At 53.1% G+C, this 566,548-nt stretch overlaps 6 protein-coding genes, 1 long non-coding RNA gene and 1 pseudogene across 20 annotated transcripts in view; 6 read left to right on the top strand and 2 right to left on the bottom strand.

The window, feature by feature from the left end:
* The window catches only part of CEP43 (centrosomal protein 43), a 30,622-nt gene extending 7,687 nt beyond the window's left edge, over positions 1 to 22,935 (bottom strand). The window contains exons 1-8 of one of the 3 annotated variants that reach the window (XM_047733590.1): positions 22,744 to 22,933; positions 22,213 to 22,266; positions 18,435 to 18,489; positions 17,281 to 17,369; positions 16,700 to 16,837; positions 11,928 to 12,008; positions 9,505 to 9,564; positions 1,823 to 2,049 (exon numbers count right to left, since the gene is read on the bottom strand). In XM_047733590.1, the coding sequence (XP_047589546.1) occupies positions 1,823 to 2,049; positions 9,505 to 9,564; positions 11,928 to 12,008; positions 16,700 to 16,837; positions 17,281 to 17,369; positions 18,435 to 18,489; positions 22,213 to 22,266; positions 22,744 to 22,845 (806 nt within the window). In that variant the 5' untranslated portion in view covers positions 22,846 to 22,933. Of the gene's footprint in view, positions 1 to 1,822; positions 2,050 to 9,504; positions 9,565 to 11,927; positions 12,009 to 16,699; positions 16,838 to 17,280; positions 17,370 to 18,434; positions 18,490 to 22,212; positions 22,267 to 22,743 lie in introns of all 3 variants that reach the window. The other 2 variants (XM_047733591.1, XM_047733592.1) reach the window with 2 other exon arrangements.
* Positions 22,936 to 50,727: 27,792 nt separating this feature from the next.
* RNASET2 (ribonuclease T2) lies at positions 50,728 to 76,509 on the top strand. 2 transcript variants are annotated; one of them, XM_047733707.1, is made up of 10 exons: positions 50,728 to 50,881; positions 50,983 to 51,144; positions 53,480 to 53,540; positions 55,155 to 55,210; positions 56,533 to 56,590; positions 66,263 to 66,330; positions 69,530 to 69,643; positions 72,584 to 72,629; positions 74,735 to 74,809; positions 76,042 to 76,509. In XM_047733707.1, exons 2-10 carry the CDS (start codon positions 51,056 to 51,058, stop codon positions 76,216 to 76,218), a joined length of 744 nt encoding a protein of 247 aa, XP_047589663.1. In that variant the 5' UTR covers positions 50,728 to 50,881; positions 50,983 to 51,055; the 3' UTR covers positions 76,219 to 76,509. The 2 variants fall into 2 exon arrangements, with proteins under 2 accessions (XP_047589663.1, XP_047589662.1); XM_047733706.1 differs by having other exon boundaries at positions 53,477 to 53,540.
* Positions 76,510 to 89,973: 13,464 nt separating this feature from the next.
* On the top strand, positions 89,974 to 90,961 carry LOC125101698 (uncharacterized; annotated as a pseudogene).
* Positions 90,962 to 114,826: 23,865 nt separating this feature from the next.
* RPS6KA2 (ribosomal protein S6 kinase A2) lies at positions 114,827 to 422,935 on the top strand. 4 transcript variants are annotated; one of them, XM_047733334.1, is made up of 23 exons: positions 114,827 to 114,920; positions 118,403 to 118,462; positions 163,784 to 163,833; positions 339,621 to 339,737; positions 346,399 to 346,480; positions 358,713 to 358,793; positions 360,654 to 360,733; positions 363,275 to 363,381; positions 366,383 to 366,420; positions 368,759 to 368,901; positions 374,252 to 374,322; positions 377,485 to 377,573; positions 385,500 to 385,564; positions 394,036 to 394,138; positions 396,519 to 396,649; positions 397,673 to 397,798; positions 406,581 to 406,670; positions 408,443 to 408,601; positions 409,965 to 410,126; positions 412,501 to 412,577; positions 414,326 to 414,443; positions 417,897 to 418,034; positions 419,579 to 422,935. In XM_047733334.1, exons 1-23 carry the CDS (start codon positions 114,884 to 114,886, stop codon positions 419,702 to 419,704), a joined length of 2,250 nt encoding a protein of 749 aa, XP_047589290.1. In that variant the 5' UTR covers positions 114,827 to 114,883; the 3' UTR covers positions 419,705 to 422,935. The 4 variants fall into 4 exon arrangements, with proteins under 4 accessions (XP_047589290.1, XP_047589294.1, XP_047589293.1 ...); XM_047733338.1 differs by lacking the exons at positions 114,827 to 114,920; positions 118,403 to 118,462; positions 163,784 to 163,833 and adding an exon at positions 168,644 to 169,066; XM_047733337.1 differs by lacking the exons at positions 114,827 to 114,920; positions 118,403 to 118,462; positions 163,784 to 163,833 and adding an exon at positions 216,454 to 216,674.
* Positions 422,936 to 437,181: 14,246 nt separating this feature from the next.
* On the top strand, positions 437,182 to 454,630 carry MPC1 (mitochondrial pyruvate carrier 1). 2 transcript variants are annotated; one of them, XM_047733340.1, is made up of 5 exons: positions 437,182 to 437,360; positions 445,709 to 445,712; positions 452,979 to 453,075; positions 453,719 to 453,851; positions 454,202 to 454,630. In XM_047733340.1, exons 1-5 carry the CDS (start codon positions 437,290 to 437,292, stop codon positions 454,224 to 454,226), a joined length of 330 nt encoding a protein of 109 aa, XP_047589296.1. In that variant the 5' UTR covers positions 437,182 to 437,289; the 3' UTR covers positions 454,227 to 454,630. The 2 variants fall into 2 exon arrangements, with proteins under 2 accessions (XP_047589296.1, XP_047589295.1); XM_047733339.1 differs by lacking the exon at positions 445,709 to 445,712 and adding an exon at positions 450,930 to 450,933 and having other exon boundaries at positions 437,183 to 437,360.
* Positions 454,631 to 476,655: 22,025 nt separating this feature from the next.
* LOC125102096 (uncharacterized) lies at positions 476,656 to 509,153 on the bottom strand. Its single transcript, XR_007128030.1, has 3 exons — positions 509,143 to 509,153; positions 506,760 to 506,771; positions 476,656 to 476,786 (listed from the first exon to the last, which is right to left on the bottom strand). It is a non-coding gene; the product is annotated as an uncharacterized LOC125102096 (long non-coding RNA).
* On the top strand, positions 477,308 to 494,436 carry SFT2D1 (SFT2 domain containing 1). 5 transcript variants are annotated; one of them, XM_047732808.1, is made up of 8 exons: positions 477,308 to 477,463; positions 485,218 to 485,304; positions 485,866 to 485,948; positions 487,428 to 487,509; positions 489,554 to 489,589; positions 491,216 to 491,274; positions 492,845 to 492,874; positions 494,266 to 494,436. In XM_047732808.1, the coding sequence occupies exons 1-8, from the start codon at positions 477,401 to 477,403 to the stop codon at positions 494,303 to 494,305; spliced, it is 480 nt and encodes a 159-aa protein (XP_047588764.1). In that variant the 5' UTR covers positions 477,308 to 477,400; the 3' UTR covers positions 494,306 to 494,436. The 5 variants fall into 5 exon arrangements, 4 of the variants coding, with proteins under 4 accessions (XP_047588764.1, XP_047588762.1, XP_047588765.1 ...); XM_047732807.1 differs by lacking the exon at positions 477,308 to 477,463 and adding an exon at positions 484,368 to 484,749; XR_007128028.1 differs by lacking the exon at positions 494,266 to 494,436 and having other exon boundaries at positions 489,554 to 490,799; positions 492,845 to 492,880.
* Positions 500,356 to 504,294, top strand: PRR18 (proline rich 18). 3 transcript variants are annotated; one of them, XM_047732805.1, is made up of 2 exons: positions 500,356 to 501,027; positions 501,127 to 504,294. In XM_047732805.1, exon 2 carries the CDS (start codon positions 501,134 to 501,136, stop codon positions 501,881 to 501,883), a length of 750 nt encoding a protein of 249 aa, XP_047588761.1. In that variant the 5' UTR covers positions 500,356 to 501,027; positions 501,127 to 501,133; the 3' UTR covers positions 501,884 to 504,294. The 3 variants fall into 3 exon arrangements, with proteins under 3 accessions (XP_047588761.1, XP_047588760.1, XP_047588759.1); XM_047732804.1 differs by having other exon boundaries at positions 500,502 to 502,619; positions 503,501 to 504,294; XM_047732803.1 differs by having other exon boundaries at positions 500,502 to 502,619; positions 503,250 to 504,294.
* Positions 509,154 to 566,548: the final 57,395 nt, after the last annotated feature.

The following is a 566,548-nucleotide window of genomic DNA, read 5'->3' as shown; positions in this document are numbered from 1 at the left end:
ATCACGAGTCCACGGCCAAGCTACCGGTGAGGCGCGGCTCGCTCTCCAACTGCACTGCCGTTCGTGGTCTCCGTGTCCGTGGTTTGTACTGGGAGCCCCTTCCAGGGCCCGGCAATGCAGGCAAGGGTCAGCACGGGAGGTGACCGGCTCAGCTGTGTCATGTGTCAGCCCCAGCAGCCGACCTCCCCAGCCGCCCTGTGCTCCGCCCTCCTGCACATCCCTGCCGCCGCTTCCTGCCTCCTGCCCTGCACCCCCACTCAGGCGGGAACCTTCCCAGGCTGCTGCTGCACACCTTGCTCCCACCCGCCCATAAGTGCGCCCACATGCTCCCTCCTTGCAGCAGACAGCCTCAGCAAGGGGGCACCCTGCACCCCTACACACAGCACCGGGGGCCAAAGTCTCCCCACCCCCGCACATCACCCCCTCTCCTCTAAGGCCAGACTGTTCTCAGCGGACGCACGCACTGCGGTTTCCTCCGCGCTGCTCCTCCACAGCCCTGAACAGCACAGCCCACCAGGAAGGCACTCACCACCTACAATGCCCCCCAGCCTTTCCCGAAGCCTCTCTAATACTCTGCTACCTTGTCCCCTTCTCCCCACCCCAACCCACGATCCCATCATCCTTGCCTCCAGGCTGCTATGTGACATGGCTGACTTTCAGAACTTAGCTTAAGGTCTCACTCTGGCCTCCCCCTTCCAGAACTCCTCTCCTCTCCGTCCCTTTCCTTCCTCCTCCTCCTCCTCCCCTCGCTCACCTCCAGGGGCCGCTCACCTCCCAGGTGACCACTCTGGGTTTTCGGGCAGTAGGATCAAACACGGGGACTTATCCCCTCATCCCTGGACCCCTCCCCCCGCCCCACAGCCGGCTTCACCTCTGCGTCAGCAACCTTCCTACCCCGACCCATAGACGTGCGTTCTAGACCGTCCCCTGGCCCACCGCGCAGCCCCTCCTCGCTCTCCACCCTTCACCTACAGCGCTGTTTCCCACCGTCTGGTCACTCGGCTGAAAACCCTGAGCTGCCCTTGATGTCACTTTATTCTCCAACACTTAGCAACAAATCCTTCTGGATTGAACCTCAGAAGACATCCCCAAACCACCTGTTTCTCACCACTTTTGCCATCAACACTCACCCGGAGAAGGCTGACAACTGCTGGAGACCCAGCAGCCCAGTGAGCTGGTCACTGTGCGGCTCAGAAGCTGGGGCTCCCAGCGTCCCCGCAGGGCACAGCCACGCTCCTGCCAGAGTCAACGCCGTCCCCACCAGAGCCCATTCCCACAACCGCCCCAGCCGTGCTCTGACCTGTCGCCCCCCTCTGCCTGCTGCTCGCCCTCCAAGAGCTCCGCTGTCGTCCTGGCTGCCTCTCTCACGAACTTGGGCTCTTGGCTCCACCAGCCCCTAGAAGGGAGGCACTCCCAGACCTGATCCCTGACCTCGCCCCCGGCCCCCCACCCCCGGGCCTGTCACTCCAGCCGCACCCACCCCACAGCATGCGGGGGCTCTCGTTCTCGTTGCCTCTGTCCACAGAGTGCAAGCTTCTGGAGGCAGGGCTCTGCCCGTGCTCTGCCCGTGCCGGGCCGCGCCTGAACGCACCTGGCACGCGACGGGCCCGCTCAGTCTACACTTCCCTCCAGAAATCCTGATTATCTAGTTTTTTCCCCAGCTGGAATTGTTTCACAACATAAAAGTCTCTAAGGACAGAAAATGAGACTTACTTATTCCATAATTACAGAAGCTTTAGCAGCTCATTTTTAAAATATAAAATATTAAGAAACTGTATTTTTAAGCCTCTACTTTGCTAATCCAAAACCACAGTTTACTCACCAACCGTAAGTTTTTTCCGGTTTAGGAATGGGATCGTCGAAGAAAGAATCCCCTTCCATATCATCTTCGTCTGCACAAAGACCGGCTTTGTCTTTGACATCTAGACTTTTGTTACTTAAGAAAGATCCAATTTTGGTTTCGTGGGCCAGCAAGTGGAGGCTGCTTCTGCTCTTTGGTTCTGATGAGGAGACGCTCGTGTCACTCTGACTGGTATCACTGCTGGCCTTCTAGAGAAAGAGAATGGGAAAGACCGGAGGTCTTCTTGGTGAAATAAACATGAGTACGCTATTTTAAATAGCAAATGTCACGCAAACATACGCAGATCTGTGTCTACACGTGCAAGTGTGGGGGGCGAGTAACTCCAGGACCTAACAGTCTACCTCCAGTTCACGCACAGCCAGCGTCTGAAGGAGAGAATGTTGACAGTGCTGTTTATGCCATCCTGTCTCCCACCCTAACTGGAAATACCTTTACCTACAGCATTTATAAACAAACATCCCCACTTAAAATTAACCTCTGCATTTCCTCTTAGGTGCACATCACTCCTTCGAAAATTATCTTAAAAATTAGTAAATTTCCCACTTGCAGAAAGGAGAAGGCATTACTAGGAACGAAGGAAGATCAGTTCCCATAAATGAACCAAGTATTAAAACAAAGTGTCCGTCGGTAAAAACAGCAATTTTCCACCCAACGCAAACACGACAGGCATCAAGGTGAAAGATGTGGCCTTGCTCACCACCGTCCGAGGGCACACAGGCTGCTGAAAGCACTGGTCTGAGTCAGACTCTCAGCTAACTTCCTCTCGTCCGGGCACCCAGGCAACACAGAGGGCTCCGGGCCCCTTGACTCTGTCCCGCTGATCTGATGACAGATCTGTGTTCTGGACACAGAACAGGCCGGTGCATCTCTTGCTGCACGACAGTGAGTTACCCTCTGCTCGGTCAAACTGTCTACGTCAGTGACAGACATGACCGCAAACACCACCAACCAGGCTGGTCACAACAGAGGGCGCAGACGCTTCTGGAGAGCCCTCCCGTCTGCCCGCAGGTCATGTCCTTCTCCCCCTCAACAGTGGCTGAGGGTGCGGGGGGCAGGCTCTGGCTTCGCCGCGGACACGGAAGAGGGGACATGCAGACATTTCAGTCCCGTGCCAAGGTCCCCAGAAAGTGAAAGGGTCTGGAGCTTGGCTCTTAACACCAATGTCACACTATTCAGCTGACTCATATGAAATTGCAGTTTCTGTGGGGGTTCAAACGGATGATTTCCCCAGCCTCGGCCTCGCACCCAGGAGAGGGCCGTGTGTGTCCGACACCTGGGCTGTGTGAGAGACTCTCTCAAGAAGCGCGTGGGGCAGGCCAGCCTTGCCTACCACTAAGCACACAATCCTAAGGAACTAAAGGTTCACAGGTACGAGTGACCCCAAGATTTCAAGCAGAGTCATCTTTTCCAAACCTGACCAGCGCTGAGAGCTGAGAAAGAAGGCATGTGCAGCTGGGGAGAAGATTCTGGAGAAGACACTCCCCGAGGATGGCCCTTCACTATGTGCAGACGTGGAATGGGGCATGTGTACGGAGACGCGGGTTTCTCCTTCCACACCGGGCAGCGGTCCGCTGAGCGGACGGCAGGCAAGACTATGCTACAGGGCCTCGGGGGCCCTGGACACCGCTGCGTGTTCCGGAAGTTATCAGTCTAGAGCAACCGGTTTTCCTAAGGGACACGTCTGGAAAAATAAACACCAAGTTACCATCCCTTAGACGACATCGGGTATTTTCAGAGGGCGGAAACATTTTACAACTTCCTAACGACTTTCTTGAAATTCTCCGGTATGAGCAAACACAGAGAAGCCCCGACCATCCACGCACTCCTTATCCAGGCCCACAGCAACCTGTACTTACACATGTTGAACACTGGATTTACATCTTTTCAAAGACCTATGCATTTGGAAATATAAACCAAGTCTTGTGATATTTAAACCCATTTCCAATTACAGAGATCTACTCTCTCCTCAAAACACTCCTGAGAAGACGGAGGACAGACTGGTGTGAAGTAAAGTGTCATGTCCATGAAAAGCAACTTTACAAAAACCGTGATTATCCCAATAAAGTCGGCCTTCCCCGTGAAGTCACACACTACCAGCATGACTTAAGTCCCCACGATGAACCATCTAAACTTGTAACTAACATTTACCCAGGACTAGTTTGGACTGATTTCAGCAACAGCCCTGCCAGAGGAACGAAGGCTAATTTGAGGAAGACGAGTTTCATGGACAATCACACTCCCATGTTCAGCAAAATATGTATTTTGAAAAACAAAAATCAGTTTGTTTTAAAACTCTAGTTCTAGGTACCTACGGAGTAAAATTTAAAAACACCTGATCTGTTTTGGAACTCTTCTCAAAATCCATTTCTAAACCACACAGAACTGTGTGCTTCTAACTATGGCTATCTGTTCACCGAATGGACTGCTACTCAGCTGGGTTACTGAGAATTCCCTAAACTGAATTCCAAATCAGTTTTAGGTTAGGAAAAACTCACACAAGAGAAAGACTTATCAAAACATCTATAAATTAACATGCAAGTAGTGTAGAACTTCAAGAGCAATTTCCAGGCAAGAAATCCAAATCTTTTGGGCAATAAGAAGTCAAGTCACAACATAAGCCCTGGAATCTGTTTTAAAAACCTTCAAAGCATTAAGGCATTGTCTGGGGTTTGTTTTTTTTTTTTTTTTTAATTTATTTTCAGCATAACAGAATTCATTGTTTTCGCACCACACCCATGCTCCATGCAGTCCGTGCCCTCTCCAATACCCACCACCTGGTTCCCCCAACCTCCCACCACCCCACCTCTTCAAACCCTTCAGATTGTTCTTCAGAGTCCATAGTCTCTCATGGTTCACCTCCCCTTCCAATTTCCCCCAACTCCCTTCTCTCTAACTCCCCATGTCCTCCATGCTATTTGTTATGCTCCACAAATAAGTGAAACCATATGATAATTGACTCTCTCTGCTTGACTTATTTCACTCAGCATCATCTCTTCCAGTCCCGTCCATGTTGATACAAAAGTTGGGTTTTCATCCTTTCTGATGGAGGCCTGATACTCCATTGTGTATATGGACCACATCTTCCTTATCCATTCGTCCGTTGAAGGGCATCTTGGTTCTTTCCACAGTTTGGCGACCGTGGCCATTACTGCTATAAACATTGGGGTACAGATGGCCCTTCTGTTCACTACATCTGTATCTTTGGGGTCAATACCCAGCAGTGCAATGGCAGGGTCACAGGGAAGCTCTATTTTGTCTCACCTCTTTGCTTCCAACAGCGCTTAATTCTAGCTACGCAGATTCTCCCTGACTCTCAGCACCAGCTTTTCCACAGCTCGGCCAGAGGGAGGCAAGTAGCTAACTGTGTGTCTAAGACAAGAACTTGCCTTGGAATTCACCGCCTGGACAGCCTCACAGGCCTCAGCGATTAGGGTTACAGAGTCCCCCCGGGAAGACGAAGCCCTAACGCCCAGACTTCAGAGCGCCCCTCACTTACACACAGTGTCACGACTGATGCGACTAGTTACACTGGGTCAGGCTGCAGGGGGCAGGCCGCTCCCCCACTGTGCCCGGTGCCCAGCAGGCGAGGATGCCCGGGGAGAACACAGGTGAACAGGACGGCGGGGATGGGTGAAGGGTCTACCAGGCAAGGGACGCCTGGGACCGTGGGCGAGAGACTGTCCCCCCAGCCCGCAGGAGGGACAGCCGCGCAGATGCCTGACCTCCAGCCTGCAGCTTCCAGAAGCATGGTTTAGGTTACCAAATTCGTGTACCTTTTCACAGCCCTACGTACAGGTGTTTATAATGAAGAACTAGAACCTATGATAAAGTCGGTCTTTTCAGAAAACCAAGAGACCGACTGAGTGGCACAAAAGCAGACATTAAATCCCTCAGACCAATCTCAAGGCTAGAACTTCATGGTGAATCAGTGCAAAGTTGCAAGAAAGCTCGAGCATATACATAACGGTCTACAAGTCCACTTACACATCTGGATTTCAGTCACTTCTAGTTAGCAGCAAATGAACCCCACAGAGAAACAAGTGTCACACTGAAAATAACTATGTGGCTCTCTGCTCGGCGGGGAGCCTGCTTCCCTCTCTCTCTGCCTGCCTCTCTGCCTACTTGTGATCTCTGTCTGCCAAATACATAAATAATCTTTTAAAAAAAGAAAAAAGAACTACGAATTTCCCAAGAGCCAAAATGTGAATTATCACCAGAGTGTCTTAAGAACCTAAAAAATGAATTTTATTTTTCTAAGCTTGTAACAGAGAAACATCAAAGCTAAAAAATACCCCAGTTGTGCAAACGTATTTAAAAAATGCATGGTGGGCGCCTGGGTGGCTCAGTGGGTTAAGCCGCTGCCTTCGGCTCAGGTCATGATCTCAGGGTCCTGGGATCGAGTCCCGCATCGGGCTCTCTGCTCAGCAGGGAGCCTGCTTCCCTCTCTCTCTCTCTCTGCCTGCCTCTCCATCTACTTGTGATCTCTCTGTCAAATAAATAAATAAAATCTTTTAAAAAAATAAATAAATAAAAAATGCATGGTAATGATTCCCTTCCTCAACCACACCTCAAGGCCCTAGCTCCCCTCTCCCACCCCACCAGAAGGGTTTTCTTGACCCATGATTTAAACAATTTTACTACAGTTCTAAGACACATTTTTAAAAATCTATTCACCTAGAACATACACTGTGGAATTCTAGAACCATAAAACAAACATTTAAACTCCTCTAAAAACTGTTTTTCTAGAAAACCTCTGTCCCTCTGCTCTACAAACGATCCGTCACTGCTGCAGACGCCCCTTACCTCTGGCTGACACCAGACTGCGCAGCTGCTCGGCTCCATCCCCGATCCTAGCGGCAGCCTGAAGAGCCAGCACGAGGGCTGTGGGCTCAGGGCCTGGAGCCCGGAATGCGCTCACCCGAGAGCATACCGGTCCATCCCGCCTGGGGCTGGGGCAGAATAACGGAATGACTGGGCTTGGTTTACCGAGAAAGCGCTGGGGAGAAAGACCCACAAATGTGCACCCCCTGCCCGCAACACACTTACTGCGAGGTCTGCATCACGGCCCTCATCAGCATCAGCGGGACTTAGGCCAGAATTTTAAAAACCAGGAACAACAAATAAAAAAAGTCCTTTTTTTAGGAACTTGAAGCAAAAACTACCTCAACAGGTACTAGTTTGAAACACCTGAGACCCAATCACGAAAAGGATGATCTTTCCTCTTATGTTCCATAATACAAAGAGCACCTGAGTCTAAGTATTAAAACAAGAAACATCTAGGGGCGCCTGGGTGGCTCAGTGGGCTAAAGTCTCTGCCTTCAGCTCAGGTCATGATCCCCAGGGTCCTGGGATCGAGCCCCGCATAGGGCTCTCTGCTTAGCAAGGAGCCTGCTTCCTCCTCTTTCTCTGCCTGCCTCTCTGCCTGTGATCTCTGTCAAATAAATAAATAAAATCTTAAAAAAAAAAACAAGCAACATCTAACTCTTAAATAGCCGGCCGACGTTAGTGGCCCTACCAGATGCCTGCTGTCCTGTGCGACGGGCACTGTCCTCCCTCAGACGACCGGCCCCACGTCCGGCAGAAGAAAAAGTCTCTGTGAGGAAGCAGAGCAGTCTGGAGGCCAGCTCGGCGGGAGTGTCCCATACGGTCGGGAAGTTTCAAGAAACACCCACAGGGAATGCTTCCCCGCCGCTGTGGCCTCCGACGCCCACGATGGCGGGTGCCGTGTCCCCATGGTAACAAGCAGCAGCCCTGGAACCGGGCTTCGCTCCCAACCTAGGTTCCCTCCAGCCCTGTACGTTGCTGTGTGTGCTACAGGATGATGACAGCAAGTGCCAACCACCTACTCACACGCACACGCACGCACACACATGCACACACACGAATGCTCTTTACAGTTCATTTCTAAACACGAGCAGCACCTCTCTGAGAGCCCAGGGTTGCCTTCCGGAACGCGACACGTAAGGAGGCCCCTGGACGGCGCACCGGGCGCCCGGCAGGCAGGGTCACCCGCGAGAGCCCGCACAGCCGGCCACGCCACCGCGCCCCCGAGCACAGCCCCGCGGCCACAGGCAGCCCGGCGTGGGGAACCCCCAACGCGGAGAATGCTGTGGCCCCAGGGACCGCACGGCAACTGGGCCGAGCAGCGTGGCCGAAGGCACTGGCTCCGGGCTCACCAGCGGCCGGACGCGCGGCCACAGTGCACACTGGGAAAGGCACCTCCGGACGAGAGCAAGGAAGGAGAAGGGGAAGGCTTCAAGGTGACTCGGGCTCTTGGGTCAAAAATACAAGAAACGAACCGAGAGAGGCCAGACCGCGAGCCCACGAGCCAGGGCAGGGCCCGTCCGGATCCCTCAGCCCCCGAGGTCAGCGCCCCTGAGGCCCGCCCCTGCAGAGGGAGGGAGAAGTCTGGGCCACATGGCCGCGGGGTGCAAAGTGACAATTCATCTTTGAACGTGTTTTGGTTCAGAAGATCCAGAGCCTCCCAAAAGTTGGAACCAATAAACGATAAAAATGAAAGGCCATGAGGTACGCTTTTAACTTTCCTAAAAAGTCCGAGAAACTGATTCAAAGTATCTTTACAAATATGCCATAGCGTATTCTCAGTCCTCTTTCTGGAGGAGGGTCTTGGCGCCCCATCAGACCGTCACCAGTGCAGTGGGGCCCGCAGGGGACCCGCCTCGCCGCAGCCCCGCACCCAGCAGCTCCCGCCGGGACACGGGCCGCACGTGCTTGCTAAGTAACCTCCCGAGTCTCCGCGGGCAGGAACATGTAACACCTGAACAAACAGAGTAACGGGGACTCACCAGTGAGACCACTAGAACTAAAGCCAGCTACCGCAGCAAATACAATTTCTTTAAAAATTGTATTTTTAATACAAAATTTAATACAAAATAATCATTTAATTTTGAAGGTCTTCCATAGGCTACACATCAAGCAAGGGTCAGAAGAACCGAAGACTCTCCCGGCACCAAACGTTAAGTGTCTTATTCCAAACATGTGCGAGCAGAGTGATGCGCGCTTTTAAGACCCGCAGTATTTAAATTTTCAAAGCAGCGCACCGACTGGCTTGTGGATTTCTGGCACGTTCGGGGAGGAAGACGAGGCAGCCGAGGGCCAGAGCTGGCCCAGGCCTGCACGTCCCCGCGGGTCCCCGGGGAGCCGGGGCTGCGAGGGAGGCTCCTCGACGGGCGGGCTCGGACACGCAGCCAAAGGCTCAACACTCTCAAAAATGTCTTGAAAGAAACTAAGTTTGGCCTTTAATTTATCAATTGAAACCTACCCAAAAAATAGTTTCTCTATTTACCTCAGATGAAAATCATAACACGAAGAATACGTATATACAACCGTCTGCTCAAAAGGAAAATACATATTCTGCTGAGAAAACACAGAATTCTCCAACTGACAGCACATCTGGAAAACCCCACAGTATGATTTTCACCTGGGTAAAAATCGAAAAGGCCAATTACTTTGTTTTAGGGCCCATGGCTTGATCACAGGCTGACCGCAGCCGGGAGACAGTGACACTGGCACAGAGCACCGCACCCTGGGCCAGGAGGGGGCTGGGGCCCGCAGGAGGCCAGCAGAGCTGGCGGTCTGCCTCGGCACGGCTGCTTCTTCCCTCTGCCCCCTCAGCGTGTTACCTTGGCACCAGACTTCTGCCCGCTTGTCTTCTTCTTACCTTGTCCTTTATACCTTGGTATCTGAGCATGAGAATAAAATGACATTTTACTAAAAAATATAAATCTTTACAAAGAAACTAATCCATAACCAAACTAATAAAATTTCCTATTAGAAAAGCTCTCAAGGGGGTGCCTGGGTGGCTCAGTGGGTTAAGCATCTGCCTTCAGCTCAGGTCATGTTCCCAGGGTCCTGGGATCGAGCCCCAAATCTGGTGGGGAAGGGAGTCCCTTCTCGTGGAGAGTCTGCTTCTCCCTCTCCCTGACGCTCCCCCGCTTGTTCTCTCTCTCAAATAAATAAAATCTTTAAAAACAAACAAACAAAAAAGCTCTGAAGAATGGAAAACCTAATCAATATGTTCCTTTCCGAAACCCACATTTTTTTTTCTCGTTCCTTAACTCTCTTCTCCTCCCGTGGTTCACCTGGCACGTTAACTACTGTGCCTCGCAGAGACTGGGTCCCACGGCCCCCCCCACGGCCGCCATGGGCAGAACCACGCTCCAGTCGGTGCTCTGTGGCAAAGCCAGGCCTGGCCTCTGGAGCAGCCTCCCCTAAGAGCTGCCCCGGCCTCACCTCGCCTCACTTGGGAGCACACAAAGCGGGTTTCTGTGGGTCAGACTGGACCCTTGGTTTGGCCACAACATCCCACAGCCCCAAGTGCTCTCCGTGGCGCCCAGCCTGACAAGGTGTCCTGAGAGCCCACCATGATTCAAAGACCACCAAGAGAGGGCAGACAGCTGGCAAGAAAAAGGTGGGCAGAGTGCTGAAACCCCAATCCGCAACCTCAGAACTACACGGAACTGCAGCTCCCCTGCCGCCAGGCGGCCTCCTCTTGCCACAAGTCGGCCACTGCCCCCCACGGGCCTCCCCGCCACTCACGGCAACCAGCAGGGGTGGAGCGCGCGGGGGCACAGCTGGAGGACAACTCACTGCTCTCCAAGTCCACCTCTACAACGACCAGCACTTCTCTTGTGTTTCAGGCAACAGATCCTAACTGACTTAAAAGATTCTCATCATAGTCTTAGATCTTGAAAATAAAATTTGCGTAGAGAAAATACATCAGACTTTACTGTGTCATCCTGAAGACACACCCCGTGCAGAAGGTCCCTGCTGCTGCTGCTCTGCTTCCCAGAATAACGATCTGCTACAAAGAGAACTTCCCAACAGCCCAGTGCTACAGGGACTGATCCTCTGGAAAGTGCGTTAACGTTCACCCCATCACAGCCAGACATGCACACAGGAAGCAAAGCTTTTTTACCGAGGCTCCTGTATCTGACAACTCACTTAAAGGGACTTTTTAAATTTACTCACAACCTTGATCTCTCTGTAACCATGGTGACAGCCTCCCAGGAGCATGGAGGGAAACCCCCCCCACAGAGAAGGCTAACTAGATCTCGGAGCGAAGGGACAGCTACAAACAGCATGACGGTCTCTTCCCTCGGCTGGAAATAAAGCATAAAATCCTTTGATTCCCAAATTGAAAACATGAAAAGGAGCCACACCATCAAAGACCCAGTAACAAAACCACGGGGCTGCTCACTGGTGTGTGAGTCCAGGCACCTGAGAGGAACCCCCAAGAAGTCACCTCATTGCGGAGGTCCCACTGTGGCCACGAATCACGACACCAGCAGGCTCACACAGTGGGCTCCAGGGCCACACCCTCATCCTGCAAAACGGGAGTCAAGGCAATGATCACAACACGCCTGGCCCCAACCAATGCTCGAGTAGGACTGCTCGGCTGTACCAACACATAGGGCGCTGCAGCCAGGCCCGAGACAACACGTCCCCTAACAGGCACGTTCGATCCGCTCCCGGGACCCTGGACTTTCAATTCCAGTGTTCCACTCACCACTTTTCTCCAGTTCACCAAATTCCTGCCATCAGAAGGCCTTCATTTTAACAACCCATAAGCCACACACACACACATACCCAGAGAACACACGTTTTATTATAAATCCTCCAAATAGCTCATTAATATAAAAAACCATTACGATTTACAATTCTAAACTGGTCATCCGTCTTTAACGTTCAACATAGTAATATTCTGGAACAACCATCAGGCACCCAGTATCCCAGAGCTAGGATTTATAAATGAAAAGTAAATCCCTCTGCCAACTAAGGAAGAAAATTTCCCAAGTACCAAATGAGTCCCAAAACCCCACAACTCCGTGATTCAACAGTGCGTTCCTTCCTAGGACACAAAATTCAGAACACTCCCAACAGAACGCGTGTGTTAAATACATGCTTCATTAAAGGGAGAAACGCGACATCAAGAAAGTACACCGCACCTGCGTTACAAACACAACCGGCAACAAGGAGGACAGGAGGGAAAGCCGAGCCCCGTGGAGTCTGAGCGCAGAAGCCCTCGTGCCCGCGGCCCACTCACCTTACTGGGATTGCTGTGAGCGCTGGTTTTGCCTTCTGGTGACTTTGGTGGAGAATGAACATCGGACAGCTCTAGTGCACCCTAAAATATTTCAGTTTCAGATTAAAACATATTTTGAAAAACATAAATGTACTATTAAACCTCAATAGTATATACTATTAATATACTATTAAGAATTTTGGCATTTAAAACCACCATACAATATTGGTGTTTTGAACTTTCTAAATAATATAAATATTCTTACTAGATTTTCACCAATTAGATTCAAGCAAAAACAAAACAAAACACACTTGGATTCTAATTACCTACACACCTGACCCAGTCACCCCGAACAGGAGGCTCCGTGCTGGGCTGAGCGTGCCCGGAGAAGCCCTCGTTAGGGGCCCCGCCGTGGGGGGCAGCCGGCCCCGGAACTCCCATGCACCTACTCTCACCCCCTCTGGCCCCGCTGCCTCCTCCACTGTGCCCAGAGTCCCAAGCAGCGGCTGTCCGTGGACATGGCACACTCTGCAAAGGCCCCTACTGCCTTCCTCCTCTGCGCCGGCTGCTGTCCTCTCACCTCCCAGAGCACGGACCGCACCGCAAGGCCCTGCGCCCCACGCACAGCATCACAAAACCACCGCCTTCAGGGCACCCGCTGGTCCCTTCCCCGCACTATGCTGAACGCAAAGAAGAAAGGTTTCAACGTTTCTTGGATGGAAATGACCTCCTGAGATTCAGCCACAACCCCGTTAGCAGCTCTGTGACCGCGTGCATATCAAATGTTGGCTATTTTATATGAAAATCCCACCAACGACTCCAGCACTTTGAACAGGACCCGTGCGGCTCTCCACACCCACGGCTCCCCTCCAGCCGCTGACTTCTGGCACGGCGTCCTCTTCTCCTGGGCTGAAAACCCCGTTTCACCGTCGCAAACTTTTCTTCCTCCCGTGTCATCCTCTGAGACCCAACCCTCTGCCATCTTATTAATTTATCGAGTCTTTTCACTTCTTCTTTTAAAGGGGAATCTTTATCTGCCCATTTGTGTGTGTTTACTGCCACCAGTCCTATCTAGATTAGCTTTCCAGAAGATTTCACTTCTTCTAGGCTTTGACCTTCTCCCGATCTTACCTTCTAACCTTCACAAATTCATCTTCCAAATGAGTACTTCCTCTGCACAAGTCTGCAAAAGCTTCCCACCGAGTCTGAACACAGGATCTGTTCAGAATCCCTGTGGGGGCGCCCGGGTGGCTCCGTGGCTTGAGCGCCAGACGCTGGATTTCGGCTCAGGTCATGATCTCAGGATCATGGGATCCGGCCCCTCGTCAGGCTCCCCCTCAGCAGGGCGTCTGCTGGGATTCTTTCTCCCTCTGCCCCTCCCACCGTGTATGCTTCCTCTAAAATAAACAAATCTTTTAAAAAAAGAAAAAAGAAGAATCCCTGTTGGGTTGGGTTGGACCCTGCAAAGGATACAATGGTGAGACCAAGCCCTTGTCCCCAGCCAGGGGATGACATGGGGAGGAACGGGCCACCGCAGGCGGCTTCCACACCTGCGCAGAGCCAGGCCCTCAGTTTTGAGAGCCGCTGGCAGAGAGGGAGAAAGAGGGAACCACCCCAGAAGGCAGAGTGGAAGAGAGACCGTGAGTGAGGACACTCCACAGCTGGGTGTGAGGACGGTGCCCCATTTCCGGTGGAGAGCAGACGAGGGGAAGGCAAGAAAGCAAAAGCCACTTTTAAGTAGAACCAAGTCTGGCTGAAGCACAAGGTTCCACATTTCACAAAAAGGCATAAAACCGGAAAGGTGGTGAGGCGCCACATCACACTGGATCTCAACACCAAGGCCGAGGACTCTGGGAGCCAGCTGGCTGCCACTGCACAGTGACGGCAGTCTGTAGAGAGCGGAGCAGGAGACGAAGGGCTGGACTCGAAGATGAAGTCGGCGAGCGTGAAGGGCGCAGACTGACCGCGGACAGCGCCCGCAGAGGTGCTGGGGAGCAGGACCCGAGCAACGGCAGGCACTCGCGGGGAGCGAGGGGGCTCCACCGGGGCCGCAGAGCCAACAACCCAGTGCCGGGACCCACTGTGCTGGGGGACACCCAACGCCCTCCAAGACCCACTCAAAGTCACGGCAAAGGACGTGGGGCACAGCAACCTGAGTCTTACGGTGGTCTGCAAACGCCTTTGCATGAAAGCATCACTGAGTTCAACGGGCTGAACCCAAAGCTAGTTTTCTTCTCCAGCATCAGAAGAGGAGGTTAATACAACCTAAGGAGAGGCTTCCCCCTCCAAGTTGGAAACGCTAGTGAAGACGGGAAAGCCAAGATGGACACTGTGAGCTCCCTATTTTCAAAACGAATCTGACCATCGATTCGTGTGTACAGAGACACACGACCAGTTAAAACGACACACCCCCATATTAAGGGGGAACGTAGCAAGGAGTGGGTATTTCGTTTTCAAACTTTCAAGAAGTAAAACCATGACGTCTTGAAGTTACAAAAGTCTTCTCGTGTGTCCGTCTGGCAGACACCCAGCTTGGCAACAGGCCGGCTGACGGGGCCGGCTTCGGATCCACCAGCCAGAAAGACACACGAAGAACACATTTCCTGACTTTTCGTTTTCAAACCAAGCCAACTAGACAAGCTCTCTGACGGGGCCTGTGTAGCAGCAGACGGGGAGCTCCGCGCCGACCAAGCCTGCCTTCTTCCACGGCGCGCTGCTGCCGCGGGCGACACAGACTCCTCCCTGACAGGACCGGGCCAAGGGCGCGAGCAGAGGGGCAGCTCTGCGGACCGAAACCAGGGGCACAGCAGCACAACCGACACAAGCAGAGAAACCGGGAGCAAGAGCGGGAACCGGGAGGACGCAGACGTTTCACCTCCTGCGACTGGGGCTTCGCTAGAGTGAGCCTGTTTCCTCACCAGGATGCGCACGTGCCAGGGAGTGTCCAGCGGGTCGGTGGGGGGAAGAGCTGGGGAAGGACGAAGCTGGACGTGGGAGTCACCGAACAGTAACGAGGCCAAAACGACCACCAAAGACGACAAAGGCAAAGCCCGCGGGTCCTACACACGAAGCGCTGCCGCCGAACCTTCCCGACCCTGACCCCCCGCGGGCCTCACCGCCACCCGCGAGGCCGTTCCTTCCATCATCCCCACGTCACGAGTGAGCAACCTAAAGCACGTGGAGGTCAAGTGACTTCAGAGAGTCACACACAGGACACGGCAGAGCTAGGATGTGACCCCAAGCATCCTAGCTCAGCCCACGCTCCTGCTCCTGAGCTAAGGGAGGGCACACCAGGGCACAGGGGCCACCGGCACCGCAGAGCTGAACCCAAAGCCACTGCAGTGCCCTCACCCCTGCCATGCACCCTTTCCACTGCAGTGCCCCCCACCCCAGAGCCCCATCCCTGCTGCACCCCCTGCCCCTCACTCCAGCACCCGGCCCAGCACCCAGCCACAGCCCCTGCTCCTGGCCGCAGCTCTCCATAGCCTCCTTAGAACACCTCCCCAGTCCTCTCCTCTACTCTCACACCAAGACTGAGTTTAACAAAATTTCCACTTGAAAAACCACTGCTCCCCTTTAACTAAAACTGATTTGACTCCTAAAATGTGTGGTACGAACCATTCACTGTACACTCCCTCCACCGTCATAAGCCATCACTTCCATGTGCATTTCCTTATGGGAACACCGTTTATCTTTAATAACTCTCAATTCTTCTGGCCCGTCAAACTATTTTATCTTTCCATTCCAAGCACCTATTTCTTATGCCCTCTATGCAATGGGTGCTCAGTCAGGCTCCCCTGATGTTAAAACAGATTCTAACAGAAAACATGCTCTGAGACCCCACACAGAGCCCAGGCAGTGCGCAGCCCCCACATTCTTACTTACAAAAGTCACTAAAAGCACGTGTTTAACCGGGTGCCAGAGAAACAGGATCTCTACCCAAAACTAACATTTGTAACCAGAAATCAGACTTCATCTTATTAGCAAGTTTCTAAAAAGGGAGGAGCAAGAAAGGCAGTAGCTAATCAAGAAAACAGAAGTTTGGAAATGTTTAGAAACTAAGCACAATCAACAGCTTCAACAGCTCTAAGTCTTTTAAAAAGCCCTTAAGTTCAAAAATTGATTAACTAGCCTCTGATTCAGCTCTGTTACGTTTAAAACGGTAACAAGACAATAACCAACGAGTGTCCGGGCACCTGACGCGCCCTACCTGGTGCGGCCTCACACTGCCCACAAGGCGGCCGCTCTCCCCATCCTACCCGGGGGAGCCGCGAGGGGCCCGCATGGCCAAAGCCAGCCTCGTCCCCCTCTACCCCTGACCCCAGTGCTCCCGAGTGTCCAACTGCAAACAAGCATGGCACCGGGCTCAGCCGACACGACTCCAACTGTCATCAGCACGTGCGCTCGCATGACCCAAGTGTGCTTTGTTGTGTTTTGAAGGAACAGCTTCTTTGCATTTAAACTCCGATTCACGGGGCGCCTGGGTGGCTCAGTGGGTTAAGCCGCTGCCTTCGGCTCAGGTCATGATCTTAGGGTCCTGGGATCGAGTCCCATATTGGGCTCTCTGCTCAGCAGGAAGCCTGCTTCCTCCTCTCTCTCTGCCTGCCTCTCTGCCTACTTGTGATCTCTCTCTGTCAAATAAATAAATAAATAAAATCTTTTAAAAAATAAAAATAAAAAATAAATTAAAAAAAAAAACTCCGATTCACTACGCATGCAGAACTCTGCATGGCGACCCTGAGTAGCCAATAATTAAAACTGACAAAGATGACAGAGGCTGGAATTATACTTACCTCCCCATTGGGTGGCCCTCTCTCCTTCTGCTGACAACGTCTGATCACCTCCAGTAACAATGGTCCGCCCACAGTACCTTCTGCCTCGATAATACCTAGATCTCGGGCCAAGTTCTCTCGGCCTTCAAGACTTTGAAACTAGGGAAGAAGACACATCAAGCGAGATATGAGTGCACAGAAGTATGCAAATGGTTTTCAGAGACTGAAGGAAAATATTTTGGGAATTAAAGAAATCTCTAAACTCAGAGAGATCATTTTCCTAATGAATAAAACGCCCATTTAAAAAATTATAGATTTCTTTTAAACTAGTCTCTGCATCCGAAGTCTTCATGAACGGATGCGGTCTGACATCAGAACAATTATTTCTACAAAACCTTCCTCTCAAAATTCTACGAAGCGGCGTGGGTAGCAGCCATCTACAGCTCTGATGGCTTTTAAGACAAACGAAACATCGACTATAAGAAATAATCTATATGCAAGACCCTCTAACACATCAAATTTTGTTAAGTTTCAGGTTATAATGAACGCACTTGTATCAAGGACGGTTTCAAAGATAGATGCAAAAGAATCATGACTCTTACTGTGCTGGTTTCGGGTTGAAAAACGGCCAAGGTGAAGTCAAGATGGAAAAACTGGAGAAACTCTGCAACGAGACTAGCCACCAGCCGGCCTGTGGAACGGGAGAGGCGGTGAGCACACCTGCGCGCCCGAAGCCCCTCCACTAACGCCACCAGCTAAGGGTAACTCAGCAACTGAAGAGGAGAGGTTTCTAAGCTTAAATGATAAATTTATCTTCAAAGAACCCCAGCAATGAAAATCTCAGTCTCGTGTTTTCATTAGCACCGTGTGAAGCTAACTAGTGCTAAAAGGACATTCCATAGGTGCGTGAGAGTACTCTGCTTCTTACACTAAAACTGGTTTTGGGGCGCTCGGGTGGCTCAGTTGGTTAAGCAACTGCCTTCTGCTCAGGTCATGATCCCGGGGTCCCGGGATCAAGTCCCATGTTGGGCTCCCAGCTCCATGGGGAGTCTGCTTCTCCCTCTGACCTCCCCCTCATGCGCGCTCTCTCTCTCTCTCTCTCTCAAATAACTAAATAAAATCTTTAAAAAAAACAAACAGGGCACCTGGGGGGCTCAGTGGGTTAAACCTCTGCCTTCGGCTCGGGTCATGATCTCAGGGTCCTGGGATCGAGCCCTGTGTCGGGATCTCTGCTCAGCAGGAAGGCTGCTTCCCTCTCTCTCTCTGCCTGCCTCTCTGCCTACTTGTGATCTCTCTCTGTCAAATAAATAAATAAAACCTTAAAAAAAATTAAAAAATTAAAAAAACAAACAAACTGGTTTTAACCAACAATTTCCTATGACCAAGGCTATTCAAAAGAACTTAACAGTTACATAATGAAAGACAATTTTAAAATGAGAACCTGTAAGAATCACAGATATTCAAAAAATATCTGAAACTTGTCAGGGCGCCTGGGTGGCTCAACTGGTTAAGTGTCTGCCTTCGGCTCCACATCATGATCTCGGGGTCCTGGGATCGACCTCCCTGCGTCGGGTCCCCCTCGGAGGGGAGCCTGCCCCTCTCTCTCCTCTGCCCTTCCCAACCCCCTTCATGTGCTCTCTCTCTAATAAGTAAATAAAATTGTAAAAAAAAAAATCTGAAACTCCTTATCTCTCCTAAATAGAACTTGGAAATTCGCAGACAGACAAAATCAGAAAGAGTAAACTGAACATCTTACCGTCTTTCGTACTTAAAAACTTTCTCAGGCTCTCATTGACTAGAGGAGTTTTGTTCTGTTAAAAAATGAAATGGTATGTCATGCATTTATCCTAAAAACTACAAAACGTGATTTAAAACTTAATTTTTGGCAGAGATATAGTAAAATATGGTCACTCATAAAATGGTTAAGCCCACTCTACAACTATTGATTACTACAGGAATTCTTTGATGCTATTTATTATCTCAAAGCTAATAAAATGAAACCACACATGAAAATGTGCATTTACTTTTAATTTTTAAATATTCCACAAATTGTTTATTAAACGACTTTAGAAGCTAGACCTTCAGCTACTCATACGTGAAATGGCGTTACATTTACCTACAAAACAAGTGTTTATCATTCTAAATACACGGTGACATGCTGTCATCATAGATTATCTTCCATTTATAGCTTACTGTGAGCAGGACTCAAATTACACACTTGCTATTCGCAGCTCGTCAGCATCACGTGACGTGACTTTGGGTCCTGCACAGACCAACTTACCTCTGCCATTCTGCGTTTACTTGAATAAAAACAGGAAAAATACTTCCAGCTCACTCGAGCTTCTTTAAGTGTACCGAATGAATTATGGGTATAACGACTCACATTCTGCTGCTGGGATTGTAAATGGTGCGATCACTTTGGAAAGGAGTCTAGTAATGTTCTAAAAGAGTTAGTACCCCTACCATAGGACCCATCTGTAGGCATTTTCTCACAAGAAAAGCACAGGTCTAAACAAAGACATGTATGTGAGGGTTCACTGAAGCCCATTTAGAACACCAGAAAACTGGAAACAAGCCAAACGCTCATCAACAGATGAATGACTAAACAAACCGTCACACATCCATAAAACACACACTACATGGGGAAAGACAGAATGAGCTATTAACACAAAGGACAATATGGGCAAATTTAAATGCATTATGCTGAATGCAGCCAGATCAAAAAAGAGAGTCTGTGCAGTAGGATCCTGCATGTGTGGCTCTTAAATACATGGTGGCCCTGGGGCGTGTGGTGGGGGAGGGTGTCACAAAGGGTTTCAGGAAGCTTTCAAGGGTCAAGGATACAGTGCACTATCCTGTTTCAAGGTTGCATAAACATTAAAAATGTAACAAACTGGGGCACCTGGGTGTCTCAGTGGGTTGGGCCTTTGCCTTCGGCTCCGGTCATGATCTCAGGTTCCTGGGATCGAGCCCTGCATGGGGCTCTCTGCTCAGCGGGGAGCCTGCTTCCCCCTCTCTCTCTCTGCCTGCCTCTCTGCCTACTTGTGATCTCTCTCTCTCTTTCTGTCAAATAAATAAAATATTTTAAAAAAATGTAACAAACTGCACATTTAAGTGTACTGGGTTTATTATAGGTCAGTTGCACCTCAATAAAGTTGTTTTTAAAAAAAAAAAAAAAAAAGACAAGGCAGGGAAAGATCACAAAGGTACCTTGGTAGGTTGGTCTACAGAATTTTAAGACACCGAGTCAACTGAAATATTTAAAGAAAAAACAGAGGAGGAACAAAAGCAGATGTGTATTATCAACAGCCAAACTCGGAGCACTGCAGAGAACGGACTTCAGGAAGATGGTAAGTGACACGAGCAAAGAGGAGACTGGAGAGGAGGAGGGGCGAAGCCACCCGCAACAGCAGCAGCTCAGCACTGGACAAGAAGGTGGCGGAGGGCCTCCGCACACAGGTCAGCCGCAGGGCTGCCACTGGGGCAGAGAGCAAGGTCCAGGCAACTCTCAGATTTCTTGCTCGGGCAAAACGCCGTCCCCAGAAGCAAGACCAGTCCGGCAGACAGGGTCACAGATGGGTCTGAAGCTGACAAGGTGGGTCAAGGACTCAGGGCTGAAGTCAGCGGTAGAATCCAGGTCATCCAGGGAGAACACACAGAATGAGAGCCCCTGCATAGTACACCAAGGATGTAAGCCTGGTGTAGAGGGAAAAGACGGCACTAAAGAGAGCAAGGAGTGCTCAAAAGAGAAAAGAGAAAGAAAAAAGTCCCAAAATCCAGGGAGATTTTCAGGAAAGAAGAGAGGAATTAAGAATGTCAAATGCCACAAAGAACAACCAAGTTAAGAACACAGGTTAGAAGGAAAATATACTCAATAAGGAGATTCTTCTTGACCCCGGCAAAGGGATGTCTCAGGTGTAGGAGATCTAAGGCGAATTTAAGTGGATTTAAGATGTTAACGTATTAAAGGGTGCCTGGAACATAAGAAATAAGACATATACATTCTTTCAAAATTCAACTGTGGGGGAAAATCCGAGTGGTATTAAAAGCAGAACGTGAGGTGCGCCTGGGTGGCTCAGTGGGTTAAAGCCTCTGCCTTCGGCTCAGGTCATGATCCCAGGGTCTTGGGATCGAGCCCCGCATGGGGTTCTCTGCTCAGCAGGGAGCCTGCTTCCTCCTCTCTCTCTGCCTGTCTCTCTGCCTACTTGTGATCTGTCAATAAATAAATAAAATATTAAAAAAAAAAAAAAAGCAGAACGTGAGTTAAGGAAAAGAGCTTTGTCCTTGAGAGAGATACAAACACGTCTCTATGCTCAAGAGAAGGACCAATAGCAAGGACAAGGCCAAAGACGAGCCAACGGCTGAGCTGCTGAGAGCACCTGGAAGGCAAAACCCAGAGAACGGGACTATTCTTGGACAAGACGAAGAACCCCGCAGCAAAGCCGGAAGGAGGTAGGATGCGGACGGACGCAGGGCGGCTCTCTCCGAGCCGAGTGATGGAGCCGCAGGGAAGACGCAAACAGTGGGGACCCCATGCTCCTACTTCCCTGCGAAGGAGACACCGGGCCAGCTGCTGAGAGCGCAGGAGGCAGGAGAGGTAGCGGTCAGCGCAGCTAAGTGAGAGCTCTGAGCGCAGACGGCTCCCCGCCCGCTCGGACCCTCACCGAGGCAGGCGCCGGCCAGTTAGTGGCCACAGCAACCCGGCGCTGGCTGACCGCCGCAGCACCAACGTGGCACACGCAGGAGGGGACTTAGTCTGCTCAGTGAAATGACACTCGTGGTTCTTCCCAGAGTGAGTGTGGCTGGCGGCGGAGGAGCTGCGGTTTCCCAGACGGAGCACGAGGCCCAGACGAGGCCCGAACAGAGGCGGCCGAGAGAAGGCGGACGCCGGACAAACAGGTAAGGGCCAAGCGCCGCAGCACTTCATGCTGTTAAGCAGGCGCCTACGTCTAAAGCGACGGGCGATCAGAGGGACGGGCTCGAGCAAGGTGAAGCCCCTGGTTACGGGGTAATTCTCGCCGACGTCAGCGGGATGGGAAGACCTGAGGGACAGGAAAAAACTGAACGCACGGACACGAAGAAGTGGTTGGACTTGTGACAGTGACAAAGGGCACATGACTTTAAGACAACTGGGGGTCAGCTAGTTGGAGAAGAGGTGCGCGCGGTATTCCCCCCACCGGTGGCATTCGCCGGCACACCACACAGGACAGCTCCCGCGATCCTGCCGCAGACGCACTGACCACGGAAGCCTTCCTCCACGGGGCCTGTGACCTTGCCCGTCAGACCCCTACAGACAGGCGTCTACACCAGCTAGGGTTCACTACTGGGACCCCGACCTCCCTTAGACGCCCCGAAATTCTGAGATACAGACGAAAGGAGGACAGTCTCCCCTCTGGCCCAGCAGTAGGGAAGTCAGTCCTTCGTAGCCCGAAACCACCCCCGGCCACAGCGGTACCCGCAGTATTTAGGAGAACGAGCAGGTACTGGAAATTACACACAAACGAGTGGGCATTTGAAGGTCGCGCATCTCCTACCTCTACTTTTTCTTGCTCTTCTAGTGCTAAAAACACAGCTGCTCGGAGTTCGGCCTTTTAAAAAACGGTGAAGGGACAAAAGTAGTTTGAAGGCCACGGCCACGACCCGGGCGTGCACCCAAGTTCCACAGGCGCCGTCCCACCGTCTGAGAGCCGAGGCCACGAGCCGGGCCGGGGCGGAGAGGTGGGAAGGCGCCGCGGGGTGTCCCCCGCCCGCCCGCAGAGAACCCCCAGCAGGGAGCCCCCGCCCTCCCCCGCCCGCCCCCGCCCGCTCCCAGCGCCCAGCCCCGCGTCCGCGACCCCACGCCGGTCACCGCCCGGCAGCTGCGGCGCGAGCCGGCCCCGGCCCCGCACCCCGGGAGCGCACCCCCGGCCTCCGCGCGGCCCGGTCCCCGAGACCCGGCCCCGCAGGGAGCCGCCCCCCGCCCGCGGCCCGACGCGGCCCCGCGCGACCCTTTGTGACGCCCGCCGTCCGCGCAGGCCCTGCGGCCCGCGGGCGCAGCCGGCATCCCCGCGGTCCGCCCGGCCCACCTTGATGCGGTTCAGAACGCCGCTGTTCTCCAGCGTCTGCACCAGCAGGTCCCGCAGCTCCGTGTCCTCCTCCGGCACCACCGCGGCCGCCGTCGCCGCCATCTTGCTTCTCCAAGACAACCGCCCAAGCCGCGCCAACGGCCAACGGCCGCCGCAGATTCCGCACGCGGCGCGGCGACGCGGCCGAGACCACGCCCCCCCACGCCGGCGCGCAGCCCGCCCTCACGTCGGGGGCGGGGCCGAGGGGAAGCGCAGAGAGGCGGGGCCGTGACGTCGTGGGGGCGGGGGCTCGGGCGGGGCCTGGCCCGTGGGGGCGTGGGCTGCGGCTGCGGCTGTGGCGGAGCCCGGTGTCCGCGGCTGGCCTCTGCGAGGTGGGAGTGTGAGCGGCGGCGGTGGGGTGGGCTGCGCAGCCCTGCGGGGCCTCGTTGTTAAAATCGTATCACATCGCACGCAAAATGAATTGTGTGCTGTGAACGTCAGACGCGTTCCCACGGGGCGAAAGGGACGCCCAGGCCGACTCAGCTAGCCCCGGCGGGCGGGACCGGGCGGCGGAGGATGTGTGTCCTAGGCACCTGCCGGCTGCCCCTGCGGACGCGCTGCAGCGGCCTGCTGTCCCCCCGTTTCCAACGCGCTCTCGGAGTGTGTGCACGTGCACGCGGGTGTGTGTGCGCGCGCGCTGCCCGCGCTACAGCCTGCACACACAGGCGTGCGTGCGTGCGTGCGCGGGAGTGCGCCCATCACGAGCGGGCACGTGCAGACGTGCGTGTGTGCACGCTCACCGATGGAGCCCGTGCGTGCGAGCGAGCGTGTGTGTGCGTGTGTGTGTGCGCGCGCGCGCGCGCACGGGCTCACCGGGAGAGAGCGCCCCGGAGCCTGCACCGCGCGGCCGAAGCGGGTACTGTGTCCATTATGGGAACAGCGGTCAGTTACCGATCTTGGGAGAAGAGGGGTCCACGGGACCATCATCCCCTGCAGGCCCCAGCAAGAAAACTCCCGCAAAAAGTGCGCCGCAGCTGCAGGTCAGCCAATCAGAAGTCATGCCCACCCCGAACTTCTGCTTTTCTGCAAAGGGCTGTGGTTCAAAACAACCCCTTCCAATTTCTTTCTCCGTAGATAACTTCGTCTCCTTTGTTTGGGGGACTTGCCCATGGTTTGGGCATAGCCTGCACGTCCTAAACTGCAGTTCTTATTCCCAAGTAAACCCGGTGTGCTGGGAAAAAACAAAACAAAACTGACTTCTACTGTCGAGGTTAACAATACATGGGTGTGTGTGAGTTTGTGCACGTGCACACGGAGAGGGCGTGCACGTTTGCACTGGAGAACGGGTGTCCAGCCTGCTGCTGTAGAGTGTCTTACACTCTGCCTGTTTCAGTAGTTCTGCAAGAACATGCTGGGAAAAGGAGGGAATCTCATTCTATGAGGAAGCTAAGTAAGAAAAAGTGGAGATTCTGGAACCCTCTCCTGGGCCCGCCCTGCGCCTGCAGTAGGTCCTAGGAATCTTACTCACAGCCCAGGTGCCTGTAATGCCAGTGGGGAGGCGGGGAGGTCTGCAGATTCTTGTCTAAGGGAAGAAAGTGGAGGTTTTCTGCCTTGGCCGGCTCTTCTCCCTTCTAGCAGCATCTGCTAAAATCGGTACATGTCTTTCCAGACAGTCTTATATAGAAATGTGCTCCACGCACACGTACTTCTCCCCGTCCATAATTTTCATCCCACGCTTGCTTTTTGATTTACTAATTTCACTCAACGAATCCTGACCTCCTTTTGATGTCTGTACACGAAGATTCTATCTCCTTCTTTAAGTCCTGCATGGTATTCTGTTGAAGGACATTCCAAAAACGAGTTTTTCGTAAGGACACGAGGGTTGGTTTGCATTTGTTCTGTTGGCTGTAGAGGTAGTGCACACTGATACTTAGAAATCCAGACGAAATGCATTTATGATGAGCACCCGGTGAAAGGCTGAGTCACTACATCATACACCTGAAACTAATACAACACTGAACGTTAACCACCTGGAAGTAAAACAAAAATTTTTAAAAAATTGATTGTCCTAATGGATTATTTATCATTATGTATTTATAAAATTTTTTGAGGAATCTATCAAAAAAATACAGAGAAAAGGGGAAAAAATTAAAAGAAAGTAACAGTGTCCCCATCTTTCCCCCTCACGTATCCCTCCCCTGGTCCTACACTCTAGACCCGCCCACCATTAAGTTTGTTTTCATTCTTCTGCTTCTTTTCATTATAACTCTGAACGCTGAACTCCCACATCTTCGTTCATCAACCATGAATGGTGCCTTCCAAAGAATGAAAATGTATCATCTAACTTTCATTTCTTAAAATTATGTTACTGTTAATTTTACTGGTGAGGATTTTGCGACTTGAAATTGTCCATCTACATCATCATTCATCCATTCCACGCATCGCCTGTTGGGTCCCTGCTATGGGAGGGGAGGAAATTAGCACATTGGTGTCTCTCCTCTCCCCGCACCATGCCCTTCCCACTGTCCCTAATGCTGTCAGTTTGATTCTTATTTTTATGCTGTCAAGAATGTACATTCTTTCCTTAATTAACATCTCTTAAATTTTCTTCCCTGATTGACTGAAAAACAATCCCAGCATTCCCAACATTAGGGGCATAGCAGGTCTGTGAGGCAAAGCCCATATGCCTTCAAAATGAACATTTCCTTCACCCAGGGCCCACCTCCACCTGCCAACACCAGAGATGATTTGCCTGCTGGCTTTTCTAGCTACAGGAGGCTGCTATGGCTGTGTTTGGAAAAGGCCTGAAGGCCCAGGGAAACACTCTCTCCTGAGAGCACCTCTGGCCGTGAGTGCGTGAGGCCCCCCCAGCTTGCTCCCCAGTGGGACAAGTTTCCACACTAGCCTCCGTGGTTCAGGTCTGAGCCCCAGTGCTGGGCAGCACAGCCTTTACCTGTTTCCTGCCTGCCCCGTCCTGTGGCCCCGCTCCCCGTCCCGTTTTCCAGGCTTCCCCCTGAAATACACTGTTCACATTCAAATCCTTGTCTCATGGTCTGCTTCTGGGCCCTCGAACCAAGATGGTTAGTCCAGACTCATTCCCCAGGGATGGGGCTCTGGAACTAGATTGTCTACCCGCCATGTGGCAGCAAGGGGCTGCGGCCACTGTATGGGGGCTGCCCGCAATCCTGGGGCACAGCAGCTGTGCTGGTAGGACAAAGTGGTGGGAGGGCACGTGGAAGGGGGACACTGTTTTGGGCCATCTCTCTAGCATCAGACAGAGATGGGTGCAACGGTCATTTGAAAGATTCTGGAATCAGGTTTGTTTTTTTTTTAATGATATCAGGGTGCTGAGGGAAGAAGATGACAGGTTCAAATCAGCCAACTCGCAGCCTAGGGCGTGGTGTAGAAACTCCTCGTGCCAGCCAGAAACTCCCAGGACACGGCATGTGCAGCTAGAAATCCCATACGATAGGAAACTCTGTGGAGATGAGCAAACGCTACAAATTAGGGCTTTTTTTTTTTTTAAGGGAGCGAGTTGTTAAGCATTCACCAGCGCACCTTTGGATTCATGAGGCTTCCCAATGCCCAGGATTTCTAGCTGGTTCGTTCTCAAAGCCTCTAGACCTCGCTAAGCTTCAACCCTGAGCTGTGAAGGGGTCACCTACCTCACAGAGTTTCGTAATATAAAATAAGACAGTTTGTTGGAAATCCCATCTATTTCCTGATGTCAAGAAAAGACTTAATGACAAGCTGGCTTCTGAGATTGGCCTTGAGGAAAACCATTAAATCAGAAATCAAGCTCATTCCAGACATGAAGGTGAACACCAGTGAGAGAAGGGGCCGGAAGTAGGGCCCAGGCCGGCAAGTGTGGGATCCGAGCTGTCAAAGTCAGGACACATGAGAGGAAATGGGAAGAAATGACCAAAGGTGGACGTTAGGCGGGGCAGAGACAAGAGCTGCTGGTGGGGGAAACTGAGGAAGGGAACTGAGCTCGCATCAGCAGCAGACGCGGGGGAGCAGGTTCCAGGCAGGTGATGGTGGGTTGTTTGGGGAAGGAAGAGTGTGAGTGTGCGATGAAGACCCGGTCTGGATGTCCGCACGGCAGGCTGAGACTCACTGGCCAGCACCGGGCGCTGAGCACAGGCTGTGGAAGGTGTACGAAGAGGAGCTCCGGTTCCTGCTGTCAAGGGCAGGCCTGGGCGTCAGAGGCAGGACACTGGAGGCGAGGCTTAGCCCAGGGAGGAGAAAGACGGGCCGAACTCAGCTCAGAGGGGAAGGCTAGTGGTCAGGAATTCCAAACAAACTTTGCCAAAATTTACTGTGTAAATTCCATTATTTCATCGGCAATCAAGGAGAAAAACTCCCTAATTCCCTTCTGTATGGAGGAGCTCAAAATCCTTTGAACATACTGCCACCTGTCATGTAATAAAAGAAGTAATAAACTTAAATTATTCTAAATTGTTTCTAAGAAAAGAATATAAATAGGGGCCCCTGGGTGGTTCCATCAGTTAAGCATCTGCCTTCGGCTCAGGTCATGATCTAGGGGTGCTGGGATCCAGCCCCGTCCAGTGTCAGGCTGCCTGCTGGGTGAGCCTTCCTCGGGGAGCCTGATTCTCCCTCCCCTGCTCCCCCTGCTTGCGCGGGCGCGCTTTCTCTCTCTCTCTCTCACACACACACACACACACACACACACAAATAAAAACAAATAATAAATAAATCTTTTAAAAGAGAATAGAAGTCTCTAGAAGTCAGTTGGAGACTGCAGGCACATGTCTCTGGTGAACCGGTTATACCCGGACAGTAGGCGGACACAGAGGGTCTTCATTAAAACGTTGTCATTTACTGTCTACAGTGAGCCGTGATTTAAGCCCTGTGCACGCAATCCGTGAACTCGGTCTGCACACGTGTATCACCATTACTATTACTGGGGCAGCTCGGCTGGGTCCCAGCAGGGGTACCTGAGATCAGATCCTGCTCAGAAAGCTCATGAATGCAATGATGCAGCCCAAGTTGGCAGACTGATGTTAGGGAGGGGGGAGAGGAGCTGTACCTAACGCCCCCCCCCATCAGTAGCGGGAAGCACAGAGCTGAGTGAATATGCTCCCTAGTGAGAAGGGAGGCCTGAGGGGCGGGAGCAGTGCCCTGCTGTGTTCCCCGCAGAGAGAAATCAGTAAGGGGGAGACAGAGAGAGTGAAGGGGAAGGGAGCGATAGGGGAGGGGGTAGGGCAGGGAGGAAGTGGTGGGGAGGAGGAGGGAGAGGGGAGAGATGGGGCAGGGGAGGAGGAGGAAGAGTGGTGGGGGAAGGGTGATTAGAGAGGGAGGGGTGGGAGGAAGTGGTGGGAGAGGGGAGGACAGAAGCGATGGGGGAGGGGGGAACTGCTTTGACCAGATGACCAGGAGAGGACAGGTTTTGTTCTGCCTTTTCTAGGTCTGCAGCTGGAGTTCCTCTTTCAGCTAAACCGCAATTCTCCATCTTGTTTCTTTGAGCAGCTTTAGAAGATAACTTTTTAAGTCACTACAGTATTATTTCAGTGACTTCTTTATCTAAAGAGTTCATGTAACTCCTCACCTACTCCCAGACAATAGTTGACAATGGGGGAATTTGCCCTAAAATGTGTGTGTTTCCTGTCACAAAGGCAGTAAAGTAGAAGCTCCGTCCAAAAACACTCATTTCCTTGAAGAACTTGAGGCTGAAGACGTCACTGTCTGTACATTCATAAATGTGAGATTTTTAATACCGTTGCTTAAAATCTACTTAGTCGTTGAAAGGAAACATACTGCGGAATTCAAAGACTTCCCAAAGAAGCTTTACATTAAGGGGAAAGACGAGGAAAACGTTTCACTGATTGTGTAGAGAGGTAAAGGAGGTAATAATGCATTTATCTCCGTATCTCACAAAGCTGATGGATTAAAGCTTAAAAAATATTTAAAATGAAACAATGAAAAACATCCCTTAAGTGTGACTAATTATGTGCCTCCCATCTAGCCTGTTGTTTTCACTAATCTAGTCTCCGTGTTTTATTGGCGAACACTAGGAGAGAGAAACAACCGTACAGCTGGTAATTATGCTTTATCCAAGCAACTCAATAAATTACTCTTTTATCACAGCTTCATTGAGGAATAATTCACATTTCATGCATTCACTCATTTGAAGTGTACCACTCGGGGCACCTGCAGGGCTCAGTCAGTTACGCATCTGACTCTTGGTGTTGACTCAGGTCATGATCTCAGGGTGGTGGGATGGAGCCCAGCACTAGGCTCTGCACGGAGCCTGCGGAGCCTGCTTGGGACTTTCTCTTCCCATCTCCCTCTGCTCCACCGTCCCTGCATGCACTCTCTCTATAAATAAATAAATAAATAAATACAAATATAGTGTAAAATTCAATGATTTTTGTATATTTAAAGAGTTGTACAGCATCACCATCCTCTGATTTTAGAATTTTCTTGTGCTCCCTACAAGGAACCCACACCCACTAGCAGTCACAGAAGCCCTGGGCAGCCGCTAGTCTATGTTAGGTCTCTGTAATGCTGCCTATTCTGACCTGTCCCTATAACTCGGACTCTTTCAACAGGGGGTCTCCTGTGACCAGCGTCTGTCCCTGAGCATCACGTTGTCAAGGGTTGTCAGTGCCCGAGTGTGTGTCAGACTTGGCGTCTCACTAAGGAGAAGGTGTTACTGTCACTGCAGACTGTTTATGGACTGACGGACACTTGGGTCTCTTTCCAGCTCCTGCTCTCATGAATAACGCCACTCTCAGCACACAGTCAAGTTGTGTGCTGTATTTATTCAGCGTGGTTGTGATTGACACCAGCAAGTGAAGACAACTTGCCCTCCAAGGAAAGAAGGGAGGCAGGCTGCAGAAGGGAAGGGGTGCGGAAGGTGGTGGGAGACGACCGTGAGCCACAGATGCATACTCCTTCCCCAGATTCTGAGAGTGAATTCTGGAGCCTATCGTGGGGAAATTCCTTCGGACACGCCACCCGCCTGTTCCCGGCATAGAACGGCCTGGATCCTTCACATCCCGTACCGGAATGAGCGGAGCGCACGTGGAGGGGCTTCTGAGCCCGCACTCGGAAGGGCAGCGCCTCCTCTCCCCAGGCCAGCCATCCTGGGCTTGTGGGGCCCCAGAGTGTTTGAACAGAGCGGGGAATGAACGAGGTTCTCTGCGGTCTAGAGGTTTCCACAAATGTCTTAGAGATTGTGTAAAAGACGGTGACGCGCTGGGAGGGAGGACTCTGTTTCCGCCCATTGGGCGCGTTCATCACACCTTACTGAAATTACTCAGCTCGTGATTCCAACAAGGACTTACAGACGGCAGGCTGCGTGGCAGTTAAGAGCATGGACTTTCCAACCATCTTGCCCAGGTTCAAATCCACTTCCCCTTTGTGTGGACCGTAGCCCGTTCCCTGGTCTCTCTGTGCCGTGGTTTTCTGATTGTCTGCGGGGTAGAACTCTGTGCATGGATCGGTGCGGTTCTAGAAGACGGCGAGACGGCATCGGGTGTCTGAAACACAGAAGCACGGTCAGAGTGGTAACCGGCTCTCGTTCTGTGGCATGTGCAGCCTCATTTCCTTTCTTCTGTGGTCCTCTGGGCTGGTTTCTGGGTATTCTAAACTCTCCCTATGAGGTAACTCATGCCAGGAAAAGTTTGCTGGTTCACCCACAGCCATAGCAGCGATCTGGTTCCCAGAATGGTCCCCCCAATATTTATACAATGTCACTTATTTACGTAAAATCGAGTTAAATAAATTAGGAAAAAAGGTATTGAATGACGGCAATACGGTATGGAAAAGCTAGGAAAGGCACTTCTACGGTCGCAGACAGGAGTGAAGCCACCAGAGGGCAGTGCCCGCGCAGACAAGAACCGGGCCCTGCTCTGCGGGTTTTCCTGAACTGGTCCAGCAAACGAGGGTCTAACGAGGAAGCAGATGCCACTGGGATCAGCTCGCAGACCCTCCAGTTAACTGATGCGTTCAAATGAGATGTTCCTCAATACCGAGAACAATGCGAAGGTCTTCTTCTTTCCGCTACTTCTGAATATTTATTTATTTGGCCTTACGGTGTGTAGCCCTCTTTATGAATTTCTATTTTACAGAACTTTTTTAAACTTTTGAAAGTAATCTCCACACCCAGCATGAGGCTTGAACCCAAAACCCCGAGACCAAGAGTCCCCCGCTCCACCGACGAGCCAGCCAGTGCCCCTCCTCTCTATGAATTTGATTATCTTGTTGCTAAGTTCATGTGCACACATAGTCGATCAGTAGCAGAACCATATATGCCTGAGAACCTCATCAGCACATGGTGTGTTCAAACCCCAGAAGTACACATTCTCTGTGCTGTAGAAGCGGTCTGTATACTACTCATACTTGAAGACTTGGGACTTTTAAAAATTACTTGGAATTGTTATTTTTGAGTCACGATTTTCATCCATTAAAGATCTTTGACATGGAAGCTCAGAATTTGGCTAAAATAAATTAATTAAAACCATCATGAGGCTCCTGGGTGGCTCGGTTTGTTGGGCATCTGACACTTGATTTCAGCTCAGGTCATGATCTGAGGGTTGTGGGATCGAGCCCCGTGTGGAGCCCCACATCAGGCTCCGTGCTGGCAGGGATTCTGCGTTTTTCTCTCTCTCTGCCCCTCCCTCACCCTGTGTGATCCCTCTTTCTCTCTATCAAATAAACAAATAAATAAAATCTTAAAGAAAAAAACCCATTAGATGCCCAGACAGTTTTAATTCCCAAATGGATCTGAATTCATTCTCTACAATGTGAGTGAAATAGAAAATTGTTCTAAAGAAAAGATTCACGGTAGCCATACTCTCAGTTTCAAAGGGGAAGAAACACTTTATTGATATGATAAATATCTAATAGAAACAGAAAGAAGAACAGGGAAATCTGTGCATAGGTGAGGGCAGGAGTAAGCAGCAGTAAAGGAGAATGAGACAAGAGCTACATCAAACGGGTACTTACAGCATCCAACCCTCGCAGCTGGGGAAGCCCGTGGAGGCAGCCAGGCTGGAGTCCCAAGGGAGAGGCCTGGGAGGAATGTCCTCCCCTCAGGTGAGACTCCTAACTAACCATCCCATAAGGGCCATAGTTATTGGTCAGATGACAGGGTCTGAAGTTAAACATTTGTTCACCTATGTTCAGTTTGGAGGGAGCTGCATTCACAAATTATCGTGTTTTTACATATTCAAGAAGCCTGGGCTAGGTGTCCTTGCCTCCCCTCCTGGATTTCATCCCAGGTGTCCAGCACAGCCTGGAGCCCGAGGGGATGTAAGGCAAGATTTAGAGTCCTTGATGTCCAGACCAGAGGGTTCGTTCTGACCTGGAGGCCAGCTAATGTCACTAACCAGGCTCCTGAGGTCATTAATGCAGCCAGTGTCTCACACACAACATTTCTTAACCTGCCCCCCTACCTGCAGGTCCAGGTGGTGACTTGGGCAGGACAGATCATAGAAACCTCCACCCATACAAGAATTAGGCTGATTTAATTGGTGAATCTTAAAACTATTCATGAAGATTAAAATACACACAGCACACTAAGATCACGATATGTTCATTGAAAGAACCCCTTAGCCTCTTAAAATGTGTTTCATATATATTTGCATACATACATGTACCAAATTCCTCCTTTTGCCTTTGACTTGTGTTTTAAGTTTGTGTTTCCCGAAGGACTATCAAGACTGATGTCTCTTCTTCTGTTTTTTTTTTTTTTTTTTAAGATTTTATTTATTTATTTGTGAGAGAGAGAGAGGGAGAGAGAGCGAGCACAGGCAGACAGAATGGCAGGCAGAGGCAGAGGGAGAAGCAGGCTCCCTGACGAGCAAGGAGCCTGATGTGGGACTCGATCCCAGGATGCTGGGATCATGACCTGAGCTGAAGGCAGCTGCTTAACCAACTGAGCCACCCAGGCGTCCCTCTTCTTCTGTTTATTAGCTGTATGCACTTGATCCCCTGAGACTTTGTCTGCCCGTTTTCATAGTAGCTTGTCTTCTGTTGATTTCTACAAGTTCTTTATATAGTATGGATACCAATCCTTTTTCAGTAATGTGTGTTGCAGATTATGTCCTATCTCTTCAATTTCTTTGTGTTGTCAGAAATTTTAAAATTTTAATGTAGTTATATTTACCATCCTTTTTATGGTTACTACTTTGTGGTTTTTGTTTTTTTAGAAATCCTGCATAACCCAAGATTAGAAATACAGTGTTCTAGGTGTTCTTTAAAAGTTTTAAGGTTTTGCTTTTCCTATTTAAATCCTTACTCTCTGAAATTACTTTCTGTGTATGGAGGGCAGGAGGGATCAGATGTCATTTTTCCACACACATAACCAATGATCCCAGCACAATTCTTTGCCATTTACCTGCAATGTGGTCTCTAACATAAATCACAATTCCGAACATCCATGACTTTTCCCCTGGGGTCTGTATTCTATTCAGTGTTATGTTGGTTTATAGCTACACCAAAAAGTTATGATAACAGTATAATGTGTTCTGACGGACGACAGGGCCCTCTTCCACTTTATTCCTCTTTTTCAGGAATGCTGTGGCTGCTCTCGGCGCCCCTACACATCAAGACGTTACATGGTTTTATCAACGTCCTTGAAAACACTTAACGGATTTTGACTGGGTCTGAGCATTAACCTCAAAAATAAAACTGTGCAGACGCCTGGGTGGCTCAGTGGGTTGAGCCTCTGCCTCCAGCTCAGGTCATGGGGTCAGGGTCCTGGAATCGAGCCCCGCATCGGGCTCCCTGCTCTGCCAGGAACCTGCTTCCCCCTTCTCTGCCTGTCTGCCTGCTTGTGATCTCTGTCTGTCAAATAAAATAAATAAAATCTTTAAATAAATAAATAAAAGTGTCAATTATTTTATTAGCCAAAAAAATGGGCTTATTCCGGAAGAGCAGGGAATTAATCCAGGACGCACCAGCCAGGGCAAACCAAAAACAGGGCCAGAGAAGAGAGAAGCCCCTGGTCCCCACAGCACAGGGCCCCTTGGAGGGGCCTGTTGTAAACGAAGAGGGGATTGGATGAAACTGAGAGTTTGAAGGATCGTGGCTCTTCATTGGCTGCGCTGTTGCTAGGGAAGCTTCCTCCCCTGCCGAGATCCTAACTTAGTAACAAATGCGGTGAGCGCTGGCAAGGTGGTCTCTTCCCGCGGGGTCTCCAGTGCCAGGGACGCGCGGGGTGGGGTGCGGCCGGGAGCGCCCCTGCTGGCCTTGCTCTCGGCTCTAACTGAGACTTGCTTTTCCTGATTTTCACAAGCGGAGAGCGGAGAGCGGACCACAGGAGAGAGAGCCGAACCGTGAAATTAGGAGTGCGACCCTAAATAAACCTTCCCTGCCCCATGCTCGAGAAAGCTAGCGTTACCCAAAGATGACCAGCAGACGAGGATTAAGGTCAAACCCCATACAAAGGCCTCATAAGGAAAAAAGAAGATGAACAACAGCCCTGTGGGCAACAAATCATGCCCGAAAGTCAGCGTCCAGCAGTCGGACGACACCGTAATGTTTTTTGGTGTTTTTTTTTTAAGATTTTATTTATTTATTTGACAGAGAGCACAAGTAGGCAGAGAAGCAGGCAGAGAGAGGAGGAAGCAGGCTCCCTGCTGAGCAGAGAGCTGGATGCGGGGCTCGATCCCAGGACTCCGAGATCATGACCTGAGCCGAAGGCAGCGGCTTAACCCACTGAGCCTCCCAGGCGCCCCCGTAACGTTTTTAAATAAGACTTGTACCGCCACGAAAAATATCCTCCTCGGAAAGACCGAAGTAAGTTAGCAGACAGAAAAACGATGGAAGATAGGAAAAGTGACACTTCGGTTAAAGCAAAACTCAGAAAGAGGTGGGAAATGCAGGAAAGAATTAATTTAAAAAATTTTTTTTTCGGAAATGGAAGGCATGAACAGACGTTTCTGCAAAGAAGACATCCAGATGGCCAACAGACACATGAAGAAATGCTCCACATCACTTGGCATCAGGGAAATACGGATCAAAACCACGATGAGATCCCACCTCACACCGGCCAGAATGGCTAAAATTCACAAGTCAGGAGACGACAGATGCTGGCGAGGATGCAGAGAAAGGGGAACCCTCCTACACTGTTGGTGGGAATGCAAGCTGGTGCGGCCGCTCTGGAAAGCACTCTGGTTCCTCAAAATGTTGAAAATAGAACTGTCCTGCAACCCAGCAATCGCACTGCTGGGTATTTACCCCAAAGATACAGATGTAGTGATCCGAAGGGGCACATGCACCCGAATGTTTATAGCAGCAACGTCCACAATAGCCAAACTATGGAAGGAACCTAGATGTCCATTAGCAGATGAATGAATAAAGAAGTGGTTCATACATATGATGTAATACTATGCAGCCGTCAAAAAATGAAATCTTGCCATTTGCAAGGACATGGAAGGAGCCAGAGGGTGCTATATTAAGCAAACTAAGTCAATCAGAGGAAGACAATTATCCTATGATCTCCACATGTGGAATTTAGGAAACAAAACAGAGGGTCAGAGAGAAGAAAAAAATAAAATAAAATCAGAGAGGCAGAAAAAGCGTAAGAGACTCTTAAGCATAGGAAGCAAACTGAGGGTTAGTGGAGGGGAGAGGGGTGGGGGGTTGGGGTACTGGGTGATGGACATGAAGGAGGAGACGTGATGTAATGAGCACTGGGTGTTATAGAGGCCTGATGAATCACTGACCTCTACCTCTGGAACCAATAATACATGTTCATTGAATTGAAATAAAAATTTAAAAATTTGTTTCAGAAATGAAGAGAAATAACATAAAAGCCAATAAAGAGAACTGACAGTGCATTAAGAGAAGGTGAGAAAATGGGACTATCTGAAAAGAGCTGGGTGGTGGCCAGAAGGACGGTTGCCCAGAGAGTTCCATATCCTGTGTTTGTTTCCCTAGAAGGCAGAGGGAGCGGAGGTGGGGAGATCAAGATCGTCCCGGGCCATCTAGGGGAGCCCAGGCTTGTGACATGGTCCCTAAGGGTGGGGCAGTCCCCCGGGCTATCGTGATGAGACGCACGCACGTCGGAAGGGAGGCGTAAATGTGAGTCCTGGGAGGACAGGTGTGCAGAGCTTTACAGACAAACATGTCCCACTGGGAACGGGGTGGTGGACTATCCCTGAGCCAGCCTAAAGGATAAGAACCTGCTGCTCTGCTGATAGACTTGGCCATTAGGAAGAACGCAATTAGGTTCTTTTCTCCTTACATGTCCTTTTGGTGAGCCTAAGGAGCGGTGGTAGAAGGATATCACAGAGTCACCAACGATCACCTCTAGGGAAAACGAAAATTACACAGGAGAGTGATACATTGTATTTGACTAGTCTCAACAGGAAACCGTACTTCCATTTTCGCATGAGCTAAATAATTAACAGTGTTTGAACTCTTACTGCCTGGAAAGAAAGAGGAGAATTGGGGGACGTGGTTGAAATAGGCCATTAAATCCTTGTCCTCCCTCATCGGGCGACCATAGAGGATGCTCAAGGTGACGGGACAGTAGTAAGAGTGAGCACAGTCCAGAACGATGGAGGAAAACATGCAGTGACCACAGGGGCAGGCAGAGATGGCCTCTGGAGGAGCAGTGTGTGCCTCGGAACTGTTCCTAATTCACCTGAATGAACATTTCACAGAACTGAAAGCAGAATAAAATTAATTAGTATTTTAAATATTTTATATTTAAATATAATAAATAAAATAAATAAATATAATAAATAATAATATAAAATATATAATATAAATAATAATATAATAATATTAAATAAATAATAAATAAAATAAATTAGTATTTTAAATATTAGACACAAAGTCTGCCCCACTTCTTTCTCTCCATATAAAAGTTTTGTTTTTCTTTAAAAATATTTATTTATTATTATTTTTTTAAAGTAGGCTCCATGCCCAATGTGGAGGCCATGCAGGGTTTGAACTCATGACCTTGAGATCAAGACCTGAGCTGAGATCAAGAGTTGGACACTTAACCAGCTGAGCCACCCAGCTTTCATATTTTTTAATGAAAAAATATTTTCATTACGTAAAAATATTGTAACAAGTGAAATAATATTATAGTTGCAATTTTCAATTTGCTAACTTCTTGTGTTTAATATGTATTTTAAAGTCATTTTCCTGTGGCAAGGTCACTGACTTCCAAATGTCATGACAGAGGCTAAATTATTCTGATGGTCACTTCATCCAGCCAGGAAGATTTTAATGGGAGATTGGTTTTAACATTTTTCTGTATACTTTGTCCTACTTTGGTTCAGAATTCTGTCTTTTTTTTTTTTTAAGATTTATTTGTTTATTTGAGAGAGAGAGAATGTGTGTGTATGGTTGCGTGTGCACACGAATGGTGGGAAGGGGCAGAGAGAGAGAATCTTCCAGCAGACCCCCACTGAGTGGAGAACCAGCTCTGGGCTCCATCCCACGATGCATGAGATCATGACCTGAACTGAAACCAAGGGTCGGATGCCCAATGGACTGAACGACCCAGGCACCCCTTGCCTGATATTTGGCCAGTGACCAAGTCTTATCCCTTAATGTCCCTGACATCCTAGAATAGCTAAGGTGTGTGACTTTACTTGGATGGATGTGAAGAAACCAGAAAACACAGGTTTATATGTCTGGATTTTAATTTTTAAAAATTAGATTCCTGTTTATAAAAGTAGCATGTAGTCATTATAAAACAAGTGAAGGTAAAACAAATACAAGGAAAATGTTTTCAGGCTTTTGTCAATATATACACATATGTATAGATACATGTTTATATCAGCTACTTAAGACAAAACAAATGCTCTTTTTTAAAAAAACTTTTTGTTTAAATCCCAGTTATTAGCGTACAGTGTAATATTAGTGTCCGGTGTACAATACAGTGACTCATCACTTCCGTGCATCACCGGTGCTCGTCACAGGTACTCATCACCGGTGCTCCCCTTCATCCCCCAACCCCCGTTCCCTCACCCCCACCCCTCTGTAACCATCAGAGTGTTTTCTGTAGTTAAGAGTCTGTTTCTTGGTTTGTCTCTTTTTTTTTCTTTTACTCATTTTTTTGTTTCTGAAGTTCCACACATGAGTAACATCATGCAGCATCTGTCTTCTGACTGATTCATTTTGCTTAGCACACTACCCTCCGGCTCCATCCCGGTGGTTGCAAACGGCAAGATTTCATCCTTGTCTATGGCCGATCGATATTCCATTACTAGTGCACCTCCAGCTCCAGTGGCCTCAGGGCCCGGCCATGGGAACAGACTGAAACAGGCTTGAGTCCTCCCACCGGAGGTGTCAGGGACAGCCATCCCCAACGGGCCTTCCCCCGCAGTCTGTGGGCTTGATAAAGTCATTGTTGGTTCATACTGCACAGCACGGGGTCCTACCCGGCAAAGGGACAGAAACACTAGGACATGGTCCTGAGCCTGGAGAGAAGAAGACAGAACCAGGGTGCTTCTGAGTCGGCGTTGGCAGTATGTGTGGGAAGACGGCCCGGAGGCTGCTTGAGAGGGGCTTAGGCCAATACACAGACTGTGGCTTAGGAAAACAGCGGTGCCCATGTCTGAGACCATCTTTTTCTTCTAACTTGCATTTACCCGGTACTTTTCCATGCGTGACTTCATTTCCTCACATCCGCAGGTGGACAAGCGCCACAGGCAGGCAGCAGGCAAGGGGACTGCATCCCCGCCCTAAGCCACCTGCTCCGGAGCCCGGGCCTGGGGTGGGGCACTGGGTGTAGACCTTCGACCTCTGTCTCCACCGCACAGTACTCCTTGCTCTTGGGTTTGCAGACAATTCACGCAACGCACATGGACTTGTATTCAATTACAGTGAGTAACCGTTCAGCATTTCCGTCAACGGGCCCCTCAAGCTGGAGGAGCGTGAACAGGTTCAGGGCCGCCTCTGATTTGGGCAGTGGGTTCCTAAGCCTCGCCCCCGAGGCCAGCTGCCGGTTCTCCTGCAGGACTGCTTGAGTACAAGCCCTCCCCGCCCTCAGCGGCAAGGTACTAATGACTGGCATCAAGGCAGGAGCCACCTTCTGTCAGCTCGTGTCGGGTGAGAACTAGTGGTCAGCCTTCCAAACGTGCCGCTTCTGAAAAGACAGGAAATACTCAGTTTTCTTTGACCCTTAACGCAAGCGCCTCCCTTCTAGCTTCACGCTCTGTGTTATCTGCACTTCGGAGGAGTAGGTCACGGCTGCCGGCTCCGGGACTTGAGCGAATCGCTGAGCACAGCCGTTGGAGTGGTGTGTGGCTTGCTTTATCAAGGGGACATTCGTGACTGTGGACGGACACTGTTCATGGTCACACTGTCACCGTTGCCACTGTGATGACACTGAGCCTTCATTCCTACCAGAGACCTCTTAATAAAATTAGTGAATGATAAATAACAAAAGTCACTAAAATAACGTTGTGTGAGGTCGTCCTCCAGGAGCGCTCCAGCTGTGAAGCAGAGGGTCAGCCTTGACAATACAGACGTGATGCTGGGAGGGAGGACGTTAAGACTGATTTCTGTGTGCCCAGCTTCATTCGAAAGATTCTTCTTCCTAACACTGCACTTCCTGGAAAGGAGTCTTCTAAAGAGGAAGTCTTCTCCCGCTCTAGAAGGGGGAAAAAAAAAAAAAAAAGATGTTCCGTTCCCCAGAGCCCCTCTCTGTGGCATACTGTCTTGGGGTGTCAAACCCTCTAGCACAACTAAGGGGCAGTTCAAGAGGACCGCTCCTGAGGGAGTTTCCCAGAGAGCAAAGTCTCTTCCTCCTGAGGCTCCCTACCTGCTCCACAGAACCTGAAGAGATATGAAAGCTGGACATGATCCCTTGAAGTAGAAAGATAAACTTTGCTCGAATCCAGAGTAAGCCTGAGTTGACCAATGGGTTTGACTCTGAGGACGGGATTGGGGTTCTGGCCAACATTCTCCATGAATTTAGTAAGTTTTTTTTTTTAAGATATTATTTATTTATTTGACAGACAGAGATCACAAGCAGACAGGCAGGCAGGCAGAGAGAGAGAGGAGGAAGCAGGCTCCCTGCCAAGCAGAGAGCCTGACGTGGGGCTCGATCCCAGGATCCTGGGATCATGACCTGAGCTGAAGGCAGAGGCTTTAACCCACTGAGCCACCCAGGCACCCCTAGTAAGTTTTTCTTAAGTTTAAGGTTCTGAAAAAAATATATTTAAAACATATAATAGATAATGTATATAAAATATATTATATATCAGAAAATGTGGTTTTTTTTTTTAATTTCATTTATTTATTTGACAGACAGAGATCACAAGTAGGCAGAGAGGCAGGCAGAGAGAGAAGGGGAAGCAGGCTCCCGGCTGAGCAGAGAGCCCGATGAGGGGCTGGATCCCAGGACCCTGAGATGATGACCTGAGCTGAAAGCAGAGGCTTTAACGCACTGAACCACCCAGGTGCCCCAGAAAATATGTTTTTATAATGATTTGAATTCATGGTAACGTTTTCATGTAAACTTGCAAATGGGTTTGTAGGCTTTCAAAACTATTTTAGAAGTTGGGCAGCAAAACCTTTGAAGTCCCTACATCACAGTGAAATGCCAGGCCTGATTGGGCTTGTGTCTTAAATTAGGTCAGTTACAGGGGCGCCTCAGTGGCTAAAGCCTCTGCCTTCGGCTCAGGTCATGATCCCAGGGTCCTGGGATCGAGCCTCACATCGGGCTCTCTGCTCAGCGGGGAGCCTGCCTCCTCCTCCTCTCTCTCTCTGCCTGCCTCTCTGCCTACCTGTGATCTGTCAAATAAAAAAAAAAAATTAGGTCAGTTACAGGTGTCAGAGATGTTTGAAGTCAGAGGACTAGAGCTCTGGTTCTCAGCGGGGGCTGACTTTGCCCCTTGGGGACATTTGCAGTGTCTGGAGACATTTCGGGTTGTCCCAGCCAAGGGGGTGCTCCTGGGATCTGGTGGGGGAGGAGCCAGCAATGCTACCCACCTGTTATAGCCTCCGCCCCCGCACATCCAAGGAGCATCTGAACCAAAGTGTCAAGGGTGCTGAGAATGAACCCTGACCCCAAAAGTCAAGTTTATTCAATACTAAGCTATTGAAAGTACCATTTTAAAGTTCAATAGAAAGCAATTTTATGAAATAGAATTAAAATTTAAAGTACAACAACAAATTTCCAGACAAGTCAGTTCCCATACTATTGACCGTGATGAAGATTAGCGTATTAACTTTATTCATCCTCGCCCCTGGTGTGAGCGTGCTAGAGTTCTGTCACGTAAACCGGGGAGGGGCTGCAGAGCACTTCCCCGCACGGCAGCAGGAGGCTGCTCGCAGCGAAGCCGGAGGCCTGTGCTGCTGGCCCAGCCGCCCACCCAAATGCATTCTTATCTGAGAGAACAGCAGGCAGATGCACCGCTTATTGAGACTTCAGTATTCGGAAGACTTTTTTTCCAAAAATGAATGAAGTTTAGACTGTTCCTTCAAGAAACACAGCTGACCACGTTCGTCCTCAATGCTAACACGGGAGTTTTCAAGTGAAAAGTTCGGAAAGCTACGACGGGCTTGGCTGCTTGAAAGCTTCCTAATGTTTAAGGAGCTTTCTGCGGTCGTCCGTGTGACATGAATGAAGAGGATTCTCTGATAATGTGTCACGAGACACGTAGCCACCAGGGGAATCTGCATAGAACCCAGCGAGCCATGGCTTTCCGGATTCCCAGGACACGACGCTCCAGAGTCCTGCCTGCTGTCAGGCTTCCCACTGCTGCCATGACAGGCAGTCAGGGAGGGGAAAACAGCCTTAGTGTGACGAGTCCCCCTGGCCGAGACCAAGGTAGCGCATCAGACTGAGGTCCTTTCTGGAGGCACCAGGGGAGGATCTGTTCCCTTGTCTTTCCAGCCTCTCAGGCCCGCCTTCCCAGCTCATGGAATTCCTCTCCCATCTTCCAGGCTAGCAACAGTGGGTTGAGTCCTTTCCGGGCAGCGCGATGGACCCGAGGGTGATGGAGTCCGAGGTCCATGGACGTAGTTTCAGATCCCGCATTGCAGCTAATCTTTTCTGAATTTTATATTCCAGAGCTTTTGTCTAGTATCTAAAAGGCTATTAAAAATACTCCCACCCTTTCCAGCTACATATGCGAGTGGGCCTGGATATTCTTTGTAAACTTTAACTGAGCAATCCACTGTCGCAGAGTGAATGCAGAAACAGATACAAGAATCCAACTTTCCTTCATCAAACCAGACACTGAGGAGATGTGCAAACATGTAAAAACAATGCCAGGCTTCCCACGACATTGCTTTTCACCATTTCGAAAAACATTGTTATTTGTCTTAAAATGTTATTGATGTTTATGCATAAAGGGCTTATTATTTCTAAATTAATAAATGTTTAGAATGTTCTCAGTTTTAACTTCAAATAAGGTAAATATTATTAAATGTAACACGTAGAAACAGACGTCCTTCGGCATCCCCAGTAACTGTCAGGATGTCGGGGATCCCGAGACCACAAAGTCTGAGGAATGCTCTCTCAGAGGATCAGGTAATCCTGGGGCAGGCCTGTAGAATGACGCTGCAGGGAGAGGTTGGAAGGGCCTGTCATGATATTTTTTGCATTACTTCCAAGTCGTGGGTAACATTTCCTAAACATTTTCCAGAACATCCGTGCTATAGAGCCTAGAACAGTTTCGAGAGGACTCAGGACACTGAACGTCTCACAGCCCCAGGCTCCTCCTCTGAGCAATGGACTCGAACTCCTACTTTGTCTACCCATCGGAGTGTCAGAAACTGAATTATTATAGTAAAATGCTTTCGAATCCAGACGTTGCTACGTAAATGGAAGTGTTCTGTTTTGTTCTGCTTGTAAGCAAATATAGAGGAAGGATAGCTTTTGGCTGAGAGGGCGAAACAGGGCAGAATTTATTAATTAGCAAATGCCTGTTAATTGCCTCCCCGGGGCCACAGAGCAGCGTGCAAGGGTCAGCAGCCCCAGCTGGGTGCAAGGCGTTGGTAAGATCGTGTCAGAGAGTGAGTGGTAACATCCGCCTCCGAGGCTGTATTTTCAGTGGCTCTAGGCTATAGAGAAACTCAAGTTCGGATAAGGAACTGGAAGGATTAGACGAAGGGGCCAAGTTTCAAGCAAAAAGATGAAAGCTGGTTTGAGTTTTGAGGAGTGGTGGGATTTGTTTCCTTTTTTACTGGGACGTCACTGACATGTAACATTGTATTAGCTTCCCGGGTACAAGGTAGTGACGTGACGTTTGTGTCTATTGCGAGGGACCACGGGAGGAAGTCTAGCAAACCTCTACGACCACACACAGTTACACAGTTCTTGTTCTTGGGACGAGAACCTTTACCATCTGTTCTCTTAGCAGCTTCCCAGCATACAGGGAGTCACCGACTGTGGTCTCCACGCCGCACGTTTTGAAATGGGCAGGTTTGAAGCAGAGGGGAGTGGCTCCCAGCACTCCCAGATGTTACAACCAAGGTGAAGACCCAGAGGGAACAAGCATGGTTTTGGTTTCTGAGCGCACACACCTGGTGCACTTGGAGGCCCCAGGTGTGCTGCTGGCCTGGCAGGAGGCAGCCTCCCCTCCCCCTCGCCCCCTAACGCTTGGCTTCCCCCGCGGTGTTCAACGCTGTGTTTATGCACAGGTACAGACGGTTAATTAATGATGAGGCGAATGACGCCCCCGCGACACAGACTTTTTAAGACGATGATGAAAGCCAAATTATGATGAGCTCTTGTTTACTTTAAGCTACTTATGACAAATTATGAGTCACCACCTCAAGCCGGTCCAGGTACACTACTGCGTGGTTTAGCCAGCTGCCGGGCCAAATCAGCCCGAAGGAAAGGGCAAATTACTTTAATGAGTAGCTGTGCGTTGGAGGAGGCACTTAGACTATGCAGGGTTCCCTTTTTCATCTATGTCCACATAAATGCTTGAAAGAAATGAAAGGGAAACACAAAGATGTGTCAAAATTGGAAAATCTGCCCTTCCATCCTGGACTTGACTCACGAATGAACCCGTGAGGCATTTTCTTCCAAACAAACTGCAAATGAATGGACTCAATGGACACAACTTACTTCCTGGGCTTGGGTCTTGGCAAGGCCTGGGAAACCGTAGCTAGCCCAGGGCCAAAAAGCTCCGGGACCATGGTCTCTGGGCACGGATTTTCCGTACTCAGAAGAATCCAGGCTGCCTGTCAACAAAGAGGCAGGAGTAGCAAAATGCATTTGAACTGCTGTGGAATTTGAGGCAAATAAAAAACCAGGGACAGGCTCCTAACGATAAATGGGAACCGCATACAGAAGGCATGAAGCCATAGCACCGAACAAGTCAAAAGCAAAATATGCAGAAATGCAAGACCTCGTCGAGGATGGGTGGGGGATGTGCACGCCCTTCTGCCCCGAACCCAGAGGAGGCACCGTCTGCTTGTCTCCTGGGACGTTAGCATGGGTCATGGCTGCAGGGCTCAGTCATCTGTCCCCTGTATGTTTCCCTCTGCTGCTCCTCTAGTGGTTCAGCTTCTGTCGGCGATCCTCACCCAGGGGGTGTCATTGAGCATTCACAGATTTTTAATGTACTTGGTGCGTTTCAATCCACTGCAGTTTTCTTTCTTCTTTTTTTTTTTTTTAATGCTCAGAAAAATGTGACTTTGCCAATGGGAGCCCCGCAGATGCACTCCTGAGCGGCGTGGCATGGCCTGGCCGTGTTGGATGGAGTCCCACCGCCCCCCACCCCCACCCATGGAGCTCCAGGCTCGGGGCTTGGAACGTTTCTGAAGAGAGGTAACAAGGTTCCTGTCTGGCTGGCTCTGTGTCTCCTTTTTGCAGAAAACGCATCACGGGTTTGTAATGAGTTTCGCAATTCAAATTGAACATGACGGAACTTCTGAATTTGTAGTACGTTTCTTCATTTTCTTTTTTGGGTTGGCCCTGGCTTTCTCTCATTCCTAAAACGTCCCTAGTGGCTTTTGCATCTCACTCTCTCATTGTTCCATTTACTTATTTTCTTAGCTTCGAAGTAGCAATGCTGTGCACTTGCTGACAAAATGGACAGTGCCACGGCTTGGTCCCTTTCCAGTTCTTTCTGCCTTCGGATGTGTCCTACTGGGCAGTCCAGTCAAATTATGGGGGCTAGAGTGACTTCCAAGCATTCTGGACGGTGTAGGTGTACCCCGCCCCCCATTCCACACCAGCACACATTGCTTCCGGGTTTGCTTTCCGTTCTTCGGGGCTGCTTTTCTAAGAAGTAACTTGTGTTGCACAATTATGTCACATGTACGCTGTTCCAAAGTTAAATGTGCAAGACAGTCACTCTCAAAGAGCACCCGTCCTTCATTCCCTCCGCTGAGAACCATTCGTTCCAGTTTCTAAGGCCGTGGAACAAAGGACACAAAGCTTAGTGGCGTGCACAACCACGTATTACACTCACTAGCTTTGTGGGTCACCAGTTCAGACAAGCCCACGACAGGATGACTGGGCTGGGCTTCTGGATGGCGGCGGGGTTCAGCTGGGAGAGGCCATGGCCGGAGGCCCGGGTCCTCAGCAAGGGGCCGCTGCTGGCTCTCAGTTCCTGTCCAGACAGGCCCTTCCAGGCGTCCCTTTGCTTGGGCGAAGTCTGTGCTTCCCCGTGGCCCTGCTGGTGGCCTCCTCACAGTGAGTGCCCTAGGACAGAGGGACAAAGCCAGGGCGACCACCTGGCCTCAGAAGCCACTGGGAGTTCCTTCCGCCGCCCTCTGTCTGTCAGGGATCAGCGATCCCATCCAGGTTCATGGGGACAAAGGATGTCCATATCAGCAGTGCAAGGTTCTGGAAGAGTCTCTGGGAAGAACGCCAAGGCTGTTTTGGATACTAAGGGCCATCACATTTTAGTTAGATTTCTGTTTGTCCTTCCACTGTAAATGCTTAAAGACCAGAGGAGAGCAGGAAGAGTGACAGGGGAGCATTCCCCATGGCAGTGGAGCGGGAGGGGACTTGGAGAGCTGGAGGCGGGTGGTGTTGAGGAGGGACAGGGCCCCTAAGAATGAGGAAGAGGGGCCGAGCAGAGAGGGCAGGGCTGGGCCCTAAGGAGCCCTCTTTCCGCCCTCTGCTCTGGGGGAAGGAGGACACATGCTCCTGTCTGCAGGACTGGAGAGTTTTTAATTGACTTGTAAACGCCTCTTTGTAAGGGTTAGCTCTCATTGTGGGACTCGTGTGCAAAGAGAGCACAGGCTTCTGTGTACAGGCAGCCTCCTGGGTAACACAGATGGGCCCCTCTGCCCGGCACACGCGGACGCACTCTTTCTAGGGAGGACGTAACAGGAGGGTGGAATGAGCGCCGTGTGCCAGGTCCCCCACACCCAGGGGCTGCCGGGCACATCCCGAGCCTCTGGTGCCGCACGGTGGGTAAGCGAGACACTTTAAGCTGCTCCATGGCTGGCTTTGGAGCCTGTGCTCTTTCTACTATGTTGGGGCATTCTCTCAGCTCCTAAAACCTATAAGCCAACCCTAAAAATTTGAGAATATCCACTACGTGAGCAGTCAAGGCAGTATTCAACTATTTTTCATGATGCAGAGTGTTTCTCTGAAGCAGAGTGGCTCAGTCAGGCAGGACCACCTCAGAAGTCTGCAATAGCTCGCTTAGTCCTTTTAAGAAAAATAACTGTTGAAAATAGCCCAGGTCTGTTCTGGCATCTGTGTAGGAGTGTGTTCGAGTGTGCGGGTGGGGGTGAGAACACGTGTGCACACTGAGGTGAGTGAGCTCATCTTTTTTCTGTCCCCTTTTCAGAGTCTCTTATGAGAGCAATCAGAAATATCACAAATAATAGACTTTTTAGGTAAACATTTGGTCATAATTCCTTGGCCTCGAAGTCTAAAGTTTGTTACCAAAGAGTAAAGTAAATACAGTTGACCCTTGGGCTCCTGGGTGGCTCAGTGGGTTAAAGCCTCTGCCTTCAGCTCAGGTCATGATCTCAGGGTCCTGGGATCGAGCCCCACATTGGGTGGCTCTCTGCTCAGCGGGGAGCCTGCTTCCTCCTCTCTCTCTCTCTCTCTGCCTGCCTCTCTGCCTACTTGTAATCTCTATCAAATAAATAAATAAAATCTTAAAAAAAATACAGTTGACCCTCGAACAACATGGCTTGAACTGCTTGGGTCCATTTATATGCAGGTTTTTTTTTCAATGGACAGTACGGTACTATAAATGTATTTTCTCTTCCTTATGATTATCTTAATGGCATTTCCTTTTCTCTATTTTATTTTTAAGACTACGGTGTGTAATACATACAACATACACAATACATATTAACTGACTGTTTAATGTCATTGGTAAGGCATCTGGTCAACCCAGGCTATTGGTAGCTGAAGTTTCGGGGAGTCAAAAGTTATACATAGATTTCTGACTACATGGGTCTGTGCCCCTGACCCCTGAGCTGTCCAAGGGTCAGATGCATATTCTTTTATTTCACATTTCAGAATCTCATGCTGTTTGATGAGATTTAGTCATTTTCTGTTCCAGAAAGTTTCTTCTTTGTGGTCCAACTAGCAAGTGACATCTTCAAGAAACATTATCCTGAGAAGCCTCGTCTGGCCTCCCTGCCCCTCTCCCATCCCTCTTTTGTGGTAGTTACTGCCCCGAAGAAACAGGTCCACAGAAACCCCTGCCACAGAAACCCCTGCCACACCACAAGGAGAGGCCGCAAATATTGGTAGTATAAGAAGAGAAAAGTCAGGGGCGCCTGGGTGGCTCAGGTTGTGATGCTGGGGTCCTGGGCTCGATCCCCACATCGGGCTCCCTGCTCAGTGGGGAGTCTGCTTCTCCATCTCCTCCTGCCCTCCCAGCTCCTGTGTGCACTCCCTCTCTCTCTCTATCAAATAAATAAAATCTTAAAAAAAAAGAGAGAGAGAGAAGAAAGCTCAGGAGGAAAACATTTAGAAAGTATCCTAACTTTCTCAGCATAAAAGTAATTTAGAATACAAAGTTTTTAAAAGAAGATTCCCCTAAGCATGACGAAGCTGTACAGAGCTTGAGAGTACTAGACACAACAGAGACGGGGACCACGGACGTCTCTCACACCTTCAACACGCAAGGTCTACAAGCAGCGCCCACAAAGCCAGGCTTAGGGCTAAGGCAGAGTCTGCAGAGGTCCCACAGGAGCCCCTCACTGTCCTTCCCTCCCAGCAGAGGGTCCGGGGTTCTGCAGTAAGTACGACAGGATGCAGCCCTGATGTCCCACCTGCACCAGGCTCGGTGGGCTCCTGCGAAGCCACCACTGACGTCTCTTTTCATCCCCCCGACACTGTTAGAGAGGACTGCTCTCCTACTCTACAAACGAGGTCACCAAAGCTTAGAGGAGCCAGCTAGGGCGCTGAGTTTTCATAGGTAACGAGTGGGAGACCCTGAACTTACACAGGGCGACCTGCCGTCAGAGCACAGGCTCCTGCGCGTGGTGGGTCCTCTGCTCTGAAACCAGGCACCTGACCCGAAGCCCTATCCACCCTGAGTGCCCTGGCCTGGGTCACGCCTGTTTGTTTGGAAGACCCCCCGTAAATGTGAGCTTTGAAGCCCATGGGCCAGAGTCCCCCCTCTGTGGGCTGGGACCCTGCCAGCTCCCGGAGGCGCCTTCCTTGAACACACACAGAGACCGAAGAGCCTGTTTGGAAACTTCGCAGCCTAACTTAGGGCATACCGGATTGTTCCACAACTGAGGACTCGTGTCTCTTAGTCGCCTCCAACAAATCCCCTGCCAGCAGAAGCTGCTCGCCCACGGGGAGCTGTTCAGTCAAGCTGGAGCTTCTCCTGAGCTTCCTGTTACTCTGCCCCTCGCCCCCCCCAGGCTACCCCACTGCGGGAGCAGCGCAGGGCCCTCCCATCCGGCCCCCACGTGCTGTCTGCACTGCTCGAGCTTCGCTTTCCCACCTGGGGTGGGTGAAGTTCCTGTTCCTGCCTCCTCACCTATGACAGGCCATACTACTCTTCCCAGCTATTTGCTGTACTTCCTGTACGTCCTAGACCTCTGTCCTGTACCCGCAAGACCCCCACTTTTAGGAGGAGGATACTTTCTGCTCTACCGATGCCAGTCTTGCCCATGTCGCTTATTTGGAACAAAAAAATTTTCAGTGGAAGATCAGACATCAGATCCCCTAGGTCCAGAGTCACAGTGTGGGTCTGCCACAGCTTGGCCGTTAGAATGGCAGGCGGGGGCTATGGCTGGTCCCAGAGTGAAGAAGGCCAGGGGCTGCAGCAGCCCCTGACCACAGCCAGCAAGGAGCATGAGCAAAGGCCAACCTCGGTTGGGGTAGTTAGTGAGCCCCTGAGGTTTGGGGACTGCCATTGCAGCATAACCTGGCAAAAGTGACCTGGGCATGAGAAACCAGAGTAGTTAAATCGACAAGAAGCTGGTCAGTAAAAGTATCTCAGCTTGAGGCATCAGCCTTGACTTAAGAATGATCTGTTCCTAGAAATGGCCATTGCCATCTTGTCCCTGCCTCCTGTGCACCTGCTTCTGCACAAGCTGACTCCACTTCTTAAACCTCAAACTGGCCCCATTTCCAGTGTCTCCTGGGAGCTGCCAGTATCACCCCCGGTTCCTCCTGGTTCCTGCAAGCTGGAGCCGCCTCTGCTCGTCCCGGTGACAGAGCCTCTACTCAGTGTCATGGAAAAACCAAGATTCCCTAGAGAGGAAAACACCCAGTTCTTCCTGTCTGTGTCCCTTCCCTACAAGTGTCTCTACTGTTGCCACAGAACACTCACTTCTGGTCACCATACGTATGGGGGGTTTTCCTGGCGGCTGGTTCCTACAATTATGCTCAATTCTGCACTACCTGGAATTAGCATCAGACCCCACAGGTTAAGGGGTCAGTCCAGACGGGAAGACGGACAGTATGGAATAATCACACACTAACTTTATGTGAACACAGGTAACTATGCAGACATCACCCAGGAGAGCATATTACCTATGCACCTGACCCTTAGGCCATCCTGGATGACAAAGGACTCTGAGGAAGCCATGTGTTCTCTGGAAAGGCAACTATGATTGACATTAACCAGGATGGGGGTGTGGGGCGGGGACTGGGGGGAGCAGAGTTGCCTCGGTGGTGGCGACATGGCCGGGACCCTGAACAGACCAGCTCTGCTGGGGGAGCCAGGGCCTCGGGCACGGTGTGCACCCCGGTCCTTCACAAGGGACCAGGCACTGAAGGTCGTCAGGGCCACAGAAAACCCAAGGGGACAAGACACGCTTGCAGCTGGGTGGTTTGGGGCAATCTATGAGGGTGCAGTTTTTGAGGACCTAGAAGGAGGACGTGGGCGGTGGAGGGTGGAGGGAAGAGGTTTTAGCCCCTGCTCTGAGGATCTGCACCCGCCACTGCCCCCACGCCCCCTGTTCTTAGACCCAGGGACATTCCTTTGCTGCCACAGCTCTGCTTCTCCGTGAGTGTCCCGATGGCACTCGGAGGGTGAGGGGGCAGCTTCCGCGGTGACCCCCAGCCCTTCGCCCCGGGCTCCGTGAAGTGCTGCGCGCAGGAGGCACCGTGTGAGCGGAGCAGAACGGAGTACAGTGGGCTGGGGCCGGTGTGGGGACCGAGGGCCCGGGCTGCCTCCCTGACGGCCCGTGCTGGGAAGAGCAGGGAGTCCCGCGGGAACAGCCGCGTGCCAGCTGCGTTAAGCCGTCCGCGCGGGCCCAGAGGCCGCTCTCTCCGCCGGGGACCTCGCCGAGGCCCTGGGAGCCCGGCGCTGCGGCACCTGTCACCGCCTCTGCGCACAGTGTCCCGGAGGCGGCCCTGCCCCGCGGGGCCCCAGGCGCTTCAGCTCTGCGAGGAAGGGCCCGAGGACACACGGGACAGCACCGAAGGCAGGCCCGGGGCGGGAGCGAGGCCGAAAGAGAAGCCTCCGCCCGGAGACCGGAGCGAGAAGGGCGAAGGGCCGGGATTAGGGGCGTGCCCGTCTGAGGGGGCGTGTCTGCCGGGCTGGGGGCGTGTCCCGGCGGCCTGCCCGTCTGAGGGGGCGTGTCTGCCGGGCCGGGGGCGTGCCCGACTACGGGGGCGTGTCCCGGCGGCGGGGCGTCTGGGGGGGCGTGTCTGCCGGGCCGGGGGCGTGCCCGTCTACGGGGGCGTGTCCGGGGCCGACCTCCCAGGGCCGGAAACGTGCGGGTCGGGACCGCTGGGCGGTGTCAGCTGCGAGGTCTTGGTTGGGGTCGCGGCGCGGCACCAACAGGGAAGCCTGCGCGCCTGGGCGCCCGGGTGAGGCGGGGACCCCGGCCGGGGCCTCTCGGGACAGCGGACGCCTCCGGGGTGGGGTCGGCCGGGCAGAGCTCGGCGTCAGGGATTTCGTCCATTTTCAGGGAGACGCAGGGCCTGGCGCCGGACACTGGAGGCTTCGTGCCCCGGAGCGCGTCGTCGCCTGCTGGGCGCGCCATGAAGCCCGCGGCCGCCCACGGCCTGCTCCTGAGCTCCCTCTGCCTGGCGCTGTGCTGCCGGGGCGGCGCGCGCGGGTCTCCCACGAGGTGAGCCCGGAGCCCCGGAGTGCGTGCGGCGGGTCGGGGCTGGCGCAGGGCGGGGGCCGGGTCGGGGCCGGGGTCCAGGCCGGGGTCCGGGGTCCGGGTCGGGGCGGGGGTCCGGGTCGCGGCCGGCAGGGCGTCGTAGCGGTGCACGTCTGGGTTGGATACAGCGAGTCTCCCCGCGGGCTCTTCTTCCCCCGCGCTTGCCTTCGGTGTGGCCGCTCCTCCGGGCTGGACGGGAGCGCATGTGGAGTCTCCTGCTCCCTTGTAGACGGAACCGAATTCCGAGCACCGGATTGTAATTTTTTCTTCTATTTATTTTGGCTAGTGATTTCGTATTTAATAAAGGCTTTCGTTCTTGGGGCGCCTGGGTGGCTCAGTGGGTTAAGCCTGTGCCTTTGGCTCAGGTCATGATCTCAGGGTCCTGGGATGGAGCCCCGCAGCATGGAGCCTGCTTCCTCCTCTCTCTCTCTCTCTGCCTCTCTGCCTACTTGTGATCTCTGTCTGTTAGATAAATAAAATCTTCAAAAAAAAAAAAAGGCTTTCGTTCTTACATAGTAGGTGAGGGAAAAGCAATGACTTTAATTGGTTTTGCTGTTTTATCATCTACTTGAAAAGGTAACAGAAAGCCTATTCTCTAAAAAAAAAACCAGCTGCATTGATTAATGGATTCGTTTTGGCCATCAGGTTAAGAGCATATCACTGGAGAGGAGGTGTGGGGTCCTGGTTGAGTACCAGCCGCAGGTTCATCCAGTTGTGTGACCTTGGAGCTCCCTGGGTGACTTTGCTCAGCTGTCACCTGCCTCCTGAGCGTGGATTCGAGGCGAGGCAGAGTGTGCATAGAACCCCGCCTGGCCAGCAGCAGTCAGTAAATGTCGGTAAAGAGCTGGAGCTCTCATCTGTGGTCCCCGCCACCCCGCTCCCTTCATTGTCCATGCGCTGATGTAGTCGGACAGCCATGGTGGGCGAGGCCTGGTCTGGAGAAACAGCTGGTTCGACCCTCCAGGACTGCAGGGGTCCGCAGGGGCTTTCCTACGCGCCGGCTGGGTTGACAACTGGTGACTCTCCTCTCCTCCTCGGCTTCTGGCTTCTCTCTTCACTCTCTGGTCTGCGCTGCTTTGCTGCAGGTTCCCGTACACCCCCAGCACTCTCGCAGGACTGTGTGTGGCCCTTGTGTGCAGACGTTCTCAGTTCTGATAGATTCACGGTACACTGCGTGTTCCTCCCTGGAGGAATTCTTCCCTGGAGGAACGGTGTCTCCTTCCCTGGCCGTAGCTTTAATCCCATAGCCTCAGTTTCCACCTAAACGAGGGTTTTGTACCCTGAAAAAGCAGCTTCTGACACTTGTCCCAGCTCTAGTTCTCATGCTGCAGCTCATGCTGCGTCTATACTGAGTGCGGAGCACAGCCGCGCTCTTGTAACATCTGGATTGTGATTCTGTGCTGATTCAGCACGACCACCCTCTTTACAGAAGCCAGCGTGTGAGAACTTGGTCCCGCTTTACTTTTGAATCATTCCTTCTAGAATCTAATGGAAGTGTCTGCTTGGGTGATGTCCCTGTGTGGCCGCTGCTGGCGTTTCCATCTGTAGCTATCCATCCTGCTTCAACCTGTTTGCAGACACAGCTCCCCCGCCTCACCTGGAGGTCCTAGAGCCAGGGGAGGGGGGCATGCGGGGCGCGCAGGTCAGGCGGGGCATGGCCACGCTCCGGACTGCGTCCGAGGGAGCACTGTATGTGGGGGAGCACTGTAGAGCCAGCCACCTGCCCCTTCACACCAGTGGGCGTAGCACACTCAGCCCCTCATGCTAGTTCAAGTCCTGTTTTGCTGCTAAGTGAGCCACACAGAAATTCCAGTGTGAGGGCCGTAACGGGTTTTGCGGATGCGGCTAAAAGATGATGGTACTTCTGTGTCTACACTCGTGACCAACCCTAGGAGGAAGGCCGCTTCAGGTTTCCTTCCCCCTTTCCCTCCCGGCCTCTGCCTCTCTTCAGTGAGGCCTTCCCGGGCTTCCTGGCCTAAGATTTCAGTTCCTGTCCCCACTGCTGACGTGCCTGATGTGCCTGTCCTCTTGCTTGCTCACATTTCTTTATCACTTGTCACTGTGGGCACCAGGTGTGTTCTCTTAGCTACTGTGGTCACCGTCTCCCTCCCTGGCACGTGTGCATCACCAGGGGAGGGACTTGGTCCCTCACCCAGGACAGCGGCCCTGTCCCACGGTGGTGCCTGGCTCATGACAGTCACTCAGCGTTGGTTGAGCGCGTGATGGTGTAGATGGATAGATGAAGTTTTCTTTAACTTTAGAACAGTTCTTGAAACATAAATTCCTTGTCTTCCAACAGTGACAGTCATGAGTGGAAAAAACTGATTATGGTTCACCACTGGCCTGTGACAGTGTGCAAGGTGAGTTTTTCTGCCTCGACTGGCCCCGTTCATCTGGTGAAGTCCCATGTGGAGTGGGTTTCTGTATCCACGTTTCCTCACGGAAACGTGTCATTTGTAGTCCTCCTGACGTGCCTGTCAAAGCTGCTCTCTGTCTCTGGGTCCAGTTTCCTAAACTTCACGCCTCATTGTCGCTTTCTGCCTTTAGGGCTGTTGCTGTGCAGGCTAGAGTAGTGTGACCAGCTTTGGGTGTCACTGCAGACCTGGCTCCCCACCCCGCCAGCTGGGCCTCGCGGGAGCCCGAGTTCCTGTGGGCAGGGCCCTGTGGGGAGCTCCTGTCTTGGGTAACACCGGAAGATCTGCCTTTGGGGCAGGGAGTGGGGTCCTTTGGTGGCTGAGGCGTTTCTGAGACAAAATGTGGGTGTGTTCCTGTGCACAGACCTGCATCCATGCATGGAAATGCATTCTGACCTTGAGGCTTCAGAAATTAGATTTTTAAAAAGTCTTCTGCTCATGAAGTGTCATTGTCAGGGAATTAATTTCTCTACAGGATGCCCAGGATGAGGGGTCCCGGTACTCTGGCTCTGGTGTCATCCTGGGGAGTGGGGGTATCTCCGGGCTCATTCCCTGCGTGTGTAACACAGGCATTACAGGGAGCGGCTGGTGTCTCTTTCTCCACGATCCTGGGCCCCGGTTGTCCCCTTAAAGACTCATCTGAGACACTGGACGTGGGGCCGGTAGAAGACTCCCCCCAACTCCGGCCATGGGCCCTGACCTTGCACCTGTGGGAAATGGGCCCCCCGCTGGGACTGTGCTGTCCTGCGGGATGAACTTGGGGGTGTCGGGAGAGGGAGGCATACGCCCCCACTCTGACGCTGAACCTCGTTGCCGTGCTCTTCTGCCCTCTCGGCCTGCGGCAGGGACCTCTCTCGCTGCCTCGCGCCAGTGTCCTAAACCAGAGCCTCCCTAATTTCCAGACCAGCCTGGGGCAGAGCTGCCGCCCCACAGAACGTGATCCCGACAGGAAAGGCTTGAAAATCCGCCTGGAGCCTCACCTGTTCCTCACCGGACCCCCCACACCTGCTTTTCAGGGGCTCATTCCCCACCACAGGGCATCGGGCACGAGTCTGTCCTACCTGGTCCCACAGCCGTCCACACGTTTCTCGGTAGTCGGCTATTTTGGAAGAACTCCCCATTTAGCTAAACAGTTGGGAGGTCCCTGAGGGGCGCTGCTCAGCTTTTCTCTCTGTGAGGTTGTCTTTGTCGTGCTCTCCTCACTTTGGCATTTTCGCGCCCGAGCGCTCCTGTTTACTTTGTCCAACGTTCACGCTTGAGTGTGTCGCTGACACATCTGGCCCCGGTGGCTGAACCCGCTCGTCTCATGGGGACTGGGAACCCTCACGTTTATGGTCACACGGGAAGAAGATGAACGGGCGGGTGGGAGCGTCTCCGTCCCACGGACTTAATTTGAGAACACGTTAAAAAAAAAAAAGCAAAACTCAGTTTTTAATTATGTTATGTAATTAGGGATCGGGGCCTCCTTCCGCCCGCGCCCGTGTCGCTCCTCGGGCCGCGCTGGAAGCCGCAGTAAAGGAGCCACGGGTCAGTGATGTGCTCTGTGTCTTTTCGCTGCAGGAGGTGGAAAAGGACTGCAGAGACCCTCCGGATTACTGGACCATCCACGGATTATGGCAAGGCCCGGCGCTGTTCACGTCCCGCCAGCCGGCCCGAAAGCAGCTTGAGGCTGGTCTTAAGGGTTACACTAGTGGTTCTCGTTAGGAGTTTAGTCAGTGGACCGAATCCTTATTGAAAATATCTCCGCTGTTTGTACAGTAACCCTGATCTTGTGGTTTTTTAGTTCTTTTTCAGTAGAACAGGGACAACCTGGCTTACATACGCTTGTAGGGACTCTGGGTCCAGGCTGGGATCCCTGAGCCTCTCATTGCGTCTTTCCTTGGGGGCAATAGGTGGATGCTTAGAAATCAGTGAGCGTGTGTGCGCTGTGGACACGTGTTGCGTGTGCGTACGCGGTGCGCATGTGCGCTGTGCACACGTGTGTGTGCGTACACGGTGCGCATGTGCGCTGTGCACACGTGTTGTGTGTGCGTACGCGGTGCGCGTGTCACATTTACCGGATTTATCTCGGGTTTCGCATGCATTTTGTGCACTTTATTCTTTCCCTCTTCATGCGTGTATTTGTCGTGTTTAACTCTGCGCATGAGTCAGCCTGTCAGCGGGACGCCTCTTGTCCTGCTGCTCCCGCTGGAGGAGGGGCCGTTCTGGTCTTTGCCGGCACATGCTTGTTGCTCAAGATTGGGGGTCTGTGGGCAGAGATGAAGCGGGGGCCAGGGCAGTGATCCAACCCTGCGGTCTCCGGGAGCTAGGCTTCCTCGGGTCGTGCTGACGTCCCTGCTGCTTCCCTTGTAGCTGCGAGGACAGTGCACAGTGCAGTCCCGTCCCGGCGGGGAGCTGCCCTGGTTTCAGGGTGCAGGGCCTGCGGACACGGAGACACGCAGGTGGTCTAGGAAGTAGAGTTGGTGGCCTGGAGAGCTCGGCTGCATGTGCAGACCGGGACTGACCCATGCAGAACTAGACGAGGGGAAGCAGGGAGGGGATCCGTGCTTGGGAATTTAAGAAGCCGTATTTGCTGAGCCTGGGTCCCTGTGTGAGCGCGGTCTGCATGCTGGGCCCTGAGCCCAGTCCTCCCTTGGAGAGAGGGAGAAGCGCTGGTGTCTGTGGCCCGAGATTGGCCGAGGGAGAGTGCAGTCCCGTGCCTGACTCCCGAGCTGCCCCTACCGGCTGGTTTCATTTGCTTCCTGGGAAGAGCCGACTTGTTGGCCTGCCTTCCCGGAGGGCTCTCTGGTCACCCTACCCGGGCTCTTCCTTAAGTGACTCCCGTGGCCATAGAGTGTCTCGGCCTTTGGTCCCTGCAGACACTAATGGAAGTGTCTCCTGCCATTTGGAGCTCACCTCAACGAAGACTAACTTCTCTTGTTTTCCATTTGATTTCAAGGCCCGATAGAGCAGAAGAGTGTAACGGATCGTGGCCCTTCCACTTCGAAGAGATCAAGGTAACGCCCCTTTCCATCGCCCCTACCTGTGCCGCCCTCGGTTAGCCCCTCCCACATGTGTCCTCCACGGCGCACGCTCACGTGAGGATCTCGCTCGTGTTCACCGGGATTCAGCCCCGGCACTTCGCTCGCATTTCTGGATCCGTGAAACACTCCGCTTGTGCAGTGCGAACTGCCCTTTCTCCCCTGCCCGGGGCCCACGGCACCAGACGGGAACTGTGTGAAGCGACAGCAGACCCCGACGGGTCACCACCTGCCCACGTTAGTCCCGGGGGCCCCTGTGCCTCCCGGTCAGCATTTCTAGACCACTCTGGCTTGTAGGACAGGCAGCGGTACTGATGAAGTTCTAGAACCTAGGTGAGGTTGAGTGGGCTGAGGTCCAGAGCCGATGACCAAGAAAGAATTCTTGAGACGTCTTTGGTGCAAAACGGCGGTTTATGAAAGACCGGGGACAGGACCCGTGGGCAGCTGCCACCCCGGGTTGTGAGGGGTGGCAGGTTCTGCACCCTGCGGTTGGGGGAAGGGGAGGGGAAGGGAGGTTAGGAGTTTTCATATGCTAAAGAGGGCCTACGAGGTGCGGAGGTGCAGAGGTGCAGAGGTGCAGAGGTGCGGGGAGGCCACTGTTGTCTTTTAGCAAGCCATTAACATCAAGATAGGCGGGAGATTCCTGTCTTGCAGGATTGTGATCTCTGCAAGTTAACTATTTGTTTCTTATGGCGGTCAGGGGTGCCCAGGAATGTTACACACATTACCGAGGGGAGCGGGTGGAGAGGGGGTGCAGGGTGCCAGCTTCTGCTTTGTCCTCAGCCAGCCTTCTGCTCCCTCATCATTCCCCCCTGAACAATTTTGACCCTTAAATCTTTAAGGTAGTTGAAGGTGGAAGGTCTCATCTTCTGTAACTTCTTCCTGCTGAATAGGGGTGTAGAGCTGTCCCTACCGACTCGGTCAACATTGATCAGTTGAGGAATGTGTAGGGGAGGTAGGAGAGGCGGAGGCAGCTGAATCCAGCTCTGACAGTGAAGAAGTGTCTCTGTGCCTCGTCAGGATCATCTGTCGCTGAAGTCATTGCAGCAATGGAGTCTGGGCACCAAGGAGAGAAACACTGAACAAAGCAACATAATAGATTAAGAAGGCGGTAAGAATGAGAAGCCCGAAAAGGAGATTTTTAATTGTTGGCCATAGTCCTCCTCCAAACCAGGAACTTAACCTTCACTGAGAGAGAGAAGGATCTTGTAGAGCCTTAATCTGGGCATTCATACCTTTTATTAGTCCTGTGACATTTCGGTGATAGTCTGGGATGTGCACGCAACATTCTGCTTTGATAACTGCACATGTGCCACACTGTGCTGCTGCAGGACGTCTGAGGCCATCCTGTTTTCTGGACCGCCTTGCACATCTGCGAGACTTCGGTATTAAGTAGGGAGATGCTATTTAGTGAATCACTGAGTGCCTTTGTAGTATATTTACTAAGGGCTTCTACGTGCCACATGACATCCTCCAGTCCCACAGATGGAACAAAAATGGGTGCTAAGTGATCATATCATTTAAAAACAGATCGTGTCCATCTTTGCTTTAAATTGGGGAGATTAGCTGGAGTGGTGATGGTTTTAGTAATGCGCCCATGAATCCAGGCAAATCCTAAAGTACAGCGACCTATCCACCCTGGAGGAAGCCAGGGCCACAGGTTAGTCCACATATCCAGTGGGTTCCGTTTGGAGCTGACCATCTAATGCCAGGTCGCCTTACCCAATCAGTAGCAAACCAGTCAGTAGCCTGGAGTACTATTATTTGGGAACACATTTCTAATGATAGCCGTCCCAGATGTCGTGCGTTATTTGCCCAAGTATCATACATATGATTCTTTGTTCCCAGCAGAAAACTGCCTTTTGACTGAGCCGTCCAATCGTGGGTGTGAGCCACAAATATGTATCCCAGATTTGATATATGCCATCCTCAGTATAGTGATAAGGAGGATTTTGTAACTTAGGCCCATATTTGATTGGGGAGTTATGGCTTGACAGCAATCCCCTTTCCTTCCAAACAGCTCCATGGGCATGTAGTACCAGGAAGGCATATTTGGAGTCAGTGTTAATGTTTATTTTTAGGCTTTGGCAATTGCAAAGTGCTAGTGAGCACTATGGCATATCTAGCTTTTCTTATTCTTTTTATGAACACTATTGTCATCAGTAAACCAACTGTCATTCGTATTTTTAACAGGGGCATCTTAAATCTGGCCAACTAGAGTAAGCAAGATCAATAACCTCTGAACAGTTTTGCTCTATAGAGAAAGAAGCACAATGGTCAGGTTCAGGCATACAGGTAACTAGGTTTAAAGTTTGACAAGTTTTAGGTACTATTTCTGGCATATCTGTAAGTGTAGCCCAGTATTTAATAAGTCGGCCTCCATCATCCACTGGTGGCCTTTGGTTTCTAAGACAAATCTGGACCTGATGTGACGTCATTACAGTCAGGGGCTGTCCCATAGTGAGCTTTGAGGCTCTTATGAGGAGGGCTGTTCTCTGCTTAGCTAAAGCATCTGTTTGCAATTGCACCTCAACAGAGGTGGCCTCTAGGATACATACGACTAAGGGATGAAACCATTAAGAAGCCCTTTGAGTACTCCAGCCTTAACAATATCCTGATTACAGAGGATCACTGGCAAGTGGGAGAAAACTTGTCAAGAGGTAAGGGGAGTCCCCCATGAATCATCCAATCCACTCACAAAGAAAGTGGGGTCATCCATTATCTCCACAAGTCCATAGTTAATCCTATGGAGTGCAGTATATTGGCTTTTAGGCAATTTCATTATTCCAGCCACACACAAGGTGTTAGTTAAGTTATACAATTGTTGGGGAATCAATCCCATTTTTCCAGCTGTTTAATCATGTGCCATGGGGTTCTGCTAATATCCCCACAAAATAATAAGATCAATTAAAGAAGCTATTGTGCAACTTTTTTGAAGTTTACCTCAAGTTGTCTAGCTTAGGTAAACAAACATTTAAAGACAATCCGATCTAGAATTTAACATCCATAAAGGTGTGTTATTAAAACATAATTTTTCTCTCTAAAATAACCCTCATTTCCAGAGAGAGCCAAATCAGGTCTAATTCACTTGAGAAACAAGTCCAGTTTTAACAAACGTGGCCTAATTATTTACATAAGCTCAGCAAGAACAGTGAGTGTGATCTTACAGACCTTTTAGAATCTGCTTTGCTGGAGCTTCTTATGAGGAATCTCTAGGTTGAACTTTCAGTAGCCTCTCCGGGCCAGAAGCCAAGCCACGTACTTGCCGTCAGATACGCCAGCAATACCTGTCCATTTGGGCGAATTTCTCTTCCTGAGGTTCCCAAAGTATCCTGCCCGGAAGTGACATTGTTTACTCACCTGGTGAGGCTCCTGGGAACTCTGTAAGCACCGTATCAGGCCAACAGTCCCAAGGGGCTTTATGGCTCCAGGTTTCATAAAGTCAACCTTAGTTCCTTAAAGCTGTCTGGTCATATCTGAGTCTTTTCAAATAGGACATCCCAGTCAAAGCCTTGGTAAAATAACCAGTTTCCACTGGCATCCTGTTACAAGGAGAACAGATTCTTACTGAACTTATGCAAATGACTGATTGCCATGGAAGGAAGAATACTTACTGAGACCTTTTGGTTGCAGAGGGTTCAGATAGAGAGAAAAGTTGAATGCCTTGATTTGTTTACAAATCAATACTTTTACATCTCTGTAAGTTACAGATAACTTAAGAAAAAGTATCCCTAGTCTGGAAGAGCAAACATTAGAGAACCAGCAATGTTTTAAAATAAGTCAAAACTATAGTGTTTTAGTTCCTTTAGTCCCATGTTACTGAACCTGGTGAATGCAGCTTCCGTTAGTTCTGGAAATCCTTACCCATTTCAGTTTTAGGATTTTCAAGTGTATCAAATGTCTGTATTTGTCCTAAAGTCCTTTATATGAATCTCCTTGAAGATAAAACTCATTTTACAAGAGAATTAAAACAATTATAAATGACAAAAACTCAGAATGGATATGGTTAGAGCTGATGAGATGAGAGTTTACAATTTAGCTGGCAAAGAAATCAAGTTATTTCTGTGACACACGACATTTCCATAATTACAATATCAAGCGATGATCTCTCAAAACATTAAAACTTTAGGAGATACATAGAATCTCTAGAATAGTTATAGCATTTTCCCAAATGTGACCCAAGTTTTATCATGGGTTCATCAGTACTTCATGAGTAACAGCATACCAAGGAAAAGCCTGAGTTAAAGAGATTTACAACTTAAATCTTGTCAACATTTGCTAAAATCTTATAAAGTTTTAAAGCACATGCCTAAATATAATTAGGGATGGTAAACACCTGATAAAACAAAACAGAGAAACTGGGTTTTCTGGGCAGGCAAAGAGAAAACCATTTATATTTTCTAACAGCAGATCAATTAATCTAAGAAAACTTTGTCCTTTTGAACAGAGACAATTTCAGTCTTATACCAATGTACCTTTAAAACCCATTCATTTCAATCTTAGTCCGTCTTGACCGGACTTTCCTTTTCTGAAGATTTCCCTTCACAAACCTTCTACAACTTTCCTATGCATTCAGGTTTTGTCCCAAGCCATTTCCTTCCAAACAAGCATCTCATTTAGGACAAAATTACCTTCTCTTACCCTCAACACAATGTATTCCCATTCCTTAAATCTTTCTTCCATATCATCTACTTTCCTACAGAGTTGTTTCCCGTATTTCCATCAGTCTTAGTTACACTTAGCAGAATTTGATAGTCTTAGAAACCCTTAATCTCTAGTGAAGACTAAGTATTAACGAATTGTGAACTGTTACAACAGAATTCTTTAGATGGCAAATTTATGAGTCAGTTAAGCGCAAAACATGTTTACCAATAGATTTAAATATTCTTAGTTTCTTTGCAGTAAGAAGTCAAAAGCACAAACCTACATCCAGTAATTAATGGCTTAGCATTTTATCCCATTTGGTTAAGACCTAGATGTCCATAATTTAATTCCATTTGTCATCCAAGCAAAATTTTAAACTTTCAGGTTAGCAAAGACTTTGAAAGCTATCTCAGCAATTACCCATTAAAACTTTGAGACAATTAACCATCAGTTTAGTCATCTCTTTGCTAACAGATTTTAACAAATAACATGAGCTTATTTGACCTTCAGTAAACTTTGATAGAATAAAAGCTTCACATTTACTGCTGTAACTTCAAAGACATGTCTATCTTAATTAAACCAACAAACTTAACTTACTTTAAATACTGATTTACGTTCCACCTGGGCCTACTCCACTTTGAATGTTTACCTGAGACACGGGTGGGAGGATCTGGAGTGGGGGGTGTTAGGTCCAGGGGCTGCTCTTTGTGCTCCTTTACAGTGAAGAGAGAAGGAGCCGCGGTGCATGGTCTAGAGGCCGGTCATGCAGGCTGCACGCACGTTGGTGCAGAAGCAGGAGAAGGGGAGACAGAGGAAACAAGGTGCCGCCAGGAGGCAGAGAAAGGCTTCCCGGTGTTAGAGCTCATCAGCTCCAACAGAGGAGCAGACGCCATGCTTTCCCACCAGCAAGGCGGAGGGGTTAAGCAGTCCACGTCGGGCCAGAGAAGACAGGGAAACTTCCCCGAAACAAAGGGAGTTTCGGCAGCTGCTTGGGAATATTCCTTATGGTCTCTGTCTCGAGTTAGACTAGCCCCGGTTGGCTCCAGTTATAGCCATTAACATGGGAAGTGAGTGAGGGAGAAGCCCCCACGTCTATTAGGAGAAACAGAGAGAGAGAAAGTCAGAGTCCCCTTTGCTAGGGATGGCCCAGCAACCTGGGTTTACTAGAAGAAGGCTTATTATCATCCAGTATGTCAAGTTTACTAGCTGACTCATTTGGGCAAACATTCTGCAAAAGCCCTTTAGTCTGGGCTTCTGGTGTAGAGCAATGAAGGCCTACATATGAGCAATGAAGGTATCCTAGGTCCATTTGCCCTGTTTCCTGCAGAGGAGATCTAACGGATAGATCCCACTGAGGCCATGCAGTGTTACAGGAGCTCAGTCCTTTCCTAAGTTTTGCAATCCAAACTATTTCCAGTGGGTTAAAAGGCACCCCAAGGTAGAGTCCTTGACAACTGAAGAAGCCTACTGAGGCCATGCTCTCAGAAACATAAAGAAGGTTCATTACCAAATCCCCCCCGACTCCTGGGTGGCATCCCACGCAGGGTATGTCAGAGTTTCCCGTGTGTCAAAAGCGACCGGAGGCGTCCCTCAACAAAAATCGCTATTGGTCACCATCCTGCCTTCCCCAAGAAGGCATTCCTGCCATAAAAGGCCTTGGAGGGGTGTCGCGTCCCTCCTCTTCCCCATCACATCCTAGGCTGATGATGGGTGCCTGGTGAACGGACCAAAACACTGTGCCATGCCATGCCATCGTCTGTCCTGAAGACTGCATACTGTTTTGCCATTTTAACCCATGGAAATACTAGAAAACTTTGGCAAGGGGAAATTACCCAATTTCGTAGCTTTAAGTAGTCTGTAGAAGACACTGACAAGAAACAGTAAAGACTGAAATCCATCATGGTCTATGCGACATTCCAACACATGTGGGCCATACAGCCAACTTCCCTAGGAAACGGTCCCCGGTTGCATTTTAATTCAATCGGGTGCTGGTTCTGGCCGGCTCCCAGGGAGGTCCCACGGCCAGAAGTGGCTAGACCAGGGATGTGGAGGGGATCACATTAGATCAATCAGGAGGAAACCTCACACGGGAGTCTTAAGATTGGCAGCCGTCCTGGTGACTTAGGTGGCTGTCCCGTGCCCAAGAGAGACAACTTTATAGAAGAACAGGAATACAGAGAGGCCATCAAGTTTCTGGGTCTTTTTGCCATTCTGGCCAGGGTACTAACTTACAGCCAAAAGGCAGACGCTCTCCTCCCCGTAGAGCAGCCACGGGCTAGAGGATTACAGCCTGAGCAACTGACATGCAAGTGTTCCAATAAGACCATACTCCTTGAAAAGCCCCTGAAATGAGAGTAAAGGAAAAGGAGAGAAAGTACTCACCAATTTTGCACCGAAGCTCAGAGTCCAAACCTAGGTGAGGTTCTAGAACTTCATCAGTACCAGGCCTGGCCTTTCTGGCTCTGGGCAGGGGGGCTTCCAGGGAGGGCCTCTGAGCAGAAGGAATGGGCCTTTCCAGAACAGAGGCCTGTGTGACCGAGTAGCCCAGGGAGCGGCTTTGATGAGCACTGCTGGCCGACGCGCTCTTGAAACACCACGCTGTGTGTGTAACCAGTCACTGTCCGGTGACGAGAACCTGGATTCATGGGGCAGGGCCTGCCAGGGTACTGGGCCTCCCTGAAAACAGGAGGTAGCATCAGGATTTGCTAGAATGGGGGTCCTTGCCATGAATAGACGGCCCCCAGAGGGGGATGGCAGGACACTCCAGACCCTTCACGTGTTCTCGTCCACATTATACTCTCTTTCCTTCCTGTGAGGACCTTTGCTGGCATGAGCCCGGAGGCCTGAGTCTGAGGACCGTCTGTAAGAATTATTAGTGTACCCCAAAGCCTGGCAGCGTCTCGTTCCTCAGACACACACGTCCGCCTTCCCGGACTCACTGCAGCTGGCCTCATGTCATGGGGATGTTCCTGGTCAGAGTCTTGTGACCCGGCAGTGGAACTACGTATTCTTTGACATTGTACTGAGGGCCTCTGGCATTCCCGCTGGAGAGGGAAAGCGCCTCGGCTGCAGTGTTCACATGAGAGCTGCTGTGGGGGACTGGCCAGGGCGGAAGAGCCAAATGGGCAGAGGCTGTGGGAGCGGAAGGCCGGAGGGGCCACAGAAGTCGCGTGAACAGGGCTCCGTGCCTCCCTGGGACAGAAGCTCCAGTGGGGCTCTGGCTAGGGGTTTGGGGGTGTCCTCCTTCCTGAAGGGGGCTGGGCTTTGGCACATGTGCGGGTGACAGTCGGCTTTGGACATGTTGAGTTTGACGTGCCCTGGAAACGTCCAGGTGGGCTCCGTGGGTCTGTCCGGATTGCGGTCTGGGCCAGAGGTGAACTTCGGACCCGTGCACAGACGTACGATGCACAGAGGTGTGAGCGTGGACAGGTTGGAGAAGCAGGAACAGCCCGGGACAGAGACGGGGGGGCGGGGGGGGCACGTGTGGTTAAGCAGCCAGAGGAGGGGGGCCGGGGGCTGGGAGAGGGGGTTCCCGAGGGCGCGCTAATAGGGTTCATAAAAGCAAGGCTGAAGATGCCCTTCAGTGGCGCGGCCTGCCGGGCACGGGGGTGGGGGGAGGTGGCCACAAGCCGCTCCTTGTTCAGACACTGCTGGTTTACTCGTTCTGTCCCAGGAAGCCCAGTTTAGTGTTGGTCCCCAGGAAAGTGGCCTGCTCCCTGCTCCTGTGGGGCTGGTGGGAGCTGAAGCCCGAGTGTGGGCAGTGCAAGGCCAGGGACATGCAGACAAGGAGGCAGACCGCTTCCTGGGAAGTTGCCATGGGGGCGTGAGGACAAGACTTACTGGCAGGGGATGCGAGGGGCGTCCCGTTATCTGGTGACTGGCGTGTAGTGACGGGTGGTGGCAAATAGGGGAAAGCGAGGTCACCGGAGTCTATCTAGACAATGTTTTAAGTGAACGTTGTTTCTGGCCTAGTGAGTTTGGAGAAGTTAAGTTGTAAACCAGGGCAACTATCTGTACGGTTTAGGGGGCCCGTCTCCCCGCCCAGATGAGCTCCCCTCGGGGGAAAGGAGAGCCTGAATTTTGTGGTGCATGTTTTAATCTGTGGATGCTACTCCTTAGAGCAGAAACCTAAAGCCGGGGGCGCCTGGGTGACTCAGTGGGTTAAGCCGCTGCCTTCGGCTCGGGTCGTGATCTCAGGGTCCTGGGATCGAGTCCCACATCGGGCTCTCTGCTCAGCAAGAGGCCTGCTTCCCTCTCTCTCTCTCTCTCTCTGCCTTCCTCTCCGTCTACTTGTGATCTCTCTCTGTCAAATAAATAAATATCTTTAAAAAAAAAAAAAAAAGAAACCTAAAGCCGAAAAATTGAGTGGCATGTCCCATCTATGTCCCCCAGCACACCGCGTCCCCTGCGGTTGACACACTTGTCACAGGGTCGTACTTCATTGCTAGCAGACACTGCGGTTCCCGTAGGCTAGCTCTGTGTCACGGAGGGTTATGGGTTTTGATAGATAACGCGTCCCTCACTAGACCGTATGGAGGCATCTCACTGCCCTAAAATCCCTCCTCCTCTGCTTGTCCCCCTCCCCACCCTGGCCCCTGACTGAGCCTTCTCAGTCTCCGTACTTTAGTCTTGTCCAGAATGGCCACATCGGGACTCACACGGCCTTTTCAGGTTGGCCTCACTGATGTGCGCGGAAGGCTCTCCTGTGTCCCATCACGGCTTGATGGCCGCCTTCTCGTTAGAGCTACATCCCCTCGTCGGGCTGGACCGCCGTGTGCTTACCCGCTCCCCTCTGAGCGCGCCTGCTTTCCAGCGCAGCCTCGCGATGAGTCAAATTGCACCTTTCTCTGTGTTGTCGCTTCATGCAGAGTAGGGACAGAATCGTTTTCCTCCCCTGAGTGTTACTAATCGGCTGAGGTCACTTCTTTTAATGTAATGGTGAATCAGACTGGCCTGCTAGGTGGCGAGGCCTTAGGTCGTACGTGGATTTTTTTTCGTGCACAGGACCTCCTGCCTGAAATGAAGATGTACTGGCCCGATGTGATCCATCCGCTAAATCACAGCCATTTCTGGTGAGTGCAGGGGCGCCGCAGCCTGCGTGGGGGACGGGGGCTGGGGCGCGGGGACGGACCATGGGGCCGCTCTTCTGAGGCGCGGAGGGGTGAACCACTTTTTACCTGGGAGACCATTTTCGGGGCCTTTCTCCAGTAAATGAAAAATGTGGGCGAGGGGTGCCCGGGTGACTCAGTTAAGCGTCTGACTCTGAACCTCAGCTCGGGTCTCGACCTCAGGGTTGTGAGTTCAAGCCCTGCATTGACTCTGCGCGGGGCATGGAGCCTGTTTGGAAAAGATCCTGCGGGCACGTGGAAGTTACAGACTGGCTCTCAGTCCATGACTTCATTCATCACTTTGCTTTACGCTCTCCTCTCCTGAGGTTTCACTAAGACAAACACTCGGGTATCGATCGACGGGGCGCTCGCCGCAGCACAGACAGGACAGGATGTTCCTTAAAGACTTTGTGCTGCTGCCACGAGACCCACCAAGGAAGAAAAAGAGGTCGAGGTCTCGTGCTACGACTTAGCGAGGACAGGGTCGGGTCCCACCTGCGGCTCGGTCCACAGCCTGTTCCAGAAACATCCTGAAGTGTAGCAGGAGCTGAGCCAAGGAAGAAAACACTGTGTTTAACTCAAAATAGCTCTTTAGGTCAGTGCTTGGGAAGAAGGTTAAATTAACATTCCTTTCATTTACGTTATGGTAGCCGGAAATAATCACTGTCTCGGCCACACTCTGATGTGGCTGTTTACATTCAGGTCACAAGTACTTAGATTTTCCAAAATGGTTAATTTGGTTTGGAAATATATGTGTTAGAGCATTCAGGAAGAGAATTAAGTGCAGATGGAAGCTTTCTGAAACCACGGAGCGGCACTGGTGCCCGTCCCCCAGGCTCCCTGGTGCTTGGAACCCTCCCGGGTCTCTTGCACAGGAGAAGCACATGGAGTCCGGGAGAAGAGTGGCCTGGCCCTCCGACCCGTACTCTGCACAGACGCGTTCCCGAGAATGCTTTCCTGGAACTTGACGCCCAGCCGAGCTGGAGGGGGGATGGGAGAAACCGGTGGACCCCTCTAGACTACTTCACAGCACACGCAGAAATGCCGAGTCCGCGCTAGGCACGCAGGGTACGGGTTTCCACGCGTTCCGGCGTGTTCCGTGCCACAGCCGGTCAGCTTGTTGGTGCCAGGTGACTTACCAGTGAGTCGACAAATAACCGTAAAGGTGATGGTCCAAGCTGGTCCTTGAACACGTCATCCCAGTAGTGTGGGCAGAGCGTGTGTTCTCAGAAAGGCAAAATGGTAATTTTTCAGCTTGGATAGAAAGTAGCATATCTCAAAACTTGTGTTCTAAATGTGGAGGTGACTGTCCCGCTCCTGTTAGTAGCTGTGCTCCTAGGGCTTCCAGGTATAGGGCAACTGTCGTCCCTGGCCCCTGCGTGTGGCGTTGGGTCATGCTTCCCTGTTCCCCACATTCCCTTGGCTTTGTGAATTTCTGGAGGGTCCCGGAGGCCCTCCGGCCTTTCCACCTTGGCTTCGTCGTTGGGGCCCCGAGGCAGAGGAGGGCTCCTGTCCGAAAACCGTCCTTGTTCATCCCAGAGAGGACTCAAGTCTGCAGAGTACACGGTCTTGGTGTTACTTCATGCTTGAGAAGGTTCTCTAAGATTAAATCTATTCACAAAATTAGCCATATTAAAAAGTACCATGGACACAGCCCTCTGCAAAGTAGGGTTTCTGTTTGTTTTCTGATGCTTGTACGAAGAAGAAGGAGAGTTGAGTGAGACCCAGTTTGGCGAGCGGCCTCACCGAGGGCGGCGTCCTGGGCCTCGACGTCCCAGAGGAGCCTCCACCTCTCATCCCGGAGGGCGGCCCCTGGGTCTGCTCATGTGCCCTCTGGCAGGCGAGGGGACACCACGATGGGCATCTCTGTCTGATCACTGACCATTTTGTGTTAAATGCAAACTTTCCTGTTCCAAATGAGGTGGGATTCAGTGTTAGATGTATACTAACGATGCCCTAATGGATTCTGATCCTTAAGCTTGATCCAAACTGACATTTATCGAGTATTTCTTGTGTGGAGGGAGCCCCCGGGCTGGTGTGCACGTGCTGTACACAAAGCTCATTGCGCCGCGAGCTCCCCATGTGGCAGGTTCTGGAACGGTTCCAGCTCCACGGAAACTAGGGCGTCTGCACCGCGGGTTCCATCTTCATCTCGTCGGAAAGAAATCCTTTTCCTGCTCTGCAGAAATAATTCACTCTGGAGGCTGTGGTAGATGAAGAAAGGTTCCCACGCCACTTTCTTAGGCTGAAGCGACTTGTCACTTCGCACGGCCTGTGCACGAACCTTATGGATGTGCTGGTGTCTGCTCAGATCACAGGCAGCACAGGACCCCCTCACAAACACCTCTTCCACTCTCTTGCGCTCATGATGGCGAACATCCGATGGGACAGCGACCTACGATTCTGAGGGCGGCGCGCCCTACGTCTGCGGGTTATGGGGGTGGCTCTGCGGTGCGGCTGGACGGGGGGCCAGCGTGGGGTCCAGAGTGCCGTTTGGGGGCAGACTCTGGGACTTGCTGGCTGGGTGGCCTCGCTAGCCCCCCTGCCTCAGTTTCCCCATTTCTGAGCTAGCAGTATGTTTGCCTTGCAGAAGAACGTGAAACTTCTCGATAACCTGTGATGAAACGTGGGGAGTTGTTATCTACGATCTTCTTCTCGAATCTGTGTTGTTGCTCGTGCGTTGTCCTGCTAGAGTTTTGTCGGGGGCGGATGAGGACACAGTGGAGACGGGGAGTGGGCCTACGGCGTCTCTCAGGAGGTCGTGTGGCTGCCGTCCTTCTCTCACTGCTGAGGAAGGACAGGTCAGCGTCCCTGTGAAGCCAGAGCCCCCGCGGACGCCCGTGCTGGTGGCCGGGGGCCTGCGTCGTGGCACCTGCTCTTCCTCAGCTGGGGCTGTGCTGTGTCGCTGAACTGAGTCGTCCCTGCTGGCGGGGGAGGCTGCAGGGACACGGCGCGCTCTCTGGAGACCGGACTGTGTCCCCTGGGGCCGCGTCCCCACGAGCAGGGCCTCCCGCATCATGCCCTATACACACAGGGAGTCTTGTCCTCTTTCTTTGTAGCAGACACCACATGCGCGTGACTACCCCGTCCTGGTACAAGCTCTCGCTCGTGTATTTGTTTCATGACTTTTAACCAGAGATTTTTTGTTAAAATACTCTCGCAGGAAGCACGAGTGGGAGAAGCACGGCACCTGTGCCGCTCAGCTCGACGCCCTCAACTCGCAGAAGAAATACTTCGGGGGGAGCTTGGGTCTTTACGAGAAGCTGGAGCTTAACAGGTAGGGACCCCTGGGGTCCTGGTGCTCGCAGGCCGCGGAGCCCTCCTGAGGAATCCTAGCGCCTCCCACCCAGCCCTCCAGGTCAGTCTGGGCCGTGGTCACATACAGCAGCCTCGGAGACGTGGGTCCCCGTCTGGGCGCGGACGTCATCGGTCGGCGAGGTGGCCCGAGGAAGCAAGACTGACCAGGGCACACGTGTTTCAGCCGGGATTTTGGACGGGAGTGTGTTGCATTAACGTGGCAGGTTCTGTACAGACCGCCCATCTCTAAGTGTCTGCATCTCTGCTCTCGGGCTTCTGGAATGAGCAGGAGGAGGTGGTGGGCAGGGGTCCTCGGAGCCTAGAAACTACTCAGAGCTCGTAAACACCCCTCCAGATGGCCCTGCGGAGGGCCAGGCCTCCTACCCCCACCCAGGCCGTGACCGAGAGCGGGGGCGAGGCTGGCCGTCCGCCGTCTGAGTGTTCCTGGTGGCCAGTGTGGGAGGGATTCCTGCTCTCCTTCATCTGGGCCGTGACACGATAAACCTACGACCGCGTTTTAAAGACCAGGATGGGCAGTTAGTGTGCTTTCCTCAGAGTGAGCCCGGATCCCATCAGGAGCCTCTGCTGTTCACCCGCGTGAAAGCTGCTGCGTCACATCTGCTTAGAAAGTGCGGGAGCCCCCATCAGTTCTCTGCGTGTGTCCTCTACGTCCTGCACACAGAGGCTCTCCGTCCCGCACACAGAGGCGCAGCCAGTCCCCCGTTTCACTGGGATCCAGGGGGTGGGGTCCAGTGTTGGCACAGGAGGGGCGAGTGCCTGTGGGGAGAACAAGACGCCCATTGTGCACCGTGCACAGTTTCTGCGTCTTTGGGTCTGTCTGCCAAGCCGGAAGATGACGGAGGGGTCCCCTCGAGGGCCGGGGGGTACACTCCAGCTGTGCCGCCCAGCTCCTGCGGGCCAGGCTTCTCTGCAGGCTCTTCTCGCAGCAAGAGCAAGACCTTGGGGGGCGTTTCCTCACCCCCAAAGTGTAGGGGATACCAAGCGCAGACGTCCTTGGGGGAGTGAACCGGGAGAGTGTCCGCGCTGTGGACGGGCGGAGCGCAGTCCAGTCGGGAGCCGCTGCAGGGAGGAGGCTGCCCCCTGGCGTTCCTGATGACGAGCAGCGCGAGGTCCGGCTCGCTCCCCAGGCCCCGTTCTGCTCAGTCAGGCGGGAAGAGGGCAGTGAATGGGGACTGCTGGAAGGGTCTATCTGAAACATCTAAATCGTCCCTCCCTTCACCCAACGGCTATTTATTAAGTCCCCCAGCTTACCCTTGTTGAGTCTGTAGCTCTCCCGCGCGTGCTGGAGTCCCGGTGCCAGGGTTGCTGCAGCTGCGGTCCTTGGGGACGCCTGCTTCCTCCTCCTGCAGAGAGGACGCCCTGCGGGGAGGGGGGGTAGTGTCTGTTAGAGGACGTGGGGAGAGAGTTGTAGGGAAATTGTATTCTCTCCCCGGTCCCCCAAGGAAAATCTAAAATTGAGGTACTCAGAAAATTAGGAAGTCAAAACATAAAATCCCTTGTATTTTTCTCTATATTATAAACCATCACTGAGGATTATCTTTTTCTCAGAGGGAAGCCTGTCATATTAGATAAACTAACAGTGTTTTATTCACTTTATAATATGAAGGTTGCAAACCTGAAAAAAGGTGAGATACTGTGAATAGAAGATCTTTGATAACCTACAGACACAGGCCAGGGAATGGATGTCAAACTAAAGGCAACACCATAGAAAACATTATAGACTAACCTGGGCTGAATGCCAGGCTTCCCCAAATCTCTCTCTCTCTCTGCCTCACTTCCTTGGTGACCTGACTCGGGCTTTTCAGCAACACCGCCCAGTAGAAATACAATGCAGACCCCACACGTAACTTAAAATTTACTAGTACCTCATTAAAAAGAGCAAAATGAAAGCAGCGAGATTGATTTTATATTATTTATCCCAGCATAGCCAAAATATTGGAACTTGAAATAAATATTTTAAAATTTGCAAAGTTTTGCAATTCTGGAGCCTTTGAAATCTGGTGTTTACGCCGCACAGACAGTGTGAGAGCAGGCCGTGGGCAAGTTTTGTTTTTTTAGGCTGTAAGGACCCTTGCCCACCACCTCCTCCTGCCAGGGCCGGGAGCATACAGCTGAGATGCAGACACTGGGGGGTGCGCTGTCTTTACAAACACTGGTTTGTTAACACAATGTATACTGTTGCCAGAAATCACAGCAGGAGCAGGTGTACCCCGGGCAGTCTGGTTTTCCTTGGACAGACCCATCTGACGATGCCCATGTCCAGAGACGCAGCCCGGGGCTCATGGCCTGGATAATCTAGGGAGGCATGACGGGGGCTCAAGTGTTGTTTTGAGACCATTAATCTGAGAATTGTTTATACCCCACTCCATCATTTAACAGGTAAATTAGTCATATGGTATTTTGTGGGGATGGCTGGTCAAAACCATATGCTTTAGGAAATGATTCAAGTCTGTGGGTGTTGAATGTATTTGAGGATTTGACCAAGTGTGGTTTTCTAGGATAAGCCTGGAATCCAGAATCAGTTGCTAACTGTCTTTTGAAACATGCTTGGCAAAGAGGTGGTCATGTGTGTGCCTGAAACAGGCTTGGCAGAGAGGTGGTCACGTGTGTGCTGTAACCGCAGTGGGTGTGGGCCGTCTGGCCACTGTTGAGAGGGTCTGGGTGCTGGAGAGAGAAGGAGGGTCAGTAGCATGTGAGCCATGGGGAGCGGTGGTCGGCGAAGCCCAAGTACCATTTACTTGCTGTCCTTGTGCCCAGATGTATTGCCCAAAGCAATAGAAAATAAGTGCTTTCTTTTAAGAGTGTCTTCATTTTTATTAGGAAATAGGATGTTTAAGGAGAACAAGAAAGGAAAATGTACGGTATTACACAGCTAATTTTTTTTTAATTTAAATTTTAGCATACTCCAAAAATTGGGAATAAAGCCATCTATCAATTACTACCAGGTAAGTCTTGCTTTCAGCTCAGCTCCGTAGCCGGATGTGTGTCTGCTACCTGAGGGCACCTCGTGTCTCCACGGTCGACTGTCTGCAGCCCAGTCCACGCCAGGGTTTTAAAGGGCCTTGAACAAGCCCCCTCCTGTTAGACTCTTATGGTTCCAGAGTGATTTTATTTAAGTCTTGCTTCCCGGTGCACACTGAGTGCGATCCGAAAGCTACGTAAACCGGTGATTTTGAGCCTAGACTCACGGTCCCTCGGGGAGGCGCGTGCTCCCAGCTCTCACAGGGTTGGGGAGTAGGTGGTTCAAAAAGTGTAAGGTTTTATAGGTGAGATAAACACAACACCAGGCGAAGTGGGTGCAAGGCAAGATTTATTAAAGGCGCTCTCCGGCGAAGTTTCAGGGCTCAGGAGAAGGGGAGCCAGGAAAGTTGCACCGGGAGGAGGTGGGCACCCTTGGGCGAGGTTCCGCGACTCTGGAAAGCAGAGTGGGGGAAGTCGCGCTGGGAGGGAGTTGCCGGGGGTCTTTTATCTGTCTCCTGCATAGGTATTGGGTTACCTATGGAGACGTGACATGGGCATACATCCTTTTGGTGGGAGAGTCAAGGGTTAAGGAGGGAGGGGGTAGGCTGGAAGAAGGTGACCCCTCCACGGCGAGACCCTGCAGTGGTCATTTCCATTGCTCTTCCTGCACTCCGGGAGCCTCCGGAGCCTCCGGTCATTTCTATTGTTCCTCCTGCACTTCCGGAGCCCGCCGACCCAGCAAAAAGCACATTCCGTTTTTTTTTTTTTTTTTTTTTTTTTTTTTTTTAAGATTTTTATTTATTTGACAGACAGATCACAAGTAGGCAGAGAGAGAGAGGAGGAGGAGGCAGGCTCCCTGCTGAGCAGAGAGCCTGATGTGAGGCTCGATCCCAGGACCCTGGGACCATGACCCGAGCCGAAGGCAGAGGCTTTAACCACTGAGCCACCCAGGTGCCCCCCGTTTTATGATATTTTGTTCGATGAAGAAGCATAAGATTTGTTTTGGTTTTCATGATAAAACTAGAAATTTAAACAGCCCAGATCTTACTGTCTGGTAAGCATATACAAAAGATAATCGTTTTCTACCCAGAAGAGCCTGTTCTTGTAAACGGAGTCTTCCTGGCTCACGGCCAGGCTGATTCCTTTACCATTGCTCGTGGTCACCCTCCATGGGCAGGTGTCCCCCCAGAAAGACACTGGGTGACCCTCAGAGCCTGGGGTCTGTCCTCTGGTCCTTTACCCAGTAAGCTGACTGACTCCTGGGTTAGAAAACGTGATGCATTCTCTACTTAGGCTGATTTAATCTCCTGGGATTAAAAAAAGATTTGAAGTTACTGATTTTAGCGATCCTCGGTTCCAGTCCCCTGCTACACACTGCGCTGTCACCTGGGTCCCCTGAGCAGAAGTCAGTTGGCGTCCCGACTGCGCTCTCTGGCGTCGGTGCTCCGCTGTGTGGCCGGGTCCCACTTGAGCTGGATCTTGATCGGATCTGGATCTTCCATTTAATTTCCTCCCTGCACCGAGAGTGTGGCTGGGAGGGAACGGTGACCCTGGGGAGACCCTATCCGCTGCCCCAGGAAAGAGAGGGCTTGCAGGGCCCCCTTGTCCTCGGCGTTCAAGTTCAAGCAGGTAGGGGGACTGTGTTTACATTTTTGCCCAGAACGTGTCAGTCAGACCACTGATTTCAATGACCCAGGATAGCAAGTGTCCTAAGCTCCCCATGTGTGCTGCAGGTGCCCTGTTAGGTTGAGAAGCAGCAAGAGGTGAGCTCAGACGGGAGTCCTGGCCTCTGAAAGTGGGTCCGACTTACTGCACACAGCAGGCTCTGGGTGTGGACAGAAGCACGGGGCGGCCGGGAGAACGGAGACTGTAGAGCACGTGTAGGGGCCACTGTGGTCTGAGGGTGGAGCCCAGGTGGGCGACAGCCTCTCCCTGGGGTCTTGTCTGTGAGCCTGGAGTGCCCAGAGGATGGTGCCCTGTGGTTAGCCGTGCGGGTTGTGAGTGTGGAAGCCGAGTGTGCTGTCTGCCTGGGCGGAGCCCTTACACCGCCTCTGTGCAAGGAATTCTAATGCATTTGATTCCGTTTCAGATTTCAGATATTAAAGACGCCCTTGCCAGCATGTACGGAGTTGTACCAAAAGTCCAGTGTCTTCCGCCAAAACAGGTCAGATGTGCTCTGTTTCGTTGCTCGTTCTGTCTTTATCAGGAAGACAGGTTTTCGACATCCATGTGGTCACCGTAGAGTTGCCAGGGGCAGAGGTGTGTGTGGGAGTGTGAGCGCACAGGCAAATCCTGCGCGTGCTTTAAAATCGCAGTTGGTTAAACCCAGATTCAGAGGGGTACCTGCACCCCAATATTTACAGCAGCATTATCAACAATAGCCCCACTGCGGAAGCAGCCCAAGTGTCCATCAGTAGATGACTAGGTGAAGGAGATGCAGCCTCTGTTTCCAGTGGAATATTACGCAGCTGTCAAAAAGAATGAAATCTTGCCATTTGCAATGATGCGGATGGAGCTAGAGAGTAAAATGCTGATCAGTGTGTGAGGCAGAGAAGGACGGACCGTAGGACTTCATTCATACATGGAATTTAGGAAACAGAACAGATGAGCAAAGGAAAAAAAAAAGAAACAAACCAAGAAACAGACTCTTGACTCTAGAGAACACAGTGCTAGTGACAAGAGGGCTAGGGTGGGGGGTGGGGGAGCAGCAGATGGGGGTGAGGGAGGGCACCTGTGACGGACGGAAGTGATGAGTCACTGTCTCGTACACCTGACACTGACAGGACATTGTGCCAGCTGTACTGGAATTAAAAAAAAATTATGCACACGCACACATACACGCACACGATTGTCCTTCAGTGCCATGCTCGAACAGGGTCTGTTTCTTGAGACTTCTCTCCAACAAGAAGGGGCAGTGGGCAGGAGCCGGAGGCGGCTGTGGCTCAGGTCTGAGTTAGGGATTTCTTGGGCTTTGCGTTGTTCGTCTCAGTCGCCACGTATTTATCTCGTGTGCGGATGGGCTCTCATTTCTTTCGTCAGCTTTGATAAGACTTTAATTCTTTTTGAGCAGTGGGGTCCGCTGACCTACTTATTCTACAAAACTGCTTCTCCCGGTGATGCCATGATGCGTATGCCACAGGCACACAGGTGCACGTGTCTGAGGTTCGAGCGGTGTCCCTATCACCCAGGGCCACCAGGCTGGCACAGGGGACGTCTGGGTGGTGACTGGGCTGTGAGCCCCATGGCCCCCTGCGGGTCGCTGCTAGAGGTGGGGGGGGCTCATTGCTGGCCCCTGGAATCCCCGCTTGTCCCTTCAGGTTCTGAGGCCTGATGACCACAGAGCAGGGCCCCCCCGAGATCCTGATTCTCAGGCATCTCTCATTTTCTGGGTTTTAGGGGGAGGAGGTGCAGACGATCGGTCAGATCGAGCTCTGCTTCACTAAGGACCTGCGGCTGCGGAACTGCACGGAGCCGGGGGAGCTGGGGGAGTCCGGGAGGGCCTGGGGCCTGGGGCTGGAGGTCTGCGAGGACGGCCCGGCCTTCTACCCCCCGCCACCGCAGAGCACTCGCTGATGCCCCCTGGCCACCGGGACGTTATTTCGAAAAGCTGAAGAGAGTCACCAACCCGCTGCTTGTCAGAAAGCGGCCGCCAGGTGAACTGTTCTGTTTACAAGCGTCTCTACTGCACAAGCGTCTCTACTGTACGGCTGTTCTGTGCTCCGTTTCCCCGCACGCCCATGAGCTGACTTCATGGCATGTGTAAGTTTGGGCCCAGCATGGGTGCGCTGAGAGAAAGGAAGTCTCCCACGCCCCGGTAAGGGCTTTGTGTTTGGAATAAAGGATGTGAATTTTCTTTCTCCTTTATTAAGGTCTTTGGCATCTTAGACACAGCAGGGGCCCCGGAGATGGGCACACGGTGGGGACTCAGAACAGCTCCTGCCTGCCCTCTAAGCGGCAGCCTTCTTGGTGTGGGGTTGCGGGGCCATGCCAGCCCGTTGTCAGGCCAGGAGGAGGCCAGCAGTGGGTGGGCGTCCCACCTCCTAGCTCAGGACGTGCTTGCTCACCATGTCCCCTCAGTGGCCTGGTGTGGGCAGGAGAGGTGCCCGAGGGGCCGCAGGGGACAGGCCAGCCAGCATCCCACCCAGTCCGGTGTCACTGAACATCAGCCTGGAGCCGGTTTGGGGTCCCCTCTGGGAGCAGGTAGCCCAGCTGCCACAATGTGGGGCCGCCGGTGAATGGGACTCAGAAGCACGGTAACACAGTTTGGCCCCGGGGCAGCGCCCTGTCCCCCCAGAGATCACGCCTTCCTCTTTGTGCAATAGCCGCTGGGCAGGCTTCCCACCCGCCGCACCGTGCCTTCGTCTGTGGCGTGAGGACCCCTGATGGGACGCCGAAGCTCGGGAAACCCCCTTAACATGGCCTCTCCTTGCTCTCGGCCCTTCTAAAACGGAAGTTTCGAAACTTCTCCTTGCTTGGCCTTTGGCTCTGGGGGCTAAAGCTGGACCTGTCTGTCTGTCTTAATCAGGTTGATGCCATCCTAGTTCTTTTATTCATCGAACACTTGGAATTGAATTGACTCTGTGTACTTCAGAACACTGACTTACTTAATCCTAAGAACAGTTTTCAAAAGAACCGTGTTTTTAACAGAGAACCTGTTGAATTGAGTGGCTGTGAAAGGTCATGCTGTGAGGGATGCTGATGTTTCCTTTCTTGGTTTAGGGTTAGTGTCAGTGCATAAGGGGGTGACTGATTCCACAAGCAACAAGATTTTTTAAAAGATGCTGAGTTTCTCATCAGAGCAAGTCCTGATTTTATTTCCCTATTTCCCCGTGGGGTGAATCTGTGTGTTCCCCACAACAAAGGACCACACTCTGCCTTACAGCCACAGAAATTTATTCCTTTATGGTTCTGGGTGCCAGACCTCTGTGACCAAGGTGTGGGCGGGGCCACGCTCGCTCAGGCTGCTCAGGCTCGCAGGGAGAACACTGCTTTGTCTCTTCCGGCTCCTGGCAGTGCCCGGCAGGTGGAGGCTTCCTTTCAGCCCCGGCCTCTGCCCTCCTGTGACTTCTCCCCATGTGTGCCTGTGTCAGCTCTCCCTCCCCCTTCTCTTAGAACGACATCAGTCATATTGGACCAGAGCCACCCCAACAACCTCATTTTAATTTGATTACATCTGCAAAGACCCCGTTTCCAAATAAGGTCATGTTTACCAGTCATGGGGATTAGAACCCACGACATCGACCACAGACAAGACGGGTCTGGCTGCTGGTTGCCATATTCTGTACAGTAGGGCTTACGGTGATGCCGTTACCCCAGGGAGGAGCCCATTGGGAAATTATCCTCCTACAAGAACAGGGAACCTGGGAATTGTTGGAGAGGGGATCTCTGAAGGATCTCAACACACTTAAAACCCACACAGGGGAGATGGCTTCCTTGATTGGGGCTGAAGGGATTTTTTATGAAGATTGAGGTTATCCTTTGTAACATGTGCCTTTCTGCTAATGCACAAAGACTACCCAGAGAAAACACTTAGGTTCTCAGCAGGTACGACCAGGCTGTGACTGTGAATAGCTACAGCCAGCAGGGACTTGGCGGGAATGTGCTGTTGGGGGCTGAGGTTGGGCTGCCCCAGATAGGTCGATTTATTTTGAGTTCTAAAGACATCAAAACTGAGATTCGGGAGAAGCTCTTTGCCTCCCGCTCAATGGCCAATAATAATAATAATAATAATAATAATAATAAAATAAAATAAAAATTGATAGGGGCCCTGCTCCAGGAAGAGAGCTGCCTGTATGAACCAGGGGTGGGAGACAGGGAGGAGGAGCCCGGCCCCCTGTTGGATCAGAGTCTCCTGGGCCCAGTGGGTCTGTGTGGCCCCGCAAACATTGGTTTACCAAACCTGTACTCACTGTCCTCTTCCTGTGAATTCCTTTTCTTTCCTGGAAGCCCTAGACCCTTGCCCTCTTCACCCTAGTTCAGAATGACACGTAAACCTCATTTCTTCCTAGTTCAGAATGACACGTAAACCTCATTTTGCTGGGCTCTGGACCCATGTCTGTGTGGGTTTCCCATGTGTACACTGTTAAATTGGATTTTCTCCTGTTAATCCGTCTCCTGTCAACTTGATCTTAGATCAGCAAGAAGGACCTTTGAAAGGGACAGGAATTCTAGCTCCCGGACAGCTGACAGATGCATAAATGAGCTTCTCGGAGATAGAGGAGGGTACGAACAGCCAAACCCTGGCAACGGGACATTAGAGAAGACACGATAGCTGAGAAAGGCCGGGAAGGTTAGTTCTATGGAGGAAGTTTGCTAGGCTGTGTTCTCAGCAGACCATTCTGGATCCATTTCTCCTGGTACCCAGTGCAGTGGGTCCTTTGAATTATATAGATTCACATCTTTTATCTCTGGAATATCTTCAAGGGTTGTAATTTTGTTTTTAAAAAATTATTTATTTTTTGAGAGAGGGAGAGCTTGCTTGAGCGGGGGAGGGGGAGGAGCAGAGGGAGAGAGTCTTAAACAGACTCCGTGCCCAGTGTGGGCGCCCTTGTAAATTTTATTTTATTTTTTAAAAAATGTATTTATTTATTTTAGAGAGAGAAACAGAAAGCATGAGTTGGGGAGGGGCCCAGGGAGAAACTCTCAAGCAGACTCCCTGCTGAGCGGCGGCTCTGGGGCTTGATCTTACAACCCTGTGATGCGGACCTGGAGTTAGAGGATGCAAAGCTGACAGCCTCCTAGAGCCCCAACAAGGCTTATAGTTTCAAATGGTGGTTTTGTTACATTGTTACAATTTCCTTCTCCAGGACACCTTTTATCCATTGTAGACACTTAACCTTCCTTGTAAGTTACAGCCCATGTGGTGTGGTTTAGAGTGTTGGAGTCTGGAGCCTGCGGCCAAGAGACGTCTTTGGGGCAAAAAAAGGTGGTTTTATTAAAGCACGGGGACAGTACCCGTGGGCAGAAAGAGCTGCTGTTCGGGGATTGTGAGGAGGGACTTACAGACTTGGGGGTTGGGGAGGGAAAGACAAAGGGAAGTTCCAAAAGGACTTAGATCTGGTAGAGACTCATGGCAGTGTCCGGGGGCCTGGCTGTGGTCAAGCTGACGTGGTTTTTTCCCTCCAGCAAAGTATGAACGTGAGTGTAAGGCCAGAGGCTTCCATCCAGGTTAAACAATAACTTTGTTGTTTAACCCTTAAACTGTCCCTGCTCCCCTTCCCCTAGGGGACTTACTTAAAAACAATTCCCGGAAACCAGCCCCAGGTAACAAAGCCCAGATACAAGGGTGGGTCAGGCCAGGTGGAGACATCCGATCAGTGCGGGGGATGCATACTGTCTCCCTGGCTACCAAGGAGTATGGGCCCTGACCTTTGGGAGCCTTTTGGGTGCCAGTTCTAACCAAGGTGATAGGCTGGGTCAAATGTCTACTATAGGGTAAATTGTAATTCAGTTGGTCACCTAGCATCACTGTGCAGCTTTCTCTGTGTGTTACAATCTCATTGGCCACCTGTGTGTGGCCAGGCCCAACCCTAAAAACTAGTCTGTGAAACAGAGAAAGGTCGCCCTCTCTAGTAAGAGGTGTGGCCCCGAACATTGGGTTTGATTCTTGATGCTTGGCGTGAAATAAAGCTTTACTTGACCTTCGCTTTGTATCAGTCTCGCTCCTTTAATCACGGACCCATTATTGGGGGACCTAACAGTGAGGACAGTTGGGAGTTTCCTGGAGGAGGTTACGTTCCTCCGCCTCAAGTGTTTGTCAGTGGGCTGCGGGGTTATAAGCACAATCAATCTTATCTCTCTCTCTGCCTCTGTTCCCGCAGCGCAGCGCACTGACAGCTGCTTGAGACAGGCAGGGTCACCTTCCTCCAGGATCTCAAGGGTCTTATGTGGATACTTGCTTAAGGGCAAAAGGCAACCGCAGTGTGACAGCAGCTGGACCTTCAGGACCCTGCAAGTCTCCTTTCACAAATGGCGGTGCCCCCGGGGTATGCGTGCAATCACCCAAGCACGTGACCCACACGTGACCCACCGAGACCTTTGAAGGGTCTCCTGACTAAGGCTTTACCAGACAGTACTGGGTGACCCCTCAAGGTCCTAGAAATTCCAGATTCCTTAGAGGCTCTCCCTAAACCCCTCCCAACTTAAAGTAGAGAATCAGGACTGCTCCCCCCGCCCTACGCCCCCAGCAGCTCTTTGTGCCCATGGGTCCTGGCCCTATACTTTAATAAAACCACCCCTTTTGCACCAAAGATGTCTCAAAAATTCTTTGTTGACCATTCGCGAACCGCAACACTTCACATCAGTATCCACTGGAGTGAAAATACAGTCCTTCCCCAGTACCAGAATCAGTCTGTCGCAGAACACAAAGAACACATCGAATGAGGGAACATTTAATGTAGCACGACACACACAGTAATTGCCACATGACGTAAATGACAGAGTTGAGACCAGACATGGCAGTCATAGGCAGACACGTTACTTAACCCTTGAAAAAGAAACTTTAAAATGGCTCAGAAGCAAAACCCAAACTCCATGGTATAAAAGAGACGCACCTGAAGTGCAGGGGTTTGAAAGGGACAGAGACTGACCTGGCCAGTGGAGACAGGAGGGTAGCAGGTGTTGCGACTAATGAGGGACAGAATGCTGGCTGAGAACAAAGCAAAAGCTGACACCTTGCATCCCCCGCCCAACTCCTGGGTGGGACATCTGTGACGTTCTCTAGGAATCTCCCACCCATCTTAATGTTAATACCTTGCTAGAGGGCAATATGACCTTGGCGATGGCAAGGCCTCTGGTATCCTATCTTGTAGGTCCTCTTTAGCATATGAAAGTTCTCTTGAAACCTCCCTTTTCCTCTCCCCACCACCCCCATGGTGCAGAACCTGCCACCCCTCACAACCCGGGGCCGCTCTTCCTGCCCACGGGTCCTGTCCCCGGGCTTTCATAAACCGCCGTTTTGCACCAAAGACGTCTCAAGAATTCTTTCTTGGTCATCGGCCCAGGACCTTACCCCACCCAACCTCACCTATGTTCTAGAACTCCATCACCGACTGAGAGCATCTGTCTCCCAAAGCATTCCAGGAACTGCAGAGGGCCCTCGGCCATGTCTAGAATTAAACACTGTGCTCAGAACTGGTTTCCTGAGACAAAGATGCTCATGGTGGCTGTCCTCAGACAGCTCACGAAGTGGCCTTGTCAGGAGTCTGATCACAAGCAAGTAGCATCATTTTGTCTTCTCTGGGAGCTGAGGGGGCCGTGGGCTCGGCCTCTTAGGGAAGGGCCCTGGCTATCCTGTGGGCTTGGGGGTTCGTGTATCTTGGCCTCGCTTCCGCACAGACCATGTGGGTCCCTCCCTGTCTGTGGAGAGGCAGAAGGTAAAGTGACAAGCTGTACAAGCTCACCTCCGCCTTCGGGAGAACACATCTTCCCTGTCTGAAGGCATCCGTGTTTCTTTATCAGCGATTTTCTGTTGTCAGTAGTCTCTAAAGGAGGGTCTGTCCGTCTCTGAAGAATGTGGTACATCTGCTTATTTTAATCCCCAGACTGGTCACTGATTTTTAAAAATGAAATGTAAAGATTTTATTTATTTCCGAGGGTGGGGGGAGGGGCAGAGGGGGAGACTCCCAAGCAGGGTCCACTTGGAGCCTGACATGGGGCTCAGTCCCTCAACCCCAAGATCGTGACCTGAGCGGAAATCAGAAGTTCGTCGCTCAACCAACGGAGCCATCCAGGCGCCCCCAGACTGGCCCCTGATTTTTAAGCTGAGCTCAGGACAGTCCTGCTTCTGTGTTACCTGTAAGGCCACCGTGGGTCACTGTGCTGCAAAGATCAGGTTCAAGCCTCAGACTGAAGGACCCCATGGGCTTTCCTTGTTCTCTGGCCTGCAGATGGCAGAGACCTCCTGAGCCCAGTCCTGGAGTAAAGCCCCGCTTATGTGTCTGCATCGGCCCCCTGAGCCTCCCGTGTTCTCTGCAGAGCCCAGCACAGATGGTACAGCCAGTGTCAGCGGAGTTGGCCGAAATCGTCAGATGTGGGTCCGGGAGGCTGGGGGGGCTCGGGCGGTCTAACAGCCAACTCTTAATTTCGGCTCAGGTCATAATCTCAGGGTCGAGAGATGGAGCCTCGCGCCTGGCTCCTGCTCGGTGTGGAGTCTGCCTGAGAGGTTCTCCTTCTCCCTCTGCCTCCCCCTCCCCATGCTTGCAAGCGCACGCTCTCTCTCTAAAATAAATAAATAAAATCTTAAAAATAAAACGTGGAGCCAAAAATGTGGTGACCGGTGCACTACCCGCCCCCCGTCCCATCCTAAGTCACTCAGAGACTCTCCGCCACATGGTGCCGTACGTCTTCCTCTCTCTAAAGAGTTTCGAGTTTACAGGAGACTCGCAAGAATGCCAGAAGTGCAAAGTGCTGAGGCCTTGGAGGGTTGGCTGCCGCCGCGATGCCCGTCACCCACCCACGTTCAGCATGCGTTTCCTACAGCGAAGGACCTTCTCTCCCGCTTCCCAGCACCGCCGTCTGGATGAGGGAACTGGCCTGACCCTCCACGGCCACCCAGTCCACAGACTTGCTCTGCTTCCACTAACCGTCCCCACACTGCCTGCAGAGAAAACCATCCTCCCAGGACCCCTCCTTGCATTTGGTGGCCCTGCCCCCTCGTGGCCTTCCATCCAGGACGTTCCTCGGGACGTGTGTGACCTTTGTGTCCTTGGCACGTGGGCGGACTACCTGTGGGCTTCCTCTGAGGTTTCCTCAGGGTGTGTCCTTTGTCGAGGCGGCTGGAGAAGTGGGCCTGGGTCTCTGGCATCCCGCCTGATTTCCACGTGTCCCGGCAAGGTGCCCTCAGACGGCTTCCCCACTGTTCCACGTCCCCTCTCTTGCTGTGGTTGGGGACTGTTCTGCGTGCACACCGACGGTGCGATTGCGTGAATATACCGTTCTTCATGGTGCTTACAGTCTGTTCATTTAGTAATTTAAGTCAGGGGGGACCCGGGCTTCCTGTTTCATGCTGTGAGTCATAACCCGTTCCTTTCATCATTCGGTGCTCGGATGGCCCCCGGGTTGCCCATGGGAGCCCTTCCGACTGGCCTCTGTGGCTGCTCACGTGGCCCTGCTGTTGCCTGAGCATTTCCTTACTTTCTGGCATGGAAGAAAGCCTCTCTGTCCTCTATCCTCCCTGTCTACACGTCCTCCCGTACTGGGCCATCCGTACCGCAGATGCTGCTGCTTCACGCAGATGCTCCCACCGCCAAGATCGTAGCTCTGCTCACTTCCCACATCTGTGGCTTTCTCTTCTGTCGGCAAAGCCGGCTGTCGGTCCCTCTGTCTCCTGCCCTGCTGTGCCTCACGCATGCGCTCGACACCCGTGCTGTCCTCCCCCATCCCTACGGGGCCTTGTCCCACCGGGGCCCCAACGTCCCAGAGGGCCCAGGGGAGGAAGGGAGTTTTACCCCTTGTCAAGCTGTTCATGGTGTCTGCGTTTCAGTCATCTGTAAGTCTTGTGCCCGGAATTCTTCCCGCAGACGTAAAACGGAGGCCGTGGGGGCGGAGAGAATGCTGTGTGTTTAGTAATAGGAGCGTTCTGATGGCCGGCACTCGGATAATGACATCCCAGTCTCCTGCTGTGTGGACCTGCCCCGAAGGCTGCTGTGGGCCGGCTGGGGGTTGTGGTGGGGGCCGCTCGGCTTCTCTTGGGCCTCCGAGGGGGGGTCGGGGCATTCCTGGTTCCCTTTATGCTGGATTTTTGTGATGCTGCCATTACACTCTTCTAAAATCATTTGTTTTGCCACGTCTCCCTCTGAGCTGACCGCAGTGGGGGGAACCAGAGCCCTTGCCGGGGACACGTCTGCCTCTGGCGGGAGAGAACATGCTGGAAGCCCGTGAGGCCACCGAGCAGAGAGGACGGACGGAGAGCTTGTCGCCCAGGGAAGCTGGGGGAGACCCCTGGGGAAGGTTGAAGAAGCAGCTGATGTTCCTTCCTGAAGAGCCAGTGCGAGAGAAATGTCCCCGGCGCTGGGGAGAGAGGGCTCGTGGAGTCACACAGAGCCACCTAGGCCACCCCGAGGGCAGCCCTGCGTCCAGCCCAGGACCAGAGCCACACTCAGCATCCCTTTCCCAGGGCACTTCCCTGGGCTGCCCCTTCTCAGAGCTCACAGGGCAGGAGCCATGCCCCAGGCAGTCTTTATTCTAAATGGGCTCCCTTTCCTCGGTGCTGTTTATCACACAAATCCCGGAGCCAGATTTCTGGGGAGGAGAAATCCCATAACCTCCCCCCCTTCACCACCTTCTGGTGTCTTCGCCCCCATGGGAGGGTGGGGCGCACCCTGGGAGTGAGGAGGGGCTTGTACCACTGCCAGAGGCCCTGCGAGGCGTCGCCAGATGAAGACCGTGGCCCCTGGCGATCAGGCCGGTCCGCTGCTTGGCGCTCAGGGGCAGACACAGAGAGCGGGCACCAGTGACTGCCCGTCACCCCCTCGGGGTCCCAGCTTGCGCTCGGCTCCTCTTCTGGGAGTCTGCCATGGGCTCTGTCGTGATGGCTGTGATGGACGGGTCACCTGAGGTACACACGTCCCCAACAGGCCTGTCTACACTTCAGTGTCCACGCTCATCAGTACGGGTGTTACTGATGGGGATGTGGGAGAGGGACCCGAGGGCTAACTTAGAAACGAAGAATCCTGAGTTGATTGTTTATTGGCACGTGAGAGCAATACTTACTCAGTATCTCAGGGTCAGGAGAGCTCCTGGGAGGTAGCGGGGACACAGGCCCAGTGCAGGGTCAGGGAGCAGAGGACAAAGATCCCAGGAGAGAGGAGCGTGCAGGGAATTGGGGGATGAAAACCCTTTTTGAATCTTCTGTGTCATGAAGAATCACTTTTCTTTTCTTTTTTTTAAGAGAGAGAGCGGGGGGGGGAGCACTAGCAGGGGGAGCAGCAGGCGGAGGGAAACGCAGACGCCCTGCCAAGCACGGATCCCGACATGGGGCTCGATCCCAGGATGCCAGACAAGGAACAGCGTTCAGGCAGATCTCCCTCTACTCAAGGCGATCAGAGGACGCATTCACACACCTGGAGGCGGCCTGAAGCCAGCTCTGCCCCCTCGGTGGCTCCGGCACCACTGCCTGTCCCCACCCCTGTCTGCACTGTGAGGGGCGCGGGCCCCCAGCTTCTGGCAGCGGGCCCATCGGAGACAGTGATTTCACGTCTTGGTCGGATAGCGGGGGGCTGTGACCGTGGCTGCCCGCACCCGGGGTGGCTGCTTGTGCTTGTAGGGCCATGCTTCCCAGGCCTCCCCCGGCCCCTCGCCACGGCCTGCTGCGGACAGGTCCCTTACCACGTCCTCCCTCTGCCTCCTTGGCCTTCCGATCCCGTTGCTGTAATGTTTTATTCATGCTCATGTGTTAAGGATGCCATTTTTATTATTAGTGTGTTACTCGTGCTCCTGGTGTGTTTGTGGTGGAGCGGGGACCCTCTGTCGTATCCCTGGTCTCACCCATCATGGGGGCCTGAGTGCCCCGCAGACACTGCGACAGATGAGGCTGTGACATCAGAGAGGGGGGACCGGCCCCGGTCACGTGGACAGTTAGGACCCGGCTGGCAGTCCCAGCTCAGGAATGTCCGAGTCTGTCCCTTCTCGATGGCAGTTTTCTCCGCTCCACAGACATAACTGCCCAGGATCATTTTTGACCAACTTCCTATGGACGGCCCGGCCCACTAGACGTGTTTGGAAATCGTGGCACACGGTGTCAGGAGTGAGCCTGCCAGAGAGCAGCCACCGCACCCGGGACACAGTACCGCATCCCGCAGCGGGGCCATCTCATCCCTCAGGCTGTCCTAGCAAACATGCCGCCAACCGGGTGCCTCTGGACAAGACACTGACCTCTCGTAGTTCCGGAACTGGAGGTCTGAGATCGCCGACAGAGTCAGCGTCCAGGAGGCCATTCTGGTTCCCAGAGCCATCTCCTTGCTGGGTGCTCACGTGGCGCCAGGGTTGGGGTGTCCGGGGTCTCTTATAAGGGGGCTCATCCCGTTCGTGAAGGCTTCACCCCATGACCTAATCACTTCCCAAAGGCCCCTCCAGACACCCTCACGCTGGAGAGGAAGGTCACCATATAACAAATGTGGGCACAGTTATTCAGGCTATACCGCGAACCAAGGCCAGCCGAGGCCTCTGACTGCAAATCTGGTCATCTCAGGGGAATCTCTTCGGGTTTCTGTCCATCTGGAATCTTGGGTGCCTCCTGGGAGGGGCGTGGGGCCTGCAGGTGGCGGGGTGGGCATCTAACCAGGGGATGCCATCGGCTGCCTCTACTCACCGCCCCCAGGGAAAGCAGGAGACCGCCATCTCCCCGTCTTCACCCACAGGCTCGAGCTGCCCTTCGTGCTCCCACTTCCTGCAGAGGGGCCGTACAGGCGTCCGTGTCCCAGAGGAGAGACACTGGACGGTGGATTGCTGTCAATGATTATCAACCACAGCGTCGTTAAAACTGGGCTTTGTGGAGTCAGGACCGAGGTATAATTACTTCTGGGGGAATAATAACTCCGTGGAAAGGGGAAATCCAGCTTAAAAGAGTAGCTTCTACAAACTATCAGGAAATGTGCCTGCGATGGTTCACTCATGCCAGTGACTGTGGCTATGATCTGTGGAAGGACGCGTAGTTCGGCCTGTGGGCCGTGTCAGGGGTCCTGTGAGCCACGCGCTGACGTTTACCCCCTTGTTTTCCCGAGCCGGACGTTTTGTCTTGACGTGTCTGGGAGTGCTGAGGAGTATCTTCATGATAAATTAAGTTAGCAGGCCTCTGGGTGAAGGAATTGGAGAGACGGGACAGGGAACCTGGCCACAAGCTTCTAGAAGCTTCCTCCACAGTTGTGTGAAAGTACATCTGGAAGATCTACGACACGAGGCCGGCGGGGCAGGAGACACGCCGTGTGAATGGAACAGACGCCGTGGAGGGTGAGCTAAACCCGAGCTGGGTCTGCGGGACACCAAGGAGGGGGAGCGAGGCAGGGCCCTCCGGGGCATGGAATTGTTGGGGCAATGACATGGGGGTGGGGTGGGGTAGGGAAGCCGCGGGGCAGGAGCCGGGATGGGGCAGACCTTGTGAAGGAGCGCGGCGAGTCCGCAGAAGGGCTGAGGGGCTGCCCTGACCCTGGCAGGTCCTGGAAGTCAGGCGGGAAGGGGTGCCAGCGAAGCGGGTTTCCCAGATAAGAGTCCAGCTGTTCTGCCGCATGCCGCGCTCAGAGCTCAGCCGCTGCTCCGTCGGGGGCAGGCGACCATGGAGGAGGCAGGGCAGGGTGGAGAGAGAAACGCCAGGACCCTCGGGCGGCGATGGGGTGGGGGGCACAGGCCAGGCGAAGGTGGGTCGCGGGTTGACTGCTGCCCACCGCGGGTAATCGGGAGGTGTTGCAAGGGCTGGCCGGGTGCGAGGAGACAGCGTGGCCAGGCTGAGTTTCTGCCGGGAATGGAGGAAAGGCCATGGGAGACGCCTCGCCACAAAGCTCAGAGAGCCGAGCCCCGGCTGGGGATTATTTCACTAGAGCCCCGTGTGTCCTCCGGGAACATCTGTGAGCTCCCTCGGGGCGGGCACACGGCACACGCATGGAGTGAGGTGCGAGGCTTCCGTGGTGCGGGCTGCCTGTCCACCTTCACCTCTATCCATTCGTTTGTTTGTTCGACAACTATTCCCAGAGCACCTCCTGCGGCGAGGGGCAGTGGCTGAGGGCTGTGGGTACCGTGGCAAGTGGGGGGAACCCCTGACCTCCCTCCTCCTCCTGCCGGACACCACGGCCACTGAAGGGCCCGCCTGGATGGGGCAGCGAGCGTGGGGCCGGGTCTCATGAGGTGCTCCAGCGCACAGGCACCTCTGGGGACCTCACATGTCTCGCTCACTGGCCGGTGTCCCCCACACGTCTCTGCTTTCCCTGCAACATTCTGTTCCACGTCTGGAGCAGAGAATGTGCCCCTCCCAGTCTCCATGGTCTCCATGGTCTCTAGCACAGAAAACACTTAAATCTCTGGGCACAAAACCTCCCAGAGACTCTCAGAAGGTCAAGACCCACAGCTTGTCCTCGCCCTTCTGCGTGTCCAGAGGAGCGGGCTGTGTTTGCGAACGGGCGCCCCCGCCTAGGGCCGCTCCTCCATGGAAACGGGCCAGCTCAGCCCAGGGCCCCTCCCGCCCACCGCAGTCAAGGCTGTGAGCAAAGGAGGGAGGAGGCAGCCAATGAAAGAGAAGATTATGTATTGTGACATAACATGCAGAAAGCCACACGCTGTACTTCCTCATCTCAGCGCCGGGAATGGTGACCTTGGGATTTTACGCCCACGTCCAGGGAGTGTCAGGCTGGAATTCTGGCACTCGGCTCCGGATGGCAGCAAGGATGCCCGGCCTTCCTCCTTGCTCCATGGTCTGGCACCTGCTGCCAGATGTCCTCCAGCGGTGCGGTTGGCGCTGAGCCCCTGGATCCAGCCTGAAATGACGTCGGAGCTGAGATCGCTGGCCAGATTCACCCCGAGTTCGCTAGCCAGATTCACTCCAAGTCCTTATGACGCTGCTCCGGCCGATCTCACCCCCTGAGAGCTGTCCGGGGGGGCAGCGTCCTGCTAGTGTGGACGCCTCACTGGGCTCCTGTTTCTTGATCCTCCTGCTCTGTGGGGCCTGCAGGTCAGCACCGCTGGGCCAGGGTCTCCGCTGTTTGCCCACAGGGACCAGCAGCAGGAACCCGAAAGGGCAGCATAGCCACAAGCCCCATGGGGTGAGCTGTGCTCTGTGATTTCAGTGTTTCCTCCTGTCATTTCCCACTGGTCCTCCCAGCAAGCCCGGGCAGGCAGATGGAGCAGGTGTGCTCACACTCATCTGAAAGGTCACCCAAAAGCCTCCGATGGGTCCACGTCAGTGCAGCGTGGGCCCTGGGCCTCCCACTCTGGAACCGTTGGGGGCGGGTTAGCTGTGCAGGGTCCCGGGCTCTTCCTCCGGTCGTGGCTTGGTCTGCGTTCCAGCAGGGACCCCATGGATCGCTGCAGTCAATGCCTTCTAACAAGCGTGGCTTTGGGGGCCCAGAGCTGGGACTTTCCATGGCCTCCCGCAACCACCCTGTCCTTCCGATGGAAAGTTCCGTGTTTCCCCAGCTCCACGCTCTCCCGGTGAGGCCGCTTGGGACTCGTGTCTAGTTCTGGGACACAGAACCAAGTAGACTCACAGCCCTGGAAGGCTGAGAGCAACCAGCGGGGACAGGCAGGGAGGGGTGGGTGAGAACAGCAGCAGAACCCACAGGCAGGGGCATCGGTGCCTGAGGGTCCAGGAGAGATGGCGGAGTCCTGGGTTCGAATCCCCATTCGATGGCGCACTGGCTTCCCTGGACTTGGCTTCCCTTCCCTGCCCTGTGGAATGCGGGCGCCATCAGGGAGCAGCAGGCCAGTCGGCTCAGGGACCGGCGTGGAAGTGGGTCTGCTGGTGCAGTAAATTTCAGAGGCCGTCAGTCCCCGAGAAGCCTGTGGGGCAGGCGAGAGGCGCTGGGTGCTGGCAGGGAGCCGCTTGTCCAGAGGCTGGTGGAGGCCCACTTCTCACCCCTCCCGCTTCTCAGCCCTCCCGCTTCTCAGCCCTCCCACTTCCTCTCCTCCTCCTGCGCATCCGTGGCTGCGTTCCAGCGTGGACCTGCCTGCCCATGTCAGCGGGGGTGGGAAGACAGTGGCGGATCACACAGCGCTGGAATCTGTCTGCAGGAAAGGGCACCACTCCGGGACCACGTCCGCTCTCGGGCACCCCTGCAAGGCCAGCGGACGGTGGGACCGCAGCCTCGTTTCCAAACAGAATGATCACGACGTGACACCCCCGGCAGTGACCCTCGGCAGTGCGGCCGAGGAAGGGGCTGGGCAGAGCTTCGCAGACCTGCCGGGGGAAGAGCCAGCCCTGCCCGACTCAGGCTCCTGGGCCAGATCCCCCCTCCCATCCCGGAGCGCCCCGTGCTGCAGGGGCGGTGAACAAGAACAGGGCTCCGGGCCAGGCCCGCATGGCGGCTCCCAGGGTGGCCTGGGTGTCTCTGCCGCAGCTGGGAGGGGTGGTGCTAGTGGCTGTAGTAAACACACCCCAGCTTTTTCCTCCCGTGGAGCTGGCGGATTGCAGCGTTCTGGCCGGTGGGCGACTTCGCACGCCGTGCCTCGGGGCCCGGGCTCCGGTGGCGAATGGCTCTGCTGGTGCCGTTCAGCTTACCGCCAGGCTTTATCTTTCGGGGGCCGTGTCCCCTTTCGGCGGCCTGAGGAATGGGCTTTTCTCAGAATAATGTCCTTAAACACATACAGTAAACATACAGTAAAGCACCAAGACTGACCCGGAATGAGACGTGGAACTCGGCTTCTACTGGCAGCAGCATTGCCGGTCCTGACGCAGCTGCTGGGTTTCCCGCCCGCACTCACGGGCGCAGGAAATACAGGACGTCCCGGAGGTTGCTAGAAACAGAGAGGTCGTTCTCTTCTCCACTTGAGCTCACAGAACCCCACCCCGCCCCCAAATTGTAACCCCGCGGTTTGACCACCAGCCAGCAGTCGGAGAGAGGAGGCAGAGCTGGCTCAGTCACGTCTGAGGCCTCTGCTGGGAAGGACAGACACCTGCCACCCTCGCCAGTGCGCCGCGATGCATCATGCTAGTGCACGGGGACGGCCTTTGTGTCTGACCCCACGTCTCTGGCTTCAGCGTCCCGTGTCTGCCGCGCCCTGGAACACTAACCCTTGCCGGTGGATGGAGCATCTTCTCCTGAACCCTGGGAGGAAAGCTTAGATTTGGGCTCTGCCCGTTGCCACAAATCCCCCCACGGCTGTTGTCAATGAGCGTGGTTCTGCCTTCAGGAGGCTCCGGCTAGAGATGCTGCTGGAAGGGAAGCAGGTCTGCAGGGACAGACCAAAACATGGTCCTGTGTCCTGGCACCAGCAGCCCCCAAAACAGAGACCATCGGCCTCGGGGAACAGGAGCGACCTGCGGCCCCTCTGTGCTCCCTCCTCCACCACTTCTGTCTGTCCGTCTGCACGAGGCGTGACTGGGGGCTGGGCCTTTCGCAGGTAGGAATTGTTGGTCCTCTGGGCATCCGGCATCTTCCGCCCACGGCATCTGTGAGGTGAACGCGCGAAGCTCTGCCCGCATGAGGAGAGGCTCTTGTCAAGGTGAAGGTGATGCCAACAGCCCTGGGCCCGGCTGGGGACAGGTGCTTTCACGGTTCCTCCCGCATCAGCCGCACCGGGAGAGCCGGCTTGTCAGCCTGGACAATGGAGATGTCGCTCCCACACCAGGCCCAGCGTGTGCTCCTTTGCTCAGGCTGTCGGAACACGTTACCCACCGGGTGGCCGACGGCACAGGCACTGACAGCGATGGAGGCCAGGACCCCAAAGTCACGTGTCGGCACGCTGTGCCCTTTCTCACGGCGGCCTTGTCCAGCTTCTGGCGGCTCCAGGTGCTTCTTGTCTGTGGCCATGTGCCTCCCACAGCAGCCTCCACCTCAGCCTGGCCTCCCCGGTGACTAAGCTCTCTCTTCTCATCAGACACCCAGCATCGGATAGGGGCCACGCCGACCTAGCCTGGCTTCACCTTATCACGTCTGCAGAGACCCTGCCTGTTTCCCGAGACAGACACAACCGCAGTTTGCAGGCCAACGTGACTTGGGTGTGGGATACCCTTCAGCCCAGTCACAACACCCATGCCAGTGTCCAGTCACCCCCGTGTGTGCACACGGCCAGGCGCCGAGGTTTCTGTCCTCCTAACCGAGCTCTAGCTGCCCAGGTCTTGAAAAGGATAAAAATAGGCTGCCCAGTCCTTCTTTGGCCCTGCCTCAGTTTCCCAGGTCGTCCTCAAAGCGGACGTCCTGCTTTGAGAGGAAAATGAGCAATCGTGATGAGGAAGGTACTGTGTGAGGGTGCTGTGTGCGAGGGTGCTGTGTGAGGGTACTGTGTGCGAGGGTACTGTGTGCAGAGTACTGTGTGCGAGGGTGCTGTGTGAGGGTACTGTGTGCGAGGGTACTGTGTGAGGGTACTGTGTGCGAGGGTACTGTGTGCAGAGTACTGTGTGCGAGGGTGCTGTGTGAGGGTACTGTGTGCGAGGGTACTGTGTGAGGGTACTGTGTGCGAGGGTACTGTGTGCAGAGTACTGTGTGCGAGGGTGCTGTGTGAGGGTACTGTGTGCGAGGGTACTGTGTGAGGGTACTGTGTGCGAGGGTACTGTGTGCAGAGTACTGTGTGCGAGGGTGCTGTGTGAGGGTACTCTGTGCGAGGGTACTGTGTGCAGAGTACTGTGTGCGAGGGTGCTGTGTGAGGGTACTGTGTGCGAGGGTACTGTGTGAGGGTACTGTGTGCGAGGGTACTGTGTGCAGAGTACTGTGTGCGAGGGTGCTGTGTGAGGGTACTCTGTGCGAGGGTACTGTGTGCAGAGTACTGTGTGCGAGGGTGCTGTGTGAGGTTACTGTGTGCAGTGTACTCTGTGCAAGGGCGCTATGTGAGGGTACTGTGTGAGGGTGCTGTGTGAGGGTGCTGTGCGAGGGTGCTGTGTGAGGGTACTGTGTGCAGGGGTGCTGTGTGTGAGGTTACTGTGTGCGGGGGTGCTGTGTGAGGGTACCGTGTGTGAGGGTACTGTGTGAGGGTGCTGTGCGAGGTGCTATGTGAGAGTACTGTGTGCGAGGGTGCTGTGTGTGAGGTTACTGTGTGCGGGGGTGCTGTGTGCCGCTGCTGTGTGCGAGGGTACTGTGTGCAAGGGTGCTGTGTACGGGTACTGTGTGCGGGGGTGCTGTGTGAGGGTACCGTGTGTGAGGGTACTGTGTGAGGGTGCTGTGCGAGGTGCTATGTGAGAGTACTGTGTGCGAGGGTGCTGTGTGTGAGGTTACTGTGTGCGGGGGTGCTGTGTGCGAGGGTACTGTGTGCACGGGTGCTGTGTGAGGGTGCTGTGTGCGAGGGTGCTGTGTGAGGGTACCGTGTGTGAGGGTACTGTGTGAGGCTGCTGTGCGAGGTGCTGTGTGCGAGGTTACTGTGTGCGAGGGTGCTGTGTGCGAGGTTACTGTGTGCACGGGTGCTGTGTGAGGGTGCTGTGTGCGAGGGTACTGTGTGAGGGTACTGTGTGCGAGGGTACTGTGTGCAGAGTACTGTGTGCGAGGGTGCTGTGTGAGGGTACTGTGTGCGAGGGTACTGTGTGAGGGTACTGTGTGCGAGGGTACTGTGTGCAGAGTACTGTGTGCGAGGGTGCTGTGTGAGGGTACTCTGTGCGAGGGTACTGTGTGCAGAGTACTGTGTGCGAGGGTGCTGTGTGAGGGTACTGTGTGCGAGGGTACTGTGTGAGGGTACTGTGTGCGAGGGTACTGTGTGCAGAGTACTGTGTGCGAGGGTGCTGTGTGAGGGTACTCTGTGCGAGGGTACTGTGTGCAGAGTACTGTGTGCGAGGGTGCTGTGTGAGGTTACTGTGTGCAGTGTACTCTGTGCAAGGGCGCTATGTGAGGGTACTGTGTGAGGGTGCTGTGTGAGGGTGCTGTGCGAGGGTGCTGTGTGAGGGTACTGTGTGCAGGGGTGCTGTGTGTGAGGTTACTGTGTGCGGGGGTGCTGTGTGAGGGTACCGTGTGTGAGGGTACTGTGTGAGGGTGCTGTGCGAGGTGCTATGTGAGAGTACTGTGTGCGAGGGTGCTGTGTGTGAGGTTACTGTGTGCGGGGGTGCTGTGTGCCGCTGCTGTGTGCGAGGGTACTGTGTGCAAGGGTGCTGTGTACGGGTACTGTGTGCGGGGGTGCTGTGTGAGGGTACCGTGTGTGAGGGTACTGTGTGAGGGTGCTGTGCGAGGTGCTATGTGAGAGTACTGTGTGCGAGGGTGCTGTGTGTGAGGTTACTGTGTGCGGGGGTGCTGTGTGCGAGGGTACTGTGTGCACGGGTGCTGTGTGAGGGTGCTGTGTGCGAGGGTGCTGTGTGAGGGTACCGTGTGTGAGGGTACTGTGTGAGGCTGCTGTGCGAGGTGCTGTGTGCGAGGTTACTGTGTGCGAGGGTGCTGTGTGCGAGGTTACTGTGTGCACGGGTGCTGTGTGAGGGTGCTGTGTGCGAGGGTGCTGTGCGGGGGTGCTGTGTGTGAGGTTACTGTGTGCAAGGGTGCTGTGTGAGGGTGCTGTGTACGGGTACTGTGTGCGGGGGTGCTGTGTGAGGGTACCGTGTGTGAGGGTACTGTGTGAGGGTGCTGTGCGAGGGTGCTGTGTGAGGGTACCGTGTGCGGGTGCCGTGGAGCCATCGCGTCTCCTTGTTGCGTCAGGGCCGATGGGCCCTGGGTCGGCGCGCTGGAGGCCTCGCCGTTTCTCGGGGGGTGTTTGCTGGAAAGCAGAGTAGGAGGGTCTTGACTGGTGACAGCCTGACTTTCTCTCTTAAAAAAATCATTCATGCCTGGACCAATTATTATCAAATCCTGGGGAGCCTCAGACACGAGCTTTTTGAAAAATCTCTCCCGTGATCTAACCAGTGACCTAAAGCTTTGGGTTTTCTGCTTCCAAGTTGTGTTTCCATCCTCTGTACCGAGCCGACCTGTTACCTTTTTAAAAAACAAACCATTTCAAACAATAAAGGTGAAGGAACATCTCAGCGAACACCTGTGCACTGGCCACCTGGATTCTGCCGTGAGCATTTTCTGATGTTCATTCTGACGTCTGTCCACCCACCCGCCCCTCTGTCCCTCCAGGAGCCATCCTGCTTCTGACCACTTCAGAGTCGGCTGCCGACATCTCTGCAGTCCCCATTACGCTTCGTCACGTGTCATCAGCAGATTAGCAGGTGCTCACAGGTGCGCACTCTGTGTCCTCCTTGCGTTCCAGGAAATGCAGATCCGAAGTGTCCGTTAACTGGGCTTTGACAACACACGCACTTTGGTGACCCTGACCTTATCAGTGCGGGGAGCAGACCGTCCACCCGGAGGTTCCCAGGCCTGCCCCGGTTGCTCCCCGCCCCCATTGCTGTGCTGATTTTTCCCATCACCCGCGAGACGGGCCTGTTCTATAACTTTACAAAACTGGAGCCGAACAGCCTTTGCCCGTTCACGTCGGGATTCTCCTTCTTAGCCGTATTGGATTTCTACGGCTGCCGGAAGAGATTATCACAAATTTAGCAGCTTAAACAATGCAACTTTATCTTCCAAGCACAGGAACTTCTGACCCCGTGGAGCGTGGGGTCAACCACCGTCCCCACACACGGGTGTGCTCTTGTTCGCTAACGCGTCCTGTTCTGTTTTTACGGAGGCTTCGCGACACAGGCGTGATCGATTAAATCACTGGCCCCTGGAGACGAAGTCAGCCTCCAGCCTCTCCCCCACCCCAAGCTGGGGCTGAGGGTCCCGCTCTCTTATGCCACTGTGGGTTCCCCTGGAGGCCAGCCCCACCCGTAGATCACTGGGGGGCTTCCCAAGTCAGTCACCTCGTTACATATGCTCAGAGTTTGTCATGAACCACGGACACACCTTTCACCTTTATTGTTCCGAAACTATTTCAGGGACCAAAGACGAAATGAAATATAACGGAAGGAGGCTTCGGTCTACACCTTTGTCCTCCATCTCCGAAGCCAGCTGCGGCCTCTCTGGCCTCACCGCGCACCACTGTGACTTCTTTTCTTCCCTCCTCCGCTTTGAAGGGTAGTGACGACAGTGGCCCACCCGGTGACTTCAGGGTAACTTCCCTCTTCACGGTGAGCCGATGAGCACCCCGGATGCCTCCTCACCAGGTCAGCCAGCAGAGTCAGGGTTCCGGGGATCAGCCCTGCAAATCCTTAGGAGAGCGCGGTCCTGTCTGCCCGTCCTCAGCGCCGTCCCGAGACGCATCGTGTCGCTCACGTTGGTCGGAGAGTGGGCAGCTGCGTTCATCCGCGCCGCAGGCGGGCTGCTGGGCTCTCCCCGTCGGGGCCGTTTTGACAGTGTCATTCAAGTCTTGGGATGAGACAGCAGTCATTTCTCTCGAGTCAGGACGTAGGATCAGGACTGCTGCATCAGAGAGTGAATGTGTGTTTTATTTCTTAAAGAAACGGCAGAGCTTTTCCCCAAAGGGGTGATGTCATTTATCCTCCCAACAACAAGGTGCAGGAGCTCGGGTTCCTCTGCCTGCCTGCGGACACGTGGCGCTATTGATCTTTTAACTGTAGGAATTCCGGTAAGTTGGAGGTGGTGTCTCATTGCGGTTTCACTCTGCCCTTCCCTGATGACTCACGATGTTAGCACTTTTTCTTGTGCTTATTAGCTGTTCCGATATCTTATTTTATGAAGGGGCCCTTCACGTCTTTTGCCCATTTTTAGAGAACGGTGTTTTTATTACTGAGTTGTTCACAGATCTGCAAATCAGCCCTTCGGTGTATGTTTTCCAATTAAAAAAAAAAAGTTGTAGTTTGTCTAGATATTTCCTTAATGGTATGTTTTGCTGAGAAGTTTTTATTTGAATATAACCAAAAAACATCTGTCTACTCTTAAGTCACAAAGGTTTTTTTCTTACATTTTCTTCTAAAAGTTTTATGGTCTTAAATGGGATCTATTGCAAATCACTTTTTATATATGACAGAGAGTCAAGTGTCCTTTTCCTACAGAAAGGAAATCCAGTTATTCCAACACCATTTGTTGAAAGGATTGTCTCTTCCTCTGGGGAGCGCTTTGGCATTTTTGTTGAAAATTGGGAGACTGCATCAATGAAGGTCTGTTATTGGGGTCTCCATTCTGTTCCGTCCATTCATCGGTCCTTTTGCCCATATTATACTGTCTTGATTCCTGGAGCTTTATGGCAAATCTTAAGTGGGGAAGTTTAAGTCCTCCTACTTGACTTTTCTCTTAAGGGATTTCTTTGGATATTCTAGGACCTTTGAATTTCTTTTTTTTTTTTTTTAATATTTTATTTATTTATTTGACAGACAGAGGTCACAAATAGGCAGAGAGGCAGGCAGAGAGAGAGGGGGAAGCAGGCTCCCCGCGGAGCAGGGAGCCTGATATGGGGCTTGATCCCAGACCCTGGGATCATGACCTGAGCTGAAGGCAGAGGCTCTAACCCACTGACCTTCAAATTTCTATATAAATTTTAGAACCTGGTTTCCAATTTTTGTTTTAAAAATCTGCTGAGGTTTTTTTTTTTTTTTTTCTGCTGAGGTTTTGATTGTGACTGAGTTACTGAGCTAAATACGTAGATGAATTTGAGAAGAAATGACATCTTAATAATACTAAGTCTTCCAATCAGTGAGGATGCTATATTTCTCCATTTATTTAGGTTTTGTTTAATTTTTCATTACAGTGTTTTATAGTTTTTAGTATAGAGTCTTATATATCTTTTGCTAAATTTTTCTTAAATATTTTGTTTTTGATGGTATTATAAGTGGACATGTTTTAAATTTAATTTTCCAATTATTTGCTACAAATATAAATTTTGCTTATTAATGTGATAATCTAACACTATTTTTAATTCATTTATTAGTTAGAGTTATCTAGTAGATTCTTTAGGATTTTCTATATATGCAGTTATGTCATCGCAAATAGGAACAATTTTTTCTTCTTTTATACAGTTATGTCTTCTGTTTCATTATCTGGGCCATTGCGCTTTGTAGAATCACTGGGACAGTGTTGAATAAAAATGATGAGATAAGGTATCCTTGTTGTTTTTTTTTTTTTTTAATTTTTTTTTTAAGATTTTATTTATTTATTTGACAGACAGAGATCACAAATAGGCAGAGAGGCAGGCAGAGAGAGAGGAAGGGAAGCAGGCTCCCTGCTGAGCAGAGAGCCCGATGCGGGGCTCGATCCCAGGACCCTGGGATCATGACCTGAGCCGAAGGCAGCGGCTTAACCCACTGAGCCACCCAGGCGCCCCAAGGTATCCTTGTTTTATTTTTTGCTCCTAAGGAGAAAGTATTTAATAATTTACCATTAAGGATGACATTAGCTGCAGATCTTTCATGAGATGGAAGATGCTTTGATCCATTTCTGAGGGTATTTTTTTCCCTTTAATCATGAATGGATATTGAACTTTGTCAAATGCTTCTTCAGAACCTATTAAAACAATCATGTGGGTTTCCTTCTTTTTTATCTATTAACTTGGAAATTAACCCTTTTTAAACTTTTTGTTTACTAACAGGGTGGTCGATTTTGATCAAGTTTAAACCGATCTTGAATTTCTTCAATAAACCTGACTCAGGTATATATTCTTCTTTTCATACATGTTTAATTTATATTTGCTAGTATTTTGTTAAGAGTATGTGTGTTTATGAGGGTTACTGATTTGTACTTTCCTATTTTTTGTTTTTGTTGATGTTTTTGTTAGATTTCAGTATTAATGTTAGATTGGACTCATGACGTAATTGGAGTGTTCATCTCTCTTTTGTCTTCTTTTCTTTTTTTTTTTTAAGATTTTATTTATTCATTAGAGAGAGAGAGACAGAGAGGGCACAAGCAGGGGGAGAGGCAGAGGGAGAGGGAAAACCAGACTCCCCGCTGAGCTGGGAGCCCAAGCTTGATCCCAGCACCTGGAGATCATGAGCCAAGCCGCCAAGGCAGATGCCCAAGCATTTTAGCTACCCAGGCACCCCTTTCCTTTGTTTTCTGGAAGAATTTAGGTGGTATTTATACTACATTTTTTCTACAATATTTGAATTCAACACTAAAACTATCTGGGCCAAACATCAAAAGTCTTTTTGATATTAATTCAATGACTTTAATAGACATGGGATTATTTAGATTTTCTGTTATCTGTGCCAATTTTGAAAGTTTTGTAGTTTTTCATCTACTGAAGTATGATTGGATCTTTTTTCTCCTAACTTTGGTTTTTCTTCTCATTTCATTCATGCTTTCTTCTACTTTCTCCTATTACAGTTTTATTATCTTTTTCTGTTATTTCTATCATCTGTCATTATTATTATTATTTAGAGAGGAGCGTGGCAGAGAGGGGCAGAGGGAGAGAGGCGGTCTTAAGTAGGCTCCATACCCAGTAAGGAGTCCAACACAGGACTCGACCCAATGACCCTGAGATCATGACCTGAGTCGGTATCAAGAGTGGGATGCTCAGTCAGTTGAGTCACCTAGGCACCCCTCATCTCTGTTATTTCTGAGTCTGTTTCTTTGACGGTTTTTCTATTGATTATGCACCATATTTTCCTGTTTTTTAAATTCAAACATTTTTAAATTCAAGTGTAATTGGCATATAGTATTATGTTAGTTTCAGGTGTACAACATAGTGATTGAACAATTCTGTATGTTATGAAATGCTCACCACAGTAAGTATAGTTACCATCTGTCACCATATGTTTTTATAATTTTATTGACTATATTCTCTGTGGTGCAGTTTTCATTCCTATAACTTACGTATTTTATAACTGAAAGTTTGTGCTTCTTTATCCCTTTCACATATTTTGCCCTCCCCCCATCTTCTTCCCCAATGAATTCTCTGTATTTATGAGTTTTCTATATTTATGAGTCTGTTTCTGTTGTTATTGTGTTGTTTGTATTTTGTTTCTTTTCATGGCTAAAGATTTTTGATTGGATGTTGGACATTTTAAATTTAACGTTGTTGGGTGCTGAATTTTGTTATTTCAATATTGTTGAGTGTCGTTTGGGGATGCAGTTTAGTTACTTATAATTAGTCTAATCTCTTCAAAGCTTACTTTAAAACCCTATGACATGGGCTCAGGACAGCCTTTAGTCTAGGGATGATTTATTCCTCTTACTAGGGCAGTACCCTTTTGAGGACTTTACTGATGTTCATGTAGTAGGACGTCTTTCTCCTCAGGCTGGGGACAGCATAACCTGTTCTCAGCCCATGTGAGCTCCACGCATTGTGCTGCCTGTTCCTTTACAATGGGTCTTTTTCTGTCCTCTGATACACTCCCCATATACATGAACAGATAAGTATTGGCCACATTTTCAAAGGTGCATCTCTTCACATTTCTGGAGGTCCATCTGCATTGGCTTTAAAACCAGAAATTCAAATCTTCCCAAATCCTAAATTCTTCCCAAATCCCAAATTCTGTCTCCTCGATTCAGGGGGACCACTAAGCTCTGTTTGGACTCTGCTTCCTGCCCTGTCACCTTCAGACTCTCTCTAGGCAATAATGGGGGGAAGTCATAGGGCTCAGCTTATCTGAGTCCCTTCTCTCAAATAAATGGTTGATGGGCTTTCTGTCCTGAGCTGAGACTGAAAACGTCCAGCATCTAATCAGAATTGGTAGCCGTGCAAAGAAACAAGAAAATGTGACTCATAGTCATTGTTCCACATATTTTGAAAAATACATTTATGTGTCTTTTTGTTTTTAGATAGGAGGGTAAACCCAGCCTCTGTTACTCCATCCTGGTGAACAGAAGTCTCTGTGGGTTTTGATCACAGTTTTTAGCCATACCATACTGCTACTACGGCTAAAAGTCATAAAACAAGAAACTCACCATGTGGCATTTCTTTCTCCCAAATTGTGTCTCCCTTCCAAAATCTGCTTGTTTTAGTTTACTATCAGAAACTCTGGGTAGTTGTTTTTGTATTCTGTATGTAGTCAATGATTACTATATTCAAGAGATTTGTCTGTTGAAGGGTGAAATCAAACTTCATCTTTTCTTAAAAAAATGCAATTTACTTAATCCTTAATACATCCCCATCAATACTGCCAGCCAATCTGAAAACATTCTCTAATCCTCTGGTTCACCATCTGGTTCTTCCTAGGCAGGGCCCAGTCTATGTCTAAACTGTGAACATTCTCAGTAGGTAAATCATGACACCTTCTTCCCCACCAGCCAGTCAGTTGCATATCCATTTTCTGACCTTCGCTAGCCCTTAGGCCCATAATCCCACCTGGAAGGAGCTTTGACCATTCTGTGATGGAAGCAGCTTTAAGATATAATACAGCAACAATTCATATTATTAATTCATTAAGTAAGTTCCCAAGTCTTCTGGAGGTGTTAGAGATAAAGTTGAAAATCAAGGTTTCTGTTCTCAGATCATTTGATTTCAGGTCAGAAGCGAGAGCAGGTGGCATAAAGCATCAGGGAATATGTGTGAAAGTGTAACACACTTAGGTAATTGTTATAAGGCTCCTAAGGACGCCCAGTGTGGATTTAAGAGAGGTGTTGTACAAATTGGCCTAGGGGAGCAGGGGCGCTGTATAGGGCTGTGTTGGCACGGGACCACGGGACGGTGCCAGCAGCACCCCCAATATATTACAGCCCTCCCCAGTATAATAGTACCTGCACAACGGACCACCACAGAGCCTTGGAAGAGTGCAGAAAAGCCTCAGGAGGTAATTTTGAAGAAAGACTTGAAGTATGAATACTCATCTGCCAACAATGAGCGATTCAGTTAACATCTGGACGGCTGACTGTGATGTCCAGAACCCTGTCCCTCCACACCCAGCCGACATGCCCATTCACGAGGCGGCTCCCAGCGTGTGAAGGCCACCGCCGAGGACCCTGCTCCCTCAGCCCAGTAAGCCCTGTTCCTATTCCTGATGTTCCCTGCACTTAGCTCCCTCCCTTTCTGACCCAGGGACTGGCTTTGGGGGACTTTTCGCTCCTCAGTGTGGCCGCCCTCCCTTCCTGGGTTTTGGGTTCACACCATCTGGGGTTTGGGCTGCTTGTAGCACAAGTGGGACGTGCTCCTTCCACCTGTCCAGGAGCCCAGGAGGCTCCGACACCATCGGGGGGCTGTGGCCTCGGGACGCACGTGGTCGTCAGTTTTATTGATTACAAGACCCAAACTCTTCTTTCTGGGTGGAAACCAGAGCTCAGAGAAGGGAGGCCATCAACTCAAGCCACCGGACAATTAAATCAGGGAGCTGGGGTGTGGACTTTGGGTCCTGGGCTTGGACGCCGTGGTCTTTCTACCCCATATCCATGTTCTTTCCGTAAGTCGACTTTATGCCTTTTTATTCACATGGAGACCACATACCACCTGGGGAGTCACCTGCTCAAACGCTGATCACGGCTTTTGGAGGGAAATCTTCCTGATTCTGTATTTTGTGAGTATCTCGCACCACCCAGCCCTTCCCCTGATCTGCCCCCAATGCATCTAGCTTTTGTGTTTTGTTCAGTTTTATTTTTAATCCACTTAAAAATTTTCCTCAGGGCTACACAGGAATGTGCATTTCTGTCCCCTCAAAGAGCACTGTGGAAGTTAGGACCCCCTTGTACCTTGCGCTGCCTGTCTGGGGTCCTTTTCCACCTTGACAACTGCCTCCTCGTTTCTTGGAACATTTAGCTCAGATACTAACCATTAAATCACCACCAATAACATAAGCATAAACAAGTCTGTCATTTACCCGGTTACTAACTTCTCAATTTTTGAAAATAATTTTTGGACAGATGGCTCATTAAAATGTTGTAGAAAACATCAAAAGTGTTGCAGACACATAATGAAAATATATACATGATGCTTCGATGTCATGTCTGAAAAGCCTTCCTCCCCCCAGTCGGGCAAAAAGGCAGAGGTTTTTGTTTCTAAGCAAAAAAGGAAAGGGAAGGTTTCTAATTATGCTCATGTTAATTAGGTTTTGGCTTTGTCTCTGTATTTCAAACGTTGTAATAACACGAGTTATGTGAAAGCGATTGTTGCAAACCTTTACTGGCCCCTCAGGATATTAAGAACAGTCTTTAAATTTCATGTAGACAAATCTGTTTGTTTTTTTGTGATTTATTCCGTTTTTTATGCTTAAAAGGTTATTCCCCAATCAAGTCAGATAAATGTTCAGCTATATTTTGTTGCTGTTGTTATGACTTCATTTTTCTTTTTTTTAAAGATTTTATTTATTTATTTCAGAGAGAGATCACAAGTAGGCAGAGAGGCAGGCAGAGAGAGAGAGAGAGAGAGGGGAGGAGGAAGCAGGCTTCCTCCTGAGCAGCGAGCCCGATGCGGGACTCGATCCCAGGACCCTGAGATCATGACCTGAGCCGAAGGCAGTGGCTTAACCCACTGAGCCACCCAGGCGCCCATGACTTCATTTTTTACCGTGAAGATTTTAATTATCCCTAAGTAGCTTTGTGTATTGGGGAAGTGAGACTTTAAGCTGTTTTCCCCTGCAAAGGGCCAGTTTCCCCACAGCAGTCATCAGCCCCTCTATCTCTCTTAACCGCTGTGCAGCCTGTCCCGACTGTTTTACGTCTGTGTACATTTTCTGCAGCTGCTCCATGGGACTCTCTCACGCTGATTTATGCACAGATTTCTCTGTCACCGCCTCTCTGCTCTCATCAACGTGACTTTCAAGTGTAAGTTCCAGCTGACACCGCATAGTCTCCTGTTCCTCTTTCTGTTCTCTCCTGCGTTAGTTTTCAGCTCATTTTTTTCTTTCTTTCTTTTTTTTTTTTTTTAAGATTTTATTAGTTTATTTGAGAGAAAGAGAGAAAGCACGGGCAGGGGGAGGGGCTGAGGGCCAAGCAGGCTCCCCGCTGAGCCAGAAGCCCACATGGGGACTCGATCCCAGGACCCTGAGATCATGACCTGAGCGGAAGGCAGAGGCTTAACCCACTGAGCCATCCAGACCCTCCTTAGGTACGTACACAAGTACACACCCAGTATGTGCCCAGTACACCCCCAGTATGCACACAGTACATCCCAGTACAAGCCCAGTTACACTCCCAGTACAAGCTCAGTTCAGCCCCAGGACATGCCCAGTACAAGCCCAGTACATGCCCAGTACACCCCAGTACAAGCCCAGCACACCCCCAGGACACGCCCAGTTCACCCCCAGTACATGCCCAGTACACACCCCAAGTACACCCCAGGACACGCCCCGCACACCCTCAGGCCTCAGCACCTGCTGCGGGCCTGGCTTGCTTCCCGAGGCAGCCCGCGACGGTGACCGGCTCTGTTACCGCCTCCGCGTGTTTGCAGGACGTTCCTCCCTGTGCAGACCTCGGGCTGCTCTGCGGACTGCGCGCCCCGCCTGGCGCCCCGGTGCTCCCTGCGCATCTCCGGGACATCCTCCATGGGACTGATCTTTGTTTCTTGTTGGTCTCCTCCAACCGCAGTGTGACCCGAGCAGGGACTTTTGTCTTCTCGGTCCAGGTTTTTCAACCCAGGCCGTGTGGAAGGGCCCGTGGGCACAGAGACAAGCCCCGTCCGCAGGTTTTAAAACAATCGAGGGCCTCGAGGCCTCTTACGGATTCGCGCTCTGCCAGCCGCGAGGGGCGAGGCCTGTCTTGCCTCCTGTTCGGAGCGGCTTTGCCCACGACCCTTATTCACGACCGAGGGACGCTGACCGGTAAGGACAAAACCCGGTGCAGGGCCGGGGCAGAGGGAGGGCGGCTGCAGCTCCGCCCTGTTTCCGGAGGGCCTGGGCCTCTGGCGGGCGTCCCGGGAAGCCCCGTCTCCACCGCGCGCCTTGGCCTCCCTCCGCGCGGGGACCCCAGGCTCTGGCGGCTCCGTGGGCGGCGAGCGCCGCTGCCCTGGGGGCGAGTCCTCGGCGAGAGCGGCCCTTCGGTCCGGACCCACGGCCCCGGGCCCGCGGACCTTGCGGCGGTCGGGGAGGGGGAACTGGGGGTCACAGGGGTCCCCCTGGCCTCCGGGGAAGCGTTCTGGCCAGACCCCAGCGGACCCGTCGTCCCCGCGTGCGTGTCCCCGTGTCCCCCCGAGGGTCTGCCGGCTACTCCGCGACCGCAGCTCAGAGTCCGGAGAAAGGGTCGTCCCTCTGTCCCGGCCGGTCCAGGCCGTGTAGACGACGAAGAGCGCACACAGGCGTCCAGGCACGAGGGACCGGCCGCGGCAGTGCGGGTGCCGCCCCCGAGCTCCCGTCGGAAAGCGTCTCTTTGTACCGGAGAAGGAAAAGTCTGGCCGAGTCTCTCCGCGGACCCAAGCGCCACCTCGAAGCTGCGGGAATCAGCGCGGAGGGGGCACTTCCAAACACCGGACAAAGGGCTATTTTTAAGGGAAATCAAGCCGGTAGCAACCGCCACAAGAAGCGGGCGCAGGGGAGGCTCTTGCGTCGGCTCGACAGAGCTGAGACCTCAGGGGACACCCCTGCGGAGGGTGGGCTCGTTCCCAGGCCGCCGTCCGGGCCTCGTGGGTCGGCCCCGGCCTGCAAACGCGGGGTCGGCGGCTGGAACAACCGCGTCGGTTGCAGCGTCCCCGCGGACGCCGGGGCGGGGACGGGAGAGGCGCCGGGGAGAACCGCACAAAGCGATGGTCCTTCATTCTCAAGGGCCTTGGAGCTCCGGCAGCCCCACACCCAACGTTCTTGCTCAGCAGGTCGGCGCGGCCTGACGGCTGGGAGGGCCCGTCCCCTGTGTAGTGAATCCTCCCTAAAAATTCAAAAGAGGACAGCTTTTCGGCCCTTTTTTCCTGGGCCGCTTCCGTGCCGGGGAACCAGAACATCTCCGCAGGCCGCGGAGCCAGGCCTCAGGCTCCGGGAGGACCCGAGCTCCTTCGCGCAGGCCCCGGCCCTGCACACCCTCCGTCGGGCTGCTGATTTGCGCCCTTTGTCACATCCTTTCATAAACTGGCAAACCGGAGTTTCCTGAGTTCTGCGAGCTGCTCTAGCACGTTCCTAGAACCTCAGAAGGGGTCCTGAAAACCCCCAGTCTGAATCCTGTGCGTCAGAAGGACAGGTAACAGCCTGGGCCTCGCCGGGAGACCCCAGTCTGCGGTGAGGGGTGAGGCAGTCTTGTAGGCCTGAGCCCTCGCCTGTGGGATCCGGGTAGACAGCGGCAGAGCTGGCTTGGTTCTCAGACACCTCCCTGCCATCTGAGAGTGCCTTCGTGGTATGTGTGTAGCGGGGGGTGGTGGTGGTGTGGGAATTGGGTCCAGGAACTCAAAGAGGAGGGGTCCCTTGGGGACTTGGGGGGAAGAGCAGAATGGACTTTTCCCAAGACTTCTTATCCTTACAAGAGATATACAGTACTTCATTCCCAAATTAGTCTGATAATTCAAGCTTAGGTTAAATGATTCTTTAAAATATATATATATATATACATATGTATGTATATATATATATATATATATATTCATATATTTATTCAGCATGAGTGTGCATGAACACAGGGAGGGCGGGGGTGGGGTGGGAGAGGGAGAGAGACTCTCAGGGAGGTTCTCCACTCTGCCTGGGGACTGATGCGGGGCTCCATGTCGTACCCCAGAACTCATGACCTGAGCTGAAACCAAGAGCTGGATGCTTAACTTAGTTAAATTATTCTTAGGAAATAGCCAGTAGGATGAAAGAAGCATTTGCTTAAAAAAAAAAATTGCCTTGCTATGATGATTCCTTTACAAGTATTCTCATTAATATAGTCAATATTGACTTACAGGTTTTACGGTTAAAACTAGGGCAAAAAACATCAAAACAAATGAAATCTTGCCATTCACAATGACGTGGATGGAACTAGAGGCTATGATGCTGAGCTAAATAATTCGGAGAAAGACAATTATCACATGATCTCCCTGACATGAGGAATTTGAGATACAAGACAGAGGATCATAGGGGAAGAGAGGAAAAAATGAAAGAAGACGAAACCAGAGAGGGAGACAGACCATTAGAGGCTCTTCATCTCAGGAAACAAACCGAGGGCTGCTGGGGGCTGGCGGGGGTGTCTGAGGGATGGGGTGGCTGGGGGATGGACACGGGAGGGTGTATGCTACGGTGAGTGCTGTGAACTGTGTAAGACTGATGACTCGCGGACCTGTACCCCCAAAACAAATAATACATTATATGTTAATTAAAAAAAAAAAAAACTAGGGTAAAAAAATCATCCTTCTTCTATCCTCACACCATGCGGGCAAAATCAGTAACGAAAGCACTCAATCAAAGCACAGATCCTGTTGGTCCTACACATGGCGAGTGTCTCCCTGTGCCGTTCCTGACCCTCCACAGCCTCCGCTGTCCCTCTGTTGAGCAGAGACAAGCACAGACCCCGCGTGCACCCTGCGCTTTGCTCAGCTGGGACAAGGTGTCCTGCCCTTGTGGAGCGCAGGACGGAGGCGTCTCCTGCCGGCAAGCTCTTCTGCTGGGATAGTCCACGAACCAAGCCAAAGGGGGCAGAGCAGGACGATTCCGTAACCTCCAGTCTTCCCAGGAAGTCACCGTGTCACGCGTGTGCACGTGCACACTCGCGGGGTTGGTAACTGGCCAGAGGCCCTCAGCCACTCATCGGTTGAGGTTTCCAGCACGGAGCTCGTGCAGGGCGCACTGGGTGCTCCGGCCAGGGGGGCGGTACTTATGTCCTGGGGTCATCAGCACCTTGCTGGCTGCTAGCAAATGCCCTTCCACGGCGCGCGCACGCGCGCGGTGTGGCAGCGACGGCCCTTTCTTGACGCAAACTTCCACGCCGCTGTCGCTACCGTCCTGTGACTGTCACTATCATGCCATACTTTGAACGCTTTCACCAGGAGTAGAGTAGGAAATTTTTTTTTTAAAGATTTTACTTATTTATTCAACAGAAAGAGAGAGATCACAAGTAGGCAGAGGCAGGCAGAGAGAGAGGGGGAAGCAGGCTCCCCGCTGTGCAGAGAGCCCGATGTGGGGCTCGATCCCAGGACCCTGAGATCACGACCTGAGCTGAAGGCAGAGGCTTAACCCACTGAGCCACCCAGGCGCCCCGAGTAGAGTAGGAAATTTATAGAAATTTATATTCCTATAAATACCATGTTTTTAGTGATGGTTTATGTTCTAAGAAAGTAACTAGCATGGTTTTAAGAATTCATCAAGTACCATTCAAATGTATGCTTAATTTTGTGAGGTCAGTGGAAATGATGACTGGTTCCAGTTCCTCCCAAAGCCTAGAACTGAGGCGAGGACAGAGCAGTCTTGTAAGTGTCACTATTTATAGTCTTCCGTGGTCTTTATGGATGTTTGTTGCCATTTTCCGTTCTTACCCTGATAAGCGACGGTCATTTCTCTCTTAGGACAGAGACCAGTCATCATTACAACTTCAGTAAATGACGGTGGTAGTAGTAAATGGTCTGCATGCTGTTGGCCACTGGAAGGAAGGGACATGAGAGAACGTTTCCGGGAATGTTCCCGAGTCACTGAGCGGGCTGCGTTCCCGACACCCTCCCCGGCCCTCAAACCCTGATTCTGCGTCCACATTCCCACTGCGTTCACGCCGCTTCCTTTAACCACTGAGCCACCCAGGCACCCCACGCCGCTTCCTTTAAAAGAAACTGTATGTGTTCTCCTTACAGATACGAATTTTCATGTCTGTGTTTCCAAAAGAAATTCGAGTCTGTCCAATGGGGAGCGCTTTAGAAAAAGAATGAGGAATACATTTATTTTCCTTTAAAACTTTCTGGAAGGTGTGGTTACTCTTGTGAATTCCCCAATGCCCCATCTTGTAGACGATAGTGTGTTTGTGTCTGTTCCTGAAGGGCTGTGGGGTTAGCTTTATGAGAGCTGAAGTAGATTTTGGAACAAGTATGCTTGGCTTGAGTCCACGTTCATTTAATTTAAATAAATCACTGGGAATCGCTTAATTGGTAATGACCACAGAGGACGCTGGGTTAGGAGAGTGACACTTCTGTCCCAGCATCTCTGCCGACCCATCGGGAAGGCTGCTGAACGCCACGCAGGCTTTTTATTTACTTACCTACTTTCCCGCAGGACTGTGCTAACTTCTGGGAAGTATTATTCGTGGGCACAACAGAGGAGTGAGCTGAATAGATTTATGTAGATATTTTCTCATTTTTACTTCCTCCCATTATAGTGTGTGTGTGTGTGTGTGTGTGTGTGTGTGCTTGCGTGCACGCGTGTGCTCTCTCTTACCCCAGTGTGAGATTCCTGTGACCGAACGAGAAAGTCTTCGCCAGAGCTGCCTGCATCCCTGAGTGAGACACTGTCAGCGCTCGCTCGGAGACCTGGGCCCGGCTGCCGATGGCCCAGAAATCACAGGGCTGGGTCACGTCGACCTTCCTCACCAGTGAGATAAAAAATCTGTTGGGAGGATTTTAGATAAAAGCTCCTTCTTTAAAATTTCCTCCTAGCTTATAATTTACTTTTCATAATGAAGAGATGCTGTTTCCTTGGTATTTTAGCCTTTTTTTTTTTCTCTTCCTTATGAATAATTTCTTTTGGAAAAAAGCTGCTGTTGCATTTCCGAATGTCACGACTGTTTTGTTGGAAATGGGGCTTTGGGTATTTCCCATAAAAGGGGCTGACTCAGATCCCAGTTACATTTGGGGTCTTCCTGGACAGACTGCGGAATGTTAGTATGTAAAGTGGTTTCTGGAAGCCTGTGAGTTGCCGACTGAAATGATGTCCCCCGGGCCTTGGCTGGTCCCCATGGAAGGAAGATGCAAACAAGGGTTGTTGCTCCCCAGTTTTATTCGGGTCTCTGGTTGCTGATCATTGTGGAACTGTAACATTCTAGCGCTTTCTGACTCATGGTTATACTCTGTTCTCATTGCCCAGGGTGCGTTTGCCTGGGCCACCGTAACAGGGTATCACGAACTGGCTTACACAACAGAAACGTCCCGCCTCGTGGACCTGGAGGCCGTGGGTCTGGGATCGGGCATCCCAGGGCCACGCTCCCTCTGAAGGAGCTGGGAAGGTCCCAGCCTCTCTCCTGGCTCCCGGCGGCTCCCTGGCTTATAGCGGCAAAACTCGTGTCTCCCACGGTGTTCTCCCTGTGTCCACGGTTCCCTTCTCTAGGGACATCGGCCGCCGTGGATGAGAGCCCACTGCTCCGGTAGGATCTCAACGAATTACAACACCGTGAACATCGGAAACAGAAAACCCCACTACAGCGGAGTGGGGAGCTTGGGTGGGGGCACTCCCGCGACCTGTGAATCACACGGGGAGTCCGTTGCAGAGCCCACAGGAAGAGACCAATTAGACGGTACGTGGACTTGACCTTGCACGTGGACACGACCCTCCCGACTGGGGGAAGAGACACGTTCCTCAACCTGCATCAGCTCAGCCAAGGAGACGCCGCCAGACTTCCAACCCCCACGGACTTTCCCGCTACGACCACCTCCCCCTCACTCCTTCGCTCCTTACAGAGCCTCCTGCCTCTCCTTTGTCCTCCAGACTCCCCTAAGGTTTGGCCACAGCTTGTCTGCCCCAGATGGCAATTCCTCTCTTATTCCCCAATAAATCCGTCTTTTGCTGGTGAAATAACTAGTAGATTTATTTCTAAGGTTAACCCTAGAAAGACCCTATTTCCAAATAATGTCACACTCTTCGGTGCAAGGGGCTAGGACTTCAACGTGTGAATTTGGGGATGGGGACAGGGACATTACAGTTCAATCCACAGTGATGGCTAACATGCCTTTTGTTAAAATTGAGTTGGTTTTAAGGATTTGGGAGGATTTCGTGACACTCTGGAGATTGGAAGTACCAAGGCCGGTATCATGCCCCTAGAAATGAATAATTCTCTTCATTTTACCAAATCCTTTGAACACATCAACTTGCAAAATGCACCAGCCTGAGCTAAACCACGTGGGTCAGTCAAACATGCCCATCACAACGCAGAAGACTCAGCATCTCAAGCACCAGACCCCTCACGTTAGCGGGGGTCACTGCCCTCAGATCCTGACACACGCTTTTACGCACTATTGTGGACGGGATGAGCTTCAGACCAGTTGGGTCTTCGTGGCACAACGGGGCCGGAGTCGGACTCCTGATCCCACTTCCGTGCTCCGGAGGTTTTAGCCTTCCTTCGGTTATGGGAGACCCAGAGGGTGGAGGGCTCTGTCCTGCCCTCCTCTCCTTCCTTGCAGGGTAGGGGACGTACCAAGTTCTCCTGTTTTCATGTCCTCAAGAGAGTCATTTTTCCTGGCGGCCAGTTTCAGGGAGCACGGTGTCCGTCCTCATCTCATTTTGAAAGAAAACTTTAGCTGCCTCCGTTTTGACCTAGAACTTTCCAGTTGGGTTCTTCTTTCCAGCGGGTCTCTTGGCTCAGGGGGAAGATCCTGTGGGCAAAGCAGCTTCTGAGACAGGAACTGAAACTACCCCTGCAGCATAAGGATGGCCCTGGGTCGGCGAGACCTGCCCGCGACGGACTCCGCGGCAGTGATCCACCGACCGTCTCTGCCCGCCGGCGCGCACCTGGCCGCTATCGCCCTACATTTTCCTTATATAAACCCAGAAATGTTTTCCACCTTTTGGGTATAGCCTTGGACCCTTGTTCACTGTCTTCCCGGCACTGGCCTCACTGAAAAAATTCCTTTCGTCTTCCACCACCACTCGCTCCCCAGCCTTTGGGTTTTGTCAGTGGTGAGTGGCCAGCGCTGGTCTGTACGGGACCCTCCGTCCAGGAGCTCGGGCACCCCTGCGCCCCTCCCCACTACAATTTCACGGTGATCCAGCGGCCAGGGACTCTCCAAGTCCTCCGCACTCCCTGTTGTCCGCGGGGTGCGCTTCACTGAAGACCCATTTCAGAGAGTCGGCCACCGCGGCCGTTTCTTCTTGGAGTTGATGCTTGTGGGTGGGGTTCCTGGAAATCAGCTGTTGGAAGTGTTGTTTCTCCTGAAAACGTTATTCGAGGAGTTTTCTTGGGATTTGATTGAACGCTCTGACCCATGGCACATGATTTCTTGAGTCCTTTATTTGAAGGTTTATCCTTTAAGGTACTCAGATAGAACCGTTGTCTCCTTTCTGAAAAAACTGTCCTTCTGTCCTCTAACTGTTCATGCCTCCTAATGCTGTGTGAGCTTTCCACATGTGGCTAATACTCCCCTGGGGCGATTATGTTTTTTTGAAAGTTGTCTTTTTTATTTTAATTTATTTTTTTGTCTTGCATGTGGTCTATGTTCATGGTCTTCTCTCATCCGGGACACCGGGTGCCACGTCTGGGTAGATTGTCCCCAGGGAAGTGCCACAGGATTAAAAATGAGAGCAGAGGTCATTCCCCGGGGTGGGTGTTTTTATGTAATCATCTTGGTTGCTTCAGAAGGCGATGGTGCAGAGTGATTAAGCCCAGGAATGTGTTTCCAGAGCTCCCAGATCACATCAGATCCCGGCTCCTTCTCCACAGCTCCTTCACTGCTCCCGGCTCCTCTGCCTCACCTGTGCACGGGCTAAACAACTCTCAGTGCCTTTGTGAGAGCCACACCTGCGAAGTCTGAAAAGGGACATCACGCTGAATCGTGAACCACATTTGCAGCAATTCCTAAAGATGTGCCTTTAATAATAGCTCTTTTGTGTCTGATGATGGCTGGTTCTGGTTGGGTCCCAGCACGTCAGCCAGAGGCTGGGCTCCTAGGGGTGGGCGGCCCTACTCAGCGGGCGGCAGGGGCCTTGGCCGGTCACAGGAGGTCCCAACCAAGTCCTTTTCCAGATTCCTTCTCCAAACCAAAGGGTGATGTTTTCCTGCAGTCTGCCTACCTCTGAGTGCTTGTGGAAAATTCCAGAAAGTGGAAGTTTAACAAACGCCCAATAAGACATTCAATTTCATTTCCCTCCCCACTGCCTTTAGGGGCTCCACGTTCTCGGTCGTTCAAGTGAAACGATCTTGACATCTCACCAGCGCTGTTTTTTCTGTCCATGGTTTCCCTATCTTTATTACATAAACATCATTTCATTTTATGCTGTTAATCTGTGACGTCTTATGCTATGCCTCAAATTACCCTATTAGAGTGAACACGTGGAAACCCTTCACTCTGCTCTATCAGCAAAGGCTTTGAAAACAAACAACATTGTTAATATTTTTATTGAATGGGACTAATCTTCACAACCTTGCTGGCCTGATTTTGTGGACAGAGCGCTTCCTAAATCAATACCAAGAGTGGAACGGAGCCTCTGCTGTTAACTCTGCTCTGAAATATGGAGTATCTGGGATTTGAGCTAGTTTTTTTTTTTTTTTTTCTTTGTAATCAACTGGGTTTCTTCACGGTTTTATAAAGAGGAAAAGAAGACAAAGGGATCAATAATTTTTGGAAGCAGTAAGCCATTTTCTTAGATATTTTTTCTCAAAGATAAAGGAATTTGCTGTAGAAATGAATAGAGGTATTTGATTTTAACACTATTTCCCAAAGAGGAGACCAAACATCAGAGTAGCACTTAGAAGTCTGGGAGATGGGTCGTTTGTTCTGAGAGAGAAATGGAGTAAACACAGACAAGGAGACAGAAAGAGAAGGAACCAAGGATGGACAGGGCCCCTTGAGACATGCACACCTTGTGGTCCCTCTAGAGAGAGACTGGGATTACCAGTCCTTCCTTCTGGCCCTGCCCTGTGGGTGGTTGCTTTCGGGCAAGTTCCTTCTCTGAGCCTCAGGCTTCTCTCATCTATGAAAATGGATTGTTAAATCCACGTTAGATGGAAGTTAAATGAGAAAATGGGCAGATGGGCACAACACTCTTCCTAGAACTTGGTAAACGACTGACCCTACATTGTTTGAATTAATATTTCCCCCCAAACTTGGGGGACTTGGACACAAGATGTAATTGCCCGTGTAAACAGCCCACTTCGCTTTCGTTCCCAGGGGAAGGCTCTGGGGCCGAGTGACCTGGGGCGCCAGCTGGGTCCTGCGTCCAGGCGCGGGGGCTGGAGCGCAATCGTGGCGCGGGGAGCGGGCGGGGGTGAGGATGGGAGGGCTGCATCACCTGCTGCCCCCCTAACCCGGTCCCATGGTCCTGCGGCCCAGCGCCCTGGATGGGTGGGCGGCTGCGCTCAGGCGGGAGGCCCCGTTTCCGCGGGTGGGTCAGCGGCAGGTCCCCACCTCAGGATTTTCTTGGATCTTCAAGCAGGGAAAGCAGCTCCGCTGCACCTGACTCCCTGCCTCACCCCCTCCTGTAGGGCGAACGGGGGTTTTCTGCGGTTTGGGGAGTGGTTGGCGAAGGAAGGGGTGAGTCTGCGTGTGTGTCTGTGTCTGTGTCTGTGTGTGCGCGCGCGCGCGCCAGGAGGGAGAAGGGCAGAGTCTGCCGCAGGCCCCCTCCTCGCCTCCCCCCTCCCCAGCCCTTGGTTGCTATGCGGTTGCTATGGCAGCAGCATCCTCAGACCCAACTTGCACCCATCATTTAGAGCCAATTAAGGTAAAATAGTGGGGGCAGGGAAGGAGGGAGTGGCAATGGCAGGGGGCGGGGCGAGGCCGGGAAGCCGCGGGGAGGCTGCTGGGGCAGGTTGGCCGCCGGGTCTCCACCCGCTCGTCGGCCCAGCGCAGCGGCGGGAGCGGCGGGAGCAGCAGCTTGCGCGCAGCAGCAGCCCCCGGGCAGCAGCCCCCTCGCCCCGCGGCCACACCGCAGACCCCCTGGTCCCCGCCCACCCCGGGACCCTCCCGCTCCGGGCGCGGACCCTACCGCCTCTCTGCACTGTCCGGCCTCTGCTGCTTCTCGCCCTTGCCCGCAGTACTTGAGCAGACGGAGAGCGAAGTTTTAAAAAATGCCGATTGCCCAGTTGCTGGAGCTATGGAAGAAGATCGAGGTGGAGCCCATGGACATAGAGGTGAGTACCCCGGGGGAGCCCAGCGGCGGCGCGGCGTGTGCAGCAGATGGGGCTCCTATCGACCGGGGACTTGCATGTGACAGACCCTTGAATATGTAATGTGTGCAGGCAGAGCTGGTGTGGCGTGCGCTGTGGGTGCACCCGTGTGCGCGTACACACAAGCCTGGTGCATGTAGGTGCCCGCGCGCGCACACGCACGCACACAGCGATGTGTGGGGTCAATTAAATGAATGAAAACCAACACCGGGAAGAAAGAAATTGTTGCTCTTCAACCAAACTTCGGGCTTCTTGAGCTCTGTGTGTATTTGGGAGTTCTCCCCGGGCTCCAGCTAACCTGCGTCAGTTTGATCTTCCTTCAACAAGTGGCCTTACATGGTAGGAACGCCACGGGCTCCGGCTGAGGATGAAAGCAGGGGCAAACCAGGGACGACCTCTTAAGAAACGGGAGGCACGAAGATAATGCAGTCTTAATAGTGTGTGTTCCAGTAGAGAGGGGCTGTTACAAATAAAGAGAAAACATAATGAAATGAAGGTGTCGTTGAGGCGGCCCCTCCCCAGGGCTGGCTGGTGGGAGTCACCTGTGATACTGTTTAACTCCATGCTTCTCCAGGGACCTGGAACTCTCTGGAAGCCTGATCCATGGGATTTGATTTGCTTAATTTGAATTATAGATGATCAACATACATTTTCCCATGAAGAAGTTCCTCAGACTTACACGCTATGCAGTTATGCGTTCTGAGACCACCCCCGCCGGTTATCAGACTACCTACTGAATTACTAGACATATGTCTGCCGTGTCTCTAGCAACTCAGACTGCTTTCCCAAATGGCACATTCCAATAACTTGCTAAATGTTGACAAAATCCAAGCTTCAATTTTTGTCTTATTTCCTATCCCAGCGTCCTGTCTGTAAATTCAGTTCTTCATGTAAATGTTACTTATGTTTATATGCAGCCTGGTTTTTGATGGAACAGCTTGTCTTTGCTGCTGATGACAAGCCCCCAAGCCTAGAGAGGTGACACCCCAGCTCCTTACTGTCATCGACTATGCTGTTTGCCCAGGATGGCGTTCCTGGTGTCCAAGACCGTGCCTTCAAAAGAGCCTCTCACAAGGGTTGTTAGTTCAGGGTTCATCTTTTTTTTCTTTTGGAGAGATTAGAGCTTTTTAAAAAACTGAATGAATGAATTGAATTAATAACGATCAGCCAGAAGTTCTTTTCTTACTTCCTGGAGCTTTCTGAAGCCCTCTTAGTAATCTGAACTCTGTTTGTGGGGGAGACCTAGCTGCCAACGACCCCCCCAAATCTGGGCCCCACGAGGTGGGGAAGGATTTGGCTGCAGGTCGGGAGAGGAGGACAGCAGGGAGGAAGCCAAGGGGCTTTGCAGAATTTCTCGTAGGGCTTCCAACTCCACAGCCACTGACCAGAGCTCCTAGGAGCAGCTTGTGTCGTGAGTATTTCGGAGATGGACTGAAAACGGAGCAACAATGTATGTATCATGTTACCTAAAAAACATGTCATGGACAGCACTGCCTTGCCACCCCGTTTAGAGGGCAAATTTTTAAAGTTTTTGAGGCTGATGTGTATGTCACAGCGAACCATGAAAATTGGTTAAAGTAGATGGTCCCGAAGCAAAAGAAATTACCTTCGGGCTTCCTGGGTGAACATTTGAGCACCGTACCCTGTCTGCAGTATGCTTTCTGGACACAGAGCACCCAGTCCTATTGCTTTGGAACCCGGAAAACCAGAGCTTTTTCTGGAACGATTAAATGTGAAGCGTTGGTCTTGAGGTCCTCCGGGTCCTGGGAGGTCCTCTGAACCCACACAGAGGGAAGATCTGTTTGCTTCATGACTCCGAGGCTCATTTCGCTTTCGGGTTTTGTGCATGTTTTAGGTTGTACAATACTAAAATGTCTCACCTATCAAGACATTGGGCAAAACACATGGAAGACATCTGGCCCCTGAGCTCCGAGTTAAATAGCATAAACCCTTGGTGAGAAGCTTCACAGACCCTTCCTACGAGAGAAGCTGCTATGCTGCGCACTGGGGATTCTGTGACTCGCTTTTGCACAAATTTGACAGGACCGATGACTGTTTTAGCGAACAGCACTCCGGGGTTCCGGATTTGTTCTAACTCAGGGTGCTCTCCCCTTGCCTTGTTTTCTCAGACTGGCCCGCGTTGGGTTGGAGGCTCGTGGGCCAGGGACGCGGCTCTCTTTGCACAAACCAGCTTTGCCTTCGCACGTAGACAGGGGAAACTCATTTGACTGTCGAGGGAGAGCATTTGCGGTTTTATGAACTGTTTTGAAGTATTTCAGTATATTTGACCAGTGAATGAGGTGTGTTGACAGGGAGACGTATGCTGGTCAAAAACCAGGCCCTCCATAAAATTCCCGAAGAATCTGGCCTAAGGAAGAAGCCACTCATGATGTTTTCACGGGGCTCTTAGTCGCTGCTTCCAGCAGACTTACTGCGGCCAGGGGCATGCGTTGGGGGGGGGGGGCAGGAAGGTGAGAAAACGGAAGACAGGACGAGTAAGGTGAGAGCAGAAACCCGCCCACGGGAGCTAGCTGACCCATTTATGTCCTTTTTGGGTTCTTTTAAAGGAATAAGCATGACCTTCCTTTCTGGGATGTCATCATGCATTAAAGAAAGGAAAAGCCCCTGTTTTTCAATATTGAGAATCAAATAGGACTCCCTGGCATCTGCGGTCTGGCTTGTCGGCTGCTGGTTATCTTACGGCCTCTAGATGAGCAGACTGCCTGGAAGCCAGGGGCCTGGGCGTGTGGCGGCCGCGGTGCCCGGGTTGCCCGCCGGCCGGGTCTCCTCCCCGCAGCACTCTGCATCCCTCGATGGTCGATGCCGCTCTGTTCCGGACGTGCACAGGGACTCTGAGGCCCGGGTTAAGCAGTCTGTTTTAAGCGACGATTCAGTGAGCGAGCCTCAGACCCAGACCCTCCTGGTGAAGCCTTGTCCTCCGGAAACCCTCTCCTTTACATGTTTATGGGCCAGGAACTTGACTCTGAGTTAAGTCATTCTTTGAGCATCAGCGGAGACTCTGATTTTATTCCATTCAAACAAGAATGGTTACAAACGCCTTCCCTCTGTCACTTCTCCGTTTCTGTCTGTCAGTCTTTGAGCCCCATGCAAATGCACAGCCCCCACCTTGCGGGCAGGGAGTTACATAAGCACCTGCCTCTCCTTTCGCTGGTGGCCTGAGTTATCCACGCTCAGCTGAGGGAGCAGCTCCCAGCCGTGGAGGCAAACAGGGCTTCATTCTCCGTCTGTTGCAGAAAGATCCATTTCCTGCGTGGAGCTTCACAGGGTTTCGAGTAGACGCAGGTGGGCGGGGGTCTTGGTGCGGACACCCTGTTCTGCGACGCAGACAGGGACTAGGTCGTTCGTCCTCCGTGTTGACTACCTGTATGCTGGTCTTTACGCGACTGTTGCCGCACTAACGCTGCTCCGTGTGTCTTTGTTGTCAGACCGCCGAGGAGGATCTGCACCCGGACCCGGAGCCCACCGTCGAAGAGACCGCACGAGAAGTAATTATACACGTTTTATGGGAGCCTGGTTCTTTGGAGAGGAAGGCGGGTGGGGGGAGGACCAGAACTTTGAGATTAACAGCTCGCAAGGGGTTGTTTTAGTGAAATGTATGTGTGCGAACACGCGCCTACACACACACATACGCACACGTGTACGCTGGGGGCATATGCTGGCCAGGACGTTTCCCTCCAAAGGGGTACACGAAACATAGGAAGCAGAATCATGCCCCGAGGTCGAAGGCATGTCTCTGGGCTTGGGTTTTCCAGAGGGAGAGGACCTGTCATCACCAGTAAACCCAGGCGTGTGGAATAAGCAGCGGGAATGGAAGGGATTCATGGTTTCACCTGCTGGAAGGTCGGCGCCTCTGCCTCTGAACATGGGCGGGGCTGTGCTCTCGGGGCACCGCCAGCAGAGTGGGGGAGCGGCCCCTCTGCGGGATCAGGTCAGGAGGGGAGACTCGGAGGAGAGACCGGACTGTGGGGAGGACGCCCCGCGGGGGCGTGGAATGGGAAAGAGCCCGGGGCGTCCGCTGCTGCTGCCTGTGTCAGCCTGGTCTCCATGGGGCCTGCTCTGAGGGGCCTGGGATAGGAAAGTGCTTCCTTCCAAAGCTGAACCACAGCCAAAGGCAAGGGCTTCTGTTGGAGCCGCCGCATTCTGGCTGCTTGTGAAGAGGGGCCTGTCGCTGGGGAAGGTTGACGGCACAATTAAGAGGCTTTCATCTCCCGAGGTGCTCAGCGATGCACCCGTTGAAGCATGAAAGTTGTAAGATGCGTGCGTCTGTTGCCCGTTCAGAACGGCTGGGTGGGGGCGGGTGGGCGCACATGGCTGGCTTTACAGTCTGCCTGTCGGTGCTAGAAACTGTCTTTCATGCCGGCCGATCTGCAGTTTCAGCTGGTGCCTCTGGATCTTACAATCGATCGGTCCCAGGATGACATGTTGGTGAAATGCAGGGAAAGGGCACCGAGCTGCCTCGTCTTTGCTGGCGGCCTTTCCACTCCACGCGGTTGTCACGGCTCTGCCAGGGGCAGCCCAGCTCTGCTCCCGGCTCTGCGAGGAGCTCCCGGCGTCTTGGACGGGACGTTCGGCCTCATGTCCACTGGTATCCCCTGGGAGAGTAGGTCTAGCCCTGTTTGTGCCAATTCCACAGAGGTCAAAGGGCAAACGGACGTAGGAGCCGGAGACTTACTTCCCTGAGGGGCAGACTGACAGCCACACGGCCTCCCAGGGGCGGGAGTGGCTAAGCGTGGAGCGCCCTCCTGCAAGCGGCCGAGGTCCACACGCCCAGGGTCTCAGAGAAGCCAAGTCACGCCCGACCTGCCACTTGTATTTCCGCTCCGCTAGGCCCTTGTGCGAACTGGACGGCCAGAAACGCCCGCTGTGCTTCTTGCTGGCAGGTTAACAAGGGTGGGGAGCGGCCCGGTTCAGGACGCCCGCTCTCGGCGCTGGGCTCGTGCAGCCGCGCCGACCCTGCCTGCGGGAGGCCAGCCTGAGCGCCGGGACTGCAGCGGGGTGTGCACAGAAGTGCTTGTGGAATTAACAGGGAATCTCTTTTTTAAAAAGGTTGTTTGTTTATCTGAGAGAGAGAGGTCCGTGAGCACAGACAGGGGAAGGGGCAGAGGGAGAAGCAGACTCGCTGCTGAGCAGAGAGCCCGCCGCGGGGCTCGATCCCAGGACCCTGGGATCATGACCTGAGCTGAAGGCAGACTAAACTGACTTACCACCCAGGCGCCCCTAACAGAGAATCTTTTAATTCGTTAACAGTATTTATTTCCAGAGATCTCCTAGTCTCAGGTGTCTTATTGGATGGAAATGCAGATGCTGGTTTGTCACAGTAAAATAATTCGACGTCTTTAAAATTATTTTTGATAACAGGAGGTGAGACACAGTGAATCATTACTATTTCCGGATGGTAGAAAGTCAACTTAACTTTGACGTTTAATAAACGAAGAAAGTTCCAAACACATTTTAGGAGTGTTTTGCAGGATGTACTGGGGATACGTGACAGGTTTGTGGTGTTGGGGCTTCCTGAGAAATGACGGGGCCACAGGCCGCTCCTGGGGTAGACGATGCTGGAGGCTGCCTGCAGGTGTGGTCCCAGCAGCCCCGTGTTTGCACGACCACCTGCAGGTCGGGGGGCAGCACGCACCTCCTTGTACGTCCTCGTGGGCCTTCAGAGTGGAGCCGCGGGGCCTCCTGATGGATTGTGGCTCTGACATGAGAGGGAAGCAAGAGCAGGGAAGTTTCACGTGTTTGGCCAATCTGACCTGTGTGATGATGAAAAATCCTATTTAGGAAAAATCGTTCAGATCAACACGGTGCATTCACTTACTGGATCAGGCATATTCATTGACGACCTGCGGGCAGAACATGGTGCCCGGTACAGAAGGGCGACGAGGAGAGTGGGTGTGTCCTGGAAGCACGTGGGAGAGGACGTGGGAGAGGGCGCGGGAGCCGTTGCAGCCTTGTTGCTCTGCTGAGGCTACTTTGTGGAGCCCCTTCTTCACAGGGATGTATTTTTTTTTAAGATTTGTTTATTTATGTATTTGATAGACAGAGATCACAAGCAGGCAGAGAGAGAGGAGGAAGCAGGCTCCCCACTGAGCAGAGAGCCCGACGCGGGGCTCGATCCCAGGACCCTGAGATCATGACCTGAGCCGAAGGCAGAGGCTTAACCCACTGAGCCTCCCAGGCGCCCCACAGGGATGTATATTATAGCAGAGGACACACTTGGGACATCTCTGTACAAATATCTCAATGTGTGGTTCTCATCAGTTGTATTTCATATCACGGCTGTGTCTGTGGAGGAACAAAAGATGGCGAGTGAGACAGGAAGTTGGCGCCACGTGCCTCTTCCCCACAGCCACGGAGAGAAAGTCCCCCCCCCCGCCCCAGGGTGTCGGGATTGGGGTGGAGCGTTTGTGTCCCGAGTCCAAAAGGGCGGCTCTTGGTCAAATTTCATTTGACACACAGCAGGTGAGAGCCCCGGACAATCTGGAAAAAACCACAAACTCCAAACAAAAAACACCTTCAACAGAAAGCGTCAGGAAGCATTTCTTCAGCCTCGTTCCTCGGGGTTACGGGGAGGGACTCCCTGTCGTGGAAGGGAGATCCGGGAGCGGAGAGGTGACTCCTGGTGTGTGGGAGGCTCCACACCGGCCAGAAGCCTGTCCCTGCTCTCTAGGGGCCGTGGTGTGGAGTGGGGAGGCAGCTGGAGGTCTTTCTTGATGCGGCCGCCAGGCCGCTCAGCCCCCGACACCGTGTCCCTGCCTCTGTGTCGTAGACATGGGTGTTTCAGACAAGTTCCTGATTTCACAGAACGACTGTGAAAAGCCCTGGCGTTCGGTGTGTACATCTTGAAAGTGCTGCGACGTCAGGACTCTGTTTATTAACAAGCCCCATGTTCTGGTCGACTCTGGAAACCAGGTCCCGAAACTTTGTCCCACATCTGCATGGTTTCGCTCTTATTTCCTCAAGACGGCTGGGGTGTCTCACTGTCCCCCCTAAGCTTCTACTCCAGGTTTTGACAGTGGAGATCCTGACATCTGTAGGGCAGGACAGAGTGTGGGGACCGCACTTGCTGAGGTCAGAGGTCAGCTATGCAGGCCGAGAGCTGTGTGGGGGGGGTGGGCGGGAACCGTGGAGGGGAGACAGCTCCCGCCGCCCTCCCGTCGTCTGTCTGAGGATGCTTGAAGATGTCGTTCCTGCTGCAGGGCCCCTGGCTCCTTCTCAGGGCTCTGGTGGGCAGATGCTGGGGGCACAGTGTCCTGTGACTTCTGAGCACCCATCAGCGTGGCCTCCCTCAGTGACCAGCAGCCTGACTTCTGAGCAGCTACATCCTGAACCCCTTCATTTGTCTCCTCGGACAGAGACTGGAGCAAGACTGGGGAAGAGCCTTGGGGGACCTGGAGACCCGTCCCGCGTGAAGGAGAGCGCGGCACTTCCCAGATGTTGTCAGAACCCTCTGGGCTAGAGTCAGGTCCCAGGGTCCTTGCCTGGGTCCGGGCTGAGGCACCCCATCACCCATCACCCGCACTTTCCAGCATATCCTCTCCTCCCCATCTTGCACGGGCTCCAGACACAGTTCATTGTTCCTTTAAAAGAAGACAGAAGCAGTGATCCAAACCGGCTGCATAGAAACGAGACAAGAAGAATAATGAAGTCTCAGAACTCATAAAGCCATTAAGAGCGAAGCAATTAGGTTTACAGCGACAGTTCGCAGTTGGGATCAGAGAGGGACGGGCTTCCGAGCCCCGCTCCTTCTCCTCCTGCCTGCCAGGCGCTCGTTACGTCTCCCGAAGCTGGGGTCACCCACGTCCCCTCTTCCCTGCTGGCCCATGTGCATTCCTGTTTCTCCCCGTTCTTCTGTCCAGCAGAACGCAGGCTTTCAGCCCTTCCAGAGGCTCTGGCGAAGGTGCTGTGACCAGAACGTATGTGGAGGAGAGGGTCATGCGGCGGAGCAGGCAAAAACCTTAGCTGTGTTTGGACCCACCGTGGGGTCGGCAGGAGGGGTTGTGGGAGGACATGGCCTCCTCTTTCTGCTTCTGGGACAAAGTCGGCCGCGAGCACGATTCTGCGGGTGTTTCTCTGCGACGACAGAAGGACTGCTCGGTCAGTGCTGATGGGAACGTTCTCGGAGCCCTGGGCGCCCACTGGGGACCCACCCTGCTGTCTCATGGTCCCCATCTGGGGCAGCACGGTCCCATGTTTGGGCAAGTGGAGGACATCACCCACGTGGCTCTGTGTCCGGGCTGTGGCTGGTGTGAACCCGTGAGTGGCCCGTGTGGGCCTTGTGGCAGCTGCTGGGGAAAGGAGGGCTGCGGAGGTGGCCTGGGCCGCCCACCAGCGCAGTGACATCAAAAAGACGCTGCTCCTCCCGGACCAGGGGGGCTGCCCCGTCCCATCATGGCCAGCCACAACCTGTGTCCAGGCGGCTGGCGAGCTGGGAGGTGAGCACCTCGTACAGCGGTACGTCCACCCAGAGCACTGGGGCGGGAAAAGCCCTGAGGTCAAGTCTGGGGTATCTTCTAGGGCCTCCTGTGTTTGAGCCCCCAGGGAAGGACGGCGCACCAGTCCCGCCAAAGAGGAAACCCAGTGACCCGACAGAGTAAGGACACTGCCCTTGAACATGAATCTGATCTCTGTCCCCTTCTGTCCTTGTGAAGCCACAGACGAGAGGGAGCGCGGGGGGAGTGTGGGGAGCGCGGGGGAGCGTGGGGGGCGTGGGGGAGCGCGTCCATGACCTGCCCTCGGTGTTTCAGGTGGTGAAACCGAAGCGTCCAAAATGCTGCGATTTGCTCCGTGTAACGCGGAAGCAGCAGAGAAGGGCCTTTCAGGCCGAAGCAATTCAGGCCGCTGTGCGTTCTCTTCCTGGAATCGCTGAGCCCCGGCATCGCTGACGGGGGCTGGTGGCTTTATCAGGGCCTGGGTCAGACCGGTGGCTTGTCTTCTCTGCTGGGATTACAGCAGGTGACAGGGGCCTCCCTGCGAAACAGGAGGCCACATCTGCTCTTGTCAGGGCTGTCGGGAACTCACGGGCTCTACGCTGTCACGCTGGACTCTCTCTCCTTTCCTCTTTTCAAAATTCTCTCCCGCTCGTTCAAGTCAGAGTGTACAGACTTGGTTTCTCTGGGCACCAGAAAATCCAAGAATTGCAGAAGTTCCTTATAGTCTGTGAATCTCAAATGGATAACTTGAGTCATTATGGTGGGACAGGACAGCTGTGTCCTGCACAGTCATGCTCTGTGTGCGGGAAAAATTCAGAGTGTCGGGTAGAAAATTGGGTAGTATATGACCGTGCAGATATTTTGAGGTAATAAAGAGTAAAACAACAGAACCATCCTCTTGTAGCATCGAGGCAGCTGGGAGCTGGGTGTGGAGACATAGACTTTGCAGTTTCTGTGAGTCATAAACCTCTCTAGGGAATCATTAAGACATATTTTTCTCCAAGATGTAGTACAAAAACACCCCTCGGTGCCAAAAGCATGTTGAGTCCGCCGCGGCCGGGCGTCGACAGCATCCCTGCCGTCCGTGTGCCCCGGCCCGGCTTCCCGGGGGGGGCTCGGCTCCCCTGGCCTGACCCCGATTCCCACCTGCCCCAGAACGAGGGGAGCAAACCCAAACGGTGGGCGCAACTGATAGGCAAAGAACTCGAAGTCTCCATGAAGACGTGGTTGGGGCAGCATCTCCTGTCTATTTTAGGCAGAAACATAAGCAAAACCTCCCGTTCTTTAGGAAATCATAATCTTTGAGGATCTAGACACATAAACGCCTGTTTCTAGAGTAACAGGATAAATACCAGAGCGCGATTTCTAGCTTCTTCTCAAAATGACGAGGGTCTCCGGGGGCGTGGGGATCAGAGGCCCCAGCGCATGCCTTGTGGAGCCAGCCCTCCCCTCCCCCCCTCCTCCCCCCCTCCTTCCTCCTCCTCAATTCTTCCAGCAAATGCGGAGTGAGCGCTGTGTGCCTGGCACTGTGCCAGGCTCCGGGGACTCAGTGACTCAGATAAAAGACAAAAGTCTCCATGCCTGGGACCTTCCATCTTAGCGATCTTGCAAATAAGCAACCAAATGATGCCATTCCATGCAGCGGCCAGTGGTGTGGGGAGAGCAGTGGGGCTGGAGAGCGGGGCCGTGTCAGCCGAGCGGTGGGTAGAGACGTCCGCTCTCAGTGGGCGGCGCTTGGGTTGGGACCCGAATGCACGGACAGACCAGCTACTGAACCTGGGGAAGACCGTCCGGCCACGGGTGGGTGTGGCGGCCCCATGAGCGCGGAGCCCAGGGTGGAGAAGACAGGGTTCAGGGCCAGGGGGACCGGGCTCAGGTCTCTGGGGTCACTATGGGTTTTCTGGGAAGCTGCGGGGACCTCCAAGCCAGACCCTCCCTTGGAGCTCGCACAAGCCAAGTGGGCTCCGGGAGGCCAGCCCAGGTGAGCGGTGGGTGCACATGCGGCTGGCAGGTGTTGGCTCTCCGGGAATGGCCTCCGGTGCCCCTTTTCAGTCCCACGGATGGGGCTTGGGCAGCAGACGTTGATGCCCGTGGTCTTGGAGGCTGGACGCCTGACATGGAGGTGCCAGCCGTCGCTTCCTTCTGGGTGGAGAGGGAGAACCCACTCCAGGAGCTGCCCGAGCCTGGTGTTGCTGGCCACCTCCGTGTCCCTGGGTTGTGCCCATGTGGCCGGTCCCTGCTCCGTCCTCAAGGGAACTTCTCCCTGTGTCTTCATACAAGGACTGTCACACTGCATTAGAGCCCACCCAACCTGATGATTTATTCTTAACGAGTTATGTCTACAGTGACCCTCTTCAAATAAGGTCATGTTCTGAGGTCCCAGGGTTTAGGACTTCTGAGGGCAGAGTACAACCTATAACAAATACTGTGTTTGAGAAACTCAGTTTTCTTGGTTTTGCGGGTCTGGGGCCCAAAGTCTTTGCCACAGACCCTGCTTTTTAGGGCGTGAACTAACACCCACGAGTGTGTGCGGACTAGGTTTGTAGGAACCTCTTCTTCCACGCCTGCCGAGCGGTGTGTGGGTCTCCCTCTGACGGTGGGCGACCCCAAGCTCCCAGTGGTGGGGGAGCCTAGTTTGGGATGAGAGAATGTTCTGGGGTGATCTTGTCTCAGACACCCTTCGTCTGCCGGCACAACCGTCCCCCTCGGTCAGGCCCTGTCCCTCTTAGCGCGTGCTTACAGGGTCATGGCACATGCTGCAGACACTCCCACCTCCTCTCTGCCCGAGGCCCTCATCCCGGGTCCTCTCCTGACTTCACTGCGGTGTGCCCTGGGGGTTGGGGGGGGACAGGGGCGGCCAGCGTGGTGGGGATGACACGTGTTGAAAGAGCCACAGGCTCAGAAATTTTAAATTTTTACATTTTCGTGCTGTGTGGTTAGGCTCCTTTCTTGGGCTTTCATCTTGCCTTCCTGTAGCCCCTGAAAGCCACGTCTTCTGCCCCCTCCTGACACCCGATGGCCTCCGGCCGCTGCTTCCCAGAGCACGGGGCACTCTCTGTGACCAGAAGGCTGCGCCGGGGCTCGAGCTTGAGGACCACTTTAACAAGACAGTAAGGAGTGGGCGTACGCTGCTTTCTTTTCAAATAAGGTGAGGCCGTGCTCTGTCCTTAGTGGTGAGAAGGGCAGCTCTCCCCTGTTTTTGTGAAAAGCCGGCGAGCTCACGACGGAGAACTGGGAGACATGGTGGCAGGCATCACGAGCGTGGGTGACAGACCTGAGGGCCTGAGTCTGTACGACTGTATTGCTCTCGGGCTGTCGTAGCGCACGTAGAGGTCGATCCAGAACCCAGGCTTTGCCTGGCCTTGGCCTGTGCCGTGCTGTGCCGCTTTCTGTTCCTTGGGTCTGGGCCGCCCCAGCTGGGCTCAGCTCTGCGGGAGGGCAGGGACAGCGGAGGCTTGCTCAGGAGTCTGACCTCACCTGGAGCTCTGTAGCTGCAGTTCCCGCCCCGCAGGTCTCGGAGGCTGGAGACTCCGCATTTCTAACCTGCATTTCTGAATGCTGAATTTCTGCATTTCTAAAGAAATAAAATTCTTTTCCCCAGGGGAGTGGTGCTTCTAGTCCTTGAGCCACACCTTAAACCCCAACCGTGGGAAACCCTCCGAATGAGAAGTCTTTTCTAGAAGCAATGTGGTAGACCCGGCAGTCTTTGAAAACCATGTCAGTGACTTCCAAATCCGTATTTTCTCCGAGCGCCTGGCACTCAGTCATCGATTTGTCTTGTTGCTAGTGTCTAGTCCTTATTCCGTCACGAAGATTTTGCTGTATGTATGGAAAATACCAATTTTATTCAATAATGCATCTCATGACCTATGGGGAAGGTAGACATTTGTCCCTTTCTGTTTTCGTTATTACCATCTTTAAGCTGCATGAGGTTAGGATCTGACGGCTCAGGAGAGCAGACACCCAGTCTCCACGGTCACTGGGCTCAGCTCGGGCGTCGGCAGGCCTGCGTTCCTTGTGCGAACTCCAGGGGAGATCCCGCTTTCTTATCTCTGTCGGCCTCCGGGGCTGCTGGCCCTGTCCGCCTGCAAAGCTGACAGCATGGCCTCTCGTCTCGGCTCTGACGCCAGCTTCGGTCCTTGCATCCCTCTCCATGAGTGAGCCTCTGCCTCCATCTGATGAGGACTCTTGTGATTGCAGGCATTTTTAGATTGGCAAACTGAGCTCCTTGAACGTCTCCATTATAAGGCGAGAAGCAAGTCCATTTTGTTTTACGTCTAGAAAATAGAAAGTAGCTAAGCCCCCAGATGTGGCACATTTCCCCATTCCTCCTCATTCCCTCTCCTTTTACCTTCCTTAAAGGTGGCTCTGTGAAGAGTAAGTATTTATTCCCTTATCTCCGCAGGATTTCTTAGCAGCTGTCCTGCAAAGGGCAGTTCGGGAGACATAGTGATGAAGGACCAGTGTCCCCTGGGTACACGGCCTCTGTTGGATAGAAGAACTGGTAATTACCGTTCAGGGCACATCGTGATAGGTTCATCAGGATGGTGCAGAAGGTTACATTCAACAAAGCTGTCACGTTCATAGGGAAAACCCAAAGAAAGGAACAAGGCGACGAGCACTGTGACTCGGCTCCCGGGGAGCCCGCGCAGTGGTTGGATTGCTTCCCATCGTTGCAGTAACAAATGACTGTACAGGTAACGGTTCGAAGCATCACAGACCTAGAGTTCCAGAGGCCGGAAGTGCTCTTGTAGGTGCTGGCTGGGCTGCGTTCCATTCCAGAATCCGCTTCCTTGCTTTTTCCAGCCTCCAGAGGGGCCTGAGTGCCTCGGCTCACCCCGCCCTCCACTTCGGCCTTCCCATCTGCTGACTCTGACCCTCCTGCCTCCCCCGGGAAGGACCCTTTGATGACATCAAACCCATCTGTATAATTCAGGATAGTCTCCCCATCTCAAGATCCTTAACTTCAGCATGGAAGGTAACCCCGTCACAGGGTCCAGAGCTCCTTACGTGGAGCTCTCTGGAGCTGTTATTCCAGTGGGGGTGTCAGTAGGACAGCTGGTCCGGTCTCTGCACGAGTCTGAAGGGGAAGGACTGCTGCATATCACAGGGATGAAAGAGACAGAGTAAAACGTAATGTATACGTCCAGACTGGGTCCTGATCTGAAGAAACCAACCATAAAACACGTTTCTCAGGGCAATTGGAGGTTGTGGCAGGTGGAATAGGTCATGTTTTTGTAGATTACTTTTTATTATTATTTTTTGCTTAAGCATTTTTAGATAAAGTATACGAATCACACATTTCATTGTTAAATATTTTTTCCTTGAACTTAGCATTTTCCTGCATAAGCACAAAGCCCATTCTGCCTTCCCCCGAGGCATTAGATCAGGAAGGTCAAAAGTGGGTCAGGTTATAACGGCTACCTACCCTTCTGTGCGTGTTATCTTACTCCCATGGTAAAACTATCAATTACGGCTGAATCTTACCCTGTTGGACAGGGCATTGATGTCTAGCTGTTAATTTAAACAAAGAGCACTAGCTGCTGAGCTTTTGCTATGAAGCTTTTAAACCCCGGAGTGCTCGGGTCCTGACTCAGACACGCCTTCTTTACCGCACGGGGATTTGGGGCTTGCGACCTAGAGCCTTGGTCAATGAGTACACGATCATGAACAGAGTCAACGTAATTTCTGTGTGCCTGGAAAGGAGTTAAAAAGGGTCTTAAGTTAATTGCGAATTAGGGCAAATTCTGCTTCTTGATTGTTCTTTCTCACGTGAAAACTTTATCCACTTCTGAAGGGAAAAAAGTCTCGGGTAAGTTACTGGTTCAAAGCAAGCAAGCAAAGAAACAGCATCAACAGAAGACTTTGGGGCTCTGGTTCTGCTTACAATGCAGAAAATCATGAACAGAATGTTCTTGGGAGTGAGAAAAAGTCAGATGAGCTACAAAGTTGTAACTTTCTTTGAACCCATCAGAGAGGAAGGCAACCAGGGATCATTATCCTGAAGGATGACAAGCCCCTTGGGGAGGGCTGGGAGATGATCTCTTCCACCTTCGGCTGAGAACAGGTAGAAGACGGGGCCATGGAAGTGGGTAAAAACAAAACAGCTGAGTGTGGGCTTCTGTACAGTTGAGAATCCGGGTGGCCCAGGCATATGGGAGCCCACACTCTCTTGCATGTCCTCTCCATGGGCCTTCCCTGTAGGTATGTGAGAAAGATCGAGGCCAGGGCATGACTTGTGGGAGACTTGAACCCAGCTCCTAGCATTTCTCTCACAGGATGCAAAGGCCTAAGCCACTGGGAGGAGCCCCATGCTCCTTCCAATCCTCAAGACCCTGTGGGATAGCTAAAGGCTAGCTGCTGTGAGGGGGGTCAGGATCCCCTCGCTGCTCCCTGTACTTCTAGGTATTACCAATAAGAATTGGAAATTGAAATTAAAGTTATATGCAATGGCATGCAAAGACTGTAACACACGGGGATAAATCTAACAAAACGTGTGCAAGGTTTGTATGCTGAAAACTATAAACTACTGCTGGGAAAAAAACACTGCTGAAAGATTAAAGAAGACTTACATTAATAGAGAGACGTACTATATTCATGGACAAGAAGACTCAATACTATTACGGTGTTCATTTTCCAAACTGGTTGTGCTAGTCAGTGCAATGCCACCTGAAGTCTCAGCAGATTTTTTCCCTCTTATTTTTAGAGCGGTTTTAGGATCACAGAAAATTGAGCAGAAAGCACCAAGATTTCCCAAATAGTCCCCAGCCCCCCACATGCTCGTCCTCCCCAACTTTCACTGTCTCTCTCCAGAGTGATACACTTGTTACAGTTGATGAACAGACATCGACATGTTACAGTCCCCCAAGGCCAAAGTTGGCAAGAAGGTTTGAGTGCGGGGCTGTCTGGATGGTGTGTGATGGCGTCTCCCCATCGTTATAATATTTTACAAAGTAATTTCACTGCCCTGGAAACCCTCTGTGCTCCTCTGAATCTATTTCACCTTCACTCTGTGACCTCTGCTTCAGGTTCATCATCTGTTAGTGCAGATAAGATTTTGTCTACCTCGTAGCTGTGAGATTAAATGAGGAAATACTGTGTGACAGTTTGGCTCACTGCCCGCACACAGTAAGCACGCTGTAAAGTCTGCATTGTTATGGAAGAAACACCTTATGAAGCATCTTAAATATGAAGCATCTTAAATAAACTTAATTAAGTTTCCTTACATGAAAGAGCAAGGTGTTTTCAAATGCATTGGCAATATCTATTTACATTGAAACATCTTAATGGGGACATTATAAATAAATTCTGCTCTATGAGGCATCATGGAAACGCTCTGGCTCCATAGTGCTTTTCCAGCTTCTAGTTCCTTTGATTATGTGTGCTTGAAAGTAATAACTGTATATTTAGAAAACATGGTAGATGATTCATGGTTTTCATTAATTTAGACTATCCTTTATTTATTTATTTAAAGATTTTATTTATTTGAGAGAGAGAGAGCACGGGGGAGGAGCAGAGAGAGGGAGAAGCAGGCTCCCCGCTGAGCAGGGAGCCAGACACAGGGCTCAATCCCAGGACCCTGAGATCATGACCTTTGCCGAAGGCAGACACTTAACCGATGGAGCCCCTCAGGCATCCCTGTCTGTAATTTGAATATCTATTTATCAGCTACCTGTCATTGACATCATCTATTTTTTCTATTATTTATTTGTCAATCAGTCTATCTTTTATCTACCTGTCAGCAGTATGTAATTATGAGATCGTGCATATATATGTATGTGAATGTGGTAGAATATAGTTTGTTTGAAATGCTTCCTGTCATAATTTCCCTTCTCAGTTTTGAAATTTCTCTCTATCATCTTTTGCTGGTATGACCAGTCACGGGGAAGGTGAGGAGGAATACAGCCAGAGGAAGAGGAAGGAAGTTTTATGCCCTAAAAGAACTCCTACCAAGAAGTGCGAAGCCCTTCTTCTGTAGGAAGTCGCTCCTGTAAGGAGGTCCAGAGAAGCGGAAGCGGGTGAACTCCAGGCTCTATGTCCTCACTGTCCTCAGAGTTGATCTTTTTTTTTTTTTTTTTTTTTTTGGCAGAGGTGGGGAAGGAGTGATGGTTATTAGAAACATGAAAGGGGTTGAAGGGTCAATTTGAGTGGGAGGTGTGATCCTCACTTCTCCCAGCCAGGTCTAGAAAGTGCACTTGCTTCTTTAAAGATACACAGTGGTCGTGACCTCCTATGGATCCAACACAGCTGAGGGTGCTGGGGCTCAGCTATGTGGTGGGACTTCTGGGTTTGGCTGCTTGGAATTGGGATTCTCAAGGGAAGAACCACTTTTGAGGGGGTTTCATAGGCGTGCTCGGGGTCCACCCTCACGGGGAATGAGGGTGGAGATTGCACAGAAGGAGCCTTGTGCACATACGTATCTACAGCAAAGGCCTCACCAATCCAGGGACCAGGTCCTTCTATCCCATCACTGGCACCACTCAGAAGGGGAGGAGCTCTTGGGGGAAGGATATCTCCTAGCTGAGGGCAGTGCCTTGCAGGGATTTGATTCCGCAGCCACTGGAAGGATCTCCCTTCCCATCTTGGAGGAGTGGGGCTGAAGAGCTGAGAGTCATACTCCAGTGTCTGCAGTCAGACTCTTGGTGGGTTCTGGTTCCAAGGAGGCCTTTCATCATAGAAGTGACACTCCCAACTGCATGGCATGGTCCAGCTCCAAGGAAGAGAGAACTTCTGGCCAGAGGCTTTCCATGGTCAGGGCTCTAGTGTGATGGGAAGAGCAAGGAAAAAACTTAGTCTAGTCTAGAAGGGAAGGGGAAAGAAGAAAGAATGTCCCAAATTTCAAATAAAAGGTCATGAAAATCAACATGGGAGTCAGGATGGAAGGTCATGGGTGTGGGATCTCACCCCTGGCCTGGAGAAGGGAGTTAAGGCAGCAACACAGATACCAGACCTGCTTTCAGGATTAAGACAGGGGGGAGCTAATACCAGGTAGAGGGAACATGTCAGATCCCATGTCAGAAGCAGGCCTGTGAGAAAGCACACTGGTGTGAATTCACCCCGCTGTGCCTCTAAGACAACCATCCTTGTTTCATTACTTTGGAGAAAGAAGTCTATGAGCTTGGTGTAGCTTCTTTCTTGCACACGGATCAACAGGTGTTTTATACTCTGGACCAGTGATGTCATTCTTTGGGGGAGATACTTCAAAAATTATGGCAAAACACACACAAACTTTGTCATCTTAACCATTTTTGACTGTACAATTCAATGGCTTTAACATCCACACTTTTGACAACCATCACAACTGACCCTCCAGAAAACATTTTTTATTTTGCAAAACGTAAGCTCTGTACCTATAAGCAATAACTCTCCATGTCTCCTTCCTTCAGTCCCTCCCCTCCCCCTACAGGAATGGACACCCTTCTACTTTCCGTCTCCATGATTTTGACTACTCTAGAGGCTTCATGTAAATGGGATGGTACAGGATTTGGCTTTTTTGGCTGGCTTATTTCACTGAGCGTAATGTCCTCAAGGTCCATCTGTGTTGCATGTAGCAAGGGTCAGAACGACCTTCCTTTCTAGGCTAAGTAAGATTCCATGGTATGTATAAACCACTTTTTATCTGTTCATCTGCTGATGGACACCCCTGTTGCTCATGTCTTTGGGCTGTTGTGAATAATGTGTCTTTGAACATGAGCATACAAATATTTGTTCAAATTTCTGCTTTCATTTGTGTGTGTGTGTTTGTGAGTGTATACCCAAGAAGTAGAATTGTTGGGCTACATGGTATTTCTGTGTTTCATTTTTTGAGGAAACTCCACAGCAGCTGCACTGTCTTATATTCCCAACAAAGGTTCCAGTGTCTCCACATCCTTGCTGACATCTGTTGTATTCTGGGTTTTTGTTTGTTTGTTTTGTTTCTTTCGTTTTTGTTTTTGTCTTTGTTTTGTTTTGACAGTAGCTTTCCTACTGGCCGAGGGGTGTAAAGTGGCATCTCGTGGACTTGGCCTGCGTTTCCCTGATGGCTGGTGACGTTGAGCATCCTTTCAGATGCTTGTGGACCATTTGGATATCTTTTTTGGAGAAACGTCTATACAAGTCCTTTCCCCGTGTTTGAGCTGATTATTTTTGCTATTGTTGAGTGGTGGGAATTCTTCAACATTCTGGATATTAACCTCTTGTCTATGTAGGATTTGCAGATATGTTCTCCCATGCAGCGGGTTGCCTTTTCACTCTGTTGATTGTGGCCTTTGGTCCTCAGAACTTTTCCATTTCGATGTAGTCCAATATATGTATTTTTCCTTTGTTGCTGTTCTTTGGGTGTCCTGTCCAAAACATCATACCAAATGTAATGGTAGAGAGGTCGTCCCTGTTTTCTTCTAAGGGTTTTTTATACTTCTAGGTTTTAGGGTTAGGTCTTTGATTTAAGCCAGTGTTTGTATATGGTGTAAAATGAGGCTCCAGCTCCTTCCTTTTCTGTGTGTGCCTTCAGTCCTTGATTTCAAGGACAAGGGCTCAGGGTCCCTGTGGTGTAGCACAGAGCTGGGGACGCAGCGGGGTCTGGACCCCTGCTCTCTGGGCTCCATGTACGCCACAGGACGTAATATCAAACATGATGAAGACGTAGATTATAGTTGTAGTCCTCATGCCCTAAGACTTTTCTCAGAACACACAAAGAACTTCATATCAGTTTTTAGGTCACACATATGAACTGCACATCGACTCGGAGTTGATTTGGAGGAGGAAGAGGAAGAGGAAGAGGAAGAGGAAGAGAAAAATGTTTTCTCTGCTCCAGTGACTCCAGCCCGTTTGTAAAATTTACATCTGTTTTCCTCAGTAAAACTTAAAATACCCACCACCTAGAAGATTTGCCAAAAAAGAACATTTATTTATGTCCTAAGTGTTGTTTAATGACTCATTGTTATAATTGTCTTGATTCATTCTTTTAGGTTAATCCCATTTTTCTTTAGTTTCTACCCAAGATTATTGACAAAAAAGTCAGGACAGTGGGGTGACACTCACGCCAGAGCCCTGGTCATTGCTGCTGGGAGATCTCATTTGCAAGGTCCCATGTCTCCTCTAGCCGACCCCCACCTCAGGGTGAAGCCCAGCTGAGCCCAGGCCCAGGGTCGCTTTGTTCACAGCATTGTCTGAAAACGAGGGTTAGAGTCACTGCCTGTTAAAGTGGCGGCTGCTGGCAGACCCAGCTCACTGGATGCAGCCGTCCCAGTCTGTCCAGTCCCTTCTCTCCTGCTTCCCTGACAGCAGGCGCACACCCTCCTTTCTGCGGTCGCACCTGGAACCCCCAGCCCGACCTCTCCATTCATTTGGAGAACCTGCCACTCTTCTAGCTTTGAAATGGATTCCTGACCACAAGGTCAGCTGGGCTCTTAAAAGGATTTTCTAGGCTCTTTTTCTTCATTTGTGGGGAAACACCCCCTGAAATGCGGCTGTGTGGGTGGGACCTGGAGCACACTCGGTTCCCGTTAGAGGCCACACAGGGAGGGCAGCTTGCAGCCGGACAAGCTCTCTGGCCCACTGGGGTATGAAGTTGTGGTCAACAAGCTTGCAGGGGCCAGGCAGCAGGGGACCCTAACGCATGACACCTTGGCTTTTAGCTGTCTTAATGGGACAGGTCTGAGCCACACATGCACACACAGAAAGAGTTGACTTGGAGCCGGATTAAACATTCAGTTTCACTTCAAGGGTCCCTAGGAAATGTGTCCTTGGAGCATAGTATAAAGTGGAAATCCCAAGTTCTAGCTGCTGACCTCGTGCAGGGCTTCCCAGCTGGACAGACCACGGGTGGCACGAGTCACTCTGCTAAGTGGGCTGTTCTGTACTGAGTGGCCAAGGGGCAGGACCACACTGTGCGCGGGTCGTGTTTGACTGGGATCTGCAGTGGCTCGTCATTCGTCCACGCACCGCCCTTACCGACTTACCGTTCATTTACTTGCTTTCTAGAGACGTTCTTACCCACAACACAGGGAGCCTGTGTGCCGGCATATGTAGGTTTATACACACAGACGCACACACGGACACAGACACGTGCCTATGCGCGCACACAGAATAAGGCGTACGTGTACTTATGTGCACACGCCCACACGCAGCGAGATGGAGGTGTTGGGAGGAAGTCGCAGGGTGTGCGTGTTCAGTTTTAGGGGCGAGTCCATGCTGTTTGCTAAATGAGCTTTTGTACAGGGTGAGACTCTTCCTTCTCCGCTGGAATGGTGGTTTGGGGTCACAACCGCCCCATCTGGGGGCGCGTTTGGGCTCCACGTTCAACCCAGCCTGTCAGCAGATGGCCGCTCTGCAGGACGGGGACTTGGCGGGCTCCTCCGTGAACAGGTCATGTCCGTGGGCCACAACATATGGGCATCGCGACATTTAAGCGTTTGCGTCTTTCCCCTCCTGACCGTTTGATAGTCTCCTGAGACGTAGTTTGACTTTGGTCAAACACAATTCCTTCCCTTGGAGGAACCCAAGACGTTCTGTTGAAAATTTCTTAACGAGACGGAGACTGCTCATGTCCGCTTGAAGGCGCTACCATCACCTTCCCATTCTGCTCGGTTCCATCTTCTAGGGTCACCCCCACGTGCTTGCTACGAAGACCCGGGGCCCTCGGTAACCTTGTGATGGGGTGTGCGCGCTTGTGCGGGGAGAGCTGTGGAAGACAAGGCGGGATTCTGCCGTTACGGGAGGATTCTTACCTTGTTTTAAAATCTCAGTGAAAACCTTTCAGTCACCAGCCATCCGTATTCGGAAGACGCAGGTTGTACCCAGAGCGGTAGTTTTAAAAGGTCCTGGAAGTGCTCTTCTCAGCTTGGTGCTGGGTGGAAATGGGACAACCGCTGTGCTTCCGTGCGAAGCGTCTCCGCGTGCTTGTGGAGGGCGTCAGGTCGGATGCAAGCCCGAGGGAAAGCAGAGACATCCGAGAGCTCTCTCCGCGGTACTATAACCAGCCTCCACACACAGGCGGGAAGGTCTGTGCTCATTCCCTCCCTGGTCAACCAGCAGTTCTCTTGACTTCTTTTTTTTATCGTCTATTCCTCTCCAATTCTGTGTCGTGGATCTGTCCCAGGCCCCCTGTGTCGTGGATCTGTCCTGAAATGCCAACCCCTTGGCCGAGCACCCTGTGCGGTGAGAGAGCAGGGACGGGGAGCAGGACCAAGGCCGCGGCAGCTCCGCGAGAATTTCTCCTCCGTGCCCTGAACCTTTCCCCAACTGCTGGGTATCCGTAGATCTGCAGTCACCGGCGGGCGGCGCAGGTCTGGCGGAGGGGCTGGTTTGGACTTGGTTGCAAGGTGTTTGAATCGTACGGGTGTTCTGTGTGCTCGTAGCTCTAAGTCCGAATAGGCCGATGCTGAAACCCGCTCTCCTGGTACCTCAGCGGTTGGGAGGAGTCAACGCTCACGCTTCCCGCGTCTTGCCCAAGGAGGCGTTTGTAGCGGCCTTCCCACACGGGGAGCTGCGGCCCGGCTCCCCGGGGGCCGCCCTGCCATGCCTGGCGTGGCCCACGGGCCCCCCTTGGGGCCCCCATATCAGTCACATGGGAAATGATGGAGGTGATCAGTTTTTTGGGTATATGGAGTGGTGACTGTAGAATCACCTTTAAACTCCTGTTTCATGTGATTTCTTTTTAAAGATTTCATTTATTTGAGAGAAAAAGAGAGAACAAGCAAGAGGTAGGGGGAGCAGAGGGAGAGGGAGAAGGAGACTCTCCCCTGAGCAGGGAGCCCGATGCAGGGCCCGATCCCAGGACCCTGGGATCATGACCTGAGCCAAAGGCTTAACCGACTGAGCCACGCAGGTGCACCGTGTTTCATGTGGTTTTTGGTCTGTTTCTTTAATCGTGCACATGAAACACTGTTTTCCTTGGCGTTTTTCTTCTCTGCTTTGTCGTACCACAGAGTAGCATGTCATAGATGCTGGGGTAAGATATTTCTAGCTTTGGGGGATTTGGGAGAAAACACTAGCGCATATGGCTGAGATAGTCTCCTGTAGCTTCGGTGAATAATACTGAGCATTTAAAAGAAAGATATTTATCTCTGCTCTACTGCGTCTTAGCATGAAAGAGCTCGTATGAGTTCTAGATTACATTGTAAAAATATCATCTCTTTGTTCTTTCCTGATTAATAGAGCCAGCACTTAAAAAGGATTCTTGATTATAATTGGTTTTATAGACAGTCTTTTCAAAAAGCATAATATCTTCCATGTGGTGTCTCAGATGATCTGGTACAAAAAAATTTAGGCATAAAACTGTACATATCTTTGAAAAGCATTAACTATATGTTTTTTGTTGTAAGAAGCACATATATCAGTAACATGGAGTTGCTCAGTAAGAATGAACCAATCAAAATATACTTATTTAGTGCCTACCTCGTGCCAGAGCGAATAGCAGGGACCAGGCATCGCTAAGGACAGTCTGACCTCAATGTCTGACATAATGTCTGACCTCAATGTCTGACCTCTTCCTCTGCTGGAGGAAGGTGAGGGGACAGTCCAGTCCCTCTCCAATGGTATCACTCCATAATGTATTCTAAATTACATTATAATGTTAATATACTTCCTTTAGGAAATAACCAGTAATGCCCAGAGTTTTCTTCACAGGGAGGGTAAATGCCACTAGTACTGCCTGTACAGGTTGACTTGTGTCCCCCCACTGGGTGTGGCGCTGTCCTCTGAGTGTGACCCTGTTTGGACGTAGACACTTCACAGGGAGAAACAAGTGGAGATGAGGTCCCTTGGGTAGGTCTTCGTCAACTATGACAGCCCTAGGAGAGGAAGAGGAGGGGAGGAGGGGAGGAGGGGAGGAGGGTGGGCCCGTGGGGAGCCGGCGGGAGCCGAGGGAGGCAGAGGGGAGCCGGCTGGTGTGTCTGAGCGCAGGGGACCCAGGAGCTGCAAGAGACAAGGCAGGTGCTCCCCTGGAGGTTTCGGAGGGAGCACGGCCCTGCCAGCGCCTTGACTTTGACCTTCTCTCCTGCAAGACTGAGATAAGACCGTGTGTTGTTTTATGCTGTGGTGGGCGGACTCGGCCCGGCAGCCCGGGGTGCTGACACACACTATTCCAAATGAGCTCGGACGACAAGTGGTGGCGCGGAGACGGAATGTCCGTCATCTTATTGGAGTCCCGATCACATCTGCAGTTTGAACAGAATCACTTCGGTGGTTCTAGGAAGCTCGTGGTGAGGTGGTGACCTGCGGTCTGGCCAGGAGGAGCGCGAGTGGAGGAGGGTCCCCCCGGAGGAGCCCCCCCCACTGTCAGGACGCCTGGTCCCTCGTTCCTGCCGCGCAACTCTCCCCTCCCCCTCCCCTTCACCAGACACGGGACCGGCTAACCCAGAGACGCAGAAGAGCCGCGTGATGTACTTGAGTTATCCGAAAATAAAATCCATGTGACTTTTTTTTCTCTAAATGGTCTTAAACTTACTAAAACATTTTTTTTTAAAGTAAACTCTACCTTTTTTTTTTAAGTGGGGCTCAAACTCACAATCTCGAGACCAAGAGTCGCACGCTCTACCCCTGAGCCAGCCAGGTGCCCCCGAAGGTACTTTCAGGTAGAGACAGAGTTTTCTGACTTTCATAGGAAGCCCTCTTTGTCCAGGCATGGCTCCGTTTTGAATGGGGTTGTTGGATTTATAACCCACCAAACAGTCCTTGACGTATCTCTCTGCGACGTGATGCGAAGCTCAGAGACGGACGGCCCAAGACGCCGTGACACTAGTCTGCTTGTGATGTGGCCTGAAAACGTGCAGATGAGTGGGGTCTTCTGAGGTCTTTAAAGTTCTTAAACTTAAAATTATTCATGAATCTAGGTGTGAGGTTGCTGGAGCAAGGCCTCAGACTCACCTGAGAAGGCGCTAGAAGAGGACTGTTTACAGCTGAGTGGGGCAGGAGGGCACGTGGGGTGTCGGGTGCCAGGAGGGGAAGCTAGAGGACACCACCTTCCTGGACGAGAGTCTCAAGCGGACACCGTCCACACCGCGTACCTGGGAACCTGTCCGAGGAAGGGGTGTCTGCGCTGGGAACTGCCGGGGGGGCAGGGGGGAGTGGGGGTGGCTAGCCAACGTCTGGGAGGCCTGATGCTTGCTGGGATCCCCCATCTTCCAAGAGGGGAGCAGAGCAAGGTTACACGAGAAGGTCCCTCTGCGGAACTCAGGCCCCGCGGGGAACTGGCCACGGTTGTTGGACCTCATCATTAACGCTCCAAGAGACCCTGACGCACTCACCCAGACTCTGGAATCACTAGAGAAAGAATCCATTGTGTTCAATGTAGGCAAATTGTTCATTAGGTAAATTTTACTTTTTGAGAGCGATTGTTTCAGGAGCATGTGAGGTAATTGGGCCAGAAGAACCCGTTATTCCCCAGGATGCGTCACCCCAGACCAGCAACGGGAGCCAAAGGCGGACTGCTGTCCCCTCGGCGGAAACGCTGCTTCAGACCTTTAAAAAGGTCAAGGATGCCTTCTTTTCATCAAAGGATTAGAAATAATATTTGTACATATACAACTTTTTAAAAAATGCCGGCATACTGACTCTTCACGCTAAGACTGGGCGCTTTTCAGGGCTGGCAGGTCCGGGCACATTGTCCCCGGTCCTGGCATCCGCGCGGGGTTCAGCGTGGGCTCTGCAGCACCGAGGAGGGCCTGCTCGTCGCTCCCAGACTCGGCGGGGCCCGGCGGTAGGTGCTGCCGCCCCCGGCTCTGGGCTGCAAGTGGAAGGCACAGCGGGAGGACAGTCCACCGCGGGTTGTTTCCGGTACCGCAGACGCGGGTCGTCGGTGTGTGTCCTGGGGTCACCGGGCCGGGGAAGGAGCCTCCTTTGGCCGTGAGCAGGCCTGTGTCCGCGCACGGACGGCAGGGGCTGGTGGCCGTCCGAGGGCAGGGAGGGAGGGTGGGTCTGGCCGCACGGATGTGCTGTCGTCAGCACACGGGACGGGCCGAGAAGCCACTGGTCACACTAGTCACACAGGCGCCGAGGGGTGTTGTCAGAAGCGACCCAGGGTAGACGGCCTTTAAGACGGGAGCCCACCTGCCTGTCCCCTTGCTGAACGGGAGCCCTAGACAGCGGTCACGGGGACGCCGCCTCCCCCGACCCAGGTCTATTGTCGCTGCGGTGGGCATGGTGTGCGGCTCAGCCGTGGCTTGGGCGCCCACTGCTCCCGCTCACACGGTGCCGTCTGACGTGGCGGGCTCGCTTCGCAGCCGCGGGCCAGTGCGTCTGCGGGTCTGGGCGGCCCCGGCTGTGTCTGCAGACGCGCGGCCGCGCTGGGAGCCGCGGGTGCGACCGACCGTTCTCCCCGCTTGAGATGTTTCCGTTCTGCGAAGTTGCCGCGAACGCTGAACTGGCAAATCCTGGACCACGGCCCCTAAAGGAGATACGGGGTGAGGTCGCTGTGAGCCTCCGGTCACGACGTCATCGGGGACCCACAGCCTCGCCTCGTTCGGGAGCGTGTTCAGCAGCAGCTGACAGCACACGCGGTTGAAACTGCTCTCAGCGGCCCCGCCGGGTCCCCTCCTGGGGCACTCACATGGCACCTGTGTTTGCAGGACCTCCTCGTCAACCTGACCTCCGTGTCACTGGAGCAAGCCGTTCGGTATGGAGCGCTCCGCCGCTGGGCAGCTGCCCCGGGAAGAGGGGTCCCCCGCACGACGTTGAGCTGTTAGTGGTCTCAGCGGGCAGAGCTTGGTTCACTGTGTGTCGGTCATTATCACGTATGGTGGTGATCACCAGGGCCACAAACAAAGCGGCAGTGAGTGTCCCCACATGCACTCCTTTACGAACCTGCGCACACGGGGATGCACTCATTGAGGTTTCTGGGGTCATGGCTATGCATGTTTTTAGTGTGAATCAACATTCCCTGAACGCCATCCAGCAGGGCTGTGTCCATCTGTGCCCCCACGGCTGTGCGTGAAGTCCTGGGTCCCCCCCTTCCACCGGCCCTTGGCACTGTCTGGCGCTCCGACTGGGCCGGTCTGGCTTGTGTCCGAGTGGAGTCCGGTGGCTATTTTAATCTGGACCTCTCTGGTTAGTAACAAACTTAACTCTCTCTCCTGGGCTGGGTATCACCTTGGGTTTTCTCTTCTGAGCGTCTCCTGTCCCTGTTCCTGGCCCACTTCTGTATTTGAATTCTCATCCCTATTTATTCTTCACATTGGTCCCTTGTCGGTTTTAAAAATTAAAAACGTCACCCTTGAGGGAGCGACTCTACAGTAACCTTGTCCTGCAGCGAGCACAAAGCTAAGTTTGATATTATCAAATCTGCATTTTCTGTTTGCTTTGAGCTTTGGGAATTTCTTCATTGAAATAGTTGTCTTCGTTCTCGAGTCGTGGAAACCTGCTCCTCTAATGACGACAGATTTGCCTGTCTTCTGTGCGGCTGCGGCTTCAACTCCCAGCGGGGTTCTTTGGCTTCCCGGGGCTCCTCCTGGCTCACTGGGGTGCCAGGACTCTGTGCCTCTCTTCGTGACCCAGTTTCCCTGAAACCACGGGGGGCCATGGGGGTAACGCAGATGCCCGGGCAGGGTCAGGCACACAGCGATGTACCCGAGGGAGTTTACCAAGGTTGCCGACACCAGGGTGGGCCTGTCTCCTGGGGGGAGGGGGCAAGAGGGGATAAGGATGGAGACAGCCCCAGCCCGGGGCCCCCGTTTTTTTTTTTGAAGATTTATGGGTTTATTTTAGAGAGCAGTTGTAATTTTAAAAGCGTGTTCAGGAAGATGTCTGTGAGAGGAGAATGAGAGCAAGGAGCCCTGTGTGTCCCCACGGGGTCCTTCCAGGAAGAGGCAGGAGAGCACTGGCCCCTTGGAGGCCAGGAACAACCACGAGAAGGCCAGTGGGACTGGCGCAGAGGGGGTGTGGGACAACGTTGAGGTGAGGTCATGAAGGTAATGGGACCAGACTGCGTGGGGACTTTTGGACTACTGTAGGGTCAGGGTGGCTGCTTGGTGAGTGGAAACCACTGTCTTTGTGTGATGTCCTACCTGTGTTCTCACCGGGTCACTCTGGCTGCCATGCTGGGAGGGAGAGGTCTGTAACCCTACACGAGTGGCCGTGATTGCCGGGACCAGAGGCATAGGTAGCTGGGGAGGTGGTAAGAAGAGGTCTTACTACGGGCATATTTGGAACTAGAGTCACCAGCATCTTCTGCAAGATTGCGTGTGGCTGTAGGGGGAGTTCCGAGCAGAAAGCTGAGTGAGGGGGGTTTGAGGAAGGAAGGAACGACCCAGGTGCTGAGCGCGGTGGGGTTAGAGGAGGGACCGCCACAGTGAGGGGTGCTGAGTGCAGCTCAGGCAGAAGGCTGAGTTCCAGAGCGCGGGGAGGAGGGAAGTTGGTGACCATGGTCAGCAGAAGGGGAGACGGAGCGGAGACAGGCAGCAGGAGGCTGTCCGGGGCTCCTGTGAGTCTCAAGCGGGCAGATCGCGTCTCGGAAACACCGTGAACTTGCCCAGGGACACGTGGCTAGAGCCACCCTCAGGAGCCGGGCCTGTGACCCTGGCCATGGCCTCTGTGAGACCTTGTGCAGGTTTGCTCACTGTGAATGATCATTCTTTTGATTTCAATTTTGGGGGTTTTTTGGTGGGGATTTTTACAAAGTGAGCTTGTCCCAGGAAAACTTACTTACCTGTCATCACGCCCCGAAATTTGTGAGCCCATTAGTGTTTCTGCATGAAAGGTCGTAGCAGAGCGGGTGATATGACCGCCTATCAAACTGTCCCCTAGTCGGGTGCCCCCGATGTGCGCGAGGCTCACAGGTGACAGCTTCACACCATTTAAAATCCTGGTGCCACGGAGTTCAGCCCATTTTTCTTCTGAAGTTTTCATCTCTTCCTTGGGACTGCTCCTGCCCTGTGAGGGGGACGGGCATGGGTTCTGTGCCTTCACGGATGGCCACAGGCCTTGGGGACGGGTGGCCCCGTTGCCGCACGGGGATCTGACTTGGGCCGGGCAGGAGGGGCTCCCCACCGCGCGCTCTCACAGACGCAGCTGGGTTGGCTCTTGCCGAAGAGGGGCCGGGGGCAGACCAGGGAGAAAATGAAGCAACTGGACGAGATTTCTGTACATTTCCAGAAACAACAGAATGAGCCTCATTTCTAAATTGCAGTGAAGGGGCCTGTAGTGCTGCCTCTCGGACGGACTTGTCTCCGTGCGTCTTTCTACCCCACGCCCTGTGCGGATTCGCTCCCGAACGGCCCCAAGGAAGCTGGATTGAAGCCGGGACAAGGCCGCGTTGCTGAGCTCTTCTCGGCCTGTTCTGTGCAGGCACCGGAGGCCCGAGGACGCCGCTGGGGACCCTGAGCACTGACCCGGCGCCTGGGAATTTATGAGAACATAAATCGGCCGCATCGCAGTGGAAGCAGCGGGGAAGAATTTCTTCCTAATAACAGTATCTCAGGAAGGGAGAGGGAGAGATGAGCCGTCTTGGCTGCTGGACCTGGGAGTGTGTTTTCTTGGCAATAGCACCAGGAAATGCTTTCTCCTCGACTAAAACCCAAGTGTCGGGGGACGTTTTCTCTCATAGCTTCAGGCCAGGCTGCTGATCTGTGGAGGTGGGCAGGTCACTCACCTGGGAATAACTCGGATCCCCCCGCCGGTGGCATGGACTGCTTTGCATCTTGGATAGAATTTGAAAACTTAATGGGTGATAACAGTACAAGGGGTAAAACAAACCGTTTATGTGGGTAGAAATATGAATATAGGTAATGCCCTGACGTCTCTGTGTCGTCCTGGGCCTGGGGTCCTTCTTGATCTTGCAGTAGAAACCTTTACCGTGAATTCCCGCTGTTTCCCACCTGCATTACTTCACCCGGGGTTGCTTAACTTTAAAAACCACTTATGGAAATCAGCAAATATAATTAACATTGAGAAGCATCAGAGACTTTAGAAACTCGACAGAAATTACCAGTGGAAAATTTTTCAGAGGCTCATGGTTTTGCAATATTATCTGGGTTCCACAAGAATAGTCTAAGAAATGACGTTAGCCCATTTCGGAGGCAATTTCACAGCAGTGGTACATTTAGTCTTCTGCTAACATCTTAAAAGCAATTTTCAGCCATTTCTGCTCATTTCCAAGGGAGTTTCCATTTTTGAATTAAAAAAAGATGGCTTTGGAATATCGCTTTGGAAAATGTAGGGGCAATTTTCTAGATTTTATGTAAATTGAAACATCGTGTGTTCCGCAGCTCTGGGCTCGAGGGGGCTGAACAGTCCAGGAGATGGGCTCAGGCCTCTCGGGGCTTCCAGTCCTGAGGATCCTGTGCGAGTCCCAGGGGAGGGACGTGCTGGGTGCAAACCCGAGTGTGTCAGCGACGCGGTGATCCCCACCCCGGGGTGGCTACAAGCCCCGTCTTCATGGTAACTGCTGGTTTGGTGCTCAGAACCCAGGAGTCAGCTTGTGGGTTCCCTTGGCGTCGACTTTCCCGTGGGAATAACCCATCCATGCCCAGGCCAGGCCAGCTCCCCTCCCTGAGGAGGCCAGGAGGCCTGGCCCTCAGCAGATTTCCACCTGCGCCCCCTCCTGAGGGGCGGGCTTCCCCCCAGTCTCCCTGCAGCTGTCCCTCTGAGTGGCCAGGTGACTGGGGTGGCTTCCTCATTGGCTGGCCAGGTGAGTGGGGCTCCGGGCTTAGCTGTGAGCCTGGGACCGGATTCTGTTGGCCCAAACAGAACCACATTTGCATTCAAAGGACATTCGTTTCTCTGCATCCTGTTACAGGAATATTCGTAGTCATGAGAACCGGCTCCCGGCACACTTGGCTGCGGACCCCAATGCTTTTCCCCAAGCCCACCTGCGGGCTTCTCACCACACCACCAGGGGAAGCCTCGTCTCTCGAGTACCTCTGATCTTCTGCTTGAAGGATATTTAGTCCACGGCTCGATGATTTCTGCATCTGTTTCTGGACATTCTTTTTTTTGTTGTTAAAACCTCAGTGACTTTGTACAGTCTTAGGACCAAAGGGACAGATTTAATACCCAGGATTTAGGAAGTGTGGTTAAACGAAATGACATAAAATCAATGTAGGTCTTGGAAAGTATTCTACTTGCTTTCATTTCATCATTTTATATACATTATCATCTACTGTTTATCACTTGGTCACAGAGATCTCTCGTTTTAATAAATAGTAACTAGCAGTTTAATATGATGCTTTCATATGAGCAAATTGTTTTGTCTCTGTTAATAAGGCGGCTTGTCTCATTCTCTCTCCTGATAAACGATGAGCCTGGACCCACTGGCTGAACTCTGATGTCATTTTGTCCAGGGAACTGGCTGGGTCACCGGCTGCACCAGAGAGACCATCCAGTGCTTCACGTCTCGCTCCCCTATTTGAGAGTCGGGGTCTGGATGGTCCCCTCGGCAGGATGCCTGAAAACCACGTCAGGCCACCAGCACAGAATAGCACCCAGTGGGGCCAGCGGCTGTGCTGAGGGACCGTCCCTATCTCCTTTTTTCGGGATGTCACCCTTTCCTGAGCACAGAACACCTTCCAAGGGTCAGGGAGGAGGGGGCAGTGGGGGCGGGGTGGGCAGGAAGGAATAAATGCCCCCCCCCTCAATGCAAAAAAACAAAAAACAAAACAACAACAACAAAAACTTCCCAAATTCCTAAACTGGGTCTTGTCTTCACTTGGTTTATAGACTCTTTTTCTATTTTGTTTTCTTGCATGAATAAGTTAAAATAAAGTGTCACTACAACTAATTAAAAGTAACTCATTTTTCTTTTACTGTTTGCTAATGTCTGGGAAAGCATTTTCCAAAACATTTTCTGTAATTCCCCCCCAAGTTTTTGATATTACACACCTTTGAGGCCATTGAATAATTACTCCTCCAAACCCTTCTTCTCTTACCAGTTATAAACTGTTCACACAGCTAATAAGTAAAGAAAAAATATATATTTAATGTGATTTCTCAAAATGTTAGGTTTTTTTGCAGTTACATAGTGGTTTAAAATTATATGAATAAATGTATACAGACCAGTATAAAGAAGCATACAGTATGTTTAGTGTTTCAAAGTTAAAAATAAGGTGAATAAAATTAGATTTATTAAACCATGTCAACCATTCTTTTCCCTTTACTTTCTGTGTCTCCTCCTTCCCTTTTTCTCTAAATGTTTTAAATTTCTTTAAAAGTAGGCACACAGTTACATTATTCTAGAACTGCTGAGGACACTTTAGCAAAACCACGTACCGAAGCGCTAATGCTGGTAGGTTGCTTTCCTCGGCTTCTGCCTCCCACCGGGATGCGGGTCCCCGAGAGCCCAGAGTCTCTCAGTGTCACTGTCCTTTCTGGTCTCCCTACAACTTGGACCTCAATCTAACTGCTTTTGTAGAGTGCAAGTTTTATTCCTTTCTGAGTCTTCCTGTTTGCCTTATGAATCTGCAAGTTCAGAGCCAACCGAAGGCACGTTTCCAGCACCTCTCACCCATTTTCCTGGGATGGATGATCAAGGGAAGGGCAGTGACTAGAATTAGAAATGATCTCAAGTAGCAGGTGCGGCTCCCCAGACTCGTGAAAGGCTCCTCATTCCTATAGTTTGCACATGCCTCCCCCACTCGTTTCCCTCAAACATCTTAAGCCCACCCAGCCCCGGATTCAGCAGGTGCTGGCATGGGGCTGGGCCTCCCCCATCCCTGCCCCCATCCCTGCCCCATCCCTGCTCCACCATCCCTGCTCCGTCCCATGGGCCCAGGGCAGACACTGCCGCCAGCTTGTCACGATCACCCGAAACCCCCCTGCACTCTGCTGTGCCGCCCTCATTGCACCCGTGTGAGCTCGAATCTAGGCCTCACATGTGTCACCGATTTTAACTCTTCCTAGAGCTCCTAGGAGTCGGCTTGATTGGAACAGCCGTCCATCTTCCAGGATCTGAATGAGCTCGTGAGATCAGCGGCTACCAGAACCGCTAGGAACCAAACAGGGACCTGGTTTTTATAGGGAGACCCCGTCGTCTCGGTGAAGCGCTGCTCAGCGACCCCCACCGCGGCCCCAGGCAGGCTGAGGCGTCTTCTCAGCTGCGTGAGGAGGAACCACCAGACCATGACTTTTAACGTTTGCATCCGAAAGTAAGTTTTATTAGTTACAAGGGAGTATCTTCTGGCATTTAAAAACCGCAAATATTACAAAATAAAACTGTCCACCTCTTTGAAGCGTCGCCCCCTGCCCCCAGCCCGCAGCCTGAACGCAGAGTGAGCTGATCCCCTTTCTGAAACACGCATGATGGTGCTTTTCTCTGAGCAGGCAGAATGTTTTTCTGAGTCCTCTTCTCGAAGTGGGATCTCCACGCACCCTCCCCTCGGAATATTGTCCGAATGTGTTGAACGTGGATCTTGGCAAAAAAAAAAAAGTCTTTTATTCACCACCTGTACTCTCGCAGTCGACATCTGTGTGTCGGTTGATTTTTGGATTACTTGTAACCACAAGACTCTAGTGCTGGGTTTCTTTGGAATTATTGTTATAATGATTACTGGTGTCCAGTGGAGGAAAGTGTTTCTGAGCCTGGAAGATGGTCACATGTGACGAGCACAGTGACCGGAGATTCAGAGCAGGAGAGAGGACGCCCCCCTCCGCCCCCGCCGTGGGGTCAGGCGCCTAGGGCCAGGCCGCCGAGCGCTCGAGCGACCATCCTGCTTCCGAGTTGGGAAGCTCGCTCTGGTCAGAGGGTTTGAAAGGTGGAGATGAAGAAAGACTTGCTATCATGATGCGACTTGGTTTTCGGAGCCCCACGCCCCAGCACCTTGTGCTTGTAGGAGATTATTCTGGAAGCGCCACTGGCTGCAGAGGGGAAGAGACTGCCATCGGATTTGGGAAAGCAAACGTCACGCGCCTGTGGGACTTGCTAGAGGAGCCAAGTGCGACAAGCTTCTGGGGTTTCAGTCGGGAGCTCTGTGTGGCCCCAGTTGTCTGTGCTGCCCCGAAAACGCACAGAGGGAGGTTTGGGGGTGAGCGTGAGCCTCTGTTTTGGGAAGGGGAAGTGAGGCTGTAGAGACGGAGGGGGAGGGGAGTGGGAGGGAGGAGTTCTTCCGTCTCCTTTAGGAAGGAGCCAGGGACCTGGAAATTATGTATAATTTGCTTTAAACATATTTATGCCCGCATGGCCCTGAGACGGTCTTTGCATGGATGCGTACCCAGTCTGGGGAGCCCCGAAATGGGGGTCTCAGCTGGCTGCAGGGCCGGCAGACAGTAGGGTCTGAGCACTGCCCCCGGGAGAGCCGGGCAGGTTGTCTGCGCGCAGGTTGATGGAGGTTGTCTGGGGTCTCGTGGGAGAAGTCCAGGAATGGCCTTCTTGGGCACCAGGGTCTCGGTCTTGCCCATATAAGCTCCTTTGGGTACTAACTGGTTATACCAGACTCGTCTGCATTTAGTGGTGAGGAGCTCATTTGCACACGCCCAGAGGTGTCGTGCGGATGTCATGGTTTCGGCTTCTGCACGGTGGCTGACGCGGGCGGGTGGGAGGGGACATGTCACCCACGCCGCCGCGGGCTCTCTGCCGCCTGCACCAGGACGTGCGAGGCGAGCAGAGCCCCGCGCTCTGCTCCCAACTCCGCAGACGTCTTGGGCCGATCAGGCCCATGTCAGTGCCCCAAAGAACCTGGCAGCCGCGTTTCCCCGTTCTGCACTTACGGCCCATTTTACTGGGTGTGGGACCCGGACAGGAACAGTGGGGCAGAGTCAAGCTCTCCCATCCCCCAGACTTCTGCTTCACCAACAGTTTGGTCTCGCGCGCCTCACGAAGTCTGCTCGACGAGGAGGTTGATGACTCAGATGCTATTTTCCTTCTGCTGCTTTTCACTGTGCGGCAAAAAATTAGGGATTGTTTTCACTCTTGCCTGTGTTCTACCCCAGTGCCGGGTTGATCACCCGGTCCTGGCACTTGTAGGGCCCACCATGTGGCCCTTGCTGTCCCGCTCCGTCCCCCGCACGGCTGGGAGGCAGGCGCTTGCCCCCCTTCCCCAGGAGGTTATCAGCCATTTCTGTACTTAAAACCCTTCAAGGGCTTCTCCACATTGATATATATATATATATATATTTTTTTTTTCTAAAATAAAATAATTCCGTCATGCCACTGATAAAAAACACATCGTGTGTTTGAACGACATCCACATCCCGTGGGAGCTCTACCCAGCCTGGGTCGCCCTCCGACGTGCAGGGACCACGGCTGCCTCCCGCCCCCAGACCCTGAGCCCGCCCGGGCAGGAGCCTGGGAACAGGAGGCTCTGCACTGTCCCCTCACGTTCCAAGTCCAGTGGCTTCTGAATCACACTGACAAAGGGCATCTGGGCAGCAGGGGAGAAAGATCTCACTTCCGAGCCCAGCACGCATGTGACATTGCTCAGTGACGAGGGACTCCGAGGGGTTGTCAGAATGTGGGGCTTCCGTACCTGACTCAGTTGGGGGGGGGGCGAGGACAGGCTCCTCTGGGAGGAACAAATGCATTTCTTCAGGGAAGATAAATAGTTGTTGTAGGAGACAGTGTGTGTAGCATTTGTCTGTCCAGGAGTGACTGGTCTCTCTGTCATGCCCAGAAGCTCCTCCCCCACCCCGCCCCCCAAGAGGGGATCCAGGGTGGGTTTATGCTTGGTCTCTCCCCGGGAAAGGAGCAGACTCACGGCCGAGCTCATTTCTCAGTAGTTTCTGCTTTGGCTCTGACGAGCGAAGCTATGACAAGGCTTCCTCCTGCGTCTGTTGAATGTCAGGGGTCTTTAGCTTGAAACCGTCTTTATACGAACCCTGGGGTTCCCAGTGGGTCCCCACACCACGGGTCACTGTTCCTATCCTCTGCCTTCCTTCATTTCCAGGCCAAGGGATGAGGCCAGCTGTGTCCTGGTTCCACCTTGTCCTGCAGTCCTCCCTCTGCCAAGACACCTGCTCCTGTCTGCTGGGCTGTCCAGGCCAGAATATGGGCTCTGGTGCAAACTCTCCCTGATTCCCCACGCCGCACCTATGTGCACACGCGCGCTGTCACACGGGCTGTCGGTCTGTGAACGCCGAGCTCTCCCACAGAGCCCACGGTCCTTCGCTGCGTGTGAGGACCAGGAAAGCCTCCATCTGCGATGGTCACCCGCCATGTGTGGGGAAAGGGGACGGGGGTCCCAAAACACTTGAGGAGGAGGCGGGCCAGGAAGGCTCCATGTGCCTCTGGCGTGCGACGCTAATGGGAAATAGGGCTCAAGGAGGGAGCCTGTGCAGTTCGCGGCTCTGTGATGCCCCACAGTCACACTCAGTCTCCCCCGGGTCCCACTTCAGCATCTCGCAGGTGTAGGTTTTGGAGAAAAGCAACCGCGCGTGTGTATGTTTTGTGTTCCTTTAATTTGAAGACGAGGTTTCCCTTATTCTCCCCTATTATAATGATATTGTGACTTTGCTAGAACACCAAAGAAATAGGAACACACTTGAGATGTGCGGGTTCCCTTGAAATTAAGTCCGTCTGTCCCACGTGAGGGCTTCATGAGCGTGAGACATCGACAGGCCAAGTGGAGGTGTTTTGTTTGTTTTTATTTTTTTTAAATTTTTTTAAATTTTATTTATTTATTTGACAGACAGAGATCACAAGTAGGCGGAGAGGCAGACAGAGAGGAGGGGAAGCAGGCTCCCCGCTGAGCAGAGAGCCCGATGCGGGACTCGATCCCAGGACCCTGAGATCATGACCTGAGCCGAAGGCAGCGGCTTAACCCACTGAGCCACCCAGGCGCCCTTGTTTTGTTTTTAAAATGAGTTCACGTAACATGTATTTCTCTTCTTCCTTAAGTTAAAAGAAATGTATTGCATTATAAAAATGTGGAGAAACACAGAAAAGTGTAAAGAAGACAATGAAAGTCCTGTCTGTGTCAAGAAGCAGAGCTCCTTGCTCGTAGCCCAGCCTGCATGTCTTCATCCCGTGCCCTCACTTCCTGGGCTTTCTGTCCCCCCGCTGGGTGCTCATGCTCACACCTGTTTCGTCACCTGGAATCAGCGCCGTGTTCCATGCGTGTGCCCCGCCATGCACGCAGCCAGCTAGCACTGACTCCCACGCTTGTATGTTCTCTTTTTTCTTAAAGATCTGTGCATTTATTTTAGAGAGAGAGAGAGAGGGCGTGAGTGTGAGCAGTGGGGGAGGGCTGAGGGAGAGGGAGAGAGACCATCTCAGCAGATCCCCCGCTGAGCGCTGAGCCCGGTGTGGGGCTCGATCCCACGACCCTGCGATCATGACCTGAGCCGAAATCAAGAGTCCGAAACTCAGCTGATGGGGCCCCACCCACCGGGATGCTGTTTTCTTAACATTTTATAACTTACCCTAAAATCCTTAAATGTTTTTAAGAACTATAGCATTTTCCATCCTATAGTTATACCATGTTTTATTTGTACCAGTCTTTGCTGTTGTGTATTTGGGTAAGCATTCAATTTCTCACCATTATTAAAAACCACTAATAAATGTCTCCGTTCTTACGTCTTTATCTTTGGGTAAACGCCTAGTTACTGGGTCAAAAGACTGGATTTTTCTGTATAGAAACAGTTGGCATCTTGTGAGTCCGATGCAAAACAGTGTTCCTGGGCCTCATCTGGGAAGCACATTTGATTTCCCGGTTTGAGTGTCTGTAGGATGTTGGAAAGCACATGCGGGCAACACGCACAGTGAACGAGCGTTCCCGGCTGGACGCGGCTTACCCCAATGCAGGCGCATGTGTCCCGCCTTCTGCTGAGAAGCCTGGAGCTGGAGGGCCCGGCAGGGACCCTGGGAGGGCCGCTCTGGAAGCAAGGTGACTGGCAGCTGGCCACAGCGGTCAAGAAAACGGGCTTCAGCATCTGTGAAACCACATCCTGCAGCGCTGGCCGTGTGACATCGGGGAGTGACCACGCTCTGCTGTGCTCCACTGCTCAGGGGAACACCGAGCTGGGGCCTGGGGGAGTCCCTGTGGGGACCAGCGCGCCTGGAGCGGGAGCTCTGTGGGCCACGGGTGTCTCCTGGCGCGCTGCATCCAGAAAGCAACTGCTTAGGAAAGACAAATGCTCTGGTACATCAAGAACCACCGCCCCGCAGGCAGGAAGAGCAAACGCTGTGTTGTCCGAACAGCCTGTGACCTGGTGGTAAGGGGAGGGAGGCTCACGGAATCGGGGGTACCTGCCTGCTGGCATAAAGGGTGGCGACGCACGGGGGGCTAGGGAGGTCCTGAGTCCCTTCCTTGGCTTTCTGGCCGGGGAGAGACTTTTCCATCAGGTTGGAAGGTGTGGGTACTGCAAGGATGGTTGAGGGGGGTCTTGTGATTTCAGAATGGGAACTGCCTCCATGGACGAGAGGGCCGTGTGGCCAGGGTCCTTGGAAGACACAGACTAACAGAGGGTGTGTGCGCATCCGTGCGCATGGGTGTGTGGGTATAGACAGATGCGCGCGCATGCATGGGTGTGTAGGTGTGGACAGCTGTGTGTGCGTGCACAGGTGTGCAAGTATGGACAGGTGTGTTGTGTGCGGGTGTGCAGGTGTGACAGGTGTGTGCATGTGTGTGGGCATGCAGATGTGGACAGGTGCGTGCGCATGTGCAGGTGTGGAAAGGCGCATGCGCGTGTGCGTAGATGTGCAGGTGTGGACAGGTGTGTGTGTGTGTGCAGATTGGACAGGTGTGTGCACGTGTGCAGATGTGCAGGTGTGGACAGGTGTGCATGTGTCTATACACACACAGGGGGCGGGATGTACCGTCAGGGACTGGCCCCCATGGTCCGGGGCGCTGGTCAGCCTGAGCCAGGGAGGGCAGGCTGCTGGACGTTACTGTGGTCTCGGGCCACTTTGAAGAGAAGCTCTTCCCTCCTGGAGAGCCTCAGTCTTTCCCCCAAAGACCGTCCACTGGAGGATGTGGCCACCATAGCACAGAGGGCCATTTGCTTTACTCAAAGGCCACTGATGTGAAGGTGAAGTGGGTCTAACCCTTCGCAGTGACATCCAGGCTGCTGCTGGGCCAGCACCTGTCTGATGGCCGGGCCGGGTGGACACATATGTTAATTGTCCTGGAGACTGAAGGCCTGTCATTGGCCAGGGCTGAGCACAGTCCCTGGGGCAGGGGTCTCTGTGTTCCATCTGGGGTAGAGGATGAAGCACTCTGCTGAGCAAATCAAAAATTAATTAGAATTTATGGAAACGTGTGCTCCTGTCCTTGCACGCATCTGCTGTGTGTGGTCACAGGGCTGAGCTGGGAAAGGGATGGTCCTCTCTCCTTGGAGCTAGGTGCCTCTCAGCTGTGCATCGGAGCCCTGCCCGTGCTCAGGAGGGTTTAGGGAGGTTGGCCCAGCTCCCTGGGCCTCAGAGTGAAGTCATGCTTCCTTCTGGGGCTCTAGCTGAGCTATAGTCTGACTACTGGGGCTTCTGAGCCCCTCTGGGGGCACAGCTGCGGCCGTGTTTCCCAATCTTGTGTGTGCATGTGTGTCTCGGTCACACCCAGCTCCTCCGTCTCTGGAACCTGCCAGGACCCCCAGAGGGCTGGAGTCTTGCTCCTAAAGATGCAGCTGGGGTGATCTCACAGCCCTGGGGACACCGGCCATGTGCAGAGATGGTTTTGGTGGTTGTAACTGGGACAGAGATTCCTCTTGGCACTGGAGCCCAGGGCTGCTACTCAACACCGTGCATGTACAGGACCCTCCCCCCAATAGAGGTGCCCGCTCCATGGGTCGGTAGTGCTGAGGTGGGGACACAGGGCCCTGCACACTGGCTCCTGGGGAGAGCTGGCCCCTGGAACCTCTGAGCCAGCTTCAGGATCTGCCTCTCACGCTGCGTCCTCTGGGCTTCTGGGTCACAGCTCAGCTCTGCACTAAATCCCAGGATACCGTGTCCACGCCACATCTGCCCAGGTGGCTGATGGCTCCCTGGCCATCCACCAAGTGCCCGGCCAACCCCAGTGAGTACAGGGGCTTCCCAGGCGCGCCTGCTTCCATGTAAGGTCAAACAATATGTGCCAAGTGGTGGGGACAAGCCCCTCACACTAATATTGTCTTGGCAATCCTGAAAGGCATGGTGCAGTCATGGATAATTAGGAATGAAATGAAACTAGTTTCTGGTTTCTCCGGGAGAGTCTTTGGTAACGATCCGACTTGGTCTTAAACACGTTCTGGAGATGGGTTTGTCTCTTCTTCGTGGTTTTCTCTTCTCTAGCTTACTTTTGGTGAGAATGCAGCACGTGGTGTAACATGGATTGTGTGTTACCGCCGTTAGGTTACTGGTAAGCCGTGTGGTACAGTAGCCCAGTAGCGGTTAACTCTGGGGCGAGCCCAGGGCTACGTGTAGGTTTTCAACAACATGGGAGTGCGCGTCGTTCAGGGGTCAAAGGTGCCCTTGCTTCACGCTCTGGTGTGTGGGTGTGTCTGCTCCACACCTGGGGCTCTGCCTTGTGATGTCATGTGCTGATTTATTTTCCAAAGGCCTGGCGCTCCCCAGTGCAGCAAGGAGGGAGGCGCGAATCGGCCTGGGGCTCTGCGGGGAGGGGGGCTCTGCGGGGAGGAGAGCTCTGACCCTCCGCCTTGCAGTGCTGTTTCTTTGGAGGGAACTTCTCGTCCTCAGATGCTGGGAGAGGACCTCAGCGCTCCAGAAGGATTCCAGGACAGGTAGTTACGCGTCTAGCAGAGTCACACAACACACCTGAGTGGTTATGATTCAATTCCTTGGACTATGATGGCCACACGCACCCCCAGATCCGTCGGTGGGACCCAGCCCAGCTGATTTGCAAAGCCATGTCAAGGGGGCTCCGTGTAGCCCAGTCTCTGAGCTGGGCATGCGTGTTCCACGGGTGTAGATGAGGACCGCCAGTCCACGGGTGTAGATGAGGACCTCTAGTCCACGGGTGTAGATGAGGACCGCCAGTCCACGGGTGTAGATGAGGACCGCCAGTCCACGGGTGTAGATGAGGACCTCCAGTCCACGGGTGTAGATGAGGACCTCCAGTCCACGGGTGTAGATGAGGACCGCCAGTCCACGGGTGTAGATGAGGACCGCCAGTCCACGGATGTAATGAGGACCGCCATCCACGGGTGTAGATGAGGACCGTCAGTCCACGGGTGTAGATGAGGACCGCCAGCGGCATGGCAAGTGCCCCCTGAAACAACCGCAGGAGCATCTTCGATGTCCGGACTCGTCTCATATCTCCAGTTCAGTGGCTGCCGTGGTTTGAAGGCTAAGCGGACTTCGGAACGGGTTCCTTGGCTCTTCCAGGCTGGCCCACAAAGGCACGTGGTCTCGGTGGCTGTGCTTGTCGGCTGGCGCCGCCGTGACAAGCACCACAGTTCCGGAGGCTGGACGTCGGCGGCCCGGGGTGGGCAGGCTCACCGCCGTCTTCTCCGCTCGGCTTGCGCCTGCTCCACACGTGGTCTGTGTGTGCTCCTGTATCCTGATCTCCTTTCCTTACAAGGACACCGGTCCCGTCGGATCGGGGCCCATGACATGCGTCACCCCCTTAACCCGATCGCCTCCATGAAGACCCTTCTCCAGGAGGGTCACACTTTGAGGTCGTGGGCGTTCCGGCTTCAACGTGTGAATTTTGAGGGACACAGGTCAGCCCGTATCAGTCCGTACCTGTAAATGGTGGGTGTGTTCTTACTGTTCACGTGGATGGGATCAGAGTCCATAGTCCCTCTTGAAACTTATTTTCAAAAAGCTCTTGATGCTGTTTCTGAGCTTTACTCGCACTCATCACGCGGTTCTGGTCACTTCGAGTCCTGCATCACGTTTCCTCTCCGTTCTCCTGCTTCCCACCCGAGGACCCAGTCTGGGGATTTCCGGTTTCTGTCCCTGTAAGCCGTGCTCTGCGGAGAACCTGTGCCTTCCCGTGAACGTGCTCTAGAGTTTGCGTCTCTGTGTAGATACTTAAAAGTGACATCGGTGGCCGTAAGGTGCGTACGCTTGTGGGACTGACTTGGGATGGACATATCCGTTTCCAAACAGGCTGTACCCATTTACTCTCCCTTCGGCGAGTCACCAGACGTCCTTTTCCCGGATGCTCACAACTCCCACTGAGACACAGTTTGGCACCCTTCGGCTATTTTTTTAAAGGCTTATTTTTATTTATTTTCGGGGGCTGGGGCAGACCGAGAGGGAAAGAGAATCTTGGGCAGACTCTGTAACTGACATGGGGCTCGATCTCGGGGTCCGGGGATCACGATCTGAGCCGAGATCAAGAGTTGGACGGTGGCACCCAGATGCCCCACTTCTGCTACTTTTAGGAGCGAAGAATTTGCTTATCTGAGGAGGATGAAAGCCCCTCTCCGCCTCTCTCTACTTTATGCGTTAACCCTGACATGTCTCTGGTGCTGACTCTTTTGGAGACACACGGGTTATGAGTATGTCCTTCCGGTCTGGGGCCTGTTTCGACCTTGTGGCGTCTTTGGTCATGCAAAGTACTTCTTATTTACATGTAGTCAAATCTATTGATTTTTAAAAAGATAATGTGTGGATTTTTGACTTGTTCGAAAAATCCTTTAATAGTTCAAGTAAAAATACAATCTCCTGAATGTCCTTTTAACAGTTCTGTAGTTCAGCTTGTTCCATCTTGGTCTGGGATCTATTTTTGTCCGCGGTAGGAGGCTGGTCCGTCACTTGGCCGGAACCCCTCGTCTGTCCCTCAGCGTCTGGTCTGTCCTTCTCTGAGCTCTCGCGTGTGGGGATGGCCTCTGGGCTCTTTTGGGCTCCTCGCACGGATGTGATCCCTCTGGCACTGCCGTGGGTGCTGACACCCGTCCGGTCGTGAGTGTCTCCTGCTTGTCCGTCTTCCAAATGGTGTTGGCTGCTTTTCAGCCCTCCCTCTTTGACTTGAATCCCAGGAAAAAAGATTCCTGCTTGGGTTGATGATGGTCATTGCATAAAATGTATAGATACATTTGGGAAAAGTGACGACTTCTTCTCCTCCCCCTCCTCGCCCTCTCCCACTCCCCCTCCTCCAATTAAGATTTCCATTCCGGAATGGGATATTTATTCTTACTTACTTTGATTTTCTTTTATTTCTTTCAATAAAGTTTTTCATATTTTCCATAAACTCCTTACAGACTTTCGTTCGATACACTCTTTATACTTCACAGGTTCTCTTTTTTTCTCTTATCTTGTCTCTCTCCCTCCTCCTCCTTTTTGCAATTTTGAACGTCGTCTCTTCAAATGGTTTCCTGCTGGTGGACAAAAGCTCTGCTGACTTCTGCATATTTCTGTCAGGTTCGGTGACTGTCACCGTCTCTGATTCACAGGAGTAAGTTGTCAGCCGGTTCGCTCCGATTTCACAGAGGATTCAACAGTCTCTGACCACCGTGTTTGTCTACATTTACTTCTACCACGTCTCTTTGGAGTTTGAAGCTATTATTTTATGTTCTGTTCGTGCCGCCTGCCACTGTAGGAAGTCTGTGGTGCGGCTGGGCCCTTCTCTGGCTCTGCTGGCTTCTCCTCAGGCCACATCTCAGGTTCCGAGATTCCGGGCTGAAGGTCCCTTTGGAGCCTCGCCCCTTCCGTGCGGATCCCGGGCGGCCTGGCTGTGGACCGTGTCCGCCCACGGGGCGCCCTGGTGGGTCTGCGGCGGCTCAGGGGGATTCCCGGCGTGGAGGCAACATCCGTGTGGAACTCAGCATGACCCTCCCATAACTATAAATCCACCCGGACTCGTGGGGGCACGGGTCCGGCATGTTCAACGATCGGGATGACTTAAAAAAAAAAAATTTTACTGGAGCCCGGACCACATGAGGAGAGTTTCCTGATTCTCACCCACCCAGTGGATTGCTGTCCCAGCTGCCCCCTCCCCAGGCCGGCCGAGTGTCCCGGCTTCCCACGGCCGCCTCCGCGCCAGTCCCTCGCTCACGGGGCCGGGCTCTCCTTTCCTGTACCTGTGCGAGTGTGAAAACCCGCCACCAACAGCAAAATGACAAACAACCCGATTGGAAAAGGGCAGAGGACGTGGACAGACATTCCTCCAAGGAACCCACACAAGTGACCAAAAGCACGATGAATGATCACTGACCATTAGGGAAATGCAGGCCAGACCCACAAGGAGGTACCATTTCACCCCCACTAAAATGACCAGAAGAAGGAGAAGGAAGAGGAGGAGGAAGGGGAGGGGAGGGGAGAAAAGAAAATGCCCAGTAACAAGTTCTGAGTGAGGAGCTCGGGACACTGTGGGTGGGACTGTAAAGTGGCTTCCCTGCTCTGGAAGAATCCGGCGGTTCCCAAACCCTGTTACCATAACTCGCAACCCCACTGCGAGACCAGGCCCGCCTGGGTGAGCCCCGGACGCCCGCGCAGGCTGTGGCAGCTCGGCTCGCAGCTGGTGGCGATGGGAAGAGCCGGGGCCCTGCTGGCCGGTGTTGGGCTGAGCGAGGAGCCAAGGGCCGCGCAGCCGTGAAAGGAACGAGGGACCCGTGTGTGCTGCCCCCAGACGAGCCTCAGGAACACGACGCCGCGGGAGGGAAGCCGGACGCCCTCCGGAGTCTGGTTGGGTTTGCGGGAAGCTGCTCCGGAGCGGGAAGCGCAGGGAGGCTGCAGGGCTGGGGGGAGGAGGGCTGCGGGGGTGCGGGTGCGGACTCTCAGGGGTCCCTGGTGGGTGACAAAAATATTCGGAGTGGACCGTGGCCCGATGGCACGACAGTGACAATGTGCTTCCTGACGCTGCTCATCTCAAAATGGTTAGTTGTATCTTGTGTGAAATTTGCCTCAATTAGAAAAATGTTTTTAAAAAATCAGACTTCAAAGACGACAGAAACTGCAAGGCCCCGGTTGGTGGGGGTCCAGCCCGTGGCCCGTGTCCTTTAGTCCCTGTGGGTTCCCCGTCCTTCCTGCCACGCGGGCTGCTCAGCGAGGGACGTTTTCCTGTCATCTCTAAGTGTGCGCGGTGACATCCTCATGCCTGGATGTCCCTGCCGTTTGCCGGAAGTGCATGTGCTCCGCACGGCCCTGTTTTACCACCGGGCTGACCCCTGAACCCCGGGGAGGGGAAGGAGCTCAGAGCTGCAATCTGGAAACTTCTCCCGCTGGGACTAGGCACACGGCCTCCTGGCTTGGTTCATCTAGAAAGACTCTGGCCCCGGCCCAGGACCGCGGTGGCTGGCCGGGAGGACTTCCCCATTGGTGCCGCCACGTCGGCTCCAGGACCCTCGGGGAAGGAGCCACCCAGACACAGCCGAGGGTCTCTGGGGCTTTAGGCTCCCAGCAGAGGAAGGGACACGGGGTTCTGGAGAACAGCCCTGACCGTTCGGGCTCTGTGGGACCTTTGTGCTTGGTCCCTGGGGCAGCACATCCATGAGGTCGCTCGGGTCAACGCCGTCCTCTCTGGCTACGGAGCCCAGGTGGGGGAATTCACAGTGGCCGTCCCTGAGCACGTGGGGAGGAGGAGGAGCGCCGGGCTTTGGGAGGACGGCGGGGAGGATGGCGGGGCCGCGGACACACACACACACACACACTCAAACAGCGGGGGCCTGCGTGGGGGTGGGGGGAGAGTGTGTGCCGTAGCCGCGTCCCATCACAGATATTTAAGAATCAATACCGCAGAGAAAAGGGTATAAACCCGACATCTTCGATTAGACATTTGGGGAACTTCTGAACGTTCCGGAACAACAGAATCAACACTGATTTATGGCCCCATTACCTATAGGAAACGGGATTCAGCCCCAGCCGGGCTCACCTTCCTGGGAAGCCGCGCTCGCGGTGGGTGGCTCTCTGGCGCCATCTGCTGTTCGTCCGTGGCAGTGCTGCCCCTCCCGCGGGGTGTGACCCGAGCCAGAAACACAGCAGTTAGATCTCCTGCGGCACCCCTGGGGTCAACTTCCAAGTGATCGCAGACCTGAAACACAGATGCCAGCATTCGAGGGACGAGATGTCTCTGAGGCCCGCTGAGCCACTCGGATTTGGGGAGCGCCTTCCTGTAAGGTGGCCGACATGGACAGGCTGCTGCATGCCCCGCGTCCAAAGTCTGTTGCCCGTTTCGCCCAACTTCGCCAGAGGCAGGTGCTGCCCCAGCTGTGCAAACAGGGAAACCGAGGCCACAGCTAATGGCTAAGTCATCTGCCCCACGACTGGTGGCGGGAGGCAGCCAGGAGCCTGAGCCCTGCCCTTGCTGCCACTGCACCTGCTGTCTGTCTGTGCCAGGGGGGCCCCAGCCCGCCCCAAGACCACACGGTCAGCCCTGGGCTCGGGCAGTAACTTAAAGCCACAGCAACAGTCCAGGAAAACCAGGGCTTAAAGCGTGGAGCTTTCTCAGCATCCCAGGTGCTGGTCGCACCGAGGGAAGGATAGTGTGTATTCACGCTATCGCCTGAGTGCCTGGCCAAGTGTGGCTTTGGAGGACGGTGCACAAAGTCTGCAGGGCACTTCATTGTCCAGTAAACAGAGACTCTGGGAGCAAGCCAGACCCCTGTGCATGATAGAGTTGGGCTGTCCACTCTCCTCCTTGGAAGGTCAGTCTCTACAGACCCACAGAGTCACATGACGCTTGGCCACCAGACTAGGAATTCCAAGCGCTGTGAGCACTACAGTGGGGACCTCTCACTTGTTCTGTGGCATGTGATTGCTTTCTAGAGCTTTCCAAAAATATTCAAGTCATGTTTTTTCCAGAATGGTTATTGACACTTCGTCTAGATATTTCTGATATTTTCTTTCAAGTTAACAAAGCACCAGCATATTTGCCCCGTCCGCTTACTTTAACAAGTCTGAGGAGTTTCCTCTTCGTGGAACACACCTGGACTCCCGTCTGTGTGTGAGCTGCCTCATACCCTCGTCCCTCTAGTTTTTCCCTGGGGAGCTGACTGTGATGCTATTGAACTTGCACCAGGTGCGTTTTGACAAGAACGCAGTCACAGGGGTGTAACAGGAAGACAGAGGACAGGCCCGACTCATCTTGCGATGGAAACCCGAGTTGGCATCTTCCGGCTCTCCCCTCTCTCCCCTCCACCTGCCTTCTGTCTCCTTCCCTACCTGCCGTAATCACAGGTGCTCCGAGGGAGGAAGGTGGGACCTGCAGGGACATCCTCTCCGCTCATCCTGGATTGAAATGGGGTAGGAAGGATGGGGATCAGCCCTTTTGGAGTTGAAAGACCCCCTGCCCCCTGCCCCCCACATTTGGCTCAGGAGCTGAGCCTGGTGGCTGACGATGGGGTCGAGGGAATGGAGAAGAGTTGGGAGGAAGGGACATGAAGGGGTCTGCGGTTGGGGGTGGGGTGTGCACCTGCTGGATGGTTAGTAAACCAGCATTTCATTTCTGTTTGACCTGATGCCCCCACTTACTTCGCTGACTCCTATTGGTGAAGTGGGGGACCCAGAAAATGAAGGGGAAGGAGACTCCATGACTGTGACTAAGAGATCATGCAAATTCAACATCTCGAGTTTCCAGGGAGATCCCCCAAACGTTGAACACTCGGTACTCACAGCCTCGGGGCTTCAAGCCAGCCCGGGCTGGGGGCACCGTGTGTGCTACGGCTCCCCTGTAGAAGGTGACCAGTTGGTGGGTCGGTCATGGGCTTGGGTCGGGCAGCGGGTGAATGCATGATTCTATGGACCTTTGGGGACTCGCCAACATGGCATTGATACCGCGTTAGACCTCACATTGTTTTTCAAGTTACAGAAACCACTTCAAAGTGGTATAAGCGTGATGGGCAATTTATTGGCCCCTGTGGTTGGAAAAGATAGTGCTTCTGGCGGGTTTGCACGCAAGGCCCTAACACGGACTGTCCTTCCAGGCCCAGGCAGGCGCGTTTCCCAAGCACGACAAGCACAGATTCCAGGTGAAGCTGGCCGCTGGGACAGCCTGGGCCGTGGCTCTCCTGGAGCCCTGGGCAGACCTCACCTGTTGTGGGGTTCGTGCCGTCTCGGAGCAGACACTGTGCCTGGACAGTGACCAGGCCCGAGTCACGGTCCTGCCTGGGCAATGGGTGATCCCGGCAGGCTCACGCTGTCCTGGGCTTCGTGGGACTGATTCCCCGTGGAAGGGAAGGTGCCTTCCCTGTGAAGGGGGACAGGCTGCGGGGAGGAGAACCACGGTATTTGCCACCTTTGCCCTCTGCAGGCCCAGCGCCGTGTATGTGCTATTGAACGCTCCCCGTCCAGCTGGGGGACAGGAAACAGGGACGCAGGGACAGGAGAGCGAGGACTCTCAACCTTGACCCCACGTTAGCAGCACCAGGACGCACGGTCAGCTCTGACGCACAGGATTCTATCCCCGCACGGCCGATGGAGGTCCGGGACTGCGGTGAGATGCAGGTATGTCAGGGAGCCTGGGGGACACTTGGTCCAGCGACTGACTCGTGGTTTCAGCTCAGGTTGTGATCTCAGGGTCGTGGGGTTGAGCCCCGTGTGGGGCTCTGCACTGGGCTTGGAATCTGCTTGAGATTCCCTCTGCCCGCCCCACTCTCTCTCCCATTCTTGTTCTTGTCTCTAACATAAATAAATAAATAAAATCTTTTAAAAAAAGGGAAAAAGCTTCAGATGTTTCTAGCGTGCGCCAACCATGGAGAGTCAGGGCTGTGGGGAAACTGAGGCTGTGGCAGGTGGGCTGCCAGCTGTGGTGTAGGTTGAAGCTGAGAAAATTCATGGCCAGCAATGCAGAATTCTCTTGCGGCGGATGCCTCGGGCCTCTCTGTGGTCCGTGAGGGGGCGCGGGTCCCTGTGTGGTCATGAGCCGTGATCCTCGTGAGGGCTGCAGGAGATTCGTTTAACATCTGGTTTCCTTCCACCCTTCATTTTGCAGCAGATATGAGCCAGGGAGCAGGGAACGGAAGGGAGAGGAGGGGAGAAAACAGAAAAGGGAAACTGAGACCCGTGGTTCGGGGGTCCAGAAACACAACCAGCCTGGCTTTCTGTTTCCCAATTCCTAAAGCACTTTGCTGAGCAAGCTCTGTGGGCTGCTCGGACTCATCTAGCCCGAGCGTGGCGGGCTGAGGTGGGGATGCTGGAAGTAGGTTTCTGGCTTGCACCCAATGATGGAACCCGGCCGGGCTGTCGCTAGCTGAGCACTCGTGTGCGCTCAGACCCCAAGACCCCGGTCCCATAGCCGGAATGATTGCCTCCCAGGGTACCGAGAGCCAGCGGGTCACCTTAGGACGTCTGTCTCGTTCCGTTAGTGATAGCCCCTGCTAATTAAATATGTGTCTGACTAGAAACCAGTGACTCTTGGGGGTTTTTTTTTGGTTGTTTTTTGGGTTGAGTTTTGAGGTTGGTAATTGGGAACATCATCACTTCCTTTGGCTGAATTGTAAAGTTGCACAAAGTTTGCAAGTTTCCTTTCTTCTGCTGTTTGCTTCGCGCTTCCTGGAAGATCGAGCGACTCTTCTACTTCTTTAGCACCATGTGGAGGTTAATGTTTAGAAGCACAAAAGGCTCCCCGGCTTGTGAGTGTCTCCCCGCCCTCACCCACACAGCGGCCCGCCGGTGCCGTCCTGCGATTTACAGCACTTTCTCTTTCCTTTCTGCTTCGACAGGGCAAGTGGGACCGGCCTTGCCTGAGACCAAGGCAGCGGCGCCCGTGCAGGTAAGGGCCGCCACGCTTCGCCTCGTCTCTACGCGAGACTCTGGGCTCCAGTTGTAGAGAAGTCATGTGTGACGGACGTGTCCTTTCAGGTTCTCGGGTTCAGTGACTGCTCAGTCCAGCAGACCCAGCGGGGATGTGCCCTCGGGTGGTGTGGGGGTCCCTCACAATGACGTTCAATTAGTGACATTTGGGTGAAGTAGAGACCGCCGGGGCTTGTGCAGTAACGTCTCTGTACAGCAGGGGTCCGCCTTGTGCACGAAGCAGGGACCGTCTCCTGCTCCCCCTGACGACGGCGCGTTCTGTTCCGAGTCTGTGACCCGCTGGGACGTCATATATGGGATTCCATGAGCATTATTCCTCCAACTCCATCACGCCTTCAAAATCAGCCAGAGCTTCCTGGCGAGAGAGCCCTCTGAACGAGGTGGCCCTGGGGTGAGGGCTGGCCCCGAGCTGGGTCTGCCCAGAGCGGTGGGAGCCCTCTGGCCGCGTGCAGAGGTCAGGTTCTCATCAGAAGCTTTTCTGGGAATTGGCCTCAAATGGGTCACTTTAGATGAAGGTAGGTTTCCTGCAGTATTTTGAGCGGCAGTGGTTTGAGCAGGAACGTCCCAAGTAAGACGTTGGGTGAAGTGGTTTTATGGCTGTTTTGCTTCTCGTGGTTCCCACGACGCTGCTCTGTGAGATGCTGTGCGCTCCGCAAAGCCGTGGCGTCTTTGCCCGTCAGGCTGCATGTTCACAGCGGGCATAGCAGGAGTGGAACGAGGGGCCTGGGCCATACAGGGGCCTGCAGATACAGAACGTGTCACGGTGCGAAAACATCTCACACGTCTGTGAAGGTAGAGATGTTTGCTGCCGTTGGTCGCCAGATTCCTTCTAGAAACACTCTCCCTCCTGTTACTAGAAGCTGCCCGTTCGTGATGAAGGGTTTCCGCTGCATTTTTTAGCTCCTGTGCTGAGGGAAACCCATGGCGCCCACGGGAGCAGAGTACAGCCCCCTCCTGACCTATGCACCTGCGAGTCGTGGGCTGGCTCTCCTCCCGCCTCAGCCACCCGGGAGAACCTCCTCTTCTCTCCTTCCCTCTCTGCCCCATAACGACCTAGTCTGGTGCTTCAGTTCTACCACAGCTGCTCTGCGAGAGCGCACACAGACGATGGCTGCCTGCCCTCTTTCCTGGCCCATGGAAAGGAAGGACACGGCAAACACGTCGTGCTGTCTTGGGCCAGGCCTGGGCTGGTCTGTCTGATTTCATGGGGTCCCGAGAAATGGGACACCGGTACTAGGTTTTACAGGGGAAGACCCCCCACTGAGGCCCCGCGGTCCACCTGACCATGTCTGATGGAAACGTGAGCGGATGCTTTCTGTGGTGGTTCGTTTCTTGGGCGTAATTGTGCAAGCGTCTTCTTTCTGCCGATGAGGATGGACGTCCACGGTGACGACCGCAGCGGTCTCTTTAAGGCACTGGCCAACACACAGGGATCGCTGGTGCTCAAAATTATGTCTTTTGAAAAAGTATTTGGAAGACGAATACACCAGGACTGCCATGTAGCTCTACCACGGCATGAAAGGCAATTGCGTGTTAGTCGCCATGACAACGTCCAGTCCACGGGCTCACATATACCTGCAATTAAATTCCATTAGGAAGGGAAGGTCACCAGCGCCACTAGATTTATCACGGCTGCGGTTTTAGCTAGAGAACAAAGACCTGATTCCGTTTTGCTAATGTGTTTTTCAAAAGCACCGAGTCTTTGGGAACTACTTCCTCATCCTCACGGGAGTGTGAGTTGAATCGCGGTTGGGACCCTTGAGGTCCTGGTACAACCAGCCTGACGATTTGAGGGCCACACTGTCCAGACCCTCTGCTCCCTGGTCCTCCTGCCCCCTCTGTGCTCATGCACACTGCCACCAGGTGAAGACAGGGAGGGAGACTTGCCGGTGAGCGCACTCTTTCAAATGCCCCGGGCGAAACATGGGGTGCAGGAAAGAGGACCTTTCTGGCCGAGCTTCTTCCCACGTTTTCTGCAGTGCATGTTAGCCTGGGCCAGCCCGTTTCCTGGGGAGGGCAGCAGGCTCGGTGTCTCCATTCGAAACAAGTTCCTCACCCTCACGGCAGCCAGAGTGCCACCAAGCGTGACTGGGGCGCTGCTGAGATGACTCCTGTATAGCTCTCGGGATTTCTTCTTTTATAGGAGACCAGAGAGGTGCGCCCTTAGAAGCAGGTGTTGAAGCCTTTGATTTTATTCTGCCTAGAAAATAATCAAAGAAACTGTGACCCCAGACAAGCCCATGGTCCTTTCTCCGAAGGGCCACCCCCAGTGGCCACCCTCAGTGTCACCTGAGCTGTGAACCACCCTGCGTGAGATAAGTTTCATTTTCAAGGGGTTACGTCTATTTTAGATAGAGAAAATGAACTTCCCGTGTGTATTCCCTGCAATTGTGATAATATTAACCTCAACAACCCTCCCTCCACCAACAAAAATTCAGTAAAAAATTCCAAGTTTCAGTCAAGCCTGGATACAATATTCTTACACTAAAGCAAAGGATTATTAAAATAATCAAAATCTCCAGGAAGGATCACAGGAGCCCAGGTTGTTTTTTTTTTTTTCTTTTTTTAGATTTTATTTATTTATTTGACAGAGAGAGATCACAAGCAGGCAGAGAGGCAGGCAGAGAGAGAGAGAGGAAGGGAAGCAGGCTTCCTGCTGAGCAGCGAGCCCGATGCGGGACTCGATCCCAGGACCCTGAGATCATGACCTGAGCCGAAGGCAGTGGCTTAACCCACTGAGCCACCCAGGCGCCCCCAGGAGCCCAGGTTTTAAGGAAAGTGTTTTATGTGGTCCTCCTTCGACGCTCTGGAAGACCGTGGAGGGGGCTCGACGTGGTGTGAACTTCTTTTAGGGGAAGGCCATGGAGCTAGAATGTGTTTCCAGCTTCCAAGGCTTTGAGAATCCCAGACTGACCTGTGCAGTGACCGTCTGGGCCCAGACGAAGAGATAAGAAATTTGGTGAGAACAGGGAGAAGTCTCCTTTCTAGCAATTTTCCGATGTTAGTATTTGTGCCGGCTCTCAGGACCAAAATGGAACAGAGATCTTTTTTTTTTTCTTTTTTAGGCAGGGGCACTTTTCTCTACTGTCATCATCTGGCCTATGAGCAAACCTTTATTCTCAAAGCGAGTAAGCTCAGGGGTATGATAGTTCGCTTAGAGTGTGCTCGTTGTCTGTGGCTCCAGCATGGGGAAGGGTGTGTGTAAAACGAGTGATGTAGGCACATGTTCTGAAAATCCGTATTTCTAGGTTCCTAACAAAGTCTTTCCAGCGGGAGGTGTGATGAGTAAAGTTCTGCTTTAGAATGGCCGCAGGAGGGCTGACCTGGTCGTTACTCTTCCCGAAGCTCTTGCGTTACTACTGATGTGTGTGTGTGCGCACAGACAGGACACGGACAGGGATGAACATGTGCGAGTCTGAGGTGTGTGTGTGTCTGCATGGATAGGACACAGGGATGAACGTGTGAGAGTCCGTTCTGCCATTCGAGGAAAGGGGCATTTTGCATACGTTCTCCAGCGACAGTGGAGTGAACGGAAAGGTGTCTGGTTGGAACAGATTTCCTGGGACAACAACCACTTGCGAGTGGACAGTGGTGCAGCTCATTCTGTTTGGCTGGGAACGACGTCTCCTGGAGCGTCTCGGTGTAGGGAGGAAGTGGATGGGGCCATCCTCGGTCGGGGCAGTTTCTATCCCTTTCATCTTCAATTTCTTCTTTGTCTTGGATCCCTTCTCTCCACGCCCTACAGTTTTTTAAAAATTTTTATTAATTTATTTGACACAGAGGGACGGAGAGTGCCAGCAGGCAGAGTGGCAGGCAGAGGGAGAGGGGGAGCAGACTCTCTGCTGAGCAAGGGAGCCCAGAGGTGGGGCTCAATCCCAGGACCCTGGGATCATGACTTGATCCAAAGGCGGATGCTTAGCCGACTGAGCCGCCCAGATGCCCCACACGCCCTACACTTTTATACCAACGTATTTCTAGTCCTGCTCCTGAAACAATGACTTCTGTTATCTGTCAACCAAAAGCTGATTGTCAGTGGATTTTCTGTGCTGCATCTTTAGATCTTAGGAGGAGAAGCCAATTATGCACTCACAAGAAGCTTTATTTATTTATTTTTTAAAGATTTTATTTATTTATTTGACAGGCAGAGACCACAAGTAGGCAGAGGCAGGCAGAGAGAGAGGGGGAAGTAGGCTCCCCGCTGTGCAGAGAGCCCCATGTGGGACTCGATCCCAGGACTCTGAGATCATGACCTGAGCCGAAGGCAGAGGCTTAACCCACTGAGCCCCCAAGGTGCCCCATCACAAGAAGCTTTAAAAACACCAGGGCTCTAGGTGCCACCCTAGCCTTGCTCCTTGCTCCCAGGTTTCGTGTGAAACCTCTCACACTTGTGGCACGGTGAGATAAGGCTCGGTGCTAGTGACGGACGCAACGGCTGATTGTTCTGCGGGAAATAGGGCGCTCCGTTGCCACCAGGAAGGCAAAGCCGATTTTTCTGTTGCCCAGAGAGGCCCCACGCCCAGTTAGCCGGCAAGAGTGCTCTGCTGAAGACAGAAAGTGTGTGCAGGTGTGAGGCACAGGTGTCAGCCGGAGGGTGGGACAGTGAGTCACGCGATGCTCTCGCGGAACCCGTGTCTGTTAGTGGACCCAGGGCCACCTGAAACATGAAGTCACCGTTTCTATGTGCCTCTCCCCTGCCAGGTAGTGTGGCCGCGCTGTGCTGGGGTGGGCTGCGAGGCGGGCTGCGCGGAGGGGGCTCCCCGCCCGCCCCCTGCAGCGCGGCCGACACTTTGGAACATTCGACTTCTTCCCCGTGAAGCCCCCGCTTTGATGGCTTTGGCCCGATGTTGTGCGAAAGGCTGTGAGGGCTCAGCCGAGTCTGTGAGCTCCCCTGAGAGCAGGAGAGACGGCCCAGCTCCAGGCGATTCCCCTCCCACTTTCCCCCTTCACTTGGGAGCCGGCCAGGCTCCGCGGGAACAGCCCACCCCAGGGCGCTGCGCGGTGCGGGGAAGTGAGGGGGTCGAGCTGCCTGCAAAGGCGCCAGGCGGAGGGCGGGCCAAGCTGCAGGGGTGCCGACAGGGGCAGCAGCCGCTGGCAATGGCCCAGACACCCCGCAGGACCAGCCCCCGGGCTCCTGGGCGCGCAGGATGATCAGGTTGCCCCACAGGAAGCTGCACAAACTCTTCCTCAGGAAGGTAAGGGGGCGACGGGGCGCTTGCATGGGGACCCAGGGGCAGGGCTGACCGTTTGCTGCTGGGAAGTCCCTGCTGTCCTCTGTCTCCTGCAGGGAGGGCGAGGGTCAGAGCTGTTCTCTGGGGAGCGAGGCCGCGAGGCCGGAGTCACAGGTCGGGGCTGCGTGCGAGAGCAGGTCCCCGTCTGCCCTCCCTCCTGCTCGCTCGGCGCCGTTGCACAGTCAGGGAGGTCAGGCCCAGGCCGCAGGTGTGCGATGTCGGAAGCCCAGGGAGCGAGATGACGATGCTGGCGCTGATTGAAACCGTTGTGGAAAGCGGAGGTTCTACAAGACGTTCCCATTCGGCAGGCGGCCCTTACAGTCTTTCCTTTTTAGAAAAATTTCCATCAGAGTAAAATGCCTATCCCAGAAAAATTTGCCATTTTCAAAATTGGCTGTTTTCACCATTTCACATTTTCGTCCACCATTTAAACCATTTCTGAGCGCCCCATGGGCAGGGGTGTCTGGTGCCTGCCTCAGCCCCGCGGCTGCCCCCAGCGCCCTCTGCGGAGCACCCCCACCTTCCCGGACGGACGCTCGGCCCCGTGAACGCACCGTCCCCACCGCTTGGCCCCGCGCTCGCCCGCTTGTACGTCCACTCACACACGCTGACCCCGAGCAGCGAGCCTGTGCCTCTCTGTACGGTCCGACCCAGGCCAAGTAGCCTCTAGTCTGTCTGTCTGTCTGTCGGATTTGCTGGAGAAACTGCTTTGAGCTGTAGCCCTTGGGGAGGAGGCTATGAAATACAGGCTTCCAGAAATCACCGACACACCGACACGGTATGGGATTTGTGAGTCAATGCTTTTTTGAGAAAATCTGTGATTTTCCAAATTCATATATATATCTATTTTTATGCTAGACAAGAAATGTTCTGATTTCTCTTGTTTCGCTTTAGTGAATATCTTTAAATGGTTGTATGCTCGTTGTAGGCTGTTTTGTGGCTAACGAAAATGTTACTTGTAGATCCTAATGCATGAAGATATAATTTGAAGATGATCTTGGGTTTCACTTTTAAAATCACTCCTGAAATACTATTTGTAGTGATTTTTTAAGCTGTTTCCGTCACTTTGGGGGTTAAGTAACCTGAAGCATTAAGGAGATAAGGGGCGTGCCCTCCGTGCAGAAGTGTGGACGGATCTACACGCACAAGTTCACCCCAGACTTGTGTCCCCTCGCCCACCCCTGCCAGCCCACCGCCATCAACCCTGCGTCCTCTCGTGGCTGTTGGTGCCATCGGCTTGAACGCTGAGGCTCTAGGAGTCCGTCCTCGCTGATTTGTCCCCTTTCCCCAAAGACATCAATAGAGTTAACCATTCTAATCAAAATGAGATTAAAAAAACAAGTGCGTGCGTGTGGGAGTGAGGAGGAAATAAGGTAGAAAAAAATGAATCTGAAGCCGGGTGTGAGGTGAGCGCCCAAACGGAGGGCAGGGGCTCTGCACGCTCGCAGATGGGGCACCGTGGGTATCCCTCTGAGACCGCCAGCTCCCTGAGGAGTGGGACAGACACAGCCTGAGGGAAAACAAGCCAAAACCCCAAACCAGGTATTCAGGTTAATGCATGTCTTTCTGTCCCTGAGCCCAGAGACCTTCCTAGAGAGGACAGCACAGGAAACGCGGGAGCAATGCCTTCTCCCGAGTGTGCAGCGTTTTTAACCATGTTTTTTGTAATGCCCCGAATTGTAGGCTCGGGGGTAAGACCAATACACAAAACACAAAAGCACTTGAATCAGAAGTTGACCTCCCGCAGTCCAGGCGGACAGCTGTCTGGAGATCTGACGTCATGAGGGACGTCAGAAGCCACGTGGACAGACACGTGGACGTTGGACCTTCAGACGGTGCTCTGGAACTCTGGGGAGGGAGTCCATGCGTTTCGTTAGGATGTCGTGGCCTGAGTTTGGGTTCCTTGTCAAGGACAGGGATACAGAGTTTCTGTGCCGCAGGTTATGAGAAGGGGCTCACAGAATTGGGCCCTGGGAGGGGCCTTAGAAATCATAGAGTCTGCTACTCATTTTCCAGACGAGGAGACTGAGGGTTCCAGACATCGAAATGCCCAAGATCACGCAGACAGCACATGGCAGAGTGGGGCCCTTCTCCTTGTGCCGTGACAGGCAGCTGTGTCGGGGGTCAGCACTGCCCCCAGAGAACTGGGATAGGACCCTGCCCACCGATATCAACCATCTGTTACCTCCTATATTTGACACTCTGACATCTGGGGAGGCTGACCCCAGAGTGACTGCCCCTTCCAGCATGAGCCAGTTCCTAGAGACGGCAGATCGCTCCCCGGGACTGCGCCTTTCACCTGCAAGCTGGTCCCTTCTGCGGGGCTCTCTCACTCTAAGCTACTAACCCCCCGCCTTCCTCACCCTGGAGAAGGGACCAGACAGCAAGCCCCCTGCCCTCTGCACCCCAGAGCAGGGACCTGACAGCGAGCCCCCTGCCCTCTGCACCCCAGAGCAGGGACCAGATAACTTTGGGTAGCCTGACACCCCCGAGCCCACTGAAATCCTCCAAACTAGCCTGTCCTGAGCCTCCCGACCCTACCTCACCTGTTCCTCCCCATGGAAACCTCAGAAAAGGTCCCCCGTATTCTCTGGCCCTGACTGACCCGGCTTCCCCTGTGGCCCTGCATGTCAGCTGTGCCCCCACTTCTTGGGGACGGGAGTCAAAGACCTTCTTCCCAGTGGCAGCTGTCTCCTGCCCACTGGCCTTGCCATCCCCAAGGACTTATCCAGCCTGTATTGTACAGCAGTGTCCATTGTTTCTGGAACATTCAGTGCATGTGTTGTGTGGACGAAGACAGGTGAGATCCCGTCCCCGTGGCTGAGAGTGCGTGGCAGGTGGTTATGATGAAGCCAGCCTGGAGGGTGGGGCCCAGAGGCCACCTGGGCCCTGAGAGGGGGCGGGGACCACATATGGCTGGGGGCCTGGGCCGCGGAGAATCAGCATGAGAGAACATCGCACAGGAAGTTCACGGCATGAGCGAAGGCACGGTCCAGAGCTGGGTCCTCGCCCTGGTGTCGATTAACAGCGTCTGGTAAGAACGTGTTCAGGGAGCGGACCCCAAGGTTCCGGTTGTTGACCCCGCAGCCCACAGGCAGCTCATTCGTGGGTTCTCCAGTCTCATGGACGCTGAAGATGTTTACCAAGCACGCTGCGTGGTAATAGTGATAACGCCATCATGATGTCCCACGAGCGCGCGTCACCACGGGTCACGGGACCAGCCCGACTGTGCCGCAGGTGAAAGGCACTTCTCACGGCGAGAAACTCGCACCAGAGTGTTTGATCTTTTTCCCTCTGGATCCGCTGCTAAACCGTGATGTGACTTTTTATTAAGCTCATCTGAACCGAAGTGTTTTTGTTTTTACAACGTGCCATAATGTTAGAAACTTAGCTGTGGAAGAACAGAGATGGTGGTGATTTTTGTGTGTGTGTAGGACATTTTGTGTCCGTAGGACAAGATGAAACCGTCCAACAGCATTATCTGCAGCTACTCTGTAATCATAAGTATAAGCAATAGGGGCTCCTGGGTGGCTCAGTGGGTTAAGCCTCTGCCTTCAGCTCGGGTCGTGATCCCAGGGTCCTGGGATCGAGCCCCGAGTCAGGCTCTCTGCTCAGCAGGGAGCCTGCTTCCTTCTCTCTCTGCCTGTCTCTCTGCCTGCGTGTGATCTCTGTCTGTCAAATAAATAAATAAAATCTTAAAAAAAAAAGTATAAGCAATAAAGTTTTGACTTGTTAGAAATGAGCAGGGGGAAATATAATTACATTGTTTTAAAGACTGAAGCTTGAGAAGGGTTTCTGGTGCATTTGAGGGACACTTAGAAGACGGATAGAAGTGTCCAAAGGCAGTTCACACGGAGGGTTATGTAAGACGCTGATACAAAACGTACCGTTTCTTACAAACTGGTTGCAGGTCAAGGAGAGAGGAGAGAGTGTTTCGGAAAGTATAATTCAGTAACCATTTGCCCCTTTACTGACTCTCTTCTCATTTTAGCAACGAAAAATTCTGTTTAAAGGAAATTGATAACAGTGAAACCTCATAGAAATTGAGAAGAAGTCAGCTAAAATGTAAGCAGCGGGTGTCGTAGGAAAGAACGGGAAAGTCGTTCTGGGAACGCCTGGGAACTGTCCCCCGTCTGATGTCTCGCTCTGGCTCACACAGTGAGGACAGCCTTGTGGCTCCCCAGACCCCGTGATCCTCTCAGACCGGCAAAGCCACCAACCTGGGCTTCATTTCTCTGCTTATCATAGACTCCTGACCCCCATGGCACATACTTATGTCTTATGGTGATGGTGCATGTGACGGATGACACTGCTCTTTAGGAATGAGTAGAGAGACCCAGGGATCCGCCTCCTATCACGATGGCTGTGAGTGGAGAGAAAATACCGAGACAGCCTCGCCTCCAGTGAATATCAAGGCCACTTAGGTTGCAAAATACAACAGAGGTTTTCAGTGTCTTACTGGGTCTTTACAGACCCAGTTTTCTGAAGTTGTGACCTCAGTTTGGTTAGTGAGAGGCTTAAGTTGCAGTGGGCAAAGGAAGTCGGGTGAGTACTGTGGCGATGCCTGTCTTTGTTCTAAGGATGATGGTTCATCCGTTCCATGAGTATTTGGTTCGAGAGCGAGGCGCCGGCTGGGTACCAGGGTCGCCACAGTGAGCAAGATGACCGGGTCTACCCTCTGACAGTCCCGCAGGACAGCTGGCCCTCTGCCTGTGGTGAACCGCGGGCTCCACACGGGACTAGGACGCACTGAATGGCGCATCCAGGGAAACAGCCTTATTCGCCCGCCTGTGGAAGACACCCCCTGGGCGAGCTGCTCATGGCAAGCAGGTCACAGCCGCTCGGCTGCGAGCACCATCAGGACTGGAAGTGTCGAGCTCCCAGTGGAATGTGTGAGGCTCACTGCAAGGCCGGGGCCTGAGCCGCGGTGAACATGCGGGGAAAATGTCCCCGAGAGCGCCCATTCCCCTGGGTCCAGGTCTCACCAGGAAATGAGCCACCAGCACCAAACTGGAAGGATGGTGGTGGGTGGGACAGGCAGGGTGGAGGGGCACGAGCGGTGGCGTGGCAGGATTTGAACCCGCATCCCTCTCTGAGGTTGGAACTACTCTGCAGGCTGTCTTTCCATCTGACAAAGTGGGACAGCCCAAGGACGGGGTGTCCAAGGCCCAGAAGCTTCCTCTGATAGAGTCACTCTGTGATAACCTTCTCTTACAAATGCATCGCTGGCCCTTGAATTGATTATTTAACGACCCATCATTTCGTTAGCCAGTGTCCTCTTCTGAAGTCAGCGGGTCCTTACAGTCTTACTAACGCATCAAGCTCTCTCTGTAAAGATTTCTTTCTCCTTATTCTGAGTTATTCCCCGGTTCTCAAATCGGAGGCTTTGTAACGAGTGCTGCTCCGGCTTTCCTCACGGCCTTGTGGGCGCACAGACGTCCCTTGGGGCCCGTCTCCGTCGTGAACTTCCCGCCGAGCTCAGCTGCTAGCCGTAGGGGGCCGCCTGACCCCCCGGTTTGTGAGGCCGACCCCTCCTGGAGGATAAATGCTACAAGCAAAATTGTTAGAAACAAAGTCTTTATTGAAAAGAATAAACATTGACTTTTACAAAATTTCTAATAATTGCAAGTCAGCCAGGGATGAGTTTTTAAAGCAAGAAATTAAAAAAATTTTAACATGCAGGTACAGAACTCCTGCCTTTTTGACTAGACAGGAAAAAGGTGGTGAATCGTATTGTTCACAGATCAGGTCCGCCGCTATCGCTCTCTGCTCTTCAAGGTCCTTTTCTCGTGGAAAGACCGGCTTCCGCCTCTCAGGATCTTTGCTCCACAGCCTGCGAGCCGCAAACAGTCGTGACAAAGGGTGTTTGTCCTCGAGGTTCCAGGGATCCACGCATTTGTCTGGCTTTGCAGGAAATCCCAATTTGCCTAAGTGCTAGAATCCGCTAGTGATACGTCCAGTCCAACTGGCTTGAGCAGAAGAAGTGGAAGTTCCTGGGGCTCCCGGACTGGAGACTCGGGAACGCCGTGATCCCGGCTCTGACACACCCCCTTCCTGCCAGGCTCCTTACAGGGCAGGGTCCTCCCCAGGCGCTCCCGGGGTGCTGTTTAGGTCAGTGCACGCCCAGTCTGGCAAGAGAGAGGGGCCTTGCCTCCACCCCTCTGTGTCTGTTGCCGGACCCCAAGGGCGAGATGGGGGTGGACCCCCGGCAGACTCGGGATCTTCTGCGGGCCTCCCCTCTGAGGGTTACCAGCAGGTGCTCGGCTGTTCCCACAGCAGCCATATGGCCCCCAGCACCCCTGCAGAAGAGGTCCTCCCCGTGACGCGTGCGGTTCCCAGCCCTGGAATTCATCGCATGCCTTAGCCTGGGAGACCCTCCAGAGTCCCCAGGCCAACGGGCCGGCGTCCCGCGCCCCCTGAAGAACGACAGGCAGCTTCGAGGTCCCGCCTGTGAGGTTTCCAGGAAGCAGCATGGGGTTGACCCAACCTGCTGATGTGCAGAAAAGACCCCGTAGTGTCTTTTATCTTGGTCTGTCCCCGCACACCTGAAAGGCTGCCGGCCCCTGGGGTGGGCCGTTCAAGGTGATGTGCTCTGTGATTTGCTGAGCAGCGGGATGGGAGCCGTGCTCCCAGAGGACGCGTCACACCTGAGTGCAGCCGCTACGGCCCCGCCTCCTTTAAGGCAAATAGAATCTGTCCCCCAGGAGTTGGGCCTTTCTCTCCGCATGTGATCATAACCTGCGCAGCCGGAGAGCTAGCCCAGCCTTTGGGGACACGCCCCCTGCCCAGGGGAGGGCTGGATGTGTGGAACTTCGGCTCCCGTTGCGGGTACCAGTGCATGGCTTGAGTCAGGGACCTGCCGGGCTCGAGCCACACGGCCCTCCTTCCTAAAGCCCGGGGGTGAGGCTTCCATGGGACGGCCCCAGTGAACAATGCTGTCCTCTGTCCCCAAGCGACAGACCAGGAACATAGCAGGTGGCTGCCCTCACACACTGATGGTCTAGGCTACCGGGAGGAGGACTGTGTGCTCTTGGGGACAGTGACGGGACAGAGAAGAGGAGCAGCGCGGTCAGAAGGAGGCCGTGCTTGGAGAGTCCAGAGGAAGCACAAAGGAAGGAGCCAGGTGTCTGCGAGGACAGTAAGGGCCCATGTGGGGCTCCGGGAGGGAGTGCAGGCGGGTAGGTCACAGGTGTGTGAGTGTGCACATGGGGAGGGGGACACAGGGCCTCAAAGTCCGCAGTGAGCAGCCGGGACAGGAAGTGGCCAGAGGGCGCAGAGCCCCGTGTGCCCAGCATGAGCCTGTCACGGAAGCCCGGGAAAGTCGGTGGTACTCGGACCGGCATCTGCAGCTGAAGATAGAAGTTCCAGGCCCAGCAGCTTGGACGGCCGTGGCAGGGACCCCGTGAGGCCAGACCCCCCTGCCCCCCAGCTCCCCGACGCTGCTCCCTACACCAGCAGCACTTCTCCCACCAGCGTTCGAACTGCCCTCACCTGCCCTCACCTGCACAGGTACCAGGTGGGAGGGCACAGCAGCCGCAGGCTTGGACGGGCCCGGCTGGAGTGGACCCCGGCCGAGGTCCGTGGCTCCTGGGGCACGGCAAGGGTCAGGTGGGCTCCAGTGAGCTTGCTTGTGTTTGAAGCAACGCACCCCAGCAGCACGGGTCCTAACCTCCAAGCCGGTGTGAGCTCGCGCCTGGGCGCCCAGCTGGGCGTCTGCACTGTGCTCAGTCATGTCATTCAGGAGACCGTTGCCTGCATGTAAGCGTGCCCGGGGATGGATGTCTGCCACGGCCGTGGTGGAACATTCTCCGTGCTCACGCACAGGTGGGGACCTGACAGCCTCGAGAGGTCCTCGGCCCGCGTGTGTGACTGCCACTGTCCGCAGCCCCAGAGCCAGCAGTATCCCAGCCGTGGGTGTCCCGGCCTGAATGGGGATTGCTCTCGGAAGGCCAGTCTGTACCAGGTCGCACAGCAGGCTGGCCCCCAAGCTCAGGAGCACCCGTGCCATTGGCTCCTGGACCAAGGACCTTCTTGTTCCCGCACGCATCAGAGCCCTGTGCAGCTCGGAGATCACATCTGCTTTACCAAAATGACTGTCACAGGAAAGTTCTAGGGCCAGCAGCCCTGGTCCTAGTTGGCAGGACCAGAAGGAATGAGTGTCATTGGCCATGACTTGAGCAATCATAGAGACCAAGGCTGACCATTGTGGCTCGAGGGACCGAGGGCTGGTGGGTCAGGTTACGCACTTACTGGGCAAGAGTGCAGCATCTTCACGTGCGCTTTGACCTGGTGGCTCTCTCCAAATTAGTCTCTTATCTTCTGAGTCATTGTTGTAACAGGGGTTTTAACCTCCATGCTTTGGTAGATGGTGTGAACAGTGACCCGCCGTGTTTTTGGCCAGCTTGAGGTCCCCGGGCCCACAGAGCCTCCGTGTCCACACTCTCCGCCTGCGCTCTCAACAAATACGGGGAGCACCAGCCTCAGATCCAGTCCCGTGTGCCCCCAAATTCATGTGTGGGGAGTCCTGTCCCCAGGACCTCTGAGGGAGACCGTATCAGGGCCTTTACAGGGGGTTAAATGAGAATGCTGTCTCTCGGGGGGCGCTGACCCATATGGCTGGTGTTTTCACAGGAAGAGGAGATTAGGGCACAGACACACACAGGGGCCGAGCAGGTGCGGCCCAGGGAGCAGGCCCAGTGGGGAGGCCTGGCCCTGCCGATGCCGGATTGCGGATGGGGTCTCCATGCAGGGGAGACCGAGCGTCTGCTGGGAGCAGCCCAGCCTGTGGGGTCTGTTCCTCGGCCCTCCTGATGCTACAGGGAGGGGCTGGAGAAGGAGGACCAGGAACCAGCCTTCTCGGGCGGGACGGACGCCTGGCTCTTGTGGCTCTGGGGGGCTGGGTGTGCCTCCATGGGCTCTGGCTGCAGCCGCCACAGTCGTCACTGGCTGCATCTGGGGACAGCTTCTTCGTCCTTCGGAAACGGGGGACAGAGAGCGGCCAGAATACAGCAGGAGCTGTGCCCCATGGCCGCGTGCCCCCAGGGGTTCTGGCCTCTGCTCATCCACCGTGGACCCCGCCGCCCCTCCTGGGGCTCATCCCTCCGGCATCTGCCTGTGGCCACAGCACCGAACGGCCCAGCATTGTTTATCCTCCTGCCTGTCGCCATAGAGGCTGTGCTGGGAAACGAGGAAAATGCCCGCGGGATCCTCGCGGCCCCGGGAGCTCTCCTCCGGCTGCACGCTGCCCTCCCCAGCCTGGGGCGACGCACGGGCTGCAGGTGTCAAGCCTCTGTGCGCTCACATCTGTGGCCACCATGGCCCACGAGCCCCCCGTGGTCTGGCGGGCCAGGGGCTGCCACGAGGCCTTCGCCTCCCCGGCCGAGGGTGAGCGGCCCCACTGCAGGCCTCAGGAGGTCACCACATCGGCGGGGCCGGGTGTCCTCAGGGACCTGGAAAGGAGAACGCAGGTTAGTAGACAGCGTTGCACGAGGGCCACGGGCCTTGTGGGAGGAAGGGCCACACTGCGAGCTTCAGCGTTCGTGCTGAGACATGGGGGCGCGGACCCGCCGCCTGGAAACTCGGGCGCTCTGGGGAGGAGCAGACACAGAGACTCTCCCCTGCCACGGTGTGCTCGGGCCCCAGCGCCAACCCTCGGCTTTGATGGGAGGACGGGTCTTCTGGCTGCGTGCGAAGATGTCTGAGAAGGAAAATAGTCACAGCTCCGTGTCCCTCTAAGTCTCGCTCTGTTTCTTGCTTGAACGGAGGTGGGGCTGTGCGTGCCTGGGAGCCCAGACCCTCGGGATGTGGGCCGGTGTGTCATTTGGGCCCCGTGAGTGCAGAAGGTAAGGAGGAGAAGGGAAAGAGGCCCCTCACCGCGTCTGTACGCTTGGTGGACGACCGGGCTGGGCGGACACAGACTGAAGCCCTGTGCGCGTCCCCATGTAAAGGGGCCCTGGGGTGCAGGACGGGCCTACTGAGCGCTCCGTGGAGTCACGGCCGTTGTTAGAGCCGCAAGGGCCAAGCCTCTGCTGGGTGTTCAACCGTGCATGGCTGCATGTCTGCACGCCTGTTAGTTTACATCGTGGGCTCCTTCAGAAGGATGACACGGCTAAGCTGCTGGGGCCTGGAACACTCTTGGACTGAGAGTTTCGCGCTGCCAGGCTGAGCCCTGGGCCTGCCATCTCTCCAGGGAACTGTCCTGAGCACATCCTCCCCATGTGGCTGGGAGGGTCCTCGCCTGCACCTGGCCGGGGCACCCACAACCCTGCAGACCTGGCTCCCATGGGCTGCCTCCCAGTGGGGGCGGCTCTGTCCTCATGTGGTGAGCACATGGGGCGGCTTCCCTGGTGAGTCCTGTCCTGAGGCTGGCCATGCAGATCGCACAGCCGTCTCCACCAGCTGGTTGGGGACACTCTAGATCGCCGGCGCCTGGGGCTCGTGAGCATTGCTAGAGAAATGGGCAGAAATAAAACAGAAGGCATTTGGGGGGCAGTGGAAACAGATCCTTCTTGCCCCATTTTTAGAATAGTTTTTGGGGAAATATATTAGCTTTTTAAATACCGGTTCTTTAGCTCCATGATAAATGTCTTGGTCAGGAGCTGCTGGCAAGGGCCGTCCCCTGCAAGCACATGGACGCGGGGGGCAGGACGGGGGGACAGAGCAGGAGACGCGTGGTTGACCCTCGCTGGCACACCAAGGGTGCATAGAAATGGTTCCTGAGCCAACGAGATTATTAACGGGGTAAGGATTCTAATTACCCTCATTCAAAGAAGCGGCGCGCATAGGGGCTGGGTTACCCACTCACGGGTCAGCTTCTGTTTATTTTTGTGCTTTTCCTCTTCCAGCTGGAAAAAAAAGTTAAATTTAGGGAAGTACAAAAGTACAAAAGGTGGTCACCATCCGCCACTTAGACACCATACTCATGGGCGAACCACACTGGGAAAGTGCCAACATGTTGGGTCTGGATCGTGTGGAAAACAAGTGGAGTTCCCCTTTGCAAACCTCCGCCCCACCCACTGCCCCTGCACCCCCCGCCTGCCACCATTTTGAATTCGGGGTGCGGGCCACATCTTCCCATTCTGGAGCACATTCCGGAGGGTAGAAGGAACGCACACGCTAGCAGTACGTAGAATCGAAGTCTTGTCCGCAGAATCACCGTGTCGGTATCGTTCTGGAACCTCCCTTTCCCCTTCAGTGCACTACGGGGGTTCCTTTCCCTCCTCGCTCTTCTGCTGGACGTCCACACTCTCTCCGAGTTCTGGCGGCTAAACGAGGCTGCATGGCCTCCTGCTGTTTTGTGCGTAGACGTGGAACTGGGTCAGAAAGTGCATTTTAAATTATTAGATTATTGCCAATTACTACTCAGATTTCTACTAAGTGGGAGGATGCTTGATATTTTAAGACTTTTTAAACATTTTGCCAACTTCACGTGTAAGATATTTTAACCGACTGAGCCACCTGGGCTTCCCGGTGAGAGATTTTAACCAGCGTTTCTATGTTGCTGGTGAGGTCGGGCATTTATTGAAATTGTTGGCCATTTCGGTTTCTTTGTGAATTGTTTATTTACACCCTTCCTTTATTTTTCTATTGGGTTATCTGTTCTCCTTAATGATTCCTGATGTCCTTTATAAATTCTAGACATTAGTCCCTTGTTGCACAGGCAGCAAGTACCTTCAAAGGGCCTGTTGTCCTTGTCTCCGCGTGGGGTATTTTATAATAAGAAATGTTTGAGCTTTGCAAACCCATCAATATTTTTGTTAATTTTTTTGTTTGTTGCTTAAGAAGTTCTTCCTACCTAAATGTCTCTTTTCCTTCTAATAGTGAATCATTATTTCCTTCTCATACTAAATTTGGTTTGGTGTATGGTGATATTAAAACCAAATTCATTTTCTTCTAGAAAGACTGTTGTTCTCTCATCAGCTGAGCTGTCTTTGACTCGCTTCTCTCTTCTTCTCTGATGCATCTATCTGTACATTTTATTGGTTTTAAATGTACATTTTAGGTGCCATGAGCCCTTTAGCCTCAGGTAAAGTACACAGATTATTCAACTGAAAATTATTTTTGAAATAGGCGCTAAGACAACTCGTTCATTCTCACAGTTTTTCTCTTTTTTAAATCAATTAAGTAATTTTTAAATTATGTTCAGTTAGCACCATATAGCACATCACTGGTTTTTGACACAGTGTTTAATCTTTCATTACTTGCACATCACACCCAGTGCCAGATCCGCTCCCAACGATGCTAGGATTTGGTTGGATTGTTCCTCAGGGTGTAGCGGGTCGGGCGTTGGATCTAGACCAGAGGGAGCTCAGCTCACAGCTTACACTCTCCAAGGACTGGGTTCCTAGAAGATGTTTTAGGCCACCTTGCCCACACGGGCTGGAATGTAAGGTCCCTGATGGGGTTCCCGGCCCTGAGAGTAGAGCCTGGCCTTGGCAGGTGTTCCATAAATACTTAGGGGATACGTGATTTTAAAGCGTGGCCTGTGGGAAACAAGGAAGGAGCTGGTGTCAGTGACACGAGGGGAAGAACACAGTAAAAACAGGGTGTGCTTCCAAACGTGGCTATCTTGCGGAGAAGGGCTCTGGATACTGTGGGGCCAGTGCGGGGAAGCTGCGAGGAGACAGGTGTCTTCACAGGTGCTCCTCTCAGATTCACATCTGCCCAGGGGAGCGAGGGCTCGCCCAGTGGAAGCGCATTCTGGCCATCAGCTTGCACTGCCAGAGAGAGGGCTGCGTAGACGTGCGACTGTCCCTGTGGCGGTGGGGGACCTTGACCTGAGGCACCTGCTTCTGGGACAACAGGCCCTTCCCCCGTCCTTTCTGGAGTTCACAGCGTCTGCACCACAGCGTTTCAGTCACCTGACTCGGCACAGGCGAGGCCGCAGCAAATGAAACCGATGGACTCCAGTCTGGTCCCAACGGTGGGACGCGGAGTGTTTCCACTCAGGTTCAGGGTTATTTAAGGGGTTCATTTGGGGATCCTTAAATCTAGCGGATTTCTTGGAGTTCACACTTGTAAGTTTCTCTGCTTCAAGTTTTTGCGTTATAGCTTTAAGTGACTTGCAGATTTAGAACTGTTTAAAAATGGAACAGCACCGTGCAAAATATCAAGGAAAAGAGGAAATGTGAAAATCGTTGAAGACATGAGTTTAGACAAGTTAAATGTGAATGACTCACTGCAGATGCTAAGTTTGTCATGAGTTTTATAAATATCCGCTAACTCTTGTAAATTTTATTTCTGATGTTAGGGTGTTTTTCCCCCTCTCTCTGCTTAAAAATAACTCCTGACTTTTTTCTACGGTCCACGTCGCAGCAACATTGCTGGTATGTGTACGAGATAGTTCACGTTTCCAAACCCGAGTGTGTTTTTACAAATGTTTTTCTTGCAAATATACAAACTGATGTTTCTGGGCACACCTGCTGTGTGAGGCTCAAAACGCCTCCTGAGACCCACTGGCAGGAAAGGGATGGAAACTCTGAATGCCTTCCGATATTTTCTCGGTGGTGGGTCCCCTTGCTGGAATCAAACATTTCTCTTTTAAAAGCAAACTTTCCTTCTGAGACTCCATGGGTTGGGGTCTCCCCTGTTCTGTGTGAAAGTTTGCTATCTCCAGGGTAGGTCTCATTTTATCCAATTACGCATTTTTTTTTTTTTTAAACTCAAGAAAGGCATATTCTCTTCATCTGTAAAATGGGACCCATACTGGTAAGCACTTCCAGGGCCACAAGGACAATGGAATTAGTCAAACATGAAAGACAATTAAATGTGCCACATGTAAGGTAGCCCCAGGCTCCAGGACACAAAGAAAGACCTCACGTGAGCAGGTGTAGGTGCTGGTCTCTAACCATGAAGGTAGGTCCCTGTGGGTCTAAGGGCTGCCTTGGTGTTCACGCAGCACAGTCCCTGCTCTGCTCTTGAATGACCTTGGCATCTGGCCGTTCTGTTCTCCTGCACCTGTCCTTCCTCTGTCTTCCTCCAAAGCCAAGGTTCCCAGCTGCAGCGCTCTGCTGTCTTCTAGCAGTAATACAAGACATGTGCCTGAGGGACTGAGCCAGGTAATTTTCTGGAAGCGTTTCTGAAATGTGGGTAGACTTCCTCCCCGAAGAGTAGCTTTTAATTGTTCAGTTATAACTTCCCTTTCTGCCCTTTAATTCATAATGTGACTATTCCAACTGCTACTAGTAATAAGCTGGAGATGATCTACGTGTGCATTAATGCAGGAGTAGAATATTCAAAAATGACGCAGACGCTCAACTGTAAACTGGTAGGGGAAAGGCCGCATGTATAAAATGCCAGCGGTAGAGTGTGAGGCAGTGGTACAGCAGAAACCATATCTTAATTAAAGACGAGTATGTATGTACTGTACATATGCCTAAATTTCTGGGATAGGAAAGACCGTGTCAACACTGAGTTCTCTGTGAGTGACTACAATGTTTATTTTACTTCCGTGTGTATCCAAGGGGCTTCGAGGTCCATATGGGGTTCATCTAAACTGGGGATACCCAGTATTTCTGGTTACACTAATTGCCACATGCTTCTCGCCCCAACTTTTCTAAGAGCAGAGGCGTCTCTTTCGTCTCTAAGCTAACTCAGCTGGTATTGGAACTCTTCTTGTGTGCGTAGCCACACTGGGGCTGGAAGCATGGGGACGATCGCCTCAGGTGACTCCTCATGTAGCCAGGACCACCGGCTCTAAACTCAGCAGTAGGAGCAGAAGGGGGAAGTCGGGGGTGGCAAGAGGAGAAGACAGATACACGTGTGTGCAAGTACAGAGGAAGGAGCATTACTTCCAGACAGGGTGTGGGTAGACCAACACATCTCCAGGGGAAGAAAATTTGGACAATAAAATCAAAGATGGGCATATTCATTATCTGTTGGTATAACGGATTTTTCTAAAACTGAGTGCCTTTAAATGACACATGTCCATTATTTCAAGTTTCCATGGGCCAGGATTGTGGATCCCAAGCTCCAGGGTCACCACAAGCTGCAGTGTGGGTGTTGGCTGTGTCTGGGCTCATCTGAAGACTCGATTGGGGAAGGACCCACTTCCAAGCCCCTTGGTTGTGGGCCATTAGACCACAGGCCTCGTTCCTCACTGGTTGTTAGTTGGAGGCTGTGGCAGTTCCTTGGCATTCCAGTCTCTGCAGCCCAGCAGCTGGCTTCGTCCATGCATGCGAGCGGAGGAAGCCATAGATTGCTGGCAAGTCAGAAGTTATGATCTCTCAACACCTGATTGTGCAAGTGACAACCCATCGTTGTTGCCATATTCTGTGGGTTTGAAGCAAGATAGTAGGGCCAGCCCACACTCAAGGAGGGGGATGGGCCAAGCGGAAAGATAGCAGGAGGTGTGTTCATTTTGGGGCACCCCAAAGGCTGCCTACCGCATGGGGTTGTATGTGTAGATGTTGGGGTTGGGGAGGGTACCCAGGAGGAGCTGAGCAAAAGCAAGGAGCAGTGAGTGAAACCGCGATCTTAAGATCCTAATTTTACAACTCTGACCCTCCTCATCGTCCTAAGAAAGCACCTTCCTTTCTGGTACTTTGCTTTTCCTTTCTCAGAACGTAAGGACAGATGCTCTCAACGTTGAGGTCATTATGTAAAGGGACTAATGCTGAATTCCTGGTAACATTAAAGTCATGGGGTCACAGCCTCTCCGCCCTGAGATGTTCCTGGAGAGTTTTCCATGCCCAGATATAGCATCTTTCAAGTTCACGACTGTGAGTGGGTCCTTTACATCAGGACGCAGACCAGGGTCAGGAGTTCTCTGGGGAATCAGCCTGGTGCTGGTGACCATGGCTGGGACAAGCCCCTCACTTAGTTTCTGTCTCAGTAGCTTAGAGGAGCAGAAGTTTCCTATGGGAGAAGAAATTACAGACAAGAAGTCTAGAATTCTCTTTAATGCATGTGTTGTGTCCTGTGTCTCATTTATGGAGCCCTCTGCTCCTGCGTGACGCTGAGTATAGGGTCTGAGGTCTGAGCCCTTTTACGAGGCATCTGGATACGCACCCTCAGGAAGCTAAGGGGGTTAATGAAGCAGTTTCTGGGGTGAAGAGCAAACTGTAGGTACATAACCACTCACTACACCAGGCTGCGGCTGGCAGGGCCAAGCATGATTTACTAGATAATGGGAACCTGACAGCTTTGAAGACCTATTTGTTTCTACATAATTGGAGAAGTACAACCCCTTCTCTGTAGACTGAGCACAGCGTGATCGCTATTCGGCAAGTGAGAAGAAATGACCTGAGAGTTTTATATCTTAGGATTTCAGATAAATGCAACACCCAGAACCTTCCTTGATGTAGGTGGCAAAGCATGTCACAACTTTCTGTGATCTACCCTTTTTCCTCTGAACACACGCAGGGCTGGGAGCTCTGCCGCCTCCCCCTCCCCCTGCTCCCCTCTCCTGTCTTCCCTCCTCAGGCAGTCGTGTTTCTGGGAGGACAGGTCTTCAGGGATTTTCCAAGTCTGTCAAATCTGCCAAGAGAGAGTTTTCATTTCCTCTTGCCATTATGGCGCTGTCAGCTCGGCTGTGGTTTGCAAACTTCATACCTGGAAGAAGAAGGCGTCTCCTCCTCCCTGTGAGATTCCCAGTCCCAGGCAGCCACCCACCCCTTCCCGCTTCCAACCAGACTGGTGATCTGCAGACGCTGTGAAGGGATTCGGGTGGGGATGAGCCCCCGAGTCTCCGAGTCTCTGAGAAACCAGGTTGCTGTGTTGACAGGACAAGCAGCAGGTTTTTAAAGAGGTTTTAGACCTTCGCAGATTTAGGAGTGGATTTTTTTTACCCCCCTGTGACTAGGGACACTTTCTGAGTGAACTTGACTTTCCCCACCACAAGCAACCTTGGTATCTTGTGCCTCACTCTTGAGTTGGGAAAAAATTTACTGGAGACATGAAAGGAAGTCAAAGAAAAGGACAGAGAAACAACAGATCCAACCTGCCGGTTCCGTTGAAATGCAAATGGCGTGGATGGGGGCAGAGGGGGGTGTCAGAAATGCCATCCTCACCTGGAAGTCCCCTGAGAACGGTGTGTGCCCCGTGAAGATGTGCTCCTCCCATGCGGGACTCCGAGAATATCTCAGCAGAGGCTTTCAAGTAAGATTCAAGACACGGGACAGAGCGACCTGGTGGACTGAGTCTGTTTTAAGACAAACCACTTCAGCCGTATCTTGTAAGACTGACGTACAAGTGCTCCGTGAGCCTCCAGAATTTTATTTATTTATTTATTTATTTATTTATTTGACAGAGAGAGATCACAAGCAGATGGAGAGGCAGGCAGAGAGAGAGAGAGAGAGAGAGAGGGAAGCAGGCTTCCTGCTGAGCAGAGAGCCCGATATGGGACTCGATCCCAGGACCCTGAGATCATGACCTGAGCCGAAGGCAGAGGCTTAACCCACTGAGCCACCCAGGCGCCCCAAGCCTCCAGAATTTTCTAATGGAGAAACAGAGCTGGCGCCACAGGCGTAGATTTCACTCCCGAGTCACCAGCACGCGTGTCGCCTTACTTCCGTGACCAGCAGCCGGATACACGGTCGCTCTCCGTTTGTTGACGGGTCTGCTGGTCAGGAATCCACGTGGAGAAGGGAAGCGGGGAAGCGGGTCAGTGTCCCGCCGGCTTCGGCTCCGAGGTGGCCGCCCCCCCCCCACGCCATCAGCGCGCTCTCAGGCTCAGCCGAAAGGTCCTTGGGAAGGACCATTGTAAGGGCGCGTCGTGTGTAAAGATGGTCTAGATGTGACCTCTGCGTTCCTTCCCGTCCTGAGACTTCTGTGCAGAAATGGCAGAACTTCTCCTTGTTAAAAATGATGAAACCTTCACTTAAAATGCCCTAAAAATCCAGTGGGCGCAGTGTGGACTGCGACAGAGATCACCTCCTTATAAAATGCGGTCTTTCAACACGATTTTATCCTGTTCCCAAGAGGCTCCTGCACGGCACTTTCCTTAGAGCCCTGGTCGTGTCGTGACCGCAAGTGTGTACTCCCGCCCGCCCTCCTGTGTGCCCCACTCCCCGGCCCTGAGAACCACCATTGTGTTCTCTCTTTTGGGGAGTTTGGCTTTGTTTATATTCCGCACGTGAGGGGTAGCATGTGGCATTTGTCTTTCTGTGTCTGACTTACTTCGTTTAGCTGAATGCCCTCAACGCCCACTGTGCTATCACAAATGACAGGGTTTCCTTCTCTCTCATGACTGAACAATACTCTGTTCTACCTTTGTGTGTGTGTGTACATGTGCGTGTGTGTGTGTGTGTGTCCGCATGTGTGCGTGTGTGATACTGTCCTCATCCACTCGTCCACTGACGGACACTCAGGGTGTCTCCCTGTCTTGGCTCTTGTAGATGATGCTGCAGGGAGCATGGCGGGGGGTGTCTTTGAGATCCTGTGTTCACGTCCTTTGGATACAAACTCAGAGTTGTGATCTGTGGATCATAGGGTGGTTGATTTTTTTTTTTTTTTGGAGGAAATTCCATACTATTTTCCACAGTGGCCGGACCCACTTACATTCCCACCAGCAGTGCCTGTGGGTTTCCTTTGCTCTCTATCCTCGCCGCCATCTGTGGTCTCTTGTCCTAACATGTGTGAGGAGGTATCTCGTTGTGGTTTCGGTGTGAGTGACATTGAGCCCCTTTCACCTCCCTGTTGGCCATCTGCGTGCCTTCTTTGGAAAAATGTTCAGTTCCTCTGCTCATTTTCAAACTGGCCTGCTTAGTTTTTGTTGTGGTTGGATTGTATGAGCTCCTTGTGTCTGGAGATGAGCCTCTTACCACTTTATAGATGTTTTTCTCCTGTTCCATAGCTTGCCTTTCCTTGGGTCAAGGTTTCTTTAGCTGCGCAGAGATGTTTTTAGTTTGGTGTCGTTCCCCTTACTAAGTTTTGTTTTTGTTGCTTGTTCCTTTGGTGTCAGAAACTCTTCACCGAGACCAGTGTCAAGGAGCTCTTCCCGCTTCCTCTCAGGAGTTTTATAGTTTCGGTTCTTCTTCACATCTCTAATCCTGTTCGAATTATTTTTTAATGGTGTAAGGTAGGGCTCTAGTTTCATTCTTTTGCGTGTGGATACCCTGTGTTCCCAGCAGCATTTATGGAAGAGACTGTCCTTTCCATTTGTTGTGTCTGGAAGAGCTAATCTTGTCTTCAGTTTCCTCTTAATTTTACTTAGCGCACTCAGCAAGACAGTGTCTTTGGGTATCAAGCAAGCACTGCGTCCGTACGACGTCTTAGCCACCCCGGGCAGGCCTCAGCAGGAAGAGGAATCCGCAGCTGTCCTCCGTCAAGTGAAATACTTAGGGAATGAAACATCTCACAAAGTTAGTCAGGCTCACTTTTATGTATTTTATGTCTGTATTAGAAAATTTAGCGTCTCTTTTTAAAGTGGAAAGCTTTTTCTTTATAATAGCAGTGTCATCTTGTAAGTGTGCAGGCAGACCCTGCCCAGGGACAGAGAACTGGTTCTCTCTGATGTCAGCTAGCGTGGGTCCTGCTTGGCCACGATCTGGTTCACCAAGACTAATGGTGAACCTGACTGTTTATTGAGGTCGGGGTGTTTGTCTTGGAGCGACAGGGCGGCTGAGAATAGCAAAAATGGCTGAAAAGCGACAGGGAAGCTGCTAGAAAGAGTCAGTTTGGCTGAACTTGGGTTTCTGAGCATTTGGAGGTTGAATAACACTATCCCCGGTTTTCACACGTTGGGAAGAGCTGGAGAGGATGGTTGAGACTTTTATTCTGGACTGGGCGCCTGGGTGGCTCAGTTGGTTAAGGGTCTGGCTCTTTTTTTTTTTTAAGGGTCTGGCTCTTGGTTTCAGCTCAGGTCACAATCTCAGGGTCATGAGATCGAGCCCCGTGTCAGGCTCAGGCTTAGCGCTCAGTGAGGATTCTGCTCGAGATTCTCTCTCCCTCCCTCTGCCCCTCTCCCATTCACAGTCTCTCCTTCCTTGAAAAATAAATCTTTAAAAGAAAAAAAGAGTTTTACTCAGGTCACCTATTAGCACCTATAGGACAGTAGGAGGAAAGGAGGCTCGTCTCAACGTGTTTCAGGGGTATCTGAGCCTGAATAAATGAGACCCAGTAAAAGGCAAGCGTGCTGTCGGTCCGCTCTGTACCCCGATTCTCCATCTTGCCATGCCGTGCACGCACCCGCATGTCCTCCGATCAAACCCCGGGGGCCCCTCTTCTCGCCCCGCATCTCTACTGCTCTGCCTGGTGTGGGGGGGGGGTCTGCCTCCTCCCTTCCCTCTGGGAGACCCTTTGCCCCATTTAACTCTCCCTTCTGATGGACGTTTCTCCGCTGTTGAAAAGCAGGGCTGTTGGATTCTGTGGGTGAATAAAAGCTCAACATATAAACGGATGTTTATGGGAAAGCAAACCCTGAGCTCTCTATGCAGAGCCTCGAGTAGCTGGATGGAGGGGTGCACGGCCCATCCCCCCGCCAGGATGCTCGTCCCATGTCTTCACTCGGAAAGTAGAGCCATACTCTTTGCCTTTGGGAATATACGTTCTAATAGAGGGTTGAGTCTCGTGCTCTTCCTGTCACTGTTAGGGTAACTGCTTGGGGGACGTTTGAAGAGTGACAGCAGCTGTTTTCCTTTCATTGACAGGCAAGCATCTGAACCAGATCTAAGTCTTAAGAAAACTAAGACAATTTTTGCAAAGTAGCGGGATGTTGAAACAAACTAAAAGTGGATCGTGTTGTTCTCCATCCATTTTTAAAATTCAGTGCAAGCTTGAAGAGTTTTCTTTTGGTGTATGAGATTCCTAAGCTTTAATTCTTGGGTTATCTCATGATTTTAGTCCTAATTTTCTTTTTTTAAAAGATTTTTATTTATTTGACAGAGAGAGAGAGAGATCACAAGTAGGCAGAGAGGCAGACAAAGAGAGGGGGAAGCAGGCTCCCCACTGAGCAGAGAGCCCGATGCAGGGCTCGATCCCAGGACCCTGAGATCATGACCTGAACCGAAGGCAGAGGCTTAACCCACTGAGCCACCCAGGTGCTCCAGTCCTAATTTTCAACAGAGGACTAATTGTTCAGCTTAATATATTATGAACAAAGATTTAAGAATCTGTTCTAGAATTTGGGACGTTACAATGTATGCAGTTTCCCCAATATCCTGTTTCAAAGAGAAAACATCAGGTGACTCAGCAGACCAGAGTGTTTACTGTGGAGCCAAGGACCATCTTCTACGACAAGGATGTTTGACATCTAGGAGAAGTCAGGTCAGGTAGCAGTAGTAATCTATCAGCTTTTTTTTTTTTTTTTAATTGTGTTCAGCAAGCCAAGGGGTACTTGGAAAAGCCATAGAAAAAAAGACAATGTTGAGTCTATTGAGATATAGAACCAAAGCCCAATAACTATTGGGGTTTTGTGATGGAAGAGAGTGTAAATGTCATCAGTGGTAAGCCTGTGAAATGATGATGTCAGAGCCCGGGGTGGTGGGAGACACGATGGGGAGCCTGTGCTGTTTCCTTGGCTCTCCACAGCGAGTCCATTGGGAGTATTTTAATGGGATAAATCAAGAGCACAGGTATTGGGTTACCAGGAAAATTAAATGCTGTCATTTTATAAACCCAAACCAAAATGAGGTGGACAAGTGAGCCAACGTGCTTGTCTGTTGTGGACGGTCCTCAAGGGCGTCCATGCCAAGGCGACGAGGACGTAAATCTTTCCATGAAGGCCAGCTGTCAATGGCTCATCATGGTGGAAACACACAGAGCTAAGAAGTCAGGCTGGACGGCAGAAGATACAAAATGAAGGGAGCCAGAAAACCAGAAACGTAGTAGTGTGTCAACGAGACCCAGACGAGCGTAGTTATCATTTCAAACACATCCACGCTGCAAACATGCACTAATGCTCAGACTGAGTCAAGAAAAAAACTGCTCTTTGCCTGAGTCGCCAGAGGCCATCTCTGAAAGTGGTTCCTCTTCCCTTGACCCAGAAAATCCTACAGAATCCTGCAAGTCGAGAGGGTCACGTCTTTGTGTTCACTTGAAGAACACATGTGCAACTGCCCAGCCAGTGCAGGGTACACACATCCAAAAAGCCCCAAGTGTCTGCGGGACGTCACCCTGCAAAGCAGCGGGTCTCCTCTGATGCTGTGATGTGGAGTGGGCCAAACAGAGGGGCTAGGCCCGGGGCCGGCGGCCCCCCAAGTGTGTTGAGTGTTCACTGCACAGGCTTCTGTGCAGAGAGTGATGGTGAACTAACGGGGTATAGACCCTGGTCCCTGAGCATGTCCCGGGAACGAGCCCCCAGATACGACACAGAACTTCCAGGGCTCATGGTGGCACTCACCCAGATCTGAACTCTCCCTGCCCCGTCGAGACGAGCCTCCCTGAGAAGCAGCAGCCGCTCCTCAGCCAGAAGAGGAGGCTGCACAAAAGACAATTCTGCATACACTAAATGCAAATAAAAATAACTTAAAAAACGAACAAAAAACCTCCCCAAACAAAGCCTTCCTGTTGATGTGAAACACTGCACCCTAAATAATGTGTTTGTGATAGACGGACTGTGCAAGTCTGGACTACAGAGCTTTCACATGAGGACACAGCCTGCACGGTGAGTAACACACCAGGCTCAGTTCAAGACGCACATGGTGACACGCTCATCAGGACGGTGACAGTGCCCTTTGGAGGGAGGCGCTCGGTTGCCAGCGCCACGCACCAGACAGCAGCACCACAGCTCATGGAGTGAAGCAGCCCACGACGCACGAGCAGAGGAACCACAAGGTCCGGAATCGCACCTCGCCTCTGGCAGGCTCTGTGGGCTCGGGAGCTCCCGTCGGCCCAACGTCAGAGCCGTGTGCATGGCCGGACCCAAGTCTCAGCAGGACAAGGGAGAAAACCATCACGCGTGGCCCTGTGCTTGGAGAATGTGAACTTGCTCCACTGAACTTGCTCAGCTTTTAGGAAACAATCGCGTTTTCTCTGAAATGAGAGCTCATCCTTGCAAGATGCTTTAGGGATACTGGATGGGGAGAGAGGCTGTGTTCGGGGAGTGGGTCTCTGTCTCTCCGTCTCTCTCCCTGTGCACATCACACACATGTACCCGTGTGTGGTATGTGCGTGTGCTCCCCCGTGCTGCCGCCTTCGGCCCCGAGGAATGAGTGCTTGGGTTTTTCTGAAGAACTTGGAGACTCTGTTCCAAGCTAGGGTCATGGCCATGTGGCAGCAGAAGCTGCCTCAAGCCTGGGGTGCTTGGCAGGGTCCTGTAGCAACTGGGAAACGCCCGGGAGATGTCCAGAAGGGGCGCTCGTGTGTCCCCCAGAGGAGCGCAGAGTCCGAATGTTTCAGAGGATGAGATCAAAGGAAATGGAAAATCCTTCCGCTGACGACCAACGTCCAGCAGCCCCCACAGAAGGGCCTCGTGGCACTTGTCTTCTGCGACCCCAGAGGCAGGGTGGGAGAGAGCAAGCGCCGGGCTGACAGACTAGTGGGCCCTCTGCCCCATCAGGTGCTGACAGGCGATGCTGACCTCAAGCCGTGACCTCAGTGGCCTGCTGCTCCTGGGGATGTGGGGACAGTAGCTTTAGAGCCTGCCTGCGTGTCCTCCCGGTCCCGCGGCTCCTCCTCGGGTTCTCCATTGTGTTGCAGGCCCAGCGACCTCACAGAACACCCTTCCTTGGGGTGCGGCCCGGCCCGGCCCCTGAAGGAAGAGAGGTTCTGGCCTCCACCTCCACGCATTCTCCGCGGGTTTGAGACGAGGCCGGATGGCGCAGTGCTTGGCTCACAGAGCTGGAATGTAGACCCAACTGTCGGGGCCTTCGGAGCCATGACCCTACGTCCGTTTTACCCATTCCCGAGAAGTAGGTTGCTTTTCTGGGCAGTTAACAAGGCCCAGACAAGCCTTAACAAGGCGCTGAGCAGACCAGCACCTGCTGGTTGATTCCGCGTGTGTTCTCTGATCACACTGTGTCCGGGTTATGTGTTCGTCCTGATTGTATTTTCCTGCTCTATTTCATATTTACTTTTATGATATTCCGAGTAGAAGCAGCTAGTGTGACAACTGGACGCGGTGAATTGGGGGTGTTTGGTGGGGGTGGTGGCATCTGGCGGGCAGGGCCATGTGACGGAAACAGGGCTGTTTGTGAGTGGAAGCGTTTGGATCTGACCCAACTTCGGTGCCCACCTTTGTCCTCTGAGTTGGCGGTTTCTGGGGCAGACAGCTCAGTGGACAGACAGAGGTTACAAAACAAGGACAGGGCTTCCATTAAACTCCCAGTTTTGCTAATTCTGTTGCAAAACATTCCAAAGCACCTCTGTGTGTGGGATTGGCCTTTGCGTGGGCCTTGACCAGGAATAAAGGGCTCGGTTGTGAAGGACGCTGGTCCACCAGCCCTGCTAAGAAGCACCTCACTGCTCTGTTCTTAAGAGTTTTTAGCACGTTCATGTGTGATTTTGCTCAGAAAACTGGAATTCTTTTGAATTGTTTGAATGAAGGAAGGAAGGAAAGAAGGAAGTCCTGGAAAGGCGATCTAAAACCTCCCCTTAGCAATGCCCGCCAGCCCGCACAGCAGGTGGTGGGCAGCAGGGAGTTGCGAGAGGGCCAAGGCTGGCGGGCCTGGCATGGGCGCGTGGGCGTCACCAGCCCCGGAACATCACAGCAGCGTGCCAGGAGGTCTTGCTTGTTTGGGTGGTGGACGTCCTGGTGATGGGCACGTGGCTTGATTTCACAGATGCCTGCGTGGCCATGTGCCAGGCGCTGTTCCAAGTACTTTGTAAGCATTAACTCCCCTTCCTCACAACCTATGGAGTGATGTTCTTATATTTTAGAGAAGAGGAAGCGATAAAACAGAGAGGAGAAGTCACTTGCCCAGGGTCACACAGCTCATAAAAGGCAGAGGTGGGATTTGAACCGGAGTGCTCCGTCTCTGGAGTCTGGTCTCCACTGTGACACAGACCCGCCTTCGTGCTGTGACCGGCAACAGCGAGCGTTGGTTTCTTACAGAAGCACCTGCTGAGTCCGGGATAAACTGCCCGGCATCCCCGTTGTTTCCTCCTAACCCGCCTGTCTTCTGAGGGCTCTGGCATCGGACCTGCTAACTCTTTTCTCACCTTGACTTCCCTTGACTGCAGAACTATAGCTGTAGTTTTAAAAAGTGTAAAAGGCTTTCAGGAAGCCAGTGCCTTGCCGCAGGTGAGTAGCTGATGAGCCACACTGTCAACAGCGGACTTGCCCGCGTGTCCCCTCACTGATCTCTGAATCCACCGTGCGAAGTATGACATGGTCACAAAGATCCGTCTCTTCCAGATGGGAAAATGGAGCTCGGAACTTGCCCCCCAGCCTGGATACGAGTCGAGCGTGGGTCTCAGATGCAGACGTCCTATCTCCAACCTGGGTGTCTGCTCAGCACTTTCTTCATCAGACTCAAGGGCCAGTGCTGGGGCCCCGAAGTCCCCTGGGCCCACCCATGCTCCATCCAGAATTCTCCCTCCTCACAGGGCCCCTCCGCTCACTAACCGTGACCATCCGTCCATCTCCAGGGGCTTTCCGATGGACCAGTGCGGTTCTGCATGCTGGGGCCCAGGGTCTGGGCTGCGTACTCTGTCTTGAGCCATTACTATCTTAGGGTAGCTACAATCAAGGGACAGACCACCCCCCCAATGCCATTTATTTGTCATTATTATTAGAATGGAATCACCTTGTGAAAAACAGAAACATCATTGATAAGGCAAGTGTCTACTCAGACTATAAAGTATACCCAACCCCAATTCCCATCCCACCAAGGACACCTGCTTTAAAGTGCTTTTCTTTTTATTTTTAGAAACTTACATTTGGGCGTGTAAAACATACAGCAGTATTTCGAGAGGGTTCGTATAATAATAACTGCAACTTATTTCCACTCGACAGCGTGTCTTAGAGGTGAATCTGCGTTATTCTTTTAGACAGCAGCAGGAAACTGGCAGGCTGTATGAAATCATTTCCTTCCAGACAGGCATTCAGGGTTTGGGGGTTTTCCTGTTGTAAACAATGATGCCTGAGCACCTCAGGACCATTGTTCTGCCCATGGCCCTCCTAGCGCTAGCCTCTGCTTGCTCAAACAAGTCTCCTGCCTTACGCCAGAGCCCGGGGAGACCCCACAGCCACCGGTTCTAACTTCCTCATTTTAAGGGTGCGGAAACAGACGTGGACAGCGACTGTTTATGTCCACAGCAGCAGAAGGACTTCTGCCGGCCCCACCAAGTCCCACCCACGGCGTGGGTCTGGCTCCCCAGACGCACAGCCTCCTTTGATGTAAGTCCCGTAACAGGGAGACTGGGTGTCGCGTGCGTGTGCTGGAAACGAGGAGTGCCCGAAAGACGGACGTCCACGCTCAGGTCTGGCTAGCAGATTCCTGTCTAAAAAGTATCAGTGTCTCCAGCATGTGCGCTTTTGGTATTTAATTTGCTCTGGTCTATAACTCTTTCAACATAAACCCTTTCATTAGTCACACCAATTTGATTACAGATTTGGAGTTGCGATCCTCATGAAACCAATAAGTAATTACTCATCTCCTAAAATAGCGATAGAGCCCTCCCGCGAGCCCAGGTGTCCTCCAGCCGCAAGCCCCGCCCACCGCTGGCCGGGTTTTCTGTGAAGTGTGCAGTACGGGACTTTCAACGGAGAAATTACCCTTTCGTATCAAACACGCAGCTTCTCAGAAAGTACCTTCTCCTCAGATATCTTAAGTCAAACGTGGGAGTTTATGGCACAGACGTTGCAGAGGTCTCAGGGCTCGGGGCTTTAACAGCAAGAAGGCCGAGGTGGCCTTGCTACTTTGTAGCGACTGGACGCTCCTGCCTGGTTTTCCTTCCCAGGTGCGTGAGGGCGGCATGGCGAGCTAACAGGGCTGTGCTAACAATGCGCCGCAAGGTCACTGAAAACACCCAGCGCCAGCTAGACCTCACGTAAATCAAGGCCATGTTTCTTATGACCAAGACTTTCCTCTCATTTTGAATTAGGAACATGGTCAAACCGCCTCAAAAAGCTAATTATTCAATGCTCGTTTCTTACTCAAGTCTTACTCAATTTCCTCTGATAATGCCTTCCTTTGTCTTACCTTTCTTTTTTTTTTTTTTTTGAAAGAAGCAGCTACATGGTAGCTGATGGCTCTGGTTCTGGGTCAGACAGCCCTGGGTTTCCTCCTGGGTTAGCTGGCTCACTTTGGGGGAAAGTGTGTGGGTGACATTCAACTTTCAGTGCTAGCCCCTGACACGGAAACATCCTTTAATGTAGTTAACATACTCATCTTTTGATTGTAATTGTTAGAAACCTATTCTTTGTTGTAATCTTGGAAGATGAATATTGTAATTAATATGATGCTGCCATCCGAGAGAAGAAAGTGTCTGCCGCGTTCTCCGTGCTCAGTAGGAGTCCTTGAATGGTCGTTATGTTGTATAGGCTTCACCTAACATTTGGGTACTTCTTATTTAAAATAAAATATGAATAGCTATTTAATGAAAAGATATCTATGTTATAGTGTTCGATTATTTTGAAGTATGTACTGGATTATTACAATGAGACATGAGAATCGGTAATGACAAGAAATGGCTCTTCCAAGGCTCCTGGGTGTCTCGGTCAGTGAGGCGTCCAGCTCTCAATTTCAGCTCCGGTCATGATCTCAGGGTCATGAGATGGAGCCCTATGTTGAGCCTTGCACTGGGCGTGGAGCTGAACATTCTCTCCCTCTGCCCCTGCCCTCACTGACTCTCTCTCTCCAAAAATAAAAGAAGAAGAACAGAAAGAGATCTGAAGACTTGGGAGCTTGGGGATTTAAACCAGCTAAACGTTCAGATTGAAATTCTTTCTCCTACACGTCCCGAAGTTGTCATTTCTGAGAGATTCGACATGAATTCTCTTCTGCAGATCTGCTGAATGTTGGGGCGTAGAATTTGCAAAGTATAATACGAACATTCCTCATAAGATCTCCTACGTGTGCTCCAACCAGCACCACCAGGGTGACGCTTATCAGAAGGAACGCGAGGTTGATGACCGTGCCCCCTTGCGATTCCCGAGTGGAAAGGAGTGGTTTCCAGTCTGAAAAATGATGAGATGGAGGATCTCCCCACTGATTGGTGTTTTTAGTGATAAGCGGGCAGAACACAACATTACATTTATTTTTGGGTCTGTTTGACAGTATCTAGTCAAACTCTTGGCTGGATCCAGAATATCCACCACGGGGCTTAAGAAGATCATTCAGGATGGAAGCAGCTGCCCAGAGACATCCCTGCGGACAGCCTGGGCCGTGTAAGTGACAGTACTGAATGACAGACGGCGGGGTGGGGCGTTCACACTTGACTTTGAAGCAGGAGTCGATTCATTTAAAGTCCTTACAGGTGTCAAAGCTTGCGTACGTTCTGGTTATATAAAAAGTGAAAAGGGCAGAGGACTCAGCATCTGGGCCACGATGGGGGTCGCAGCGAAGGAACGGGCAGAAATAAAGCAGATGGAAAAGAGCCGTAGTGAGCACCACGAGGCACAGAGGGAGGCGCTCGGGACGGGGCTGCCCACCCCCCAGCACCTCTGTCCCAGAAGAGCCACGCCCTCCTCTTGATCTCTCTGGAACCTTCCACAGGCAGGCTGTGGTTCATTCTGGCTTTCACCGTTGGAAGGGTAGCCCTTCGTTGACCCTCCAGGGATGGAGGCCCTGCCAGGGACATCAGACCAGTGCCCACCACCAGTCTCCGTCTGGTCCTTGAGCTGAGGATAAGTTTTACATTTTTTTAAATGGCCGGGGGAAAAACATTAGAAAATTTTTCACGATCCATGAAAACAGTATGAAATTCAAATTTCCCTTCCTGTACATAAGGTATTGTATCTCAGACCCGCCCACGCATGGACCTGCTGTCCACAGGCGTTTTCCCGCGGCAGGGATAGAGCCGAGTGCGACAGAGGCTGGCGCTCGACAGGGACGTCTTGCCGACTGCTGCTGTCGTCCGCTGGCTTTGTTTTCAGAGTCAGCCTCCGGTCCAGATGAGGACGTCTCCTCTGTGGTTAGGAAACAGCCCTCATGGTCTTCGCTTCCTGCGGTTTTTAGTGACTTCCCGATGTTTGGTTGTTCATGCGCACACGTGTGCTCACGCCCCAGACCACAGGCGAGTGTGAAAGAACCCGGCGGCTGGATCCGTGGCCGTCAGCCTCCCCTCCCCTGCTCTATCGACAGGCTCCAGACCTGACTCACGGGTTTAAAAATACAGAGACTTCACTCTCTGTGAACTCAAGGTGCATTACTGAGATGCACTTGACCTCACAGTGTTTGTCCAGTTTCCGTTGCCTGTGTGTATGTGTGTGTGGGGGGGTGGGTGCAAGTATTTTGCAAGATTTGGTGAGATTTTGAGATAAGTCTCTCTTAAAATACTTGCTAGTTACTTTCTGGAAAACACATCCTCGTTAATCCATGTTGTGAAGTTCTTTTGATAATTTTAATGTGTGCACAAACTTATATTTTCAGATAGGTTTGTATTCTGTTATGTGGTTAAAAAGGCAATATGTATTGTTTGAGGTTCCGATATGGCCCTAAGGTTATTAATTTTATTCAAAGAAACATGGAACGCTTAGTCTTTTTTAAAGGGAACATTGTTTTCTGAGGCTTTCTGTTTTTCCTGATGAGTAGGTTTAGGGGTCCTCTTGGAGACTGAAGTCCCGGCTGACAAATGAGGCTGAGGCTGAGTACCGTGTCCTGCTGGGCATTAGTGTCCTGCCCAGGCCAGCCTCCATGACGGCCGTCTGCCCGCGGAGTGGCAGTGGACTGCTCCAGATAAGACCTGCGCTTGCTCCCCGGCGCTCGTGACTAAGGAATCTAATTAGAGGAAGTGAAGGTAGACTCATGATGCTGTTTCTGTCTTTGTAAGAAAATGACAAATCAATAAAACAATCACGACTGTGAAAATCTATATCAAATATGTCTGCCCCAGATAGAAGTTAATTATGGAAGAAACGCCTTTCCAGCGTGCTAATTTATATTCTGGGAACATTCTGGAACTCAAGCAGATAGGCTGTATGTGTCGGGTACCCCAACCCTTCCCCACCTCTCTGTTCTTGAACTTCTACCTTTGTCCCCTTTCGTCTCTGCCCCGACCCTGGTCTGGGTCCTGGGCTTCCAGTCCCGCCCACTCCCGGGTCCTTCTAGAAGCTCAGCGCACACACGTTTTTGTTCTCCCACTAATCTGTGGCAGCTCTTCATAGAGCACGTCGAGTCGTTGCTATGCTGAGTGCAAATATTTTTTTGAAGTTTCAATTTTGATTATATTATTCTGACATCCAAAGTTTAAAACTCAGTCTTGATTTCATGCTTAGAAAAGTCACATCCATCAAAAGATGACATAAACACTCAGCCTTACTGTATTCTATTTCTTCAGGGTTGATTTTTCACACTTAGACGTTTAATTTCTCTGGCATCTTCAATTGTAAGGTGTATGCTAGGGATTTAACTTATTTTTTTTTTCCAAACTGTCCGCCTATCCCTTTCTACTCACTTGTTCTTATAACCTTTCCTTTCTGTTCTGACTTCAAACAGCACTTATGTCCTGAAGTCTTACATACACCTCAGTCTGTTTTGGGATTTTTCTCTTCTGCAAGTCTGCCTTTTCTTACTCCTGTTTTCCAGCTCTGTTGAGACGTAACTGAGCTGCACCACGGGCCGGTGTAAACGAGCTGTAGCCCACCTGCTGAGTCTGCTGCAAGGTGGTCACCCCGGGCTCCCGCTACCACCCGATGTGTCACCGCGTTACCATCTCTTTCTTTGGTAGCAACATTTAAGATCTATTTCCTTAGCAACTCTCCAGTGGGCAACACAGTATTATTAGCTGTTGTTGCCATGCTGCCCATCACACCTAAGGGTGTTTTTGTCTTCTGCCTGGAAGTTTCTACCTTTGGCCACCTTCCACCTGGCCGCACCCCCACACCCAGGTGTACTCTGCTCTAAGCGGCAGCAGCCCAGGGCCGGTATTCCCACGTGCACTTGACCTGATGGCTGGAGCCCAGGGATGGCACGTGGGAACCACGGTTCCAGAGCAGAGCTGCACCTGCCAGCCGCATCCTCCTGGAGTGGGGCTGACCTGGCCTCCCTGAGCCAAGGAGCAGAGAAGGGCGATGGGGTGGGATTGCACCGGACTGCTGTTTCTGGCTCCAGGCCTGACCGAGGGGCCAGGAGGAGGAGCCCTGCCCTCCTGTGTGCTTCCCTCCATGAAGCTTTCTCCTGTCCCAGTGTCCTTGTTCTGTCTATTCACTGTCACGACACAGACCTGCTGTCCAGACTATCCCCGCGCTGCTGAGCTCAATGTCGTCTGCCACTTGTGCCATAAGCCCCCGAGGGTTCCTCTGGGAGAGAAGCACACGGCAGGAGGGAGGCAGGCCTGGCCCAGCCCCTGCACAACCACTGAGGGCAGTGAGCATGGGCCCCTGAGCTGAAGAGAACAATCTAGAACACAGGGTGCCAAAGCCAAGTTGTGCCCTTTGACAGAAACTCAGCTGGGCCAGGTATTGGTTTCCTGTGGCTGCCTGTGCACATATGAGGCAGCTTAGAAATGAATTCTCTGGTGATCTGGAGGCCAGGAGCCTGAGGTTAAGATGTCAGTGAGGCTGCATTCTTCCCCGGGCTCTGCAGAAGAACCCGCCCCCTGTGCTGGGCTGTGGGCAGGGCACGGCTCTCCCCACGTGTTGACCCACTGGCCCTCTGCCTGCCTCCTCCATGGCCTCCTTTCCCTGCATCTGTCTTCTCTTCTTGTAAGCACTCAGGCAGTTTGGGCCCACCCTGATGACCCGTCTTCACTCGATGGCACCTGCCAAGACCCTATTTCCAGATAAGGTCAGGTTCACCGTTCTGGGAGTAGGACTTGAGCTGATCTTTTGAGGGGACACAGTTCAACTCATAGCAGACCAGTAAATAAGCTAGCTCCTCTCTCCCTTTCTCCCTCCATCTTCTGTCTCGTGGATGTGTCTTCTCAGGACCTAAACCTGGAGGGCCAGGCCCCTGCCTGGAGCCACACGGCTTTCCTGTGGTTTATCACAAGGACCCACACACCACCCAACGTGTCACCTCATTGTGAGAATGTGTTTTGTGTCTCAAGCCAGTGGCACACAGACCAGACTGTAGAATGAGCCCCTCCCTAGTCCACCCACTGCAGGATGTTGGGGTGACCCCTGTGGTCCTCTGGGAGCTGGGGTCAGACTGGGTGACAGGCAGGAAGGGTCCATCTCCGACAACCGACCAGGGAACTGACATGGTTGGCACAGGCTGTCCGAGGCGAGCCCGCGGAGATCTTGAAACCAGGAAGCCACGTCAGAAGCCATGTCAGAAGCCACGTCGAAAGCTGGGCACCGAGCAGTGGGGTTTTGGGCCGGGAGTCAGAGGCAACTGTAGGGCTGATGCGGGCGACACCAGACTGACTTTGTAGAAAACAGCAGTGGGCTGAGTGGCAGGTGCCCCAGAGCGCCAGGAACCTCCTCTAGTTTTAGAACATCAGGCACCACACAGCCACCTCTGCAAAGGACGTGGCCCACATTGACCTCCAGGACAGCACAGGTGAGATGCGTTCATTTTTGCCTGTGGTTTCACATGGAGTATTTCACAGACTCGGTTTTGTGGGGTTCTCTGGCTGGGAGAGTGAGTCTGAGCCAATGACGGCATCGGGCCAGGAACGAGCGCACTTCTAGGACCTGTAATTCACCCGTGTGTTCTTCTCCTGTTTTCAGCCACTCCTCAATATCCCTATTATTTGTCTTCCCTCCGCGTCATGCATGAATGTTTTTGCATTTCTGCCCAGGGTCGTGGCCCAGATTTTATTTAAAAGAACAGAGCGGAAAGCAGGGTCTGCTCCCTGTTCGCTGCGTGGCCCACAGGCACCGACGAAAACCTGCTCTCTCGGTCCCCTTAGTGTCCCTTAGATGTATTTTTCTCCTCATTTCATTAATCAACTATGATTAAACAAACAAAAAAAACCCTCCCACTTTCTCCATGTGAAATCCAGCCATGGATTTGTGTGTTCTGATCTCTAGGAACCCAGTGGCCACAGAGCTGAGCTGGGCAGCTAGGGTTGCCACAGTCTGACAAGAAACCAGACTCGAGCAGTGTTTGGACGAGGGCCGAGAGCACGACTCGGGGGTGGGGGAGGACGTGCCGGTGCTAGGACAGGAGTGTCAGCACCAGCGAGACGTACGAGACCACGGATTGAGAGCCAATGAAGCAGCTTCTGCGGAAGATGGATCCTCTCTGTGATCCTGTGATGGTTTTCTCCATCTGTGCCTGTGTTTTTCAGCTCAGTTTCTCAGCGAGCTGTCAGGATGCAGGTCTCCTTCATCGGGCACTCTTACCCTCATGGCAGAACCTTGCCTCCCACTGGAGGGTAGACCAGTGAGTCATTCACCCCGTCCTGGTGGAGCATCTCCTTGACAGCACCCACCGGGTGGAGGTCTCAGATGGTCAGCCCCCAAATATGTACTAGATTGTTCTGATTAATGCACCTCATGGACACATGGTGTGGCTTATTTCCCTGACAATAAAGAGAGAAAACTCGGGATCAACTTTGTGTTGCGGTAGCTATTTGGTCATATCAGTCCATAGAACACATGGCAGCATAGGTGATGGGCGATCGAGGAGGCAGAGCCCTCCGGTTTCAGTAATTTTCCAGACATGTAGGGACACAGCAAATCTGTGGTCCTTGGAGGGCTGCATTGAGACCACACAGGGAGAGCGGTCACCACCACAGCTTGTGGAGCTCCTGGCTTCTCCACTGCAGGCAGTGGTACCTACCTCTCTCCCTAGGCTGCTGTGGCCCCTCTTGGGTCTTTCTACCACCAGGCTCTAAGCCCAGCTCTTGGCTGAGTACAGAAGCCCCATAAGTTCTTGTCAGATAGTGAATGGTGCAGCTGCAAAACCTCATAGAAGCCTACACAATGGGTGTTAATTTGGCCCCAAGTACCTAGTGTCCTCTGTATCTGTCTATGGGTGTCATCTCCTTATCAACAGCAAAAAAAAAACCAAAATCTTTAATAAGTATAGTGTTTAGATCTGGAAAAGAGGATCCCCTGTCCTAGAACCTGGGCATCAGGAGCTTAGTCTGGTCTGTGTCTGGCCTGTCCCTCATCAGAGGATGCTCCTCCAGATTCTGAACCCCTCCCTTCTCACTGTGCTCCAAGTGCCTGGGACCCGGACTTTCTTGCTCAGATGACACTGAACTTCCCTCTCCAGCCTGTGTAGGCCTCTTTCAAAGATCCCCCCACAGGTGGGTGGGCCGTGCCAGCAGCATGTCCATCCCCAGGTGCATTTCACCTGCCTTGGCAAATGTCTGTGTCCTGAGCTGTGTCCCTTATTAACCGTTGATGTCTGTAGGATCTGTAGTGATGCCTGCTGCTCTATGCCTGCTGCTGGCAATTTGCGACTGCTCGCTCTCCCTCTCTCATGCTCTCCCTTTTGTCAGTCTTGTGAGAGGTTTGTCAATTTTACTGAATTTTTTCTAAATGCAGCTCATGGTTTCATTGATTTTCTCTATTATTTGTCAGTTTTTAATTTCATTGATCACTGCTCTTTGTTTTTATTTATTCATTCGTTCATTTCCTCATGTATATTTGTACTTATGTACACCCTTCTCTGTGCTTCCTTTGGGCTGGTATTGCTCTTTCTCTAGATTTGGAGGGGAGAGCTTCTGTTGTTTTATTCTCCTTTTTACTAATACCTTCTTCTGTTCCCTCTGTTCAGCTATTAGGCCCAAACTGCAAACTTTTAATTTTGATTATTGTTTTTTACAGATTCCACATTTCCTCTTAGTTCTTCCATACATTTCCTGTTTCTTAGTTGAAGGTTTTATCTATTTATTTTTATTTGTTTCAATCTGTTTCCAATCTCTTGTTGAAGCATTGTTTCATGACTGCTTTGAAATCGTTGTCAGATGATTCCAACATCTCTGTCATCCTGTTTTGTCATCTGTTGGTCGTCTTTTTTCATTCGGATTGAAATCTTCCTGGTTCTTCCTGGTGTGATGAGTGATTTTTTGTTGATATCTGCATTTTTTGTTCTTATGCTGTGAGACCCCAGATCCTTTCTAAGGCTTGGGTTTCACAAGTGTGCTCACACACCACCCCAGAAGTGGGGCTGCCACATCATTACTACAGAGAGGGGAGCAAGACCACCCCTCTCCCACTGACTCCTGAGTGGGCGTCTGTTGCTGCTGAACAGAAGGGGGTGTTCTGGTTCCCAAACGGCCTCCTGTGGACCCTCATTACAGCCTGTCGAGGAAGGGCTCCAGGCTCCCCCACAGGACAGGACGGGCTTTTTTCCCTCTGTGCCTGCTGGTGTTTGGGGCTGCTGGTTTCCTCAGCTCCAGGTGCAGGATGCATGAGGCAAAAAGAAAACCCTGGGGACTGACCACCATTATGTCATTCCTCGGGCCCTGAAGCTTGGAGCTGACCTGCTTACCTCTCTCCACGTTCCAGAGTCCTCTAAGGTTTGTTTTCTATAAGATATCGAGAGTGTTCGCTTGTTCTTCATGAGAGGAATAGGGAAAAGAGCACATGTCCCATCTCTTGAAGGTGTAAGATATATGCTTCCAGGATGTAACAAAGGGACAGTGTTTGACTGCACACCCCCACACGAGGTGTGTGCACGGACACATTATTGCATAAGAAAGTGGACTGAGGAGTGTGGCACAGAGTGCATTGTGCTGGGGAAGCAGTCAGTGCTGGGAGTGGTGTTTGGGGACCCATTTAAATAGGGTATTACTGATTGAACGCCCCGGCATCTGCGGGGGTGATGGCGAGAGTCTTATCTTTAGCACTTCACATTCAAAATGAGGCACAACATAGAAAGTGAAATTGAACCAAATCTTTTGGCTTTTGGAGGTTCATGTTACATGGTCTTCAGCTGATGTGCTCAAGACGGTGTCGTGGGAGTGTCTTTAACAGCAGCAACCCAGGAGATTGATAAGGAAAGGAGCAGAAGACATGGAAGGCTGAAGACACGAGTATGACTAAACTCACGCTGCCCTGGTTTGATTCATAGTCCCTCAGGATGGCGCACGTGACTTTCTATGGCAGATTCTGGTTAAATATGCAAGATGGCACCTATGAAAACTGAAGCTCTCTCAGGTATTTAAAGCTGTCCTTCCATTAAAAAATCACAGTTGTTCCCTACACGATGTGGACCTTTGCAACCCCTAATTTGTTTTCAGCTGTGATGAATCAGGCTCATACAGAAACTGAAGTGTTTGTTTGAAAAATACTTCTTGATGATAATTTAATCCATCCTGGAGAATAGTGGGGGGACATTTATACACTTGTAAATCCTGACCGTGGCAGGGAAAGACGGAACACAGCCAGCCAAAGCATGCACCAGGATCGGATTTCACTCCTTCCCTCCTCATCTGCTTTTCCCTTTTGTTATTTGACATTTGCGGACCCTCTCGACCCACCTGTGTGTCAGGTTCTTCATCTTCACCTGTCTCACTGGCGGGTGTGACTCCTGGGGGACAGAGGTGGTGACCAGAATAACAATAACTACAAGTGGAATGTGATTTGAAAGGTTGAGGTGAAACCAAACCAGTCTTAGCTTCCTCTTCTCTGTCCATAGCTATCTTAAGTGCATGCCCTGTCATCATTTCTGGCTTCCAGGACGAGGGATCTGGGGTTCTTCTGTTAATAAAAGCAGTGATTTGTCAGGTTTGTATGAAGAACACCCTGCAGGTGTTCTCCCATCACCCGTTTACAAACACCCAGCATGAATGACTGCCCAGTGCCAGGTAAGAGGTAACTGAGCCCCAGTTGGGGCCAGTGACGTCCTGAGGGCAAGCGACGGGAGGTGCGAGAGTGAGGAGTGACCGTTGTCCAGGCTCTCGGCTTGTCGTACGTGCACGATCCTGCTCTCGTTTTTCTTCTTTGCATGTGGACGGACCGAGCAGCCCGTGCCCTGTGTTTCCCATTTCTCCCAGTTGTCTACATAATTAGCTCTACTCAACTCACAGAGCTTAATAACCTTTAATTTTGTGGCACAATTTACTGTTTCTATCATTTGTTGCCCATGGAAATCAATGGTAGAGACTCCAGTTGAGAAATCACCTGTTCTGAAAATGTAATTAAAGTTGAAAATGAGAAGATATCGATTGTTTTGGAAAGTAAGCCATTGTGGTGAAAACTTACAGTAAGTTCACACCTGTTAATTGTTTAATTGGAAGTGAGGTCTGCCTGTGTCCCGGCGCACACCGCATGGCTCCGCGTGCCTCCGTGCAGGACCCCATGTGCCCATCTGCGCAGTGTCACTGGCTACCTCCTACTGTCCTGCTTGGTGGCAGCGTCACAGGGCAGGAAAAATGGGGAGGGTCTGGATCCACCAAAATTTGGTTTCTTTTTGTTTTGTTTTGTTTTTGGCATCTGATCCTTTTACAACATCCTGATAAGACAGATCGTTGAGTGTGGCTTAACTTTCTGCAAGATGGGAATATTTTTGTGGAATGCAAGTAAATATTCTTAAAAAAAAGGATATATTTATTTGAGAGAAAGAACGAGAAAGAGAGAGCGTAAGGGGAGGAGCAGAGGGAAAGAGAGAATCCTAAAGCAGACTTCACACTGAGTGGGGGCCCTGACACAGGACTGGACCCCCAGGACCCGGAGATCATGACCTGAGCTGAAGTCTGTAACAGACTGAGCCACCCAGGTGCCTCTCTAGGTAACTAATCTTAAAAGTGATTTTACTCAGGCGTCTGGGTGGCTCAGTGGGTTAAGCCTCTGCCTTCGGCTCAGGTCATGATCTCAGGGTCCTGGGATCGAGCCCCGCATCGGGCTCTCTGCTCAGCAGGGAGCCTGCCTCCCCCCTTCTCTCTCTGCCTGCCTCTCTGCCTGCTTGTGATCTCCGTCTGTCAAATAAATAAATAAAATCTTTTTTAAAAAAGTGATTTAACTCAAATTTGACATCAAGCTTAATCCTATTATGGTTCCTGCAATGTTATTACTTAATGATAAAAATATCCTGAGTTCAATAAGTTCTTTTCTAGAATCAACAGAGAACACAAATGTTTTAATGAACTAAATATGAATTTAACTGTAAATGCATAGATTTAATTATACTAGGGAGTATTTTCCTTCTTTCCTGTGGTTATACAATTTTAGCAAGAAAAATTCTCTTTAAAGATAACAAACAATAAAACTAACAAAGAGGGTAATTGGACAGTTCTTCAGTTAATGTGGCAATCTAGTTCTTGCCATGCCTCTGGAACTGCTCGTTCAGAACTGTCCTGGGTCTTGAAAGCCCCTCAATTCTGTATTTTTTCCATCATTTAAAGCGTGCCCACATCCTCACTGTCCGGAAATATGAGTCACCGGATTTCAATTCTTCTGTTACTTCCCCACCACAGTCACCTGTAATCCAGCTGTGCCCCTTACCACGCCACTACGATTGTTTCTAGACGGTTCCTGTTTACATTGTTCTTAGCAGATCAACAAGAGGAGATCAAGAAGACTAGTGCTGCATTTGGGAAACTGATCTTCTCTATTCCCCAAAGTCTCGCTGCTGTAACGTGTTTCACTATCGGGGTGAAACGGAGCTGGGCTTCTGTCCCGCTGCATGGTTTCATGGCAGTCACTGCCATGTCTAGGAAGAGGTGACACTGCCCACATCCGCGTTAGGGAGAATGTTTCCTAAGGCGATTGTCAAGGGCCAGCCACAAGGGAGATGCCTACTTGATGCTGATTCTTTCTCTTTTCCTACGAACTTCTCTGAACAGTCTTTATTCTTGACTCTTCTGGATAATCTTCTTTTTCCCTGAAGACTAATTACAGATATCTTGGGCCTTGTTCAATTTTGGTAATACTCTTTCCCTAAATCGAATTTATCTGACCATCCCGATTCCACCAATAATTCTAAAGATCGTTATTAAAACTTTCAGCATTTTTTAGACACTTCATACAGAGTTTCATGACTGCTGTTCAAGACACAGGTTGTGGTAATGGGCTCTGTCCTGGCCATGGGCTCTGGTCTGCTGCGCTGCCTGTGTGTGCCTGTGGACTGGAGGGACTGCCATGTGTGACAGTTTAGTTTACTTTGATAGCTGTCCTGAGGTTGTATTTCTCCCCCAGCACTGCTTTTAAAGCCTGCCTAAGTAGCTGTCCGCTTGCCCTGTGGCCTTACAGTCTTTGGGGCAGAGTCTCTAGGCCACGTGGCATGGGACGGGCAGGTCACAGATTCCATGGGTACATAACATACCTTACTGCTGAATGTTCTCCAGAACGGCCACAGTGACACTCGCAGAAGACGCACGTGAGGAGCCTTCTTTCCGCCCACGCTCACCAACTCGTGGCGCCATCGGACTGTTAGAATCATGTGCATATGACAGTCGCAAAGTAGTGTCTCCTCCCTTTGTCCCTCTCTGCTAATGTCCAGTGAGTTACGTTTCGTCATATACTTACGGTCAGGTATCTGTTTCTCTTGCTTCAAACTGTTCTCGTGATTTTCCTATTTTTTGATCAGGCTCTTCCTGTCTTTTCTCAGTGACCACATTAGCCATATGATTATTGATACAGAAAAGGCATTTGATAAAAATTCATCACATAAGTTTGATAAAAATGTTCATTAATTATTGTAGGCACAGAGAAATGTTGACTTTTTCAAAGATTTTGTTTATTTATTTGAAGGAGAGAAAGAGGGAGAGAAAGAGAGCATAAGCAGAGAGAGTGGCAGAGGGAGAAGGAGAAGCAGGCTCCCCGCTGAGCAGGGACCCTGATGTGGAGATCGAACCCAGAACCCTGGGATCATGAGCTGAGCCGAAGGCAGAGGCTTAACTGACTGAGCCACCCAGGCGCCCCAAAATGCCGTTGATTTTAAGCTGATTTTATATCCATCAACATTTTGAACACTCATTACTTTTAAGTGCCTTCATTCTGTTGGGATTTCTGTGTATAGGGTTATGTCATCTGCCCTTTTATGTGTGTATATGTATGTAGGGTTATGTGTATAGGGCTATGTCATCTGTCCCCTTTTTAGGCCTCCTTCATCCCGTCCACTTTCCCATCTTCCTCTCCTCCTCCCCCCTCCCTTTTCTCCTCTCCTCCTCCCCCTCTCCCTCCCTTCTTCCTTCTCTCCCCTCCCTTCTCCCTCCCCTTCTTCTCCCTCATCCCCTCCTCCCCGCTCCCTGCCCCACTCCCCCCACCCTCTCATTACAATGGTAAAGAAGGACCTTTGGTAGCAGTTTAGACACTTATTGTATTAACGGACATCTTTGCTCCTGATTTTAAATTCTCTGCACTAAGTATGATATTTACTAAATGTTTTGGGAATATAGTCTTTGCCAAGTTGAAAACATTTTCTTACTCCTATTTTCTGGAAGCATTTGTGCGGAGGGTGGTGATGTGCTCAGGTACGTGTTTCACTGGACTGTTCTGACCCAGCGAGGGCTGCTGCGGCGGTCCGAGTCCGAGTCTGGGGTGGCCATAGCTGACTCGTAGTCAGGAGTGTGGCGGGGAGACAGAGGAGTGGGCAATTTGAGGACCACTTAAAGGTCAAATCAGTGGGCTGAAGCAGTAGACGAGGTATGGGACAGGAGGAGAGGAATGTCGGGAATATCTCCCCATTCACAGCTCGCATAGCTGGACGGACACCATTTGTGGAGTCAGGGCGACCTGTGAGAGGTATGGACCCTGGCATGCGTTGGAGATCTTCAAAATAAGACGTTGAGCAGATACTGGGTAGAGAGGTCTGGAGCTCAGGGGTGTGATCTGGTTCAGTCCAGATTCCAACAAAATTGAAAGCTGTTGGAGAGGGAAACCTGGGAAGTCAGTGGGAAGCTAAGAATCCCAGATGTTCTTGAGGGACAAAATGGAGCTGCAGTGGTCATCAGAGACATGGTCGAAAATACCTTTATGAATCTGGGAAAAGTTCGGAATACCCAGTTTAAAGAGGTTCTGGGGTTGCAGGGGAGCTGGGGGCTCACACCCAGGCAGAGAGACTTGCTAGTAAGGTCAAACGCAACATCATGCATTATAGCACTTGTACCTGAGTATCTGCCCACGTGAATAATGGCAAACTTCTTAAAGCTCCAGGAATAACACAAAACATTAAAAAGCTAAGGTGGCTTAAACGTATGAGTTAGAGCTCCCTACGCCAACACCGCACGCAGCTGGAGGAAAGTGAGTGAACTCTGAAATGCAATTATCGTCTCCCCTTCAAAGTGTTCGCTAAGGGATTGGCAGGACAGGGCGTGAGCCCTGAGGCAATCCACATGTTCCTGAGAAACTTTGGATCGTGCAAAATCACCCGCTGAAAATAGTCAGGGCTTTGGGGACGTATTGGGTTGCAGTGCCTTAGAAAGAGCCTAAGAGCCTTAGAAACTTTGTGACCGGAGCACTAACGAAAAGTTACAATCCTGGTTTAAAATCCTTGCGTAGAAAAAAATCTATCCAATTCCTAATGAATGAAGTATGCTGCGGTACCCACAGAATTTTGCTGTAAACAGAGAAAGACAAAGCAGAATGGTGACAGGCCAGCCAAGGACGGACAGGGTGACCGAAGCGGGGACAAGGTCAGAGAGACACAGTTGCGGGCTTTGCACAAAACACAGTGACACCAGCAGGGGTGTTCTAGAACATTATCTGTGCCAGTCCTCCCGACAAAGACCCGGACAGTCTTGCAACCCAGACACTTTCAAGACCGAGCATGTGGCCAGGCAGGACCAGGAGTGGCAGCGCGGCTCGGTGGGTGTCGTTTGTGAGCGCGTAGGCTTCTGTGTCTCGCCGTGAACGCTGGCGATAGCACCCCTGGTGTTCAGCGTGGCGACTTCCGTGTGCCGCCGACGTGTGCCTGTGCCCCTCGCAGCTCCTACACGACGCTCTCAGCCGGCTCAGTCCCCGCTCTGTTACGAGTGCGTTTGATAAAACATATTCCGCAAACCAGGCTGCCTCTCATCAGTAGCTTGCCCGTGTCAGGGGGCTGCGTTCATGAAGGATCAGGCGGGTGGCTGGGAGAGGCTGGTTATCTGCGGAAGCTTCTAGAAGAAGAAGCTGAACTTGAATCACCTTGGCGACCTTCTGTATGTGATCCACACCCGCCTTATGACTATTTATTTGAAGAATGCTGTGTCTGTGACGAGGATTTCAGTGTCTGTTAAGTACGATCCTCGTAGATGTTTCCCAGTTCTTTGGGCGATGGGCAGTGCTTCCCCAGATGTAACCCCCCCTCTTATGCAAAATCAAGGCCCAACCCGGTTGTGAGATCTGGGATCCAGTTTCTTTCAAAACAAGAGAATAATACCCAGAATCAACTGAAGTCCTCCTGAAGACAGCAGCGAGGAAGTGGGCTCACAAAACAGATGTGGCTACGGAGGATTCATCTGTTCGGTTTTATGCTCTCATCGCGTCTTCCACTCTCCTTTGGTTGTTCTCTCATGCAGAAAAAGGTTCACACCTTAAAGCAGAAAGGTACATATTAGGTTAACTGAATTGTGTCAAAGCCTTTCTGACTGTAAGCCCAGTAACTACAGCTTTGCGTGCCGCTACCCCAAGCCTTTGCCCTACGGTTTCACACGCTAAGCATCACTGTTCTCTTCTTCCTATTTCTTCCTCGAGGACACGTCGGATGCGTTGTCAGTCCAAACAGCTGTCGCCCTCCCACGGAGAAACCCGCTCTCCTAGGACAAGAAGAAAGGTCACATCTGAGCAGTGTCTGGTCGTTCCCATGGCCGACCTAATTGGGAAAGGGGGTTTTAATCACTACATTAGCCATTGGCATCCGCCTGTAATACGCATTCTGTGAGCGGGACACTTCCCGTTGTGACTGGTGATAACCTAATTTTACCTGTTTCACTTGGTGAGATGAGGCCTGGCTCGAAGGTGACGGGAGTCTCATCCCATCAGAGAGACGTGTTTTGGAAAATCAGGCCACGTGAGGCAGTGTGGACCCCCAGCCCAGCAGAGGTCCGGTGCTGCGGGACAGTCGTGAGTCAGATGGAAGCCCGGGAGGAAGGGAGTGGGAGAGGTTTGCTGTGGGGAGCGCCCAAGGGAGAGTTGGAGGAGGCCGTCCTGTCCAGGACGAAGAGCCAGGAGCTTGGACGTGTCCCAGGCTTTCGGGGAGGCAGGTCTTAGGACAAAGCCTGAGAATGACTTCTGAGAGAAGAGAGGTGTTCTCAGGGCACAGTGTAAGCGGGCCCCTCCATGTGGTCCTCATGAGACAGAAAATGGAGAAATTATTTTAAAAAATCCAATGCGATCTCACATGTAGCCTCCCAGGGGTGGTTTGGAAAAGCCCAGGTGTGACAGGTTGCAACGCAGACACACCCGCTGGGTAAAAAAAATAGTCTCTAATAACATCATGAAAAGGACACTCCAACTTAGGTAAAAGGACTTTTAAAAGCTCTTGATTGTCTAAGTCTCAGGCCACCCGCTTCGCCCCTTGGAATGAGGATCTTCCCCCTCACCCCCAGTAAATCATCGGACCCTTGTACCCTACTTTCTCACCCTCCTTTCATCTCCAGTCGAGCATTTACATCCGCCGGTATTTGCATGGCTCCCCGGTGCCTGCCGTGTGCAGTGCTCCCCCGGGGCATGACTAACGCAGTGAGTGTGCCCACGGATGCACGTGGATGCCCACGGATGTCCATAGACACCCACGGATGCACAGGGAAGGCTCCTCCCGCTGTGTCAGAGAGAACTGTGGCTCAGCCCGTGCTATGGAGTCCATGGATGTGTTTCCATCCTCATTTCTGCTTGGACACAAGCCAAATCAGGGCAGTAGAGAGACTCCAACACATTGTGACTAACATTGGGGAGAACTGAATCCCACGGTGTTGTCCCAAGGTGACGGTCGCAGCCGGTATGGAAGCGCATCTCCATGAGGTCATCCAGGGACCCGGGTTTCTTCCATCTTCCATCTTCTCCCTCCACTGTCTTGGAGAATGTGGCCCTTGTCCATGGAGGTAAAACAGGATCCTTCTTGGATGGCATTTCCACCCTTTAGAAGACAAGAAAGTCTAGGATATTGAGTCCATCGTCAATGAGATGTTGTGGGGTCACATCAGTCCCCCATGTGCACCAGCGATCTGAGATCAGCCACTTGGCCACACTCAGCAGGCTGGGAATCTGGGGCATAGCTCTGGCACTAGCTGGCCCAGCACCCAGATGCAGCCCTGCCTGAATGCCAACATCCCTGACTTTGAAGTGAATCATGCTTCTCATGTACTCTAGACTCTTTACACCATGTGATACGTGTTAGTGTGAATTAACTTAGTGCGTCCTTGGTCTTGACAGAGAAAGGGAGTCGTTCATTCATTTCAGAAATATTGCAACATTGGGGCGCCTGGTGGCTCCATTGGTGGAGCATCCGACCCCTGGTTTCAGCTCAGGTCATGGTCTCAGGTCGTGGGATCAAGGCCGCGTCAGGCTGTGCGCTCAGTCCAGAGTCTGATGTCCTCCTCCATCTGCCCCCCACCCCCTCTCGTGCTCTCTTTCTCTCTCTAAAATAAACAAATAAATAAAATCTTTTTAAAATATGGCAGTATTGAGCAGTTCTCGCTAACTCGAATTTGTACGTGCGACACTAGACATACATGTGTATGTGCCGATTTAAGAGTCACGTGACTTGTTTCATGTTACGAGCGTGAGTCTGCTGCCGCACACACGTTATGCAAACCTGGGCGGTCTCGAGTACTTCTCAGGTCATGAGCTGGAGCGTGAAGAGAAGCAAGAAAATGCGCCCTTGGCACCACGGGGAGGGGACAGTGCTACACTGGAGTCCGGTGCCCACACACTGAGAGGCGGGCATCACCAGGGACCTCACGCTCTCCTGAGTGCGCCTGTGTCCCCCAGCAGCGTCTGCGTCCTAGGTCACCCCACTCACTTCCCCTGCGTTCGCTTTCCTGTGTCTTGCAGGTGCACAGTGGGAGCTTGGAACAGTATTTCTGGGATCCCCAGCAAAGCGGGTCAGGACCGTGACCCTTCGGGGCCGTGGGCTGTGCTGTGCGTGCACATTCCTTCATGACCGGTTGTGTGTCCGTGCAATGCCAGGCTCTCTAAAGCACAGGCCATCCCACGGCTGGGGCCCCTCCTCTCTGGGTAGGGGTGCTGACATGCATGAGTAGGTAAGGTATGCGCCTGGCTCCCGGGGCCTAAAGGCCAGTGGATGACACAGACCAAGCTGTGGCCACGCAGGGTGACCCAGGGTGCCCTGGAGGCAGAGAGGATGGGGGCCTCACCCCCAGATTTCTCTCTGCAGCTGGACTCGAGGAGGAAGGGCCTGGACCAAGGATGCTGGGGGAGAGGCACGGGGTCTGCACTGGAGAGTCCCTGTGCAGGGCGTGGCGGTGTGGCGGGGGCCAGGAGGGCGAGGAAGGGCATGCCGCGGCCACAGCAGAGCAGCTGGCCTTCCCCGGAGGACGGCAGAGGCCTGAGGGTTTTAGCCTGTGGTGTGGTGTGAGAGTGTGTCTGGTCACACCATGGAGAGTGCACTGAGATGGGGACAGGAAACGGAGGGGTCAGTGCGCACAGACGTGGAACTAAGGGGACACACAGATGCGAAGGATGGTAACTCCAAGGACACGACAGAGAGACTGAGTCCGTGTGGGGACGAAAGGGAAGGACCCTAAGCAGTCATCTCGTGCTTCGGCCTGAGTCACGGGCAGAGGATGTGCTGTGGCTGCGGCCATGGGGGGCACGGGCAGCGAGGAGGTGGGGGAGTGCCGCAGGGCCCTGGGGACTGTGCTGCCCGCTGGACACCGGGGGCTCCGTCGGCAGGCGGCCAGTGCCACTTTCTGGAGCTTGGGGACCCCCACAGCTTGGATTAAGCCTCGTGTGGACGGGGTGGCGAATGCTGCCCGGGGATAAGGGGTCCCCAGAGTGGGGCTGAGACACCGCCTACCCTCTGGGATGGTGGAGCTGTGATGCCAGTGATCCGCACCACCACCCCAGCCCGGCGTGGCCCGGAGGACGGGAGCAGAGTGCCTGCGCGGCCACTGGGCAGGTTTGGCCGGAAACTCCATCCTCAGCAGGAACGGCACTGGGACCCTCTCCGAAACGGGGCTGCTCCGCGGATGCGAGCGGGCCGGGATGGTGCGTCTTCAGTGGCTTGGAAGGCCGTGGACGGACAGGCGGTTCCAAACACGGAGACTCTCAGCAAATTCCCCGAGAAGCAACACCCGCTCCCCTGACCCCACGGACTGCCTGAAGGTGAGGCTGAGCCGGCAGCCTCTGCGGAGGTCCGACTTGCTGGAGAAAACCCATCCCCATTTTCCACATCCCCATGTGCCAGAGAAGCCATGCGGGGCCAAGAGCGTTTGGACGGGCCGCCCCTTTGTGGAGATTCACGGGCGTGAAGACATGTTCTATCTTCTTGTTACGAACGTCACATAGATTCCCAGCGAGCAGCGGCATGCAATGACACGTGGTAGAGACATGTATGAATTTTGTCAACAGAACGGTGACAATTGTAACCCGATGAGAGAGGAGTCCCTTGCCAGGGGACGCAGGGATGCTGTTGCCTCAGCGAGACAAAGGCTGAGGTCCTGAGGTCCTTACTGGGCAAACCCGCTGACTCACGTTTGGCTGAGAGGTTGTCTAAGCAAGAACACACATCTGTGGAACGTATTTTTTATGTATTTCTCTTATTTTTGTTGGTTTCCCTCACAGATTGCTTAACAGCAAGTTAGCTGATTTGGGAAAGCACAGAAAGGAACTGGTGGGCATGGTTGGGCTTTCAAGCCGGTGGGCGTGTAACGGGGTCAGGGGCAGGGGGTGGGGACATCACATTCACTCCCCTCAAGGAGCCGTGGGCTGGGTATTTGTGGTATGGACGTTTCTTTACAAAACAAACAAACAAACAAACAAACCCTCCATCATTTCCAAATAGCTGGGGCCCCCTCATGAGCAGTCTGAGGCTACCCCAGATATTTGCGGTCCCGGTCTGGAGAGACGGGCTGGTTTAGGAGACCGAGGACGGCAGCCGGATGCAGGAACAGTGAATCTTTGTGACTTTGCAATTAAGCCGCGCGGCGCTGTACGTGGCTCACACTCTCCCGGTTTCGGGTTTCTGCGGCAGGGCCCTGCCCACGGGGCAAGGAGATCTGAGCTTGAAAATGACTTGGAGTCTAGAAAAGGACGCACGGAAACAACGCTAACAGCCGTGAGAGTCACGTTCTCTGTGCTCTGCCGTGCGGGCTCCCAGGCTGCGGCGGGAGCCTCACGGGGGTCTGACAGCGGCGGCCCGAGATGGCATCCAGCTGCCTCGTCGCCGGCGGCGCGCGTCCTGCCCCTGCCGTCCTTGGCTGCACGGTAGCGGCTCATCCGATCTGGGCCCTGCTCGAGACAGGCAGGCGCTCAGCCCAACAGGTGGTGACCTTGCCAGCTCGTCACCCAATGGCGACCGCGGGCCCTATATTAAGTAAATGACCCCGAGGTGCTGGATTAGGTCAGCCACTAAAAGTGTTGTGGTTTGCCCTCGCCACAAGGAACCCGCGTCTCGGGTGCCACCCGGTGAGAATCGGCCCGAATGTTTACCAGCTGCGCTGGGAGGTTTGCTGGCCAACCCGTGGCGGGGCTCAGACGCTCTGCGCTCGAGGAGGAGCGGGTCCCCACGCCGCCACTTCTACCTCAGGCAGAATGCTGTCCCGCTTCCGACAAGCCTTCTCTAAGTTCTATGGGGCACTGGTAGTAAGTACCTCCGTTTCGTTTTCACCGAGAGCTTGGCGGTGGGCGGTGCTTCCTTGCCCCGTGCTCCGTGGTCCCGGCAGGAGCCAGGCCGGCCCACTGGGAAGCTCTTCTCAAAGTCACACGCGACATTGTGACCTGCCCCCACCCTGCTTCTCAGTATTTAATATGAGACAGAGGGTGATGGTTTAAAGCACTTGCCTTTTTCGCTTTTGTCTTTGCTTAGGCACAAAGTTGTTCTCCATTATTTCTGTTTTTCTTTCAATTTTGGCTTGTGAGAGAGTCCTGCTCTGCGTGGCGTCTGTCCTCTGTCGGACGTCATTCAGTCTTGCCCTTGACTGGGCGGACGTGCAGGTGCCCTTGTGGCCCTGCACGAGCTCGGACCTCGGGCTGCCCGGCTTTCTTTGCGGTAAGGGGTGATTTTAGCTAAGCCGGAGCTCGAGGCTCAGGTAGGAGCCTGAGATCTGTTCACTCCTTTTACCTTTCTCTCGTGCTTCCGTCCTCATCCTCGTTTGTCTTCTTTTATCTCTGCCAACTCCATCCCACTTTCTGCTCTTGTTCCTCTTCGGGGGGAGGAGGACACAGCGGGTGCCGGCAGAGGACGGCCAGCTGGGCGGTGAGGTCCTGGACCTTGGCTCACTTTGCAGGACGTCTTCCAGGACCCTCACGCCCGGCTCACCGGTGCCTCCCCAGGAATGCCTGTGGGTGTCATCACGTCTTGGCTAACATGTAGTTCACTCTCCCAACACAGCATTCCCTGTCCAGTCACTGGTCCCGCTTCAGGGGACGACTCTTCATGGGTCTGTGGCTGTTCACCGAGCTTTCTGAGCAGCAGCACGGGGCCTGCGTCCTGGCTAGCGTCCTCCTAGCCTTCTGTGATTCTAATATCCCTAACAATCCTTGGATAAATGGATAAATGCCTGAAACACACTTAGCACTGTTGTTTGGAATGTGCCTTTGCCTCAAACCCATGGGGCCCCCAGCCACTTTGAAGATAAACGATTTGTGTAGGAGTTCTTAGAAAATGTCAGGGCCTGGTATGTCATACACGGGGAGCAGACGAAATGTGGAGTAACGTGGTGCAGGTGAAGGAAGTGGCCTGGAGGGTTCCCACCCCACCAGCCCTGCGAGGAGCAGATGGGCAGCCGGAGCCCCCGAGAACCTGGGGACAGACAGCAGCGAGGCTGGGATGGGAACACATAGGCTCACTACAGAGCCCAGGCTTTGTGCAGCCCTCCCTGGGGTGGGAACGTAGGCCTCACACACAGACAGGCTGTGGCACCGTGTGGGGGACACCGGCCCAGAGGTAGATGTCGGGGGGGGGGTCACAGAGAAGGTGCTCTCTCCATTCAGGACACTGAGGACCGGCCGCCAGGACGTAATGCTGGCAGCAGAGGGGCACATGTCTGATCTGACAGACATCTGGGGGGGGATCCTGTGCGGCTTCCTGGGTTGAGGCGCGAGTGTTTCCATGTCTGGGACGCTCTGTGTTGGGGAATCAGCAGGTTTGCCCTGCTTCTGTGGAACGGAAAGCGTTAATTCGCTGATTCGTGGCTCTCATGGGTTCACTCTGCATATGTGGACACATGACCCCGCAGGACTGGGTTTATGTAAGGGTCTCTGGGGGCCACCGTGGATGCAGATGACAGGCGTGACCCAGTGCAGGGCCTGGAGTGTCCATGCCGCAGAGACGCAGCTTCCGTCCTGGCACTCAGAGCCCCTCCATGGGGAGGGATGCAGCCAGGACTCCGGGGCTCCACCAGCAAGGCCGGGGACTCCGAGTGGCCCTCAGCATCTCATCAGTCCCTGTCACAACACCCCCCTCTGCAGGGGACAACAGAGGGACACCCCATCCCAGCAAAGTGTGGGGACGCTGGGCTCTGCTCCTCACGGAGAAGGTGCTGCCACCAAGCCAACCTCATAGCTACGAGTGGGAGGTTTTGTTCAGAGTCTCCAAATATTTGCCCCTAAAGGCCGGGAGAACTTAAATGCACAGCATTCTAGCAGCTGGCTTCCATGGGTGTCCTCAGTTCCCCCGCCTGTCCTGTGGGTCCCCCCACCCCGGCACAGTCCTGACACCTATGCTGGGCCAGCAGGGCCTACGGGTCTGAGCGTGCAGCTGGAGGAACCTGGCCTGGGACGTGTCCTGGGAACTCTGAACAGTGGGAATGGCCAAGCCTCCCCTCCCCTCCCCTCCCCTCCCCTCCCCTCCCCTCCCCTCCCCTGCCTGCTCCTGGCGCACTCCAGTACACGCTTATCGCTTCTATGCCCCACGCACGTTTTTCCTCTTCCCTGGTCAGACCGAGGGCACGCGCCCCCCCACAGGTGCACACACAGGTCTGCCGTCAGAGAGCTCCCGCGGACGCTGCAGGAACCCGTCCCCGCCATCTGCGCTGTTGGTCCCAGGCGCCTTCCCGTGAATTCAGATGTGAATTCTGTTGGAGGAAGGAGAACTTGTCCTTCCACGGAAGCAAAGGAACATTGTCAGTTCACACAGAAGCACGGGGCATGCGGGGTCGGGAGGATGAGCGTCTCTCGTGGGGGAGACGTTGCTAGAGGAGCGGCCACTTTCTGCAGCGACGCTGGTCCGGTGGCCAGTGGGAGGGAAGCCGGCTGTGGGGTCCGCCTGGGGCAGAAGGGCCCGGTGGTTCTCACTGAAGAAAGTGAGATGCATTTCTCCTCGGCTGAAGTACCTTCCATCCTGCTGCGGCGTGCAGGGAGGAAAGCCGGGCAGCTCCTCTCCCGGGAAACGTGGATCGTTTGGAAGAAAGCGCTGGGGTGGGAAGCTGGCCGGCCGAGCGAGGTCAGTTCAGGCAGCTGTGCCTTGTAGGAGCAGATGCTGTCCGAGGCTTGCAGGAGAAGGAACCGCTCTCCTGGAAAAGGAACCGGGTGTGATGGGTGTTGGGGGCAGGGGGTCCCCACTGCAAGATGGCCATTGTGTGATGAGCGCGTTGTCACAGACGGAGGAGCAGCTCCTCTGGGCCACGTTTGGACACCTGGCACTGTCAGAAGGCCCTGTTTCCTCCCCAGGGAACCAGACGCCCAGGTGCTTGGATGGGTGGGCTCCTCTGAGCAGGGGAGGCGGGTCTACAAGGAGGACAGAGAGGTTGGGCAGCATCGGTGTGCGGGGTCTGGGGTTGGAGGGGAAGCATGCCGTGCAGGGCTCCCCAATCCCTGGGATCCATCCCGAGCTGGGGAGGTGCATGTGGCTCAGCCTTCTCTCCATCAGTCACGCTTACTCTGTAACTCCCGTGGGCTTGGGTCTTTGTTGTCTTCAGCCTCTGCCTTGAAGCTGTTCTCTCGGCTCCATGAGCCCTGACCTGCTGACTTGGGTGACATCAGGTCCTCTTCCCGCTCATGACTTCTCGGGGGCTGTGGGCTACATGTGTGCAGGCAGGCAAGCATGTTTATACAGGTGTGCATGTGTACACACAGATGTGAGCGGGTGTGCGTGCCGGCAGGCGTGTGTGTAAGGGTGCTTGTATGTGCGGTGCGTTTACCTGCAGGTGTGTGCAGGTGCGTGTGCGCAGATGTGGGCGGGTGTGCAGCTGTGTACACAGGTGCAGGTGTGTGCATGCACGAGTGTGCTGGTGTGAGTAGACGTGTGTGCGTGTAGGTGTGTGCACGTGTGTGTAGGGGCTGGCTCCGGGGTCCAGCTCCAGGGACCCCCTGACTGCTGCACTGGTCCATTTCCGCTCCACCTTCCGGTGCCGGTTCTCTCTCCCACGGAAGCCGTGGCCAGTCGTTCTCCCCTCAGTGCCTCCCTGACGGACCAAAGCCGGTGATGCCGGCCGAGTCAGTTTAACCCCTCAGGGCTTCGGGGTTAAATCTGGAAGGTGGAGGACTTGCGCTGAGATCCATGGCTCCTTGAAGATCCAGGCTTCTGACCCGCTGTGCCAGGCACTGTTTTAAGTACAGTACACGTAAGAATCCACTTACTCTCCATCATTCTCGGGCTGGAGGAGCGTGGGGGTGAGGTCATGTGCTGTGTGTGCACACGCGGGCATGCATCGGAACCATTTCTGCTGCTTCTCCTGCAACATCTGTGCTGTGTAGCTCCCCTGGGCATCCCCCAGACGCGGACGGAATTGTGAATCCCGCCACACTCTGTTTCTCGGTCAGCCCGCCTGCCTCCCATGGCCCGAGCTCCGTTTCAGGCACAGAAGCAGTACCACGTGCTGTCGGCTCGGCCTCTGTTGGTTCCTCAAACCCCGGGTGAGTGCGCTTCGTGGTTCTGCTCCTTGCTAAGTGCACCTGGGAGAAACGACTTCATGTGGGTTCCTCATCACCAGTTCCCTTAGGAGCGACCCCTGCGCAGGGGTGCTCTCCCGGTAGCAGGTTATCCCCTGGCGAGGAGGGCAGCCATGTCGGGGCTCTCCTGGGCAAGGGCTCAGAGAAGACTTCCAGCTGTGGCCCTCAGCCGTCCCCGCTCTGGCCCCGGTGCCCTTGGGTCCAAAGTGGGCGTGCCCACAGCTCGGCGCCTCTCCAGCCCCCACAAAGACTCTGTGGGGCAGGAGCATTAGTGACCTGGGAAGACATCCCCAAAGACCTCGAAGAGTAGACAGAGGAGAGCTGTGACATCAACCATTTCCCAGGAAACCCAGAAATCCCTGCCGGGGCTTCTGCCCTGCAGAGGCCCCATCGGCTGTGCCCCAGCCAGAGCCTCCGGTGTCCCCTCTCCTGACGTTTGAGGACTCCCACCATCACCATCCCACCCCACTCTGCCCAGCTGGGCTGGTGGAACTTGTGTGCAAGCCCCATGAACACAGCTCCCGGCCCCAGCATCAGGCAGGTGGCCTCGGTGTCACTGAGAGTGTCTCGCTGGTCTCATTCCTGCCTTGAGGGCCCTTGATCTTTGCGCGCACGCCCTCCGAGAGGGATGCTGCTGAGCGCCGGTTTCCCGCGGCTGTGCTTAGCCCCAGTGCAGAAAACGCACCATCTTCCACAGGGCACCGGGTCCATGGGCTGGTTCTGTTGCCCGAGGGTGACACTGCCCCGTCTTTCAAGTTCCTGAGCTCCAGAGCAGCCGCGGGCAGGCACGTGGGGCTGCAGAGAGTGGCTCATTTCTGCTCCCGGTGTGGCTGCTACGGCCTCCAGGCAGGTGCCACCCGCGTGTCCCAGGCCTCTCGGGCACTGACTCGTACCTTCCACGCCTCTGCTTGGCCTGATTCTTCATCATTCCTGCCTCCTTCCACCTACCACACATGCTGGGGTGCAGTCCCAGAGTGCGCTCACCCCCAGCCCCCTCGGCCCCGGTGTATGGCCGTCCGGGCAGCGCAGGCGCCCGAGTGCCAGCTTCTGGGACATGAGTGGGAGCACGGGCACTGCCGCGGGAGCACTCAGTGTGGGGAGGTCCCCATGCTGCACAGCTGGGAGCCCTGACCTGGACGTCACGGAGACACAGAGGAGTGTGCTCCTGCGGCAGTCCAGGCAGTCTTCATGGAGGAAGTGACAGGTCTCACAGGATCAACAGGATGAGCTGGACGTGAAATGCCGTGGGTGACACTGAGTCTGGAGGCAGGGGAAAGGCTGTGGTGGGTGTCATGGTGCGTGCTGGTGTGAGTTTCGCTCGTGGGCACTAGCATGGCACACTGGTGTTCCCAGAGCTCATTCAGAAGCAGCTCTCCACCTGCACATGAGGCACAAGGAGCTCAGCGATGTGTCCAGTGACAAGGACAGCCACTGTGTCTGTCCCACAGGGTCCCATAGCAGGAGGACAGACATTGCTTGGTGGGGCGTCCACACTCCCTACCCCAATGAGCAGCTCCAGCTCTGGCTGTCGTTGCTGGAGACAGGGGCCGGCAGGGCTGACCGTGGCCTGGTCCCTTTGCAGGACAGCTGCCGTCTCAGCCAGATGAAGCTCAGCCCCGTCTGTCTGGTCTGGAAGGGCCCTGGGTCTGCCCAGCAGCCATTCTCCGCAGTCCCTGGATCCAGACTGCGAGACGTGGAGGTCCCAAGTGCTCGTGTCCTGGCACACACTAGCCAGCCTGTGTCGCCACGACTGGTTTTGTCTCTCACTTGGGGGGTCTAGTGTTGCCGTCGCAAGAGCGTCTGGACGCAGCCCGGAGCCCCTCTGCTGCCTCTCCCTCTCCCTTGCACGCTGGCGGGTTTCTCAGTCCCAGGTTGCTCCTCTCTGCCATGGGAAACAAAGCCCATGGGAACGTGGGCATCCAGAATGAGGGTCCAGGGGAAGCCACCTTCACGAGGGCCAGTCCAGGGCCGGAGCTGCAAAGCTGGGGGTGGATTTGAGCTCTTGGTCTCCCCTGGTCCTAGCTGACATTTGCTCCTAGCGCTTGTCACAACACATGGCCTGGAACTCTGTCCATTCTCCGGAGGGAGCCTCAGGCAGGAAGGAAGTCAGAAGTTGGGCCTGGTTCTCAAGGCCTGGGGAGGAGGGGTAGGAAGGACAGTGGTGGAAGCGAGAGGCAGATCAGGGAACCACGGCTGTCCCAGTCCTGTGCCCCGGCCTGTGTACTCGCACAGGGTTCATCGAAGCCCACTCAGCTGCACTCACCACCACCCACTATGAGGACGAAGCACCCAGCACCCTCTGTGTGCAGCAGGGAGGCCGGGACAGGGCAGGGAGCCCTGGCCTCTCAGCAGCATCTCCCCCACCGTCTAGGGTGTCCCTGTGGCCGCACTCCTGCTGGCTTCTGTTTGTCCCCACTCTGTTAAGATGTTCCTTAGACACACAAACACAGCTCTCCAGACTTGGACAAATTCTGCAGCTGCAGAGGATGAAGAGGGAGAACGAGTACCATCTTCACAGTGAGGCCCAGAATCTCTCTTAGGAAACATACTCGTTGTTTGCAGGGAAACATGTTGGATAAATATTGCTGTTGGAAGGTGTATCCAACAAGGTCCCATCCAGGGGCCCGCTGGGGCTCAGAGGGGATGGTGCCCAGAGAGACCCCACTCCTACCTGAGGGGCACCGAGCCAGGTTCCCTGGACCCCCGTCCACACCGCAGCTGGACGACAGGAGCTCCTTACAGCCTCACTTTGAACCTGTGCACTCTTACAGGACACAGAGTCCAGGGTGGGATCTGGGCTTGTCCCCCTTTCCTGTGCTGGGGTGAGTTCCTGGCCTCCACGTGTGGGGGCGTCCTGCCACTGGATGCCTCATCCAGTCTGGAGCCCGGTGCCTTAGAGACCAGGCAGCCCCAAAGACCTAGACCCAAGACACCTGCCCACTCACCTGCCATGGGCAGCTTCCCAGTTACGCACCAGCCGGGTCCCTCGCCCTCTCGAAGCTGGGCGGGGCTGGCCCCACCCTCTGAGCTGTGGGTTTGGGTCCCCCAACGTTTAAAGGGCCCAGAGTACTTTCCTCTGTCCCTTCTCTGTCTGATAGGCTATGGCGACATTTGTGCGTGTATATATTGATCTGGGGACGTGGATTTCCCCGACAGTAAAGTGCTGATTAATGGAGGGAAGTGTTTCCATTCTCGATCGTTCCTAGGTGGATCATTAACTTATTACAAATGAAATCTGACGTCGTAGGACCACATGATTAATAAGGTAAATTTAGAGCTAATAATGTAAACTAATAAGATCATTTTTAAACATTCCAGTTCTCTAGAACTGAGGGAATACCGTCTATAGATCATAACTGACTCTTAAAGCAAACATTTTGTCTCTTCTTTACTCGTGGCTCGTTTGGGAATACATTGCTACCTTTCTTGCCTTTTCAATGTTTTCACCTAATTAAGAGAACATAATTGCACTTCGTTTATAAAATTAAAGGCTTTGAAGTTTTAGACATCTGTGATATACCCCGTGGCATATTCACGGAGACACACAAAGATGTCCGTGGCCGTTGAGCACACATGTGCTCAGGTTCAAGCCTGGCCCGGCTGCAGTGGGTTCCGGAGGCACTCCGTGGGCCTGGGACTGCAGAGTGACTCAGCGTGGGTCCCCTCCCAGAGCGCAGGCCAGAGCCACCCTGCGGGGTCTTAGCCGGAGGCACGCGGGCCAGGTGTCCTCTCACCGCCGGACCTTCCCTCCGTGTCTCATTCAACTTCCTCATCCATCGTGTTGCTCTTGAACCCTGCAGTGCTGTGGCCGCCAGAGTAGGGCTGTGAACACGAGCACTGGCATTCCTGGTGGGCTTCCGGGAGCAGCAGGTACCGCGTGGAGTGGGAGTCACGTCGAGCAGGGAGGTTAGGGAACACTGACGACGGACAGGGCGGCTCTTTGCTGAAAGGGGTTCACAGCAGAGTCTCTGACCAATGGTCGTGCTGTAGGCATGCTGAAGCCTGTGTCCTCTGTGTCTGGGTCACTGGTGCCCACCTCAGTCCTTGGGTTGCCCCGGAGGCCCTAGCTTTGGCCCACCCCTCCCGGCTCTCCCTCCCACCCCTGCTCCGTCCTCGTGCCCCAGCCTCTGTGCTGCCCGGGGGCTCCGGGCTCCGAGTGCAGCTCAGTGAGTAGGCATCTGGCATTCACTGATGGGACCCGAGGGTGAACCCCAAGTGAGAAAAGGAGCGGATGTCCCCCTTTCCCTTCAGTAGCATCTCAGCTCAGTGTTTTATTAAGTCAACGGGACTGAAAGCGCCCAATGAGGCATACGGCTTTGTTTTTAATCAAGCTTTTATGTTCCTCGATTCATTAATGAATTAAAAAGGGGGAAGCTGGTATATTTTATTGTCTGCAATCATTGGAGTGGAAGTTTGTTTTGAAATGTGCTCCTTAGGTAAATTGCCTATAGGTTAAACATAAAAGCAGCATCTGAACCCGTAAAACGCCACTTAAGGACGAGCACAATTTCATGATTAGACAATGTGCTGTGTACGTTGATTTTCTTCTTATATTCTTATCGTCATGAGAGTCAAACCCAAGCCCACCATGCAGGGCCGATGACGTGATGGGGGTCGAGTGACACGCACAGGAGGGCCGAGTGCCAGATCCCCTTGCAGGAGGGTAAAGGACGGGGCTCTCTGGGCCTGGGGGGACACGGGGGTCAGCACCTCAGCATCCTGGGGGGCCCGTGCTGGGGGAGTCAAGAGAGGACTTTAGCCTCTGGGACAGAGGCCACCTGATCATTCTGGGAGCAAACTCTGGGGCAGAAACCACAGAGACAGACAGTGCTAGGACCTGGGGTCCCATGACGAGGGGGCAGCTGAGTCTGGGAGCCACTGGGACACAGCTCCCCTGCTGCACCCAGAACCCCAGGTGTCGGGGCAGAAAGAGGTTCAACCTTCCTTCAGGGTGGCCAGCCCTGGGCGGCAGGGGAGGGGCACCCTGGGGATAGACCAACAGGGAGATGCTGAGTGTGGGGCTGAAGGGAGACACGGTGTGGTGGTCAGTCAGAGACAGGGACAGAGAGGTCAGTGGGCTTGGTGGCCTGCGGGCGATGATGGGTTTGTGGCCTTGCGAGCCCCGAGCTGCAGTTTGCTGGGACGTGAGGGCCATCTGTCCTCGGGAAGGGGAAGCGCGCATGCGCCTGTGTCTTCTCCTTGTCGGGTGCAGCGTCTGGTGCTCCACGAGCCTTCTTCCACGTGGGGCTGGAAGCGGGGGTTGGGGGGGGGCTTGTGCATATGTGTCCACGCACTTCCCCAAACGTTTCCGGGTCGAGGCGTCAAGGAGTAGATCCTTCCTTTCCTGTTCCGACGGTTACCTCTGCTTCTTTCCGTCTCCTGTCTCTGCTGCTGACCGCGGAACACAGACCCGCTCTGAGCAGAAAGGGGGAAGGGGGACGAGAGACAAGGCACTGCTGGGAAGGGGGGCACCCCTGCCCCGGGGCCGCTGCGCCACAGCCCGACGGGCCTTCCCCGAGCACAGATGGTGCCGGGACACCCTCTGAGCTGATGCCTGGCTGCACTGTGTGCTGGTCACGGACGGTGTCTGTCCCCTTCCCGTCCTCCCTGGGCTCTGTCCTCCGTGCTGTCCGCTGCTTTCCCAGCTGTCTGGACGTGACCGTGCTGTGACTTGAGGGGCAACAGCTCTCACTGAACTGTGGCTCTGTTGGTGGTTTTGCTCTCCAGACTCACTGTCTTGTTGCCTATTTGTGCTGAACTAAATTCCGTAAAATTAGTATTTGTGGTGAGCAAATATGGTCCCATCTGCCAGTGACGGTGACCAAAGATCCGCTAGGGGACCGGCCGTCTGAACACGCACCGTCCTTAGCGTTTGCCACCCTCCGTCCGGCTTCAGAAGTTCGTCTGCCATCGCCAGCTGCGTGCCGGGCACACGAGGGTTGCGCGTTGCTGCTCACGGGGGCTGGGGTGGGGGTCGGGGGTGCAGCCCGAGACACAAGGAGCATAGAACTAGAAGACCGGCCTCGGACCCTGGGCGGCTTCCCGCCTGTGGTGGGACGCAGGGCTGCGGGGCTCTCTGCAGCTCCGTGTCTGTCGGTCTTCGTCTCGCCCCTGCCCCCACCCATGGGTGACTCACAGACCACAGAGTCCTCCCCGTCACTGATGGAGCTGTGAAGTCTTCACACGTGTTATCACCCGTGGGGAAGGACGTTAAGACATCATCCCCACGTCATGGAGTTCAAGTCTTCCTTAGGGAAGCCGGGGTGGCCCACGTGACATGAAGGAGAGCAGGGTCGAAGGCAGAAAGGCAAGTCTTTCTGCCGCATTCAAGTGACAGCAGAGCGCACTGGGGCTGAGCTCCCCCGGACGCAGACGAGCATGCATCGCGGGGCACGCGGCTCTGACGGATCTGACTCCTCGGGGCGAGGCTGGAGACACAGGAGGGGGCAGGGACATGCCCTGAACAAAGACAGAGCCTTTGCAAGGAGCACAAGATGTCGCGTGGAGGCGGAGGGACGTAGGCAGGACGGGTGAGAGGGTACAGACTTGCTTTGTGCTCAGTGCTGGGTCAGCAGGGCCAATACCGCACAAGCACGGGTCGACAAACAGACGAAATCAGTGTCCGTGTGCCCACGGTCACGGCTGCTTCTGGGTACACCTGCTCTAGAAGTGGAGTATTTCATGCAGTTCTGGAATGCTTTTAATATCAGAAGCTTTTTAGAAGTAATATTCTCTACAGATAATCTACAGCCACACTCCTTTATTTGCTTGAGAGGTTAAATCCCTTCTTAGAAAATGAGTTTTATTGTAAAATTTGTGAGGATATACAGATCAGAAGAGAATAATAAGTTTCTATGGATCTGTCACAGACACATAACTTCAAAATTATTAAGTAAAGGCCAGTCTCGATATTTATGCGTCAACCCCCAACCCTGCTCTTCCCCCCAATTCCAGATTATTTTGAGGGAAATTCTGATCATGATAGTGCCATCCAAAAATATGTGCCTTCCTTTCAAAGAGTAAAAGTTGGGCAACATCAACACCGACTTGTGGTTGGTAAAATCCGTACAAACAAGTTTGTTATTTTCTTCCATGGTGAGACCTTGTATCTCCTTCTGTGTCCCGCTTTGTTGTTCTCCTTCTCTCAGCACCACGTGGGAAAACTAGCACTACCCGCATGCCCTTGACCTCATGTTGGGCTCCTGGAGGGCAACGGCACGGGGGCCAAGCTGTGGACACATTGGGAGGTGGTTTCTGTGCTGGGCTATCCGTCCTCCAAGTACGCCGGCAACCGTGTGGAAATCCACCTGAGCTTGGTGGACCCGAGGACGTTTGTAGTGAGAGGTTCTCCCCAAGGTCAGGAAGAAGAGGTTGAACGAAGACCAGCTCTCAAGCATGTGTTTCTCCTGTGCTGGGTGATGGACGAACTCTTCCCCGAGTTCCAGGGGCCACAGCTGTGGACAAGCCACGCGGGGCAGACCATCAGAGCAGTAGTTCCGTTGTAATGATGAGGCTCTTTAATGTGCGGCTACATACAGGGACTTAGATCGCAGGAAATGGTTTGAATCTGGAAGAGTCTACAAGTGCAGACATTCCGAGCGGGGTCCCCACGGCAGAACACTGAGCGCCGCTGAGGCAGGAAACAGATCACTGCAGAGCTCCGAGATGGAAGCTGTCACAGGAGGGCGTCCGAGACATTGGCTCTCGGTGGGCTTTGCACAGGGACACCCGATCAGGTGGGGAAGGAGGGGTCTGGGATTGCTGTATGTGCGGTCATGCGAGATCTCCCACGAAAGACCTTACCTGGTGGAAGGAGGAATTAGAGCATGTGATGGGGAGCAAGGAGCTGCTGAGGGATCCGGGAGCAAAATGACAGAGACGGAGTCGCCCGTCAGGAGACGAGTCCACGGCAGTTACAAGAGAGCCCAGAGGAGGCCCGTTCCAAGACCCCAGGGAGAGGACGTGAGTGTGGCAGGTCCCTTACCGAGGCGAAGCTAGGGTGTGCCCATCTTTCTGTTAGGACCGCAGCAGCTTCCTCCCCTTCCAGAGAGAAGCAAACCAGAGAAACGGCCCCAGAAGAGGCAGGTGTAGCTCAGGGAACAGATGAGACCTTCGTGGGCCTACAGAGATCTGAGGAAACCCGGCACCACAGGCATACCTCAAACAGGGTGAGATGAAGCAGCCATGATCCAGGAAGAAGAAAGCATTCTTCCAGCCTTACAATAGGGCTGCTAAAAAAAAAAAAAAATCACAAAAATGGGGGAAATGTTGGGGAATTCCTCTAGTGTAGAGAACTGGAAAACAGAAAGTAGAATCAGAAAGAGAAGGACCATTATTTCCTCTCCATCTGTCATGCTGGGGAGGCCTGCGTATCCTGGACTCACCATGAAGGAAGATGTGAGTGCTCCTTATCTGTGGGGTGACGTGCTCCCTGGGAGCGGCTGGTGCCAGGGACTTGCTGTGTGGCCAGCCGGTCCACTCTGTTACGTTGGTGACTTTCTGCATGTAGGGCCTGCCAGGAATATTTTTACAGGCAGGTTATGAACACAGGGGAGAGGCACAGGGGGTGACCGGGGCAGGGAGCAGGCTAGGACAGCTAGAGGTAGAAGGCAGGGTGGCCTGGGGACCCCGGGTCCTCACCCATCAGGAACCAGTGAGGGGCAAAGGCCAAGGCGCCTGCCCGAGGTTTCCTGCTCATCTTTGTCCCCGCGTCCTCTCCAGTGCAGAGGTGGGTGCTGACACTGACCTTGGGAGGAGGGTGAGCAGGAGGCCGGCCACGGGCCTGGAGGGAAGACGGAGAAAATTCTAGAACCTCAATGACATTTATTTGTTCCCCGCTGTTCTCTTTCCAAGTATCTATATTAATGCAGGACTGAGGATCATGAATTTTCAAATGTTTCTTTGTGATCACGACGCTTACTTCTGGTTCACTTCCGGCTCTTCCAAGTGGGAGTTCTGTTATTTCCATAAACACGTCCCCAGCACATTCCTAGATCCCATGCGGTGCTTCCTGATTCCCAGATCCTCTCCTCACCCTGACCAACCTCCGAAGACATCAACCCACTGTTCTGGCGCCTGTTGGGCTTCATGTTCTGCTGTCCCCTCCGGCTCAGCACGGCAACCCCTGGGGATCCTGGGTCTCCCCCGGGTCGGCTGCCCTGACATCCATCCCCATCCGGGACCAGCTGGAAACTGCCGGCCCGACGCGTGTGTGTACCTTGCTGGCCTGTCCCCGCCCGGGAGCATCTCGGCTGGGCGCCTGCCTGCTGCGTTCAAAGCACCATCGTCCCTGATCAAAGTCCACAGTCTTCCACGCTGGAGCCTTCCTGTGTGCCAGAAATAACTTTCTGAACGCATTACGTTGCTCTTTTTAAACAAAAAGAACCTATTTATTGATGTGGATGACTATGAAGAATTTTCCGGGCGCGGAGACCTGCGGTTCCTGTTCCGAGGGCAGGGGCGGGAGCAACCCTGAGCGGGTCTCTGTGTCAGGACAGTCAGCGCCTCCCCCAGAGCTCTGCCCCTGAGCGCACCGGTCCTGGGCGCACTCGTCCTGGGCGCACCGGTCCTGGGCGCCCCGCGGAGGCTGCCCAGCGGGGAGAGTGCGGGTGGCTCCTCGCGGGTATTTATTTGACGGTAACGTTTCAGAGCAAGCACATCAGGTCCGCGCGACAGATCCAGGCTCGTTTTAGCGGCAGATGGTGGAAGACCGCCAGCGCCTCAGTGTCTCCCGCAAACTCCCGTCCCCTGGTCCCACCGACACCTCCCTTATCCGTGAGGGCCCCGCCCGGCACCCACAGCCATCTGCCGCTGCCCGGGGCTCTGGGCGTGCGGGCGCTGCAGGCCTGTGTGGATGCTGGCCAGCAAGATCTGGGAGCCCCTGGTCTCTTCCAGGTACCTGACCTCAGCAGAGCCCGGGGCCTGGGCCCTTCCACTCCCCACCCCCTGTTTAGGTGGGTATGAGCTGTGGGGTGAGGAATTTCACAGCACAGAACCCAGCTCTCTGGCCTTTTCGGGGCAGTGTGGATGTGTTTGTGTGTGGAGGAGCCTGTACACACGTGGCCCATGCCCTGGGGCCCGGCACTGCACCCCTGTGTCCACCTGCATATGCGTGGCCCAGGCCCCAGGGCTGGGCACTGCACAAGTGGTCAGGTAGCTCCAGAGTCAGTGGGAGTATAATGACCAAGGGGAGGTGGGAGGACGCAGGACAGAGAGGACAGCTGGGGGGGAGGGCAGGAGGGGCTTGGGGTGCCTGCCCAGGGTGCGGCCCAGTGCAGTTTCCACACTCGATGCTGTGGATGCGGGAGAAGGTGAGAAAGCGCTTCTGTTCTCTATCGGGCTCACGCAAGTGTGTCTCTCTCAGCCGAGGACAAGGCTTCCTTCCTGGGAGGCCAAGTCTGTGCAGGGGGCAGGAAGCAAGAGCTTCCTGGCCCTCCGCACGCCAAGGCCTCGGCCTTCTGGGGCAGGTGGCAGGGGGACTGGGGTCCCTTCTGGTGCTCTGTTGTCCGCGAGCCGTCTCCTCTTCGAGATGGTCCCCTGGCCATAGAGACAGGAGTCTGGTCTTCTCCACAAAATGAGCGCTGCCGTCACAATCACAAGACATATAGAGGAGTAAGCATTTATTATTATTATTCAGAACTGAAATCAAGGAAATGGTTCAGGAGTGTCCGGCTGGCATCGTGTGCGTGAGCAGTGGCTGCCTCGCCTCTGTGACACTCACAGAACCAAGACAAGGAGCTGAGAAGGTCCTGCCTCTTCGAAGCCTCCTGTTCAGAGAGGGGGAGTTCCGACAATAATAGGCTCTAATGTCTGATTAGGGTCTGTGCCTAACCGGTTAATTACCGTTATTATCTGGTGTCCAAGTAACATGAGTATCCCCCGCTGGCTTCTTATCGTCCCTGAATTTTGATGGTTTCAGGGTGAAATATCGGTCCCGGGTCAGGATTTATGTGGCAAGGCAGCCGTGGCCCTGGGTTTGGTCTCTCTCCCAGCCCGTCCTCACCCCCCAGCCTCCTCCGTGGAGCGTGCTTCCTCGTACCACTCTGTGTCTCGTTTATCTCCACGAGGACATTTTAGTGGGGTTTGTTTCCTATAATTTTTCCCCAGATTGACTTCAGAGCAGACACACAGCCTCTGAGCTGTCAGCTGGCAGGACCCGACAGAGAATCTGGGGGCTATGTCACCGGCTCTAACTTGTACGTCGGGCTGAGGTGAGGCCGAGGCGACACCTGTCAGGGTCCCCAGTTTCAGAGCCCTTGGCTCACCTCTGGGTCTGTGAATCTGAACCCTGGTGAGCTCTTGCCCTGCTGGCTTGAGTCTCTGGTGCTGCTGATTCACGGACATGCGATGGGACGCCTCAGCTCCACTCTGAGCTTGGGTCTAGGCTGCCCTGTGACAGGGTCCGGCTCTCACCTTGACTTAGGCTTGCGGGGCAGCTCCTCCTGGGCCCTGTTGCCTGGTTCCCCCTCAGCCCATGGTCTCTGTCGGTTTCAGAGCATAGAGGTGAAGGCAGACCCTGACAAGTTGACTGCAGTCATCCTTGTCGGATCACGGACATGGCATCCTGACACTGGATGGTGGCCTTTCCTGTCCTGACAACTAGCTGGGCCACCATGAGCAAATTTGAATGTCCTAGTCGGTGTGGAGGAGGGCCGTGCTGGGCTGGCTGTGCGTCCATCGTCGACACTCCATGGGCTCCAGGCAGGAGTGGGCTCCACTTGCCTTGGATTTCCCTGTTTCCCTGTTATCCAGCGATCACCGTAGTTAATAAATACTTTCCACCCGAAGCAGCTGGGGATGGGTGGGTTACACCCAACTTTGAATGGAAACAGTTACCAGACACATCCTGCTAAAAATGTTACAAATAGACCTGAGCCACAGTGACGAGTGGGGATTGTTCCTTCTCCCTGACTTCTAACAGCCGTGTCACACAATTTCTCAAAAGTGTCATTCTACTTGTCTTAACAGTCTCAGACAGTTTGCTCTTCAATGCCCTGATGAAAAGGGCAATGGGGAAATTGCATTTAAGTAACACATTAAACACAGTGGGATTGTGGAGAAATTCCTTTCCATCCTGTCATCCTTTCCATCTGTAGGAACTGTGAGTTGTCACATCTCAAATACAACAAAGAAAATTGTGAATAAAATTCACTATTTGTGTGATATTTGTGTGGCATCATACAAATTTTATTTGTGAATAAAATCCTCTTGGCGTGAGGGTCACACTCCAAATTAGTTTACAGGGTCACACTTTACTTGGGCAATTGAGGTTTTAAAGCATATGTTTATGTTTAAGGAGAGATGAGCATTAGAAACTCATTGTCTTAAAGTTGGAGAGTGACTTTATCTTGGGTTTCAGCTTTTCACCCCCTGAATTAGCTACCCTTGGATGCATAGAAGATTATCCCAAACACAGCATTATAAAAAGCGAGCATTTACTGTGGTGTAGTGGCTGTGGGTCTGCGTGGCTGGGCGCTCATGGCCCAGGGTCTCTTGCGATGTTGCTTCCAGCTGTGAGCTGGGGCTGTGGTCTCACTTGAAGGCTTGACTGGTGGACAGTTGCTTCTCAGTGCGTCCATGTGACTGTTCACCAGACCCAGTCCCAGGCCACGTGGCCACTGGCCCTGGTCTTTCTCACACAGACATTCCAGGCATCTGGCTTCTGCCTCTCCAAGTGGCCCTGCACTCCTGCGTGCTGCCTGCTTCCATCAGGGAGATCGCATTCAGCTGGTGGCACTTCCTCCCCAGACATCCCATGGGCTCCTACCGTGTCCCAATGCTGGGTTCCTCACCTGCACATCTGGGACCTCTTTGCCACAGTGCTCCGAGGGCCCGAGACCAACCTGTCATTCATTTCTTCAGGGCCCTGGGGGTCAGAGACACCCACTTCGGGTCGAAACCTGGGCCAGCTTGGAAGAGTGTAGATTATTCATACTACGTCCTCTGGGTCTCTTCACCGACATCTTTCGAACTCTCTCACTTGAAATACCTAATCAGGGCTGTGAAAGTTGCGATCTCCCTCAGGAGTGATTTGCTGTGCACTCTGTATTCTGGCTACATTCTTTGGCGTGCGGTTCTGCATTTTCAGGACAACAGAGAATGTGCAATGAGCACTTTTTGCCTGTCCAAGTGGCCCACGGATGTGGGGATTCTGAAAGCTCCATCTGTAGAGAGCAGCGTGTTCCTGTGACACACTTTTTGCCCAAAGAACATGATATCTGGCCTTTTGTGTCTGTTCTGTGGTATGTGAAGGATTTAAATTTTATAAAAATGCACATACCATCAAAATGTTTCAATATGTGTATAATATAAATTCAATGTCTTTAAAAGGAAGGAAAATAAACGATTTTTATAGAGTAACCTTTCATAGTTTTTTTTTTAATCCTCGCATTAGAAGAAATTTTAATTGTGGCAAAATACACATAACATGAAAGTTAACAGCCCACTCTCAAGTGGGCTGGCAGACTCAGTCAGAGCGTGTGACTCTTGATCCGAGGGTTCTGAGTTCAAGCCCCACACTGGGTGTGTAGCCTACTTAAAAAATTAACCGTCTTCATCATTTTTAGTAGGACAGTGCCATGGCATTAAGGTCATTCATATTGTTGTACCATAGTCCCCACCATCCGTCTCTACTTCCCTGTGCCCCAGCCCCTGTCACTGACCCTTCTACTTTCTGTCTCTACAAATCTGACAGCTCTGGGAACCTCATATAAGTGGCATCATACAATATTTGTCCTTTTGTGATTGGTTTATGTCGCCAAGGACAAAGTCCTCAGAGTCCATCCGTATCATAGCAGGTGTCAGAATTCCCTTCTTTGTTAAGGTTGAGCATGGTCTCTTGTGTTCACACACCACATTTTGTTGCGCCATCCATCGGTCACATGGGTGGGCCAGCAGCTCTTTGGGACTCTGCTTCCATTCTGGGGGGATGTGTATCCAGAAGCAGGATTGCCAGGTCATATGGTAATTCTATGTTGAATTTTTTGAGTAAAGCCATACCACTTTCCACAGCAGCCAGTCCATCCCATTCCACCAAACAGCACAGGAGCATCCGTTTCTGCACGTCCTCACCTACACTTGCTGTTTGATGTGTTTTTTTCCTTCATTACAGACGTCCCAACGGGTATGAGGTGGTGTCTTATGTAATTTGGATTTGCACGTCCCTGATGATGAGTGACGTGAGCACCTTCCCACATGCTTGCTAGTCATTGTGTATCTTCTGTGGGGAAATTACCTTTATGTTTTAGCAGCAAAAACAAAATGTACCGGCATTTGAAAATAGTACTTTCTAGCATTTCTACAGAACAGACAACAGTCACGATTCAGATACCTGACCAGCGGGACCACTTAACTGAGTGGAACATTGTTGACGTTACCAGGAAGGTGGGTGGGCTTGGAAGCTGTCAACAGCTCTTAGCGAGTGCTCCCTTGGCCTGTGTTCCCCCAGGAAGGCGCTCCATGACATCTCCACTCTCTGACACGCGGGAGAGTAGCCTGAGCTCTTGTGGTCATGAGGGACCGACCCAGGTGGGCCTGAAAAAGCAGGGCTCGAGTCTCAGACACAGACTTCTGGTGAGGGTTCAGCTTTGTGCTTCCGTCACTTCTGGATCAATCTGCTGGAAGAAAATTGCCTTTCGATAACTTTTCTATTTTGGGACCACTAGTCCCTGTTCTTTTCTGATCACAGGTGTATGGGAGATAAAGTAGCTGGCGAGCCCTCTTGATAGTTTCCACTTTGGCTTAGTTATACATGTGCAATTGGGCTCATTATTGTGATGTAAGGCAGACTCTCAGGACGGGGCTGTGAGTTTCGTATCTGCCTCTCTCGCAAGGCCGGCAGGGCAGTGTGAGCTGAGCACGGCCATCTGCTCTCTTCCTACGTGGTCTTTCCCCAAAGACCATTGCTTCCCCCTTCCTCGCTCAGCTTCCTTCCTGGGGACTTGGGGATAGAACACCCAGTTCTTCCCCAAGAAGGATTTGGAACACATTCTGTAGGAAGGACTTTTCCTTTACCTCAGGTTTTGGTTAAGGATCCGCTGCAGCTGGCCTCATGATCTTAGCCACTAACTTTGTCTTAAAGGAGGATTGTGTCTGCTCTGGCATGTTTCCAATGGAGTCACAATGCTTAAAGTCATTTGTGTCTGTGCTTGGTTTCTGTACCTGTGCTCTTTCCTGTGTGCCCTGAATGATTCTCTGCACAAGTGGGGGCAACCTCATGGGGTCTGCACAGAAAGGAGGGTGAGACTGAGCTTCTGAACTTTTTGCAGGAAGTTTGGTCCAAAAACTGCTACAATCCGAGCGTACTTCGGGTTTGGTAGTAACGGGTGTAAGAAAAAAGAAAAAGCTTGGGGCGCCTGGGTGGCTCAGTGGGCTAAGCCTCTGCCTTTGGTTCAGGTCATGATCCCAGGGTCCTGGGATCGAGCCCCGCATTGGGCTCTCTGCTCCGCAGGAAGCCTGCTTCTCCCTCTCCCACTCCTCCTGCTGTGTTCCCTCTCTCACTGTCTCTCTCTGTATGTCAGATAAATAAATAAAATCTTTAAAAAAAAAAAAGAAAAGAAAAAGAAAAGGTTCACACACAGTAAAAAGCTTAGTAGTGGTTGTAAAGAGTTTTGATTCAGTTAACCCTTTACTTTGCGTTCGTAATGAAATCTAGGGCTGTTCTTCCTAGTACATAACTGAGTGTGCGCCGCAAACCCATCCACAGTGTGAGTGCCTGGTGGCCAGCTCCGGGGGCTCTCCCTCCCCTGGGCTGGCATCTCAGGGGCTATTTCTCGGCAAACTGTGCCCTGCAGATTTTGTCCTGTTTGGACGGCTGTCTCAACAGCCAGGAGATGGCAGCTTGGTCTGATTTAGTGCTGATCCTTCTGGGTAGAACATAAATATGTACAGTTTAAGACGTGTAGTGGTTTTCCTTCCTTGAAAGTCCCATAAACAAATGACTGTTTTAGGCATTCTGGTCATTTCCACACTCCCCATGTTCCTGATGATCTAGTACTCATCTCCTTACTGGAAAAAAAAAATATTTCAAGTACCAACGGGTATACCTAATTTGGTAATACATGCTTCTACCACATTCACTCTTCACGTTTATCCCTCCTGTGCTCTGGGTCAGGCTGTGGGTCAGACTCTGTGGAACGTGACTGGAGCAAGCAGGCTCCACGGGCGTGCTGTCCCATGTGCAGACTGCGTTGGCTTCATGTCCAATGCCGTCCTAAATGACATGCCAGGTACTTCGTGCAGGTAGGGGACAGGTGCATGAGTCCCCCTGGGAGACTCTGGCTGGGCTGGGGCACCAGGGCTGACCTTGCGTTGGGGAGCTGGAGGGAAAGGGCAGACATGGTAGCATGGACAAAGGCCCTGAGGCACGGAGACAGACCCTTGGTGAGGGTAACATTTGTTCCTTCTACCTGCACACAAGGTGTTGTGTGGGGGAGGTGGTAGCAAAAACAGAAGCAGAGTGCCAGGTGAATCAACACCCACACATTCCATGGAGGACAACACATGTAAGTCCATGGCACAGGGACAGGACAGAGGTCGGGGTGAGTGGTGTGTTCAGCTTAATGGGAAAGAAGCCATCGTAGTGTCAGGGAGGAGTGAGTCCAGAGGACGTGGAATCGGATCAGAATCTGAGAAATCGAAGGACCATTTAGGAGAAATTTAAAGATTGTTAATATTACATTAATAATAGTAATGTATGAGGTATCTCGCCCTCTTGCTTAGGCTTATTAAACCCAGGATTAAAATAGAGCCATTATTCTTTTCTTTCTGTATTAATTTTATTTGATTTTAATTCCAGTACAGTTGACACAGTGTCCTGTCAGTGTCAGGTGTACGATACAGTGACTCATCACTTCCGTGCGTCACAGGTGCCCTCCCTCACCCCCATCACCTGCTCCCCCACCCCCCACCCCCCACCCCAGCCCTCTCGTCAGCAGCACTGTGTTCTCTAGACTCAAGATTCTGCCTCTTGGTTTGTTTCTCTCTCTTTTCCTTTGCTCATCTGTTTTCTTTCTTAAATTCCACAAATGAGTGAAATCATATGGTATTTGTCTTTCTCTGACTTATTTTTAGAATTGTCACTAATTATTATTATTATTATTATTATTATTATTATACAATAAGATTCAGGATAATGCAGTCTAGCTCCATTTACGTCATTGCAAATGGCCAGATTTCTCTCTTATTTGTGGCTGGGTAATATTCCGTTGTGCCCACACCGTATCGTCTTTGTCCATTGATCAGTTGATGGACACTTGGGCTGCTTCCGTATCGTGGCTGTTGTAGATAACACTGCTGTAAACATAGGAGTGCATGTCTCCCTTTCACATAGTGTTTTTGTATTTTGGGGGCAAATACCCAGTTGTAGAGTTACTAGATCGTATGGTAATTCTATTTTTAACCTGTTGTGGAATCTATGTACTGTTCTGGAGAGGCTATACCAGTTTGCAGTCCCACCAATAGTGCAAGGGGGCTCCCCTTTCTCCGCATCCTCTCCAACACCTGTTGTTTCTCAGTGGTGTTGATTTTAGCTGTTCTGACTGGTGGGAGGTGTATCTCATTGTGGTTTTGATTTGCGTTCCCCTGATGCTGGCTGTTGTTGGGCGTCTTGTCATTGGTCCGTTGGCCATTGGTATGCCTTCCTTGGAGGAGGAAGTCTGTTCATGTGTCTGCTGGATGTGGAGTTCCACAGCTGCATTTGGGGTAACGTGTGACAGGCTGGTGAAGTAGGAATGACCCCAGCTGTCCACAAGAGGAAGTGAATGTGCAGAAAAGTACAGAGCTTGACCAGATCATGCAGCTGTGTGGCTGAACCAAGGTTGGGCCCAGGTAACAGGTTATAATTTGTATTTATTTATGATATTTTCTAGTACATGTGCCTGCTTTTGACATAGAAAAACCGAAAGATTGGCTCTACTGCATTGTTTACGCGGATGGTGGGGCTGATGAACAGAGGGCCCAGCGCACGCTCTGGATGTCAGTAGGCCCTGGGAAAGGTCTCCCAGAAACTGTAGCCACTAATTGTGTTTATGAACACTTCAGCCAGAAGGAACCAGGCTACAGCCTTAAATAAAATACTGATTTTCCAAGTTGCATGGCTTGCTTGAATTGGTGTTGATCAACCAGAGATAATTAAAAGATTTCATAAAATCCATTTGATCTGTTGATCAAATGTTGGCGTTGGGCCTTCTGGTTCCCTTGAGGTCTGATTCCAGGGCCAACATCTTGCCTTGAAGATCTGCATGAGGCTGGTTGCCCAGACTTGTGGCCATCGCTTCCTCAAGAGGGCGGCCACAGGAGGTGGCCTTTTTGCCCTAACTTTACTCTTCGAGCACAGCTAACCTGGTGTGTGCAGTCTGGGGGTGTGGTAATGCCAGGATGAACCCGGGGATCCCCTTGCACACTATGACCACAGGAGCACCCAGTCCCAGCCTGGAGCTCAGAGATCTTGCTGCCCTCCAGAGGCATGTGGCAGTCACTCCCATGACCTCTTGTGCCTTCTCCAGCCCTGTCTGTTGTAGTGAGAGCACAGCAAGGAGGAGACAAGGACACGTCTGCCTTATTACTGGTCCCTAACAGCATCAGCACAGCCCCACTGAGAAACAAGTTTGTGATGCTGACCACGAAAGGAAGTGAACGGGGCACATGTTGACCAGCATAGGATCATGGCCTTCAAAAGGGACATGTTGTTCCCAGCCCACTACACACGGGGCTCTTGGCCTATGGAAACATGGTGGCTTCAAGGACCTTGGAGAAGTCAGGTTCTCCAGAGTGTACAGTGTAAAGATATAGGAATCTGGACAGGAAGAGAGAATCTAGGTTTGGAAGGGCTCTGTAAATGGTAGAGCAGGCAAGAGTTCGAGGGTGGCTCATTCTGGACAGGTGTGGAGAGGAGAGGGGCAGGACCCGAAACGGGCTGGTGAGGCTGTGCCCGGGAGAGGGGTGGGGGCAGCCTTCAGGAAGGGACCGTGGAACACAGGTGGTGGTGGGTTCCAGAAGGATTCAGCAGGTAGTTGTGGGGGTTCTCTGCCGATGGGGCAGGGTGCTCAGAGATGCAGGCTGGGTCGGAGCCAGTGGGATGTCCTTGGTGGGAGCCGTGAGCCAGGCGGGTGAGGACCCAGGTGACGGTAGCTCCTACGTGGTCCCCTGGCATCTTTCTCGTCTCTGACGGTGCCCAGTGTTGGATGGTTTTTCCCTAAGGTTCAGCGATCTCCCTGCAGAGCTTCATCTCCTTCTCAGAGGGGTCACAGGGTTGCCTGAGATGAGGAGAGGGAAAGTCTGCCCGTCACAGCTCAGGTCTGAGAGGTGTTCTGTCAGCTGTAACTCTCCCCTTTCATGTTCCGGTCTGTCTCCCATGAGAATAACCTCTGCACTACCATCAGTAGACCTTTCTCTGGTTCTATGGGATATAATGTACAGTGAATAAACTTGTAATTTTTAATGGAAAAATGGCCAAAATTTTAGCCATTTCATGCAGCCCAGTTTAATTCGTTTATTATACCGCTCACGGCTCTTTCCTTATAGCTTTGCAATTCCCATTCTTAAAAAAGGAAACAAAACACAAAATAAAACAAGTGAGTGTGTGTGTTTGTGTGTATACCTCAAGGACAGGCTCAACTTCATCTTTTTGACACAGCCCTTAAAATATCTTTCTGTGCTAAGTGTATGTTTTGGTGAGTGGTTCTGAGAACATTTTGTTCCTGAGTGAATATCCAAACATGGGCCATGACCAACGACTAGTTGTGTCTCATACACTGTGTTTTTTTCCCATTTGTTTGGAGCCCTGGTCCAGCTGTGGGTGCACTGGGCTTTTTAAGAAGAGGGATGATGTTGCCTCTGCTGACAGGGTTTACTCACAGGGAAGGCCGATGGAAACAAAGACTGAGACCTCACGGTCATGTTTATTGTGGTCTGGGAAGCTGAACTGAGCAAGGGAAGTCAGAGCAGATCAAGGGCGAGTATATGGCTGAGGAGTGGCTTGTATTGTTTGCAGTATGAAACTAGACACAGAAGTTATTTAGGTTCTATCAAATTCTCTCCATAAACTTAAAGTTTACAAAGCATTTTCTAAAAGGTTCATTTATTTATTTAAGAGAAAGAGAGGGCACATGACTGGGGGAGGAGCCGAGGGAGGGAGAGATTCTCAGGCTGATGGCCCGGGAACGTGGAGCCTGACGGGGGCTCCATCCCGTGATGCACGGGGTCACGACCAGAGCCAACACCCAGAGTCAGATGCTGAGCCAACTGAGCCACACGGGTGCCCCCACAAAGCATTTTCAACCACTACTGAACTTTCCAGAAAACCTGTGGTATGGGGGATGCTAGCGCTGATTTAAAGGGAATGGAACTGAGACTTCGCAAGTCTAAATAGTTTATGCAAAATTCCTCGGCTAATAGACACCCACGCAGAGCTTACACTCGGGCTTTGGCGTCAGAGCTTGGCTGTTTCCCTGACACCGGATCCCTCCGTTTGGCAGTGAACGAGCACAGCGCCCACACCTGTCTGCAGGGTGCTGGTGCCTTGACCCTGCTCCCTGCGCTCTGTCTGCAGGGCCCTCCCTCCCTCTCCCTCCTCCCCTCCAAGCCCTTCCGGGGAGTGGTGAGACCCTCTAGCACCTGCTTCTCCTCAAGGCGCTGTCCCAGGTTCTTTGAGGGATGGTGGGAATAATTATTCTGGCCATCTGATGGGCACATTGCAGAAAATAAGATACTCCTTTTGTGTACGGGCAACACCAAGCATCCAAAGAGGGGAAGACCCCTTGAATGCCCCCCAACAGGTTCTTCGGTGCCTCCCCGGTGAGCTCATCGGCCACCGTGATGAAGCCACCTCAGAAGTGAAACGCAGTGTTTTTGCTTCAAGGTGTGATGTCTGGGTTCTGGGGGCCAAGGAGAGGCACAGCACTAGATTCCATTTTCCTCCTCCCTTCCTGGAGCCGTCTTTTCGCCTGGTGCCTGCTGGTTCCATGTTGGGGCAGAGCTGCCCTTAGCCCCCAGTCCAGAGTAGGGAGCAGGAGGGTTGTGCATGGGTGCTTGTCTCAGCTCAGATCCCCGGGGAGGGAGCGGGAGGGACCCCTCACGCTCGGGTTGCTGTTGTCCTTTCCATCTGCTTGGACTGCCATGACTCCGCACCCCGGGCTGCAGGCTAAGACAGTGTTTGTCGTCTCCGAGTCCTGGAGTCCGGGAGTCCACGGTCAGGGTGTGGGCAGGTGCGGTGTCTCCTGACATCTCTCTTGTCAGCTGCAGACAGCCGTCTCCTGGCCTCCTGGCGTTCCTCTGCGCACACGCATCCCTGTGTCTCTCTCTGTCCAAACACCCCCTTCTTGTAAAGATACCATCAGAGTGGATCAGGGCCCACCCCAACCCTCATTTTAACTTAATTCCCTTTTTGAAGGCCCTGTCTCCAAACACAGTTACATTCTGAAGTCCTGGGGATTGGGGCTTTAATGCATGAGTTTGAAAAGTGGGCACGAGTAAGCCCCTCCTATTAGCTGGGGTTCATGAGCTATGATGAAACACTACAGTAATGAGCTCAATCAGAGAGTCCAGATATGTTCCGCTCAAGCGGATTTACAGGTCCCCCAACACAGCGTCTGATTCTGCTCCCATGCGCTAAATTATGTCACTGTGCTAAGCTTATTTTTAAGTCTGGTTCCACATTTACACGAGTACAGCGAGCCAGGAAGACACAGATGGTTGTCCGTTAGGATGGGCTGGTGCCAGGTGAGACGTTTCCCCACTGTTGTGCTCACATTACCAAATCCGTCTGCTCTCGTGTATTTCATTTTCCACCTCTTTTCCTAGTCCCACCTCCCGCTGCTGGCCCTGACAGGGATCGATAAATAAGTGATCCGCGTGGGGCTGAGTCCTTCCAGACCGGAAAGTGTGGCCGCCCCGTGGCGGTCGGGCTCGCAGACGGAGCGGCTCTTACGTCCCCGAACATGTGGGTGACACATGGGTGATTTGGGGTCTGGTGAGTCCCCGGGCCTCCTGTGCCCACCATCTCTTGCTGTCCCTACACATGTGTCCCTTGCCTGCCAACCGAGAGCTAAATGATCTTAGCAAATAAGCTGTCACCTCACAATTACAGCCAATTCTTGGAACAGCAATACCCCAGGAAGAGGAGGGCCAGAGAATCAAACACGAACAGGGCAGGGAATTCTACACCTATGATGATCGTGGAAGAGAAAGTGTAATTGGACAAAATCTAAGACCACTTCTGATTTTAAGATGTTAAATAGTTGAGAATAAAGAGCTATTCATGAGATGGTAAAGAAAGCCGGTCTTCACTCACTTGACGCAGCTCTATTAATTCAGGAATGAAGCAAGGATTCCCATAAGGGCTATTGAGAAATTTGTTTTATTGAATTACTAAGCAGGAGAACAACAGGCTGAACTTGCTCTTCAAGACTTGGTGTGCTCTAACAGAATCATCAAAGCTGGGGGACAAGTGTACGATTCAATAAACCACGTTGGAAAATTGAGTATAGGTAAAGAAGAGCCCCTCTTGTGCTTCAAAACAAGCTCCAGACAGAGGAGTTAAATAAAGGTAACATGATCATAAAGTGAGGAAAGAAAATATGATTGAATGTTTAATTGATCTCAGAATGGGTAAGCACTTTCTAAACAGACATGACAAGGAAAGAAAAATCTTACAAAAATACATCATCTGATCTGACTTACTAAAATATTGAAACTGTTTCTATGTCAAAATTTGTAAATGAAATGATAAGACAATAGACTGTGAAATATATATATACATAAACTTTAATCAAGGGTTAATTCCTTAATATGTAAAGAACTCTTCAAAAACAATAAGGAACATATAACTCGCCAATAGAAAAGAATGGGCAAAGGACATTCATGTACTTTACAAAATAGAAAAATAGGGGCGCCTGGGTGGCTCAGTGGATTAAAGCCTCTGCCTTCAGCTCAGGTCATGGTCCCAGGGTCCTGGGATCGGGCCTCACATCGGGCTCTCTGCTCAGCAGGGAGCCTGCTTCCCCTTTTCTCTCTGCCTGCCTCTCTGCCTACTTGTGATCTCTGTCAAATAAATAAAATCTTTTTTAAAAAAATAGAAAAATAATGTAAACAGCCACCGAATATTTTTAAACACTACTTGAATGAATGCAAATTGATTGAGTAAACAACTTTTGACCATGCAAGTTGGCAATTTTTTAAGTGTAATAGTCAGTACTAGTAGGTGCTTTAAATTTGCTGGGGGAGTGTGAATGGATCCAAGTTTTTGGAAAACAACTTAACATATGTATTGTTAACCTCAAAGTTTTTGTGACTTTTAACTTGGTATTCTATTTTGTAGAGCTGTGTTCTATGGAATTAATAAGACATTAATTAGTGACTTATGTCCAAGAACGCTCCTTGCAGTATGATTTTTTTACTTAAAAAATCTAGCAAGGTGGGAATGGCCAGAGTGCATTACCCTACATAGAGAGGAAATTACACAACTATCAGAAGTTCGCAGAGACGCCCATTCTGCAAGTTTAACTGAAGACATGAGACTTAAAAACATTGAGTACCGTGAAGTCTCCACTCGCCGGTGTTCCGTTCCTCTCATGTCACTCAGGTTATTTTTGTGGTACTTACCCTTTTTGTGAGGAAACCGTTAATTGTGTAAATGATTTTTGTTTATGTTTATGTTTCTCCAAATAGAATTTATGATCATAAGGTAGGAATTGTGTTTATCTTGTCGGCTTCTGAACCCCCAGTAAGGACATAAGGACATTCCTGGCATGCTGTGTGAGTGGCATGTCAGGAGGGCATTAAAATATTTTTTCAATAATCTCTAACTCTTTTTCTTTCTCTCCCTCCCTCCTTCTCTCCCTCTCTCCATCCTTCTCTCTCTCTGCCTCTCTCCTTCTCTCTCCCTTCCGCTGTCCCTCCTGCTCTCTCTGTCACCCACACGCACGCCCTCAGAAAGAGAGTGAGATGCAGGTAGACTCGTAGGAATGCACTGGAAGAGATTAGACCAAAATAATAGCACTGATTATATAGGATTCTTCATTTATAGAGAATGACATGATGTTCCCATGCAGTTTATGGAACAATTACCCACCATAAGTGCTGTAAAGAAAGGAAAGCAGACTCGGAAAGTCCTCCGTTTGCTTAGTGGGAACTGTTCATGCCTTACGCTTAGCTAATTAATTTGTAAATATTCCTAGTTTCCATTGATTATTTTGGTTCTCCCAGTAAGACATCTTCCCACTAAAGGGCTGGGGTCCAAAATGTACTGTCCCTGGTCACGTGGTTAGTGCTGGAGCCGATGGGCAGTGGGCCTGGGGTTGGAGTGTGAGGACCCCATGCCTGGATCATCTCTGGGGATGGCAGCTCTGACCACACCCCTCCTTATGCCTGAATCCGTGGACCTCACCCCTGGGGTTACTGCCCCTGCACAGAGTGGAACTTTAATAAAATCCATGTTTATGGGGACACCTGGGGGGCTCAGTGGGTTAAAGCCTCTGCCTTTGGCTCAGGTCATGATCTCAGGGTCCTGGGATCGAGCCCCGCATTGGGCTCTCTGATCGGCAAGGAGCCTGCTTCCCCCTCTCTCTGCCTGCCTCTCTGCCTACGTGTGATCTCTGTCTGTCAGATGAATAAGTAAAATCTTTAAAAAAGAATCCATGTTGGGACACTTGGGTGGCTCAGTTGGTTAAGCTGCTGCCTTCGGCTCAGGTCATGATCCCAGCGTCCTGGGATCGAGTCCCACATCGGGCTCCTTGTTCTGTGGGGAGCCTGCTTCTCCCTCTGCCTCTGCCTGCCACTCTGTCTGCCTGTGCTTGCTCTCTCTCTCTCTCTGACAAATAAATAAATAAAATATTTAAAAAAAAAAAAAAGAATCCATGTTTATGGTCCAATCCCTGCTTACGAAAGAAGAAAACAAAATTTGGAAGCAAGTGCTTGCTTTCCAGGGTAGAAAAGAAAAAGAAAGTTGTCACCCCCGAAGCTCTTGTGATCTGTCCTACGGACACCGCGGAGCAGAGGGGGCAGCGTCCTGAGGACAGAGCATCCCCTGTGCCGTCACCCACAGTCCTCCCGGGATGGAGCAAAGGCCACCGGGAGCAGCTGGGCGAGATTTCTGGTGCAATTAGTTTCATCAGCCTGTGTTTAAATGAAAGACTTACTGAGTAATCCTACATAATTTTAATTTTGGTTTTTAATTAATCGAGCTGACTGGGGGAAATGGCACTTTGTGTCTTTCATATCGTTAGCCTATTTGACTTGTTTTTCTTCCTGCCTCATTAGTGCTTCACTAGGGACATCTGTCCAACTTGTACTTGAGCTAATGACGCTGTGGTCCCCGTGTAAGTGCCAGGAAAGGCCTTTGGTGGGTGCACGTGCTTTACCCTCCCACGTAGGGGGCGAGGCAGGGAGCAGATGAGTCATCTGAAGGGAGGCAGCGGGCTGGGGGAGTGGAGGGAGTTCTGGGAGGGATGTGGAAACTTCTAGTACTTGCCAAAGGGGAGCCTTCGGGCATCTTTCTCAGTCCAGTGTCGGGGCTGTGAGGTGGGGAATACAGGCGTGTTGCAGGCATGTCCCCCTCCTCCCATACCACACGCTGACATGTATGTCTCGTGCACAGCAGCTGAGGGAACGGATGTCTGTGTGACTGACCCTGCTTGCCTGGTTGGGGAACCCACACCGCCAGCTCGTTTCCAAGGTCATGGGAAGGTCGTGGGAGTTCAAAGTTTGTCCACTGAGCTCCCCTGAGGACAAGTTCCAGCCCCAATTTTGACTCTAGCACCTTCTCGAATGGCATGGAGGGACAAGGAAGGATTTTAGGGTCTTGGGTTGCTCGGGAGCAGGTATTTCCACAAGTTCCCTTGAGGCAGACAGAGGCCAGAGCTGCCCCCAGAAGGCCGCTGCCCAGGTCGATATGCGGGGCCACCAGGGAGTCCACTGTGTGGGACTTCTTGTTCCTGGCCTGTGCCTCTCCCGGGGCCTTGGAGGGTTCTGCCGGGGTTTTGGGGGGGCAGGCCCAGCCTGGTGACAGCTGGAGTAGCATGGCTGCTGAGTCTGAAGAACCTTCAGCATGTAATTTTGAGGTTCTCTCCGACCCATGGATGCCGACCAGCCCCGGCCGCCTGCCGGTCACGGAGTCCGCACAGACGGCAGGTGCAGCGGGCCACCCGTCGGGGAAGGGGTGCAAGGGGGCTCGGCGAGGCTCCACGGGGGCCTGTGCCTGTCGGGCTGTGAGGGGAGGTGACTCGTCCTTCTTCGCCCCCTGAATGCCACAGATGATACTCGGGGCAGAAATCAGCGGAAGAGTGAATTCATGACCGCTAGCCTTTTCCTGGGCCCCACCCAGGGTTCCTATCGCTCATCGGCGGTGCTCATGAGGTTGGCCGGATGTGTCCCCTGTCCCCACTCCCCGTAGTGGACAAGATCTCTTGTGGCCAAGACCAGTGGGCCCTCAGCTCTGGCTCTCTGCCTTTGCTTCTTGACATCGGTGTGCCCATCCCTGCCTCTGTCAGGAACCACTCGGCTCTGCTGCTTCCTGTCCTCAGGGTCATTTGCTGGAAACCCTGTAGGTCCTGCCGGCAGCCCCCAAAGCTTTGTGCTCATCTTACGCAAACACGATCGCCGGGCGTGTCCGAGCCTCCCAGATGGCATTGTTTGCTGAACTGACACGTTTTAGTGCAGAAATGTCAGTTTCTCTCCTAGGATCTCAAGTTTCTCTGTGGATTTTTTTTTAATAAAGATTTTTTATTTATTTGAGGCAGAGAGAGAGAGAGTGAGCCAGAGAGTGTGCACACAAGCAAGGGGGAGGGGCAGAGGGAGAGGGAGACGCAGATTTCCACCTAAGCAGAGAGCCCGATATGGGACTCGATCCCAGGATTCTGAGATCATGACCTGACCCAAAGGCAAACGCTTAACCAACTGAGCCACCCAGGTGCTCCGGTTTTTTGTGTTTTTTTTTTTTTAATTTGTTTTTTATTTTTTGTTTTTGTAAGAAAATCAGCAATAATGGGACAGACAGTTAAGTCCCATCTAACATTTTCATAGCACGAGGACACTTATGCTGTTATCCCGCTGTGCTCCTTGGTGTGTGCGTTTCCGGCGGAGCCGGTACCCTGCCCGTGCAGTGAGATTTGTACCTGTGATGCTCTTCCGGATTTCCCCGCAGGCTGCTGGGGCCCCGGCCCAATGACACCCCTGTGCTGGTCACACAGGTGGTGACTTACAGTCTCGGGCCTCTCGCTGTCTGTCCTGTCCTGGATTCATCACCTCACCTGCTGGGTCCTTGCTCTTATTCGCAGAAGGACTGAGGGCCTTGCCAAAGGTTACAGAGTCAGTTAGTGACCCAGTCCTAGTCTTAGTGGTCCCAGAGCCCCAGAGCAGAGTCACTGTCCTTTCCTAGCTTTTTCAGGCAGACAAGGTCTCATGAAATCCAAACACCGGCATGGGGGGCTGTGAGCATTGAGCCCGCATGACCAGGCCATTCACCTGCACCGTCGCATACCCGATCAGCGGCGCTGGGAGCCTTGTCCTCTTGGGAATGGAGAGGTTCTGGAAAGTTCCGGCCTCTCCGTCACCATGTGCGTCACAGCATTCTGGCCTCATGCTTCAGGGCACATGGATTGTTCTCCTCCCAGCCGAAGTCCAGAGTTCCTTGAAATCGGAAACCACATTTATTGTCCTTCGATCTCGCCGGAGCACAGACCCAATGCGCGGGCAGTGGAGGAAGCGTGACAGGGGTTTATCGATCTGCTCTGTTTTGTGCCAATCAATACACATTTGCTAAGTTTACCCTCTCGCGAGGGCTCTGTCTCAGGCAGCTTGCCGCTGCTCGTACAAGAAGCACATCACGTGGGGGACTGTTTCCGTCTGAGTCACAGGGCGACTGGAAGACAGGACAGGGTGTGCCCCGTTGTGGGAGGCAGTCCCTCCTGCAGGCGGGGTGGGACACAGGACTTTCCTCCTTATTTGAAATGTTTGTAGACACGAAGGTGCCCAGAGTGTTCCTCTACAGCTTAACAAGTAATGATAAGACAGACACATAGGGAACCCTTCTGGGGCCTAGAAACAGACACCCCGAGGTCACCGTCACCCTGGCTCTCCTCATACAGTTTTGCCCTCACAGGGCTTCCCGAGCGAGAGGTGTGTTTTCTGAGTTTGTGGTCCCCCCACGTGCTTTTGTCTGCGTCTGTCCTTTGCTCATCCTGCATTTGGGAGGGTCGCTGTGGTGCTGGGTGCCACTGAGGCTTGCCTGTCTCAGTGCTCAAGAGCGCTCCCTTCACGCCTGTGCCCCTCATGCCCCGTGCCCCCCACCCTGCACCGTGCCCCCATCTTTGCACTGGGCAGCTTGCTCCCAGCTCGAGGCGGTCTGTCAGGCACGATCCTGAGAGCTCGCGTGCCCCTTTCTGCCCGGCACCAGCAGCACGTCGTTCTGAACCCCGGGCTGGCACCGCACCCTCTCCTGATGGGGGCTTCCCGTTTTCCAAACTGGTGGTGCCGTTCCCCTTCCCGCCAGCCAGACACCAGGGTGCTCGCTGCTCCGCACGCTGGCCCGCCATTATCAACCAGCAGGACTTCACTAGCTGTGCGGAATCTGGGGCCATAACAAGAAAGGAATACGGATCTTAGTTCTTTTGGAGAGTTTTGATTTTTTTTTATTTGCATCTTATGCGTAATAATAGGTAGACTCTTGCCCAACCTCCAACCACCAGCCCCCCAGCCTCGCCTGCAGGGCACGTGGCTCCCAGCCACGGCCGACGTGGACCCCTCTGGCAGGTCCGCATGGCTCCGCTCGCTGCTGGGGTTATCCGGCCTACAAGAGTCAGCTGTGCTGGTTTTCTGACCTGCCCGTGCTCCATGTGCATGTGGCATCATTTGCCACCGACTCTGGGTGCCAACACTGTCGCTGAAATCAGGATTGTTCTCACAGTGACGGCGTGTCATAATCAGTGGACCATGTGTTTTCTTTTTTGGGGGCTTATAATGGTTCGCCTTACAGGCAGCATTCCCTGAGACACACGGGATCTGAAACTACTATAAACAGATGAACTTTCAGCTAAAAAAAAAAAGAAAATTGCTACAGAAGATAAGTGGAATACTTGGGAAATGTCTGGCATATATGAACACAACTGAGAAAAAGTTTGGGTGAAATCATTGTGACCATTTGGGGGTGTAAGTGTCCAGGAGGAGTTGGCTCTCAGGGCACTTTGCAAAGTGATTCTGAGTTCTCCCCCAGTCCTGTACCTTGAGAATCGCAGTGGGGATGTGAGTGCTGGGAAGGATTAGAGACCACTCGGCCGGGTCCTGTCTCTCCCCTTCCTAAGGGGATGCACCTCTTCTCACGTGTCCGTTCCATCGGAGATGGAGCACATCTTAGATGAGAGAAGGATAGTGTTCTACAGTGGGGTGAGTTCTCACTTTCCCACTAAATACATGTAGTCCTGCTTCACCTTACGACCCTCAGGAAAGACGCACTTGACATAAAGCTCGAGTCGCAGATTGCCAAGGAGAGCTGCACTGTGAGTCTGCTGGTCAACAACTCCGAGGCCCCCAGGAACTCTCGGAGCTCTCGCTAGGAGACGCAATTAATTCATTATTACTTACATCAGTTTGAGTCACTTGCAGCTGAAATACCTTCTTACAGCCCAGTAGGGGAGCCACGGTTTAACCAAAGAAGAAAGTGGACTCCCGTTCAGAGAAGCCCTTGGCCCTGGCCAAAACGATTGGCAAAATAAATACATATTTATGTATTTTAAGTTAAAGTATGGTATTTTGGGGAATTGATCTCTGTTTTCTCATGATTTCCTGACTAACTGCTGGCAGCAATGGGTCAGGAGGAGAAGGCTCCCGCGACAGCCGGCGAGGGAGCGAGCAGGTGGGCGGCGTGAGGAACATGCAGGCGAACTCGGATGGGAAGCGCTGCTGGCACAGGGCTAGGCGTCTTTCTGGGGTGCAGGCGCAGGGTGCCTGGGACCCCCAGGAAGCCAAAAAACTTTCAAGCTCTCCTTCAGGAGCATGAGCACACCCTCTCAGACGTTTGGACACAGAATCTGTAGTCAAAATGGTCTCCCATTCAGAGATGTGAGTGGGTCGCTGCATTGGAAGGTACTTGAGATGTGTGACAACATTGTTGCAGGTGTGACAACATGGTTGCAGGTGTGACAACATGGTTGCAACTGTGCCAATATGTGTGACAACATTGTTGCAACTTCCACTGCAGCCCTGGTCCCTGCTTTGCTGCCTGAGCCCCCATAGCATTCCTGTTTCTGCCCTTTCTTGACCCTGGACGGCACCAAACAGTGGAGCTCCCCTTGGTGATGGAGATGCTCTGCGTCTGTGGCTTCGGGAAGCGCGGTGGTGTGACTGAGGAACTGCATCGAGGGTCTTTACTACATTGTGGGTCTTTTTTACTTTTTATTTTGGAATATTTCTAGATTTACAGGAGAGTTGCCAAGAGAGCAGAGAGGCCCTCCCCCAGTTTCCCTATCTTGTTGTGTTGTGTTGGTTTGTCCAGCCCAAGACCCCAGCGCTGGTGCGCAGTGAGCCAAAACTGCAGGCTTGGTTTGAATTTCACCACATATTCCTTTCCTGGAACTAACTTTTACATCTTACTTAATTTTAGTGCATTTAAATTTAAGGAGCCTCATGTGGCAGGTCGTTCCTGATTGAATGGCTCAGCCGTAGACAATTTTCACCACAATTATGAGCCAACGGTCCTTTAGGAACTACAGCCAGGGCTGTGCCTCCCCAGCTCAGGGCCTGCCCACAGCTCCCCCTTCTCTCAGAGTCAAAGCCCAGCCTGCTGCCCTGGCCCGGAAGGTCCCTGCACTCTCCGTCCTCACCTTCCAGGACTCCCTGCTCTTGTTCACCCCATTCAGCACTGGCCCGCTGGCGTATAAGGAGAGCAGCTGCAGATCGTCTGGTTAGCACCAGCCAGAGAAAGACAGTCTTTCTTAGCAATGCGGGGCAAGCGCGTGGCATAAAGGGGAGCCCGGGGCTCTGGAGGCCGAACAGCTTGGTCAATGCATGTCTTCGGCAGATAAGTACCGAGGGCCAGCCACACACCAGGCTGTGTCTATAGGGAGCTTCCTGTCTAAGAGGAAGGACCAGAAAATGAAGAAGTAAGCCAAGAGGCATATTGTATGTCAAGTGTTGAGAAGAAAGAGGAAGAAGCATAGAGAAGAGGTGATGGTGTTTTACATGCAGAGTCGCTCAGATCCCGGCGTCACTGCTTTGCAGCTGGCACCTTGGCACCAGGAGCTAGGTTGGCTGGGCCTCCGCATTTTCCTCCAGAGAACGGGCACCTTCGTTCTGCTATGTTCCCAATTCTGAGGATTCGGGGGAATAGGCAGAATGCCTGTATGGGCAGGCTTCTGAGGACCACTGGGGTCTTCTCATTGTCCCGTGGGTCTGACCTCTGGCCATGGGACCGGGAAGAGGGCGCATGTACCCAGGTTTGGTCATCCGTGAGAACGTCCAGCTGAGCTGAGGGGAAGCCGGAAAATGCACCTGTAGGACGAGGGGAGACCTTCATCCGCAGGAACCACACCTTCACGCCTGAACCGGTCAGCTGCACCCAGCACACAGCCAAATGTGTCCTCTGTCCTGTTTTCTCAGGAGATTTGATGAATAATATGGAGAGAAAGAAGCAAAAAAAAGAAATTGTTTAATATTTCTCCTGAAAGGTGGTGCGGCCACTGAGGGAAAGTCTGGGGCACAGGCCATGCACCTGATCTGCATGGCAGGCCTCAAAGTGCTGATGGGAAAGGTCATCTGCACCAGGGGGTCTCCGGACAGAGGCCGAAAGCCCCGGGATGGCGTGCGTTGGCGATCCAGGTGCCCTGAGACAGCATGGGGCAGAGTGCTTGGCTCACCTGTGGAGTGTTGTTCCTGAACACAGGTCATCTGAACCTTTAACAGCGGAGAAACGGCCAGACACGTACAGGCTGTGGAACGTCTACGGGACCACCCCCGCCCCCGTTCTCTTTTCACGAGAGTCAATGTGGCAAACACAGTAACGGGGTGGTTCATTAGAGAGCCCCACCCAGACGTGGCAACTGGCTGCACACCTTGATCCATGATTGGATTGTGAATTGGGCAAAATAAACCATTTAAAAGATCTTGGGGGGGGGGGGATTGTAAAACAGATCCGAAATTCAAGAATATGATATACACACTGAACCCCCGGCTGCGTTCATGACTGTGGTTGCTGAGAGGTGTGCTTCTGTTGGGGGGGGGGAGGGTGCATGCTGAAGCATTTTGGGGGTGAAGTGTCAGGACACTTACAATTTTGCTTTCAAAATCACCTAACAAAACGTAATGAGCTCTGGGGGTTACGGACGAATCACTAGGTTCTACCCCTGAAACTAATAATACACCGTATGTTAACTAAATTGAGGTTAGATAAAAAATAATAAAACAATAGAAACTCAAATAAACACCAACACACACACACACACACACACACACACACACAGACACCTATACGGGGATGTCGTGTGCATCCGAATATGAATGAGCGAGAAGCAGAGAGCAGATATGGCCAAGTGTTGAGGTGCTCTTTGATCTTTCTCCAGGTTTTAAGTTGTTAAAAACGAAAAGTGGGGGGAAAACACAATGTCAGTGGACCGGCCATGAAAGGAAAAAGAAGCATTCTGATGAAGATGTCCTAAAACTCGTGTTGACAGAGCAAATGAGTACTTCTCAGTTGTGGGCATCCCCTTTTTTGGGCCTGAGCTCCCTCACCCCACAGCTGAGGGTGAGGCTCCATCGCCTTTGTGGGTCTGCAGGGTCTCTGACACCTTATCCAAGTCACAGGGCAATCTGATGGAAAGCAGAAGTGGGGACGGAGCATCCCTGAGCTACCGAGAGCCTCAATGGCTCACAGCTGGCTGTTGCCGAGGTGGCCCCCCACTCCCGTGTCTGCCCTGTCACTTTAAGTGACACAGGAAGGAGATGCCATGTGGATGAAGTAGCTCAATCAGGAAATGTTCTGATGGACCCTATTTGACAGATTCAGGGTAATGTCCCCTTAAGAAAATAAAATTCTTCGATCAGAACATGTTGGGAACCATCTGTCAGATCATCCAGTAAAACACCCTGACATCCTCCAGGATGAAAGGCTCAGAGTGGGGGCTGCCCAAGGTCAGAAAGCCACCTGGTGCAGAGGCAGCCCCTCCACCGCATGCTCCCCTCTGCCTCTGCGCCTGCACCTGCTCCTGTGCTCCCACCCATACCTGCTCCCGTGCCTGTTCCCACTTCCCACACCTGCACCTGCTCCCATCCTCTGTGGCCACACCTGCTCCCACACCTGCTCTCATGCCTGTTCCCACTGCCTGCACCTGCTCCGAAGCCTACTTCCACGTCACTCCTACTCCTGCCCCCACACCTGCTCCCCTGCCTATTCCTACTCCTACGCTCACACCCGCACCTGCGCCTGTTCCCACCGCCTGCACCTCTCTCGCCCCCGTGCCTGCTCCCACACCTGCACCTGCCCCCGTGCCTGCTCCCACACCTGCTTCTGCCCCCACACCTGCTCCCATGTCTGTTCCTACTCCTGCCCCCACACTTGCTCCTGCGCCTGTTCCCACCTCCTACACCTGCTCCCCGCCCCACCCCCCGTGCCTGTTCCCGCACCTGCTCCCACCTGCTACGCCGGCGCCAAGTCCTGCTGCCAGTCCTGGAGCCCGCAGAGCAGACTGCACCCTTTCCGAGTGAACACAGTCAGTGAGAGGTGGTCTCATGTCCAAGTACTGTATCCATCCCTCAGTGCAGAGCGTTGTGATGGTCTCTGTGGTGGGTCTGTAATATCGCTGCTGAAGGGAGTCTCGTTGGGGAGGAGAACACTGTGGCACTGGCAACATTCTTTGGAACTAGCTCTGGCTCTCTTTCCCTCCGGTGGTTCAGAGGCAAGCACCTGCGAAGCAAGGGTACTGAGAATCTTTTGCCATGAAGCGTGGGCACGTGCCTTTGAACACATAACTGGTGTGGCTGGGGAATCACTCCGTTTAGATAGAAGCACAGCCTGCTGTCGGCTCTCGTCACCTCCCCCGGTTCCACCGGAGGGAGATGCTTTTCCTGCAGGGTCTGCTCAGCTTGGCGGCCAGGGCTGGGGAAGAGGTCTCTGTGAGACAGACTGAGAATATTCCTGATGTCTGCAAAGCCTTATAGTGAACAACAGTAAGCACTTGAGGACATCTGCTTTAAGCATAGGTATTAGTGACCATGTTTATTCGCATTTGTGAAACAAGTGCCCCCTGGGTCATGTCCCCTTTCCCATTCATTTCTCTTCCTACTGCAAACCAGTGAACCTGAGTCGGCGCGGATGGTGCCTGTCCCCTCAGCTGTCACGTCTTTCTTTTTTCCATCCATGTAGTTTGCAAAACAAACCAAGAGTCACAGATAAAATGCTCTTAGGGTTTTTCTTCAAGTCATACAAACCCTGTGCAAGGCTTGGGCTGCTCTGTCCTCTGTACTTCGGGTTACTAAGGAGAAATCCAGGGAAACATTCACTCTTTTCTGCTGATCTGGTAGAGGCTCACCAGCCCTTCTAAGTGCCGGCGACTTAGTCAGGTTCTGTGCGTGTGCGGGTTCTGTCTTCTCGTGCCTGATTGAGAACGGTGGGGCCAGACGGAGTTCACACCGAGATGGAGCCTGACGAGCCTCCAGGGGTTGTTTACCTCCTCAAAAAGGACATGGGACAAAAAAGTGGGATAATGAACAACAGAGTGGCAAGTTCGGAGGTTCAGACCCTCTGCAGCCCGGGTGGGAGCCAAATCTGGCCTGTGTGGAGCCCGGCATCACGGAGGCAGCCTGAGGGGTTGGAGCAGCCAGGCAAGGCAGCACTGTGGGCTCCCCTGTGTGGTTTTGGCCATGGGAGTTTGAGTTCAGTGCTTGCCCGTTCGATGGAAGTGAGGTTCCCTTATTCTCATGGTCAAGGCCGGGCACGAAGAGCTCAGTGCTGCTCACAGCAGGGCCACCAGGGACTCCTGAGATGCTGGGTGTCCTCTGACACCGGGAACCCCAGCACGTGGCTCTAGGACTTGTTCAGGGAGGTGTCATGGAGCATCTGATCGTCTCACCCTCTGCCAAGTGTGAGTTGTCTCTCCACATCATAAAGAAGCTTGTTGCGAACAAGACAGAAAATAACTTGGTTAAGTCAAGAAATGGTGTCAGATTCAAGGCTGAGTCCCATGAAAGCGACCCCCACGGGCCCTCTGCTGAGTTCTGCAGAGGTGACACGGGGGGAATGATCCAGCTGTGGATGCGGGGACCTGCCAGGAAAGCAGGCTCCTTTCTTTTCCATCGAACACTATGTGTTTCCAACTGTCTTTTAGGTAAACCACATGATGTAAATATCCCAAGAAGATAACGTGTTACAAGTGGGAAAGAAAATCAAAATAAAGATGCACATGGAAATAAGTTCCTGGTGAGATTTTTTTTTTTAAGATTTTTATTTATTTCTTTGACAGAGACAGATCAGAAGTAGGCAGAGAGGCAGGCAGAGAGAGGAAGAAGCAGGCTCCCTGCTGAGCAGAGATCCTGATGCGGGACTCGATCCCAGGACCCTGAGATCATGACCTGAGCTGAAGGCAGAGGCTTAACCCACTGAGCCACCCAGGCGCCCCAGATTTTTTTTTTTAATAGCAGATAGAAATGAGACGATGTCCTACCCCAGAATGGCCTTTGCCAGGTGTGATCTGTTTTTCTTCTGCGACCACCCCTCCCTCAAAATCCCAGCCCTCTGACTTCTCCTCTCCACGGAGCAGAGGCGTTCATGGAACAGTTCCTTGCCGAGTCTCTCTACTCACATTCTTTAACATTCTTACATTTGTTTAGCATTCGGGGCTTTGAACACCCAACAGCAGGAAAGAACGAAGAAATGTCCCGACAGCAGTAGTGGGAACCCGTGTGGACAGACTGCGCCTTGTGCCCCTGAATCCTGACGGCCTTCACCGTTGGTCATCCGCCCCCGGGGCGGTGTGGAGTGAGGGATGGGCTGGTCTGGTCCGTCGTGGGGCGCATCCCAAAAAACCACGAGCTATAATGGACCCACAGGTCCCTCGGAAGCTGTACTTCAGGATGGACCTGGGGAAAAGCACTGAGGAGTTATTAAAGCCAAGAGTCCAGCAGCCTGTTGTAGGTGACCCTGTGAGAGCTGCACATCGCAGTAAGTCGTCACCGTTAGCTAGTCAGACGTGCTGTTTGAGAACCTGCATAAAGGTTGTCACCCACTCTACGAACCCTCAGTGAGATTAGTAACAGCAGCTGTAACTTCAGATCACTGTCACCAGTGCTCAAAGTGCCTCAAGGAAATTCTTTTCTCTGCTTCTTAAGATGAAAGCCTCCCCGGCTTTCCTTGGGTTTCCTTTGCATGAAGAACTGTCTGCCATCGACACCATGTTCAGCTGAGCAAGAGGACGGCCTCGTGAATATCACGATCCTTTGCAAAGTTCGGAAATATGTAAGAAGTGAATCAGCTGCTAGTTTCTAGTTTTATTGCTTGTAATAACCTGTTTTTCAGGTACACTTACATAATGCTAAGCATTGGGATAATTGCATAATCTGGTTAAAAAATCTTTGAACTGCTGCCCACATGATACAACACTTGTACTTGCTGAGTTGTACAAATGGTTACAGCCATGGGAAGTGGAAGATACCTTCTGCTTTTCATCAAAGAAAAGAAAAAAAAATCAAGGTGTGACCATGAGATAAAGTAGGCAGAGTACCAGTGTTCAACCAAGAGATCTCGATTCTGGTCTGAACTGCGATCTTCACTTAGCCGGGGATGTGTTCTGTGCTGACATTTTTGGGCACACGGTGTCTGCCACTATAAAATGAGCGGGACAAGGGAGGGTATGAAACATGGTCACAGCAGGTGCCTGCCCCAGCAGGCAGGGGACTTCTGCATGGAGCTGTCCACAGGCCAGGATTTTAGGTGCTAAAATCAAAATAAAACAAAGTGGGCTGTCCAGGCACCAGACCTGAGCCAACCTGAGTGCTACAAGCTCTATGTACCCACCTCAGATCTGGCTATGCTGCCCAGGCACAGATGAATCCTGCAGTCTTGTCTGTGGTCCTGGGACACAGCTTTCTACAGGTTGTTCTGAGAGTCCAAATCATTCAGAACTTCAGCTAGAACACTGGGGCGGGAGGACAGGGGATTGCCTAACATGGAGCCAAGCTCTGACCTTCCTGAACCCACAGAATGCAACCCGTGTGCACGCGTCTGATTCAGTTAACCTTTGCACACAACACCGAAGGCATATGCTGCCCCTGGCCTTCATGTAAGGCCCATTGTAGTGAATGCAGAACCCAGGTCTGAAAGGGAGCCAACCTTTCCGGGCCCCTTCCATGCCAACAGTGAGCTAAGGGAGACCCCTCTTCCCCACCCCCTCGTTCCTGGTGCAAGGTGCATGCTGTAAGGTTTCAGTGGTGGTGAGTGAGAAGGTGGTGACAAGAGATTTCCTGCCAAGACCCCAAAATAGAACCCCGGGGAAGCCTCATGTCATTCCCTTGCAGGGGGAGAGGGACTCTTGCTCAGCAGCCCAGGGCGTGAGTAAGTTGTACATGTTTGGAATTCCCAACGAAACAATGGCATGGTGTTGAGGGAATCTTCCTCATGTCATGCAGACCTGCCGGGTCCAGCTGGGCTGGAGAAGGGAGCAGAGGCGGGCGTTGCTGCGAGCTGAACTTGAGGGGAGCCGGGGACGAACGCTGGGCATTGTTTGTTTTAGTGAAGTACAGTTAACACATGGTGTCACATTGGTCACAGGTGCACAGCAGAGCGATTGAACAAGTCCGTGCTCACTGCAAGTGTAGCCGCCATCTGTCCCCCACAACCACACAAAACTGTCACTGTATCGGTGACTGTATGCCCCAGGCTGTGCCTTTCGTCCCCACAACCTACTCTGTCCTCCACTCCCCTCCACCCATTTTCCTATCCTGCCACCCCTCTGGCAACCATCGGTTCGTTCTCTGTATGTAGGGGTCTTTTTCCTTTTATCCGTCCACTTGTATTGTTTCTTAGATCCCACGTATAAGTGAAATCGTACAGCATTTGTCTTTCTCTGTCTTACTTCACTTAGTGTAATACCCTGTGGATCCATCCAGGTGGTCACAAAAGGCACAATCTCATCGTTCCTCATGGCCAAGTGAGAATCCTATATAGTTGTGTGCACACGTGTGTGGTTGTGTGCGTGTGTGTGCACACGTATGGTTGTGTGTGTGCGTGTGTGGGGTTGTGTGCGTGTGCACACGTGTGTGTGGTTGTGTGTGTGTGCGCACATGTATGATTGTGTGTGGGTGTGTGGGTTGCGTGTGTGCACATGTGTGTGGCTTTACGTGTGTGTGCACGCATACACGTGCCATGGAGAGTGAGCCTTGCAAATGGCGGGTGGACGACAGCCGAGGTAGCATGGGTAGCACAGGAGCAAGCGGCGCCCGTCTGCCCTGCTCTGTCGACTGCATGGGAGTCAAGTTGGAGGAGGGAGCTCGGCAGGAGAGCTGAGACCTGCCAGGAGAGATAGTGGAGGGACAGGGCATCGGGGAGGTGTGGCCCAGGGGAACTCCACAGGACCTGACAGTGGAATGCCCAAGAGGGGGTGAAGAGGGAAAGGGAATGAGACTTGCGGTGCGGCTTCCGCATCCGGGTCTGAGGGTAAGTGATCAGGAAGCAGACGGTGTGGTGCCACTACCAAGGTGAGGACCTCCGGATGGGAGGCAGGAGCTGGAGGAAAGCCAGCCTGGAGTGACGTTCACAAAGGCCACGCAGCAGACAGAGTGACAACATTCGAGCTGCTCAGGGCTGGTAGAGCTGGACAAAAACGTTCAGGCTAACTGCAAGAGGGGTGGCCGGTGAAAGTCCTCAGATGGCGAGTGCCTCCGTGGGAATCCTCGGCATCTGCAGACACGAACTCACTTGCTCGTTCTATTAAGACACGTTACTTGAACGTGTCTCCCACACCAGTTGCCTCCTTGTCAGATGAGACACAGCTTCTACTGTGCAGTGGTCCTCTGTCCTGTCACATGACTCAGGTGGATGATGAGGGTGTGGATTATGGGAGGGAGGTGGGTACGTGATGCTGTAGGCGCTCCGGGGACAAGCATGAAAATCAGGGGTGATGTGTGTATGTGTGTGTGTGTTATCTGTGCACATGTATGTTTATGTGTGCACGTGTGTGTAGAGAAATTTCCCAGAGAAGACGGCCCTTAAACGAAGCTTTAAAGGAAATTGATTAAATCAAGATGTTATTAAAAAAATACTTTAAGTTTTTTAAAGTTATATATTAATTTTCAGGGATGCCTGGGTGGCTCAGTGGGTTAAAGCCTCCTCCTTCAGCTGGGATCGGGGATTGAGCCCCGCGTCGGGCTCTCTGCTCCACGGGGAGCCTGCTCCCCGCCCCCCCCTGCCTGCCTCTCTGCCTACTTGTGATCTCTGTCTGTCAAATAAATAAATAAATAAACCTTTAAAAAAGTTATATATTAATATATATTTTTAAAAGTTGTATATTAATTTTCAGACTTCTTTCTAACAGAAATACTTGATGCTATAAACACACCTTGAATTTTTACTTAATACCATTCCACAGAGATTGAAAAGCAATATTTCTTTTAAATCTCTCAAATCCAAGTAATCTGCAATCTTTCCTATAGTTTGTATAATAATACATATACATTACAATATTATACAAATTTATAAGCTATCAAGATTATATTTTTTAAATTTCCAATCATATAGGATTGTTAAGCAATAAAGTAAAAGTGATCTGTACGGTAACAATGGTGTGACTATTATTTAGGCAATTTACTGATCTGTGTGCTTTGTGGCCTGGATTACAATATGGTCAATTTCTGTACATTTTCTGTGTGTGCTTGGGGAGGATGCGTCGTCTGGAGCGCTTAGATCGAGTACTAGATGTGTTCCTTTGGCCAGCTTTCCCAAAGGTATTATCTCAATACGTAATTTTGTTTTTCTGCTTGATTTATCATTTATTGAGTGATATTTTAAGAACTTCCCCACATGATAATGGATTTGTCACTTTCTCCTCTTGGTTCTATCACTTTTTGATCAGTATATTTTGAAAGTATATCATTTGGTGCATCCAGGTTTAGGATTACTGAATCTTACCAGTGAGTTGAAACTTTCTTCAATAGATAGTGATGTTTTATCTTCAAATTCTTGTCGTGTAATTTGTGTGACATTAATGTTGCCTTATCAATGTTCTTTTCAGTAGTGCATGATATATCTTTTGTCATTCTTTCATGTGAAATTTTCTGTGTCTCTTGTTTTAGACATGTCTCTATAACTAGGCTTGTTTTCTTTATTCATTTTTTAAACATTTATTTATTTTTAGAGAGATAAAGAGAGAGAATGTACAAATAGGGGGAGGGGCAAGGGCAATGGAGAGACTCTCCTGCGGACTCCCCACCAAGCTCAGAGCCCAATGCCAGACTCAGACTCTCACCCTGAGATCATGACCTGAGCCAAAACCAAGAGTTGGAGCTCAACCGACTGAGCCCCCCAGGTGCCCCAAACTAAACTTATTTTAAACCAGTGTAGCAGTCTTTGTATTTTAACTGGAGAGTTTACCCCATTAACATTGATTGTAATTTTTTATTTATCTTTATTTATTTCTACCTTTGTAGTTTGTGTATGGTTCAGTTTGATCTTGCCTTGCTTACAAACCAATTAGCCTGTTACTTTTTGTGGAAGAAGACATAAGCATCGGGGATCAGAAAGAAGGGACATTATTATGCAAGGAGCAGAAAGTGGCCTGGATACCAGATTGGCATTGCTTTCCTTTGAGAAACAGCATTCTGCTGAGAAACACTGAGCTTGGGGGACCTAGCGCTTTGTAACAAGTGGTGGCAAGCCTGCGCTTTGTCTTGGAGAGAAACATTACTTCATCCCTCAAGGATGCTGCCAAAACAGTCCCGAGAAACGGCGGGTTAGGAGTGGGCAGTGCCTTATATTGTCGCATACTCAGCAAGGAGGAGTAGAGAGTGCAGAGACACTCAGGGCCCGCAGTGGCTGTGCTCTAAGCAAGACGTTAGATGCTAACTCTGATTCCCATCCTGCTGTATATGCTGCTTTTTAAATCAAGATTTCATGTTTAACTTCATGTGAGCCCCCAGATTGTGCAATACTTTGCCTTTTTTTTTTTTTTTAATGCAGTTCCCAAGTGTTTAGCTTCACCCGCAAGTGTCATTGTCACTCAGATTTCTCAGGTTGCTCATCTGGAAGTGTCTTTATTTGGACCCTATTCTTGAAAGGTATTTTGCAAGGCAGAGACTCTGAAGTTATCATTGTTTCCCCTTAACACTGTTTACTCTTGACCCACCTGTCTGTGCCGTCCACCAGGGCCACTGAGGCGGGCACAGACGCTCCAACTCACATTCGTTTGTACAAAACCTGCCTTTTCTTCTGGTTGCTTGAAAGACGCATTCTGCAGGTTGAACATGTATTTAGGTACGGATTTCATTTTATTTAATCCTCCTGGGGATTTGGGAGGCTCAAAAACATGAGGATTGCTGTATTTTATCAACTCTGAAAAATTCTCAGCCATTGGCTCAGGTCTCTGAAGACGGAGTATCTGTTTGTCTCTCTCAGTGCAAGACTCAGGCATGGGGTTTTTCTCCCTCTGTCTTCCATGTCTCTTCCACTGGCTTTTGTATGTCTTGTCTTTTGACTTTCCTGTTTGCACTCTGTCAATTATCATCAGATCTAACTTCTCCCTGGTTAACTCTTTCTTGGGCTTTGTCTAAACTGCTCTTTATCTACTGAGTTTTACTTTAAATCATTGCATTTTAGGGTTTTTTTTAAAGATTTTTTAAAAGATTTTATTTATTTATTTATTTGACAGACAGAGATCCCAAGCAGGCAGAGAGACAGGCAGAGAGAGAGGAGGCAGGCTCCCGGCAGAGCAGAAAGCCCGATGTGGGGCTCAATCCCAGGACCCTGGGATCGTGACCAGAGCCAAAGGCAGAGACTTAATCCACTGAGCCACCCAGGCGCCCCTGCATTTTAATTTTTAAAGTTCTACTAATGTTAACAAATCTGCTTGAACATTTGTAATCTCTAGTTTCCTTGTCATGCTTTCCATCTTCCTTTTTGTGTTTTAAATAGGTTAAACATCTTTTATGCCATTCATACCTCTGCGCATTTCAGGTCTGAGTCTGCTACTTACTCTGTCTGCTGACTCTTGCTCATGGTAGCTGTTTCCTCGTGTAGGCCGCAGTTTATGGCTGCAAGCCATGTTCCTTAGAATGTTCTCTGTTTGAGCTCCGAGATGTGTTTAAAGTACTTCCTCCAGAGTACTTGTGTTTGCTTCTGCCTGGTCCTCAGGATGGTACAATCTGAGACCATTAAAAAGTAAATGTTTGGCTTAGAGTTTTTCAGGTTGGTACTGTGAATTTCGGCCTGGAACAGGTCTAACTATGAGCGGCAGGAGGCTGACAGGAGAAACTCTGTCCTTTGCCGTTTCCGGAGCTCACAGCTGAATAAGCAAGTCTCCTCCCAGAGGGAGGCTCTCCCGCTCTCCCCCCACAGTCTGCTCTGTGTGGACTGTGATTTTCAGCAGAGTGACCCTGACCTGACCTCCCACCCTGCACGGCCCCAGGCCCTCTCCACGTCCATTCTCTAGACCCTGCTGAAACTCAGGTCTGGATTACAGGGATCGACAAACATGGCTCCCTCTTCACGCACATCTTCTTAGCCTCAGTTTTTGCCTACATTTGTGTTCTCCTACTCACTATTGGATCAACCATGGTTTAAAAAAGAGGATTTTCTTCTCATTCTAGCCAGCATGTTTCTATGTCTTGGGAAGGCTCGCTCTGCATATGTAATCCGTCACGTGACCAAGCATGGCGCCTGGCCCCCACCCCAGCCTCCTCCTGTGGTTCTCTGATGAGGAAGACATACCAAAGGGACTATTGCCAGGGGATCAAAGCCCTGGCTTTCAGTGTCTCTGGGAATTTCTTTCATGTGTGCATCTAGTTCCCATCTCTAGTAGAGGTATGTAGTGTTTGCAATGCTGTAGATGTCTATGAAATATTGTTTAGAAGATGACTATTTTTGCTAAGAAAAACTTCTGGCAGACATTGTACATTCTCCTTTGTACCCGTTCCAGGTCTTGAGGGACATTTCTATTTTGAGGATTCTTTTTTTTTTTCCTTTTTAAGTTACAGAAACCCTTCCTGCTATAGTTTTCACCTGTTTCCTCTTTCCTGCTAACTCCCTTCCTCTCAGCGTTCCTCTGTAACTTATGTGTGGGCTCAGAATCACAAGAAATAGCCCCATGTCTCCGTTGGCAGCCAGGTTTTCTCACATCTGTCAGACCAAATGCTCACTCCCTCGGAAGCCCGCTCCCTGGCCGTCTCCCTCACGGAGGCTCCCTGCAACGGCCGTGGAGGGAGAAGCGTGTATGTTCATCTCCTTGGGCTCCAGAAGCACAAAACAGTGGCGGCTGGACATGGCGCGTATGTGTCGCCTTGCACTTCTGGAAGCCAGAGGTCTGACACGAGGTGCCGAGAGCCATGCCCCCCGACACACGTAGGGAGTTTCTTCCTCACCTCTTCGACGGGCTGGTGACGGCACTGCTTCAACTTCTGCCTCCGTTGTGACGTGGCCTTACAAGGACACGGGTCACACTGAATTAGAGCCCACCCTACTCCTATACGCCCTCATCTTAACTAACGACATCTGCAACAGCCCTGTTTTCCCACAAGGTCACGTTCTAGGGCCTGGGGGTCAGGGCTGCAATGTACCTTTTTAGAAAGGGACACAGTTCAACCCATAACAAACAACATGGGAACACTAACAGGGTCAAACCCAGAGGTTCTACACATTCTGTCACCTCCGGATAAGGAACGGTCCTTTCCCCTCTCCCCTACGGATGAGCAGAAAACACCTCTACATGAAACGTTTCCGGAGTTCTCTTGGCCACACACTAGGGCCCCTTGGCTCTCAACACTGTTTCATGCAACAAGACTCCCCGTGTTGTCTCATGAGTAAACTGACCTTTCACAGGAGAACTAGCCATTCTGCACCAAGGCACTCCCAGCCTCTGTCCCTACAGATGTGAGGAGGCCTGTGGAGGCCACAGTCCGGACTTCTGTCTGTGAGATGCTCTGTCTACAGGATGTTGGCCTTATGGCATTTCTTGCCTGAGTGTAATTGTCTAGGGAAATGAGGATCTTAGCCTGTCACCCTCTTGGTTGCCAGTCCCTTATATGGTGTCTTTTGATGCACACCTGGTACAATTGTGGCTGGGCACTCACTGATGGGCAGATCTCGTCTGGACCCTTTCGTCTTGTGTAAGTTTAGGCAATAGGTTCAGCTCCTGGAGCCTCATAAGACGGGATTCATTGCATCCATTCTGCAGATTTTGTAAGTGTGTTTTACAGATGAAATAGTAAAAATGGCCCAGCTCTGATAACCAACAGACCTCCAAACGCAGTCGCTATAACACCCCTTTAAACAAGCCTGTGGGAAGGGCCACCGATGGTGGCTGTCCCACGTGCTTCCACGTTGGTGGGAGAGGCAGACAGAGAAGCCAAGAGTCATCGTCTGGCTGTGTGAGGAAAACGGGGAGCCTGGGGAAGACACCTTCACATGGCCTGCGGCATGAAGCGGGGGAGGGGAGCGGCCTGTGGGTGGAGCAGGAGGGCGTCCCGGGCAGTGACCGCAGCACCCACAGTGTGGTGGAGACCTGGGAAGCCGTCTTCACACCGTGTGTCGGCGCAGCCCAGCCCACACTCCGGGGCAGGAAGGAGGACAGAGGGTGAGGACAGGGAACGGTGACCAGGAATGGCACAGCTGCTCTGCTCTGGTTTGCGCTTCTCCTGGACCCACCTGGACACATGTGGTACACGGGGTAGCTTGACCTGCTTAGCTTCTAGAAAGACCATTTTAGGAGCTGGACTGTGGGTGGGTTGGGAGGGATGGCGTCTAGCCGGGGAGCACCGTATTCTGGCAGGACTGATGGGGCCCCAAACCATGTGTCCGAGAGCCGGGCCGGAAAGAAGGGGAGATGTGACAAATATTGAGAAAGTCTCAGGAAGGTGTCTGTGCGTCGTTAGACTTCGGGAATAAGGCAGTGCAGGAGGGAAGGTAATTCTTGCCTCCCCATTTACAGGGTAAACGGTTGCACCCACAGAAGACAAGGTCGTTCAACGGAAAGCTTTCAGATAAAAATGCTAGACGTGGGGGTCTACTCCTTCCCCAGTCATGCCACTACCTTTCTGTGTGAAACTCTAGGATTTTAGCAAATAACAACTTTGATGAGCAGTTTACAATTTGCTTCCACATTTTGCTTTAACTGCACAAAACTGCCACATTTGTAGGTGACGGCGTTGTGAGGAAGGAGCACAGGTTCCCCCACCATGGGCTGCTGAGCTCACCACGATTCTCAGACGTGGCCTTTGGGCATTTCAGACCCTGAGGGGCTGTCCTGTGCCACGCCTCGTACCCCCGGCCTCTGCCTCCGAGGCATCCCTCCTATTTCCCACCCCCCAGCTGTGTCTCCAGCTGTCTACACCTGTCCCCAGACCTTGCCAAGTGTCCCCCAGGGGACAAAGTCAGCCCCACTTGAGAACCCTGTTCTAGAGGATCAGAATTTCAGGTTAAGTCACAGTGGGAAAGTGGCTGGAATTCGGATACTTCCCATCCCACGTGCGTCCCACGAGCAGCCCTGGTAGCACCCACACAGCTGCCCCCACTCCCGCCCTCCCCGTCTGCTCTCGGATGTTCACGCGCATGCCAAGCCCCACACGGGTGCCTTTCCAGGAGCGTCTTGTTCTTTCTTCCACCGTTTTACATTCTATATCCCATAAATCCCGTAGGCACAGTTCCCATCTGGTCCCACGGGCAGCGGTCCTTCTGGCTTTGCTGGCACCCGGTGCCCTGGACTCGAGTGCAGTGACCGTGAGCTCCCGCTCCCTGGAACTGCGTCCAGAGGGCTTCTCCGGAGCCTGGGTTTATCGCGGATCTCTCTAGAGAGCGTCGCTGTGTGTTTCCACCAGGCACCTCGAGTAAGAAGTAGTCAAGACCACTGGAGTTTTTGCTGCTGTTTTCAGATGACACGGGAGGTGCACGAGGGCCACGGGCCTATGTAAGGGGCTCTGTGCACCTGGATGCTCAGGGGGTCGTTCTTGCTCTCGAGGTCCTGTCTGGTTAGTGCCAGAGCTCAGGCGCGAGCCCTGGTCTGCAAGGGCGGTTATTTCCGTCCACCTCACACTGAGGGTGCGGCCTGTGGGACCCTCACTGAGTGGGTGACCTCCGTCCTCTGAGGCCCTCACTGTTATAAATGGAGCCTGGACCCCGTTCTTGACTTGTACCTGGTTTGTTGACCAAATGCAGCTTGTGATGGGATTGAAACGCACCTTGCAGTACTTATCAGAGTGAATGACGGGGAACCCTGTCAGTTCACGTAGCTTTTTCTTCCCACTCCCAAACAACAATCATGTTTGTTTTCCGTTGTAAATACTTGATTAAGACATTAGTATTTCCAGTCCTACTGACTGACCGGACTCACAGTCTCTTTGCCGGCTTGAGGCTGTCTCAGCCTGGGAGGCTGCCAGGGTCAGAGTGGGAGGGGGGGCGATCCAGGCAGAGAACAGACTCGCTGGAACCGGTCCGCACACAGGTGGCCTCACTCTGACCCCTCCTCTCATGGTCAGCTGTCCTGTCGTCTTCTGGGTTACTGCAGCTGGAGACCGCAGCAGCACGCACTTACAGGACAGAGGCCTCCGGATTTGGGAGTTACCTAGAATTCTTGCCTTAGCCCTGGGCCTGGTGCTGCACGTTTCTGCTCTAGACAGCATCCCAGGGACCCCCAGACTAGCCCCTTTATCACATGGCCATACCTGGTCTGTAAGAAACCCTCTTGCATCCTTCCTCCTAAAAGCCCCATGAACACAAATCCGTTCAGTGAACAGCCCCCCACCCCCACCCCGACCCTCCCCAGAGCATGGCCATCCGGGCTCTCTAGAACTCAGATCTGACCGGCATCCACAGCAAATCACAGCTCTTGGGGTAGGGCTTGAAGTGAAGGAGGCAGCATTGCCCCTACCCAGTCCTTTGGGGGAAGGGAAAGGAAGGGGATAACAATGCAGATCTTGCCCAAGTTACCTTCCTTCCAAAAGCCTCCCTCTCCTTCCTGTCCAGGGCGTGTTCTGTTCTCAAGGAAGGGGGAATTCCAGGGTGGACCAGACCTTAGTTATTGTTCTGAAATTCTGAAATTGTATGCCTCAGGTGTCCTGGGGACTCGGTAGAACTCAATATTCATTAATCAATCATGAAATCCCCTTTGTTCTAAATTCCCAATAACCCCTTTCTTCTACAAGCTGGGACCCTACCTCCTCTGTTTGCCCAAGAAACATGGCTCCTTATCCATGGGGGTCACCCCAAATGCCACCTCCTCCAGCTGGGACCGGCTTCTCATTCATCTCCGTCCGTGTAGCATCTCCTTATACATTTCTTTCGCATTAAAAACTGCATCATGGTTGTCTATCTGCTCACCTTCTCTTCATGGGGCTGTGAACTTCTGGGGTCAAGAGCTGGGCCGCAGTCATCTTTGTGTCCCTAGGGCTGAGTATGGCCCCAGGCACCAGGAGGTTTCCGCAACCACTCGTGGGACCGAGGTGACCACTCGTGGGACCGAGGTGACCACTCGTGGGACCGAGGTGACTGCTTGTGGCCAGCACTCGCTTATAGGCTGCAGCAGCATAAAATGCAATGTCTGGTTTCTGTGTTCAGGGCAGGGAAAAACTCAAGGTCACCTGGAGGCTGTTGACCTTGCTCCCCTGCTCCCTCCCCACCATCAGGACAGGGGCCTTTACTGAGCTCCCCCTTTCCCCCAGGATTTGGGAGGGATGCCTCTGGGTATCAGGGTGGTCTGACTGTGGCCTGGAGGTGGTCACTGTCTTAGCACCGGAAGTGGTGGCAAATGATTCTTAGAGATTTTGATAAATTTACTTCACCAGGTTAAAGATAAAGGCAAATAGAAATGTTCTAACAATGAAATTATTTCTCCAGTTGAAAATATGAAAACTTTTTTTTTTTTTTTTTTTTGTCTTTTGAGACTCCAAGTTCAATTGAACAGTTTGATTGCACTCAAATGTGGGGGATGGTGAATGCCCCATAAGATACTTCCTTTCCAGTTCGGTTACACCAGGTCAACATGCTCTTGTGGTAAAACCCAAGCCCTGGTCGAGGCCCACCCGAGGGTTTTGTCGTGACCAGGATGGCCCTGAGATGTCACAGTTGGCGTGTGGTACTCCCGCTGGCTCCCCCAGTGAAGCATGCTAGAGCCGGCCCCCTCCTCATTCCAGGGGCTGGAGACAAGCCCATGTCCAGTCAGTCAGCGGCTCTCTGCCAGAGCTTAGCTGCAACCTGGCATAGGTCTCCGTGTAGAACCAAGATGCCTCAAGGGCAGCCAGGGAGAAGGGGAGTCTTTAGGTGGTAAGAAGCTGTTTCCCAGAGTGGGGATAATCGCCCTCCCGCAGAATCCTTGAGGGAAGCAGGAACCAGTTTTGACATGCATATTTTCATCTTGGAGATGCACGATGGGGACACAAAGCATAAGTGTGCCCAAGCTCTCCAAGCAAAGAGCGGCCACTCTGAACTCCGTGCTCCCACTGCCCAGCCTGCGGCATCCGTATTTGTCACACAGTACTGCCCGCATGAATGTTTCTGACCTTCTCCAGGGTTGGTGGCCGGGCACTGACCTCGTCTGACCCTATTCTGAACATCGCACGCGCACATCGCACCAACAGAAGAGGCCGCATGGAGCTCAGAGCTCCAAGATCTCTGCTGAGCATTTCTCGAAAAAAAAAGTGTTCCCCTTTAAGGCAAATCCCCTCTAGAGCCTGCCTCGCGACACTGCGGGGCCTAGGAAGTCACCCGTCCCGGACGGTTTCCTATATACGGAGCCGGAGGTCGTGGAGAACGGATGTCTCGTGCTCCGAGCACTTCCAGGGGAGGCTGCCCCGGACCGCGTCGGGGTCGTGCATCCCGGGTGGCGACGGCTGGACCCGCGGGGCCGGGCGCCCCGGGGCAGGGAGAGGTGCAGAGCGCGGGCGAAGGCTCCCGGAGCCTCTCGGATTTTGTTTCATTTTCCGGAAATGTCCGCTAACTGACAAAAGTTTTGCTCGGCACCGCAGAGCATTGAGCCCACGTGTGCCTGTGGCTGTTTTAAGGGAAAAACCTTAGGGACGCCCCCAAGCCAGAAAACAGCCCAGCCGGGCCGCGGAGCAGCGCCGAGGTCCCCCGGTGGGGCGGGGCAGTGCGCCGGGAGTACTCGGAGCACGCGAGGCGGCGGGAGGCGCGTCGGTGGCGCTGATTGGTGGTAGTGGGCCAGGCGGGGCGGGGCCGGGTTGCTCTGCGCTCGTCCTCTCTGGGCGGGAGGAGGAGGGGGAGGGAACGCCTGGGTTGTGCGGTTGCTGATTGGCGGCAGTGGCGGAGGGCGGGGAGGGGCGGGGCTGGCCCGGGCGGGGCTGGTCGTCCCGGGCTGCGGCGTCTGCAGCGGCGCGGCAGCAGGAGGGGGAGGAGGGAGCATCTGATTGGCGGTAGTGACTGTGGGCGGGGCGGGGCGTTGGCAGCAGCAGCAGCAGCGGGAAGAGGAGGAGGGGGAGGAAGGAACATCTGATTGGCGGTAGTGGCTGTGGGCGGGGCGAGGCGGGGCTGGGTGAGGCGGGGCGTTGGCTGCAGCAGCAGCAGCAGCGGGAGGAGGAGGGGGAGGAAGGAACATCTGATTGGCGGTAGTGACTGTGGGCGGGGCCGGGAGGGGCGTTGGCGGCCGCAGCAGCAGCGGCCGCCGCAGCAGCAGCGGGAGGAGGAGGAGGAGGAGGGGGAGGAGGGGGAAGAAGGAGCATCTGACTGGGGGTTGTGATGGTGGGCGGAGTGGGGCGGGGCGGTGGCGGCTGCCGCGGCTGCCCAGCAGCAGGAGGAGGAGGAGGAGGGGGAGGAGGAAGCATCTGATTGGCGGTAGTGACTGTGGGCGGGGCGGGGCGGGGCGGGGCTGGTCCTTGCTGAGCATCTGCGGCCGCCGCGGCAGCCTCGGAAGCAGGAGGGGGGGCGGGAAGAGGAGGAGGAGGAGGAGGGAGCATCGGGGGCGGCGGGCACTGATTGGTGGTAGTGGCTGGGGGCGGGGCGGAGCTGCCCGGGGCTGCTCCCCGGCGAGAGGCTGCGGCGGCCCCGGCAGCAGCAGCAGGAGCGGGAGGAGGAGGAGGGGACGAGGGGGAGGACGAGGGGAAGCAGCTCGGGCGGCGGGCACTGATTGGCGGTAGTGGCTGAGGGCGGGGTGGGGCGGGGCGGTCTGGGGCTGGTCCTCGCAGGCTGCAGGAGGAGGAGGGGGAGGAGGAGCGCGGGAGGAGGGAGCGCAGGAGTCCGGGCCGCGGTGGCCGGCTCGGCCTGCCCTTTGTGCCCGCAGCCCGCGCCCCGCGCCGATGGCCGCCGCATCGGGCTCCCCCGCGGCGCGCACCCGCCCGCGGACCTGACCCTGCGCGCCTGAGATGCGCCGGGAATGCGCGTCCTCCGGGCCTGCGGCTGCTGCCGGCTGGGCGCGGGGCGATGGACCTGAGCATGAAGAAGTTCACCGTGCGCCGCTTCTTCTCCGTGTACCTGCGCAAGAAGTCGCGCTCCAAGAGCTCCAGTCTCAGCCGCCTCGAGGTAAGCGCCGTCGCGCCCGGTGCGCGCAGGCACCCAGGTCCCGCCGCGCCCGGGGGATGCTTCGGGCGGCGGAGCCATCCCGAGCCCTTTCTATTGTCACATGCACGGGACGCACCGACTCAGGGCAGGGAGTTGAAGTTGTCGGAGAGCCCGTCCGGTTTTCACCGGACCGAACGCCGTTGTTGGGACTTCGCCATACTGGACCGGCCCTCGGGTTTTCATCCGAGGCTTAACCCTCCCATGTGGAATTTCTAACTAATTTTGCTCCCGGGGCCGCGCAGGTTGCGGAGCGGTCGCTGTGCCCAGATAGGTGCTCGGGGTGGGGAGGGCGTTTCGGTCCGTGCAGCTGGACCGCGGCTCCGTGGGGCACCTCCGAGGTCCCACGGACAGAACCTCCGCGGCGCTCCCCTCGGCTGTGGGTCGAGGGCTGGGGGGTGAGTTTGTCTTTCGGTGGCCCCCAGCCACGAAGTGCTACCGTATGGGGCAGATGTTGGTGTATTTGAAATCAGTGTAGCGTTGCCCGTATCTATAACAACCCAGTCTACGCGGGCCAGTCTGAAAGGGTGCTCAGGATCAAAGTGCCTGGTGCAGCATCCCTGCAGCCCCGGGTTTGACAGAGATTCGCCCTGAAACCCAAGGACCCTGAAAATTGTGTCCCTTTCTCCTGTCCCTCGTCTTGTCATCTTCAGGTTTCCAAAGTCATCTGTGGACCGTTCTCTGCTGTGTTTTTTTATTTCTGCCATCAGATCTTGTTCTCTTTGTCCCGGTGTCCAAATTACATTGTTGAATCTATAGATGACCAAACGGTGGAACGTGTTTAAGTGAAAGAGAGAGAGAGAGAGAGAGAAAGACATTGTGATGTTGGGGGGAGGGGCTGGCCACACAGCCTAGCCTTTCCCTTTGACATTGCCCTGGCCTTTACCAAAGGCTGGCACCTATCTCTGTTTTGACTTGTTTCTAAGGAATCAAATGAATTGGAACAATGTGACATTTTTCGTCTGGGATTTCTTTGTCCCCGCTGCCATGATATTCGATACAGGCATGGGTTGTTACAATTACCAGGTCTTTAAGCAAAGCTCTGGAATAGACGTGAATGCAACAGGGAATTGCTTGTGGAAAAAGTTTCTGTTATGGTATCACTAAGTCAGATTTGGACCAGATAGGCTCTTTGTGGCTGCTTTCTGAGGGTAGAACATATTTTTCAAACAAATACAACTGTTAATCAAATAATGGGGGAGGTCTTGCCTTGAATTTCACATTGACGGAAATTAAACACGAGTTAGTGAGATAAATCATCTTCCTGGATCTCAGGCACTTTTTAAAAAGCTAAAGTTGATAAGAACAGAAAGCCAGAACACTATTTACCTCTATGCCCAATAAGTTTTTATTCATCAAAATGCCAAGTTTATTATACAGCTCCTTGTTTTATTTATTGTCCTTGCCAGTGGGAGGCACACGGGTGGGCAACCCCCCAGTGCTCTTCAGGAAGACCAGCAGTAGACACTGGCAGCAAGTTGATACTGGGCTGAACTGGTGGACGGTCAGGAATCTCATCAGTGCGATACACTCCGCTCTGGTGTTGTGGTTTAGTGGGGAGAACTGGGTTTGTGCTTCAAAAAAACAACATAATGGGAAACGAGAGGGGGATGGAAGAGAAGTTTCTTCAATGTGAAAACAAAATTTCTAAAAATCATTACTACACCAGGGGCTAGGCAGAAGGTCTGTTCCTGACCAGAGAGGATTATCACATTCCTCTATCAGCACGTAATCGGCGAGCCCTTCGCGTAACCGGGAGGGTGGGCGCTGGAGAGAAGTGCTGGGAAGGGTGGTCCGCTCGGACGCGGCGCTCTGTTCTCCACAGGTGCATTCCCTGTCCCTTATGAAAACTCAGATAGGCATGTTTTACAGTCCTCATTCTATTGATGGGGGACTCAGCACCCCCCTGCCCCCAACAGGATTTTGCCGGAAACTTGCCAACTAAGTCGTTCTGCAATTGCTTTTTAAAAGCCTGCTGTGTGTTCAGCCCCTTTCTCAGCCTTGTAGATCCAAAACCACAAGTCCTGGAAGTCCTGGCCTCATGATGCCTCCACCTAGTGGGGGATCTAATAAGTGACTGACCCTGTGCTTCTGTCCAGCAAGTTCCATCTTCCTGCCCAGCTGCCTCTCCATCTTTTTCCAGAGAAGTCTGTTTATGCACTTGCATATCCACAGCATATTGTAGGCCAGGGAGCACTTCCCCCCAAAATCTAAAATTTCGGAGGGGTGGGGGAGGTCTGTCAATAGTTTGAGCTTGAGTAATGGGACACATAAAGCACTAGCACAGATGTACTTTTCCTGTTTGGACTGATGAAAAAGATTGCTCATTTTGTAAAAATAAACATTTTTTCATTGTTTCTATGATATTTATTTTGTAAAATATACATGGAGATTGAAAATGTTTATTTTTTGAATTCAGAATCTAGTGCCATAAACAGGAAAGTGACCGTGGTTACTTGAAGTTGAAAACACTATTATCTTCATTAAAATGGCCTTCAGGGAGAGACTCCGTCTTAATGTTTTCATACTTGCTTTTAAATTTAACTTGAATCTAGACTCTGGCACTTGGTAATCCCTAGCCAACAGAGAAGCCAGATTACTTAATCAGATTTGGGAACAGTTTATTATGAATTCCAGCTTAAATATTTTTAGAGTGTCTCGGTGTTGCACCAACTGGGATGGCCAGATTGTTGACTCTGGCAAGCATGATTTTGGGGGTTTCTAAAGGGTAATTGGGTATCTTTCCTAGACTTCTTTGTGCATGTCTTAGAAAGCTATCAGGTTTCACTGTCTGACCTTCACCTGGATTTTAAGGGCATTGACATCACTGCCTTAGGGGCTTGGCACCTACCTGGAAGGTGTAACTGGCTCCTGATTCAGCAGTCCATTTTGTAGATGAGGAAATGGAGCCCAGGGAAACCAAAGGACTTGCCTATGCTCCTGACCCTAGACTGTTTTAAAGGAAGTTCTTGCTGCGAGAGCGTGTGCCTTCTATGATTATCATAGCCCTTCTGGGCCATGCGGTTACTGGAGTTTACCATGTATTAGATGGGACTTGAAGGAAAGCTATTGTAATTATTAAAAGGAAATTACTCTGAGGAGTATTTTGGAAGGTGCAGCACAACCTAAAATTATTCTGGAGAACCTCTTCCGGAAGTTGGAACGTTCCAGGTGAACGTCGCATACCCTCGGCAGGTGAATCTGGGCTTTATATCACACCCACCATCTTTCATGGCAGGTGGCGGCTTTGTCACCTCCACGAGCCCCTTCCCCTCCACTGTGAGACGGGCTAGGACTTCCTGCCACACAGGGTGAAAGCGATAAGCATAAGCCATCAAATGTAAAGACGGACACGGAGTCTGGATGGTGGCGCGGCTGGTCAGTAGTTGTTAGCTATGGATACTGACGAATATTTGCTGGGCTTCGTGATGGTTTTCACAGTGCTCATTGTCTCCGGGCGCTGTGTGAGCCTGCGGTTGCCCCCGTGGCCTGCAGAACCCATGGCTTGTGTTGTCTCAGTAAATGCTCAGCCTGGTAATTAACAGTTTAGACGACCTTCTTCTGTAGTTAGGGGAAGAAGAGGCCAGAGATTGCTTTTCCCAGGCCTCCTCCTTATACACCGTCATTCACTAGGATCGGCCCCGTTTGCTAAGATGGAGTTCCCGGCGTCTGGCTGGATGGCGATACCCCTCTTCCTTATCTTATCATCACCTTGTGAGTCAGCTGCACCAAACCATGAATGCATTACCAGTTCAGGCCCCAAAGCCATGGCCTCATGAGCTAGGGCGGCTTCGGGAGTCAGGAAACACCCCAGCATCGGCATCCCAATTTCAGGAGCTTTGGGACGGCATCCTCCTGGGCTCAGCCTTTGCTTCCCAGGAGAGACTCCAGTGGTCTTGTGCTCCAACTCCAAAGCCTGGCTTGGGGCTGTGGAAGGTTCAGAGGGGCTGACTAGGAAGAGCTTGGGGGGGGGTATGGTTTTTAAATTAATAAAAAGTGATATTACTTACACAGTATGGTTTATCTGCTAGTTTGTTAAAGGTATCGGTGCTCAAAGACCGTTCATGTCAGGAATGGTTATTTCATCTGGAGTCCCCAAAGCCAGGGAGTCGGTTTTCTTTGATTACGTATCACTTTTGACATTTTACTGGAAAACGGCTGAGGGTGAGTGATGACAAAATGCAAGTCCTTTAGCTGGGATACGGAAAAGTGGTAAGCTGCTGAGTGGAAAAATTTCATTTAATTTTGTACTCGCTCAATTGTTTACTCGAAGAATTTTTAGCATATACTGTGCTGAGCAATCAGTACATAGGACGTGGTCTTCATGTGGCCTCTGCCCTCGATGAGCTGGATGTCTAGTGAGAGAGGCAGACCTGGGAAGGGAACCTACTGTGTGAAATTTCTGGCATCCCTGACTTAAACAGTCTAATTATATCAATTGCCAATTAATTTCTATTTCCCATGGTTGCAGGTCACCAAGGTGTTGCCTATGTGTACGTTTGAATATATTTCAATTGCCTACCCCTTTAAAGGGAAGCATAATGTCCTAATAAAGTAAATGCTCAGGAACTTTTAGCAGATCCTGGAAGTGATGTTGGCTCTGGTCATGGAGAAAAAGAAAGCTTCCTGGAAAGATAAACATTAAGGCTTTTTCTTGGTGCTTGATAAGTAAGCTCTTCTTCTAGAACTTGGGTGGTTTCCCGGAAAACCATTTCTAATTAAAATTATTTTCAGGTACTTTCAGTAAATGCACCCAAAAATTCTATGGGAAGCCTGATTTTTATGTGGCTTTCAGACCATAAGAACAACAACGAAAATCAGAGAAGAACACAAGAAAGATTCATATATATATATATTTTTAAAGATTCTTATTTATTTATTTGACAGAGAGAGATCACAAGTAAGCAGAGAGGCAGGCAGAGAGAGAGGAGGAAGCAGGCTCCCTGCTGAGCAGAGAGCCTGATGCGGGGCTCGATCCCAGGACCCTGAGATCATGACCTGAGCCGAAGGCAGAGGCTTAACCCACTGAGCCACCCAGGCGCCCCAAGAAAGATTCATATTAATAAGTATTGAAGGGGCTCTGGGGAGCTCAATCCGTGAAGCCATTTGCCTTCGGCTCAGGTCGTGATCTCATTCCTGGGATTCAGCCCCACATTGGGCTCCTGGCTCAGTGGGGAGCCTGCTTCTCCCTCTCCCTCTGCCTGCTGCTCCCCCTGCTTGTGCTCAATCTCTCTCTCGCTCTCTCTCTCTCTCTGTAATAAATAAATAAATAAATAAATCTTTTTTTAAGTATTTAACCTGCTTACTGTTTTACTTATGTATATTTATTCTATTTTAAACACACTAAAATTAATTTCCTTGTGGCCACGTTTGGGCATGTGCCTTACCTCAGCAATTTCATGACACACTTGCTCTCCTTACACTGAAAAAACTCCCCCAAATATTGCTTGTTCAAAAATGTGTGAAAAGACTCCCCAAACCATCGCGATTCTCCCCGTTGGCGTTTGTCACCCCCTTCACGCCTTCTTCCCCGAAGCCTCGTGCTGTCTTCCACCACGCACCCCGACCCGGCAGAAGCGGTTCGGTACGGGTTTCCCGGGTCCAGAAGCACAGGAGAGAGACGGAAGCCTGAGCTCGCGCCGGGTGCGCGCTGGGCCTGCGGGCGGGCGGCCGTTCTCAGCCGTGGCGGGTGTTGGTGCGCGGGAGTCCAAGCTCCCCGGGGCAGGGGCGAGGTGGAGAGGGAGATCTGGGGCTTGAGCCGCAAGACCGTTAACCGGTGTGGGTGCGCTGTGCCGTGCGTCCGCCGCTCCGCAGGAAAGGGCTGCCCTGAAGTGTGGGGGAACCGAGGGCGGGTCCGTTTCCTATGGAGGCGGCAGCCAGTCCCTTAGCCAGAAACAGCTTCCTCTTGGGCCCGAAGGTTCTGCGCTTGTCAGAGGCGGGCCGACGGCCCGGTGTCCCCCGCCTCGCCGGGACGCGCTGCCGTGCGTCTGCGGCGCTGGGTCGAGTGGCGTTGTCTTTCCTCCCGCGTTCTGCGTTTGTCCATGTGTTTTCACTGGGAAAAGCTATTAAATGCAACTGCAGTGGGAATTATCAACAAATAGTCTGTTCAGCTACAGTGCGATTTAATCAAGCAAATGGATGAGGCACAAATATATTCAGTATAAAGTGTGGTTCATCACGTCTGGTTTGCAGCTGTGTCGGAAGCCTCCCGGGCTCCGAGCGGGCGGGGGTCGTGGCGGCGGCGGCGGCGCGGTAGCCTCGGCACCTGCCGCTGCGCTCCGACGGCAGATGCGTGCGCGGTGCCCGCAGACCTGCCGTTTCTCCCCGAGCAGGCGAGGGTCTGCGTCTGAAACCACCCGAGAGGTGCCCTACAAACGCTCTCCTCCACCGGACTGTAGTCAGCTCCCCGGTCCCCTGCGCAACTGGGCTCTGACCTTGGGCTCCTGTGTCGTCCTTCCAGCGCCCGGAATTCCTTATCCCCCCGCCCCGCGTGTGATGTCTGGTCTCCCCCTGCCCGCAGCGAGAATCCGAAGAGGCCAGTGTAGGAAGACCACCCTGCCCTCGCGCACCCTCGGGCTCAGCTCCTTGCCCATGAGTCCCCACTCTTCTTCTGAGGTGAGCTCATTCTGCCTCCCTAGTTGCGAGACCCCGTCAGGGCCCTGGTGAACAGTCTTCCTCGCTGTCTCGCTGGCTTTAGCAGGTGTCAGAACGATCTTCCTCGGCCAGTGCATATTGTTATGGTAATTTGCATGTATCTCTTGAGATCCGGGAAGGGGCGTCGCAGGAACACCGCTGGTCAGAGAGCCCTCCTTGATTCCACGCACAAAATACAAGGCGGCCTCTCCTCCACGAGCTTGGGTTTGCAAGGGTCCTCGGGATCCCCGGGCCGTGTTCCTCTCCCTCCACACCCTGCACCTGCCGCTGGATGCCTGCCGGCCCTGCTGGCCTCTCGTCTCTGTCCTCAGCCTCGTCAGGCACACCATCCTTTCGGACTCCTGCGTCCCCAGCTACGGTGCAGGACAGCCATACACTAATGCCATCCTCGAGTCATTCAATGCTTGAGGAGTGAGATGGGCCTCGTAGGGAGGGTTTGCACTTGGCCTCCCGGGGTGTTGCTCGGAGCTGGCTTTGGCTGGACCCTCTCTGTAAGGAGTTTTGAGCTGCATTCGGAAACACGGAGTTCCTTTCCTCTTCGGTCGGCCTCTCTTGCTCTCCGGAGTACACATCTGCTTCAGGTTAGTATTATCACCATAAAGCAGCTTTTCCGAAGTTAATCTCTGTTAAGGTTACTTGCAGTGATGCTTTAATCTCCGGGCCGTCCTGTTGAAGGTAAGTCGTGGAGAAGCAGCTCCGGTAAAACAGAGGAGAGAGTTCACGCGGTTCTGGGGTCAGCGCTCCAGGACCTGAGCCACCGTGGCCGGGGCTGGGCTGCTGGGGAGGGAGGTGAGGGCCTCCCAGACACTCTCTGGTGTCTGACAGATGAGAGTTGTCCTTTCTTTGGTCCGCTCTGTTCTCCCATATGGAATTAGCAAGATTCAAAACATGGAATCTGCGAGGGAGCACTTAGGCCGTTGGCCATTGTGCTTTCTTCTGTTGCCAGAGGAGAGAGGGCTCTGAAGGGGACTGGCAGGCTTCACGCCCCTGGAATGATTCGGGCGTCGTATTTTCAGGCCTGGGATTTGCAGGTGACAGCGGCCAGAACACGCATCTGCGACCTGCTTTGACGCGTCCCTGCTGTCTGTGGGAGCTGTGACACTCTGCCCTGAGGCGATCCTGGCCGCACCGTCCTGCCCAAGGCCCACGGGCTTGCAGCTCAGACTCATTAAAATGTGCAGCTGAGTTTATAAGGAGAAGAGATGGAGGGGTTCTAATTTGAAAGACTCTATTTTGGAATGGTTATGCTGGAAATGCTCTAGGGACTTCTTAAGAAAATTGCTCATTTGGGCCTCCCTGTTCACACTTAGGACCCCAGATAATCACAAACTTTCTAGAACTAAGATTAGATATAATATTAATTTCCAAATGTATTTTCACGTCCGAGGTATAGTACAGACAGTCCCTTTCTAAACATGGACATAAAAGCGCATTACTCAGGAACGTGAGTAAAATGCACGAGGAGGCCCAGTGATGTGGCACGTCCGCGCATGGGAAGGTGTCCGCGAGGCCAGAAGGCAATCGGAAGCCCCGTGAAGCCGTGCGGTCCCCCTGGGGCTTGTGGGACCCCCATTCCCTCGGCCGCTCACTGGCGAACCGCCGACGTGTGTCCCGGCCATAGCCTTCAGGGCAAATGCACAGAAGTGCCCCAGGAGACATTCCTGTCCCAGGACTTGTTAAAGTGACTCTCTTTGGTTGACTTTGAAGATAAAGCTGAGGAAAGGAAACCAGACGAATGAAGCAGAGAGGAGCCCTTATTTTTAGAACACCTTCAGCTCTCGCCGTGGGCTGTGACTGTAATTACCTGCGGGAATAGGACAGGTGCGCCTGGGAAGACAGTGGAGCTAGGGCTAACTGCCTTCACCCCAGAAAACCCCAGGAAACATCAGGGGGTTGGGCATGACTTTGTACTTCTAGGTCTTATGTTTCTAGATCTTGCATGAATTTTGATGTGTGGCTTAGTCAAGACTTTGTAGGACCCACTCCCACAGCAAAGTGGGAAATGGTGTCCAACCTGATAGCATCTTAGTAAACTGACATGCACGGGGCTCACGTCCCTGCTCACAGGGCGCTCACGGGGCATCTGTGCTCATGGGGCACTGACACGGCGGGAATGATTTAGACTGTTGGGAAATCTTTGTCAGCACTTATCACTTTTTTCTCTGACAGCCTGTGTTTTTTTTTTTTTTTAAAGATTTTATTTATTTATTTGACAGAGAGATCACAAGCAGGCAGAGAGGCAGGCAGAGAGAGAGGAGGAAGCAGGCTCCCTGCTGAGCAGAGAGCCCAATGCGGGGCTCGATCCCAGGACCCTGGGATCATGACCTGAGCCGAAGGCAGAGGCTTGAACCCACTGAGCCCCCCAGGCGCCCCTGACAGCCTGTGTTTTGAGGCTCAGGAATAGGACTCCAAGAGTCAGCATAAGAGTGTAGGGTGACTCATTAGAATGAACCACTGTCGTTTTGTGTGTGCATGAGGGAGAAAGGGTACAGATTGGAGATGCCACTGTGACCCCGATGGGGCTCCTTCTCACTAGGGGTGATGGGCACAGGTGGATCAGGCTTCCTGCTACTGTCTCCACTTCCCACCCTCAGAGCGAGTGCTGAGTATGGCCTCCAGACCTTGCTTCTAGTGCTGTACCCGTCCCACCCATCCGTGGATCCTCCCTCAACCCCTTGTGTTGTCCCCTCCCCTGACTGGCTGTCCCCCAGCCCAGGCCCAGGCACTCAGCCCCTCCTGCACACCCAGCCTCCCGCTTTGCGTAGCGCTCCTCCATGGAGGGTGAGTACAGGGTCACCTCCTTCCCCAGAGGACTCTGGCTCTGGGGCACTTGGGTTTGGACAGAGAAACCCTGTGGGAGTTGGTGCAGAGAGGGGGTCACTGCTGTGTGACCCAGGATGGAGTGGAGTGTGCTGCCAAGTCCTTGGGTAGAGGGTGGTTTGGGTTCAAAATCACATCTGTGGGGAGGATGGTGTTGTGTAGGGAAGTAATGGGAGAAGGTCTTCCTTGTGGTGTGGGCTTGGTCACCCATCTGTGTGATGTTCTGGGTTTTTGTAAAATTCCCCCAATCACATATCCTCCTGCTGGGTCAGGCCAGGGTCTAGGGAGCTCCCCCAGCTGCTGGGGAAGACACACCCCTTGTCCCTGAGGCTGTCATCGGTGTGGGCCCGCCTCCCCCCTGCTAGCTCAGGGCTTTGGGGCCATGTGGGAACTTACATAAAACCTTTCGACCCAACATGCAGCTGATGGGGGAACCCATCAGGCTCCACTCCCGCGGCTCAGAAATTTTGAGATATATGAACACAGGCAGTTTTGGGGAACTGAGAGACAATAAAATCCAATGAGGATTTTTATTTGCCAAGCTCGTGCCTGTGGAAGAAGGGGTTTAATTCCAGGAAGACGGCTTTGGTGACATCTCTGAAGGCAGTTTCTCACCAGATGTAAAAGTTCTCCAACTCCTAATGCTGGTTCATTGTGACAGATAGTGTCACTTTAAAGCTTCAGCGTCCAGGACGGCTTCCCTCCCGGCTTGTGGATGGAGTGGAAGGAACAGGTTCTGCCGAGGACCCCCTCTGTGCCCGTGATCTCCAGGACCTCACCTCCATGTCGGGCTCCTCAGCCTCCACGCATCCCTTCCGCAACCCTGTGCTGCTTCCCCTCGCCGCTCTAGGTCAGCCCTTGGTGGCCGAGAACGATTCACATCCCTCCTTCATGGTCTAGGCAGGAAGGTCGCGGCTTCTCTGAAGTTCCAGATGGGCAGCTGTTCATCCGACGTGACCTGAAGTCTCATCAGTGCCTGCATCCAGGACTTGGCTTAAAAAGAAAAACAGCTTTCCTTTCTGATAACTTCAGAAGTCTTCAGATGCTGTTCTTAGCCCTCCCCCATCCCCACATGCTCCCCCCTTATTTTGCCTTCCGTCTGCGAACGCCCACATGTGGTGCGTGACCAGTGAGCCGTACCCAGGGAAGCCCCAGTGAGTGTGGAAATGCGCTGTTCTTGGCAGCTCGAGTAGAGGCCCAGCACTCGGCCCCAGGGGACTCCACGCCTCTTTTCTAGCCGGGGCACTCGGCGGAAATGCTGACAACAGTGGGCGGTGAGCACAGCCGTGTGTCTGCTGGGACTCCAATGGCAGGGGTCCCCCATCGGCCCCAGGAACATTGGGGGGCCCAGCTCAGTGTCCACATGAGACACACTGGGCTGGTGGGCTGGGCGGGGCGGCCCACGGCATCCTGGGCCAGATGGAAGGCTGAATAATGGCCCCAGAAGTGACTCTTCTGTGTCCTAACCCCAGGACCCTGTGGATATGACGGTATTTGGCAAAAGGCACTTTGCAGACTGGATTCGATGAAGGATCGTGAGAGGGACAGTCCTGGATGATCCAGGGGGAGCCCAGTGTCGTCACCTGTCCTGACAAGAGGGAGTAGGGGGACACTGAGAGGAGGGAACAGGGTCCATGATGACGGAGCAAGAGCCACCAGAAGCCGGAGAGCGAGGACTCAGCTGTCCCAGAGCCTCCAGGAGGACCCAGCCCTGTCCACACCAAGAACAGAAGATCTCAGGCTTCTGCCCTCTACAGCTGGCAGGGAGAATGCTGTGGGCTTGCCGGCCACGGAGTTTATGATCTGTCACAGCAGCAGACGGGACTGGCACAGCGGGTCGCTAGGTCTTGAGTTGGACACCCAGTTGTGGAAGAGGCCGCACAAGTGAGGGCCTGTCCTCTGGCCTCCGGCGGGGCAGCATGTCAGGGAAGGGGCGAGAGGCCTCGGCTCAGGGCCTCAGCACCTGCATGGCGTCTTGGGCCTGTCGGGTCAGCGCGGTGTGTCCGAGGGGCCTCCCTGGTGTGAGGCCGGAGGCTGAGGACGTACCAGCAGCAGCGGCCGTGGCTTTTTCTGAGGCTTTGGGGCGCCCAGGAAGCTCAGCCTCGCCACCGCTCACGCAGGGAAGGGCTCTGGGGCCCTCGCTTGAGGGCTGAAGCCTGTGCTCCCAGAGTTGCGTTCTCCCGGGAAAGAGAAGAGGCCAGATTGACGTGGGAAAAGGTACCAGTGGTGACGGTGTGGGGAGAAAAGCCACATGGAGTGAGCAGAAGCCGGGGGCAGAGAGGGCAAGCTCTGAGCGGTGACTGAGGGACGCCTCTCGGGGTCATTTTAGTGTAGGGAACCAAGCGGGGCTGTGGCTCCTGGTGTCCCTGAGGTTCCTCAGGCAGAAGCAGGAACAGCAGTCACAGGGAGGGGAGGTAACCACAGCCCGGTGCGCCCAGAGCTGGGAGGACGGCGCTGAAGAGGGGTCAGAGCTCAGCCTGAAGGCAGCGACACCCAGAGAGGAGTCCTTCCAGGGCCATATCTGCCCAGGAAAGCCCTCCCAGATGGGGTGTGGGAAGCGGACCGTAGGACAGCAGGAGGGGCCAAAAAGCTGCGTTGGACGGGGGTTGGCAGGGCTCCCGGCCCCCAGACCTGGACCCCAGCCTGTGAGAGCGGAGAACGGATGACACCCAGGCCGGGGGCGAGAGCCGCCCCGTGGAGGCAGCGCCGAGTGGGAGGGTCACAGGGTGCAGGCTGGGAGCCATCTCGGACTCTCCTTTGTCGGCCCAGGTCAGGGTGCCCCCGGATGGTGATGTGCTTGCCAAGCAGTGCGGCGGACAGAACTACTTCGGGAGGCTCATGCTGCAGTGGGTTTGCAGCGTGACTCCTTCCGCCAGTGCTGGCCCTGCTGCCCGCGGGCTTGTCTAACACCACGTCGGAGGCGCGAGGAAAGGACTGCAAATGCGCTTCAAGGGAAGGGGTCCAGCAGAGGCAGTCGTGTGTCGGCACTGGGAGTTTTCCTGATTCCTACATCAAACTTCCTCTCCAACTTTGGAAGTCTGCCCACATGCTTTCCACTAAGGACTCAAAATACAAGAAAAGGTCCTAAAAATTTGATATGCTTCTCTGTGTGTTTTTCCCCCCCCAAGGATTTTATTTATTTATTTTAGAGAGAGAGACGGAGCGCAAGCAGGGGGTGGGGCAGAGGAGAGAGAGACTCTCAAGCAGACCCCTCTGAGTGCAGAGCTGATGCGGGGCTCGATCTCATGACCCTGAGATTGTGACCTGAGCCGAAATCAAGCGTTTGACGCTCACCTGATTGAGCCACCCGGACGTGCCTTCTCTGTGTGGTCTGATAACACCAAACAACTACTTATTTTTAAAAAGAAGTAATCAAGGGGTGGGCATGGAGGAGAGAGAAGGATGGGGAACAAGGAGAAGGGAAGATGGAGGGAATGATGGGGAGACGGTCGTCGGCAGGTGTGAAAGGGGAGCAGGGCAGGTGGGCGGACGTATGGAGAAGGTGCACGAAAGCAAGACCGGAGGCTGACACGGAGAGGGTCTGGTAGTGGCCACTTGGGAAAGAGCTGTGAGCTGTGCGAAGAAGTCGACTTCTGAACTGTTGAGTTCTGCTCCCCTCCCTCCCTGAACGTGAGCACCGCACGGCCATTGGAAATGGATGGGGAGTTCCCTGTGGGCTCCGCAGAGGCGTCTGTAACCTGCAGTAGAGACACGGGACGGCTCGCAGCCAGGAGGGAAGGGAAGTGGCGCAGAGCCGGGGCCCAGAGCTCCTCATGTTGGGCCCCTCGCCCTGGTTTGCAGCTGAGGCACAGAGTAGAGGGACGGGACGTGAGCCCAGAGTGAACTCAGTGTGCCTGCAGGTGTCTTCTTCTGCTTTCCTGTGGCCTGAAGTCTTCCTCGTGTGCACCCTGCACCTGCTGCAGGGAGGGCAGACGTCTGTCCGTGGACGGTGGAGGATCCTGGATTCCGTATCTGGTTGCTTACGTCACATCTGGCAGACACGGGGCTGGGGACCTGCTGAGCCGTGAGCTTCCCCAGCGGGACCCAGGAGTCTCCCCCAGACTCTTGTAAGTGGGGACAACCTAGTTCCGTCCTGCTGCCCTGAGCTTACCCCAGGACTGGTGGGCAGAGCTCTGGCATCCAGGGGTGGTAACACCAATGAAAAATTAGAGGCAGGGGAAAAACAGACAACCCGAGCAGGACTTGGAGTGGGACTTGGAGCGAAGGTCACATCCTAGGGGACCAGTAGCGTTGCTTGTGAAGTCAGAGAGCGCGGCTGATGGAGAACACAGGAGGTGTTGGTGTGTAAGTGCCTGGCTGCTCGTGGGGGCCCTGGGAGGTCCAGGCCAGAGCCTTCCCCTCATACCCAGCGGGGCGTCCTGGACTACTGCTGGGGACATAGGAGTCTTTGACACTATGTAAAGCTTTACAGAATTGTAAGAAGGTGTTGTCATCTGCACAACGGCGGAGAATAGTTGTTAGGAGCCCGAGGAGGGATTAGAGTTTGTACAGGATCGGTGGTGAGAGATGCCAGAATGGCAACTGGCAAGATCTTGCTGTACTTCCCGAAGTCTTCATAACCGGAGGACACTGTGACTGTCACTCCCGTGCCGTATCTTGTCCTCACTGGCTGCTTTGAGTGCATGTATCGATCTGTAGTGACTGTCGTAGCGCCTTTCAAGTCCCCAGACCCACGTCTGTCACCGACCTCGCCGTGGGTACGGCACAGCCCCAGAGCCGCTCCATGTGGGAGAAGTAAGGGAAAGCAAAACCAGGGGTGAAATGACTATGGCTCTTTCCGTCCACAAACCCTTCATGCACTTTCTAGTTCCTGCAGTGCGGAACCGTTTGAAATAGAGCCGTTTGAAACTGATGGACACAAGTTTTCTTAACAGAGGAGAATATGAAATATTCTCTTTGACCATCTGGGGATTAGAATAAATGATCCATCCAATCTCTGTACGTGTATTTTATATGCACATGTACATGTGTCTGTAAGTATACGTGTGCGTACATGTATGAGACTGTGAGGTAGCCCAGCCTACGGATGGAGCCAACACACAAAAGAGGGCAGAGCCAACCTACAGAAGTGAAGTTGGAGCCCTGGATCAGCCCATGCCTGAAGTCCACATTACCTTGGGACATTTAGTTACACGACTTAGCCAGTTCCCTTTATGGTGTAAGCCAGTTTCATCTGAGTTTTCGCTTGTGTGAATAAAACCATCCTGAAACACACATCTGATTTAATTAGATATATTAAGAACCCCAGATGGGAAACGGAGTATTGAAGGTGGGAGAGCTTGACGGGGTTGTGCCGATAGTACCATAAATGGGGAGCCCAGCCTCAGACGAGGTTCTGTTGTCTCCAAAGCCTGTGTGCGCAACCATTACGATGTATAGTGAGCGAAAATAACATGTTCAGACCATATTCGTGTTCTAGGTACACTGGCCAGGAAATTGCCATCCCAGTGATGGTTTCTGTTCTCAAAAGTGAGAAGGGGACTCCCTTATGAGGTACACATTGAGTCTGCGTTCTAGGGACCCTGGAGCAGGTGCCTACTACACCCAGGTGCCCAGCTCATGTGTTTGGCTGCCTCCCAGCCCTGTCCCAAGGGAGGCAACTTGGGACGTTAGCAGGTCCAGCCCTTTTTGAGTCCTGGGTTTCAGACCCCGAGAACTGGTCGCTCCATGAAACCACAAAGCTTTTGATACCTTTGTGATGACAGGGAAGAGGTGTCTGCCACTACGCCTTAGTTCCCCCTTTGCCCTTGTTTTGTGTCGCTGCGGTAAAGACTGCAGGGAGGGGCAGAGCCGAGCACACTGTGCAGGTTCCCTGAGGACTTGCAGCCCAGCGCTGCTCCCTGGGGTGGGGGTCGGGGCGTGGGCAGGTGCTCCTGCTGTTGCATTTTTGTTTCCAATTCTTTAGCATCAGTGGACGTATGTGGCATAGTATTTAGCCATTTTAGAAACATGGATAGAATTCTGATCGAATAGGAACATGCCTTAAGAAGATGCGTATTTGGGGGGCCCCGGGGTGGCTCAGTGAGTTAAGCCTCTGCCTTCAGCTCAGATCATGATCTCAGGGTCCTGGGATCGAGCCCCGCATCAGGCTCTCTGCTCCGTGGGGAGCCTGCTTCCCCCCCTCTCTCTGCCTGCCTCTCCGCCTACTTGTGATCTTTCTCTGTCAAATAAATAAATAAAATCTTAAAAAAAAAAGAATATGTGTATTTGGAAAACATAATAACAATATTTTAAATTTTAAGTTTCAAAACAGGAGAAATGTTTTTTCAGATTTTCCGATTTAATTGAGGTTATACTTTGGGGGAAATTAAGGTTGTTTTCATTCATTGAAACAGACAAAACGTATTATATGTCTGCAATCATTTCTTTATTCTTTCAGTGTGTTTATTGGGTCTAAGGATACTTCTGTTCCTTTTCTGTCAAGTTTCTTTCTCATAGTAACCTCCAGTCTAAAATCTAAAATATATAAATAATAATGTGAAGAAGTAAGCATTCAGAATATGATGAAACTGGGTCTTTTCTTTTTTTTTTTTTTTTTTTAAAGATTTTATTTATTTATTTGACAGACAGAGATCACAAGTAGGCAGAGAGGCAGGCAGAGAGAGAGGAAGGGAAGCAGGTTCCCTGCTGAGCAGAGAGCCCAATGTGGGGCTCGATCCCAGGACCCTGGGATCATGACCTGAGCCGAAGGCAGCGGCTTTAACCCACTGAGCCACCCAGGCACCCCGAAACTGGGTCTTGATTCTAGGAAAGTTGTTTTATTTATCATACTTAGCTCCCCACTTCTTAAGATTATCCGGTAGTAACTGTGCGTAACTGGATATGCAGGTACTCATTCAATGGAATAAATTTTATGAGAACATGATAACTTTGTTTTCTTTGCTGTTATTTTCCACATGCTCTTATGGCCAAATTTTCACCAGCACAGTCTTTTAACTGTGGTGACCATGTTTTGATAAGTTATTAGAGGGAAATGGTTGTACAAAACAGTGTACAAAACTATGATATATGAAGACTCACGCACACACCACCCTTTCTGCCCCACACGTATGTGCAGACTCCGTCTTAATACATCCGGAAGTGTTGGGTATCGGGAAACGTCATCTAGTTACCGGGGTCTTGTCGCCGTTGACCATCCTGAGTTCTTTCCTTTGAATCATGTCCTCATTTGTGCTTGGAGGTGACAGTCAACTAACTCAAAACTCAAAAGATTCACCTTAATTTTTACCCCCTCTCTATCGTCATTGTCTATGCTGACCGGGTTGTTTTAATCACAGGAGAGAAGCAAGAGCCGTTTGCTTTTACCTTTCATGATCTTGTCCCACTGCTTGCGTATGATGAGAGTAATGACTGGCACTTTATACACCTATTAAAGTGGTCTGCCGCACGCACTGAATGCCTCGTGTGCTCACGTAACCGTGTCAGCACACCCATTTACATGGTACCTACGGGAAGTATTGCTGTGTCTGGGAAGCCATTCCTGTGTTGAGCTCCACAGTAGAAGATCGAATGAGGAGATGAGCAGAGAGAACAAAATTCAAAACAAGAAACAAAGGGTAAGAATGATCAGAAAAACATCTAAAAGAGAACAAGGGATTCAAAGCTAATAAATTCTCTTTATTTTGAAATAAATGTAGAAAGATATTTTCTGATTACAGGAATATCCAGTTTGTGATTTCCCCCTTTTCAGATAATTTCAGGCTAATAGAATATGCTTGATAGTAAAACCTGTCTGAATAAAGTCAAGCTTTGCGTCGTTTATAAGCCATGTTTACATGTTTCGGTGTCCTGAGGTCATCAGTACAAATACCAGATGAGGTACCCGCCACCAGCTACAATAGTGTTGCAGGAAGGACGATGGACTCGCAGTCTGCCCAGTGGTCCTTTATGTGACGACCCCGAAAGTAGATTTAAGTCGGATTTCTGCCGGTGTCTCCCCCCGGGAACACTGTTTTCAGACATCATGGGCAGACCTGCAGTACATGAATCGGACTTTGGAGGAGAGCTGTCTGGCTGCTGGTGGGGGGCCCTCTTCATCTCCCTGTGCATTCCCCCTCCCCTCACTCCCCTCCATTCCCCGCCATGGGTGGGAGGCCGGGCCATATGACCCCAGGGTCCTAGAGAACCCCAGTGTGGAAGCCACTAGTTTAGACAAACCTTGATCCACAGAGGAGCCACTAAACTCCCTCTCTCTGTCGTCCCCACCCATTTAGTCCCAGAGTAGGGACCACAGAGTGCCCCCCACCGCCCCCCACCTGAGCACTTTCAGGATGTCAGTGGACATGGGTTGAATTTGGGCGGACCCCATTATACACTCCAGCAGTTGTGCTCCAGAGTAAACCCCCAGCCCTAAGTGTTTACCTCTTTATGGTCAGCTCATGTTTCTCTTTCATTTTCAAAATTATTTTAAGTTTCAGAACAGTTAGCACACAGTGTTCTGTTCGCTTCAGGCGTATGACACAGTAAGTCAACAACCCTGTACAGCATTCCGCGTTCACCACGGTACGTGAGCTCTTAGTCCCAATCACCTCTAACCCCTCCCCCGCCCGCCTCCCCTCTGGTGACCATCAGTGTGTTCTCCGTACTCATGAGTCTACTTCTTGGTTTCTCTCTCTCCATCTCATTTTTCCCCTTGCTCATTTGTTTTGTTTCTTAAATTCCACATATGACAAACAGGGTATTCTCTGACGGGCTTGTTTCAGTTAGTGTCAGAGTCTCTAGCTCCTCCCAGGTTGTTGCAAAGGGCAAGATATCATTCTTTTTGATGGCTGCATAATATTCCATCGTGTATATAGACCACATCTTCCTTATCCATTCATCTATCGATGGACACTTGGGCTGCGTCCATGGTTTGGCTGTTGTAAATAGTGCTGCCCATCGGGGTCCATGTATCCCTTCAAATTCATGTTTTTGTATTTTCTGGTTAAACACATGGTAGGGCGGTGACTGGGTCATAGGGTAGCTCTATTTTAACATTTCGAGGAACCTCCATACTGTTTTCTGCAGTGGCTGCACCAGTCCCACCACAGTACAGAGGGGTTCCCCTTTCTCCACATCCTTGCCAACACCTGTTTCATTTTTTTCTATTTTATTAAAAAATATCCTTAGCTTCCTGGTTGTTTGGAATTGGGACTAAACATGGCTTTCTGTCTAAATATGTATCAACTTAAGAAGAAACAGAATAAACATGTAAAGAATAATTCCACATCTGTGAGGGGCCAAGACGGAAGGCCAGCACAGTTGAGGAAGTTTTTCCTTGAAGAAGGACGGAACAAGGAATAAATGAGGGGAAGTTCTGAAAGACTCAGAGGAAAAGAGCCGTTAGACCCTTTTACCAAGTTCAGAATGTTGCCTCTATCTGTGAGGTGTCTAGAGAGGTGTGATTTCATAGCCTTTCAGATCCAAACAAGCGTCAAAATGTTGTATGTCCCTGGGGACTCAATGTTACTCCTGATTTTGTCTCCTTCACAGATGGAAATAATCCCAAATCTGTAACAGGAAATTCTCAGATGTAGATTGTTTCTTCCACGTATGAAAAGATTGTTAAATTAGATGTGAGAATTTTGAGTTGAGCATTTTTTATTCTTGTAGCGGCAAACTTCGTTGTTTACAGGACAGGATAGTTGCTCCCGCCGTACGAGTGATAGAGGCGTCCTGCTTCAAACCTGCGGGTCGCCGGTTATTCTCAGTGGCGGAGGCAGCATCCTTGATCCCGGGGCGGGGCCGGGCGGGAGGCGCCCCGTTGCCTGGTCGTGTTTTCCTTTCCATCCTAAATTCTCAGGCATTGTCAGTGAGCAGAAGTCCCAAGGAGATTGCCCAAGGAGATTGAAGGTAGCTTCAGCCAGTACCTCGGGGTGGGGGTGTCCCACATATTTTTCCGAGAATTGACTCAGAATTTGAAATTAGATGCTCAAGAAGAAATGTACTATGCACCACATTTAAGCCGCACTCTCATAAAAGTCTCCGAGGAAGTCCCTTCTTTGAATCTCCTCGGGATTGTTTGATTCCAAATTCCCTTAAATGCCATGACTTTTTTCTTGTTTTTATAAACAGCTTTATGGGATCTAATTCGTATCCCGTACGGTTCACCCAGATAAAATTGTACAACACCAGGGTTTTCGGTCTCTTCACAAAGTTGTACAACCTTCAGCACAATCTTGAACGTCTCACCATGAGTGGAACCTCCGGATGGTGGTTGTGACACCCGTTTTCCCCTCTGCGGACCCTCCAGCAGTTCTAGTGAGCTCTGGGTTGCTTCCAGTCTCTACACACTGGCCTACGGTGGGTGTTTCCTGGACGTGGAATTGGTGGTGTTTTGTGACCAGCTTCATTCACTTGCCATCATGTTCCTAAGGTTCATCCGTGGAAGCAGGCATCTGTCTTTGTGGTCCAGTGTCTCACTGTATGGACAGAGCACGTACTGTATGGACAGAGCATGTACTGTTTGCACAGCTGACAGGCGTCGGGGTTGTTTCGACTTTCTGGCTTCTATGATTAAAGCTGCGATTATGTTTGAGCATATTACGTTTTTGAGTGGATGCACGTTTTCGGGTCGTCACTCTGTGCTGAAGCCGGTGAGGCGCTTCCAGACTGTTTTGCAAAGTGGCCACAGCATTTGGTGTCCCTCCGGCAGTGATGAAAGGGCCCGGCCCCGTTCTTGTTCACCATTTGGGTTATGCCCTTCCTAGTGGGTGTGAAGTCATATCTCATTACGGCCGAGTTGTGTCTCCCTGCTGACTGGTGGTGTCGGGCATCTTTTTGTGCTTCCTGGACTTGTCTTCTTGTGGGAAATGTCTCTTCAGATCACTTGACCATTTTTACCTATTAGGTGATTTTTTTTTTTTTTTTAATGACCGAGTTGAAAGATTTCTCAATATGTTCTAGGTACGAGTCCCTTATCAGATACACTCTTTGCAGGTCCCCCCCCCCCATTCCGTGGGTGGCCGTCACTCTCTTGGTGTCACTTGCAGCCGCGTAGCCTTAGTTTCTGTGTGAGCTGTCGTTCTGTTGTGGTTTGAGACCCTTCAAAGCTCTCTGCATTGCTGCTCGAGCATCTCGGTTTCCATAGCCGTGCTCAGGGTCTATTTGTGCAGAACTGAATTCTCAGTGCTACTTGCTTTTCTCGTGGAATAAGGCAAGGAAGGCAAGGGGTCTCTTTACCTCGGTTCCCCCGTGGTGAAGAGGTACCATATTTCAAAGGAATCAATTTTAACTCTCCACAAGCACTCAGGTCTATGGGTTTCCAAAGAAACCGTGTACAGATGGCTGAAGTCTGATCTATTTTAATAGTTTGGTGTCTACCATTTTATTTTCAGATGGGCTGGGATTGCTGAAACCACAGCCCGGCGCTGTAGCTATAACAGAAATGTATTGAAGTATCTAACTTGGGGAGTTCCCTTTGCTCCCATCCTTGGGGGCCTCGGGCTGACCCTTTTTCCTAGACGCTAACCATGGTTCTGAACCTTGTGAGGCATCAGCCCAGAGGCGGGAGATCTGATAACAGGTGGCAACTCTGTGTCTTAAGCTAAGTTCACCTCAACCTGCAGAGTAACAAGCTTTCTATTTGGCTTGCCGCGTCTTGGGAAGGCTAATGCCTTTATATCTCAATCATTAGTCATATGTTTTTGTCTCAAGTCTTACCACCACAGAAAGCAACATTTTGGCTTGTTCTTTTCAATAAAATGTGTATGCTATTTTTATTTTCCTGTCACCTCTGAAACATCCCAGTAGAATGCATAAAGGGGAGTGCGAGAGAGTTCCTGCACACACACTTCTATTTAAAATGCCACCCCCCTATGCCCTTTTACTGTTAGAATCATAGTTTACGTGTTAATTTTGTGCTATAATGTCATATCAAATTTTAAGTGCCTAGATAGAAAGCATGATATTATAAGACTTAAATAGAAATATCAAGTAGAGATTTATAAATATAAATTCTGATATTCTAATTGGATTTTTTAAAACTTAATGAGCAGTTTTTAAGTTCCAAGTCAAAACTTTAGGACCCTATATTTAATCTGATGTTTTAGGCTAAGTGATGACCCAGATGTTACCTTTTAAGAACTTACAATCTAATTGAGGAGATAAGAGTAATATTCTAGAGATAATTTTGGATACTATGAGATTTTATGTCCCACGTGGCATAGATAACAGTAGGAACCTACTCTAAACCTACTGTGAGATTGCAGGGTTTTGAAGAAAGGAGAGGGTCTGGGCACAGGCATCTTCACTAACGTGATGCACAAATGTCCAGAGACGATGCCTGTGGGCCTTTGGAACCAGGACCCAAATACAGATGACTTGGTTGCAAGTTACAGCCTCTATGTGGGCAGAATGTTCAGACAAGGTCTGATCAGCGGTGCTCCCAGGGGAGGGAGGAGGGGGATCATGAAAGTGAGGATGGAAAGCTATCAGGGAAGGGCAGGGTGCTCTTGACGCCCATGGAGGGAGTGGATGGGGCTTGGACCTGGAGGCTCTGTGGGGGCCCGTGGCACGTGGAGCCCCTAGCTGATGAGCGGGACGGCACAGGCTTGCAGATTTGTTGTCTTGAGCAGTGTGGAATTACTTTGCTGTAGAAAATCCGTGCTTGATAGTGGTTTGCTCCCCAGACCTCGTGTGCACTGTGCCCTGAGCACGCTCCGTGTGACGTCTGAGTCTACGGCGCGCGGCTCCGGGGTGGAGGCACTTTTATTAACTTGGCCTTGCATGGGAAGCAGGTGCCATTTCATTAGGTGATTTGCTAAAGGTCTGCAGGGCCAAGCTCCCAGACACCCGCATCCCGGGCTCACCTCCACCTCCGCGGCCCAGCCAGAAGGTTCTCCCATCTGCTCTGACCGAGGTCAACTGTCTGACGCCTGGTAGGATTAGCTCACCCGTTGCCCTCACCCCTTTAGGGAGCCATGGGCCACTTTGCACAGTAGCAAATGGGGAGTTCATTCCTTTATTTGCTTCTGACCTTTTTTTCCTGTTCTTTTCTTTTTTTTTTCTTTCCTTTCTTCTCCCCCCCGATCTCTTTTTAATTTTCCACAGTCTCCCTCCAAGCCACCAAATAAGTCACATGAGCAATCCCGTGTTGGGGGGTAATTTTTAAAAGAAACTAAGATGTTTTTCATACTGTTTATTAGTGAACTGTGATGCTCCCATTTAAGTAAACCTGAAACTACCACGCACTGATTGTAAAAGAGTTATTTCTAGACCATTTGTTCAAATCACGTCTCAGCGCCGGAGTGGTCTGCGAGGGGAGGTGTTCGTACACGTGTGTTTTAAAACGGTGATGCTCACGGTTCAGAACTTCGCGCTGGAACAGTCTCCTCCTGAGAACATTGTCCCAGAATGTCAGTAAGAACGCAGCTTTTCTTTGTTCTATTAAACCTCTTTTTCACCAGCGAGTGTTGGCTTTTCTTCCCACTGTCCTGGTGACCTTTAGAAGGGGTGTGGAGGGAGAGGGGCTTCGCTGCAGCCTCACCCCTTCCCCAGGCAGTGACCCATCTCTGCCTACCAGCACCAGCCACGGCGTTGACAGGCACTGGGGCTGGGGCCCCTGACGCCCCCCGCCCCATCCCTGACATCACATCCCTTGCGGCAGGATGAAGGAGTTCATTCACTGTGCGGTGCGCACGGCCCCCCCGGCTCCGCCTTGTTGAGGATCCCCGGCAGGGCCTCTGGCCATCTGACCTGTACGTCAGCTCAGCCTGACCTTGCTGGCCGTGTTTCGAATGTCACCCTGCCCCTTACAGGCGTCGGACGCCAGGAACATCCGCGGATGGAATCCTCCTGCAGCCTCCTGGGAACCCAGCTGCGTCCCGGGAAGGCGCTCAGATGTCCTGACTCCAAAAGGACACCTGCACCGTGGCCGTCCTGGCGCCTCTCCCATTTCAGAGTCAAATGAAGCACTAGGATTCCGCACCCGACACCAGCCCCCTGCATCTGGGGGACGATGACCTGGGAGGAGGGAGCCACCTGCCCCTCCCTCAGCAGTGCCAGCCCCCCAGCGTGCACACACACACACACACACACACACACACTCACACACACTCAGACTGCGTCAGGCTTCTGAGCGATCACAGAACACAGCGTTTTCTGGGAATGCCGTGGCCTGCACAGGACAAGGACCGATGTGGCAGGTCTCAGCATGGCTTCCCTTGTCCCTCGGCATAATGTGGGTCCCCGTAGAGAGATCTCAGAGACCTGGAGTTCACAGGGATGTGCAATGTCCTGCTCTTGATACCCCGGTGCCCTTTTCTACTAAGGGCTTGTGTCATCACTGCAGACAAACTGAACACTGACGACCCGTGCAGGTTTCCGTGAACGTCAGCGCTTACAACACCGCGGCCTCTTATCTCTGAACAAACTCATCCAGATGGCGAAAGCCGGATGAATTCTGAGGTGACCCTTGTTGATGCAAAATGAATAAACCTTTTAGAATGTTTTTTTTAAAAAAAGGAAGAGAGTCTTTTCCAACGCCAAGTGAGGACAGCTGCCCGGGACGCGCCATCTTCACAGAGAAGAGGGAGCTCGGGAGAGGGAACGGGTAACACAGGGTCATACCTGGTTTTTGTCATATTGAGACTAACAGACCATCAGCAGGAAGGACATTCCAGAAAATCACAAACTTTGTCTCGTGCTTTATGCAAAGTTGTAGTCTTTGGAGGTGTGAGAACTAAGGGAGATTTTTACTCTTATCTTCAGTTTGAAATGTTTCTTTTAGGTTATTTGCTAATGAAGCAGATGTACAGTGTGTGCTCAGGGCAGAACAGCCCATGTTTTGAAGTTCGGTGAAGTCATTCTGACCTTGGCAAACATTGAAGTCCAGCTTCCTTGGGAGCCCAGGGCAGGGCCCACGGACATCAAAGGTTGAAAATTGCCTTTATCACCCCGAACAATGTCTTTCTCTCCATGTTCCACACTCTGGGGAGCCCCCTGCTCTGCAGAAAACGTCCTCAAATTCAACAAATAGAAATACTCCTTTTCCATTTTTTCTTATGAACTATTTCACACATATATACAAATAAAAACCACTGTAACAAATACACACGTCCTCATAATTCAGCTTAAGAAATAAAATGTTGATACTGGCGAATCCCCACGTACACTTGCCCAACCTCGTTCTGGTCCATCACCCAGAGGCTACACTTGTCCGGGATTTGACGTCATCATCCGATGGATTTCTTCGTGTTCCTGCTGCGAGTTCCCAGCCCCCATAGTATCGTCGAGGGGGCTGGTGTGTGTGCGGTCACGCCCCCGTGTTCTGACGCGGCTCGCTCCCTCTTCTGTCCGTGGGATACGTCCTTGTTCATCCTTTCGGGCCGGTTCCCTCTGCTTGCTTCCATGCGGCGTTTTGCCTCCTGCCTTCCGCACACGTAGCAGTTCTCCTGATTCTGCCGCGGGCGACGCGGCCGCGAGATCTGCACATCGTGCCTCCTGCACATGGAGGAGGGCGCTTCCTCGGCGCAGATGTGGGGCGAGCTGCTGGCGTGAGGAGCCTGTGATCTTCCACGTGAGTCCATTTCACGGAGCTCCCTGCACTCGGTGTGCAGCGCACGCTCCCTACTCCCCAGCCAGCGGGTGTCCGGGGCTCCTCACCCCTGCCAGCCGCGGTGCGTCAGGGGTGAGGTCTGCGCGGGGGCTGGTGTTCTCGCCGCCTGGACCCGCACGCGTGGTCCGCACTGCCACGGGCCCTGCGTCCTGCCAGCTGTGCGCTCTGTCCGCACACTTGCCTAATCTCCCTTTCTCTCTCTTTTCCTCGATTTAGGACAATTCTTTGCATCTTCTGGATAGTAACTCATCAGTTAATGTACATTATAAATAGCCTCGAGGGTGTGGCACAGCTTTTAACCTTTTTATGCAGATGCTTTTAATTTTTATGTAGCAGGATTTATCCGTCTTTCCCTTGATGGCTTGTGCTTTCTGTGATAAGAAGTCTTCCTCACGCTGAAGTCCGCAAAGCTCATGTTTTCATCCTGAGCTTTAAAAGTCTTATTTCTAACATTGTGGCCTTTCGTTGCTCCAGATGAATTATTTGTCAAGTCTGAGATAGGAAACTGATTCTATGTTCGGTCTTTTTAAAATAAGATCGCCGGTTTCTCAGCTGCACTTCCTGACCTGTCCGTGTGCCTGTGCTCGTGGTCACTTCGTCACATCACAGGGGCCCCTGGAGGGACTGGGTCTACTTCTGTTCCATTTGTCTCACCTGGGCCAAAGCCACCCTGTCTTACTTGCTGTTGAATTAAAAGAAGTCTTGGTCTCAATGTGGCAGGTCTCTCTTACTCTCACATTGTTTTTCTTCAATATCACCTTGGCTCTGGGCTCCCAAAGCCTTTAGGGACAGCTGCTCATTGACACAACCCTAATCCAACTCGATTAGCTCACTTGCAAGTTAAATGAGTTTTTGTTGTTGTTGTTGTTGTCGTTGTTTATTTTTTGAGACAGAGAGAAAAAGAGGGAGAGGCAGTGGGCAGGAGCAGAGGGAGAGGAAGAGAGAGAGAGTCTTAAGCAGACTCCATGCTGAGCATGGAGCCCAACACGGGACTTGGTCTCACGACCCCAACATCATGACCTGAGCCGACATCAAGAGTCAGACACTAAACCCACTGAGCCACCCAGGGCCCCTAAAAGTGATGTTTTACAGGCAGTGGAGTGCTGTACAGATGTAAGTCGTGGGTGTTCACGTTGTGAAACGTGGTTCATACGGATATAAGAGCATCTTATGTGTTCCACGTGTCCGCCAGTATGCGGCTTGCGCACAAGCGAGAGATTCGGCTTGATTTCTACTACGTTCCCTCTCTCCTGTCATGGAGCCTGTGGACACTCGTACACACTGTCTTCACGGAATCCTCAGTCGGTCTCAAGGCGGATCTGTGAGCCGTTTCTGTTTTTGTCTTTTTCCTAAGTCTTCCTTCATTTATCACCATCTTTTGGAGGTGAGGGCAGGATGTTTTTTGCTTTTTTTTTTTTTCTCTTAAGAAGTACTGGACACAGGGGCACCTGGGTGGCTCAGTGGGTTAAAGCCTCTGCCTTCAGGTCGGGTCATGGTCCCAGGGTCCTGGGATCAAGCCTCGCATCGGGCTCTCTGCTCGGCAGGGAGCCTGCTTCCTCCTCTCTCTCTCTGCCTCTCTGTCTACTTGTGATCTCTGTCTGTCAAATAAATAAATAAAATCTTTAAAAAAAAAAAAAAGGAAGTACTGGACACACAGAGTATTTAATAAATCACTCCCTATTTTTACCAGACAGAAGCAAGACAGATTTCAGTGGGGAAAATAGAATAAAAATGACTTTGGTTTTAAAATTTAATTTCCCACTGATTTGATAAGACCGTTTTTTAAAAGCATGAGCATTCCCTTTGCTTTTGTCCCTGATTTCCACACATTTTAAATTTCATTTCACATTGAACAGTCTTAGGAAGCTTTATTATTTAGCCCTGAAAATGGGGTAAGTACAGCAAGTTTTGTGTTACGAGAACCGTCATTTTGTTTTCGCATCTGTTCATCCCTGCTTTGGGCTTGATGCTCTAGCCGGTGCCTGCTCGACGATCAGTGGGGCAAGCTCCCAGCGCTAGCAGAGCTGAGATCCGTCAGGAGCCAGAGATGTCCTGGAACTCTTGAGGCAGCGGGTCAAAGAGAAAAAGTTAGATGAACTCAGAGAGGAAAAGTCAGATCGGATTGGAGTGACTCATTCATTTCTTATCAGACAAGGCTTTACGGAGTTTCTGCAAGTGCCCAACACTGCCTGGCGGGAGCGTCCTAGCATGGGCTGGAGGCAGCCTTTGCCCTGGGAGCCTGCAGTCTACCTGGGGAGGCGGACACCGAGCCTGTGATTTCCGTGCCGTGCGCAGCAAAGGAGGCCCGGACAGTGCGGGGCGCAGAGAGTTGAGGGACTCCTGCGACCGGTCGGCAGGAGGCCCCAGGGAGGAGGTAGTGTTTGCTGCGGAGGAGTGAGCACTGGAGGAGGAGGGCGTGTGTGGGGGCGGGGAGGGTGTGACCCGTCCGTGGGGGGACACCTAAGCAGTCCTACCCCCATGTCATGGCCAGCTCATCGTCTCTGTCGTCACAGTGCTGACCTCCACCCGGGCCAGACCCTGTGCTCGTCCAGCTCTTCTGTTCGGCAGCTTATTCCTTTTGTGACCTCATGCAGGAGGCCAAGGACGAGCCCCGCAGAAACCACCTCCCCGGTTGGGCGCACGTGGCCCTGCTCGGCTGGGTCCGCTGGGCAGCTGGGATCTCCGCGGTCGTCATTTGTCTGTGCTCTTCCCTGTGGGATGAGAAAGCCTGAGTGTCTCCGCGAAGGTCAGAGGCGTGTTTTCTGTGTCCCCTCATCCCCCGAAAGAGAAGGAGCTCAGCCGACACTTAGGGTGACCCTGTGATTGTCATTGACCTCGACTTCCTCTCTAGCACATTCCCAACTGCCCGCAGGCCTCCTGGCCGATTGCTGGCGGGATCCTCCGGTCTCAACGGTCTAAAGACCGTTGCCTATTGTCAGAGACCAATTCGGCTTCTTCAGAAATCACCCGAGTGGGTCTTCGAGTACCGCTGGCTAAGCTGTGACCAGTGGTAAACCGGGGTGAGTAGGGACAGACCCTGGGCGTGCAGGTGACCTGCCCACGCCTGCACACCGGCTGGCTCGCTGTCAGCGAGTGCGGCGGGAGGGCGTGGTGTCACATGGGGCTGCGTCCATCCCCGTCCCGGGAAGTGTGCAGGTGGACGGAAGTCAGAGGGGAGGGAGCCGAGGGAAACGCTGGTGCCCATCCAGAGAAAGCCCTGTTGCCGCCTGCATGACAGAATCCTGCCTTCAGGACATGATTTCTGTTCCCTGCCTCCGTCCCTCCAAAGAAAACAGGCTTCCTTCCCCTGACGCAAGAGGAAAGAATGTTGTATAAACAGACACACTTAGAACCAAGATGTTTGGAGCTTTTGCCCACACAAACTACCCATGATCTAGTTCAGGGAGTGGATTCCAGGTTGTTTAACTAAAAGTCTTGAAGTTCAACGGGTCATCTGATTCCAAGTTTTCCATCCAGAACTGGCTTCGAGATCCCATGAGCTCAGAACGCTCAGCGCGACTTTCCATCTCCCTGTTGCCTCTGCCTCTCTGTGTTGTTGAGAATCCGGACTTCATTGTGCAAATTTCATCCACTGAGCACGTTTGCCTGTCAGAAAATTACAGCGTGGCCCGTCTGCCCCGTGGCCTTGTGTCAGGACCCTTCTTCCCACTGGGGGCTGAGGAGCTGGCACTGGGCAGCCGGGCTGCAGCGGGGGAGGGAACCAGCACTCGGCGCTCAGCGCTCCCGCTGCAGTCTGGCTGGCAATGCCTTCCTCTCCCCTTTCTCTCCCTCTCCCTCCTGAGAAGTGTGTTGTTTACTTACACCTGCGGGGTGACTCAAAAGGGGAAGTAATAGCAACGATTATGGTTGTCAGGCGCCCGTGGAAGAGGCGCCCGTGGAAGAGGGGGCCGTGGCTCGCTGCTGCTGATGTCTCTGGGACCGCTCCCGAACCCATTTACATGGGAACAGAGTGGAACGTTTTAATGGAGGAAGACAAGCACCATTTGCACAAAAGCTCTGTCTGTGGCGTGACTGCCGCGGTTGCACGAGGTGGCCACGTGCTCTGGACCTATCCAGAGCAGCGGGCGATGACGGCGCACAGCAGAGCCCTGCACTGGCCTCCCTTCCAGCTGCCTGCGCGGGGTGGGTGGGGGGGACGCCTGCCCCTCCTCTCCCCTCCCCTGGGGTCCTGCCCCCCTGGGTATTTGTGACTTTTTTTGTTTCTGAATTTGAATGCAGCATTTTGATGCTACTGAGTAGATCCAGAGTAAACGAAATGAAAATTTTGGTTTTGCCCTATCCTCTGTTAGAGCCCCAGCCCGGCACAAGGTCCAGACCGCTACGGCTCCTTCCCAGGATGCCTGGCATCTTCAACCGAGTTTCCCGGATGTACTGAATCTCTCTGCATCTCCGTCCCACCCCCCACCCCGCTGGTTTCTCTCTGGGAACGAGTAGTTCTTCCTTCTCTCCCGGCCGCTTTCCCCTTTGTCCTGCAGGCCTTGTGTCCCCCCCCCACCGCCCCCCCACCACACTCCCCAGGAAATGCCATCCCTTCAGCATCACCTTGCCAGGTCCCAGGGCCTGTGCTAGAAGGATCCAGATTGCGCCGTGGCCCACCTGCCGGTTTGTGGGTTGGTCTTCTGCACTCTGCCTCCCCTGCATTCACGGGCACGACGCCTCTGCCTGCTGATGACCTCCCTCTCCCACATTGGCCCAAGCTGCACCCTGTGGCCCCCTGGCCTTTGATGACCACTTGCCTTGGCCTGCTGCCCAGCCCCCATCATGGCCTCCCTGCCTGGCCCTCCATGGTACACCTCCTCGCTTCCCATTCTTCCTCCTCAAGCCCTCACTCTGTCCACTTTCTATCTTTGTACCATCCCTCGGTGGACACGGGCGGCTTATGTGTGTCCGGGGTTTTGCTGAGCATGTCTCGGGCTTCATCCCACACCGCAGGGAGAATTTCTACATCGCTGCAAAGTCTCCCCTTCCTCTTCCGCGTCTCGGTCTGTCTGTGGCATGGCCATTTTCCTGATCAGAGGAGGAATCTGCATTGGAAATCCTGCACACTTGTCTCCGATACCCAGGCCCAGGTGTGCTCTCCCGGTCTTTACCATAAAACTGAAGTCTGCCCCCTTCCTTCCTTCCCTCTCTGGTCCTTGCCTGTGACCTTCCCTACGGCCCAAGATCCCAGCCTAGAGCTTTCTCCACCTTCGAAACTGTCCTGCAATGCAATTCCTGGCATCCTGCTCTGTTCCCAAATTCTAAACCCATCAAAAGTCTTTCCCTTCTTATAAGGTCAGATACTGGTGACTGTTCAAGGATGTCTGTAGCCAGATCTCCGTCTACACTTCCAGGCTTATCTTTCCTAAGCATTTTTAAATTACTGACTGGCATTCCAATCAATTTGAAGAGACAGCCCCTTCTCAAGGTCCCGATCTGCGACTGGCTTGGATCTGTGGGCCTCGTCAGACCGGCCAGTAAGGATCCTGTTCCTTGATTTGGCAATAATCAGTTGAGGGGGATTCCCTCTGTTAGGTTGTAAGGTCTTCATCTTCCTTCTTGTGTCTCCTCCCTGCCCCTGTCCATTAACGGATCACACGGTACAGAATGCCTTTCAAGACCTTTTACATCACGTGGTTTCCAAGAACACAACTTCCTACAAGTGGGGGTCTCACTGTGGTTAGTCTGACAGTCAGGTTTCTTGGGGAGTCATTGAGATTGCTAGAGGTCACTAATGCCTGCAGATCAGTAGCAAAGGACAGCCAGCTGTGCGTATCCCCCTTCCTGTAGTTCAGAGTGGGAGAGGGGTCCACACCAGTCGGCTGGAGGCTGGGCCATTTGTGCGGACCTGGCACGCAGCCCACCTCCCCGGGCGGCTCGCCTGCAGCTGAGCCCAAGGCTTCTGCAACTCTGAGAGAGTGTCAGAATTGTAAAGTAAACTGTCCATCTCAGCCAACCTCTTCACATCCTGGGGAGCAGACCCAGACCGGGGACTTTGGCTGAGCTCGCAAAAGTCGTCAATCTGAAAGCTGATGCCGGAACCCAAGACCCAGTGACCAGATTTCTTTCCATTATATTATTTTGCCCCTTTTTGTTTTGCACTTCTTAGTAAATATTAGCAAATATTGAATAGGAGGAACGTGGGTGTTCTGGGAGCCACGGGCCCCTCTTACATCAGGAAGGCAGTATGAAAGCAGAGCTCCAGGACAGAGCTTTGAAAAATCCACGTGCCTGAAATAGCAAAGGTTTTTGATTTTTTTTTTACATTTGGCCATTTTTTTATCAGATTTTTTTCTTATTTCTAAGGTCATACATGTTTATTATTGTATAAAGATATATGGGAATAAATAAAAGAAAAACAAAGATAATCTAAAATCTCGTCCTCCCAAGTAGCAACTGTCTACTTTCCGGTGTGGCTGCTCTGATCCTTCCCATATATACATCTGAGCAGCTGCTAAGAGAGTTAATCTCTCCGGAAACTGCTTCATAATCTGCTTTTGTCTCTTACCAGCACATTTTTCAGCAATTTTTTTCTATGTCATTAAGTAGCCCACACACTAACAAATAATGCCCATAGGTCCAAAAAAGGGGGCTTTATTTTTCTTTTTTTTAATGTTGAATGCATTTCTATTTTTATGTTATTAAAAACATCGTCATGAATAGTTGTGATGATGAATTGTCCGTGCATCTTGCATTTTCTTCAGGTGAATTCTGAGCGGTGGAACTGCTTGGCCAACTGCACTGAGGGGAACCACCCTCCACATTTCCCCCAGGGTTTCCTGAGATTTTTACCTTCCTGTTATCTTGAAACCTTAATGTCCTATTTTATTACTTACAGCAATTTGATACATTAAAAATAATAAACTTGCCTGTTCTTGAGTATCAGTGAGTCTGAAATTTGTTCATGTGCTTATTATTATTCATCAGTGTAAATCATGTTTGTTCCTTCCACTTTTAATTGAGGTATTTGTCTTTTTCTTATTAATTTGTAGGAATGCTTTACACATTAAGAATTTCAGCAACTTGGGGCGCCTGGGTGGCTCAGTGGGTTAAGCCTCTGCCTTCGGCTCAGGTCATGATCTCAGGGTCCTGGGATCGAGCCCCGCATCGGGCTCTCTGCTCAGCGGGGAGCCTGCTCCCCCCCCCTCTCTGCCTGACTCTCTGCCTTCTTGTGATCTCTGTCTCTCAAATAAATAAATAAAATCTTTTAAAAAAAAATTTCAGCAACTTGCTTTTGTAATTTTTTAACCAGTTTGTCTTTTTCCTCCTTTTATCCAATTTCTTTTAAAACATTTTTATTTATTTGACAAAGAAAGAGACAGCGAGAGAGGGGACACAAGCCGGGGAAAGGAAGAGGCAGGACCCCACCGAGCAGGGAGCCTGATGTGGGGCTCGATCCCAGGACCCTGAGATCTTGACCTGGGCTGAAGGCAGAGGCTTAACCCGCTGAGCCCCCCAGTGCCCGTGGAATGTTTGACACAGTTAAGTTTCAAATTTTGGTGCGGCCAGATTTACGGATCACCCCCTGGTGGCGTCTCCGTTTGCTCCCGTCCCTGAGTGCGACAGCGCTGCGTCTCTGTGGGACCGGAGACACACGCCTGTGGTTGTGCGGCTCACGCGGTAACCCCACACTTCACGCTTCATCCCCGGGACTGCAGACGACTGTCGTGCTGCCGCAGCCTCTTTTCTGGAACAGCTCCTCACCCGCAGGCTTCAAAGCGACTCTCTGCCCCGTGCTTTTTCCACGTAGCCTCAGGTGTACTTTGCTTTCCATTCCGATCTGTTCGTACCGGTCGGCCCTGTTGCTCTCTCCTCCTCGTTTTGCAGTAATAGAGCCGTATTTAAAGGACTCCTCTTCCAAACGCATAGAATTCCTTATCAGGATCCAAAATATATAATTTGGGATGTGATCAGAATTAAAATGAACCCATCAGTTATTTAGGGACATGAGCTGGTGAGGCCCCCGCCTTCCCCTCCGAGCCCCCATCCGTCTGTCTGTCTCGGGCCGCTCCGTAGCTCTGTGCTCTCGTCTGACTGACTGCCCTTCCGCTCCAGGACTTTCTCATACGGCCTGTATGGGCCATCAGCTCCGATTCTGAATGCCTAAAATGTCTTTGTTTTGCCTCCTTGTGTGATGAATATGGCAGCCAGATGTTGACGTGGAGGCTCAGAATACTTTCCCTCCAGAAGTCACGCAGGCGCTGCTTCCGTTCTCTGATGCGTAATGACCCTTTGATATTGGCTCATGTTCATGAATAAAGGACTATCGTCAGGTGCCGTCAGCCCTCTCAACGAACTGATGCTTTGGATGAGGAAGGACGTGTCCAGGGGCAGTTGCAGGGAGTTGTCCAGGGAGCAGTTGTCCAGGGAGCAGGTGGGAATGCCTCCTTCCCTTGAAGGCAGGTGCGTGGGTGCAGTCCCCTCTTTCCCCTCCCTCCTCCCCCCTCCCCCCTTCCCCTTCTGTGCTTCTCTCCTCTCCAGATCTGACGGAGGGACAGACACTGCCACGAGTTCCCCTCGTGTATCAGGCATTAGAGGGGCGTGTTCAGAAACATGGACGCTCAGTCCTGGGTTCGGATCTAGCTCCTCGGTAAGTTCCCTCATTCCCCTGTAGGTAAGAGCGATGCACAGTGTCATCCATGGGGTTGGGCTCAGCGGTGAGCGCATGGGGCCGGGGCAGCGCTGCCCGCTGGGACCCGCCGTTACCGAGAGTGGGGCACGACCCACGCACCAACCCCCTCCTTCTCCCCAGGGGTCTGGTCTTCACGGGAGACCACACCCGGCTCTTCCAAGTGCGGCTGCGGACCGGCCATCCTGTCGGCTCCCCGCGCCCCACACCTGCACCTGCTCCTCTGTCTTTGGGAGCAGCTCCCTCTCTGCTAACGGTGACGTCCGCTTCCCCGCCAGTCGCTCCCATCTCTTTTCCACCCTGCAGGATCTGGGCAAACCTCCCCGCCTCCCCGCGTCCTGGCTGCTTGAGAGGAGAGGACTAGGGTCATGTTGGTTCATTAAACAAATCTCCTGTTGTTTCCTCTTCATTGTCTGGGCTCAGAGCCATTTCCGGGTCATGGATGCTGTCTGTCCCTTGAAAATACCAAAGATTCGTCTGTCCTTTGGGTTCAGCTTACTCTGTGTTTGGAGGTTGTTACTGGGCTTTGTGGCACGTATACGTAGGATGTAGACGGACCCAGAAGTGGTCACGACGGGTCCTTGTGGGTGCTGGTGCCCCGGTGATAGTCAGTGACGGCCAGTATCTGTGTCACACTGGATCCGTGTCCTGCTGCCACCATAACCAGTGGCCGCAGGCCCAGGGCGTATGAGACCGAGAGCAGCACCTCCCACGTCGGGGGCCGGAAGTCTCACGTCCCGGTGTCCACAAGGCTGTGGTCTCCTCAGAGCCCCTGGGGAACGGTCCTTCCCCACCTCCTCCAGCTGCTGGGGGCTCCGGCCATTCCTGAGCTCGTTCCCTCCGACCTCTGCCCCGTCCTCATGGGGCACCGTCCCCTGCGTGCTGTCTTCACGTGGCCTTCCTACGAGGACGCCAGGCGTTGGCCCAGGGCCAGCCTACTACAGTGTGACCTCATGTTAACTGATGATATGTGCAGCGACCCCATTTCCAGAGCAGCTTTGCTGCACGTCTTGACATCACTCAGATGGGCCTTTGGCGCTCAGCGGACAAAGAAGTCATGGCTGTTGTCTCTGCCAAGCCCTTGACATTGGTTCTCCTTCCCCTGCCTCCACGTATTCAAGATTCAGGTGGCCGGTCTTGGGTGCTCCGTGCCCTGGAACAGGGTCTTCTCTTTCCCAAATCAGAGCGAGTTTGAGGTCACACCCAGGGGATCTGTAAATTGATCTTAGATGGGTGGTTTTTTCCTGCCGGATACTCTAATGGCTCTCATTCCTACCAGTGCCTGGGAGGTACCTGTCCCTCCAAGCCCACTGACATGGAAGCTGGAAACATGCTCTTCTGATCTGCCTTCCCACTCTCTCCAAGTGGTATACAGAAAGTAAAAACAAACAAAACAACAGCAAAGGAAAGAAGCCTGCTCCAATCAGGAAGACTTGGTCTTTACTGTCCGAATGACGCCGGCCACCTCCAGCCCGTGGCTGTGGCCCAAGCCGCCTGGCCCCACCTTAGACGCCCTCTCCCCACCATGATCTTCGAATTCCCCAAGCGGCCCCGCTGCGTCCTGGAACCGTGCCCTCCTCAAGGCGGCCCCACGCCTCCCCTGACCTCTGTGGCTCTCATTGTCCCTGCGTCCCACGCTGCATGCACCAGGCCTGGGCTGCCTTGTTTGGGGGTCTCTGATCCCATCTCTCGGGTACACGGCAGGATTCATGTCATTCTCTCCGCGTTAGCACGGTTGAGTGTGTACTGCGCACACACTAAGGGAGTTCGGCATTTTGAAAATGTTTCCCACAGATACAGCTTGTGTGGGTGTAAACATTCCGGAGGTCCTTCCGAGAGCGCCGTCATGCGCTGGGCCGCAGTGAAGAGATGCTGGGGCAGAGTGCCATGTCCCTCGCACACGGCGCTGCTTGTCGCTCCCTTTCCGCTGAAGCCTGGGTCCAACCTCCGTCTCCAGTTTCCGGCCTTTCCTGCCCCTTCAGGCGCTTACAGTCCACAACTTTAAAAATAAAGGATAAAACAAAACACTGAGGACAGACTGGCGTCGCTCACAGAGCGTTTCCCATAAAACTTGAGTCAGTCCGGCTGATTTCGAGCATGAAGTCACTGTGTCTGGGCGAGGCAGACTGTGGACCCAGAGGCTAGGTCCCTGGCCCACAAGTGAGGTGGCCGCATCTCTGATTCCATTGTGAATCGGTACTGGTCATAATTCAGAACATGTGCTCCCAAAGCGCAGAGCTGGCCCGTGGGTCCACAGGCTCCTGCCACCCCTCCTTCTCCCTTCTCCGTGTGAGAAGCAGCGCGGGCTTGCAGGAGGGCCACAGAGGACCTGGGATGCATTGCACTCCCTGTGACACGTCCCGCTGATTTCTGTGCACCCCGGCTGTTAGACGTAAGGGTCTAGTGCCGGCAGCGGGAGGCGACTGGCCCCGGGGCCAGGGTTCTCACTGCACTCTGACCATCTGTTTCCAGAAAGCCTGCGCTGGTTTTTTGTTTGTTTGTTTGTTTGTTTTAAGTGCCTAGCTTCTGAAAGAGTGGTGACAACTCAAGACCCCGGGAGGTACGTTACTAATTTCGGCTATGATTCATCAAAGGCTTAGAGCTTTCTTCCTCATGTTCCACAGAGGGCCCACTCCCTGGCCACCCACGCCTCCCCCTCCCAGCTTGGAAACAGGCCCATGAAAGCCACTGTACTCCCTTCCCAGGAGTGCCAGCAGTCACCCCACCATTCTGTAGATGGTCCCCAGCAGTCACGTTGACAGGGAACCAAATACGTTCCCTGGCCCAGGACTGAACGCGCAGCGGCCGTTTTTAGCAGGGCGCAGTGCCTCTCCTGCCTTCCTGGGGCCGGGGCCATCACCAGGGCTGTGGTGGACAGCCCAGGCTCTGGTCGATCACCCTCGCAGCAGAGTCCACAGTTGTAGGGATGGAGAGCTCAGGATCCAGGCTGCCAGTGGCTGTTTTTCTGTAGGAATGTGAATTATGGGCATGCAGGGAGCCAGAACCCCAGCGGGGAAAGCACTCGCACACTGAGCGTGGCAGCCTGGCCAGGCAGAGGAAGGAGACACCTAGAACCTCCCTGGAGTGGAGCATCTCCGCCGCGTGCAGGGTCCGGATCTCCCCGCCTCCGCAGAGGGGCTGGAGAGGGGAGGCCCAGGCTCTAGGCAAGAGCAGCCCCAGATACCCTCACACCTGACAGACATCCTCACACCTGACGGACACCCTCACACCTGACGGACACCTTCGCGCCTGCAGCCGGTGCGCTCCCTCCACCCAGCCCTGAGTCACTGGCTCTTCCTGCCTTCCTTTCCTGAGCCGCTACCGTGGGGCAGGCCATATAAACGGCACTTTGAGTATTTCTTTAAAACTTTTTTTTTTTTTTTTTAACCTAATCCTCAAAACCATCTCTCTGTAAATATTACCGTCGACATGGTCCTGGCGAGGAGGAGAGTTCAGGGGCGGTCAGCCCACTTGCTCAAGCGTCCGCAGCCGGTAAATGGTAGAGGTGAAGGAGAGCAGCTCAGACCGTCTGAGCCGAAGACTAGGTCTTCTCCAGAGTGAAAATGTCCCCTTGGTCCTGGGGCCCCGAGTGGTGGCCGGGAAGGTGAGGCACACACATGCTCACACGTGTTTGCACACATGTGGACACACACACACGTACTATTTCCGGGAGCAGATTTGATTTGGCCCCTCCCCGTCTGAGTGTGGAGCTGACTTCTGGGAGGTCCGCGTCCCTCTCTTCCGACCTCAGCCCCAGAGCGGCCTGATGCTGGTTCTGCCTTTTCCCATGGGGGCACCCGGACACTCCAGATCTCGACTTGGGGTTTCAGTCGGGGAGCACCAAGAAAGTACCTCCTGTTTCCTTAGAAGTTCAGATTTAGTTCGTGGGACTCACATTCTCTAACCGCCATGAATGAGCGGAGAGTCAGCAGGCAGAGGGTGTCCCCTCGCGCTCCTGGGGATGCTCCCGCGGCTGGGGAGTGGGCTCTTCCCAGCATCGCAGGGTCTGTGAGATAGTGCCAACACGACACCACCATTCAAGGCAGGAGACCGTCACAGGATTGAAAATTCCCATGCGACTAAACCTCCGGTCTTGGCATCTTAAGATTTATTTGTTCAGAAATTCAGGGCCTCCGTCTCAGATGTTACATTTCCTTATGATGATTTGGTTTCTTCATCTCGTTCCTTTCCAAGGAAGACGTTATAGGACTGTGTCCGACATTCAGGAATCACAGGGATAATCGTGTTTATTGTGACAGTGGCATGTGGAGGGTCCCCTACCCTGCACCGGCAGAATGAGGGCTCGGCTGTGTCAGCGCAGGGACCAGCCAGGGCGGGGCCGTGGCACTGTGCACGGGGCCGAGGGAAGTAATGGGAGCTGCGCAATGGCACACTTGGGACTTCGGGGATGCATTTCTCTTGCAAAAGCAGATACGACCGTCCATCTTGTGTCCACCGCTTCTCCAAGGCCTCTGGCCGCCCCAGAGCGGTGTATAGGCTCCAGGGTCAGGCTTACCCCGCGCCTCTCGGGCACAGAGGGATGGGGACGGGCCTCCAGACCTTGTTGGTGCTTCAGTGCAGGGAGCTGGTGGAAGAACAATGCTTTTCTTGCTTCAGTATCTGTCCAGGGTCACTGTTCCTGGCCAGAGGCCAGATGTTTCCCGACAGTGAGCTGGGTACAGGGTTGCACCAGCCCCAGGGCCTGGATACCCCTGCACTCCCCGTGCAGGGGGAGAGACTGAACAATGGGGCAGTCGCCATGTAAAGTTACACCACTGCTCTCCTTCCATTGGCCAGACCCAGTCCCATGACTATACCCTGCCACGAGGGATTCTGGGAAATGTAGTCCAGGCTGGGAGGCCCTCCTCACCCAACCGAGTGGCGGGGAAAGGATTTCTGTTCATGGTGGTGCTAAGGGAATTGGATTTGCATTAAATCTGGCGTTACTTCAGAATAAACCGTGGTAGTTCTGTAGAGTAGTCCATAGGCCTTATTGAAAGAACCTTTTGATCGCATTACTGCTTCTCCTAAATCAGCCTGGGCAGTTTGCACAGTTATTTCTGAATGTCAGCCTCAGGTTCTGTGCTCAGACGGACAGCTGGACGTGACACAGCCTGTAGTAGGTCCAAACCAGAGAGGTGACCCCCGCTCAGCGCCTCTGCGTCCGAGGGACAATGTCCTAAGAAGCCGAAGTGAATGACGTGGGGATGGGGGTGGGTCTTGGTGTCCAGGCCCCAGCGCTCACCGCCTTCGTCCTGCCGCCAGCGCTCTGTGCACTTAGTCTGTGTCAGGATGTTCTGGGGACAGAAAAGTGTGTTCCTCACGACGCTCTTGGGGAGCCTCGGCTCCCAGCCCTGCGAGCCTGCAGACATATGTCACCGAGCCTGCACCTGGCGCTCTGAAGCCGGCAGGTTCTCCCCCCGCAGTTGCCATAGTAGAGATCTGCCGCGCGCTCTGAGCCGCTCGGACGGCCGCCCCCTCCGATGGTCCTAAAATAGCCCCAGATCCAGTGTGTGTGGACTCACTGGGGTTCACCTCAGCCCCAAGTCTCCCGCCGTGTTTCCAGGTTTCTGTGCCAATGTCACGTTTCTGATTAGATTGTTCGCGATCTGCTCAGTGGGAAATGAATCCTACCGGAACAATTTCTGCGTTCACAGCTCCTCCAAGAATTTATTTACTGAAAACTTGGCATGGCCACAGAGCTCTCTCGTCTCAAACTCTCCGTCGGAATAGTATAAAATAAGATGGACCACGCCCAGGTATGGAGGTGAGCAGCCGGCTGCGCGCTAGGACACAGCTGTGTCACACGCTGGAGGTCTGTGTGACCGCCACCGAACGCCCAGGCATGTCACGCGCACAGACCGTATTTCGTGGCACAACTCTATGACCTGGCCATAAAATAGAGTTTAAGATGTAAATTTTTCTTGGCCCTTAATTGGAGTGTCTCTGTCACTCTGTGTGCTATAAATAGAACTAACGTGTTGATTGCCTTTCACCCTGCGCCATGTCACTGGTAATAGAACCCGTACATTTACAAAAGCGAAACGCTGTAGAAAAAGATGAGAAGCAGCAAATTTGCACATTTCTTCTCGAACATATTCCTTCCTCACTTTGCATGGTGCTTCCTGGGTGAGAGGAGCCTGACAGATCATCCGTGGTCGCCCAGGGAAGGAAGCCCAGAATCTTGCAAATCCATTGCCTCTCTTGGCTATCAGAGCTTTTAATAAACACCCCCAGAGGAATGGGGTGGGCTTAGCTTTAGGTGTCTTGGGGGTTTTTTCTCGGACATGCTGTCACATGCAGATGTTTCTCAGGCATGGCAACAGCCATGTCTGGGTGGTGGAGGGAGCCTGTGCTCGCCCGAGTGCCCACACTCCCCCAGCCTTCGCTAGGAAAGATGCGCGGGACACTCCAGCCTCTCCTAACCCATTTCTAACACCTGGTGTTCCCTCTGTGCTTTTGAGGTTGTGCAAGAATCCAATGAGTCATGTAGTCCCTAAGACAGACGGGGGCCAAGTGGACGGAGTCATTTTCAAAGGTCAGAGGGGACAGTGTGATGGGCTTGCCAGGATGTAAGCGTGTGGACCGTGGGGAGGGATGCTGGTTGTCAGGCCTGCAGATGAGGGCCAGGTGCTTTCTAGACAAACACGATTTTAGTGCTTTTAACCCACAAAGAGCAATTCAGTAGTTTCCAGGAACTGATTACGTGTGACATAAACATCAAGCTTTGGAGAACATGCAAATTTAGAGTAAAACTTATCAAATTGCTTTATCTTAATTAGAATTGATGTTGAAACAACCATTTTGTTTTTCCAAGTTAAGTGTGTGTATATGATTTAATTCTGTTTTCTCCAAGTGATTTTTTTTTTTTTTTTTATGAATAAAAGAAGTCAATAATCAGGGACGCTTGGGCGGCTCAGTCAGTTAAGCGTCTGCTTGGGCTCAGGTCATGATCCCAAGGTCCTGGGGTCGAGCGCCATGTCGGGCTTCCTGCTCAGCAAGGAGCTTGCTTCTCCCTCTGCCTCTGCTGCTCCCCCTGCTTGTGCTCTCTGTCTCTCAAATAAATAAGTAAATCTTTTTAAAAAATGTACTGAGATATTTTTCCTAGACCTTCAAATGGTTCTCCACTCCAAATTACAAAAAAAATTTAAGTTTTAAAACCAGCTTATGACATTCCTGTATTTTGCGGCTTTTGCTATTACCCCAGAAGTGTTTTTCCTCCTCTGTACCTCGGATGTATAGCGGCAACCCTGACGTGAGAGCCTCTAAAAGGTTTTCGCAAATATCCAGCTTTCTCAGTTAAGATGGAAATCACATCTAATGTTTTTAATAATGCAAATTTTATAAGCATCTGTATATTTTTTGGCACTATGTTCCGTAGAGAATATAAATGCCTTTCACATTTTGTATGTGTTTATGTTATGCGATGAATTTGGTGAAAATAAATTGCATACTATGAAAGTTGTGGTAGAAAATATCTCCCACGATCCCTAGAAGTCGAGAAATACGTAGTGTTCCAGGGAGAGGACAGCACATGAGTTGCCGCCCGCTTGGCGAGGGTACTGGCGCCACGCCGCTGGGCCGTCCCCACAGTGGCTTCGGGGATGCTGTTTTAATGCTTTTCACTCTCCCTACAAGTTTGGTGTCATTGAACAAAGTCCTCACCCGCAGAAGCCAACCCAACAATCCAGATAACCTTTGATGCCTCTGAACGTGCCTCCTCCGTGTCTGGGCTGCACCTACCCAGCCGAGATGCAGGTCACAATTTCTAGGGGCTTTTCCAATCTAAACTCGTGTGCCTCTGAGCACAACTGAGCCAACTCAGAAGGGAGGGAAGTTTCCCACCATCGAGAAGCCAACCTCAGCTGTCGCTGGGCATCTGCTCCGTCTGTGCTGGGGGATGACTGACTCCCACCTTGGGGGGGTGGTGAGAAATGATGGAAGGGGACCCAGCCCTCTCCTGGGGCAGGGAGGATGTGACTATCCGGGGCAGAGTCTGGGGGCAGGTAGGCCTGGAGGTCACAGAGGCCTGGGGACACATCGGGTGGGGCACTCGGGGAGGGCAAGGTTTTTGTCAAGAGAAAGGAGAGAACTTCCAATGTCCTCTGGTGTTTGAATGGACGCCCAAGTAGAGAATTTAGGCAGTAGGTTCACCCAAGCAAGGCTGCTTTCATTGCTGTGAAGTTTTGCTGTCCCTACTCCTTGTCCCCAGTGGACATGACGTCCAGTCCTCGCCCAGTCCTGGCGGGGCGGGGGCATCGGGACAGGGAGCCACGGGTGTTCCCGCATCCTGCGTGGAAGGCGCCTGGCCCCAAGCGTGCCTTGGCCCCAGCCGTCTCTCCTGGCAGGACGTCGCTGGGCAGTCGCGGGTGGAGAGTGTGGGGAGAGCCGGTTGCCAGAGGTGCAGAGACAAAACACGCCACGTACGCCTTTGCAGTCCAGAGTTCAACTTCGCTGCTTTGTATTTTCAAATCTTTCCGCCGGAGCCTGGGTTTTGCATTTATGGTGCCAACTATCGCTGCCAGAGCCCGTCCTCAGCGGCCAGCGACGCTGGTATGGGCACGGCGGGGGCACACGGGGTGTGGGAGCTCTTGCTCGTCTGGATCTGTGAGCTCACAACCGTGCTCTGCTGGGGAGAACAGGACCCTGAGAGCTCTTGCTGCTCACTCCCAGGGTTTTACTAAGACCGTTATCTTTTCAGGTAATAAAAGTTTTATTTTATAAGGTCTACTGTTCAGATATTTTGCTACTTCAGAAAGTCCTGCTTTTCAAGGCTCCTGGTCTTACCACGGTTTTCCGGTAGTTCTTTGTCCGGCTGCTGTTTCCGCCTGGAGGAGGCTATAAGCGCGCGCTCCTGGGCTCAGCCCGGCAGGTGTGGCAGCGAAGGAGCGAGGGCTCGGGTCTGCCTGCCCAGCTCACCTGCCCGGGTGCCCGAGATCTGGAACCACCTGTCACCTTGCCTGAGGGCTTCTGGATTGCAGCAACTCGAAATGGTTTTATTTTGACTTTATTAGAATTGAAAGCCTTTTGCCTTTGAATTCTTTAAGATATTTTTTAAATTCTTTTATAATTTTATTTCAAAAATTAAGAAGTCCCAGATGGCTTCCCTACCGGGCTTGCTGATTCTGGGTCAGACCCACCGCTGCAGGCTCTATGACAGAACTTCCAGATTTGCCGTAAGGACCGGGGCCTCAGGAAGCCACGAGACAGGGACATTCAGTAGCCCACATGTCCATGTGACAAAACCCTTGTGGGCCTTACAGAGACCGGCCTGCTCTGGCTCGGGCGACCACACAGGCGATGCAGGGGCCTGGACGCCTTCCCAGTGGGAATTTTCCTGTTGGGTTTTCTGTTGTCCCACATTTAAGCAGGGAGTGGTGTGTGTCTCTGCAGCAGGGTGCTGGATACCATCCACTGTCCCAAAGAAGAAAGAGGAGAAGGACAAAAGAGCTTGTCACTCTCCTCAGCGTCCCCTCTGTGTCCTCGGGGCTGCAGACGGGCGCTCTCCCCTCATACATGCACCGTGCAGCTCAGAAGGAGGAAAGTAGAGTCGGGGGTGCCTGTCCAGCACCTGTTGGGGCTCCCATATAAGGGCCATGAGCCGCTGGGCTTTGCAGGGGGCCGGAAATGGACTCTCTGTCTGGGGCCACCCATGCCCAGCAGAGGGAAGGAATCATCCATGGGGTTCCGCACTCCAGCTGTACCCAGGGGATGGGGGGCGGTCAGGCTATGCCTGTAGAGGTGGCTTGTCCCTTCCCGCCACCTCCATGGCTTCTGCCCTCCAACCCCAAGTAGACTCTCTCCCCCTTGTTCCCTCCTCGGCAAGACCCAAGGATGTGATTGGAGGAGCACCGGGGACGTGGGAGCTCTGGTCTGGCATCCCTTGTGAGAGTGGAGTGCCACTGGGCATGGGAGGGACAGGACCCAGCTCACACCCTGCGTCCCTGCACAAATCCACCCCATGGGGTGTGAGCTGTGAGCCTCCAGCCCAGGGGTCACCCCCCACAGCTGTGTGCCGGGAAGGAAGCTGTTTCACACGTGATCCGTGAGGATCAGTCACAACCGTGGAGCCCTGCTCGGCAGGGCTGAGACCGTCCCCACCCCCTGTTTGCCCCACCCCCGCACACTCAGCATGGGGGCAGGGGACGGCACCCGCCCTCCCTCTGCTGGGGCGGCATCACCTTCTCATTGATGATGTTCAAAGTAATTCTGCCCCCTCACATTTTTGGGTCTTTTCTTAGATAAAGTTAGTGTTCGTATACACCAATGGCAGACATTTGAAGTCCTTTTCTTCACCGATGTTCATTCTCCACGGGGGGGAGGGGGCGGCACCGGCGCGCGGCCGGCTCGCAGGACAGCTGGAGCGTGCCACGCCGGGACACATTTTCCTCCTTCCTGAATCTGTTGTAAGTCTGAACACAGAATTTTGCGTCCTTAAGAGAATCAGAATATCACCATCTCAGCGTCCTCGCTCATCATCGAGTGTCATCGCGAGTGAGTCGTCTCGCCCAGAACGTCTGCTGGGTCCTCAGTTTGCCCAAATGCCGCGGAGTACTGAGGGATTTTCTCAACGGTTTGCACCTAAATAATGCTGCGATGGCTCCTTACACGCAAATATCCGAGTGTTTCCCCCAGTCCCGAAAGCGCAGTCCATTGTTTCCAGATAAAGGGTTTTGGCAGAGATGCCCCGGGGCCCCCCAGAGCGCGTGTGGAAGGTGCCCTGTGTGCCCGGCAGCGGGTCCGTGCACTTCGGTCTGGCACACACGGGACAGTCCTGTGTTCAGCATCTCGGCTAAAGAGAAGTGTCTCCTCTATATAATTTTCTGTCCGTGATCGCCGGTGAGGCCACTTTAAAAAGTCCATTTGTTGGATTTTTTCATTTTCTCGTGTGCAGACTGTCGGTCATTCCGTGGAGTACTTCTTCCTCTGAGCGCCAACACACACACAAACACTCACGCACCCATACACACTGTTGCTTTGGTTCCAAATATTTTCCCAGCTTGTCGCTGGCCTTTCGGCGTTGTTTATGAGCTTGTAGAATTTTTTATGTGGCCAAATATTTGTCTTTCTGTTCTGCCATTGCTTTTAGACTTCCTTCTTCCCTCATCTGCAAACAGTGGAGTCTTTGCTCCTGTTTTCCCCAATATTTCACGCAGAGTGTGGGTTGGTGTGTGTGTGCATTCATCACCAGACCGTCTGGAGGCGTTTCGGTGTCTGGTGTCAGCTGGTGGGGGGCTGGCCTCGCCCCACCGGAGGCTGGTTCCTTGCTCGTGGATTCGGCTACTGCGTCTGCGGGGTCCCTCGGGCCTCGGTCCTGCCCCGTCAGCCCAGCACTGGCCGTGTCTGCCCTGTGCTCTTGCCACTGCTGCAGACTTAGGCTACGGTTTCGTGCTCCAGAGGGCAAAGTCCCTCCCAGAATGCTTTTTGTTTTCCCTGGATTCTATAGCGTTCACTATTATTACTTTAGCTCTAGTTCAGATAAATCTGTCATGTTCAAATCCCCAACGAAAGCCCTCAAAATGTGGATTCGAACTAGGCTAAGCACGCGTTACGCGGAAAGAATGAGCAGCACACGTTCTCCCAGCTTGCCTTTCTCCTCACTCCAGCGGTGGTGCCTCCCCTCCCAGCCAGATGTCTGCCGTCACTATTTTTAATATTCTGCTGCTCTTTTGAATGCTCTGTGGCTTCCCCATCGCCTCCACTCTCCAGCTAATTTTGATTTAAAAGCATGAATTGTGTGTTTCGTTTCGCACCTGAACCCTCCGCCACTAAACTGCATCTGTTTGACGTGGGCTCTCAGGACGCCGGACGGACCGCACCAGCCTCCAGCTACATTCATGGTTCGGATTTCTATTTCTGTGCCCATTGCCTTTTCTAGACGTTCCAGGGCACGATTAAGTAGTGAGGGTAATTATGCGTGTCTTTGTAAGTTCTGGAGTTCGGGGGGATCTTTTGTTTTCGTTTTTGCATGTGGAATACAAGAAAGGGAAATAAAAGCGTTGTCCCCAGTGACGTCACTTTCTCATGGTGGAGGGGGCAGAGATGTCGTGGAGGCCAGGCAGAGGGCGACGGGGACCAGATGGCATGACCCTCTGGTCCTCTTACTGATGGGACGGGGACTGCCCGTACTGAAAATGCCCACGGTGGCTGTCCCCCGGGGTCCCGGAGCCTTGGCAGGGAGCCTCGCTTGGGGCAGAGACCAGGCCGACCCCCGGCTGTGTCCCTCAGAGTGAGCCCAGCACAGAGCAAAGGCGTCGAGCGGGCGTTGAATGGACAGAGCGCAGGCGTGGCACGGAACGTGGCTTCCGGTCATCCCATCACCGAGCACCTCTTCCTCACACCTGCAAGTGGTTTCCTGAGCTTTCTTCCGAGGGGTAACTGCTCAACCAATACTAGTGTCGTGACACTCAGCACGCCCGAAGTAAGCCAGATGGGAAAATCTCGTCGGCGAACCCATCACTCCAGCTGCATTGCTCTGCGACAGAAGCGCAAACGAGACTCTTCTCCAAGGACGGCAGAATTCAGATACAAGGAGCAGCTCCCCAGCAGCTGTGTGGGACGAGGCAAAGGTGCTTTTCGAGGAAACAGCAGTGACTCCGTGCTTGGGGGAATGCATCTTTTCCAAGGGGATGTCTTCAGGGGCACGTTACCAGTCCTTCCTTTCCCGGATCACAGCAGAGCCCTCGTGTCACCCCAGAGGGGGACAGAGAGGCCAGCATCTGGAAGACAGTCCATGAGCTATATCCCAGGCGATTTCTGCGGCTGCCATGCATGTGGTCCTCATAGGAAAGTGTGTCCGCCGAGGGCCCGGGACACCTGCGAGCATGAGGCCTGGCGCAGGAGGCCCAGAACAGCCGCAGGCGGCTCTGAAGGGCGAGCCGGTGGCGGAGCCCAGGAACGACCCCAGCCCACCCGGACTAGATGCACTGATGGAAGGTGACTTTCCCTCTCCAGACCACGCAGGTCCTTCCACAGGAAGAGGCACCATGTACCCAGAGACGAAACGCAGAAATGCAAGGAACTCACGGCCCCATCAGGGAGGCTGTGAAGTCCACGGATCCCGTCCCTGCACCTGCAGAGAAGGGACGTCATTGTCAGAGGGAAACCAGCCACACAGGACGGGAAGAGGGGCCTGACCGTGACCAGCCCGTGCTTCTCGGGTGGCTCTCCTGGGACGTGTGGCTGGAGGAGTGTGCCGGGCCCCAGGGAGAAACCCATGTGGAAAGAGGGTAACTGCGTACGAGCACTTATTTCTAGTTAATTTGCGCTTCTCTTACAGACTTTCCTGGCTGGTTTGTTTTTTCAATGAATTCCTTTGTTAGTAAATCCAAAATCTATTTTTGCATACATTTACTACAGTAATTTTAATTTTTTTAATACACTAACATATATTATTTAGTAAATGAGGCAGGGATACTTACTTGTCCAAAATCATAAAAAGCTGGAAGAAGCAGAATTTAGACTGAAACCCATATTTCCTGATTTGAAATATTTTCTTTGCACAAGACACACTTTTCCTTTGCCTGCGTGTTTCCTAGTATCTTGAATTTGCCACAGACCTTCAGCAGCTCCTGTCAGAGGAGGGCCTGCAGTCCGCGCTGTGGTCCCCAGCCACCCAGAGACTTGTGACAGTCAGGCTCTGCCATGGAGCCTGGGTGGGTTCTCTGAGTCTGATGTGTTTCACAGACACTGAGATAAATTCAGCCCCAAGAAGTAATAGTCAGTAATGAACTCTGAATTCAATTTTTTTTTATGTGACCCGTTGAGATCAGACATCCTTAACTTTGGGCTCTAGGGATGTGTCTCTGCAATTCGGAACCGTCTAGGATACATTCCAGATGTATGTGCCCTTGTGTGGTTTTCTGGGAAGAAAATGCTGTGATTTCCTCCTGTTCTCAGGGATTTCTGTCCCCCAGACAAGTCGTTGCCTTCAACCCACTCCCTTTGGTGGCTGCTGAGAGCAGGGAGCGATAGTGATGGGGAGACTCTCTGGGAGCAGGGGTCTGTCCTCCAGACTCGGGAGGCAGCCCCACCCTTGGGCTCTCAGGACATGTGCCTGTACTACATGGGCTCATGCCGCGTGGGTGCTGGGCTCCTTCCCCGGATGTGTTAGTTTCTAGATGAGGCTGCAGGAGATAGGTATCTCCCAGCCATCATGTTGGCAGGCCCTTGGGAAGTGTGAGCCTGTCATCCACGCCCTGAAGGGCGCTCCCCTCGGGAGCACTCCTGGTCTGAGAACTTCCGGGGGCACCTGCCAGCTCAGACATGCCGTGAGTGTGTGCTCTGCCGTCGCACAGCCCTCCACGGGGGCCCCCACGCTCCGTCCGGTGACCACATGGGCTGTGCCTCTTGTCAGCGGCCCCGTCCCCTGCTGGCACAGCGCTCTCTGCTTGAAGCCACCCTCTCGGTCAAAAGTCATTTTCTTGAGTGATGAGTTCCGTTAACATCCTGGCACTGCTCCGTATCCCCGTTCCGACTGCGCTGTCTTCCATTCAGCTGAGCCCTGGGACGTGGACCAAGATTAGTCATCGTTTTCTTACTTCCCCTTTGCCTGTTTGCTCATTGCTCAGACAGTTTTCCTGCTGGTTTCTGAGTCACTGGCACGGATCTTCTGGCGACAGTCTCCTTGTTAATCACTCGTGCCCGGGGCCGTAACACCGAGATTCCGGGCAGACGCGCAGCGTTGGCGACGGCAGGTGGCCGAGGGCTGAGCCGGACCGGAGCACAGTTCTCCACTCCTGCTTGAGCCGGAGCATCAGCTTTGCCACTCGGGACGTGGCCGGAGTCAATCCAATGCAAGAATTGGGTTTTGGAGGTAGCAAGAGCGGTGGTTTGTGAAGGAGCATTAAGAGGACCCTTGAGGGTTTAATAGGTCACCCCAGTAGCAGTAATTCATCCAACCCGTTCTGGAAGCTCCCAGCTCTTTGGACTAACAAGTTCCTTCAGCTGACATTTGCCATCTGTGACATAAAAAGGACTTTTCTCTTGTGAGTCATCGGAATCAGTGGGACCATCCCACTGGCTAGTCCGCTGTCCGTGGTGTGAGGAGCCTGGGGTCTGTCCAGCCCCGGCACTGCCTCCAGGCAGGGAGCTGAGTGACCCTGGGCTGGCCTCAGCCTCTCTGGGCCTGGTTGTGTGCGGGGGTGAGTGAGGAGGGAGTGCACAGGTGGGAGGCGGCCTCACCCTCTCCCTCCAGCCTCCAAGGAGAGGGAGCCCCTGCCAAGAGGACTGGAGGCTGGAAGGGAGCAAGACTCCTTTTCTGGAAGGGCTTGTAAGAGTCCAGAGAGGGTCGGGCAATGCTCAGAACCGACGAGGCCGGACCCGAGTGAGAATGTGGGGCAGGCAGGAGCCAGCCGCCCGCCAAATGCCACACTCAGCACCCGCACCCTCGCTCACCTGGGATCCCCAAGTCATGCAGAGAGTCAGCGTGGCTGCCCCAGTTCCTCCGTCAGCGGCAAGGGTGGGCAGGACCGCGAGGGCGGGAGGAGGACCTGGGGGCCGAGCCCTGGGCGCTGCCGCTCGTCCGGCTGGCGTGTGCTGATGCAGGGTCCTTCCAGAGACGCCAGGAAACAGCCTGAGAACACATCGGGACAATGTTCTGGAAGTGACTCGATGTAGGCTCCGCCCAGTGCAGTACCATGATGAAAAGGAAGGCGGCCTTATCCACAGCAATGGGCGTTGGTGAGGCCGAGGACACCGGGTTCCGGGAGCCGAGGGATAAGTCTGTTCTGACCCATGTACACCCCGGTCATATCATAACGTAACGTGCAGGTTAATTCCCGAGCTCTGGTCTGGATTTGTGTGGAAACCCTGTCCGCTTTCTATCTGTCCCCCAAGTCCCCAGGTTTCGTGTCTCTTGAGAGGTAGAACTGTTAAACATCAAGACAGGAGAACTGTCCCTCCTGGCGATGTCCCTGCCTGGCATCCCAACGGCTCCCACCCTGGGCCCAGGGGAGGCTGGATCCACCGGGAATCCTGCGTCCTGGAGGAGAGCCCGGAGGACACTGCCTAGAGTTCACCGGCTCGTGCCACCAGCGGCTGCGTGAATTCTAGACCGCCTGCGGCGCGCTGTTGTCTCTGGCAGGATGCCGGCCGCTGAGGAGCCTACGGTGCTGAGCGCTCGGGCAGGGGCCGGCGCCCCCTGGAGGAGTGCAGTCCCCGTGCGCCAGGTGTGGCCGGGAGGCCGAGCTCGCTCAGGGCGGCCCTCCCAGTCAGGCGGCGGGACAGGGCCACCACCGTCCCTGCCGACAGCGATGCCAGCACAGGTGTCTGCAGCCTGGGGCTGACGAGCCGGAATCAGACGCACGTCACTTGCCTCCTGAGGGAAGTTGGAAACAAGACAAGAGCCCGGGCGACGGGCGAATTCAGGACTTGGATTTTAAAGGCAGTTCCTCCTTGTCATGACTGTCTTCCAGCTTACAGGAGAGTGTTTCCCTTTCCCCTCGGAGTTTAATGACTTAGAGCCACTGTAAATGTGGTCATTTAGAGGGGACACTGGGGGCGGACAGTGGTCACTCAGCAGGTGACAGGCACCTCAGTCAGAAACTGCTCTTCTCACAGGCCCAGACCGGCCGGGAACCAGTCCCGGGACTCTGAAGCTTCTGGAAGATCCCCCGTGACCCTCACGGCTCGGTCCGTTGTATCATGAGAGGGAAATGGGCGTCTCTTAAGCTCATGTCTGTCGCTGAAGATGTTATACCGTGAAACACGAAGTGTGGCTTTTTAGTGAGATCGCTGCAGAACACCAATTTTCCTGTTTTCTTTTGAATGTCGGGGGTTCACGTCAGGAGCCTTGGAGAAGAATAAAGTCTAACCCACGTTACACAGGAGGCGCTTCCTACTTCTTCAGACCCGTGATTCTGAAGTCCTGACGGCTTAGGAGGCCCGGCTCACCTCACGGGGACGTCAAGCAGGAGTCCGCCAGCAAGAGGGCGGATCGTTCCAGAAGCAGTCCTCTCCCCCTTTATCCAGGAGCCGCGGGTTGCCTGCTTCGTTCCCCACTGGAGCCTTTTAATGGGGACTCAGTTAAAGCTTCTTGAGAAGTCATTAAAATGATCATCCCTGAAAACACCTTCATAGTCCACACATGGACGTCCACACGCGGAAAGGGGGTCACAGATCCTGGAGACGCCGCCTTGTCCTCGTCACTCAGGTCTGTTGAGACAAGAGCTGGCGGCTCAGGGCCACCGGGGAAGGTGGCGTCTGAACGGGAGGGAAAGGCCATCCTTGGCCATGGTGAAGGGACGTTCTAGTGACCACCTCGAGCAGGTGACTTTGAGAACATGCAAAACGTCCCTGAGTGGAAAGTTCAGGAGCCTCGTTTCTGTCTATCCAGGCTGTCATTCGTACATCAGAAAGATGCCCATTTTTGTAGTGTCCGAGTGAGAACTCTTACAGCAGAAAGGGAGGATTTGAAACACTTCGTATCGAACAGCAGAGGTGAGGAAGGCCTGAAAAATCAGCTCTCAAAGGAGGAAAAGTCGTCTTGCAATTTGTCAACTCTTGTGATCATTTCCTTCATAGGCTCTTTAAAATGTGGGGCCTACAGGTTATCCAGGGGGCTCCATCAGTGAAGCGTCTGGCTTCGGCTCAGGTCGTGATCTCAGGGTCCTGGGATCGAGTCCCGCATCGGGCTCTCTGCTCAGCGGGGGACCTGCTTCTCCCTCTGACCCTCACCCTGCTGTGCGCACTCTCTCTCTCTCTCTCTGTGTCAAATAAATAAATAAAATCTTTAAAAAACATAAAATAAAATAAAATCGGGGCCTCCATGACGCCGCTGGGGCCACCACCATGTCTCTGGAGATCCCGGAGAAGTTCTAGCACATTCTGCGAGTACTCAACACCAGTATCGGTGGGCAGTGGAAAACAGCCTTGCTGTCACTGCATTAAGGGCACGGGGCGAAGACGTGCTCATGTGATGTGGAGGGAGGCGGACACACTGGGTGGGGGGCACTCGTGGTCACTGGTGTGCAGAGTCCAGAATCCACCCCACTGTATGGCCACAGACTGGCTTTGGATCAGACAGAAGGCCATGAAGGTGGAAAACACAGGTCAGATTCAGGTGCAGACGGCTGTGCCACTTCCGGAGACGTCATGTCCCAGGCCTGTACGCCAAGACCACAGGCTGTCGTGGCCACTCTGTGGGGGCGTCCAAGCAGAAATAAATGTGTAAGCCTTGTCTGTTAATAAATAGTTTATCCACCTGAAAGATAAAGTAAAGCTGGAGATCTGATAGAAACAAAAAAGGGAACGTGTGGGGCAGACCACAGGTTCCTTGCGTGATACAGCGGACAGGACGGACAGACGCCGCCTGGAGGTGCCGGCGCTTTGCGGAGTGAGCTGCAGGTCCCCCGGGTCCTGCTCCCTCCGCTCACACAGGCACAGATGTCCCGTCCCAGCAGGGCCACTGACGTGGAGAAGGTCGCCCTTCTCCTGCTGTAGGACCTGCTGTATACCCCCGAGGAAGGTGCGGCTGCTCGGACGGAGTGTTCCTGGGTCGAGCCGATGTAGCTTATTTGAGCCCAGCATGCTGCAGAAGTTGGTAATTTCACATGGCCGTTACAGAACGGGGGCTGTCACTCGTGCGGTATCTTAGCTACCTGGCGGAAAATTCTAGAAACAAGAACTCCCTCAACTCATTTCAAAATCAGGCTTGGTAAGGTACTGGCTTATCTTCATAAGACCTGGGGCTACTCTACATCCAGGGTCCCCGAGCTGTGCACGTGTGTATGCGTGCGTGTGCGTGTGCGTGTGTGTGCGTGCGTGTGTGGACCTGCCGTGACGTCACCAGTGGGGTCGTGGTACAGAGTCTCCTCGGCTGGATGTCAGCGTTCCATCCTAGGTCAGCTGCACCCTGATGGAAGCGCACACCTGGCTGGCGGGCTTGCTCTCCTGTCCCTCGGAGCAGCGTGTGACCTTTGAGGACCACTGCGAAGGAGACAGGGTCCACATTGTCCCCACGTGTCCTCTACCTCTCATCAGACGAAGCCTGGTGCCTCAGCCCCGGCTCGTCGTCTCTGACCACTCCCCCCTCCCTGAGACAAGAGGCATCTCCAGACGCCAGGGGTTTCTGTCGGCAGCTCCCGGCCCCGCTCCTAATTACGCGAACCCACACTCACAACCAAAGGAAACACGGGAAGCTTCATATCACGCTCCGCTTGGTAGTGCTGTCCTGCCGTCTGGGCATACGGTAGTCACAAGGCTTGAAACAGGGTTAAAATTTGCACAAACTTATGAAAATTTGCAGAACTCTTACCTGGAGAAAGGGCCAGTCATAATTTCCCGGGTAGCCATTATTTGGAAGGTTTGAAGGTTAATAAGAAACACACGTCAGTTTGTGGGAAGGAGTAGCAGAAACCCCCAGGTGTCACAGTGATGGTAGCTCCGGGGACTGGCTGGGTCACTCCGCGAGGTCCCTCTGCACCACACACACACAGGCCTACTGCGAGGTCAGCCACTGCTTCGGGGCGGCCTGCTGGCTGGAGCGCGTCCTCCGACCCACACCCTTTGTTCCCACGAAGACTTTGACCTAACCCCGTGTGTTTTCCCGTGGAGCACGGTTCCGGGTGAGATCCAAGAGCAACTTGGAAACGCTCAGACACAGAGGAAATAGACTGGTTTTCTTTTGAAAATATAATTTTCGCAGAAGCTGGCCAAGTCTGTTGCAGGCAGACCCCGTGTTTCACTCGGGGCAGCGACCACGACAGGAGCCAGACGGGCGACTGTGTGATAGTCGCGTCGGATCAGGCATGGGAGAGACAGGTGCGTGCTGCTCTCCGGGGCCGGGGGGGCTGCGCGGCAGGGCTCCTTCCTACTCTGCTCGGGACCCTTGGGCTTACCAGCACCGGCAGAGGTTGCCACTCTGTTGGACGGAGTCCTTTCCTTGTGAGCGCTGTTTTGTGTCAAGGAGTCTAACCAGAAGCCAAAGGGCTGTGAATAAACAGGAGCCAGGGGCCAGGATGCTTGATGCCTGCAGCCTATGAGTTCAACTGGGAGAATTTTATTTTACAGTTTCTTAAAGATTTATTTATTTGACAGAGAGAGGACGCAAGCAGGGGGAGCAGCAGGCAGAGGGAGAGGGAGAAGCAGGCTCCGCACTGAGCGGGGAGCCCGACGTGGGGTGGACCCTGGGGTCATGACCTGAGCCGAAGGCAGAGGCTTCACCGACTGAGCCCCCCAGGTGCCCCGTTCTTTTAGGATCTCGTGTATTTGTCTGCTGGGAGCACGTTAACCCAGCAGTATCGTATTAGTGCCTCCTCCACTAATGGCACGTCGGGCTGTAGACTGCTGGCAGAGCCGGGTAGGTCACGGTCCTGGCCTGACCTCGGCATGCACAGAGCTGCCCAGGGCCTGCCGCTGCGGCCAGAGCAGAAGGCAGGGGCTGTGTGGTTGGTCCATCCCTACTGTACCACCAAGCGAAGACCTGCTTTTCCCTGTGCCTGGGAGATGACGGAACTCTTACGCCTCAATTCCGACGAACAGCCTCGACGTACAGGGTTTCGTCTCCTTTCTCTGGGGTGAACGGTGCACTTTTTGGCGTAAGACTACTAGAGCTTCAAAAGATCTTTAGGATTGTCTCCTCCGTCCGTTGGGTCTGCAGCAGACAAAGGTGTGATCTAGAAAGGCCACCAGATACCACCCGGAACTGCTGACTGTGGCTGAAGCATTCTGGTGAAACCAAGCTGGGACAGGCTTTTAAAACCTTTGTAATAGCATTTCTTGGAATTTAGAAAATCTCTATAAGAGAAGTGATGACTCCACATGTGCGGAACATTCCAGAGCCCATGTCTGACGCCTGTAAGTAGGTTGGTGTGGTCGTGCTCCACATGTGGTTCTGCAGACCAGACTGATGCGCAGAGCAGGGCACCCCGCTCTGCCAACGTGGAGGGCCAAACAGTGCCAACCAGGAGTGCGTTTGCTGCGCATTCTAAAATCAGCCGGAAGGTGTCCACTGACTCCCCTACAAACACTTGTTGAGTTAGTGCGGTGTTGGAGGGAACCACTGAGAGCTAAGCACGGAGAGCTAACCTCCCCAAAGGCGCCGGGCCGATGCAGGAGTCCCCTGAAAACGCACTCCCCCTGCACAGAACCTCTATTTTCTCCGAGAAGCGTTTGCCACGTCCCTGAGCGGCTTTCATGGGGTAACCAGGGACAGGGGAAGTCTGTCTCCTAGGAGGTGACGTTGTAATTGTCCAGCTTGCCGGGCGGGCGCTGTGATGGATCTTCCAGTCCTCGGTCTCCGGTGTTCTGCTGACGGCCACGAGCTGCTGTGTCGGAGACCCAGGAGAAGGACATGCTGCAAAAGCCAGCCGTTTGCCGCCTCCGTGGACGCGCTCCGTCTGCGCTCCTGACTGCCGGGAACCTGTCACTTCCAGCTCCTTCCGCAAACGCTACCGCACGTGTAGATTTCAGGGCAGCGTAATTCCCTTCGATTGCGTTGTCCTGGGCAGGTTCTCCCAGCTCCAGGCTTCGGCCGGGCTGTGTGGTGGGGCCCGTGGGGCATTCCAAACCTGAAGCTCTGCCTGTTTCTTTTTTTAGCAGAACGTTTTGTCATCTTTGAAAATGTCAACTAAGATGGTTTAAAAACCGAAGGAGGGATGGGTATTCAGCTAACGTCTTTGAATGAGGTTTCTATCCAAAAGTTTGTCTTTTCAGCAGTTTTGGAAATTGGTAAAAAATTATCTGTACCTTGCTGCTGAAATTCTTTAAACTTCATTTCGAAGTTCACGGTCGTTTTCTGTCTGGATTCTATTTGTAATAATGATTGGGGTGGGAAAATAGAGCGCCTACAGCAGACCTGCTCCAAGAACCCTGTTCCGAAAGTCTGATCACCAAATCGGCAGTCTTCTCGAAGCGTAGGTGGGACGATCTACTTCTGGCAGGAAACTGGGAAAATAGCCACGACCGGAGCGTTGGCAGAAACGGTTCTCCTCCATCGCCCTGAACACCGAATCCTGAGTTGGCCTTGTATCCTGGAAGGCCACTCACATGGGACCGTCCCTCAGAAATGCAGGGATTGTTATCCTCCCCACCCCCCCCACACACACTGCAAAACCAACCACGCTTGATTTTGCTGGGATTTCTACTCATGACTCTTCAGGGAAAAAATGTAAACTCTCGTATTTATAGCTACAAACCTTTTTAGGAGAAAGTTATCACACTCAGCTTGGTTGTCGGATTAGCTGTAGCGGACATTCATCTCTAATCTCACTTTTAAACCAGCTTTTGTGAGGTGGTTCCCAGTTAAGTTCGTACCACCCTCCCCCACATACCTGGCATCCCAGGAAAATAGTCTGTTAACTCCCTGGCTTCCCGCCAGGCTGGAAAGTACGCGCTGGTCTCCGTCGAGCCGCATGCTTCTGTTTACCATCTGCACCCTGATGGCGAATTTTGTGCTAATCCACAAGATGAATCCTGCGTGTTGAGTATAAAAATTTTAATAGCTTTAAAAATATTGAGCCTTTCTTTTTCTCCAAATGGCAAGTTTCTTCTTTGCATCCAGAAATGGTATCCAAAGTGTTTAATGCTGGCTTCCGTCTTTTTGTTTTCTTGCAGCGAGATTTTATCTGCTTAATTAGCTCACAGTTAGTTTTGCCTAAATTTCCCATAGTGCGTCAGTGTTGCTGGGGAGGAGAGTAGTGGCTGAACGTGGGCATCTCATGTAGATGGTTATTTAGGTGACTTTACTGTGTTTTAAATTTCCTTATATAGAAGCCTGGGTCTTCTTGATCACTTTTGTATTTCTTTATAATGAAATGGAGAAAGCAATGGGAAGAAAATGAGTCATTTGTAGTCCTCCAATCCTGCCACCATTAATGCCTCAAAATATTTTCCATAAATATTTTCTTACACATCTTTTAAATACCATGGTCACCGTCGTGTACATAAAATTCATAGACCGCCTCCTTAAATTTACAATCTTGTGATAAGACTCTTTCAGTGTTGCCAAATGGACTTCAAAATCACTTTAAAATTTTTTTTATTCTCAAATAATTACACAGTTGCAGGAAGTTACAAAAGGTCGTAGGGAACCCCTCTCTGCCCTTCACCCAATTTCCCTGTTGGTGATAGGTTGTGTAACAGTGCGGCGATGTTAAAACTAGGGATTTGGCATGTGGTGCCATCAACAGACTTCGTTCAGGTGTCACCAGCTGTGCATGTCTGTGTGTCTGTGTGTGTCGGTGTGTAGTTGAGTTTCATTACATACGTAGATTCACGAAACCACCACTACAGTCAAGACACAGAATTGTCTCATCTCCACAGAGATCCCTCCAACAACTCTCATGGACACACATACACCATTCGCTACCTCCGACAACCACTAATATGTTCTTTTTCTCTTTAATTTCGTCAAGAATGACATACAAAGCAAATCCTGTGAATACAGCCTGTGGAGGTCAGCTGTAGTTACTCTGTAGGATTCCCCAGCAATTCATCCAAGTGGTGGGCATCGATAGTTTGTTCCGTGTCATTGTGCGGTGATGGATCTCGGGTCGCTTCGCCATTTGCCTCTCCAAGGACATCTGGGTTGTTCCCAGCCTGGGTGTTTCAAAGAAAGGTTTTTATGTGAACAGAGTCTTCATTCCTCTGGGATTACTATCCAAGGATGCCCTTGTTGTGAGTGCATTTTGTAAGAACGTCCCAGTGGTCCAGTGGCCGTATCACTCCCTTCCCTGCCAGCCATGGGGGTCCAGTTTCTCTGTGTCCTTGCTAGCATTTGATGTTACCACTGTTTTGCTGTTTGTTGTAGTTGCTGATAGGGACGTAGCCGTGTCTTATTGTGGTTTTACATTTCTCTGATGGCTAAAGATGTTGAGTATATTTTCATGTGGCTCTTTGCCGTCATGTATCTTCTTTTGTGAAACAACTGTTCACCTCTTTTGCCCGTTTTTTTTAATTGGACTGTTTGTTTTATTTTACAGTCAAGTTTTGAGAATTCTTCATGTTGTGGACACAGACCTTTGTTGGGTTTGTGTTTTGTTGCCTGAGTGTTTTGCAAGGGTTTTCTCCCAGCCTCTGGCATCTCTGTTCTTCTTCTTGGCGGACTCTTTCCGAGCAAACATGTTAAATTTTTATTAAGTTCAATTTATCAGTTTTCCCTTAGGGATCATGCTTTTTGGGGTCCTATCTAAAAACTTTCCCCCTAGCTGTAGGTCCTGAATCTTTTCTACTAAACATTTTATAGTTTTATGGTTACATTTATATCTCTGATACATTTTTAGTAAATTGTTGTAGAAGTTATGGGATTTAGGTCACTTTGCTTTTATTTTTTTTTTTGTTTTTTTTTCCCTTGGGGTCCACTGTTCCAGCACTCTTTGTTGAAAAGACTCTCCTTCCTCCATCAGATTAACTTGCCATCGCTGTCTGAGAGCAGCTGGGTATAACTGGATGGGTCCATTCCAGGGCTCCCCCTCTGTTCCATTGGCCCCCGCGTCTGCCCCTCCCCAGTACCGCCCTCCCACCATCACTCTAGCGACCTCGTCAGCCTTCACACAACTCCGGTGACTCCTCCCGCTTGGTCATTCTTTCTCAGAATTGTTTCTAGCTGTGTCTGGTTTGGGGCATTTGCACTTCCATTTGAGAATGAGCTTGTCTACACCTGCAGAAATACCTCGCTGAGGTGCTGATACGAGTTGCGTTATACGTACGGATCGGTTTTTGGAGAATTAAACTCTTCACTAGGTTGTATCTTCTGCTCTGCAGACACGGCATCTCTGTGTCTACTTAGCTCTTCTCTGATTTCTTTCCGCAGCATGTTATGGTTTTCAGCACACGGCGACCGTATGCCTTTTGTTAGGTTTCACCCAAGTATCCCATCTTTCCGGGAGCAATTGTAAGCGGCACAGTCGCTTTTAATGCCACATGTACAATCCCATGCGGGCGATGTATCATCGTTGACTGAATTCTTCCAAGTTTGCTGGACATTTAATTGTTTCCCATTTCTTCATTCTTAGATATTTTTTAAAAAGCATTGTAAGAACAGCTTCCTATATTCAAATTTTACTTATAAAGTCTGAACACTGAGATTCCTGGGTCAGAAGGTGCAAATGCACATGGGACTTTTGTATGGGATGAAGGCCATCCGCGCGGAAGGCCATCGCTTTCCTATTCCTGGAGTTTTCATCTCTGCTCACGTTTCTTTCTCTCTAAAACACGGATTTAGTGTCTCCTGAGATCTTTTCTTGCATTGTAGCTGATGACTTTCTATCACAATAGGAAGTTCTTTAAGGGCTCGAATAACCGTTTTCCCCAAAACAGACCTCATCCTGTCCTTGCCTGCCTGGAAAATGGTGCTGCCTTTATTCTCCCCAGGCAAGGGGGGATCTTACAGTCCTTTTGCAAATTATTCCCCTCTGAATGGAAATAATGTTATCAGTTTGAATAGCTCCTGCTTATCTGTACCGGACAGAGGACAGAGTCTGCTCGCCTGCCTTCGGCAGATTAGACAGACCCTGCCCAGGGGCCGGTGCCAGCCCCTCCTGCAGGGAGGGCTGCCCTGCCTGTCTCCTTTCAGAGGAAGGGCTGGGAGTGTCCAATTCCAGGATCAGGCTTTTCCAATCAGAGCTGTCAGTCTTAGTAACTATTGCCACGGAGTTGTTGGACCATTAAAAAAAAAAAAAATCTGTTACTTAAGCCACTTTTTCTTTGTGGAAACCAAATTTCTTTCTCTACACAGGTATGCTTAGAGACACCCCATCGGTCTTTCCCCGGGCTCCCTCCTTCCTCTGCTCACTCCACTGGAGAAGGTGCTGTCAACCCGAGCCCCCGAGCTAGGGAATTAATACAGCCCGTGGTTTCTGCCACCAGCGCAGTGTTCGCCCTTGACTCAGCTTTCGGGTGGTTTGGCACCTGGATGCTAGAGAATCTTTCATTAGTTTGTAGCTTTGACGACATGTTCCCCAGGACAGACTGACAGAGAGGATCTTCTGCATCTGTCCAGAGAGACACAAACAACCCATGTCGTTGTTGGTGGTTCACATTGTCTCGGAGAATATTCTTTGCCCTTTTGAAGATTTGAACCTACCCTCTGACCAGTAGCCCCGAATGTAAGTTCTTATGGATGGTGCTGGAGAGCCGTGGCTCCACACCTCAGAGTTTCTTCTGATGAGAAAAAGAAGTGAACCCCCCACAACGACACCCGTAGATTTGTCTTCTGCCTCTAGCGCTGTAGTCCGGCCACAGGACTGACCCTTTTGCTAGAGAGGGAAGAAGAGCGGGCCATGATCTGTCCTGAGAATGGACTGTCACTGTCAGTCCGGGTGGCTCAGGGCATCCTGGGCAAGATTGGTGCCCAGGTGTGGGCTGGGGACTGGGGCTGTTCACAGACTCTGCTTGCAGAGGACTCAAAACAGAAAACAGCCTCATGTGAGCCAAAGAGCCCTTCAGGCACGGGGTTGCCGACCACTGGCTGATTCAGCGTTTCCTTATTCTGCCCCATCAGGAGCATCAGGGGTTTTGTTGTTGTTTGTTTTTAAAGATTTATTTATTAGAGAGAGAGAGAGAGAGAGTGCAACTGTGGGGGTGAGGGGCAGCAGAGAGAGAAACCCAAGCAGACTCCCTGCTGAGCGCGGAGCCTGATTCCATGCTGGATCCTGTGACCCTGAGATCATGACCTGGGCCGGAATCAGCAGCCAAGCATTTAACAGACTGGACCACCCAGGAGCCCTAGGACATCAGTTTTTGACAACTTGTTCTGATAGAGCTACTTATCAAACATTTACAAAGTGTCAATTTGGGGGAAAAAATAAAATGAGGATATCAGGTCAGAAAGGCACAAATAATTGGGGCACCTGACTGGCTCGGTCGGAAGAACATGCGACTCTTGATCTTGGAGTCGTGAGTTCGAGCCCCATGTTTGCTGTAGAGATTACTAAAAAAAAAATTAATGAATAAACTTGAATAAGTAAAAAAGAAATACATAAATACTTCAGTCTTGGAGAAGGTGATATTCAGATAAATGAAATGTTCCCTTTGCTGGAAAAAGCATGAAGTTTGTCCCACCAGCTCTCACTGGGATACGACTGTAGCTTCCTCAGCAATACTGCCGCTGTGGGCTGTCATCACGTAGGCTCCTCATTTGGGATTTTAAAGCCTGTGTTTTCTCTTACTGCTCAGTACATCCGTTTCCGTGCTACGCATCTCAGACCCAACGTGTAAAGGTTCTGAGGAAGAGGAAGAGAAACAGCGTGGTGATAACTGTCTGTTCGGTGAGCACCGGCTGGTGGCCCATCATCCTCCGTGGGTCTTTACTGGGCGCTGTTTTTAAAGTTATGCGAAGGAATCAGGTCGTCAGCCCCCTTTGTGCGCCCATCCTGCTGCCGCAGAACACCACCGTCCCCACAGAAGGCTGTCGGTGTCTGGAGGAGACGTCTCTGGGGCCGGACCCAAGGCACGCGTTCTCCAGCCACACCCAGTTGCGAGGCCCTGAATAAATTCCCATCTGCAAACAGTGACGTTCTCGTCTCGCAATAGAGACGACTCACTCACACATCACCACAGGCAACTTTGGAGAAGAGGTGGGAAAGGCTGTGTGTAGAGTGGGACGGCGCCACAGCCCCGTGCCTCGCACCTCAGAGACGCTGCTTCCCCGGGGGCCGGGGCAGGGGGCCCACCTGGAGGATGGACAGGAAGGTGATGGGTGGCAAAGAAAGCCGGACCGGTGGGGGGAACACAGAGGGGAACATTCACCTCACTTCGACAACCAGAACTAACAGGAGTGGAGGTGGGCGAAGGCAGGATTTGGGAGGGACGGGAGCGGGCATTGGCTCAGCTGCGTCTCCCAACCTCCTCTGTGTCCTTCACTTCGTGCTGCCCTGACGCCTGGTGGAGACGCCCCATCCTGGCCCAGGGTTCCCGGGTGTGAGCTACCCCGGTGACAGCTCCTCTCTGCTGATGCTTTTTCCCTGGGAAGAAGGAAACGCAGCATTCCAGGAGGAGTGCGAGCAGCGGGCTGTGTGTGCGGCCCACAAGCACCGGGTCAAACACACCTGTGTTTCCTGCACTGGGAGTGAGCAGGACGGAAAACAGATCTCGGGCAGCTGAGCCCATCTTTCCCCTACTCGGGTGTCGTGTGTCCCACTCCTGAAATTTCAGAGCTTCTGTCCACTGTCTCAGTGTTTCACCAGCATTTTACTTTCTCTTCCCAGGCCTCAGCCTTCCTTATCACCTCCCTCCTGCGCAATTGTAGATTTCTTCCTAAATAAAGCTATCCCTGTTTGGTCTGGATTCCAGCAAGTGATAGGACCGGTGTGGTTTCGACTTGTGTCCTGTACTTAGTGGCTCAGCTTATTTTTACCCCTGAGAGATGGAGAGGAAACTTTCTGCAGACATAGTGTCCCGAGAAACGGATGGGACAAATGCAGCGGGCCTTGTCCCCACATGGCAGAGAGAGCAGACACGCTGACCAAGGCAGGTGCAACGCTGCTCACACCGGGCCCGGGCCTGCTCCGAGGGCCGGGGTGCTGCCTGCGGGGTGGGTCCAGGCCCCTGATGTGCTGAAGGAGCCCCCCAACCTGTGTGAAAGAAGGGTGTCCTTCTGTTTCTGAGGGTTTGTGGTTCTGGTCATTCTCACGTCATATTAGCTCTATGAACAAAGCCATCCTCCCCGGGGTTTCCGCAGTGAGCCGTGTGTCTTCGTGGGTCCAGCAAGCTCTACTGGGAACAAAGACCTCAAACCTACAGAGACGGTTCAGGAGCTCCCGGGGGTGCCCCCTGCGGCCCACCACCCCCCTGCCACCCAACACCTCCCGGGGCCCTCTAGAGCCTCCGCTCTGAGCTGTACCTGCCGGAGGAGACACAGACAGCTGTGGTGGTTTCCTCCGCCTCAGAAGCACCCCCAAACTGCCGCTTCCAGCAACTCCCTGGACTGTGTTGCCAAAACCAGTCCATAGTGCTGGACACTCTACATCTTCACGTCTTTCTTAAGATGCGGAAGCGCTTCAGTGAGTTGGGAAGTTATTAGCAAATATTCAGAGGCCAAAACCTGTGTAGAGGGAGAACCCAGAACGAGGGGTGGTGAAAGCCGACCGTCTCCTTGAGGACAGTTGGCAAAGCTCTGAACCTGAGGAGGCCTCGTGGCCTCACAGGGCAGGGGTGCTGGTGACAAGTCCCAGTGGACCTTGCACCCACCCCTGCATGAAGGAAAACCTCAAGGAGGACAGGGGACCCTGTGCCCCTCAGACGGCTCTCGCACACATCCAGCTGCTTGTGATGGGCCTCCAGGGTCGGAGTCCTGGGGAGAGGTCCCGTCCAAAGGTTGGCGTAAAGCCGCAGGTGGGGGTGAGGTCCAAGGGGGTGATTATGGGGGAGAAGGCCAGGGACTGAGGCAGGGAGATAACGAAGGAGGAAAGGAGCCAGAAGAATGGGGAGGTAGGAGGGTCCCAGGGAGCAAGACATCCTGGGTGCCCATGAGCAAAACGTCCTGAGGAAGACAGAGTGGTGGGTAGCTTGGGGATCTGACCCCCGGGTTTAGCGCTCTGTCTGGACTTGGTGCGAGATGATGGAAGCCAGATGCCAGTGGATAGAGGAACTACTGAAGACCCTGAGTTTGGAAAATCCCTTCAGAGTTGTGTCTGCCCTGGGGTAGCCTGGAGTGGGGGCCGGGGGGGACAATGAAGGTTTATTTTCACTGAGAAGGGTACACACTTATGTTGGTGGGAAGCGCTGAAGGAGGGAAGGACTGCTGGTGTGAGCTGGGAAGCTACGTGAAACCCAGTTCTGCGTTCCGAGCTAGGACCCCGTCCTCCACAGGGTCCAGGCCTTGCCCACCTCCACCCCAGGGTCTGCATATTTGACAAGCTCCTTGCTCCCCCGTGGTTCTGATGGACTTGCTCCCAGTGACGCAGAGGCCAGGCCCTTTCCTCGTTCTTTTTACACTTTTATAAACCACCTGTTTCATCATCCATTCTGTACCCTTCGTGGGATTGATATCCTACCTGTGATAGGTGATTTCTAGAATGAACTCGCCCCCTGTTCTGGAAGTGAAGCTAGCTAGCACTTGCCCAATTTTTATGTTCTATGTCTTTATCATTAATAGTTCTCAACTTTAAATCTGCACATGCTTTTCACAAATATTCTCCCTTTAAAAATGACACGAAGGGCGCCTGGGTGGCTCAGTCAGTCGAGCGTCTGTCTTCAGCTCGGGTCATCATCCCAGGGTCCTGGTATCAAGTCCCGCATCGGGCTCCCTGCTCAGAGGCGAGCCTGCTTTTCTTCTCCCTCTGCCTCCAGCTCTGCCTAAGGTGCTCTCTGTGTCTATCAAATAAATAAATAAAATCTTTATAAATAAATAAATAAATGAATGAAAATCCAGTGCCTCGGAACAGAGGACACTCTAAGAAGGTGACCTTGTGCAGGGAGGAGAGGGCAGCTGTGAGGTGTCCCTCACCTGCCGCCTTCATCACAGCCGCAGCCCACCAGCCTCTCACGACACTGCTGGGTTACCTGCCCGACAAGCTCTGGGATCCGTCAGAAGTTCAAACACAATTCAATAGGGATTTTTAAAATTCATTGTCACAAATTATCTTGTCATGTATTGCTGTTATGTAAACCATTTTCTTCTCTAGCTTTTATCTCTCACATTAGAACATTTTTGAAACCCTCTTGCTTGTGAAGCAAGGTACCACTTTCTCCCCACCAAATTTCTCAAGTTATTTTAAAAAACCCTTTACAGGAGTCACACTAGAAACCAAATGTTTAGTGCCCTGTGTAGAGCATTTAGGGACGGAGCTTATTTTCTTAAAGAATAACATTAAAATCCACAGAGTTCTAGATAAAATAGCCTGTTTGATAACAAAGAAAAGGCATTTATTTCAAAGTGAGACGTGGGTATTATTGTAATTCTAGATGCCCTTTTGGGCAATGATCGGCCAAAAAATAGGACATTCTATGGAAACAGAGCAGACATGCCTGGGCATGTCCCCCTCCCTGCCTGCATCTGCGTGTTTCCTGTGACACGGGCCTCTGTGGTCAACGTTGGCTCAACCTTTCCTCCCTTCCCCTCCCCTGGCCTCCCCTTGCCTCCCCTCCCCTCTTTCTTTCTTTTAAGTTTTTGGGAAAGAGAAAAACAAAGTATCCTCAGGCAAATTCAAGCCAAAATGTCACTACAAAGGCAAAACTCCGGAATCTAAAATGGGACACGCTCGGGTTTTGCTCTTGAAGACCTTCCTGAGCTCCCGTGGGAGAAGAGCTGCACTGCCACGTGGCCAGGGGGGAGAGCCCAGAGGTTTCCGAGCCCACTCTCAGAGGGGAAACTAGCTACGGGCTTCGGGTATGTTTGCTCTAAATTCTTGGACAGTGAGAATACACAACACTTGAAATGTTGGGAGAGATTTGTTTGTGAACCTTCCGTCTGAAACGTTAAGAAGGTAAACGGCTGAAGTGGGAGGGGCGGGGTGGGCGGGGAGGAGGAGGCCGCTGGGAGGCTGGCCCCGGCAGGTGTCCCGGCGACAACGGGGTGAAGTCGCCTTCACCGGCCTGCAGGAGCGCGGGTGCGGTGGGGATGGCCAGGGACCGGGCACGGGGGGCTCCCACAGTAAGAGCGCCACCTGACAGCCTCCCACTGTGCTGAGTGACCTCATTTACTGCCGCCAAGGGCCTCTGGCTCTCCGTAAAGAGCGCCTGAAGAGGAGGAACGATCTGGAATCCTCATGAAACACACATGCTGTGAAGTGCGGTCCGGGGAGATCCCAGCGGCCACGCTGAGAGTCCACACCCCGCACCGTCCCCCTGCGCCTGTGGTCAGGGTTGACTTGGACTTTCTAGTCAGCATGTGACTTTGTTAACGAAGCCACGGAAAGATGGGATTTGGGGAATTATGACCTTGTTGTGGTGTGGGGACTGCATTACCTCGGCTGCGTGATGGAAGTTATTTCAGGAGGGAAATCGGGATTCTGGGGGATGGACAGTGGCGTAGGGAGAGGGTGGTCAGTGGGCCCATAGCTGGAACGTGCTGTGTTAACAGAAAAGGTCTGAGGCATTAGCGGGCATGTCTGTAACTGTGACTTCCTCCCTAGACTGTGTGTAACGATAGTCCCCGACGGGCGGCCTGTGCCCAAGACCCTTACTTACTCCACACCTGATCACAAATCAATGACGTTCTAGTTGGCCGTCTCCTACCCGCGCTCCTTGGAACCTTATGAATGAATCAAAAAGAATCCATTTTGGCTATATTCGTTGTTTCTGCTCACAATCAGAAAAACCATCGCTTGTGCAAAAATGGCAAATCCTCAACAAGGTGGAAATTGGAGCGTTCTCTCTCCACTGGAAGAGAAAAAGCGACACGTTCCCGCGGCTGACCTGGGGTGAGGTGTTGCAGCACGTATGACCTCACTCTGCTTTATTTTTTTATTTTTATTTTTTTAAGGATTTTATTTATTTATTTGACAGACAGAGATCACAAGTAGGCGGAGAGGCAGACAGAGAGGAGGGGGAAGCAGGCTCCCCGCTGAGCAGAGAGCCCGATGAGGGACTCGATCCCAGGACCCTGAGATCATGACCTGAGCCGAAGGCAGAGGCTTAACCCACTGAGCCCCCCAGGCGCCCCCTCACTCTACTTTAAAAGGTGTCCAGTGCTGGTTACACAGAGATAAAACAATACAATTCATAACTTTTGAGAAACTGAAATTTTTGTACATTTTAGAGAGACCGCTGTAATGTAATCTATTATTACTCTGATTTCACTTGAAAATATCTGCTGTTGGACTAAGACCTGGCGAGAAGCTGGGCGTCCCAGTGCCCCGGGAGTGGAAACCCATCTCCCACACTCGCGGCTCTGGGCCTCACTAGGACTGAATCTCTACTTCAAAACCCTTTTCTAAGGAATGAAAGAAACAATGAGAAGTCCTGAGTGCCCAGAACACAATGTGCTTGTGATTACTGGTCGCTATTTTTAGACGAGCTTTTCAGCCCACCCATTCTGCTGGTTTTCAGCACCTCGCCCAATGCCAAGATGACGGAGCAGGGGTGAGTGCTCAGATGGACGGAGGGGCTGGAAAGGGAGTCTGGGAGAAGCAGAGCAGGGACTCAGCAGCAGTTAGCCTCTGCTGTCAGGAAAAGCGCCTCCCTTCCAGCTTTCCAGTTCCCATTGCTGGCGTCGGGCGGATTCACAGGGTTATAAGCGAAGTGATGTGTCTTTGGGGACAGGAAATTCTCTGATGAAGAAATCATGGTGATTTCTGTCAATGTTTTCATTGAAAGATCAAGGGCTTTTTTTTCCTACTGGGGACTCTTGCTTCTGGACTGGCAGAAAAAACCTATCTGACGGCTTCTTCTGAAACATGGTCTCTGGGAGACCAATGAAAAGCACTTGGCATTAGCCGAGCCAAAGATATTCTTCAACAAGGAGGAGGAGGACACGCGTCTGCATGTCACAAGCCATGGCCATGTGTGGGGCCTGCAGATGGCCCTTTGCAGCACAGCCCGTAGACATTAGGACGGAGTCCCAGAGGTTCATTCTGCTGCAGGGGTCCCATGATCAACCCTATCCCAACTTTGGCCCAAACTGTTAGACGCAGGATGGATTTCGTGGAGAGCCTCAGGCATGTCCTTGAGATGAGACCTAAGGACAAATATCCATGCGGAAAAGAACGCAGTACCAGCTCCCCTGGCCTGCTTCCCAAGGTAGGCATGCATAAGGACAACGGTGTGAAGCTCTGTGATGTCACACGTGTCACGGTATGCCTGCCCTGTGGAGGGCACCACCCGTCACCAGGAACTAGAGACTGTCCCTAGAGAAAGGAACCTTTGCTACTTTTTCCTGGTTCTCTGCCCCAGCGCAAATCCTCTTTCGAATTCCTAATTAACAGACGCTCCCAAAGTCAAGCCTTCTTTGTCTGGCCAATTCCTGCCAGATGTGTTGTCCTTTTGTCTATAACGAATAAAAACTGGGGGCCCTGGGGGGCTCAGTCGATGAAGCATCTGCCTTCGGCTCCGGTCATGATCCCAGGGTCCTGGGATTGAGTCCCCCATCGGACTCCCTGCCCAGCGAAGAGCCTGCTTCTCTTTCTTCCTCTACCCCTCCCCTCTGTGCTCGCTCATTCTCTCTCTCAAATAAATAAAATCTTAAAAAGAAAAAACAAAAAAACTGCCCGTTATGGTCATTTTTCTAGGTCTCAGTGTTGTTATTGCCCTCTGTGCACATGGAATAATACTTTGATTTTTTTCTCCTATTACTCGGTCTCATGTAAATTCAGTCCTCAGTCTGGCTGGAAGACCTTGAGGGTCGAGAAGAGATTTTCCCTGCCTTCACCGCAGTCCTCAAAATCCGTAACCTTAGCCAGCGCGCCGTAACTTCGGTGTAGGGCAGAAGCGGTGAGCCAGGAGGAACCTCGGGTTGGGTCCTCACCGTGTGCCGCTGCTCTCTTACAGGAGGAAGGCACCGTCAAGGAGATCGACATCAGCCACCATGTGAAGGAAGGCTTCGAGAAGGCCGACCCTTCCCAGTTTGAACTGCTCAAAGTTTTAGGACAAGGATCCTACGGAAAGGTAAGCTGCAGCTTCGATTCCGTCTGAGCGGGGCTCGCGCACCGTGGCAAGTCCCCCATCCCAGGGCGGGAAGCACTTGAATGTCAGGGGAGGCGAGCGATGGCCAGGCCGGCTCCTGAACATGGGCGCCGTGACCCTGAGGCCGAGGGGGTGAGGCTCGCAGACAGCCCCCCGTCTGCGAGTCCCATGTGCGCTGCCACCCACACGCATGTTGCACGGTTACGACTCATGCAGGGCTGTGCGAACCACGACTGTGTGGGCCCTCGGGAATGCCCGCACCACGCCCCTCTCCTCAGGCTTCCTGGGTGTCTCCTCATCCCCACGGTGAGGAGAGTTCTTGACCTTGAGGCAGTGCCTCCCTGAGAGCATAGACTTGACCAGAAGGAAGAAAGCGGCGCCCTTTGCACTGGCGCGTGACTGGCACCCAAGGGTCAGGAAGGCTGGGCCTTGCCACCGGCCTCATCTCCTTGCCCGGTGTCTCAGCTGTGCAGACTCTATCTCAAGCCTCAGTTTCCCTCTCTGCACAATGGGGAATGGCACGAGCCATGTGATTGTACTGCCATCCAGCTGTTGCCTCAGCTGTATCTGCAAACAGAATCATGCCCTTTGCCTCACCGTCAAGGTGTGGTGAGGCTGGTCCCTCCAGGAACAAGAAGTGGGCGGCCCTTCACTCAGGCTGCGTCCGGGTCTGGCGGACCACAGGCATCTTCAGTGACGGCTGCGTGAGAGTCCTCCCAGCAGAGTGCTGGGTCCTCTGCGTCCCTGTGCAACAGCGAGAAATCCGGAGACCCTGACGGCGTGATTTCTGGAATATCGGGGCCCGGGAAAAGCGGTACAGCCCCTCCCTGGGGCACAGGCAGAGCAGCGACTAGCTTTCCAAGTGTCGTTTTGCACGGAACGTGGACATTTGCCAGATCTGTCCGTTCTTCGGAGGACTTTGTGTCAAGATGCAATCTGGTGCCTGTTGATTTAAGGCACAACTAATAACACATTAATGATGTTTTGCAAAGTCTCTTCAGACCATGAAAATGGGATTGCTTGCAAAACTTATATGCTAAAGCCTGCATATAAGGTGGATTGTCTTTCTGTTTTCTTTTCTGCTTTCGTGCAGTAACGTGGGAAGGAGGAGTGTACACTCAGTTATACACAAACACGGTCGCTTTGAGCCACACCAGATTTCCCATATTCAGAGTTTCGTGTCCTGCAAAAATGACTCTGTAATGTGGACTGTAAGGAGTTCGGGAAGCAAGGAATGAAGACTTCGGTCTCTTACAGCCTTGGGAGCCTTACTGAAAGCACAGGGCAGAGCCTACTGAAGTGGTAATGGAATGTCTGCCGTTCATTAGCAATGTCAGAAAAGAGGAGAAGGCATCATTCTTTCTCTAAGAACTAGGATTTCAGAACGGAGACAAGCAAATTCACAGACACTCCTCAGGTATTGTTTCTGGTGCACATTCTCCGCCAAGCGGTCCAGGTATGGGCCACTGTGGGTGCTGCATTGTGATTGGGTCCTTCTGATCTCGCTGTGGACACCACCCACCACCCCCAGCTCCGGCTGCTTGGGAACAGACCCACAGACCGACGTTTCTGAGCTCGACGGAGCCACGCATCTGGGGCTCGAGGGGTCTGTCCAGAAACTCACCTGGACAGAAGCTGCCCTTGAAGATGCCCTCCTCCCAGACCGGGGTTCCAGAGGAAAGGAGGAAAGGCTTTGTCCAATTCCCTCCCAATTTCAAATTTTGAATTTGCTTTAAAAGACCGTTCTTCGGAAAACAAGTGAAATAGCGAATGGTGTTTGGTGGAACCGTGGGAACAGCCGTCCTTGTCACGCTCCGTGCTGTCCTCCCCAGCCTTCCGCACACCTGCTCGTTCACACACATGGAGCCGGTCTGCATACGGCGCGGCAGGTAATGACTGACGAGCACGAGAGCTAAGGGGAAGAGGCAGTGGCCATGTGTACGGGTGTTCCAGCCTCTGCTCACAACCTAATTCTCAGCTCGTGTGTGGGGCCTCCCTGGGCCTGGGAGTGAAGACCAGAGCCCCTGGCGGATGAGGGGTGCCGACCAAATGGGACAGGACTCTGGAAACCTCTCGGAAGGGCCTTGGGATGCCTTGGGGCCAACATCAGGCACTAGAGAGCTGCAGGTAGAAATTCTCTTAGTCCACGCAGTGCTATCTGTCGGGAATTTTTTATAAAAGCAAAACTAATAACAAGAGGGGGAAAGCCGCATGTTCTGACATTGCACAGTGTTTTACTCTTCACCCCTAAGTATGTCCTGATGCAGGGTCGTCCTGCTTTTGCCCTCTAGAAGAGAAACATAAGACAAAACTAAATATTCTCATTCTGTAGAAAGCTCCAGCCCACCCTTCTTGTCTCTGCTCCCAGGAGCAAAGAGCCAGAGTTAATCTGGACCTCAGTGTCCCTGGGCTGTATTCACCTGTCACTGGGCCCCTCCGTTCACCTGTCACCGGGCCCCTCCGTTCACCTGTCACTGGGCCCGTCCGTTCTGTCTTTCCTCTGTGCGGTGACTGCAGATGCTGGAGCTGCAGGAAGGAATAAGCTCCGTCTCTACCACTTGGCCTTCACACTGAGGCCTGCTTCCAATGGCGGACTCGTCCCAGGGGCGTTTGCCATCCTGCCCATGGCAGGGGCCCTGGTGGATCCTCCCTTGGCTGCTATGTTCTACTTGTGCAGCAGAGGACTGGTCCCCAGATGGAAGCAGCCCCACACCCCAGAGGATGACTCCCTATTGGTGGCATCTCTCGGAGGGACGGCAGGGGCTTGTGGGCCCTGTGCAGGACCACACGGAGGGCAGCGCAAGCTCTTCTCTCCAAGTCAATCCTGCAAAGTACAGGAAGCAAAATAACCAGTTTGCCAGAGCAGTTTGCTGGGAATAATGGAGAACATCTCTGGTCGTTAGTAATTTGTCAAGCCATCATGACTTCAAGGGTGTCCAGAGAGCAAAGGAAGCAGTGTGCCTGGACAGGAGAAACAGCCTTGTCCTCGAAGAGATTTAAGCATTGAATCGGGAAGACAGTGAAACTCTGGAAGATGCGGCACAGTGTGTCCCGGTTTCAGGGGCCTGGTGCCGACCAGGTGCTCCTTGAGAGTCTGCAGGCAGGAGAGCCGTTGGAGCCCCCCAGAGAGTCCAAAAGTGTTGCCGTCGCCCTCCTTCCCATCCCCTTGCCCGTTCTTTGGTGTCCCTCATAGGTGAACACCAGGGGTCGGTGTGGGAACATTCTTTTCTTTAAAATATTCGGGGGAGATAGGCAGATGACAATTCCCACATTGGGAGACGGGATCAACCCAAAAAAAAGCACGCACTTGCTTTCCTGTCACTTAGTTGGTAGCACATAAGAATGGGTGTTTAAATGTCTTCCTTTGGAGGAAGCATCCGGCATCCGGTGGCATCCCCTGCAGGTGCGTGACCGCCACCCAGCCGGCTCCCGTGTGGGAGAGCACTGCCGACCCATCGCGACGCTGCAGCTCTCAGAGCTGAAAAGTTTGCTGAAACAGGCAGTGGTTTTGCTGATTACAATGACACCTGAAGATTTGGGGTGATGTAGAATGACACGGGATCTGTCTCTGGGTGTCCCCAAGCAATGTCCTTGCATGTTACATGCTGAGCTGCTGAAGAAGCGGTCGGAACGGACTGGGGAGCGTGTTAAAGCTGGGTTAGAGGCGGAAGGTTGGCTGTTGTAGGTGCTAAAATTACTGGGATGATCCAGACCTTATCTCCCTGCAACGGAATGTGTTCCTGAACCTGCACGTCCAGCCCCAGAGGCAGCGGCACGGGGCGGCGGTCAGGAGCGGCCACCTGTGGCTGAGCCCGTCTTCGCACTCGTGACCATATTCACTGTGGCATTGATGGCACCGTAGCTTGTGCCCTCAAGGCTCCGTTTGCCTCCGTCGGGCCCTGCTTACCCAGGGGTCCCTCCTGCTGTAGTTCCAGTCGTACCCCACGGCCCGGCGCACAGTGCGGGCTTCGTGAGCACGGCGAGAATGGAGTTTCTTCCAGCTCTTTCCAGAAATGGAAGAGCTCTTTTAATGACATGTGTATATAAACAGCATCACCATCAATCATCTCATTTTTAAAAGCCTGAAATACAAAAGAGAAAATGGTTTTATGAGCAATGCTTCATGCAAAATTTGACATCATTTCCGCTACTCTTAATGGATGGTGGACCCCGAGGATTCGGCGTCCAGGGCAGCCTTGGGCAGAACGGGGTCTCCGCAAGTCCTTGAGCTCATACGTGCGCGCTTGGGCGTGTTCCCCACGTACGTTGCACACCCCTCCTTACCTTGCGGGGGAGGAGTTGGACAAAGGGATGAAAATGCAGAGAAGACGGCTTCACTCTTGCACATCTTGGAAGAGCAGTTTTAATGCCATTACCGGTCTTCTGAGAACGCCCGTCTTGGGGCTGAGCGGTGGGCTTCACTGTGAAGCGTCGGTAGGTCCGCGGCCCCCAGTGGAGGTGCACGGAGGGCTTGAGCAAGGAACCACGGCAGCTTCTCTGCACGGTGACTCAGGGGCCCAGGCTGGCTCGGCCTGCAGCCCCGCACGGCCGTCCTCGGCCCCACGGCCGGGGCTCAGCTGGAGTGTTTTGGTCCAGCTTTGCAGTGTTCTGCACCCAGAGGCCACACTCCCCCTCGGCTAGAGTCGTTGTTTAGCCAATAGCCCCTTCCCGCCACGGACACCCCTGCCCCTCAGCCCCATGCCTTTTAGGTCACAGCTTTCTTTCTGGGGTGCTGGGCACTGATGCTCGGGCCCAGGCCCCTCAGGGGGGGCCCCCAGCCTCTCCCACCTGCTCACTGGCTTGCTGCCCAACACGCAAATCCTGGCTGCTCCACTCTGTCTGCAGGCCTGCATCAGCCTGGGGACAGGGTTTGGAGACCTGAGGGGACCAGAGCATGTGCAGACACACTGCAGAGCGCATGACTTCCCATGAGTCAGAGGATGTAACACGTCGGGCACTAGAGTTTTCTCTGCACAGCTCGACCTTCTGACCACGGCTGGGGCAGCTCTCCTCGCCCGTCGGGAGGCTCATACCCGGCAGGACATCCCATGCAGAGCCCCTGTCTGCACAGGCTTGTGTCTCACCCTGTGTGGCCGTGAGACCCCAGACTTTCTCCCCGGGGGCCTGTGCCACAGCCGGCTTCATCCAGCCGATAAGTGTAGACATGTCACATGTCCCCCAAGGATAAATAGTAATGCTCAGTGGCAGAGTAGTCCAAATCCAAAGGGAAAGGGGAACCTGCTTCTAACTGTCCTGGCTGCCTGGCCCTCATTCCCGGAGGCAGCATCCAGTGGGGCCGGCTTGTCCCTCTTGCCCTCATTTTTTCTGGGCGGGGGAGGCAGGTATCCTTGGCATTGACCCCAGTCTGTGACCCGAGTGCCAGGAGCGGCTGGGAAGGAGCTGGGCAGGAGCTGTCCCCAGGCCAGGACACTCCGGGTCAGGAGCCGCCTCCTGGGCTGGAGAGCACACGGCGAACCGAGGACAGACTCCCTGAACCCGCCTTCCTGTGCAGGGACGTCGTGTCTTCCAGGTCACAGAGCAGACACCGAGCAGGGTCCTGTGAGGAAGGGAGGTCCTTGCTCTGAGCACCCTGCCCTCCGCCGCCTTCTTCCCCTTTGCTCTCCCTGAGGGGGAAGCTGTGAGAGAGCAAACCCTGCGCGCAGGTCTCTGTCCCCCGGAGCGACCCTGCAGCCCGGCCCGCCGGCCCCACACGGGTCTCTGTCCCCCAGGGGCCACCCTGTGACCCCACACTAGCGGCGCTGCGTCCCCAGAGGCATGGGCAGGGGCAGGTCTCTCTGGCTCCACGAAGCCTCACGAGGCAGGCATTTGGGGCAGAGAGTGGGTCCCCATCACCCCTGCGGTGGCCCCTCCGCTGGTACAGGTGTGGTCCCCGTGGCTGTCTGTCTCCCGCCAGTGCATGTTTGCGTCTCCCATCAGCGCCCCGTGGTGCGTTTACTTTACTCATCGTGTTCAGCAATCGTTGTCTATGACCCCAAGCTCAGTTTTCTTTTTGGTTTTCTTCAATGTTGTACTTCAAAATGTGCTTCAAAAATGCATTAAAGATCCACACGAGTGTCTCTAAAAGCCATTTAGAAACAAATTCTATTAAAAAGAAGAGGAAGAAGAAGAAGAAAGAAACTATATAAATTTAACTCTGCTCGAAGCTAAATTTTGGGTGAAGAAAGCTGAAAATAAGAAAACTGAGTTTGTCTTGAGCATCAGAGTGTCCTCCGTGTGAGTGGCACGGACGCTCGGGTGGCCCTCCCAGCGGGGGTTTACAGCGATGTGTTTGGAACAAACCAAAGGATCTGCCTTGAGATTTCTGAATATCATTTGCATTTCTGAACAACCGGTGTTTGTTTGTTTGTTCCAGGAGGGTGGTGTTCCTTCCGATTGAAAACATTTAGGAGAAAGTGGTACCGAAAACAAACCATTCTTCAGCACACACGTGACACTGTCCATCACAGAGTTGAGGTCAATTAGACGACGTTGGTCTGGGCAGCTCAGATGCTGGAGGAACTTTTACATATTTATTTTACTGGATTTTTTCCCCCTAAGCCCCCCCATGTATCATTCTGTCAACTCAAATAAGGCCGAGTCCACCGTCTTCCCCCAACCTCAGATGTCCCTGCTCTCTTTACAGGTGTTCCTGGTGCGGAAGACCAAGGGCTCGGACGCTGGCCAGCTGTACGCAATGAAGGTCCTCAAGAAAGCTACCCTGAAAGGTGAGCACTTCCCGGGGGCTGGCCGTGTTTGAGACGCGCTGCCGTGGTCTGTGCTCTGCCGGCCGCTTGCCTAAATACACATTCGGTCTAGTTTCGCGTGATTTCAGAAGCTGTCTGTAAAGGAGCGTATCAGATGCGTTTCTCTCTGCTGACGGTAAAGAGTACAAACATTTCCCCGAACATTTAACCCAGCCCCGCGACACTGCCGCAATTTTCAGAGAGAAAGCCATACTGCGTAAATACCGCTCCCCCACATGTGTCGGCTGTGGCGTGCCATTTGCAAAGAAGCACATCGGGGAGGGAAGCAGAAACAGGTCGGATGGCGGCGTGTGGATCACGGCACAGTCCGAGTCCTCAGTGAGACCACATCGCCTGGTTTCCAGAAAAACGTGATTCACGGCTCTGGCACTTCCCTTGGGTCCCCTTGGCTGGGTTTTAGAATCAGGAGCACCTGATTCTAGCAAGGCCTACCCCCACCCCCAGGGAGGGGTAAGCACTAGACACGGTCAAAGCGACGCTGCAGAGTGAGCCCCACTCCTGGCTCATAGCCCTGTAGCCAACAGCGCAGAAGAGCCAAGCGGCACCGGCTCACCCCGTAGGGAGGGAGAGGCCTGTCCCGTGAGCGGGCGAAGTGCCCCGGCACACACAGCAGGCCCTGGGCAGGTGTGGCAGACTTTCCTGGTCGTACGCACTCCCCACAGCCTGGGGAGGAGCGGAGCCACGGAGGACAGGCTGGAGGAGGCCAGCTTTGTAGCAGCTAGAAGACAAGGTGACCCCTGGTGCCCGCGGAGCACGTGCTGGGCCTGTCGAATCATTCTGAATGCTGGCAGGGAGCGGAAGCCTGCGAAGGAACAGCTGGGGTACAGCTGCTCGAGCTTATCTGGAAACCACAGGGTTGGAGGCCCTTCTCCCAGGGTGGGGAGGTCTCCGTCAAGGGCAGGGGGCTGGCAGTTAGGCCTTTGGGCTCTGTGGGGCTCAAAGATGCCAGGGCAGCATATGACTTTTTAGGTCTTAAGACGATGTCCTCAGGGCGCCTGGGTGGCTCAGTGGGTTAAGCCGCTGCCTTCGGCTCAGGTCATGATCTCAGGGTCCTGGGATCGAGGCCCGCATCGGGCTCTCTGCTCGGCAGGGAGCCTGCTTCCCTCTCTCTCTCTCTCTCTGCCTGCCTCTCCATCTACTTGTGATCTCTCTCTGTCAAATAAATAAATAAAATCTTTAAAAAAAAAAAAAAGACGATGTCCTCAGCAGTACGTTCCAGGCGGCAAGGCAAGGGCCATATTGTTCTCTGCACACACGTCCCTTACCCTTGGCTGGTAACACAAAGCACGAAATGCCGGCCAGGAATTCGTGAACCAAATAAATACAGACTTACGCATCCTAGGTATTCCAAGGAGAAGTGTCCTTCCAAAGGCGGTTGTTCAAGGATGGGACCTTAAATGGTTCCTTTTCCCTTTAATCACAATCATCCCTTCTTCCCCTCAAATATGACCTCACCGTCCCCTGCCCTGGAAGGAGAGGGAAGGAAAAGTAGGAGGGATGTCGGAACCGTGGTCAGGGAATCCGAGACCGCGCACCTGCTCTGAAGGCCCAGCGTCAAGCGAAGGAGCCAGATGTCGTGCCGTCTAACCCGGGGCTCAGCCAGCACTCCATCAGCGCTGACCTTGACCTCTCAGCTCATGCTAGGCACGCCAGCTTAGTGAATCACTAAGTGATTCCACAATTGTTTGGAGGCCAACCTGGTGTGCTTCAGAAAGTGCCCTGGAGCCCATGTCACACGGGTCAGACGGAACGCGGTGTCTGCAGAGCACATCATAGTTTTAAAAGCACGAGCCTCCCGGTTGGTACAGGTCCGTGCGTATGTGGGCAGCGAGGAGGGACACGTCGTGCTGGTAGGAAATAGGCCAAATGAGGACAGTCTCAAGGTAACTGATAGCTTTTGTTTTCTTCCCTATGCTCTATATTTTAAGTTCTCAACAGAAATAAAACTGTTTGACTTTTTTAATGTCAAGTTATTTGCAAAATACTCTGGACCCTGTGCTTGATGATGTAAAATTGTTTTCACATGTGAGAATGAGCCGTGTGCACATAAAAGAGGTCAATTCTCCACGTCCTTGTGCTCCTTTCAGAGCTGCGTTTCAAACCACACATTGGACGTCCTTACTGCTTCCGCTTTCCAGAATGGTCCCTCACAAAAGAATACATTTTTTTTCCAGAAATGTGATGGAGATTTATTTTCTTAAGAGAAAAAGGGGCATCTGGGTGGCTCAGTGGGTTAAAGCCTCTGCCTTTAGCTTAGGTCACGATCCCAGGGTCCTGGGATTAAGCCCCGTGTCAGGCTCTCTGCTTATCGGGGAGCCTGCTTCCCCCTCTCTCTCTGCCTGCCTCGCTGCCTACTTGTGATCTCTCTCTCTGTCAAATAAATAAATAAAATCTTTTAAAAAAGAGAGAGAAAATAAAAAGGTGGTATATATATACAATGGATTACTACTTGGCCATCAAAAAAAAAATGAAATCTTGGCATTTGTAACGATGTGGTTGGAACTAGAGGGTGTTAGGCTGAGCGAAATAAGTCAATCGGAGAAAGACAATCATCATAAGATCTTACTGATATGTGGAATTTAAGAAAACAGAGGACCATAGGGGAAGAGAGGAAAAAATAAAACAAGATGAGATCAGAGAGAGATGAACCATGAGACTCTTCATCAAAGGAAACAAACAGGGCTGCTTGGTGGGGGGACAGGGAAACTGGGTGAGGGGCACTCGGGAGGACAGGTGGTGTGATGAGCCCTGGGCGTTCTAGGCAACTGATGATCACTGATCTCTGCCTCTGGAGCTAGTAGTGCAGTATAGGTTAATTAATTGAATTCAAATTTAAAAGTTTAAGAAAGTCTATAAACGTTTGCAATGCAGTGCCTCGGGAGGGGTTGTCCTTGGACACATCATAGGAGGACAGAGCATGTGCAGGAAGGAGGCCAGGTGTCTGCATGCAATGCAGGGAGAGGACGCCGCGGCTCGCTGAGCCTCCCCCTTCCTCACGCACGAAAGAGGCTCGGCTCAGGACTGCTGAAATCGGCTGGACGCCTCCACCTCTGCCCTCCACGAGCCCGAGGTCTCCCGATCTCTCCACCTTCGCGTGGGCCGGTGCAGGCTGGTGAGTCACCCGCGGAGCGTGGAGAGACAAGGAACGCGGTGACCGTGGCCGTGATGCTCCGCACCCGCCAGCCACACCGGAACGTACAGACAAGCCCCCAGGGCGAGAACGCGAGGAGTTTGATAGTGAGAAGGGGGCGGAGGACTGCGGAGATCGTCCTGAAACTCCAGATTGTTTCTGAAAAACACGGCGACTGTCATGTGTGCGGCAGAGAATTGTTGTCCGTGAGATTCCAGATGCCTTGACAGAGGATGATGGTCTGGCAGCTCTGTTTTAGCTTTACGTGATTGTGCAGCTGTTGGGCGCCCGCCCCCTTTCTTAAGGAGGTGGCACGTGAGTCGTGAGGGAAATGTCAACTGCGGGGCGGCGAGGAGGGTGTGACAAGCTCGCCGCCCCCACCAGCCCCGCCCTCGTGTTCCAGCACCTTCTCCCGCCTCTCGGGGCGGAGCGGCTTGCCTCCCGCCGATTAAGGACCTTTTGCGAATGTTCCCCTTTCTTCCATAACTCCGTACTCATTACTCAGCACAGCGTTGTCCTGGAACAGTTCCACATAAAGCGTTCCAAGCACCGCGAGTCGGAAGGTGGACGCCGCATTCGTGTTGTAAGGGAGTGGGGCTCGAATGACCACAAGCCTGGCCCCGAGCAAGAGACCAGGATTGAAGACAGCCCCAGGTCCGTCCCCTGGTTAGTCAGTCAGCAAGTAGGGACTGCCATCCCCCCTAGGAACAGTGGCTCCCAAGCGTGGCCCCGGCTGGAATTGGGGGCTACCCCCGAAGTTCTGAGTCAGTTGGTCTAGTGACGAATTCTCTGCATGAGAATTCGTCACCCCCAAGGGAGAGGACCCCGATACTGCGATCGGGACACACACCTGGGCCATGGACATGTCCTGCTTCACCTCTGTGTGCGGCGTCGCCATGGGGAGCCTCTCCTGTCCCTGTGTCCTCCTACTTAGAACAGGGTGATGCCGTGTGAGTACCTGCCCATAGTGTTGCTGACGCGGGAAGTACCTTCATGGCAAAGGTCAGTGTCAGCTGTCCTCAGCTCTGCTCCTTTTCTCTGTGACACTAGAGATGTGTTTGGGCTTTTCCTGTCCCGATTTGGGTGGGTCGGGTTGCGTGCCGGAGGGAGGAGGAAGGCCAGATGGTGACTGCCATATGGGTAGGAAGAATCCCGTCTTCCTCTGGCCCAGGGTCTGCGGCTACCACGGTGTTCGTTGCTGGGAAGGACTGGAAGCTGCGTAGGAGCCCAAAGGCTCGGCCCGCGCCCAGGCTCTCAGTGTAGGCCTGTCCCCTTGCCCTGGGCCACCCTCTGCCACCAGGAAGGGCTTCCTGTGGGAAGTACGTTCTTTGTGATAATAATTTCCTGACGGGACTTCACCTGCACTGCCGTGCTGAACTCGTTTTTCAGCCGTCGGCCCTGAAAGTGAACTTTCTCAGCCCAACGGTGGGCATTTCCCGCTTTGAAGGAAATGAGTATTATTCTGTCCTATTGATTGAAGGGGAAAAATACATTATTCTGGCAAAATCTCTTTGTTGAGCAGTTCCGTGACTCCTGGCCGGTTACGGTCACGGCAAATGTGTTTGTCGGCCGAGGTGGGAGGACCACCAGCCACAAGGACGGAGGATGTAGACCTGGCCGCCTTCCGAGCGCCTCAGTTCACCGGTCAGGGCTGTTTCTGCTCCTCGACCGTCCTTTCTTTACGAAGTAGAGCTCCGATGACGTCTGCAGATGCGCGGGGAGCGCAGAGCGTGTGGCGGCTGGGAGGGACACAGCCGTCACATGAACGCTGATGACGGCGTCCGGCCCAGCCCCGGGGGCCTCAGACCTCAGAATGTGATTTCCCGCACCGTCCTGTTGATTCTGTTTCTCTTACACCAACGCGCTTTGTCCTGAGACGCGGACACACTCAGAACCTGGGCTTCGACTCGTGCCTTCGCCGGAGCGGGTTCATCTCTAGCAGATTCACGAGAGTCACTCGGTTCACATTGGAGAACTGCGAGTTCCGGGGAGGAGGAGAGTGAACCAAGTCGCAAGCGCACATTCCAAGTGCCACTCCTGGTAGCGCGGTGAAGCCGGGTGCCACCGCCCACGGTGGGCAGCGCTGGGGACCCTGCCCATCCCCCCGACACGCCCGGGCGGTCATTTCCGGACCAGGAAGCCGCGGCTGATGTCCTCGGGCCTTTCTGTTTAGGAGTTGTTTCCCACTGCGTGTTCTGGGACAGAAAGAGGAAGGACAGCGACTCCCCCTTACGCCTCTGGGCCTTTTTTCTTTCTCGGGCCTCCTGGAGGCACCGTGCACCTTAGGTAGACGTCACCGGCCGGGACCCGGCGCGTCACCTACGGCACCTGGGTCCCTTGGGTTCCATCCATTCGTTTGTACCAGAATCGTTTGTTTGTGTTTCTTGGGTTGTAGGCAGGTTAAAGAGTGGGACATGGTGGGGAAAAGACGACAACTACAGATTACACTGTCGTCTCTACTGTAAATGTAAACATGGAGGCAGAAGGGAAACCGGCTGAGCTGATCCACCAAAAGTTTCCTCAGTCAAGAAGTGACCTAAGTAACCGTGTCCCGTTCTCTTTACATAACCTGATACAGAGAAGAACACAGATCTTCGTATGGTAACTAACGTGGTTACCATTTTAATTTTCATGAGTGATGGTTTTCTTCCTTCCTTCCTTCTCTGGACTGAAGAATGATCCAGAGCTTTGGCCCCGAACACCAGCAACGCACCTTCTCCCGGGAGGCCACTTTTTGCTATGAATTCGACTTCTGAAGATGCAAAGTATCGTGTGAGGACAAATTTTCGTCTGCATCTGGGAGACTGCTTGGGGTGTAATTTCTGACCCAGTGGGTTTCTGGGGGCCAGGGAAGGAAGCAGGGAGCAGGGGTCACGGGGCTGAGCCGAGCCTGAGCTCTCCTCCCGCCTGCGCGGGGACGCCCGTCCTACACGAGCATTCCCGACTGGCTCTCTCAGACCAGACTGGCCGCCTCTCAGGTCTGGGGACGTGTCTGGAGGGTGGAAATGTCGGTTCCAAGAGGCGGCCTCGAGGTTCAGAACCTGTCCCCTCCAAGGTGCGAAGCCATTAGGCTGCGGGCAGAAACAGCCCTTGCATTTCCGTTTCTCACTGGACAGGACATGTCAAAGGACTGTGGGTATTGAGATATTTTGTTACCAGCAAAGGGGCTGTTCGCCACCTTTTAACTCCTAAAACTCCGGAACAGAGCAAGTGGTTAAGTAAAAAAATTAATAGGTTGGAATGTCCTAAATGTTAAATTCCTCATGAGCCCAGAGTAGGTACATCTGAAGTTGCCTAAAGGAATATCGGGCTTGGAGTCATGCAGATGTTGGTCTGATCCAAAAAAAGAGAGCGTTTCCAGAAAGCAGCTCTATTTTGTATCGCGTGTCCTTCCAGCAGGCTGATCCCACGGTGCTCCTCCTCCCCTGTTTTCCCAGGAAGGAAACTGTGCCCTTCACAGCGGGGTGCATCTCTGGGCATCTCCACACTCATCTTGGTGCTTGGCGCTGCCACGGCCATGGGGGCTGAAGGACACATGAAGGTCGCCGCTGGCACCAGGGGACGTGGATGGCTGTCTGGAGCAAAGCCCACTGTGAAAACCACACCCCCAATCCTCCACGTTTCAGGGCTACCACAATTACAGGGTTGAAATACAAAACAAAACACGCTTCAGTTATCCCCAATATGCACGGTTTGTTAATGAATCTCAAAATAGCTTGGAATATTTTTCTCTTTACGTCCATAGTAGCAAGCCCCACTCAATTCCAGACTCACCTGTCAGATCCCAGGAACAAACATCCCAGGGAGAAAACAAGGCCTGAACCCCAGTTCTGCACCAGCCTAGAGCTGCCCAGTGAGATGGCTACTGGCGTTTCACTCCGGCCGATGGGACAGTCTCTTGGCTTAGCTCGCGACGTCTCTCCCCAGTTCTGTGACTCACTGACGCCGTAGTGATGCAGGGATGGAGGGAGCCTCTCTCTGGGCTTTCTTTTTGATGTATCTGGGTCCTAGGACTCAAAATTCCTCAGCGCCCTAAGCTGTCCCAAAGGCAGCTTAGAGACAGTGCCAGACCGTGACGCATTTGCTGTCCGTGCCCGCGTCTTTCGTCATGCCAGGATGCTCCGTGGCTGCCTGTCCAGTGGCAGAGCCGCCCGTCCAGGCCTTTCTGCCATCCCTGGCTCTGGCCCGAGAGTGACCAGCAGGGCAGGGAGAGGGATCAGGGTGGGCAGAGCATGGGCTCTGCTCGCTTGGACGAAATCCACAGAGCCGGAGAGCAGGGGGACCCCACACGTGGGCTCATGGCCGAGGGCACTGCTCTGGGGAACCACTGCCCTGCGGGTCCCAGGACATGGTCGGTCAGGAACGCTGTCTCAGCACTGACCGAGGTGTGCGCCGTGTGCACACAGCCTGCCTCCCGCCTCCTGGAGGACCCGTGCATACCTGCGGAGTCGCTGTCGGGGCACAGGTGTGTGGATACGTCTCCCACCGGAGCTGTGGCTCGTCTCTACCATCCCTCAAGGCCCCTGCATTTACGGAGCCTGCTGGCCTTCTCTCCATTTGCCTCACGCAACGTCCCCGGTTGCCTCACTCAACGTCCCCGCACTTTACTGGCCTTTTAATGTCATGATCTCACGCTTGTGAATCAATCTCTCCCTCTTCTCTGTGTCATTCTCCGTCGCTTTTAGGAACCAGATTCCCGCCGGGACATCGGATGGGCGTTCCTCTTTGTTGTCATTAACATGATTGATTTTTTTTTTAACACTTAACTCTTTAGTAGATCTGGAATTTGTTTTTGTGTAAAAGGTAGGGAGGAAATACATATTTTTTTCCACTATCACTCGACAGTTCCTTAGAAATTTAAATGTAAGATCTTTTTCTAATTTTTTTACTTGAGGCTTCTTAGGCCGCCGGCTTCCATTGCCAACACAGTATTCAGGTACATGGCTAAGCGGGTTTCCTCAGGCCTACCAGATCTAAGACAATGATAAGATCAACCCTATTTAGAAGATTTTTAGATGCTCTGAGCCAGCGTTGAGGATTAAGCCTTGTGAGGTGGTGCTAGGCGGGTGTGGAACGTGGAGACCCTTCCTTAGCTACTCTGCGTCCCCGGATCTTGTCGGAGGATGGCTAGTGGGACAGAGACTTCTCCCAGAGGAGGACACACCTCAGGGGACAGGAGACTGCAGTCCCCTGGGCCCTGTCAGCCTGGCCTGCTCCACTGAGTTAAGGGACACCCCCGGGAGGCCACCCGGAGGCAGCGACGAGCTCCTCTCTGTGAGGAGGTGGCCCAGGCCTGGGGCTCGGGGACATGTGTGGGTGCACACGGTGGGCAGCTTTGAAGGGCTTCTAACTGCATTAGGAGGGACAGTCCCATGGCCCCACGGTCACTCGTGGAACGTGCCCGCAGCGTACAGCTCTGCCTTCCCCTCAGCGTCCCTCCTGCTTCTCCGGACTCCGTCCCAGCTCGCACATGCACAGAGAGGCCTCCGGGGGTGCCCCTCACTGCCGTGTCCACACTGCGGCTCCCGCGGGGACACTTCCTCACTGGGGACAGTCCGCGGCTTTGCTTCCTTGGGCCACACAGAGAAGATGGACACACAGTGGACAGGGAGTGGGCAGGAGGAGAAGGAAACTTGAGATCAGGCGGGGAGCACTGTGCCTTCGCCGTCCGGTGGTCCCGTTTCTGAGGAGCAGGGGCACCGACCGTGTCCCGGGGTCGGTGTCTTCTCGCCTCACGAGGAGCCCGTGCTGTGCCTTGGGCACCTGCCCCTCTGCCGTCCTGTGACCCGTCTTCTGTTTACACGGAAAAGAGAACAGACACCGAGCAGAGCCTCGCTCCCTGGACGGCGACTCCAAATGATGAACGGGAAGGCAAGACGAGATCCTGCCCCCCAACCTCCTAAAAGGCTTCCCCACAATGACCATGACCCCCGAGGAGAGCAGGACTTGAACCCGGGGCTCACGGCTCGGCCATTCGAGGCTGCAGTTACGCCCAGGGACCGACTTCACTCAGAGCGCCGTGCTCCACGCAGGTCCTGGGGTGACAGTCCCCGCCTCGCAGCCCTTGCCCACAGCTCATTTCTAGCCGAGGCTGCTTTGGGTCTCCTTTGTGTCCCGAGGGTATGTGTTCTCCTCGAGGCTGGAGTCTGTTTCCAGCAGCGATGGTGCACCTTGGCCCCAGCAAGATGCGCTCCGGGAAAGGCTGTGGCACCATCCGGCCCGGCCTAGGCCACCTTCTCTCTACAGCGAGCCTTGTCTGCTCTCCCATGAACGCAGGGCTCGATGACGTGCTCCCTAAGGCCCGGGGAGCGTGCAGTCCCACTGCACTGGTCCAGACAGGGGAGGACCTACTTTGTGTCACCTGGGGCATGGACGATGGCGAGCCAGGTCCCCCCACCCCCCGCCTGGTGCTCTGGTGCTGGGAGTTGGGGGCTGTGGGGGCGTGGAGACGGCCGGGCAGTGCTGGTGCCACGGGGCGGCCTGCAGCTCTGCCCACAGCCCTCCCTGCTAACTCGCGGCTTCTGATCCTGAGGGACACCGAGGCCACTGTAGTCACCAGGGCCTGGTGCTGGTACGGGAGCAGACCAGCGGGCGACTGAGAGGAAGATCAGAGAAAGCCCTGGGCGTCCCCAGTCAAGCCCACCCCACCAGTGAGCGCGAGCACGGGGTATGCAGGGAGGATTCGCACGCTGCCCCTCGTCCTCGTCCCCGTGACCTCGTGAGAGCAGCCTGCCCACTGAGTAACAGAGCCAGGCTGCGCGCTCCAGGCCGCTGTCGCCAGCGGCTGCCCTGCCCCAGCAGGCAGACGAGGAGCACTTGGCCATGGCCCTGGAACGAAGGGGGGCCCCGGAGGGCGTGGGTACTAGAAGCAAGGGTGAAGCATAATCAGAGCCGAGGCGGGAGACCATCCCGTGACCCGGAGCGAGGGACGTCTGTTTCCTGTAAGTGTCCCGAAGTGCACGTAGCAGCGTACAGACCGTTGTCACCACTTGTAAGTGGCATTACACCCTTCGCGCCACTCTCTAGACCCCAAACTGTGCTCCGCAAACAGAAGGTCTGTCCGCTGACCCTGCGCCAGCCCCCGGCTCCCTCCTGTCCCCATGTGTCTCCTGGAGTCTGATAGCTGAAGGACCCCACATGGACAGAGTCCTAGAGTCTTCGTTCCGCAGCGTCGGGCGGGTTTGGCTCTGTGTGGCGTGTTCAGGGCTCCTCCCGGCTGCGGCGCACGTCGGAATTCTAGTCCCGTTTAAGGAGGAGCAGCTCGCCACCGTCCGGACGGAGCTCGCGTCGTGTACCTGCTCACCTGTCGTGTACCTGCTCACCTGTCGTGTACCTGCTATTCGCTGGCAGATGCTTGGCTCCTTTCCTCTGGCTGTTGTGAGCAACAGCAACCGGCTGGGAGCGCGGGTGCGCGGGCACCTGTGTGAGCGCCCGGCTTCCGTGCTTCGGGACGTAAGCCTAAGAGTGGAGTTGCTGGGTCGTGCAGCAGTCCTGGCTTTCCTGTTGGAGGGACAGGCACTTTGTTTTCCACATTCGACTGGCTTCTGTGCGAGGGCTCCAACTTCCGCTCCGTCCCTCCCAGCGCTCGCCATTTCCCCCCTTTTTTTATTACAGTCGTTGTTTGGGAATCATTTCTCCAATGAAAACTTTTAAAGTACGCATCACAAAGCCAAAATGTGGATGAATTAAATGCCTGGTCCGGTAAAGCAATACTTACACTGGTCCCGTGTAGGACTCTGGGAGGAGATCTCCCTCTGCTCTTGTGGGATGGTACAAGGTCACTGCCCTTGGTGTATCCATGTGCTTATGGGAATCCTGGGGGTTATTCTTCTTCTCAAGCGGTGATCCTGTTGGGTGTGTTTATTTTTGCCTCAAAACGAATGCCGTCTGTATTCCCAGATGGCTACAGTTTGGACAATGTCAGCAGCAAAAAGAATAATAATGTAATTGATGAAACACACTAATTTTTTAAAAATCCCTAGTGCCTACTTGTCCTCAGGGACAGAGAGAAGCAATCTTCCTCTTGATTTCCAGGTCCGTCAGAAATGAGAAGACCGCCATTTTGTAGCCCTTAATGACCCAAGCCAGGGTCGTTCATAAGCGTATGCTAATACTCGTGGATGGAGGAGTGGTAGGGCCCGTAGCTCACTCCATACTAAACAGCACCCTGCGGGTGACTTATTACTTACAAAGGGACCCGCAGGTCTTTATAGTAAGAGACTGATGATTTTAATCACTCCATCAAGTTTAGTGTCATCCAGAGAGGGTCCCTTGTCACGCATAGCCCATCTACTTGATCTGAAGTGCACAGCATCACCTCAGAGACGCTTGGTGATGTTTACCTCAGTCTTGTAAAGCCTCCAGACCTAACCTCAGTTTGTGGGAATAAAGAACTTAGAGCCGCTGGTTAAGCACCAATCAGACAAACCCAGAACATGGAACAGTCTATAAGAAACTGGCCTGGCCTGACCACAAAGTCCACAAAACATGAAAAAAACAAGACAAAACAAAAAACTGTGGGACCATTCTAGTCTAGAATAAAGAAATATTTAACAACCAAAGGGAACGTGTGAACTGTGACAGGCTCCCCCATTGGGGAAACTAACGGCTGTTGATGACGATGTTGAATGTGGATTGGGTACTGGATGATGTTGTGGGGTGATTGTCAATTTTCTTCGAGGTGACAGTCATGTCAGAGGCTCAGTAAGGGACTGTCCTTACTCCTAGAAAATGCTGCTCACAAACACAGCTAAGAGTCAAATGTCACGGTATCCATGATTTTGTGTCAGAGTTTTGGCTATGATGTATGTAAGTGTGAAGAGAGAGACACAGAGACAGAGAAAGACCCAGAAGGAAAGCAAATGTGGCAGAAAGATGACAGGTGTTGACTCTAGGTGGACAATTTAAGGGCGATCATTATCCTACTATTTCAGGTTTTGTGTCTGCTTGAAAAGTGTTGTAACAAAACGTTGGGGGAGGTTATTTGTAGCTAATGTTTTATGTTCCGTGTTCTCTAGAACCCCATCCCTGCCTCTTGAAAGCCTTTGTGTTTCTGTTTTGCAGTTCGGGACCGAGTGAGATCGAAGATGGAGAGAGACATTTTGGCAGAAGTGAATCACCCTTTCATTGTGAAGCTTCATTATGGTAAATAGAGTGAAACATAACGTACTTTTGAGAGGAGCTAAGCAACCTTCCCCAAATCCAAGGAAAATGAAACAACACTAGGTCAGGAGAAGATCCCTTCCATCACAGGGCCCGGCCTGTGGGGCAAGGGGCTGCCTACCCACTGCAGCCCGTAATCTCTTCCGCACTTGTCCTCTCTGAGGGAGCAAGATCCCCTGTTTTAACCAGAGACTAAAGCGAGGGGGCTATACTTTGCTACTAAGTAAATTATCATTGATAAAGTAGTAAAATAATAATAATAATAAAAGGTATCTTGGCCTAAATTGAGGTGAATCTGTGACATATTTTTGTGTTGTTTTAGAAGAAAATGCTTCATGACCCAATAATTTCTTTAACCAGAATGGCATCAGCTTCATATTTTAAGTGAATATTATGTTTCCAACATTTTAAAGAGAGTAGCTCATTGATCCCTCAAAACTTTCTATCAGGAGAGGTTACTGTTCCTGTTTCCTAGAAGAGAAATGAGACACAATCAAATAATTGTTATTCTTGGTCACATACCTGCGGCACCCCACAAACTCCTCAGAGTTTGCTTTCTGTAATTACCCTCCTCAGAGAAGCAGTGAAATCTTAAAGCGAAAAATAATGAATGAGGGGTGCCAGAGGGCATTAACACTTACTACCCTACCGAATAATTAATATGAGGGAAATACGGGGTGGGGGGAACCTACCTTGTTGGTTTCAAAGGCGCTGAGTGTGGGGGTTTGTCAGCGAAATTGTCACAGATTGGAAGGAAGCAAATGTGTGAGCCATGCCCAGAGGTAGGAGGGCAGAGGCTTCTCGCTCTTTGCTGGTCACCTCTTGATTACTCAGAAAACACTTCAGTCCCCGTAGAACATGTGTGTCTTGTCCTTTCAAAGCTGGTAAGAGCGACGGTGCATGTGAATTTACTGAAAGGCCCGGTGGCCGCAGACAGGTGCCCAAGCTCTGTCTCGAAGCCGCCCAGGGAGGCTGACTGCTCCCCTCCCACAGCCACCTGGGCCACTGCGCAGCCGCCGCTGTCAGATCCAGACCTCTGTGTCACTCCAGTTGCTTGCCGGTGTGTGTGTGTGTGGCAGGGGTTCTCTGAGGAAGAACCAGCCTCTTTCAAGGATTTCTAAATATGTCTTCCATGGCTCTGTGGTTGAGCAGAAGACACTTACTCTCCCTCTGCCTGTCAAGCCCTAGGAGAGAGGATTGAATCCATACTTTATACAATTCTGAGAAGGATTTTTTGGTTAGAGGTTATCTGTCTCTAAAACCCTAACACGTATCATGTTTCTAGTGTTTTCTTTTAGAAAGCCAGGCGCCCCTGGCTAAACGGTGGGGAACATGAAGCATGAACAGTGGGCCCATCATCACGGCTCAGACCTACAACAGGGGCCCCATGTGCCATTATGCCTGGGGCTGATGGTCACCGATGCCTCTGGGAGGGAAGGGACCACATGATGGAATTCCTTGAGCTGGAGCTGTCTATGGTACAGCCCTACAGAGGGCAGGAGCCTTGCCCACACTGGGTCAGGGCCGTCATCCAGCTCCTTGCCACAAGGCCGGTGGTGCCCAGAACCCAGCATGGGTGGTTGGAGCAGATCTGTGCCTCTGTGGATCTTCCATCCCTTCTGTGATTAAAAAGGGAAGGAGAGGAGAAGAAAGGAGGGGGGGTGACCCTCTAGACTTAATGAAAGTGGGGGACACAGACTCATTCCTGCCAACCCTTTCCCGGAGTTCTGCCCCAACAAGGGGCCCCCCCGCCCAGCTACAGTCCTCTTTCTGGAACGTATGGCGCTGCAGCCCACTCGAGTTCCGGGCCCCCTGAGACACCAACGCACCCTCCTTCCACAGCCTTTCAGACAGAAGGAAAGCTCTACCTGATCCTGGACTTCCTGCGGGGAGGGGACCTCTTCAGCCGACTCTCCAAAGAGGTACGCGGGGCGAAGCTCGGGGGAGGTCTGTGTGCGGCACACGTGCCGTCAGTACGTGTGAGAGCATGTGCGAGGTCAGTGTGCATGCTGAGTGTGTGAGAGAGTGTGTGCGTGGTGTGCACGCTGAGTGTGAGCGTGTGTTGTCCATGCTGTGGGGGTTCCATGGTGTGAATGTGTGTGTGTGTGCGCGAATGTGTGCATCTGTTTTAGAGAAGTTGCAAGGTCGCATGGAGACACGATCTGTTGTCCGTGAAAGACGGGGAGCAAACAGGTGCTTCCGGGCACTGGGAGCACCGACCCCCGTGCTGTGTGCACTGCCCCATGGGGAGCGGATGAAAGCAGAGACGGGCTTATGGTAGTGGCTGCAGACACTGTTCCCCAGCATCTCACTCCCCGTCATGGGAAGGTGCTGTGAGCACGCTCCCCACACGTGCCGGGATGTGCTTCCAGAACGTCTAGTCGGGCCTCCCCATGGGAGAGGAGGTCTCCACAACCGCTTCCAGCCTGGGGCTTGTCCTCGACCACAGTCCTGACAAGGAATTTTCCAGAATGTCACCCAGGACAACACAAAAGTTCTCTGGCCCCTAACGGATGTGAAGAGCTCTCTGCTTCGCAGCGTGGAAAAAGCCAGTCTTCTGCTTCAGACCACAACAGCACAGGGCTTAAGTGCCAGTGGCTCTGAGTGGTTCCTTTACAGGAACCTCGGTGAGGAAGGCAGTGGCACGTCGGGACGGCACCTTACCCAGGTCTCCCATCCTTCCAGGGCCGTCTCACCCAGCACAGCCTGGTTTACTTGCCTGTGACCGTGTGTTCAAGCTGTCCTCTCCCCTTCTCTGGCCCTCCCACTTTATGGCCAGGAGATCCTTCTATCATGCGTGGACTCCAAAGTCAGCAACAGATCAAAGTAGAGCCGAGGAGTCCCAGGGCCCATGGGTGGTTCTCTCCCTCTCTCCCCGGTTTTTAAGGGTCCCTCAGACCACGCACAACTGATATACCGGGGTCCTTGCAATACAGGCGGGGCTGTCAGATCCTCCTTGAACCAAGAGCCCTTCTGGAGCAGGTGTCTGGAGCCTGCTTTGCTCACATGTTCCCAAAGATGCAGAAGTATCGTCCCCTGCCAGTCTCTCTCCCTATAAGTATCGATTTCCCTTCCCCTCTCAGGCCACGTGGGCTTTGGTTTTGTCCAGCGTCTGACATGACCCACACTTTCATTGGGCTTCCTGACCAAAAGGCAACAGTAATTAGGAAAAAACACGGTAGGACCTCCCAAGGGGAACGTGCGTCTCCCATAACACCCTTTATCTCAGAATAACGGCAAAGTCGTCAAGTGTGGGCGCACCAGATGCTCGGGAACGATGTGGGAAAGTGTCCTCTTTCCGTCCTCTTTCAGCAAGGCCATCGGACCGCATCCTGCCGTGTATGGGTCCCTGTACTGACATCCTTCAGGGATGCGCATGGTGGGGTGTTTCATTTCTGCGCAGAGGCTCTTTGTCACTCGTATGTGGGGATGATCCTGAGATGTGCCCCAGGAACTCGACGAGTGGCGAAGCGGTCTGAGCACGGACCCGCAGACCAGCCGGGCCGGCTCCAGAGACAGAAAAAGGCAGTGGAGAGAGTATGACCGCTCGCAGAATCAGACTCCACGTCAGCCCGCAGACTATGTTAGCCAATTTCCCAGCCAGGAAGGGTGCCTGTTGAGCACAGGAGCTGGAACAGGAGGTCCCAGAGGCCAGAAGGGCAGTGAGGGTTGGCAGGTCCCCGAGGTGACCACCCAGGACCACGGGGCCACCGTGAGTCCTGGCCCCCATGGGAAGCACCCCGTGTTCCACCTGTGCCCGCCTGACCTGGTCGCCATCCAGTTCCCCAAACGACCCCTATGCTAACTCTGCGTGCCCCAGGCAGCCAGCGGAGTCCACAGTGGTTCTTCCTGTGTCTGCATGCAGAGAGGGGATTCAGGAGTCACATCAGTGACACTGATTTCTCACGGTGGATGGAAAACTGGCTTGTGACAGCAACCTGGCTTTCTAGTACGGCAGCTTTAAATATTACCAAGCGCAGGAGATGCAGAAACATCTGATTCTACCAAGCACAGAAGGTGCAGAAACGTCCCCCAGATGATGCCTCTCAGGGGTGCTGGGCACCTGGCCTGGTGTATGCATCCGCTCGCCTGAACCAGGATGCTGGCTCGGGGACCCTGCCGCCCACGGGTCCCTCTCAGCCGCTCATATTAAAATCTCAACCCAGAAATACAGCCCAGAGCTCCATGATGCCTGGGGTGGGAGGAGGAGGAGGAGACTGAGTGCCCCACTTACGGCTAGTTGAGCCGTCTTTGTAGGGAACAGCTCTTCTGCCTTCCCTCATCCCAGACCGGAAAGCGCTCGTTTCCTTCAGAGCCGCAGGGCAGGGTGGGGGAGCCCGCGACCTTCCGCAGAGCAGAACCGAGTCGAGTCACGTGGTGGGTGACTCTGATGTTGTCTGGCAGAGTTGTTCAGAACAGACCAGCCACAGAATAAGCCCAGCGACCGTGCTCTGTCTTCCTAGGTGATGTTCACCGAGGAGGATGTCAAGTTCTACCTGGCTGAGCTGGCCTTGGCTTTGGACCACCTGCATGGCCTGGGGATCATCTACAGAGACCTGAAGCCTGAGAAGTAAGTGAGGACGTAGGAGGATGCTGCCTCCACACCCCGTTCCTGCTGCCCCTGTCAAGAGCCGCTGCCCTCTGTCTGACTCCCACGTGCGGGTGCACAGCAGGCAGTAGGCTGGGGCCCTCCTGCGCGCCCCCCACGAGGGTTCTGCCTGCTCGCCCCGACACGGTGCCCGGACAGGTGTGGCTGATGTGGATCGATCAGTACAGCCGTTCCCAGCAGCGCCTCTCGCCTGATCCTCATAACGACGCTCTGGGGCAGGCCAGGCCCTGTCCCTGCTGTGCAGGGAAGGCCGGGCAGGCGGGGGCACCCCCCACTCCTCCTGCTGTGGGGAAGCCTCAGGTGTGGCCACCTCGATGCTGGCTTGTCTCTTCCACACTGGCCCCTTCTGTGCCGTCCGCCCGCAGAGCCCAGAAGCCCTCCCAAGACTCCCATGGGCCATCTCTGGTGGCCGTCAGACGAGCTGTGCAGAGGTTTTCTAAAGGATGGTAGGACGGATTCCCCAGACCTTCCAGGGAGATCTTGCATGTCTTTGGCGATGATCCTCCCCAACATTGTAGGATATTTGAGCAATCTGTTCTCAATTGAAAGATGAAATTCTCTCCAAAATCACAGTTTCCATTTCAGGCTTTTTCTCATATCCCGTGTCGAGCTGACACAAAGCAGTGGGACTGGTGGACACTATGTTGGGTTCAGTAGGACTGACTGACCATAGTCCCGAAGGCGAAGTCGCTGATTTTCTCACTCGGGATCCACTACCCCATGAGACCATTGGATTCCACCTACCAAGGCCAAGGTCCACGAGTGCCCCTGTAGAGCCTGGTGGGACATCAGCTTTGGGCCCACGGCAGCCCATACCTGCAGGCCAACTCGTCACCGAGGGCTCGGAAAGGGGGCTTGCAGCCCAAGCCCCACAGCTCTTCCTCTTTCATGGGCACCGCACTGAGGAAAGGACAGTCTCCCAGCTGCCATGTTTGCTGGACATGGTGGTTGCTTACGGGAAGCGTCTGGGCAGCGTGTGTCCACACGGGATGCAGAGCGCGTTTGTCCCACACCAGCGGGATGCTCACATCCCACGGGGCTTTGACATACGACCCACAGCAGTTCGCCCCGGTCGAACATCACTGGCCGTGCACGTCCATCAGGGTCCCAATAATTGCACAAGGCCCTATGTTCAGCGTCAGAGGGGAGAACGTTAGCCTGTCGGATGACGCTGCTTCCTCCGGCGAGCGGTCTCGGGAGGCGGATCTCAGAGCTGTGAGCCCCGGGCTCCCGGGAGGTGTGCTCCCTGCTTTGCTCTCTCTTTAAAGGTCAGAGGGATCTTTACAGTTGAAGATAGTAAGGTTTCATCACAGATTTGGAGAAAGAAGATTTTGTTGTCAAATAGAATTAGCAGGGGATTCATCTTGAAAGTTGCTCATTTCTGGGCAAAGATCAAGTCAAACTGAAAAGCAAAGATGAAAACATTCAACTCTTTCTTGACAAATTGTCATCTTAATGATGCACTCTAACATTTTCCTTCACGTTTCAATAAAATAGTAGGTCTCTCTCTCTCTCTCTTTTTTTTTTCTTTGTGATCCCATGGCAGATTTTTTTAATTGTGCTAAGAAAAACAGTAGAAAATTAGCACCTTTTTAAAAAAGAGTATTGCTTTTTTTTTAAGATTTTATTCATTTATTTGACAGAGAGAGAGATCACAAGTAGGCAGAGAGACAGGAGGGGCAGACTCCCCACTGAGCAGAGAGCCCGATGTGGGGCTCGATCCCAGGAACCTGAGTTGATGACCTGAGCCAAAGGCAGAGGCCCAACCTACTGAGCCACCCAGGTGCCCCTAGAAAATGAGCACCTTGGCCCTTTGTTGGGTATGGGGCTCTGGGGCCTTCTACATACTCACGTCGCCGTGAGTCCACCAGCGCTGCCCATTTTCCAAACTCTTTGCATCTTACAAAACTGAAACTCTGTCTCTGTGAGATGCTCACGCCCCCTGCACCTCCCCGCCCAGCCCCTGGCACCCTTGACGTTCTACCTCTATGGATATGACCGCGCTAGGTCCCCTGTCTAAGTGGAATATACGTTTCCTCTGTTGCGTGTGGCTCACGGTGCTCAGCACCTTGTCCTCAGGTCCATCCGTGTGTTCATGTGTCAGCACGTCACTACTCTCCCTGTTTACTGCAGCCCGTATGAATCCTCAAGGCCTTGCTGTGGTTTCTCTCCATTCCACTTCCTGGTCTCTTTAAGGCTGGACTGGCACCCCAGGAGGTGATGGGACAGGATTTAGTTACAGCAAAAATAAAGAAATGGAAGTCTAGGAGCCCTGGGGATCCTGAGGGCTGACAGCCTGGAAGAAGGGCTTCCCCAGGTGCTGGCCTGTGTCTCTCGCTCAGCCCTGCAGTGAGGGGCGCCCTCCCATAGGAGAGCTAGGAAGAGCAGGGCTGAAATGCCCTGTAGGCTGATGCTTTCATGTCAGACGCCGGTGGGACAAACGCTTGCACCTATGACAAGGTGAAGCCCGCAGAGCGCCAAGCCTCCTTGATGTGGAGGCCCCAGGTAGCATAGGCTTCCCAGCCGACCTTGGATCAGTCCCGAGAAGCAGGGTGGGGCTCACAGAGAGGTGGGGAAGAAAGAGTGTGCCCCTGGCCGTTGAGAGCCTGCCTGGATGAGGAAAAATTCCAGAGGTTCCAGATCCCCATAGGCCAAGGCCGTCCTGGACCCTCTCAATCACGTTCCTCACGCAGGACGGTCTAAAGGGTTCCTGAACCTTCCTGTGGGCTAAAGAAGGTCTCGAACCTGCAGATCCCAGCTTTTGCCTCGTTAACCCCAAACACCAAGAATCTGAATCCACTCGTGCCCCAGCAGAAGCTGCTATAAATCCCGAAGCCCACGTCTGCACCCAGCCGGCGACTCCATGTGGGGACTGCTCCCCAGCCTGGCCCGCTGTGCCCCCAGGTCAGCGCCCCCCCACCAGGCTTTTTGTAAAGCATCTGTTTTCTCCCCTGTCTTTCAGCATCCTGCTGGACGAAGAAGGACACGTTAAGATCACAGGTTCGTAAAACACAGCAGTGTTCTGGGGACCTCACCTCGGCTCTGCTGAATGTGGGAGCAGCTCAGAGCCCAAGCCCTTGTAGCACCAGCACATGCCGACCGCTGAAGTTTCATAGAGCTCAGTTACGCATTACGTTGGTGCGCGTCCTCACAGCCTCTAGAAATGCTCAGACTTTCCAGGTTCCCTGATGTTCCTCTCTCCTGACCAAAGAGCCTTCCCTGCACATTCTCACCCCTGACTGTTCCATTCAAGAGTGATGACGCACAGTGCTGGTGTCAGGGCAGATACCAGTGCAGTCCCCATAGCACGTCCCGACACTATGGCCCCTTCCTGGCTCCAGGTACCTTATGGGAATTCACGTGGGAACCTGTCTACCTCTGCAAACCTCACACCCCTCCCGTTGCCCCCAAATTAGATCGACCTGAAAACACACACCACCCCAGCTCCAGAACACCCATTGTATTTACTTCCTCTTGCTGCTGTCACCATCAACGCAGATGGGGTGGCTCACAATAATACACCTCCTCCATCTTATCGTTCTGGAGGCTCCAGAGAGCCCATTCTGCTGCCTTCTCCAGCTTCTAGGAGCTGCTAACGTCCCTGGGCTTGTGGCCCCATCCTCCCTGCACAGCCGGCAGCACAGCATTTCCGAATCTCTGTGACTCTGCCCCCAAATCCACATGAGGGCCCTTGTGTCACTGGGCCCACCTGGATAATCCAGGATAATCACCCCATCTCAAGATCCTTGGCCCATCCCTCCTGCAGGACCCCTTTGACCAGTGAGGTGACATGCTCACAGGTTCTGGGGCTTTGGGTATGGGCGTCTCTGGGGGCCATTCCCCCCACCAGCTGCTGTGCTGACCTTCTTCTGCCTCATGTCCCTCCACACCCACTCCTGCCTGTCCCCCAGCTGGCCGTTCCTACACTAACACTCTCTTCTCCTCCCCTGGAAGCTTGTCCCTGCTTCAGGGTACCTGGTCAACCCCTGTTGTTTTCTCAAAGCGTCCCTCAGCACTCCTGCCGGAGACCTCATCTTCCCTGCTCCGTGGCCCCCTGCGGTCGCGCTGCCCCTCTCTTGCTGGCCTGCCCCCCACCACACCCTGTCTTCTCCAGGGTGGGCTGACCCCGTCTTCGTGGATCCCCAGGGCTGGGCGGAGTGCATAGTAACTGGCAATAAACATTGACTACTCAATGCTCAAAGTTCGGTTTGTAAAAGTCCTCATGAGCTTCCATGCCAGATCCTGATTATGCCTTTCAGCAAGCCCTGAGCCCGCCTGGCCTCTGAGGTCGTGCCGTCGGGGTCACGGGGCATGCGTTGGGGACGTAAGATTCGGTTAGCGCTGCAGAAGTTCTCTGCCGGGTGAGGAACTGTGCGCGTCCTGTGCCTCGGAGCTGGGGTGCGCACGGAGCTGCCGTGTCCAACTTACTGATGATATGGCTGCGTTTGGGCTTTCTCTGGTTCAATAATCATGGATTCTGCCGTTATGACTATGATCAATCGTAATGTGGTACTTTGCCGTTTTGGCCAGGCCCAGATGACACGCAGCCCACCCCCCAGACTCCGATGGGCAGAGCAAGCCCCTCACGCTGCGAGTGAGCAGACCCACCCATGGGTGTCTGATGTCCTCACCCAGCACTGGCCTCACGCCATCCCGACGAGGTCCTGGAAGGAACGGGTGGATATCATCCTTCTTCCCAAACGTGCGGAAACTGAGGTGCCCGCCCCTTAGGAGCAGGGTGTTCCCTGTGTCCTTCACCCGCCAAGTGCGTGGACACACGAGCTTGGGAAGAAGGTGGGACGTGCTGAGGGTTTCTGGGGAAGGAGAGGGACGCGCTCGCTGCACACCAAGCAAAACCCCCGCGGTCCCTACCAGACTCACAGGTCTTCCCTCCCTACTTCACCGCCAGGGACTTCCTTCCCCAGCAGCCTGAAACTCCCTTCCAGCCCCTTCCTTCAGAACGACCCCTTCCCTCCCAACCCATCCCAGCAGCTCCAGCCAGCGGCCTCCCCCCACCCCCGCCCACTGGCCCTCAGCACCAGCATGCCCGGGGCCACCTGCTGCGCCTCTGAAACAGCGGGGCTCCTGGGACTTCTGCAAAATGCAGTTTCCTGATGCTGTTACAGGTCCCCGGGCTCTGCCGATTCCCGAAAGACCTTGAGTTGGGGAACGTACCCGTGGGGGCGTGAGGACACCTGCATCCGAGGAGGGTGTGGTGGCCGGGACAGAGCGGGTGGAAGTCACGCCAGTGACCCAGAGGCCCGCGGGTTGGGCGTCCACATGGAAACAGTCCTGGTGCTCCCCGACTCAGGCAGTGCCCTGTGCTCTCTCACTTCAGACTTCGGGCTGAGTAAGGAGGCCATCGACCACGACAAGAGAGCCTACTCGTTCTGCGGGACGATAGAGTACATGGCGCCCGAGGTGGTGAACCGGCGGGGACATACGCAGAGCGCCGACTGGTGGTCCTTCGGCGTGCTCATGGTAATGGCCTCCCCAGTCCGAGGCAGCGTCCCTTGTCACTGCTCCCTAGAGCACGGTCCCGTCCCCAGGGTGGCTCAGAGGTCTGGGAAGGAGCAGGGAAAACGGGGCCTGAAATGCGCACAGGCAGTGTGTCCCGGTGTAACCCACGGACAGGGAGGCCACCGTTCCCTGCAGCCTCCTCCCCGGCCCCCCCGAAATTCCCGCCCCCGGGAAGCAGAACCGGGATGCAGGTAAGGTCACACGTGGATTGCGAGTCAGAACTTCTTTACACTGAATGTTTTTACAGGCTGAGCGTGAAGGTTGTAAGGGATATGGGGATTTTTCATATTAGAGACATTTTTCTTACGTCAAACACAAAATCCTTCTACTTGGTTACAAAAATTAACATGAGCCAAATACACATGGAGTGAGACATTTTTACATCTACATCGAGAAACTTGAATTTGCTTTAGCTCGTGCATGTTCACAGACAGAGCACAGACCCGGACACCACCTAGCCCGGGGAATTCTGTGGTAATAGAAGTGGTGTTTGCTCCCTTTCCCTGTCCCAGATGGTCCCTCCTCTCCCGTCCTCCTACCCTGTCCCTCCACCCATCCTCCCAGCCGGCACTGTGCCCGTGGCCCTCCGTGCTCCCCATGCCCTCCGTCCTGACCAGACTTCTGACGCTGGGAGGGTCACTCAGCTGGCGTGAAGCCTGGCCCTGTGCATCCCCAGCCCAGCTCCCGTGTGTCCCAAGCCCAGCTTCCATGACTCCAGGCCACCTGCCTTGCCACCACACCACCGGCCTCACTTCCTGGATGCAACCCCCAGGACCATGTCTGGAGGTGGGATTCAAAGGTGAACCTTAGCTTGGTTCTGTCTTGTGTCTTCTTGGCACTCTGACCCGTTGCTGTTATCAGTCTGTCATCTTCTGTTGTAAAGACCCTCCGCAGAGCGTTTCCCCAGCACAGGCCTTCCCTCGGCACCCCATGACCTCGCGCATGGACTCCCATCACAGACAGCACTGCCCAGGCTCAGTGAGCTCCGTGCCCCGTGGGGGGGCGACACGGCTGTGGGCTCCCCAGCCTACCCTCCACCTGGGTCCCCTGCCCTTCCTTGTCCCAAAGCTACAGGAAAGCTCTGGACTTTGGGGAATATCACACAGAGGTTGGTTCTTGGCTTTTCTAAGGGAGACCTGGTTCCAGTGACGGTGTGGCGTTGTTGGCACGACGGGGACTGTGGGTGCTGGGCTTTTCTTACTGAACTGGTGGCATCATTTTTGTCAAAAGAACCCCGCAGTCGGTGTGTCACAGCAGCTGGGGGAGCACATGGCACAGGTTCTGGCCCTGTGGTTTCACCTGGTGGCCAGAAGCAGGAGGAAGGCTCGAGGTGGAACTCGCTCAGAGTTTGTAAGACATCTTCGCATTTCATCTGAACCAAAAAAATCTCGACATTACGTGAAGAGACTCTAAGTGGAAATAAAGCTCTTCAGTGATTGGTTTAAGATCACATCATGCCTCTACAGCCACATCTTCATTTCGTCCCAGCCACCAAGCCCTTTGGCCCCAAGGGGCACGAACTTGCAGCCAGATGTCAGGATTCCTGCGTTTGGCACTTCCTGGACAACACCAAGAATGACCTCCAAATTGCCATTTGCAGTGGAAGGGATGGGTCTAGTGTGGCCTTTAGTGTCGTGTCTGAGCTTGGCTCCGGAGGGAGGTCCGTTGAGGGCATGTTGTGTTTACAAGGTGCCCTCCACTGGCTTTGTTAAAGGGGGGAAGAGCCATGGAGGGAGCAGCCTGACCTATGAGCTTCACGCTGGAGGGGCCGCTGCCCATCCCTTGTGTTTCTCCACTGAGGAGCTACACCCGTGCCCTCTGATGATCCCCAAGTGCCCTCCAGAGAGATTGTATGAAGACACCTACATTGATGGGGGAGATCCTCGTCCTTGAACAAAATCGAATGTCTGAAGTTAGGTACTTGTAACTGGATGAGAACATAAGCCCTAGTGAGGGTCTCCGTTTCCACGGCAGGGCGCTAGCATCTCCACACCGGTCTAGAGCGCAGTCTTCAGGTTGGACGTTGGGGCTGCATTCCGTGTGTGCTTTGGAAGCCTCTCCTGGGTGCTGTGGTGTCACACGTCACAGCACTTGGGGTGCTTCTCCCGTTCTCCGGCACCGAACGTGTTGGATGTCCACCGCGGCCGTCTGTGCCGGTCATCCGTACGCGGCTGCACACCTAGAGCTGGTTCAGGGCTGCCGTCTCTAGCAGCCCTGTTTTCAGATTAAGATGCAGCTTGCTCTTGAGTTCGTGTTGAAGACTGTTGGTCAGCCGAATGAACTCAAACTGTAGGCTCCCTTCTCTCTTCCACAGAAGCTTCTCAGTCCGCGGCTCCAGACACCGTCTGGGCTCCTCTGTGTCGGGGCCCCAGGGCTGGCCCCTCTCTTCAGGTTCGTTGGATCCCTGTAGACAGGGTTTCAACCCCAGCGCTGTTGAAGTTTGGAGTTGGACGGTTCTTTGGGTGGAGGCTGGCTTTGCGTTGTAGGGTGGGAAGTGGCATCCCTTCCTCTGCTCTGGCCCCAGCCCCTCCAGTCCTGACCCCCAGAACTGTGCCCAGACCTGGAAAGTTTCCCCTAGGGGGCAGAGACACTCCCAGTGGAGAACCACTGCTTTAGATTCACCAAAACACTTATCTTCCTGGAAACCCCATAACCGCTCACGGTGCAGCTCCCCCGTCTCTTCGGGCCCCCACCATGCACTTCAGCGCCCTACCTTGAGCTGACTTGTGAATGCGTCCCCTGGGGCAGCCCCGGCTCCTGGGCTGGAGCGTGAGACGCCACGGCAAGCCACGGTTTATATTCGTTTGCCCGGGAAACCTTGGCCAGTCTCAGTTCCGTCCAGTGCCAGACCGAAACTCTTACTATGTATAATGTCCCAGGAAAACTCACCAGAAGTGCCCTGATTTACTGACATAGTTAAATACTGAGAAGTTTCTTGTTGAGAAGAGTAATACTGAAATGATGTTCTTTGTCCTCGTGGGATGGGAAGGGAACCCTTCAAGGGGCTGGAAGTGAAGCCAAAGCAGAGAGACACGTGTGGGCTGAGAAGGTACATGGCTTCCCCATCATCACCGGCGCCATCATCCTCATTACCAACTCGCACGAACGCCGCTGTGCTGGGTGTTCACAAAGGGTTCAGGATTTCCCACTGTGCTGCGTGGGGAAGAGCGACGTAGAAGGCAGGCGGGCAGGCTGGAGGGAGAGAAACACAAGGGATGGGCTCCTGGGCGCCGTAGTGCAAGCTGAGAAGCAATCAGTAGGCAAATGTGTGCAAGTTGCTGTTACCCGACGCGCAGACTTTAGGACGGGCTCCGTTTTTGTAGCACCGAGCAGCAGCTTCCTTGTTTCACGTGGCCTAAAAGGCATTTCCTTGAAACAGAATTTCATTCATAGTGGACTCAAGAAAGAAAGGACAGAGGGGAGAGGATAGACCCAAAATAGGAAGAGAAGGTTCTTTGCTAATACGATTCTATTTTAAGAGGTATTTAATTTCTGGGATCGACTTGCAGACTTTCATCCTGTTTTCGGGACAAGCAGCTCATCTGTCAGAGCGTCCTGCCTTTCAGTTTGGTCGTGTTTGTCTGCTTTCCCATTCTCTCCGGACTCTCACTCCCAGGATGTACGACTTACGTCTTGACCGATCGCCCGCAGTCTGCTCTGTGCGCCCTCATGGATCGAGTGAGCCCGGGACAGACGCGCAGCGAGCAGGAACCTTTAAGTTTCTTTTAAAACGTTACTTTCCCAAAGCAAACCGAGAGGATTCGTAAAGGCTTAACCACATGCATTTCTTTAATTTGTGATTTGTGATTTCACTCCTGGTAGCACATCGCAAGGACAGCTCCAAATCTTAGGAAAGCTTTTATGTACATTCCAGCCTTACTTGCAATAGCAGGAAATTGGAAGTGTTCTAAGTGTCCAGCAACAGATAAACGTATTTTGGCACATCCAGATAGAAAGTGATATGATGAAGACTTTATAATCAGTATGGGAAGTTTTTATCTTATTCTGTGAAAAGTGAGTATATAAAACCATGTTTTAAAAAAAAACAGCTTCAAGAAAGAACTAGAAGGAAAATAACGTGTTAATTGTGGCTTTCTTTGAGTAATGGGATTCTGGGTTATGGTTCTGGTCTTTCTACTTCTATGTGTTTCCCAAGATTTTCATAATGCAGAGGAAAAAAAACTATAGAATAAATTTTAAAGGGACAGAGAGATGCCGTCAAAATCAAAAGTAAGACAAATGTAATAAGATCTTACAAATTCCTGCACTGAAGTTGTTTTCTTATATGTAGACCTTTGAACAACATGGGGATGAGGGGCGCTGACCCCTGAAAGTCATCAAAAATCCACGTGTAACTTTTGGCTCCCCTCAAAATTAACTAACAATAGCCTGGTGTTGGCCAGAAGCCTTACAATAACATAAACAGTAGATTAATCCACATTTTGTACATTTATGTATCACATGCTGTATTCTGACAATACGTAAGCTCGAGAAGAGACAGTGTTATTAGGAAAATCCTAAGAGCAAATGTATTTACAGTATAGACCACAGTTAGCAGAAGGAGACCCGTGCATACACGTGGGTATCTCACAGCTGTGCTGTTGCGTCTGTGCTGTTCACGGCTCTGCAGTAATTTGGAATGACACGAGGACACGGCCGGGGACCAAGGCTATGGCCCGATTCAGTTAGATTTGGTGCCCTGTGTCCCGGACGGGGTTTGGTGGTGCTGCTGCCACGTTCCTTCCTTCGGGAGGGGTCAGCGGTGCACTTGTCGTCAGGGGTTTTGTGTGAGAGAGAAGCCTTGCTCAGGGAAGGCTGGCCCTCAGTCCCGTCTTTATCACGGAGCCCATCCTGCCAAAGGTCCACTTTCTGTTTTCAGTGCGTGGCAGCTGGTATTGGAGATGTTTGTGGTGCTGTCGTGTTTTCACCAGATGCTCCAAACGGACCGAAGTCATTCTGCCCTGGTCCCCTCAACAGCACCCACCAGAGGAGGACGGGGTCCTCCACCAGCCCCGCAGAAGCTGCCCAGCCCAACCGCCATCCCTTCACCCACCCTCTGCCTCCACAGCCCTCAGCCCCTCCCCACTGCAGTCTCATTACTCCTGGTGTTTCCCGCCTGCCCGCCCCCCCCCCCCCCCGAACTCGAGGCCGTTGCGCTCCCTCACGGACACCGCGCGTGTCGGCCAGCACCTCGGTTTAGCGCATCGGGATTGGGATAAATGAACTTCGGTTGCGTTTTGACATCCGGGCTCTCTGCTGTTCCACCCGAGCAGTCTGGACCTCACTCTCCCCGTTCTCTGTTGCTCTGCAGTTCGAGATGCTCACGGGATCGCTGCCATTCCAGGGCAAGGACAGGAAGGAGACCATGGCCCTCATCCTCAAGTGAGTACGGGACGCCTTCCCTCGCAGACCCGTCCAGTACTCCTTTGTGGCTTCCGATATCGGATCTTCCTTGTTGGAAACCCCAGGTCCTCGAGTAGACATTAGCAATCACCGTAAGAAGCATTCTTGGCGTTTTAATTACAGTGGACAGAGTGAGTGCGATTGCCGAGGGGTCCTGATGACGTCTTCCACCACAGATAACATTTCCCACCAATGAAAACTGCTCACGTTGTCCAGTGCAGGGATTTTAGGTGTGGTGATTAGTGACCTTCACAAACGAAGTACAGATTCAGAAGGGCAGAAGGAATAGAGGCTCCAGAGAGAACGAAAGAGGGGTTTCCTCTTTCTTTCTCTACCTCTTGACCCCATTTGTGCAGGTACCTGAGCTCTCTTGCCTGACGTTGGCAGGAATCCTGTTGCCCATGTAACAGAATACAAACAAGTTTTCTGTTCAATTCTCAGGAAGAATCATATACCATGCAAATGCATTTTGCTCTTAGGATTCTAGAAAGAAGCCTAAACCCCGTGCTGGTCTCGCTATAATACCTCAGATGTGAGCAGGCTCCTTCTAAGCGTGATGTCGGAGGGAGAGATCTGGGAGGAGGAAACAGGAGCGTGGTGGGAGTAGGGCTGCAGCTGGGGAACAGGGACACCCCAGCTCCAGATCGAGGTCCCCCTGCTGTGCGAGGATGTGGACTCCTGCACCGGGAGGACACGCCCTAAAGCTACCGGTCCTCACAACCAGCTCTTTCAGACGCTGCTGATGGACTTTGTGAAAGCAAGAGGCACCTAAAAAGCTTAAGCTTGTGTAGGTCACCCCATTGTTTACACGGAAGGAGAGAAGTTAGTGCAGGAAACCCCACAGAGAGGATTTGATCCGTGTCTTCCGGTATCACGTGACCCTTGTTGGACCGACACGTGTATGGCTGCAGGCTGTTGTGTGGTGTTGGCTATCTCTCTTAATGTTAAGGGGGAACAAGATCTTTACTTTTTCTAAAAGTAGAATAATTCCCTGCAGCTAATCCCAGGTGTGGACTCCTGACTTGTCAGTTTTCACTTGGGAGCAGATGAGTGCTTCTGAACCAGCAGCATGTGGCCCCATGGGTCCTAAAGCATGATTGGAGGACCCCGGGGGTCTGACACGCTGCTGGGGCCTGCACGCTCCTCCTGGGGCTGCTCCAATAGCTCAGCTACTGTAGGTGATACGGCTGTAAACGCAGGGTCATCTACCCCTCGAGTTAGTGTTTTCATAATCTTTGTGCTCAGGGACACCTAGTAGTGTCATTGCTGGATCACAGGGCACTTCTATTTTTACCTCCTGAGGAACCTCCACATGTTTTCTGAAGTGGCTGCACCAGCTTGCAGTCCCAGTAGGACAAGAGGGTTCCCCTTTCTGCACATCCTCCACATCCTTGCCCACTTGTTGTTTCTTCTGTTTTGGGTTTTAGTCTTTCTGACAGTGTGCAGTGACATCTCACTGTAGCTTCGGTTTCATTTCCCTGATGATGAGTGATGTGGAGCATCTTTTCATGTGTCTGTCCACCATCCGGTTTTTTCTTTGGAAGAATATCTATCCATGTCTTCTGCCCATTTTTTTTAAATTGTCTTATTTGGGGGCGCCTGGGTGGCTCAGTGGGTTAAGCCGCTGCCTTCGGCTCAGGTCATGATCTCAGGGTCCTGGGATCGAGCCCCGCGTCGGGCTCTCTGCTGGGCAGGGAGCCTGCTTCCTCCTCTCTCTCTGCCTGCCTCTCTGCCTGCTTGTGATCTCTCTCTGTCAAATAAATAAATAAAATCTTTAAAAAAAAAATAAATAAATTGTCTTATTTGTCTGGGTATGTTGAGTTATATCTGTTCTTTATGTATTTTGGGTACTAACCCTTTATCAGATGTGTCAGTTGAAGACGTCTTCTCCTGTTCCGTAGTTTGCCTTTTAGCTTTGTTGGTTCTTTCCTTCTCTGTGCAGAAGATTTTTGTTTTGAGACAGTCCCAATAGTTTATTTTTCCTTTTATTTCCCTTGCCTTAGGAGACACATCTCAGTAAGTCAGACCTTACTGCCTGCACTCTCTTCAAGGATTTTTTTATGGTTTCAGGTCTCACATTTAGGTCTTTCATCCATTTTGAGTTTATTTTTGTGTGTGGTGTAAGAAAATGGTCGAGTTTCATTCTTCTGCATGGTGCTGTCCGGTTTTCCCAGCACCATGTGTTGAAGAGACGGTCTTTTTCCCATTGGGTATTCTTTCCTGCTTTGTCAAAGACTAATTGACCATATAATTGTGGGTTTATTTCTGGGCTTTCTAGTTTGTTCCATTGAGCTATGTGTCAATTTTTGTGCCAGTACCGTACTGTTTGGATGACTACAGCTTTGTAATATAACTTGAAATCTGGAATTGTGATGCCTCCAGATTTGTTCTTCTTTTTCAAGATTGTTTTGGCAATTTGAGGTCTTTTCTGGTTCCACACAAATTTTCGGGTTTTTGTTCTAGTTCTATGAAGTCCCAGATTTTTCTTCACGGTACTGCAACAGATTGAGCAGAGACAGATAAAAGCATCTGGCTGTTGAGCACCTGGTGGCTCAGTTGGTTGAGTGGTAGACTCTTTGGTTTCAGCTCGGGTCATGATCTCAGGGTCCTGGGATCAAGTCCCACATCGGACTCTGCGCTTAGTGCTGAATCAGCAAAAGCTTCTCTCTCTTCTGCCCCTTCCCGCCCCCCCTGCACACACATGCTCTCTCTCTCGCTCTCAGATAAGTCAATCTTTAAAAAAAAAATGTATCTGTCTGTCTGTCATTTAACCCAGAAGAGATTCCAAAAATGTAAACAATAGCACTCTTCTGGCCAAAGCCTTTGTTGTTATTTTGGAAAACATAATTCGGTTCCATTAAAAATGTTACTTACGTTAATGGGATTTTTATTGTTTATTTTTGATGTTTGTATTATTTTTAAGTGAATTATTAAATAGCTACTATACAAATTTCTCCCGTAGAACCCACATAAACAGAAGCTCTTTGATGCCCTCCATGACTTCTAAAGTGTGAAGGAGCCCTAAGACCAAGAGTCTGGGCGCTGCTGCTCTGGGTGTTGATGTGGACCGAGCGGGACCCCAGAGTGCCCAAGAAAACTCTGGTCATCCTTCCCATCCCAAACTCCAACTCTGTTTTGCAGAGCCAAGCTGGGCATGCCGCAGTTCCTCAGCATGGAGGCCCAGAGTCTGCTGAGAGCCCTCTTCAAGCGGAACCCATGCAACCGACTGGGTAAGAGTCCCATCACCCCATAGACGGCAGGGGCTGCCCGCCACCTGCTCCCCTCTTGTCTGGCTACAGGTTTGTCCAAGTTCACTGAAAGCGAAGGTCCTGAAACAGGGGTACAAATAGTGTCCTGTGTCCCTGCTCCAACGATCTCCAAAACCCAGTCACTGGCCAAGTCCTATGGGCTCTTTTCTGTAAGTCCCTGTTTCTACACAAAATGGTAGCACTTTTCACTTCCCTTTCAGAACCCCATAAACTAAGGATAGAACAGCTGAAAGCTGATTCTTATTTAGTCCCTCTTAAATGATAAATCTCAACATATATTAAAATCAAGATTTACATGAATATTAACTAAGTACTAACACATTTTCAAAATAATTCTTTGCAAAAGGTTCCCCTAGTTGCATTTCAGTGGTGTTTCTCCTACAAATGAATTCTTGCGTAGATTGCCCATGAGTCACCCCAGCTGCTGAGTAGTCCTTGCCCACTCACGGGTCCTCACTTTTCATCGTCATGGGCACTGGTGCGTGTGCCCGGCATAGTGACACGAGGTCAGTGACACGGTGGCTCCTTCCAGGTGGAAGCAGGTGCCACGCAGAGTGTGGGCTGCGTGGGGACCTGGAGAACAAGGACACAGACATCGGGTTTCCGCCCACATGGTGGCAAACACTGGCTAGTGGAACAGAGAGTGCGGGCCCCCCTGCTCCCCACCACCGTCGTTGTCGACGAGACTGCAGATGGGGCGACATTTTAACACTTTGGCAAAACCCATCAATGCTTTAAACTGTATACAATACTTTACCCAGAAATTTTACTTCTAGAAGTCTATCGAGCATGTAAGTTACACATGTTAAAAAATGCTTGTTGATGATCTTTCTCTTTAGCAAAGACCTGAAGATAAGGTGACCGTGCATCAGTAAGGACACGATTGGGTAAATTATGGCACACCTGTACCAGATGTAGGGCATATTTAACGGAGTAAGCAGGGGGCACCTGGGAGGCTCAGTGGGAGCGGCCTCTCCCTCTCCCTCTGCCCCTCATTCATGCTGTCTCTCTCTCAAATAAATAAATAAATAAATGGGACCAGCTGTCCCCCGGTGTCTCCAGTGATGCGGGTGACATCTCGGTTGGGTAATTCTTTCTCAGGGAGGACCATCTTGGACTGTAGGATGTCAGGCAGCATCCCGCTCTCTCCCTAGATGCCTCCCTCCCCCCACCATAGCAAAGCGAACTGTGTCTAGATGTGGCCCTGGGTCAGTGCCGCCACTGACCCCCGGAGACCCACTGCTCTGTAAACCCTGCCTGGGGAGATTCCCAGGATGGAGCCACCCACATTGATGAGTTGCTGCAGAGTCTAAACGGATCCCAGAGCTGGTGTCTGCCAGGGGGTGTGGGGAGAGCTCCGTGGGCCCTGCCCCGACAGCCGCTTCGCACAGTCCCCCAGATGTCATGTGTTAAAACGACTGCTGTCAGATGACTCTGAGCACAACCAGCCTGCGCGATCACTGCACACACCTTACAGGCCGCCCCAAACAGAGCCCCAGAGCCCAGGACCTAGAGGCAGGGGCCGCTCACTCTGGCCAGAGGCCTTCTGTGGACAGCAGCTGTGGTCACTGGGCTGCTGAGCAACCAGGGGCCAGCAGGGATGGCAGGGAGCCCTGAGGTCCAGGCTGGGGCACACGGCAGTCTTCACTGGGTTTTGCTCCACAATGACATTCAAAGGCTGATCAGGCGTATGTGGGTTTGAGTCACGATCTGGAGGAACCTTGAGCGAAACAGAATTCCTCCACCTTGCTGTTCCCCTGCACCTCAGCGAAGCCCCAGAAGCGTCCCCCTGGGAGGATGGTGGTGTGCGTGGAGCACTGCACTAAGAAAATCATTATCTCACTGAAATCCTCACGAGAGGCTTCCAGGTAGGGAAAGAGAGACACTCAGATTTGCTCATGAGGGAGGTATACCTGTAAGAATTACTTATAGTTGCAAAGCACAGAACACTTAAGTAACTTTATTTAAGTCAACATTTAATTTTTCAAGATGCCAGCTAAGAATCATCCCGGGCCCTCCCGTCCTGACTCTGACTGGGGCAAGGCCAGGGGCCCGATTCTGAATGACCCAGCTCCAGCAGGTAACACGCCACATCCTTGGGAACTCCCCTTGCGTGGTCCCTGGCCCTGTGTGCCCCACAAACAGCAGCTCCAGAGAGCCAGAAGGGTCCATGCTCTCTCCACATCGATGGTCTCCCTGTATCTGCCATGGGGCTGCCGCCAGCAAGGCCCCCATCACCGCAGAGCCACCCTGTCCTGCGGGTGAGGGTCACGGGGACAAGAGAACTCGGCCCCAGGAACACAGACGGGGAGTTGGGGGCCTGCATCAGCTGCTCCGTCCGGGAATTGCTGTCTTGCTGCACTTTTATCAAATCCCATGGAGCCTGGCCTGGGGGGCTCCCCAAGAGAGAGCAGACCCTCCCCTTCATCGCTGTGCTTTCTGGGGAGGAGGGGGCCGCGCTTCTTAACTGTGAGAGGGAACCAAACAGCAGATGTATCCCTCGATTTCGTCTGTTCACCATCACTTCCTCTAATTCGTCTCTAAAAGCCACACCAAGATCCTAATTGTTTGCCAATTTCTGATCTGACTCTCCAGATCGTGAATGAATTGATTACCTTTTATTGCTGTCTCCGTCCGAGTGGGAGTAACTCCGAGATACTCCCTGTGCAGGGCCAGCCCACGCTGCCGCTTGGCCCGTCTTCACCTGCAGATTGCCTGCTTCCGAGTCTGGAGTGCACAAAAATGTCATTGCGAGTCGTTTCCACTCGTTTCCGGACCGCCCCCCACCACAAGCCCACCCAGTCAGAGTCCCCGTGTTGTTTTGTTGGCCTTCCAGATGCTGGGTCCCAACACCTGGGAGCACCTGTATTTCGATTCTGTGACTCCTTCCCCAGTGCTCTTCTCCCAGCCAGCGTGTACACGGCCTCTCTGCACAGCCACGGGCGGCTCTCCTGTTCCTCTGCCCCAGTGGTTCTTTAACCAACCAGCTGAACAGCTTACTCCGCTTCCCAGGCCTCAGTCCCCCTGGGAGGACGGTGGTGTGCGTGGAGCACTGCACTAAGAAAATCATTATCTCACTGAAATCCTCACGAGAGGCTTCCAGGTAGGGAAAGAGAGACACTCAGATTTGCTCATGAGGGAGGTATACCTGTAAGAATTACTTATAGTTGCAAAGCACAGAACACTTAAGTAACTTTATTTAAGTCAACATTTAATTTTTCAAACTGCAGTCCATTTTTTTACAGTTGCTAGTCACATGGCAGTACAGGGTTAAAAGCATTGGCTGGGCAGCCAAACCATGGTTAAAGCCCAGATCTGCTTATCTTTTTAGTTTACCATCCTTAGGGCATTGCCTTTTCATCCTCATGAGTGGTGCCTTGTGATCACAAAGTGGCTGCCACAGCTCCAGATGTCACTTTCAGTTGAAAGGAGGTAATGGATAAGGGCAGCTGTGTCTGCCTCTCTTATCAGGAAGGCAAAGCTTTCCTCAAACCCTGGGACCTCCGCGTACTTCTTGCTAACTAGAAACTATTGAATGGCACTTCTAACTAAAAGTGGGGATAAAGTATCAGGATTCAAGGAATGGGAGATTGGAAATGGTTGTCTTATTAGCCGGCCTCCCCGGTCAGCTGCGGGGGTATTCGACAAAGACGAGCACGCTTGAGTGAGGTTTGGTGCCTGGCCTGCCTTCCCCCAGCACCTCCAACCCCGTTTCTCACTCCTCTCCACGGACCTTACGGACCTGTTAGTAGGGAGGAGAGGGAGTGTGTAGTATGTAATCTAGAAATAATACACAACTGCATGGGTTCCCCAGTGCTTTCTAGACTCTGGGTCTGGAGACACAGTGGAGCACAACCATGGTCCTCCTTCTCACGGGGCTGGAGTGAAGCAGAAGAGAGAGACTGGCGTTCGCCAAGAAAGCGGCAAATGGAGAGATAGAGGGAGAAGGCAGAGCTCATTGAACAGGAGAGAGGCTTGCTGGGACGTGGAGGATGGCAAGTGTGGTCCAGGAGAGGGGGACTTGTGAGGAGCCTCGGGAGGCAGCACTGGGCCGACGGGCAGAGGACTGCATGCTGCCTGGCACTTACTTATGAGTGACCCCAAGCAGATGGATGCCCCTCTCTGGGCCGGCTTCCCTGCCTGTGAGCCAGAAAGATGGAAAGAGCTGGAACCGTGCCTGACGTGCAGGACACAAATCCACACAGACGTGGAGGGTCCGGGGTGGGGGTCGCATCCGGACCGCTTGGCCACACTGCTTCCTTGGACGGTGTGGTCAAGACCAAGTTCTCGGGTCCGCTCAAACCAGTCCTCAGAGCCACCGCCAAACCAACGTTTTAAACCCTGAGTGAATGAAATCTTAAAGGGACCTACTTCAAAACGGTGAAAAATAACGTGTGGGTACCGAGTAAGCAGTGAGGAGGTAGGAAGCAGACCTCGTGTTCACGTCCCCGGTGGGACGGCCCGGACATGACCGCGTGCGGTCGGCGGAGCTCAGGGGTGCGGGGACGGGAGCGGGAAGCGAGCTTGTTCTAACGTGCGCCACAAGTTCGACATGAGCGGCACCCGGCTGCCTTAGCTGGGGGGACGTGGGACTCCGGATCTCAGGGTTGTGAGTTCGAGCCCCACATTTCAGATAGAGGTGACACTTAAAAAAATTAAAATTAAAAATTGGAAAAAGAGAATTTGTAGTGGATGCCATGTGTCCCAGAAACAACAGAGCGAACACGTCGGTGGCATCTCAGAGGGCCCGGGAGTCAACATTCCCCATGCTGTCTGTGGAAATGAAGAAACAATGAAAATGTCTGGGGCAGATACCAAAGCCTTTTGAGAGTGATCTACTGAGAAGGTAGAAGCCAGGTGACGACTGACGCGCCCCCCCGCCACCCCAGTGAAGAAGGTCGCCTTGGTAGGGCTGTGGAGCACCGGGCAGACTGTCATCAATGCCGCAGGGCAAACCCCCAGTACAGGCAGGGAACATGCTCACAGACGTGCGCGGACGGAAGCGAGTCCCGCTGGACGTGAGGTGACGACCACACCACCGTGCAGAAGTGGGACATGTGGGTCCCCATGAACCCGCTCAGGGATAGTCCCATCTGCAGAGGGACTGCGGGGACAGACGTGCTCATGCTCTGCAGAGTGTGAGTTTTTCAGTCAGCCGCTCCCTTGAACTTTTTAACCCATATTGACCTGACATTGGCGGACTTCATGAAGACTCACCGAGCCTAATAAGAGACAAGGATCATTCTTCGGTTCCGGACACTCCTGTCTGTAAGTACCTGCCCTTGTCCACTCGGTCCGATCCAGACAGGTCGGACCGCACGGCCCCAGCTGTGATGGAGGGATCGGCACAGCCCTCCCTGACTCTCCTCACCCAGAGCTCTGCCCACTGGCGCCCGTGTTCAGCTGACAGAGAAAGGGGTCCTCAGTACAAAACAACCCGCTTGCCTCGTTTCAGGGGAGGATAAGTAACACTGGAATCCAAGATAATGCCCGTGTGTGCCCAGGAAGGATGATGTAGGCCTTAAAGAACTGTGTGCAGAAATTTTCCTTCTTTTTCACATTTTCTCCTTTTGGAACGCCTCTAATTTTTGAGTAATAACCGAAGTGCTAATTAATTCACTGTCGACTGTTTGCTGAGGCCTCAAAGCACCAACCTCACTCAGCAGAAGGAAGAAGCTGCAAATAAAAACGCACGTGTGAGTCGCTGAGGAACCAGCATGCATCGCTGAGGAATTTGGAGTTGCACCAAAAGCTCCATTTCCTTTGCATCTCTCTGGGCTTAAATTGCCCCAATAATCAATTGCCCCGTTCGTGGAAATGACGCATGAGGATGAAATGGAACGGGTGCGAAATGTGTGTGGATTCTCCGGAGACGTGTAGCCCACGGGCGGCGCGGCCGGTGCGTGCCCCCTGGGGCTCTGAGCGTGTGCTCAACCCGCCCACCTCTGACAGACCCACGGTGCTTCCAGAAGCACCAAAGAAGAGCTAAGATCGGGAACAGGGGTTGAGATCGGGAACTGTAACCCTCGGGACTAGGAGCATTTTCCCGTCCAGAGCTCTGGTCTTCAGGAGGAGGCCTCCCCACGGGATGGGCTGAAGGGGGAACCGTGTTGGGAGTCAGGCCGCCGACTCATTCTCCACGGTTCCCGAGAGCGTCTGCTTGGGTACCTCTCACGGGCTGCTGGCTGCCGGGCTCAGATCTCAGAACAAAGGGGCCAGACTGGGAAACTCAGAGAAGTCTTCAGGAGGAGGTCCTCGCAGGATAGAACACGTTTTTCTCTACTCGTGCCAACCCTTCTGATACCAGATGCATGGGTTTTCCACACCCACAAATTCTTCACTTCCCAGGAGACAACAGCTTTGGGGTCTGGCACGAAGCACCCAGGGTTGGCCTAGACCCGGGCTCTATCCCACCGCCCAGGGCACCCCCTGTGATTCCGACCAACCAGCTAGAAATTCGGAGTTTCCAAGACCCCTTCTTTGGTTCTGATAATCAGCTGGGGGCGACTTCCCAGTCTCCCAAACCTTCCTGTTCCTGGTCCCTCCCATCTCAGCCAGCAGCCACCAGCACCCACCTTCCTGGGATGCAGGCTGAACAGGGAGCCCGAGACACCAGGCCTTGACCTACAGCGGGGCTGGGCTTACAGAGTCTGGGGTGCAGTACCGGGAAGTCTGTGTCTCACAAACCACGTGACACGGAACCCTTGTCCCCAGACCTGAGACAGGAGCTGGCTGGAGATGGCCTGGCCCATGCAGCCCGTCTCTCTTCCCGCATCCTCGGGCCCCCTGCCCCCTCCCTGGCCCACTGAGGCTCCTCTCCTGCCTTCCCATCCTAGAGAAAACCCAAAGCTCTTAGGGCCTGAGAGTTTGGGTTCTCCTGAAGTAACAGACTTCCTTTTAGAGCAGTGTTAAGTTTACAGAAAAATGGAGCAGGAAGTATAGCAAGTTCCCACGTACCACCCCCCCAACCCCGGCGCCCGGCCCCAGGCAGGTCCCCTAACCCAAGCTGAGGTCAGTGAGTGCGTTCATTTTAATGGATGAGCCCCCGTTGGCAGCGTCCGCGTCAGGCCTCATGCTGCCTGTGCAGCTCCCGCAAACGTGTCACGATGTCGCCACAGCAGGCAGAGCATGTTCCCTGCCCCGAGCCCTCCGCGCTCTGCAGGCTCAGCCCTCGCCTGCTCCCCTGTCCCAGGATTTAACGTAAGCAGCAAAGGAAAGAGAGAGGCCGGCACAGTGAGCAAACCCAGCAGAACTACTTACACGCCGTCTCCGGGGGCCCCCGCGGCTGCGGGTGTGGACACGAGTGTCTCTCTGGGTCCCATCCTGCTGTCCCCTTCCCTGCAAACCAGAGCCGCCTGACAAGGTGCTCTGCACTGCAGCCTGCCCTCCCGCTCCTCCTGCACGTTCCCCCCTTCCAGAAGGCCAGCCTGAGCTAGTATTCGTGGGCCGTGATGGGGCAGCTGGCAGGGGCGGGGTGCTAGATGGCTCGGTTGGTAGAGCATGTGACTCTTGATCTTCTCGGGGTTGTGAGGTCGAGCCCCAAGTTGGGGATGTGCCTACTTGGAGGGAGGGATGGATGCCCGCGTGCAGCTGGGCTGTGATGGCCTCCAGTTTCCCCCTCCAGCTTCCCTGGCACCCCCCACCCCCGCAGCGGAAAGCTTCCAGCCTGCCCTGCCCCTGTCCGTGGCGCTGTTACAGGCCTGCAGGGCAGAACGTGGCTTCTGTGGGCTGTGAGAGGCCGGTGAACAGGGCCCTTCCCGCAGGAGGAAGGCCTAGGGAGGCGCTCTGAGCACCCCCCAGCCCCTCAGGCTGCTGTGCAGAAGCTCTCAGAGGTAGTGGAAACAGGGGTTTGTTCTAATGCTCGTGTCTGCTTTGTCCTCGGGACAGGCGCTGGCGTCGACGGAGTGGAGGAGATCAAGCGGCACCCTTTCTTTGTGACCATAGACTGGAACGTAAGTCGCCCGGGGCCGTGCCCCGCTCACACGGGTGACGAGGAGGTGAGGTGTGGGGCACAGTAGCTTGGCGCAGACCAGAGGGGCCCGTGGCCCTGTCCCCCGGCCGGCTGCCCCCTCAGGGGCCTTCGGAACAACCTGGCATGTTACAGGCACAGACCAGGGCCCACCCTTGCTGCAGCACCGGGCCTGAGAGCCCTTTAACACTTCAGAGACAGCTTCCGATGACCCCGCAGCTGCTCCCACCACTAAGGACAGAGCAGGGATCACCGTCACTCAGCGACAGGGTGCTGGAGCCCCTCAGGTCGCTGGGCGTCTGGGTGCTGCTCCTCTGGGTCTCGGAGCCCCTGGGGGATCTCCAGGCCGCTGGGCCACTGGGCTGCTGATTCTCTGGGTCTCAGGGTCCCTGTGCATCTCCAGGCTACTGGATACTCGTGTTCTGGGTCTCAGGGCATGTGGTTCTCCAGGCTGTGAAGTCACTGGGCCATTGGGCCACTGGGCTGCTGGTTCTCTGGGTCTCTGGCCGCTGGGCCTCTGGGATGCTCGTTCTCTGGGTCTTGGAGCCCCCGTGGGTCTCCAGGCCACTGGGCTGCTGGACTGCTGGTTTTCTGGGTCTCTGGATGCCTGTGGGTCTCCAGGATGTGGGGTCACTAGGTCTCTGGGCCCCTGGGGGTCTCCAGGCCGCACAGGCCTCTCCCGTGCTAAGGGCCTGGCATCGTGGGCTCTGGGAGGCCATCCCGGTCTCTGGTTTTGGGCTCAGGCCTACACAGCTGGCGCTCTCACAGAGGATGTAAGAAAACAAACATCCAGACAGTTAAAGAAAGACAAAGTTACTGGCCACACTTGTTAGCGACAAGGAGGACTTCCATGGTGATGCGTTCAGGGACCACAGGTTCAGGCTCTGCCGTCGGGGGGAGAGATGGGGCTCAGGTCTGAGCAGCCGGGGCGGTAGGATTTATAGCGGGGCAGGGGTGTAGATCTGAGGGGCTCTGGCTGAAGCGACCTTGCAGGCCTTCTGCTGGTCACAGACCTGGGGCCCAGATGTCCCTGGGTAGGGGAGGGGGCCCATCACACATCCAACCTCTGCTTCCTTCTCCGGGCTAACGCCATACCACCGCTGGCCGCTGGCCAAGGGGTCCCAAGTCTCACTGCCACCAGCTGCTTGGAGCCGCCTCGGGACCCGTCAGCATGGGGAGCCGCCACTGCTGGACCTTGTGTGCAGGGAGGGCATCCGTCCGTGGATGACAGTGTCTTCTGGTCCTTTCCTGAGATCACATAGTAGGCATATTCCGGGGCTTCGTGTCCCGAGCTGATTAACCTTGGGAGATGCTAACAGGATACGCACATCTATGACGTTAACGTCCTCTCCAGGACGGAGGCTGTGAGCCGTGTTAGACTTGCTCCCTGTCTTCGTCCTGTCCCCTCGGCGAGTTCCAGCGGCAGTGGCACTGTGGCAGCCTGCCCGGTCCCTGGGCTCTCTATCCCGAGAAGGTGCTGCCCCAAAGCTGGATGGAACCGGCTGTTCCCAGAGCTTCTGACCTTACCCCTCCCCCCTTTCTGAAAGTCGTCCCACTGGGGGAGCACCAGCTTCTGTGGTTCTGATTACGGAGTGTTTACAGGGCTGGGATCCTTTCCAACGCCGAGACCAGAGAGAGGCGCTCGAGAGGCTGGCACACCTGTGACCTCCCCGCCAGGGGCATGAGCCTGCTTGAAGGGCTGGGTCGGCGTCAGCTTCCGTCCAGGAAGGTGGGAAGTGGAAATGGAGAGTCAAAGTGGCTGCCCTACCCCCCCACCGCCACCCACGGACTCTCCTTCCTCGGCTTCCTGGAGGCTTCGGAGGAGCTCGGCCGTCCTCCGCTCACAGAACGGCACCTGAGGATCTTTCCCGATTAGTTCTGAGCTCCACCCGGCACAGAAGCTCCGTCCCGCGGATTGTGATGAGGTCTCGGGCCAGCCGGCTGCGTCCTAGAGACGTCCTAGAGATGTCCCCCGGGCTCTGAGACAGCCAGCTTCGAAGGGGCCCCTGACAGACAGTGAATGAGTGAGGGAGCGAGGGAAAGGCTCTCAGGGCGGGACCCACCGCTCTCCTCTCTCCGGGGCACCGCAGCCCCTGCGGACACAGCAGATGAGAAAACAGGAGCGCGGGATGGCGGGGCCGGGGCCAGACCATGTGGGATGCAGATCTGTGGGCTGCAGCCAGGAGAGGGAGAGGCCCGGTCACGGGCCCCGGTACCCTTCCACACAGCAGCCTGGCTCGGGAGGGGCTGCTTGCGAGCTCTGTGGACAGATGCTTCTCTCAGCCAAGAAGGGGTGCCCCCCCCGAAGATGGGGGCGTTTGGAGGGGGCGTCAAGACAGCTCTGTGGAATGCTTGGAATTTTCACAGCACCATGATGACCTTGAACACTACAGAGGTTGGGCTAACGTGCGTCCCGAAAAGCCCGGAAAACGTGCTCCGTGGGAGCTCGGAGCAGAAGCCCAGCGTCTTCCTGCGGCGTAGGAGCCGCACCAGCAGGAATGCCTCGGGGAGACCAGCCCCGGCGTGCACGGCTGATCTCATCTCCACTTCTGGCACCAGGTCCCTGTCAGAGCGAACACGGTCACTGGACGTCTGCACCAAGAAGGTGGTGTGCTGTACTATTTCCAAGTAATCAGACTGAAATCAGACTTTCATTGCTTTTAGCGTTTAACTTCATTTCGTTCCTGAGAGAGGCCCTTCAGATTCACGGGGACCGACCATATTCACTGTCACTTCCACATGTGCCCGCGGGTGGTGAGGCAGGGACAGAGGGACGGATCTCATTCTCTCCCAAGCCCTGAACGCAAGCAGCCAGGAAATGGTTAAGGGAGAAGAGACCCGAGTCACCACTTCAGTGAAAATTCACTTACTTCCTAAATAGTACTTGGCACTTGCCCACGTCCAGGTGAGCGAGCAGGGGGTCCACGCTGTGGCAGTGGAAAACCACAGCCGCCCTCCAGGTCTCGACAGCGGACTGCTGCAGGCAGATGTCTCGTCCAGCCACAGAAGAGGTTGTGCGGTGAGCCTGACCCATCGGAGAGCGGAGGCAGGTGCGGCGAGATGCTCCCAGCAGAGCTCTCCTTGGGACCGCGGCCTTGTCTGTGCTGCCGCAGGCTTCCCAGGGAGCAGATGAGTGTCCCCGACCCCCATCTCCACCCTCCCTACCCACCCGTGGGCTGCGAGCCGCCGGCTGCCACGGCCGGCCTCGGGCCCCAGTCACTCACCGAGCGAGCGGCAGACCCGTGCTGGAGAAAGCAGACACGAAAATACAAGGCATCAGCAGGTGTCCGGGGGCTAATGTTCCTAACTCCCCGTCCAGATGTGCCCACTCTGTTTCAGCAGCTTGGTTAAGACAACCACAGCGCAGAACCGTCGGCAAAAACTGTGACTACCAGAGGCTCCCTGTGCCCAGCCGAGGCTGGGGACAACTGCACAAAGCCCTCCCCGGACCGTTTGGTTTCTGCCTGGGCCTACGACCCCAGGGCCTGCCTTGGGATCCGCCTGGAGAGCGTAAGGATATTTATCTCGCTGTCTGCTTCCTTCTGTAACCCAAAACTGCCGGGAGAAATTCTCAGGTGACCTGCCGGAGCGGAATGCGAGGATGGGGGTCGCTGCCCACGTCCGTTGCTCGGCCACTGCCTTGTCCGCAAAGCCGAGCGAACGCGAGTCCGCTGGGACTGGCTGTTCCTGAAAGCCGCTCAGTCTCCGGAATCAAATGAGAAATGACGGTCACGGCCCCGAGCCCTCGGCAGGGGTCACGGGGTGTCCTACACACAGGCCACGTTTACTCTGCCTGTCGCTGCATGCGAGTTCATCGCTGCAGGCCACAGGATCCCCCCCACACACCCGAGGAGGACCTCCCGCCCAGCGCCGCACCCCTTGCCGTGGGCCGGACACCTGCGGGTGGAGGCTGGGACTTCGCTGTACCGTTCAGGGCCCGTCGTCGTGGTGACTTGTACAAAGTCTCGGAGCTTGTGCTCCCTCGAGTTGTTCTCTTTCCACTTCTGAACTCTTCCAAGCGCACAGTCACTGGTTACGCAGAGCTCTAGAAGGGACACCCAGGGAAACCAAGGCACAGGGCAATGAGAAGAGAGCCCAGGGTCCGTGCATGAGGGGGCAGCATGTGCCAGAGCCCCCCGCCCGGACACTCATGCATACCAGCAGCAGCAGAGGGAACTCTTCCTGCCCACAAGCCTGTGCTGAGTGGATATTAGGGGTTCGGTTCTCGGGAGCAGCTGGCCGCTGGCCTGTGTCAGGGGGAGAGGGAGCTCCTCCCACTGCTCGGTGGAAAGATTTCCATCACTTTCATCCCACGTTAAATGCGCCAACAGAGCTTCTTTCGCAGAGCCCAATGGGACCCTCCATTCGGTGACTACCGGCTCCCCAGCTCTGCAGTGTGGTCAGTCCAGACGCCGTGGCTGGAGCAGCTTTCAGCGGGGGGAGCCCGTATAGACAGAGTCCAGCTCCGTGAGCCACCGACCCATCAGAACCCCTGGGTGCACTGGGGCCATTGGAATTCTCCCTGTTACCCCGACAAGCCAGGCACCACTCCCCATTATTTCTGCGGTGCTGTTTCAGGAGTAATCTGTAGCTGTGCCCTCCCTATCTAGAGAATGTTAATTTTGAGATGTCTGGAGCCAAAGCTGCCTGCAGATGTGAGGTCCGTGACCCCGAGCTAGAAGCAGCTTCCTACGGCATTACCCAGTCACCCTTCTCACCGCGCCCCTGGTTCTCCCCTCCGTCATCGGAAGGTCGTCCCAGTATAAATAGGCCTGGCACTCCTGCTCCGAGCCTCCCGGCATATCCAGGCCTGATGTGTGATCCGTTCCCCTGTGGCTACAACTCGTGTCATACTCAGATCCGGGGACAAGCGAGAGGATTTAAAGTGGTGCCCGGTGAATTTGATCATGAGACCCCATTCTCTTTCCATCAGTGTGGGATGGATTGTTCTAGAGGCTCAGAGAGGGGAATCTGGGTCAGAGTGACAATGCATCTCGTCCAGCTCTAAGCCTACACAAAATGCTGCTGCCAGTTGTTCCCGATTTAACCCTCGTACCATGGTTCACGCTGCAAAATGAGAAGCAAGGTGACCTTTTCCTTGAAACCTCAAACCCTCTCCTGGCTTAGATTCAGGGGAAGAAAGCTTGTGTAATAATAACACATTCCAAAAGTTTACCCAGTAACAGGAAGAAACTGACCGGTCTTTAAGACTGCATAAGCGAGCTGTCCGGTGTGGAGGGCACGGGGTGCCTTACGCAGCCCTTTGCTCCCTGTTGGGAACCAGGATAAAACCGCAGCCTCCTCGGGGACCGGGAGGGTGGGGTTCTGGGGCAGCCCTTGCACAGGCCATGCTCATAGGCAGATCGGGACCAGGGACCGGTGTTCTGGGGGCCAAGGGACCTGCAAGGGAAGGCCTTGGTGGGCTCTCCCATGCTCTCCCTTCTGTCAGTTAGGATCTTCTTAATGAAACAGCAGCGTACAGAGGCCGTTCAAAAACACGAGGAAAAGCAGGTGTGCACGTGCACAGGGCCGGTGAAGTCCGGGTCTCCCGGTGCGGTAATCGCACCATACGATGGCTGGCATCCGCGACTGGTCTAGGGGAAATGCCCCGGGCTGGGTGTGTGGTAGGAAGGAGGGAACTGGGACTCTCCACCGGGCCGACAGGCATAAGCATCCTGGGGCGGGGGAAACCAGGAGGTAGCACATCCATGTTTGTTCCCAAGTTATCACTAAATCCTTGAGTCGAAGGGTGCGGTCGTCTCCACCCAGACGAAGTGCGTGGCACGTCCCTGCCGGGGGACAGACACGGTTCTGAATTCCTTCTCTGTACGGTGAAGACTTGCAAAGTGGGAAGCGGTGTCTCCCCAGGAGGTCAACCTGGGCTGCTGTGCTGCTCCCGGGGACGAGGAAGAAGTCTGGGGCAAAGCATGTGGCCCCGAGGGTCAGCTTGGTCAGACGAGGCACCTGTGCTTTCTTGGGCCGCTTGGACTTTCAAAGCCTTGCTATCCTCCTCCGTGGGAGAGAGGCCTGGAGGGATGGCAGGACAAGGAGCGGACTTGGGCAGGCTTCTGCAGGGAGGGACGGAACTTGGGAAGTCACCTCGACGTCCCTGCCCTGCTTCTTATCAGAGCTGGTGCACAGTGATATTGGTGGTGGTCGGACCGGAAGCAAGGCTCCTGGGTGTCCCAAGCACGGCAGAGGGGTGAGCGATGTCACGGCCTCTACCTGCTGGGCGCCTGCACACACACCCGGTCGTCACCGCCAATGCCTCCAGGTGCCACCATGTTCCATTGTGGAGCAAAACTGACTCGACGGAAAAGCCTGAGGCTGGGGGCAGGTCTTGGCCTCCTGCTCCCAGGGGTCCCTATGTTGGTGGAGCTGGAGCCAGAAGAGATGCTGAAATGTATGACCTTCAGCTTTAAGGGCAAACGCCTCTCCTCTCATTTGGATTAAGTAAGAGCCAGCACTGTGTGCACATCAATGAGTTTTCGTAAAGTGGGAGATGTCCCCCACCTTTCCCTCCCGCTCCCTCTGCTCCCCACCACCACCACCCCCACCCCCCAATAGCAAGAGAACGCATGACCGCCCTGGGAGAGGATGTGAGTTTTCCTACAGCAGGACAGACACTGGTTTAACACCTGGAGCATAGCAGGTGTGAGCAGGAAGGGTCTGAGCCCCACAGGGCTGCGCCTGGGCCACCGGTCTTGGTAACGGCCCCATTTCAGTCGGAGCGCGCAGCTCACCCGTCCTCGTGTGATTTCCTCTGACAGGTGCAGACACCAGGGGAGTTTGTCCCCACCCGAGTGCGTCACCGAGGAAAGTAGCATCTTTCTATTTCTGGAAAGAGCTTACACAGTAAATCAATTCCTAATGAAATCTATTCACCTGGGGCAAGAAATGAGCAGATCATCGAGGGTGGACATTGTCCTCTGGTGGCTCCAGGGGCACACCCGGAGCTCCTTCCTGTGCACACCTGCGGCTCGTTAAACCAGGGGGGAGCCCGGCAGTCGCCGGCCGGACACAGCTTTTGTTCTAACCATCACTCCTGGCAGCTCCCACTACTACCTCGGCTTCCAAAAGGATGTGCTCCCAGCAGGGATCGGGGCCTCGCGCCCTCCTGCCCGTGCTGGACCTTCCCTCACTGTGAGAGCTGCTGTAACGGGGACGTCAGGGTGCCAGGTCCTCCCCACACTGGCCCTCCCTCACTCCTGACCTCGCACAGCTCGGCCAACCTGTCTTAGCCTGGGTTTCCTCGTCTGTAAAGACGTAAAGACAAGCCAATAAAAGCTGCTTTTCTGTGTTGCGGAGAGATTTAGCACAGATGGGACGGGGCCACTGCGACCACTTTCTGAGCCATCAGGGTCCCTGTCTCCAGGCCTGCTGAGCGGAAGCGCCAAGAAAGGGACTAAGGGTCCCCTCTGATCAGGCAGAACTGGGAAAACTCGTGCTAAACGTTTGCAGCCAGACCCCCTTCCTGGCGTCCGAGCCCTGCTGCCCGTGCACCAGCCCACCAGGCTCTCGGTACGCGGGCCAGCACCACGGCTCCCGCGCTCGGGGCACACCGAGCGACCCAGGACGGGGACGTTCTCAAGTCCCCACTTCGGCTGCCACCCCCCCCCAGCCTCAGCCAAGGTGGAGGCCTGAGGCCCCCGCGCCTCTCCATCACCTCCCTGACTGGCCCCAGGTTCCCCCACCTGCCCACACCCCCTTCTTACCCATCTGTGGCTTTATCCACCTCGCTCCCAGGCCTGCTTCCACACGGTATTCCCCCGAAGTTGCATCTCCCCAGAACAACACATTGTTGCCTTGCCTAAGGCGACAATATCACCTGGTTGGAAGGCGTTTTCAAGAAGGCCAGCATCAGAGGGAAGCGGTGGGGGGCTGGAGTTTCTGTGCAGCAAAGGTCAGGCCATTCTGAAGAAGCATGAGTCTCCATCTGGAGACTTGGAAGTGCCGGTCACGGGCTCTGGGCTGTGTGAGGAAGGACCTGGCTCGTTCTAGCTGGGGGCCATCCCAGCATCCCCTAGGCGCTGGCCCCACGGTGGCCAGGGCAGGGCAGGGAGGAGGGTGCCAAGCAGCGGGGGCTCTTCCCTGCTGTTTCCGGGGTGGGGGGTGGTTAGATCCTTCAGAAAAACATTCTGCCCCCCAAAAAGGTTGAAAACTTCATATTGCCCTCAATGGAGGATACGTAGCAGGTGTCCAACTCCTCATGGTTTAGTCATGGCTTTGGTAGCGTCCAGCTCTATCCGATACCTTCCATGATATCAGCACGTAACAGCCACGGCGTTCTGCGTGTGTTCGAACCCACTCAGTGTGTGCCAGGGAGCCGGCCACGGGTGCATCCCCGGCAGTGTGTGAGGCCTGTCTCCCTCCCCCTCCGCCGGCTCTGCTGTCCCACATCGTCTTCCCCAGGTGGTCCGTGGTCCTCAGCGTCCTGTCTTGCTCTCCCCGCAGAAGCTGTACAGGAAGGAGATCAAGCCGCCCTTCAAACCAGCGGTGGGCAGGCCCGAGGACACCTTCCACTTTGACCCCGAGTTCACAGCACGGACGCCCACAGGTGTGTGCCGGCCGCGAGGGCAAGCCAGCCCAGAGTTCTGTCCCACTGCGGGTTCTCCTCCTCCTCCCCGGCCAGTTGGGGACGGCGACTTAGCCTGAGGGTCTGGTGTTCCGGAACACTTCCATGGAGGGTGCGGGTGGGCTCTCTTGGTCTTTCCTGTTCTCTTGTCTCCACCTTCAAGCTTTAGGTGAGAGGACCGATTCTCGGTCCCCTACCCGGGTGACATCTGGTTTGGAGTCCCCCAGGGTTCTTCGCCCCCCCGCCCCCGCTGTGTCTCCTGTTCTGAGCTGCGTTCCGGGGCTGCTCCTCTCAGGCACGCGCAAGCAGGGAACCTCCGGGCAGTGCAAGCCCCTCCCGTAGTCAGAGGGTTTGGGGGGAGAGGAAGGCCGCCGAGCACGTCTGTGCAGTGTGAGCTGCAGATAGCCAGCAGACACTTCCTTCGGTTCCTGGGGAGGGCTCTCTCCCCGGCTGGCACATGCCTCCCGCGGCCTTATTCTGTGCTCGAGGAGGAAGAGCGTGGTCCCTGCTGTCTTACCTGTTCTTACAAGGACGCCAGGGCCATTGGATCAGGGCTCCTGACCCCATTTAACCTTCATGACTTGCCGAAAGATCTCATCTCCAAAGACAGTCCCGCGGAGGGGTTGGGCTTCAAACTACGAATTTTGGGGGAACACGGTCAGTCCATGTCAGTCAGTGTATGTTACGTAATGGTGTTATGTGAAGAAAATAAAAAGAGATCTCCTATCTTTGGGGGTTCTTACTACTTCTGCAACTGGAATTTTCTGTGATTTTTAGGGATAATCATGAAACAAATCGGTGGTCAGATACAAAACGCCACGCGGAGAAACTTGGAAGAGAGACTCCACTTTGTTCGCTTTGAGTTGGGCTGTGGGTGCTGGGAAATAAATTCCCACCGTGCCAGACTAGGGAAGCTTAATTAAAACCCAGAAGCTTCCGCTGAGTAGTTTTTAGAATCTGAAAACGATGCGCTGCTAGACAGCAGAGGTGAGGCGGGGCGGGCGCCAAGCCGCTCCAGACCTGGGGTTCCGCCTGGGCTTCCGCCTGGGGTTCCGCGCCCCAGCTCGCTTCCTGCCGTCTGCCTTTTTCCTGCACAGAATTTCGGCTTTGAGATCTGCCTTCTCCCAAAATGCCCTGCACTACCATGCGCTGCCCTAAAGGTCTCCACCAAAGCCCAGGGGATCCAACAACCTTAAGCCGTCTTCAACCCCCAGGGCCCTCTGGCGTCCTCCTTAGGACTTTAGATAAGAATCCCAGCTTAGGGGCGCCCGGGTGGCTCAGTGGGTTAAGCCTCTGCCTTCGGCTCAGGTCATGATCCCAGGGTCCTGGGATCGAGCCCCGTGTCAGGCTCTCTGCTCCGCAGGGAGCCTGCCTCCACCTCTCTCTGCCTGCCTCTCTGCCTGTTTGTGATCTCTGTCTGTCAAGTAAATAAATTCTTAAAAAAAAAAAAAAAAAGAATCCCAGCTTATCCCAGAGAATTAGCCGCAGCCCAGCTGATGGCTGGGGCAGAGCCTAGCCCAAAAGGCTCATTTACAGCTGCTGGGGAGTGTGTGTGCTTTTTTGCGGACAGCAGGTGTATTAACTTGAACTGATGCATTTTCATTCGTGAATGGAGACTTTGCAGCTCAGATACGCACTGTCTCTGAATGACATTGCCATGCCTACTGTACCAGGGCTGCCTCCCCCTGCACGGCTCTGGCCGACCGGCTGGGGCTCAGGTGGGTCTTCATGGCGTCACCACCACTGCCCACATTCAGTGGGTGCCGGTGTCAGGCCTGAGTGACAAGTGGCATGAGTAGAATTTAACACGCTTAAGAATCGTGCAGGGTGCTGATTTTCGGCGCAGTACTTAAAAAGCAGACACATCAGCTGGATAAGAGAAAATTTAAAACTCTGATGATTCCCGTGGGTGTTTCTGACGAGTCTGTTTGAGGGCTTTTTCAACTTTATCCGGGCGGCTCTCACCAGCGCACTCTCCAGCGGGCAGCTGATTCATGCACGTCGGTCGAGGGGGTGCAAATCAGCTTTAGTGCTGGCTTTAGCTTAAAAAGAAAAAGACGGTAAGCCCAGCGCAAGGCGCTCCCACTCCACAGGCAGGATCTCACCGACAGGATGCGGGTTACCCACCCTTTCACTGTCCGTTGCCCTTCAGCACAGCCACGCACTGAGCTCGTGTGCTTAGAAAGTTCTCCCTCTTATTAACGTGTAAGTGCAAAGAACGATGTTTCTGTGTCCTTGGCACTTCAGTGACTGCCCAGCACAAAGGCAAACTGCGCACTGTCATAAATTAAGCAAAAGTGGTTGGAGAATTCCAACCAGGGAGCCCCTCCGGGAGGCTGAGCGGTCTCGTTGTTGCCTGCAGACTCCCCCGGCGTCCCCCCCAGCGCCAACGCACACCATCTCTTCAGAGGATTCAGTTTTGTGGCCTCAAGTCTGGTCCAGGAGCCCTCACAGCAGGATCTGCACAAAGCCGCGGTTCACCCCATCGTGCAGGTAATCCCCACACACAGGCGGCTCACACCTCCACCAGGTGTGGGAGGCGAGGCTCCAGCCCTGTGTCCACATGGACTGAGAGCCAGGCTGGGTCCCAGGGTGCTGGTGCCAGGGGCAGGGGGACCCGCTCTGTTCCCACCCTCCCAGGCGTCCCCAAGTCTCCTGGTGAGCAGAGCCGTGCCTCCGACCCTCACTCCACTTCCACCTTCATGAAGGGGAAAGAATTCTGGTCAGAACGTCTCTGGGGTGTGTCTGTGACTGGGGCCCCCACAGGGTCAGACAGGCGCGTCCTCGCTGTGTGGATCGAGTCAGCACCCCAAGAGACTGGTTGGCTTTGTGGGAGCCGCTTCCTGTTGTGAAATGTACTGTTGGGGAGATCGATTCAGATGACATTTTTAGAAGGAGTTTTCCACCTAATAAGTGTAACCAGATGCAGAGAATTCTAAGAAGGAATCGTGATTGTATTTTATTTAAGGACAAAGTCAGGGAAAATGAGGTGGTGTCAGATTTCCATGTATCTTTCTCCAGGCCTTTAGGGAGCCTACAGTGTGTCTAACGGGGACACTTGATGTGACAGCGTACGCCATGTACCATCGTGAACGGTGGCTACGTGGTGGTTTTCTGTCTATGCTCTCGGTGCGTGGAGTGGAGGCTCATGCACACGGCAGAGGGGGGCTGCGATGGGACATCACAGGGTGTGAGTCCCTGTAGATGTGGACACCAGACACTGCTCGACCTCAAGCATCAGAGCCACACACCCATCATCGGCGGCCTTCCGTGCTCCCGCCTCCAGAGTCTCAGACTCTGTGTCATATGGTCTGAAAATTAAGCTCATGCCCAGAAGGTTAAGCTTTAGATCTGGAGTCATTGCTGACCAGCCGTGTGACCTTCACAATCCTGTTATCTCCTGGGCTCGCTCGGTGAGCCCCAGTGCGCCATCCGGGCCCTCCCTTGCTGCCCATGCCCTGGGCGCCTCTGCCGAGCGAGCTCTGACAGCAGCCCCGTCCTGGGCTCTCTCCACAGCAGTTACACGGGAACAACATCCACTTCACCGACGGCTATGAGATCAAGGAGGACATCGGGGTGGGCTCCTACTCCGTGTGCAAGCGATGTGTGCATAAAGCTACGGAGGCAGAGTACGCCGTGAAGGTAAGAGCACATACGCGCGTGAGCCGGCCAGTTTCCTCTCTGCACGCCGTCCCACAAGCTCGAATAAGACGGAGTGCAGTTTGCTGTGACACTGGGTCACCCATTCAAAACTTATTTTGCGGATCATGAATATTTTCAGTTTTATCCAACATTTAAGTACTGACCACCTTTCGTAGCTTTATGTACAGTATACCCTGGAATGAAAAATTTGGGTGCTCCGTATTTTGGAAAATACATCTGGGGGACAGGAGCCGTGTTGTTTGAGGGGGTCGGGGGTGAGGGGGGAGCTACAGTCACCAAAAATTAAATCAAAGAAATGTCTAGAGGCATAAACCGGTAATGTCTATGCAAACTTAAACAGAGAGCTGGTGGTAGTAGTAATAATTATTCAGAATCATCTAGAACCCAGTCTCTACATAATACCTTTAGCTTCTGTAATTACTGCTCAATTTGATATCCGATATGGAAATCCCAAACACCAGGTTCTTAAGTTTTCTGGTGGGTGATGTGCACTAGAGCGAAAGCTTCTGGCCAAAAGCATAACCTCATTTATGTAAAAAGTGTAAACTGTGCATTCTCTGCACAAGACAGCCAGAGACGCTCTAATGCACACTGACCTCGGGACTCTGGAGAGGATGGGTCCAGCCTGCGGCATCAGCAGCACCAGACCCAAACGCGTCTACACCACGTGGCACCAGCGTGCCCTTCGCCAAACACTGGGGCACATACGAGCGTGTCCAGCAGCAGCGGGGTAAAAGGAGCCCTTCCTTCCACTGCGACGTTCCTAAGCTCAGAAGACATTGTTCAAAATGACGCCTGCAGGGGAGGACCCCGTTCCTTCGTGGGTCCCCCATGCCCCTTGCTTCTTACACTGAGGAAACGTTCAATTCTGTCAGAAGAAAGAAAAAAAGACACCAGCCCCCCAAAACTAGCCCCTTGGTCTAGTTTGGGTTGGAAATTGCTGGCTAGTGGACAGATGTACCCTGGAGTCCTCCAGCAAGAAAGAATGAAATACAGGGTTGCAAAGACAGCCAAGCACCAGGAGTCTGTGCAACCCCGTATTTCAGCAGGAGTGACGGGACCCCGGGAACCCAGGGGGCATCGCCAGCAGGGACCCCTGCAGAACGGGTGTGCAGGGCTCCGTGCATTTCTGAGACCTGAGCTGGTGGGGAGTTTCGTGTCTCCTCGTCCCTGGGAGTGCTCTGAGGCGTGCGTGTGTGGACGCCCCGGGTGCCCATGGAGACGTGCCAGAGGCGGGCATGCATCTGTGGTGGGCCCCAGGCGGGGCCTTGCTTCCGTACCCCCGAGTGGAGGGCCCACATATCTCACGCGCGTGCGTGGCCATCGGGGAATGTCTTCTGCCTGGGTCGTTTCTCGCCGAGTTCCTAAGCCGAGTCAAGAGACCGGCCGCAGTCCCGGAGACAACGGTGCACGAAGACACGGTGCATGGTCCGGGTGGCTCCGTGTCCACGCTGCCTTCCAGAACACAGCCGCCCTCTGTGAGTCCGCTCAGCAGCGCTTTGTGTCTCTAAAAATAAATCTCCCATTGACAGAGGCGGTGGCGTGTTTCCTGTGCTGTCCCCACGGCCGGCGCCCTCATAAACGCACCGTCTGAACTCGGCTTTGTTCTGTGGCTTCGCCTCCATCCCCGCAACTCGCTGAGGCCACGCTGCGCTGGGAACGTGGGGCATCTCAGCCCAGAGCCCAGAAGCCAGGCGCGGGGCTGTGGCCCGGAACACTGGGTCTTCCTGTTCCTTCTTCCGAGCCCGGATGCCCCCTGGACAGTGAGCGGCGGACTTGAGATTTCCCCAGCCTCCCCGAGACCGCGCTGCGGGTGGTGTGTTGCCTGGAAGGCACACACGGGGGAGGAGCGCGCGGGGAGGAGCTGCAGCCCTGCACTGCGCAGCCCCTGTGACCCAGAGGGTCGGATGCCCGTGCCAGCTGCTTGCTGGGACAGCTGCAGTCAGGTCCTGGGTCCCGGTTTGGGTTTGCTTCAACGGAGAAGGAGCTGGCGGCGTTTCGAGGCAACGGGCTCCGTATTCAGGATGGACCCACGCGTTACCAAAATGTAACATCCTACAGCTCACTCCTCTGTCTCGTTTTCAGCATTTTCCAGGTAGAACATAATGGAAATATTCTTTGGCCTTTTTCTGTGTCAGCTGACTGGTGGGAGAGAAACCGTGTCCCCACTTGGAGACGGAAGAACTTGTAAAACTAAGAATGGCTTTTAGCAGCCCAGCACGGAAAGCATGGCCTTTAGTGACTTGGCATGCGAGCTGGACCTCCGGTCAACAGGCGTCCCATTGAGGCTCCGCTGCTGAGCTCAGCCCCCGCACCCCGGCTCGCACGCGAGCCCCCAGCAGACCCGGCCGTGCAAATTCTCGCATGCACGGGAAAGGTTCTCGCATGCATGCTGCCTGCATGGGTGACTCAGAAACGGCCCCACTGAGTAAGGAGCAGAAAAATGTTTGCAGCCACTTTGATGGACAACAGGACTGTGGCCAGAGGGCAGGGGCTTCCGCCTGGGGCATTCATACTGAGTGGGAAGGGGGCTGGTGCTGCCTCCCCGGGGGCACTGGCAATGTCTGAGACACCCTGGTTTATCATGCATGGAGGCCAGAAATGCAGCACAGCGTCCCGCACGGGATGGCCCCTCCCGCAGTCCTGGACCCGGGATCACCAAGCCCATAATGTCAGCAGTGCTGAGGCTGAGAACCTCAGCCTAAAGCATCCTTTGGGGCTGTGGGGTGGGCGGCTGTCTCCTGCAGATGAACTCCAGTAGGCTGATGTCTGGGAGATGAGGGTGGTGGACGCCTTCTCTGTTTTGCTTCTGCTTGCTCTTGGTCTCAGGATGACAATCGCAGGACCGCGGGAGCCCAGTGCTTCCTGTGCTCCACTCGGGCAGGGCAGGCCCTCTGGCGGGCGGAGCGGGAACTGCCAGGGCGCGGGGTGCGCCAGGGGGCCGTCCTGGAGCGCAGATGGGATGCATTAGCTCTCACATCTTGGAAACATCACTGTGTTTTGCTTTAAGCTTATTTCTGTGTCTTACGGGTGCCTAATTTTGCCACTATAATTACTCTGTCATCACATTAACGACCTTGAAGGCCGTATTTAAACCTCTCCACCCGGTGTGTCCCCAGTCGACGAGAGTGACGGGCTTGCAGTTACCCTCCGCTGCAGCTTCCTGTGCAGCATTTCAAGTGCGTGGGGCAGGCCCGGCCAGCACGTGCCAGCCTTTAGCACCGTGTGTGCTTGCAGTAGGGACTCAGTGCTGGTGCAGAGTCTGAATCCCTAGGCGTGGTCCTTCCCTCCCACCCCGGCAAACAAGGCTGGACCGGCCAGGATCTTGTACCAGGAGCGCCCGGCCTCGGGCGGTGAGGCAGGGGCCCCTTGTCCTCCTCACAGGCCCACTGCGGGCTGACTCGGCGTAGGCTGTCCCACCGGCGCCCGCCTAGTGCTGAGACACCGGGTGGAAAAGCCTCTTCCCTCTGTCAGCTCGTGACAGCTGGGCTCTACGTTCTTCACACACGGAACTGCTTTCGAGGGACAAAACGGCCCAAGTTCAGCTTTGCGTTCACAGCCAGCCCGGGAGGGCGGGAGAGGAGATGCGGGTGTGCAGGACTTTAAATAACATGACACAGAACCACACTGACGGCCAAGCCTGAGGGCACCGTCTGTTTAAAATAAGGGCAACGGGGAACCAGTTACGACGTGCAGAAGGGACTAAGACTGAGCGGCACATGAAGGGGAGAGGTTTCATTGAATAAAAGAACCGTCCGTATCCTCCACCGCAGGTGCTGTGCTCACTGTACATGAACTGCTTAAGCGGGTTGTTGGTTTCTGTTCTGTTTTGGAGTCTTTGTGGCTGGACGTGACCAGGCGCGTGTTGTCGACAGCCCAGGAAGCCAATTCGTATCAAAGGAAGGGCTCCTGGCATTGTGTGGAAGGGAAGGTGCCTCGGAACCTATGGGAGCTCATTTTCCGTGGGAAAGCTGCCTTGTGTCCGTAAATGTCTCAGCCTCTCAGAAGCCTGTGCAGGTGCCTCTCGAGAGAGTTCCGGACGGCGACTGTGCATTGGGACATGGGCGTGTCCTGGTCCCAGGGCACGGACCTCACGTGCACACCCGAGGGACTGACTTTGCCATCTCTATCCTCGGTTTCGAGACACAAACATCAGTGAATTTCTAAGGAGCAAACAGTCCCACAGCTGAAGTTCACGGGCCCAGGAGCCCCAGGCATGAGACGGAAGTCGGACTTACGCACGTTCCCTCACCAGTTATGACGACGGTGATGACGGCAAACGGCGCTCGCTGTCTGCCACCAGACTTGACGTGCTCTGCCTGTTAGGTCCGTTGATGGTCATGACACCGGGGGCGGGGGGGGGGGGGGAGAACAACGTCACCATCACCCTGAGGGCACAGAGATCGACACGTCAACAACACAAGGACACTCAGCCCGTAAGTGGGAAAGTCACCGACATCCGAGCGTGCACACCCGTGACCTCCCTGGGGTGGGGACCTCGCTTCCAAGGGCTGGAGCCCGAAAGCTCCACTCTGGCTCCCCCCCACCCCTGCCTTCTGCGACCTCCAGATCGGGAAAGCCTGAGAGCACCGCGCAGAGCAGATGGGGCTGGGCAGCAGGAAGTTCACAGCCCAAACCTGGGATCTGCCAGGAAAATGCGTGGTTTTGGTGACCATTTGGTTCCAGTGAAGGTGTAACTGGAGAAAGCGGAGGTGCCCGTGATTCTGGGTGGGGGCTTCTTTTTTCTTGCGTGTTCCCTGCTGTTCCACCCTAGCTCTCAGCCCCCTGGCTTTGGGGGAGGTCGACTCCACCTGGCGGTCTGGCCCTCTCTTCAGGAGCGTCCTTTGCTCTGTTTTAGAAGCACTGGGGTTCTAGAGCACCCAGGGGTCATGTGTTTTAGCCAAAGAAGCAGATGAAAGTGAAGCAAGATGCTTACAACAGTGCGAGTCTGCGTCCCCGGTCCTTGATTCCAGGGAGGAGGGGGCGCCCACGCATGTCCGCAGGGGCTGGGCAGGCTGTCCCGACCCGGAGCCCGTTTTATGTTCCCAACAGGCGGTTACGAGAGCCTCTGCACTCGTGTGCTCATGCTCTGATGTGGACGTCAGTTGCCACCCAGAAACGCAGCAGGATGGAGACAAATGTTTGACATGAATAGAGTTTATTTTTAGAAGGAAAACTGATGGGCACAGAAATGTTAATTTTTTCCAGTAGGAAAACTCAGAGTCCTCTCGCTGTGCCATTTGCTTAAATTAATTGTACGGGAGAAGTCTGTGAAATCCTATGAATGGCCACATGCCCGACACCCGTGTGCACTCCTGGCATTGGTCCTGGGAGAAGCTCGTGGAAATGCCCCGCCTCCGGGGCACGCAGCAAGCCTGGGAGCCCCTCCTCTGGACAGCCGCAAGGCCCACTTCCCCACGGGACTCAGTGTCCCAGGAGGGGAGCACCCGGGGGGAGCCTGGGAAGAAGAAGCTGGAGGGGTGCAGAGACAGAAGAGGAAAAGCTGAGGATGGGGAGGCCTCGTTTCCTGACGCCTCTTCCCACCTCTCCCCGGCTCAGGCAGCCAGGAGTACAAATGGACACGAGGGGCGCCTGGCGGGCTCAGCTGGGAGAGCATGCAGTCTTGATCTCAGGGTGGTGAGTTCAAGCCCCACGCTGGGCGTAGAGCTTACCTTAATAAGTCACTGATCGACCGATTAAAAGAAAGAAAAGAGAAATGCTCCTGATACGTCCATCCCCATATGCTTCAGCAGCAGAGAGAGCCCTCGTCTGCCATCCGTTGCGCCTGCGGGTGCTGACTTAGCCCCGTAGACATACAGCTTGCTGGAGAGCAACATGGCAGGAGGCTCGTTGATGGGCCGTGGTGGGTGGCTGACCCCGGGCAGCGTCCTGCCTGCTGTTGGTGGCCACTGCAGGACAAGAACGACGGGGACGTTCCTCCTGAACCTTTGTGGTTCCGCCGGCTATCAGCACCAGCACGGAGGAGAGAGCGGGCCCTGCTTGCCACCATGCTCTCCGGGAATTCCTTCCTGCGCTTGTCCCCCAGTACTGTTCTCAGAATAAAGACCTTGATCCACCGGCGCCTTCCGGAACTAGAAGCAAGTCTAACAACGGCAATCCTGGGAAACTGACCCCACAGAGAAGAAACCCATTCCTTGCCGCATCTAGACGAGCGCTCAGAGCCTCTCTCTGGGCCCTGCCGTCCCCCCTGCAGAGACAGCAGCCCGAGCTCGGGCACCAGTAACCCTGCGTCATGGCTCAGCGTCTCCGTGAAGACTCTTCTTCCTTACCTTAAAAAAGTGATAGTGATGATTGCAGAAACAGATGGGTGGGTAAAAGTAGCATTTGCTGACAACGGCCAGGATCAAAAGCCCAGGTGTGAACAGGACGTGCTGCTGTCTGGATCCCAAGTCGGCCCTGCCCGGGTCAGCAGGCTGGTGGGGAGCCCGTGGGACGGCTGTGGGAACTGTGCCTCCACAGGCCTATCGGACGACGAGGTGTCCCCTCCCCCCTGCACACCCACCCGCGCTCCTCCCTGAGCCCAGCGGCCGCATTGCCGTGCCCGGCCTTATCCTCCGGCTTCAGGTCATCTCTGCCACAGGGAGACCCCACAGGAGGAAGGAGGAGCCCCCGGCCCCCTGGAGAGCCCTGTCTGTACAGTCCCCCCATCCGGTCCTGTAACTGGCCGTTGGCAGGAGAGAGAAAGCCTCCTGCTTCCAACTCCATTGTGAAGGTGACAAAACAGATTTAGGCTGAGAATACACTGTTTTCATCCTGAAGTTTTATCCAAAAAAATGAAGCTACCATTAATTTTTTAAAATTCCACTAATGTGGGGACGTCTGGGTGGCTCAGTCAGTTGGGCATCTGCCATCGGCTCAGGTCATGATCTCAGAGTCCTGGGATCGAGTCCCGCATCGGACTCCCTGCTCGGTGGGAAGCCTGCTTCTCCCTCTGCCTCTGTGCTCTCTCTCTCTCTCAGATAAATAAAATCTTTTTTAAAAAATCCACTAACGGGGGCGCCTGGGTGGCTCAGTGGGTTAAGCCGCTGCCTTCGGCTCAGGTCATGATCTCAGAGTCCTGGGATCGAGCCCCGCATCGGGCTCTCTGCTCAGCAGGGAGCCTGCTTCCTCCTCTCTCTCTGCCTGCCTCTCTGCCTGCTTGTGATCTCTCTCTGTCAAATAAATAAATAAAATCTTTAAAAAAAAAAAAAAAATCCACTAACGTACTTTAACCTTCTCAAATTTCAAAGAGTAGGTCGCGGCCCCCAGAGCTCAAACGACCCGTGAACCGTTGGTGCAGAAGGGATCCTCGAACCGTGCTGGCCGGCCCACGGTGTTTTTTTGTTTTTTTTTTAATGGTTAAGACGGTACATTTTTTATGTGTACTTTATTTTTTAAAGATTTGACAGATCACAAGTAGGCAGAGAGGCAGGCAGAGAGAGAGGGGGAAGCAGGCTCCCCAATGAGCAGAGAGCCCCATGCGGGCCTTGATCCCAGGACCCTGGGATCATGACCTGAGCCGAAGGCAGAGGCTTAACCCACTGAGCCACCCAGTGGGCGGATTCTGGAACCCCACGGCTGAACCCGCCGCTGGCACGTCTCTCACAAAGGCCAGCCTGACCTTCCAGCCAGAACGTCAGTGGCGTTGCCCGCGGCAAGAGGAGGAAAACGTGTCAAGCGAAGGCACTTAACTGGCTGCTTGTTGAGGATCCCAGGGCACGGGGCTCGCCGCGCTGGCGGAGCCTGGCTGGGGGCTCCCGCGCCGAGCCGGGGAGAGCAGCGTGGGCCCGGGGTGATCTCCGAACAGCGAAGGGGCGGGACGAGGGCGTCCAGGGCAGCCTCCCGCGGTGGGTCGGACACTGCCCAGCTCGCTGTTCAGCTCAACGGAAGAGACAGTCACGCAAAGCTCCACTCGGAGTCTGACCCGAGAGAAGGCAAAGCCCATCTCCGTCCTGCTCCGGCGGCCACGCGCCCGCACGTTCTCCGAGGAGCATCTCGGAATTCGGCGAATCTTCCTGCGGGAGCGGTGAGGCTCTTCCGTCCTGAGCGTCGTCTCTGACACGCGCACCGGGGATGCCCCCTCCCCACCGGCTCCGGCTGCGCAGCAGCGGCAACAAGGACACAGTCAGCCACCTCCGGAGGGACCAGCCCGTCCCTGCCCCCGCAGCCCCCCTGTTCAAAGCAGGCTCCTCTTCGAGGCGCCCGTCCTGCCTTCGGAAGCCATCTGTTCTCTCGGGTGGGGGGTGTTGGCTGTCACCCTTGGACGTGGGACACAGACACTGGGTGACAGAGGGGAAGGAGCGCTTGCGTGTCTAAGCCACAGCGGCCGGCTCGGCGTGCACACCGGCCCAGGCGTCCCCTGGGGGGAACCACGTACTTGGTCCCACTTTGGGCCCGTGTGTCGCCACACGGTGAGGCCGGGAGCTGGAGGCTCGTTTTGGACAGAGTGGAGAGCATGGGCCACCCACATGGAGCCCGCCACAGTGGCTGAAACACCTGCCGCTATTTGGTGGCCTGACTGAGCCCCCAAGCCCCCCTTCTCTCTCCAGCCCTGTAATACCTGAGAATTCGTGTCTGAGGCTCGTGCCTGCCTTTTGTAAATGTCACGCTCACCCTAGTTGGGACAGAGGATGCCGTGAGCGTCTAGGCAGCTGTCACTTGCCCTGGTTGAGCCTCAGCTGGGGGGGAGGGGAAGAGGCAGAGACGGTCCGAGCGCCGACGCCATCCCGGAGCCTCATGTCTCGTGCTCTGCTCATTCCAGATCATCGATAAGAGCAAGAGAGACCCCTCGGAGGAGATCGAGATCCTCCTGAGGTACGGGCAGCACCCGAACATCATCACCCTCAAAGACGTAAGTGGTCCCCACGCAGCAGCGACACTGCCCGGTGCGCACTTCCTCGCCCCGCCCTGAGGCCAGCGTGGGTTCAGGGCGGCTCTCTTCACGGGTCAGCCACGGCTGCCCCCCCCCCCGGGAGTGTGTGCGGGAGCCAGTCCTCACCCCGGGGCCCTCGAGATCACCCGGGAGCTACTTGAGTTCCCGTCCCTCCGAGGGCAACTCCCGCCCCACCCCCCGCACTCCCAAATCGGGTGACGTGGGATATAAGGGAGGACGGGAAGCAGGTGTGAAGGCGAAGCCAGATGGGTTATTGCTCAGGGCCGTTCCCAAACACGGCAGAAATGGGGAATCTGGAGTGGCTGAGACATGGCTGAGTCAGATCTGAGACCCCAGACCCAGCTGTGGCTGTGGGGTTCCTCCCAGCTTCCTCTGCCTCTGCTGGGCCGTGTGTGGTCCCCAGCCCAGGAGAGGGAAGGGAGGGGGGTCCGCTCCCTCGGAAGCCCAGCGCAGAGCCCGGGGCTGTGATGTCGGAGGCCGGGGGTGGGGCGGGGTGGGGGGCACAGAGTTGTCATCTCACTACAGTCCAGAATGACTCCAGGGTTGTGATTTCCGGGCTCAAGATTTCGGGCTGCCTCGACTTCCCTTTGGGCCCCGTCAGTTCCTGGACCCAGGGGACTGCCAAATGCCGGTTCACCTCAGAGGAAAATATGGAACAAGGCCCCGTGTTAGCCTGTGGAAAGTGAACCGGCTTCCTCCCCCCAGGTCCCAGGCTCCTCCGCGGTGCAGCCCAGCGTTGTGGGTTTATTTATGTGAAGTCCACAAGCAGAAACCAGCTTGTCGGAAGACTTCTAAGCTTTTCAAAGCACTTTCATTCTGTTGGGGTGGGTGATTCTGAGCCAAAGACGCCATCATAGGTCCATTCTCAAAAGCAAAGCATTTTTTTAAGGCATAAACTGGAAATAAATACACCAAAATCAACTTTACATGCTGCACTGAGCTCAGAGTCAAGCAAATTGCTTTAGTGAATTGTTCCCAATGCATCACACTGAGGCGTAAGCTGAGCACGACCTGTGTTTACATGCTCTGCCCCTTTTCCACGAGGTCCTCCCAACGCCTGGGCACCCGTATGCAGGGCACCTGCTGTCCACTCAGCATGTCGAGGAAAGAGCCAGAGGAGAGAGGTTTGGGGCTGTTTAGTTCGTGAGAGTGAAGGTGGTGTGGGGAAGCTCCCTTGATCAGAGCTTCCCCGAGGTAAGAGCACTCCACAGTGTGGCAGCTTCTGTCGGTCCCTGTCTCCCCTTCCTGCCCGGCAGGGCAGTCCGTAGGTCCTAGGTCCAGTGCAGGTATAGTGGGAGGGAGGGCCCCAGGGCTGGGGCCGGTTGGACAGGAGCCAGGCCTGCTGGGTCAGCCTGCTAATGAGAGCCCCCGGGGCATGCGCACTGAAGTCTGAGGCACTGGGCTCTGGGCCAACAGCTCTGAAGGTCCCCAGGGCAGAGGAGGGACCGGGAGCAGGAGAAGCCATGTCAGCTCAGATCTGGCCCTTGCCAGCTCCTGGCCTCGCTGGCTCATTCCCTGCTTTGCAGCAGATTATTAAAGCTGGTTTTCCCTAAGGGCCACATTGGGTGTGACGGCAACGGCCATTCATTCATTTTCAGCCGGAGCCTTATTTTCACACCCCGGGGAGCACGGAGCCCCCTGCCTCTGCACTGGCCGGTGCCACGTCCAGTGACAGGCGGCTGCGCAGGCACAGGGACCGCGGTGACCACGCGCTGCTCTCCGCCTCGCAGGTCTACGACGACGGGAAGCTGGTGTACCTGGTGATGGAGCTGATGCGGGGGGGAGAGCTCCTGGACCGCATCCTGCGGCAGCGCTACTTCTCCGAGCGCGAGGCCAGCGACGTGCTGTGCACCATCACCAAGACCTTGGACTACCTCCACTCCCAGGGGGTAAGCCTGCCGCCCTCCCCCGCAGCCTGGAGGGGACTCCCCGGCTTGTCCCGGCTTCCTCCTGCGTCACCGCCGCCCCTCCTGTGTCTGAGATCCCTGCACACACAGTGTGGCCGGCAGCGAGCTAGGGAAACTAAATTTACCTGGACCGGTTATAGAGGAAACATATTCGGGCTGACAAAGGGCCCTGTTGATCGATTGACAACTGAACTCCTTAGCCACCGCCGAGGAATCCTGCCGATGACAGACAGAGAGAGCTGGCTTTGCCGGGGCCCTTGCTGGGCTCCAGGCGCCACCCCTGCTCTCCGTTCATGCAGCCCTAAGCTCCGATCTCACCCACTCCGGAGACTAGAGCGGACCGAGGTTAAGCATCTCTCCCAGGGCTGGCTGCGCACAGTGAGTGGCGGGGCTGGGGTTCGGGGCTGGGTCTCCCGCCTGGGGCTCCGCTTCGGATCCCCTTGCTCCCGGCGCATCCCGCAACTCGGGCAGCGCTGTCCCTGGCCGCCCTCTACCGTCCACTGTGCTCACGAGCATTTGAAATGCGGCCACCTGCCAGCAGGAGGCTGTTCCTCCGGGACCACACCACAGGCCCCTCTGTGCTCACCCGGCAGTCTGGGAGTACGAAGCGTTTACCCAGGACAGTCAAACTCTAGAGGAAACCCTGGGGATGATGGTTTTCCCGATCAGCTTCTGTTTGATGAGGGAGGTAATGGGCCTGGCCCCAAAGTCTCCCGCTCCCCTGCCCTCAGGGCCTCTGCCTGTGAGTGTCCCTTCAGCTTCCCTCCATCTCCTGTCCCTGGGTTTTCACAGGACCGTGGGGACGTGCAGGTTCCCGGCTGTGTGAGGGCACACGCGTGGGCTCACCGTCAGCCTCCATCCCCGTCAGAAGAAACGTCTGTGTGCCCGCATAGCTACTTGGCTTTGAAACGCCAGGACAGCTTTTGCTGACCCTGTCCCTTGTGCTCGGGACGCCCTGCACCTCCCTCCCCACCCCCACAGGTGCTGCTGTAGGATTCCCGTCGATCGCTGGGTCACGGCCCCTGGGTCACCTGCCCCCACAGGGGCCGCCTGTCCATCTCGCAATCTGGGGAGCCCCTCACCGCGCGGAAGCGTGCTGGGCCCACAGTGCACATCTGTCTGTAGACATCGTCTCGTGCCTGTCACCTGAACACAGGGTCACGTTTCCTCATGTGACTCTCCCATCGGGCCCGCTGCTTACTTACCTACGCCAAAGAACATAGCATCTGAGCCCCCCGGCTTGCAGCCGCAGGACCTGCTCAGAGTCACAATCCCGAAAAGCCCCTTCTCTTCTGAATGCTCCCCCTTCCCCTTCCTGCTCCAACCCTGCCCACCGCCTTCCCAGGTTGTCCATCGAGACCTGAAGCCGAGTAACATACTGTACATGGACGAGTCTGGGGACCCCGAGTCCATCCGAATCTGCGACTTCGGGTTTGCCAAGCAGCTCCGGGCCGAGAACGGGCTGTTGATGACACCCTGCTACACGGCCAACTTCGTTGCCCCCGAGGTAAGAGCCCCGTGGCGGCTGGCATGAGCCGGCTCCTTCGGCAGAGGAAGGTGCGGGTGGTCTGGCACATCGGAGTCACCCTGACTTAGCGGTCGTGTTAGAGAGGAGAAATGAGTCAGCAAAAGAACCAGCCACTGACCTCGCTCAGACACAGTTTACTTTATCCTTCCCCTATTTGTAAGATTTTTTAATGGTGACGCTTTTCTGTAAACCTATTACCGGGCAGTAGACCGTTTGGGTCAGCTCCACACGACTGCCGGAGTTACTGAGAGACAGCGCAGGCAGTGTCCCATGGCACCCGAAGGGGAGCTCACGGGTCCCCTGCAGCCCTGTGATCAGAAGTCCATCTGCCGCTACACAGCCGGGGGAGGCCGCACGTTTGTGGATTCCCCTCGCACCAGGGTTCCGCTCCAGATGGTTCCCCAGAGCAGAAGCAAGCCGCGCTGTGGGATCTAAGATGAAGCTCGTGGCGTTGGGCAGCTGAGGGCTCTCAGCCGCACCCGGAGACTCGGAGATCCTCGACAGCCCTGTCTCGTACGTCTGCCCCTTCTCGGGCTCCCCGGGGAAGGTTCCCCCAGGCTCTGACGGCGCTGCTATGTTTATGGAGGCAAACCCAGGTCCTTGCTTTGAGTAAACAATGAAACCTGAGCGGCCGCTGGAGCGGGGCAGGCTCGGGGCTGGGGGTGAGGGGTCGGGAAGGAGAGAGGATGTCGCATGCGTGTGGACCCTTCTGCTGCTGACACCAGGCCAGAGCTGCGGTGAAGCCCACAGCAAGTCCCAAGAGAAAGGCGGCCGGCTCTCGATCTCAGCTCAGGTCTCAAGCTCAGGGTCGTGAGTTCGAGCCCCACGTTGGCCTCCATGCTGGACCTGGAGTCTACTTCAGAAAAGAAAAGAAGAGAAGAGAAAAGAAGAGAGAAAAAAAGGAGGCCCCCGGGGACCTGGTAGTGAGTCTGGAGTTGAGAGGTCTCCCCCCACCAGTCATGAGGAAGGCAGCAGGGTGCCGAGCCAGGTCACAGGTAGGCTGTGAGGCCACTTTTAGGTTACCCAGATGCTACCTGTGACCCCCTTCAACCCAATCTGCTTATAAGCCTCTGTTACGGTCTTACTTGATCAATATTAATATGATAGCCTTGATTTTAGCAATGATAGAATATCTTATATTGGTATATTACTTTACCATTTACAAAGCCCTCTTACTGAGAGTTTTTACTTTTATCTTCGGACGCCCCATGAGGCACACAGGGTAGATACTGTTGGCCACACCGAGTGGATTAAAAACAACAACAACCACGTTCAGTGTGTCCAAGGACTTTGGACGGTCACTGAGCTGGTGACGGGTGAGTTTGAACAATGGACAGTTAATCCGCCAGTATTAGCTGCCCCACAGCGTACGGCCTCAGTGATACAACGGCGGGAGGACGGGATCCTTGCCCTCGTGTCTAAGAAAACTGAACACAGCTCTCCTGACCACATTAATACTAACCCAGTGACGTGCAATCATCCCAGAGTGTCTATGCCGCTCGCTTTACTATCATCCAATTACAAACACATCAGAGGATTGCCCTCCGTGGAAGTCTGTAATCCTAGGACTCGTGAAAATCTTCTGTTTTAACTATTCTTCAGAAAATTGAACATAGGATTAGCATGTGATGCAGCCATGCCAACACCCGACGACACTGACAGCAGAGACGAGAGTAGCAGTTCACCCCACAACGTGCACATTATTCCCAATAGCCAGAAGGCAGAAGTGTCCCCAGTGTGCCTCAGTGGCTGAATGGGTGCGCAAAATGTGGTGCATTCGTACAAAGGAGTACTGGCCTTAAAGAGGAAGGAAATCATGTCCCACACTGCATCATGGATGAAGCTTGAGCACGTCGTGTTGTTTGATGCAAGCAGAAAAGCCAAATTACTATGATTCCACCCATATGAGGTCCCGAAAGCAGCCAAATCCACCGAGACAGAAAGAGGAGGGTGGGAGCCAGGGGCCCACGTGGGGAGTGTAATGGGGACAGTTTCAGTTTTGCGAGAGGAAGGAGATAGATGGAGATGGTGGGACAGTTGACCTGTGTTCCTAAGACCAATTAAGATGGTAAATTTTATGTTGTGTACACTTTGCCATCATTTTTTTAAAGTTCTGCCTTAAAAAGTAAGTGTTTTCAAGCTATCCACCACGTATCTGGCAAGAACCATGGTTCGTGTGCATGCGCTGGTCTTTGGGGAACCCTGTAGCAGGACGTCAATATTGACTTAGTGTTAATAAATGATATCCCCCTGTTTCCCACCTGCCCAGCTCATGGTCTCCTCCGAAGAACACACTGTAAACTTGAACTTTCTTCACCAAGTGCTCATCTGCCTTCTGCTCTCCCCCTTCCAGGTCCTGAAGCGGCAAGGCTATGATGCAGCCTGTGACATCTGGAGTTTGGGGACCCTGTTGTACACCATGCTGGCGGGGTAATGCACACCCTCCCGTAGGTGTCAGCTCGTGATGGCAAGTGTGCCCGAGATGTCATGAGGCAGACATCTCTGGGCCGTCCCTGAATTCAGCCCAGGTCACCCCTGCCCCCGTGCACGGGTGGGGACGTACCCTCGCAGGTCTTAGGTAAACACTTCTTAGCCCTTTCAGGACAACTGAAGAACAGGGTTAAGAAAGTTGGCCATAGGTTTTCTTTAAAATGTACATCTAGAATTTGCGAACTGGAGCACAGAACTGAGCTCATCAACACAAAACCCAGGCCTCTGACCACGTGTCCACATTCTCCCCAGCACATGCTGTCCCTTAAGAGGGTGCAGCATCTTCTCTTAAAAACATCCCCTTGAGTTAGGAAGCCCCCATAAAAGCTTCCTGCCAAACAGCACCTCAAGGAAGGCGGCCAGATAAGGACAGGCGACTGACATACGTGGCCGCCAGACGAGACAGCCAGCCGTACAGGAGGGCTGGGTCTGCTGTGTGCACATCTGCTTCCGATCCAAGGTCCACCCTCACCAGCTCTACTTCTGGCCTGGACTCCTTGACCTTTACTGGCCTCGCTTCGCTCGCTTTTGAATGAGAAGAGGCCACTGTGTGGTGCTCCAGGCTTCCAGCCTTAAAGGTCTAGGATCCTAAGAACCCCAGGGAGACCCATGTTTTTAAATGTATTAATTCATAGAAGGAAGAAAGAAAGAGGAAGGAAGGAAGGAAGAGCTCTAGACCATCCAGTCCCGCTCAGGGTAGCGAAGTGCACACAGTGCCCTCCACATGAACGAATGGGCGCGTCCTGCTTCCTCTGTGGCCTTATTGTGGCATCTCGTGATGAGTGTCTGCAGTGAAAGGAGGCAGATGTGTGAGCCTGGGGCTGTGCCTCGAGGACCACAGTAGCGGGGAAGGCATCCCGGCCCTTCCTGATGTCACACCGTCGGATCGCCCTGCGAGTCGTCTGATATCCTCGTTGTCTGCACATAAACCTCAGATCACAGACTCGGCTGCTAAAGGAGGTGCCGTGAGGATCACATAGAATTCCTTTTCTCCAGGCGTGTATCGACACGCCCTGATTCATGTTGGGAGCTGACGGAATAACTCACCGTGGGGCCGGTGGGGATGGCATCCTGTATGTATCTGTGTAGGTCCCTGCGAGTGTATGATTCTACCCGTTGTGCAGTTGAGTGTTCAAAAATTAATTTGTCAGAGAACAGAGTTAATAGATCAACCATGGGCCTTTCAGACTCCAGATCCCAGTCTCTCCTCCATCTTACCGCAGTCTCACCGTGGGAACCGAGTGACCGGGCCAGCCACCGTAATGCGGTAGCCAGGGAAGCCAGGACCGGTCCAGGGACGCTCGGCTTGGGTCCACAGGGCTTTCTACACTAGCCTTATTGACCTACACCATAGTCCGAGTCAGGAAGATGGACACGGCAAAGGAAATGTGACACTTGCCTCTGACTCCTGAATTTGGAGCTTGATGGCAAAGAAAGAGCTATTCTTTTTAACAACAGAGAGGCAGGGCTGCCTGGGTGGCTCAGTCAGTGAAGTATCTGACTCTTAATCTCGCTCATTCTTGCTCTCAGGTTTGTGGGTTCAAGCCCCACGTTGGTCTCCGCGTTAGGTGTGGAGCCTACTTTTAAAAAAACAAGCAACAACAACAAAAAGAGACAATATCAGGCTATGAACTTTACTGTAGGTCATAAAATGGGAGCTGAGAACGATGCGTTCTCTCCTTGCGCAGATTTACCCCATTTGCAAACGGACCGGATGACACTCCCGAGGAGATCCTGGCACGGATCGGCAGTGGGAAGTATGCTCTTTCCGGAGGGAACTGGGACTCAATCTCCGATGCAGCGAAGGTGGGTGTTTCCCGCGCTCAGGGGTGGAGTTTCGGTAGCAACCTTTGTATCTGGGAGGAAGCTAGAGGATATCTTTCATTTAAACAACTCAGTATTTTGTAGATTATTTTTAGCTTCTCAACTAAAAAAAAAAAAATCTTTTTGCAAAACTTTTGTTAAAGCCCTTTCCACATTTCTACTATCTTGGTGTACTAGGGTTCTCCAGAGAAACAGAACCAATAGGACGTGGGTAAAACAGAGAGAGAAAGACTTGTTTTTAAGAATCCGTTCACAAGACTGTGGAGGCTGATAAGTCTAACATCTACAGAGTAGGTCAGCTGGCTGCAAACTCAGGGAAGAGTTGGCATTGCAGCTTGAGTCCAAAGCCCATCTGTTGGCGGACTTCCCTTTCCTTGGGAAACCCTGGTCTTTTTTATCTTAAGGCTTTCAACTGATTGGATAAGGCCCACCAACATCAAGGAGGGTCATCTGCTTTACTCCAGGTTGATGGATTTCAGTGTTAATCTCATATAAACAAGACTTTTACAGCAACCTCTAGACTGGTGATCGGCCAAACGCTGGGCACCATGGCTTAGCCAAGTTGACACATAAAAGAACTGTCGTGCTTTTAGAGATGCTGCAAACTGAGTGCCCTGAGTGACCACAGACTGATCAGGAGGGACTCTGTGACGGACGTGTGTTTCTGTTACTCTAAAACTCTGCACTGGGGCTTCCCTGCAGCTTCACTATATGTGACCAACCTTGTTTAAAGAGACATCAGACTTAATCTTTTTCAGTTGAGATCATCAGTTCCTCTCTAGTTAAATAGTACATGATCACACAACCATGAGTATCAACAGTCTATTTCCCGTGTTACTGTAAAAATGACTGGGAAAGATGTAGACCATCTGGGGTTCTGATTCTAGTGCTGCCATAGTTATCACTGTGTGACCTCATACGGAAATGGCAGAGGGGATGGTGGAGGAGGTGGCAGAGAAGATGATGGAGCAGTTGGTAGCGGGGATTATGGAGATGATAGAAATGATGGTAGAGGTGATGGTAGAAGAAATAGTGGGGGAGATGGTAGAGATGGTGGTGAAAGTGATAATGGAGAAGGTGATCGAGGAGATGGCAGAAGTGATGAGAGAGATGATAGAGTAGGTGGTAGAGACAATGGTGGAGACAGTAGAGGTGATGGTAGCGGAGATGGTGCAGGAGGTGGTGGAGGTGATGGTAGAGAAGATGGTAGAGGAGATGGTGGACAAGATGGTGGAGGAGGTGGCAGAAATGATGGTGAAAATGATGACAGAGGTCATGGTGGAAGTGACGATGGAGAAGACGATGGAGCAGATGGCAGAGGGGATGATGAAGATAGAAATGATGGTGGAGGTGATGGTAGAAGAGACGGTGCAGGAGATGGTGGAAGTGGAGGTGGAGGTTATGGAAATGATGGAGGAGATAATGGGTTGGCAGAGAAGATGGTGAAGGAGGTAGCAGAGATGATGGTGGAAGTGATAACAGAGGTCATGGTGGAGGTGTTGGTGGAGGAGATATGGAAGAGACAGTGGGGAAAATGATGGAGGAGATGACATAGAGAAAATGGCAGAAAAGATGGTAGAGATGGTGGTGGAGGTAATGATGAAGGTCATGGTGGAGATGGTGGAGAAGATGGTGGAGGAGGTGGCAGGGATGATGGTGGAAGAGATGGTGGGGAAAAATGATGGAGGAGATGACAGGGCCTGGTGAAGGAGGTGGTGGAGGAAATGGGGGAGAAGATGGTAGAGATGATGGTGGAGGGAGTGGCAGAGAAGATGGTGGAAAAGATGATGGAGGAGATGGTGGAGGACATGTAGAAGAGACAGTAGAGAAGACGGTTGAACCGATGACAGAGGGGACAGTGAAGCAGGTGGCAGAGGTGATGATGAAGGTTATGGAAGAGGTGATGGGAGAGCAGAAGGCAGCTGGCATTTAGGGAGCATTTCTTGTGTGTCAGACCCTGATGGTCCCAGTGCTCCCATCCATCCATTCTGTCTCAAAGGAGTCTAGGAATTGTCTAGTTCTGGTTCCCAAAGTAGACCAGGACTCGGGTGCTGGTGGTTTCTTTATGAGAAATTTTATGAGAAACCTTGGAAGCAGGAGTGGGGGAGCAGAGAAAAGGTGTCAGGAAAGCAATCAAGTCAAGTACCAGGATTGCTGCTGCAGGCAGAGGGCTTCATTGCCTCCTGCAACCGTGACAACGTCGCCACTGTATCTTCTGCCCCATCTGCCACCTGCCTTCCCTGCTCTGTGTTCCCCAAACAAATGACAAAACCTCCAGTTCTCCAAAATCCAATGAAGTCTATGGATTTGTGTGTTGCTACTGCACATCTTGCATGTCCTGCATAGAAACGTTGCTTTACTATGAGATCTGAAGCAAACAAAATAGGTCTCTCTGCTTTCAGTTGTGTATGTGGGAAATGGGAACAATACTGATTCCAAGAGTTATTTGTTCCAAGAAGTTACTAAGATCGGTGTTACCAAATATTAAAAGGCCTTATATTTCTCTGTTTAAAAAAGGATATTGGATTAGTCTTAGTATTTCTCTGTTGTGGTTTATGACCAAAAATTCTGTTGAGTACATCATCATCATCTGATGTCCATGCTAACTCTTACTTCCCTGTGAAATATCACGGAAATGCTAGAGGAAGGTGAGCAGGCTAGTAGGAAAGCACAGATTCTCATCACGGGTCTTCCTTGGGCAATTGTTTGATCACTGTAAATATCAGTGTCTTCATCTGCAAAATGGGGACAGTGACATTGGCCCTCTTTCCCCCAAGGACAATCCCAATGAGTCTTAAGAAAGGACCCACGACGCATGTGCAGAGAGCATCACAAATGCCATGGAGATGCACATCATACTTGTAACTGTGTGTGCATGTGTGTGCACACATGTGTGCATATAGTTCCACGAGTGAACGTGAAGGGAAGCTTTGTCTTTAAGTCACAGTCCTAGGAATCTTTATTGTGATTATCTTACGGTCACGTAAGAAAATCATCCCTATGGGACATGAGCCCCTTGGACCCACATAATGGCTCCAGACGGACAGTTCTGTGGCTGGTGCTGATTTGTAGCAAATGTCTGTGGACTGGGCTAATCAAAATGTCACCACATGCATTGTCATCACTGCTTATGTCTGTGGTTAGTCGTTCTCTGGCTTCTCCCTTTGGAAAGATATCATTTTTACTAAAAGAGCAGTTCGGTATTACATACACCATCCAACATTTCTACATTCGATTTCTCTTTGCATATCAAACCTTTAGTCTGATAAAAACCTGAGGCGAGCCATCAAGGTGATGATAATTAAAATTCAAAAATTATTCAGGGCATCAGGGCAGAGAATCGGTCAGAACAACGGTGAGGCTTTGCCGTGGGAGGGAATGAAGGGATTTGGCTCAGGAGGTTCTTTGGACCAGCTTCTGCTGTCGCCCCCACAGGATGTCGTGTCCAAGATGCTCCATGTAGACCCTCATCAGCGCCTGACAGCGGTTCAAGTCCTGAAACACCCGTGGATCGTGAACAGAGAGTACCTGTCCCAGAGCCAGCTCAGCAGACAGGACGTCCACCTGGTGAAGGTGCAGACAGGGAGCCGTGAGAGTGAGATGCCAGGGGTGGGGGGTTCAGGAAAGTCGCCCTGCTCCCCCACAATTAACCTAAAGTAACCACGATACGAGAACCAGATGGGGAACCAGTAAGAGGCACAAACAGGTCTCCCTAATTTATTTAGTTCTACACATTTGTACACATACAAGCAATCACACACGAAATTCCAAGTAAGTTACAGCTTCTGGTAACAATCTTGTGATTCCTTGTGTGTGTGTGCGTGTGTGTGTGTGTGTGTGTGTGTGTGTTCGTGAGTGCGTGTGTGCAAACGTGTGTGCGCATGTGTGTGTGTGTGCGTGCGTGTGTGTGGCAGGCACATGTACATGTTTGGGACAGAGACAGACACAGAAGGAGAGAGGGAGACAGAAAGTAGGAGAGACAGACAGATGGGGCAGGAGAGAGGGGAAGAGAGAGAGAGGTGGAGGGAGTCGCACATCGGCACCAATTCCAGGCTCCAAAGCCCTGGGTTCTAGAGCAGAGGTCTATGGACTTCTGTGCAGGGGCCCAGACCGTGAGGGCTAGAGGCTTCCAGAGCCAGACGTCTCTGCCACTCCTCCTTGAATCCCCTGGTGGAGCACAGACATGCCCGCATACAGCCAGCAAGTGGCCAGGGGCAGCTGGGCCTCAGGAGAAGCTGGTCCGCAGGAGCAGGGGCCCTGCACTGGGCCCGAGGGCAAGGGTCTGCCGCCCCTGTCGCGCACCGTCTCACTTCATTTTCCTGAGACACTTTCCAGGGCACAGGCCTCGTGGAACCTGGCTAGACAGCTTGCTCTAGAGCATTCTGACATGCGAACCCCCTGACGGAGACTCAGGGCTGTCGAGGAAACAGAGATCAGGACACACCTGCCATCAAGGAGACGGTCTCAGTCCCAGGGATCCTGAGGTTTTCAGCAACAGAATAGCAGGAAGTGAACGGATTTGGGTGCACGCTCACCGCCGGATGGTCCCAGCCTCACAATCTCTGCCCATGCGGTACAACCGTGATCAGAGTCACCAAAGCCAGGCGTCCTCAGACCTGACCATAGCCAGGCAGTGGTCCCTGCCCACCTCGGTCGTGATGCACCTGCGCCTGTGGTGCCGTGTAGACGGACGGACAGACGTCCCGAGGACTGGAGGGTCTACACTGCAGGCACAAGCGTGTTCTGCCTCACATGCTTGGTGGAGGCTGCTTGGAGCTTCGAGGGGAGGACCGAGGCTACATCACTCCCGGGTCTCAGTCCTTGGAGGGTAAAGCCCGTCTTCTAAAATCCGGCTAGTGTGGTAAGGTAACATAGGGCAGGGATCGTGGGATCTCATCCGGAGGCTCCCTGAGACACCCCGGGCCACACGCACAGTTGAAGGCAGGTGTGGGATGGTCAGAGAACAAAACCGCTTTTATTCAGGAGGCCCGGAGCGCGCTGGACCCTGCCAGCTCAGGGCGCTGTGGTGGGGAGACCAAGGTTCAGAGGCGTCCGGAGGCCGCCCCACTTGGGAGTGGGTGGGCACCACAGTCACCTGCCCTCTCCCTTCCTTCCAGGGTGCCATGGCTGCCACCTACTTCGCTCTGAACAGAACTCCCCAGGCCCCGCGGCTGGAGCCGGTGCTGTCATCCGGCCTGGCCCAGCGCAGGGGCATGAAGAGACTCACGTCCACGAGGCTATAGTGCGAGCAGGCCCTGCAGAGCGTCCTGGGCTGGCGGGCACCGGCCGGGGCTCCCGTCCCGGGCACTGCCAGGGTGACCATGCCCGTCTCGAAGGCCCAGGAGCCTCCGCTTATTCCACGTTCTCTTGTTCAGCCTGAATGGATCCAGACCGGAGACCTCCCAGCGCCTCGCTGTGCCAACCCTGCTGCCTCCCTGCCCCGAGCCAGCCAGACGGACTCACTTCACTGCACACCACCATGAGCAGTGCCTGTAGGGTTCCTTCGGGCTCTGTAGGTCTTTTATGATCACGGCTTATATTTATATAGAGAGATATTTTTTCCAATGTTAAAGCCAGTAAGGGGGTCAGGTTTCCGACACACACGTCCCCGCAATTCGGGTGGGCGGATGCGCTGACCGGCTCCCAGCACAGGCGCCCCCCCAACCCCAGGAGGGGCTGGCCTCTGCAGTGTGGTGTTGCCAGGAGGACGGGGTCAGCACATGGTACCCAGGAGTAGATGCCAGGTCCCCTCCAGTTGATCCAAAGAGCCCTCGTCCCATCGCCCTTCTTCCAGACTGAGGTGCTGGGTGTCGTCTCCAGGTCGCAGACCCACGCGGGGAAGAGCCCGGAACCAGCAGGTGGCATCCTTGCTTTGGGAGAGCCTCTTTTCACAAGAATGGCGCGTCCCTGGGGAGGAGCCAGCCACAGCCTGTGCCCCCTGCCCTGTGTTCTTGTCCCCCCATGGCCGGGGCTGCAGGGCTGGGGGTCCACGCCCCCACCCTGGCTCTAGCGGTGGTCAAGGCCGCCCAGAGGTTCTGAGAGAGCGTGTTGGGCCCAACAGCTGTTCGGCTGGTCGAGGACTTCTGTCATTCCCACGTGCTTTCATCCCAAAGCGGTGTTTTTGCTGTGTTTGCCTTCCCCTCTCTGGGCCGCAGGAGTCCGCCAGCACGGGCAACCCTGAGCTCTGTTCCTCCCTTCCAGGCGCACTCCCAGCCCCACTGCAGCCAGGCCGGGGGACGGGAGGTCCTGCTGCCACGCTGGGGCCCGGAGAGGAGCCAGAAGATGGGTGACCCGGGGCACCATGCACTTTGTAGAAGCTGTGCTTTTGTGTTGCGTTTGTGTTTCTGTTTTTCACCTAATGTTGCGGTGACATTTGATGTTTCCCACAGGGAGGGGTGCACACGGGAGGGGCCGTGCGCTTCTTAAATGAAACCGGGACAGGCGGGGCACCCCTGCCGGACAGGAGGGGAGAGAGCCGGTGGCCCTCAGTGTCCTCCCCCAGCCCCATTGGGGGAGCCCCCAGGCCGGCCCAGGACACCCCGCCGCCCTTGGCCAGATGCGGGGCACCTGTGGTCCTCCGCCAATCTCACTAGGAAGACCTGTTTCCTCATTCTTCGTTCCCATCTCAACCAGCCACACACCTCGAAAAGACAAAAACAAAAGCAACATGTGGCATCCTGGGCATAACTGCTTAGCTTGTTCCAAGTGTGCTTGGACCTTAAACTATAACCTTGTTTCAGAAGCGTTTGTTATTCTGTGAGCCTCTCTCCCCGCTGGGAGAACCACCAGAAGGAAAGGTGGGGGCAGGGTGGCCACTGGCTTCCCTCCCACAAAGCCTCCTGAGGCAGCTCCCATATTTTCTCACTGGAAATTGCTTTTCCCCAAGGCCACAAAGGCTTGGTTCCCAACAGTTTTGTTTTAGGTCTGAATTATTTGATCTATGATTAGAAGCTTAGGAGAAACTGGATAGCCCTTAGCTATCAGTAGCTCACAATAGCCGATAGCTCATGGTTTTGCCCTCCCAGGAAGCCACAGAGGTCATCACACCTTCCGTCTGCTCCAGGGCTCCTGCGACCGCGGTGTGCCGCCCGGCTGCTGGTTTGCTCACGGAGAGTCCGAGTGCGGAGGGACGCAGGCCTGCGGACGGAGGAGCCCAGGAGCAACAGGGAGGGGGCCAGCGGGCGCTCTCTGCACACCGCCGCCCCTGCTCATCCCCTCACTCAGTGCCACCACGCACACAGCCCCACCTGCCACTCCGGGAGGAGTCACAGAGCCACCTGGGGGCTCACCTCGCACCAAGTCGTGCCCTTAGCCAAGGGCGGGGGGCCGCAGCGGTGGAGGCAGAGACCCCACGGGCACCTGTCAGGATGAACCAACTCTACTTGAATGTCTGTCAGATACCGCCACTTGGCACACCTTCTCCAGGACACAGCGACACTTGAAACCCTTCCAGAAAGTCAGCCTAGAGAAGTCGGTACCAGAGTTGAAACCCAGCTCCGAGGTCTTCAGTGGAAGAGCCAGTGGCTGTGCGTTCTGAGCAGTATCAGTGTGGAGGAAGGGTGACTTCCCCTTTCACTTCCCCTGTGTGGGACTCCCCCGCCAGTCCTGAGAGGCTCCAGGGGCTTTGCACAGGCGGCCAGACCGCAGGGAGTCAGATCGCTGCCCCACAGATGGTGGAACCGTCCCCCTCCGGATCACAGCCCCACAGACTCTCGTGAGAAAACCGAGCCCTGGCCCTCAGGCCTCCTCCCCCACCGCCCCACCGTCCCCCCAGGGAGCTCACTGTGGTCTCGCCCCCCTGCAAGTCCCCCTGTTGGACAGGAACACCTGTCTCACCCCAGCGGGGCCAGGGCTCTGCCGGATGCCATCCCCAAGTCAAATTTGGGCAAGAGTGAGGTTTCATCTGTATCCTTAGGTCAGATTGTCCGTGATTTTAACCTAACTTTGTGTGTGTTGATGCCCAGAAGATTGTCCAACGTTTTAAACGATAATAGTGCTTCATGGTAGCCAGTATTGATCATTAAACGGTGTTGTTCCTGCAGCCGCGCGGTGAGACTTTGGCCTCACACTTGACTGATTCTCTCAAGCACATGATGAACTTGATTTGCACTCTGTTTTCCTTTCCAAGTGGTTTCGTTGCCCCTCCCTCTCCAAGAGTCCTTAAAATTCCCGAGTGGAAAAGGACGCTGCAGCTCCCTGGTGGAGAGAAGACGGAGGAGCACCCAGCGTGGGTTTGCAGAGCCCGGGCGGAGCCGTGGGAGACGCGGACTCTCCGCCGCTGGTGGCCCGAGGAGCTTCCGACCCCGACCCGACTGGGCACTTTGTTTACAATCCCGCGTCTGTGTTTATAGGTCATTATGTTCGCGCTTTGTGTTTTATGTTTGAGATGGGCGGCCACTATACAGATATTTATTACGCTTTCCAGACTTTCTGAATAGATTTTTTTGAATAAACATGGGTTTTATGAAGTGTAATCTTTTTCTAGGCTAACAATAATTCCCGGACTCTGTGTGGTCGCCAGCGGGTCCTCAGGTAAGTGTCTTGCTCCTCCTGTCCCCTCACTCTGTCCTCGGGCTGCTGCTGGCCCCTGCCGCTGCTGGGTGGCATCTGTGTGGGGAGTGTGACCATCCACTCCATGCCGAGAGCTGCTAACGACATGTGTAGCCTCGCTACAAGATACCCCCACTAGCAGACATCCGAAAGAGTTCAAAATCAGCCCAGCGGGCTTTGATATGAGCAGCAACGACAGTCTAGACTCTAAAGCCTTGAGATGATTAATGACAAAATATTGAATTTTGGCCTCACAGCCCCTGAAAGGCAACTCTCCTGATGTTTTAGAAGAAAGGAAGCCAGAGGGCTTCCACACCCCTAGGGTTCCAGTGGTGTCCAGACTTCATGCCTTCATTCCTTCCAGGACCCCCATGTAAGTTGGGGAAGACGGTGCCCCGCACGGCGGTGCCCATGTGTCCGCTCATACTCTGGTCTGGACGTTGGTGGACTAGATGGGATTAATGTTCACGGATTGTTCAGATGTGATCACTGCTTACAATTACTTGACTCGAGTAAAGCAGTTCATACGTCCTGGGCCTCAGCCAATCCGACGAAGACCTTGAGAGCAAAGACTACGGTTTCCCAAAGAAGAGGGAATTCTCCCCAAGACGACATGGAAACCCTGTCTGAGTCTCCAGCCGTCAGACCCGCTTGTCAACACCAACACTTACTGAGTACGCAGCCTGCAGCTCTGTTTGTGCCCATCAGACCTGCCAGCCCTCATGGCTGAGCCAGCTCCTTAAAATGAATGTCTCCCTCGACACAGAGATCAACTGATGGATCAATGACAGATGCAGAGATGTAGCTAGAGATGGAAACATACCTCCCACTGGCTCCATTTCTCCAGAGAACTCCAATTCAGTAGGACTCTGTTCGTCCTACAGAAAATGGAGAGGCAGTTTGGCCGTCTTCTGGGCCTGATGGAGTCACACCGAGTCGGGTATGCCATCGAATGCACAGCTGGGCCCCAGGCAGCTCTGTCCCTGAAAGGACTTCTCACTTGCTTTAACCACAGCTCTGTCTATACCCAGCCATCGGCTCGGCTACCTGGTGCCACATGTTACAGGTTGTCTTGGGCGCAATGTTGGTCCCGAGCATTTTTTCCATTATCAGGGTTCTGCCTATCCTTTTCTTTTCTTTTTTTTTTTTTAATATTCTTTTTTTTTTTTTTTAAGATTTTATTTATTTGACAGAGAGAGAGATCACAAGTAGGCAGAGAGGCAGGCAGGGGTGGCGGGGAGCAGGCTCCCCACGGAGCAGGGAGCCCGATGCAGGGCTTGATCCCAGGACCCTGAGATCATGACCTGATCCAAAGACAGAGGCTCAACCACTGAGCCACCCAGGCACCACTGTCTGTCCTTTTCATGCCAGCTTGGGCCATGTGTCCATAAACCTTCTCTAGAGCTCATTGTTCCCCAGCGAGCCTGTAGGACAGGAGTAACCGTTGTCAGGAACTCGGGTGCCCGCATTTCCTCCTGCCCAGGACACTGCTGAGGAAGTGTTCTCTCTGTTCCGGGCTCAGCACAGGGCCTGGCACAAAAAGTGATTTGTTAACGCAGAAGTAGGCAAGGTATTGAGCTGGGGGCCGCATGAGATTCTAAATAGGGCGTTGGCGTCCTCCGGTGGGTTAGGTGGCCTCAGTGACGCGAGGGGGATCCCCGAAGTTCACTCCTGTGCCCCTCACAGGGCCCAGGCCATCCGTGTGATTGCAGGGCTTACCGACCGCCCCGGGGGCTGCATATCAGCTCCCCGCAGACACACACTTGCCTCTCCAGATTCCTGAACTCAGTCACAACACTTCCCCCCACACAGCATTTCCAAAGGCTACAGCCGGAGATCCTTGGGTCCGAGGCCTCCCTCCCACCACTCACAGTCATGGGTCTTCACTCCCTGCTGGTGCTGGAGTCGCACTCCCTTCCACTGGTCCCTGCTCTCATCTCCACCTCTGTGGTCACCTCCTGCCTGGCCTTCCTGCTGCAACGTCACTTCTCAAACCCCTTTTCCACCTTGCAGCTCAAAATTCTATCAAAAGACAATGATGCCGCTATCACTGTACTCTGTCAAAGGAAACCTCCAGCATGGCCATTCTCAGAGCAGGTCTGGCTCTCTGACCTGGCACCAGCCCCCCATGACCTTGGCCACCATATTTCATTGTCGGCAGGCTCATCCCGCCTGCCGTTGAGGCTGTGCTGTCCAATGGAGTGGACACCAGCCCACGTTCGGCTATTAACATTCACACTTAGCACTAAGTACACTTCGAACTTCCGTTCCCTGGCCACACTGGCCCCTTTCCAAGTGTCCCACAGCCGCATGAGGCTGGGGCTCCCACGTTGGATGGCAGAGACTCTGGCACATGTCTGTGATCACGGAAAGTTCCACTAGACGCCGCCGTTCTTGTGTGTCAGTGGGGAGACTTAGACACAAGAGAATCCGCTCCAGCCAGTTTAAGCAGAAAGAGCTGGGGCCCCACCATGTGCGGCTCTGCTGGCGGAGACACGCCGCTCTGCACCAGACTTGTCTCTGCTCCACGCCTCACAGGGACGACGCCCTCCCACCTGCTCTGGCCTCAGCCCAGGTGGTGAGGTGGTGTCTGGGCCTCACATAAAGCCCAGCACCACCCATAGACCCATGTACAGGAACGGGGACACAGGAGGGGGCGACGGGAAATGAGTCACGATAAAACCCAGGAGAAGCTGTGGGTTGTTAGTGTGTTGGGTTAAAGTGTGTCCTCCCCCCAAATTCTCATGTTAGAGGTACCGCAGGACCCACCATGTGACATGTTGGAGGGAGGCTGTCAAGTTAAGATGAGGTCATTGGGCTGGGTTCCCACCCAAGATGGCTGATGTCCCTCTCAAAAGGGGGAATGTGAACCCAGAGGTAGACACACACACAGGGCCAAGGGTGTGGATGCACCATGAGAAGATGGCCTTGTGGCCAAGCGGGGAGGTCTCAGAAGAAACCAGCCTGCCCGTGCCTTGACTTGGGACCTCCCGCCTCCGGAACAGTGAGAAGTCAGTGTCTGTTGCTGAAGCCTCCGGTGTGGCGGTCTGTCCCAGCAGCCCGAGCAGAGACAGAGCTAGGACAGCCCACATCGCTGAGGCAGTTGGCAGAGCGCTGGTGGCATCCCCATTTGCCTCCCTCATGCCTGATCCCCTCTTCCTGTCCCCTGGCCAGCGTCTGAGCCAGTTGGGGGCCTCTGTCTTCATTTCCATCTGTGTTTCTAGGGGGCTGTGCCTTGGTCGGCCCCCATCTCCCAGTGGATGGGCCACGGGGGGGGGCACCTCCTTCTGCCCCCAGAGTAGCCAAGAGCCCAGTTCCCTCATTCATCCACTGAGACCAGTCGACGGTGACACTTCTTGGCCTGTGGGTTGTGTATGGCATCTGATGGGTCAGCGGGAGGGAGCCACACGTGTCGCCCTGGGAAACACCTTCCAGCAGAGCCCAAAAGCCCCAAGAAAAGAAGTGCCTTGCCGGGCAGGAATGGAAGCAGCCCTACTCACTCTAGCCTCCCTCAGTCTCTAGTCCACGCAGGAAAGAAAAGTTCAGTCTCTAGTCCACGCAGGAAAGAAAAGTTCAGTCTCTAGTCCACGCAGGAAAGAAAAGTTCAGTCTCTAGTCCACGCAGGAAAGAAAAGTTCAGTCTCTAGTCCACGCAGGAAAGAAAAGTTCAGTCTCTAGTCCACGCAGGAAAGAAAAGTTCAGTCTCTAGTCCACGCAGGAAAGAAAAGTTCAGTCTCTAGTCCATGCAGGAAAGAAAAGTTCAGTCTCTAGTCCATGCAGGAAAGAAAAGCTCCCCGGCACGGTGGTGCAGTGCCCCTTGCCGAGGCCCGGACATGCCCTGGTTCCCCAGAGCCCGGACCACCCCTCAGTCACCCACACCACGGTCCTACCAAGCCTGACCCACAAGGCTGCGTGGCAGGACCCACGAACCTGGAGGCCCTTGGTCTCCTTCCCTGGGTCTGGGGTAGCTCGGGCAGCAGAGACCTCAGAGCTGAGTAGGGGCTGAAGGCGGGGGCCTTCCTTCCTCATGCTTCAGGACGGGGGACATCTGAGTTGAGGGTCCGGGGTTTCTGTGTCTGGCAAGGACCTGCTTCCTGGTCACACAAGGCTCTGGGATCTTCCCGTAAAGGGCCCATCTTCATGACTCCCTCAACCTAATCAGCCCCAAAGGCCCCCAGTACCATCCCACCAGGCACAGGCCTTCAAAGTGTGAATCTGGGGAGACAAACCTCAGCCTGCGCCGCCTCCTCAGCTGTGTTTCTGGGTCGGAACCAGCTGGTGGGTTTCTGGTGTCATCGGTCCCCCGCCGGCAGGAAGGGTGTCCCCTCTCACAGCTTTTACTTCTCTAAGAAGGAGCTTCCTTGTCGCTCCCACCCAGCAGGTCAGGGAGCACAGCCCCGAGGCCACGGGACAGGGCTGGGGGTCTGGGCCACTGCTCACCCAACACACCTGTGCCTGACCCCCCGCTGCTCACACCCATCCCCTGCTGTGACCTGGACAGAGGGACGGACAGACAGAGGCAGCCCTGGTCTGCTCTGCTGTGGTCTCTGCTGGGGACACCCTTCCCGGGCCTTGCAAGGGCTGCTCCGGCCTCTGAGAGGCTCTGTCTGACGGTCCCATGCGAAGGTCAGCCTGCCCTACGCGGTCCTGCTGGGGCTTGTCCCTCCCTGGACTCCCTCCTCGCCCTCGGCGTGACCTGCCTTGATTCTCTCTCTCTGCTGTCCTGCTGGAACATGAGCTTGGCAGAGTCCCCGTGTTTACCTGAACGCCGGACGCACTTGTCAACAACCAGCCAGTAAAGCTCACGGCACAAAACTGGGGAACAGCACAGAGACAAGGGTGGGACCCCACCCCAATCTAAGCTGGGTTTCCCTTAGGAAACTCTCCCCCTTCCTCCTCCTCCCCACCCACCCCAAAAGTCCCCGGGAAACAATTTTGACACATGGTACCCGGGCTGTGGGACTGCAGGGAAATGCGTGCCATCTGGCACCGGGAAGTCCAGGGTTCAGGCTGACTGGGCCATCATGAGCGGCGTGAGGACTCGATGGGGGTCCTTCGACCAGGGAGACCTCACAGAAGTCTCGGCGCCTCCTGAACTCGACAGGGCACCCTGCTTGCTCCTGGAGAGGGGCTCTGGGCTTGCACATGGGACTCAGGACGATTCTAACTTGGCGGAAACATCCAGAAAACTTACTGCCAACACAGGCAATGTCCCCTTCAGGTTAATGATTTGGTGATGCTGGAGTTGGCTTGACCGACGGGGAATTCAGTAAAGCTGCACCTTCTCCTTTTAAGTGTAGAACTTGGCCAGGGATAACAGACAAGGACAACCAAATATTAGCTTTCAGATACACCGCTTAGGATGGCATTCCAGCCCCAAGCAGCCGGACCCACAGGGACATTCCTTTGAGACTGTGTCAACAAGCCTAACCCGGGCTGAGGTCAACCAGTTTCGTGGATGACAGTTTTCTGAAGACACGAGCTGCTCTCATTCTGCGTTTTAATGTCTCTGCCTCCACCGTGTGACAGTATCACGCTCCCGGGCCACGGTCCACCTGACCGTCCCAATCTCTGGCACTGATATCCCATGTGGAGAATGTGTAATTCAAGTCTAGACACAGTCCCAAGAGCTCAAGTTCCCCCCTCACAGGCTTCCCCCTGGGAAGAGGCGCCCTTGTGGGAAGCTGGTGGAGATGGCCACGCGTCCTTCAGGTAAAAGAGAGGCGACCATTGCCGGGACCAGGAGGTCAGAGGCAGGAATCCGTGATGTAAGCTGGGGAGACTCACAATGGCCCACGCGTAGGAAAGAGCAGGGGGGAGGAGAAACCGCAGTTCGTGATGCAGAAAATTCGTCTCCGAGACAGATATGTTAAGCCGACATTATATACGCAGAATATGTACAAGTCCTTCCTCTGTTGGAAACATCATTTAGGTTAAACAAAGTCACCCTAATGAACTGATCTGAAACACACCCACACAGCCCCAGTAGGAAACCAGATCTAAAATGAACAGCAGGATTTCAGATGTAGAAACTTTGCCAGTCCCGGGCCTGGAAAGCCAACCCTCGGAGAGCGTGTCTTTGAGTCTTGAGTGGCAGCTAAGGGCAGGTAAACTAATTTCTGTCCCAACAGACAGTGCTCCAGCTTGTTAGCTGGAATCAGGGGTTTATGGAATTTTAAAACAAGACACTGATGTCGGGGCGCCTGGGTGGCTCAGTGCGTTAAGCCTCTGCCTTCAGCTCAGGTCATGATCTCGGGGTCCTGGGATTGAGCCCCGAATCGGGCTCTCTGCTCAGTGGGGAGCCTGCTTCCTCCTCTCTCTCTGCCTGCCTCTCTGCCTGCTTGTGATCTCTGTCTGTCAAATAAATAAATAAAATATTTTTGAAAAAAAAGACACTGATGTTTATCTTATTGCTTGTTCCATTGTGTGATACGTATTGGAAACGTTTGCATTCTGTTTTCTGGGGCAGACACTGATGTGGGAAACAAAGGAAGAAGAAAATTTATTAAATATCCTTACTACCTACAGCCCATTGACAAGTCCTTGAAACAGACAGAGTGACCTTGCTCTAGGAACTCAGCTGCCTCCATGTTAACACTTTTTTAAGCGTCACCTTAACTTTTTTAAGTGAGACTGGTAAAAGCCAGTCTCAGCCAGACCTCCAGGATCCTATGAGTCTACTTTAATGCATAAAAATTCCTTTGGAAACTTCCTTTATTTCTGCCCCCCAAGGTACATGTTGGCAACCATCCTCCAAGCATATGACCCACTAATAGACAGCTGTAGGGTCTCATGACTGAGGGTTTACGGAACAGTAATAAATGACCTTTTCCAACAACAGCTAGCCCCCCCCATTAGGATCCTGGAAAAGTTGTTGTCAAAAGACCTGGAAGGTCTGTGCTATCCTTAACCCTCTCCCAGCTTGAAAATATGTAACGGGGCCACTCCCCATGAACCCAGTGTAGCTCTCTCTGCCCACAGGTCGTGTCCCTGTGCTTATTTTTTTTTATTTTTTTTTAATGTTTTATTTATTTATTTGACAGAGAGGGATCACAAGTAGGCGGAGAAAGAGAGGGGAAGCAGGCTCCCCGCCGAGCAGAGAGCCCGATCCGGGGCTCGATCCCAGGACCCTGAGATCATGACCTGAGGCAAAGGCAGAGGCTTAACCCACTGAGCCACCCAGGTGCCCCCCGTGCTTATTTTTTAATAAAACCAACTTTTTGCATCAAAGACATCTCAAGAATTCTTTCTTGGGGGGAGGCACCTGGGTGGCTCAGTGGATTAAAGCCTCTGCCTTCAGCTCAGGTCATGATCCCACCTGGGATCGAGCCCCACATCGGGCTCTCTGCTTGGCAGGGAGCCTGCTTCCTCTTCTCTCTGTGTCTGCCTCTCTGCCTACTTGTGATCTCTGTCTATCAAATAAATAAATAAAATTTTAGAAAAAAAAATTCTTTCTTGGCCATTGGCCTTGAACCCTAAGGTCTTCCCTACAACAGAGACCACTAAAAAAAAAAATAAAGACATAAACTTCAAAAAAAAGAAAGAAAATTGAGCATTTGAATTGAGATGAATCATAAGTGTAAAATACATACGAGATTTTGAAGACTTAGTATGGAAAGAAGAAAATAAAACATTTCAATAATAATTTTTATACTGAATATATATTGAAATAATATTTTGATGTATTGGGCTAGACTATAGCATTAAAAGTATCCCCACCTACTTCTTTCTAGTCTTGTGTGTCTGCATGTAAAGCTGTGCATGTGACTCCATGTACATTTCTAGTCCCTTTTCCCTCACGCCCAGCCGCATTGGAAGGGTTCAGGGCCCAGCAGCCCTATGAAGCGTCCCGCCTGCGGAACAGGCCTGGTTACTTCGTTCTCCCTTCCTTGGACTACATCTTTCAATCCCTTCATCCCCCGCCTGCTTGACTGGATTCAGGTTCCAGGTGTGGGTGGATCCTTCCAGGCGGAGGCATCACAGCAGGAGGTACTATTGTTCTCTGACAGTAACGTCAAGTAGGATTTCCTAGACCTCTCCTAGACCATGTGCATCCCCCTTTCAGGCGGCAAATGACGCCTGGAAAGATCCACGTCCCATCTAGCTGCAGAGTGGTCTTAGCCTACCTTGAGGATTTTCTCTGAACCCGTCCTTTCCTCAGGGACTGCAGACCGGTGTTCTTTAATTCTAACCTTCTTTCATATTTATGAGCTGAACTTACCCTGAGAAGAAGAGCTTTCCTTCGTCCATAGGACTGTCTGAAATAGTTCTACAGGTAAATGCTTCTTTCCCTTCAGTTACCAAGAGTTGGTGCTTTTTTTTTTGTAATTATTGTAGGCGCCCACTTAGCCAGAGCGACTCCATCTCGGTTAAACAGCCATTTTGTTGTTTGTGCAGTAAAACTTAAACTGACCCTGACCCCCCCACCCGAGGAACTTACTTAAAAGCAAGTCTGGGAAAACAGTAAAATATGGTCGACCAGTCCCTGATAACAGAGCCCAAATACAAGGACGGGTCAGGTCAGGTGGAGATAACAGAGCCCAGAAGGCAAGGACGAGTCAGGCCAGGTGGACACAATCTCATTGGCCAGGCTCGACCACATGGCCTTTGCTCTATAAAAGCTAGTCTGTGAAGCTGGGGGGGTCCTTGCTCTCTCGGTAAGAGTCGGCCCCCACCGGTGGGTTTGATTCTCGGTGCTGGCGTGAAATAAAGCTTTGCTTGACCTTCGCTTTGTATCAGTCTCGCTCTTTTGATCACGGACCCTATCAATTATGACGGAGTTTCAGGTTTTTATGTCATTTGCTTTTTCCCCTGTGCATTTTTTTTAAGTTGTGGGTCTTTCTTTTTTACCGTTCAGTTTTTAAAAATAACTTTACTGGGATACCATTCACACAGCATGCAATTTCCCCCTTTAAAGTGTCCAGTTTGATGGTTTCGAGCACATTCTCAGAGCTGTACTGCCGTCAGCACAACCCGTGTGGGAGCATTCTCATCACCCGGGCTGCGTACCCATGCCCGCCTTAGCAGCTCCCGAGCACCTATGGGTCCCTCCATGTGCCCGCCCTGGGCATTTCATGCGAGCAGCGTCGTACTGCATGTGGTCCCCTGTGCCTCAAGGACCCATAAGCACAGCGCTTGCAGGGTCCGTCCCTGTGGTAGCGCGTGCCAGGGCCTTGTTGCTTTTAATTGCTGAAAAATATTTCATTGTGGGGTGTCTGGGTGGCTCAGATGTTAAGTGTCTGCCTCCGGCTGAGGTTAAGATCCCAGGGTCTTGGGATCGAGCCCCGCATGGGCTCACAGCTGGGCAGGAAGCCTACTTCTCCCTCCCCCAATTCCCCCTCTTGTGTTCTCTCTCTCTCTCTCTGTCAATTAAATAAATAAATAAAATCTTTACAACAACGTAATAACAATATCCCATTGTATGGTTATTCCACATCTTGTGTGTTCTGTCAGCTGATCCGACATTTGGGTCGTTTTCACTTTCTGGCTGTTATCTACCGTGCTGCGGTGAGCCTTTGGACCCCGGGGCTGTGTGAACGCATGTTTTCAGTTCCCTCGGGTGGGGCTCTGGGAGAGGGATTGCTGGGGCCGCCGGCAGCCGCGTGTGTAGTCGTGGGAAGAACTTCGAGGGCCGCTGCTCCAATCGGTGAGGGCGCCCCTTCCTCTGCCTCCTCGCGGACACCTGCTGGGCTCCATTTGCTGCCCTTCTGAGGAGTGTAAAGCGGTATCTCCTTCCGGCTTTCTCACTTCCCTCACGGCCCATAATGAGCATCTTTTCATGAGCTTTGTGGCCATTTGTGTATCTTTGGAGAAATCTCTATTCCGTCCTTTGCTTGTACTTTGACTGGGTCGCCTTTGTGCTACCAGTTGTAAGTGCTCTTTCAGTATCTCAGGTGCATGTCCCTTATCGGATACATGGTTTGCAGAAATGTTCTCCCATTCCGTGGTCTTTTGTTGCATCTTTTTGTTCTCCCTTGAGGATCATGGGGAAGAGGAGTCTCCATGGCTTGTAGTCACTGTTCTTTCTGATACACAAATTGTCGTGGGTTTAGCCAGGGGGAGCCCCTCCTCATGGCTTCCTTTTCTGTCAACACAGCCTCTCCCTCTCGTCCTCACAAAGGCAGAATTTCAGCCAGTGTCAGGGCAGATCAGAGGAGTTTCCAGGCTTTTGCAGTCACAACCCAAGGGCTCATCCAGGCTCCATCCCGCTGCTGCAGAGAAGGCAGGCTGACTCCCATCACGGACTGAGTCTGCAGTCAGAGATGAGAGCTTCCATTCCTGTTGATGCCATTGTAGCCGGGGCACAGGGGTGCAGGAGCGCTTGGCTCCAAGGGTCCCAAACATGGCAGGTCTGCTGTTGTCACTGACAAAATCCAAAGCAGAGACACAAGTGGCTATCAAAGAAGAAAAGGATTTCTTTTTTTTTTGAGGCCAATGCTGGAAAGGCAGTGACCTTGTGTCTCAAAGGCTAGCTCCAAAGTGCCAAAAATATTTCCAGGTTTATATAAGGAAAATGTGGGGCAAAGACGGGCGGTTATGTGCAGCGGGGCAGTGAAGGTCAAACTGATCATTGTCTCAGAGTCAGTCACCCGTGGGGTCTTGCTGGCTCAGGGCAGTCCTTGTTGCCCGAGAGGTAGTTGGTTCCCTAGAGGGGATACTTGACTACAGGGTCTTCCCCCTGAGCCAAGAGACCAGATGGAAAGAAGAATCCAACCAGAGAGTGGAAGGTCAAGGTGAAGGCATCCCAAGTCCCCTGTCATACGCCCCCCCAACATGGTTTTCACCACACTCAGAAACAAACAATTGTGTAGGAGATATTGAGATGAGGCCCTAGAGAGAGCTGGGGTACCTCTGACCTTTCTCCAAGGGCAGAGATGAACAGGATAACATCTCAGCCCTTTGTCCTCAGACAGAGTAAACAGTGCTTGGAGGACTGAAGGTGGTGCCGTATTTACACTCTCTCCCAGATTAAAAAGCAAAGCACCTGAGCTGACAGGAAGGCGGGTGGGGACACTGAAGGCTAACGTGGATGCGTTACTGAGTCTCTGGCTCTCTGGCGGTCACTGGGGACCTCGCCCATTGTCACTCCTGGCAATTCTCACAGAAACTCAACAACATGTACGGTGTGACACTGTTTCAATTTTATAGACAAAAAAAAGAAGCCTAGGGGTTTTTAGAGACTTGCCAAAGGCAGGCAGCTAAATAAAAGGGGGTAGGAAGGGGTGCCTGGGTGGCTCAGCGGGTTAAGCCTCTGCCTTCGGCTCAGGTCACCATCTCAGGGTCCTGGGATCGAGTCCCGCATTGGGCTCTGTGCTCGGCAGAGAGCCCGCTTCTCTGCCTACTTGTGATCTCTGTCTGTCAAATAAATAAAATCTTAAAAATAAATAAATAAATAAATAAAAGGAGGTAGGATGTAGTCACCTGATTTGAAGGTCCGGTTTCTTCCTTGGGCATACCCTCCCGGGGAGGGCGCCCAGCCACTGGAGCCCCTGGACCACCAGCTCTACAAGACGCTCCTTCCAAAAGGGCTCCGTGGTTAAGGAAATCGGATAAGCTTCGTTTATGCTGTCACAGTTTTCGTGAGCTAAGTAAAGGCTCTCAGAAGAGCTGCAGAAAAAAAATTAACCTTGTCCGATTCAAACATTTCCTATGTACCTTGAACCAAGAAATCCCCTCCTCCCACCCCAGGGGCTTCATTTTTCCCGAGGCTGCCAAGAACACAAGCGCTGCGGAAAGCTGTCTGTGCTCATAATAGAGCGTGCTGGCCTGTTTTCCCCATAAACCAGCAGAGAGCAACCTGGGGCCGACAGTTTGCATCCTGTGATTACAGTTTCCTCTCCCCTCCCAGTGGCTGGGTCTGGTGTCCTCCGGTGGTTGTGGCCTAAACCACTCCTATCAGTAGGGAATGCAAAATAGGGATGTTTCTGTTTCCTTCATCCTTCACCATTTAGTCACTAGGAAATTCCTGAATTGCCAAGCCAAGTGAAGATTCCTTGCCTGTGAAACTGTTTCTTTGCGACTTCTGTAGAACGGTATGGGACCAGTGAGCCTGGAGGAAAATGGACGGGGACGGGAGCTGCTAATCCAAAAGTTTTCACCAAGCCTTGGGGGCAGCATGAAGGATTCATGACAGGTAGGACCCAAGAGTTAACTTGGCAAGACACTACACATTCATATTCCAGACGGTGCACTGGCATCTGAGTGCAAGTGTCCCCGATTCTCACTGAACTCCCGGGTTTCTCGGCTTACTCATTTACTACATTTTTTAAGTTGCTGAAGCCATCAAACTACCGTGCGCCTACTGGACTGGAACCAAGGAAAGGCAGGTGCTGGGCTGGAGTACAAGTGGGCAGACAGACGGACGAAACAGCACACCTCTGTCTATAGAACACGTTCTCATCCAGTAAGTACGCCTCAAAAGTTGCCTCTCATCATCACAATAGTCCTTCCCAATAGACAAAATGGTCATTATTACCCCAATTTCCAGAAGAAAATGTGTGAAGTGTGTTAGTTTTTTTTTAAAGGTTTTATTTATTAATTTGACAGATAAAGACACAACAACAGAGGGAACACAAGCAGGAGGGAATGGGAGAGGGAGAAGCAGGCTTCCCACCAAGCAGGGAGCCCCACTCGGGCCTGGGATCATGACCCCAGCCAAAGGCAGACGCAGAACAACTGAGCCCCCCAGGTGCCCCAAATGTGTTAGTTCTTAGGCATAACTACTCTTTCTCTTTTTATTGTTTTGCTATTTTGATAGGTGAAAAAAATGTAGGTAGTTTACTACCATATAGATTTTTTCGACCCTGTGGGGCATCACAGACCTGCCTGCGTGATCCCCTGCATAGGGCACCCACCCTGGGACTGCCGACCGTCCTATAAATACCACTGCCCTGGACACGCTGTGTGCGGGCCGCGAACACAACCCTGGGCCATCCGGGTGCTCCGAGCACGGCCCGCTTTCCCCCACTCCGGCTGCAGCTATCTGTCTCCCTCACAGCTCCTGCTCCGACCAGTCAACACGGAGGCGAAGAGTACAGCCCCGTGTGTGAGGGTCACTCCCAAATTCGGATGGGCGTGAGTCTTTCTTCTACAACCCGGGACACAAGGCAGCCAGCGACGTTTGCATGTTTACGTTCTATACTCTGTCCATGCAGGGACCAGGTAGGGGTTTTAGGGCTTTCTCGGGTTTTACGAAATAACGCAGCTGGACCTCTTGCCCCCCGTATGTCCTTCAGCATTAGACCACACAGCCTGCTCCGTATGGAAAGGTTTTATCCACTTATACGCGAGAAAGGGCGCGCTCAAGCAGGGGGAGCGGCAGGCAAGGAGAAGCAGGCTCCCCGCCCAGCCGGGAGCCCTACCCGAGGCTGCACCCCGGGACCCCGGGATCATGGCCGAGCCCCCGGGCGCCGCCGCTCCGTATTCACGTGGCGGAGACAGTTATTAACACGAAGAAGTCCTGCCCACGGCGGCCCCCGAAGCCGCGGGGAAAGCCCGGCTCCTAGAACTCCGATCCCAGTCGGCTGCCGGGCCCCGCGGCTCGGACCCCCTGCGGCCCAGGGTCAGCGCAGGGCGCCGGAAACCGCATTAAATCCACGTTGCGCTCGGAAGTTGCACAAGCCCGCGGCTCGGTCCCAGGACACGTCTGCGCTGCCGGCCGGCCCGGGGTCCGTGCCAGCCCCCCGCTGCGCCCGGGGTCCGTGCCAGCCCCCCGCTGCGCCCGGGCGGTGGCTCCGATCTCCGCCCCCGCCGGCGGCGCCTACCGCGCCGGTCCCCGCGCCCCCACCGAAGGCAGCTCCCGGGACCCGACCGTCCCACACGGGCCTGCGAAGAGCCGAACCACCGAAGCCTCCCGCCTTCCCGCCCAGACGACGTCGCCGCGCGTCCCCGCCCGCCAAGGTGCCCTTGCGAGGAGGCGGCCACCCACGCTGAGGCGGCCGCAGGAGCCCGGCCCGTCGCGGCGGCACCATCGCGGCCGCCAGCCAATCCCCCGCCGCCTCCGGCCGTTTTACGGCAGCAGGCCCCGCCCCCGAGCGCCGCTGAGGGGCGGTGAGAAGGTGTGCGGCGCAAGCCAGCCAATCCGTGCCGCCGCCTCCCGCCCTGCGTCCTCCCATAGGCCGAGAGCCGGGCGGCGCGGCGCGGCCGTAAGGCGGAGCCGGCTGTCGTGAGGCGGGCCCGCGAGCCGGCGAGGCGTCCGCGCTGCCCGCTAGGCTGGGTGTCATTGGGCTCCGAGGAGCGCAGGCGAGGGCGGCGCGGGCGGCCTGGTGTCGGGCACGGCCATGGCGGGCGCGCTGGTGCGGAAAGCGGCGGACTATGTCCGGAGCAAGGATTTTCGGGACTACCTCATGAGGTGACGAGCCCCCCGGGCCGGACCCCGGCACCAGCGAGGGCTCCCGGAGGTCGGGTCCGCGCCGCCTGGGACGCGGAGTCACAAGGGCGCGGCAGCCGGGCGGCGGGGCGGTGGTTGGCTGTGGCCGGGCGGCGGGGCGGGGGGCCGGCGGGCTGTGGGAGGACCCCGCCCCCGGCGCGGCTTCCTGGCGGGAAGTCGCCAAGTCCCCAACGGCAGGCCGGGCTCGGGGCACCTGTCCCGCGGCTGCGCGCCCAGGTGTGCGGTGGCGGTGCGGGGCCGCGGGGCTGGCAGGCGCCAGTGGGAGGCGCTGTGAGAGCGCAGGTGCGCTGCAGGTGCGCTGCAGGTGAGCGCAGGAGCTGCGGTGCTGCGTCCAGGCCGCCCTCCGGTTTTCTGGTTTTAGGGACCCCGTGGGAGCGCCGAGGGGGTCAGGCCGCGCCTGTGTACATGGGCTGTTCTGCCGACCGAGCCGGCGTCTCCCCGAGGCCGCGCTCGCTCTCGCTCGATTTCCTCTCCGGTTAGAATGTAAGGGCATTGGCGGGCGAAGGGCCCGAGGACCCTTTATTGGATTTCACCGACTCTGGGGGCGCCGGCGGTTACTGCCGAGCGCTTGGTAGGACCGTGAAGCAGTTCTAAGTAGCTTCTCTTAGGGCCGTGGTTAAGACCTAGTGAGGCGTGGGGCCCGGTTTGGTCTGTCTGTCCGTCTGTCTTTTCAGTAGCGAACGGTGTGTCGAGAGGCGAGTCGTGCGGCCCGAGGAGACCCAAGTCCTGTAACCGCGCGGAGGCCGCGGTGTGAGGGCGGCCGGAGCTTTGCCTGTACGAAAAGGGTTGATTTTAAAGGCCTGGCCTTGGGGCAGGAACCGTTTCCCGTAACTTCACGGCGCGGCGCCGGGAGACAGTAATGCGGCCTCGTGCTAGAGCGAGTTGGAAACGAGCCTCACTCCTGACTTTCCAGACGCGAAGCTTCTTTTTTTTTTTTTTTTTTTTTAAGATTTTATTTATTTATTTGACAGAGACAGATCACAAGTAAGCAGAGAGGCAGGCGGAGGGGGAGGAGGAAGCAGGCTCCCTGCTGAGCAGAGAGCCCGATGCGGGGCTCGATCCCAGGACCCTGAGATCATGACCTGAGCCGAAGGCAGAGGCTTAACCCACTGAGCCACCCAGGCGCCCCCAGACGCGAAGCTTCTGTACGAAATAGGACTGTGGCTGATGCAGACACGTTTAGTGCGCGCGGCAGTTATTTATCAGGTGAAGGCGTTGGGAAATCTGAGCGCCTAGTGGTGCGAGGGTATGTTCTTCGCCGCCGCGCGAGCTTACCCCGGCTCGTGAGTGCTGCCTCTGATGCGCATGCTTCTGCTGAGGTAAGGAGCCCTCCTAGTCTTTAGGTTCAGCTAAGGACAAAATTGTATAGAACAATTAAGAATCGACCAGTTACACTTACTCATATTTAAAAAAATACCGATGGTTACCTAACATTTGTAGGGTTACTACATAGTGTTATGTAATGTAATAATAGGAATAGTTTGTCAAGTGTATTTTCCAGGAAGAGAGCTTGGTTTCCTATTTCTTATTTCTATTACTATTTTTACGATTATTTTCTATTTCTTTTTCTTTTTTCCTCTAGGGGATTGGTTTCTGAGAGGCAGGCTTTTCCGTTAAATACTTTGACATAGGGCTTAACCTCTTTTCCTAAGACTAACTTCATGTGGCTTAATATGTACATACTTTTTCCAGTGTTACTTTGAGTTAAGCTCTGACTCAATGAGGAAAAGAAGAGAATCGCAGTGTCCAGGAAGAGAGCTGCCCGCTAGGGCCTCAGACAGAACCACTCCTAACCAAGGGACCACAAGCAAGTCCAATCCCAGTGGACCTCGGTTGCTGAGACATGGGTTTAATGATAATGCCTTATCTGGTGGGGTTCTTAAGAACATTAAACTGGATGAGGGATGTGAAAATATCCAGAAACTCCAAATCAGTGTTCAATTTACACTCTGCTCTTTTCTGTGTGTGAGCAGGAACATTGTATTTTTTTTTTTTAAGATTTTATTTATTTATTTGACAGACAGAGATCACAAGCAGGCAGAGAGGCAGGCAGAGAGAGAGGAGGAAGCAGGCTCCCTGCTGAGCAGAGAGCCCGATGTGGGGCTCGATCCCAGGACCCTGGGACCATGACCTGAGCCGAAGGCAGAGGCTTTAACCCACTGAGCCACCCAGGCGCCCCAACATTGTATATTTTTAATGGATAAAGTTAAAATCTTAAGTGTGAGGCCTAAAGCTCTGTGATTTTTTTACCTGGAATCACTTTTGTGAACTGAGTATGTGGGGTGGGATCCAGGCTTGAATTCGATACCATTCTTGGAACAGTGGGATTTCCTGCCAGCACTGCCAGTGACGGAGGGTGGTTTGAGGGCTGGTATCCAAACCTCACCACAACATCTTTATTTAAGCTTTTTCTCCTGGAAAGAGAAACTCTTTCTCCTAGAACTTACCAGAGGAAAGTTTTCCCCTCTGTGTTCTTCCAGGCTTCTGGCTCACAGCCCTGCTGTGCTTTTGTAAAGTAGATTGAAGCATAAAGAAGAAAACTTCTTTGTGTCCCTCTTCTGGATCAGACATGATTCTTCTCACCTCAATAACTTGTTCTGTCTACTTTGCACTCCCTACCAGCTGAAGATCTGGATTCTTTTACAGCCTACTGAAGGGATCTAGAGCTATTTCTAAGCTAAAGCTGTTCTAGAATTTTATCTTTTATTTATTTAATTTTTAAAAAGATTTTATTTATTTAACACAGAGAGGGCGGAAACGAGAGAGAGCGAGCGAGCGCACAAGAGAGGGAACACAACAGGGGCAGTGGGAGAAGGAGAAACAGGCTTCCTGCTGAGCAGAGAGCCTGATGTGAGGCTCGATCCCAGGGCTGTGGGATAATGACCTGGGCCAAAGGCAGATGCTTAACGACTGAGCCACCCAGGCGCCCTGTTCTAGAATTTTAAAAACTATTTTAATAGCATAGTTGAGTGTTTTAGCAAAAATTTTAAGTCATATATTATAGAGATATTTTAAATTTGTGTCAGTCACATTTTATAAGGCTGAAATGTCTTTCTTACTAAAGTGGATTTCCTAGTGTATTTTTTTCTTTTTAAGAATTTATTTTTAAGTGGGGCACCTGGGTGGCTCATTGGGTTAAGCGTCTGCCTTCGGCTCAGGTCATGATCTCAGGGTCCTGGGATCGAGCCCCGCATCAGGCTCTCTGCTCGGCAGGGAGCCTCCTTCCTCCTCTCTCTCTCTCTCTGCCTGCCTCTCTGCCTACTTGTGATCTCTTTCTCTCTCTGTCAAATAAACAAATAAAATCTAAAAAAAAAAAAAAGAAGGGAATTTATTTTTAATTATGCTCTATATCCGACATGGGGCTTCAGCTCATAACCCTGAGAAGCAGAGCAGTGTCCTGTACCTGCTCAAATGCCAGGCATCCCTCGAGGTATATTTTGAAATGTTGATTTTTTTTCCACAGAGAAACAGAAGTTAAGGAAGGAAACAGGCTCTAACTATAGGTAGTTTGGACTTTGATTGGATCCACACTTCCACACATGGAAGAAAACAGCTATAAAAGGCATTACCAGGATAACTGGGCATAACTAGATAGGTTTGTTTTTGTTTTTTTTTTTTTAAGATTTTTAATTTTAGGGGCGCCTGAGTGGCTCAGTGGGTTAAGCCGCTGCCTTCGGCTCAGGTCATGGTCCCAGGTCCTGGGTTCGAGCCCCGCATCGGGCTCTCTGCTCAGCAGGGAGCCTGCTTCCTCCTCTCTCTGCCTGCCTCTCTGCCTGCTTGTGATCTCTCTCTGTCAAATAAATAAATTAAAAAAAAAAATCTTTAAAGATTTTTAATTTTATGACAGCGAGAGACAGAGCGAGAGAGGGAACACAAGCCGGGGAGAGGGAGAAGCAGACTCCCGCCAAGCAGGGAGCCCGATGCAGGGCTCGATCCCAGGACTCCGGGATCATGACCTGAGCGGAAGGCAGACACTTAACAACTGAGCCAGCCAGGCACCCCTTAAATAGGGTCTTAATATTAAATAATATCAAGTAATTGCTGACAATTTTTACTAGAAGTCATTTACAGCAGTGTTATTAAACCCAAATGATGAGTTAGAACGCTAGCCCTGATGATCTTTCGCTGTGTCCTGGGCAGTTGCTCACCTTTTGTGCTTTGGTAGCTGTTCGCCAACATAGCATCGTGCTTGACAAGAGTAATATTCCGTGCTTAATTCCCTGGGTTCTGGTGCTCTTTCTGGTGCCTTCCATCTCCCTCTCACGATTTTTTTTTTTTTTTTTTTTTAGATTTTTATTTATTTATTTGACAGAGACAGACACAGAGGGGAGGGAACACAAGCAGGGGGAGTGGGAGAGGGAGAAGCAGGCTCCCCGCTGAGCAGGGAGCCCAATGCGGGGCTCGATCCTGGGACCCTGGATCACGACCTGAGCCGAAGGCAGACGCTAACACCTGAGCCACCCAGGCGCCCCTCCTTTCACGATTTCTTACCTTAGTGAGGATCTTGAATCAAGAACTTCCTGGATCTCTACTATTTTTTTTTTAAGTAATCTCCACACCCAGTGTGGGACTTGAACGCAAGACCCTGAGATCAAGAGTCGTGCGCTCGACTGACTGAGTCACAGGCACCCCCTATGTTTGTGTGTGTGTGTGTGTGTGTGTAATTATTTCTTCATATACCTTCTTAATGGAGTAAAAGAAGATAGCGCTCTCTGCTTTTGCTGTTCTGTCATTCCTCGCTGTCCCGAGTTTTGGTCGTGAAGGATCAGTGAGGTCGAAGAGTGCGTGTTGCGGCGTGGGACGAGTGCGTAAATGAGGGGTCCACAGCAGTCCGCAGGCTCACTCTGTGGACGGACCCTCCCTGCGAGCGGGCAGATGCGCACGTGCACGTGTGTGTTCGGATGTGCACGTGTGAAGGGTGGTCTCTTAAGCAGAACTTAGATCATGGGGGATTTTACATTCGTCAGTCTGTCAGCGCACTTAGAAATCCGAAATGAATGGGGTGTTTGCCAGGGATAGTCTTTAGTTGATAAGGAATGCTGTTCTAATTTTACTCCTTGTTTTCAGGAAAGCTTTAAGGATTTCTCCTTACTACCCGGGTGAGAAGTGGCCGTAGGACGACAGGAACCCCTTCCCGAACGATAGAGGAGCGCAGCTGGGACAGACCTTGGGCGTCTGATAGGCCAGCGCCTCGCTCGCCACACGAGGAAGTGCTATCTAGTCCGAACTTGAGGCCTCTGGACCTCAAGTTTGCGGAGCCACAGCGGGGAAGTCGGGTTAGGGTTCAGAGGAAAATAGCAATGCACAAGAGTGGTTTCAAAAAGAAGTAAGGTTGGGGCGCCCGGGTGGGCTCAGTCAGTTAAGCGTCCTACTCTTGACTTCAGCTCAGGTCGTGATCTCGGGGTCCTGAGATCGAGCCCTTTGTCGGGCTCTGTGCTCAACGCACAGTCCACTTGCCCCTCTCCCTCTGCTCCTGCCCCCCGCTTGTTCTCTCTTTCTCTCTCATTCAAATAAATAAATAAAATCTTTAAAAAAAAAGGTAAGGTGAAAGGTACTCTGTGCCTCTTCTCTCTGCCCCTCTGCTTCCGGTACCCTGCCGCTGGCTTCCCTTCCCCGCCGTGTAACTGGCCCTCAGACATTTCCTGCAGCAGATGGAGTTGAAGCAGAACTGGCCACACGAGAGCCCTGTTGCCCGCACAGTCCAGTTCCCAGAGGTCATTTCCGTCGTCCAGTTGGTAGACTGTGAGCCTGTCACTTGGATTCCCTTAATACTATCTAAGCAAATGACCAGGGACAGGGACTAACGGTGCTTTCAGAGAAACCGAACAGTTACTGTCCGTAATTTTAGGAAAATGAGCTCAGATTGGCAGTGTTCAGGAGACATTATGAAAATAAAAATAAGCTTAGAAGAAATCTCGAACCCAACAGCCACTTCCAAATTAATGAGAAAAACAAGGACAAGTTTTGGGGGTTTGGTTTTGTTTGGAATCACACGGCAGCTGTCCTTCGTCCCCTCCACCATCAACCTCTGCCTGGAAGGTCCGGGCTCCTCCTGAGAGTTCAGGGTGTAACTGAACACGAGAAGGAAGACCCTTATACTTTTTTTTTGTTTTGTTTTAACCTTCATGTAAATAAAGGCAGCATACCAAATAGAAAAATCAGGGATTTTTTTTTTGTTTTTTTTTTTTAAGATTGATTTACTTGAGAGCATGTGTGCACACTGGTGAGGGGCTTGGGGGTGGGGGAAGAGGGACAGGATCTCAGGCGAACTCTGCACTGAGTGGGGAGCCCGACTCGGGCTTCTCAGAACCCCAAGATCATGACCTGAGCCGAAATCAAGAGTGGGACATTTAACCGACTGAGCCACCCAGGGGCCCCCAAACCAGGGATATTTCTTTATTACAGTTTTACATAACTCTCCCCAAATTGAAGTTTGTGTGTTGCTTATAAATTTATCGTTCCTTGGAACAGATCCTCATACACACTTTTTTTCATTAGCGTGGGCTCTGCTAAAATGCAAAAATACGGATTCCGGATTTTCTGATTTCGTAGTTGGTTCATGGTTTGGACAAATGACATGGAATTAAGGAATGTTGAGTTGTGGATTTTTGTATCTGCCAGTGTTTAGAGTGACTCTATCCTCTGCGTGTTTTACGGTCATTAAATCATGTTTTAAATAATCAACATTACATTCTTTTTGAGTTTTTCTTCAACTTATTTAAATTCTAACAGAACAGCTCACCCATTTCTTGCATCCCCCAGTCCCTGCCTCTGGTAACACCAGTATGTTCTCCGTACCTCCTGAGCGTGTGTTTCTGGTTTTGTTTTTTACGATTACACATATAAGAGAGATTACACAGTATTTGTCTTTCTCTGACTTACTTCACGTAGCACAATGCCCTTGACGTCCTTCCACATTGTAGCAAATGGTAAAATTCATTCTTTATGGCTGAGTAATACTCTTGTATACATGTACTACAATTTCTTTATCCATCCATCAGGGGCCAGTGAGATGGTTTTCATATCTCGGCTGTTGTAAATAATGCCTCGGTAAACGTGGGGTGTATATGTCTTTTCAAATTAGTGTTTCAGCTTTCTTTAAATACCCAAAAGGGGAATTTTGGGTCATACTGACTTCGGTGTTAATTTTTTGAGGGACTTCCGTACTGTGTTCCACAGTGGCCACACCAGTGACATTCCCACCAACAGTGCACAACCGGTTGACATGCTGCACGTCTTTGCCAACACTTAACTTTTAATTTTTTAAAAAAGACTTTATTTATTTGACAGCGAGAGATCACAAGTAGGCAGAGGGGCAGGCGGCGGCGGCGGGACGGTGGCGGGGAGGGGAGCAGGCTCCCCTCTGAGCAGAGAGCCTGACATGGGGCTCGATCCCAGGACCCTGAGAGCATGACCTGAGCCGAAGGCAGAGGCTTAACCCACTGAGCCACCCAGGCGCCCCGATCTATGTCTGTTTTTATGCTAGTACTATACTGTTTTAATTCTACATCTTTGTTATATAGATTGAAATCAGGGAGCCTGATGCCTCCAGCTTTGTTGTTGTTTTTCAAAATTGCTTTGCCTGTTCAAGGTCTTTTATGATTCCATGCAAATTTTAGGATTGTTCTATTTCTGTGGAAAATGCCATTGGAATTTTGATAGGGGTTTCATTGACTCTATGTTGCTGGGTAGTATGAATATTTTAACAATATTAGTTCTTCCCATCCCTGAGCATGGAATGGCTTTGTGTTTCCTTGTGTCATCTTTAGTTTTTTTTGCTAATATCTTATAGTTTTCAACATACAGGTCTTTCACTACCTTGATTAAATTTATTACTAGGTATTTTATTTTTTTGATGCAATTGTAAATGGGATTATTTTCTTAATTTCTTTCCGATAGTTTATTATTGTAAAGAAACAACAGATATCTGTATACTGACTTTATAATATATAACTCTACTAAATTTGTGTAGCATTTTTTGGTGGAGTCTTCAGGGTTCTACTTTATATCACATTAGCCACAAATAGTAACAGTTTTTTCCCCCCTAAAATCTTTTTTTTTTTTAAGATTTATTTACTCGAGGGACACCTGGGTGGCTCAGTTGGTTGGGTGGCTGCCTTCGGCTCAGGTCATGATCCCGGCGTCCTGAGATCAAGTCCCGCATCGGGCTTCTTACTTGGCAGGGAGCCTGCTTCTCCCTCTGCCTGCCACTCTGTGTGCTTGCTCTCACTTCTCTCTCTATAACAAATAAACAAATAAAATCTTAAAAAAAAAAAAAAGATTTATTTACTCGAGAAAGAGCACACGAGCAGGGTGGGGGCAAAGGGAAGGGGAGAGGGAATCATAAGCAGAGTCCCTGCTGAGTGTGGAGCCCTTCTCCGGGTTCATTTTCATGACTCTGAGATCATGACCTGAGGCAAAATCAAGAGTCTCTTAAAGGACTGAGGACCCAGTGCTCCTTAAAGATTTTATTTTTAAGTAATCTCCTACACCCAACATGGGGCTGGAACTCACAACATCAAGATCAAAAGTCATGTGCTCTACCAACTGAGCCAACCAGGGGCCCCACAAATAGTGATGGTTTTAGTTTCTTTCTGATTTCAGTGTCCTTTCTTTTTCTTCCCTAATTGCTCTGGCTAGGACATCCAGTACTGTGTTGAATAAAAGTGGCGAGAGTAGACATCCTTGTTTCCATTCTTAGAGGAATAGCTTTCAGCTTTTCACCGTTGAGTGCGGCGTGAGCTGTGTGCTTGTTTTGTGTGTCTTTGTTATGTCCCGTTGCTGTTTTATCAGTGCGGTCTCTCTTTCTCCTTTATTGAGAGTTATTATCATAAATGGGTATTCAGTTTTGTCAGTTTTTCTTCCTTCATCTGTTGAGATGTTCATATTTTTTGTGTCCTTCATTTTGTTGATGTGGTGTAGTGTGGAATAGAGCACACTGATACATGGATGCCAAACCATCCTTGACGCCTGAGGATAAATCTCACTGATGAGAGCGGATGCTCCTTCTAATGTATTGTTGAGTTCGGTTTGCTCGTATTTGAGGATTTTTGCATCTGTGTTCATCAGGGATATTGGCTTGTAATTTTCCTTTTTGTATGGCACCCTTGTTTCGCTTTGGAGTCAGGGCAGTGCTGGCCTTGTAAAATGTTTTTCTAAGAGTTCTCCCCTCTTCTAGCTTTTGGAAGTGTTTGAAAGGGATTGGTATTGGTTCTTCTTTGAATATTTGGTAGAGTTCACTCGTGAAGCTCTGTGGTCCTGGACTTCTGTTTGTGGGGAGGTTTCTGATCACTGATTTCAGCCCCTTCACTAGTAATCAGTCTGTTCAGATTTTCTGTTTCATCCTGATTCAGTCTTGGTAGGTTGTATGTTTCTAGGGATTCATCCATTTCTTCTAGGTTGTCTAGTTTGTTGGTGTACAATTACTCATAGTAGTCTCTTACAGTCCTTTGTATTGCCGTGGTATCACTTCTAGTATTTCTTTCATTTCTGGTTTTATTTGAGTTCCCTCTTTTTCTTGGTGAGTCTGGCTCTGTTTTGGTTCCAATTTCATTTATTTCTGCTCTAATCTTTGTTATTTTCTTCCTTCCAGTAACTTGGGGCTTCTTTTGTTCTTTTTATAGTTCCTCTAAGTATGTTAGGTTGTTTGAGACTTTTCTTGTTTCTTGAAGTAGGCTTTTACTGCTTTGAGCGTCTTTCATAGAACTGCTTTTGCTGCAGCCCTTAAATTTTGGTATGATAAATTTCCATGTTCGATCGTCTCAAGGCATTTTTTATTTCTTTTTTGACCTATCAGTTACTCAGTAGCATGTTGTTTAATCTCCATATATTTATGAGTTTTCTAGCTTCCTTCATGTAATTAATTACTAGTTTCATATCACTATGGTTGGAAAAGATGCTTGATTTCAATCTTAGATTTATTAAGACTTGTTTTGTGACCTAATATATGATCTGTCTTGGAAAATGTTCATGTGCACTTAAGAAGAATATGTATTTTGTTGCTTTTGGATGAGGTGTTCTTTATATGTATCTGTTACCTTCATCTGGTCTAACTTGTCAGTGAAGGCCAATGTTCTGATCCGTTTTATCTGGATGATTTATCCATTGATGTAAGCAAGGTATTTAAGTCCTCTGCTATTATTAAGTTGATGTCTGTGTCACCCTTTAGGCATGTGCACATTAGCTTTACATATTTATACATTTAGATGCTCCTGTGTCACAACTATTATGTCCCCTTGTTGGAGTAACCCCTTTACCATTATGTAACACTTTTTTTGGTCTCTTATTACAGTCTTTGTTATAAAGTCTGTTTTGTCTGATATCAGTATAGATAACTCCATTCTTTTGGTTTCCATTTGTGTGGAAACTTTTTCTATCCTTTCATTTTAGTTTGTGTGTTCTTATATCAAAAGCATATTGTTGTAGACAGCATAGAGATGAATCTTGTTTTTTTTTAACCGATTCAGCTCTTCTTTTGATTGAAGAATTTGGTCTGTTTACATTAAAGGAATCGTTGTTGGTACGTGCTTATTGCCGTTTTGCTTATTTTCCGGATATTTTGTAGTTCTCTGCTCCGTAGTTCTCTCACTCTCCTCCTTTGGTGTTGTGATCACCTTTCGTTATTTTTTTGTCATTTACTCCAGGTTTTTGCTCTGTGGTTACCATGAGGCTTCTATATAACTACTTGTATCTGTAACAGTCAGTTTTCAGTTGATAACAACTGTAAGTTTGATCTCATTCTAAAGCTCAGCACCCCTCCCCCTTAATTTATATTTTTGATATATTTTATGTCTTTTTATCTTGTCCCTTAACTAATTACTGTAGTCATTGTTATTTTTGCTACTGTTGTCTTTTAACCTTCATACTAGCTTTATAAGTAGTTATTTGACTTACCTTTACTATATATTTATTTTTCCAGTGAGATTTATTCTTTTGTGTATGTTCTTATTACTAAATAACTTATTACTTATAAGGCTAATTTAATGGTGATGAACTTCTTTAGCTCTTGCTTGTCTGGAAAATTCTCTTGCCTTCTATTCTGAATGGTAACTTAGATGGGTAGGATATTCTTGGTTGGAAGATAAGCATTTTTTTGTGTAAGCATTTTCATGCTGTAAAATAGGGTAGCATTTGAACTGTTGTACAATTCACAAAGAGTCCTGAATTGAAAACCAAATTATCTCCAAGTTGACCTTTTAGATTCTAATCTAACCTTTTAGATTAGAACTACATCTTTTAAAATATTTTCATGGCAGAAATGTGCCACTGGTAATTTATAGCTAATTAAATCTGGTTCTTTGTTCAGATCTTGAACAAAGATGCTTTAAGAATAGTGAGACTGAAAAAAAAAAATCTCTAGTCAAGAAATGGGCAGAAGATGTGAACAGACATTTGTCCAAAGAGGACATACAAATGGCCAACAGACATATGAAAAAATGCTCCACATCAGTCGGCATCAAGGAAATACAGATCAAAACCATGGTGAGATCCCTCCTCACACCATTCAAATGACTAAAACTAACAAGTCAGGAAACAACAGATGTTGGTGAGGATGCAAAGAAAGGGGAACCCTCCTGCACTGTTGGTGGGAATGGAAGCTGGTGCAGCCACTCTGGAGAATAGAATGGAGGTTCCTCAAAAAGTTAAAAACAGAGCTACCCAATGACCCAGTAATTGCAATACTGGGTATTTTTCCAAAGGATACAAACACAGTGATCTGAAGGGACACCTGCACCCCAATGTTTATAGCAGCGATGTCCACAATAGCCCAAATATGGCAAGAGCCCAGATGATGTCCATCGATAGATGAATAGATAAAGAAGATGAATGGTGCATATATACACAGTGAAATATTACTTAGCCATCAAGAAGAATGAAATCTCATCTTTTGCGACAACATGGATGGAACTAGAGGGTATTATGCTAAGCGAAATATAAGTCAGTCAGAGAAAGACAAAGACTATATGATTTCACTCATGTGGAATTTAAGAAACAAAACATGAACATAGAGGAAGGGAAGGAAAAATAATAAAAGATAAAAATAGAGAAGGAGACAAACCATAAGAGACTCTTGATTATAGGGAACCAACTGAGGGTTACCACAGGGGAAGGGGTTGGGGGATGAGGTAACTGGGTGATGGGCATGAAGGAGGTTATGTGATGTGATGAGCACGGGGTGCTTCATGCAACTGATAAATCACTAAATTCTACCTTCGAAACTAACAACAACAAAGAGTAGTGACCCTGCTGTGAGTGTGGTCCACAGTCTACTAGATTATGCTGTGGGAGCCGGTAGGGCAAATCCCCAACTTCTGCCGCAAAGCGCCCTGCTCGGTTTGGACTTCCTATGAGATAGTCTTGGTAACATGATCTCTTACAACAGTTCTAAAAATTCACTTAACATCGAAAGGCTCTTTCTAGGGTTCTTGTATTTCGTAATAGAAACTATTTGAAGAATATTACTATATTAGCATTGTTAGTGGATATATTTTCATGCTGGCAATTAGAACCTTCTTGATCTCTAAGTCAAAATGGTGAGAAGAGCCATTTGGATGTGCGTTTATAAAGGATTTTATCATTTTATTTCATTAACTCAGTACCTAAACTTTTAAGATTTTGTCATACAAAACAATTAAGCTATATCCTGCAAAAAGAATTGCCATTTCAGAAATAGAAGTAATTCATCATAAAATTTTTGATGCATTTTTGAATGGGTACCAAGTTTAACATTCAGAAAAACACAATGTCGTAAGTTTTTACTATTCATTCATTCATTCAACAAACACTTGCTGAATGGTTATAAAATGCCAGGCACTGTTGGAGGTTCCAGAGTCTTAGAAGTGAACAAAATGTAAAATTATATGCCTGTTTTTAGGGGTTCTCATTCTGGTGATAACCTGTTAGCCAAAATGGTGAAGGCTCCCCGTTGCTAGAGTTCTGCGGCTCTGTGTTCTTGCTACCTGGTCATTTCCAGAGGAGCGCCCCATCAGCCTGCGCCGAGCGTGAGCCGCCGTGAGCCGTGGAGGGCAGCAGAGCACCATCCCATGGCCAGGCCAAATGACACGTGCCACAGATGTCAGTACACACCAGATCTCAGACGCTTAGTACAAAGACAGAATGTGAAATGCCACATTGCTAAGCTTTAGTTGAGCACCAGTTCAAATTAAATTATTTTTGACAGGTTAGAATAAACTAACACAGTTCTGTAGTTTCTTTTTACCTTTAATGTGGCTTCTAGAAATTTTAAAATGACATATGTGGCTCGTAGTAGTGACTTGCATTATATTTCTATGGGACAGCTTCCCTCTCAGGCTTACGCTTGTCCTGGCAAAGGAGAGGTTTCGTTTTGCTGGGTCAGAGCTGCTGTTAGGAATGTGTGCGGCTCAGCTGGCGGTTCTGCTGCTGAAACTTGAACACACGTGTGAGGCTGAAGTAACCTGATAGAGCCGTGATCTTCGAAAACATCTAATCTTTTCTTTTTTTCCCCCCACATCTCTCCCGTCTGAACCTTGGGGACGCCTCACAAAATAGTACGGTAAGAGAACCACTCTACTTTATCTTAGGCTCTTGCAGACTTTGTGTGCTGCCGGACTTACGGACAGCAGACCTGGCTTCCTTTGCTTGAGCTAGTGGACGCAGCTGCCGTGGCTGGCGGCCCTCCCAGTGGCCCCTTGCTGGCCCTCGCCCACTCTGGGCGCTTGCTCCTGGCAGGACCAGTGCACTGGCTGCTGAGCTGGACCAAACACGCGTTTCCGAACAGGGACGTGCGAACTCAAGGTTGCAGTCGATAGAAAGGATGAATTCTTCACGTTCTACAGTCGCCTCTTTCCATACACTGTTGTTGAGATCATTTTTACCTTTCGTGTTCTTTTTAAGAAACCCGTTTCAGGTGTATCTCAGTGTTTATCATCACAAGCGTGTGTATCTCCCCTAACTAGCTGAGCTCTGTTCACACGTCACGGGCCTCAGACTAGAACCTAGAATGCCACCATGTGAGCCAAGTCCCCCAGAGCTACTTGAGGTGTCAGATCCTACCATGGTCCTGCTCCTTGGTCCCAGCTGTGGGCAGAGACGCCTTTGTGCCTGGTCATGGAGAAACTCTCCAGGCTCTGTTCCAGCCCCAGCTCTGTGTGCGAGAAGGTAGATGTTGGGACCAACGCGCAGAGCAGAGCTGTGGGATGCACCCTCCCAGTCCAGACCTCTCCAGACGTCTCCAGAGCTCTGGTGGGGGGTTGTGGGGAGCAGTCACTCCGTGTCCAGGTGTAAGAAATTACAGTTCCAGCCACATGAGTCTCCCTCAGATAATGTCCGGGAGACAAGAGGACTGATTAGCCGCCACCCCCCGACCCCCCCACCCCACCCCAGAACCTCTGAGATTCCTCACACCAGCTGTGTCTGATGCACGAGGTCATACCTTGTGTGCGGGCCCAGGGGCTCTGACGCTTTGCACCTCGCGGCCTGGGCCTCCTGCTTCCAGTGAAGTGCGTTAAGTAAGTGTGTCAAAATATTCTCCTATTAGGCCAGACGTAATTGTCATTGACTTTTCTTGCATTTCCCTTGTTTCCTACTTCTAAATGAAATTTCGGATATTACTGACTCCTGGTCCTTGTTGGTCAATGTTAGAAAAGCACTCAGCAGTCTGAGTTTGCCTGAAATGCCCTGACGGCGGGAGTGGGCCACTGACGAATGGTCTGATGACTAAAAAGGGGGGTTGGCCAACAAGGAGTGGTTTCTTTCATACTTTAAAGTGTTGAAAATTGTACATTAATAAAAGACTTTTTCCTTTAATGGGAAAAGCCACTGAACTCAGTTCACCTTCAGAACTTAAATCGATGGGATGTTGCTGCTGTTGACAGCATGATGTTAACTTAAATGGCGTTAGGGTGACATCGTTTTGCTGTCCTGGGACAGCTGCCATCATAGTGTGAAAAACCGCTGAGACTTCCCTAAACGTAGGTTGTTGCTGTGACTTCGAAAGTACCTTCCAGTCTTAATTTCTTAGTATCCCTGGGGTTCCGAGTGATTTCCGAGCTCTCTGATCTGAATATATAGCTCGTAGGGGCTGGGAAGCCACTTCTCCCCTTCACAGTTGCTTTCTTCAGAAATGATCTCCAATCTAGGATCGGCGTTAAAAGAGATTTTGACAAATATCTTAATGAAAATTTGAAAAAGAGGTTTTTCGAGATTTAAACATGACATTATCAAGAATATTGTAAGGAGATTTAAGTGGTAGGCAGCGGGAACTGGGTAAGAAGTTAATCTGATTTAAAGTTCTCTGAGTGGGACGGAGATTACCTAGAGGTAATCTGGAAGCTGGTGGGGGCCTTGGTGATCAGCCAACTCCTTTCTGACGTGGGGCTCACCCTGGAAGAGCCACCAAGTCCGTGCAAACCCTTGAACAGTCCGTGCCCGGACGTTAGCCGGCCGGCCGGCCGTTGACCAGTATACCTGCATGTGAACGTCAAGTTCCCCGCACAGCACTCCCCTCATTGTTTAAGGGAAGAAGCCCCACCTTCTCCTTCTCCTTCTCTCCTCTTCCCGCCTCCCCTTATCCTTCTCCTTCTCCTCTCATTTTTGTAGCATTTCTGGGGCCCTGTAGCCAACTGGGGTCTTCCCATTGCTGCCATCAATGACATGAAAAAGTCTCCAGAGATTATCAGTGGGCGGATGACATTTGGTAAGGACACAGATTTGAATAATGGGGAGGACTTTACTGTGTGGAATTACAGGGTCACAGGCTCCTGGGCGTGCACTCGCGGCTGTAGCTGCGGTGCCGCGGTCACTCTCGGAAAGTAACACACAGGGAAGGTGGCCTGCACGGGTGCTGCTTGCTCCTGGGGAGGGAGAAACAGGGCTGTTTGGAAATACTCACCCAGGACGTGTCAAGGTCCTGTGTGCCTTTCAGATCTAGTACACACAGCTGCAGATGTGTCCTCTTGAACTTTACTTGGAAGAAGTGCCTTTAAGTTTATTTGAAGTCCTGATATTTGACCTTAAAAATCTCGTGGGGATTAAGCAGCAATTGTTTCGGACGGTGGGTTGGGAACGGCTCTGGGAGAGCAGAAAAAGCAGCTAGAGCCCCCAGCCGCGGTAGCAAACGCATGCCTGAGATGTGTGCTAAGGTCACCCGGACGGCAGAGTGATGCCCAGGGCACGCTCCCCGGTCGTGGGAGCGTGTCAGCACCAACGTGTGTTGTCTGTGAAGGTTGTAGCAGAAGAGACTCGTTTTCTGATGAAGGCGACCGAGCCGCCGATCTGCGGTCACAGCAGCTCGGAGTCCACTGGGCTGTGAGTCACGCCTGGCTTTGCTGTCCCTGCAGCCCTCTGTTGCTACTCGCTGACCTTCATGAGATTCGCCTACAAGGTGCAGCCCCGGAACTGGCTCCTGTTCGCCTGCCACGCCACCAACGAGGTAGCGCAGCTCGTTCAGGGCGGACGCCTCCTCAGGCACGAGTAAGCAGCCCCCGACGTCGCCACGCGGTTTGGGCAGTTGGGGAGAATGAAACTTAAATCTAGAAGCCTCGGGGGACCGGCTGTGAGCGTGCGCGTGCGAGATAACGTTAGCAGTTGGGGAGCTGGATTCTGAGTGAGAATGTGCCGTTGGAAAGGACGAAAACGCACTGCCCAGTTGAAGACTCTGCTCGGTCAGTGAGTGCAGCGTGGTAACAGGAGGTGGATGTTACCGTTTGATAAAACGAGAAGTTGAAATAAATGCGAGCGTGTCTTCCTGATGCCACCCAAGGTCGTTGAGCCGGGCGGTGACATTTGTTTCTCATTGGATTTTTCTTTGTGTTTATTTCCAGGATGAGTAAAAAGGCATCAGCCTAACAGCGGGAGAGGAGAGGCCACGGGTGTGGAGGGACGGCCTTGCCGGCGCTGCTGACTCACGGATTCCATCCTCAGATTAGTCTTGCTGAGGACACAAGCTGAATGCTGTGTTCACTAGCGCGGTTTCTAGAATTAGCTGAGCGCCCCTCAGACAACTCTCTGCTGCCTTACACGCCCTGAATATCCTTTCTCTGTGATGGTTTTATCTGCAGTAATGCATATATTACTTGGTGGAATTTACTTAATGACTAACTGAAGAGAGGAAATTGGGATTTTTTAGACACCGATGGCTGGCCACGGGCCCTGTCCCTGCCAGTGGTCGAGAGCGTGTCTGGGCTTCCGTGCGGCGCGCCTCCACAAGTGCTGGAACTTAATGGCAATAAATGATTTAAATACCCTTCAAACGAGTACGACTCAGTGTCTTGCTGTGTTGAGAAACTGCGAAACTGTAATGTCCCTGCAAAGACGGTTGTGGGTTAGAGCCTGGAGCTCCTGGGAAGGTGTCCCCATGCCTAGAGGGTCAGCCTCTAGGACGCGCCGCCCATCACCCTCGGGGCAAACCCAAGACTGCGTTCCCCAGTGCGGCCCCCCACACCTGCCCGAGCCGCTGGCGCGGGAACTGAGCCGCAGCCCGGCGCCGGCCATCCAGGTGCTGTGTGCACGGACACCTGGCAGGAGGGGGTCCCGAGACAAGTGCTGCTGTCATGTGCGCTCACAGGGCTGTGAGAGCTCGATAATCCCCTTACTTCGCCGGGCAGGGTCGGTTGCACTGCCATCTGTCCCCTGTGGCAGGGGTGGCCTCGAGCGGAGGCGGCAGGCAGCCGGGGGCAGGGTGTGCGCCCCTGGTTGGTTCTCTCCTGTCACTTTTTTCATTTTACAGGTGCGACACTGTTCACAAAGCGTTTTCGTCTCGCATTTTCATCTCTCTCGTGCCCCCCTACACACAGGCCGGGGGGACAGGAGGACAGGTGCTGCCTCCCTTTTGTGGGCCAGCGGCTGCACTGGGACACCGCATGCGTCCCTGGTGCCCTCAGGCTCTTGGCCATGCAGCCGACCTGGGGTGGGGCTGGGGAGAGGCTGGACCGGTGTCGCGGAGTTCACAAAGCACCCTCGACCCTAACGCAAGTACCGTTGCTTGTGAGAGACCCAGACTGTACAGGGGCGTCGAAGGGACCCGCTGCGACTTTCCTGGCCTTTGCTCGTGTCCCCGTTCCCGCGCCAGCCAGCGCAGCTTTGGTGGTCTGGGATTCTTCTCTCTTGTCAGCGTGGAAGAGTCTCCTCTGCCCGGCACGCGTGCTGCTGGGGAGCGAGGGCCTCTCCCCCACTCTCCGGAGCCGTGGGGGGCGCGGTGCACACCGTGTAGACATTAGAGCAGGAAGGGCCCCAGTGACGTGAGTGTGCAGGCCGCAGGCTGCCTCAGTGGGCCTCGCCTGTACACATCACGAGAAAGTATGCGGCCCACAAGGTCACTTCTCTCCTGCGGGCTTCCGGGGTGAGCGGGAAACCTGCAGAGGAGCCCGGACGAGCTCTTGGGAGGAAAGTGTGTGCAGATGCAGAAGTCGGACGAGTACGGAGTGCCCAGAGCCCCGTGGGAGCCGGGAAAGGAGCAAGGGGCCCACACCGGACACTGATCTTGTCCCCGGCTCCCTCAGTCCAAAGTTCGCAAGCCTCCGCCTTCTCCGAGGGCTTGCAGGGACAAAAGCGAGGGAGCAGGTGAGCTGAGAAGGCGAGAGGAGGAGAAGGAAGGGCTTACGGGGGGAGCCAGGCAGTGAGAAGGTGCGAGGCGTTCCCGTTCCACCGCCGGGAGCGGGTTCCTGGTCTCACCAGCATCAGCACCCGAGTGCGAGTCTGTCCAGAGCAGGGTTCCTGTGGTTTTCGTGTATAACCATTGGCCAAAAGGACCCTCCCAACAACGGGGTCTTCGGCCCCCAGGTCCTGGCCTCGTCGAGAGAAGCCCGTGGGGTGAGCTGCGCGCCTCCCCTGCACCCAGGACTCTGAGGCCCAGTGTGGCTCCTGCTGTTACACTTTCCTCGAAGGACCTGGCAAAGGCTGGCTCTCCAGGGCCGCGTGTGTTCACGAAGGGAGGCGTCTGCTCTGCACTCGGGGCAGTGCCCTCCGCGACGCTCGTGCGCTCCGGTCCTTTCCCAGCCTTAGCCCCCCAGAGGGCAGGCCACAGCCCCACTTGGGCCGTGAACGCAGGAGCCACAGGAGGCCGGCCCCAGCGGGGTCCTCGCTCCACCGCTCTAATGCCAGGCCGAGGTTGGCTTGAGGCACAACTGGGTTTACCTGGAGAAGCCCAGTAAGACATAGACTGTTCTCTCTACAACCGAGACTCTAAATGGCTTTCGTTTCCGATAACAAAGACGGTGAGGACACAAGCGTGCTGTGTCCAGCTCCCAAGGTGAGGTCGGCATGAGCCGGCGAGGCAAGTGCGCTCGTGGCTTCAACTCCACGGACGTCTCGTTTCTTGTGATAGCCTCGTGGGGCAGAGGTGACCATCGTCCAGTGCTTCCTGCACAACATGGCCTGTCGGCCACAGACAGCGGGAGTCCTGGCCGGGGCTGCCCTTGGCTATGGTGGCCAGAGTGAGGAAACCAGAGAATCAACGGCCTTTTGTTTGCTAATCTGCCCTCACCCACTGCCGCACGTCCCAGGCGCCTGGCAGGGGGAGGGCCTGCCTGCTGCCCTCAGTCCCTCCCCATCCTTTTACCCCTGCGGCTTGGCTCAGCAGAGGTTTTCCGGATCCTTCTGAATGGGGTTTTTACAGACTAGTGAGGTAGGAAGCACCAGGCTTTAGATGTGAGGTCCCCACATGTCCCCATGGGGTCATGTTACTTAGAAGTCACTTGGTGGCCTTGAAGATGAGCTCCCTTTCCAGCTCTAGAGGGAAGCAAGTGGGGAGACCATGTGATCGAAAGCAAAGCTCTGGTGACTGGGGCTGGAGCCCTTGGGCCTCGAGAGAAGAGCCGACCACGGTGGGAGGGGTCTGCGCGGGAAGTGGCCATCCTTGTCCCCACTCGGGGACCTCAGCCAGGCTGTCTCACTGGACTCCCAGGGTTCAGGCTTGGTTTTGGTGAATGTAACCGGAGCGACAGAAACATTGCACGAGGACGAGCTACTGACAGCTGCGTTCCAGAAGCTTTATTAGGAGAGTCCCATCTGCCTCACCGCAGGGCGGAGCCAGCCACGTCCGGCAGCCCACAGGCCCCGGACGCTCCCTGTGAACCTGCCCTCACTGCTCCCCTAACCCTGAAAGCCCGTCTGCCTGCAGCAGACATGACCATACCAGCCCCCGCGGGCCCTCCCCCCCGGAACTAGCGGTTCTGGGACCGTGGCGGTCTAATGTTTGCTTCCCAGCCCCTCACCCCCGCCAGAAGGTGCAGCTCCCCATCACCAGGGCCGCTCACGTCACACACAGACGCAGCCCCACAGGGAAGGTGGGACACACCTGCTCGGTTCTCTTCTCTTCCACCCCATTTCACAAGCGAGGTATTGCTGCAAAAGCTGTTTCATGCGCAAGAGATTACTGTGGGTTGGTTTTTCTTGCCTTTTTTTTTTCGTGGCTCTTTCTTTTTTGAGCATAAATATAGACTCATGAATTTTCATAGATTTAATGCAGTTTTACCAACTTGGGTGATTCTGCTTTTTGTGTTTATTTTTTTATAGCTCATTCTCCCCCCGCCACCCCCTGCCAGGCCTAGCTAGAGAAAAGAAATTTAATTATACATATATATTTTTCCCCTTAAGATTTTATTTATTTATTTATTTATTTATTTGACACAGATAGAGAGAGACAGCACAAGGAGGGAGAGCTGCAGGGAGAGGGAGAAGCAGGTTCCCTGCTAAGCCGGGAGCCCAGTGTGGGGCTCGATCCCAGGACCTGAAATCATGACCTGAGCCAAAGGCAAAGGCTTAACCCTCTGAGCCGCCCACGCGCCCCCATTTAATTACATTTAAAAAAAAAATTAAGTGAGCTTTATGCCTACCATGGGGCTCGAACTCATGACCCTAAGATCAAGAGTCACATGCTCCACCAACTGAGCCAGCCAGGTGCCTCTTAGAGAAAATATCTTTAAGCACATTGGCTGGTGGCATGAAAAACTGTGGAAGTAAAACATGCACTTGTCAATACTAGAGTAATTAATGTAATTCGTTCAATATGCATTGGATAAAGATCTCATCTTGTTTAAGTCAAAATACGAACAGATAAATAGAGAGGGAGACGACTAGAAAGATGTTTACTGAAATCCAGTTAACACGGGTTTGGGTAGTGTGTTTAAGGTGACTTTTACAACTAGAATGAGCTTCTATTTAAAGGAAAACAACCCGGGGTGCCAGGGCGGCTCGGTCGGTTTGGCGTCTCACTCTTGGTTTTGGCTCAGGTCGTGGTCTTGGAACTGTGGGTTGAGCCCCGCGTCAGGCTCCGCACCGGCGAGGAGCCCGCTTCAGGCTCTCCTGTTGCCGTCCCTATCCGTGCTCTCTCTCAACTGATGACTTCGGGCTAAACGAGGCAACTCGGCCATTTACTGTTTTCATTTCTAGTATCGGCACCTACCTACCCAGTTTGACTTTTTAATCTTCGACGTTTTGTCTTGGGCCCCTTCTGACTTTTATCCATCAGTAAACACGGCGCCCAGCGTTCCCACAGACTGCGCTGTGGACCCCACACCAAGGCTGGCACCAGAAATTCCAACAGTCCTCTCCGGGGACTCGCTTCTGACCGTGTGAGTCTGCGCCTCACTTTGCTCGGGGACGTTCTCGGGAGATGTGTCTCCTGGGGACCTTCAGCTCCCATGGGGAAGCAAAGGCGACTTAGGGAAAAGCAAACTCTAGGGTTTTGTCTGAAATTTTCCCCTTACTCAGAAGTCAAAACGGCTTTATTCATGTCTTTTGTAGCACAATTAAATACCCTTCGAGTATAGTGATCAGAGTTACGTACTTGCCACCTTTTAGGGACTCTAGTTGTTTACTTAAAAATACAGACAGGGCGCCTGGGTGGCTCAGTGGGTTAAGCCTCTGCCTTTGGCTCGGGTCATGATCTCGGGGTCCTGGGATCGAGTCCCACATTGGGCTCTCTGCTCAGCAGGGAGCCTGCTTCCCTCTCTCTCTCTCTGCCTGCCTCTCTGCCTACTGTGATCTCTCTCTGTCAAATAAATAAAATCCTTAAAAAAAAAAAAAATACAGACAAAGAGGGACGCGTGGGGAGCTCAGTCGGTTAAGCGTCTGCCTTCGGCTCTGGTCATGATCCCAGGGTCCTTGGATCGAGCCCTGCGTGGAGCTTCCTGCTCAGTGGGTGGTCTGCTTCTCCCTCTGCCTCTTGCCCTGCATATTCTTTCTCTCTCTCTCTCTCTCAAATAAATAAAATCTCAAAAAAAGAAAAAAATACAGATGAAGAAATCCAAGGCCAAAGGTGCTTAGTTTGTCTCAGCAACAGCACTTTCGGCCCGACTGAGCAGGAAGCCGGGGAAGGGTGACGCGGGGCGGCTCGTGCGAGCTCCCTGCAAAGGTGCTGCAGCAGGCTTGGGAGCGCCCTGGGCACGCCCCAGCCCCTTCCTGGCCACGTGTCTCTGCGCTTCGCGTTCAACAGCGAAAGTGGCACGAGGTACACACAATGACAGACAAGCTCAACGGTGTTTGTAAAATAGCCTGAAAAGTTCTGGACCCATAAGGGAGAACTCAGCTAATTTTATTTAAAACTAAAAAGTCTTCCTTTTCCTCTAGAAAGGAGAGTCTGACAAGCCCTCAAAGGAAGTGTCTGGTTTTCGGTGTTGGTGTCAGCAGTCCCAGGTGAGATGTGACGTCATGGGTAGATCTGGGTCACTCGGCTGACAGGCAGTTCCAGGGAGAACGGGGGAGACGCCCAGCTCCCCAGGACATCCGCAGGGGAACGTGTGTCATAAGCCCAGCCCAGAGGGGTTAAGCAGCCCTTATGGATTTTAGGAAGTTCCCAAACTCCATTTATTTCTCTCTCTCTCTCTTTTTTTTTTTTTTATAAGATTTTATTTATTTATTTGACAGAGATCACAAGTAGGCAGAGAGGCAGGCAGAGGGGGGAGAGGGAGAGGCAGGCTCCCTGCTGAGATGCAGGGCTCCATCCCAGGACCCTGAGATCATGACCTGAGCCGAAGGCAGAGGCTTTAGCCCACGGAGCCTCCCAGGTGCCCTGTTTCTCTTTTTTAAGGTAAACTCGAGCGAGTTAGCACAGAGTGTCCTCTTGTTTTCAGGAGCGTCCCGCTCCCTATTGGGCTCTGGCTCTCAGCGCACCTGCTCGGGGCCAGTCGGGCTTCCCGGTGGACGTGACCATCCCAGGAGGCTGGCTCCCACGGGATAGCTGCCTGGCTGGCCCGGCAGCTCCCACTGCTGAGAACCAGGAGCGGCGGCTGCAGGAGGCTAGGCTCCCCGGGGCTGGCAGCTTGCCCATCCGCCCTGGTCCACGCTGCGAGGGCGCAAGGGTCCTCGAAGCCCCGTCTCAGAGCTCTTCCCGTTCTGCAGGGACCGCGTAACCTGTGGTAAATTCCTCTTCTGCCCGCACGGGTCAGAGTACATGCCCTTAGCCGTGAAGGACTCTAACCGACCTCCCACAGGAGCACGACTTCGAAGTCCTCATGTCCCCAGTTCCTGATGAGAAATCAGTGGAGGGCCATGCCCATCTGGAAATAGCTCTGACCATTATCAGGAAGCAACGTCTTCCTGAGGAAGACCAGAGGAGTGGGCCCAGAGGCTGCTACCCGTGACTCGGGCTCTCCAAGCATCAAAAATTCAAACGTCCTGGACACGGAGGTATAAGACCCGAGCTGCTCGTGCTGGCCAGGTAAGTGCATGTCGACATTTGACTACAGTCAAAGTCTGAGTGAGATTCCAGCAGGAATCACGGAACATGGATGGGGGCGGGGTGGGGGGAGGAGGGAGGGAGAGCAGTGGTTCAAGCATAAAGAATTCCCGCAAGGCCAGACAGGGACAAGGGAAAACCACATGTAGGAGCACTACAGCAAAACCCAAGAAGAGCAAATGCAGAAAGAAAATTCTAAAAGATTCCAGAGAAAAAGAACACGTCACCTATAAATAGGTTGACCAGACGAGCTAGAAATAAATAAACCAGGTGGCTTAGTTCCGCCACGACCTGGCTGGTTAACACCCACTGCCAGTGGGTGTTAATGGTCAGTGAGTCCCCTTCCCTCTCAGAAGTCTCCTGACCGAACCACAAATTACTTCGCCTGCCTACCAAGGCATGAGAAATCAGACGTCTCAGTAGCAAAATGGTATGCGAGGATAATGGTGTATGTTTCTAAGGTATTAAAAGAACTCTGAGTGTTAAAAAATGCATTCGAATTGTCACTCGGATGTGAGAGTGTAATAGAAATATTCTCTCATATAAAGCCCTGAAAGTTTGCCACACGTTGGAAATGCTCTTGGAGGAAGAACTGGGGTCAGAAAAGAAACAGACCCTGGAGACTCTTAACGAGACGTGGGATTCAGGGAGATGAAATACCGGCGGAAAGTCCGTTACAGGATCGAAACGGGAAGCCGACTGTGTGCACAACAGTGGCGCTGTGGACAGACACCAGGGGTGGGGGCGTCGGGGAGGGGTCGGGGCAGCTTCCTCTACCCCCGCAGCCCAGCGACCCGGGAGGGTTGGCCTCCTGCCCCCGGCGGGTGTGCGAGCTCGCGAGCGGACCTCCGTCAGCCCCGCTGTCTGGTGAGACCGCAGCCCTGCCCTCCACCCGGAAGGCAGCCTGAGGACACCCCTGCAGGGGGGACCCTGAGCCGGTGACCAGCCAAGCTGTGCGCAGACCGCGGCCCCACAGCCGCTGTGAGGATGGCTGTTTGTGGCTGGAAGCGGTCCCACGGAGGCCGTGCGCGACCCGCCGGTACGACCTGGAGCCCCAACGATTAAAATCCGTGTCTGTGCGGGCCGCAGCGGGCTTGCCCCGTGTCGCCTCTTACCGAACAGTTACAGAAAGAGCCTGAGCAGCCAGCGAGAAAACCGGGCTACTCGGCGGGGCGTCGCGCCCGTACCGGAGAGAGCGAGCGCGGGGCGGCCGGGATCCGAGGCGACGGACGGACAGCAGAGGACGGACCGCAGAATCTACCAGGTGAGCAAAGCACACAGGCCAGCCTCGCCAGGAAGGAAGGGGTGAGGCAAGTACCCACATCTGATCTTTTGTGCAAAAGCCCACAGGAAGCGCAAACCAGGAATTAATGAGTCCCCTGCCTGCAGGGCTGGGTGGGGACGGGGCTGGTGGAGGTGTGGTAGGGAATGGAGGAAAAGCGTCCACCTGTGTTTGGGTATGGAATTTTCAAAAAAATCCCACCAAAAATAAATTCTTAAAGCGAGCCGGGCTGTGGGGGACCCCCAGGGCAATGCCGCGGCAGGAAGGGCCCCGCCGGTGTTCGGGACGAAGCCAGGCCTGCAGAAGCCTGGGGAGAAACGGAACGGACCCGGGTCCCTTTGGAGCCCCGAGTATCCGCTGCTCGTTGTGAAGCCGGAGGAAGAGACTTCATGCAGGCGCCAGACTCATCGGGAAATGTGTTTTCCACCACCCTGCCATGGAGGAGTTCTGCAACTGTGTTGGGTTTATCTAGGACCCAGCAAACACGTACATGTACTGTGGAGGACCAGAGCCGGGTTTCTGGCTCAGAAAAAGACGATACACGGGGCAAAGCGGGCGTCTAAGACTGAACTCGTGACGGTGTATGCGTGAAATTCCCCCAGCTCTACCCGCTCGCTGGGCCGGATACCCGCTTACAAGCATGAATTTCCCAGAAGAGGAATCGGGGCTCCCTGGGAAATGGTGGACTCCAGGTGGGGTGCGGGAAACACGGCACGAGTCTGGCACACTCTGCAGTGCCAGAAATGAAGGAAGTATTCAAACGGCGCGGGCGCATGGACAGCAGGAGCCGGCTTGGAACCCCAGCCACGGGCACACCAAAGCGACGGACGATGACGACAGCAGCCACAAGCTCAGAGGAAGGTCAGTACCGGGAGGTCTGTAGTCCTACAACCGAACCACCCGATGAATGAAGGAATGAATGGACACGCGCGCGCACACACTCACACACACACATGCACACGCATGAACGTGCATTCGTGGGGACCATGGGGCCGCTCCGCCTATGACAGAATGCCGAAAGACATACGAGACACATGATGGAAATTCCCCCTCGGCCAACAGCACGGGGACACTGGGCACAGCCCGAGTCATCGCTGGTGCTGACCTCAGAGGCTGGAACCGTAAGGAGAAATGACAGTTGCGGTGTCAACTTGTCTCTGCCCGGGTGCGCATCGATGACACGAAAGCAGTCATGCCACTGTGAGGGAATCTGGCGGCCGGCACCCTGCCCAGGGCATCCGAGTTAGCAGTATCTGTGATAAGATACAGGCGCACCAGCCCTTTGCACTAAGAATTCTCACAACCTCGGGGTACCTGGGGGGCTCAGTGGGTTAGGCCTCTGCCTTCAGCCCAGGTCGTGAGCCAGGGGTCCTGGAATCGAGCCCCGCATCAGGCTCCCTGCTCAGCGTGGAGTCGGCTTCTCCTTCTGCCCCTTCCCCCACCCCAGTCCTGTGCTCACTCTCTGACAAATAAAAATCTAGAACAAAACAAAACAAAACAAAAAAACAGGCTCACGACCTCACTCTAATCATGAGGAAATATCAGATTAACCCCAGAGCCAAGAACGTTTACAAAATAAGGGAGCACTAATCTTCCAAAGTGTTAAGGTTATGAAAAATAAAGGCAGTAGAGCAGCCGCGGGCTGGAGACCCGCCACCAAACGCGAGGTGGTAGTGGACCCTGCCCCGGAGAGCAGCGTACCGGCGGGAAGGTGCAGGAGCAGGGTAAGGTCTGCAGGCTCGTGAGCTCACTGCGCCGGCCCCGGCCTGCCGGGTTCGGTCCCAGCGGCCTGGTTGTGTAAGATGTCAACATTAGGAAATTAGGGGAAGGGTAGAAGCAAACTCTACTTACGTTTGCAACAATTCTGCGAGTCTGCGACTATTCTGAAAGGAGACATCTCGCGGGACAAAGACCAGCTACTGCAAACATGATGACGCGCTGTCAGCCGGTGTCCGCGGAGCACGGAAGATGTCCAAGCACGGCACACGCCACCCATCCCCCCTTCCACCTGAAGAGCGGAGGCAAAGAGGTGCACCAGCTCCATCAGACCAGAACCCACCACCTAACCCCTAAGCACCACTGTGGGGCTCATTCCCAGTCACGTAAAAGGACAAATTCGGATGTGGTCATTGCCACAGCCACGCTAGCTAAGAAGCTCGTCTCCTTCTGTCCAGCTGGCGTTCCCAGCCAGAACTTAGAGGACACACACAGCCAGCCAGGGCACATAGTGGTCATCCTGTGGGCAGTCAGGACCGAGCAGTCCTTCCAGAAAACCCTGGACACGAAGTTCATTTCCTAGGGGTGGCCCTCGACCCTTTGCTCTTTTTCCTGTTCCAGAGACACGTGTGGGCTGCTCCACGGCAGAACTGCGATGGTCAAGTCCAAAAGTAAGAAAGGAAATGGAGGCTCCTGAACATGGGAGAAAGGGAAAGAGTGAGGGTGGGAGGGAGGGAGGGAGGGAAGGAGGGAGGGGAAGAAAAAGAGGGGGCATCTGGGTGGCTCAGATGGTTAAGCGTCTGCCTCTGGTCCAGCACAGGTCATGATCCCAAGGTCCTGGGATCCCCCGCATCAGGCTCCCTGCACAGCGGGGAGCCTGCTTCTCCCTCTGCCTCTGCTGCTCCCTCTGCTCTCTGTCAAATAAATAAAATCTTAAGTTAAAAAAAAAAAGAAGAAGAAGAAGAAGAAAAGAAGAGGAGAAAGGAAGAGGGAAAGAGGGAGGGAGGGGAGAGGGCTGAGGGACAGAAGCAGAAAGTGTTTACTGTAGCCCAGAAGCCTGACCTACAGCCTGCACGGTTCGGTTCGAGAAAGACGAAATTCCTGCCGGTTGCTCCATCCTTAAAGGGTCCCGTGACTGCCCGCGAATCACCAACCGTTAATATCCAACCAGCAGAGAAATCCTGTGAAAGCAGCTTTACACATAGAAATGTGAAGACGTTCCGACCTGATACCCCGCACGGCCCCTCCCGCCTGGGCTGTAAGAAGCATCAGCGTCACACAGCAGAGGGGCCGCTCTCTGTGCCCCCGGGCCTGTCCCCGGCTTCTCAAATCAGCTCCCTGAGTTACACCTTAAAAAGCATCTCAAGAATTCTTTCCTGACCCGCGTCAGAAGGGAAGGAGGGAGGGAGAGAGGGAGATAAACTCTCCTGTGCCATCCGCCTACGTGCACTGGTCACTTTGGTCAGCTGAGGGCTCCCAGGGACAGTCGCTGGGCTGTGGGGGAAGGGACGCAGCGAGCAGCAGGCAGCACCTGGACGGGGACCGGAAACAGGCAAACACTTGCCTCCGGAATGCCTGCGCCCCCAGGGAGAGAGATTTGCCCCCCCCCCCACCCGCCACCCCGCCCCCGCGAGACTCTTTTGTGGCAAAATTACGCCACCTTGTGGCCTCACAAGATTTGAGCACTGAGGTCACGAGTGGTACGTTGGGATTCAGGTTAAGCTAATATTTGTTGTAAGAAATATAAAAACTCCTTTCCAAACACATACACCCACCTTATTGGAATGTCCCTCTTACTGCTAAGGCGCACGTGCGGACCCAGGACAAGCTCGCCGACAGGGCGCGTTCGGCGTCTGGGCCAAGCCAGGCAGGTGCAAAGACGGACAAAGGGGCTTGGATTGCGCAACCTGCACATGTCGTAACCAGCCCCTCTGCTAGTGACCCTTGCAAAGACAAAAGTCTACCCCCAACTGACCTCCACCTCCGTAAATATATCCAAGTAGTTGGTGAGCACAGGAGGCTTTTCCCGGTGGGGAGGATGCCTGGGAGCCCGTCCGCACCACCTCCCACCCAGCCCACCAAGAGTTTGTTGATTTGGGTGTCGTTTTCTGCGTTCTTGTCCGGCTAAAAGACAGCCAGAAAACAACAAAATGAAACAAAAGGGGCACCTGGGTGGCTCAGTCGGTTAAGCATCTGCCTTCGGCTCAGGTCATGATCTCAGGGTCCTGGGATCAAGCCCCGCCTCGGGCTCTCTGCTCAGCGGGAAGTTGGCTTCGCCCTCTCCCTCTGCCCCCTCAGTGCTTGTGTGCTCTCCGCCCCTACCATTCATCAAATATATAAAATTCTAAAGAAAGAAAAAAAAAGAGGAAAGAGTATAATTTCTAAGTGAACTAGTATTTTTAAAATATTTTATTTATTTATTTGAAAGCGAGTGAGAGAAAGAACACAAGCATGAGTGGGAAAGGGAGGGAGGAAGAGAGGCAGACTCTCCCCAAGCAGGGAGCCCAATGCGGGATTTGATCCCAGGACTCTGGGGTCATGATCTGAGCCAAAGGCAGATGCCCCACCAACTGAGCCACCCAGGTATCCCCTCTGTGTGAACTTTTAAATACGTGGGACTGTTTGGTTTGGTTTGGTTTTTTAGAGAGAGAGAGAGAGAGGAGGGGTAGAGGGAAAGGAAGAGAAAGAATCTGAAGCAGGCTCCACACCCAGCACGTAGCTTGACTCTGGGCTCAATCTCATGACCCTGAGATCATGACCTGAGCCCAAAGCAAGAGACAGATGCTCAACTGACTAAGCGCCCCCACCCCAGACTTCCCAAAGTGAACCTTTAGAGTCATAACTTTTGTTCACTCATTCGTGCAAAAAATATTAATGGATAATCTACTATGTTACGTGATTATCCTGCACTTTGGGGATATATGAAGAGAGACAGATAAAACAAACAACCCAGGGTAATAAAAATCTGGTACCTGAATCTGAGAACTTTTCCTGCAGGGAGATACTCATCCTTCTCCTTGGGAAACCGTACTGTGCCAAGGTCACAGATACAACAGCATGACTTTATTACCAAGGGAAAATGACAAGCCCAAACTCTGATCTTAGGAAAACCACGTCAAGGGCTGAACGACCTTGAACCCGGCCAAACTCCCTACAGCCTTTGGAAGAGCAAGCCCTACGTAATGCTACCCACCAACTTCAGGGCAAGGGGCGAGCCCACTGAATCGGGTGACCTCACCAGGTGTGCTCCAAGTTCGAAGCTTCTGGAGGGCTCACCGACGGGCTGGTTAGAAAACTGGGTGCACAGCTCTCAGAGGACGCTGCCTCTTGCAATGATTGTCACACACCATGCCATCAGTATTTGCAGAAATATGAACCTCACATCAGCACTGAGAACTCACGGTTTTCCATTGAACTTTTTAGGGACTTTCATCAGCATCCATTGCCCTGACTTCACTTAACCACGCTCTGTACACAGCAGAAGGAAAGTCCCTGTGGGAAGTTCTACAAAACACATCCACAGCCCCGGTGACAGGAAAGCAAAGCAGACTTGATCACTGTGGCAGAGTTCAGTCCATCTTCTGACATTCAAATATGGATTGTTCTGGAGGGAAGATGGCGCCCAACAAGGTCAGCAAATGTAAGAGTCCCAACTGTGGAGCAAGACCCCAACCCATGCATCTCGCATGTGAATGTTTTTTGCAACAACACAAAATTGTTCTTTCCTTTTTTTTCCCTCCTGTGATGATCTAAACAGTTTGTTTAGCACAAAATTGCAGTTCATTTTCTTATCCAGAGAATAGAATTTCCAGAAGATGCCATCAACAAAAAAATGCATGTAGTAATGTTTTTTTCCTAAGGAGAGACGTGAAGTTAAAACACAAAGCCATCTGCACAAGATCACAGCCAGCAAGCGGCCACGCTGGAGTACAAGCAATGGTTTATCCAGACAAACAACGCCCAAACCCATCATCCACTGATGGGGCTCGTGATGCGTAGCAGGTGCCGCTCTAAGACCCCCACTTGTGTAATCGCATTTCATCCTTAGGACATCCCTATGATGTCCGTTCTGTTATGTTTCCCAATTTACAGAGAAGAAAACAGAGACAAGCATGAAGTGAACTGGTCGTGCCCAGTGAGAGTCCGCATTCAAACACAGACAGCCCTCAACGTTGAGACAAGCTGTCGCCAAGCTGTCCCTAAAGTCACTTCCTGGTCATCAGCCAAGTCAGCAGGTTGCTAAGCCTTTCTGGCTACCCAGTCGCAATGGCCTCTCCCCCGCCCCACCCCGAGTCGTGGCTGTTGCCGACCTTGCGTAGCTCCCAACACTGGCCTCGCAGTGGGCTGCACACGGGTGCTCGCCTGTCCTCGGTCACTGGGCTGACCTCTCTCATACGTAACCTTGGATGGGCCCCCCGAGTACTGGTTGAGTCCCTCTCTGGGAACTCCCCGAGGCAGCTCCCAGCCCAGGACGGGCGGGCGCAGAGAGGAGGGTGCTCTGTAGACCCGAAGACTTCAAGGAGGCTACTTGGGTTCTTGGTTCCCTGCCCACAGTGCCCCCGTCATTTCCCCCAGCTGTCGGTCCTACGTCCTGCACGCAGCTACGGGCGGTGTGTGTCTTGCAGAACCCGGCTGGGGCAGGCTGCGAGGACCAAACCTGTGTGGAGGGGAGGCCCACGCAGGTGTGAAGGCTGAGGGGCCATCGCCTGCCTTTCACTGGTCATGCGGGGCCTGGCATGGGACGTGGGTCAGAGCAGAGAAGCCAGGCCGCGGAGAGGCAAGGACATTTTTGCTGCTAAGAGGGATGTGGCTTGGGCTCGGCAGAGACAGTTGAGCTGGAGGAAAGGAGCAGGAAATCAATGGGTTTGGAAAGGGAAATCTCGGAAATTTGGCAGCAAATTCTTGTTCCCGTGCCAGAATCCACTTCCTGAATGAGGCGGCCTTGGAGTCACCCTCTCTGTGAGCCTCCGTGCAGACGCCAGGGGACACTCCTGTCTGGACACGCTCCCGGGCATATTCCCCCCGAGAGTCCTGCGAGCGGGAGGCTGTCCTGCGTGAGGCCGACCAGGGGCCCGAGACTCTGCACTTCCCACCGGCCTACAGGCGCTGCTGGGCTGCCCTCGGGGACCACAGTTCAAGTCGCGAGGGTCTGATGTGGGAAGTCAGAGTCCGCTGTATGCCATCATGCTTTCGTTCATCTCTATCACATCTTATTACAAAAACGATCTAGAACTCTCTGAGGACGCAGCGGCATGTTTTCCTTCTCCGATTACAGTACCAAGTACGTAGTAAACGCATTTATCCACTGATCCCTTAAGGGCAAGAGAGTGTCATTTTAACTAGACTGTGACTTAGTCGTCTGATACACACCTTTCTCCTACAGACCGCATCCTGGTCATTAGCATAACTATCAGGGAAACACGCTCCATTCGTGTGTGCAAGATCAAAGTCACATTTTCAACAAGTAGCCGGGATATTAGCAAATGGACCAGGAGAAACAAATGATGAGAAGGCTAAGTTTTCTTTTGCTTTTAAGCAATCAACCTCCAAAACATGTTTGCCACTGGCTCAGTAATTCCAAACATCCAGCGTAGAAGGAGGACTTGTCTTCAGGGACTAGCAAAGGAGTTTCAGGAAGGCCTGAAAAGGACGTGACCACACGGTGACCAGTGCTCCACATCCAGTCTGCACGTGACCGCAGTGAGGAGGCTACAGCCGGCCACGCGGCTGTTGTCCGAAAGACACAGCAGAGAGCAGAGTTCTGTGCTTAGGGTAGGTAACAGCCTCCCGCTGCCGCCTTCCAGGAGACGGGATCCGGGGAAGGTGCTTTCTCTCAGGGGACATCGAGGTGCAAAAACTTCTCTCTTGGAAAGACATAATGCCCAATAGCCATTGAAAAGTTACCTTTGTGTCTTTTTTATTTTTATTTTTAATTTTTTAAAGATTTTATTTATTTGACAGACAGATCACAAGAGGCAGAGAGGCAGGCAGAGACAGAGAGAGGGGGAAGTAGGCTCCCTGCCGAGCAGAGAGCCCGATGTGGGGCTCAATCCCAGGACCCTGGGACCATGAACTGAGCTCAAGGCAGAGGCTTTAACCCACTGAGCCACCCAGGTGCCCCTGTGTCTTTTTTAAAAATAATAACACTTACGGGCAAAATTTAGGGGCAGGGTATTTTCTATAAAATGCAGATCCCCGGGGGAAACACCTCTCTCGCTCACCATTTGGGGACTGACATGGCTCAGCCAATGAGAACTGAGTGTCAAGGCAAATGGGGCTTTGCTGGGCATAGTTAACAAGCGCAGCCAAGATTCTGGATCTTGTCTGTGGTAACAGGTGATGTCTCACGAGCACCCATGGCAGAGGAAATGCCTGGTGTCGTCGGGCTATTTGAATACTCATGTGTCCCCTGAAGCGAGAGCGACAGAACTGTCAGACTCCGGTGGCCCACGGGAGACCGGCTGCCTTGCTTGTCTTCGACAAAGGATCTCGCAAGACCTCACAGCGCCCCCACCTCCACTCACGGCTCCTGTCCTTTGTGCAGACATCTCTCCTGCCCACATGCTTCCTGGGTGGAAGGAAGGAAGGAGCAGGGGGAGAGGGAGAAGCAGGCTCCCCACTGAGCAAGGAGCTGATGCAGGACTTGATCCCAGGACTCTGGGATCATGACCTGAGCCAAGGGCAGATGCTTAACGGACTGAGGCCCCCATGGGTCCTGAGTGAGTGAGCTTTCTAAAACCCACAAACCTGATGTTCATGTTCACATTCGATGTGACAAGTTCAGCAGCTTCCCGTCTTGCAGAGGCGGCATCCCAGATCCTTAACGAGGTCGCTGAGTGTTCACGTCCCTCCGAGCTTTGGACATCGAAGCCCTAATCCCCAGTGCGATAGTATTAGCAGGGGACTTCTGGGGGAGGTGAGGGTAGATTAGGTCAGGAGAGTGGTGTCCTCGCGGTGGAATTAGTGTCTTTAAGAAAAGAGAGAGACACCGCTTTCTGCCCAGCATGTGAGGACACCGGAGGAGGTGACCAGACACAAGCCAGGAAATGGGCCCTCACCAGACGCTGAATCAGTGGCGTCTTGGCCTTGGACTTCCAGCCTGCAGAGCCGTGGAACAGAAATTTCCGTAAGCTGCACGGTCAGTACTTGTTGTGCGAGCCTGAACCGACCGGGGCAGCGTCTTCGCGGCTCTCCAGTCAGCTCCTTCCCACCTCCCCCAACTCGCTTCTGCGTCTTGTGTGGCTCATGCCGGCCAAACAGCGCACACTCACGGCTTTCTTCCTGTTTCAATTCTGCTACGTTCCTTCCCAGCTCTAGGTCTTGCAGGAGCGGTTCCCTCCTCCTGGAGTCCCTCTCCGCCGTCTGCGCCCACTCGTTCCTGAGGCCTCAGCGGCCCGTCCTGCGCCCAGAGGCCCGCGGAGCTCCTCAGAGCGGCTCTTGCAGAAACCCGCTCCCAGGTGCAACTAACTCCGCAGCACATCCTTACTTTTTAAATTGATACACTACTGGGGGAGCAGTTTTAGGCTTCCTAGAAAATGGACAGAAAGTAGGCTTCCCATATATTACCCCCCCTTCCCCCACTATGAAATCTTGCTTGGGGCTTGTTAGTGTTTGTTAGAATTGAGGAGTCAACTGATACATTGTTGCTAACTGAAGTCCGTCCCTAGCGGGGCAGGGCTCCTTTCTTGCCTTGTACATTCTATGGGTTTTGATAGAAGTTTGACGACATGTATCTGCCACCTCAACGTCCTACAGAACAGTTTCACTGCCCTAAAGCTCCCTTGTGCTCCAACCCCGTCACCCCTCTCCCCAGCCCCTGGCAAACACCGATCTTCTCACTGTCTCTCTAGTTTTGCCTCTTCTAAATGTCACGTGGTTGGGATCTTACAGGATGTAGCCTTTTCAGATTGGCTTCTGGCACACAGGAATGTGCATTTAAGTTTTCTCCGTGTCTTTCATGGCTTGATAGCGTATTTCTTTTTAGGACTGAGTAATGTTGCGTGGCCTGGCCATGCCGCACTTTGTTGACCCATTATAATGACCTCTTAAAGCCTCTTCTCTTTCAGCTGGCTCCACCGCTGGGCAGGGACAGGACTTCTGTCACTCGTCCTTGCACGTGTGCTGCCGACTCAGGGAGCACGACCACATGGGACATACTCAAGGGATAATTGCTCATTAGTTAATATCCAGATTTATTTCCTCCCCTCTTGTCAACCCGAGATGTCATATGGAAGCAATTCATACCTCAGAATCTTTATCATGTTCTAGTTATTGTCACTCATTTATTCATTAGAGGAATCCACGCTGAGCTTCCATCCAGCGCCAGCCTCTCGGCCACGGGTGGGGACTGGACACGCACCAGGCCATCCAGGGGAGCAGCTGACCGGGGACAGGCATCAGCAGAGTGACTAGCAGTGAGTCGGCGCAGGACAGACAGCAGCTAGGAGGCCACGGGGAGGGGCACGTGACCATGTCTTGGGAAGTCCGGGAAGGCTCTCCAAGGACACGCACAGGTCAAGTGAGAACCGGCCAAGAGAAGAAGCTTGGAGGAGCTGGGGGTGGGGGACAAGGCATTTCGGGGAAGTAAGATTTCAAGCAAGGAGAACTGAGTAGATAGAGAAAGGCTCGGAGGGGGGCACAGATGTCACAGACTCTGAGCAGGGTGGCCTGGCTAACCGTGTGAGTTTCTGAGTGTGTTTATACAGTGTGTGTGTGTATGCACGTGCACACGTGTGCACACGCATGCTTTGTGCAGAGAAGGTGGTCGTGCGTGAGGCTGGAAAGAGGACTGACCTGTTCTGTATATTATGCTAACTTACTTCATCCTTTGCAATTACCACTGTGCCCTTTATTCTAAAAACATGGGGGGAGTTGAAGGTTTTTAAGCAGAGCAATGAGTGGGACAGATTAAAAAGGACCTCCATGTCAAAAAATTAAGAAATAAATAAAAAAATCAAAGGGCTCCCCAGCCAGTGCATGGAGAGTAGCTGAGCATGGGGCCTGACCAGATGTACCAGACAGAGGTGAGGGCGACCACCTGCGTGCCTTGTGTCTCCTGGGATTGCGGGCCTCAAGCCCTGGGACTTACTGGCTTCTGTGTCTGCCTTCCCTTCGGGCCGTCATGCCTCTGGATCAACAACTCAGGATCCCTGCTCACTCAGCAGCAGTGCATAATCGGCCACTTCCCTCCTGTCGCCTTCCTGGCAGCGGTGGCCAGCGCAGCTCACTCTGTTTCCGCGGGGATGTCAGGAGCAGAACCAGGAAATGCAACAGGGAGAATTAAGGTCTTTTTGGAAAACAGGAAGCATGATTAGAATTTAGGCTGTTTTTCCCGAGGCCTGTCTCGTCTCTTCTCTGCTCAGTTGTATAACTTCGAAGCAGCTACCAGAATCTCCCTTTTCCCACCCACACCTTGACCAGCAGTCCTGCTCCCTCAGCTCAGGCCCACCAGGCTCCCCTCTGACCCGGACCCCTTCTGCTGTGAAGCACTCAGGGAACTCTGGCCACAGACCTGCTCGCTGGTAACTGATTTGTTCCTTCACAAAGCAGGGGAGGGAGGCAGCGCTCAGTCCTTAAGGAAGATACGATGTTGCTACTTGTATCAAGATTTACTACCGTGTCCAGAGAAGTGGTTGAGACAAGCTCAAGAAAAAGAGTTAAAAGACCAAGGATTAAACATTATGCCATCTACACAAACTTGGGGATCCTGCACTCTTTCCAAGGTACTTCTAACTGCTCAAGTTCAAGTGTCATTTACTACCTGAACCCTGAAGAGTGGGGGACACATTTGATGCTTCCTACCAAGTGCTATATGAGAGCTTAGAGATGGGAAGAGGACATTTTAAAGGCTCCACAGTCTCTTCTTTCAAAATGCTGGAAATGCTGCCGCTGGGGAAGGGGCCCACATCCCTGTATGATGCTCCTCTCTTAAGAAGCCATCTGGAAACCAAGCCTCATTCACCAAAAGTGGGAATAAGTGGTGGGGGGTTGTGCACCGGGTCCCTCAGAGGCAGAGCTCCTAGCACGGGATGGAGGGTCCCATCTGGAGGGTGGGCTGGGCCTGTAGAAAAGACCAGTCTCCATGGCCCATACCCCCAGCAGGGAGACCTCTGTCACACTAACCCAGGCTCTCCTCTCTGGCCCGGTTTTTGTCTTGTTTACTCTTGCTTTCCTGATGTTACGTGAAGAGAGGGAGGCGGGGATGGGGGTGGGGGAGGGGGGGCTGATTTCAGGTGTGGAGACCATAGTCCCAGGGGAAGCGGCCAGGCCAAGGCCTCCTCCTGGAACTCTAGACAGCATTTAGCACTAGGCTTGGAGGACCACTTAAAACAGTGAAATCCTAAACCAAAGGGGCCCCGGGGTGGCTCAGTGGGTTGAACATCTGACTCTTGGTTTTGGCTCAGGTCATGATCTCAGGGTCCCGAGATTGAGCCTCTGGTTGGGCTCCGTGCTCAGCGGGGAGCCTGCTTGAGATTCTCTCCCTCTGCCCCTGCCCCAGCTCATGCTCGCATGCACTCTCCTCAGATAAATAAGTAAAATCTTAAAAAAAGAAGTCTTAAAAAATAGAAATCACCAACAAAAAGCACAAACATGTGAAAAACATGGCACTAAATAGACCACAAAAAAAGGGCACCTGTTTGCGGTCTGAGCTGAAACAAGAAGGGGGAGCATGATCTCACCCCTCTTAGCTGGGACCACACGCCCCAATGTTGCAACTTTTATGCTGTTCTGCACCTGCCTTCAGTGACCGTGAACACACTCGCAAGTGTTGTCTTGGGGGTTACGAATGAACTTTGACAAGTAGGCAAATTTGCAAATACAGAATCCATGATGGATCCATTGTAGCAATATTTTATTCAATCCTTATAACAACCTGCAAGGTAGGAATTGTTATCACTTTGATTTTCACACATGAGAAGGTGAAACTGTAGGTTGCTTGCTCAACATCCCAGAGTTAACAAAGCGGGGAAGCCAGGACTCTAACCCAGGCAGTCTGGCTTCTGAGCCCGGATTCCAGCATTTTACTGTTTGCATTAGGGGCTCGCAATGTCAGTACTCTTTGTGCGGTACTTTTCAAGAAACTAAGCCTGGCTCGGGTTACAAGAAGTGAAAAAGCCCATAGAACATTCTTAAACATTCAGCATTATTTTCCAAGTAACATTTCTTATACCCAAGTACAAGTTGAAACATAGGAAATTGTTCTTTTTTAGGTTAAAAGTAGTTGGACATTGCCAATTTTACATGGTTCAATCTCCTATATCCTTGGAAAGCCTTTTGTCCGTTACTAGAGATAGCTGTTTGTTTTGTCTTTTTGCATATGGAAAGCTAAAGTTACAGTCTTTACAGAAGGTATAGATGTACTTACTCTTTTATTAATTAGAAGCATAGAGATTTATCTTATAACAGATGTCTACCATCTATTTTCTCATCTTTCAAAATGAAGGACAGGGGCACCTGGGTGGCTCAGTGCATTAAAGCCTCTGCCTTCTGCTCAGGTGATGATCCCAGGGTCATGGGATCGAGCCCCGCATCGGGCTCTCTGCTCAGCGGGGAGTCTGCTTCCCTTCCTCTCTCTCTGCCTGCCTCTGCCTACTTGTGATCTCTGTCTGTCAAATAAAATAAACAAAATCTTAAAAAGATTAAGGACAAAAAGATAAGATCTTATACTTTAGTATAATAGGCCAAATGTAAGTATTTTCTGCCCCAAAGATGCTGAGCATTGGACTGCTTTATCTGAGCAAGTGTATGATCTGCTTTTTTAGGGTTTTTAATAACATCTGTATTTATCTAACTGAGATCAGATAAAATCTCTACCGAAGGCAGTATGATGGCTAATAAAGGTCCTCGGGGATCACCTTTTAATTTTAAGATTTTAGGAATCTGGATGATGTGACAAAACAAAATAATAGACATTTTCATTATGATCTTACCAAACTCAAAAGCAAAACCTATCACTTGATGAACTTAGAATAGTGTGTTCACAGAAAGCTCCCAGATACTCTGAAACTCATATTCTACAGGTTGCCCTAATTTTTAATCTCTCTTTGAAATATCCATCATGGATAGTAAGGAAAAGAAAAAAAAAAACAGGCTACTTCCCCACAGGCTGGTGTTCCGTTACCCCAGAATGACCAGAGAACAGTAAACCGCTGTTGGAAGGTTTGCAGTGTTTATGCAAAACTGGAAAGATCGGTTGGATTAGTATTCCTCTCAGAAGCAGGGCTTCACTCTTTCAAATTCCTAGGTGGAAGATAAGCTGAGTAAATGAAGACACTCACAAGTGAGCAGGAATGAGGCGGCCTCCTGCTATTTCACCCGAGATCATGTGTGGCACATCTGTCCTCATTTAATTGCTGAAGTGGGTGTCACACGTCTTGAGGGAATTAGACTGGGAAGAGCTGGTTCCCAGGGCCACACAGCGAGCGGCAGGGCTGAAATCAGAACACAGAACCATTTGCCCCAAAGCCTGCCCTTCCCTCCCTGCCTCCTTGCAAGTGAAGATATTTTGAGAACTTGGCTCATAGCAAGATGCCCAGTCTAGAACCGAAACCTTGCCTGTCAGGATTCCCAAACCGGCCCCCGGTATTCTTCTGGGGCCAGGGCTGCCCTGGACCGCCTGGCCTGCAGCACTGGATGTTGGTCTGAAGTACTGGACCTTGGGGCTGCAGTACTGGGTGCTGGTTCTGCAGTACTAGGTCCTGGGGCTGCAGTACTGGGTGTCGTGGCTGCCATACTAGGTGCCGGGTCTGCCGTACTGGGTGCTGGGCCTGCAGTACTAGGTGCTGGGGCTGCAGTACTAGGTCCTGGGGCTGCAGTACTGGGTGTCGTGGCTGCCATACTAGGTGCCGGGTCTGCCATACTGGGTGCTGGGCCTGCAGTACTAGGTGCTGGGGCTGCAGTACTGGGTGCTGGTTCTGCAGTACTGGGTGTCGTGGCTGCCATACTAGGTGCCGGGTCTGCCATACTGGGCGCTGGGCCTGCAGTACTAGGTGCTGGGGCCGCAGTGTGGGGCTCGGGTCTGGCGCACTGGCCCCGAGTCTGCGTCACTGAGCGTGGAGTCCACGCGCGAGGACCTGCGTTCATCCTACGGCATCAGCTGAGCGTCCCCACCCCGGGTGAGAGGACGCCGCGCAGCAGCGAGAGCCCGACCCCGCGGCCAGCCAGCGCAGAACCCGAACGCGCAGACTCCGGCCCGGCCGGCGGGGCCCTGACGCGCAGGCGCGCGCTGCTGTGGGGCGCCGGAAGCGGCGTCCCGGATGTCCGGTCACGTGGGGCACCGGGTTCCGGGTTCCGGGAGGGCGCGGGGGTCCAGCGAGCTGGGCCGCCAGTGCGGCGGGGAGCAGGGCCATGGAGAAGCTGCGGCGGGTCCTGAGCGGCCAGGACGACGAGGAGCAGGGCCTGACGGCGCAGGTAGCGGCCGCGGCGGGGCCGGGCGGAGCGCGCGCCGGTGTGCCCGCCTCCCGGGGGAAACTGGGGCGCTCCGGGTTTTCGTGGGGTCCGCGGAAGCCCCCGGCCCCACCCCGCGTCGGCCTCCTGGCCCTCGGGGGCCCCGCGGCTCTCCCGGGGGTTCTGCGCTGCGCTGGGCTCTGCAGCGGGGCCGGGCGGCGCGGGCGGGTCACGGCTGCCTGGTCCTGCAGCCGCGGGAAGCCGGCGTCTGGGCTTCATGTCGCGGGTGCGCGCCGGGGCGAAGGCGGCGCCGCGAGTGGACTGTGCCTTTCGGAAGCGGGGCGACCGGAGGGGCGGGGGTCACGGAAAAGTGAAATCAACGGGGTGAAACGGTGTCTGCTCAGGCACGCAGCCCCCGGGTAGAGGATTCCGCGCCAAACAGCAGCTTTGCTCAGTGCCCTTACCCCGAGGCTCGGCGGAGGGTCCTCCTCCCGCGGGAGAAGCGCGGGCAGCCGCGGGGCGGGAGCCCTGGCCGCCGTGTGCTCGCCGACGGCGCTTTTCTGGCTGCCCGGAGCGGAGCGCTGAGCACCGACCTTGCGGAGCTCTTAGGGCCCCTTCCTCGCGGCCTCTCCGTGGTCCTGTTTACTCAGCGCTTCTTGGGCCGGCTGGCTGGTCGGCGGGGAGGGCCCAGCGCGGCAAGACAGGAACTGCTTTCGGGCCGGGGTAAGCGGTTTGGCGGGTCGTCGTGGTCCCACAGGGTCCACTGATCGTGTGAGAGGCGTCCGTGGGGGGCGGAGATGGCCCCCCCAGCTCCCCGACTCGCTGTGTCGCGCTCTCCAGGGCAGCGTCCGTAGCGCATGCGGCTGCTTGCCGTTTAAACTAATTAAAAGTAAGATTCAAAATTCCTTTCTTAGTCACACCAGCCGCATCTCAGGTGTCCGGCAGGCACGTGTGTTCATGGTTGCTGCGTAGGACGGGACACGAGTGGGACGTTTGGTTGCAGAAAGTTCTGTTGCACGGAGCAGCTCGAAACCTGGGGTACGTGAAGGGGATAGTGTCCCTTTTCTTGAGCCCACAGTCCGGAGGGGAGAAGGATGTTGAGAGTAGCCCAGAAAATGGGAGGCTGGTGGTGTAGGCAAGAGAGGGGATCATGGCTGGGGGGCGGTCCACGGGCGGTTGGGAAGATCCCTGGAGAGGGGGTCGGCTGCACCGAGAAGGGCTGGCCGTGCTTGGGCAGGTGGATGGCCAGCGCCTGCAGACTGGTGGGAGGAGAGGGGAGAGAGCACGCGGCTGCAGATGCTGCCCTTGGAGCACGAGAGGATCCTGTCCTCACTGAAATGGGACATGAAGTTGCCAGTTGGAAGTTTGGGTGGGGGGTGAGCGTTGAAGTTCAGGGAGAAGGTGTGAAGGTTGTTGGAGAGAATAGGCAGATGAATGAACGGACAGGGAGCAGCAGTGGGACTGTTGGCAGCACGAAGCCCCACGTGTGGGTAATGGTCCTGGCCTTGAGGTGGGGGTCATGCTGGGCAGCAGCAGTGCAGGGCAGGGCTGGCAGAGTTGGATTTAACCAGGGTTTGGACGCTGCCCGGTGACCGCATGAGGGGGCAGAGGGCAAAGAAGTTGAGGGTGTATGCAGGAGTGATTATAGGAGGGCAGCAGGGGTGCGGGGGTGGGGAGGGAGAGTGAGTGTGTGGTGACATCGGTGGGGTCGGTAACTAGGCATGCTGGAGGGCAGGAGGTGGTGGTCGGAACGGGGGATGCTTGAAACTGAGATCATGGAGGGTGTTGAGATGATGGCACGTGTCTTCTTGTAGATGAGGGGCTTGGTGGTTGGTGTAAGGTGCGGAGATCACCAGAGGACAGAGGGTGAGGAACCAGGAGTCTCGCAGTTTAGGCGGCTTCTTCCTCCAGGGGCGAAATGACCAACAGTTAAGACGGGAGTGGAGGGATGATAGTGAGCCGGACGCAAAGCCCTTAGAAGAGCAAGAGGTGTGATATGGGAGGGGGCAGTGAAGGCGGTGACCTAGGGGATGGTGGTGACCGCAGGGAGGGGGAGTCGCAGGTGGCCCGGTGTGATGGCAGGGTCCTGGAGGCAGCTATTTCTGGGGCCGAGGAATGGATGGGAAACAGCAGTGAGGGGGGCGTTCACCTAGGCCACTTCCTGTCCGCAGCGGTCAGGATGCTTGGGCCTGAGAAGATGGGCCCCACTGAGAGTGCAGAAGAGACCGGAGTGCAGAGAGTGGGAGGCGGGGACCTGTCAGGGCAGAGGGTGAGGATGTAGGGAGCTTGCAGGAGTGACATCCTGCGAGTGTGGCAGGACGCACATGGGGTGGGGTTTGGAGGACTGGATGGGATTGGCTCAGGGCAGCCAGGGAGGTGGGAGACGGTGGTGGCCAGATGCATCTGGGATCTGGGACTGCTCCATCCTGCTGTGGAGACTTGGCGGCCAGGGAAGAGGCAGAACAGCAAGTTGTAGGGTGTCTCCTCGTGAGATGTCTGGAAGGATCTAGATCAGTCACGTGGCTTCCTGTAGCCCTTGGTATAAGGTCCAGACTCTACTCAAGGCACCTCAGCCCTCTGCATGCCTCCCGCCTCAACCCCTGCCCCCCAGGACAACCACGCTCTGCTCAGCTGCCTCGGCCTTAGCCATTTCTGTTTTCTGGGCTGCCCCAACCTGGCTCCCAAGGTTTGCCTACTGGGCCTTAACCTGGGTGGGCTCTTTCTCGCCGGGGTCCGACAAGGGTGACCAGGTGGTTTCTGGAGTATGAGAGGAACCCGGGGACCTGGGGGGAGATTGGTGTCATCGGGAGGAGAGGGTGCTGTCCGTCTGATGTCCTCACTGCTGTCGGCTGTCTCTTCGAGGCACCTCCCCAGAAGCCTTTAGCAAGCCTCCAGATCCAGCTTCGGGAGCGCCTCCCGCCCTCGGATCTGCTGAAGTCCTCCCTGCGCACACATGGCCCCTGAGGTGCTAGAATTGGGCGTTCGCAGGTGTGAGGACAGCCTCCTTACCACGCTCGCAGCTGTGTCACCAGCGTCCCCCTCAGCTGCCGGGCAGTCCGGGTCAGAGCAGCCGATTAAAGCGATGGGCTGGGGCGCCCGGGTGGCTCCATCTGTTAAGCGTCTGACTTAGGCTCAGGTTAGGGTCCTGGGATGTTGGGTTCAAGCCCCGTGTTGGGCTCCCTGCCGCAGGGCGTCTGCCTGTGATTTTTCCCTCGGCCCTTCCCCTGCTTGTGTGCTCGCTCGTGCTCTCTCGCTTCCTCTCAATTAAGGAAGTGAATAAAATCTTAAGAGAAGAAAAGCAGTAGGCCAAAATGACAGGGCCGGTTGTGCCTCGGGCTGCTTTCTGTGGCCGTGGGAGCAAGAGGCTGGACGCGAGGGAAGGCTGGCTTCCCTCTGTGCCCGTTTCCCCCGGGGCTCTGGGCCCCAGTTGGCGGTACGCTCCCTGTCGGGGGGGCCCCAAACCCAAGGCTCGGGCAGGTTGATGGAGCCTGAGTCAGGGAGGAGGGCGCGCGGGGGGCCGGACGACTCAGCCCCGAGGACACGCCCCAGGAGCACTGCAGTATTTGCTGAGCGGAGGCCCGAGGCTGAAATCAAGTGAGCGTTTTCTTTAAGCTGGAAGAGGCGTAATCACGCGGACAGGTTGGTGGGAGCGGTCTCAAGGAGAGAACGGGGGTCACACTCGAGACAGGGGAGCAGGCGATACTGCGTGTTCCCTGAGAAGGTCGAGGGGCTGGGCTCTAGGGCGCACTGAGCTCAGCCCCTCTGCGGACATGTGCGGGAAGGAAGGGAAGAGGGGCTTGTGCGGGGCTCGGAGGTTTGCTGGAAGCGAGCAGTGGACGAGGCCACATCAAGGGTCTGTGTTTTCGGTGTGGAGGAGGGGACGCTGCCTGCACAGAGACTGTCAGGGCCGCGCCCGGAAGGTTTGAAATAGCCCATGGGCTGGGGAGGGAGAAGGCGGGGTGCCTGCCCGCGTCCGTTAGTCCCCCGCGGCGGGTTGCCCGGCAGGCGTCGTCAGGGCCTGTGGGAAGGTGGCGCTGACCTGGTTATGATCCCCCGTCCTGCCGCCTGACTGGCCAGAGGAAGAGGACGCGGGCTTGAGTCGTGGCGTTGTGCCAGGGGGATGCAGCAGAAATGGGGTTTTAAATGTCTGCGTGGGTGGAGCTTGTGTTTCAGCAGAAAGGAGAGGAGAAGGACCGGTGGCCTGGATGTGGGGACCCCGAGGCTGCAGGGCAGTCCAGGCACGAGCCGTTGGATCCGCGTGCCCCCAGGGGGACACCAGGGCTCAAGAGCGCAGCTTGAAGTTTGGGCGTGGACTGGTTTCGGGGAGTATGAGTGGCCCGGGTCACTGAGTGGGGTGGAGGGCAGAGCCCGTGGAGACAAGGGACGAGCAGCAGGAGGGCCGGGCTGTCCATGTGGGTGTTGGAATCATCCAAGACTCTGCCAGGATCCGGGGTAGGACCTGTCTTCAGAGGTCGCAAGTGAGAGCGCGTGACAGGGAGAGCAGTAGGGGACGGGAGGGAGGAGGGCCTGCGGGTCACAGAGGACACTGAGTCAGGAGCCGGGCTCCGGAGGTGGTGGGGTGACGATCCCACTGGAGAGCGTCTGTGCGCACCTGCTCCCGGAGCTCGTGGTCGCTGGTCATTACCTCTCTGGGCGCCGCCGTCCTGTTGAGCGAGGACTTGGGGGAGTACCGCGGTCGTGGTGTTCGGTAGCTGAAGGCCCACCGCGTTCCCGTTATCCAGGTGCTGGCGGCCGCGGGGCAAGGCTCCACCGAGACAGCCGCCGCTTTGTGATCCGGGGCTCTCCTGGCTTCTCCGTCACTAGGAGAGACGCGAGTGTCCGCCGGGCCGCGGGGTCGTTCTCTAGTCTGTACGTTGCTGCTGCTGAGGAGATGTTCTCCAACCAGTATTTTTTTCATCAGTCGTGTTCTGGTTCCCGGGAGCGCCGTTCACTGCAGCAGGGAGAGGACGCGGAGGAGGGCAGGGTCTGTCCTGCTGACCAGAGGCTTTCTTTTTGCTTCCTCTTCCTTTGTTTAGTTTTTCTAATTATTTTTACTTATTTATTTTTAAGATTTTATTATTTATTTGAGAGAGAGAGCATAAGCAGGGGGAGTGGCAGGCAGAGGGAGAAGCAGGCTCCCCGCTAAGCAGGGAATCCAATGCGAGACTCGATTCCAGGCCCCGGGGGTCACGACCTGAGCCGAAGGCAGATGTTTAACCAACTGAGCCACCTAGGCGCCCCTAGTTATTTTTGAAGATTTTTATTTATTTTGAGAGCGAGCGAGTGAGCAAGCGAGCAGGGGGAGGGGCCGAGGTAGAGGAAGAGAGTCTCAGCAGATGCCCTGCTAGCGCGGAGCCCGGCATGGGGCTCGATCCCACGACCCTGAGATCAGGACCTGAGCCGAAAGCAGACGTCAGACGCTTCACGGATGGGGCCAGCCAGGCGCCCGCTGCCTCTGCCTTGATGACAAATGGTCCTTGGTGCCCGCGTCCATGCGTATTTCTTCTCCGGGATGGCCTTTAAGTAGTCAGCACAGTTGCTGGTTTTGCTGGGCTCGCTCCTGACGGTGCTTGGACCAGAAAGGCGCCCCCGAATGCTTCTGCGGCAGGGCCGGGCCGTCCGGGCTCCTCGGGCTCCGTTCCAGCGCGCTAGGGAATCTGGGGTTTGCTTCCGTGTCCTGGACAGCAGGCAAACCTCAAGGCGAGTCATTTGCTTGTGGGTTGAATATTGTGTTTTTACAAATGGAAATAACTTGTTTCCTTTGGGCGATCATCACTTGGAAGATGGTAATAAGGGGCAGCAGCTCCAGTCCAAGAGAAGCGTGAACCGGCTCTCGAAAACCGGCAGTGAGCTTGGGAACAGTGGGGTGACGTGAACTTGTCAACTGGTTCCCACGTCACTGCACTCTCGCTGCCCGGTTCCCAGTCTGGCTTCCACGGGTGCTGGTCTGGGCGCGCCGGCCGCAGGCTCCTGCGCGGTGAGCGGTCCGCGGGGTCCATGCTGCTTCGTGGAGTGGAAACGCGCCAGGGGCCCTCCTCCTGGTCCGAATGCGTGACATTGGGACATTTTCATAGGCAAGTCTGTTCTTTGTTTAACACGGAGCAGTGGTTTTGCTATAAATAGGTGACATGGCAGGAAACGAGAACGTGAGTTAAAGCAGATTTTAAAAAACATTTAAAATGCGTTAAGTGATATGTGTTATACTTACAGTCTTTAATGATTTTATCTACTTTTCATGCTGCGCAAGGATTCATTCCCAGGTTAATTGGTTGAGGTAAGGAATGTAGCAAAAGGTATTTTTGAGCCTTTGCAAAGAAATTTTGTTTTTGTCTCATTATTCTTGAAATACGTTATAAGCACATGATCTTATTTTTAAGTATCTGTGGTAATATAAGTTAGAAATTAAGTTTTGATATAAATTTTTTTTTAAATACGAACTTCTTAATATGTATTTCTGGTTTTCTGAAATGACCATTGCTGATACTTTTTCAGCTTCATTGGGAAATAAGTTCTGAGTGTAATTAGAAATCTGAGTGTGTCTACAGCTGTGTCTGGATTACTGTAGCAGGCGTGCCGGGTGATTTCCACTCTGCCCACGTAATTTGGTTACAGTTTGTATATAACAATGCTGTTGCTCTAGTATAAATGATCATTTAAAAAAATATGTTTTTTTAATAATGGTTGAGGGTGTACCTAGGGCTTTCCTGAGTTGGTTTTAAGTGAACTTTTTTTTTTTTTTTAAAGATTTTATTTATTTATTTGACAGACAGAGATCACAGGTAGACAGAGAGGCAGGCAGAGAGAGAGAGGGAAGCAGGCTCCCTGCTGAGCAGAGAGCCTAATGTGGGACTCGATCCCAGGACCCTGAGATCATGACCTGAGCCGAAGGCAGAGGCTTAACCCACTGAGCCACCCAGGCGCCCTTAAGTGAACTTTTTATAATACATGGAAGTTATGTGTCTGGTGGCAGACACGACCAGTGGCTGCCCAGGTCCCCCTCGTGAGGCAGGTGTATGCATCCGCCTAGGTCCACAGCCGTGCCCTCCTGCAGGCACCCCCGCTCTGCTGACAGCCTGTGGCCAGCTGGCAGGAGGTGGGTTCCGGAAGGCCGGCCCCCTGCATCAGGGCGGGACCCACACTGAGGCGGTTGACAGCTCAGGCCCGAGCCGAACACCAGCTGAAACCGCATGATCCCTCCCCTTCCCCATCAGCTCCTCTCACTTCCCTCAGGGTTTGTGCCCAGAGCAGTTCAAGCATCAGAACCCCTGTCTCAGGCTCTGTACTTGGGGGCCTCTCCTGCACGGCCTCAGGTAGGGCAGTGGCGTGGTGAGCCCTATGCGCCCGGGACCCAGCCTCAGCAGTGCCCCACATTTTGTTGATCTCCTGATCTTGTTTCCTCTTCCCCCAATTTTTTTAGTCGTTGAGTATTTTATGATACGTATCCTACATCTGTTGTTTCATCCATGTTGGGGTGTGTCTGCTGTCCTGCAGGTAAGGGCTGTCGAAACGAGGAGCACAGTGCCGTGCGCACACCTGTCATCCCACCAGCAGAGGAACAGCGGTGCCCCAAGACCGTCCTTCACCCCACATCGTGCTCACATCTCCCTTCACAGCCTGGGAGGGGGGTCTTAGCCTTCTCATGTGGCATGCAGCAGGCACAGGCAAACAGATTCCGCAGACAGGCTCAGGTGTTGCCCTCCTGCGGCACCAAGTCGCAAAGTCGGACTGTGCCAGGCAGCCGGAGGGCGCGTTCTGATTCCCCTTCCTTCCTTCCTTAGGTCCTGGACGCCTCGTCCCTCAGCTTCAACACCAGGCTGAAGTGGTTCGTCATCTGCTTCGTGTGCGGCATTTTCTTCTCTGTCCTGGTGAGTTACAGCCTCCTGTCGCCCCGTGACTTCTGTTCTCGGCCCAGCCAGTCCCGTGTCGTCCAGCAAGCAGCCTGCCCTCCGGGCTGCCGCCAGACTGTTTCCAGGGGGACGTGGTCACTGGAAAGAAAGGGCTAGAGGGCAATACAGAGATGCCGAAATTAGTATTTGCTGGGGGTGGGGGGTTACAGGTTGTGAAAATAATTTTTTTTAAGAAAAATCAGTGTGTGTAGAAAGCTGCAGAGCCGGGAATTGAAACGTGTTAACTGTTTAACTCGCTGTGTATAAAGAATATTACTTTACGTAGGGTGAGGCGCTCGCACACGTGTAGGGAAGTTCCGTTATGGGTAAGTTGTGGATACTCGTATGCAAACCAGGCAGAAGAGTCCACTTGGCAAATAACAATGACCATTAAATGTCTTTAAAATGATGTAAGTAGAGACCCGGCTAGCACATTTGTACTTAAACTGTAGTTTACTGTAAATCGTATTATTTTTACTTAGCGTGGTTAAACTTTACGCTACTACAATGGTAAAACTTTCGAAATATATCTAAACTCAGGGGACCGGATTGCTGTGGCTTCCTGGTGGCATAAAGCTGTTTGCGGTGTTTTATACCTTTGGAAATCTCGCTGCGCTCGCCAGGTGTGTACAGAAGTCGGGCTCCTCCGGGTCTGCTGTGCTGGCGCCAGCCTTCCTTTCCAGGAGACACCGCCTGAGTGGCACGGCTTCTGGAGCCACGAGACCGATGTTCGTTCGGTAAATGCTCGTGGCCTCCTGCCGTGTGCCAGGAGCGTCGTGGCGTGGGAACGGTGGGAATAGCTAGCCTTCGGGGCACTTGTAAGTGCTTCCGTCTGCTACCCCGGTGTCTGAGGTGGGCACTGTTATCACCCCCACTTTATGGCCCAGAGAGGGTGAGTCACCACCCCGTGATGTGCCCAGTAAGGTGACCGCCAGGCTCTCTACCAGACCGTCCTCCAGACCCCGGCTCCTGGGGCTGTGCTCTGGTCCCTGCGTGGGAAGCACCGTCTCGGAGGGCTAGGCCCGGACTGGAGGTCCTCCAGGCGTGGTGCTGAGTGGGGAGATCAGAGGGTGAGGGGCGCCAGCCCGCCCGGAGCATGTGGGATTGGGCGTGGGAAACCCCCTCTGAGGATCTCGGTGCCCAGTTTGGGTGTGTTGACGTCTGCTGGAGAAGTTGTTCTGGGTTTGTGTACACTGAGTTTTCGGAGGTGACCTTCTGTCTCCTCAGGAGTTTTCTGGATCAGAGGTGGTCAGGTGAACCTGCGAGAGCTGAGGCCAAGCTTGGGGCTTTCCGGGCTCGTGCCTATGGAGCTGCTCCTTCAGGCTCCCAGCGGAGCAGAGCCCAGCTCAGCGGTTTTAGGTCGTGTTGCTCTTGGGGGCTTCCCGCTGACTGTTATTCGGGGGTCGTGTAGTGTTCTGGTCAGTAGCGTGCAGGGGTGAGGAGGGCCAGTGCCTGAATGGGCTCAGATCGGGAGCGGACAACCTGTGGGCACAGACGGCCTCGGCATTGCGTTCAGCGGGAGCTCTGAAGTCACCCTCGGGAGACCTTCTGAGAGACCGTGCTGTGTCCTAGGATGCCGGAGTCAGGCTCCTCTCCGGGGCTTCTGGCTGGCTGCATCGGTAGACCATGTGACTCTTGATCTGGGGGCCACGAGTTCAAGCCCATGTTGGGCCTAGAGCTTTGTTAAAAAGTAAAGTATTAAGCTTTTTTTTTTTTTTTTTTTTAAAGAATTTATTTATTTGACAGAGAGAGATCACAAGTAGGCAGAGAGGCAGGCAGAGAGAGAGAGGGAAGCAGGCTCCCTGCTGAGCAGAGAGCCCGATGCGGGACTCGATCCCAGAACCCTGAGATCATGACCTGAGCCGAAGGCAGAGGCTTAACCCACTGAGCCACCCAGGTGCCCCAAGTATTAAGCTTTTAAAGAAAGTTTACTTTTAATGTTAAGGAAAAATATAACTGATTTAGTGAGAGATTGTTATTAGTAAACCAACGTAAGATGTCTTTTGTTTAAAGGGTTTATGTTTATGTAGCCAAAGTAGTAGATTCATGCCTTGGTTCTCCTGTTTGTGTCAAATGGTACATACTTTGTTCTCTTTTTTAAGTACCTGCTTTCTAATGGGACCCGTGAAGCAGCTGAAGAAGATGTTTGAAACAACGAGATTGCTCGCAACGATTATTATGCTCGTAAGTAGATGATGAAAATTCAAACTTAGAGAAGGGGTTTTTGCATTATTATCTTGCAGACGATTGTTTGCTTTTATATGCGCACGCTGAAATTTCTCGTACTGCGCTAGCGACCCTGCCCTTGGGCTGTGCGTTCAGGAGTCAGAGGATCCAGTTACTTACATCGACTGACTTGCGCAGTGCTCCTCTCTGTCGAATGTACCTACCGTCGGAGCTCTGAGTGTTTAATGTGGAGCTGGCCCTTTCCCAGCCCCAGAGAGCGCCTCATGACGGAGGCCCGTCTGTGCTCTTCGGAGGGGGTGGCTGGGACACAGGGCTCCCCAGAGGCCGTCCGTCTCTTCTCTCAGGGACGCTCGGCTTCCTCCAGGTAGCCTGTCGTCTGGCTTCTGTCCCTTCCCCGTGTGACTGTGTAGTCCCGGCAGCGCGGCCTCTGAGCCATGCCTTTCAGGATGCCGTTCATCACCTGCTGGGTCTAGTGCACGGCCGTCAGGTCCTCGCTCTTAAATTCGGGATCTGTGTTGGAACCAGGGCAGGCGTGGGCTTGTGGTTAGGAGGTTTGCACATCACGCATTTTGGGTTCTTGGCTGATCGTGGGCCAAGGAAGGCAAGTGTCCCTCCCTCTGTCCAGTGAGTGCCCGGCTCCTGGTGGGCTTGTCTGTGTCTCTCGCAGATTTCTCTTCAAGCTCTTGAACTTAGGGGTCAGCATCAGCTCGTGTGTCCTGGTAACGCCAGGAGGCTTTGAAACAGCCACTGCCGGCGGGTGTGTGGTCAGGAGTGGCCTCAGCCATGATGCGAGGGAGGCTCACCTACCTCCGCACCAGAGGAAAGGAAGTCCTTTTTAGCCTGACTTTTCATTCCCGTCCTTATTCAACTTCATCATATTTTATTACCGTTTTTCTAATTTTTCCAGTTACTTTCAGTTTCCTGTATTAACACGCATAGCAACATATTAATACTCAGCTTCGTGTGGGTTACCGAAGCCGGTGCTGTCAGATGGGGAGACGTTTGTATTTTACTCGGAGTTTGTGGAGATGGGCTTTGTCTCGGATCTCCTGGAAGCCGTCTTAGTGACGTTCTCTACACAGATAAGCAGAAGGCCAGGAAGGCTGTTCAGACATTCAGAAATCCAGACTATTTCCCAGGAGAGACCATTAAGTGTTAACAGGACGTAACTTTGGTGGTGACCTGAGTCATGACGTTTCCAGCCAAGTGTCCTGCGTGCTCAGGTTTGCTTCTGACGTAATTCGTGCCAAGTTGTGACAGTGAAGCGGTGGCTGGCACTTGTGCATCTTCTCAGTGCCAGCCCCTCACGCGGGCCCACGACAGGTCCTGATCCGCTCGTGCTCTAGAGCAGGTCGGCGGACCCCGTCCTCATTTTCAAGAGAAGAGAACTGAAGGTGAGAGCAGACGACTGATTGAACACCCAGAGTGTCAGGATGTCATGCAGGCCTGTGCCTGTCAGCCTCCTGCTTGTCATTGTTGCCATCACCCCCTCTGCTTCCTCAAGGGACACGGGGACATGGAGTGATGGTGTCATCTTCGGTGTGAAAATCGTTACAGTAGATGCCTTATGTCAAGTTAAGTAAAGTAGAATTTTCCGGGTGCTCCCAGTTGTGCTAAGTGCCTGTCGCAGTACTCTGTCACTAAACAGTAACGCCAGCCCTCCCCAGATCAGCCGTCGTCCGGGGATGAAGAGCCGGGCTGTCGTGATGAGCACCGAGTCGTGCGTGCCAGTGTCGAACCCCTGTCCCGTACACCCGAAGCCAGTAGAACACGGGATGTTGGTTATACAAGACTTAAAAGAAGTGAAAAACCGTCCTCAATCATCCCGTCTGTTGATTTAATCAGTGGGTTATTTACTCGGTGCTGGTAGTTTGCCCAGGAACGCTGCATCCTAGACTGTAAGTCCCAGACTCAGCCCTGAGTCCGTACAGCTGGAGCAGCCGTGTCCTGGGTTCGTTCCTCACTTCGTGACGCACGCCAGCGAGTGCAGGTCAGCTCTCAGAAGGACTCTCACTTGCCGTTTTTCTCTCCTTTCCTCCAGCTCTGTTTCGTATTTACCCTGTGTGCTGCTCTTTGGGTAAGTTCCACCCGCCGGGCCTGGCTTCTACTAACAGTGGCCCCGCACCTGTGTCGTCACACCGCCGTCCCAGAGGAGCTCAGGGTCTGGTGTCTAAAACCCAGTTGGGGGTCCCTAAGATTGTGTGCGGTAACGTCAGTTTAGTGGCTAGACTGGGGAGCAACCCTGCTGTCCAGAACGGACAGGTGAGTTCAGACTCGCTTTTAGGGCAGAAGGCCCAGCTCCTCTCACCACTCCCAGGCCCTGAGAGGCTTCTGCTGGGGGCGTTTTCTCCGTCTGCTGTGCTCGCTGGCCTGGCCGTGCCGCACCCTGAGGCCGAGGATGCTGCGGGTGAGGGAGTGCGTTTTGAGTCACAAGACGTTGAAACTAATGAGAAACCAAAACAAATGAGCTAGAGGAGGCAAAAGGGGGCCCTTGGCTCACTCCGTTGGAAGAGCATCAGCTTGATCTCAGGGTCATGAGCTGGAGCCCCACATGGGGAGTCGAGATTACTTAATTTTTAAAAAGATGTAAAATCACTTTAAAAGGGGGGGCGCAGAAGAAGTTAAATTTGCCTTGTGCCTCCTGAGGCAGGGTGATAGCTCCTTGTTAGCAGGAAACGGCGGCATCCAGTCCCGCTCGCTTCTGGGGCTCTGAGTCGTCATTGTAGGAACTTACGCCCCGTCTGCTTCCCGAAGGGAACAGCCTGTTCTGAGCTATCAAGAAACTGCACGCCTCAGAGAAGAGTAGTGTAGCATATGTCTTAGGACTATTCCATCAAAAGTGTTCTGATTTTCTTTTTAATTTTGGGGATGTGAGGACTAAGCTTGCATTATGTGACAGTGCTTCTACCTCATTTCTCAACGATTACGCCAGAGAACGCTCTTGACCCGTGCTCGTACGCCCGTGTGGGGCGCTGATGCCTGGCTCGGGTCTAACTGCCTATTGTATGGGAGGCAGTGGACGATAAAGAAGTGAACACACAGAAATACAAATGGACAAGGAATCCCAGAGAGAGGCCACTTTAACGCAGAAACTGTTCGTTTTACGTTATTCTGGGAGATTGCAGTAGCTCAGCTTTGCTTCCGGAACGGGCTCCAGGAGCGAGAGCAGGAGTGACACGCGGAAGCCCAGCCGAGGACAGTGGCCCTGACTGTTGCTGGGGGGGTGCCGCCGACCTGGACACGGGGACCTAATGCGTCCCCCCCACGGTTACCTCGGGGACTCCGAGGTAATTTAAAACGAAGATTTTAAAATTTAATTAAATTTATTTGAACTTAATTAAATTTAAATTAAATCTGATTAAAATAAAGATTTATTTAGTTGAGAGAGAATGAGAGAAAGTGAAAGCTCGAGCAGGGGGAGGGTCACAAGGAGAAGGAGCAGCAGACTCCCCGCTGAGCAGGGAGACCCGTGCGGGACTCCATCCCACGACCCCAGGATCATGGCCTGAGCCAAAGGCCGACGCTTAACGGCTGAGCCACCCAGGCGCCCAAATAAAAAAATCTTAAAAAGACGCCGAAAATTGTTGCACCAAAACTTAAAGAAAACGAAGCCATTGTCTGCATTTTGAAGGGGAGGAATTGAACTTGCGAAAAATATTTTAAAAACTCTTAACTTGTCTTTCTCTGTGTTTGCTGCTGCTAGTGGCGCCGGAAGGGCCTGGCCGTACTGTTCTGCGTCCTGCAGTTCCTGTCCATGACCTGGTACGTCTCCCTGACGAGAGCGCTAACGTTCCCTAAGCGGTGATGAGCAGTTCGAGCCCTTGAGCTGGGGACGTCGGGAGGCTGTCCCGGGGTGAGGGCTGTGCCCTGGAGGCTGGGCCTCCCTCGAGGTCAGATGGGTGAGATCTGTGCTGTGTCCCTGGGGACTTGCCGGTCGCCCAGCGGCAGCCGGCGGGCGGGCTGTGGAGGGGTGGGGGTCGCCGCGGTGGGGCTGCTGGGCCGGCTCGCTCACACCCTGACGCGCTTGCTGCCTGCTGGGTACGTGGGAGAGAAACGGTGGGGGTGTAGGCGATGTCGATGCCATGTGAGTCCTTAGAAGGGAGGGAGGCTGTCCCGGGAGAAGCCCTGGATGGCGTTGGTGACTGTTCCCTTTGTGCCATACCGCTGAGTACTTAGAGTCGATTTCCTCTGCTAACTGGGGACCTGTCACACCTGGCGCGGAGGCGGTCCCATCGGACTCATCAGTGAGGACGGTCAGCCGTTCACCTCGGGGCTGAGGGGCTCGTCCCCCCCTCGTCGAACACCTGTGTGTAAGCTTTGACTGCCCAGAGCCCCCCACGGAGAGGCTGCTGGTGACTCCAGGCCGAGCAGCCCGTGTTCTCTGACGTGCTGTATTCTCAGGCCTGTTTCGTAACTCATTCTGGGCTTCCTAGGCCACGTGGTTCATCTGCAAGGTTTTCCAAATGGTTGCAAATCCCCAACAAAAGAGTTCCCCAAGTATTTATTGAAAAAAAAAATCCACATTAGGTGGCTCGGGAAGTCAGCCGCAGAAGCTGTAGATCCTGCTGCTCGCGTGTCCCCGGTCCCCTTCTAGGCGCACTCCGTGGCACCCCTGCGCCCTGCTCACGTGCCGCTCCAGCAGGCACCCAGTCCCACTGCATCCGGGGCCCGGTGCACAGGGGATCGAATTGGATGAGCCCCGCCCCACATACCTTCGTGTCCTTCCTGACAGGTGTTTCTGGAGTCCGTCCCCTTCTCACTAGAGCTCCTTGTCTGCTCCCACCAAGAGTCCGCCCGTTCCCCCCGAATGGCTGTCTTCCGTCCCCCTGAGAGCAGTCTCCGCTCTGGCCCCGGGTCTCCCTCCACCCGATGGCTGGGGCCCCGTCGGGGGCCGCATGCGCTTCTGCACCTGTGGGCTCGCTGTTTCCGTGAGCCATGGCTGCTTTCAGCCAGATTCCATGGCTTTTCCTGTAATATGTTGCTTTTTCTATTGCCTCAGTGGTACTTAATGACCTTACTCCCTAAGGGAGAATGCAGTTTATCCCCAGTTATCTTACGGTTTTTACTAAAACAACACCAGGGTCATTTCTAGTATCCCCAGCTCAGACGTCAGCAGGCAGGGGCCCGGAGGGTTTGTGCAGGAGGTGGGGGGTGGGGCACAGGCATTTGCATCTTTAATCCGTGCCTGCCTGTCTGGGGGTCTGGGGTCCTGCTGGGAGGATTGCCACACAGTGTCCTGTAGCCGTATTTTCTGTGGTGTGGCAGTAGGGCCCCTTGGCTCTCGGAGGAATGGTGTGCAGACGGTCTCAACACGTGTGAACTTTTCTCGCAGGTACAGCCTGTCCTACATCCCCTACGCAAGGTGAGGCCGCTGTTTCTGGTCCGCTAATGGTCTCTGCACACATCCGCGGATTTTAGCAGATGCACATTAAAATGTGATGTAAAAGGCTTTGTGTGTGTGTGTGTGTGTGTATGTGTGTGTGTGGACTTTGACTTTTTTTCCCCCAAAGAAATTACTTTTTCAATGAGTAGAAAAGTCTGCCAGACAGTGAGAGCACTTGGAACACACGCAGCAGGCGGGCTGGTGTTGTTTTTGCCACCTGGGCCTTTGCAGGTAGGAAATTGCTGATGGTTCCATGACGCACGCACTCAGGACGTGGGACGTAGAGACACCAGCCAAACAAATTCTGCGTTAGAGATGAAGTGAGGTGGTGAACAGACGACATGGGATACGCAAGCGTTTAAGCCGGCAGAAACATACTTACTTGCTATGTCAAGAGGAATCGCCGTCTTGTTACATTCTTCCCGGGAAACGTCCTCATTCAGTTGTGGAAGAAAAACAAAACTCAGCGTAGTCTTACACCTGACCAGTTCAGAAGAAAACTCTGTTGAGGAACAGCTTCATTTCTTTGTAAAATCTGGAAACAGGTTACATAGGAAACAGCAAAATTGTATGCCTCATGTGAACAAGGAAGGAGATTGTAGAAATTCTATTTTTACCCCATTTCAAATGGCCGATTCTGTTTGATGAGTGCTTACCAGGAGGACAAGCAGACCACGGTCAACTCCAGGTGGCAGGCTGTGGAACGAGAGACTGCAGGCGAGTCTCTGTCCTCAGGACCCCAGCTGGGAGGTGGGGTGCCGCCTCTCAGCTCAGGGAAGGGTCGCCTAGAAGTGATGTCCAGCCCGGTGAGCCTGAGCTCGAAGCCGCGGCAGCTCAAAGCCATGCCCCACCCCTGCCTTTGGGGGCCGCACACAGAATCCCGGTTCATCGGCGCGCACTTCTAACAATCCGTATACAGAGAGTGACTTCAAGTGAATGAAAACGAGTCATAGTTGAAACAAACCGTTTTGGCAAGGAAGTGTGAAAGGCAAAGGAAGTCAACGTGAATATTTCTTTGGAATTCTGAGGATGTCGTTACAGACTTTCTGCTTTTTAAAATCCACTTCATTATTTCTCTTTAAAAATTCTTTTGTTAGGTTATTTTTGGTGTTTGCACTTGTTTCTTTATACTGAGGTTAGCATATGTGCTAGGAAAGAGGAACTAAAGTCGATGGACCTTGAAACATTATTTTCAAGATTCGGTTCCTGAGTTCAGGCGACACCCAGCAGAGTTTTCGTTGGGGAATGTTTAGTGGCTCCGGGTGTAAAGAGGTGACTGTGTGTTTGTCTCTTGGCAGGAACGTTTTCTCCAACATCGTCTTATTTAAGGCCGATTGTTACATTGTTTTCTCTCTTTTTCTTCCCACCAGGGATGCAGTAATTAAATGCTGTTCTTCTCTCTTAAGCTGAAAATCAGCGACTCTTTGAAGAAAGCGTTGGAGAGTCACTGTTCTGTTCACTTCCCCAAACAGCTGCTTCGACAGGTGAAGACCATCGTGTGTACTGGTTTGATTAAACTGTTAAATGTAACGTGAAAGTCATTATGTGTCATTAACGTGTTCTTCCCCCAAATAAGGCGTTTTTAATCATTGCCAATTGTAAATGATTTTTAGTGAGTTTTTTAATCCTTTCTAAGTAGCATTTAAGATGTGAATATTTAAGGATAAACCTATGCTCCAAGCTTTTTTGGCTCTTTAAAAATGCCTACATTTTTCTTTTTTTAAATTTTTAAATGTGAAAGTTTTTACTTTAAACTAAAAACTGCTTATTATATGTAATAAAAAATAATATATAAATCCTTACAATTTTGAAATAAACCCACACTTGGAAAAATTGTATTTTCTGGGTGAAATTTATTGTGTGTCAGGTGGAGGCACACTGATTTTGTCCTGGCACCGTGCAGTTTTTCTGTAGAAAAATGGGGAAGATCCTGTCTCTGTCCTCGTGCTCCCGAGTACACATTTGCAGATGATCATCGTGTTGTGGTGAAGGCCATGATAAGGGTGTCGTTCAGGGTGTAGGCGACAACATCCCCCCAGGAGCGCCTCCACAGCCCGGCCCTGGACCTCTTGTGCCCTCTAGGGTCAGGCGGGCCGAGGTGCCTGCCCGGAGGGGTCCTGGTCAGCCCTGGTGCACGCCTCGGAAGCCTTGCCCCGAGATCGAGGAGGATGAAATGTCTCTGTCATTTCAGTGCTACCAGGGACTTTGTTTTGGGGACCAGGGTGCTTTGACTTCCTGACCTTTCATCCTGCTTTGCTGGTAGGTGTAGGGTTCAGCCAGCCCAAAGGGAGGGGTCCTCCCGGGTCGGAGAGGTAGGTCCGTCCAGGTGGCCCACACCACGGTGTGTGTCCTGAGCCAGAAGAGCCAAGCCAGGCCCTGACTTGATGCTTAGCAGGAAGCGGGTGGGGCTGGACTGGCAGGGGAGGCACCCGTCGGAGCGCCCGAGTAGAACCGTGGGGACGCAGAACTCACTGGAAGCCCGTGTCGCCCACCCACGCAGGGGTCCCAGAGCCGAGTGCCGAGCTCTGGTAAAGATGTTTCTGTGGGGGCAGGGATGCAGCCCGGGGACAGAGGAGAAAGCCCGTGGCCCTCCGTGGGCCTTCGTCCAGCGCCTGTGGCAGCAGAGGCCGGTGTTCTCGGGAGCTGGACGAGCTCGTGTTCTGTGCCTGGCGTGGCATTTGTGCACTTGCTGAACCCGCGATGTCCACTGGCGGCGAGCAGGTTCTGTCTAGAGGGGACCAGCCTGGTCCTGGCATCCCCCTGGCCAGGGGAGGATGGACATGGTGTGGGCTTCGGAGCCTCTGCGGTGAGTGGGACCAATGCATGCAGTGCGGGCCACGCCCTGGCTGGCGGGTGCTGTGGGGAATCTCACTGATCACGGGAGAGCTCAGGTCAGGCCGCCTCCCCCACACTCATGTCCTCAGGAGGGGTGTGTGAGAGGGGCCCCCTCCTTCGGCCCCCCCCACCCTGCACCGTCTCCTGTCACAGCATGCAGGTCCGCGGCTGGCGGGCAGCACACCCCGCCTGCCCGCTCCACATCCCCGAGAGCAGTTTGTGCCACGGGTCACGGCCGGGCCCACAGATGCGCTCTGGGGGCTGCACGACTCCCTGGCTGCCCCACGCCGTCTGCAGAGCTTGGTGTTGCTCTGCTCGTCGCTTCTGCCGGCCTCTCACAGGATCCCCGGAACATTACAGTCCACTCCACGCGTGAATGGTGGAGGTTGAAGGCCAGGGGCGGGTGTTGGAGGTGTTGGAGGAGGGAACAAGCTAGCGTGGGTCCCTGGCTGGGCTTGTCAGCGGCTCCGTCGCCGACCAAGCGCGGGGGGTCTGGCTCCGCACCGGTGTCGCTCTGCACGCGTGGGCTAGGGCCTGCCTTCCCTCCGTGTCCCCTCCAGCTGAAGAAAGAGGAAAGCTGAGGTTCTGCTCGGCCCGGTGGGCCTCCCCGGGGCGGGGAGGAGAGGGGAGCCGTGCTGGGCACGAGGCACCGGCTACGGACGGAGAAGAGGCCGCAGGCGTCCGTTTGGAAGGCTTTTACACACGTCTCTGGAGACCTTGGACGTGAGGGCGTCTGGGTGCCCCTGGAGGATGTGTGCGAGCTCGGGCCAGTCTGCTGTAACCACGGGGCTTCGGACCACCTCCTGGATCTGGGCGGCGACAGTGGTGGGTGTGTCCATACCTGCATCCGGAGGGAATGGTGGGCCCTGCGAGTGCGAGTGTCGGGGGCCAGGGGGATCCTTTGGGGATCTGGGGAAAGGGCTGTCCTGAGAGTCAGCAAGGCAAAGGCAGACCGCGCCTTCTATTTGTCTCTTGAAATGTCAGATCACCTCCTGGTGTACCCGCCGCTGTGAAAACGTCTGGAGGTCGTCGCAAGCGCCACTGCTCTCACAGAGCCGCTGGGAAGCTGTGGCTGCCGCTGCCTTGCTGGGCTGCGGACCAACACCGCCAGAGGCCCGTGGGGGTGGCTGTGTGGTCCGCGCCGGCCGCGCTGCCCGCCTCACTCTCCGCGTGCCGCCCAGGCCGGCCTGCTTCGGGCCCTGTCCCTGCCTTCCCGTGAATCACTGAAGCTGGTAGCAAGCTGTGTCTGTGGGGTGAGGAGCAAGTCTCACTGTGGCCCTTTGTGTGACAGCGGCGGCAGCTAACCCGGCTTCGAGCCCCCCCGGGAAGTGGCCCCAGCCAGCAGAGCTCAGCACCACGGTCCCCGGGCACCTCGGGCCTGCCTGGCATTGCTGGCCACGCCGCGGGCTCTCGTGCTGCGGAGCTCTGAGCTGTGTGACGGCTCAGGTGCCTGACTTGGCGCCTTCGGCCTCACCCCTGCAGGCCCCCGTAGCCCGTGAGCTCCGCACGCTCCTGTGAGACGGAGAGACCCCGCCACGATGCCGCGCGCTCCGTGTACCTAAACAGTCTGAGCTCCGCGGAGAAAGGTATGACGTAAACTAAAGTGTAGCATCTTTAATAGAAGAGTTTGTGTCTTTTCTTGCCACACAACTTGCTTCACTTTTTTGCAGGCTGACGAGAGAGAGCCCAGCATTAAGTTTTGCTGTCGGAGGAGAACAGCCTTCCCAGCCGCCTTCGTGGTCAGCCGCGCGGAGCGTAGGGCTCCTTGTGCCACACGGCAGGTGGTGGAGCGACGCTGAGTGCCTGGGGGTCCGCGAGACCATCTCAGCATCGACTTCGGTAATAATCCAGGACACTGTGCTCAAACTCTTGCCACCACGGACGCACAGTGCCGTTCTGGGGCTGCGGACGTGCGATCACCAAGAACCTAGCACAGCCCACCCCTCATCTCTGTGATTTTCATTAAAAATATGTTAATGCAATGGTTGTGTTTTTTTAAAGATTTTATTTATTTATCAGAGAGTGCATGTGCAGAAATGCGGGGAGGAGAGGCAGAGGGGGAAGCAGACTCCCCGCCGAGCAGGGCGCCCGATGCGGGACTTGAACCCAGGACCCTGGGATCATGATTCCTTTTTAGTAATCTCTACACCCAAGGTAGGGCTCACACTCACCATCCTACAATCAAGAGTCTTGTGCTCTTCTGGCTGAGCTAGCCAGGCGCCTGACATAGTGGGTATATTATTAATATAACGGGCTTATTGTCATTTTGAACTGTAATAATACGCATTTTTTTTTTGAAGCCCTATCTTAAATTTCTAGTAAGGTTAACATCAGTAGATAGAGGTCATAAAAATAGAAGCCTTTTGGGTCCTGAGTGTCAGGAGTGTTGAGTCCTCAGGCTCGTGAGGTCCAGGTGAAGCAGTCCAGAAGCGATGATTATCTTACTGCTGGGGAACAGGACTCCTAAGTCAGTAGCATCTGAACACTTTCCTGAGCGTTTGCTACCCCCGGAGCTTCTCCCAGGAACAGTACGGTGTGAGAAGAACAAATTTAGGCATTTTCAGTTATCGACCAATTTTTCTATTTCCTAGGAAAACACTAGTTTGTTGTTTTTTTTTTAAGATTTTATTTATTTATTTGACAGAGAAAGTGAGCAAGAGGGAGCACAAGCAAGAAAGCAGCAGAGGGAGAAGCAGACTCCCCGCTGAGCAGGGAGCCCGACAAGGGGCTCGAACCCAGGACCCCAGGACCATGACCTGAGCCAAAGGCAGATGCTCAACCAATTGAGCCCCCAGGCATCCCCAGGAAAACACTAGGATTTTAAAAACCGGAAGTAGCTCTGTGTATTTCAAAATTCAAATTTAGCTTTTATTCTAGGTGTTTGACTCTTTATCGCCCCATCAAGGAAAATCACTTGAATCCAATCTGGAAATGAAGTACTGCCTGTGGGAAGGAGTATGATTCAGAAAAGCAGAGCATTGATCTGTTTTCCTTTTGAAGTTTTTCTGACAATGAAGTATTACACACCTTAGTAAAACCAAGAAATTGATAACTTAGATTAAAAAAAGCAACATTCCTTAACTCTGATACAACAGTAGGAGAAAAAAACTATCAGTAATTCCCACGTGGTGGACAAGTATTATGTTTATTTGAAATGTGACAATCAGATAAACGTCACAGCATCATCTGGTGACGATGGCATCTGCGCCGAGCAGAACACACAGACTGGTGGGTCCCCAGGTTGTCCACTGAAACCACTGTAACGTGTCAACGAGGAAAGTCAAATAAATGTTGGAAAATTAAATGTTGTAGGTAAAATATATGGACAGTTCTCAATACATGTATTTGATTTTGCAGAACTGACCTTTCACATCAGCCAGCGTACTTGCAAGTAACTTCTGTGATCTCCTGATGGCCCGGGCTTGTGGGCTTCAGTCGTGGACTGGTGCAATCTCTCTTCTACTAGTAGGACTTCTAATAGTAGTCTCTGTCTCTACTCTGGTAGAGGTACGGTTGGGAAACCGATAAGCCGACCCTGGGGTCCTGGTGCTCTGGTTTTACTCGTTAATGTATAGGTACAGCCCATTGTTGGGTTCTGGGCACATTATGCAAAATCCATGGAAATCACAGTGAAGTTTGACCCTATTTCTTGACTGGGGTTGCTTTTCCGTAGCATTCTCTCTTCGGCACTACTGTTTGGCTGCCTGTCCTAGTGTGGTTTTCCTTACTGGTAACAGTCCCCGGCTCTCAAGTCAACTGTAAGGGGTCATGTGACAACAGCGGCCCGTGACAGCGCGCGACATGTGCTGCTCTGTCTGGCCTCCTGCTTCCGTGGGGCTGAAGGGTTCCAGCGGCAGAGGCAGCTGGCAGGGAGCAGCGAGACAGTCATGAGGTTGCTGGAGCAGTTGGAAGAGCCCAGTCCCCTCAGGGGCGCTGCCTCTTCCCTCGAGAGGTATGGGAAGTCCTCCCCCCAGCGATGGCGCTTACTGGCCCATCCGACCTGGGCCGGTGACGGGATGGCAGGTGCTCTGCATTCACTTTTCTCCTTGGAGGTCAGCACACTTCCAGCTAGCCCCCTGCTCTGGTGTCCGACGGGAGCATGCTGGGGGGCGGCTGTTGGCACAGGGCCCTTTGGAGTTTACCCACACTTGGTCATGTTCCTGGGTTAGGCCTGAAAAGCATGTCCTATGGAAAAAAATGTCTTGGGTACCTAATCAGGGGATAATCCACCTTAAGAACGCAGGGGCTGCTTATATGAAACTGACTCTTGATGCACTGCTGTGTAGTTGAGTTTATCGGAGTATCGGGGGAATGTCTTCGCGTCTCTATGACTGGGACAGAAGTTGACAGTGAAGACATCTTCATCTCAAACCCGTCACAGCAATAAATACGCTGCTTTGCTCACAATGATCACTCATTAAAAGAACTCAATGTGGGCACCTGGGTTGCTCAGTGGGTTAAGCCTCTGCCTTCCAATCAGGTGGTGATCCCAGGGTTCTGGGATTGAGCCCGGCATCAGGCTCTCTGCTCAGAGGGGAGCTTGCTTCCCTTCTCTCTGTCTGCCTGCCTCTCTGCCTACTTGTGATCTCTGTTAAATAAATAAATCTTAAAAAAAAAAAAAAAACCTCAATGTGTAATATTTCCTATGTTATTGTATCATTGAAACCGGACTATTTTGCCTATGCATAAAACTAGGTCTTTAATTTCAGATGACGGTCTTTTGGCAATGGCATTAACGTGACGCAAAGTGACCTACTCCGGTGATCGTGAACCGCCTTCTCCCCGGCGGCGCGCTCCCCTCCGGCCGACACCAGAGCGCGGGCCCCCTGGCCGGTCTCCCAGCGGCTGGGCTTCCCACCATCTTATAGGCGCTGGGCGGTGGTCAAGGCCTTTCCCTCCAACGGGCGAGGACTCCGCCTCGGGCTGAAGACACAGCCGGCCCTCCCAGGGCCTCTCCCCGCCCCCCGAGATGGAAACCGGTGCCGGAGGGGGGCGGCGGGCAGAGTCCCGGCCGCTCCCGCCCCGCGCTGTCCGGGCTCCGTGTCTGGTCGCACGCAACAGTCGGTCGTGACACCGCCGGGCGCTCGGCCTCTCCTGCTGCTGCCGCGTCCGGCTCGGCCTGGGCCAGGCTGTGCCCGCGCTCGCGGGGGTCGGGCGGCTCACGGCTGCCCCGCCCGCCCATCGATCCGGGCGTCCGCCCCGGCCGGGAAGCGAGGACGGAGGGGTGCTTCGGCGGACCGGCCCCGGGTGGGCGCGGCGGCACGTGAGCGAGCCGGGGATGCCGCGGCCCGACGCAGGTGGGTGCGGCGGGAGCACGCGGCGCGGGGCCCGGCCACCCGCGGGGGCGCCCCGGGTCCCCGCGCTCCGCTGACCGAGAGCCGCCCGTCTCCTTCCAGGGCGCCGATGACCCGCCGGCTCGGCCGCACCATGCCTTTCCCGCCCACGTCGCCGCGGGCGCCTGCCCCGACCCCGGGGGTCCCGGCCGCGCGAGCCCCGCCCCGGAGGCCCGGCGCCCCCCGCAGGCCCGCGGCGTCCCCCGGAGCCCCGCCCGCGCCCTCGCCGCCCGCCGCCGCCGCGGAGAGGAGGAGGCCCCCGGAGCGGCCCGAGGGGCTGCTGTCCGGCTCCTGGCCCTCGACCACCCTGAAGAGGCCGCCGGCCCGGCGCGCCCCCGGCCCCGCCCCTCCGCGGGCCCAGGCCGGGCTCGGGCGCCCCGGCCCCAGCCCCGCGGGAGCCGCAGGGCCCGCCGCCGCCGTGCGCGTCTCGCTCAGTCTGACCCCCGAGGCCGTCCTGCTGCTCCAGCGGCGCCGCCTGGACAAGCAGCTGCTGGCGCGGCCCTGCCGGCCGCTGCCCTCGCCCTCGGCCGCCGCCGGCCGCCCGCTCGGTCCCTGCCCCTGCGCCCGGCCCGCGGGCCCCGGCCGCCGCCGGCCGCCCCCCGGCAGCCTGCAGCCCCCCGGCCCGCGGCCCGCGCTGCCCGTGTCGCTGCTGAACGAGCGGCACAAGTACGACGACGTGGAGTACGAGGAGGAGGTGCCGGGGCCGGACGAGGGCCTGGTCCGCAAGTGCACGGAGTGGCTGCGCGGCGTGGAGAAGGCGGCCGCCGCGCGCCACCGCTCGGGGCCCCTGGACACGCTGCCGCACCTGAGCACGCTGTGAGCCGGGCCGGGGGGCGCCCCGGAGCCACGGACACCGCCGGCGCCCGCAAGCCCGGCCTTCCCGGCCCCGCCGCCTCCCGGCCCCCGCGAGCACGACCAGCATCCCCGGCGCCCACAGCCGGCTTCGTGGACTCGCCGCTCCCCCGGGCGCCCTAGTGGGGCCCGCGCGGCCTGGTCTACCCCGCGCAGCTCACCTCCTGGCTCCTGGGATCCCGAAGCGCCAGCGTGAGGCAGGGGCTCGCCAGACCTCCCCGGCCCCCTCCGCCGTCCTCCAGTCCAGGCTCTCCCCACCCTCAGCCGGGACAGCCCCCCTTTCCCTCTCCTGCACCCCTGGCTCTCCCCGAGCTTGCCTTCTGCAGCATTCCGGCCTCCCCCTCGTTCCTCCAAATGCCCTGTGGCTCAGCTGGTAGGGGATAAGCCACATGGGAAATGCCTCTGGTCCCCCACCCCTAAGCCTCCTGTATGTCCCAGAGACCCTCTGGCTGGGCCAGCGGTCTGTCGCTTTCTGCTGGTGCCGGCGCTAGGTGCCCCAGTCAGAGGAGCCGGTGTCCGTGGCAGGAGAGCGCACAGACGGTGGGTGTCTGCTGCAGAACCGGATTTAAGATTTTGCTGCATTTATGCTTTTGTTTCTCCAAAGTGGAAAACATGTCCCGGGTCGGGAAAGCTTGGAAACTCAAGTTAACCTAACTTTCCAACTGGGAAGGGGAAGGGTAGGAAGCCGGCAGCGACCCCACCGGGTGAGCGGGGCTGGAATGGGAAGGGCTCTGCCCGCACGGAGGTCGCATCCAGGCCCCTGTCCTGCCCTCAGTGCAAGCCTGTGCACACTTGCCCACTCGTTCACACGCACGCTCACACACCCACGCCTGTAACGCTCACTTGTGAACTCCCAGTCTCGCTCACCCTCACCACCTCACACTGGACTACTCACACGGCCTCGCACTCAGGGCTCTCACACTCAGTGCTCACACACACGCACGCACACACATGTGTCTCCAGAGGCACAGCAGCAGGGACAGCGTGTAAAGGCCCGAGATGTGAGCAGGAGCTGGGCTCAGCTTCTGCTCTGACTCGTTTTTACTTGAAGTGCTGCTCAGAGCGGCTCCGCGCAGCACAAAGTACGGCCGAGCCCAGGGAGCGGGGGACGGGCAAAGCGCCGGGTGCCGGCCTAGAACAGAATGTTCCGGGTCAGAGAAGCAATTTACTGAGGGGAGGAAGTGGGAGCCGGTGGCTGGGGCGTGGGGTACGTGTGTATGTTTCCAGTACTTTTAATCACTGTGTAAAAATCAGTAACGCGGGCGTATAGCGGTGTAGAGTGATCTAAAAAAGTTTCTATTTATTATTTGAATAAAGGGTAAAACTTTATTTAGGAGCCGGCCGTAGCCTTCCCCACTAACTCCAGGCTGGTTTCTTGACATTTCCTCCACGCGTCATCATCAGATAAGGCTGGTCACCGAAGAGGAACCTGTTACCTCCACTCCGACTTATTTTGTAAAAGTTAATAAGTGGCTGGTGTTTATCTCGTTGGACTTTAATGTGCCAAGTCTTAATGACATCTTGTATCGAAGCCTTACATTTTTAAAAACCTAATTTTATATTTTTCTTGTGATGTTTGCTCTAGTCTCTCTGTCTCTCTGCACCAGTCTAGTCAAACGTGGAGCATTTAGTTCCTCGGGACGAGGTCGGCCCCACACGCCTCCCACTGACTAGCTCGTGTTGCCTGACTCCGCTTGAATGCCAAGAGCTCGGCTGTCCTTTATTTAAGATGAATGTGTTAATACACCGGGGGGGGGGGGTGTGCACAGGGGGCACTCTGGTCTGGGTGACGCGATGTGTCCCGTGGACACTGTGTCGGAGACAGGGCGCTGGCTGAGGACAGTGCCCACGGGCTCGGAGTGAGGTCAGGGCGCACAGGGCGCCCGCTGGCTCTGGGGGTGCTCAGTGCAGAGACCAGTCCCCGAGACCTGAGCCTTCCGCTCCTTGCAGTAACACTGTAAGGACTGTCCCAAAGTAATCAACTTTTGTAAACATTTTTCTGCGTCTGCCCGTGTGTGTGTGTGGCCTGGATCCTGTTGCCGTCACAGCACACTGTGGCTCCGTGTGTCCCTGTTACTTCTTTGTCTCCTGCCCTCTCCCCCCTCCTCCTCTGGGTCCCCATCTCCACCTCTCAACTGGCTGCTGTGGGACACTGAACTTTCTCCCCGTGGCACCTGTTGAAGTGTTTTTTGTGCCTCCTTCTTCACTGTCCGCGCAAATGCGTGGGACGTTTATGGTTCTCTGTTTGACGACCCTCAGTAGGAACAAAGGTTCTACACGCGACCCACGACATCTCTTCGTGACCTTACTGACATTTTGAGAAGTTGTCTGAGTCCCCGTGCTGCACTTTCTTGATGTTCAAATAAAAGAGAAATTCAATGCCTTGTGTTTTCTTTCTGAGGAACATCTTTAAAACTGGTCAGGAAGAGACTCCTGCGGCGTTCGGAGTTGGAGTGAGGTGGTCTCCCCAGTTGCTGCTCCGTCTCCTGGGGTCTGTAATAAAGCTGTGGGGGACAACTAGGTGACTCCGTCGGTCAAGCGTCTGCCTTCGGCTCAGGTTGTGATCTCAGGGTCCTGGGATCGAGCCCCGCATCAGGCTCCTTGCTCAGCCGGGAGTCTGCTTCTCCCTCTCCCTCATGCGCTCTCTCTCTCTCTCTCTCATAAATAAATAAATAATCTAAAAAAAAAAAAAAAAGAAAGAAAGAAAGAAAAGCTGTCTGGCTGTGATACCTAGCCTTGCATCCCATCGCAAACCCCATGCAAGCTCTTTTCCAAATCGCTCCCCAGACGGCCGTAGCACAGGACAACATGGTCTGCGTCTGCGTTAGGAAGTGCATCTGGGCACGCTCCCGGGCCCCTTCTTATTGCGGAAAGTGATTTCTTCCTGGTAGGCGGCACGGATGGGAGGCTAAAGGGTCGGTGTGAACAGGGGCGGGGACTGTTTAATTTCCAGGAAGGGTGGTATCTCCTAGGAAATGTGGTTTGCCTTTGGAATATTCGGGTACGCAGAGAAGAAAAGCCATAAAAGGAAGACGGTTAGGAACATGTTCTCCGTGGAAGTGGTGGTATTACCGTCAGGGTCTCCCGGGGCCGCGCTGTCCTGTAGCAGGGGACAGGGGGTCACGGACAGGGGCCCCAGTGTGGAGGCTGAGCCTTCAGGGAGGGGCTGAGAGACATCGAACACCGCGGCGCAAGCAGAAGGCGTGTAACGTTCTAGAGACTGGGCGTGTGTGACCTCATTCCACACATTTACGCAATACCCTAGCACTACAAGACAGATTTTTATGTCGACCTCCTTTATGTCTGGGAAAAGGGGATGGCAAGGGTCAGAACCTTTAGGTTCGTGGTTTCCATGAAAGTGCCCAGTTCTGCCGGGTGGCTCTACGCGACCTGCTCATATTAAACTTATTCCGAGGCTGTACTTTTGTTCCTGTGTTTCTCGGCGTGGAAATTTCAGCCAAAGCGAGTCCTGAACCAGGTCTGTGCAGAGTGAGCAGGGAGAACACTTGTGCATCGCCCGTGGCACACAGACGCCGTTGTCACCGGCGGGCTGCTTGGAGTGGCCCCGTTCACACGAGCCTCGCCTTGTCCAGTTACGGCTGCTGGCCCCACGGCCTGGGACGGGAGCCTCACGCCCAGCTTGGAGACTGAGCAGCTCTCCAGTCCGGTCCAGGAGAACATCCCTCTCCACATTAAAGTTCAAAGACAGAATTTCCATACCATTGCTGTCCTGTGTCAGCGTGTCTCATTAAACGTCTCCGTGTCCTCTTCCCTAACATGGGGATAAGATGACACGGCAGATGCTGGGAAGGATTATGATGCGATGTGTGTAGAGCGCTGGGGACAAGCCCTGCTGGCAGCAGCTTGAGGTCAGCTGGAGTTATTACCAGCTCAAAACCCCTCACCATGCATAAGACATCCTTCTTGGGGGCGCCTGGGTGGCTCAGTGGGTTAAAGCCGCTGCCTTCAGCTCAGGTCATGATCCCGGAGTCCTGGGATCGAGCCCCACATCGGGCTGTCTGCTCAGCAGGGAGCCTGCTTCCCTTCCTCTCTCTCTGCCTGCCTCTCTGCCTACTTGTGATCTCTCTCTCCGTCAAATAAAAAAAAAAAAAAAATTAAAAAAAAAAAAAAGACATCCTTCTTGGCACTTACATGTGCAAAATCAAAACCCACCTTGGTTACAGTATTCTGAGGTTTTTCTCTCTGTTTAGTGCGTACCTGTGATGGGGTCTACACTTTTATTTCCCTGAGGAAAGAAAAAAGTGTTTGTGTACTTTACCTTCTAATTTCAAAATTATTTAGTATTTATGTCCCAAATACGAATTTTACCCCTGAGCTGGTAGCAAAGACAACATTAAAAATAGTAAGTTAGATAATTTCAATACCCTTTGACGAGAACACGGACTCCTTACAGGAGACGAACTTCTGCTTGGAGAAAATGATTTTTGTGTTGTGTATATACTTGCATACAACTCAGCGGGCAACGTCCTTCAGTGCAGTTTCTGGAAGGGGTGTTCTTCCCGCGGATACTTGTTCTTGATAAAAGCCAGCGGAGAATATCCTGTTGCGTATTTCCCCCACGGGGCCGTCCCCCCTGTGGACGTGGGTTCTGTGGGAACCTGCAAAAAGGGGTAGAGAATCTTTAGGAAGTAGTTTTAGTTCATCAAGTACTGGCTAAAAACTCTAGAAAATCATATATGAATTCCTGAACTTTTGGGTCTCAAAGACCCCTTTATACTCTTAGCAGTGCTTGAGGGAGGCCAGATATCCTGTACTTTCGGGGGGGGGGGGGGTTCTGTCTTCCAGCACTTCCCGCATCGGAAGGAAAGACCAAGACCCTAAACGGCCTGGGGAGCCTCAACATCTTAGGGCCTGTGAGAACCACTATGTCTGACATACTGGGGAAAGGTTTCAGGATACAGATGATCTGGATCCCAAACCAAGAGACAATTCAGGAGACCTGAGGGGAGTCCACAGGAGTTCGTGTGCACCTAGGTTTGGGAACCATTGCTCTAAAGGGTGAAGTACTGGGAAGTAAGTCCTCAGGGATCTTACCAATTGTGTTTTACCATAAAAGACCTCAAATGTCAATATCAGAATCTTTTCTAGGGGCCGAACCCCTTTCCCAGCCTCATGTTAGTCACAGGATAGAGAGTGTGACATGGTGACCCAAATCGTGAAAGGTCGCTGTTGTGGCTTGGCCCGGGGGACCCTGGAGAGCTGTGGCACTGGCAACACAGGGCACCCCCCTTCTGGAGGGCATGCGTCTGACCCTCCTATCCCAGAGTCCCTGCCGCCCCCCGTTTCGCATTCCACAGCTCTACCCCACAACGTTACCAGAGGGGGAGGGAGTCCGGGGACGACTGTGGACTTCCGGACTGACGTTGAAAACCATCTCCAAGGGGTGCATATTACTCACGACTCCCTGATTTTATGCGCCAACTCAAAGAGATATTTCTAGAATATTTAACTTTAGCAGGATAGTCCTCCAACGGGCCCAGAATACTCCCTTCACCTGCTCAGCAGATCTCCGCCGGTTCCTGCTGGATGGGAGGCACCTGAGACCAAAGCTAGGTACCACCGTTTCCCAACCCATGGAACGAACACATCTGTGAAATGGCGCGATTTAGCAGACCGTCTGCTGGGATCGAGAACCGTGGTTGGGTCACGCTTACCCTGGGCTGTTCTTCAGGACACCAATGGGTCCGTATTGTCAGCTCAGGCCACCTTAGATGGACCAGGGTCTCAGCAGGCATGTTTGTTCTCACAGTTCTGGAGGCTCGAAGTCCAAAGTCAATGTACTAGCAAATTCAGCATCTGGCGAGACCTCCCTTCCGCGTGCAGACGGCTGCCTCCCCACCGTGCGCTCACATGGCCTGTCCTCTGCGTGCAGCAGAGAGAGGGCTCTGGGGTCTCCTCCCCTTCGTGTAAGGACACCGGTCCTACAGGATCAGGCCCACCCCGATCCCCTTTCCTAAGGTTTCAGCTCCAAATACAGTCACGCTGGGGCTTAGGGCTTCAACATGTGGACTTTGGGGTGATGTCACTCAGTCCATAATACGGTCCATGATTTTGGGTGCTTTTTAAAGTCATTGATGTATGACAGTAAGATAAGATCTCAATTCCCTCCTACTACTAAGGTGTGTGCGCACACACACACACACACACAACTTTGGGAAGCATGAAGAAGTGAGAAAAGAAATTTTCACTGAAATATGAAAAAAAAAAAAAGTCCCTCTTTTGTGTTTCTATACACAAGGACATGGAGGTGAAGAGATTTGCCCCGCTGGTCAGAAGGGCTCCAGCTGGACTGTAACCTAACATTTTCAAGGTTGGTTTTGCCCTCCATCTCTCTTTTCCCTGCCCTGTGCTTGGTTCGGTGTGAACTCCTGTCCTGGAGCTCCTGATGGGGTCTTCGGCGACGGGACCAGGTGGCGGGAGGGGCTGTGCAGGGGGAGACTTGGCAGTGGCTGGGGTTCGGTCCCGCGCTGGGGGGCTGTGAGCACGGCTTTGCTGCCCGGCCCTGCACTCTCCTGGACGCACACTCGCACACAAGCTCCTTTCTGCCTTCTTCATCCTGTCTCTCCTCGGCCCACCCCTCCTTTCTGCCTTTCTTCTGAGCACCTCCTGGCTGTGTTTCTTGGTCCTGAAAGCCGTGTTCCAGGGCTGCAGCTGTTTCTGGGACTCTGTTACTGCCCGTTGTTTCTGGAAGGCACCCAGTTATAGTCTGGTCTCTGTCGGGGAGACCATCACGTGAAGAGGTGAGGAGAGAGCGCTGTGGGCCCCTGGCAGGGCCCGCGGGGAGTCCTAATGTCCTTCCTTTTCCTTTCTGTGTCCGCATCTTTGCACACGCAGGCATATTTGCACGGGCACGCATGCGTGGATTCACATGCACACAGACATGTGCTCAGACACGCGTGTGCACTCACACACGCACACACATGCTGCTGGAGAAGCAATTATGTGAGCCGTTGCACTTGAAGTGATGGGGCTTGATTCTAGGATACACTTCAGATCACATCCAACAGGGGCTCAAAAGAGGCTGAACACGTATGAGAGGTCACCTTGAGGAATTCTGCAGGGTTTCCCTTCCACGGTACCAAATACTGGACGTGGAAAAGGAAACCTTGTCCATTCCCCACACCCTCGCCCCCGTTCTGTTGGTGAAGCACTGTTTCATTTCTTAGTGTTTACGTCATAGGTGACAAGTGTCAGGAGGCAGAACACTGGGGCTGCGGAAGAGTGATAACTCACAGGTGACGAGGGACATGGGGTGAGAGTGTGTGGGACGAATGAGTGAAGACCGAGGCTCATGAATTCATTTGCTTGTGACGTATTGTGAAAATCAAGAAGGCTGTCATTACACCTACAAGCATCAGTGAACAGAGCAGGAATGAGGACACACCAATAGCTCAACTTGGTGGGAAGATGATAGACAGACAGACAGATAGACAATGGAGACAGAGTGCTGAATGTCTGCGTCTCTCCCGGATTCCTGCGTTGAGACCTAACCGCAGATGTGATGGTATTAGGAGCTGTGGGGCAGTGATTAGGTCATGGGAAGGAGTCTCCCTCCATCAAAGGGGGGTTTGTGCCCTGTGGGGAGTAAGTGACTGCTGTGTAACTCCCCAGCCAGTGGTGTTCTGTTAGAGAAGCTGGAACTGAGAAAGAAATATCCATATGTACACAGGTGGATAGACAGATGATGTGGACAGAGAGGCAGACAGGGATTAGCACCCGCCACATCAGCCCCCAGGATGTGCAGCTCCTGGTCCTGGCTCTCATCTCCATCCCCTCCATCCATTGTCATCCATCCTCAGCATCTCCCAGACTCTCGCCAGCGGCCTTCCCATTGCAACCTGCACTGGGAGCACCGTAGACCACTGAAGGATGAGGGATGGAGAACACTGTGCTCCCTTTTGCTCCTCCAGACCTTCCAACCCTTTGAAACCAATGCACTGTTAGGTTCCCCTGCCTGAGTTTCTACAGTGGTTTCTACTTGGTGGTGATGCACCAGGAGGTCATGACGCTTGGAGATGGTTTTCTCCACATGCTCCCCTCCCCCGTACCTTCAACGCACAGGAAGCCTGAGGTGCTGAGCTAACGGCACCGGCACGTTCGTCTTCACAGCAACCTTCCTTCTATTTACAGGTGCAGGAAGAGTTAAGAGGGTAAAGAGCTCACACCGACACCTCACGGTGACCCAGCTGTTGAGCTGGGCCTCATACCCCAGTCTACCTGAGTTCCGGTTCCCAGCCTTCATGCCAAGGAGTTGGCTCAGTGCTGTGAGGGCCAGAGGGGGGCCAGCAGCCGAGCACCAGGGCGGACACAATGAGCAAACGGCAAGGACTGTGCACAGTGCGACTTCGAGGAACCTCCTCCTGACGTTTCTGTGGAACAGTGATTTAAAAGTCTTCATGGATAAAGATCACAACAGAAGTCAACAAACCAGGGTACCAACAACAGAGAAAATTAACAGAGACTTAAGTTGGTTCTTTTTAAAGACTAGTTAAATTGCGCAACCCATAGCAAGACTCAAGAGAAAAAGAAATTTTTTTTAAAAAGTCACAGATTGTTTAGGTCAGGAGCAACAGAGGGGCTATAACTACAGATCCTACGGATTTTGAAATGGTAATCAGACCAGAGCACGGACTGAAAGCAAGGGCCCAGCCTCCAGCCTCCCATCGACAGTGTTGCTCAGAGCAGGCACTGAGCAATGTTTTCTCTTTGTTATTCCAGAAAATATCCTCCCTGAGATCCCTGTCTCTTTTGCTGCATGGTAAAAACAGCGGATATTTATGACCCAGGAGTGCGTGTTTTTGACTTTGCAATGTGTTTCATCAGATTGGATGCAAAAAGGATTTTGCTTTTATTTCCCAAAAGAACAGATACAATTCCCCAGCACACACAGTCCCTACTATGTGGGAAAGGATAGTTTCTTTTTGCAAGGTGAGCCTGAATGTCATGGTGACATCATTCAGTGAGAGGAGTCTCTCCTGCATCAGTGGGCATTCTCCACCTCCCCGTCCACAGTGTCCCATGGTGTCCCCGGTTTCCCGCAATGCTCCACAGTGTTTCATAGTGTTGCAGTGTCCCCTTTTGTCCCACAGTGTCCCATGATGTTCCAGGGTGTCCCCACAGTGTACACGGTGTCTCACAGTATCCCATTGTGTCCTCTGTGGCCCACAGGTTTGCTCTTCCCCTTGCCAGGCTGTGGCCTGTGCCCTCCAGTGTTCAGGGCTGCCGACCAGCCCTGATTTGCCTTTTCAGGGCAACACTCAGGGGATTAGTCTTCATTTCTGGTACCTTCACCACCAGTTTTGACAACACTCTTTGGCCAATCTTGTAAACGAAGGGGGTTTTAGGTGATATGTCCCCAACCTCTCGGGTACCAGTGACACTGGGACTCAGAGCCAATGTCTGGTCATTTCCGCCTGCGGAACAGGGTTTGCAGGGGAGAGATGTGGCCTCCCCGCTTCCTGTCCTTTGTGCTGCTGGTGCTCGGGGCGGCATCTCTGCACGTCCATGCAGGACAGCCCCGGGGCTGCAGCTGGACCTCGCCTCTTCGTGAGCAGAGGGTCAGCACCCTTCTGTTTGAGAATATTGTACGAGAATCACAGAAAGCCACGTGTCTTTTACTAGTTCACCACACAGCAGAGAGGCGGAAACAGGATCCCATGGTTGCTGTGACGATAGCAGGAAAAACCCATCCCAGGGCTTGTCTGAGAAGACACTGGGACGAAACCGACCACCCGGCAGGTGCCAGCGGAGAGGGGTGTGGGGTCCAGGAGTCCGCTCACAGTGGCACCTGCCGCTGGCCAGGTCCTGGGCCCAGCAGGCTCTCGGCGGGGGGGCCTTTTCGGTCAGGGGCGGGGTGAGCTGGGGACGCCTGTACCGCTGGAGGCAGAGTTCGAGATCCTGGGAGGCTGACGTCGGTGCCTGTGGGCCTGCGCTGCCCACTTCCCAAACAGATATCACTCTCCTGGCTGCAGCAGCATTGAATGGTTGAATAGGGCTGCGGGGCCGGGGGTGGGGCGGTTCTCCTCCACAACCCAGACACGAGCCAGCACCCAGGACAGTGGCTCAGGTCCCCTTGCCCTTGTGGGAAGCACAGTAAGTCGGGCGCCTGGCCACCGTCCCAGCCACAGCACCCACGGGCTCTGCTTTCCATCCCCACCTGAGTGTCTCCGAGCTCCCCACCTTCTCTGGGGACGCCCATCTGTGCTAAGAGCCTACAACTGCTAGAAGAGCCTTCTCTCCCACAAACACTGGAGCATTTGCCAGAATTTTACAAAGATGTGGTTGAAACGTTGTGAATGTGGCCTGGCATGAGGGGACCCCACGCCAGAAGAATGGGCGAGTGGACTTGGAGCGGACTTGCCAGCGAGGCCGAATGGACCACATCAGTAATGCTTCCCCGGTAGTATTGTCATCACGCTTTCCTGCATTCTGGAATTGCCCACACAGCTCGTTAGGGAGATCAGAGGGGAGCGGGGCACAGACGGGGAGAGCCTTGAATTCCGTGGAGGTCTGCGGGCTAAGAGCCCGGTGCTTTCTGATCAGGAATGCAGCTGTTTGCCGCTGACTGGGGCCCGGGACTGGGGCGGGATGTGGCCTGACTCCGTGACTCCTGGAGCCCCTGCCTACCACCAAACATGCCGCACACCTGTCAGTTCCTGAAGACTCCCTTCGCCCTAAAGCACAGATATTGATAAGCCTAGGTTGGGCCCATGTGCTCGGGAGAAAGGTGTTGGGATTCTTTTTTTCCAAGGCTACGGGGGAAGGTGTGGAGCGTCTGCACAGGTGGAGTGTGGGGGTCGGGGAATGGCAGTTGGGGGGATGTGAATGGAAGGAACAGGGTTGGCTTGTCACACGGGCACGGGCTTGTCATACTGTCCCTGCTCTGTCTGTTGCCCAAGGGAAGGGGAGGGAAAAACCCGGGAGCAGGGAGGGAGGGGAAGGGCCCGGGTGTGGGCCTCGTGAAGTGCCCGGGTTGCCCCCTTGGCCCACCCTCCCAGGCCCTTCTCCTGGGAAGGCACAGGCCAGCCGTGGCTCCAGCTCCCTCCCTGTCCTGTGGGTCTGACCAGCCCTCCAGAGCTTAAAATACTTCTGATACTTCTCTGTGGGAAATGCCTTCAGCGCCTGTTTTTAAGGAATTCAACCCAAATTAATACTATTACATCATTATTCAAACATACACTGGCCATAGTTCAGACCCTGTTCCCAGGAGACGTGTGGACAGAAGCGTCCCGTGCCCCGCGCTGGCCTTGCTTGTGTGGACGGGCTTTCTGGAAATGTCCAGACTCGCTCCCTCGGGCTGTGTCTCAGAGCCCTGACCCAGGGAGACACGCCCGTTCCTGAAGCTCTGATAGGACCGTTTGCCTCTCCCCACGGAGCCACGGATCCTCCGGCGCCTCCGGCTTCCAGAACGTGACTAAGGCCTCTGGTATGGCTGATACCTCCGGCTTGTTACGCAAAGCGAGAGACCACGGATTCCCGGGTCTGGTTCTGCGAACTCCCTCCCAGGCACGTCCCAGGACGTGTTTGGGCGTCGGCCTCTAGGAGGACACAACCAGACGTCTTTCCGGAGCTGTGACCCGGCTCCCGGACCCAGCTCCAAAGATCTGCTCTTTGATATCCGTGAATGATGAGCGAGAGGTTTCCAGGGGGTTGTGCTGACATGGCTGGGATCTGTTTACCCTCATCTTGGAAGCGCCCAGACGCTGTCTCACATGATTCCGCAATCCCAGATACGTGACAGAGGGAAACAGAAAATTCTGCCTTATGGAACACAAGCCTCATCAGGCCTCAGTAAAATACTTTATTGTGAAGGCTTTCTTTCTTTCTTTCTTTCTTTCTTTTTTAAGATTTTATTTATTTAATTGGGAGAGAGAGGGAGAGCACAGAGAGGGGGAGGGAGCACACACAGGGGGAGCAGTAGGCAAAAGGAGAGGGAGAGGCAGGCTCCCCACTGAGCAGGGAGCCCAACTTGGGGCTCGATCCCAGGACCCCGGGATCATGACCTGAGCTGAAGGCAGACGCCCAACCAACTGAGCCACCCAGGCGCCCCCTAGTTAAACTTCTCTTTTCCAGATTTTTTTTACATATTATTAAATTCCACGTGCTCAGTATGACCAAAGATACCAGATATACAAAGAAAAAGGAGTCCCCGTCCCCGGTGCCCCACGACCCTCCTCTCTAAGTAGCCAAGATGAACCTGGAGTGGGTTCCTCCAACCTTCTCCTGTCAGCATCAGGGTTACTATTATCCTTGCTGGTTGTGATCCTATGCTATGAATTTTGCAATTAAAAAAAAAAAAGAAAAAAGACAAATGAAATTTTTTTAAAAAAGTGTATTTAAGAAAATATTCATCCGATGATAGACAAAAGCCTTGTGCCCTTGTCCAGCAAAAGAGGTTGAATTTGTCAATGGGAACCAAAGGGGCCCCAGGGCGCACCCCCTGGAGTCCCCAAGGATGAGGCAAACAGGCTGGTGGTTGTCGGGCTCCAAAGGAATGGGAGTGTTACTAGGGGAGTGTCGCTGCTCTGGGCCCCGTCTCTGGCGAGGAGGCCCCACACCTGCGCCCGTCAGCAGGAGCAAGCATCACGCGGGCTGCGGGCACCTTCACATCATCTCTGGACGAGTCCCGTCATTCCTGGACGCAGGGAAATGCAGAGCTACGCCCTCATCAGAATCGCCAAGTCTGGGCTGTCCAGGGACAGGCTGGCTCACGAGGGTTCTTTCCCCATGTCTCTTGTAATGTCACGTCTCTTGTAATGTAACGGTCGTCACACACGCGGCCGTTGGCAGCCAGGGTGGGCATCTCCCCTTGGCCGGCTGTAAGGACCGAAAGCTCCTTCCCGCCTTCTTCCTTAGCGACCTCTTCCGGCTGCGTTCAAGTAAGGAGCCCCTCAGTGCAGAGTAAACCCCAAATGAGAAAGAGATCGCCTTCAATCAGAATTCTCTAGTTTCTTGGTCAAATAATAATCACTTAAAATAACAAAAACCACACCAAAAAGTGAGCCAAGGGCAAGCGAGACACTTGTGTTCTCCAACTCAAGGTCACCATCAAAACCAACACACGGGAGACTGTAAAAGATAAGAAAACCTCTCCCATGGCGTCCACAGGTCCCTCTGGCCTCTCAGAAGTCTCTTCTATCCGTGTATCAACTAATTTGACTGCAGGCCATTACTCATTTATTTTTCCATTCTCGAAACACTTAAGGGGCACCTGGGTGGCTCAGTCGGTGAAGCGTCTGCCTTTGGCTCGAGTCATGATCCTGGGGTCCTGGGATCGAGTCCCAAGTCAGGCTCTCTGCTCAGCAGGGAGCCTGCTTCTCCTTCTGCCCATTCCCCTGCTTGTGTTCCCTCTCTCTCTCTCTCTTTCTCTCAAATAAATAAATAAAACTTTAAAAAAAAAAAACTTAGTATCTCATAGAATCTTACAATCAAGTACAAATTTTATTTTTTATTTTTATTTTTTTAAAGATTTTATTTATTTATTTGACAGACAGAGATCACAAGTAGGCAGAGAAGCAGGCAGAGAGAGAGGAAGGGAAGCAGGCTCCCCGCCGAGCAGAGAGCCCGATGCGGGGCTCGATCCCAGGACCCTGGGATCATGACCTGAGCCGAAGGCAGCGGCTTTAACCCACTGAGCCACCCAGGCGCCCCTCAAGTACAAATTTTATAAACCACAATAAATAGAAGCACTACATCCCTTATGATATTTTAACAACCTCATGGCTATGTAATAGTACAATTTAAATTATTATTTAAAATTATTTACAATTTAAATTAAAATTTAAAAGTAAACGGTCCCCTAGAAGCAAAGGAAAAGGGAAGGCTCCCGTGATCACTGGAATCTTGGTCCAAAAGATCCATGTTCTCTTGGCTCCCGTCTTCTGGGTTTCTTTAAGCAGACAAAGAAACAGGATTTAAATGGAAGTGCTTCATGCCTCACGCCCCTGGCATTAGTATCCGCTAGGATCTGAACATGAATGTGGTAGTCTTCAAGCTGATCCTGAGTTCTCAGGATGAAACAGTGTGGACCCGTTCGTCCTGACCTCCTGCTCACAGACGAGCCGAGTGACCCCCTTTTTTTATTTGAAGCCCCTTTTGGCCTTTTTCCCTCCTGTAAAGTCACTATTTGTGCAGCTACTCATGGTTAATGCTACTTCGGAACGCTGCTGTTCTCTGCTGAAACCACCAAAAGGACAGGTACTCATCGAGGAGCCCTTGGGGCAGGGGGAGGGGACTCATGTCCTGCACGGGTGTCTGGCTCCGCTCCTGGGACCTGTCCTCAGCCCTCCCTTCAGCTCATTGTCGCCTCCGGCTACTTCCTTCGAGCTCCAGACTTGCAGCCACCAATAGCTGTCCCGGTAAGCATCTGTGCCCAGGTCACTGCCACACCTGTAGAGCTCAGGTGCCTTCCCCTCCGGGAACCAGCCCTCCATCGCCAGCTCCCTTTCCCGCTCGCGCCGGACTGTAATCCGTTTCCCGCACGTGGAGAAATCTACAGGCAGTGGGAGGGCGAGGCCAGAGATCTTGGGGGAATCGGAGGAAACCGGTCCTGGGGCGTCAGCCAGGTTTCCGCCCACTGGTTAGGACTGTTGCTCTCATATGTGATGGGTGTTCAAAGTCGGGTGGGATCGCCCAGCACCTCGAGACTTTAGCAATCCAGGTCATAATGGAACATTTGCCCTGTTTACTCTTCACCTACCCTCTACTGTAGTCTTTACCTAAGGTATTAGGCAGACAGATGAGCTGGTCATCTGGTGATTTCCCAACACAGCATCGAGGAAGCCAGTAACGCAGAAATCTATCCTGGGACATGCTCGTAGCAACCAGGAAGGCCCGAACAGGTTGGTGTCCTTTCGCCAGCAAGAGTGCGGGGCGGGGGGCGCCTGGGTGGCTCAGTGGGTTAAGCCTCTGCCTTCAGCTCAGGTCATGATCCTGGGGTCCTGGGATCGAGCCCCGTGTCGGGCTCTCTGCTCGGTGGGGAGCCTGCTTCCTCCTCTCTCTCTCTCTGCCTGCCTCTCCGCCTACTTGTGATCTCTCTCTCTCTCTGTCAAATAAATAAAAGATCTTAAAAAAAAAAAAAGATGGGGCGCCTGGGTGGCTCAGTGGGTTAAGCCGCTGCCTTCGGCTCAGGTCATGATCTCAGGTCCTGGGATCGAGTCCCGCATCAGGCTCTCTGCTCAGCGGGAAGCCTGCTTCCCTCTCTCTCTCTGCCTGCCTCTCTGTATACTTGTGATCTCTGTCTGTCAAATAAATAAATAAAATCTTTAAAAAAAAAAAAAGAGTCCAAGGGGGGTTGGGCGCTGGACACTGGGAAAGTCTGGGTGGGTTTTTAACAGCGCTGCTTTGGCATTCGATCCTGCTGGTCGCTGGTCACGAGCACCTGACCTCCCACGCCACAGCTTCTGCAGGCCCCACGGCCTTGGGGTGTGCACGGAGACGGCCACTGCAGCCTGCGGGGCATGATGGCACCCCAGGTGTTTCCAGATCTCAGAAGCCACTTGTCCGGGACGCCTGGGTGGCTCAGTTGGTTAAGCAGCTGCCTTCGGCTCAGGTCATGATCCCAGCGTCCTGGGATCGAGTCCCACATCGGGCTCCTTGCTCAGCAGGGAGCCTGCTTCTCCCTCTGCCTCTGCCTGCCTCTCTGTCTGCCTGTGCTCGCTCTCTCTCCCTCTCTCTCTCTGACAAATAAATAAATAAAATCTTTAAAAAAAAAAAAAAAAGAAGCCACTTGTCCGCCATCATCTCGGGGGGAGCTACATACCGGCCTATCTAGGGGACTCGGTCCACTTGGGAAGTTAAGGACAAATGACTTCCTAACCTTGGTTTTCACCACCCCTAAACGCATTTAAGTAGAGAAACAGAGAAAGCAAAATCTACTTTTAGGGTTCTCTGGTTTCTGGAAATAGAAGCCAACTCTGCTCCCACTTGAGCAAAAAAGGGAAGTTCTGAGAGGGCCATGGGGTCTGGGGAGGATGAGGGGCTGTGGGAAGGGTGTGCGGGCTGCAGGCACCGAAAGGGGGTCTGTCTGGGTCTTAGAGAGAGGGTGCTGGTGGTGTGACCTCACATGTTGCTGGGGTGGGGGGTGGGGGAGGTGGGACATTTGACCAGAGAAGGGTGGAGCGATACTGCTGGCCACTGCAGCTCAGGGACACGGAGCCCCCACGCTGTGCTGGGCACCCTGTGTGCCTTGGCCCATGGCACACAGTTACTCCTCCCCAGTGCCGACCGTGGCTGGCGCTGGGCGGAGACCTGGGATGCGTGTTCCTAGGTGGTTTGTGCAGGGGAAGAAGAAAATGCGGGTGGAATGAAAGGATCCATGCAGGGGAGATGGCAGGCGGCTGTGCTGGCTGTGCTGGGTGGACACCACTGGGAGGGGGAGTCTGAGCAAAGACTTTGGGAGGGTGAGGGGCTGGCCAGCAAGCCTGGGGGGCTAGTGGTCAGGCAGGGCGTCAGGCAAGTGGGGGGACTGAGCCGCAGGGAAGCTCGGGTCATGGAGCTGCCAGCCCAGAGGAGAGGAGTGGGCGTAGGGCGGGTCACATGGTGTCTTGTAGGGTCCCCCTGAGGATGGTACTGAGCATCCTCAATAGCTATTGTGGGCAGAGCTGGAGGCTAAAGGCAAGGAATTCTCGTCTTCCGCCCTCCCCAGGAAGGCTTGGGTGGGTAACTTTAAGCCTGCCCAGTGCCTGAAAAGCCTGTTTCTCAGGTGATGAGGTATTTGAATGCGGTTCAACACGGATGGAAGGGAGCAGGATGATCCTGGGACGTCTCCCGATGTCTGTACGTAGAAGAAACCACCCACTTCCAGGGATCGTTTCTCCTGAATATCAAAGTAAATGACGAGCTCTTCCCTGTTTTGATAACTAGGGATGTCGCGCTTGTAAACGACCTGGGAGAGATGGCGTCACGACCTGCTCCTGGGGCTCTGCACGATCCGCCTCGGGGATGCGGACTGGTGATTCTCTCCGTGGCGGTCGCCTCTCCGGTCATCCCTGTGTGTCTCCTGCCAGCACCTGGGCAGACGCCTGGGGCGCGTGCACGGGTTCTCGAGACGATGTTCTCACGGAGCTCAGCGTTCTCCTGCCACATGACTGGACGGCTCTGTCGCTTTTCACTATTACCATAGTTTTTATTTACTATTTTATTTTAGTTTTATTTACCATAATTTTAAAAACCATTTCCCTAAACCAATACTGGGCGGGTCCCCTCTGGGGCTTGTAATAGCACCGGGGTGAGCGGCTGTGCCCGTCGAGTCTGTGTGTTTGTGACCGGGGAAGAGCACTTTGCCCAGCCGAGGACTGTTTATGCCTCTTTACGCGCCTGCTCTCCCGGGCTGAACTTCAGGAAGAGGTTGCTGGGGCATGAACGTATTGAACTTTGATGTCCACACCAAAGTTTGTCTGAGGATGTCCCTTCCATTCACCTGCAAACACTCAGCACGATCATTTTTTAAAATGTTAATTTGAGGGGCGCCTGGGGGGCTCTGTGGGTTAAAGCCTCTGCCCTCGGCTCAGGTCATGATCTCAGGGTCCTGGGATCGAGCCCCGCATCGGGCTCTCTGCTCAGCAGGGAGCCTGCTTCCTCCTCTCTCTCTGCCTGCCTCTCTGCCTACTTGTGGTATCTATCTGTGAAATAAATAAATTTTTTATTTTATTTTATTTATTTATTTGACAGAGACAGACCCAGGCGCCCCAAAATAAATAAATTTTTTTAAAAAAATGTTAATTTGATAGGGAAAAAAGAAAAGAGAGAGACAACTTGTTGGATCTCTTTGATTAATGGTAAAACGAAACTTATTTATGTCTGTGTGGTGACTCTATATCTTCTCTGACACATCGTTTTTTAAATTATTCTTTTCTGCACATGAAATGCGACAATAATTACTAACGTTCATGAGCACAGTCTTCCTTACCGTCTTCACAAGCGGCAGAATAATTTTTTCTTTGACACCAGAGACCATTTCATTGTCTCGACGTCCTCGTGAGGTCGGTGTTACTTTGCAGAGGGGGAGACGGAGGCCCCGAGAGGCTGGTCGGCGGGCCTGCCGTCACCCAGCAGCCAGGGTGGGAGCTGAGGGTCGCAGCTCCCCGGGCCAGCCCCTGACCACAGCCACGCATGCATGCCAGGGGCTTCGAGGACGGAGGGAGGAAGCTTCTTGTTGTCTCGTCAGTAAAGAGATACCCTCCCCAGCTGCTTTCGTTTTCTTCCATCAGGAGAGGCTGTGCCTGGCTGGGGCCCCTGAGAGCTGTGCAGACGAGGCTTACGGTGGAGTAAGTCTGGACATCCGCCTCCCTGGGTGAGTTTAACGGCTGAGCCCCCCGGGAGAGCATGCCAGCTGGTCTAAAGGGTTAACTCGTTCGCGGTAACACACTCTGCTTGCCGACCTAAGGCTCTTGATCTATCACAGAACCAGTTTCCTTTCTTTGAGATCTGCAGGCCGCTGACCCTGGGGAGAGAAGGACCAGAAGCCCCCGGGCGCGGAGGCCAGAAGTCTGTTTGCAGCCGCCTGGGCTTTCCGATCACCCCGTCATCTGCTGACAAGGAGTTTTCCTGTTTTAAGGTTACACGCATGGCTTTACTGACCTCCCTTTGCACGCCCAGAGAACCTGCCCTCCTTTGCAGAAAGAAGAGCCCAGTTTGAAAAGGAACCTGAGCTTATCTAAGAGGCGGGTCCCCTGGGGGAAGGTGGCTCTTGTCCGAAGGCCGACTCGGCATCCTGCCTGCCCCGAGGGCTTCAGCTGCGCGAGGGAGCGCCGCGGGCCGAGCCGGTTCTCGACCGCGTGCCGCGTGCGGCTGGTGAGGTCAGCTCCGGGTGACCGCAGTGCTCCCAGCTTGTGCCGGGAGTTCCGAGTCCTTGGTGCCCACAGGCGCTCGCGCAGGACTTCTTGGCTGAGCACGGGCCTCTCAGCAGGTGGGAGGTGAACCTGGGTTTCGGTAACGCTCCGGGAGGAGTAGACACGCTGAGGGCAGAAGGAAGGAACTTCCGTTGCATTTCCTCATCTCTGGGACATGCCGCCCCCACAGACTGGGCTCGCTCACAGCTTCCCCAGCCCCAGGACACCCAGGACCCTCCTCCCACCCTCCCAGGCCAGGATTTGGACCCGTGAAAGCATGGAAAGTCGGAAATGATGTAACGACTCAGTAAGGAACACGGAGGGTGACCCCGTTTCCACTGGGTGTTTATCAGCCTCGTACGGAGTGTAATTCTGCGCATCCCACTGCCTGCAGGGCCCAGAGCGGGAGCTCCCGCGTGCCTAGCCGTTCCCACGGTAGAGCGAGGACCTGAAACCTCAGAGCTTCCTGGGAGGAAGGGGTCCAGCCTAAAACAGAATAAGAAAAAGTACGCAGCAAGGACCAGCAGCAGTGGATCCCGACCCCACCCCACCAGGTGGCCCTTGAGTAGAACAGTGGCCACTGAACGGTGTCTTAGGAGCAGTGAGGGAGCACGGCTGGGGACACAGAGTGTGTTTTGGTTGCCGGGGTGGCTGCCTTCTGTTGTGACAACGCTGGAGACGCGGGGCCATGGTGAGTCCCAGACCTGACATGCCCAGACCAGGGACCCTGCCAGCGGGCGCTGCGCCAGGGCATGGGGCTCCGGGCGGGGGAAGTCAAGGTGGGGCTGGTGGGTGCGTGGAGACAAAGACCACCGGGGCCGTGGAGGCAGTGGAAGGACCAGAGAAGCCGGGAAGACCGGCCTCACTGTGAGGCCCCCTGGACTCCCGGGTTGGCCCAGGCTGGACGCCTGCCCGATAGTTTCTCCAGGGAATTAGTGGAGATTAAAATCGCCTAAAATTGCCTGGCTGGCCTGTAAAGCCACATTATGTAAAATACTACTGGGGAAAAACAAACATTACATTGTTTGCTGGCTTTTGGAGTTTTTCTATTTATTTTGCAAGAATAAAGCTAGCAACCAAGGTGGATTGTGGTTCCCCTCCAATTTTCATGACAAAGCCTCAGGAGAAAGGAAATTTATTACATTCTTAAACGCTCTTGCTGGTAATGCATTTTTTTTTTTTTGTCATTAAAATGGTTTTTAAATGGCAGCACCATTAAATGGTTTTTTTCCTTCTCAGCTGAGTTAGGAGCTCTCCTGTGTTGGACCCCAGCTGCCCCTAGATTGTTAAAAACAGAACAAAGCCAGAACCCAGCTCTCTGGTCAGAGTTAGGAACCCCTGATTAAAACCTTACTTCCCGCACCCCAGCGGCACGGACCAGTTACTTAAACGTGTCACATGCCCAGCAAGTTAAAATCCATGGGAATTCTGTTTCTTTCCTCTTCGTTGTTTAGGGAAAGACCTTGCAAATATAGGCCCCGAGAGAGCATCACATCTTCCCGGGGATGGAGGGCTGCAAGGCGCTCTGGGGAAATGTTCACCCTGGCGTGAGTATCCGTGGGAGCTGCCTCCTGGCTTTCCCGCACATGAGCCTTCCCCGAGACACTGGGGGACAGCACCCTGTACTTTGCAGAACCTGACAGAGCCGAGCTGCCTCCGGCTGGTCCGGGGTATGGACGGGATGAGGCCTTAGGAGTGTGCAGCCGGGGGTCCCAGGGCGACGGCCTCCTGCTTCCACGAACACGGGAGGTTGCTGGGATCTAGAGCCAGGCAAGGAGCAGCCCCCAGAGAACGCCGGGGTGGGACAGCCTCCCGCTTCTCCACTTGTCAGTCACAGGGCCAAGTGGCACCGTGGTGGGGACCGTGTAGACACTGCCAGGAGGCCTCCTATCCTCCCATGCTCCGCTCGTCTCGCAGGGAGACCTGCTGGAAGTGGTGCCCGGGTTTGGCCTGTTGGTTCCATTGGGCTCCAAGGCCACAGGCTGGGCCGTGTGACCACGAGAGACCCTCCCCCACAGTCAGAGGGGCGCCTGAGAAGACCCTGCGGGGCCCTCCTGCTCTCCTGGGCCTCGTCGAGGACCACACCAGCATCTTCATCGTAAAAGGCAGACAACTGTTCGCCGGTGTTTCTGCTTTCCGTTCCTCTGAACGAGAGGACGTGTTCGTGCTTATTTTAATACAGTCACAGCTGTTGCAACTGGTGTGTTTGTAAAACCTGAGTGTCATCACACCTCAGAATGTCCTGCCCAAACCGAGAAGCCCAGCCTCCCGAGGAGCTTCGGTCACGGCCCCCCAAGCTGGCGAGAAGCGTCCGGAGGCCGGCGGGCGTCAGGTGAGAATGGGGGGGGTGGTTAAAGGAGGAGGAGAAGAGAGAAACCCCGGCGCAGTGTCCGATGTCTTCGTCCTTTTGAGAAACTGGCCCTTGTCGGAGGCTGTGGCCCCAGGGACCTGAGTGTCACCACCTGTGAACTTGGGCCAGTTCTGTCACCTGTGGGAAGGCTGGAGGACCCGAGCCCTTTTCCGTTCTAGCCCTTTGACCGCTTCTTCCCTGCAGGGATGCTGGCCCCCAGCCCTCTAGAGACTGCCGGCGCTCCTGGGGCGGGGGTTTGGGACCCTCCAGCCCCGAGCCACAGATGGCCCCTTCCTCTGGCATGAAATGTCCGTGTGTAACACGTGAAGACCCTCGGGACCCGTGGGGCCGCCGGGTCACGTAGCGGGGAGCTCCCGGGGAGCGGCAGCGGGCCCATGGGCTGGCAGTTACAAAGGTCCCCGGATCCCGTAGGGTACTATGCTGGGAAGGGAACTTGCCAAGAACATGGATGAACACCTCTCACGTGCTTGGTCTCCCGCCCAAGACGAAGGTCTCGGGCTCAGTGAGGTGGGGGACTGCGAGGTTCGTTTGGGGGGGCTGTTGGTTGTCCTGGTGTTGGAGCCCACGACGGAGCTGGGTCTGGTCGTAAGTACAGGGCGGGGGCCTCAGATCCCCTGGGGATCTCCCCTGGGGAGGTGCCCTGCCCAGCCTGAAAACCCAAGGGTGAGGCTCAGCGGCTCCTGGGCCCCAGGTGGACGGACAGCAGGAGCTGCCAGAGCTGGGGTAGGGATTCCAGATTTCCTGACCGCTGTGGGCTGGGGACAGAGCTTTGGGGAGCTCTGGGACCCTGCCGTCAGGGTCGCGGCCGGCTCCCATGGGCTGTGTGCAGGGTGGACCACCAGAAACCGGGTGGGCAGGGAGGCAGCGGTCTGAATAGAATCAGCTACCATGGCCCAGGAGGTTGCCCCAAGACCGGGCCAGGAAGTCACTAAGACCCCTCAGAGGCCCAGGCAGGGTCAGCCCTGTGCAAGGGCAGGAGACCTCAGACTGCACCCGAGGTCAAGAAGGAATGCGGTTTTTCTGGTGAGCGGAGGATGGCAGCCAAGGGGTTGGCTGGCCCCCCAGCCTGTGTTCCTGCCCCTCGAGACCCAGTCGGGGAGGCCGTGGGGAGAAGGCCCGTCCCTGGATGGAGACAGAGGCAAGACGAAGTGGCCTTTCCAGCCCCGGGGAGCAGAGTGGCGCAGTCCCAAGCATACGGGCACAGTCGGCCCAGCTGGGCTCCCCTCCTGCCCAGGACTTTGCTGCTGGTGATCACAGACTGTTGAGCTACGAGCGCGCGAGGGGAAGGAAGCTCCTGGGGCCTCGCTCGACAAGTTTCAACTGCGCGGGGGCCTTTTGGCTACCCCAGGTCATGCCTGAGCTGACCTTCCATCGGCTTCCTGGAGCCCCTGGTCCTTCCCACCTGCCAGCGGCCTCAGCTCTCCTCGTCCCAGCAAGCACTTGTCCTCCTCTCCTCTGTCCTGCCTCTGTTCACGACATTCCCGGCCGGAGCCACTCTCCCCTTTGGCTCCACCACCCGGGTCCTCCAGGGCCGGCTCAGCCTCCCGTCCTCCACCCACCGGCCCCTCCAAGCACCTGCTGCGGGGTGCCAGGAAGCGCGTCTATCACTTCCTCTTCTGCGCACCACACGGTTTAAACCTACCTTCGAACCGTATCCTTGGGGCTTCACCGACCCTTACACTGTAAGACACTAGACACTCTCACATTCTTGAAGCAGGAGCCAATGCCCTCCCACATGTGACGGACACACGCGATGCCCCGTGCTCCAGATGCCGGGGACCCGGCGGCAGAAGAGGAGTCGGACTCGTCCTCGTCCTGTTGGAATTCACCCTTGAACGGGGGAGAGATGCCGGCTCTGGACCCCGGAAGGTGAGGTTCAGGGGTAACTGGGCCCCACGTGCTGTGCCAGCCCCTCCCAGAGCCGGCTCTGTTCTGGGAGAAGAGATGCGCTCCGAGGCTCTCGGCGAGGATGGGAGCTCCTGGGTCAGGCTGTGAGGCTGTGTGACGGGCACGCTGGGACCAGGGGCCCCCAAGGCAGTGTCTCCGAAGGCATCAATGCCACTCCATGCTTTCCCCCACAAACCCACTCCACCTTGGTCATAAGCAACGTTGTGCTGCCCGCCCCTCAGTGTCCAAACCCGGAACCTAGTGCTGGTCCTGGACCACTTCCTCCTGCTGCTTTCCTGTGGGGGAGAAAGACGTGCTGGTCCTCAGCAACGTTAGCCGCCAAATCCAGCCTTCCTCCCTCCCAGGCTGTCCCCTCGTGCTTCGGCCGGCTCCCAGGCCTGCCCTTGCCTGCCCCACCTTACACGGCTGGGTCTCAGCCTCGCACATGAGCTCTGAAAACCCTGAGGGGGGTCCTGCCCTGATGGAGCAAGTCAGACGGTCCAGGAGTGGGGGGCCTCGGACTCAGGTGTTGTTAATGACACTCCCGGCGCGCCTCACGTGCAGCCAGGGTGGACAGCAAGCGCTTGGTCTGGTCCACGATCCCGCCCCCAACCTGCTGAGTCAGAGTCCCCAGTGTGGGGTCAGGAATGTGTCCCACAAGCTCCCCGGTGGCCTAGGAACAGCCCAAGAAGCCCGCACTCGGGCAAGGGCACCTGTGGCATATGGGGAGGAGACCACCTCACCTTCGTGACAGTCTGTCCTACCTGCAGAAGAAGCTGTTCCTTAGGAAGAGAGTTTCAGGAGCCTTCCAGTCCCCTCATGCCCATCAAACCGCAGCTCCACTGAGCCCCACACAGTCAAACGGACATCCAGCCATCAGGGGACCCTGTGTGGAATGCCCTACAGCGTCCTGTTGTCCTTCCTGCTCAGAGAGAGAGCTGCACGCACACCGGCGGTCTGGTCCCCAGCAGCCAGGTTCACCGGCCATCCGAGAGGCTCCATCTGTTACTGCAGACCCAGAGCTACGGTCTTCCGGGGGCAGAGCCAGAAATTGACACGAGACACATGTCGGGGCCCTGGGAGTCCTCTCCGTGAGCACAGTCCTGAACCCTTGCCTCTCCCTTCTCTCCACTCTTCCTCCTTCCCCTCCTTGTCACGTGAGGGTGACCTCTGGTCTCTGAGTGCCCAGGTCCTGCTTTCTCCACACCTCCAGGGACATCCCAGAGATGTTCACGATGGCACTTGCTAGGTTATACGGTTTCTGTGCGTGTGTGTGTGTGTGAATTCTCTGAACGTGGGATGACCCATGCCTGTACCTCTGATGTCCAGGCAGGACACGGTGCGAGCTGTGTCCAGCCACCTGGCCCTCCCCCAGCACGAGCCATGTTTGCCTGCCCTCCTTTCCCTCTGCAGGGGTGAAGGCAGAGCGGAGGCCAGGCTCTCCGTTCCAGGGAGACCCAGCCCCGTCCAGCTGATACCAGAGCCCCCAGAGCCCGTATCCGCTGGCAAACTCGTTCCCACTCAGAAGTTAAAGCCGAGCTGGAGCTGGCCAGCTGGCATGTGTGTTGGGGACCCAGCAGGGAAAAGTGGGTGCCCACCCGGCCCGCCCCCTGCCCTCGTCACTGCTCGCACCCACCGTAGCCCGTAGGACTCCAGCATGCACACGACTTCTGCCCGGCTCAGCCTTCCGTTCCCTCGGCCGGGTTTCACCTCGCTCACCCGTGGTCCAGGCTGGCTGGGGGCTCCTCTCTGGGCTCCTGGTGCGGGTTCATCTCTGTCGTGTGACCTCCCACGCTGTGCTTTATCAGCATGAAACCGAGCCCCCCTTGTGTTCGGTGGCTTCAGTGTGAACATGTGCAAACAGCAACAGCAAAGAGAATTAGACATCCTTGCCCTGCTGGGGGGTGTTGGCTGGGTGTGTTTGTGTTGTGGTGAGAACCCCCCACCCCATCCGGGGGCTTCCGTGTCCTGCCAGCTCCAGGTCAGGCTTCCTGTCAGGGTCCCTCCTCACAGGACACATGCCCTCTAACGAGATGGAGAAGCTCCATGGAGAAACCATGTGATGACCCTTAACAGTCCCGCGGGGCTCCTGCTGGCCCAGGGCTGGCCTAAGGCCGGAGGGAGGGGACAGCTCTCCCGCTGCTGGGCCGGGAAGGACAGGCAGTGGACACCCCGAGTAAGTACAAGTAAGTACAACCGGCCAGCAGAGCTCCCCCTCCTGATCACACCGGCTCCCACACAGACTCCTCCCCACCCAAGGGAGACCCTCTGGAGTCCCATCCAGCAGGCTCCAAGTCCTGGATCTGGGATGGAGATCCGAGGGGGCAGGTCTGCGAGGGGCGGTGGGGACGGCCGTGGTCCTTGACCCACTCCCGCTCTCCTCCTCCTCCTCGGAAGTCGTCTCCCTGGCTTGTGGCTGAGCCTTCAGGGCAGGAGCCACAGGAAGGATCTCGCCCCTGCGGGTGAGCACAGCCCCATCGCCGTTCCGCCGTTCCCAGTGCTTTTCCCTCCAGCCGTGGTTGTGTTAGACGGGAAATACGGATCTGACCAATTTTCTGCAAACTCTTGCCTCCACAGATCAGCCCAGCATTTCATATATTTTCTTTGCTGGTCCAGGGATCTGCAGCTAAGGGTCGTGTTTTCTCCTGTTTGCAATCGCATTTGCAGTGAACTAGACACGGTCGGTTATTAGACCCAACAGACACGGAGTTACTCTGTGCGCTCCGCCGTGCTTGCTGTCAAGTCCTGTCCTTGTGCTCACACCGCGTGTCAGGTCCTAGAGAGAGGTTCGCCTCTCAGAGGGAGTCTGTGGGTGCTTGCACGTGTGTTAACGTTCAGAATCTTCCACATGCGCCTTTTGATGAGGAGACTCAGCCCACATCCCCACGAGTGGGACGTGAGAGCCGGCCGAGGGGAGCTGCTCGCACAACACTGAGGCTTCCGTTCAGGCTATTCTTTGTTCTTGGCTGTTTTTGAGCAAAACGACTGGTTTTACATAGCGCTCGTTGTGCTCCCTGGCTTCCTGGAGGAGGCGTCCATGTGCGTGACAAGTGTGGGCTCGTCGGGGTTGGTCCCCGAGCTGGGTCGCCAGCGCTATGCCATTCTCCACTGATGACGTCATCTCCCTGGTTCCTGACTGCTTTGGAAAACACCTAGTTAACTCCACGAAGGCCATGTGATGCCCGCAGGCAGCCTCTGTGTTTCCTGCCCGCAGATGCCCTGCCTGCGTACGACACCATCGTGTCCTCTGGAAAGCTGAACCATATCCAGGCAGAAGCTTCTGAGCAGACATGCACCTGCTGAAAGTGGCCGGGGACCCAGTGTTTGGAGGGGAGGCAGCGGGCAGTCCTGGGATACGCTGGATGTCTCCTCTCCGGGGGCATCACGCTGGGAGGGTAGGAGCCTGTCACACAGGGCTTTGGGTGTCCCAGAGGGAAGGAGTCCCTCATCCTCGGGGACACCGACTCCTGGGCTGGAGAGGCTCCTCAGGGTGTGGCCTCCCCAAATCAAAGTCTCTGCACCCAGGCTTTGTTCCAGTCCCCATTCCCGAGCCCACCTCATAGTGCTGCAGCCGGCGCTCTGACACGGGAGGTTGGCCGGGCTCCCGAACCACCCTCCGGCTTCTCATGCTCGGTGAGGGCTGGAGGTCAAACAGCCTTTTGCCTTTTGCCTGGGCCGCTCCCCGCCCGCGCCCGTGTGTTCCCACGCGGGATCTGAGCCCCTCCCGCGGGTGCGTGGGAGCATCTCGGTGGGGCTTTGCTTTTCTTCACTCCAATGACAGATGCGGCGCGGCACCCGCCGGGGCGCACTCTCTGATCCCGTCTCGGCCCATTTTTAAGATGGGTCGTTTCCTAATTATTATTCCCATCCTAGCCTGAAAGACTCCCTTGAACTCACTGAAAAGAGGTTAAATATTTGGTGATAAAAATAGAACGGATTTCGAGAACACTAGTTTTGCCGTAGGGTGTGGCTTTCTTCCATGATTCCCTTTCCCTTGGCCACTCTGTCCCCGAGCACCGCAGCTGACTTTCCCTGGCAGCTGGAGGATCCACAGCAGACGCTCAGGACAGGACGCGGGACGGGAGCAGAAACCCGGGTGCCCTCTGTGCTCTCTGTGAGCTGCACCCGCAACAACGCCGTGGTCGCCTCCGTGGCCTTCTGTGTGCCACCGTGTGCTGGCCGTGGGCCAGCCTCGTGCCCCCTCGTGCCTCCTCACTGAGGGCTGGGAGCCCCTCCTGAGTCTGCTGCCCCCTCCCAAAATGGGGTTCAGGTGGTCACTGAGGGAACAGGGACTTGTGTCTGTGCCGGCCACAGCCCCCACTGGTCCTCTAGACCAGAGCCCCAGGAAGAGCTAAGGATAAGCGTCCTGCCTGTTGGCGGAGTCAATCACTCGCACGGGGGTGGCGGGGGGGGGGGGATGCTGCCAGCGTGGCTGCAGGCCTGGGGGGCTCCTGGGGAGCTCTTTTCTCCCTGGGCTTGGTGGCGTCAGGCCTGAGCCCGGGCTCATGGAGGCACCGCGGCGGGAATGACAAGGTCCTACAAAAGCGCAGAAGGCCGGGGTGCTAGTAGGTTGCCATAGCAATGCCACGTGTGAGGTTCTGCACCTGCCCTGATTTCTGCTGCGAAAGTAGCATCAGCCTTCGGGAGAGCCCTCCGTCTTCGGGCTGGGTGATGGATTGTTGGAAGAGCCACGTCATTCCCCCTCCGGAACCACTCACTGCTGTGGCTGCCCTCCCCCTCTCCCGCCCTCCCCGACTCCCCTCTTCCACCAAGGGCCCTGGGCGGGCAGCCGGGCAGGCGGGCTTGCTGGCATCCTGTCCCGGGCTCAGAGGGCACCAAGGAAGGGGACAGCCTAGCCTTCCCGAACTCTCTTCCTCCCTCACCTCCATCCCTCGCTCTTCCCTTCCCTTCCTCTAGGATGGTGGCTTTCAGACCCCAGCGTGACCTCCAGAAAGAAGCACACGTACTTCCCCTTGTGTGCGTGTATTTGAAACTAAACCTTTAATGAAACCACCGTTCACCCCTCCCTGGGAGAACTCTCTTCTAGGACTGATGTCGCAGAGCATGTCACATTCTCTCTTCTATCACGTGAAAAGATGCCGGCCACACCCACTGCACTGACTTGAGGAACCAGGAATGGTGGCAGGCTGAGCGGGGCGGATGCTGTGCGGGTTACTCTGCTGGACCAGAAGGGGTGGCCTCCGACTTTGGGCTTCCTCCGCGGGGTCGGCCTTCTCACCTCCCCAGCTTCAGGGCTGAGCCGGAGGGACCGGGAACTAACTAATGGGGCCGCGCAGCCTGAGAATTCCACATGCAGATCTGTGGAGTCAGTCTGGGGTCAGGGAACGGGACTAGACACCGCCAGAGGCAGACAGGTGTGACTCACGAAGGTCCTTGCGTGAAGTCTCGCAGCTCGGGGGGTGGTCGGCTCAGGATCAGTCCTGACCTCTCCCGGAGAGAAAGGGACATCTCCAATGGTAGGCAAGCACTTTGCTTTCTAAGTCGTGTGAGTGACTTGACACTGAGATGCCAGGGCCTGTCCTTGATGGAGCCCGTCTCTGAGGGCACTGGGATAGCATCTCTGCCTTCCCTTCTCTGTTTAACACATTTTCAGAGATCAGAGTTAATATGCTTAGGAGTTTACAGTAGCCCAAGGTAGTTCATCTCAAAATTTGGGAAAATTCCTGGGATCATTTCCTCCACTTTGGAAAGTTTATGTACGGTGTGAAAACATTTTTGTCTAGGAGTGTCTGTCTCTGGGTGACCCAGCCCGGTAACTAGTCACTGCTGATTTCGTCTCGGGTCATGACGCCAGGGTCATGGGGTTGCCCCGTGCTCAGTGGGGAGTCTGCTTGAGTTTCCCCCTCTACCCTCTGCCCCTCCCCCTGCTCACACTCTCACCCTCTAAAATAAATAAATAAATCTTTAAAAAAAAAAAAAGTCTCCAGAAATGACTTTCAGTCTCTCTTTGTTTTTGTCCTCAAATTGAGTTTATATAAATATTTTCTTTCTATTTTTATACTTTGGTGCTATGAACTTTGGAGCTGTAGGTAGTACACAGCATGGTGCATGAGGACGGGCCATGGCCACCGTATAATTATTTACTGGGGGAAAAAAAACTCTACAAAGAAACATCATTATTGTAAAAGAACATAAGATTTATTCCAAATCTCAAAAACCTTGTTCTGTGCTTTCCTCCATCTTCCCTCTATCTTCCCTTCCTTCCTCCCTTCGTCCTTTCTCTTTCTATTTCCTACTTAATCTGTCTTTCCCCCATTCATTCCCAAGGCTGAGTGTGTCTACTGGGAACCGTCCGCGATCTTTCTCCACAGTCCCCCAAGCCATGCACTTGAATGCCCAGGCTGTCCACGCGTCTGTCTTCCTTTCCGGGCTCACGGCCCTCGCCGGGGCAGGGGGTCTGTCTGTCTGAGCCTGCCTGGCCTCCCCCTGCCATGAGAGCAGGGGTGGAGAGGGACGGGGCAGAGAAATCCTCAGAGATGGACGGCATCATTTAGGAAGATTCCCTCTAAAATGAAAACATGAAAGGTTGGGCCGCTCAGCGAAGCTGAATTTGGGTGTAACAAACAAAATCGACAACAATGCCATCTTTCTCTGGGAGAACAAGGCTTTCCAATGAGTTCGAGCAGCAGCTGCATGGCACTGACCTCACTTTTCGGGGGGCGGGGTATGAAGGAGAGGGGACCCTTCCAGGTCACCCGCCAGACGCACTCCCCTGCCGCCTGGCCATGGCGGCCACCGGCAGGACGTTGACATGGCGCCTGCCGGAAACGGAGCCAAGGAGCGACCCCAGAATGTGTCCTCAGCTTTCAGCATCGGAACTGGAGAATGTCGTGGAAAGCCAGCGCCGGAGGGTCCTTCGGGGGGGAGACAGGAGCCCTAAGTGCTCCAACCCAAGAGATGTGCCCCACATATGCCCCTCGTATTCCCCCTTGCCCTCTTCCCTCCTCCCTCCCCCCTTCTCTCTGTCACACGCACATCCACACTCATACTTTTTCACTTACACCCTCAAATCCCTCGCACACACAGTCAAGTCTCACACACACACTCTCACAATACTGTCACTCACACGCCTTCTCACAACTCCCACATTCGCACACTCACTCACACACGCCTACGCTCTCACACTTTCCCACTCTCTCACACTCATACCCTCACACACTCTCATACACACTCACACTCTCTCTCACACAGTTACACACTCTCACACACACTCACGAACTCTCACACCCTCTCTCCAACACTCTCAGGCACTCTAACACACGCTCTCACATGCTCTCACACCCTTTCACTTTCTCACACTCATTCTCTCAGACACACTTTCTCCCACGCACACTCTCAATCTCTCACACTCTCACAGAGTCACATCCTGTCTCACACACTCACAGACTCTCACGGACACCCTCTGTCTCTCTCACTCTCACACACTCAGACGCTCTCACTCATGCTCTGTCACACATACACCCGCACACACACATCGAAGGCTGCCATCTCCCTCCCTGAGTTTTGACTGTAGTGTGCTGCCAGCAGGAACGGGTCTGCGGTTATAATGTCCTTTGGTGCGAAAGTGGCCTCAGTGGCGTGGTTTCCTCCTGCCGGGGGTGTTATGTCCCGTGGACAGTGTCTTGTGCAGGAAGTTGGCTTTGCAGAGGCTTGGAGAGTGGAATATCAGCACTGAGACCTGGTCTCGGAGCTCTGGACTCTGCTGCCACGGAAACCCCCAGGGAATCTGCAAGTTCGTGGCATCCCCCCAGCCCGGAGTCAGAGCCAGATGCCACAGAAGAGAAAGTGGCGAGGCGAGAACGGAAACTCTCTCAGATGGCAGCTTCTAAGAGTCACACGCACACACGAGTCACACGCATTTCCAACATATCTATGCTTAATAACCACTATTGTAAAACGATGACTTTACTACTTCACGAACTTAACTCCTAAACCTTAGAACTTAGGAATTACACACTCACATTGTTTTTGAAGAAGCTGGTTACAAGGAGAAAGGGAGCATTCAGTACTGAGTCACGTAGGGAAACAGCATCCTACGTCGAATGGTCTTGAAAAAGTCGCGGGAGCACGAGCCTACGGAACACACTGAGTGGCTTTGTCACGGAGATGCGTGGTGACAGACGGTGTGGTGAGCTCTGCATAATGGGAAGACGGGCCGAGTCATTGTCCCTGCCCTGAAACGAGCATAACACCGTGCATCAACTGCACTCAAATGAAAAAAAATTGAGCTTCAAAAAAAAAAAAAAATCAAGTAAAAACCAAGGATAAGAAAAAAAAGCAAAACAAAAAACCTGGGGGGCCTGGCTGGCTCGGTCAGTAGAGCGTGTGACTCTTGATCTCGGGGTCGTGAGTTCGAGCCCCATATTGGGTGTAGAGATTATTTTAAAAAATAAAAGAAAAAAATTTTTAAAAATTATAAAAGATTAGTTATTTAATAAAGTAGAGAAAACAAAGAAAATTTAACATGATTCTATCTTTTCTTTTAGTAGGAGATTTAAGTCCCCACACTGGGTAACAATAGCCTTTGCACTAGACTTACAGAAATAAGTCGACCAGCAAACAAAGCGGATCTACGACTGCGTTCAACAAGGACTCCTCATAACCTTAACAGGCACCTTGTCATGTAAGAATATTTTCCTGTAAGGAGCGCAGTTGGGATGAAAATCTGAGCGTCAGTTGCGAGGGACACAGCACAGGTACCGAAGGTAAAGGCTCACGTCCTCAGCGGAGACCTGAGATTGCTACGGTCCAGGGGAGCTGGGCTGCCGTCACCAGGGCCGTCACGATGCTGGCCGCTGTCCTGCCAAGGGGTCTCTCTTGCTCTGGCCTCAGTGGAGCGACTCAGGAGATGCGGCGGGAGCCTCTCCGGTGAGCATCAGTGAAAACCCGCAGCAGCGCCCAGATGGAGGGTCAGGGTCTCTGGTGGGTCGTGAACTTGCCCGGGCTGGGGGCCCCCGCAGGAGCTGGCTGGGGGCGGGCGTGTAGTGTGGCATTAAAAGGCATGTGTGTTTAGGGGGGAGGGTGGCTGCATCGGGAGGCGGCTGGAGCTGCTCTTTTCCTCTGGGTTCTGCACGGGCAGACCATCCCCAGGCGCCAGCCAGAGCCAGCCCTTCCCGGCCGGAGCCGCGGTGGTCCGTGCGTGTACTTGGTGAGCTCGTCTTTCCTTTGCGCCGCGAGCCTGTGCCTCCCATTGCTGGGACCTTGGGACGGGCTGACCACACTTGGCCGGGGCACCTACGTGTACACTCCCATCCTTGACGAGGCAAAGTTTGGAGCCTAATGATGTTGTGGGACCCAGACCTGCCTTCCAGGAGGCACCCCCGGGGGCATGTGGCATTCCGAGGGCTGCTTGACCAGACTGGCTTTCCTCAGGGTCTCTCCCCGCTCCCCACGCTCTCCACCTCCATCTCCTCCGGGCTGCTTCTCCCCGAGGGGGCCCCAGGGCAGGAGCGGGGTGGGGGCTGGGGTTCAGCGTGGCCGGCCGGCAGTGCCCAAAGTGCCCCAGTTCTGTGACCCTGTTCGGGCGTCTGTCGCCACCCCACCATGGGGCACGCGTGCAGACCGTAGTGCACTGCTTTGTGCAGACGGGCTTATGAGCCCACGAGGGCCCCAAACTCACTAACAAAAACAACTCAGGAGAAATGAACTGGAGCAGAAACACGGGACCTTTCTAGGCTGGGGCCTGTGACCGGGGCCCCAATTCATGGCACCGGTGTCCCTATGGGAGGCAGGTGTTCTAGCACACAGCACTCCTGTGGGAACCCGTCCGCCAGAGTCGCGAGGACAGCGTCCCTGAGGAAGTTGGGGTGTGAGCAGGAGAATCCCAGGGACGGAAAGGTGGTGGGGAACAAGGAGGATATGACTGTGTTCAAAAGAGGGACCCAGAGGCCGTACATGCAGGTCAAAGGGAGTCTTGTAGGCCACACGGAAGTGTGTGGGCTCTGTCCGAGGGGAGTAGGGCGGCGATCCGATGGGGTCAGCATCTGGGGACACGGCTCAGTGGCCGTGGGGGGTGACAGATTTGGAGGCTGGAGGACTAGACGTTGGGGGTGGCTGGATTCATCCAGGCGAGTGATCCCTGAGCGAACGTGTCCCAGTGGGGAGGGGGCGGGGCTAGCACTCCGGGGGGTGCAGGTGCGGAAGGGACAAGAGTTGGTACCAGCTGCGGCGGGAGGGCGATGAGGAAGCCCACCAGAGTCAATGTGTCGCTGAGGGTGCTCCTGCCTGAAGGGAGGGCACGCACGTGTGGGTCAGCTGGGACCCTGCTGCTTTTCGGAAGTCCAGGAGACGCCCCATGAGAGTTCCTACCCCGTGACAGTGACACAGTGAGGAGGGACAGAGTCGGGCGGTGCCAGGAGGCTTGAGCATGGGAGGGACCGTCTGAACAGAATGTGCTAGATGTCAGGGGAGAAATCCAAGGACAGCGACACAGAGGACCGTGAGAAGACGAAGGGAACAGGAGTCACTGGGAGAGTGTGGGGGTTGGGAGAAGGGTGTCAGGTGCGCCGGCGAGATACAGACCGACAGGCGTGGAGGGTTAGCAGCTCGAGGATCACCAGTGTTCTGGCGCGGGCTTCTGCAGGCTGGTGGGCGGGCACGAGCCGGGTGGAGACCGGGAGCCGTGCGGGCGGGAGCAGTGTCCCGGGGAGCCGTCCAGGATCGCAGCGTCTCCGTGGGAAAGGGGGTGGCAGGTCGGCCATGGAGCGCACCAGACTGCGACGTGCGTTTGTTTGGTTTCATCCACAGAAGAGACCTGAGCATGTTTACGGGGATGAAAAGATACGGGGAGAGGATGGAGGTGGAGGCCTACAGGGAGGGTAAGAGGGAGGGTCCTTACTGCAGCGGGAATGGAGGGCTGGCGAGGAGGGGGAGCAATCACAGGGAGCGGGTGTAGAGGAGAGCACAGGTGTCAGAGCAGGTGACTGACAGGCTGATGCGAAGTCTCTTCCCCAGGACGGATGTGAAGTCACATTATCAAGCCGAGGGCGTGTGGTCAGCAATCTTGTGGGGAGAGTGGACATTCTAACTGGCCTGTGTAGAGTGGATTTTGGAGCAAGAAGCCTCGCTGGGCAGCAGGTGCTCTAGTCTGGCCGGAGACCACTGACCCGGTAGTTATGATACCCCTGCTGTGCTGGGGACCGTCGCGGGGTGGGGTGATCTGGGTTGGACTGCCCTGCAAGGGTCAGCGAGGGATAAAGGGATCGAGGGTGGGGAAGAGAACAACGAAACAATGGGTCCTGGAGTGAGTCCAGGCTGGTGAGGGGGGAGGACAGGAGGAGACTGACGTGAGTGATGGGGGGGGGGGCGCTGGCAGGGCACCAAGGGCCAGCGCTGGAAGGGCAGACACAGAGCAGAAGCCGTAGCAGGTGTGGTCTGGGAATGGACACCTGGTGTGGGGTCAGACCTCAAGTGTCCCTGGTGACCAGATGCTGGACGAGTGATCAGGAAAGGGGCTATTGGAGTCCAGGGGAAAGGGGCAAGTCGGGATGGCCTCTGTGTAGACATAGAGCAGACTCGGAGCAGGTGCTGAAGGCCTAGCACCTGAGATGGGCGACTGAGGCCAGCGGGAGACAGAGACCTCACACCGGAGCGTGGCCTCGGCCTCGGACTGAGCGAACATCGGCGTGAGCTTGCTGTGTGGACAGGGAGCCGCTGGCCCGTGGGGGGCCCCATGCAGCCAGTCTTCGTGGATGGGGACACACGAGGCTCTCCCTAACCACGGGTATGTGGTACAGACCCACGGACGCCGTCATGGGTCTGGGGTCTGACGCATCGGAGACAGGCAGGCCCCAAACAAACAAACCCTTGCAGCCTGTAGTAACGTCCGGATGGCAAACCCGGTGCCGATCACGCCTCGCAGAACACAGGCCTGCAGGTCGGTGGCGGGCATGTCAGAAGGAGCCCGCGCTCGGCCAGCGGCCCCCCCGGTCTTGGCGGCCCGCTCCACGCTGGGCGGTCCAGCGGCCAGTCTCCCCTCTGACCGTGTTGGCCGTCCTCCTGCTCGGCGGCCGGGCTCTCCCTGCGGTCCTTGGGTCTGACCCCACGGCCAACGGTCCCACGAGCTAACGGGTGGCCTGCAGTTGTCTTCCCGGGAGGTCCTTGTGTTCACTTTTTCCCCCAGAACTTAATAGTTCTGATTTCCTCTTCCTCGGGCGAGTGGCTTTCACATCACCAACTCTCAGGTCAAAATTTGACCCAGGATAGTCTGTGATTTCAGGAAAAATATTTTCCCCTGTGAAATCAATAAAAACGCCTGCATTTCAGAGATGGGGTTATACCAGCTTCCTGGGGCTGCCGTAATCAAGTCCCACCGTCGAGGGGGCATCAACAACAGGCATGTCCCGTCTCACTGTTCTGGGGCCACATGTCAGGGGCCGGGTGTGGACAGGCTGCTTCCTTCGGGGGTGGATCTGTTCCAGGCCCCTGGCTGGCATCTGGGGGTCTGACGGTGCCTGTGATGCCCCTGGGCTCTGGCACCCTTGCCCCGTCTCTGCCTCCTCTCCACGTGGAGTCCTCGCACGTGTCTGTGTCCGAACCTCCCCGTTTCTCAGACGCCCGTGATATCGAGGAGAGGCCCACACTGCTCTCGTCTTAACTAAGCACATGGAGGGGGAGGGGCAGAGGGAGAAGCAGGCTTCCTGCCGAGCAGGGAGCACTATGTGGGACTCGATCCCAGGACCCTGGATCATGACCTGAGCCGAAGGCAGACGCTTCACCGACGGAGCCGCCCAGGGGCCAGAACAGCGGCTTTCTCTACAGTGACTCCTCTCCTGCAGTGGAAGGGGACAAATTCCTGACGCAGGTGTAGACACCCATCACCGTCGAGAGCGTGGCGCCGAGTGAAAGACAGCGGACGCAAGATGCCCTGTCGTCTGGTTCCACGCGTGGGCGATGCCGGGAGCAGGAGGGTCTGCCGCATGGGTGGGCTAGGGCCGCCCTCACAGGATGCGGCTGACGGGGGCTTGGCCAACAGACGTTCATGCTCTCACCGATCCGGAGGCAGACGTCCCAGAGCAGGGCTGGGCAGCTTGGTTCCTTCAGGTGCCTCGCTCCTTGGCATGCAGACGGCCGTCTTCTCCTGGGTCTCACAGCTTCTCTCTGAGTGTGCCCGTTCCTGGAGGCTCTGTCCACCCACCACTTGTAAGGGCAGCAGTCAGATCAATGTAGTGCCTGCCCTAAGGGTCTCGTAACCGAATCGCCTCTTTAAACGCCCTGTTTCCAAATACTGCCACATTCTGAGGAAACGGGGCTCAGGACTTCAACATATAAACTGTGGGGGGGGGCACAGCTCAGCCCCTAGCGCTGGTAGAGACAGAAAGTGGCTTGGTTGCTGGGGGCTCAGGGGAGGGGAAATCGGGAGGGACGGCTAATGGGTTGGGGGGTTTCCTTTTGGGGTAATGAGAATGATCCGGTTTGATTGTGGTGACTGTTGTGCTACTTGCAAATATACTAAAAAAAAAGAAAAACCCCACTGATTTGTACCCTTTGAAATTATGTGTGTGAATTATGTATCTCAATTAAAAATCAGTATTTTGCTGACCTCAGGAAAAGATTACAGCGGGCACCAGTGGAAGAAAGATGGGAGAAGTGGACAAAATCACAAAGCAAGTGTCTTCCTGCGGCTCGCCAGGCCCCCTTGGCTGGTTTCCCAGCCTTTGACGGCCACCTGCTGGGGACACCCTCCTGCCCCCGCCCAGCTGCGTCCACCTCCCCCCACCCTCTCCTTCCTGTTGCTAAGCTCCCAAATCCAGGAAGCAGGAAAGCCAAGAGAGGACCAAGGGCCTCGTGGTGGCCACGGACGGGTCCTGGTGCGGCTCTCGGCTTCTGTGAGAGTGACAGAGCAGCCTGGGGCCGTGCGCGTGGAAAGACAGGCCCCTGGAAAGAGGGGCCTTGCACAGAGCCTGTCCCGGGCTCGCAGCACCCGCCACCTGGCAGGAGAGCACCCGCCGTGTCTCCCGTCTGCCCCGGTCAGCCTCTGTGCCATGAGTCGGCACAGACAAACTCCGCACCGCGACGTCCCCCCAGCCAGAGCTGTGAGGAAAGACACAAAGCAAAACACATCTTGGAGTAAACTTAGCCTGACCCAAAATTTGATACACATTTTTTAATAGATTTTATTTATTTATTGACAGAGATCACAAGTAGGCAGAAAAGCAGGCAGAGAATGAGGAGGAAGCAGGCTCTCCACCGAGCAGAGAGCCCGATGCGGGGCTCGATCCCAGGACCCTGAGATCATGACCTGAGCCGAAGGCAGAGGCTTAACCCACTGAGCCACCCAGGCGCCCCACATTTTAACAAGATGTGTGACTTAGGATGTCACAAATCTTAATTGTAAAGGTTTTTTTGTTGTTGTTGTTAATTTATTTATTTAAGAGGGAGGGAGAGAGAAAGAGAAGGAGAAGCAGACACCCAGCTGAGCAGGGAGCCAGATGTGGGACTCGATCCTGGGTCTCCTGGATCATGACCTGAGCTGAACGCAGTTGGTTAACCAACTGAGCCACCCAGGCACCCTTAAATGTAAGGGTTTTTTTACTGATTTTTTAAAAATTTTTTTATTTCTTTTCAGCGTAACAGTATTCATTGTTTGTGCACCACACCCAGTGCTCCATGCAGTCCGTGCCCTCTCTAGTACCCACCACCTGGCTCCCCCGACCTCCCACCCCCCGCCCCTTCAAAACCCTCAGATTGTTTTTCAGAGTCCACAGTCTCTCATGGGTCACCTCCCCTTCCAATTTCCCTCAACTCCCTTCTCCTCTCCATCTCCCCTTGTCCTCCATGCTATTTGTTATGCTCCACAAATAAGTGAAACCGTATGAGATTTTACTCTCTCTGCTTGACTTACTTCACTCAGCATCATCTCTTCCAGTCCCGTCCATGTTGCTACAAAAGTTGGGTATTCATCCTTTCTGATGGAGGCATCAGACTCCATAGTGTATATGGACCACATCTTCCTTATCCATTCGTCCGCTGAAGGGCATCTTGGCTCTTTCCACAGTTTGGTGACTGTGGCTTATTTTAATTCAAGTATAATGGACACACGTGTTATATTAGTTTCAGGCGTACAACAGAGCGATTCGAGTTGGACACATTACTAAGTGTCGTCATAAGGACACTCTGTCCCCAGCACCTGTGCCCCCATCCCCCTAAACACCTCCCCTCTGGTGACCATCAGTGTGTTCTCTACAGGTAAGAGTCTGTTTTGGGGGCATCCGAGGGGTTCAGTCGGTTGAGCATCCGACTCTTGGTTTCCGCTCAGGTTATGTTCGCGGGGTTGCGGATGGAGCCCCAGGCTGGGGTCTGTGCTGGGCTGGGAGCCTGCTTGAGATTCTCTCCCTCTGCCCTCCTCTTCTCTAAAAAAAATCCTCACGTACGGGTGAGGTCCTGTGGGATCGTCTTTCCCCGACTTCTCTCACTCCGTGTCAGACACTCCAGCTCTACCCGTTGCCCATGACAGTATCACGTGGTTTATGGTGAGTAAATCCCACCGTATATGTGCAGAATGCGTATGAAAAATTCTCACAGCTTTTGGGCGTCCTCGGTCACAAAAGAGAAGGTGACAAATAGAGATCAGTATTAGGGAAACCGTGGACTTCGCGCCCCGCAGGTTCCTTTCCTGCTGGTGGGGACCTGTGGGCGGGTGCGGTGAGCCGCGGCTCCCTGTCCTACGGCGCCCTCTAGGGGAGAAAGGGCAGCAGCGCGGGGCCAAGGGTCTCCAGGTGCCCACAGCAGGCGGCAGGTGGGATCGCCCGAAACCAGACGTGGCCCACTTGCACAGCGAATTCGTCTCAGTCTGTGCGAACGCTCTGGGGTCCTCTAAATCCAGCCTTTAAATTGAAAGCTGAGAAACTTTAATCCAGGGGGAAAAAGTCTGTCCAGCCCGGGGCTTTGACGCCAGGCCCCTGGAGGAGGGAGACTCCAGGTCCCTCTCCTAGCAACCACCTGAGCTGGCAGGATGGTAGGGCAGGGCAGGCAGGCTTCCAGGATTTGGTGGAGTGGGTTTGTAACCATCCCAAAGCTTTCTGTGCTCTTCATGGGGGAAGGGCGGGGTCTGCCGCTGAGGTGTGTGGGTGTTGGTACCACTGAAGGAACCTGTTGCAGAGAGCAAGCCAGCCAGCCGGCCCCGCGAGGTGCAGACGGGGCTGGGGGCCGCAGCGGGAAGGCGAAGGTTTGAGTCTTGTTAGGAGAGGCTGTGACTGCTTGTGTGGGTGTCAGCAAACTGGATTTGTGGTCTTCACGATTTCTGTTTGTCGCTCTCAGTTCGTATGCTGTGCCGCGTGGCCCCGGCAGTGCTGGTTAACCTCTCTGTGCTGAGGTCAGCACCTGTGGAAATCAGGCTGAGACTCACGCCTACGTCTTGGGCTGTATAAAACAGAGCTGAACAGCACCGGCTTGCTGGCTCCCACAGAAAGAAGGTCGACGAAGCCGGTGGTGATGATGGTGTCGGAGCCAGTGTCGCCAGGGCTGAGGGACCTGTCAGAGGGAATCATGCGCACGGGAGTCAGGGCCACTCCCCTCTGTCCTCACCCGGAGCAGGTGCAGAGAAGCCTGGGCGGAGCTGCTCAATCACCAACCGTTTCTTGATCTCTGGTCCAAGGGATCCCCAGGCACACGGTCAGGAACACTGCCCCTATTTTGTTCATAAATTAAGAGATACTAATGGGAGATGCACACATGTTTTAAAAAGATAAAAACCCAAAATATGAACACGGGAAAAAGTATAGTTACTGCTACCCCTCGACACCACACCCTCCTCACGCCCTCTTGCCCTTGAATCATGAAGCCTCCACACACAGATGCACACACGGGAGCACGGACATGACACACACGGGCTCACACACACAGATGCACACACGGGAGCACAGACATGACACACATGGGTTCACACACACAGATGCACACACAGGAGAGTGCACACAGACACACACGGGCTCATACACACAGATGCACACACGGGAGCACGGACATGACACACACGGGCTCACATACACAGATGCACACACAGGAGCGTGCACACAGACACACATGGGCTCACACGACAGATACACACAGGAGCACGGACACGACACACATGGGCTCACACACACAGATGCACACACGGGAGCACAGACACGACACACACGGGTTCACACACAGAGATGCACACACAGGAGCGTGCACACAGACACACATGGGCTCACACGACAGATACACACAGGAGCACGGACATGACACACACGGGCTCACACACACAGATGCACACACGGGAGCACAGACATGACACACATGGGTTCACACACACAGATGCACACACAGGAGAGTGCACACAGACACACACGGGCTCATACACACAGATGCACACACGGGAGCACGGACATGACACACACGGGCTCACATACACAGATGCACACACAGGAGCGTGCACACAGACACACATGGGCTCACACGACAGATACACACAGGAGCACGGACATGACACACACGGGCTCACACACACAGATGCACACACGGGAGCACAGACACGACACACACGGGTTCACACACAGAGATGCACACACAGGAGCGTGCACACAGACACACATGGGCTCACACGACAGATACACACAGGAGCACGGACATGACACACACGGGCTCACACACACAGATGCACACACGGGAGCACGGACATGACACACACGGGCTCACATACACAGATGCACACACAGGAGCGTGCACACAGACACACATGGGCTCACACGACAGATACACACAGGAGCACGGACATGACACACACGGGCTCACACACACAGATGCACACACGGGAGCACAGACATGACACACATGGGTTCACACACACAGATGCACACACAGGAGAGTGCACACAGACACACACGGGCTCATACACACAGATGCACACACGGGAGCACGGACATGACACACACGGGCTCACATACACAGATGCACACACAGGAGCGTGCACACAGACACACATGGGCTCACACGACAGATACACACAGGAGCACGGACATGACACACACGGGCTCACACACACAGATGCACACACGGGAGCACAGACACGACACACACGGGTTCACACACACAGATGCACACACAGGAGCGTGCACACAGACACACATGGGCTCACACGACAGATACACACAGGAGCACGGACACGACACACATGGGCTCACACACACAGATGCACACACGGGAGCACGGACATGACACACATGGGCTCACACACACAGATGCACACACAGGAGCGTGCACACAGACACACATGGGCTCACACGACAGATACACACAGGAGCACGGACACGACACACATGGGCTCACACACACAGATGCACACACGGGAGCACGGACATGACACACATGGGCTCACACACACAGATGCACACACGGGAGCACGGACACGACACACATGGGCTCACACACACAGATGCACACATGGGAGCATGCACACAGACACACACGGGCTCACACACACAGATGCACACACGGGAGCACGGACATGACACACATGGGCTCACACACACAGATGCACACATGGGAGCATGCACACAGACACACACGGGCTCACACACACAGATGCACACACAGGAGCATGCACACAGACACACATGGGCTCACACGACAGATACACACAGGAGCACGGACACGACACACACGGACTCACACACACAGATACCCACCGGAGCACAGACACGACACACACGGGCTCACATGCACAGATACACACAGGAGCACGGATACGACACACACACAGGCTCACACACACAGATGCACACACAGGAGCATGCACACAGACACACACGGGCTCACACGCACAGATACACACAGGAGCACGGACATGACACACATGGGTTCACACACACAGATACACACATGGGAGCACGGACAGGACACACACAGGCTCACACACACAGATGCACACACAGGAGCATGCACACAGACACACATGGGCTCACACGACAGATACACACAGGAGCACAGACACGACACACACGGACTCACACACACAGATACCCACAGGAGCACGGACACGACACACACGGACTCACACACACAGATACCCACAGGAGCACGGACACGACACACACGGACTCACACGCACAGATACCCACAGGAGCCCAGACACGACACACACGGGCTCACACGCACAGATACACACAGGAGCACGGACAGGACACACACAGGCTCACACACACAGATGCACACACAGGAGCATGCACACAGACACACACGGGCTCACGCGCACAGATACACACAGGAGCACGGACACGACACATATGGGTTCACACACACAGATACACACAGGAACAGGCACACAGACACACACGGACTCACACGCACAGATACAGGAACAGGCTCACACACATGGGCTCACACACAGAGATACACACACAGGAGCATGGACACACACACATGGACTCACATGCACAGATATACACACAGGAGCACAGACATGACACACACAGGCTCACATGCAGAGACACACACACAGGAGCGTGCGCACAGACACATGAGTGCACACATGCACAGAAGCAGATACGGACACTCACAGGCACACCTCCACACAGGGAAACAAGCACACCCTTCAAGCACACTTGAAGATAAGGACACAGTGAAAACAAGCGAGCGAAGGCTCGGGAGCACAGGGAGTCCTTCTGAGGCTTCAGGGTGGAGAGTAGAATCTACTGTTCTCCCACGAGGAAACACTAAGGGCCTAACCCTAGTCTCAAACAGGTTTGAGAGATGATTTCATTGAACACAGGCGAGATCGGCCAAGGATGCCTTCAGATTAAAAACTCTTTTTAATTCTAAAGATCAGGAGAAACAAAGCACTTGCCTTTGCCCTCCCCTGGCTGCCCCACGCTGGCTACCGAGCACCAAGGCGAACCTGCCCCAGATGGCTGTGCACAAGGTCACTCACCGCGGCCTTGTTTGCTGTGACACGAGGAAGTCTCCCGAGTGAAGACTGCGGAAGGAGTGACGGAAGAAGCGGCGGAAGGAGGGACGTCTCTGCACAAGATGCACTACGATCTCTCAAACATCACCACGGATGGGAAACAGCAAGGATCAGAACAGAACAGAGGACATGCTGCATCTCGCGTACTACGGACAAGAAGTAAGAATTAGGCTCATACACGTGTATCAACAGAAGCAGAGAAGCCGAGGTGAGAGGGTGGCCCGGAGGGGCCCGTGGGAAGAGTGAGCCTCCCGCAGACGGGACACTCCAGTCCTTCAGCCTCTAACCCTCTTCGAGCTGCGGATCGTGTAATTATATCACGTAATTAACAGGACAAAAATTCCTAAAATTGAAAACTAATGAGTGAAGCCAGCCGTATATCAAACTGACAACGTAGCCACGTAGAGAAAACGTTTAATTCCCGGTTCTCCATGGCCGGCACTTGTGTTACTATACACTCACACATGCTCAGGGGAGGATCATCTCCTACAAAAGGAATCACAGGAAATCTTAAACTTCACATGGTAATTTGTTGTTAGGAATCCTATTAGAATTACTACTTTGGGGGCACCTCGGGGGCTCAGGTGGTTAAGCATCCAACTCTTGATTTTGGCTCAGGTCATGATCTCGGGGTCATGGGATCGAGCCCTGAGTCTGGCTCTGTGTTCAGCAGGGAGACTGCTCGAGGTCCTCTCTCTCCCTCTCCTTCTGTCCCTCCCCCACTCCTGCTCGCTCGCTCTCTCTCTCTCTCTCCCCCTAAATAAATAAATAAATAAATAAAATCTTCTTAAAAAGGATTGTTACTTTGAATCTATCTTATGCATAAGATAAAGGAAGCAATTTTATTAATGTTCTTATAAATGAAGGATTTTCATGTGAGAGAGAAAATACAAGTGGGCAAATGTCTGTAAAACCTTCAATGTTACATTTACACTGAAAATACTGCCATGAAGTCATGTTTTATTTTTTTAAAGATTTTTTAAAAATTTATTTGTCAGAGAAAGAGAGAGAGCGCGCGTGCAGAGCAGGGGAGTGGCGGGCAGAGGCAGAGGGAAAAGAGCATTCCCAGGTGAGCCAGGATCCTGATGCAGGACTCAATCCCAGGGACCCAGAATCATGACCTGAGCCACAGACAGACCCTTCACCCACGGAGCCACCCAGGATCCCCAACTTTTAAGATGTGCTTTCTCACTTCAGTCCAGTGAAAGGGCCAAGAAGCAAGGACAGCCCAGCAGCAATGAGCTCTCATCCTTGAACCCAGACCTGCTCGCTGAGCACTCTTCCCGCTAAAATGGTCAAGAGCTCTGTGGTGGATGGAGTAGTTGACGCTTTGCTACGTCCGTGTGCAGCTTCTCTCATTTCGGCAGGTGTCTGCTTTCGGGCCGTGTGTCTGGGGCCATGTGGCTGGGCCCTGTGGTTTTCTCTGGCTGATGATCTTAGCAGACCCATCGGGCATGCTGGGGTTAAAGCGTGTTGGCTGGGGGGCACCTGGGTGGCTCAGTGGGTTAAAGCCTCTGCCTTCGGCTCAGGTCATGATCTCAGGGTCCTGGGATCGAGTCCCGCATCGGGCTCTCTGCTTGGCAGGGAGCCTGCTTCCCTCTCTCTCTGCCTGCCTCTCTGCCTACTTGTGATCTGTCTGTCAAATAAATAAATAAAAATCTTTAAAAAAAAAGTGCATGTTGGCTGGGCATGCCCTCTGTGCCTCAGCCATCGAGATGGAAGGCATGTCCCTAGGCCAGCCCACTGGGTGAAGGGTGCACAGTCGTACTACATCCAGCCCTAAAGCAAGCATTCGGGACATGTGCATGGCGTGGTCGTTATGCAGACACAAAGGAGGAAGGCGGCCGGGCTAGACCGGCAACCAGCCAGTGGAAGAGTTCGTCAGAGAGCATTCTTCCTGAAACAGATGCGGACGTTTCCTGACAGCTTTAACAGGGTCCATGAAACTGATCGTGTTTCTGCTACTTAAAGTGAATCAGCGCTAGTTTTAGCTCGGAATCAAAAACAAAGTTGGTACAAAAGAAAACAGTACCCAACATCCCTTGCGAATATAGACACAAAACCCCTGAACAAAATATTAGCAAATAAAATCTAGTGAAGCTTAAATAAAGTACGCCACCACCATGAAGGACTCACTCCGGGTGTTCGAGACCGGCTGGGTACTTGAGAGATCAGTCAATTTAATGCACTCTGTTGGCTGCTAGAGCTCATATGATCTTATCAGTCAATGCAGAGAAACACCATTCATTCAACACCCACTCATGGTAAAAGGTGCCAGAGGAGTAGGAATGGAAGGGATTCCTTGTGAAGAATCTCTCTGGGGACCACATCCTTAACAGCAGCCTTCATGGTGAAAGCCTGAATGTTTTCTCTCAAAGCCTGGGAATATGGCAGGAATGTCTACCCTTGTCCCTCTTAATTCACCATGTAGCCGGCTCAATAAAGCAAGGCAAAGAAATAAAAAGTATACAGATTGGAAAGGAAGAAATAAAAATGTCTCTATTTGCCGTTTACAATCACTCCAAAAAATTAAGTACTCTTAACGAAACCATTACAGGATCCACAGGCTGAAAACTACACAATGCAGACGCCTGAAATCGAAGAAGATATCAACAGATGGGGGGACATGCCGTGTTTATGGACTGGGAAAGCTTAACGCGGTCAAGGTGTCAATTCTCCGCAGATCGATTTACAGGTGTAATGCAATTCCTATCAAAAATGCCAGCAAGATTTTTGTGTGTGTGTGGATAGAAAATGATCATTCTAAAATGTATATGGAAAGCCAATGGGACTCAAATCACTAAAACACGTTTTTAAAAGAATAATAAAACAGGACAAATCATTCTACCTGATTTCAGGATTTATTATAAAGCTACAGTAGTCCAGACCCTGCGCATCTGTGGAGGGATGGACGCTGGAACAACGGACCGCACTAGAGAACTCAGAGACAGACAGACCCATATGAGTCTTCGCAGCTGAGTTAACAGAAGTGCAACAACTCCAGTGTCCAGGGGCCACAGGACCGCGGAGGAAATCCCCGTGAGACTCAGCCTCAGCCTCACACCTTATACAAACTTTCACTCCAGTAGGCACAGACTTAAAAGTAAACTGTAAAACTTTAAGACTTGTAGCAGAAAACTCAGGAGACAAAAAATTCAAAATACAGGCAGAGATTTCTTAGGCTTGATACCAAAACATCTGTGAAAAGAAAAGTTGGTAAGTTGAATTTAATCAAAATCCAAACCTTTTGCTCTGCAAAAGGCCTGATAAGAGGATACAAAGAAGCCACAGAGTGGAAGTATCCGCTGACTACCTCAGGATAAGGGACTGGTCTCTAGAACGTGTACACATGCCTCAGAACTCAACAGTAAAAAGCACAGAAGCCACTTAGTGCATGAACAGAAGACAGAGGGGGACGTTTCCCCGAAGGAGACATGCAGATGACCTTGAGTCCATGAGATGATACTCAGGGCCGAGAGCCAGGAAGTCAACGGCCGCGCAGCCACAGTGAGGTCAGACCACGTACCTATCAGAGAGCTGAAATGAAAAACGGTGAGAGCACCGGATGCTGGTGAGGCTGTGAGGGCTGCAGCGCATACGCACGGCTGCTGGGAGCCTGGGCCGGGCACCGCTCCGGGAAGCGGTCTGGAGCTTTCCTAACAGCCCCGCGTGCAGCTCCCGTAGGACCTCGCCCCTGCCCTCCTGGGCGTTCATCCCAGAGAAATGAAGACTTAACTTGTACAGGAATGTTCTAACAGCTTTCTTTATGATCGCTGACAACTGGAAACAACCAAGATGTCCCTTAACGGGTTAATGGTTAAATAACCCCACCCCAGTATCTCTGAGCCAGAAAACGGCACGAACGACGGACGTATACAGTAATTGGCGTGAATTTCCAAAGAATTACACTACGTGTAAAAAATCCAGCCCGCAAACGTGACATACGGTCTGATTCCGCTTCTGTAACTTTCTCAAAATGACAGACTTATAGAAATGGGGAACAGATTTGTGGTTGCCAAGGGTTACGGAGGGCGTGAGGACAGGCGGGACATGGAGGAGGGGTCTTGTAGAAGTGGAAACGTCCTGAATCTTGATTTTTACCAATGTCTACAGCCTGGTTGTGATATCGGACCTTAGTGTTGGAAGATGTTATCCGCGGGTGGAACTGGAAAGTGCACAGAGCACTGGGCACCATTTCTCAGAGCCGCAAGCAGCCCTACAAAAATCTCAGCATGTCAAGTTTAATTAGAGAATAAATTATATATGTACAAACATATAAATTATATATGCATCAATTATGTACGATATATGTGCAAACGTATATGTGAAATGCTGTGAAACGCTCCCGAAAGCCACCAGATCAGACCTGCATAAATGTACAAGGTTCTTCTATAGGAAGATTTATGTTAATTTTCAAAAATTATGTAATCCCAAGTGAAAACGGGCCATTTTTTTTCCTGGAGCTAGAGGAAATGATTCTGAAGTTTACATGAGGAAAGAAACAAGAATAACCAGGAAAACCTTGAAAATGAAAAATTTAGGTGGGAGGCAGGACTAAACCTTCCAGACATGAAGCCATATTAGAAATCCATCCGTAGAACAGAGCGGTAGTAATGCCTCATTGGAACAGAACGGAAAAGCAAGATGTGGGCGAGCGTGTTTGCAAAGTTAGAAAGATCAGTGCAGCATCTCAGATCACTGGGAGAAAAGACGGGCTCCTTACTAGATGACACGGAGACGAGTGGCTCGTTATTTGGGAAAAGGTACAATTGGACCCACTGCCCGTAGTGCACCAGGATGAAGGTCGACGCTTCAGAGATCTGGATGTCACGTGCCTGAAGAAGGCCCTCAGTGGCAGTTAGCGGTCGCTCACGTTCCGGCCTCGATCTGCGCACACGTGGTGCTGAATCTGGGGTCTGTTCCCTCCTCCGGAAGTCGCAGATTCCGGAGTCCGTTACGGGCCTCAACTGCATAAACTCAGCCTGTTTCAGTTTGCTCGAGCCCAGCAAGGAGGACTCGGTGCGGTTCGTGGACCTGGTTAGCCCAGACTCTAATTCTAAGAGAAAGAAACTTCAAGGAGCTTCACTTCCTTTAAAGTGAAAGGAGGAAGAAGGACAAACGCAGTAAGAATGTCAAGTGCGGTGACGCCTTTGGCCCCTTTAACTTTATTGATGTTGATTTAAATCACAGCGATATTCCCCTGCCCTGAAAAAGATTTGCCTAGCGGTTTTGGCGGAAGACAGAGAGTATCTCTTCCGGATGGGACCGTGCGTGTGCTCAGGGGTCAACCTTGGGTTTTGTATGAAATCTGCAGCCTACCAACTTTTAGGGGGGGAAAAGTGTTTAAATTTTGGAAGGTGGGCATTTCTTAAGGCTTTTCTCCTACTTTGTCCTGAATGAGAGCACGTGCTCCTTCATGGCTATTAGGAGAAATCTAGGCTTGCGCCTGCTTAGTCCTGCCCGCTTCCAACCCAAACACGGAGTTTTTCTGGATTCAGTCGAAGGGATAAATGTGATTCTCAAATACAATTCTGAATCACCCACAGCAGTAGACCGTGGACGACAACACATTCTTCCCTCTTTGACCAAGCAGTCCGGCAGCGGTAAGCCTGGGTTTCGCGCCTGGGTGCGGCTGTTAGTCTTTCTGGACAGGTAGAGCTTGTCCGTGTACATCTCAGAAGGGTCACCTGGGGTGTAGAAAGGAGGACAGGGATGGATCGTATTTTATTACTTTAAAACATCATATATTTAATCAACTTTGTTGAAGTGCGATTTACACACAATATAGTTCACACAGTTTGAGGGGCCCGGTGAAATGACGTGTGACAAATGGTACAACTCTGAGCCTTTGCCCTCATCAAGATTACGGGGTGTTCTGCCCCTGGTGGGTCCCCCGGTGCTGCGGGCAATCTTGATTATCAGTTCCTAATTCTGTAATGCGGTAGTTCCCTTGACACGACCTTGAGCTCCACAAGGACACGTGGGGACTGGGAAGTGCCACCCGTGCGACGTACGTGAATGTGCCCCACACGGAAATGAGGGCCCGGCGGGGGCCGAAGGAAAACCAGGCCAAGGGGAAGGAGGCCTGCCACCTGCTGCGGGTCCCGGGGTGGGGTGTCCCGCGGCGCCTGCCACGTGCCTGTGGGAGGCTGTCTGCGCTGGGCACCCGCAGTTACGCTCTGTCCATCTCGTTCCCTTATCACGAAACCCTCCGTTTGGCTTTCATCCCGCCCACTGCGGGGATGAGAACTTGAGGCTCGGGGGAAAACTGCTCAGGACTGGCCAGGGGACGGCAGTGCCAGGGTCCACCCCGCCGCACCCCCCGCCCCAGGCCCCAGAGCTCCTGGCCAGCTCCCTCCTACCCCCTTCTCTGTCCGAGTGGCTTCGGGAGGCTCCCCAGAGACACGCCTCAGCCGCCCGGACACTGAAGTTCTCCGTGCGGACTCCGGCTCCTTCCCGATCGCCCACAGGACCGGGATGTGCAGAAAGCTTTTCACTGGCTCCTGGTGCGCACCGCGCCCCCCCACCGCTGTCCCCCACAAACCCACGTTTGGAGGTTTGCTGACTTCATGGTTTGCACAGAAGACCACGGCCCAAGCCATCAAGTGCCACAAATTTGGGGCTACTCTTTTTTTTGTAAAGATTTATTTATTTATTAGCGATCGGGAGAGAGAGAGCCCACAGGGGAGGAGGGGCAGAGGGAGAGAATCGGAGGTAGATTCCCTGCTGAATTGGAGCCTAATTCGGGCTCAGTCCCTCCACCCTGAGATCGTGACCAGAGCCGAAATCAGGAGGCCCGAATCTGGGAACCCTCTTTGGGGCACGTGATGAACCCAGTTTGGGCCTCATGGAGTTTACACTGTACCCACAAAAAACAAAGAAAGAAAAGATAAGAAGGAAGGTGGTGTGAAGGGAGGGACACAGGCTGTGGGAAAGAACAGGCAGGTTCAGGGGTTTGGGGTGCTGGGGAGAGGCTGTGTTTTCAATGAGATGACCAGGGTTACCCCAAGGAGGGGGCTCAGAGGAGGAGAGGGAAGCGGCGGGTGGGTCTCTGGGTCTGACCATCCCAGGGGAGGAGCAGCAGGTGCCAAGGCCCTGGGGTGTGTGTGGCATGCTAGGAGTGGTGAGGTCAGCAATGAGTCTGGAGGGCAGAGACATGGCAGTCAGGGGACAGGGGCCTAGAGGGCCCACAAAGGACTTTGGCTTTTATTCTGGGTCAGACGAGGAGCCACCACGGGGTTCCAGCAGCGGAGGCATGTGGACTGTTGACGGGTTCACGGTTAACACGCCCAGACTCCGTGTGGTTTTGCTGCTGCCGTGAAGGCGTCCTCCGACGGGCTTACGTTGTGTTAATTTTCATGTGGCATGTTCAGCAGCTGGAATCTGTCCGAGATGCTCCTGCTTCCGGGCATGACAGAGCCGGGTACCTCTGTGAGGCTGCAGAAGGCACCCATTGTGAGAGAATCCCAGGATGTGTCACAGGGAACACACTGCACCTTTATTAACTGCCTTGGGCCCTTGGTAAGTGGTGGAGGGCGAGGCCGGGGGAGAAGAAGCGCGCGCGCCCACAGAAGGACTTGCGAGCCCTCTGTGAGGGACATTGTGCGTGAGCTCTCAGTCATCGGGTCTCCTGTGTCGTCTCATAAAAGGTACCTGGGAGCCCCAAGCCTCAGTAACTCAAAATGTGGCACTGTCCTGGGATAGGGTCATGGACGGGCACCCGGGGGACTCTCTCTGTGCAGCGTGTGACTCTGGATTCGGGGTTCGGAGTTCAAGCCCCACGCTGGGCATAGAAATTACTTAAAAATTTAAAAAGAAATAGATTCATGGAAGATGTAAGAAGATGGAAAGGGGGTCCCCAAATCCAAAATGACTGGTGTCCTAATAAGAAGGGGAGGCTGTGCCTCTCTGCCTACTTGGGATCTCTCTGTGTCAAATAAATAAAATCTTAAAAAAAAAAAAAAAAGGGGAGGCTGGAACCCAGTGGCCGAGGCCACATGAAGACAGAGCAGAGGGCGAGAGACTCTGGAGAGGCAACACAGTGTCCTGCCCTGGAGCCTGGCAACGGAGCAAGAACCCCGACTTCAGACTTGCCGTCCCCAGACCCTGAAGGAAGCGTCACTGTTGCCTGAGCACGTTCTCTGGGGGATCAGGAGCTGACTGGCGACTGTCAAGTGTCAACTGTCGTTGTGTCTCTGAGGAAATCACGCCACCTCAGGTTGCCCTTGACAACCCTGTGGCCACGCGCAAACCTCAGGCTCTTCACTGCGTGTGGATCCCTGTTGCCCTGGTCACCGTCACCCCGTCCCAGGGCCGGGTCGCCATTGCCCTTCTCCGGGATGACAGTGGCTCCTGGTTCCTGGCCCAGGTCCATGCACCCCTGCGGTCCCCTCTCCCCACGGCGGCAACACTCCGGTCACTCTCTGTGCCTCCCTGCTGCCTCCTGCCAGCTGCTCCCTCTCTCTCCCTTGCTGCCCGCCTTCTAGGAACAAGGTAAGCTCTAGAGTCTCTGAGAATCAATGCTTGAGAGCAGGGCTTCTCGCTGTGCTCCCTGGACCGCAGCGAGGGGCGGCTGGGCCCACCCGGGGGCCGGGGGCCGCAGGGGCGGGCTTGCCAGATGCCCCAGGAAGCCTTCCAGGTGATTCCGATTCCCACTGGGGTTTGGGAACCCCCGCTCCCCCTTGGGGGTTAGATAAATATCGCCACCTGAAGACTTTGAAGGGGACGTTTGCACCTCCCAGAAGACTCCTTGATGTGGAGATCATTCCTGCTCCCTCCTGCTCCCTCTGCTCTCTGCCCAGCTAAGGGCGAGCTGGAATGTGCTCCCAGGCCCCGGGATCACCCACCTCCCCAGCACTGCAACCCCCTCCCCCATAGGCACCTTGATGGGATTAAAAAATACACCAAAACCCTTTTTGTTGACAATACTCAGTGTCAAATACCGAGGTCCTTGCAGGAGACTCATTAACATTCTGTTAATATGTGCATAAAACGTTGTCTGTGGCTGAGCCCAAATACACAGACGGGAAATCAAAGCAAAACGCTTCCCACCTTTTGCTGGCTTCCTCCCGAACAGTTATTGGTTTTAAAACAACTTCCTCGGGGAATTTCCTTTCTGAAAGAAACTCCTCTCCATTTTAAAGGAAAATTACCCCTCATTCCCCTCTGCTTAGCCCGTTTCTGACAGGGAGCCCTTAATGAAGCGGGAGATTACAACTGGCGGTTTTGGGTTTTTTTCCTATCCTCTCCTTTTTAAGGCTGCAGGGCGAGAGGCTCTTTGGAAAATACTGAGGAAATGTAGTGACTAAAAGTGACACATTTTGTGCAGAATTTATACGAACGCGCAGCTCACGCGCGTGTGTGTATGTGTGTGTGTGTGTGTGTGGCAAACAGTCACGGACGCACAACAGACTCAGAGGAAAGGATAAAAAGACCTCTCACCAATGCTAACCGACACGAAGGAAAGGGCGCGGTCCTTGAAACAGCTTTGCCATTACCATGGATTAAAGATGGACTGAGAGTAAAAACAGGAAAAACATCAACTTCTAATGCAAACTTTTGTAATGTTTAATTAACCTTCAGCAAATACTTTTGGTAAGTTTTTGATGCATCCAACAAGTCAAAATAGGATTCTTTTTTTTTTTAAAAGATTTTATTTATTTGACACAGAGAGAGAGAGAGAGAGACAGCAAGAAAAGGAAGATAAGCAGGGGGAGTGGGAGAGGGAGAAGCATGCTTCCCGCTGAGCAGGGAGCCAGATGTGATGTGGGGCTCCATCCCAGGACCCTGGGATCATGACCTTCACCCACTGAGCCACCCAGGTGCCCCCAGGATTCTTTTGACAAAGAAAGTCTGTGTCTGAGATTGATCTCTAGCTGGGTGATGGGCAGCCAGGACCGCCAGCAGCCTTCTGACCCTTCTCGGCTCTCAGCCTGAGCGAGATGCTCCAGGATCATTCCTCCTGGGAACAGTATTTAACAACTTTTAGCCCCCAGAGGAATCATTCTCTTCCCCGTGTTTGAAGGGGCGGGAGGGCATACTGTTGTGTGAGCCAAACTGACCCCCATGGGGGACGAGCCGGGCCCTCCTTACACTCGCGAGGTCAAGGCTCAACTCCGGATGACCTCCAGTACTTGCGGCTACGGGCACCCGCAGACTTTGAAGATTGTATTTATTTATTTAAAGAGAGGGGTGGGAGGGCAGAGAGAAGGGGGGAGAGAATCTCAAGCAGACTTTCTGCCGGGCACGCAGCCCCACACGGGTGGCTCTCACGACCCGAGATCATGATCCTGAGCTGAAGTTAACACTCAGGAGCTCAACTGACCGAGCCACCAGGCGCCCCGACCCCACAGACTTGGAAGTCCTTACCCACCGGACCTGGGACAGGAGAGTTGAGCTTCTGCGCATCCTTCCGTTTGGCTTTCTTGGCCCCTCCCCTTTCCTGCCTTGGTTTCCTCCTCTGTCGAGGGGGGTGTGGGGAGGGAGGGGCGGCTGGAGGGGCCACCCCGTGTGTCACTGGCTGTCCCTTCCCGAGCTTCTCAGCTCATAACCTTCTTGGGGCGCGAGGCATGCGTCACAGCGTCACACTCAGAAGCTAGGATTTCCGCGGGTGATGGGCAAAATGTCTGCTTTAAAATGTATTTTTAAAATTTGGCTTTTGAGGGATTGGACAGGTTTTATATACCCACGTTTCCACGAGACGGGAGAGGGACGTCCGACTTGGACCCTGCTCCGCGTTTCCTCGCTGGCGCGTTGGAGGTCTGATTGACGTGGCCCTTCCCGGAGGGCGTCTCCCGCAGGACCGGCCGCGCCCGCACTCTGAACGCACTCGAGGGGGACCGGTGTCATGCGACAAAAGGCAAAATACTCGTTTCTGGTTCGCTTTCCGTGGTTAAGGTGAACATCCCGCGCTGGAGTATGACCAGGTAGATTCCGTAGCCCCGCGAAGGTCTGCGCACCTCACGCTGCTTTTGGTGATGGAGGCACAGAGAGACGGAGGACGGGGACCGACTCCGGGCTATGAGGACGTCGGACGAAGGAGGCGGTTTTCAGCCGGGCCGGGAAGGGACCCGTGTCTTCCGCTTGGCGGAACCAGCTCTGCGGGGGCCGGAGAGCTTCACCCAAGCCAGGGCGCGCTCTTCCTCGGGGCGAGTTCGCTGGGTGTTCAAGCAGCGGCCCAAGCTTCGCGCCCGTTCCCCGGCGAACTTAGTCGCAGTTATGAATGTGCTTTCGGCTTTCAGCGACTGAAAGCTGAGTCTGAAAGCTGTTGATTTGACTTAGTTGGGCTTTAAACACGGGTCGTTTCCTCACTAGTGTGCTTTACTGGTCTCCCGTGCCGCACGTCCATCGAGAGCCAGAGACGCGGCAGGCGACAGACGTTCGTTCAAAAGCCGCGTGGTTTGGGGCGCACTGTGCTACTTTCGCTAAATTGCGACACGTACTCGGTTTTACTTTTTTACGGTTTCGATTTTTCCTCCATTGAGAAGCTCCAGACTTTCATATTTAAGGACAGGAGCAGATAGGAATGTCAAGTGGGCCGTGGAACTCGCGGAGTAAACGGAGAGTCACGCAAAGAGCGCGCATGCCGAGCGGGAGCTCTGGGGCTCCGGACCACCGGCCCCTCCCCGGCCCCCTCGAGGCCCCAAGGAGCAGAGTCTCTTTCCTCGTGTTTCGAGATCAGGTCTCCAAGTGTGTTTTCTGGGCACCGCTGTCTTTGCCATGAAATACAAAATCCATTTTGTTTTCTTTCCAAGTAGCAATCAGCGTGTGTGCCACTTAGTTTCTCACCCTGCATATGGCGTTCGTGGATGATGGCGTTCGTCACGAAGGGCAGGAAGTCTCTGGTTTAGAGGACAGAGCCAGACGTGCAGTGGAAAGCTAGCACAGGCCCCGGCCCATCGATTCCCAAGGGCTGAGCTCTTTCCTCTGAACGAACCAGATGGTGACTCCACGAAGAACCTGGCGTGGCTGGTACTCAGAAGCCCACATAAAAGACACTAACCGTGGCCTGACTCACTCGACAGAGTACTGCATTTTCCAACATCCACCCTCAGAAAGGAACCTAATTTGGGATTTTAGGATCCCCTGTTTTAAGCCTAAAGAGGGTAGATTGTAATCTTTCCCATTTCTGAAATTATCAACTCACCTTGGTTACAGAATTAGAGCTCTGTAAACTTGCTCTCTCTTGAGTTGGTTGTTACCAAGATAAAACTGTCAACTTAGAGAATTTGAATATAAGAAATGTGGATGTCTACTTTTTGAATTTATTTTTTTTTTCATCATGGCAAGTATATTATTTAATTCCCATCCCCCACCTCCTCCCGTCTGGTAACCATCAGTTTGTTCTCTACAGTTGAAAGTCTGTTTCTTGGTTTCTTTCTTTCTTTTTTTTTTTTCCCTTTGCTCATTTGTTTTGTTTCTTCAATTCCACATATGAGTGAAATCATATGGTATTTGTCTTTCTCTGACTGACTTATTTCATTTAACATTATACTCTCTAGTTCCAACCACATAGATGCAAATGATGAAATTTCATTCTTTTTCATGGCTGAGTAATATTCCAGGGTATCTATGAACCACATCTTCTTTACCCCTTCATCTGCCAATGAACACTTGGGCTGCTTCCATAGTTTGGCTATTGATGATAATGCTGCAGTAAACATAGGGGAGCATGTATCCCCTCAAATTAATGTTTTTGTGTTTTTTTAGTAAAAACCCAGTAGTTGAATTACTGGATCATAGGGCAGTTCTATTTTTAACTTTTTGAGGAACCTCTATACTATTTTCCAGAGTGGCTGCACCAGTTTGCATTCCTACCAACAGTGCAAGAGGGATCCTTTCTCCCCACACCCTCACCAACACCGTTGTCTCTTGGTTTGTTGACTTTAGCCATTCTGACAGGTGTAAGGTGGTATCTCACTGTGGTTTTGATTTGTATTTCCTTGATGATGAATGATGGTGAGCATCTTTTCATGGGTCTGTTGGCCATCTGCAAGTCTTCTTTGGAAAAGAGTCTGTTCATGTTTTCTGCCCATTTTTTATTTTTATTTTTTTAAGATTTATTTGTTTATTTATTTGTGAGAGAGCATGAGCAGGGGGAAGGGGCAGAGGGAGAGGAAAAGGCAGACCCTATTGAGCTGGATGTGGGGCTTGATCCCAGGACCCCGGATCATGACCTGAGCTGAAGGCAGAGGCTTAACTGACTGAGTCATCCAGGTGCCCCTCTTCTGCTCATTTTTAAATTGGATTATTTGTTTTTTGTACGTTGAGTTGTTCTTTATATATTTTGGATACTCACCCTTTATTGGAGATGCCATTTGTAATTATCTTCTTCCATTCAGTAGGTTGCCTTTTAGCTTTGTTTCCTTCACTGTGCAGAAAGTTTTTATTTTTATGTAATCCCAATACTTTAGTTTTGCTTTTATTTCCCTTGCCTCAGGAGACATGTTTGGAAAAATGTTGCTAGAGCCAGTGTCGTAGACTTACTGCCTGTGCAGGATTTTTATGGTTGCAGGTCTTACATTTAGGTCTTTAACCCATTTTGAGTTTATTTTTGTGTTGGTGTAAGAAAGTGGTCCAGTTTCATTCTTCTACATGGGACTGTCCGGTTTTCCCAACACTATTTGTTGATGAGACTGTCTTTTTCCCATTGGAGATTCCTTCCTGCTTTGTTGAAGATTAATTGACCATGTATTTTTCGGTTTATTTCTGGGTTTTCCATTCTTTCCATTGATCTATATGTCTATTTTTTTTAAAGATTTTTTATTTATTTGTTTGACAGACAGAGATCACAAGTAGGCAGAGAGGCAGGCAGAGAGAGAGGAGGAAGCAGGCTCCCTGCCGAGCAGAGACCCCCATGCGGGGCTCGATCCCAGGACCCTGGGACCATGACCCGAGCCGAAGGCAGAGGCCTCAACCCACTGAGCCACCCAGGGGCCCCTATATGTCTATTTTTTTTTTAAATTACTACCACTCTGTAATATAATTTAAATCTGGAATTGTGATGTCTCCACTTATTTTTTTCTTTTTTCAAGATTGTTTTGGCTATTGGGAGTCTCCTGTTTGGTTCTGTACAGATTTTAGAAAATTCTAGTCCTGTGAAAAATGCTGTTGGTATTTTGATACGGACTGCATTAACTCTGTAGATTGCTTTGAGTAGTAGAGACATTTTAACAACATTTGTTCTCTTTCAACTCATGAGCGTGGAATGCCTTTCCATTCCTTTGCATCATCTTGAATTTCCCGTAGCGTTTTATAGTTTCCGGAGTACAGTTCTTCCACCTCTTTGGTTGAGTTTATTCCTAGATATTTTATTGTTTTAGGTACAACTGTCAATGGGATTCTTTTCTTTTTTTTTTTTTTTTTTTTGGATTATTTTCTTAATTTCACTTTCTGTTGCTTCATTATCAGTCTATAAAAAAAAACAACAGATTTCTGTACCTTGATTTTGTATCCCGTGACTTTACTGAATTCATTTATCCATTCTAGTAGTTTTTTGGTGGAATCTTTAGGGTTTTCAATGTATAGTATCTGGTCATCTGCAAATAGTGAGAGTTTTACTTCTTAATTTCCAGCTTGGGTGCCTTTCATTCCTTTCTGTTGTCTGATTGCTGAGGCAGGACTGCTGGCACTGTGTTGACTAGAAGTGCTGAGAGTGAACATTCTTGTCTTACTCCCGACCTTAGGGGAAAAACTCTCAGGTTTTCACCATTGAGTTTGGTGATGTCGGCTGTGGGTTTTTCATCTCTGGTCTTTATTATGTTGAATTATGGTCCCTCTAGGCCTACCTTGCAGATGTTTTTATCATGAATGGACGTTGTTAAATGTGAATAATTCAGTAGGAACTGAGACGTAGGTGAAAGTACCAGCATCTGGTGGATTTGGGTGGGTTTGGAAGATATTATTAATTATTTTCAGCAAATATTTTTCCCAGTGGGCATTGTTCTATTAATAATTACACTTGAGGAAATTTATATTGAGGAAATCGATAATCAATAAAATATATATGTTTGTATAATAGGAAATGATTATAATTAAATTATCATTTCTGGTACCAGAAATCACTTAATGGTTTTCAAAATAATAAAAAAATATATTTCATTTGCTACTTTGTGTACGTTACACTTTGCATAATAAATATTGGTTGTGTGAGCTTTGCTTACAAAGCACCAACAGTGACCCATTATTTGATCAAAATGGTGCTTTGTGTCAAGGAACCTAGTCTACAATTTCCTGTGAACTTGAACCCAGTGGAGAAGACTATACCATGAAACACTGCACTGTAGCCGCAACGCAGTAATGAGAAGCAAGCGAGATACTCCATTTCAGCGCGCTGGCTTCATTATTGCCGTCCCTCACGGCCCCGTGCTTTCTGCTCATCATGGTGGCGTTAAATCTACCTGCATGGTTTTGCACAAACGAGCGTGTGAGATGCAGGAACACGCATGTTATTTGTGGATATGTGTGTGTCCTTCAAAATCATACTAGGAAGAAAGATCAAGACCAACCCTATGAATCCTCAGGAGGGCATCACTGAGGCATTTAGTGACGTCTCTTCTGAATACAGCTTAATGATCCAGCACGCTCCGCCATCTGGAACTTTGCTGATAACAGCAACTAAGCCAAATGACCTTAAAGAATCAAAATACATGTCACAGAGTCCGTGTACCACAGGAACGTGGTTACCGATGTGTTGATGGAAAACGTAATAGCAGCTGTCACTGACAGCGGACTTCCTGCAGCCAGACCCCTCTCAGGACTTCGCACGCATCAGTGAACTTGGCTCCTGAGGAAACCACAGATGGGAGGCACTACTGATTTCAAGCCCATTCCCCAGAGGGGGAAAACGGAGGGAGGACAGAGTGACTTGTTACCGTCCTGTAGCTTGTACGTGTCAGAGCTGGAAATGGGCCCAGACCAGCGCCTCAAGATCCCAGCTCCTAAGCTACTTCACTCATCCTTGCTGCCTTTCACATGACCTTGTGTAAAAACGACCTTGTGAACTAGGCGTTTCCCCTGCAGGCAGGGTAGACATTCATTGGACTTTTGTCTTCATAGTTGGCCAATTATCTGATTCTTTTGTTGCTATTGCTTATAAAACATGGTTGTTATGCACACTTCTCTACACTCTTATTTTCTGTCGAGCTCTAAGCCCACTGCAGTTTAGAACCCATGAATCAAAACGGTCATGGCGCCCGACGGCAGGCGGGCTGTTTCCATGTCGACCCTGATGCGGTCCCTCTAGTACTCGTAGAGGAGTCATTTGTGGTCCTGGAGGCCTGGCTGCGTGGCAAGAAATGTTCCGCTGTGTTTGAAATCCAGAAAGGTTCTGGGCAGGGTCCGCCTGGGGCTGCACACACAAGCCCTTGGAGGCCTGAGACCATGAGGTGTGGGGGAGCTGAGCCTCCCATGGAAACTGTGCTGAGAGCTCCAGGGCCAACTGGGACCCCAGGAGCACCCTAGAGATGTGCCCCACGCTGAAGGACAGAGCCCCTGGTGGACCTTCTGCAAGAAAGAATCTTGGGGTTTCATGTCACTAAAGTGCATTCCACCTGAGCTCCTTGGAACTTACAGGAGCAGCTGTCAGGGCCAGCAGAGCTGTGAGCCCTGAGGGGGGCACCCTTCCCTCCCACCTGACCCCGTGGAGCAGTCGGGGTTGATGGAGCAGGTAGCAGGGTGAGGCTGGTGCCCTCAGACCAGCCGGACGGGTGATGGGCAGCATATCTGTCACCAAAGCAGGAGACGGGAGAACGGCCATAGCAGCGGGCACCTGGCCAGCTGCAGAAACCAGTCACCTGGGGCTGGAGAAGGTCAGAGCAGGCCAGGCTGTGGGCCGACGCGGGAGGTGCTTAGGGCTGGTACAGCATGGAGCGGATTCAAGGCCTGGGTGTGCGGTACTGCTGGACCAGGTCACTGCCACACGGGCTCCTGCTCCTCGCCCTTTGCCCTCTATGGACTGGGTGAGGAGGCTCACCGTTCTCTCTGTCAAGTGCGGGTTGGGAAGGCGTTGTAATGATCTCTGCGGAATTGTTACACTGCGGGAAGAAATCCCAAATTATGGAAGTTTACTTATTTATTTTTAAAGATTTATTTATTTATTTGAGAGAGAGAAAGAGAGTGTAGAGGGAGGGAGATAAAATCTCAAGCAGACTTTCCACTGAGCACAGAGTTCCACGCAAGGCTCGATCTCATGACCCTGAGATCATGACCTGAGCCAAAATCAAGAGTCAGCCTCTTGATCGACTGAGGCACTCAGGCACCCCGCACCCCAAATTATGGATGTTTAATGTATAACAAGCTTGTTATAACCAGTGAGAAGAGATGAACTACAGAACAAATGCCGTGTACTAGCGCTTCCTACCCTCCCGCAGCTACGGGGGGAAGCTGAGCGGTACACTGTTTCTTACCAGAGCAATGCCCTCATCTCAGTGATGGAGGAGAAGTTAACTTTTGCCTCTTGGATAGAACTGATATAGTCAGACACAGCATTTAGGTTTAACCCAGAAACATTGTAGAAACCTTTATATACAGTGAAATAAAACTTCATGTTAAAAGACAATGAAATCCAAAAACAATAAATGTGGAAATGTGATGGGAGTTTGCATCCAAAATGCATATGGATTGCTATTAAGGAATACGGAACTGATAATCTGCTAAACAAACAGTCATCGGGTACTAACAGTTCCACCCCGACAACAGCCCTTATGTCTACAGATTATATTACGCTTTTCAGAGGACATGGTTATGTCCTCTTTCAGATGGCACAGGACAGAGCCAGGACTAGAATCCGACAGGAGGGAATAGAAATGGATTTCTGCAGAAAAACATTCAGCTCCTTTAGTAAATTTAAATTGTAGTCACTTGAGTTATTACTATTTTACTACCAAAAGAGCCAAACTAAAAATCCCTGACACGGGCTGGCACATGAACAATGAATATTTACTGAATAGAAATTAGCTGGATCAAGGTAGTAAATGAGTTGTAATAATGTAACTTTAATAATTGTATAAAACTTGCATTATATAGAAAGGCACACACAGCAGAATTACAAAATCAAAATACTGAAGTGCGCAAAGCAGCGACAGGCGTGTGAAGTACGGCTGTCCACGGTTAGCGCGGGAGACCGCCCCAGCAGACGGCGAGCCGGGGGAGCTCCCCGTGAGATCCCAGCCTCCTGTCTTAGCTGTGTGTCTGTCTTCTCCCCCAGAAAAAGAAATATCCACTTTGCAAGGTTCTAGTAAATCCATGTGAGTGCAGACCAGGGTTTGACTTGAAACATGTTCAATACATAATTGCTGAATTAAGTAATGAAAGTAGAACTGGCAGAGTGCCTGGTGCTTGGTAAGTATTCCCTTTAATCATTTCTAGAAATACAAGAGAAAATGAACCGGGTAAAGAGTTAATAATTGAATCTTACTAGTTTACTTTTTATAAAATTGACTATAATAACATACACTGAAAAAGAAAAAGGCATAGCAAGAAGCTGATGCATTTTTGAAAATACCAAATGAAAAAATCAATGCAATGTTTTAAACTTTATTTTTAAATCCCGTTACCTAGGCAACCTGACTATCCCACTTGACTCATTCCCCTCAGCTTCTGGAAGGCTGAAGATTTATTTCTTAGATTTCTAGAGTAGAAGGGGACCTCATAAATTGTTTTCAATTGATACCCATGGTCTGAAGGAATGTGAAACACACATACACACAAACATGACTTTTTTTTTTTTTTGTAATGCCAAACCTGAGTGTGTAGGACATGGTATCAAATCCTAGCTCATTTAGCATGTGTTTGTAGCTCCTGCACCAGCAGTCGGGATACAATGTAACAGCAATGAGCACCTGACCCTGCAGATCGCCCAGGGAGCAGCCCAAGGGACATGGACCTGTTCAGTTGTCCCAGGTCGACCAGGTAGGTAGGCTCTCTTGTTGCCCTTGCCATCCACAGATGAGAAACAGGGAACACGGAGAGGTCATGGAACTTCCCAGAAACCCAACTAGAAAACACCAGGGCTGGGAGTTGAGCTCTGGAAGTCTGGAGATGGGAGCTCAGCCCAGGAAGAGGCAGAGGCACATTAGCCGGCATAATCTCTAAAATGTGAAGGGTATAAAAATAGAGATATAGACGTGATCTTTTCGTGGAAGGAAAGATGATCTCACAGTCAGCTGATGGAACCGCAGGTACATGGCCCCTGGGACTCTAGGTTGATAAAACAGTGGAGTTCACACAACGTTGGAGGGAGAAGCACCACATGTATCCTGTAGCTCACCGCATCAGCTCTGGGGTTCACAGTAAATGACCACAAATGGAGTAGTCCATAGAATTTATTCCCTCACAGCTCTGGAGTGGAGAAGTCTGAAATCAGAGTGTCAACCACTCTAGAGGGCAAAACATGCAAAAATGAAGACCTTATGATTCAGAGGAGCCAAAGACGTGACTGTACAACCTTCAGATGATGTCTCCCAAAGATCCTAAGGTCAGGAAATCCAGTCACACAAGGACCTTTCAAAAAATGATGGGTGAGCCTCAGAGCCTGTCAATCAATTCTGGAGCCTCTAAGGAGCTTCAGAGCATTGGCAGTGTCATCTCAGCAGGATCCAAAGTTAGAGAAGGGGCATCTCAAAAAGATCTGTGGCTGAGGTCTTTGTTTCATGAAATGAGTCCCATCGATATGCATGGGAGACACAAAGTTTTGAGAAAATCGCTTCCGCAGAAACCTGCCAGCTTGGGTTTCTGCATTCATTCCTTGGCAAGGAATGAAGAGAGTACAAAATGAAAGGAGACCATCCGACTCCCCAGATTCTACCATCAGGAAGCAGGCTGAGAAAGAGGCTCATCTGCAAACAGGTGCCACCTTTTACTTCAAAGCAAGGAAGACTCAGAAAGCAGAACCAAGAGCCCAGACGGTGAACCCGCAAGAATTATTCCCAGGCCTTGAAACCTCATCAAGGAACTTCCAACATTGCCCATCTGGCTTCAGAGGCTCCTTTAGACTTTCTGTTTTTCTCTTCTTTGGAGCAGAACTGTCTGTGGCTATTGTCGGCTGCTGGTCCCACCAGTGCGTGCTTGGTGTATTGGGAGTAAACAACTCTTCTCTTTGGTTTCCCAGACCCAAAGATGGAATTGGGCCCCAGGAATTGAACTTAGTGATTATACCAGGAGCCTTCTATGACCTTTGATGTGATTTTGATAATGACATTTTGAACTCTCAGCTGATGCTACAAAGAGAAGAGAATCTTGGGAACCTACGGAGAGACTAAATGTCTTTTGCATGTGGGAGGCTTATGAACATAGGAAACAGAGGGTAGATGGTGGCAGGCAGACTCCAAGGAGGTCCCCACAATTCTTGCTTCATAGTATTTATGCCTTTGTGTAATCCCCAGCCCCAAATCACAAAGCAGGACATGTGACTTGTTCCTACACAATGGCATATGGTGACAATGAAGGATGCCACTCTGGGGATCACGGAACATCATATAAGACTCCACCCTGCTCTCTCCCTTTGTTGACTCTGAAGAAGCTAGCTGCCGTAAATCCTGTAACGAAAGAAACTGATGATGCCAGCATCCTTGTGAGCAGGGATGCATATGTTTCCCCAGTCAGACTTCCAGATGAGGATGCAGCCAGCCAACACCTTGACTGTGACCATGAGTCTGTGAGCAGAATACCCAGCTAATCCATTTCTATGTTTCTGACTCATAGACACTATGAGGTCATGATGTGTGCAGTTTTAAGTGGCTACAGCTGGGGTACTGTGTTACACAGCAATAAATAATGAATGCGTGGAATTTATTCCATTTATTCCATTAACACCAGTAAAGAGTGTGATGCCAGTACACAGTAAAGATGTTAATGGCTACATGGTTCTTGGTTTGTATCATTTTTATTAATCTGAACATATTTAGAATATTAATAGCCCAGTTCATTCATGAAATAGATAAAAGAGTTTTAAACAATTTTACACATAGTGGTGATTCCTCTATATACTTAGCTCTTAAATTAGTTGATACAATTAGATAAAACTTTAAGGCTCACAGGTACAAAAGGATTATTTAATATGCATTGATTTCCTACTGTATGCCAGACTGCTCTGGGCACATCACAGACAGCGTCTTGCTCTCAGAACAATCCTGGGAAGAAGCTATTTTTACTAAGTTAGTTTCTGCTGGAAAAACTGAGGGTTAGAGAGGTTAAGCAACTTGCCCAAAGCTGTGCTCTGATCTGATCCCAAGTTAGACAAACCCCAAAGCTCATGTCCATTTCCTATAATACGTTGCTTATTTTTTAAGTTTTTAAACTGAAAGTAGGAGATTTTTCCCCCCCCAGGTTTATTCATCTATTTGCTTTTACCAGTACATTTTTAAAAGATTGATTTACTTATTTTAGAGAGAAAGAGAGAGAGAGAGAACACATGTGTGAATCGGGATTGGGGCAGAAGGAAAGAATCTCAAGCAGACTTTCTGAGCATGGAAACTGGATGCTGGTTTTGATCTCATGACCTTGAGATCATAACCTGAGCCAAAACCAAGAGTTGGACACTTAACTGACTGAGTCACTCAAGCTCCCCTACCAGTACAT

The sequence above is a fragment of the Lutra lutra genome, chromosome 6 (assembly GCF_902655055.1).
Source record: "Lutra lutra chromosome 6, mLutLut1.2, whole genome shotgun sequence".
NCBI lineage: Eukaryota > Metazoa > Chordata > Mammalia > Carnivora > Mustelidae > Lutra > Lutra lutra.
The sequence above is the reverse complement of the archived record's forward strand: the minus strand, read 5'-3'. Positions and strand labels throughout refer to the sequence as shown.

Bases quoted from the DNA above. Each gene is read 5' to 3' on its own strand.
- RNASET2 (XM_047733706.1), top strand. From the start codon at position 51,056: ATGAAGCCCGCGGCCGCCCACGGCCTGCTCCTGAGCTCCCTCTGCCTG. The intron at 55,211-56,532 runs GCAAGGCCCGGC...TTTGATTTCAAG, and splicing joins TGGACCATCCACGGATTATG to GCCCGATAGAGCAGAAGAGT. The intron at 74,810-76,041 runs GTCAGATGTGCT...TCTGGGTTTTAG, and splicing joins AGTGTCTTCCGCCAAAACAG to GGGGAGGAGGTGCAGACGAT.
- RPS6KA2 (XM_047733334.1), top strand. From the start codon at position 114,884: ATGGAAGAAGATCGAGGTGGAGCCCATGGACATAGAG. The intron at 114,921-118,402 runs GTGAGTACCCCG...CTTTGTTGTCAG, and splicing joins TGGAGCCCATGGACATAGAG to ACCGCCGAGGAGGATCTGCA. The intron at 346,481-358,712 runs GTGAGCACTTCC...TCTGTTTTGCAG, and splicing joins CAAGAAAGCTACCCTGAAAG to TTCGGGACCGAGTGAGATCG.
- MPC1 (XM_047733340.1), top strand. From the start codon at position 437,290: ATGGCGGGCGCGCTGGTGCGGAAAGCGGCGGACTATGTCCGGAGCAAG. The intron at 453,076-453,718 runs GTAAGGACACAG...CTGTCCCTGCAG, and splicing joins CAGTGGGCGGATGACATTTG to CCCTCTGTTGCTACTCGCTG. The intron at 453,852-454,201 runs GTAAGCAGCCCC...GTTTATTTCCAG, and splicing joins GGACGCCTCCTCAGGCACGA to GATGAGTAAAAAGGCATCAG.
- SFT2D1 (XM_047732806.1), top strand. From the start codon at position 484,627: ATGATCCCTCCCCTTCCCCATCAGCTCCTCTCACTTCCCTCAGGGTTT. The intron at 484,750-485,217 runs GTAGGGCAGTGG...TTCCTTCCTTAG, and splicing joins CCTCTCCTGCACGGCCTCAG to GTCCTGGACGCCTCGTCCCT. The intron at 487,510-489,553 runs GTAAGTAGATGA...CCTTTCCTCCAG, and splicing joins TCGCAACGATTATTATGCTC to CTCTGTTTCGTATTTACCCT.
- PRR18 (XM_047732805.1), top strand. From the start codon at position 501,134: ATGACCCGCCGGCTCGGCCGCACCATGCCTTTCCCGCCCACGTCGCCG.